The sequence below is a fragment of the Carcharhinus amblyrhynchos genome, chromosome 18 (assembly GCF_965287045.1).
Source record: "Carcharhinus amblyrhynchos chromosome 18, sCarAmb.v2.hapA, whole genome shotgun sequence".
In the NCBI taxonomy this organism is placed as follows: Eukaryota; Metazoa; Chordata; class Chondrichthyes; order Carcharhiniformes; family Carcharhinidae; genus Carcharhinus; species Carcharhinus amblyrhynchos.
This window is the reverse complement of record NC_137341.1, coordinates 14851357-15387173: the sequence shown is the minus strand read 5'-3', so window position 1 is coordinate 15387173 and position 535817 is coordinate 14851357. Positions and strand designations below refer to the sequence as shown.

Below are 535817 nucleotides of genomic sequence, written 5' to 3'. Positions count from 1 at the left end.
AACTTATCAGCCCTGGTAAATGTTTTTTTGAACTCTTTCCAGTTTAATAACATCCTTCCTATAACAGAGTGAGTAGAATTGTACTCAATACTCCAAATATGACCTTACCAACATCTTGTACAGTTGTAAAATAATGTCCCATCTCTGATACCCAGTGCTCTGACCAATGAAGACAAGTGTGCCAAATGCCTTCTTCACCACCCTGTCTACCTGAGATGCACCTGCATCTCTAGGTCTCTCTGTTCGACAACACTTCCCAGGGCCCTATCATTAACTGTGCAAGTCCTGTCCTGGTTTGTCTGACCAAAATGCAACACCTCACATTTATCTGAATTAAACTTCATCTATCATTCTCAGTCCACTGGCCCAGTTGATCAAGATCCCATTGTAGTCTTGAATAACCTTCTTCACTGTGCACTGCACTACCAATCTTGGTGTCATCTGCAAACTTACTAACCATACCTCCTATATTCTCAACCAAATTGTTTATGTGAATAACAACAGTGGACCCAAAACCAATCCCTGAGGCACATGCTGGTCACAGGCCTCCAATCTGAAAAACAATCCTCTACCACTACCCTGTCTCCTACCAGCAAGCCAATTTTGTATCCAATTGGCTAGTTCTCCCTGAATCCCATGTGTTCTAACCTTACTGACTAGTCTATCATGCAGTACCTTGTTGAAGGCCTTGCCAAAGTCCATGTAGACAACATCAACCGCATTGTTCTCATTATTTTCTTGATCACCCCTTCAAAAAACTCAATCAAATTTGTAAGACACAATTTCCCATGCACAAAGCCGTGCTGACTATCCCTAATCTGTCCGTGCCTTTCCAAATGGAGGCAGATCCTGTCTCTCAGGATCCCCTCCCACAACCTATCCACCAAATACAATGCTTTTAAAAAGGGAATTGGACATATGTATGAAAAGAAAACAAATAATTGCAGGACTGTGGGAAAAGAAGAAGGGAGAGTGAGACTAAGCGGATAAGACTTTCAAAGAGCTGGTACCAGCACCAAGAGCTGAATGGCCTCCTTCTGTGCTATAAGATTCTGCAAAATCTACCTCTACCCTGCACCAACAATAAAATATTAATGTTCAAACACAAGTGGACCCTGCTAAAGCTCAGTCCGATTTATTCCAATGCATTCATTGGGGTCCCCATGTCCTCGGTATATGAGATTGGCAATTGATGCCAACTTTGCCCATCTTGGTTCTTTCAGGTGTAACTATTTATAGTTAGATTGAATTTCAAGCCCATTTTGTTAAGGACTGATACAGCTAGTGGAGAAAGAGATTTCTCTTCTTATCATCAATGCTGGATTAAGAGGCTGGTCCAGACTGGAATGGGCAGGATGCCACATCATCTGATCATGGCAGTATCAGTAGGAGTGACCACTGCACAGTCCTTGTGGAGACAAAGTCCCACCTTCACATTGAGGATACCTTTCGCCATGTTGTGTGACACTACCACCATGCTAAATGAGATAGACTTCAAACAGGTCTAACAAGTCAAGTCTGGACATCCATGAGGCACTGTGGGCCATCCACAGCAGCAGAATTGTATTCAATTACAATCTGGAACCTCATGGTCCGGCATATCCCCACTCTACCATTACCATCAAGTCAGGGGATCAGCCCTAGTTTAATGAAAAGTGCAGAAGGGCATGCCAAGAGCAACACCAGGCATATCTAAAAATGAGGTATCAGCCTGGTGAAGCTACACAACACAGGACAACATGCGCACCAAGCAGCATAAACAACAAGCTAAGTAATTCCACAACCAACAGATCAGACCTAAGCACTACAGCCCTGCCACATGCAGCCAGCATGCAGGTTACTGAGTTCCCAGCTGACTGCAGAGCTGGCCAACAGCTCTGGAATTGGCGATGGTGAAGAGGCAGCACAAAGCTTGTCTCAACAGGACTGAATATGAGGTCATCACAAATCAGAATCACTGCGCCCAAAAGTCTAAAGTTTATTTATTAGTGTCATGAGTAGGCTTACATTAACACTGCAATCCCCTAGTCGCCACAGTCCAGTGCCTATTCGGGTACACTGAGAGAGAATTTAGCATGGTTGATCCACCTAACCTGCACATCTTTCAGACTGTGGGAGTACTGGAAGGAAACCCACACAGACATGGGGAGAACATGCAGACTCTGCACAGACAGTGACCAAAGCTGGGAATAGAACCTGGGTCCCTGGCGCTGTGAGGCAGCAATGCTAACCACCGCGCCATCCCAGGAAAACTGGGAGGAATCTGATTTGTAATCCTAGTTAAGAAACGCAGAGTTTGAAGGATACAAAATTCTAAATTAAAGTTTATTTGCTTTCTTCAGGAATTAAACAATCTTCTACATTCTTCCCTCTCTCTCTCCCATGTTGGTTCTGTCTCACGGGATGGTAATCATCTCAAAAATGGGATTGAAAGCCATTACACATCGCTTAACGGCAACCAAGAGCTGGATGGAATTTAGAAATTTAGACATATTTCTGTCTCAGGCAGTCAGTGTTTTTAAATATGCAAGTCGTATTCAGGCCTGAAACTGCCAGATGAGGAGTGTACACTGACAAGTTGCATGAGTGATGGTGCCAATGTGACAAGCTATGTTTAGAATCATTTTTGAGCAGCAACAATGCTATGTTTTTTATTTGTTCTTGGGATGTGAGCATCGAAGGCTGGGCCAGCATTTATTGCCCTTGAGAAGGTGATGCTGAGCAGGTCTCCAGATTCACGAGGCCACGTGGTGTAGGTATACCCCCAGTGCTGTTAGGGAAGGTGTGCCAAGGATTTGACCCAGTGAGGCTGAAGGAACGGCAATATATTTCCAAGTCAGGATGGCGAGTTGGCTTAGAAGACGGTGTTTCTAGGTATCTGCTTCCCTTGTCCCTCCAAGTGACAAAGGTCTGGGATATGGAAGGTGCTTGTGCATAGCATTCATGCGGCACAAATGTTGCTTGCCACTTATAAACCCATGACTGAATGTTGCCCAGGTCTTGTTGCATAAGCATGGACTGCCAAAGTGCCTGAGGAATGGTGAATGGCGTTGAAAGCCACGCAACTATCAGCGAGCATCCCAACTTCCACCTTCGTAACGGAGGAAAGATCATTGATGAAGCCTCATAGTCACCGTCCTGCCACAGGACCCACACCCTCTGTAACTGAAACCTCTTTGCCATCCACCACACCACTCTGCCCCACATTTATCTTAATCATAGAATCCCTACAGTGCAGAAAGGGGCCATTCAGTCCTTTGAACCACACCAATAACAATCCCACTCAGGCCCTATCCCCTCCTATTCACCCTGCTAATCCCCCTGACAGTAAGGGACAATTTTTTTGGCAACCCACCTTACCCGCATATCTTTGGAGTGTGGGAGGAAATCTGAGAATGTGTAAACTCCACACAGACCAAGGCCGGAATTGAACCCTGGTCCCTGGCGCTGTGAGGCAGTAGAGATAACCACTGTGCCACTGTGCTGCTCATGATTTGCCACCTTGTTGCCAGTCAATTAGGCCTGAAACCTAGGAGCCTCAGCTCCGTGAGCTGCTTAATGATGCTCGCTTCGCGGTCTACAATTCTCTTCACCGCAGGATTGGGATATCGGGCAGTCAACGGCCAAAAATCCAAAATCAACTTTTTTTCTCTCCCCATATGAGAGCAGCCTATAACTTTTTTTTTCTCCCTGCCAGAGGATCTTCATGCTGCTATGAGAAGCTTACATGGCAAGGCTGTAGTGATTTGAATTCAGAGAATCGTTACCCACACTGACTTCCAGAACATGTTTAGTAATGTTCATCACTAGAAGTTGTTGGCAAGAGAAGAAAGTCCATGAAATCGGAGGATGTTTTATGAGACGGGTTGGTAATTGGTTGGGAAGCAGGAGGCTTCATGGACTAGTGATAACAGAAACTTTCTCTGATGGGTAAAATCTGACAAGTGACGTTCCCCAGAGCTCTGTACTAAGGCCTCGACTTTTATCTACTAATGAGTTGCATGATAGAGTGGAAAGTTTTCTAACCAAACATTGGAGAAGTCCCTCCAACCTGGTTCACCATGTTATCGGCTTATGGCTGATCTGTCCCTCAGATTTATTTAACCACCTTCACTCCATAGCCCTTGAAATCCTCAACGAATGAAAATCTATCGATTTTAGCGTTAAAAAAACGTAATTGGCCCAGCCTCTAGGGCTTTTGGGAAGAGGTGAATTGCAGATTTGCATTGCTCTGTGTGTGAAAATATGTTAAAAGGATGGTTGCACATTCAATTCCCCGAGGTAACTCTCCAGCGCAACAGCCGGAAACCTGTCTTCAACACTAGCCCCGATTCAACAGATGACCAGCTGTTCTGACTGTCAGGGCTTGAGAGTTCTAAGTGAAATTCAATATAGTCCAATAGACACAGTCAACACCACAACACGATACAGTGATAGCTGGCCAGCCTGATGGAGGAAAGCCATGAAGATGCCTTGCACTGGAAATCATTCTGATACATTAGGTACACGCCAAGCCATATCAGGGGAATTTTACCTTTCATGTAGCGCATGCTAAATCTTCACTGTCTCACTGAAATCAAACAGAACAGTTCAGCATTCACCAATGAGAAATTACTGGTGATGTTCAGAAGACTAAGGAAATTTGGCATGTCAGCTATGACTCCCACCAACTTTTACAGATACAACATAGAAAGCATTCTTTCTGGTTGTATCACAGCTTGGTATGGCTCCTGCTCTGTCCAAGACTGCAAGAAACTACAAAAAGTAATGAATGTAGCCCAATCCATCACACAAACCAGCCTCCCATCCATTGATTCTGTCTATACTTCCCGCTGCCTCGACAAAGCAGCCAGCATAATTAAGGACCCCACGTACCCCGGACATTCTCTCTTCCACCTTCTTCCATTGGGAAAAAGATACAAAAGTCTGAGGACATGTACCAACCGAGTCAAGAGCAGCTTCTTCCCTGCTGCTGTCAGATTCTTGAATGGTCCTACCTTGCATTAAGTTGATCTTTCTCTACATCCTAGCTTTGACTGTAATACTACATTCTGCACTCTTTTACTTGCTTCCCTATGAATGGTATGCTTTGTCTGTATAGCATGCAAGAAACAATACTTTTCACTGTATGCTATTACATGTGACAATAATAAATCAAATCAAATCAAAGAGATTGCGCATGAAATAATTAGCCGTGAGTGAGTCTGACCAGTTCTTGAATTTGATGCCAGGGGTTCAATCATACGACTAGCATGCAAACAATTTCAGAATTTGCATTTTGTGAATGTGAAAGACATGAAAAAGACCAATGAAGGATAGCAACAGAGTGATATTGAAAGATTGAGGTAGTGGGGTTGATAATACAAGGAGAAGCAGAGAGAAATGAGAAAAGAAGCAAAACAGCTAAGAGATGGTATAAGAGACTGGCAGCCAACGTAAGAGGGAATCCAGAAGTCTTCTATAGTCATATAACAGTAAAACATATGGTAAAAAAAGGAGTGGGACCAATTAGAGAGTAAAAAGGAATGTATACATGGAGGCAGAGGGCACACTTTGCAATGGTCTTTATCAATTACGAAGTTTTATCAAAGTTATGGTGAAACTGAAGATAGTTTCAACACTGGTTGAGTTAAAACATGATAAAAATGGAGACATTAGAAAGGCTGGCTCTACTTAAACAAGTCACCAGGAGTGGATCAGATGCTTCTAAGGATGTTGAGGGAAGTAAGGATGGAAATTGCTTCTAATTGTCCTTAGATTAAGTGTGTACCTACTTGATATACATAATGAAATATGCTAGCCATCTTCACAGATTTCCTCCAGTAGCCCAAAGGACTAGAGGCTTTCAAATGTCACACGCTTGGTCAAACATGGTTTAAGGATAAGGCCAGTCTGTTTAACCTCAGTTGTGAGAAAGATATTAGACACAATAATCCAGGGGCAAAAATTAACAGTCTGTTGACAAATGTAGATTAATTAAAGACAGCCAGCATGGATTCGTAAAAGACAAATCATGTTCATCCAATTTGAGTTTTGGATGAGACATGAGAGAGGATTGCTGAGAATAAAGTGGTTCATCTAGTGGTTCATAGACTTGAAAAAGGTGTTTGATAAAGTGCCACATAACAGACTAGTCAGCAATGCTGTAGCCCATGGAATAATACAGACAGTACCGCATGGGTATGAATGACAGGAAAAAGAGGGCAGTGGTAAATAATTGTTTTTCAGACTGGAAGAAGGTATGCAGTGAGGCTCACGCTGGGGTCAGGCATTAAACCCATGGCTCTACTTGATCTGTATTGGGTGTGCAAGGGACAGTTTTTGGCACAGTGGTTCGCACTGCTGCCTCACAGCCCAAGGATATTGAGTTCAATTCTGATCTTGGGTGACTGTGTGGAGTTTGCACGTTCTCCCTGTGTGGGTTTCCTCCAGGTGCTGCGGTTTCCTTCCAAAGATGTGTAGGTTAAGCAGATTAACCATGGTAAATGCACGGGGTTACAGGGATAGGGTGGGGGGGAGGAGGGTCTCGGTGGGGTGGGAGGGGTAAGATGCTCTTCGGAGAGTGGGTGTAGACCTGATGGGCTGAATGGCCACCTTGTACACAGTAGGGATTCTATGAATTTCAAAATTTGTGGATGACACAAAGCTTGGAAATATTGTAAGCTATGAGGATGATAGCAATAGAATTCAAAAAGGCATCAACAAGCTGGTAGAACAGGTGGACATTAAGCAGACAAAGTTTAGTCGGAAGAACAAGGAGAAGCAATGTAAAATAAAGAATAAATTCTAAAGGGGCTGCAGTTACAGAGGGACGGGGTAATACCATAGAAACATTGAATCCCTACAGTGCAGATGAAGGCCATTCAGCCTATTGAGTCTGCACCGACTCTCCAACAGAGCATCTTTCCCTGGCCCACCCCCATCCTATCTGCGTAACCCTACACATTTACTCCGCTAATTTACACATCTTGGCTCACTAAGGGGCAATTCAGCACGGCCAATCCAATTAACCTGCACATTATTGGACTGTAGGAGGAAACTGGAACGCCCGGAGGAAAAGCACACAGACACAGGGAGAACATGTAAACTCCTCACAGATCGTCACCCAAGGCTGAAACTGAACCCGGGTTCCTGGTGCTGTGAGGCAACAGTGTTAACCACTGTGCCCAAATCATTAAAGATGGCAGAAAGGGATTAATAAAGCATACTGAATCATGGGCTATATAAATAAAGGTATGTATAAATGTAAGGAAATTATGGTGAGCATTTACAAAATGCTGGTTCAGCCTCAGCTGGAGTATTGTGTCCAAATCTGGGCGCACAACACTTCAGGAACGATTTTGTATGCATTTGAAAGGGTACGGAAAAGGTTTGTGAGAAAGGTTCCAGCAATGAGGTACTTTAGTTGGATCACAGAAGTCACAGAATCCCTACAGTGCAGAAGGAGGCCATTTGGGCCATCAAGTCTGCACCGACCACAATCCCACCCAGGCCCAACCCCTATATCCCTACATATTTACCTGCTAACCCCTCTAACCTACGCAAGTCACGACTCCAAGGGGCAATTTTTAGCACGGCCAATCAACCTAACACGCACATCTTCGGGAGGAAACCAGAGCACCCAGAGGAAACCCACGCTGGGTAAATTGGACCAGGGCATTAGGGATGAGCATAAAACGCTGGCCTTGCCAGTTACATTCTAACAAGAACTTGCAATACAGAGCCTTTAGAAACATGGAACCATAGAATCCCTACAGTGCTGAAGGAGGCCATTCAGTCCATCGAGTCTGCGGCAACTCTCCAGAAGAGCATCTTACCTAGACCCCACCCCCCACACTATCCCTGTAAACCCATGTGTTCACCAAAGCTAATTCCACCAAATTTACACATCTTGGGACACTAAAGGACAATTTAGCATGGCCAATCAACCTAACCCTTACATCTTTGGAGTGTGGTAGGAAACTGGAGCATCCAGAGGAAACCCACACAGACACAGGGGACGCAATGTGCAAACTCCACACAGACAGACAGTGACCCAAGCCGGAAATCGAACCCAGGTCCCTGGAGCTGTGAGGTAGCAGTGCTAACCACTGTTCCACCCAATTACCAGCCCAGTGACAACACCACTCTGCCACCGCCTCCCCTTCCCCCCTCATAACTCACCCACTCCAGGTTTTGGTTTAGGATTTAAAGGAGATCTGTGCCATTGGAATAAGGGACAGAGACTGGGAATTCGGCCTGAAGGTAGAAAGGGCATTCAGAGATAAAGCGATATGATCAGAAACCTGCTGCAGTTAATCTCCTCGTGCACTGAATTTCAGGTAGTGCCAAGGAAACCAGAAAACGCATTAAAAACTATTTCTGGAGACTGAGGGATGACTCATAGCTTAAAGGTGAACAGGGAAATAAAGCCTTCAGATAGCAATATTTAAAGTATTGACAAGGCAATAGAAATTAATTAAGTGCCTCCATATATATCATTCTTGAGACCGAAAATATAAAGGAATAAAATCAGAGAAAGCTATAGATTGAACTGTGATCCATTTGAATGAAGAAAAGGACGGAGGTTGCTAGGAGACTCCTGTCAGCATGTAGATTCAAAACCTTTTTGAGTTTCATACTTTTGAGGTGTTTTTCTTTAAAAGCTATGACTCATCCAATTTCTTTTGTACTTCATTGATCATGCTGTGTATTCTGTGTCACATCATTCCTACTTTGCTGATAAGTGTCATCATTCAGTTGTCTGAATGAATCCACTTGTGAACACGCTCACGTCTCCTGTTCAATGAATGGAAGTGTGTGTGTTCTGTGCGTGTGTGTGTGTGTCAGCATCTCACTGTTTGTGTGTGTGTGTGTGTGTGTGTGTGTGTGTGTGTCAGTATCTCATTTTGTGTGTGTGTGTGTCAGCATCTCACTGTGTGTGTGTATATATATGGGTGTGTGTGTGTGTGTGTGGTGTGTCAGGATCTCACTGTGTGTGCGTATGTGTGTGTGTGTGTGTGTGAGAGAGAGGGAGCATCTCACTGCATGTATGTGTGCGTCTGTCTGTCAGCATCTCATTGTGTATGTATATGTGTGTGTGTCAGCGTCTCACTGTGTATGTGTGAGCATTTCACTGTGTGTGTGTCAGTGTCTCACTGCGTGTATGTGTGCGTGTGTGTGTTTCCTTTTTAAAGTTTAATGTCACAAGTAGGCTTGCAATGAAGTTATTGCAATGAAGTTACTGTGAAAATCCCGTAGACATCATACTCCGGCGCCTGTTTGGGTGCACTGAGGGAGAATTTAGCATGGCTGAGGCACCATCTTTCAAACTGTGGGAGGAAACCGGAGTTGCCGGAGGAAGCCACGCAGACGCAGGGAGAATATGCAAACAGTGACTCAAGCCGGGAATTGAGCCCTGGTCCCTGACACTATGAGGCAGCAGTACAGACCACTGTGTCACACTGCCACATTACACAGGTGTTCCACTGAATCATCGCATTTGAGAACATGTCTCTGTCACTACTTGCTGTAATGTGGAATTCACCACTGTAATTTCACCTTTCACTGGATGGAATTCTCTGATCTTGTTCACCCCACCCTTGCTGCCAGCGAGATGGAGAATTTATCAATGGTACCGTCTCAGCCCAAAATGTCATTCACTGCAGCGGTACTGGAGAATCCCGGCCACAGACGAGGTTGTAGGTTTCCAGCATCTGTTCTTTGCACTAAGCAGCATAAGGACACCTCCCCCACCCCATTCCAGTTACAATATTAAGGCTGCAAACTCTTATCATTCTGTTTCATCCCACATCAAATTTATATTTCACCTTTCATGTCTTCAGAATGTCTCAAAATGCTTTACAACTGATGGAGCGCTATTAAAGTCTGATCATTGTTATAACACAGGAAACACAGCTGCCAGTTCACACCTCGTAAGGTCTCCCAAACAGTAATGACCAGCTAACAACACACTCAATAATATAGTCTACGCAGCACATTAACAGGCCATTCAACCCAACAGACCCATGCTGGTATTTATGCTCCACATGAGTCTCTGCAAACTTTTTTGGTCTCTTTATGTTTGTATCTGGACGGTCCATTTCAGCCAGCATTCCATGCTTCCTGTCCAATAGTAACATCAGTCAGGACCGTAACAGAGCTCAACTTCATAAATTATTCCCTTTTATTTGAGTTGATCATAAGACTGATTAAATAAACAGCAAGCAGGAAACCTCCCCCAAGCCAGGCTCAAATGTTTTAAGGTGGGCTACAGGGAGAGATGTGGAAAAAATGGCATGGTTTGGTCTATCAATCCAATGCCTTCTTGGATCTCTCACTGGCCTAGCTACACCAGGTCAAAGAAAACCTATCTACCTTTGTACACTCCTCATTGTACAAAGCAAAAACTTGCATTTATATGGTGCCTTTTAGGACCACAGCACATTCCACAGTTCTCTATAACCAATAACCAGTCACCTCTATAGTGAAGGGCAGCAGCCAAGCTGCCCACAGCAGTGTCATAATAACCAAATAATCTGTGTGGGGATGTTAATTGAAGAAAAATATATTGATACACTGGGAGAAACTCACTCCAAGTGGTGCAATAGGATATCTTACATCCACCTAAGAGGGCAGATAAGGCCTCAAATTAACATATCGTCTAAAAGACAGTACCAGTGACACTGCAGTATTCCTTCAACTCTCCACTGGAGTGTAAGCCTTGATTTTTGTGTTCAAGTCCTCAATGTCACTAACAATGTGTTAGCAATTTGCTTGTCTTTCATTGCACCAACAATAGATGAACAAATGTTTTGGTAACAATACTGCAGGTAGGATACACGGACCGTTCAGACCGTTACCAGGACAGAAATAGGTTTATTGCTAGAATCATAGAAACCCTACAATGCAGAAAGAGGCCATTGGGCCCATCAAGTCTGCACTGACCATCATCCCACCCAGCCCCCACCCCCACATATTTACCCACTAATCCCTCTAAGTTACACATCTCAGGACACTAAGGGGCAATTTTAGCATGGCCAATTGACCTAACCCACATATCTTTGGACAAAAGATCATTGGTGTTAAACTCATGGAGCTCAAAAGCAACCCACATTCAACAGAAAACTTTTGTTCTTACAGTGCTCACTCTGGCTGCCTCACCATTCCCCTCCCTAACTCGATAATCTCCTATTATCCTCCAAGATTTCAACACTTCTCCAATTCTGCTCTCTTGCATGTCCCTGATTATCAGCACTTTTCCATTGATGCTTTCAGCTCTTGAGTGTCTCAGAATCTCTGGGGTTCCCTCCCAAACTCTCTCCATCGCTCTCCCCTCTTTCAAGACACCCCTCAATACTTAGTTCTCAACTGTTCTGTTATCTCCTGAGGTGATTCGATATTAGATTTTGATTGTCTCCGTAAAGCACCTTGAGGCCATTTCACTACATCAAGTATGCTACACAAATGCAATTTGTTGTTGTTTCTGTGAACATACAGACCTCTCACAGAGGATTAAGACAGTGAGCCCTCAGCTGATGTGGGAGCGTTATGAGAGGGGGGAATTAACAGCACGAATGTAGAAGTGCTTTTCTGAAGGATTTACAGGTATACAAATTGCCGACCAAGCTTCCTGTGTTATAAGACTAATTATACTGCTGAACAGAAGTAATTAAATGACTGTAAAGGACTTAGGGATATTCTGAGGCTGAGAGAGATATGGAAGCATATTCACATTTCTTTGTTCATTTCACATGCTTGTTTTTCAGAAGAAAGATAAGAGAGGGGGACTTTTAAGATCTACAGCTGAGTTAGTGAGGCCGCAAGGCAATATTCAATCTTCAAAGCATATTCCAGCTTTTTGCGCTAATTGCTGCATTTAAACAGATTCCTGTCCTCATAATTCAGAGAGATTCATCTGTTCACATTTCCAAAAGGATATGCAGGCTGTCGCTCTCTTTACACAGCCAAGAATCAGCACTTTAGATACATTTATTGTAAAATATAATCAGTCAAAGAATTTAGGGAACTCAGCAATTCTAGAAATCAACCTGTCCAGAGTGTAATTAATGTCTAATTCTCTCTATTTATTCCGACTCCTTCTGCATATACCCATTTCCTATTGGTGCGTCAATAGGCAGTCGCTGCAAACTTACACTATATCAATCAGAGATGGGGAGGGAGAAATCAATGATGTGGCAATAGGAGGCCATTCGGCCCAGTGTGCCAGTGCTGGACACAGGGTTAAACAAAGCTCTTCAAATATCGATCTACTTGATCTACCATTTCAATATGATCATCAATCACAGCTCAGCCCCTGGCTAAACTAATGATCGTATCAGCGGATGGAACTTCTGCAGAATCCCAGTCTCACCAGAACTGCTAGTCTCAACATTAAGCAGCCCCCTGGCTTCATAATAGGAAATGCTCCACAAATCTTACCACTTAATGTTGAGAGTTTACAGGCTGCCAGGTAAAACCTCACTGGATAAAAGTAAAATACATAAGAACATAAGAACATAAGAAATAGGAGCAGGAGTAGGCCATCTAGCCCTTCGAGCCTGCCCCACCATTCAATAAGATCATGGCTGATCTGTCGCTGCTCAGTTCCACATTCCCGCCCTCTCCCCATAACCCTTAATCCCCTCTCTTATCAAAAACCCATCAACCCGCGTCTTAAAAATATTTAGCGAGGCAGCCTCCACCACTTCAACGGGCAGAGAATTCCAGAGATTCACCACCCTTTGAGTGAAGAAGTTCCTCCTCAACTCCGTTCTAAACCGCCCCCCTTTTATCTTGAGGCTGTGCCCCCTAGTCCTACTGTCTTTTTTGAGCGGGAAGAGTCTTTCCACCTCTATCCTATCCATCCCATTCATCATCTTATATGTCTCAATGAGATCTCCCCTCATTCTTCTAAACTCTAACGAGTACAAGCCCAGTTTATTCAGCCTCTCCTCATAGCTCAACCCCCTCAACTCCGCTATCAGCCTAGTAAACCTCCTCTGCACTCCCTCCAAGGCCAAAATATCTTTGCGCAGGTGCGGCGCCCAAAACTGCACACAGTACTCCAGCTGCGGCCTCACCAATGCTCTATACAGCCGCAGCAAGACCTCCCTACTTTTATATTCAATCCCCCTCGCTATGAAGGCCAGCATCCCATTCGCCTTCCTGACCACCTGCTGCACCTGCAAGCTGGGTTTTTGCGACTCATGCACAAGGACCCCGAGGTCTGTGGATGTTGGAACCTGAAACAAAAACAGAAGATGCTGGAAAATCTCAGCAGGTCTGACAGCATCAGTGAGGAGAGAATAGAATCAAAGTTTCGAGTGTGGAAGACCCTTTGTCAGAGATAAAGACAGAAAATAGGATGAAATCTAGATGGGAGGTGGTAGCGTGGGGGCTGTGTAATTGACCAAGATGTCATAGACAAAAGGAAAAAGGAATGTAATTTTTTAATTACATTATATTCCTATTATATATTTTATACTAAATTTCTGCCATTGCTTCATTTGTCCACTTCTAAATCTTGCTTTCCATTTTGTCCCACCACCCCTTGCCACCCCCACCCACCATCCCACTTCACCAGGGCCATCTGCCACATTCCTCAGGTTGTCTTTTGTCACTCTACACTTGTTTTATCATTTAAACATTTCAACCTCTCAATGGGCACAATTAGCACAATTCTCAGTCTTTATCACCACTGTTTACATTCCCTTGTCCTTTTGTCAATTAACCAAGCTCCCTCCCCCCCCGCCCCCTTACAATATAAAATCTCAGCCAATTTTCTTCGTCTTTAGCTCTAACGGAGGGTCATCCAGCTCAAAGCGTTGGCTCTACTCTCTCTCCACAGATACTGTCAGACGTGCTGAGATTTTCAGGCACTTTTTGTTTTTGAAACCTCGTCAGATGTCTTGCCACCCAACACTTCATTGACATCATCAGCCTACAGGAGACCCATCCTGGTTCTGAAGAAGTAGATCATTATTACATCAAAGAACCTGAAGCCAGGGCTGGGGTTCCTGTGTCTCTCAGTGTGATACAATGGCCTGCTTCGAACCTGGGTCAGGACAGCTATGGAAACACTTCTATTCAACACACTATTCAGACTTCACCTTGGGCAAGGGAGAAGACTGGCTAATCATTGTGGTGGCTTCCATCCAACTAACTACAGGAGACTCAGGGATAGGTTACAATAGTTTATTGGTGGTTCAGGCATGGAGGGCACTACCTCAGAGAAATATCTGAAGCAGCAATATTCTCTGATACAGCCCTGACAGAGAGAAGGGGAACTCAAATACAGCAATCTCCTAAGTCACAGATACACTGTGTATACAGTTAGCCAGTACACAGAATATTGTTTAAAATTCTGATTGCATCTACAGAGGTTTGCTATTAAAGCTTCACACAGAAGCAGGTGTACTATTTTCTCCTAGCTAAAGACTATCTACTCTGATGTAAATAAACAAGGCTCTTGCTAATCTCGGATCCTTGGGATGCATAAAGTATAATCAGATGACTAGCGTGTGATTTTACTCTGGTGCAGATCTCCCCTTTTACTAAATCTATTCATTTCCTCTAACACCATTGGTCAGAACATTTATTTCCTCTGACACTATTGGTCAGAACACTGAATACAGGATTGGAATGTCTTGTTGAATTCTAAAGGACATTGGTAAGGCCACACTTGGAATACTGTGTTCAGTTCTGGTCACCCTATTATAGAAAGGATATTATTAAACTAGAAAGAGTACAGAAAAGATTTACTATATACCGGAACTTGATGGTTTGAGTTATGAGGAGAGCTGGATGGACTAGGACTTCTTTCCCTGGAGCGAAGGAGGCTGATGAGTGATCTTATAAAAGTCTATCAAATAATGAGGGGCATAGATCAGCTAGATAGTCAATATCTTTTCCCAAAGGTAGGAAAGTCTAAAACTAGAGGGCATATTTTTATGATGAGAGGGGAGAGCTACAAAAGGGGAGAGATACAAAATTGTCCAGATGGCAATTTTTTCACGCAGAGGGTGGTGAGTGTCTGGAACAAGCTGTCAGAGGTAATAGTATAGGTGGGTACAATTCTGTCTTTTAAAAAGCATTTAGGCAGTTACATGGGTACGATGGGTATGGAGGGAAGTGGGCCAAACACGGGCAATTGGGACTGGCTTTGTGGTTAAAAAAAAGAGGCAGCAGGGACAAATTGGGCCAAAGGGCCTGTTCCCATGCTGTAAATCTCTATGACTCTATGACACCAATGGACTGCTACGAGGCTCAGTGCTAACCACAATCCTGTTAAACGTTTGTACAAATGACCTTCCAACAACCATATCTATGCTAATGACTTATGTTGTGCCACCCAAGCTCCATCCTTCTACATTCAAGACCAGATCCTTTACAAATAAGTGCCCTTGCAAACATCACTCCACCACATATACTGGAAACTATCAGTACTGCATCTCACTTACCCACTCCACAATGATCTGTTCAAGCCACGTACTACCTGCCTTGGCATGCCATAGGGAGCACCCTTCTTGAGCAACATCTACCAGCAAATATCCTCTGGATCAAGGAAAGAGAAACATAGGAAGTCATTAACAAGATCCTTGTGATAAACCCCATCTGTCAAATGATTTTCAACTACCATGGCAACAATGTTCCTTGCTAGACAAGTTCAGGACAGACTAGGGCTCACTTGTAGCCATCACCATCACTGGGGTCTCAGTACAAACCTCTTATGAACTTGTGGAATGACACAAACAAAGCTGCACATTACTGAGGAGTGTCCCCTCTAGAGACCAAGTGGCAGACTAATCACCTTAAACTCAGAGTGAGGAGGATGTCACTTGGCTTTGGGAGTTTGCATTGGCTAAATAAATAGCGTTTGGCCCTTGGGTCTGGGGCAAGAGGAGGAGTGGTAGCTCCCCCATCAAATCAAACCTTCCAGGATAAGCAACAAAGGCCAGTAAGGTAAAATTTGTAATCAATTTTACAGCTTTCCCAATAGAGCAGAACACAGGGAGTGGTTCCTCTGGGCCCCAGAAGGTACCCTTGGACTTTCCAAGTAAAATGCTTTCTGATATCCTTCTTAACTCAGCGGGGGACCATTAACCCCATCTCCTGCAACCCTGTCCCCAATCCCCCTCCTGCTGTCTCATTTTACTATCCGGGGCAGCTCTTTCTCGCTTTGGTCAGAAGAAGACTTACCTGAAAACTTCCCAAAGCCAGTGAGGTGCTTTTGAAATGTAGTCCCAGTTGTAACACAGGAAATGCAGCAGCCAATTTACACGAAGCAAACTCCCCAAACTGGAATAAGACAACGAGCAGATAATGTATTTTCATGATGCTGATAAGGAAAAATAGTGCTCAAAGCAACCCGGCAGAGCTTGCTAGTCTTTGAAATATAGCATCATGGGGTCCTTTACGATGTATCATGAAGGCAGATGGGTTGCCAGTGAAATAGTTCATCTGAAAGACAGCACCTCCAACAGTACAGCACACAGAGTGTTAACCATCAGTCTGTGTTCTGGAGCAGGACTTGATTCTATAACCTTCTGACTCAGAGGTGAGAGTGCGATCGCTGGAGATACAGCTGGAAGCCAACAAGCCAATGTAACCTGGCCACTCAATTTGCCACACATTCCTACTGGGGGGTATAATCAGGCCCTTGTGGAGTCTGCAGTGTTTCAAATTCTGCAGTCTGTCAAACACTCAGTTCTAACTGTCTATCAAACTGGGGAGAGGAGAATGTGTTAAACTCTGGTCTATTCCAGACCTGTTGCTTCATTCTGGCTACTCACTCACATCATTGTTAGAAAACCTTCAAGTGTCACATTTTAAATGGAGTTACTGTGTGATCCTTTAATTGAAACGTCTTTCAATTGTCTGGCAAGTTGCAGATGCTTTTGTGTTTCTTCTGTGGACTCTGGATGGTGAAACTAAAAGCTTAATAGACTATTTTTGGTGAATCAATTTATATTCAATGGACACAAACACCTGATGGATATATGCCATTCATCATATAATAAAATACATATTTATGAAAGACTTGCATTTGTATAGCATTTTTCATGTCCTCAAAATGCTTGACAATGATTTACTTCATGAAGCATAGTTGCTTTCTGAGAAAGCATGGCAACTTATTTAGACACACAAATAGCAGTGAGATAGATGAGCAAGGAATGAAAGATAAGAGAGAACAATTGTTTTTTATGCTGAACTATAATAGAGGAGCGAAGGTGCCCTGGCTAATATTTACCCATTAGGCAACATGATTAAATCCTATTAAAACAAACACATTATTATTAAAAATCCAAAAAAAACAAAGAATGTGGCCAATGATCAACATGTCTGGCAGCAACTAGCACAGGCGGCATGGTAGCACAATGGTTAGCACTGCTGCTTCACAGCTCCAGGGACCTGGGTTCGATTCCCAGCTCGGGTCACTGTCTGTGTGGAGTTTGCACATTCTCCTTGTGTCTGCGAGGATTCCCTCCGAACGCTCTGATTTCCTCCCACAGTCCAAAGATGTGCAGGCTAGGTTGATGCGCCGTGCTAAAATTGCCCCTTAGTGTCCTGCGATGAATAGGTTAGAGGGATTAGCGGGTAAATATGTAGGGATATAGGGGTAGGGCCTGGGTGGGATTGTGGTCGATGCAGACTCGTTGAGCCAAAGGGCCTCTTTCTGCACTGTATTCCTACAGTGCAGACCTATGATTCTAGCAAAGGTCAAAGGGAAGTAAGCTAATGCAATCTCAACTATAAGATGGAACTCTGGCTTCCAAAGACTAAGTCTGCTGATGGAAGTGGACCCTGGTGGGACTGGTCAGTATTTAAAAACTCCGTGCCCAATCTGAACGAGTACACCATTACAGTAACTGATTTCATTAATAAGTGTGTAGAAGACTGTGTGCCAAAGAAGCAAATCTGTGTGTTCCCCAAACAGAAATTATGGATAAACAGAGACATCCACTGCTTGCTGAAATCTGAAGCTTTCAAGTCAGGAGAGCTTGGCCTACACAAGAAATCCAGATATGATCTATGAAGATCCATCAAAGATGCCAAAAGACAGTACAGGACCAAGCTAGAGTCCCAGGCTAGCCAAACAGACCCCTGCTGACTATGGCAAGGTCTGCAAGACATAACCAGCTACAAGATGAAGGCATGTAAAATTGCCAGCTCCAACCCACCAGTCCCTGATGAGCTCAATGCATTCCACACCCGTTTTGAGCAAGAGGTCAGTGAGAGCATGCCCTCCACCCGGATGAACCTGTAACTGGGGTCACCACTGCAGATGTCAGAGCAGCTTTCTCGAAGGTCAACCACAGAAAGCGACCAGCCCAGATGGGGTACCCGGACATGCACTCAGATCCTGCGCGGATCAGCTGGTGGGGGTATTCACAGACATCTTCAACTGCTCTTTACAACAATGTGTGGTCCCTATCTGCTTTACAAAGATGCCCATCATCCCGGTACCTAAGAAAAACCAAGCAGCGTGCCTTAATGACTATCAGCCAGTGGCTCTGACATCCATCATTATGAAGTGCTTCGAAAGGCTAGTCATGACACAAGTCAATTCCAGCCTCCTGGACTACCTGGATCCACTACAGTTTGCCTACCGCTGCAACAGATCCACAGCAGACACCATTTCCCTGGCCCTGGAACATCTACATAACAAGGACAACTGTGTCAGACTCCTATTTACTGACTACAGTTCAGCCTTCAACACCATTATTCCCACAAAACGCTTCTCCAAATTCCCTGACCTGGTCTTCGGCACCACTTTGCGACTGGATCCTGAACTTCCTAAATCACAGACCACAATCAGTAAACATAGGCAACAACACCTCCTCCACGGTCATCCTCCACACCGGTGCTCCACAAGGCTGTGTTCCCAGCTCCCTACAATACTCTCATACACCTATGACTATGTGGCCAAATTCCCCTCCAATTCGATTTTCAAATTTGCTGACTACACCACCATACTGGGTCGGGTCACAAACAGTGATGAGACAGATTACAGGAATGAGATAGAGAATCTGGTGAACTGGTGCAGCAATAATAATCTCTCCCTCAACGTCAACAACATGAAGGAGATTGTCATTGACTTCAGGAAGCATAAAGGAGAACATGCCCCTGTCTACATCAGTGGGGACGAACTAGAAAGGGTTGAGAGCTGCAAGTTTTTAGGTGTCCAGCTCAGCAACAACCTGTCCTGGTCCCCCATGGCGACACTAAAGTCCACCAACGCCTCTACTTAGACATATAAGATGATGAATGGGATGGATAGGATAGAGGTGGAGAGACTCTTCTCGCTCAGAAAGGACAGTAGGACTAGGGGGCACAGCCTCAAGATAAAGGGGGGGTGGTTTAGAACGGAGTTGAGGAGGAACTTCTTCACTCAAAGGGTGGTGAATCTCTGGAATTCTCTGCCCGTTGAAGTGATGGAGGCTGCCTCGCTAAATATTTTTAAGATGCAGGTTGATGGGTTTTTTATAAGTGAGGGGATTAAGGGTTATGGGGAGAGGGCGGGAAAGTGGAACTGAGCCACAACAGATCAGCCATGATCTTATTGAATGGCGGGGCAGGCTTGAAGGACTAGATGGCCTACTCCTGCTCCTATTTCTTATGTTATGTTCTCAGAAGATTAAGGAAATTTGGCATGTCAGCTACGACTCTCACTAACCTTCACAGACACACCTTAGAAAGCATTCTTTCTGGTTGTATCATATCTTGGTATGGTTCCTGCTCTGTCCAAGACCACAAGGAACTACAAAATGTCATAAATGTAACCCAATCCACCACACAAACCAGCCTCCCATCCATTGACTCTGTCTATACTTCCCAATGCCTCAGCAAAGCAGCCAACATAATTAAGGACTCCACACACCCCAGACATTTTCTCTTCCACCTTCTTCTTTCAGGAAAAAGATACAAAAATCTGAGGTCAAGTACCAATCAACTCAAGAACTGCTTCTTCCCTACTGCTGTCAGACTTTTGAATGGACTTACCTTGCATTAAGTTGATCTTTCCCTATACCCTAGCTATAATGTAATACTACATTCTGCACTCTCTATGAACGGTATGCTTTGTCTGTATAGCACGCAAGAAACAATCCTTTTCTCTGTATCTCAATACATGTGACAATAATAAATTAAATCAAATCAAATCAAATTCAACTGGAGAACGGGATGGCTGAATATGCAGGATGTTGTGTGATCTCCTGCCTTGCCCCACCATGGCTTCATAAGCCCCCACCTCCATGAACAATAATAGAATGACATCTGGACAGTCGTTTACATTCTCCCATTCTGCTTGTTGACTGCCTCCAACCCCCTGCCTCCTCCAACTCCCCCAATAGTCCTGTCACCTCTCCCCTGTGTGTGATGGGCAGCTGATATCTTTCAGTAACTGTGTGAAAGGGAGAGGGAAAGCAGCGCCCACTAACCTCAAAGTCCAAGAAGAAGTCCACCTCTCCAGGTACAGTCATGAAACAGAATGTTCTAAAAATTCCCAGTAAACTTGGAGGGTGGGAAACAGGATTCCAATGTGTTGCACACGCGTACTCGTGGGAAGCTCCATAGGACATTGGCCAACCTTTAAACCGCCACGAAAGTCAGGGGAGCAAGATTCCAAACAAATTTCCCAACTTTGATTTGATTTGATTTATTATTGTCACATGTATTAGCATACAGTGAAAAGTATTGTTTCTTGCACGCTATGCAGACAAAGCATACCGTTCATAGAGAAGGAAATGAGAGAGTGCAGATGTAGTGTTACAGTAATAGCTAGGGTGTAGAGAAAGATCAACTTAATGCAAGGTAAGTCCATTCAAAAGTCCCACCGCAGCAAGGAAGAAGCTGTTCTTGAGTTGGTTGGCATGTGACCTCAAACTTTTAGTATCTTTTTCCTGACGGAAGAAGGTGGAAGAGAGAATGCCTGGGGTGCGTGGAATCCTTAATTATGCTAGCTGCTTTGCCAAGGCAGCCAGAAGTGTAGACAGAGTCAAAGGATAGGAGGCTGGTTTGAGTGATGGATTGGGCTATGTTCATGACCTTTTGTAGTTCCTTGCGGTCTTAGGCAAAGCAGGAGCCATACCAAGCTGCGATACCACCTGAAAGAATGCTTTCTATGTTGCATCTGTAAAAGTTGGTGACAGTCGTAGCTGACATGCCAAATTTCCTTAATCTTCTGAGAAAGTAGAGGCATTGGTGGACTTTCTTAACTATAGTGTCGGCATGGGGGGACCAGGACAGGCTGTTGGTGATCTGGACACCTAAGAACTTGCAGCTCTCGATCCTTTCTACTTTGTTCCATTGATGTAGACAGGGGCATATTCTCCTTTATGGTTCCTGAAATCAATGACAATTTCCTTCACTTTGTTGATGTTGAGGGAGAGATTATTGTTGCCGCACCAGTTCACCAGATTCTCTATCTCATTCCTGTACTCTGCCTCATCATTGTTTGAGATCCGACCCATTACAGTGGTGTAGTCAGCAAACTTGAAAATTGAATTGGAGGGGAATTTGGCCGCAAATCATAGGTGTATAAGGAGTATAGTAGAGAGCTGAGAACACAGCCTTTTGGAGCAGTGGTGTTGAGGATGATCGTGGAGGAGGTATTGTTGCCTATCCATACTGATTGTGGTCTGTGAGTTACAAAGTTCAGGATCCAGTTGCAGAGGAAGGTGCCGAGGCCCTGGCCACGGAGTTTGGGAATAATAGTGCTGAAGGCTGAACTGTAGTCAATAAATAGAAGTCCGACATATATGTCCTTATTATCTAGGTGTTCCAGAGTTGAGTGCAGGGCAAGGGAAATGGCGTCCGCTGTGGACCTGTTGCAGCGGTAGGCAAACTGTAGTGGATCCAAGTACTCCAGGAGGCTGGAAATGATTCGTGCCATGATCAACCTTTCAAAGCACTTCAGAATGATAGATGTCAGAGCCACCAGCCGATAGTCATACAGGTTCGCTGCTTGCTTTTCCTGAGGTACTGGGACAATGGTCATCTTCTTGAAGCAGATAGACACCTCAGATTGTTGTAAAGAGAGGTTGAAGATGTCTATGAATACCCCCACCAGCTGATCCATGCAGGATCTGACTGCACATCCAGGTACCACATCCAGGCCTTGATCTTCGAGAAAGCTGCTCTGACATCTGCAGTGATGATCCCAGATACAGGTTCATCCAGGGCTTCCAAGGTGGAGGGCAAGCTCTCGCTGACCTCTTGCTCAAAACGTGTGTAGAATGCACTGAGATCATCGGGGGGGGTGGGGGCGGGGGTGCGTTGGAGCTGGTGATATTACATGCCTTCTTCTTGCAGCCTGTTATGTCTTGCAGACCTTGCCATAGTCAGCAGGGATCGGTGTGGCTAGCCTGGGACCCTAGCTTGGTCCAGTATCGTCCTTTGGCATCTTTGATGGATCTCCTTAGATCATATCTGGCTTTCTTGTGTAGATGTGATGTGGAGATGCCAGAGTCGGACTGGGGTAAACACAGTAAGAAGTCGCACAACACCAGGTTAAAGTCCAACAGGTTTATTTGGTAGCAAAAGCCACTAGCTTTTGGGCCTCTGACCTTCTTGTGTAGGTCAGTGTCGCCTGACTCGAATGCCTCAGACCTGGACTTCAGCAAGCAGTAGATATCCCTGTTCATCCATGGTTTCTGGTTGGGGAACACACGGATTTGCTTCTTTAGCACAGTCTTCTACACACTCACTAATGAAGACAGTTACTGTAGTGGTGTCCCCCATAGGGGTTAGTTCGAGTCAGTGGACTGGTCAGTATTTAACATGGAGAGATGACGTTCGCCTGCCACGAACCCAGCCATTGGCTGGAAGGGAGGATTGAGCCAGTAGTTGGGAGGGGGGGGGTGAAGTTGGTAATACAGCAACATTTCCGCTCCGCTCCGTGAAACAAGTAAAAGTCTTTGAAACATTTTTTTCCCCCCGAGTTTACAATTTCTTTCCAAATGACTAAACAGAAACCACTGACTTGAAGCAACTTTCTTGAAGCTTGTTCTGTCAGTTGAGAGCACAAATGACCCTTTTGGAAGCCAGCCCACACTTAGAGTGATAATGCTGCCATGGGTTCTCCTGTCACTTCACACAATGTTAAGTGAGTTGAAGTACTTGAGTCATCAGCTTCTGTGAACATTATTGCCACATGATTGGGAGGTGATAAAAACAGGTTTGGGGAGATGTGGTTGATCCTTGATCTGTTAATAGATTGTTGTCAGCAGAAAACCAATGGAAATTAATTTAATCAAATGTTGAGAGCAAAAGAGAAAATGTTGGAAAATCTCAGCAGGTCTGGCAGCATCTGTAAGGAGAGAAAAGAGCTGACGTTTCAAGACCAAATGACACTTTGTCAAAGATAAAAGGCATATAAAATGGGAGATATTTATACTGCAGGGTGAGGGAATGAAAGATGAGTCATAGTCACAGAAACCAGGGGAAAAGCTAGTTTTCAGACGCAATCAAATGCTGACTGCTTCTGAATTTAACATGCTTGGTGAGCCTCTAAGCCAACTGTGCACCTCACTGAGAGGTCATCGCATCCTGCAGGTCTGAACAAGATCTTGCGGCCTAGTGGTGTAGGTCACTGAACTGGTAAACCTACAGGGCAATGCTCTGGGGTTCCAGGTTCAAATCCTGCCATAGTAGGTGGTAAACCACCCTGTGGCAGGTTGAAAATTTTCCAGCCAGACTCCATATACAGTTCATGTATACAATGACCTGAAGTTTCCTCTGTGCAAAGAGAGTGAGTGAACCAGGTATAAAATCATATAATAGAATCTACAGTGCAGAAAGAGACCACTTGGCCCACCCAAACCTGCAGCGACAACAATCCCATCCAGGTCTATCCCTATAGCCCCACATATTTACCCTCCTAGGCCCTCTGACACTAAGGGGCAATTTATCATGGCAAATCAATCTAACCCGCACATCTTTGGTGTGTGGGAGAAAACCAGGGCACCCGGAGGAAATCCACGCAGACACAGGGAGAGCGTGTAAATTCCACACAGACAGTGACCAAAGCCGGGAATCAAACCCTGGTTCCTGGCACTGTGAGGCAGCAGTGCTAACCAATGTGCCGCCGTGCCGGTATAAGAGGTACAAAAGCACACACGGGGCACAAAAGATCACGAAAGTTCGGGCGCAAATGAGTTGGGCACCCCACTACAATACACACAAATCTCTTCATTCTTTTATATTCGTTCATAAAACTCTCCATCCAAATTCACCACATCTGACAAACTGTCCACCCCAACCATCAACCCTCCAATTGTGATTTCAGGGGAACTCTCAATCCTGCCATGAGACTTTCAGGCACATGGGAAGCCCAGCCAGTCTTTAAACCTCGTAAGTTGCAATTTGAAGATTTTCTTTTCTGATACTTTCCAAATTTATCTTTACTCAGACCTGCTTTGTATTTTCTGTTTCTTTGAGTAGAATTTTATCGTATTTGCATCAATCTTCTTTAAAAAATTGAATGGTTTCCTCAGCTGAAGGTTCTTCTATTCATGTTTTCTATTCATTCATGGCTCTAGCTGGCTAGCCAGCATTTATTGCCCTTCCCTAACTGCCCCGAACATCTTCCAAAGTCATTTCAGAGGGCTTTTAAGAGCCAACCACACTGGCACTGGCATCTGGCCAAACCAGATAAGGACGGCAGATTGTCGTCGCTAAAGAATGTTCCTGAGCCAGATGGGGTTTCATAATCATTAGACTTTTAATTACAGATTTTTATTAAATTCAAATTTCACCATCTGCCATGGTTGGATTCGAATAAAAGTCCCCAGTGCCACTACCCTGGGGACCCATTACCCTGGGTTTCTCGATTACTAGTCCAACGATAATAACATTACACCACTGCCTCCCCTGTTGGCTGATGTCCATCGAATGAAGGTTGGGTGAGTTGAAACTTCAATTTCAAACCTCAAAAGAAGAATTATATTGAAATGGGTTGTTTCCATGATTACACTAACTTCTGTCCATAAGCCCTACAGTACAGAAAGAGGGAATTTAGCCCATCGAGTCTGCACCAACAACAGTCCCACCCAGGCCCCGTCCCTGTAACTCCACATATTTACCCTGCTAATCCCTCTGACATGAAGGGGCAATTTACCATGGCCAATCCACCTAACGCGTATATCTTTGGAGTGTGGGAGGAACCCGGAGGAAATCCATGCAGACACGGGGAGAACAAGCAAATTCCACACAGGCAGTTCTCAAGGACGGAATTGACCCTGGGTCCCTGGCGCTGTGAGGCAGTAGTGCTAACCACTGTGCCGCAATGCTGCCCAGTGAGATTAGAATGATATCTTCATATCTCTGGAGCCCAGAGGGCTGTGGGTGTTTAGTTATTGGGAATATTTAAGAATGAGATCACGAGCTACTTGGGAACTAATGGAATCAAAGGATATGACTGTCAGGCGAGAAAGTGGCATTCGTGTGAAAGAGCAGCAATAGCGGAACAAATCCAGGAGTTTGATGGCCTACTCCTGCTCCAATATTTTAATATATTCTGATGTATTGACATGTAAATCGACATTGGCAAAAGGGATGTAATTTCAGGTCTAAATCCTAGGGTTGTGTACAGTGATAAAAAGCCCTGGCATCTGTTGTTTTCTTATCTGTAACAAATATATACATACATCCAAAATAGGAGCAGAAGTAGGCTATTCAGCCCCTTGAGCCTGCTTGATCACTCAATAAGACAATAGCTGATCTGTTGTGTTTCAAATTCCATATCCCCATCTATCCCAATAACCTTTGATTCCCTTGCCTAACAAGAATCTATCTACCTCTGCCGTAAAAATATTCAATGACCCCATCTCCAAGTGTGGCAGAGAATTCCAAGGCCACACAACCTTCTGAGAGAACAAATTTCTCCCATCTCCATCCTAAAAAGATGATCCCTAATTTTAAAATGGTGCCCCCCTCCCCCCCTTCCCCCCTCCCTGCTGCCCATCCCTAACTGTCCTTGAAATGCACAGTTCACTGGTCAGTTAAGAGTCAACCACATTGCTGTGGATCTGGAGTCACATGTACGCCAGACCAGGTAAGGGTAGCAGATTTCTTTCCCTAAAGAACATTAGTGAACCAGATAGGTCTTTATGACAATGGACAATATTTTCATAGCTCACCACTGATGAGTCCAAATTTACATTCCAGATTCATGAATTGAATCAAAACTCCACCAGGACTTTGAACCCGTGTCCCCAGACCATTGGCCTGGGCTTCTGGATTACCAACCTGTGATATTACCACCATCTCATTCCACCCCCCCCATAAGATATTACTTATTGGCACCTCCAGGAAAACATCCAATCACAGCTGGCGATGATGCCAACTTTCCACATAGTGGCCACCTTCTGCTGTCTCTCTCTCTCCAGGTTAATCTCCCATTGGTTTAAACTAAGCAGCATTGTCTTGTGAGGGAACATTGTTTTCTAGGTCTCCTTTAGGTCAAAATAGCCAACTTCAAACACCTCAGCAAGACTCAGCCATGTAAGTTCAAATTGCAGCTCTGCTGCTCTGAGCTTCGTGTCCTATCACATCTTGGTTTTCAGATTTGGAAACTGGGACACTTCACAATGCAGTTTCTCTTCAGCCTAGAGACACTCTTACCTCAGGGTCGGAAAATTGGGATTCAATTCCCGTGCAGGGTTTGAGTGTCTGAACTAGACTGACACCTGTACATAACTCTGTTGGTGGTTAGAATTCACTCAGGCAGTCTGAGCTGCGCATGGTGATGGCCGATGCTACAATATCCTTTCCATCACTTGGCTGACCAGAAATCGGTCCCATTCTTACAGCCTGTCATTGGAGAGTGTTGGGAGGATTTGCAGGATGAGAAAAATTCACCCTTCTTGGCCATTAAGTCCTGGAGTGGGAGTGAATCCCAGCGCTTCCAGCTCAGAGGCAGATTTGTGAACCACCGTGCCCCAGGACTGCCCCATGCTGTAGAATGAGGTGTTTATAATGCTTTCTTTCACCTTGTACTGGGCATATAAGTCATAGATCAGCCATGATCTCCCTTGAAGAGCACTACAGGTTTGAGGGGCTAAATCAGTGATGGGCAACCTGCAGCCTGGGAACCACTTGCAGCCCATCTAGCTTCTAGGTGCAGCCCATGAGACATTTTGTTGACTGTTGCCTGCACTCAGGATTGCTACTGATTTCCATCCATGTAGTCTTTTCTAGTGCTATGACTGATACACATGTAAAACAAGGGCCAGTGAACTGAGATGTGTACATGACTGTTCACAACATTGACTGTGAGGGCCGTGCATTCCCTCTGTGTCCAAAGTGTAAATTTTTTTTGCCTCCAGAGCACCCGGAGAAAACCCACGCAGACACGGGGAGAATGTGCAAACCCCACATAGAGAGTCACCCGCTGCTGGTATCAAACATAGGTAGCTGGCACACTGTGCCACCGTGCCGCCCTATCTCAGAGGTTTGTGAGGCTGGATGAGACAGGGAGGGGGGCTACGGAGGGATTTGAAAACAAGAAGGAGACATAAAAATGAGATGCAGTTATATGTATGGGGGTTCTCGAAAGTTCCATTTGCCCTGAAAAATTGAGTCACACACGGTTATGGAGTCAGTGCTGGAAAATGGGATTGGAATAGATAGGTGTTTGATGGCTGGTGCAGGCATGATGGGCCAAAGGGCCTCTTGCTGTGTTGTAAAACTCTATGTCCCTGTGGCACACACTCCTTGCAATACGTTATGTCAGCACAATCTGACTTCTACAAGCCTTGTCCAGATAGCTTGTGCACATGGCTTCCCCTGAATTCATTCAACTTCAATTTAGAATCATAGAATCATTGAATCTACAGTGCAGAATTCAAACAGAACTCTCTCAAAGCTGTTGGCAAAGGTTGTTGTGGGAAGGCTGAACCCATTAATGTGCAATCACTTTGATTTGATTTGATTTATTATTGTCATGTATTAGTATACAATGAAAAATATTGTTTCTTGTGCGTTATACAGATAAAACATACCGTTGATACAGGAGGAAATGAGAGAGTGCAGAATGTAGTGTTACAGTCATAGGGTGTAGAGAAAGGTTAACTTAATGTGAGGTAGGTCCATTCAAAAGTCTGACAGCAGCAGGGAAGAAGCTGTTCTTGAGTCAGTTGGTACCTGACCTCAGGCTTTTGTATTTTTTCCCGAAGGAAGAAGGTGAAAGAGAGAATGTCCAGGGTGTGTGGGGTCCTTAATTATGCTGGCTGCTTTGCTGAGGCAGCGGGAAGTGTAGACAGTGTCAGTGAGTTGGGGGGGGCGCTGGTTTAAGTGATGGACTGGGCTACATTCACAACCCTTTCCAGTTTATTGTGGTCTTGGGCAGAGCAAGAGCCATACCAAGCTGTGATACAATCAGAAAGAATACTTTTACTCTGTAAAAGTTGGTGAGAGTCCTTAGTCTTCTGAGAAAATAAAGGCACTGGTGGGCTTTCTTAACGAAAGTGTCAGCATTGCGGGGACCAGGACAGGTTGTGGGTGATCTGGACACCTAAAAACTTGAAGCTTTTGACCATTTCTACTTTGTCTCCATTGATGTAGACAGGGGGGGTGTCTTCCACTGCGCTTCCTGAAGTCAATGACTTTCTCCTTCATTTTGTTGACATTGGGAGAGAGATTATTGTTGCTGCATCAGTTCACCAGATTCTCTATCTCTTTGCTGCACTCTGTCTCATCATTGTTTAAGATCTGACCCACTACAGTGTTGTTATCAGCAAACTTGAAAATCATGTTGGAGTGGAATTTGCTGTTTGTGTGGGGCTGTTAATGGATTCAAAGTAAAGCAGGCGCAATTGGCTTTGCTCAGTGAAAGCTCTCTCACTCAAGTCAGTAATTTGTGAATTCAAGCCTCCCGCTCCAGGACCAGGACTTTCCCTTCCTGTCCATGTCGGACGGACTCAGTGACAGGAGCAGAAAATATCGCGAGAAGTCCAGAGTCATGATTCACAAGGACGTAAAAGCATGTAGCGATTGTTCCCTCCCTCTGCCAATGTCACATTCCCCAATGTTCTGCATCAGAAACGTTCTATAAATTTACAAATTGTTATCAAGCCTGTAAGCAGAATCACCCCTCACCGCTGTGTGGTGTCAAAGCTCTCCAAACTGGTGAGCAGTACTTCCTAGGAAAGCTCAGGTGTGTGCAGTGCTCAGGGGAGACAGAGTAGCCTGGATAGTGCCCAGATAACAGCAGCTTGATGTCTGGGTAGTGCTGGGGTGTGCCAGAGTAGTGCCCGGGGCATGCACCTGGGTGAACTGGTTTGCTCACTGGGTGACCTTTAAAATTGGTGCCCGAATCATCAAGTGCCTAAGTTGCTGGTGAGGTGGGTGAACCAGTAGCTGCCCCACCAGCGATACATCATGGGCCAGTGACTTGAAGAAGTTTTTGTTCAATATTTTGCGTTGTATGGTGGAGAAAGCCCCCGTTGTCATCGACAACTTCAATCCCACTTTTCCCACTCAACTTTGGCCTTTGCCAATACCAGAGACAATCTAAGGCTCAAAACTAAGGCTGGCACTTCAGAAGAGCATTGAGAGAGTATTGCATTGTTGCCAAGTTTTGGACAAAGTTTAAAATTGAGGCCCATGTCTGACTTCCACCCCTCAAGCACTGTCAAAACTCATGCTCATTTGGTCATTTGCTGTTTTTGGGAGCTGGCTGTGCACTGATTGTCTGCGCATTCCAAAGACCATTTCTGGAGTCAAAAGGTTTCCCATGAGAAGGACATTTTCCACCGGCAATTATGAAACAAATGAGTGCATTTTCTTTTGCCAACTGTGGTTCAGTTGGAGGCCCTTTTATCTCTGAGCCAGAAGGTCCTGTGGTTGAGTCTGATGCCACGTACATAGACTCGGCTGCCACAGGGATGCAATAGCCTAGTGGTATCACCACTAAGTTATTAATCCAGAAACTCTGCAAATGTTCTGCGGACCTGGTTCAATTCCTACCACAGCAGATGGTGGAATTTGAATGAAAGTTTTTTTAAAAATCTGGAATTAAGAATCTAATGATGACCATGAAACCATGTCAATTGTCAGAAAATCCATCTGGCTCACTAATGTCCTTTAGGGAAGGAAATCTGCTGTCCTTATCTGGTCGGGCCTACATGTGACACAGAGGCACAGCAATGTGGTTGACTCTCAACTGGCCTCCGGCAACTAGGGTTGGGCAATAAATGGTGGCCAGCCAGCAACACCCATGACCCAAGAATGAATTTTTTAAAACTCCAGTGCCGTTCTGAGGGAGTACTACACTGTCAGTGTTTCCGATGAGCTGACAAAGCACCCTGAAAGATCCTACTGCATTATTCCAGTCAAAAGCTGGACAATCCATCCTGGTGTCCAAGTGAATATTCATCAGTCAACCAACAATGCCAAAGCAGCTTATCAAGCCTGTCACACATGTTTTTGTGGGGCCTCACTGTGCCAATTAGTTGCAGCATCTCCTGACGTTAGATTCATAGAATCCCTACTGTGCAGAAGGTCATTTGGCTCATTGAGTCTGCACAGATCACAATCACACCCAGGCCCTATTCCTATGAGCCCACATATTTACCCTGCTAATACCCCTAACACTGGGGTCAATTTTACCTTGGCCAATCAACCTAACCCGCACATCATTGACGTGTGGGAGGAAATTGGAGCACCCGGAGGAAACCCATGCAGACACAGGGGGAACGTGCAAACTCCACATAGACAGTGATCCCAGACCAGATTTGAACACGGGTCCCCGGCGCTTTGAGGCAGCAGTGCTAACCACCGTGCCACCATGCTTCCCCTGTTGAACAGTAACTACACTGCAAAAAATACCTCCTGGGCTGAAAAGTCAATAATAATGCAAGTATTGCTTTTTTTAATCTTCCTGCCAGCCTAAAAGGCAGGCACAAAGAAAAATAAAAATTGCAAAGGATAAAAGTCACACAGCACCTATTATTCAGATTACCAGAGCTTAATACATAGCTCAATCTCAACCAAAAGGGCGAAAGATATGAATCTATGCTGTCACATTGACGGAACTGAATACCACCTATTGAATTATTTATTTATTCTTGGCAGCATTGGAATGAGCTTTGTGTCTATATATACATCAAAGTGAACAAGTTGCTACAAAACTATCAAACAATTTTGCAAGTGATCCTCTGAATGTATTATTTTTTAATACTGGTAACTTTGCATCTTCTATCACCTTGTTAGATTCAGCACGGAATGAGTTCCGCTTCTTTCAATAGGGACCCATTCAGCGGGCGTTCAAATTGCACCCCTTTGAAGTTTATTTGTTAGTGTCACAAGTAGGCTTACATTAACACTGCAATGAAGTTACTGTGAAAATCCTCTAGTCGCCACACTCGGGTGCCCATTCGGGTTACACTGAGGGAGAATTTAGCATGGCCAATGTACCTAATCAGCACGTCTTTCAGACTGTGGGAGGAAACCGGAGCACCCGGAGGAAACCCACACAGACACAGGGAGAACGTGCAAACTTCACACAAACAGTTACCCAGAATCGAACTCAGGTCCCTGGCACTGCAAGGCAGCAGTGCTAACCACTGCGCTGTTGTGCCACCCGGTGCCAGTAGTCTGGAAGCCATGTCTTGCTCCAAAGCATCTCACTTTTCCTACTGCTCCTCAGAGTCTATGTCATTGGTTCTCACTATGGTTCATGTGTAAGCTCTGTGCACACAGTTAAAAGCATATTCTTAGCCAGACCCCAATAGTTCATAGAGAGACATGCATTTTGTAAAGGGACATTCATAACATCCCAAGGTTTATTACAGTAAATGCTGTACTTCACTAAGTTATAGAATCCCTCCAGTGCAAAAGGAAACCATTCAATCCATCGTGTCTGCACCAATAAAATCCCACCCAGGCCCTATCCCCATAACCCCAGGTATTTACCCTGTTGGTCCCCCTGACACTAGGATCAATTTAGAATGGCCAATCCACATAACCTGCACATCATTGGAGTGTGGGAGGAAACTGGAGAACCCAGAGGAAACCCATGCTGACATGGGGAGAACGTGCAAAATCCACAGTCACCTGATGCCAGAATCGTACCTGGATCCCTGCAGCAGCGCTAACCACTGTGTCACAAGAGTTAACCACTCTTAACTATGAAATGTGGCCTCTATTGTAGTGCAGGAGACCTGTCAGCTGATTTGCACTGCTGTTAGTTGAGTGATAGATTTTGGTTAGGACACTTCCAGAACACCCAATTCAAATGGTGCCATTGGAACAACTGGTGAGAGCAGATGGGGCCTCAGGTTAATATTGCAGCACCTTAACTGGGGGAGCACAATACTTGTGTTAGATATAGTGGGACTTGAACTGACGTTCTAATGACTCAAACGTCAGAGTGCTACCTCTGAGCCACAGCTGACACCTATGTTTAGTGCCATGTACATCAACACTGATGATGGAGGAGACTCTAAGGACTTCTCTATCATCTCAGGCAGGGGTAGCAGACTAATAAATGACATGCAGTTCCTGTACAGACACAGCAGGCCACTTGTACAAACAGGATCTATAGCTCCTGTACAATTTATGTACTGCTGTGAGATTGATGTCATGCATATATGAGACACACGGTCGATTACTCTCGATATAGTGCAGGGAAGAAAACGTTCCCAACTTGAGAATTTTCCAGAGATCAAACGGAAAGAAAAGAAGGAGGATAGTTTCTTAACTAAGGGCATTGAGAAATACATTTTCATGAAAGATAATGCACAGCCATAGCTTAGCTGGTTTGAGTCAAGAAATAATAATTATTAGAAATATGTTATCAGTCACAGACTTATAGACAACCTTGCAGAAATCACATGATAATCTCAGTAAGAAGTCTCACAACACCAGGTTAAAGTCCAACAGGTTTATTTGGAATCATGAGCTTTTGGAGCACTGCTCCTTCATCAGGTGAGGAAGGGGCAGTGCTCCAAAAGCTCGTGCTTCCAAATAAACCTGTTGGACTTTAACCTGGTCTTGTGAGACTTCTTACTGTGCTTACCCCAGTCCAATGCCGGCATCTCTACATCATAATAGACCAGGAGGTTAATGGTTAAAATTGAGCAACTTTTCAAAAACACATTGGGGATTGTTTCCTTAATCAGGACATTGTTTGCAAAACTGCAGCACTGAATCTAGTTCAGAGTTGCTAAACAGGGCAACTACTTCAGGACTTGGGGCGGCATGGTGGCATAGTGGTTAGGACTGCTGTCTCACAGTGCCAGAGACCCGGGTTCAATTTCCAGCTTGGGTCACTGTCTGTGTGGAGTCTGCACATTCTCCCCGTGTCTGCGTGGATTTCCTCCCACAGTCCAAAGATATGCAAGTTAGGTTGATTGGCCACGCTGAATTGACCCTAATTTTGGGGGGGATTAGCAGGGTATATATGTGGGGTTACGGGGCCCATTGTCAGTGCAGGCTGAATGGCCTCCTTCTGTACTGTAGAAATTCCATGATTCCATGACTTGAAGTTAAGAGAACACTTGGGAAACAGTGGCTGGAACCTGGCTGCTGTCAAAGCTAAAGGAGTTGGTAGAGATAGTCCGAAGGACGAAAGGGGGATGGAACTCTGAAATTGAAACAGGAAGTCCAAAGGGCTCATCCGCTTTTGAAAAGAGAATCAAACTGGTCAAATCTACGAAATGATCGCTCAGCCTCATCTCCTCATTTGACTGTCAAGGAGAGTCAAAAAAACTGCACAGAGATTGGCGTTTGCTCCTTCTGCTCAATTTTTACTGGCAGCAATTCATTATCACCCGTTTTGCACAAAAAGCAAGTGAGGTGGAAAACATTTTCCTGATTCACCGGAACCTGTTCCTTGACTGGCGATAAAAGCTAAAACGAGCCCTGACAAGTTCATCAAAGAACAAAGCGGGAGAGATGAAACGCGGGAAATAATTAAAATGTTCTATCTTCATGTGCCAGCAATAATATTGAAGGAATGATTAAAATTTCAGAGTTTGCTGGGATTCTGCAGGAGAAAATGTTACAGGCTGCACTGCGATAAATCTGGCTAGGCGTTCAAACTGAATGAGTGGAAATACAACATAAAGTGCACTGAATAGCTCAGGTGAGTAATATGCAGAAAGCGGATAAGGGTTATGGAATGAGGGGAATTAAATTTGTGTCAGTAATTTCATTCATTAATCAATAAACCACAAGAAAGCAATAAAGATAAAGATTGAATTGCTGTGTGCCAGGCTGCCCACAGACACTATCATGGCTGTTATATAAGCTACAGTCAGATCATTTTCATCTCCTCAAGCGAAAGAAATTACTACACTGACATTTCTTATAAAGACGCAAGCCAAATAAAAGGGAAAAGTATACTCACCCATTCCTTCTCTTTATCTCCATGCTTGCTCCCCAATGCCATTACTATAATCTTACCTCTTGGCCCTGGGAGCAGCTGCCATAATGTTGCACAAACGCAAGGGGACATTAAATCAAGTCTAATTGTGTTCAAACCCAAGTGTTTTCCAACAACTGTTATTCAGGGCTAAATAGAAGAGTGTTGTTTCCAGTGAAAAAAATTGGTGTGTTTCTCTCAACACGTCAAATTTCTCTCCAGATTTTATGACATTCTGCCAAAAAAAATCAAAGGGGGCGTGTTTCCCGCTGTCATACAGGACGACGGGATTTCAACATGCTGGCAAACCTGGCTGCACTGAGATCGGGACACCATCTTTAACTCGAGTAAACCTTTCACCCCCGTCCCCTCCAGCCAACCAAGCGGGTCTCAGGGGACTCCCCTTCCCCATCACAGATCATTACCCCCATCATTGGTCTCTCCCTCCACATCCCTGATCATTTCCCCTCCTCCATCATCAAACTCTCCTACCCTGTCCCCGATCATTTCCCCTACCCCCATCATCGGCCTCTCCTGCCACACCCCCAATCATTGCCCCTCCCCATCATTGCCACACCCCCGATCATTGCCCCTTCCCCATCATTAGCCCCTCCCTCCATACCCTAATCATTGCCTCTCCCCCCATAATCAGCCTCTGCTGCCCGGCCCCTGGTCATTGTTTCTCCCCCATCATCAACCTCTTCTGCCCCGCCCCCCGATCATTGCCCTTCCCCCATCATTAACCGCTTCTGCCCTCCCCTGATCATTGCCCCTTCCTCCATCATCTTCCTTTCCTGCCCGCCCCGTTCATTTTCCGTCCCCCCCATCATTAGCCTCTCCTGTCCCCTCCCTCTCCCAATCATCGGCCTCTCCCCATTCCTCCACAGTCTAAGCCATCACCCACTTTTCCTCCCCACTCCCAGCACACTCCCCAACAGCCGTCACCTATATCCATAGCTCCTCCATCCGTTCCCAACTGCCATCAACCCCCTCAATAAGGCTCCCACTGGGGCCCACCCATTGGCACTGGTTGGCACTGCCAAGTTGACATGGGCATGCCAATCTGGCAGTACCAACCTGTGCCAAGGTCAGTGTCAGGAGGCATGGCCAGGCCACTGCCTCTCCCCCAGGGGCTATAAGGTTCACATCAGGGTTAGCTTATTATAAGCTGTGCCAAACGTGACGTATAGTATGCGGGTGGGGGTAAGTTATATCTGACATGGGGTGGGTTAATATTAAAATTCATTCAAGTTCATGTAAAGCACGCTCTGGGCATAAACCTGGTAACATAACTGGAGTGGGGAAGGCAGATCACAAACTCACCAGCGAGAACTATAGTTTCCGGATCTCAAGCCCCAGCCAGCATTCGCCCAGACAACCACATGGACTCAGGTTCATCTCCTAGATTGCAATCACTCTCCCCAGTTAGGTTCATTGAAGTCAGCTAGTAACTAAGGTATCCTGCCTGCAAATTTGCACAAAGTATGGAATAATTCAGGCTCTAAAAGCTACAAGGCCCCTGGTTTGAAGACCTAGAACAGGCTACTAGACTGAGGGTGGGAAGGAACATTCTCTCCCATACAGTGGAGCAGCTTCCTGATTATCAGAAAATTTCTGCCAATAGATATCCACACTCCCAAAACACATAAAAAAAAAACCAGCAGACACCCACACACACTCCCAATGTACATCAGAAAAACACCTGCAGATATCCACACACACTTCTGATACACATCAAAAAAATACCAGTAGATACACACACACATTCCCTACACAAATCAGAAAAACACCAGCAGGTATCCACACACACTCACTATACATATCAGACAAACACCAGCAGATACCAGCAGATATCCCAGTACACATCAGAAAAACATGCACAGATATCCACACACACTCCCAATACACATCAGACAAACACCAGCAGATACGCACACACATTCCCTATACACATCAGAAAAACACCAGCAGATACCCACACACATTCCCTAGGCACATCAGAAAAACACCAGCAGATATCCACACACACTCCCAATACATATCAGAAAAACACCACAGATACCCACACACACCCAATACATATCAGAAAAACACCAGCAGTTACCCACATACAAATTCCTAGTACACATCAGAAAAACACAACAGAGACCTCCAAAAATTATCACAGCCTCTGTCACAACATTAAAGGAAATCAATTTCATAGCTCCTTCAGCATGCAAAGGGCCAGTTCATGCAGGTTTCCTCAATTTAAGTGAAAAAGTTATACTAAAAAACCTAGGTAGAGCACAGCCTGAAGTTGCCTACACAACCTAACTAAGGTTAACAGGAGGATGACAATGAGTGCCACAGCAATGCTTTAAAATGCTTTCTTACTGCGAGCCATACTGTCCTTAAACAAAATGCCACCAGTCTCAATGGATCCAAATTTGTTCAGGTTCTTTCCCTTTCCAAGGGTTATAAGCTTTGACCAATGGTTATGCCACTAGGCAGCATAATAATAGCAGAGGAAGAGGTTTGAAGAGTGAGGGGCTATGGCGAAAAACACAGCTCACTCATACAAGGGCGACACAGTGGCACTGTGGTTAGCACTGCTGCCTCACAGCGCCAAGGACCGGGGTTCAATTCCCAGCTTGGGTCACTGTTTATGTGGAGTTTGCATATTCTCCCTGTGTCTGTATTGCAGAAGGTCGAGGGACATGGAGTTGGGGGTAGGGTGTTAGCGTGGATAGAGGATTGGTTGTCAAATAGGAAGCAGAGAGTGGGGGTCAACGGGTGCTATTCGGATTGGTGGATGGTGACTAGTGGAGTGCCCCAGGGGTCGGTGCTGGGGCCTCAGCTTTTTACCATTTATATAGATGATCTGGAGGAGGGAACCAAGTGTAGGGTGTCGAAATTTGCTGATGACACCAAGATTGGGGGAACGGCAAATTGTGCGGAGGGTGTGGAGAGTCTGCAGAAGGATCTAGATAGGCTGGGCGAATGGGCCAGGAAATGGCAAATGGAATTTAATGTTGGCAAGTGTGAGGTGGTCCACTTTGGTAGGAAGAATGGTAGGAAGGACTATTACTTACGGGGCGAAAAACTGCAGCAGGCGACGGTGCAGAGGGACCTCGGGGTCCTTGCGCATGAGTCGCAAAAACCCAGCTTGCAGGTGCAGCAGGTGGTTAGGAAGGCGAATGGGATGCTGGCCTTCATAGCGAGGGGGATTGAATATAAAAGTAGGGACGTCTTGCTGCAGCTGTATAGGGCATTGGTGAGGCCGCAGCTGGAGTACTGTGTGCAGTTTTGGGCGCCGCACCTGCGCAAAGATATTTTGGCCTTGGAGGGAGTGCAGAGGAGGTTTACTAGGCTGATACCGGAGTTGAGGGGGTTGAGCTATGAGGAGAGGCTGAATAAACTGGGCTTGTACTCGTTAGAGTTTAGAAGAATGAGGGGAGATCTCATTGAGACGGATAAGATGATGAATGGGATGGATAGGATAGAGGTGGAGAGGCTCTTCCCACTCAAAAAAGACAGTAGGACTAGGGGGCACAGCCTCAAGATAAAAGGGGGGCAGTTTAGAACGGAGTTGAGGAGGAACTTCTTCACTCAAAGGGTGGTGAATCTCTGGAATTCTCTGCCCGTTGAAGTGGTGGAGGCTGCCTCGCTAAATATTTTTAAGACGCGGGTTGATGGGTTTTTGATAGGAGAGGAGATTAAAGGTTATGGGGAGAGGGCGGGAAAGTGGAACTGAGCAGCGACAGATCAGCCATGATCTTATTGAATGGCGGGGCAGGCTCGAAGGGCTAGATGGCCTACTCCTGCTCCTATTTCTTATGTTCTTATGTCTACATAGATTTCCCTCAGGTGATCCAATTTCCTCCCAGAGTCCCAAGATGTACAGGTTAGGTGGACTGGCCATACTAAGTTGTCCCTTAGTGTCAGGGGGATTAGCAGAGTAAATGTGTGGGGTTACGGGGATAGGGCCTGGGAGGGATTGTTGTCAGTGCAGACTCGATGTGCCAAATGACCCATAGGGTTTCTATGATCTATGACTATTACTCCTTATGGTAGTATTGCCTTTATGCTTTCCTTAAACTGGTATCTATGTTGGAATAGAGGCAAATGATGCTGCAGGAAAGATGGGTAAAATTTCTCTCGGAAAGATCACCGTAAATTTTGGTGTGAAAGGGAGTTGGGGAAATGTTGGGCATTAAAGGTGGGAGGGCAGATAGAAGAGACACAATGAAGAAAATGGACCTTCCATATAACAACAAAAGGTCATCAATCAGAATTTCTCCCAAGGTGCTTTTGTGGAGGATTATCAAATGGAAAATGGGTAATAAGGATTAGGAATTAGCTCACACTTGGTGGGCTGAAGGACTATCCCAGTGCTGTATTGCTCTTTGTTGTTCTTAGAATTTCTAACAGAGCCACAGAGGGTAGATGACTCAAAACGGGAGGTGGGATTTTTCGGCCATGCTCACCCCAAGGCCGGAAAATCCCCCCCGAGATCAATGGAAACTTTGCATGGTCCATGTCCCGCCTGCTACAATTCCCGTGGCAGGAGGGAAGGAAAACTTCCACCCTTGGGCACAGAGGTCTTAAGATCTGTCTTAAAAGAGGACACATAGATTGACGGAGAGGCTTAGACAGGGAATCCTACAGCTTAGAACCTAAGGCAGCTGATGACAATTGTACGTCACAGAAAATCGAGAATGTGCAAGGGGCTAGAATTGGAGTAGAGATTTCAGACATTTGTCAGCCTGATGTGAGTGAGGGATAGGTGAGGCAGTGGAGGGATTTGAAACGCAGGACAAGGATTTTGAAATTGAAGCTGGACTGGGAGGTGATGTACAAATAAGCAAGGCAAGCTAATTGAATCAAAGAATCCCCACAATGCAGAAGGAGGTCATTCAGTCCATCGAGTCTACACCCGACCACAATCCCACTCTGGCCCACTCCCATAACCCCATGCATTTACCCTAGCTAGTCCCCTAACTCTAAGGGGCAAATTACCGTGGCCAATCCATCTAACCCGCACATCTTTGGATTGTGGGAGGAAACTGGAGCAGCTGGAGTAAACCCACGCAGACATGGGGAGAATGTGCAAACTCCACACAGACAGCCACCCGAGCTGGGAATCGAACCCGGGTTGCTGGTGCTGTGAGGCAGCAGTGCTAAGTGCCGTGCCACCCCGCCGCTCCTTGTGTCACTGCGCCACCCCTAAGGGATGCTTGGTCACATACACACACATCAACAGGGAGCTTCCTCACTTTCTGTGCAAAGCCAACACCACATGGCACAACATATGGTGAATTGGTCTCCTCCTGTTGCTGAGGAATGCAAAGCCTCATGTGAAAGGAGCCAATTCCCGGCTGTTCACCACAGCACTCCAAAGCAATAACTTTTAACAGCGGAGTTAATGAGGGTTTTAAAATTGCAACAAATCTCCTCTTGACATCTGTTTTCCAGTTAGCAGCAGCTCTGCCAAAGATCTGGTTATAACATCACAGAGTTTGTGTGATTTGGGGAGGCTCTTGCCATCTGCAATGGCAAGTCTAGGCTCCCAGTATCAATATTAATTCCACTCTATTTATGGGCCCCTGTGATTTTTTTTTGTTGCTGATGTTTCACGGAAAATTATTTATTTTTATGTAGGCAAAATGTCCATGATTTGAAATGGTCGATTTCCACCATGAGCTTTTATATCAGAGAGAGGGAGCAATTATCCTCAATATTTCTTTCTTCAATAAGTTCCCTGTTAACTTCTTGGAACTATCGTATGTAACGTTACACCATCGGGACTTATGAAGCCTGCAGAATAAAGCAGGCAGCTCACCTCAGGAGAAGGACGAAAACAATTAAGTTGGGCGTTCATTGGAAACGGGCCTGGGGATCACAGTGCACGGTCACCTCGCGTCCACGGATGGTGACGCAAGCGGCACATCAACTCGAGTGATCTCCGCATCCAACCCATGCTACCAGCAAGCGGTTAATATCAGGATAAGCAAGCAGCACTTAAAGCCAGCCTGCGCTGGGCAAAATAAAACACAAGCCTCTAAAAGGGGGTGGGGCGTATCGTGGCCGGGGCAGACTAGACGTTGGGCATCTGAATAGCTGTGTCAGCATGTGAGAATCAGGAGGAGCTCGAGTGCAAATGAAGCAAAGATACGGGCCAGGATTTTCTGCTCTGTTGGAAGTGAAGGGGAATATCTCAGGGGAGGCCCAAATCGGGTTTATCATCACCAGGAAGTCTCGCTGCCATTGTCCCCTCCCCACCAGTGATGTAATGGGTTTCCCACCATGCAGTGACAGGAAGCTCGTTTCTGTTAATTAATACCTCATTATTCGGACTCCCAGCGGCAAACATCCCTCACCACCACCCCCCACCCTCCTCGGTCAGAAGTCCGCTCATGGCAATATGTGATGTTAGCGTCTGAGGGGCATTCAGAGGTGAGTGCGCAGCTTGCCACAGGGCACTGCTGACACAGAGGAAAAAGAAGGCAGCGACACCAGCAAGGGCAAAGGGGAGCAGCAGAGGCCTTTTGTGGGGGGAGGGGGTGGTGAGAGGGTGCAAGCAAAGGGCCTTGGGGTGGGCACCAGTGGGTTCGGGGGAGGTTCCAGCTGAGGATTCGGGGAGTTGCAGCAAGGGTGAGGGGATAGTGGCAGACATACGGGCACCGGAAAGGGCCAATGCACTCAACCAGAATGCAGGACACACAGAGCCTGAAGGGTGAAGGGGCAGGGGCTGAAGGCACAAGGGTTCAAGGGTAAATGGAACTGGGGCAAAGGGGCAAAGGCCTCAGAGTCAGAAAGGGATGGAAAAGAGGTGGCCCAGAAAGGGGGGGAAGGCTCAGCACCAGAAGAGGAGGAAAGCAAAGTCTTGAAGAGACCCCTCCTGAGATTGCATCCTTCTGCTACAGGTCTGCTGCCTTCTGGGTGGGCCCTGACCACTGCAAAGGGAAGCCTGCACCAGTACATCACACCTCCAGAGCCTTTTGGTGAGGGAGGCCTCTGAGAATCTGGGCTCTAACGTCTTTGCAACTGTTGTCTGTCTGGGACCCAGAAGAAGTGGCTGGGGAGCACTGGATTGGATTTTAAATGGACCTCATTAAACTGTTCAACTCAGTAGGAGATAGACACTGGAATAATCTATTTTCTGCCACTCACTGGTCTTAATGACAAACAAAACGCAAACCTCCCCACTTCACATATCTCACAAGCAGAAAATATTTTCCTTCATTGTGTAGAGGAGGATGTAGATACAGATACATTTCACTGCTTCACTGCACAAGAAACAATCTCAAACACACAGTTAAAATGTTGAGTAAGGAATGGTTCTTCAGTTAATGCCAATTGTAAATCTTTGTGATCTGCGAAGCAAAATCATCAAAAATCAGATTTGTTTTTCAGAAGTCGACTTTTCAAGGCTTGAATTGCCTGTAGAATGACATTTTCCATTAATACTGTACTTTCCACCTTATCTAGCCCATCCTCTGCAGTCCCAAGGGCCGAAGCTATCTACACTTCCATCCGTTTGATGATCTAATCATTATCGTCCCTGGTCATTAGGTTTTCCTTCACTCTTTATCAACATCAAACAGAACATTATACTTCAAGGCAGAGTGTATTCTTTTTCACTCTATAAATGAAATGGTGGAAGTCAGTGACTGAGGAGAGTGATTGAAGCTCAGATCCAGGCCTGTGGATTTTCTCAAGGGGCTGACAGTATCTTGTTTCAAACAATCTGGAAAAAAAAGAGACACTGGAGTGTTAAATGCGAATTGAAATAGATGGTGTGGATGGGGAGCGAGATTGCTTTTAGGAAGTGGTGGTGGGTTAACCGCTCAGCAGTTACATTACACAACATCTCATTTTCTTCTCCGTTGACTTCAAAGGGCAGAATATCAATGCATGACCAGACAGCCTCTGTAACTCAGGGTTACTGCCCCTTGATTCAAATGGATGAAGAAGGAGCTACACCTGGTGGTGCAAGAACAGGAGTGTCAAAGAGTCATAGAGGTTTACAGCACGGAAACAGGCCCTTCAGCCCAACTTGTCCATACCCCCTTTTTTTTTAACTACTAAGCTAGTCCCATTTGCTCGCATTTGGCCCATATCCCTGTATACACATCTTATCCATGTAACTGTCAAAATACTTTTTAAAAGAAAAAATTAGATTCACCTACTGGCAGCTCACTCCAGACACTCACCACTCTCTGTGTGAAAAAATTGCCATTCTGGACTCTTTTGTATCCCTCCCCTCTCACCTTAAACCTATGCTCTCTAGTTTTAGGCTCCTGTACCTTTGGGAAAAGATGTTGACTATCTAGCCAATCTATGCCTCTCATTATTTTATAGGCCGCTATAAGATCACCCCTAAGTCTCCTACACTCTGGGGAAAAAATACCGCAGTCTGCCCAGCCTCTCCTTATAACTTAAACCATCAAGTTCTGGGAGTGTCCAAGTAAATCTTTTCTGCACCCTTTCTAGTTTAATAATATCCTTTCTATAATAGGGTGACCGACCAGGACTGTATACAGAGGTGAGAGACAATCAATTTACCTGTGAGAAACAAGAATGGCAGTAACATGGGGGAGAAGTTCACAAGTCAATAGATGCTGAGATATTGTGCTGATTGGATGGATAGAGATTGATAACGCAAGGAACAATTTGGAATGGAGTGACAAGAAAGTATTTTCCACAGTCAGGCAAAATTTCTATAGCACCTTTCACATCTTAAGCATCCAAAGAACTTTGTTTCCTATGAAGTGCATTGTCATAATGTTGGGGAATGTGGCAGCAAATTTGCACCACAGCAAGATCCAACAAACAGCATAAAGTTAAATGGCCAAATCATCTGTTTTACTGAAATTAGTTAAAGGATAAATATTCACATAATCACAGGTTACTACAGTGCGGAAGAGGCCTTGCAGCCCATCAATCTGCACTGTCGCATGAAAGGCCCTGACCTGTCCATCTAATCCCACTTGCCAGCATTTGGCCCATAGCCATGAATGTTATGATGTGCCAAGTATTCATCCAGATATTTTTTAAAGGATGTGACGCATCCTGCCTCCACCACTCTCCCAGGCAATGCATTCCAGACCCTCACCACCCTCTGGGTAGAAAGGTTTTTCCTCAAATCCCCCCTAAACATCCCACCCCTCACATTTAACTTGTGTCCCCTCGTAACTGGCCCTTCAAATAAGAGGAACAGCTACTCCCTATCCATCCAGTCCATGCTTCAAATATTAAGTGGAACAATATGGGAACACCCCCGCTCTTCCCCACAGTGTCATGGCATCTTTTAATTCCAACTTCGAGGGCCTTGGTTTAACTGTTCCAATGAAGGGCAATGTTCTAACAGTGTGGCACTCCCTCAGCACTGCACTGGGAGGGTCAGCTTACATTAAGTCCTCAAGTCTCAAAATTGGGGCTTGAACTCAATCTGAGAGGCGAGCATATTATCCACTGAGTAGATATCAGCCCAAATGGTCAATGGCAGGATTCATGGATGACACCTAACCTGCTGTGAGTTGAGGACGTAAGGCAATGTAAGAATGGAGGGAGGTGAAGGAGATTGAAATTGGTGTCATGACCTTTTTGATGATTGAGGCTCAAGCACAAGTGAAATGATAGGGTTAACCATTTTTTTTAACATAATATTCATGTTAAGGGTGCCATTGAGTAAAGATATGAGGATGGAACAGTAAAAAGACAGGAGGTTCATGATGTTTAGTTGTGAATTGGAGTGACCAAGGACAAGGGATCTTCAGTGCAGAACCTAAGGGAGGCTATGTCATTGAAGGGCTTAAATGAGGGATTTGTATCCATCATGTCAGCTCTATCTCAGTAACACTCTCGCCAGTTATTCAGGAGGCCAAGGAATCAAATCCTCGTTCCAAAGATTTGAACACAAAAAAAATCGGCTGACATTCTTGATGCAGGATTGAGGGGCTGCTGCACTGTTGGAGACATCAGTGGAATTTTTCCAAAACATAATGACAAGAAACATGGGGTGAACCGTGTCAGTTCCGCATCACAATCTTTCAACACTCAGTCACTTTTTTGAAGAGTTGGGAGCTTGGCACCAGTGCGGGGGGGTGGAGCCCAAACACATTGGTGAAACTGGCTTCAGGGTGTTCGGCTGCCATTGTGCAAGGGCGTCCCAATCTCGTGATGCACTGAGCGACCCCATCTACTCCTTACAGATATTGTCCCCCCTTCTCCCTCGTCGACAGCACGTTCTCCCCCTATCCCAACACAAGACATCTTCATCGGGGCATCAGGACTCTTCCAGTGGGAACCTGACCCATTACTGACATGACCCCCCACCATCATGACCTCTCACATGCCCCTCCCCACCATTACGACCCCTGACATGCCCGCTGCCATCGCGACCCCTGACATGCCCCCCCATCATGACCCTCAACACTCCCCCCATCATCTTGAGCCCTGACATGTTTCCTTCCCTTTCATGCTCTACACGTGCACAAGTCCACTGCATGGCCCCATTGCATAGACCCACTGCATAGCCGCTCTGCATAGCATCCCCCCCCACCCCATCATTGGCCCTACCCAGGCCCCCCCGCTCCATAGCACTGCCTTTGGCACACCAGAGATGCCTGATGGCCACTGCCAGGTGTCTGATGGGCAGTGCCAGTGTGTCTGGTAGGCACTGCCCAATGGGCACTCAGGCCATGTTCCCAACCATCCAAAGGATTCAAGAGCCCATGCCGTGCCCCACACCCCCGCCAGGTCTGTGCCAGTGCAGGCCAGTAGTGATTCGCGTCAGCATGACATCTCGTCAGAGAGATAGGAAGCATCCAGGAGGGGAGAAGTGTGTGTGAGGAACTCCCTAATGATGCTGAAATTCAGTCAATCATGTCTTAAGAAACTTTGTGTCCCTTTTGGATGCGAAATGGTTCACGCCACTTGGAAGGTGTCAGGAAGATGGGAAACTCTTTCTCACTGGATGTGAATTGGAGTTTAACTTTGTGCAGTATTTTCCCAGCTCATCGTGCTGATTGCCGGCTGTGGCAAGGTGGTAAAATCATGTCCATCATCTTTAGAATGAGGTGTTAAACTGAGGCCCCCGACTGCCCTCTCAACCCTGATGGCACCATTTCAAAGAGGACTAGGAGAGCAATGGCCAGAATCCTGGCCAATATTTATTCCTCAAACAACATCAGAGAAACAGGTTATCTTGTCATTGTCACATTGTCAAACATTTATGGGGAAAGCCAGGTGACAGAAAAATGAATTTAAGGTACTGCTGATGGGATTAACTGCAGGAAATAGAGTGGGAGGCGGCTTGAATGCAACTTAATCACTCACAGATAACAGTTGCACTGAAGGGCCTGTGTCTGCGCTGCAAATTGTGTGTAATTGTATTTTGTACCTACCTTTCACAGCTTCCATCTCCAGTGCCCGCAAGTCAGTCACATTAATAAGCTGTTCCAGTCATCCCATCTTCAAACACACAGAGAAAAGCCTGCAGCAGACTCTTGGGGGAGGCAAAAAAAGAGATATTCTGACCAACAAAGGCCACTTGAGTGCACAAAGTTGCAAAGTTCCAGCTGTCAAACTTCTGCAGCTGGGGGCACGCTGACTGCATTCAGCAAAAGTACAAGAATATCCACCGGAGGTGATGATACGTTTCCCCCACGATCATTACTTTCTAATAAGCTGCCGGTTTCAGATATTTCACAAGACAAAGCTCTTAAATCTGAAATTATAAGCTCTTTCTATCTTTCAGACAGATTCCAAGCAGCGAGGAAAAACAAGGCATGGCTACCAAATGGAGCAGAGCGTGGCCGCAAGCAGTGTGTAAAATGTTGAGAAATGATTGTAGCTTCCCGAAGTCATAGCTCTCCAAAGACTCTCCCTGAGCTTCCAACATCTGTATCCTGCTTTTCCAGAGGGATGTGTTGTTTTGAGGGGTTTGGGCTGACTTGCTGAAGATTTGAGCGAATGTTATGACCCGCTATCCTTTTTTATTGCCAATTAATGATGTGTACAGTAATTCTGTACGGTGTGCCCAACTGTAGGAGCATTACAGAAACCACACCCCCACAACCTCATACACATACACGTACGAATGGTGTCCTCTCTCTCTCTCTCTGACTTGACTGATACTCTGGCAGGGGAGGTCCATCAGGGAACTCGCTGCCAATTCTTGTTTTTTTCCAATAATAGTGACAGCCGATGCCTGAGACAGCCACACTTCCCTGAGGAGGCTATCACTGAAACCTGCCAGCTGCTGCCCTCATAACTCCAACCTCAGGGCAGGCTGGTAGCTGTGAATGTTATCCCTACTATGAGCCACTCTGCAGCTGGCCTCTTCTCAGGAGATGGGAGCAATCCCTCACAGTTTTCAGTGCACTGCTGCAGAAAGGAGGGTCGCTGAGGCACTTTATGCAGAGACAGACAAATTGACCTCATTCCCTCCTGCGGAGTGGAGCAAGCCTGAGAGTTTACAAGGACTGTACATTTCCCCACGGTACAGGCTGCAGTCAACTGCAATCACATTGCCTTACATGCATTTCTTGTCAATTGCACCATGTAGCTGAACCACAAGGGATTTCACTCACAAAACACACAACTAGTGTATGACCGCACACAGCACATCTTACAAATCAATGTCCAATATTCTGGCCGCAGCTATGATCCCTTCATTTTGCTGCAGTCCATTGTGATAGCTACATTTCAGCCACAACAGCAACCCAAGGGGGACTACACGTACTGTCTGTCAGTGTTATGGTTCATGATTCTCATCCACAACCTGTGTGCAGCGGCAAGCAACAGGCACCACACTGTCACAGTGAACCTCTTAGAGCAGGCATCCTGAAACAAGGATTCTTACTCCTAGACTGCTCTGGAGGAACACTTGAGAAGACTGGCATTCTTCTGGCATTCAATGCCAATAACCTGGCATTGAGCGGACTTGAGAAGCTGAGTTACAGAGAGAGATTGAATAGGTTAGGATTTTATTCCCTGGCGTGTAGAAGAATGAGGGGAGATTTGATAGAGGTGTGTAAGATTTTGATGGGTATAGAGTGAATGCAAGCAGGCTTTTTCCACTGAGGCTGGGGAAGAAAAAAACCAGAGGACATGGGTTAAGGGTGAAAGGAGAAAAGTTTAAAAGGGAATATTAGCAGGGACTTCTTCACGCAGAAAGTAGTGGGAGTGTGGAATGAGCTGCTGGATAAAGTGGTAAATGTGGGGTGTCTTTTAACATTTAAGAAAAACTTGGACAGGTACATGGATGAGAGGGGTATGGAGGGATATGGTCCAAGTGCAGGTCAGTGGGACTAGGCAAAAAATGGTTTGACACAGACAAGAAGGGCCGAAAGGCCTGTTTCTGAGCTGTAAATTTTCTATGGTTTCTATAGTTTCTACTACAGTCCTCAGCTGAGTGGCTCCTGAGATTTGTCCTAATGTGCAGCATGCTGCACAAGCTGGCATTATGAGGGCATGCCCTTACCAATACCCTAGCATTGAGGGCACAACCCTTATCAATACCCTGGCATTATGAGGGCATGGCCCTTACTTATATCCTGGCACAGAGGGTACTGCCCTTATCAATAGCCTGGCATTGAGAGCACAATAGTTATCAATAATCTGGCACTGTGGGGGCACTGCCCTAATCAATACCCTAGCATTGAGGGCACTGCCCTTCTCAATAACTTGGTATTGAGGGCACAAACTTTATCAATACCTTAGCATTATGAGAACACAATCCTTATCAATACCCTGGCATTGACGGCACAGTCCTTATCAATACCTATCAAGTGAGGAACTGAGGAGCAGGGGCAGGAGGAGGAGATGGAAGAAGCGGAGGAGGCTCAAGTGGAAGGCAAACTTCAACTTAGACAGCACCTCACTGCTTGTGCTGTCTGTGAACAAGTAAGCCAGAGAGAAGCCAGTTCCCCAATTACCAACAGTCCCACAGTCTCTCTGTCACTAACTATCACATTGCTGTCTTGACCGTAACGTAAAAACTAAAAGATTTAAAAAAATCGCAATCCAAATTTACAAATTGAACATGCTAGATTGCAAAAAAAAATCACCCTGGTGGGTTCCATCAGTGCTTCCACCACATATCTCCACATATCCTAGAGCTCTGTGCAAGCCCTGTATCATGTTGGCATTGCACTTGTCTCTGCTCATTGATGCTGAACCTGCGCTCTTTTGGCAGGTTTCCCAATGCATGCATCCATCAGCTTCCTTTAGTAGCCAAATCCATTAAAATCCATCAAAGGTGGCACTGATGCCTCACTTCACCAGGGACCTGGGTTCAATTCCTGTCTTGGGTCACTGTCTGTGTGAAGTCTGCACATTCTCCCTGTGTCTGTGTGGGTTTCCTCCGGATGCTCCAGTTTCCCCCACAGTCCAAAAATGTGCGGATTAAGTGGCTTGATCAGGCTAAATTGCCCCTTAGTAGTGTTCCAAGATGTGAAAGTTAGGTGGATTAGCCATGGTAAATCCATGGGTTTATGGGGATATGGTGACAGGGTGGACCTGGGTAAAATGCTCTTTTGGAAGGTCAGTGCAGACATGATGGGCCAAATGGCCTCCTTCTGCACTACGGGGATTCTATGGTCCTCATCTGAGACTTCTGCGGCAGAACTAGCACGAAGCTAATGTGTCAATCTTGGCTCTGATGATGGCACTGAGGCAGGAGGTTTGCAAATTCAAGTTCCATTCCAGATGAGTGAACATCAAATCTAGGCCAACACTCCAGTTCATTACTGAGGGAGTACTGGATTGTTAGTGCTGCTGTCTTTAGAGGAGACATTAAATGTTATGTGATATGTGGTAGAAGGGCTAATGGAAGGACTCTTAGTAGTGTTGACGAGCAGAGAGATCTCGGGGTACATGTGCATAGCTCCCTGAAAGTTGGCACCCAGGTTGATAAGGTTGTTAAGAAGGCGTACGGTGTGTTAGCTTTTATTGGTAGAGGGATTGAATTTTGGAGCCGTGAGGTCATGTTACAACTGTACAAAACTCTGGTGCGGCCGCATTTGGAGTATTGCGTACAGTTCTGGTCGCCACATTATAAAAAAGATGTGGAGGCATTGGAAAGGGTGCAGAGGAGGTTTACCAGGATGTTGCCTGGTATGGTGGGAAGGTCTTATGAGGAAAGGCTGAGGGACTTGAGGTTATTTTCATTAGAGAGAAGGTTACGAGGTGACCTAATTGAGGTATACAAGATGATCAAAGGATTGGATAGGGTGGACAGTGAGAACCTTTTTCCTTGGATGGTGATGGCTAACACAAGGGGACATAGCTTTAAATTAAGGAGTGGTAATTATAGGATGGATGTCCGAGGTAGATTTTTTACTCAGAGGGTAGTAAGGGCATGGAATGCTCTGCCTGCAGCAGTTGTGGACTCGCCAACTTTAAGGGCGTTCAAATGGTCAGTGGATAAGCATATGGATAACATCGGAATAGATTAGGTTAAAGGGTCATTAGATTGGTTCCACTGGTCGGCGCAACATCGAGGGCCGAAGGGCCTGTACTGCACTGTTATGTTCTATGTTCTAAATCCTATCTGCCCTCTCGGCAGCACTATTTGAAAGAGAGAGATGGGAATTTTACCCAGTGTTCTGCTCAATATTTATTTATCCCTCGAGCAACATCATTAAACAAATAGAGATAATCTGGTCAGTGTCAAATATCTCTTTGAGGGAGTTTGCTGTGTATGAATTTGCTACCATACATCCCTCATTACAACAGACACTACACTTCCAAAAAGAGTTCCTTAGCAGAAAAGTGCTTTGGGGGTTGGCACTGCTGCCTCACCGCGCCAGGAACCCGGATTCGATTTCCAGCTTGAGTTACTGTATATGTGAAGTTTGCACATTCTCCCTGTGTCTGCGTGGGTTTCGGGTGCTCCAGTTTCCTGCCACAGTCCAAAGATATGCCAGTTAAGTTGATTATCCATGGCAAATTGCCCCTTAGTGTCAAGGGGATTAGCAGGGGAAACATGTGGGGTTACAGGGATAGGGCTTGGGTGGGACTGTGGTCAGTGTAGACTTGATGGGCTGAATGGCCTCCTTCTGCACTGTAGGGATTCTATGAATGTCCTGAGGTCACGAGTGCTATTATATAAATGCAAATCTTTTATTTCTTTTCAATTGGCTGGCACTGGGCAGAAACACAAAATGATTCTCATTCAGTTTGAAGGACGTTTGCAGAATCTCACCTTCCCTGGTAGTCTAGTGGTTAGGATTCGGCGCTTTTACTGCCGTGATCCCGGTTCGACTCCCGGTCAGGGAATGTTGATTTATTGCTCTAGTGCAGCACGAGAATTAAGAGGAGCTGGAATTACTTCCTCATCGAAAGTAGGAGCGAAACCTGTGCCAGTTTGAAAAGCAGGGATAAAAATCCAACGATCTGCCTTGGTGCTAACGGAAAGGAAATTCTGCATTCAGGTCCTCAGGATATAACTTTACAATTCAAGAATACTAGGCAAACTTTTCCCGACAACAAGGCATGTATTTAAACCATTCTGTTCACGAGCTATCTTGGTCAGCTCTCCGTATAATGCCGTGTGCTGAATGTATTTAAAGCAGTTCCGTGTATTTTAACAAGGAGCTGTGAATGAGTATTGACAGTGCTTGAAGCAAGCCTGCTGAAATAATCAGCAAAGGAAACGAGAGATCAATCTCAGTGGGTGATGTATGAGTCAGGGCTCAGGAGGGCAACCCCCCCAGGCACACGCAGAGTGGACTTAAAGCAACTTATTGCTCCAAAAATAGACGTGATCACCAGCTCCAACAGAGCACAGGTCCTAATAAATTATTTTGCTCTCTGTGTAAGACAGGAAGGGTGTGAGTCATACCTTGCAGCTCCCCTAACACTGCCGTATCTCTACATGTTCCTCATATCAAAGACCATAATGCCAGTTCTTTCTCACAAACCTTTCTACAGAACTGCTAACACGAGGACGTGTTTTCTTTTATTCATTTATGGGACATGGGTGTTGTTAGCTAGTCCAGCATTTATTGGCCATCCCTAGTTGTCCTTCAGAAGGTGGTGGCGAGTCCTCTTCATGAACCACTGCAGTACCTGAGGTATATAGTTACACACACAGTGCTGTTAGGGAGGCAGTTCCAGAGTTCTGGCTCAGCGATAATGAAGGAACGATGATATATTTCCATGTCAGGATGGTGAGTGACATGAAGGGGAACTTGCAGGTGGTGGTGTTTCCAGGTGCCTGCTGCTCTTGTCCTTCTTGATAGTAGCAGTCGAGGATTTAGAAGGTGCTGCCTAAGGAACGTGAGTTCCTGCAGGGCAACTTGTAGATAGTAAACACTGCTGCTACTGAGTGTCGGTGGTGGAGGGATTGAATGTTTGTAGATGTGGTGCCAATCAGCAGGCTGCTTTGTCCTTGATGGTGATAAGCTTCTTGAATGTTGTTGGAGCTGCACCCATCCAGACAAGTGGGAGTATTCCATCACACTCCTGATTTGTGCCTTTTAGATGGTACACAGTCTTTGGGGAGTCAGGAGGTGAGTTATGTGCCGCAGGATTTCTAGCCTTTGACCTGCTCTTGTAGCCACAATATACTTCATATATGTTAGGTAGATATATTCAACATACCTCAAAAGCAGAAAAATATAAGAATACTTATGGCCACAGAGATGCTTTCAGCACAGTGTCTGCTGATTAGAATGAAAGTACCAAATGTGCAAGAGCCAGTAAAAGCATAATGGCTAAATAACCTCCCTCTGTGCGATAAGATTCTAACTGTTTAAACAGAATTGAATGAATGCGAAACCTGGGATTCTAATCCATTGCAGACAGGAGAACAAAGTGTTTTCTCTCTCTGAAATCTATTGTGGCTTTCTGTGAACTGTCTTTTGTTCACTTCAGACCAAGAGGGCAGTTAACCTGGGAATACTGATGCAGTGTTCTGATGTCACATTGCTTTGTTGGGAGTAGTATACTGGAGATTTAAAGAAAGACAAGATAAGGCTTTGATATCTATATTCCAGAATGCTGAATTTCTCATCCGTGTTTTCAAATCCTTCCCTATCAATATCATCTCCTCCAGCCCAAAATCTATTCATATCTCTGAACTCTAATTGTGGTCTCATTTGTAAAGCTCCTCCCCCCTTCACCCTCTCCCCAATTTGCATTCCACTGGAGGCCATGCCTTCAGACCCAGGTTCAGGAATTCCCTCTTCTCCTCACTTTCTCTCTCTCTGCCTCTAAGACCCTTCTTAAAATCTACTTCTGTCACCATATTGGAGTGTTCTCCATGGTACTATGGGGCAGCATGGTGGCACAGCAGTTAGCACTGTTGCCTCATAGCACCAGGAACCCAGGGTCCGTCCCTGGCTTGGGTCACTGTGTGTGCAGAGTCTGCAAATTCTCCCCTGTCTGTGTGGGTTTCCTCCAGGTGCTCCAGTTTCCTCCCACAGTCCAAAAGATGTGCTGGTTAGATGCATTAGCCATGATAAATTCCCCCTCAGTGTACCCAAACAGGTGCTGAAGTGTGGCAACTAGGAGATTTTCATAGTAAATTCATTGCAGTGTTAATGTTAGCCTACTTGTGACACTAATAAATAAACTTTTCTTTATGCTAACGTGCCATATGAATGTGAGTTATCGTCAATGTGTCAAGCCCTCACATCTCCGAGGCAGTCTCACCCTGCTGAGTTCCCAATGTAAATGTGCCCTTTTTATGATTCACTCGCGGGATCTGAGCATCGCCGACTCGACTAGCACTTATTATCCATTCCTAACTGCCCTCTATTTCAGAGTATTTGAGAGTCAACCACATTGTTGAGACATTGGAGTCACACATAGGCCAGACCAGGTAAGAACAACAGATTCCCTTCCCTAAAAGACATGTGAACCAGATGAGATTCTTTTCCTGATGTGGAGTTGCCGGCGTTGAACTGAGGTAAATACAGTAAAAAGTCTCACAACACCAGGTTAAAGTCCAACAGATTTATTTGGTAGCAAAAGCCGCTAGCTTTCAGAGTCTGACCCTCCGTCAGCTAAGTGGGCGTTCTATTCACAAACAGGGCATATAAAGACACAAAATAATGTTTGGAATGCAATTCTTTACAGGTAATCAAGTCTTAAAGATACAGACAATGTGAGTGGAGAAAGCATTAAGCGTTAAAGAGATGTGTATTGTCTCTAGACAGGACAGTTAGTGAAATTTTGTAAGCCCAGGCAAGTTGTGGGGGTTACAGATAGTGTGACATGATTCCGGTTGAGGCCATCCTCCTGTGTGGAACTTGGATACCAGTCTCTGCTCAGTGACTGCACGTTGTCGCATGTCGTGAGGGCCGCCTTGGAGAACATTTACCCAAAGATCAGAGGCCAAATGCCCATGACCACTAACGTGTTCCCCAACAGGAAGAGAACAGTCTTGCCTGGTGATTGTCGAGCAGTGTTCACTCATCCATTGTTGTAGCATCTGCATGGTCTCCCCAATGTACCATACCTCGGGACATCCTTTCCTGCAGCGTATCAGGTAGACAATGTTGGCCAAGTTGCAAGAGTACGTACAGTGTACCTGGTGGATGGTGTTCTCACGTGAGATGATGACATCCATGTCGATGATCCAGTACATCTTGCAGAGGTTGCTGTGGCAGGGTTGTGTGGTGTCGTGGTCACTGTTCTCCTGAAGGCTGGGTAATTTGTTGCAGACAATGGTCTGTTTGAGGTTGTGCGGTTGTTTGAAGGCAAGAAGTGAGGGTGTGGGGATGGCCTTGGCGAGATGTTCGTCTTCATCAATGACATGTTGAAGGCTCCAGAAAAGATCTCGTAGCCTGTCCGCTCCAGGGAAGTACTGGACGATGAAGGGTATTCTATCCATCGTGTCCCATGTTTGTCTTCTGAGGAGGTCGATGCGGTTTTTTGCTGTAGCATATCAGAACATCGATCGATGATTCGAGTGCCATATCCTGTTCCTATGAGGGCATATTTCAGTGTCTGGAACTGTCTGGTGTTACCCTCCTCATCTGAACAGATCCTGTGCATATGGAGGGCTTGTCCGTAGGGGATGGCTTCTTTAACATATTTAGGGTGGAAGCTGGAGAAGTGGAACATCGTGAGGTTATCCGTGGGTTTGCGGTACAGTGAAGTGCTGAGATGACCATCTTTGATGGAGATGCATGTGTCCAAGAATGCAATCAATTCCAGAGAGTGGTCCATAGCGAGTCTGATGGTGGGATAGAATTTGTTGATGTCATCATATAGTTGTTTCAGTGATTGTTCACCATGAGTCCAAAGGAAGAAAATGTCATTGATGTATCTAGTGTATAGCATCAGTTGAAGGTCCTATGCGGTGAAGAGGTCCTGTTCGAACCGGTGCATGAAGATGTTGGCATGTAACCCCCACAACTTGCCTGGACTTGCAAAATCTCACTAACTGTCCTGGCTGGAAACAATACACATCTCTTCGACATGTGCTTAATGCTCTCTCCACTCACATTGTCTGTACTTTTAAGACTTGATTACCTGTAAAGGCTCGCATTCCAATCATTATTTTGTAAATTGAGTTTGTGTCTTTATATGCCCTGTTTGTGAACGGAAATCCCACTTACCTGACGAAGGAGCAGCGCTCCAAAAGCTAGTGGCTTTTGCTACCTGATAAATCTGTTGGACTTTAATCTGGTGTCGTGGGACTTCTTGCTGTGTTTTTTTCCTGCCAATTGACAATGGTTTCAATGACTTATTTAATTCCAGAGTTTTACTGAATTCAAATTTCACCATCAGCTGTGGCTGGATTCGAACCCAGGTCCCCAGATCATGCCCTGGGTCTCTGGATTACTGGTCTAGTGACAATATCACTATGGCACCACTTTCCCAATGTATGAATGTAGGGACCCTCGTAGACCCCAATCACAGCAGACAGTAATACCTTCTTCATCTGAGCGGGGTCAAAGTTCCACTTTTACATAGCAGTATCTAACGTTCGATGTTTCTCTGCTCGTGAGCCATCTTGTTTAACCCCACCCCTGCATAGTCCCAAACTATTCAACATTCCTCTTTTTCCAGTAATTCCCAATTGACTTGGAAGTGGATTTGTGGAATCTGCTTCAGTTGTGACTGTGGTGAGGAATTCTATATTCTAACCAGTTCTCATGTAAAGAAATCTTTACAGCTCTCCGGTGTGGCCTCTTTATCTGACTGCAGCCTCTCATTACCATCTCACCAACCAGCAGAAACACTTTAACACCATTTACTAAATCATAAACCTACCTCTTTTTAAGCAGCTCCACCTTTTCTCAGCCCCATCAAAAGGGCCTTAACTTCATGGGCATGCCTTCATAACTCTAATCCTTGATAACATTCCAAAGAGTTGAGAATGCAGCAGTTGGTAAGATGTGATGTTAAACTGAGACCTGACTGCTCTCACAGGTGGACATAAAGGATCCAATGGCACTATTCCAAGGTAGCAGCATGTAAGAGTCTGAGGTGTATTGACATGACTGATGTGGGGAGGATATTTCCTCTTGCTGTGGCTCCTGCTCTGCCCAAGACCACCAGAAACTACGAAGGGTTGTAAATGAAGCCCTGCCCATCACGCAAACCTGTCTCCCATTCATTGACTCCGTCTACACTTCCCGCTACCTCGGAGAAGCAGCCAGTATAATCAAGGACCCCATGCACCCCGGACGTACTCTCTTCCACCTTCTTCTGTCGGGAAAAAGATACGCAAGTCTGAGATTATGTACCAACCAACTCAAGAGCAGCTTCTCCCTTGCTGCCATCAGACTTTTGAATGGGCCTGTCTTATATTAGTGTGATCTTTCTCTACAAACCTGCTATGACTGTAACATATTCTGCACCCTCTCCTTTCTTTCTTTTCCATGTACTCTACAAAAGGTATGTTTTGTCTGTACAGCACACAAGAAACAATACTTCTCACTGTAACCCAATATATGTGACAATAATAAATCAAATCAAATCAAATTTTATGTGAGAATCTAGTCCCAAGATGTATAGGATAGATGATTAGCCACGGTAAATGTGTGTGGTTACAGGTTAGGGTGGGGAAAAGGGTCTGGGTAAGATACTCAGTCAGAGAATCTATGCAGACTTGATGGGCCAAATGGCCTCTTCTGCACTGTAGGGATTCTATGACTATTGGGTCACTGTTTAAAAATAAGGGGTCACCCTCATCAGAGATGAGGTGGATTTTTTTCTCTCTCAGAGAAGGCAGTGGAAGCAAAGTCTGTGAGTATTTTTAAGGCAGAGGTGGATAGATTCTTGGTAAGCAAGAGGGTGATGACTCACCAGGAGTAGATGGGACGGAGATTCGTGGTTACTATCAGAGCAGCCACGATCTTAATAAATATTGGAGCAGGTTCAACGGACTGAATGACCTATCGCCGCTCATTGTTTGAATGTTCATACGAAGCAGATATGGTCTCCTCAAAGACTAGACAAAATTTAACTTTAATCAAAATCACTGAAAGAGATTACTTGATCGCGATCCCATTGCTATCCATGGGTGTTAGTTATGTGAAAATTGGCTCCCTAAATTACACTTCAAAAAGCCACTTCATTGGCTGCAAAGTGCTCTGGGGGTATCCTGAGATTATCAAAAATACGATAGACATAAAAGAAATATTATTTCCCTTTTGTGAACACAAAGCCAAGGATTCTCCTGGCTTTTGCATGGTTGCAATTGCTCTGTTAACTCTCTTAATAATATGTGTGTGTATTATTCATCAAACAACACAGGTGGGGTTGCAGCCAAAAATAATTCAACATTAATATTAAATTACTCATGTGTATAGCATTAACCACAGCTGTATCAGTTTAATATACTAGATTAAGCCATGTTGGATTCTTCCTAATACATCCTTCCTAATTCTCCACTTGTGCCTGTCTAATAACTTTGTTTCACAAGAATAGATTGCTGAACAAAGAACAAAATATTACACTTGGAGTTCAAGAAGGTGAACTTAAGATCCCATCGCACTGCTGCCTCACAGTGCCAGTGACCCAGGTTCGATTCCCGGCTTGGGTGACTGTCTGTGCGGAGCTTGCAAATTCTCTCCGTGCTTGCGTGGGTTTCCTCCGGGTGCTCCAGTTTCCTCCCACAGTCCAAAGATGTGCAGGTTCGGTGAATTGGCCATGCTAAATTACCCCTTGGTGTACCCAAACAGGCATGGAATGTGGCAACCAGGGGATTTTCATAGTAACTTCATCGCAGGGTTAATGTAAGCCTACTTGTGACATTAATAAATAAACTTAAAAAAACTTAAAACTCAGAGGTAGCAATGTTGGTGGTGGTGCTTTGGGAAAGCAGTTCCACAATAAACTGATACAGATTTATTTATGTGGAATATGCAACATGCAAACAGACCATTCAGCAGAACAGGTCCATATCAATGTTTAAGTGCCACCACAGCCTCCTCCTTCACTACTTTACCTATCCATATCTACATATAATTTGATTCCTTTTTAACCTCATGTGTTCGTCTAACTTCTCTTTAAATGCATCCATGTGCTTTCTATTAACTACTTCTCATGGTAACACAACTTTGTCATCAATACAAAATTTATCAGATTGAGGTTTGGGAGCGTCCCTTTAATTTCATGTAAAATGGTGAAATGAAGGGGATCACATGACCTGCTCTGAATCCTGCCCGAGAACAAGCTGGGTGGCCAAGATGTTAAAGGTTAAAAGGAGCCACAGTTACTTTATAGGAATGAAGGTGAAAGATATCAATGCCTGTGGACAACAGCAGGGGTATCTATGGTTCCCATAGGTAAGTGTTGGTCTCCAAGTCTCACGGGGACGAATTAGGAACGTCAGATTTTCTAAATGGTTATACTTTCCGCTGTTTATTTCATTTCAAGCCAGAATTGTAATGACTTTAATGAAGCCCACAAGGTGGACCTCTTCGAATATGAGCTCATTGTTTCAAACACCAATGGGTTGTCCTATCAGGGAAGCCTGCCTGTGTATATAATGTCAAGTGTCAGGGTTACTGGTGCTCTGGGTTTATACTCTGTACGAGGAATTACCTGACTGAGCGTTGTTAGTTATGTAAATAAATCTGAGTTTGGTGAAGGAAGACCCGCCTCTGAGGAGTTATTTCAAGAATGAAGTTGTGGTCCAGTGGAAAGCAACTTAGCATTTCTACTTGGATACAATGCCCATACAATTCATGTTGCCATGTAGGATATCCCTAAAACTCAGAGGCAAGTTAGCCTGCAAGAATCTGAGAGCATGTAGGAGAGAGAGGAACAATAGAAACAGCCAGTCCTGCACCCCAAACAGAGAAAATGTTGATTCTACATTGTTCACCATGCAGAATGGGAGACAATGTTCAAATTGAAAAGGTAAAGTTTCATGAAGATTTAAATTAGACTAGCAGATCCACCTAGTTTTGGTTAGAGGGAGGAATCTTTACGGTAACCTTCACTGTGAAAGTAAGTTCAGGGATTAGAAGTTATCCAGCTGGAAAAAGAGACAACTGATCGAAGGCTGAGAATACCTTTGGACTGGTTCCTGCAGAATTAAAAGTCCATTTAACAAACAGTGTAAACTATAACCATGGATGGGGGCGGGGGGCAGGGGGGGGAGTTCATTTGTTTTAAAAGTTAAGAGAGGGAAACTTTTCTGCAGTCTAGAGTTTAAGTTTCCTGCAAAAATATTGACTAGTCAATGTTGCTTTTAATTTGCTTGTTATAGTAAAAGTCTTAAAATTGGAAATCTTTTTGTATCATCCTTCCAGTCAGTCACTGGATATTTAAATCTCTTTCAAAGAGTTATTGGTTTCTATGGGGATCTTAACAAGCTCCACACTCTAATTATGAGTAAAGATTCTAGGAAGTTGAGACATTAGTCAAGAGGTCATAAAATCATAGAATCCATACAGTGCAGTAGGAGGCCATTCAGCCCATTGAGTCTCTACCTACCACAATCACACTCAGGCCCTATTTCTGCAACCCCACACATTTACCCCGCTAACCCACCCTGATACTAGGGTCAATTTAGCACGGCCAGTCAACCTAACCCACACATCATTGGACAGTGGGAGGAAATTCACGCAGACATGGGTAGAATGTGCAGACTTGCACAGATAGTCACCCAAGGCTGGAATTGAACCCGGGTCCCTAGCCCATGAGGCAGCATTGCTAACCACTGTGCCACTGTGTGTACTACATCACCATATCCTGGAATAGCATTGACTAATAGAAATATTTCTAATCAGCTTATTTTTCTATGGTTCATTAAGATAGGGAGAGAGTCAACTTACATCTTGCCCAAGCAGAAAGACTGGAATTACACCAATCCATCACTGCCAACCGCTTTTATAAAGAATTATCCACTTTAGCAATCTCAGGCATTATACTAAAAGTGCAAAGTAATACTCTTTATCTCTGATATCTGAATTTATATTAGATTTTTAAAATGCCAGGGAGTAAGCAAAGTCACAAAAACAAAAGTAGTGTATTTGTCTCGGTTCTCCGTTCATTGGTTTCTTCACAAAACAATTGGGTGAAACTCTGAAGTGCCATTTCACTACCACACTCCCCATTGCCAAATCATTCATGAAAAGACATCATTCAAATCAGCTGCACTAAGCAATCCTTTTATAAAGCGAGGCTGTAATGAAGCGTGTGTTAAATACCTGCTCAAAAGAGCATTTACAGCACTTCCTAATGTCACAGTTGTGCAGTTAACGCTGGAATATTAGCTTGGTGCTTAGCTTCATCGCAATCTGTAATAGTCCCTCACAGATGCCAACAAAACAGTTCTAGTGACAGGTAATCTTCAAAAAGCTTTTGAGTTTATTTGTAATTCAAACTCTCCACTTTGGAGCGTTCTACATCCAGAATTGAATTCTTCAAATGATTAAGAGAGAAGGGAAAGTAGCTGAATGTCTGCGGCAACAGGCATGGAGTCCACGATGAGCAGTTGGATAAGGCCTGTTCAATCTGAACAGGTCAGCACATCAACTTTGCATTTCTTGGTCACTTGAATGACTTGAGCCTTGTAGGTAATGGACAGGCTTGGGGAGTAAGGAGCCCCAAAGCCTGTCCACCATCTACATACTTGCCTCATTATTCCCAGCCTCTGACCTGCTTTTGTAGCCACAGTGTTCATGTGGTGAGTCCAGCTGAGTTTTTAGTCAATGGTAATAGGGCAGCACGGTGGCACAGTTGTTAGCACTGCTGTCTCACAGTGCCAGGGATCCAGGTTCCATTCCAGCCTTGGGGCACTGTCTATGCAGAGTTTGCACATTTTCCCTGTGTCTGTGTGGGTTTCCTCTGGCTGCTCTAGTTTCCCTCCAATAGTAAGAAGTCTCACAACACCAGGTTAAAGTCCAACAGGTTTATTTGGCAGCATGAGCTTTTGGAGTCTCGTTCCTTCATCAGGTGAGTGAACACTTGTGTTCACAAACAGGGCATATACAGATACAAACTCAATTTACAAGATAAGCGTTAGAATGCAAGTCTTCACAGGTAATCAAGTCTTAAAGTTATAGACAATGTGAGTGGAGAGAGGGCTAAGCACAGATTAAAGAGATGTGTATTGTCTCCAGCTGGGATAGTTAATGAGATTTTCCAAGCCCAGGCAAGTCATGGGGATTACAGGTAGTGTGACATGAATCAAAGATCCATGTTGATAGAATCCAAGATGGGATCTTGGTTTCATGTCACACCATCTGTAATCACCATGACTTGCCTGGGCTTGCAGAATTTCACTAACTGTCCTGGCTGGAGACAATACATATCTCTTTAACCTGTGCTTGGCCCTCTCTCCCCTCACAGTCTGTACCTTTAAGACTTGATTACCTGTAAAGACTCGCATTCCAACCATTATCTTTTAAATTGAGTTTGTGTCTGTATATGTCCTGTTTGTGAACACAACGCCTCACTCACCTGATGAAGGAGCGAGACTCCGAAAGCTCATGCTGCCAAATAAACCTGTTGGACTTTAACCTGGTGTTGTGAGACTTCTTACTGTGGGAGGAAACCAGACCACCCGGAGGAAACCCACACAGACACGGGGAAAATGTGCAAACTCCGCATAAACAGTGCCATGAGGCCAGAATGGAACCTGGATCCCTGGCACTGTGAGACAGCAGTGCTAACCACTGTGCCACCGTGCTGCCCTATTACCATTGACTAGAGACTCAACTGGACTCACCACATAAACACTGTGGCTACAACAGCAGGTCAGAGGCTGGCAAATTGCAACTTCCACTAGTGTGTGCACTGCTTAAAACTCACCTTTACCTTTGTAAGGAGCAATGCATTGCGGCTGGAGAAGATGCTTGCAGTCATGCACCAACTGAAGTTGACCTGAGAAACAATGAGGAAGAGAGTATTTAACACTGGCCCTGGGGCCTTGGTGAAGAAGATGGAGAGTTATAGGCATGTCCTATACCCACAGGGGGCTAGGAGACCCTCCAGACAACAGCCGAAAAGGAAATGGGCGCAGACCATAGATACATCAATTCAGGGTTCAAGCCCCAAGGACCTTGATGCGATGCTGAGGAGAGCCCAACAACCTCACAAGAGTGGACAAAGTCAGTGAATGCATCATCAAATGTTATATCCCACTGACTGCACCATTCAGTCACTGTCCAATTCAATATAAGCAGCAATTCAGTCAGCAACAATCTCCCTCAGTCAGTCTTCAGTGTGTGAGGGAAAGGCGGAGCTCTGAAATCCATAATCAGGCAGCGGAGGACAAAAAACAAGAGACTGATGATAATGTTGCAGCATCATCTCTTGTGCAGCCATCAGCTCAGCTACTGTCACTGTGCTTACAGATAGGGGCATGATCTGCACATGCTCGTACACCAGGCAGGAGTGTCCTGCAACCAGGGAGGGGAGCACAGGTGCCAGCTCTGTGGAGGGCAATGTCGTACATGCATTCTGCTACGGAGGATTCAGACAAGGACTGTGAAGCAGCAGCTTACATAAGAACGTGCAATGAAATATTTGATGTTTGTCAGAAAGGCTCCACGGGTGGTATTTTGGCACAGTGGTTAGCACTGTTGCCTCACAGCACCAGGGACCCAGGCTTGATTCCCAACTTGGGTCATTGTCTGTGTGGAGTTTGCACATTCTCCCCGTACCTGCTTGGGTTTCCTCCGAGTGCTCCAGTTTCCTCCCACAGTCCGAAAGACATGCTGGTTAGGTGCATTGGCCATGCTAAATTCACCCTCAGTGTTACCCAAACAGCTGCCGGAGTGCTGGCGCCTAGGGGATTTTCACAGTAACTTCATTGCAGTGTTAATATAAGCCTACCTGTGACTAATAAATAAACTTTACTCTAAGTAAACTTTACTTTTTAACAAGTGGGTATGTAAACTGCAGGTGTCATTTTAAAGCTTGAAGGGCACTTGCAAAAAAAAATAAAGATATTAATGAGCTCAATTTATCACCTGAAAATTTTAGAAACATTCTACTGCTCAGGACCTCACTGCCCGAGCCCTGATTTCCTGCCAACGCTCTCTGCTGTCCTTTGGAAAGCTCCTTTCTTAAGTGCTGAATGCACAAGAGGTGCTTCACTGCCACCTTGCTGTGGCAGAGATAGAAACTCCATTCGTGGTGAGGAATAAGAATCCTTATTACGTGCACAGCAACAATGAGGAATTGCATTTATGTAGCACCTTCAACATGGTTAATGCGCATCAAGGCACTTTGCAGGAGTTAAGCAAATAAAATTAGACCCCAAGCCACATGAGGAAATATTGAGGCAGTTTGCCAAAAGCCTGATCAAAGAGGTAGATTTTGACAAGCACCTCGAAAAAGACAGAATTGTAAAGAGGGGCGTTTTTCAAATAGTGAACAGCAGTATTAAGATAGAAATAAAAATAAACAGTCTTTTTTTTTAATTTTTATCATTGTGGAAAAATGTGGCATCTCACAAATGTACGATTAGTATTAGAGGGTCCAGTGAAGCTGGATTTCCACATTCCTCTGCATATCCGAACTCTGGGATAATGATGCTGAACACCAGCAGTTTTACCTCTGTGACCACGACAAAGTCCCAGCTATTAAAGAGAATAGGGGGTGTGCAGCAGCGAGATTGAATTAACATAATCAAACGTGTTGCTGTAGGCCTGGTGAGTTCAATAGCCTGTTTCTGCACTGTGATACCTTCTGAAACTATGACGTACTTCAGCAGAAAAACAGCACAAAGTCCATTAAAGGGCAGCTGAAAACGTTTTGAGAGACATGAGAGGCAACAAAGTGAACAATACATTTCAATGTGTGTTCAAATAGAAAAGCAGTGAAAACGTGGCCCTCTTTACTGAGAAGTCCCAGCAGAATAAAGCACAAAGCATCACCAGCTGTCTGTGAACTCTGATTCAGCTTCGGGATTTCCAAGCACCAATTTCTGGGTTAATAGCTATTGGATAGAAGATTGACAACATTTTCAGTTTGAATCTCGTGGTTCAAAGGGAATTCACAATCAATAAACGTCCACCTTTTTTTCAATCAGTTCAGTGTAGCCCAGTCCAGAGGGCACAACCTCAGACTAAAGTGACAATCCTTTAAAACAGAGATGAGGAGGAATTTCTTCAGCCAGAGAGTGGGGAATCTGTGAAACTCTTTGCTACAGAAGGCTGTGGAGGCCAGATCATTAAGTGTCTTAAAGACAGGGATAGATAGGTTCTTGATTAATAAGGGGATCGGGGGTATGGGGAAAAGGCAGGAGAATGGGGATGAGAAAAATATCAACCATGATTGAATGGTGGAGCAGACTCAATGGGCTGATTCTGCTCCTATGTTTTATGGTCTTACGATCCATCACGCAAACCAGTCTCCCATCCATTGACTCTGCCTACACTTCCCGTTGCCTCAGAAAAGCAGTCAATGTAATCATGCACCCTGGACATACTCTCTTCCACCTTCTTCCATCGGGAAAAGGATACAAAAGTCTAAGATCACGTATCAACCGATTCAAGATCAACTTCTTCCCTGTGCCATCAGACTTTGAATGAACCTAACTCACATTAAGTTGATCTTTCTCTACACCCTAGCTAATGACTGTAACACTATACCTGCACCATTTTCCTTTCCTTCTCCCCTATGTATTCCATGAACAATATGTTTTATCTGTATAGCGCACAAGAAACAATATTCCACTGCATATCAATGCATGTGGCAATAATAAATCAAATCAAATCTAATCAGTGGGTAGTTGTCAGAAAGTTGTGGGTTCAGATCCCACTGCAGAGACTTATGCACAAAAGTCTAGGCTGATAGTTTCAGTGGCATACTGAGGGAGTGCTGAGAAACTCAGCATCACCACCAGCAGCAACCAAGCCTCCTCCGGTACCTCAGTAGAAAACAGTACCACTGCAGGGAAGACCAGTGTCAACTTGTTGGATTACATACTTCAACCAGATGAAGTCGAAGTTCTCAGCCGAGGGCTCAATTTCTGCCCCACCACAAAAATGGACCCTATCAGTCTCACAGCAGACACAGAGGAATTCATCAGGCGAATGAGGCTGCGAGAGTTCTTCCACAAACCCCAAGAGGCCAACAGCGAACACAATGAGACAGCCGATGAACCAGAACAGCCGACAGAGAGATCCGCAGTGCAGCAACCGAAGAGGAAGGAATCCAATTGGACTCCTCTGGAAGGCCGCTGCCCTCAACTGGACATGTATGCCCAAACCATCAGGAGGTGCGTCAACACCAGATTCATCAACCACACTCACGAGACAACCCCGAACATCACCCAAGTACAGCGCAACGCCATCCACGCTCTCAAGTCCAACCGCAACATTGTCAACAAACCAGCAAAGGAGGGGTCATCGTCATACTGAATAGAATGGATTACTGCAAAGAAGTGTATCAGCAACTGAACAACAAGGAACACTACAGACAGTTACCTGCAGATCTGACCAAAGAATACACCCGTCAACTCAACACTCTGATCAAGAATTTTGATCAACCTCCGTGCTCTCATCCTATGTACTCCCTGCATTGGAGATCTCTACTGCCTCCCAAAGATACATAAGGCAAACACACCCGGCTGTTCCATTGTAACGGGCAATGGGACCCTGTGCGAGAACCTCTCCGGCTATGTTGAGGGCATCCTGAAACCCATTGTACAAAGAACCCCTAGTTTTTGCCATGACACTACAGACTTCCTACAAAAACTCAACACACATGGAACAGTTGAACCAGGAGCACTCCTCGTCACAATGGATGTCTCAGCACTCTACACCAGCATCCCCCACGACGATGGCATTGCTGCAACTGTCTCAGTACTTAACGCCGACAACTGTCAGTTTCCAGATGCAATTTTACAACTCTTCCGCTTCATCCTGGACCACAATGTCTTCAATTTCAACAACCAGTTCTTCATCCAGACACAGAACAGCCATGGGGACAAAATTCGCACCTCAATATGCCAACATCTTCACACACAGGTTCGAACAAGACTTCTTCACTGCACAGACCTTCAACCAATTCTATATATCGATTACATTTTCTTCCTTTGGATTCATGGTGAACAATCACTGGAACAACTATACGATGACATCAACAAGTCCTATCCCACCTTCAGACTCACTATGGACTACTCTTCAGAATCAGTTACATTCTTGGACGGTCACCTCAGCACCTCACTGTACCGCAGACCCAAAGATAACCTCATGATGCTCCACTTCTACAGCTTCCACACTAAACATGTTAAAGAAGCCATCCCCTACGAACAAGCCCTTCATATACATAGGATCAGCTCAGATGAGGAGGATCGCACCTGACACCTTCAGAAGCTGAAAGACACCCACATAAGAACAGGATATGACACATGACTCATCGATCGACAGTTCCGACGCGCCACAGCCAAAAACCGCACCGACCTCCTCAGAAGACAAACACGGGACTTCCTGGATAGAGTACCCTTCGTCGTCCAGTACTTCCCTGGAGCACAGAGGCTATGACATCTTCTCCAGAGCCTTCAATGTGTCATTGATGAAGACGAACATCTCGTCAAGGCCATCCGCACACCCCAACTTCTTGCCTTCAAACAGCCACACAACCTCAAACAGATCATTGTCCGCAGCAAACTACCCAGCCTTCAGGAGAACAGTGACCACGACACCACACAACCCTGCCACAGCAACCTCTGTAAGACATGCTGGATCGTTGACACAGATGCCATCATCTCACATGAGAACACCATCCACCAGGTACACGGTACATACTCTTGCAACTTGGCCAACGTTGCTTACCTGATACGCTGCAGGAAAGGATGTCCTGAGATATGGTACACTGGGGAGACCATGGAGAAGCTATGACAACAGATGAATGAACACCACTCAACAATCACCAGGCAAGACTGTTCTCTTCCTGTTAGGGAACACTTCGGCTGTCATGGGCATTCGGCCTCTGATCTTCGGCTAAGTGTTCTCCAAGGCAGCCTTCACGACACACAACAGTGCAAAGTCGCTGAGCGGAGACTGACAGCCAAGTTCCGCACACATGAGGACGGCCTCAACCGGGATCTTGGGCTCATGTCACACTATCTGTAATCCCCACAACTTGCCTGGACTTGCAAAATCTCACTAACTGTCCTGGCTGGGGACAATACACATCCTTTTAACCTGTGCTTAATGCTCCCTCCACTTACATTGTCTGTACCTTTAAGGCTTGATTAGCTGTAAAGACTCACATTCCAATCATTATTCATGTGAATTGAGTTTGTGTCTTTGTGCCCTGTTTGTGATCAGAACTCCCACCCACCTGACGAAGGGACAGCCTGTTTTGAAAGCTTGTGGCGTTTGCTACAAATAAACCTGTTGAACTTTAAGCTGTTGTGAGATTTCTTTCTGTTTTTACCCCAGTCCAATGCTGGCATCTCCACGTCAGGAGTGCTACACTGGCAGAGGTGCAGCCTCTTGTAGGAGGCACTACACTGAGGCCCAATTGCCCTTGATGGTGGGTGCAAGAAATTCCACGGCACTATTTCAAACAATGACTTGGCCCAATATTTAGCCTTCAATCACTAAAGTAGATCGGGTGAGTAATTCAGATGTGTGACCAGCTTACAGAAACCAATTGTCCCCCTGTGACATGTGGGCTGCTACTAGCATGGCATAAGAGAAGTGCACTTACATGGGCACCCCTGAGAGCGCTATAAGCAAGTGGACTGGTGGTACCAAGTCATGCAGCCCTGCTGGCTGATGTGACGCCCATTTTCCAACTTGCGCCAGGCAGGTCCATGCTTTGCCCACCCAATGAGCCCGCTCCATCCTAAAACTCAAGGCCTATGTAATTTTATATAAATAAAGCAAATGTTGTTTGTGGAAATTTGAAGGTCAGGTTGTAGGTCAATAGTTTGATTTCCATCCTGCAAAAACCGGTGAGATGGCAAACAAAATGAGTATGTGAGAGCGGTCAGATCCACACTGAGTGACTATGGAGCTCAGCTGGCAGATGTTGTATTTGGTAGCAAGTGTTGTTGCATTCACATAAAGTGAAGGAGGAAGCGGTGATCTCGCCACACAAAGGCACGAACAGGGATGGGGGCATTTCCTCTCGGGCCTGCAGAATGACAGGGAGATGGGGAGAGGCGGGGGGGGGCGGTGGTGCGGTAAGCTCCTCTTGGTGTTAACACGGAGGAGGAATCCTCCATGCACCTGGACAGTGAGAGGAAGTTGTGTTGCAGGCCGGCACCTTGGTGTTCAGGCCCATTTGGCACCCCATTGAGACCCTCATCTCAGTCTCCTGGAGCAAAGCTCAGCTGCAACCTTGTCCTCTGGTGAGCTGCCACACAAACCACCCATCAGCCCTGGTCTGGTTGTAGCTCAGTCATGCCTGACTGTGATAGAGCTTCAGAGCTGCCAACCCTCTGATTGGATCAGCAGGATATGGAGCCTTGATTGGACAGCAAGCTCAGAGTCGGCCAGTTATGAATTCACTCTTGTCCTTACAGGAAGCAACCCTACTGACCTTACTGTGACTCCTGCCCGATGTCCCGTCTCAACTCCCAGCACACCCTTGGATGCCATCAGCTCTGTAAGAGCCACACCATAGTCAGTCAATGTGGATCTAACCACTCTCACATTCTCATTTTGTTCGCAATCTCACCAGTTTTTCCAGGATGGAAATCATCTGTATTGACCTACAACCTGACGTTCAAATTTCCACAAACAAAATTTGCTTTATTTATATAGAATTACGTAGACCTTGAGTTTTAGGATGGAGAGGTCTCATCGTCTGAAGAGTTGGTGGGGAATACATTCGCACCAACACCAACTGCCCCACTGCAAATTTACACTCAAATGAATGTTGATTAGCAATAGCCAGACCTTCACCCCTCACTTAGGAGAAAAACCCGCATTGGAGGCTGCGGCCAATCTGATTCTCTGGCAGTTCTTCACTGCCTACAACAGAAGCACTGCAGTGGCAGTAGAGGAATTGCTGGTGCTGCCTTAGACTAAGTCCAAATCCCCAGGATACATGAAACACTGGAGTCAAAATCAATGTACGTAAAACACTGGATTCTAAATCAATGAACATGAAACACTGGAGTCAAAATCAATGTACGTAAAACACTGGATTCTAAATCAATGAACATGAAACACAGGAGTCAAAATCAATACACATGAAACACTGGATTCTGAATCAATGTACATGAAACACTGGATTCTAAATCAATGTAAATGAAAAGTGGATTCTAAAGCAATGTACATGAAACACTGGATTCCAGACCAGTATACAAGTCATTAGAGTTTATATAGCTCAGTGACACTACAATTAATAAAAGCACAAATAATTTCAATGAATAAATTTAAATATAAGAACTGCTTTAAGGCTCTTCATGAATAGGATTTTAGATAAGAAATTTGCAACCAGGAAAGATAAGGTGAGCAAAAATCCGGTTTAAGAGTTGACTAAGGTCTATATGATGGCGAAGATGATGCTGGGGGATACAGCTGTATTAAATTGCTTTCTGGATGTGTTTTTTTGCTTTGTACTGCATTGTCTGGTAGCGCGTGCCACCAGAACACTGCTGTCTCATACATTCTGTTACTCCTTACTCAGGCCATGAAAAAATAGATCTCCTCAGCTCAACTGATCAAACACGTGTCTGATAACCCACCTGCGCTCCAGGTCGGTACATTCACTTAATAAGCACCAAATTTCCAACTGCCCTGTAAAACAGAACTCAAGAACACAACATGGTTATGGTAGCAACATGTTTCTGTTACTGAGCTGAGTTTGTAGAGGATTTTCTCAGAGACAGATTGATGAGTAGGAAGGGACGGAGAGCACAGCGGACAGGTCCATTAGGACAACTCCCTGACTCAATGTACATGTGCATAGCTCCCTGAAAGTTGGCACCCAGGTTGATAAGGTTGTTAAGAAGGCGTACGGTGTGTTAGCTTTTATTGGTAGAGGGATTGAATTTCGGAGCCATGAGGTCATGTTGCAACTGTACAAAACTCTGGTGCAGCCGCACTTGGAGTATTGCGTACAGTTCTGGTCGCCGCATTATAAGAAAGATGTGGTGGCGTTGGAAAGGGTGCAGAGGAGGTTTACCAGGATGTTGCCTGGTATGGTGGGAAGGTCTTATGAGGAAAGGCTGAGGGACTTGAGGTTATTTTCATTAGAGAGAAGAAGGTTACGAGTTGACCTAATTGAGGCATACAAGATGACTAGAGGATTGGATAGGGTGGACAGTGAGAGCCTTTTACCTCGGATGGTGATGGCTAACATGAGGTGACATAGCTTTAAATTAAGGGGTGGTAATTATAGGACGGATGTCAGAGGTAGGTTCTTTACTCAGAGGGTAGTAAGGGTGTGGAAAGCCCTGCCTGCAGCAGTTGTGGACTCGCCAACTTTAAGGGCGTTCAAATGGTCAGTGGATAGGCATATGGATAACGTTGGAATAGATTAGGTTAGAGGGTCATTAGATTGGTTCCACTAGTCGGCACAACATCGAGGGCTGAAGGGCCTGTACTGCGCTGTAATGTTCTATGTTCTACAATCTAACTACCATTAAATGTTAGATTAGGTGTATTGGTCATGTTAAATTCTCCCTCAGTGTACTCAAACAGGTGCCAAGTGTGGCGACTGGGGGATTTTCACAGGACCTTCACTGCAGTGTTAATGTAAGCCTACTTGTGACCAATAAATAAACTTTTTAATTTTATCTCCGTGGGCCATGCCAGCATTCAACTGCCTGCCTGCTGAACAGAGGCAAGCAATCAAAGTAACCCAGGTCCCGCAGACAGAGGGGATTATTTGCAGATGCCAGCATTTAGCCAGGGGTAAGGCAGGGAAGGCACCGGTGGGAGGGAAGGACATCACTTCAAACCTGCCTGTGGTGGTTCCAACCCCTAACGAGAAGACCACTGCCAGGAAAGACAACATCTCCTACTCCCTGACCCGTTACCCCCCCCCCACACCCACTCGTCTGCACACACCCCACTCCCTCACCCTGAGATGAAATTTCCCACTCCATTGGAGGGAGGAAGGTGTCTCCATGTTGAGACGGCCTTGTGCTGTCTTACCCAGCTCAGCAGCGCTCACACCTCTGGGTGGTGCAGCCAGGGTTCAAAACCACGACAATCTTGATTGGATCAGCAGGATATGGAGCCTTGATCGGACAGCAAACTCGGGGTCGGTCAATTAGGAGTTCACTCTTGTCCTTTCAGGAAGTAAGCCTATCGACCTTACCCAATCTGACCTGAATGTGACTGCAAAAGCCATGCCAAGGTGGTTAATCAAGGCTGAGGGCCAAGTGCTGGTAAATGGGATTAGGGGGGAGGGCAGGTGTTTCTCATGTGTTGGTGCAATGGGCCAAAGGGCTTCTTCTGCTCTGTATGGTTCTTATGATAATGGCCCTCTGAAACAGTCCAGGCATCCGCAGGAGAGTCCAGCATTCTCCCCAGCAAACTGATCTGTTGCATTAAAACAGCTGCCAAGAGTTAAAAGAAGGAAAGATTCAGTATCACCCCCTCGTGTGTTCCAGGCAATTCCAACTCACAGCATAGATCATCCTCCTCGACCTGGAATCGCCAGTGAGCTGACCTGACGATTTCCTCTTTTTATATTTCTGTTATAGTGCAGTGAAATTACTGCTTACTTGCTGTATCTGCGTGATCGGAATCTATTCAGTCTGTTCAGCTGCCTGTCCGGACTAACACACAAGACTTTGCTGCATTAACCTGCTGTGCTCCCTTGAAGGGTGACAAAATTTAGATACTTAAAATGCAAAAAAATTATCTGATAGACTGGATACAGTGAAACTCCAACAAAAGAGAATCTCCCCTTGGTAATCAATGGCATTACTGTTGCAAACCCCCCACTATCAACATCCTGGGGTTACCATTGACCAGAAACTGAACTGGACTAGATATACAAATACTAGAACAGGTCAGAGGCTGGGAATCCTGCAGTAAGTAACTCTTGACTGTCCACCATCAACAAGGCTCAAGGCAGCAGTGTGACAGAATACTTGCCTGGATGGATGCAGCTCCAACAACACTCAGGTAGCTGCACACCATCTAAGGCAGGGCAGCCACTTGACAGGCACCCCTCCCTAACAGCACTGGGGGTGTACCTATACTAAATGAACTGTCGCGGGTCAAGGAGGCAGCTCACCACCACCTTCTCAAAGGCAATCGGGCATGGGCAATAAACACTGGTCTTGCCCACGAGGCCCGTGTGTTGTGAATGAATTAAAATAAAAGTGATCTTGTCTGATGGAGGAATCCAGAGCAACAAGGCATAATAATAGTTACAGCCAGGCCATTAAAGAACAGATTCAATCACTCCTCAGTATCCACCCCCAAAACGGGAATCATTGCTCAGTGCCTCACTGCCTGGACACAGTGCGAAGATGGAGGCTGGGTCCATCCTCATGTTATAAAACCAGCAACCAGAAGGTAAAAGTCTGGTTGTTTTTAATCGTTCTAACCAAATGAATTGTGGCATTGCGCCAATACTCTATTTTCAGCTCATCAGCATACGCTGGCATCTCTCTCTGACAGAGTGAGCCTTTGATTTTGATTTGATTTATTATTGTCACATATATTAATACAGTGAAAAGTATTGCTTCTTGTACGCTATACAGACAAAGCATACCATACATAGAGAAGGAAAGGAGAGAGTGCAGAATTAGTGTTACAGTCATAGCTAGGGTGCAGATAAAGATCAACTTAATGCAAGGTAGGTCCATTCAAAAGTCTGACAGCAGCAAGGAAGAAGCTGTTTTTGAGTCGTTTGATACGTGACTTCAGACTTTTGTATCTTTTTCCTCACAGAAGAAAGTGGAAGAGAGAATGTCTGGGGTGCGCAGAGTCCTTAATTATGCTGGCTGCTTTTCTGAGGTAGCAGGAAGTGTAGACAAAGCTAATGGATGGGAGGCTGGTTTGCGTGATGGTTTGGGCTACATTCACAACCTTTTGTAGTTTCTTGCAGTCTTGGGTAGAGCAGGAGCCATACCAAGCTGTGATACAGCCAGAAAGAATGCTTTCTATCGTGCATCTGCAGAAGTTGATGAGAGTCGTAGCTGACATGCTAAATTTCTGTAGCTGATTGGCCATACTAAATTGACCCTAATGTCAGGGAGATTAGCGGGGTAAATGAATGTTACGGGGATAGAACCTGGGTGGGATTGTGGTTGGTAAATGGGCCAAATGGCCTCTTTCTGCATTGCAGTGATTCTATGTGGATTCTAAAAAATGCAGAACGTTGCGTGGGCTTCGTTTTGCTTTTGGGCAACTCGCTTTGGACCTCCCTCACCCTACACACATTGTGCACTTTGTCCCCCCGGTCAAAGTTCCTGCCAGCATCCCACCAAAACCCCCTCTCCAAAGCATCCCTTAATTTTCCCCCAGACAGTTGGCCGTTCTGGGTGAGAATGTGGGAGTTGAAGGGGAAGCTGGAAGGGCGTGTGCTGGAGTAAGGGACAGGTGGATGTGTTCTGTTGGAGGGTTATGGCTTGAAACATTCCCTAATTTATCCCTCCACAGATGACGTCATGCCAGCATTTTCCGTTTTTACTTCTGATTTCCAGCATTCACCAAGTTTTGCCTTTGAGCAAGGATTATATGGAGGGATGCGGGGAGGTGGGAGAGAGGCACGCCTCGGGGACAGAGATCAGTCTGGAACAGTTCTGTGCTGAACGTTCCAATATCACATTGTATCCGTGACATTGTAAAGTTTGCTAAAAGTTACTTGTGGGCGCCACTGCATGGTGAGTGCAGGAACTGTCAAATTGAACCATCCCAACTGCTGAGTTTATTGTGCAGAATTGTAAAGGTGCAAAATAAATGTATTCCTCTCTGTCAAAAGCTAAAGAAATCATCTAGAAGCCAACTTAATGTTTTGTAATGTTTTGTACAATTTTAACCTCCAGCTTATTAAAAAAGATACAGCGACACTGTGGCAGGTATGAGAAAAGATTCACAGAGGTGGTATCAGAACGAGGTTATAAAACGATCAGAATGGGGACATTCCCTTGTTTATTCTGGATTCATTTGGTTCAGTTTGTTTAATTGTCAATTCATTTTCTACTCAAAAGGGTGCAACGATCAGGAGAGGCCAAGAAGGCTGGAGGTCTTCTCGCTAGAAAAGAGAAGGCTGAGGGTGGCCTGTTCGGCTGGTCAGCCTGCAAGAGAAGGGAGTTGGTATCAGTGCGTTACAGAGGGAACATTGATTACTCACTGGAGACTTGCAGAATACAGTAAAAAGTCTGACAACACCAGGTTTCAGTCCAACCAATTTATTTGATAGTAAACTCACTAGCTTTCGGGTTAGCCCCTTCGTCAGGTGAATGGAGAGTTCTGGCCTCAGACAGAGCATATAAAGCACAGACAGTTTACAGATTACTGATTAGAATGCGAATCCTTACACCTAACCTGCTGTTCAAGTCCTAAAGTGGCCGACAATGTGAGTGGAAGGAGCACTGATCACAGGTTACAGAGATGTGTATTGTCTCCAGACAGTACAGTAAGTGAGGTTTTGCAAACCCAGGCAAGTTTTGCAAACCAGGGTTTGCAAAACCTCATTTACTGTACTGTCTGGAGACAATACACATCTTTTTATCCTGTGATCAGTGCTCCTTCCACTCACATTGTCGGCCACTTTAGGACTTGAACAGCAGGTTAGGTGTAAAGATTCGCATTCTAATCAGTAATCTGTAAACTGTCTGTGCTTTATATGCTCTGTCTGAGGCCAGAACTCTCCATTCACCTGACGAAGGGACAAACCCGAAAGCTAATGAGTTTACTATCAATCGGTTGGACTTAAATCTGGTGCTGTCAGACTTTTTACTGTGTTTACCCCAGTCCAACGCCAGCATATCCACATCATGACTTGCAGAATAACAGCTTTTATGTTGAGGATCCTCATGTTTCTCTGCCGCTCCCACTTCACCACCGGCGCAGACACGCTCCTCCCCAGCCAGCTCGAGGACTCACTCCTCAAAACCCCCATGAGGGTTTGGAGCTCAGACATGCCTCCAGCTGGCTGGCTGACGCTTGTTGTGGGTGAGTTTGTCCTGCAATGACACAGAGGAAGAGTGTAGGAAGGAGCATTGACATTTAGATGGTGATGAAGTGTACAGGTGTGGGGCTTATGTGGGAGCTGGAGTGTGAGGAGCATCGTGACTACTGGGGGAAACTGGTGATTGTGGCAGGGAGGGGGGAAACTGGCACCTGGTGTTGGCAAAGGCCAAGGTGACTGATTGAGAGAAAGGGCTGGGGGTGCAAGAGGTGCATGGGGGAGGGCCCAATGGGAGACTGGGGTTGGTTCACTTACCCTGGCTGAGTGAAGGAGATGATTCATCTTCTTCCCACACTGCTGCCCTGTCCTCTTCTGGGTTGCACTGGCACTGAGCAGGGATAACCCTGCTGCAATACTGTCCCCTGGAGCAGGGAGGTGGAGTGTATCGCACTTCTGCTCCACTCCATCCTGGTGAGGGTCCCCTCTGTAAGTCACAGTGCAGCCTTCGTGCCTGCCTTCCCCTGCAGTCGCTGTGGAACAAGTGCTGGGGAGCCGTTTATATGGAGCTTCCCAGTGACTGCAGCGGTTCAGTTGTTGTGCAGCAGGCAAATCAGAGGAAACATGTCTCAAAATTCATGGGCACAAAAAATTATGCCTAAAGATTGGGCCTGAAAATGCGCTGGCGCTATCAGCAGGTATCATTCCAGTTTTCACATCGGAACCAATAAATTTTTTTGGTGTGATTTCCCCCGAAGAGCGATTGGGAAACCTCAACCTCCCCCTCCCCAGTTATTACATCTGATGGTTCAGTACGAATCTGCAGGGACTTTAAGACAATGATAAATCCAGCATCGTGCATCGACCCCTATTTGCTGGATTGTCTGGTGGTCAGCAGTTCAGTAAGGTTGACTTGTCTCAAACATATCTCCAGACAAGGATGGCAACTGAGTCGCAACCACTGCTAACGCTTGTTACCCACAAGAGATTGTTTCAATACAAGTGACTACCATTCAGAATAACACCAGCACCAGCAATATTCCAGGAATCAATGGACCAAATCCTAAGTGGCCTCAATGGTGTCCCGTGTCACTTCCATGTCTAATCACAGGCAAGAGCATTTACCAAACTTAAAGGAAACACTGGAGTGTCGAGAGGAGTACAGCCTCTGCGTAAAGAAAGAAAAATGTGAACTTTTCAGATCATCCATCAGCTATCTCGGTCAGATAACGGACAAGGATGGTCTACACAAAGAACCTGAGTAAATGACAGCGATCCTAGATGTGCCAAGACCACAGAACATGGAACGGTTGAAATCATTTTTAGGAAGTTCACCCCAAACCTCACAACACCAGTAAAGCTGCTTCATATTTTATTTACTGCTAACCAACGATGGGATTAGACGAAAGAATGAGAAAGGGCGTACAGAGGAGTGAAAGATGGACTCAAGCAATATCTGAGCTATTGGTCCACTTTGAAAATTTAACTAGCATGCGACACATCGTCCTACGTACAGGGTGCTGCTGTGTCTCACATTATGGTATTGGTGGAAGAATGGCCAATACATCCCATTACGAGGGAGTGCAGCGAAGGTTTACCAGGCTGATTCCAAGGATGGCGGGACTGATGTATGAGGACAAGTTGACTAGATTAGGATTATTCGTGCTGAAGTTCAGACGAATGAAGGGGGAATCTCATTGAGACTTATAAAATTCTAACAGGGCTAGACAGGGTAGATGCAGGGAGGATATTCCTGATGATGGGGAAGCCCAGAACCAGGGGTCACAGTCTGAGGATTCAGGGTAGACCATTTAGGACAGAGGCGAGGAGACATTTCTTCACCCAAAGAGTGGTGAGTCTGTGGAATTCCTTACCACAGGAAGTGATTGATGCCAAAACACTGAATGTATTCAAGAGGCAGCTAGATAAAGCACTTGGGGCAAATGGAATCAAAGGTTATGGGAAGAAAGCAGGATTAGGCTAGTGAGTTGAACGATCAGCCATGATTATAATGAATGGCAGAGCAGGCTTGAAGGGCCAAATGGCCTCCTGCTGCTCCTACCTTCTATGTTTCTATGTTCACATCGCAAGTGTTATCAAGTGCAGAACAAAATTCTGCCCAACTTGCGGAAGAAGTTTGACATTAAACAAGTTCACCTGTACGTGTATGGAAAATGATTTAGTTTGTCGGCCAACCTCAGGCTGTTGATACCATTTTTGATCCATACCAGGGAATTCCATCATTAGCCGCAAGCCGTCTACAAAAGTGGGCATTAATATTATCAGCATATAATTATGGGAACAAGTATCAGAGATCAGGACAGATTGCTGATACAGATGCCTTATCAAGATTGCCACTTCAGGTCAAAACCCAGTCACAAGCCAGCTACATCACCATACTCTACTTCTCCCAGGAGGTAGAGAATATCCCAATGACATCATCTCAGGTGCAAAGGCACAAGATGAATGACCCAGTAATGGGTAGGGTCATGGACGCGGTTTTAAGAGGAACATCATTGGACAAACAAAAGAACAATCCTAAATTTAGACCTTATATAATGAGGGAACTTGGATTAACTATCTAAACTGATGTATTGCTATGGGGGAATCAGGGTGATCATCCCTCCATGCTTATGAGGCTGAATCCTGGATCAACTGCATGAAGGTCAGTCAGGGGTAGTGTGGATGAAAGAACTTGCACACAGCTACTTCTGGTGACTGGAACTTCACTCACAAAAAGAAGAAAAAGTGGAGCAATGCCAGTCATGCGCTAGAATGCTCCACCTCTACAGCCACCTGTGGGATTGGCCAACATTGGCAGAGGATACACATCAATTTCACAGGACCCATTGAAAGCTGCATGTTTCTGATCCAGTGCACACATTTCAAAATGACCCAAAGTCAGGTTGAAATCCACCACTATAGAAAGAACCATAGAGGATGAGTTGTTTACAAGATTTAGAACATCTAGTCAGTGATAATCAGAGCAATTCACATCCCAGAAGTTTGTGGATAACCTTAAGGAAAATGGTATACAGCACGTAAGGACTGCCCCATATCATCCATCCTCTAGTGGATTGGCGGAGAGACTAGTCCCGTCACTGAAACATGCCGTCAAAGTGTCCAAAGTCAAAGGTCCATTTCCAGGAGAGTACACAACTGCTTCATGTCCTAGCACAGCTGTGGGCAGCACGATGGCACAATGGTTAGCACTGCTGCTTCACAGCGCCAAGGACCTGGTTTCAATTCCACCCTCTGGTTGGTCTGTGTGGAGTTTGCATGTTCTCCCTGTATCTGCGTGGGTTTCCTCCTACAGTCAAAAGATGTGCAGGTTAGGTGGATTGGCCATGCTAAATTGCCCCTTAGTGTCAGGGGAATTAGGAGGATAAATATGTGTGGTTATGGGAATAGGGCCTGGGTGGGATTGTGGTCAGTGCAGACGCAATGGGCCAAATGGCCTTCTTCTGTACCATGGAGATTCTATGAGCACATTCCACACACAATTCACTGGCAATGTTGTTCCTGAGAAGGGAACTGAGAACTAAATTCTATCGACTCAGACCATCTGACATTAGTAGAGAGACAACAGTCATCAGAAGTTACTCGCTGTGGAGAAACATCGAAACCGAGGAGTTTTAAACAAGGAGAAAGGGTTTTAGTGAGAAATTATTCCACCAGTGAGAAGTGGAGTGTTCTAGCTAAGACAGGCTCAATTTCTTATACAGTGCAACTTGATGACGAGAGAATATGGCAGAGACTCACTGATCAAACCCTCACTTCAGCGAATTAGCAGAGACAGTATCAGAAAGGCATATGTCAGACACCCACAGCTGTGCAATCTCTGAACCAAGGATTATTACAGAACCATGCTCAGATTCTACTCCAGGAGAACAGCCAACATTTCTGGAAGCTGATAACAAAACAACTTCACACGATGGAGTACCTGGTACCCGTGAGGAACAGGCTCCCAAGGACGTCAAAGATCCGGAATATCATACCTGTTCTCCCTGCAGTTATACCCTTGGCCTTGACCCTCAAGGGAAAGGTGTGAATGTCAGTGAGTGTGTTGCAATGTGGTTTGGTGATGTGACTGTCACAGCTGAATAGCTGGAAGTGTGAGGAAGCTGTGAAGTGTGAGTGAAAGGCTTGCAGCATTGGTAGGTGTGCGAGATGGAACATCTAAACGTTAGGCTTGCATCCGGACTGGTGAGCGATGGAGGGTTTGATGCATTGAACATTGTATGATGGTGGCAGTGCAGTAGTTAGGATATGGTATTAGAAGATGCATCCACTAACCTCGATCCCCCTTATAGTCTGTCATTGCAGCCAGGTCTTTGGGGTCAGACTCCTCAAATTGGCTTCTCCCACTACCTGATCCCATTCTCTTTACAGCGTGTGCATGTAAGCATGTGACCTATTGCCACTGAGGGCAGCACGGTGGCACAGTGGTTAGCACTGCTGCCTCACAGTGCCAGGGATCCAGGTTCTATTCCTGCCTTAGGTCACTGTCTGTGGAGAGTTTGCACATTCTCTCCGTGTCTGCATGGGTTTCCTCCAAGTGTTTCGGTTTCCTCCTACAGTCTGAAAGACGTGCTGGTTGGCCGTGCTAAATTCTCCCTCAGTGTACCCAAACAGATGCTGGAGTGTGGCGATTAGGGAATTTTCACAGTAACTTCATTGCAGTGTTAGTGTAAGCCTATTTGTGACACTAATAAATAAACTTTAAACTGCAATCCCACATCCCACGATGGGACTGATGGAATTTTTCACCTCTTGATTGAAGTATCTCCAAATCTGTGTAATGTTGCTTCTGGCCACATGGTGGCATCTTTGAGTCATAAATTAACACAGTAAGAAGTCTCACAGCACCAAGTCCAACAGGTTTATTTGGTAGCAAACACCACTAGCTTTTGGAGCACTGCTCCTTCATCAGATAAGTGGGAGCTGTGTTCACAAACAGGGCATATAAAGACACAAACTCAATTTACAGAATAATGATTGGAATGCGAATCTTTACAGCTAATCAAGTCTTAAAGTCACATTGTCTGAACATTTAAGACTTAATTAGCTGTAAAGATTCGCATTCCAATCATTATTCTGTAAATTGAGTTTGTGTTTTTATATGCCCTGTTTGTGAACGGAACTCCCACTTACCTGACAAAGGAACAGCGCTCTGAAAGCTGGTGGCTTTTGCTACCAGATAAACCTGTTAGATTTTAACCTGGTGTTGTGAGACTTCTTACTGTGTTTACCCCAGTCCAACACCAGCAGCTCAACATTATTAAATATTCTTAACAGCGGGACAGTTAATCGTTCTTAAGTCATCATTAATTGGCCACATAATGGACTCAACTGGGGCAAGAATGGGTGGGCTGACCTAGGCCTCACCAGGCCAATGTAAAATTACGGAGAGTTTATTGGGAAGGCCATCTAGGGTTTTAAAGACCCCCCAACCTACTGCAAATGTGTGTGTGTGTGTGTGTGTAATCCTATTTCACACCTGTACCAGACCTGTGTTTGCTCAAATCAGCCCTAATTCATAATCCAATGACAAACTGTCAGTGATTAGGAACTTTGACATCGGTGTGAAAAGTGATATCTCAGCTGAAGACTAGATTCCTGGCTGCAGACATTCACAGGTCCATTCAGAATGATATTGTCCGACAGAAGCACGTCAGTTGATCATTAACACCTGCCCCCAAATTATCCCAAAGCAAATAGAGAGGTTCCAGATTGAAAGATACCGGTGGTGCAGTGGTTGGCACTGCTGCCTCACAGCACTAGAGACCTGGGTTCGATTCCTGGCTTGATCACTGTCTGTGTGGAGTTTGCACATTCTCCCGTGTCTGCATGGGTTTCCTCCAGGTGCTCCAGTTTCCTCCCACATTGCAAGGATGTGCAGGTTAGGTTGATGATCATGTTAAATTGACCCCTAGTGTCAGGGAGACTAGCCATGGTAAATGTATGGAATCTGTCACTTCCACTTATTTGTTCTAAAGTGTAATTTGAACCCTGATTGGCTGGCAGATGGCAAGCCGAATAGCAATCCTTGGTAAGCTGGACTCTGACCCGAAGGCAGAGTCAGAGTAGGTCTGAGTGGGATTGTGGGCTGAATGGCCTCCTTCTGCACTGTAGGGTTCTATGAAATAAGATTTTTTTAAAAATCAGCAAAAAAACAAGATGGTGGCAGAGGTTACAACCTAAAAATGTTAGACTCAGTGTTGAGTGCAGAAGGCTGTAAAGTGCCCAGTCAGAAGATGAGGTGATGTTCCTTGAGCTTGCATTTGGCTTCATAGGAACACGATTGCACATGGTTGGCCTTCGGGTCAGAGTCCAGCTTACCAAGGATTGCTATTCGGCTTGCCATCTGCCAGCCAATCAAGGTTCAAATTACACTTTAGAACAAATAAGTGGAAGTGACAGATTCTATAAGAACTGCTGGTCCAATCACAGGCTGGTTCTCACTTGGGTTTTTGTTTATTCGTTAATGGGATGCGGGCATCCTAGGTTCTTTTTGTCCATCCCTAGTTGCCATTGAACTATGTGGCTTGCCAGGCCATTTCAGAGGACAGTTAAGAGTCAACCAGATTGCTGAGGCTCTGGAATCACATGTAGGCCAGACTAGGAAGGGACGGCAGATTTCCTTCCCTAAAGTCAAGCAGATGGGTTTTTCTGAAATTGGTTTCAATGGCATCAGTAGATTTTTAATTCCTGATTTTTTTTTTTAATTCAAATTCCACTGCCTGCCATGGTGGGATTCGAACCCAGGTCCCCAGAACATTAGTTGAGTTTCTGGATTAATGGTCTAGCGATAAAAACACTACGCCATCACCTCCCCATGAACCTATCAGCAGCAAGGGCGGGAGAGAAACAAACCTTGATTGGATTAGCAGTGGGAAGGGAATGTGATCAGCCAGAGCTTCCTGAGGACCAGTGCAACAGTGGCGCGCGAGCCTGTGGGTTCTGGGAGAGGGGGTAGGGAGGGCTGGGCGAGGAGCGGATGTGAGGGAACAACTACAGCAGGGGGACTGGCTATTGGGAGAGAGGCTGCTACAGATCGGGAGAGGCAGGACACCTGTAGCACATGTCCTGATAAAACATTCATAACATAGCAAAGGGAAAAGCTGCAAGGGAGCAGTTCTCTCTGTCTGATAGGTGGGGTGATGAGAGTGGCTACTGAGTGGGAAATATAGTAAATAGAAAGGTAGCGACAGAGCAGCTGTACGACTGTGTTTGAGGGGTGGGGAGGAATACACTGGAAACTTTACTGCTATCCCTCATAGAAAGAGCTTAACTTACTCACTCACTTACAGATTATGGAGGGCATAATTGAGTTAAATTACATTTCTACAACGATATTTCCAGCAGCATTGGAGATAACGATCTGAAATAAAACAAAGATGGTGGACCCCCCTCGCCCCCGATTACAGGGAAGAAAAGGAAAATTGAAACAGTAGGTGGGTTTTCCAAACATTTCCGAAGGTGGGACAACAGAGGCATGGAACGGAATTTTACCATCCCGCCCACCACAGGAATCGGAGCGAGCGAGGAGCAGACCCTGGAAAGGTCCATTGACCTCAGTGGGATTTTACAGCTTCTATGGTTTCAGGATGAGCGAGGCCCATGGTGTCTGGTACATCGAGAGACGATAGCTGTTTTCAAGGGACACAATATCTAGCAGCATTTTATTTTAGAAAACACCATGGAAAATCTGACAGCCTCACAGCTCAGGGGAGAATCCATCAAGCTGAAAACCGACATTACCCGGCAACAATCTTTCTTCAACGTTTCGAGTCGAGTTCTGAGGTAGTAAGCAAGATCGGCTTCTTGATAACTGATACAATAACCGGAGCCTGGGCAATTTATGGAAGAGTGCATGTTTACATCTGTGGCAGGTCCTAATAAAACAGTAGAGAAATGAGCCTTTCACATCCAATCTTTACTCAAAGAGTAAGTGGCCTCACATCCAACATTCAAAATTCTCCAATCAGGGCGGGACCTGAAACTCCCATCTGGGATCAATGGAGATTTCCTTGTTGGACCTTCGCCCACACCGGTTCCGTGGCAGGCGTGCGGGTAGAGTTCCTGCCACAATGTTTTACAATTTGATGACAGCAGAGATGTGAGTTATACAGCTCAGCTGACAACCTTTGTACAGAGACTCACCTATAAGCCTTCAAAGTAGGGTGTGGTTGGATGGTTATGGAGGTGATCAGATCAGTTGGGTTGATCGTAGAAATATAGAAACTAGAAGCAGGAGTAGGCCATTTGGTCCTTCGAGCCTGCTCCAACATTCATCTTGATCATGGCTAATCAGCGAATTCAATATCCAGGTGCCCCCTCCCTCCCATATCCCTTGATCCCTTTAGTCCCAAGAGCTAGATTTAATTTTTTTTTGAAATCACACAACGTTTTGGCTCAACTACAGTCAGTGGTGGTGGTAGTGGTCAAGGCGGTAGATGGGTTGGGTTGGGTTGGATTGGATTGGGGCTGTAGTTGGGTGATCATGGGGGTGAGTTGAGGAGTGCAGGGGTCATTGTGGATTTACTTGGGCACGGTGGTAGAGTGGGTAGCACTGCTGCCTCACGGTGCCAGGGACCCAGGTTTGATTCGGCTCACAGTGCAGAGTTTGGATGTTCTCCCCATGTCTGCATGGGTTTCCTCCAGATGCTGTAAGCTCCTACACCCCAAAGACGTGTGGAATTGAACCTGGATCCCTGGCGCCGTGAGGCAGCAGTGCTAACCACTGTGCCACGGTGCTGCTGCTCTATGGCTACTTTTCCCTCCCAGGCTTAGTTGGCAGTGCAGAAAATGCCACCCTGGGTGAATGCTGATGTAAATCTACCAAGCGTAACAAAGCTCACTTGTAACTATAAAACTAACAGAGAGACTGCAGGCATTTTACCTTGGCAGCAGCAGCAGTAAATTAGCGGAGAATGTTTTACCACGAATAAGTACATCGATTAAAGGAAGATGTTTTGTCGGGGATTCACCTGTTAAATATTAATTCACATTACAAATCAAACATTTTGAGTTGAAGTTGGTCTCATCAGAAAGTCAACCTTCTGTGTGCAGGAGAATACTTTGCCTCACAAGCAGTCAATTCTGATCTGAAAAACACATGCTTCACCAACGAGCAATACATATTCTTTCTTTGTTGGTTGCTGCTAGGTTTGCTCATTCATTCTTGAAAGTAGATGAAAATGTTAGCCAAGTAGTTCCAGACTTGACAGAATGAGATCTGCCAAGAACAAATCCACTAACATTGTCGGTTCACGTGCTTGCCGTTAGATCCAAAAATGTTTAAAAAAAAACACAAGAGAAGACTTGGCTGGGCCTGTGCTGGCACCACTGATGAAACATCTGGCTTTCATTCAGTGAATGGCAATAAACAACGAAAATCAGGTTTCAAATATTAGCCCAAAGTATAGTTTAAAAATAAACTATTTCATTGTATTCTTCAGCAAAGCAGCCTTGAGGTAATTCTCATTTTCTTTCCAAGTTGGAACTTATGCAACGATTCTCTTCAGGCTAAATGTTGGGTGTGTTTTTGACCAGGGTTTCGGGGGGGGGGGGGGGGGATGCAGGTGGGTGTGGCATGTAAAAGGTGTCAGCTGACCTGCCCACTTCCATCTTACCCACCCCCAACCCATTCCCCTGAGGGTAAGGTGCCCACTAGGCAGTCCACCCTTAGGCCTATTTATTGAGACATTTAACTGTCTCAATTAAGTGGCAATTAAGGAGCCTCAATCTATCTCCACGGCCAAAATAAAATGTCAGTGAGAGGTGTGCCAGAATGCAGAGGTCATTTTTAAAATGACATCCTTGAAAAGGCAAGAAGGATCACAGGGGAGAGGTTACATTAATTGGGGTGCTCTGTGCGTACCAGAGATGCCCTCCCAAGTTATCACCCCAATTTTGTTTAGCCTCCAAGGTCCACCTCCCATTCCCCTTGCCATCCCCCCCACCCACTCCACTCCTTTAGGGTGGCCAATCCCTTCCTGTTCAAAATGCCAGGTACTTACTAGAGTCCAGGATTCATCTTCCACCTCCATGAGGCTCCCTGCAGTCCCACCGTTGCCCACTGCTCAACTCTGGCACTCTCAGAGCTGTCAGCCAATCAAATTGGCCAGCAACTCTGTGGGTGAACCTCTCCCAGTGATAGGCAGAAATCCAACCCTGGGCCAGTTTAGGCTGTCTCCCCTGTGTGTTATGTAGTGTGGGCATTTTAAAGATCAGTCTGTTTGAACCAACTGAACAGTACAATCAGAAAATTGAGGAGGCCACACACAGCTTGGATAACGAGTCTAATTGGGCCAGAGGTATACAAATCACTAAAAGTTGGGATTCAGGTTAACAGGATCATTAAAAAGCAAACCAAGTCCTGGGGTTCATTTAGAGTTAGAAAGCAGAAAAATTATGTTAAACTTCTGTCGAACCTAGGTTAGACAACATTTGGGGCACTGTGCAATGTTCTTCACCCCATATTATAGAAAGGACATGGTTACAGTTGTAAAAGTGCAGCAAAGATTTGCATAGAAGATATACTTAACAGGAAAGGCTGGACGGGTTAGGGCTCCTTGAAAAATAATTCTGTAGGGTGACTTGTAAGATTTTGACAGGTAGACAGAAAATATTTTAGTTGTGGGAGATACAGAAGAGCTTAGAAATATAAGACAATCGCCCAATAAGGAATTCAGCAGAAACTTCTTTAACTAGAAAGTAATTAGAATGTGGGACTCACTACTAGAAGGAGTGTCTGAGATTATTAATCTAGATTCATTTAAGGAGAAGTGAGATAAGGACATGAGGGAGAAAGGAATAGAAGGATATTCTTATAGTGATTAAAGAGTGGCGGCAGGAGGCTTGTATGGATTATTAACAGTGGCATATATAATTGGGTTGAAGAGCTTATTTTGGCACTGTAGACACTGTAATGTAATGAGTTAGCAATACAGCTTTAGTAGTAATGACAAAGCTTACCAGAGGAGACATAGACTTGGGGCAGTGTGAAATTGTTACCTCTGAAATGTAAATTGCTCTCCTCTATCACAGTGACATTAAATTGCTTGCAGATCATTTCTGGCTCTTTCAACAGCTCAATGTGAACAGTGCAGGAGTTGAAGGCAGTTTGGGTTTATCAGGGAGTGGTGCCCGTTTGTAGGAGCTTCCTTTGTACAAATTGGTTATCATGCTTCTTGCGTTAAAATGACTACATTTTCATGGTACTCAGTTGGGTGTAAAGAACTTTGGGAAATCCTAAGATCATATGAGATTCACATAAAGTCTTTGTTAAAGTGCAGCGGTCTGGATAGGAACACAGGGGCTGGGATTCTCCGGCTCCCCTGCTGTGAATGGATTCGGCTGAGTCCCAGATTCATCAGAGCCATTGGGCGGGATTTTATGACCTCGCTCGGGTGAGATCGTAAAATCCTGCCCGAGGTCACAGGAGATTTCTGTTCTGCGAGCCTCGCCAGCCCCGGAATCTTTAACCTCCACCTGAACCAGCTGATGATTATATTTGCATGTTGGATACTCATGTGCAATTGATGGAACCAGTAATGGTTAGATGGGGAAATAGCACCAAACTAAAAAGTAAACTGGTGCTTGGAAGATAAGAGATAGTCGGTCATTCTTTGAAATGGGGCACAACAATAAACTAGGAAACACAATTATCTGGGGCTCGAGTGCATATGAGACACTAACTTGGGAGGACTGAAAGTGGAAGGAAAAGCAGAGCTAATCAACAGATCTTCTTCCATCAGAATGGTAAATGCATTGTAACTAAGAATTTCTATTCTGCTTCTGCAACAGTTTGGAATTTAATGAGCAATGTGGATAAACATCACCCCATGTTAAAAGTACAATCATTATCCGTGTCCATAGTAGATCCATTGGCAGTTTACTCCTGTAATCCACTATTATTTCGCACAGACTTTACACGTATCAGCTCTAAGTACCCAAGGCTGTAGGCTGGCTTGACATTTAGTGACTCACTGCTAAAGCTGATTTGATAAGCCTGAGGGTGAAACACCATGACGTAATGCTTATTTACTCTAATCACCATCCCCTGCATCCACATGGTTGGTTACTTTCATTAACAGCAATCAGAAACAGACTCAAATCTTTAAATGTTTTTGTTCCAAGACTGAATACTTGAAACGTGGCAGAAACATTTGCTGGGATTTCTAAAATCCATATTCCTGAGTATTGCCAGTTTGAAGAGATGTGACAGCATTCAATGGGTTGAGACGGAATTTATCGCAATCATTTTCAGCTTTCATTTTGAAAGTAATGATAAGCAAACAGCTGGCGGGTTTACAGAGACACTCATTGGGACCACACCGACCATTTCACTAGCTTTGGCATACAAACAGAAAATATGAGAGTCCATTTTCCCAGTACAATAGTGTCTCGATTTGAAAATTCTCATCCTTGTTTTCAATCACTTTTAAAGTTTATTTATTACTGTCAAAAAGTAGGCTTACATTAACACTGCAATGAAGATACTGTGGAAATCCCCTCCCTTCCTTTCTCTGTACCCTCCAAGATCTCTGTGCTCTTTCAATTGTGACCTCTTGTGCTAACACAGTTTTAATCATTCATTGGAAGAATGTTTTTAGTTGCCTAGGCCATGAGATGCGCAGGTTAGGTGAACTGGCCATGGTAAAATTGCCCCTTAGTGTCCCAAGATGTGTGGGTTCGGGCGATTAGTCATGGTAAATGTGTGGAGTTACGCGGATAGTGTGACGAAGAGGACATGGGTAGGGTACTCTGTCAGGGAGTCTGTGAAGACTTGATGGGACGAACGACTGTAGGGATTTCATGAGCTCTAGAAATCCTGCTGTAAACCTTGCTCCTCTAAGGCATTTCTTAAAATCTACTTCCTTGACCATATTTGATCACTTGTGCTAAAATCTCCTGATGTGACTCAGTCTTAAATTACGTTTGATAACACTCCTAACAAGTGCCTTGGGATGTTTTACTTTAAAGCTGCTATGTAAATGAAAGTTGTTGCTGTTGACCAGTGTATACATTTCTGGAATACCTGAACAGGACTCTACCTGTGTTCCACAGAACCACAAACACTTCTGCGCAATTAGTACCTACCCCAGTTGCTTGACAGCGAGTTTGGTCTTGTTTAGCTTTGCGTTTGGAGACCCCTTGTTACAAAGAGAAAGGGCTGGGCCATGGAAGAACAATGACTAGGACTGAGAGAGAAACTCACAGTCTAATCCATACATCTCTCTATAGGACACAAGGGCATGATACACTCATCAGTTGTTTCTTCAGATTGTGAGTAAGACATCAAGCTGAAACCAAGATAAAAAACATAAATATCAGCGCCTCCCACTGGAACAAGCTGAACTACCGCTAAGAAAACATAATCCAAACATCTTCAAAATCTACCAAAATGTACCTGTTCCAGGTTTATTGCACTCATTGGTCAGAGAAATCCAACCTTTTGCACAAGGCAATATTTTTCCACAATGAGAAGCTAAGATAACAGGATCAATACTCACACACATAGATAAGCACACAGCCAAAATTCCCTTTGATGATAACTGTACCATTACTTCAAGGTGGGCAGCATGGTGGCACAGTAGTTAGCACTGCTGCCTCACAGCGCCAGGATTCCAGGTTCAATTCCAGCCTCAGATAACTGTCTATATGGAGTTTGCACATTCTCCCCATGTCTGTATGGGTTTCCTCTGGGTGCTCCGGTTTCCTCCCACATTCCAAAGATGTGCAGGTTAGGTGAATTGGCCATGCTGAACTGCCACTTAGTGTCAGGGGATTAGCAGGATAAATATGTGGGGATATGGGAACAGGGCCTGGGTGGGATTGTGGTCAGTGGAGACTCAATGGGCCAAATGGCCTTCTTCTGCAGTGTGGGGATTGTATGATCAGCTGTCAGTCCTCACTGATGCTACTAGAACATGAAGAGTGACCAAGTCAGAGACAGCAGAAACACAGTTTAAATTAAGTGAGCAGGAGCCTGAGTGATTTCTGTTTTCCAAAATAACAAAAACACACGCATCTGACCGTGAAACATCCTCTTTGACACCGGCTGATAGAGTCTGCACAGCATCTATAAAGGAACAGATTGCTCAATGAGTCACTATAGCTGTTGAATGAATCTCCCTGACATTGTGTAAATGGGATCAAGTGAGACAAAGAAATCTGAGGTGATTTCTATACATTCCCCCCAATGTAATTGAGAAGAAACAATCAGGGTCTTTCTTTTTGTCCCATAATAATGCACCAGCATGGGTTTAATCCTGTTCTGCTGACAAGGGGCAAGTCAAGCCCTCTGTACATGCAGCAGTTGCCTGGACACTGCTGATAGAAATGGAGAAAAATGGTAAAGTATTAAACTTATACTGTTTGGGTTTGTATCTTGCATGGCTTCCACCACAGCCACTTCTTCATTTGGACTTCAGAAACAGATATGAAGGTACGCTACCAAGGTAGTCATTATATTACCTGTATCTTCAACACCTGCCAAGGCCTCCTAATTTCTCAGCAGGAATAGAAGAAATGCTTTCTGATCATTTTTGAAAGTTCATTTTTATGGGAATGTGGGCATCGTTGGCTAGGCCATTATTTATTACCCATCCCAAGCTGCCCTCTATTTCAGAGGGCATTTGAAATTCAACCATATTGCTGTGGGTCTAGAGTCACATATAGCCCAGACAAGGTAAGGACAGCAGATTTCCTTCCCAAAAGGACATTAGTGAACCAGATGGGTTTTTAGGACAACTGACAATTGTTTCATGGTCATCATTAGACTTTTAATTCCAGATTTTTATTCAAATCTCACCATCTGCCATGGTGGGATTTGAACCCAGGTCCCCAGAGCATTACTGTGGATCTCTAGATTGCTATACAAAGATGTGCAGGTTAGGTTGATTGGCCATGGTAAATTAACCCTGGTGTCAGGGGCATTAGCAGGGTAAACGTGTGTGGTTACGGGAATAGGGCCTGTGTGGGATTGTGTTCGGTGCAGGCTCAATAGGCCAAATGGCCTCTTTCTGTACTGTAGCAATTCTATGACCAGACCAGTGATCTACTGTGCCTCTGCCTCCTCTAAATCATCCTCTAAATCAGCCCATAATGATAAGAATACAATGAAGTCCTGCTTCTTTCAGCATAGTTACATTGCCCCCATTTGACCTTCCTAGCTTCCAATACTACTTCAGGGAACATATCCACCGTCTGAGTAAAGCACTGTTGGAGCCTTTAGCTTTCATTTTTAAACACAGGGCGCTGGATATATAATACTAAAAGAAATTTTATTACAATCACTGAAATCAAGAGAGCAATGTTAAAAAATAGTCATCAGTGGAGTACTCAAACCAAGGTCAAAGGCAGAAGAAATGGAATGAATGTGATTAGTGCACAGCTTCTCTTTGACAATAAAGGGCAACAGCACTGTGAGCAGAGAGACTATCACATAAATCCTTTAAAAACCTTCAAGACAAAAGCTGAAGGACTTGTCGTATTCGCTCAATCTTTGCCGGGCCGTCCTCAGTGGAAGTATCTGTTCAAGTGAAAACACATGGGGAAATATTAAGTTTCTTTGTGCACATTAACATAAAGAACTGATATCTAATGAGCTCAATGGAGCATTATTTCACTCTTCAACACAGAGGCTCCCTTTCTCCTCCTTGCCTAAGCAGTTCTGTAATCAACAGAGCACTGCCATGTAAGGCATTGCTCAATCTGTACAGGTCTCCTGCCTGGTGTGCTACTTGGAAACCAGCCTATTAAAAGGATTAAATGTATTGGAAAAACAGAAATAAAGAAATAAGAAAGGAGGAAAGAAAGAAAGATGGACTCGCATTTATATAACTCCACAATGTCTGGATGCCACAAAGCATTTTACACTAATGAGGTACTGTCAGTGTAACTTATGAAACACAACATGACCAGCTCCCAGAAATAGCAATGCGATAATAACCAGATATTTTAGTGTTTGGAACTTTTTTTTGATATATTGGCACCATTGTAATTGTTCTGAAAGTATGTGTATTAGCGAGGTGTTAAATGCTTCTCTCATCCAACTGTGAGGTTGCTTATAGTCACAAGCTCTTTGTCAGCAAAGTTTCCAAACAGGCTCTCTACGAATAAAAGCTGTTGAGTTTAATGCAACCATATTCATGAGCCAGTGCATATTATTGTGGTCAAATCATACCAGGTCCATTCATTCCCTCTGGGCCTGTTCTGTACAGGACCACTAGGAGCTTTCAATCAACAGAGCTTGAAGTTTGACTCTCAATCTCATGCAAATTCTGTGCAACCTATCATGCATTCTGTTATGTTCAACAACACAAAATATGCTGATTGTTTTCAACCATAAAATGAATGCAGAATGCAATGCAGAAAAACTAAATTCAAAATGATCACTTTTTTAAAACAGACTCGCTTATGGATTCTTACATTTCTCAGAAGACTAAGGAAATTTGGCATGTCAGTTACGGCTCTCACCAACTTTTACAGATGCACCATGGAAAGCATTCTTTCAGGTTGTATCACAACTTGGTATGGCCCCCTGCTCTGCCCAAGGCCACAAGGAACTACAAAAGGTTGTGAGCAAAGCCCAGTCCATCACGCAAATCAGCCTCCCATCCAATGACTCTGTCTACAATTCCCGCTGCCTCGGCAAAGCAGCCAACATAATTAAGGATCCCATGCATCCCGGACATTCTCTCTTCCACCTTCTTCCGTCAGGAAAAAGATACAAACGTCTGAGGTCGCGTACTAACCAACTCAAAAACAGCTTCTTCCCTGCTGCCGTCAGACATTTGAATGGACTTACCTTGCATTAAGTTGATCTTTCTCTACACCCTAGTTATGACTATAACACTGCATTCTGCACTCTCTCGTTTCCTTCTCTATGAACAGTATGCTTTGTATAGCATGCAAGAAACAATACTTCTCGCTGTATGCTAATACGTGTGACAACAATAAATCAAATAAAATCAAACATTGCAGTGTACATACCAGCCGGTCATGTTTCATACTGAATGGGGGAGTTTCAGCCAAAAGCAATGGGTATGTTTGGGCTCAGGTGGTAAGTGTTTCAAGTCTTAAAAATATTCTTCCAGCTTTAAGTAGGCAGGAGACTCTCCAGGTGTTGACTTGGTGGATTGAGGAGGACAGTGCTACTTCCTCCTGCATCCAACCTAAGGAACCACCCGGATGGAGAGTTCCACAAGACCTCCCACACCCCTTCCCCCACCAAGGTTGGCCTCCCCCCTTCTCCCGCTATGCCCCCCAACCTTCCACACCCACATTTGCACCTCCTGCCCCCTCACCCCCAGAAATCAATGACCCCCCCCCCTCCAAAATCACTTCTATTTATATTCTGCACCCTCTCCTTTCCTTCTCCCTATGTACTCTATGAATGGTATGCTTTGTCTGTACAGCGCACAAGAAACAATACTTTTCACTGTATACCAATACGTGTGGCAATAACAAATCAAATCAAATATCTCCCATCTGCAGACTTAGTCATCACTCAGTGACTTTATTGTATTTGTTTATTCATGGGATGTGGGCGTCCCTGGCTGGACCAGCAATTATTGCCCATCCCTAGTTGCCCTTGAGAAGGTGGTGGTGAGCTGCCTTCTTGAATCACTGCAGTTCAAATGGTATAGGTACAGCCACCATACTGAAAGCAAGGTGGCGTTGGGGGAGGGGGTGGCTGTGAACTCCAGATAGGGAACTGATCGGCAACATCCCAAGCTTGCTAAACTCCATAAGTGTTTGTTTTTTTTTCGGGGCATGGGGAGATTCCTATTTCTGAGTTCCTTGGCAATTTCTGGCACCCATCCCTAGTGAGCTGGGTAGCCGGGTAAGTGGTGATCTAGACTAATGTCTCCAGTAGATAATACAAGGTATTTACCTGTAGTTTCCAATTCCTTCATCAATGCCTCCGCTTTCTGAATGGTTACCTCTCGGGCATTCCCCTTCAAGCCATCCAGATACTTCAGCAACACAGAGAAACTTTTGTCAGAGATCTACATTGAAGCAGAAAATGATAAATAGCTTAGGAAGGAAATCTGTCTCCAAATGATGCCTAATCCGATGGGTGATAAAAGAGCTCCTTAATAATACCGCATTCTTCATTTATATTTCTGAAATTATCAGGCATATTATTTGATGGACTATTAGATTGATGATCATGGTTTTAAAGTCCCAAGAGTAATGGCCCCCCTTCTAAAACCTCAGGAGTCAACAAGCATTATTGCTGCGCCACTTATTAGGTTGTAGAACTCATGATTTGTCTGCTGAATCCCTAACACAATTTCTGTCCGATTTGCTTTCTCCAACTAACATGGAGGCGAGGTTTGGGTGACAGCTGCCAGCGGACTTGCTCCTTATTAAATGCTGACAAAAACTCCAGCATCGTCCTACCAGCAACTGGAAACCAAGTAATAGCGGACAAGCAGGCAGAAAGAACTCACATTCATATCGCACCCTGCATGACCTTGCAATACCCCAAAGCATTTTAACAACAAGTGAAATAATTTTCAACTGCAGTCCAGATTGCAATTTAGGAAACAGATTAGCCAATTTGCATTAAGAAAGGTCCCACAACAGGAAATGTGGGGATGACCGGATTTTTTAACTATTTGTTCACGGGATGTGTTCATCACTGGCTGGCCAGCATTTGCTGCCCATCCCTGAGGGCATTTAAGAGTCAACCACATTGCTGTGTGAATCTGGAGTCACATGAAGACCAGACCAGGTAAGGACGGCAGATTTCCTTCCCTATACGACATTAGTGAGTGTGTGCCTTTTACTGATGGATGGAGAAAGTTAATTGAGAATGATAAAGATTGCCTGGGTCTCTGGGGACAACTCTGCGACCCTTCTTTGAACAGTGTTGAGGTGTCTGCTATATCCACTTGTGCAAGTATATTAAAGAATTAGTATTCTGCTATATCAGTGCCTGATGAGTTTTGTAATTGCGCCATCGCTGTTTTGACAGTTGTCCTGTCCTAGTTCCATGTGGTGCGCTGCGGTTGTTTTGTTATTTTCTTGCTGTCGGCAATGGGGATGAACAGTAAAAGGCTCTCATACAATTGCCACAGACTGCAGTCTGCACAGGGAGTCATTCTGACTGCTCAGTCAGCCTCAGCGTTACACACATCATGTTCACAACTCCATTAAAATCATAATAATCAACATAATGGTCAGCATATTATAAAACAATTAAAACAAAGGAAGGAAGAGATGGAAGAATTCTCTGTTAAATCAGTGGCAGCTATTTTACAAGGAACAGCTGTCATCAGATTGGACAGTACTCACATACATTGGTCACAATCTTTAGCAGTGACCTACCTGATGGCCACTCCAGAGTTATCTAGAATTATGGAAGATCATGCAACAATACGGTTCCTTCAATGCAGTAACAATTTCATAGAATCACTGAATCACTACAGTGCAGAAGGTGGCCATTTGGCCCATCCAATCTGCACTGAATCTTGCCCTTTCCTACACTGTAATCCCATGTATTTACTCCCCAATCTTCCTAACCTACACATCTTTGGACACTAAAGAGGCAATTTAGCATGGTCAATCCACTTAACCTGTACATCTTTGGAATATGGGAGGAAACCGGAGCACCCAGAGGAAACCCAGGTGGACATGGGGAGAAGGTGCAAACAGACAGTTATCCGAGTCTGAAATCAATACTGAGCTGCAGATGGAGATATTATAAGGGGTTTAAAGAGGAGCTGTTAGGGGAGAGAAATCAAGGGCATTGACAGAAAGAACAGCTGCTGTTGGTGGAGTGGTGCACAAGAGGTGAGACTCATAGGAAACAAAATTAAGGTGGGAATGGCTGATGGAGATGGGAGGCTGCGAAGGGATTTAAGAACAGCTTTGAACATTTTAAATCTGAGGCGTCTGGGGGAAGTGGAATCTACAACAGTCTGCATGGACTGATCTGTCAGCTGTGGTTCAGTTAGTAACAAGCTCACCTCTAGATCACAAAGCTGAGGATTCAAGTCCCACTCCAGGGGCTTGAGTATGAAAATAAAGGGAGACTGCCGGAGGTGCAGACTGCCAGATATCCAGTCAGTAAATGAAAAAGTACAACAGCAATTACATTTTTAAAAGTATTTCATGGACCATAAAATGCGTTGGAATGTCCTGAAGCTATGAAAGACACTATGGGCAGGATTTCCTGATCCTTCCCACCACTCCCACCATGCCAATGAGCCATGCAAAATGCCACAGACTTTCTGCCGATAACCAATGGGTGGCACATTGGTTAGCACTGTTGCCTCAGCTCCAGGGAACCGGGTTCAATTCCGGCTTGGTGTGGAGATTACACATTCTCCCCGTGGACGCATGGGTTTCCTCCAGGTGCTCCGGTTAATTCCCGCTCTCCAAAAATGTGCAGGTTAGGTGGATTGGCCATGCTAAATTGTCCCTTAGTGTCCCAAGATGTGTAGGTGAGATGGATTAGCCATGTAAATGTCTGGGCTTACAGGGAAAAGGTAGGGAAGAGGTACATTACTCTATCAGAGGGTAGGTGCAGACTAGAGTTAGTTTAGGCTGATCTCTCTCTGATTTTTGTCTGGAGAGTTTTATTAAAAGGATCAATGCCCATTAGCTACAGAGAACAGGCAAAGCTCCTCAATAGCTTCAGCATCAGAGACAGATGACTTTTTTATGAACACTGGGAGTACAGCTGTCATGAGACAGTCAAACAAAGAAGGACTTCTCTAAGATCCCACCCTGACCTAAATCCAATTTCAGCACATTAATTCCTTTTAATATTCTATGATACGTGGTTTGTTTACATAGTGTTGACTTTGAGTCCACAATTGGCACAGTTTCAAAGTAAGATTTTATTCACATTTTCTGAGTATTTGCATTTTACCTTATCACAATCATACATGTGCTGTAGGAGCCAGGTCTGTCTCGTCTTCTGAAATTTCCATTCCTTGTGTTTTTTGGACCACCTTCAAACAATAGTTACATTCTTTAAAAGGTGAACAACATTAAATAGCTCTTTTTTTTGAAAGTCTTGCATTTGTCTTTCATAAACTCGATATCACAAAAAATGCTTTATATCCAGTGAAGAACATTTTTTTAAAGTATAGTCACTGCTGTAATGCAGCAGCCAACTACCGCACAGCAAGATCCCACAATCAGCAATGGGATAATGACAAATATTCTGTTCTAAGAGGCTGATCAAAGGGTTATGCGTTCATTGCGGAGGGGTTTTCCAGTGAGATGTACAGGAACCTTCACAGATCAATCCTCAGTTTGCAGGCCAGAATTCTGAGAGTGTCGACAGAATCAATCATATCAGTCAATTCTGTTTATTTAAGGAAAGTGTCTACTTTGAAAGAAGAATTCAATTATCAACGGAGCACTTTAGACTTTGCTTCCATTTGTTGGTCTTGCAAAGATGCACTTACGCACAATTTGCCGCTCCTGCTTCCTCTTGTTCATTCTCTGCCACCCACAGCAGAATCTTTAAATATATTTTTGGACAATTCGACATCATGTTATTTATGTTGCCAAGACATCCTTGACGCTGATGTAAGTCTGAAGGTTGACTAAGAAGACTAAAAAAAGCAGGAATAGACCTGGAGTATGGGCGTGAATCAAACTGTATGTGTCAGTACCAAATCTAACATGTAATGAGAACGAATCCTCCAGTCATTAAAAAAAATCTTGTGGGTTCACTTTGGTAAAGAACTGAGCAGTTCAAATCTACCCACTAACTAAATAATCAAAACTATACCAATGAAAATAGGTATCTAATCTAACTCCCAAATAATATCAACATTTGGGATTTTAAACATTGGTCTATACAGAGGTCACACTGATGTGGTCGTGCACAATTTCTCCAGACTGATAACCCTCCTGGAACTCTTCTGGCCTTTTGGGAACTTCCAATTTAGCTCGCCCCACTATTCACAGCCATGCCTTTAACCAGCTAGGTGCTAAGCTCTAGAATTCTCCTCCTAAACCTCTGTCCTCTCTTTCCTCCTCATGTTGTTTCATAAAACTTAATTCTTTGAACAACCGATGGAGGCAAATTCTCCAGCCTCTGAGATATGTGTTTCTCAATGGTAGAAGATGGTCTGCTGTGTGCTGGTGGTGGGATTCTCTGGTCTCACTGCTGTCAATGGCATTTCCCACTGATGTCACCCCAAGCCAGCATGAAACCCGTGCGAGGGGGTGTGCTGCCAGCGGGACCAGAGAATCCCGTCAGCATGAGCAGCCGGAGAATTGCCCCCAAAATCTCCTCATGTGGCTCAGTGTCAGTGAGATATTTTGCACAATAAACTTGCTGTGCACAAATTGGCCATTGCATTTCCTACATTAAATCAGTAACTACACTTCAAAAGTACTTAATTGACAGCAACGCACGTTGAGGCATCAAGTGATCACAAAAAGACGTAAATAAAACTTCCATATGCAAGTTGTTGCTGTACATAGGGCGGCACGGTGGCACAGTGGTTAGCATTGCTGCCTCACAGCATCAGGGTTCCAGGTTCAATTGTGTTCTCGGATCACTGTCTGTGTTTGTACATTCTCCCTGTGTCTGTGTGAGTTTCCTCCGGGTGGACTGGTTTCCTTCCACACTCCAAAGGTGTGCGGGTTAGGTGGATTGACCGTGCTAAAATTAACCCTAGTGTCAGGGGAATTAGCAGGGTAAATATGAGAGGTTAAGGGAATAGGCCTGGGTGGGATAGTAATCGGCGCAGACTTGATGGGCCAAATGGCCTCCTTCTGCACTGTAGGGATTCCATAATTCTATGTATACCCTCCTGCAGGGCTGGAGATTTTCAATCAATTTCCAATATCATGGAAAGTCTATCAATGACTTTCTGCAAATGAACGGTGTTCTAATAAAGAAAAATACACAGAGCTTGTATTCCTTTCAGATTGATTTGTACTTGCAAGTAAAAACTGCTGGGTTTTTTTTACCCCAGAGATGGCCATTTAATAAACTCATTCTAATACTCTGCATCAATGATTCCCCAAAACACCTTGGGCTCATTCTTGAATGTGACACGGTTGTTGTACAACTAGTTCCTCTAGGGAGCCAACATTACGTTAAGCATATTTTGAAGTATATATGGCAAAAGTGGCAGAAGCATAAATCCATGTTCAGAAGTGTTAAGTCTACAGCCCCATTATGCCCCTTTGAACTTTCCTTAAGGCATGCATAAATTTCTTTGTTTGATATTGTGAGAAAAAGTAGCCAACTCAATTTGCATCTAGAAAATCTCTCTCAATCATAGTGCAAAGCTAGATCTGTCAGTTGCCATAGTTAACATCTTTATAAAAGCTTTCAAGAGTAGCCTCCCCTTTTTTTAGATCTCCTAAATCATAGATGCCCACAGCTGAGAGGATGGAGGAATGAAAGAATAAACTCACATTTATATAGCCTCTTTTCACACCTGCAGCAGGTCCCAAGATGCTGTTGTTGTTGCTGCTCCTCTTCCTGCATCTAGTGGTGCACAAAGCAGACTTTCATCTGCTTCCATAGTGAGGTTTTACCTGGAACAGGCTGTTACAAGAGACCAACAGTTCCGGGGACCCGCTCCACATCAAGCATAGCTGACAAGGAACCCCCATCCCCCGCCACTGCCGTTGGCTTGCTGAAAGGATTTTACTGGGCGATACAGAACCTGTTGGTTGCATTATGAACGCACTTTCCTTGGCCATTAAGTCCTGGGGTAGGACCAGAACCTAGAATCTCTGGCTCAGAGGCAGCAGGGACATTACCCACTGCACCACAAGACCTGCCCAAAATGCTGTACAGTCAACAGAATGGATTTTTGTAGTGTAGTTACTACTGCAACATGGCATCAAATGGCACGCTGCAAGATCCCACAAACTGCAATCAGATCACCAGTGCTGGTTTGGTGATTAATATTGGCCAGGACACTGGAGAGAACTCCACCTATCCTTCTTCAAAATGCTGCCATGGGATCTTTTACAAAGCAGACTGTGCAGCAATCCCTTACTGATGCACTGGATTGTGTGTTCAAGTCTCCAGGGTATGAATCGAACCCCTCGTTTTCTGACTTAGAGGTGTGACTGGCTCATTCATTTTGACCTCAGCCAATATGTCATTGATTGTTCTTTATTAAGTAGCCTGGTTCACATCAGAAATTCAACTTGCGGACAGTTTACAGATTCAAGCCATGCTCTGCGACACCAGATTTCTGAGTCTTCTCTGGAACTATAATCTGTTAAGCAACAAAACATCAAGACTCTATTCCTTGGTGCACTGACAGCTTCATGCAGTCCAGTTCCAATTTTATTGCAAGGGGAATGAAACATAAAAATAGGGAAGTTTTACTGCAGCTGTACAGGGTCATGTCTGGGGTATGGTGTGCAGTTTATGTTAAAAAATATATAATCTTCTCTGAACTGCATTAGAAGCAGTTCAGAGAAGATTCACCCAACTCATTCCTGGGGTGAAGAGGTTGTCTTATGAGGAAAGGTTGAACAGGTTGGGTCAGTGTCCACTGGAGGTTAGAAGGCTGAGAGGTGATCTTATTCAAAGATGTAACTTTTTGAGGGAACTGGACTGCGTGGAAAGATGTTTCACCTTGTGGGGACACAGTTTAAAAATAAGAGTCAGAGATGAGGAGAAATGCTTTCTCCCAAAAGGTTGCTGGCGTGGAATTCTCTTCCCCAGCCAGCAGTGGAGGCTGAGTTGCTTATTCAAAGCAGAATGACACAGATCTTTGATCGACAAGGGAGATAAGGATTGTGGGGGAATGGGAAGCAATGCAGTAAAGTGGAGCTGAGACCACAATTACAACAGCCATGATTTTATTGAATTTGGCTCGAAGGGCCAAATGGCTTACTCCTGCTCAAATGTTCCAATGTGTACCTGTCATTTTTTGCTTCCTTCATGTGTGACCTTAGTTTTTGAGGTTGACTGGCAACTCCTTCATTGGGTTCTGATTATAAGATCCCAGCAGTGCAGAAGGAGGCCATTTGACTCATCGAGCCTATACTGACTTTCCAATACAGCATCTTACCCAGGCCCACTTACCACCCTGTTCCCTTTACCCCACATATTTATCCCACTAATCTCCCGAACCTACACATCTTTGGATACTAACGAGCAATTTAGCATGGCCAAACCTAAGCTGCACATCTTTGGACTGTGGGAGGAAACTGGGTAAAAAGTCTGACAACACCAGGTTTTAGTCCAACCGATTTATTTGATAGTAAATTCACTAGCTTTCGAGGGGATTCCCTCTTCTTCAGCATATAAAGCACAGTTTGTCTGAGCTTTATATGCTCTGTCTGAGTCCAGAACTCTCCATTCACCTGAAGAAGAGGGAATCCCCTCGAAAGCTAGTGAATTTACTACCAAATAAATCGGTTGGACTAAAACCTGGTGTTGTCAGACTTTTTACTGTGTTTACCCCAGTCCAACGCCGGCATATCCACATCGAGGAAACTGGAGCAGCCAGAGGAAACCCAAGAAGAAACAGGGAGAACGTGCAAACTCCACACAGTTGCCCAAGGCAGGAATTGAATCTGCGTCCCTGGCGCAGTGAGACAGCAGTGCGAATCAATGTGCCACCATGAAAGTTGATTAACATGAATAGTTGACTCTGTTTCTCCCCACAGATGCTCCCTGACCTGTTGAGTATTTGCAGTATTTTTTGTTTTTATTTCACTCATAGGGGACATCACTGGTAACCCTATATCCTTCAGAAATCAGTGGCCTGTCTTGGTTCACATGTCTTCAGGTTAGATCCCAGGCAGATTGCAAAGCCAACATACTGGAAGGTCCCTCCTACTCACAGCCCATCCAGTGATTATCTGCCATAAGTGGGGGAGGGGGCAAGATATGTAAAGCTTGTGTGGGGTGAGATTTATACCAGAACTGATCTGAAACTGGTTTTCATTCATTTTGCCACAAATGGTCTATGTCCATCTCTCCTGTTTTGTGTGCAGTCTTTTGCATTCATCAAGTGAATATGGAAAACTGTTGGCAAGGCTAATTTGCATTTACACGGTACCTTATATCCTGTGTCAAAATCGTGGAACTCCCTCCCTAAAAGCACTGTGTCTACACTGCATAGACTGCAGTGATTCGAGAAGGCAGCTCACTACAAGCTTTTCAAGCATAATTAGGGATGGGCAATAAAAGTGCTGCCTTAGCCAACAACAACTAGGTGCCATGGAATCATTTTTTAAACGCCCTCAGCTTTCCCATGGATCTTCGAAGTCGATAATTTACTTTCTGAAGTGCTGTCACATAGACAATCTCAGCAGACAATTTCTATTTTGCAAGATCCCTTAAACAGCGAATGGCCAGATGATCTATTAGTGGCTGAGGGAGGGATGTTGGCCAGGGCACTTACAAGTCACCCTGGGTACACCTCCTAAAGTTTAAAGTTTACTTATTAGTGTCACAAGTAGGCTTACATTAACACTGCAGTGAAGTTACTATGAAAATCCTCTCGTTGCCACACTCCAATGCCTGTTGGGGTACATAGAATCATAGAATTCCTACAGTGCAGTAGGAGGCCATTTGGTCCATCTATCCACCCAGACCCTATCCTCTTGACCCCACGTATTCACCTGCTAATTCTCCTGACAATAAGGGGCAATTTAACATGGCCACTCAACCTTACCCGCACATCTTTGGAGTGTGGGAGGAAACTGAACAGTACACTGAGGGAGAATTTAACATGGCCAATGCACCTAACCAGCATGTCTTGCGGACCGTGGGAGGAAACCCATGCAGATACAGGGAGAATGTGCAGCCTCCACACAGACAGTGACCCAAACCGGGAATTGAACCCGGGTCCCTGGCACTGTGAGGCAGTAGTGCTAACCACTGTGCCACCATGCTTTCCCTTGCCACGACACTGAAATTCCAAAGTGAAAGCAAACATTTATCTCCCATACAAAACTGGTAAGTAGATGATGGTTGACTCATTTCAATTAAAAAGCAGTGAGTTTTAACGAGCTGGAGAAAATCAATAGCATGACTGTGATGAGTGCTAGGAAAACAGGCTGTTTGTGATCTGAGATTTATAATGAAATTAGTAATGCTTCTCTGGGAACGAACTGTATAAGAAACCGGTCACAAACCTCCCAAGCTCAGAGGCAGCAAATTTATTTCAAAAGCAAAATAAAACCTCCAGTGATTTATGAGCAGACTGTAATAAATTTAATCAACAACCCCGCTTAAACCTGCCACAGCTTTTGTTTGCGTCTGTAACTTGGAAACCGGATTTTGTTTCTCAGAAGAGTATTCTTTGTTTCCTTCTCCAGAATGCTCTCATCCTTGTCCCTGAGTGTGGGTGCTTGGCTCAGCACTCTTTCCTTTAATGTTCGGATAAGAAGAAAGCAAGCCTTGCATTTCTATAGAAATCTTTCCTGGCCTCAGGATCTCCTGAGGCACCTCACAGTCAAAGAAGTTCTTGTTGAAGGAGGGTCGCCGTGTTTTAAGAATGAGATGGGACACTCTCAATTTGGATCAGTGCACTGAGGAAAATGTTCATGGACACTGACCCAATTTCACAGGATACAAGCAGCTAGTTCTGTTTGATTTGCTCTCCCTAATAACAGGTGCCCACCTCACTGAATCATAGAATCGGAATTATAGGCCGGTTAGTTTAACGTCTGTTGTAGGTAAAATGTTAGAATCCGTCATCAAGGAGGAAATAGCGAGGCATCTTGAGGGGAATGGCTTGATAGAGCAGACGCAGCACGGTTTCGTTAAGGGGAAGTCGTGTCTGACAAATTTATTGGAGTTCTATGAGGATGTGTCTAGGGCGGTGGATAGAGGAGAGCCGGTGGATGTGGTCTTTCTTGATTTTCAGAAGGCGTTTGACAAGGTGCCTCACAAGAGGTTATTGCAGAAGGTAAGGGGGCATGGAGTTGGGGGTAGGGTGTTAGCGTGGATAGAGGATTGGTTGTCAAATAGGAGGCAGAGAGTGGGGGTTAATGGGTGCTATTCGGATTGGCGGTTGGTGACTAGTGGAGTGCCCCAGGGGTCAGTGCTGGGGCCTCAGCTATTTACCATTTATATAGATGATCTGGAGGAGGGAACCGAGTGTATGGTGTCGAAATTTGCTGATGACACCAAGATTGGTGGAACGGCAAATTGCGCGGAGGGTGTGGAGAGTCTGCAGAAGGATCTAGATAGGCTGGGCGAATGGGCCAGGAAATGGCAAGTGGAATTTAATGTTGGTAAGTGCGAGGTGGTCCACTTTGGTAGGAATAATGGTAGGAAGGATTATTACTTACGGGGCGAAAAACTGCAGCAGGTGACGGTGCAGAGGGACCTCGGGGTCCTTGTGCATGAGTCGCAAAAACCCAGCTTGCAGGTGCAGCAGGTGGTCAGGAAGGCGAATGGGATGCTGGCCTTCATAGCGAGGGGGATTGAATATAAAAGTAGGGAGGTCTTGCTGTGGCTCTATAGGGCATTGGTGAGGTCGCAGCTGGAGTACTGTGTGCAGTTTTGGTCGCAGTACCTACGCAAGGATATTTTGGCCTTGGAGGGAGTGCAGAGGAGGTTTACTAGGCTGATACCGGAGTTGAGGGGGTTGAGCAATGAGGAGAGGCTGAATAAACTAGGCTTGTACTCGTTAGAGTTTAGAAGAATGAGGGGAGATCTCATTCAGACATATAAGATGATGAATGGGATGGATAGGATAGAGGTGGAGAGACTCTTCCCGCTCAGAAAGGACAGTAGGACTAGAGGGCACAGCCTCAGGATAAAGGGGGGGCGGTTTAGAACGGAGTTGAGGAGGAACTTCTTCACTCAAAGGGTGGTGAATCTCTGGAATTCTCTGCCCGTTGAAGTGGTGGAGGCTGCCTCGCTAAATATTTTTAAGATGCGGGTTGATGGATTTTTGATAAGAGAGGGGATTAAGGGTTATGGGGAGAGGGCGGGAATATGGAACTGAGCCACGACAGATCAGCCATGATATTATTGAATGGCGGGGCAGGCTCGAAGGGCTAGATGGCCTACTCCTGCTCCTATTTCTTATGTTCTTATGTTCTCTACAATGCAGAAAGAGGCCATTCAGCCCTTTGAGCCTGCACCGACAACAATCCCAATCAGGCCTTATCCCTGTAACCCCATGTATTTACCTTGCTAATCTCCCTAACACTGAGCATGACCAATGGTGGCACAGTGGTTAGCATCGCTGCTTCACAGCGCCAGGGACTCGGGTTCGATTCCCGCTGTCTGAGCAGAGTCTGCACATTCTCCCTGTCATGTGTCTGCATTGGTTTCCTCTAGGTGCTCCGGTTTCCTCCCACAGTCCGAAAGACATGCTGGGGATTAGGTGCATTGACCATGCTAAAATCTCCCTCAGGGCTACCCAAACAAGTGCCGGAGTGTGGCGCCTAGGGGATTTTCAAAGTAACTTCATTGCAGTGTTAATGTAAGCCTATTTGTGACACTAGTAAATAAACTATAAACACAATCCACCTAACCCACATATTTTTGGTACAAACTCAAACTAATTAGAATACAACCACAGAGAGCAGTGCGTGCAAACATTACAAGTAACTGATCGGTGTCAGCCTTGGCTCAATGGCAGCACTCACAACTCTCCCTCAACTAATATCAGCAAAAAAATCATCGATGGCCTTGTTGCTGGCAGGAGTTTTCTACAGGCTAACTGTCGCATTTTCACTACACTACAACAATGACAATAGTTCAAAAGCACTTCGTCAGGTGTGAAGTGCTTTGAAATCCCTTGAGGCCATGAAAAGGTGCTATTATAGACACAAGCTCCTCCTTTCTTACAGGTACATGGAGAAAGAGAAAGGCCCACTGAGATTCACACATTAACAAATAGAAAAACCTGACAGAGAATGTGTGGATTAAGTGGATTGGCCATGCTAAATTGCCCTTTAGTGTCAGGGGAACTAGCAGAGTAAATACTTGGGGTTACGGGGATAAGGCCTGGGTGGGATTATTGTCGGTGCAGGCTCGATGGGCTAAATGGTCTCCTTCCGCACTGTAGCGATTCTACGATTCTAAAACTTCTGTTAGTGTGAAAATCTTAATACCCACGACAAATGACTGCCAGCCTACCTCACGATTGGTCCTATCACATTATGGAACACAGGACAATGGTGGTAAAGCATCGGCCACGTAACAAATCACTTTGTAGGCAGCACTGGGGTTAGCACTGCTGCCTCACAGTGCCAGGGACCCGGGTTCGATTCCCGGCTTGGCTCGCTGTCTGTGTGGAGTTTGCACACTCCCTCCGTGCCTGCGTAGGTCCCTCTGGGTGCTCCGGTTTCCTTGTTGGTTAGGTGCATTGACCCGAACAGGCAACGGAGTGTGGCAACTAGGGGATTTTCACAGTAACTTCATTTTAGTGTTAATGTAAGGCTACTTGCGACACTAATAAATAAACTTGCTCATTTTCCAATGGGCTTTTAATTGCTTGGAATGGGAGCCCTGTGATCAAATGGATTGTTAACATGAACATCAAACTATAATTGCTGCCCTGGCCATACAATTCACACAAAAAAAATGCGTTGTGTGTAATTTTTGGATTGCTTTTCTGCCCGAGACATTTTGTGAGAATTGCTTTGCAATGCCATTTTATCTGATGGCGCTTACATCGGGGGTCAGCTGCTCCTTCGTTACCAATGGCAACACCATTGGGACTAAGTAGAAGGTCGGCAGAAAGTTCATCTGATTAAATGCCTGCCAAAATAAAGGAGCTCGTTGTCTCTTACCTAATCAGGTATTCTAATGCAAGGTCCTTTGCGGAAGATTGCTGAGGTTTCGCCTTTTCCACTGATACGCTAGCTTCTCTCTGCAATTGCTTTTCTTTCTTTTTTCGCTCTTTCTTCAGTTTCCTTTCTATCTTTCCTTTCTCTTCAGCCGTGAGCTCCACTTCTGCCATGAGCTCCACCTCTTCCTGGTTCACTGGTACTTCCGCCCGTTCTTCCTCAATATCCTGATGATCACATAACAATAGAATTAACCAAGTCATTTGCCAAGAAATTATCTGAATTATTTTAGGGGCGACATGTAAGAATTGGATTCTAACGCAAATCAGGCTCATTACAACTTGCCAAAGTTCCTTCATCTGCAGTTCCCAAAGCCACAGCCACTAGGTGGTCAGGGGCAGCCAGTTGAGAACGACTGTTTTTTTCAATACTTTTATTTCAACCAAAAAAACCCAATTCAATCTGAACCCAATTCATGATCCCCACATAGGGGCCAACAAGATCTAAACTGACAAGATGAGACATTGCATTCCATCTTGGGCTCAATCAAATAAGATCGAAGCTGACAGAAGGAGGCATCGCATCCCCTCCCGGCCTTCATCTAACACTTCATCCTAGCTAAAACAATGGAAATGGCTTTGAAAAATTGCATCAGGTAAAGCCTCCGTTTAACTTCTTTGGCTACCCTGATCCTTCCCTCTACTCTTGCCAAGGCAAACCACAATCATGGCACAGTGGTTAGCGCTGCTGCCTCACAGCTCCAGGGACCCAGGTTCAATTCCTGGCTTGGGTCACTATCTGTGCAGAGTCTGCACATTCTCCCCATGTCTGTGTGGTTTTCCTCTGGGTGCTTCGGTTTCCTCCCACAGTTCAAAGATGTGCGGGTTAGGTGGATTGGCTTAGTGTCAGGGGGACTCGCAAGGGTAATGCATGGGGTTATGGGGATAGGGTCTGGGTGGGATTCTGGTCGGTGCAGACTTGGTGGACGGAATGGCCTCTTTCTGCATTGTAGGATTCTATCAGGTGTTAACAGAACCCAAGTGCAATGGGCCAGCCTCTTCCCCTGCCTGCTCATGGTTCACCCCTGCCAGGTAAGTATGGTCTTTGACTCAAAATCCTGAGAGCTCCCTAGTTAACAGCACTGCAGGAGCAGCTTCATTACAGCCATGACAGGGCCTCAAGAGAAACGCTCACCACCACCTTCTCAAGGGTAACTAGGGATGGGCAATAAATATTGCTCTTGTCTGTGATGCCCACATTCCACAAAGAAAAGACCATTAACACATCTCTGTTATCTACTCTGTTATTTTGACTATCAGCTGCCACTTTTAGTACAATTAGCCAAAAAAATTGAACAATGTCAATGAGAACTCATCGGTAGTGGGAAACAGCAAGAGAATCATGATAGTCATCATTTAAACAAGCTGCCTTTTACATTCTAATTGGAGACTGCAACAAACTAACCCATTTAATGAATACAGAAACCGTTGGAATGAAGTTCAAAAGGTAATCTTCAACTGATATCACAGCAATTCAAGGCACTTGGAGAAATGTAAGAAAAAAAGATCAACATCTAAAACTATGGTCAGAATATCTCCTTGTTCGGTTGGGTATGTGCCCCATACAGAATCATGGGAAATCATGCAAGAAGACTTCAGACAGGAGCCCCAGTGTCATCATGCACCTGCAGAATATTTTGGTCAGCAGACAAGGATGCGAGGTGGAAACATGCCGGCCAACCATCAAAGAGGCCATTCAGCCAATTAAGTGGCCAAACGCAAGCAATTTTACATGGCCCGTCAACTTCTATGGTTGGCAAATTGGGTCAGCCCGGTGGCACAATGGTTAGCACTGTTGCTTCACTGTGCCAGAGACCCGGGTTCAATTCTGCCCTTGGTCGACTGTGCAGAGTCTGCACATTCTCCCCATGTCTGCATAGGTTACCTCCAGGTGCCCCGGTTTCCTCTCACTATCCAAAGATGTGCAGGTTAGGTGGATTAGCCATGCCAAATTGATCCAAGATCTGTAGATTAGGTGGAGTAGCCATGGAAAATGTGCAAGGTTACGGAGATAGGGCATGGGAGAGGGCCTGGATAGGAAGCTCTGTCGGAAATCGGTGCAAACTCGACAGAGCAAATTACCTTTTCTGCACTGTAGGGATTCTATGATTCCATGATTGGCTATGCTGGAATATCGATTCAGGGTGGGATAAAATGTCAAAACTGAAATGAAATTTAAAAAGGTGTCTGGGCACTGAGTATTATGCTCGAATGTTCTGCCAGGACACTCTGCATAGCACTTTCTTCAGAAACATTATCAGATTATTGTAAATCATTAGAAAATGGGAGCGCCTGGCTGACAGGTTAAATAGGATTTAGGGGCCACCTGTGCAAATCTGTTCGGAACGGATTGCCCTGTGATTTGAGTGCAAGTAAATTGCTGGCTAATCCTTTGATGGTAGGACTGAGTATTTGGATTAATTTGCACTGGATTTAGACAGACAGCAACTGAGGTCTCAATGTTATAGTAGGTCGTAGCACCCTTAAGCCGGTAGTGCAACCAAAGAAGGGCAAATTTCAAAATAAAGCCTCTCAACTGAGATTTGTATCCAATTCTGCATGTTGCATTCGCTATAATTCCATTGAATGTCACTTTGTAAATTTAAAGACATGTTAGAACATCAGGAGCTGATGGAAGAGGAGCAAGGTCACTCCTGTACTGAATTTCAGAGTTTATAATTTTGGAGTTCTTCCTGGGAATGTCCATTTGGGAATGTTTCCAGGCTATGTGCAGCCATTCTTCACAAGAACCTCGTGCAAAAGGAGGGAAGGATACATGGGAATGGGGTTAGAAGAAAATGGGGCAGAGGAGAAGTCGGGACCTGTGCTTTGGCAAGGAAGGAGGGAGAAACTTAGTGACTTTAAGTAAAAAGAAAGTTCAATTCATTGCAAAGTATAAAAAGTATTTTAATAAAAGCAGAATGACTCTCTTTAATATAAAAATTCAAAACATTCTGTGGGAGCACGACACATGATTTCCACTCCACACTTTTAAACAATTAATTCAAGAGAAGAGGGCATTTCCAATAAAATCAGCATTATACTGCCCATCCTGAATTGCCCTCGAGTAGCTATCTTACACTACCACTCCCTAACTGCATTGCTGAAGGTACTCCCATAGTGCAGTTCGGGAGGATTTTGTAGGATATTGACCAAGCAATGGTGAAGTAACAACAAGACAGGGTCAAGTCAGGATGGCGTGTGACCTGGAGAACATGATGCTGCGATGCACCAGTGCCCTTGTCCTTCTGGATGGTAAAGATTGTTGGTTTTGGAGGTGCAGTTAAAGAAGACTTGGCAAGTTGTTATGGTATGTCTTGCAGATGGTACACACTCCTGCCCCCTATGTATTGATGGAGGGAGGGAGGGAGGGTGTGAAGGTTTAAGCTTCATGTGCATGGGTTGCTGATCGAGCGAGTTATTTGTTCTGGATGGTATGTGTTGTTTGAGCTGTACTCATCTAAGCAAGTGGGGAATATTTCATCACACTCCTGATTTCTGCCTTCCAGGAAAATCTCTGGGGTGTCAGGAGGTGAGTTGCTTACAACAAAGTTGCCAGCCTCTGACCTGTTCTTATAACCATAATATTTATATGGCTGGTCCAGTTTAGCTTCTGGTCATTGCTTTTTTTAATTCATTTGGAATTGATTTATTATTGTCACATATATTAGTATACAGTGAAAAGTATTGTTTCTTGTGCACTATATAGACAAAGCATACCATTCATAGAGAAAGAAAGGAGAAAGTGCAGAACATAGTGTTACAGTCATAGTTAGGGTGTAGAGAAAGATCAACTTAATGTGAGGTAGGTCCATTCAAAATTCTGACAGCAGCAGGGAAAAAACTATTTTTGAGTGGGTTGGTACATGACCTCAGACTTTTTCCCAATGGAAGAAGGTGGAAGAGAGAATGTCCAAGGTGCATGGGGTCCTTAATTATGCTGGGTGCTTTTCCGAGGCAGCAGTAAGTGTGGACAGAGTTAATAGGCGGGATGCTGGTTTGCGTGATGGATTGGGCTACATTCACAACCTTTTGTAGTTTCTTGCTACCTTGGGCAGAGCAGGAGGCATACCAAGCTGTGATATAAACCAGAAAGGATGCTTTCGATGGTGCATCTGTAAAAGTTGGTAAGACTCATAGCAGACATGCCAAATTTCCTTAGTCATTCAGGGGATGTGGACGTCGCTAGCTGGGCCAGCATTTGTTGCCCATATCTAATTGCCCTTGAACAGAGTGGATTTTTAGGCCATTTCAGGGCGCATTTAAGAGTCAGTCACATTGTTGAGAGTCTGGAGTTACATATAGACCAGCCCTGGGTAAAGGTGGTAGATTTCCTTCCCTAAAGGACCTTAGTGAACCAGATAGGTTTTTCCAACAATGAACAATGGTTTCCTGGTCATCAATAGACTTCAAATTCCAGACTTACATTGAATTCAAATTTTACTATCTGCCATGGTGGGATTTGAACCCAGGTCCCCAGAGCATGACGCAGGGTCTTTGGATTACTAGTTCAGCAACAATACTACTATGCCACTACCTAACCCCCAGAATGTTTATAGTGGGGGATTCATAGTAATGCCAATTGAATGTCATGGGGAGATGGTTAGGTTTCTTGTGACGTTTATTGCTTGGTACTCTTATAGCATGAATGCTACTTGTCCCTGCCTGTATTTTGGGCAAGTCTTGCTGAATGCAGGGTCATACTGCTTCAGTAACTACGGAGTTAAAAATGGAACTGAACACAATTAGCAGTGAACATCCCCACGTCTGATCTTATGATGGAAGAAAAGTCCATGAAGCAGCTGTAGATGGCTGGACCTAGGAAGCTAACCCAAAGAACTCCTGCAGCAATGTCCCAAAGCTGAGATGATTGGCCTCCAACAACTAAAACCTCTTTCTACGTGCAGGGTAGGACTCTAACCAGTGGAGAATTCCTTCACCATCCTGATTCTCAATTTTACAAAGGTTCTTTCTATGATTACCCAGTCAGTAAAACGTTACCTTGATGTCAGGGTAGGGAGGATTCCAAGTGGCCAGACTGGGGCAGTGTTTTAATTTTGGGGGGCAGCTGCCCCTCCCAATCCGTTAAGGATAGCCCCCCCCCCACCTTCATTCTGTGTGCAAGGGTAATTAGTCTCTGGAATTCTCTATCACAGAGAACAGTGGAGGCTGGGACATTGGATAGATTCAAGGCTGAATTAGACACTAGGGTGTCGAGTGTTAAAAAGGTGTGTAAGGAGGGGCACAGACACACAAGGAGGAAATTGGAGTTGGGGTTAGAATCAGAACGATAGACTAGGCCCAAAAGGCCGAATGGCCTACTCCTGTTTCTTATAATCTTACAGGTGACTGGACAGTTACAAGGAGTTTGCACATTATGTCTGTGTGGAGTTTGCACGTTCTCCCCATGTCTGTGTGGGTTTCCTCCGCGTGCACCGGTTTCCTTCCACAGTCCAAAGATGGGTTAGGTTGATTGGCTGTGCTAAAATTGGCCCTAGTGTCAGGGAACTAGCTGGGGAAAAAACAGAGTTATCGGAATAGGGCCTGAGTGGGATTCTGGTCGGCGCAGGCTTGATGGGTCAAATGGCTTCTTTCTGCACTGTAGGGATTCTGTGACTGTGAGGAAGGGTGTATAGATTAGGACTAACTGACAGCTCTTTCAAAGAGCCAGCAGAGTTTGGCTGAATGGCCTCCTTCTGTGCTGGATCATTCTATGGTATGATCAAGTCTGCGCAATGCCAGATTGTCCGCATGAGTCCCGTTGTTTCTAAGCATCCTCTATGTCGAGGTCTTAACAGTCAAGAGAATTATCACAGCCTGCACATCAGCCGTACAAACTCAAACCCTCCAGCAGAGCGCACAGGAGAGCCTGATTATTCTCAGGACACAACTCGGCATCAAGGCTCTGAATGAGATCAGCCAACTTGGCAAGAGTGAGGAGCTGGCTGGAGTTGGTGATTGTGGTCTGCTCGGCTCAGCGCAGCTCATGCATGGCAATTTGGCGCCAAACGATTCAGCTTTGGGGACTGTAAGCTGACCCCAGAATCTGCCATTGGTTAGTGGGTTGTAAATAGCCGCTGTCAGATTTAATCACCGTCACCGTAATAACATCATTATAATCAGTTCATTTTCTACCACATCCAGCCACTGACAGTAATAAAAACAAAGCTTGAAGAAGCAGCCACAACTGTCAGCTGATCTGCTGAGTCTTCTTGCCATCTGGAATTATTCTGGACAAAGAACATGACTGCTGAGTGCCAGATAACTGGCCGTCCTGAAGGAAAACACATACAGCAAATCGTCAGAAACATTTGCGATTGCCAGTTCGATCTTGTGTCTTGTGAAAGTGGCCCAGCAGGCTCAAGCTAACCATGTAGCCCCGTCCCAGTTTGTCTAAACAAGTCTCCCAACCAGCCTCCCCCAAATCACACTCTAAATGGTTGTCAACAAGCTGAGTTTTTAATCCTACCCTGACCTGCACGGTCACACAATGGTTAGCACTGCTACCTCACAACACCAGGGACCCAACTCCTGGCTTGGGTCGCTGTCTGTGTGGAGTTTGCACATTCTCCCCGTGTCTGCGTGGGTTTCCTCTGGGTGCTCTGCTTTCCTCCCACAGTCCAAAGACGTGTTGGTTAGCGTGCACTGGCCATGCTAAATTCTCCCTCAGTCTACCCAAACAGGCTACAGAGTGTGGCGACTGGGGGATTTTCGCAGTAACTTCACTGCAGTGATAATGTCAGCCTATTCATGACACTAGTAAACAAACTTAAAACCGCCCATAGATAATACCTGGCCCAGTCTCTACATTTATCAAGCCACAAGCTGCAACATTTGCAAACTGGTCAAATAACCGCACTGTAGCCAGAGAATTCGGCATGAATGAGAAAAGCAGGGGTGAGAACGGGAAGAGGAGGAGGAATGTGCCCAGAAAAAGATGCCCAAAACCAAATACACCATCAGAACAGGGAGCAGCTATTGTCCTGATCTTGAATAGTCTTGTATTGGAACGAGAACTCGAAGTTAGTGGTTACATCGTCACCAGAAATGCAACGTGTAGATCTACACTTATCGCAAGGCAAATCAAATCCTGAGTCCAGCAAAGATTTCAGACCAGCAGTTAGTTGGTGTTGCCGCTTTGTGGAATGAAATTGTCCTGTGTTTCAGCAAGATCGCTCAGAGACTACCAAGAGACTTTAATGACCCCCCCCCCCCCCCGCCACGTCGTTGCCAGTCATTCACCATCGACAGACATGCCAGTGCTTATAACATTGACAACATGAATGAAATGTCGATTAATTCTGATATTCCCAGTCGCCAAGCTGTGGAGTGGAAAGTTCCAGTGAGAAACACAAGGCATCGAGAAGACAGGATACGTGGTGGTATCCGCCTGTGTGGCCAATAAAACAAAAAGAAAAAGCCCTGAGGTAATTTTCAAACAAAACCGCGCCAAGCATCAAGTTTCCAGCAGGGGCTTTTGGCACATGACAACAGTTGGATGGATGAAGGTGGAGCAGTTATGGATTAAAAATGCGGATAACTGGTGTCTCAGTGGCCCACGTGAAGAACGCACTTTAACAGCGGACATGTTCAGATCCCATCTGACCGATGAGATTCAGAGACATCTGCGAATAAACAACCCCCATATTGCACTTATACCAAAGGTATACTAATGTCTGTAGTTCAGCCTTTGGACGTAGACCTCAACAAACCATTCAAGGATTGTGCTTGCGCCAAATGGAACAGGGGGGTTGGATGAAGAAGAGAAAACCCTTCACAGTCTGTGGAATGCACCCGCTAGCTCACTTGATGTTTTGTGCAATTTCATGATCAAACTGTGGGATGCTGTTAGTGCACTGAGTGTCTTCAGACCATTCAGAGAATTATCCGATTCAATGGGTGGAGAGGAAGATGATTTGTTGTGGGGAGATGATTCTGAAACCAAAAGCGCCAAATCTGATCCAAGGTGGGGATCTTCCCACGTTGCTGCAGCGCAGGTGACTCAGTGAACTCTGTTTCGGCTGCCAAAGACGATGAATGTGATGATTTTGAAATGCTTTGATTGTGGTTTGAAGTACCTTTGTGCAAATAATTCATTCAATAACCGCGCTACATGACTGCAATATGAATTACTGGAGTTATGCTTTTTTTTCCATGTTTCAAGGTGGAGACCACCCACATTGGAGGGTCGCACATAATCTTGAATGTACAAGTCAACCCACGTTTTTGGAAGGAGTTGTAACTGCATTGTAGGTCGATATATACGCTATGATTTATAGTACAATAAACTTTACTATATTAAATATATTGAACTGTAATAACTATACGCCAAATTAATATACAGAAAAGCAACTTTCTAAACTAAAACGTACTGAATACTCTATAGCTCAGAAAAGTAGTCTTATAAATCAACTTTTACAATCTCAGCATGCTGCAATGCTCACAGTCTTAGTACTTACAGTCAATTAAGTACTTTTTGAACTATAGTCACTATTATAGTGTAGGAAATACATCAACCAATTTGCATACAGCAGATTCCACTATCAGCAAAAATAGATCTTTTGTTTTCTAATGAAGTTGTTTGGCAGATAAATATTAGTCATGCCAACCAGGGGAGGTCCCCTGCAATTTTTTTAAGAATAGTACTGTAGGATCTTTTACTGAAACCTGTGAGGACGGGGACTGGGGAGGGGGGGTGGTGTTGGTTGATCTAAGATTTTCTCCTACAGTGCAGCGCTCTCTCCATACAATCCAGGCACATCAGCCTGGACTCCCATGCTCAAAATCTCTAGAATGACTAGGAGATTTTCACAGTAACTTCACTGAGGTATTAACATAAGCCAATTGGTGACACCCAAAAATAAACTTGAAACCTGACTCGGGGGCGAGTGTTCCAGCGTGGGCCACTGCACTCACTTCCCGTTTCAAACCCCCAGTGAGTACTTATATATCATGTCTTTAACAATCGGGACTTCCGCTTGTTGGGGCTGTGTCAGCATTATGTACCTAACTGCTAAATAAACATACCACAACATGCCATGGTCCCTTAGTCACTGTGCACACCTTGCCACCCAAAAATCGTCGAACTGTTGGGAGGGCAGCAAATGACTTGCAACCACTTCTCAATCCTTTGCACAAAGGTCCTTGGGTGGGGACTCAACAATTGGGCACTAATTAATAAGTTTTAACTAGTATTAGCATTAATGAACTCCCTTCACCAACCCCCCTCGCCAACCCGTCCACCCTCCAACCCCAGCTGTTGAAACCTGTCTGCTGCTCTTTCTAAGGCGGTTCTCTCAAAAGGAGGTGCTGCATCCTTTGCTCATGAGGGGAGTCATAAAAATGCCAATCACTTGGCGAAGAGCTCTTAATCAGCTCCCACTCCTCCTCCGAGGCACTGCAGAGACAGAAAGGCATATTTGTGTTTTTTTTCGTTTAACCACGCAGAGTTCTGTCCGTTCCTCCTCCACTCTTTCATTTCCTCCCGGGTTTCCTAGTTCTTGTTTCTTTTTTAAAAAAAGGAAATGGATAATTAATTATCTTTTCCCTCTCTGCCCACTGTCACAAACAGCTCTGACAGCAAGAAAATGCCAGCTCATTACCCCCCACCACCGCCACCACCCCCCCCCCCCCCCTCACCACACAACCACCCACTTGTCAAATAGTTTTATTCTTCAAATCCTAAAACATATCTCTTGTTGAGTGGAGCTCAGATGCAATGGGTGTCCATTGCCCTCCTCCTCCACCCCGCCCACCCCGCAAAAATAAAACCTACTGAAGGTTTGAAAAATAATATCTAAAAAGCTCAAGAACTGACCTGAATTAAAAAGCTGAGGCAGAAGGATTCAAGACAGACCGGGAGAGGGGGGGAGACACACCTTGTTCCCTGTGTCAGTGAGCAAGCCATGGTGTATCCTGCACAAGGTAAGTATTCTGACAGGACTTGTTTGCAAGTTTAGAAAGGGGGCTGGGGAGGGAAGAGAGTTGGGGGCAGAGGAGGGGGGGGTGGAGGGGTTAATAAAAGAAACTGAGATCTGAGATGCCTCTCTGGGAATCATGCCCACGGAATAGGCAGCTTGCCAGACAAGCCTTCTGTGGTGTGACCGCAATGCATTCAGGCTTTAATGAAATCCAGGCAGCACACATTACATGGTATCAGCCCAGAGCCTGCCTCCCTATAGTAATCACTGCTGATATATATATATATTTTTTTTAAAACACACACACACTGTGCACCAAGTCAGGCAGTGGGAGAGAGAAATAAAGAGAAGTGGGTTCTGTTGTGCACTGAGTTCTCTCTCTACCTTTATTTTAAGCTGATACAATCCGCTTCCTCTGAACAGTTTGTGAACTTTTTTTCTCTCTCTCTGATTTCCCTTTTGCTGTTGACAGCGTGGAGTGGGCCAAACTTGAGAAATGGGATTGTTGCTGTGCCCCTGTTTGGCTGCTGCTGAAGTGCTCTGACCTTCTCTGATCGTCTTTTCTGTTGAGAGAGAGAGAGCTTGAGAGGAAAAACAGGATGGCCTTTCCCCAGGAAAGGGACTGAGACAGCGGCTGACGAGTAGGGTGAGCCAGCCATGGGATCGACTGGAGTAGCAGCCTCAGAAGAATATGGTGAAAACAGCTAGAGCTAAAGTTGCTCAGAGCTGAGCAGGGTTCCAGCAGGCACACACAGAGAATACAGAGCAACATCTTGAAGGTAAGTCTTTCTGGACTTCCCCCCGTAACCCGCTTCCTCTCCTCGCCCCCCAACTTGTTAAGCCCAAAACTTGAAACTGACTGCATTTTACTTTGAGTGTTTCTATGGCAACCACTATAGCATAGTTCTTGTCCACCTGCTTCAGAGCAATTTTATAGCAGTTTTAAAACGCCACTTCAGTTTGCAGTCACGCATGTTTAATTGGGTCACTAATCATGGATTTAATTGTTTTCTGTAGTTTGCTTTTTAAAACCCAAGTCTGCGGCGATAAGATTCGAGTCAGTGGCTGCGACACTCAGCAGTGCCCTGCCCTGGGAACGTGCAGTTTATAACATTTCCGTCTTCCAGACCCAGTGACAGGGCAGCAGCCACTCGTTATTTATCACCTTCTGCCTCCCCCCCAAAACAAATGATCGATCACAGGTGCTGACAGCTCCCCTGCTGTCCTTAAGTGAAATAAAGACAGCATTATAAAAAGTGACAGTCATTCTCGGTCCATTAAACGCACTCGAACTGTTCGGGGGGCCACAATGGGTGGGGAATTCTGCTAACCAACAAACAAGGTGTTTAAGACGGAGCAAAATGGGGAGATGGGGAAAGAGAGGATTGGTTGGTTTGCGATTAGCTCTGACCTCCTGGAGGCTAGCAAAATGAAAAAGAATACTGAGTTCGAATGGATCATCAAGTGATCTATTTTGACACCCAAGGACCCTCACAAATTCTCAGCTGGTCCAGCAGACAGACAGACATGTGTGTGTCACTGTGATGACCCAGCTGGAATGGGGGCATCACGCAGCGCACCCGACTTTGCCTTTCCGCTCTGGGTATGAGCTGATAACCGTGAAGAGAGAGCAAAAGAGCCATCTGGGACTCGGTGACTGACAAGGCCAACTGTACATCTCCTTAGCTAATGAGGCAAAAAACAAAGGGTGAGGCAGGAAACAGGGTGAATTAGATCCAAATGAAGTCCAGAAAAAGAAAAAGAAAAAGAAAAAGGGGGGTGGGGGTGGGAAATGGACTGAAGTAAAGAAAAAGATGCAAAACAATTAACTTTTTTAAAAATCGCTAACATTGGTCAGTAACTGCAGGAATTTAAAGTGTTCCCTTCCTGGGAAGGGAAGTCTGAAAACATGACTCAGCTGTAATATATACAGGTACAATACCCAAGATCCGAAACCTGGATATTTTTAAAATGGCATGCTTGTTTCATTCCTGAGTCTGTTTTAGATTCAGGGTTTGTACTGTTTCAGGAGGCTGAATGGCAACATGTATCTCCTCATTCGTGAAGCCCTTACGCAGCTGATTGCCAGCCCTAACTCTCTACAGCATGTTCAGAGGGAAATCAATCCACAAATGCGGCAATTTCAGCAAATTGATGGGAGGTTGAGGGTGAGGCCCCGTTCTTGCAAGGCTAATAAATCATCCAGCAACTTGTGGCGATTTACAATTGGTGGACGTTCTCTCCTTTGCCACAAAATGCTGGATGATTGGGCAGCACAGTGGTTAGCACTGCTGCCTCACAGCACCAGGGACCCAGGTTCAATTCTAGTCAAGGGTCACTGTCTGTGTGGAGTTTGCACTTTCTCCCAGTGTCGGGTTTGTTCTGGGTGCTCTAGTTTCCTCCCACAGTCCAAAGATGTGCAGGTTAGGCTGATTGACCATGCTAAAAATGCCCCTTAGTTTAGGGGATTAGCAGGGTAAATACTTGGAGTTACGGGGAGAGGACCTGGGTGAGATTGTTGTCAGTGCAGGCTCAGTGGGCCAAATGGGTTTGCACGTTCTCCCAGTGTCTGCATGGGTGTCCTCCAGGTGTTCCGGTTTCCTCCCACTGCCTGAAAAATGTGCTGGTTCGAACCATTGGCCATGCTAACTTCTCCCTCAGATTACCCGAATGGGTGCCCGGAGTGTGGCGATGAGGGGATTTTCACAGTAGCTTTACTGCAGTGTTAATGTAAGCCTACTTGTAACACTAATAAAGTAAACTTTAAAGTGGCCTCCTTCTGCATTTTAGGGATTCTATAGTGGTGAGTGATGGAACAGACTTGAAGGGCCAAATGGCCTACTCCTGTTCCTATTTTCTATGTGTCTATGTGATATGAGAGGCCAGGAAAGACTCATTTGTTGACTGTCCCTTTTAGCCCGAGGTGGTGATTTGTCTTAGACCATCGAATAGCTTGCTTGGCTATTATTAGGGGACATTAAGAGTGAACAACATAGTCTTAGAGTTACCGACTCTGGTTTGACACATTCCGGGAGTTTTCCCTCACATGACTTCCATCCCCCCAATTGCCACACCTGGTCAAATAGCCCTTTTTATCCCCTATCTCCATTTCATTTTGATGATCTGGTTTGACACATTCCGGGAGTTTTCCCTCACATGACTTCCATCCCCCCAATTGCCACACCTGGTCAAATAGCCCTTTTTATCCCCTATCTCCATTTCATTTTGATGACCAGCTGTCAACAAAATGTTTGAAGGAAGTGGGGCGTGAGGCATAGGGTGGTTTCTTTGATGCCTCAATGATTTTTCTCTCCAGTTGCTGGCAGCAATCTAGGAAATTAATCCTTAATTCTCAGAAGTTCCAGGACAATCCTGGAGGGGTGGCAACCCCACACAGTGAGGGGGTAGAATCAGGAGGAGGTCAGATTGAGAGCCAGGTGGGGATTTTGCACGGTCGTTTATCTTTCGAGTGTTACTTTATTTCATGAAATCAATCTCGACATTTGCCATGTTAAGAACGAATCGATTGCCCCTGGATTGCTGGCGCTACCACGTAAACCACTGGCCCTTTCAGGAAACATGGTAAGAACATCTGGATGCCTATCCTTTTGGCTGTTTTGTAAAATATTAACACTCTACCAGCTTGGACTAGATATCTGAAAGGGGAGCTGGAGTCAGAATCAGAAATAACAATCACAGCCACAGTGTAGTGCATGAATTTGGTGCGGTCCAATTCATTTCAAAAGCTCTATGAATTCCTCTAAGCTGCTCCCCATTAGAGAGACAGAACACACTCTTAAGCCTGTGCACTGGTATCTGAGCAGTGAAAGTCAGAATATAACAGATGCTCTTGACTGCTGACCACCACTATAGCATACAGGAAATGTTTCCAGCATCCCTGCCGGTCACCGTATTTATGCTGAAGGCAAACTTTCACCAGCGTAGTTTTGAGCTTTACCTTCCCAGCGTTTCATTCTTCACATCGACCTTGCAATCACAGGGGGATTTCTCTTCAGCTGCCAGGAAGGAGAATTTGAAATTCTATAGCGCCACTGGCAACCTCAGGACATCCCCAGGTGTTTCCCAGCCGATAGGGACAGCTTTGAATTGTAACGTAAGGAAAACAGCTGCCAATCTGCGCACAGCAAGATCCCGCAAACAGCAAGAGCACTGAAAACACGTTAGCTGGACACCATCACGGGGATGTGCGTTGAGGGTTACACGCTGACCAGGACTCCAAGGAGAATTCATATGGGAAGCGGGGCATGTTTTCTGTTACTGTTCCAGAAGCAAATTGTTCAGGGCTGTGCGAGTCAGTGACTTTCATCGTACAACTTGCACACTTCTCCTACTACCCTGCTGGTTGTCCCGGTGGCACACGCTGCTGGGCTGTACCATGTCACTGAGCCGGAGACCATGCTGTTTCTTCCCACTCAAAGAAAGCAAAAACATTCTTTCACCAGAACGGCCTTCCCTGCATCCGGCACATTCCATCCAATAATTAGGTCTACAGCTTTGATGGAACAATTGGCTGGTTTTCCTTTTCCTTAAACACAAATTTAAAATTCCCATTCTTGTTTTTAATTCCCTCCATTGCCTCACCCTCTCTCTGGCTCTGTGACTTTCTCCATCTCAACACCCTCCAACACCTCTGTGCTCCTTCACCTCTAGCATCCCCATTGGCTTTGTTCCATTTCTTATAGAATTGCAGAATCCCTACAGTGCAGAAGGAGATCATTCGGCCCATCGAATCTGCACCGACTCTCTGACAGAGCATCTTACCCAGGCTCTTTTCCCCCACCTCATCCCTGTAACCCCAAGCATTTGCCATAGCCAATCCCCCTAACTTACAAACCTTGGGACAATAAGTGGTAATTTAGTGCGGCCAATCCACCTAACCTGCACATCTTTGGCCTACGGGAGGAAACCGGAGCACCCAGGGGAAACCCACACAGACACAGGGAAGAGCATGCAAACTCCATACAGTGACCTAGGCTGGTCCCTGGTGGCGTGAGGCAGCAGTGCTAACCACTGAGCCGTCCCTTTGGCAGCCCTTTCTTCAACCTAGGCTCCAAACACTGGAATTCCCTCTGTAAAATTCTCCCCCCTTAAGGCACCTTTTTAAAAAACCTATCTTTTTGAACAGGCTTCAGTTACCTGTCCCAATATCCCTATTTGTGGCTTAATGTCAAATTTTGGTTGACAATCTTAAAATCATCGAATCCCTACAATGCAGAAGGGGGCCATTCAGCCTGCACCAACAACAATCCTATCCACTCCCTATTCCCGGAACTCCACACATTTACCCCAATAATCCCTTTAACTTATTCATCCCGGGACACTAAGGCAATTTACCATGGCCAATGCACCTCACCCTCACATCTTTGGACTGTGGGAGGAAACCAGAGCACCCGGAGGAAACCCACGCAGATACGGGGAGGACGAGAAAACTCCACAAAGACAGTGACCCAAGATGGGAATCGAACCCAGGTCCCTGGAGCTGTGAGGCAGGGGAACTGACCATTGTGCCCTTATGATGCTCCTGTGAAGCGCATTGTGATGTTTTATTACACTGATGACAAGTTATTGTTGCAGGTTTGTGTGCGGAAGTGCCAGGCTTCCTCTCTGCAACTGCCCAGTACAGGATTTATGAAGCATAGAACTCAATATAGGAGTGAAGACCCGCATCCCAACACTCGGTGCACTCACTATGAGAGTTAATTCTGGACAACACATGTTTGGGGATTTTTTTTTAAATCATTCATTGTACGTTAGCGTCGCTGCCAAGGCTAGCATTTATTTTCTATCTGTAAATGCCCTCGAGAAGGTGGTGGTGAGCAGCCGCAGTCCAGATGGCGTCAGTACACCCACAGTGCTAGCCTTGGGAGAGTGGGAGGGAGTGAATTTTATTTTAAAATAAAAATCAATAGTTAGATAATAGATCAGCCAATGCTGGCTCATAGAAACAAAACATGTTATATACCCCCAGCCCCGCCCCCTGCTCATTCAGCTGGATGTAAAAGGTACCGTGACACTATTTTGGAGAGAAGGGGGTGTTAAACGTGCTGACCAATGTTCATCTCTCACCCAACATCACTTAAACAGATGATCTGGTCACAAGCGCATTGCTATTTGTGGGAGTTTGCTGTGGTCAGATTGTCTGCGATGTTTCCCACATTTTAACAGTGGCTATTTCAGCAGTACTTAACTGGCTGCCAAAGACCTTGGGCCATTGCCTGGTTTAAAGTTTAATTATTATTGTCACAAGTAGGCTTAAATTAACACTGCAATGAAGTTACTGTGAAAATCCCCTAGTCGCTACACTGTTCGGATACACTGAGGGAGAATTTAGCATGGCCAATGCAACCAACCAGCACGTCTTTTGGACTGTGGAAAGAAACCGGAGCACCCTGAGACACACTGGGGAGGTGCAGACTCTGCACAGACTGTGACCCAAGCCAGGAATCAAACACGAGTCCCTGACGTTGTGAGGCAGCAGTACTAACCACTGTGCCACCATGTGAAGAGTGCTGCAGAAATGCAAGTCTTTCTGCAGTTCTGTAACCTGTACACGCTGCTGGCATCAACAGAATGAGAGGTTATTCATAAAACATAATTAAGGAATCTACTGGAATACCCAGAGGGGAATTCTGTTCATTGTAAACTTCTGGCCTCCAGTGAAGATCTTGCTTTAACTGCCGTACTGTGTGACCTCTGTAACTACCACTTTATAATTCAAAACTTATCTGCTGTCAGAAACAAAACAAGACTGTGGAAAGTAAGGGAAGGCCCCCTGCACGAACATAAATAAGAAACTCATATCTGCTCAAAATATCTGGAGCTGCATTAACTCAGGGCATTTTTGTTTTGCAATCAACTTGGTTCAAACTATTAAAAAAGTCTCTTCTGATAATAATAAAAGCAAATTACTGTGGATGCTGGAATCTGAAACCGAAGGAGAAAACGCTGGAAAATCTCAGCAGGTCTGACAGCACCTGTAAGGAGAGAAAAGAGCTGCCGTTTCGAGTCCAGATGACCCTTTCTCAAAGCTCAGGCAGCTTTGACAAAGGATCATCTGGACTCAAAACGTCAGTTCTTTTCTCTCCTTACAGATGCTGCCAGACCTGCTGAGATTTTCCTGCCTTTTCTCTTTTGGTTTTTTCTGACAATGTATGTCATGCATGATGCCCACACCCATTCACAGAGAACGCCCACTCTGAAGTTCATGGTGAGCGAGGGGTGGAGACCAATCTAAGATAGAAACAACCTTCCATCTGCTCACTAACATTATCCACTGACCTCATCTGAAATGCTGGGGTCAATGTCACTGAGATGTGAAGGGCAGCTCTGTGTACATATTAATAGAAAGCTGAGACACAGTCATAGAGGTTTACAGCATGGAAACAGGTCCTTCAGCCCAACTTGTCCACGCTGCCCTTTTTTTGTAAACCCGAAGCTAATCCCAATTGCCTGTATTTGGTCCACATCCCTCTGTATCTATCTTACCCATGTAACTATCTAAATGCTTTTTAAAAAACAAAATTGTACCCGCCTCTAGTTCACCTCTGGCAGCTTGTTCCAGGCACTCACCACCCTCTATGTGAAAAAAGTACCCCTCTAGACACTTTTGTATCTCTCCCCTCTCACCTTAAATCTATGCCCTCTAGTTTTAAACTCCCCTACCACTGAAAAAGATATTGACTTTCAGGCTGATCTGTGCCCCTCATTATTTTATAGATCTCTATAAGATCACCCATCAGCCTTCTACGCTCCAGAGAAAAAGTCCCAGTCTACCCAGCCTCTCCTCGTAACTCAAACCATCAAGTTCCGGTAGCATCGTAGTAAATCTTTTCTGCACTCTTTCTAGTTTAATAACATCCTTTCTTTAAATAGGGTGACCTATAATGGGCATTGAACAGGTATTTTGTGTCGGTCTTCACAGTGGAAGACACAAATAACATGCCAAAATTTGATGACAGGAAGACTATGGCAGGTGAGAACCTAGAAACTATCATTATCAACAAAGAGGTAGTGTTGGGCAAGTTAATGGGGGCTAGAGGTAGACAAGTCTCCTGGTCCTGATGGAATGCATCCCAGGGTACTAAAAGAGATGGCAGGAGAAATAGCAAACACGCTAGTGGTAATTTACCAATATTTGCTGGACTCTGGAGTGGTTCCCGCAGATTGGAAAATAGCAAATGTGACGCCAAATGTTTAAAAAAAGAGGTAGACAAAAGGCAGGTAACTATAGGCTGGTTAGCTTAACTTCTGCAGTAGAGAAAATGCTTGAATCTATCATCAAGGAAGAAATAGCGAGACATCTGGATATAAACTGTCCCATTAGTAAGACGCAGCATGGGTTCATAAACGTTTGACTACCTTGGTGGAATCCTTTGAGAATATTACATGTGCAGTGGACCATGGGAACCCTGTGGATGTGGTGTAACTGGATTTCCAGAAGGCATTTGACAAGGTGCCACATCAAAGATTGCTACATAAGATATAGGTGCATAGTGTTACGGGTAATAAATTAGCATGGATAGAGGATCGGTTAACTAACAAAAAGCAAAGAGTGGGGGTAAATGAGTCTTTTTCTGGTTGGCAATCAGTGACTAGTGGTGTACATAAGAACATAAGAAATAGGAGCAGGAGTAGGCCAACTAGCCCTTCGAGCCTGCCCCGCCATTCAATAAGATCATGGCTGATCTGTCTTGGCTCAGTTCCACATTCCCGCCCTCTCCCCACAACCCTTAATCCCCTCTCTTATCAAAAACCTCAGGGATCAGTGTTTAGACCACAATTGTTTACGATTTTCATAGATGATTTGGAGTTGGGGACCAAATGTAGTGTGTCAAAAATCGCAAATGACACTAAGATGGGTGGAAAAACAAAGTGTGCAGAGGACGCTGAAAGTCTGCAAAGGGATATAGATAATTTAAGTGAGTGGGCCAGAGTCTGGCAGATGGAGTACAATGTTGGTAAATGTGAGGTCGTTCATTTTGGTAGGAATAACAGCAAAATGGACTATTATTTAAATGGTAAAAAATTGCAACATGCTGCCGTGCAGAGGGACCTGGGTGTCCTTGTGCAGGAATCTCAAGGAATTGGTTTGCAGGTAATTAAGGTGGCACATGGAATTCTGTCCTTCATTGCTAGAGGGATGGAGTTTAAAAACAGCAAGATTATGTTGCAGCTGTATAAGGTGTTGGTGAGGCCACACCTGGAGTATTGTGTGTTGTTTTGGTCTCCTTACTTGAGAAAGGATGTACTGGCACTGGACGGGGTGCAGAGGAGATTCACTGCACTGATTCTGGGGTTGAGAGGGTTGCGTATGAGGAGAGACTGAGTAGACTAGGGCTATACTCATTGGAATTCAGAAGAATGAGGGGCGATCTCAAAGAAACATATAAGATTATGAAGGGAATAGACAAGATAGAAGCAAAGAAGTTGTTTCCACTGGCAGGTGAACTAGAATTAGGGGGCATAGTCTCAAATAAGGGGAAGCAGATTTAGGACTGAGTTGAGAAGGAACTTCTTCACACAAAGGGTTGTGAATCTGTGGAATTTTGTGCCCAGTGAAGCAGTTGAAGCTACTTCATTAAACGTTTTTAAGGCAAGGATAGATAGTTTTTTGAACAGTAAAAGAATTAAGGGTTATGATGAGTGGACAGGTAAGTGGAGCTGAGTACACAAAAAGATCAGCCATGATTTTATTGAATGGCGGAGCAGCCTCAAGGGGCCAGATGGCCTACTCCTGCTTCTTGTTCTTACATTCTTATGATCTGAACTGTACACAATATTCCAAGTGTGGCCTTACCAATGTCTTGTACAACTTCAATAAGACTTTGTACAACTCCTGTATTCAATGTTCTGACCAGGGAAACCAAGGATGCTGAATGCTTTCCTCACCACTCTGTCTACCTGTAACTCCACCTTCAAGGAGCTATGAACCTGTACCCCGAGATCTCTTTGTTCTCTCCCCAGCGCCCTACCATTAACTGAGAAATCTGGTTCAATCTATCAAAGTGTATCACCTCGCATTTATCTAGATTAAACTCCATCTGCCATTCATCAGCCCACTGGCCCAATTGATCAAGATCCCTTTCAATCCAGGATAACCTACTTCATTCTTCACTGTGCCACCAATCTTGGTGTCATCTGCAAACTTACTAACCATGCCTCCTATATTTTCAGCCAAATCATTGATATAAATGACAAATAACAGTTGACCCAGTACCGATCCCTGAGACACACCACTGGTCACAGGCCTCCAGTTTGATAAATAACCCTCTATAACAATCCTCTGGCTTCTGTCATCAAGCCAATTTTGTGTCCATTTAGTTACCTCACCCTGGACCCTGTGAGATTTAACCTTATGCAACAACCTACCATGCGGTACATTGTCAAAGGCCTTGCTAAAGTCCATGAAGACAACATCAACTGCACTGCCCTCATCTACCTCTTTGTTACCCCTCCAATAAACTCAATCAAATTTATGAAACATGAGTTTCCACTCAGAAAGTCGTGCTGACTGTCCCTAATCAGTCCTTGCATCTCTTAAGTGCCTGTAGATCCTGTCTCTCAAAATACCTTCCAACAACTTACCCACCACAGATATGAGGCTTTTCTCTGCAGCCCTTTTTAAACAAAGGCACATTTGCCACCCTCCAATCTTCAGGCACCTCACCTGTGACTATCCGTGATTCAAATATTTCTGCTAGGGGACCCGCAATTTCCTCCCCTCTTCCTGGGCATCGAACAGGAAGGAGAAACAGAGGGGAACCTGGGGCATGAGTGGAGGAACCTGGGGTGTTATGAAAGGGGAGGTTCATCCCCTCTTTGAGAACTAATATTTAACCACTCAAAGAGGAATACCTCACCTCATAATCTGTTTGTGAGAAATAGTACAATGTACTCTTCAGCAAGTTTTAGTGGTTAAATCAAAATAACTACCTGAGACTCTCTCAGTAAAATCAACAAGTAAGAATTTATTTATCTAACAATGAACAGGTTAACTAAACTATTAGCAAACTAAATAAAACACTATTCTAACAGAATGCTGTCTAGATAAATACAACTCTCACTTGTTAACAAAAAAAATAGAAATTTTAATCACTCCCAAAATACAGTCAGGTTTGCCATCTTCTGGAATCGGTCTTCTTCCTTCTTTCCGGAATCTCTGGTTTCTTTTGCTACCTTTACTATCAAGATGAGGCTTTCTTTTAAGACATAAATGCAGCTATGGGAGCCAGCCAGTTTCTCTTTCTCTCTCAGAGCTGAACTAAACTAAACTGTCATTCAGCAAATGGCAGGTGCTCTTCTCCTCCAGTTTGCCTCTGCTGCCCCGTCTCTTAAACCCCCAGACAACATAGTAACAGCCCCACAATAGGATTGGTTTACAGTTAACCAAAACATCAAATTCAAATCTGACAGGCTGCTGTTATTCAAATGCCTGGTTTAAACTGATCGGGTAAACTTCAAAAACCACCTGTTGGCCTAGCCCCCCCATCACAATGTTTCAGTCTGTGTACCTGCATCTTCTCTTTTTTTAAACTCTAAACAGACTGGAATTTTACAACTGCTAGCATTTTACAATTTTTTCAATAATTTTACAAACACTAACAGGGGCGACAGTGAGGAAACTCGGGGCGGGGGTGGGGGGGGAGGTGGTGCGGCCTGGGGCCAGGGGTGTGAGGATGGGACCTGGGGACAGAATGGGGTGGGGAAAGGGGGGAACCCGGGGCCAGAGTGGGGCGGGGGGAACCTGGGGTGAGAGTGTAGAACCTGGAGCAATAGCGGCGGGGGGAAGAGGGGGGGCCGGTGCGAGAGCAAGGGGACTGGAGGAAGAGTGAACAGCAGGTTGGGTAAGTAGAAGGGACAGGAGAGGGTGGGGGAGGGGGAAGGAAATGGAGGGGATACTGAGGGACGGGGAATGGACAAAGAGGGAAAGGGAGCGGATGATTTCTCTGTGGGATATTTTGAAAGAGTTCTTGGAGGGAAGAAGTAAATTTGAAAGAAAAGTGACCAAATCCTTTATGCCAGCCTATTCTTCTGTGATTGATTGTATTTTCCATCATCCCAAGTTACCCCTCCGTCCGCAGCATCCACCTTTCTTCCTATACCTTTGGAGATGCTGTTTGCTGGTGGCCCAGAGCTATGACACTCCCACCACCTGCTCAAAGCTGTTTGCCATTTCTTCAGCGTTTATTGCAGAGACAGTATACAGTTAAGTATTTTGCTTTGGAGACAATATTTAGTTCAGATTCTCACTGGATAAATTACATATAAGGAGAGAAAGCAGCACAGATGTGAATGCGTGCCATGTTATTAAAGTCGCTGAGTCAACAAAGGGCATATAAAGAGGTGTTTCTCTTCACAAAGCTGAATCAACAATATTTCTTGTTCGACCCATTTCAAGCCCTACACATAATTAAGCTTGAGCACAGAGGTTGTAACTTGTGGAGAAAAATATTAATTTAAGCGTTGAATCGTACAGCCCAAGCAGTAGATCATTCTCTGTTCCAGGACAGAGTACAGCAATCTGCTTTCATTCCTTCACAGCGCGAAGCAACCCAAAGTTAGCCCTCCCAACCTGTTCACTGTGTCCCACTGGCTAGCAGCCTTCCCCCTCTGTCAGGCGGTCACGAGTTCAAGTCTTACTCTACAAATCTCGACTACATAACTCACGCAGATGCTCCCAGTGCGGTACTAAGGGAATGCTGCACTGCCACAGTTGCCAGGTTTTGCACTAGCTTTTAGGTGTCCAGATCACCTGTCCTGGTCCCGCCATGCCAACACTGTAGTTAAGAAAGCCTATCAACACCTCCACTTTCTCAGGAGACTAAGGAAATTTGGCATGTCAGCTACGGCTATCACCGACTTTTACAGATGAACCACAGAAAGCATTCTTTCTGGTTGTATCGCAGACTCTTACTCTGCCCAAGACCGCAAGAAACTACAAAGGCTCATGAATGTAGCCCAATCCATCACGCAAACCAGCCTCCCATCCATTGACACTGTCTACGCTTCCTGCGACCTCGGCAAAGCAGCCAGTTTAATAAGGACCCTACGTACCCCAGACATTCTCTCTTCCACCTTCTTCCTTAGGGAAAAAGATACAAAAGTCTGAGGTCACGTACCAGCGGCTCAAGAACAGCTTCTTCCCTGCTGCCGTCAGAATTTCGAATGGCCCTCACTCACATTAAGTTGATCTTTCTCTACATCCTAGCTAGGACTGTAACACTACATTTTGCACTCTCTCTTATCCTTCTCTATGAACAGTATGTTTTGTCTGTACAGCGAGCAAGAAACAATACTTTTCACTGTATGTTAATACGTGTGACAATTAAAAAAAAATCAAATCAAATCAAACCATTGAGCCGAGGTGCTGTTTGCCCTCTCAAGAGGGACACAAGATCCCACGGCCCTGTTCAAAGAGCATGAATTGGTTCCCCCTGGTGTCCTGATCAATATTTATCTATTTGGTAGATGGATGGATTATCCGGGCAATGTCACTCTGTGGGATCTTGCTGTGCACAGATTGGCTGCTGTTTGCTCCAATGGCTGTGAAGCACTCCAAAACACCCCGAGTTTGTGAAAGGTGTCTCTCCGTTAAACCCAGAGGAGATTTACCTCTCTGCCAGTTACTGGATCAAACTGAAAGTTGCCAACGTGCAAAGAATCACAGCAGATGTTATACAAGGCACTGCAGCCAATGGCACCTCAGGTTCCCAATCGCAGAGGAATGGAAGGTGGAGGGGGTGGGCTGTGTCAGACCTGATTGGGGTGGGGGTGGGGGCTGCAGGGGGAGAAGAGTGTCATGGATTGGGGGTTGGATGGGATTGGGTGGGGAGGGGGAATGATCATAGAATCATAGAGTCCTTACAGTGCAAAAAGTGGCCATTCAGCCCCTCACATCTGCACTGACCACAATCCCAAGTAGGCCCTATCCCCATAACCCCATGCATTTACCAAAGCTAGTCCCCCTGACACTAATTTAGCATGGCCAATCCACCTAACCAGCACATGTTTGGAGTGTAGGAGGAAACCCACATAGACACGGGGAGAATGTGTAAACTCCACACAGACAGTGACCCAAGCTGGGAATCGAACCCAGGTCCCTGGAGCTGTGAGGCAGTTGTGCTAACCACTGGGCCACCACGCTGCCCTGTGCAATGGGTGCTCCTGACCGTGTCGGACCCTGGTTAAGCAGAGGGAGGGAGGGACAGGGGTGCAGAATGGGTGGGGTAGGGTTGGGCAGGAAGGGAATCATGTGGTCTGATGCAGTGATCTGGTCTCCTGGGAGCGTGAGAGGGTAAAGGTAGCTCCCAATCACAGTAGACCCCAGGCAGGGGCTTGATCACCAGGGACCTAGAGGTGGGATGGCCCCCAACTGCAGCAGTGAGGGAGTGGAAGCGATGGGGAATTTGATCATGGCAGACCTAGGGCAGAATGGTGGACTGTTTTCAGAGGACCATTAAATGGGGTCCTGATCACAGGGGACCTGAGGGTAAGGCAGTGAGTGCCTCCACTCACAGGAGACTTGGGAGAATTGGCCATTGCTGAAACAGTTCTGTAGTAGGCGCTCTTGCCTCAGAGTCAGAAGTCACATGTTCCAGCTACACGCATGGATTAGGTTACCATGGAAACCTGTCCTCTTTTGCTACTTAGCTTTACTGGGTATGAAACTGAAAAGACACCCTGATGCAAAATTATGTCTATGTTTTCACTCTCCGTGGCCAGGCACAGACCAGTGACAAGCAACCTAGGCCAATGAATGAGCCACATGAGTGGCCCTCCAACTCAGTGGGCCGCAAGATTGAAATCAGGCTTGCTCAGTAACCATGACACTGTGGATAAGATTAAATACATGTAATTAGGGGAGGCGATGGTCTGGCAGTATTATTGCTAGACAATGAATTCAGAAACTCAGCTGTATCCATCCAGGTGACTTAATATGAATTTCCCGTTACTGCCACGTTTAACCTGACAGAGTAAACAATTTCATCAATAAATAGAAAGGCTGTGGTTATGAAGAGACTCTGGGGAAACTGGGATTCTTTTCATTACAGAAGGTTAAGAAGGAATTCAAGAGGCCACCCAAAATTATGAAGAGCTTTGCTTCAGTACAGGAGTGACTATATTTCTAAAGTAATAGATTTTTTGACTATAAAAGTGCTTTGAGACCTCCTCAAATCCCCAAAATTTCTGTGGAACTCACTAGAGAAATGCAAGTTCTTTCTTTTGAGGAAGAAAAAACTATTTCCATTGGTCAATGGGTCAATATCTAAGATTTCACCAATTACATGAAAGAAGAGGTTAGGAGACAGTGGTGGTGGGATGTTCGAGCAGGGAATGCCTTTCTTGGAACCACGATGATGGTGCTGAAACCCAAAAATGGTTTTCATGAGGGATGTGGAAAAAAAAATTTTTAAACCGTCTGGGGGAACTGGCAGGCAAACAGGAGTAAATGTTTCAGAGTCAAAATAAGATGGGCTGAATGGCCTGCGAAAATACTTTAACTGCACTTTCAGGGAGGAGTGGGGAGGAGAGGTTGGGAGGGAATGGCTCAAAAACTTGCTCCATGCAAACCTGCCTCACAGCCACAATACACAGCGGGCAAGCTAACTTGCCTGATAGTGGGGCATCCAGGTCCCTCTGGCTGCTCCTGTCCACCAGTCCCGGCAGGCACTATATCTCGGTAGTGGGGACTGTCAGGACTGCAACCAAGCCTCAGAAGAAGGCCCAGTGGATTCCCCGAGCGAGGGAACTCCATGGTACTGGGTCCTGAGGGTTTGGCCAGCTTAAGGAGAGGGGTGGAGAGAGGCGTGGGCTTTGGAGGCAGATAGGAAAGAGTTTGTCGCTGCCTAATGTGCCAAGGACACAAAAATGTCAGGAGATTACAGATAGCTCCAAGAAAAATAGAGTGGTAATAGACAGAGATTTTAACTTTCCCAATATTGACTGGGACAGCCATAGTATTAGAGGGTTGGATGGAGAGAAATTTGTCGAATGTATTCAGGAGGGATTCCTCATTCAGCATGTGCATGGCCCGATTAGAGAGGGAGCAAAGCCTGACCTCCTCTCAGGAAATAAGGAAGGACAGGCGACAAAAGTGTTAGTGAAGGATCACTTTGGGACCAGTGACTGTAATTCTAATAGTTTTAAGATAGCTATGGAGAATGATAGGTCTGGCCCAAAAGTTAAAATTCTTAAATTGGGGCAAGGCCAATTTTGATGGTATCAGGCAAGAATTTCCAAAAGTTAATTGGGGGAAGTTTGTGGGAAGATAAAGGGATGTCTGGTAAGTGGCAGGCTTTCAAAAGTGTGTTAAGCAGGGTTCACAGTAAGCACATTCCTCTTAGAGTGAAGGGCAGGCTGGCGGAAGTAGGGTATTCTGGAAGACTCGGGATACTGAGGCCCTGGTCAAGAAGAGGAAAGAGAAAGAGGCACATGACCATGCATAGGCAGCTGGGATCAAGTGAATCCCTTGAAGAGTATAGGGGGTGTAGGAGTACAGTTAAGAGAGAAATCAGGAGGGCAAAATGGGACATAAGGTTGTTTTGGCAGATAAGACAAAGGAGAATCCAAAGAACTTCTACAAATACATAAAGGGCAAAAGAATAACAAGGGAGAGAGTAGGGCCTTTTAAGGATCAACAAGGTAACCTATATACAGATCCACAAGAGATGGGCGAGATCCTAAATGAATATTTCTCATCAGTATTTACTGTTGAGAAAAGCATTGATGTTAGGGAACTTGGGGAAATAAACAGTGATGTCTTGGGGCTAGTTTAGGGATTTTGAAAAAAAAGGCAGCATGGACAAGTTGGGCCGAAGGGCCTGTTTCCATGCTGTAAACCTCTATGACTCTACGTGGGGTTACCGTGATGAGGTCTGGGTAGGAATGTTGTCGATACAAACCCAAAGGGCTGAATATCCTCCTTCTGCACTGTAGGGATTTTATGATTACATGATTCGATGAAACCTCAGTTGTTTTGTAACTGAAACGGAAGAATGCTCGTTCCCCTTTCAAAGTACACATATGCACAGTTTGCAGTCCTACTGCAGTACAATAACAACTTGTATTTGTCTAGCATCTTTAACAGAGGAAAATATTGTAAGGTGGTTCACAAAAGCATAATCAGGCAAATTTGACATCAGGCCACTAAAGGAACCACCAGGACAGCTGGCCAAAGGCTTGGTCAAAGGCTGGGTTTGAAGGATGAGGGAGAGGTTGAGAGACTCACAGAGGTAATTCCACAGCTTTGAAGGTAGAGTCGCCGTAGTCCAAGCTGATCACAGGCTGCTCAGTCTCTCTCTTCTTTGAGGAGGAGAGATGACTAGTGGTGATTTAACTTGAGGATCAACACACCTCAGGCAGGGGACATGGTTGAGAAGGCAGGATCTTCATGAATAACCTCAGCAGTACGAGAATTGAACCCGTGCTGTTGGCGTCATTCTGCATCACAAACCAGCCATCCAGCCAACTGAGCTAAACCGACCTCCCAACACAGCTGCCAATGGTAGAGTGATGAGAGCCAGAGAGGCCAGAGCTGGAGGAGCGCAGAGACCTCAGAGGGCTGGAGGAGGATACAGAGGTGTCAGTGAGGCCACAGAGGGACTTACAAACATGGATGAGAATTAGAAGATTGGGGCATTACAGAGCAATGCACCTGCTAACTGTGGTGTAGAAAAGCCAGCAGCTACAAAGGAATCCAGGCTCCGTCCGGATGGTTGGGCCTTATGTAGTACAATAGGTAATGAGGTGAGAATGGGAGCACCGCCTAATTGCAACAAAGCCTTTAACAGTAACGGATGGACTGTTTTGCTTTTTTGCTGGTGCATTTTTATCTAATGACAGGCGATAAAATGTCACCAAGCAAATCCAGGAAAACAGCACAACATGTAGCTGGCAGATTGAAATGCAGCGCATGGAATGTGTCTCCAAGGACAGTGCGGGATATTTTCCTTGGAAAAATTCCATCAACGATGTACTCTGGGCTACAAAAATAAATCAGAGGAAAGAGTTGGGTTATAGTGTGTAAAAACAACTGTTAATTGCACTGTGCCATAGAGTTCATGAAAACAGACAGGGTCTTGTGCAGAAAACACAGTCTGCTTTGCTACACTGTGTATCAGCCAAGACTACTTCCTTCCTTTAACTGACTTTGGAGTATGACTTACCCTCTCTGTCCTTGTGCAACTGCATATGGCAAGGTAAAACAAAATAACTTATTAAATTCCATTCCAAATCATTATATTAAAGCAGATTTCTTCAGTCACACATTCCAATTTTTCAAAGTCAAGTCACCCAGCCACTGAACTGCAACTAAACATACGCTGCTATTTGATACGTTCTCAACACATGGGTCTTTCCTTCATTCTAAAGTTAGGAACATTCATTCATGAACTTACACACTGTGAGGTGTTGATGTACACCCCAATTCATCAAAGTGAGAGTGTTTTGAGAGCACGAGTCCTTAGGGAAAGTAACATGGGGAGGGCAGACCCAGTTGGAAACAGGGGTCATTAAACCAGAAGGGATTTTAATTCCCCCACCGCCCACTCCCTCCACTTGCCCCCAGGTGATCATATCAAGAGCAGCAGATGATCGGTAACAGTTTGGATTGCCAACTGTGTAGGATTGTCCTGGAATCTCCAGGAACGAGAGAGTAATCTCCTGGACTCAGCTGCCGGCAAACCAGAAGAAAAGCCTTCAAAACGTACACTTTTTTGTTTCTAAGTTTCTTTTGAACCTTTTCACTTCTCAGTTCAAGCAGTATTAAGAATTTAAGAGACGGTTCTTTGACTGACATTGAGCGCTTCAGGGTGAGAGGCAAGATGGCAGAGCCAAAGGAATCATACCCAACCAGAGTTGGTAGCCTCATGGTATAACCGATTCCTCTTTACTTCACATTTCCCAATTAAAATTGCTTATTCAGCGGCACGGTGGCACAATGGTTAGCATTGCTGCCTCACAGCACTAGGGACCCAGGTTCAATTCCCGGCTTGGCTTACTGTCTGTGTAGAGTTTGCACGTTTTCTTTGCGTCTACGTAGGTTTCCTCCGGGTGCTCCAGTTTCCTCCCACAATCTGAAACACACGTTGGTTAGGTGCACTGGCCATGCTAAATTCTCCTTCAGTGTACCAAGAGAAGCCAGAGTGTGGCGACTAGGGGATTTTCACAGTAACTTCATTGCAGTGTTAATGTCAGCCTACTTGAGACACTAATAAATAAACTTCAGAGTTTAAAATTGCTTATTCAGTTTTTGCTATAATTAAAATTGCTTATGCAGTTTTTCTTTAGAGACAGGATTCCCAATTTGCTGTCAAATCATTGAATTATTGAATATTTCCATTTTTAAATGTCAAACTACCTTGCTGTGGGCTGTATTTCAAAAATTGTGAAATATTTGGAGATCCTTCACTGGATCAAGCACTTACCGAGATGCATTTCTGTATTATCTTGGGGAGAACACCCTGTGTGGGCTAAAAGAGAGGATTAGCTTCAAGCTGCCTGAGCTGAAATTTTTGTTCTCTTCTTAAAAGTTTTAATGTTCATTAAGGTGAGGGACATTAGTCTGGGGAATTGATTTTTTTTTCTCCTGCATGCACTATTAATTGCTCTCCAGCACAACCAGCTGCATTTGGTGATGCTTATTCTACTTTGCCCCAACAATGTGCCTGAACACAGCATCATCTGTCTGTTGTATCTCCATTTCTTACACTGGGCTTGTCTTCTCTCGACAAGAGTGTCATTGGTCTGTGAATAGGATCATTAGTGGTCCCATATGAATTGGATTGAGTCAGCCCACACTCATTTCATACAGGGCCTTTTATACTAAGGAAACAGGAGATTTTTACTTTGGACTGCAAGTTGAACCCAAGTCTCTATGTGATGAAACATCCATTAATACAAAGATATCTAATGACAGTGGGCATCTCTGGACTGATGCAGGTCTGAGGATTGATGTGCGCGGATGGGGGTTCAAGCCCACACTTGGGCCAACACAGCCTCGACACTGTGATTTAATGCTGTTTTGCCATTCAGGACACACTCAAAACAGTGACGCGGTCATGACCCTCCGCTGGCACTGCTTCCAGATTCTGAGTGGGGTAAAGTAAATGCGAAACTCAGGTTTGACCTCTCCGCACACTGCGGTCCATGGATAATAAAAAGGAAAAAAATTCTGGGTTGACAGTCGTATTCTTAGAACAGGATTAACAAAATGAGTAGAACTTGCACAAACACCTGTTGTAGAGGGCTCCTTCACGGGAAAAAAAGGCAATGCGGCATCATAAGTTGTTTCACAGTCACGAGGAATGGATTTATTCCAACCATTTCTCACTTTGGAGCATTTAAGAGGAATCCTCTCTTAGAATAAATTGACTCCGGGAGACAGACCCATTTTATTGATGAACTTGGGGGTCTTGCTCTGTCTGTCCGCCTCTGCTGGAAGGAATCTGCCAGCAATCCAATGTAGACCAGGCAGGCCTGGCAGAGAAGCAGCATTTGCTGATCAAAAATAGAGTCGCCCAACTCTGGTTGAAATTATTCCTGGAGGTTTTAACACATGACCCTCCTGCCAAATGCACGGTTTCCATCCAATCAATATTTTTAATAAACAATGAATGTAAGCATTTAAATCATTAAAAGAAACCTAATTGCTCAAAGGCCGCTGATTTTCCTCCTGGGGTTTTGTTCGCAGTTGTATCAAGAAGATAAATCTTCACTCCCTGGAGACTCCAGGGCAACCCTGTGGGCGTAGCTAGAACCACATATTCACACTAAACAGTCGTTACCGACTACTGCCTAAGTGATTGGAGTGAGCAGAGGAACTTGCGCCAAGGTACATGGATTGATTTGCTTTCAAAACAAAAGTACTGATTTGAAATGTCATGGTCTCATAAATTGTCGAGGGCTTCCTTTGTCAGGAATCCAGCTTCATTTCAGTTTCTCTTAACAGTTTCAAAATGAATGAGGGAGCTGACTGCAGAATGACGAGGCTGTGTAATTTTGTAACAAGTATCAACATGAACCGCTATATATGCGATTGGGATGAATCACACGAGGTGCTTGGATCACACTGTCAGCAGATAATACAACTGCCCGTAAAGACAGACATCACCTCACTCGTGTTACTGTAAATAACCTAACGGCTAGACCTGGAAGAGTTTATGATTTCATTGCTCAGATTCTCTCCAAGTTGTTATTTCCATGTTCATAGAATTCCTACAGCGCAGAAAGAGGCTATTCGGCCCATCGAGTCTGCACCGACCACAATCCCACCCAGGCCCAATCCCCGTAATCCCACACATTTACCCTGCTAGTCCCCCTGATTCTAAGGGGCAATTTAATTTAGTATGGCCAATCCACCTAACCCACATATCTTAGGAGTATGGGAAGCAAGCAGAGCCCCCGGAGGAAGCCCATGCAGACATTGGGAGCACCACTGTGCAGCCCTAAGATGTCCTTTTAACATGTTCCTTATTGAACAAGCCTTTGATCACCTGCCGCCACAACTCTTCATGTGACTTGGTGTCAAATTTTGGTTTGATTGCACTCCTCCAAAGCACCTTGGGACAGTATATGAATGCAAGTTGTTGAATGAACGCAACATGCTACAACACTGGCACAATGGCACTGTGGTTAGCACTGCAGCCTCACAGCGCCAGGAACCCAGGTTCAATTCTGGCCTCAAGTATGGAGTTTGCATGTCCTCTCCGTGCCTGCGTGGTTTTCCTTTGGGTGCTCCAGTTTCCTCCCACACTCCAAAGATGTGCAGGTTAGGTTGACTGGCCACGCTAAATTGCTTTTTAGTGGAATTATGGGGATAGGGCCTCGGTGGGATTGTTGTCAGTGCATGCTCAATGGGCCAAAAGGCCTCCTTCTGCACTGTAGGGATTCTATGATCCAATGATTTTTAAAAGGAGGAGGGATGGAATTCCACAGATTTAAGGCTTAGGCAGCTGAAGACACAGCCACCAATTCTGAAGCGATGAAAGTTGCAGATGTGCTGGAAGCCAGAGCTGGATGAGCACAAAGATCAAACGCAAACCACGACAGTGAAATCTTGCACAATCTTTCGTATAGATTTGTTGCTATGTACAGGCTGCCTAGAAGCATTTCAATCTTGGCACACTTATTGCAAAGTGTAGCTGCAGGTTTCCTTTGCAATTGAGCAAAGCTGCTTCTAATGTTAAGATGGTGTACTTGATAATTTCTATCTCCTCTGCATTGATTGCATGGAAATAATCAGCATGGGAACCTTGCCTGTTCGCTCACCATTTCAATAGTAATTCTCCCTCAGTGTGCCCGAATATGCAACAAAGTGTGGTAACTGGGGGATTTTCACAGTAACATCATTGTGGTCTTAATGTAAGCCTACTTGAGACACGAATAAATAAACTTAAACTAATTAAATCCAAGAAGTATTTGCAGTTACAGATGCAGGAAAAACTAGCACTGGCCACCCGGAGTAATAAGTAACAAGCCAATCACTATGTAAACATGAAAGACATGTTTGAAAGCAAGAACCTGCATTTACAAAGCACTTTTTTTTACATTCACAAGTTCTCTGAAAGTATTTTACACTCAATGAAGTATTCTTGTAGTGAAGTTGCTGTTGTAATGTGGCAGCCAATTTTCACAGAGCAAGCTCCCACACATAGAACTGTGACAATGCCCTGAATTTTTTTATCAGTGATGTTGGTTGAGGGTTAAGTATTGGCAGGACAATGAGGACATTTCCAATGCTCTTTTGTGAAATAATACCTGAGCAGGCACGTATTTTCATTTCATCTGAAAAGCAGCACCACAGACAATGCAGCATTCCCTCAATACTGTGCCAAACTAGATTTTTCTCTTCAAGTCTCTGGATGTGGGACTGGAACCCACGTGTTTCTGACTCAGGGGTGCGAGCACTACTTACAGAGCTGGAGCTGACAAAAAGTTTAGGTTTCTCTGTTGAGTTCTTTCACCAGATGGACTTCAGCCATAACACAGGAAAGGGAAATAGGGCAAGAAGATAGAGTTAAAGCAGAGGTTCAGTGACTGAATGGTGACACAGTAGACTTAACGGCTTTTTATATCTCATCTGATGATCAACTTACCACGCATTTCTAGCAACTTCTAATTTTTATTACTGAAATCCAACATTGCGTTTCCTGCCAGTGTTTCTTTGCAGCAATCAGCTTTGGGGCAGCACCAAGCAATGGGCAGCACCATATTGGTCACCTGCCCAATAGCTCTGCTCCACTGAAGTCTTTGCAATCACCCAAGGATGAGGACATGCAACAGGTGGCCAGTGCAGCAGCACCCGTTCTGTGTCCCCATTTCAAGGCAGAATTCTAACAACCTTATCTAAGGAATGATGTCCTTGCTATAGATGGAGTACAGTGAAGTTTTACCGGTTTGATTCCTGGGATGGCAGCTCTGTATTATGAGAAGAGCTTAAGTCAGTTAGGATTATATTTGTTGGAGTTTAGAAGAGTGAGAAGGGATTTCATAGAAACCTATAAAACTGTAACAGGGTTAGACAGGGTAGATTCAGAAAGAATGTTCCCAATGGTGGGGGAGTCCAGAAAGAGGGGTCATAGTTTGAGGATAAGAGGTAAATCTTTTACAGCTGAGGCAAGGAGAAATTTCTACATCCAAAGTGGTGAATGTGTGGAATTCACTACCACAGAAAGGAGCTGACGTCAAAACATTTTGTGATTTCAAGAAGAAATTAGACATAGCTCATGGGGCTAAAGAGATATGGAGGTGGGGGGATCAGGATATTGAATTTGACGATCAGCCATCGTCAAAATGAATGGCTCGAAGGGCCAAATGGCCTACTCCTGCTTCTAGTTTCTATGTTCTAACCCTCAGAAGGGTTAGTTCCATTTAACAGAGCAGCCGTGTTGGTACAGGGTCCGCATTCCACAACTGCAGTACCAGCATGCAAAGAACAGAAGTTTGAGAAGTTTGCAATGCTGTGCAGTAGCTTCCTCGAGGCTGGGGATATCAGCGTACAGTGAGAAAAAGGAAGAGATAATAGTGGAAAGAGAAAAGAAAACTCTGGCCCCTGCCTCACACCCCCCCTATCAAAAGAGTTACAGCATAATGACAAATTTGAGTCCGTTCCTTCCAGAGAATGGGTGACGCATTAGACTAGAGCAACAAGTCCAAATTAAGGAGGAAAGGACAAAGAATTCTAATAAGGCTTCAGGGATTTGGGATCCCTGTTTTTCTCTGTTATTAATGAGCTGTTAAGAGAATGTGGAACAGACTGCTTTAAAAAGATCCAATTTCAAAGGGCAATTTTGTTAACTGAATCAACTGCAAATAAAGGGAATTTCAGGCGGAATTTCTGTACATGACAGTCATGAATGTCATTGTGAAAGAAAGGAAATTGGTCACAGTAATAAAACTTTCTGAATAACATTACTCCTTTCACCATTTCTCCGAATTGTGACGTAACACATCCCCTCCTGCACACAACCAAAATTTGCACTGCAGTTGCCAACATCTTGTCTGACATAAAGTTTACTTATTAGTCACAAGTAAGGCTTACACCAACACTGCAAAGACATTACTGTGAAATTCCCCTAGTTGCCACACTCTGGTGCCTGTTCGGGTCAATGCACCTAATCAGCATGTCTTTCAGACTGTGGGAGGAAACTCATGCAGACACGGAGAGAACGTGGAAACTCCTCACAGACAGTGACCCAAGTCAGGAATTGAATCTGGGTCCCTGGTGCTGTGAGGCGGCAGTGCTTACCACTGTGTCACCGTGCCGCTCTCTGAACAGAGAGTGACATGGTACCGGCCTTGAGGGTGAAAATCCAGGCCACATCTCAATAGTTCAAGCCACTGCACCCTCTCCAGGGTGAGTGAATGTCCCTGCCTAAGTGTTCCCACTATGGATTAGTCAGGATTTAGCCCAGCTTTGCCCATTTATGGCTGAGCAAGAGATGAAACAATCTAACCTATATAAAGTTATATTATGTCTAGCTGGTCACATAATATTTCCTCATTGTGTCAATGAATGATAGATTTATGTATGTCTTTCATGAGACTAGCAAGTCCCAAAACTCTTTGCAACTAATGAAATAATTCTATAGTGTAGCTGCCATTGTGAAAAACAGCAACCAATTTGTGTAAAAGAAGCTCCCACAAATGGCAGTACATCTTCTAAGAGATGAATGCCAGCCAGGACACCAGGGGGAATACACATAATGACCACCATATTATAGCCAAGGGATCCTTTATAGGCACTGTTTAGTTATACCCCTAAATATATAACACACAGAAACCAGTGACTTCGAGTCACAATAGTGTTGAGGGATTTAAGGACTGCCACATTCTGAAATTTTGGCACTTCACACAGAATTTGAGACTGAATATAGTTTCTTAAGCTGACCATCAGTAGCTTATCGTTGACAATATGGCGGCACAGTGGTAGGTACTGCTGCCTCCAGCACCAGGGACCCAGGTTCGATTCCAGCCTCAGGTGACTGTTTGTATAGAGTTTGCACATTCTCCCTGTGTCTGCGTGGGTTTCCTCCAATTACTCCAGTTTCCTCCCACAGTCCAAAGATGTGTGGGTTAGGTGGATTGGCCACGCCAAATTGCCCCTTAGCGTCAGGGGGGCTAGCAGGGTAAATATGTGGAGTTATCGGGATTGGGCCTGGATGGGATGGTTGTAGGTACACATTCGATGGGTCCAATTGCCTCTTACTGCACTGTAGGGATTCTATGATACATCAGTTATTTCTGATTTAATTCACATTGCTCTCATGAAACAGTAGACATGTTGAATGCAGATGAAAGCGCTAATGAAGTGGGTCTAAGGCACAAAGTGCAACAATTCGATCTATACTACAAAGCAAATAAAATCAATTTATATGTTAAAATGTTCATACATTTTTGTATTCTCCCCCCCCTTTAAAATTATTTTTTTTCTCTTCAAGTCCCGTCCAGTCCCTTCTCCAATCTTAAGGGCCTGCTGACCACTCGAACCAGTTGCTAATCATGGAGTGGGTAACCGTCCAAATTTATCCTTTATTACTTTGTGGGAGTAATGCTTTTGACCATGTGGAACCTTATTTTAAAAGGATCTATTCTTTCATGGGATGTGGGCAACGCTGCCAAGGTCAGCATTTGTTGTCCATCCCGAATTGTCCTTTGCTTGCTTGGTCATTTCAAGGGCCATTAACAATCAACCACATTACTGTGGATCTGGAGTCACATGTAGGCCAGACTGGGTAGGCATGGCAGATTTCCTTCCCTAAAAGGCATCAAGTGAATCAGATGGGATTTTACAACAATCAATGATAGCTCCATGGTTACCTGTTACTAAGACCAGTTCTCATTTCCAGATTTTATCAACCAAATTTAAATTACACCAACTTGCTGCAGTGGGACTTGAACCCGTGCTCCAGGGTGGAATGGTGGCACAATGGTTAGCATTGCTGCCTCACAGTGCCAGGGACCTGGGTTCAATTCTGGCATTGGGTGACTGTCTGTGTGGAGTTTGCACATTCTCCCCATGTCTGTTTGGATTTCCTCTGGTTGCACCAGTTTCCTTCCAGAGTCCAAAGATGTGCAGTTACTTGGATTGGCTAAATTGACCCTAGTGTCAGGGAGCTTAGCACAATAAATAAGTGGGGCCACAGGAATAGGGCCTGGGTAGGATTGTGGTTGGTGTAGACTCAATGGGCCAAATGGCCTCCTTCTGCAATGTAGAGATACTATGGATTCTATGATTAGCCTGGACCCCTAAGTTATTAGTCTAGTGACATTACCGCTACCATTTCCCCGTGAAAGATGATGCCCTACCTTGCCACCTGGCAAACATTAGCCTGTGCCAAACTTTTTCTGTGCTTAAACACTTCCAAGGCATCAATCTCTTCTGGTCAAGTTGATAGTGGTCACTGCTAACTTCACACTGACAATTAGAGCTCCCAGCAAGTTCAACTCTCACCATCCCCGGCGCAAATCCTCTCCTGCTTCCCGTCAGTGATTTCTACACTGTCCCTGGCTTTTACAGAATACCCTGTTTTCACTGCAACTTTGCACACTAGATGCTTTGCAGTCACATAGTAGAAAAGTGAAAAACTCAAGGCTGGTTTCAGTTACGGTGCTTTTAACAACAGAGTCAGAAATCTCTTCTCGGGACAAAACAAAGGATGGATTCTATCCCCACACATTGCAAATTACAATCATGGAGATTTCATGATGAACTTAATTACAAATGATGATGGAAAGGAATCTTTCTGCATTTGTATAATAGCAGGGGTACAATTAATTTTTCACTCTAAAGGACTGTAACTATTTTCCCCCTTTGGGGGGAACTGTACCTTACTGAAACAGCAAATATTCATAAGGAAGCAAGAATGTTGATTGGATAATGCAGCGATGTAACAGTCGGGACAGCCAATGAGATGTTTTGTGGAGCTAATCAGGAGTTTGTATCTGTGATCTCAACCCGTGAGCTCAGTTTCTGATTGTAGCCCAGGCACCTCCCTGCAAGCAAGGAGAGGTAATAATAGACAGATGGCCTCCTGGGCTAGTTTGCCATCCTCTGATAGCTAGTCTCAGTAAGGGGCTTGGGAGCTGGTTAATGATTCATGAGGCATGACATCTGAGTGCAAAAGGGGAGAAACTTTTGCTGGCCAATTGGAAGGGAAGTTTAAAGCATTTTCTTCCCTGGACTCACATGTAGGCCCAATTGGGTAAGGACAGCAGATTTCCTCCCATGAAGGACAGTGGTCAACCAGATGGATTTTTGTAACAATCTGCAGTTTAATGATTACTATTATTGCTAACTGAAAATATGAATGCAGTCAAAGGGATTGGCACAGAGAGGAATCTGTACCAGAGACTGTGCAAGCTGAATTAACACAGAAATGCATACACACACACACACACATTCCCAATGGATATTACTAATTCAATTTAGTCACACTGAAGTCAGTTCTCACAGAAAAATTGAGCCAGGGTGAACAACTGGGACAGCATGGTGGCATAGTGGTTAGCATTGCTTCCAGGGACCCAGGTTCAATTCCAGCCTTGGGTCACTGTGTGTGGAGTTTGCACATTCTCCCTGTGTCTGCGTGGGCTTCCTCCCCCAGTCCGAAGATGTGCAGGTTAGGTTGATTGGCCATGTTAAATTGACCCTAGTGTCATTACCCCTAGTGTGGGGTTATGAGATTGGGCCTGGGTCATAAGAACATAAGAAATAGGAGCAGGAGTAGGCCATCTAGCCCCTCGAGCCTGCCCCGCCATTCAATAAGATCATGGCTGATCTGAAGTGGCTCAGTTTCATTTTCCCGCTTTCTCCCCATAACCCTTAATTCCCTTGCCTACCAAAAACCTATCTACCCGCATCTTAAATACATTTAGCGAGGTAGCCTCCACCACTTCAACGGGCAGAGAATTCCAGAGATTCACCACCCTTTGAGTGAAGAAGTTCCTCCTTAACTCCGTTCTAAACTGCCCCCCCCCTCCTATCTTGAGGCTGTGCCCTCTAGTCCTGCTGTCCTTTCTGAGCGGGAAGAACCTCTCAACCTCTACCCTATCCATCCCCTTCATCATCTTATACGTCTCAAAAAGATCCTCCCTCATCCTTCTAATCTCCAACGAGTACAAGCCCAGTCTATTCAGCCTCTCTTCATAGTTCAACCCCCTCAACTCCGGTATCAGCCTAGTGAACCTCCTCTGCACTCCCTCCAAGGCCAAAATATCCTTGCGCAGGTGCGGCGACCAAAACTGCACACAGTACTCCAGCTGCGGCCTCACCAGTGCCCTGATCAGTTGCAGCAAGACCTCCCTACTTATATATTCAATCCCCCTCGCTATGAAGGCCAGCATCCCATTTGCCTTCCTGATCACCTGCTGCACCTGTAGGCTGGGTTTTTGCGACTCATGCACAAGGACCCCCAGGTCCCTCTGCACTGTAGCATGCTGCAGCTTTTCGCCCTTTAAATAGTAGTCCCTCCTACCATTATTCCTGCCAAAGTGGATAACCTCACACTTGCCAACATTGTATTCCATCTGCCAGGTCCTCGCCCACTTGCTTCGCCTATCTAGGGTCAGATTGGAGTTAGTGCAGACTTGATGGGTCGAATGGCCTCCTTCTGCAAAGTTGGGATTCTATCATTCTATGAACTCTTGGGGAAAAAGTAAAGGGACCCATTGACCATAGGAGCAGGAATACTGATAGGACAAGAGGAAGGGGGGCTTGGGGTATGCTAGCAGGACAGCAAGTGCTGGGGTGTTGCAGATGAGACTGTGGGAGAGGGGAGGCTGCTGATGGGACATTAGCAGGCAGGTGGGGAGTGAAGTCCAGGTTTTGAGCCTGGGGTTGGGACTGCTCCCACCACCTGACCTTTGAAACCTCCCTCTCCACTGGATGAGATTCTATCTTCCTTGCTCAGCCACTAGACACCACCCCCACACCTCCAACGCAATCCACCTGCAAAAGCTGGACAATTCAGCACAGAATGCCTAATGGCTGTGTGGCTAAAGTCTGCACTTGTAGAACAGCACAGCGTTCTACAAGTGGAAGATGCAGACACAGGAGGAATCCAGGACCACTGACATATCGGGAAGCTCAAATCTGGGATACAGGGCACAAAGTTAAATCTGGGATGATGATTGATCACCCTGTGACCAGCATTCACTTTGGAACAAAAGTATCAATGGGGCCACATGAAAGAGAAATCGACGGAAACACATGGAGACAACACATTCAATGAAAGTATACAGGAATAACGTGGGACATTGCTGCAGGAGTACTTCAGGGTAGTGTCCTAGGTCTAACCATCTTCAGCTGCTTTCCCATCATCCACACCTCATCCATGATAAGGTCAGAATTGAGAATGTTCACTGATGATTACGCAATGCTCAGTACCAAATGCAACTCCTCAGATATCGAGGCAGTCTGTGAATGAATACACGCAGCAAAATTCAGGCTTGGGCTGATAAGTAGCTAGTTACATTTGTGGCACACTAGTGGCAGAGAATGATCATCTCCAGCAAGACAGGATCTAACCACCTATCCTTGACAGTCAACTGTATTACCATCATTGAACCACCACCATCAATATCCTGGGAGCCATCACTGGCCAGAAAATGAACCAGAACAACCATATGGATGTGGCAGTTACAAAAATTAAGTCGGAGATAATCAACATAAAATCCTTATAAAATATTTAGCAGGTCAGGCAGCATCAGTGGAAAGAAACCTAAATACTTCAGGACGATCACCCTTTGCTGTAACAATTTTGATAAGGCTCCTTCAACAGCACCTTCCAAACCTCTAACTCCATTATCTAGAACAACAAGGACAGCAGTTACCTGGGAATGCTAACACCTGCAAGCTCTTCTCCATCATTCTGACTTTGAACTATACCATCTTGTCAAGAGAACTTAGGGACAATGGCTCAATGAAGAATGTAGGAGGACATGCTGGGAGGGCACCGGACATACCTAAAAATGAGGTGTCAGCTGCAACACAGGATTATTTGTGTGTCAAACAGCAAAAGCAGCAAGTAATAGACAGAGCTAAGCAATTCCATTATCAAGGGATCAGATCCAAGTTCTGCCATCCTGCCACATCCAGTCGTGAATGGTGGTGGACAATTAAACAACTCATTTATGGAGGAGGCTCCATAAATAACCCCATCCTCAATGATCGAGGAGCTCAGTGCAAAGGGTAAGGCTGAAACATTTGCAGCAAAAGTGCTAAGTGGATGATCTACCTTAGTCTCCTCCGGAGGTCTCCAGCATCACAAATGTCAGTCTTTAAACAATTCAATTCACTCCACATGATATCAAGAAATGGCTGAAGGAACTGGATACTGCAAAGGCAATGGGCTCTGACAACATTCCGGCAATAGTCCTGAATATTTGTGCTTCAGCTCTTGCTGCACCCCTAGCCAAGCTATTCCAGTGCAGTTACAACACTGGCATACACCCAACAATGTGGAAAAATTGCCCTGATACGTCCTGTACCCAAGAAACAGGGCAAAATCAACCTGGCCAATTACTGCCCCATCACTCACTTTTGATCATCAGTAAAGTGATGGAAGGGTTCATCAATAGTGTTAGCAAGCAGTATTTACTCAGCAATAACGTGCTCATAGACAATTAGTTTGGGTTCTGCCAAGGTCACTCAGCCCCTGGCCTTGGTTCAAACATGGGCAAAAGATCTGAATGCCAGAGATTTAGTGAGAATGACTACTCTTGACGTCAAGGCCACAGTTGACCAAGTGTGGCATCAAAGAGCCCTAACAAAACAGGAGACAGTAGGAATCAGGGGGAAACCCTCTGCTGGTTAGAGTCATACTCTGGTACAAAGGAAGATGGTTGTGGTGGTTGGAGGTCAATCATCTCAACTCTAGGGCATCACTGCATAAGTTGCTCAGGTAGTGTCCTAGGCCCAAACATCTTCAGCTGCTTCATCAAGTCCTTCCATCATAAGGTCAGAAGTGGGCATATTTGCCGATGAATGCACAATGTTCAGCACCATTCACAACTCCTCAGATACTGAAGCAGTTCATGTTCAATTGCAGCAAGATCTGCACAATATCTAGGCTTGGGCTGACAAGTGGTAAATAGCATTGCGCCAAAAGTGCCAGGCTATGACCATCTCCAACAAGAAAGGATCTAACTATCGCCCCTTGACATTCAGTGGCACTACTATTACTGAATCCCTCACTATCAGCATTGCAGGGAGTTATCATTAACCAGAAACTGACTTGACCAGCCATATAAATACTATGGCTACCAGAGCAGGTCAAAGGCTAGGAATCCTGCAGCGAGTAACTCACCTCCTGACTTCCCAAAACCAAGTCAGGAGTATAATGGAATACATTCCACTTACGTGGATGAGTGCACTCCAACACTCAAGAAGCTCGACACTATTCAGAACAAAGCAGCCCACTTGATTGGCACCCCACAATCCCTCTATCATGGCACTGCAGGAACTCACCATGGTTCCTTAAGCAATGCCTTCCAAACCCAAGACCACTACCATTTAGAAGGAAAACAACAGCAGATACTGGGGACACCACCACCATCTGGAGGTTCCCCTCCAATTACTCACCATTCCTTCAGTCATTGGGTCAAAATCTTGGGACTACAGTGGTTCAAGAAGGTGGCTCACTGCCACCTTCTGAAGAGCAACTAGGGTTAGGCAATAAATGTTGGCCGTGCCAGCACTGCCCAAATCCTGCAAGATGAATTAAAAATAAATAAATGTTGGTCTTACTTGTGACATTCACATCCCAGAGAAGCCTGTGATCGGTGGTGTACTGCAGGATCAATGCTGGGTCCCTTGTTGTTTGTAGTGGATGTTAATGATTGAGACGCGAACATGGGGGTACGATCAGCAAGTTCATAGTTGATGCAAAAATTGGTGGTATGGTTAATAATGGGGAAGAAAGCCTTCGATGACAGGGCAATTTAGATGGGTTGTTCAGATGGACGGAACAGTGGAAAACTGAATTTAACTCTCCAAAGTGTGAGGTGATACATTTGGGAGGACTAACATGGCAAGGGCATACACAATGAATGGCAGGATGCTAAGAAGTACAGAGGACCAGAGGAATCTTGGGGTGCATGTCCAAAGATTCCTGAAGGCAGCAGGACAGATAGGTAAGATGGTTAAGAAGGCATATGGGTTATTAGCCAAGGCATAGAATACAAGAGCAGGGAGGTAATGATGAAACTTATAAAATGCTCGTTAGGCCACAACTAGAGTACTGTGTGTAGTTCTGTCACCACATTATAGGAAGAAAGTGATTGGGCTAGAAAGGGTGCAGAGGAGATTCACCAGGATGTTGCCTGGGCTGGAGTGACTCAGCTATGAAGAAAGACTGGATAGGCTGCGGTTGTTTTCCTTTGAACAGAGAAGGCCGAGGGCACTCTGGTGAGGTGTACAAAATTATGGGGGAACATGTATAGGGTAGCTAGGAAGAAACTTTTCCCCTTGGTAGATGGGTCAATAGCCAGGGAGGCATAGATTTAAGATAAGGAGCAGGAGGTTTGGACAGGATTTGAAGAAGCTTTTTTCACCCAGAGGGTGGTGGAAAACTTGAACTCATGCTTCAGCGGGTGGCAGAGGTGGGAACCCTCACAACATTTAAGAAGTATTTAGATGAACTGCCATAGCCAACGAGGCCCAAGTGCTGGAAAATGGAATTAGAAAAGCTCAGCACTTGATGGCTGGCACGGACACGATGGATCTCTCTCTGTGTTATAAAGCTCTATGACTCTATGGATGAAAACACGGCCAGCGGGAACACATGGGAAAAATGTGCCCAGTGAAAACATGAGAAAATACAAATGACGATAAAACAAAAAAGAAAGTGCTTCTTTTGCAAGACCTATTTTTCTGCATTCAGTGATGATACAAAAGAGTTTAGTAAGAGAATAAAGCTGCTTAAAGTAACTGGGTCAGTTGGAATATTAAGGGGAGAATGTGAAAGGATCTGAAAGGCCTATATTGTCCTCGATTTACTTTGCTGTTTTCTTCCACTTCATACTCACACTAGGCTTGGGGGGTGCGGGGAGGGGGGGGGGCAGTGTTGGGTTTAGTTCAGTTGGCTGCTTTGCGACACACAGTGATGCCAACAGTGTCAGATTCAATTCCTGTACTGGCTGAGGTTATCCATGAAGCTCCTGCTTTCTCAATCTTGCCCCTCACCTGAGATGCGGTGTCCCTCAGGTTAAATCACCACCAGTCAGCTCTGCCCCTCAAAAAGGAGAGAACAGCCTATGGTCATCTGGGTCTTTACCCTTTCTAATCAATCTAATTTTGTAACAGACTAGCATTCCAGTACAGAGAACAAATTATCTGCTGATGATTTCACCTTAAAGGAGATTCTAACAGTGAAACATTCACATTCTTTAATATCTGCAATGCCTCATTTCAATATAGTCATTTTTCATAACCACCCCCAATGCAGAAAATTCAATTTATTGCCCCATTGGTCTCACAGCTGCAAAGTTAAGTGCTTAGCATCTCCAGCCTAATCTGGCTCACTAAAGAATTGTCTCAAAATGTTCACAGCACTAAACTGGCTGCAGCCCCCACTGCTGATGGAGGGTGCACTGCACGAGTGCTAACTTTTTAAATGGAAAGGGGGGAGAAGTGACAGGACGATTTCAGGAGTGCAAGAGGCCTGTGGGGTCAGTATATAAACAAAGCTTCTGCATTCAATACCTAATGACCTAAGAGGGAACCTGATGAATAATTTCACTGTAAAACCACCAACGGATGCAGTTTGTCGGCCAGCCCAGTTTATCCTGTTTATTTTGTATTGAATGGTCTCAAAAGGTCTGTACACACCAACGTACTGTTATTATGATAAACACCAGAAGCAAGGAAATCTATGAGACACGGCCATTAAAAAATATATTGTATTCTTGCTGCTGGCAATAACATCAGGTCATTCTACTCCAAATGGGATTCTTGAAGCTTGACTCAGACATTCTCGGCACATGGATTACAAACTAAATCTCATCCATATGGTTACGATTTCCCAAAGATTTAAAATTATTTTTGGATTAATAGTCAAACCCAATCGAGTGAAAACGTAAAATGCTCCTTTTTGTGTAACCTCAAGGACGTGACGATATTTCTTGTAGCCGTCAGTCTTAAATTCTCCCATTTCCATAACATTAAAAATAACAGTTTGTTTTCTTTTGTAGTTCATTAAATTCCATCTTGTGTTCGATTTCAGGCCATGCAATGCCCTTCCACTGACCCTTTCCCTCCAACTCAAACCCTGTCTCTTCTGCTAGGAAGTCCAAAGATTGAAGGTTGAGATCATGTTTCTGGACCTCCTCTGCGCCACCTCCCTACCTCCAGCAATAAAAACATCTGGCCCCCATTCTCCCAACAACTCCCCCCCCCACCCCCCACTGCCTGCCTCCCCCACCCACCAAAGAAACATGGCAACTGAGAACAAAGACAAAATAAACCTGTGTGTTGCCAAATGATCACATGTCACCATGTTCCAAAGCATTGCTCCCCGATGCTCCTCTAACTCGTGTGTGTGTGTGTCTGTGTGTGTGTGATTCTTATGTTGTGTGTTGTTCATGTGTCGTTTGTATGTCATATGTGCCATTCATCAGTTTTGTGTGTGTGCATGTGTCAGCATGTTGCCATGGGTAGAGTTCTTGCCTCAGAGTAGGAATATTGTAGCTTCAAGTCCACACCATCGGTTTGATCCTAAAATCTGTCTGCCAACATCACAAGAATAGATTATGTGTTCATAGGGCAGGGCAGAATTACAACTCGATTGCATAAATTGCTACAGTGCAGAAAGCTAATTGGTGAAGGACAACACTGGAGCCAATCTTTACTCGGTCCTGTATTTATTTAGAATGAAACATTACAAGCATATATACCCCCAATCTCAAGCACACACACTTATCCTAAGTGTCCCTTTATACTCTTCTGTGTGCCAGTAAAACAAATCAAAGAAATTAACCAATTGAACAAAAAGCCAGCTAACCAACTGAAAACCCCTGAGAGGACATGGTAACAAGCAGAATTTTAAAGGAACCTTAGTGAATAAAGCCAAAATGACATTTTGGGGGCTAACAAGGCACTCAAGTCATTTATGGGGCACTGTAAAAGAATTAAGACTTTAAAAGGAGACTTATCTAATAAGAAAAAACCCAGTGCCCAACTGGTCGTGGAAGGCTTCATGCATACCAGTGGACATCGCATGCTCCTTCTCCAGGGCCAACCAGTTGAAAATATAACCTAGGGAGGAGGGAAGAGAGTCAAGTCAGACAACCCTCTTGACCAAACATTCTGCCTGGGCCTGTTAATGGTAAATATCCCTTTATACGTGCTCACATCAAAACCCAATTATTGCACTCCATCTGTATATCATCGAACACAACTAATACATGATTAATGAGTGCCGGAGTAGGCAATAGTATCTTCTGAGTCCACTCTGGAGCTGCTATTATGACCAACAGCACACAAGCGGGCTATTTTGACATGAAAGACGACACTTCACTGAAGGAATTCTTGAGAAATCCTTGGAGTAGATTTCTCAGTTAACAATTTTCATTTGCAGAACATGTGTTTTCGGGAGGGCTGCCCAGGCTGATGTTGACTAGAATAAGAATTTGAAGCAGCTAGGAGCAACAGCCAGCTTACACCATCTGTGAATTACTCAGTTCAAGGTTTTAATCCTTTATTCATTCACTCGATCGGTTCCAGCTTTGGGAAGCAAAACCCTGAGGTGAAATGGGGAAGGTGGCTCTGATGCTTCATTTGCTGGGTTATAATCGCTAAACTTTTACATCAGCGTCAGCCGTGGCTCAGCTGGCAATGCTCCCACCTCTGAGTCAGAGGCTTGTGGATTCGGCTCCCACTTCAGAGGCTAGAACACCGACTCTTAGGCTGGCACTCCCAACGCAGTGCTGAGTGAGTGCTACACTGTGGGAGGTGCTGTCTTTCAGAGGAAACATTACACTATAAAAGATCCCATGCCAGTGTTTACGAGAAAAGCAGGGAGGTTTCCCAAGCAAATTGCTGCAGATGCTGGAATCTGAAACAAAAACGGAAAATGGTGGAAAATCTCAGCAGTCCAGCACTATCTGTGGAGAGTTTAAAGTTCAAAGTTTATTTATTAGTCTCTCAAGGAGGCTTACATTAACATTCCAATGAAGTTACCGTGAAAATCCCCGAGTCGTTACACTCTGGCGCCTGTTTGGGTACACAGAGAGAGAATTTAGCACCTAACCAGCACATCTTTCAGACTATGGGAGGAAACCGGAGCACCCGGAGGAAACCCACGCAGACACAGGAAGAATGTGCAGAGTCCGCATGACAGCGACACAAGCTGGAAATTGACTCCGGGTCCCTGCACTGAGAGGCAGCAAGGCTAATCACTGTGCCACCCAGAGAGAGAACAGAGCTAACGTTTCGAATCAGGATGATCCTTCGAAAAGTTTTCCCAGTGTCCTGATTAATATTTATTTGTCAATTAACCACCATCACTAAAACACTGGTCTTTATCACACATTTCTGTCTGTGGGAGCTTGCTTTGAGCAAATTAGCTGCCCCATTTCCCACGTGGCAACGAGAAGTACACCACTACATGCCACAGAAGGATCCTTAGGATACACTGGCCAAACACCATGGGGGGAAACTAAACAAGACCCAATGGTCCTCCAAATCCAAAGGCGAAAGTAGAATTAGACAGGCCATACTTTGAGGAAGCCAAAGGACAACATTATAAGACAAGCTCTCACATGGAACTAGCAAAGAAAGACAGCAAGGCAAACCTAAAAACAGAGGCGGGATAAGAAAAGGAGATTAGAGCCGAGCACTCTACCTGGCAACAACTGGGGAGTTTGGCCCAAAACAGGACTGGATAGAGAGGATATGTCCATGCCCAATACTCCATCAAGAAGAAGAATGATGATGAGTACAGAAAGCATCAAAATTGGATTTCATTGTCACTTTAGAACATCCTGTGGTTACAAAAAGTACAGCTGCAAGCAAGAGTTCTTTTCTTCTAATCTAGAGCTACTGAGATCTCGCGACTTGCCAGGATCAGGTTTGGGTTGTGTGGCTTAATCACAGGCTTCAACCATTGGCCCAGTAGACCAACATATCCAAATAGCAGAAAGAACTGACACAGCGGAGCGCAAACAGTTCACTAAGGGGCACCGCAAAAGAGAAAATCAAACCAGGAAGTGCTGGAAATGCTTAGCAGGTCGGGCACCATCCATTGACGGAGAAACATTTCAGGTCAATGGCCTTTTATCTGAACAGGGAAGTGTCAGAAATGTGACAGTTTAAAATCAAATACAGGACCAGGGGCAATTGTTGATGGTGGTGGGGCAGGGCGGAGGGGATGAAGGCAGCATGAGATCTGGGGGTGGGATAAGAGAACAAATGGCTTGCTGTGGAAAGCAGCTGTGCTTTTCATGACCACAGGATGCTCCAAAGTGACAATGAAATCCAATTTTGATGCTTACTGTACTCGTCATCATTCTTCTTCTCCTTGATAGAGTATTGGACATGGACAAATTCCCTCGATCCAATCCTATTTTGGGTCTGCGACAGAATGGAGAGCAGGAATGATTAAAAAGATGCGAGGTAAAACAACTTAGGACAAGTAAGGGAAAAGGGTGGGGAGAGGTGCAGAGGAAAGGCCAATGGTTAAAGCAGAATAGCAGAGAGGGGAAGGAAATGTGCAAAATCTGGAAGTGGGGGGGGGGGAAGTGGAAATCATTATGCCTTGGCAGCAGGATGTATTGGAAAAGGATTTACTTGGATTCATAGAATCCTACAGTGCAGAAGGAGGCCATTCGGCCCATCAACAACAATCCCACCCATAACCCCATGCATTTACTCTAGTTAGTCCCCCGACACTAAGGGGCAATTTAGCACGGCCAATCTTCCTAACCCACACATCTTTGGACTGTGGAAGGAAACCGGAGCACCCAGAGGAAAACTATGCAGACATGGGGAGAATGTGCAAACTGCACATAGACAGTGGTTGGGCGGGAGGAGGGAGTAGTTACTGCCAAATTTGTTTTTTGGTTGGATGTATTTTTTGAAGTGATCTAATCAGAAACACCCTTCCATAAAATTCAGTCCTGATTTGTTGATTTAAACCATGCTGTGCAGCATGGTTTCAAACTATTTCTGGAAATACTTAGATTGAGTCATGTACTTCCTTTTACGCACAAACTTCAGCCAGCCCAGCACTTTTGAGGAGTAAGAAACCTGGATTCCTGCAGCCCTGTGATAGTGTACAATGGTAGACTAAACATTCTCACCGTAAACTCCTAATCTTGCCATCCCATTGTAGGGTGACAACTATGTCAAGACAATGTGGTTCCTCAAGTCAACTCTTGCCTGAGGATTAGCAAGAAAGAGAGTAGAATTAGGCTTCTAGGTAGTCTCCATTTTCTAAATAAGACTAGAAGGCAGAGACTAAAAGAAGAGTGGCAGAGTGGTAAGCACTGTTGCCTCAGTGCTAGGGACCCAGGTTCATTTCCTGGCTTGGGTCACTGCGTGTATGGAGTTTGCATGTTCTCCCTGCATCTGCATTGGTTTCCTCCAGGTGCTCTGGTTTCTTCCCATAGTCTGAAAGACGTGCAGTTCTCTCTCAGTGTACCAAACAGGCACTGGAATTTGGCAACTAAGGGATTTTCAGTTACTTCATTGCAGTGTGAATTTTAGGCCTACTTCTGACTAATAAATAAACCTTAACTTTAACTTTAAGGGGGAATAGCTCATCAGGACAAATAAAAATTATTGCTCCCAATACCCCCATTGGCACAGCAGGCAAATCTACCAGTCCTGCAAGTGTTCTCAGTTTCCTGTGCACTAAAAGAACAGTACATTCATTATCCATTAATAATTTCACAATTTAAAAATGCCTGTTTTTAAAAAAAAATTCCTTTCTAACATTCCATTTGTAAAGCCGTGTGGATACATTAACACTAATATTGAACTTTTGGGAATTCGATAACCAGCTAAGGTTCAGAAATGTAGGGCAGCCACTAATTAATCAAATAAATTCAGATGTAACAAGGCTACTCAGGACTGGTAGAATGTGGAATTGGCTACTGTCTGTGGGGCCTTGCTGTGCGCAAACTGACTTATGTAACTTCACTGATGGCACTTCCAATAAAGGGTACTTCATATTATTCATGATTCCTACTACACATCTAAGGAAGGATGTGCTGGCCTTGGAAAGGGTCCAGAGGACGTTCACAAAAATGATCTCTCGAATGAAGACAGTGTCATGTGAAGAATGGTTGAGGATTCTGGGTGTGTACTCTTTGGAGTTTAGAAGGATGAGGTGGGGGGGGGGGGGGGGGGGGGCGGAATCTTATTGAAACTTACGCGGTACAGGCGAGATCTGGATAGAATGGACGTGGAGAGGATGTTTCCACTATTCGGTAAAACTAGAACCAGAGGGCACAACCTCAGACCAAAAGGATGATCCTTTAAAACAGAGATGAGGAGGAATTTCTTCAGCCAGAGAGTGGTGAATCTGTGGAACTCTTTGCCGCAGAAGCCTGTGGAGGCCAGTGTCTTTAAGACAGAGATAGATAGGTGCTTGATTAATAAGGGGATCAGGAGTTAGGGGAAAAAGGCAGGAGAAAAATATCAGCCATGTTTGAATGGTGAAGCAGACTCGATGGGCTGAGTGGCCTAATTCCACTCTTATGATCTTCAGTGCTTTGAAGTTCTGTGAAAGACGTGATCAGGCTTCTTCTCAATGTGTTGTGACAAACTTAGGATCCGTAACCAATAATTACAATATTCTCACTACAGCTCTCCAAATCAATCGCTGTTTAAATTTATATTATTTCTAATATTTGTCTTAGAGTGAGCTGTAACTAATTGCACAATAACCATCACCTTTCATAAAAGCGAATTAACTTTTTTTTAAGCATCAATAGTTGATGATAAGGCCCATTGATTTAGTGCTGAATAGTTATGCCTTAGAATAATACGGTTTTATGGAAAACTCTATCTCCTGGCACAATTATGGGTGAACCCATTAAAGGTATTTCAACCTTCCTAATTACAAACCGTCTCATTTAACACAGTACACAGTGCAATAACTGCAGTGTGCTTTTCAACTACAGACTGAGGGGAAAGTGGAATACATTCAATTTCCAAATGGCTTACTGTAGCAATTTCCATCTACTTTCCAAGTAGTAATCTCTGGTACATGGCTCTCATATTACTTGGGTATAAATGCATAATGTGGAGATGCCAGCGTTGGACTGGAGTAAGCACAGTAAGAAGTCTCAAAACACCAGGTTAAAGTCCAAATGGTTTATTTGGCAGCACAAGCTTTCGGCTGCTCCTTCATCAGGTGAGTGAGGACTTGTGTTCACAATTATCAACCATTATCTTGTAAATTGAGTTCGTATCTGTATGTGCCTTGTTTGTGATCACAAGTGCTCACTCACCTGATGAAGGAGCAGCGCTCCGAAAGTTTGTGCTGCCAAATAAACCTGTTGGACTTTAACCTGGTGTTGTGAGACTTCTTATTATAAATGCATAAACAATCATTTGAAAAGGTGACATCTGAATCATATAGCATTGTACATGAAGCATAAACACTGGCATGGACCAGTTGGAGCGTGTTTCTGTGCTGTATATTCTATTCAGTTAGCCTACCGAATAATTCAGTTCTATCCTTCAAATCCCTTCCTGAACATTCCCAGGCTAAAAACTATCTAACATATTATATTTGTGTGAAATATTGTATTGCTTGAATTGCAACACTGGGTGGCTTGCAATGTCCCCTTAGCGGAGATGCTTTGCTTTGTGAAATGTGTGTGAGAAGTATTAGGTGTACTGTTAGTGAAATAAGTACAGGGTACCAGGTTCTGTTAGCTCAAATTCAGTGAGCTGTGCTACGTGTTTCTAATATCAATTATGTTGCCGCGATCTCATCTTGGGGATAAAGGAGCGGTGGATTTACTCAGTGCCTTTTAAAGCTGAAAGTTGTTTCTTACCAAGCTAACTACTTTACCACCAAAGTGCTGTTCAATGCAAACGGCCAACTACAAAGCTCAAGGGGGTCACTCACAGCTTATAGAATTTTACAGCACAGGAGGCAGCAATTCATCCCATTGTGTCTGTGCTGCCTCTCTGAATGGGCTCTCTGCCTAATCCCCCGCCTCCATTCTTGCCCCGTAGCCTTTAAAGTGCTTCTTTGTCAAATGTTTCTCTCTTACCTTTTTAGAAGCTAGTCTGCATTCTACTATCCCTCACTACGTCAGTCCTCGTGCTTGAGCTCATCGACAAACACACAATGCTGCTGGAACTTAGCACTGACCAAACTAATTCAGATTTTTTTTAAACAAAAGCTCCTATTCCAGGCAGTTCCAGTGAATGGTGACTGATGCAGAATTCTGGGTTACCCAACCATCAGGATTCCTGAATGCAGTGGTGACGGTGGGCGGGTTCTCTCCTCGTCATATGGGTTACAGGAACCCAGAGAGACAACTCCTCCACATTAGATTCTTCATCTTGTCAGCTGAATATGGGCGGCATGGTTAACACTGCTATCTCACAGCGCCAGGGACCCGTTCAATTCTGGCCTTAAGTGACTGTGTGGAGTTTGCATGTTCTCCCAATGTCTGCGTGGATTTCCTCTGGGTGCTCCAGCTCCCTCCCACACTCCAAAGATGTACAGTTAGGTTAACTGGCCATGTTAAATTGCCCCTTCGTGTCAGGCAGACTAGCTAGGGTAAAGGCATGGGGTTATGGGGATAGGGTCTGGGTTGGATTGTGGTCACTGCAGACTTGATGAGCCAAATGGCCTCCTTCTGCACTGTAGGATTCTATGGTTCTGTGGCTAGTTCGAAAAGAAGTTTGTGGTCATGTAAGGCACGTACAGGTCATGGTCTGTCAAAACTGTTAATCAACTTGTGACTACCTCACACAAAGTAGTGTGTAAGGACACAGACTGTTTAGGAACATATGAATTAGGAGCAGAAGTGGGCAATTCAACCCTTCGAGCCTGCTCCGCCATTCAATCAGGTCACAACTGACCTCTCCCTGGTCTCAAATCCATCTCCCCATCTGTTCCCCATATCCCTTTAAACGACTTTTTAAAATCAGAAATGTATTTAGCTCCTTGAATCAATTTAATGATTCAAATTCCACCTTATGGGGCAGCAAGTTCCACAAATAACAACAAGACTGGCTACACTGGGGAATCACGGTGCTCATACGAGAGAGGCTAATGAAACTAATGTGGCCCAGGGTAAGAACACTTACATTTTCGGTGCGAATGATCAAAGTTGAGAAATGAAAGCAGCGGAATCAGCTTTGGATCATTCTGCTGAAGTGCAAACACTAACACAATAGGATCAGCTGGCCAAGTCAAAACCTCTAATCAAAGCAAGTTACTGCAGATGTGGAATCTGAAACAAAATGCTGGAAACTCTCAGCAGGTGTGACAGCATCTGCGGAGAGAGAATAGAACTAATGCTTTGAATCTGGATGGCCCTTCTTCAGAGGTGAAGACAACTGGAAATGGGATTGGGATGAAGGGTGTGTGTGTGAGAGAGAGCGAGAGAGCAAGAGGAGTGTGTGAGTGTGAGAGTGAGAGTATGAGTGTGAGAGTGTGAGTGTGAGAATGTGTGTGAGAGTGTGAGTGTGAGTGTGAGAGTGAGTGTGTGAGTGAGTGTGAGAGTGTGAATGTGAGAGAGTGAATGTGAGAGAGTGCGTGAGAGAGTGCGTGAGAGAGTGCGAGAGCGTGAGTGTGTGAAAGAGATATAGGACCAGCAATAGGTGGGGTCAGGGGAGAGGATGACAAAGATGTCATGGACAAAAAGACAAAGGGAATGTAAATGGAGTGATCATGGCTAAGAAGCGTGCTCATAGCAGCACATGAAGACATCAGAATGTGTAAATGGCAGAACAAAGGTAAGCAGTGTGACAAAAGACAACCAGGAATCGGTAACAGAAGCCCCTAGTGGAGTGGGGGGAGGGGAGACAGTGGTAAGGGAAAAAAGATGGAAAGTGGGATAAGGAAAAAAGGGGAAATAGACTCTGGATTCAGATAAATCATACTTTTGAGTAGGGACAGATCGGGCACATTAGGGAAAAGGTTGGGGGGGGTTAGGCGGCAAGGGTTATGGGGGGTGTATTGTGCAGACATGGAGAAAGGAAAAGGGAGTACTATATGTCAGAAGGCAATCCCAATGCGCATCTGAAGATAATAACCCCAAGTATAAAATCCAGGCCCAGGCTGCCATCTTAGAAGGTGTGATTAACAGGCACCAGTGAGATGATACCTGGACATCACATGTTGATATGCACAGACATGAGGAGCTGAACAGCCCACCTTCAATGGTGTACTTTACTATCAATGAGGAAATTTGCACCAAGGTGCGTTTGACCTTCTTGGATTTCTTTGGCTAAAGGTTGAGGATCAACATTTGCACAGGATTGACAATTACTCGAGAACGTACAGTGATCGGTCTGTTGCTCATTCTATTTAGTAACATTAGCAACAAAATAGATCTGGAATATAAAAAGTCTTGTTGACACTATTCTGGCATCACACTGCCAATGTAAGACGGTACAGATTTTCAAAACCACCTCAAACAAGCAACTAAATTTTACTCTATAGTCTTGGCTTTTCAAAGACGGAAAATGAATATTGGAGTTAACAAGAAAGATTCCTCCCTCTCCTTTAAATTCTACATCAATCCGGGGGGTGGGCGTGGAACAGTAACTGAGCTAGGTCCTCACATCATTGTCCAGGTTTCTCAGGCTCTTCATCTCAACTGCCAATCAAGCACATTGCACACTGCTTTACAACCATTTCCCTGTTTCTTCAAATTACAGATCTTGTGTATTGTGAAAACAATGCAATAACCAAGCTATTCAATAAGACTTCACTATTTAATTACACCAGCTTATTGTGTAAGGCAGTGCTGTCATTACTGCTAAATCAAGCCACATCATTACCAGTCTCAAGGTTTTAACAGTCTCTATTGCCCAGTTCACAAGGCCATTGCCATTCAATGCCTCAGTGCTTCTGCATTTCCTTCCACTCCTTTTACAGTAATGCGGCTGGGAGAGGAGTGAAAAAAAATTGTGAAGGAAAGGAGAGACTTGCATTTATATACCATCTTTCACAGCCAATGAAGTGTTTTTGAGCTGTAATTATCACTGTTATAACATAGGAAACAGTAATGAGTCTCACAACACCAGATTAAAGTCCAACAGGTTTATTTGGTAGTTTACAAAACTGTGTGAGCCTTTATATGCTCTGTTTGTGATCAGAATTCCCACTCACCTGATGAAGGGGCAAACTCCAAAAGCTAGTGGCATTTACTACAAAATAAACCTGTTGGACTTTAACCTGGTGTTGAGAGATTTCTTACTGTGTTTACCCCAGTCCAACGCCAACATCTCCACATCATAATGTAGAAAACATAGCAGCCAATTTAAGCACAGCTACTTCCCACAGACAACAATGCATTAATGACTAGGCAGTTTTTTTTGGGTGTAATGCTGATTGAGGGATAACCTTTGGCCAGGACACTGAGGATAATAACTCTGCTGCACTTCTTTAAAATAATGCCTTGGAGTCTCTTACATCAACCTGAGACAGCAGATGGGGCCTTGGTTTAATGTCTCACCCAAAAGGCGGCTCCTTCGACAGTGCAACACTCTCTCACTATTGCATCTTACCCTATCCCTGCAACCTCACTAATTCCCCTAACCAGTACCTCTTGGGACACTAAGGGGTAATTTAGCCAACCCATCTAACCCATACATCTTTGGACTGAGAGGGGAAACGGGAGCACCCAGAAAAAACCCAAGCAGACACAGGGAGAATGTGCAAACTCCAGGCAGACAGTCACCCAAGGCTGGAATTAAACCCAGATCCCTGGTGCTGTGAGGTAGCAGTGCTAACCACTGTGCCACTGCGCCACCTCTAACATATGGTGTATCACAACCAGAGTCTGGATCTCTTCTCTTCTCCATGTATGCACTTTGCAAGATAGTTCATTCGATAGTGAACAAAAGTACTGGGTGTTTCGTTCCTTTTCCCACGCCAGAGATACCAACAGACAGGTGGGAACACCACCTCCTGGAAGATTCCCTTCAAGCCATCATCCTAACTTGAAAATATATTGCTGTTTCTCCAATATCACTGGGTCAACATCCTGGAATTGTCCCCGCTAACAGCACTGTGGGTGTACCTACACAATAGGGACTGCAGAAGTTCAAGAAGTCAGCTCACCTCCAGCTTCTCAAGAAGAATTAATTGATTGCAAGGGCAATAAATGCTGGCCTAGCCAGTGACGGCCATATCCTATGAATGAATTTTAAAAAGTGCTAGCGCCCTACTGACTGTCATTGTTGAGATTGACAGTCAAATCTGAGGATTTTTGCTCTGTTTATCTTTACATCATGCAACACTTTGCCTACCAGGGAACTGTGGGAATAGGAAATAAAGCTTAAGATATTAATTTGGAGCTGTACTTTGATATCATCAACTAACTCGGACCGTCAGTCTAACTCTCATGTTCAAGTCTCTGGAGTCGGACTTGAATCCACAACCTTCTGAACAAGAGGCAAGAGTGCTCCCACTGAACCACAGCTGACAGAAGAGCTTAGACCTCAGGTCTAATAGCTTCCCACCATATCAACAGCATCGACCACCAGAACCCAAATAGTACATAACACCACTGAAGTTGGGAGGTAACAGCAGAAGGAAAATAAGAAATGTGACATAATAATATACTTTTTATTCATTCATGGGACATGGGCATCGCTGGCTGGCCAGCATTTATTGTCCATCTCTTGTTCTTGGAGATCAGTTGAGAATCAACCACATTGCTGTGGCTCTGGAATCTCATGTAGGCCAAACCAGATAAGGACAGCAGATTTCCTTCCCTAAAGGAAAGGAACCCTAAAGAACCAGATGGGTTTTTCTGACAATGGTTTCACGGTCGTCAGTAGACTTTTATTTTTTTTTTACTGAATTCAAATTCCATCATGTTCCATGATGGGATTCAAACTCAGGTCCCCAGAACATTAGCCAAGTTTCTGGATTATTGGCCAAGCGATTATATGTCAGTTGTTGTCTGAATGGAAAGCCAGGCCCAGGGTATATTCACATATCTGTTGTTTCCAAATGAATTTACTCTATCTAGATGCAAGAGGTGGAGTGAAACGTACTCCACATCTGACAGTTAGAGCAGACTTTGATAGTCACAAAAGTATCTTGCTGGGAGAACATTTGTTTCAATTTGTGCCTCTAACTCAAAGGACTTGCTTTGATTGAGGGAAGAAGGCATTTTTCACTTGTAATGTAACAAGGGTTATATTTGAGTGGCAGTCCTAGTATATAGTTCACTCTTTCAAGTGTTTGCTCTGTATTATAGCAATGGGATGGAACTCAATGGAGATAGAAATATCCATTTTACAGATTGTAAAGATAGTCTTAAGGACTATTGAGATGTGACTTAAAGTACTGTGAAGCACTCTGCTCACAAAACAATTTTAGTGTCAGGGTAAGTCAGATATTGGCTTATCTTGATTCTATGTAAATTTACATCCTGCTAGGCTATCATTAATAATTTAACCTGAGGCATATGGTCTGTCAGCATGACATTTTCTAACTGAACTGTCAAGGTGAGGACCAGTTGCTAGGTACACTGTACTGTTTCTGATGTGCAACACAGGGAGAAGTGTTAACATACGAATTAGGAATAAGAGTGGGCCACTCAGGCCAGCTCTGCTATTCAATGAGATCATGACTGATCTGATTGGAACCTTTTCACCCCCCTTGTTCATCAAGAATCTGTCCAGCTCAGCCTTAACCTTATCTCACATGATTGTAATCACTAGTGTACAACCACAAAGTCAGGCAGTGGTCTCACAGGCTTATGTTTGCAAGTTGTAGTAACTGGCCCCATTAAGGGTTGTACATCAGGAGAGTCATGTGACCTGATTGCCCAATGGGACATCAACATGGGGATCTTGGTGCAGAACGTAGGTTTTTGCAGCCAGAGTGGATCCTAGAGATGGAAGTGTTAACATCATGAAAGGACTCTCTATATCTATCTGCTTGTAAATAAATCATTATACTTCATCAGACTAACTGGTGATGAATTGGTGCAATGACAATAATCTGTCCCTCAAATGTCAGTAAAACGAAGAAGAAAGTCATCAACTTCAGAAAGCGTAGTGGAGGATATGCCCGTCAACATCAATGGGGATGAAGTGGAAATGGTCGACAGCTTCATGTTTCTTGGTGTCCAAGTCACCAACAACCTGTCCTGCTTCCTCCATGTTGATGCTACAGTTAAGAAAGCCCACCAATGCCTCTACTTTCTCAGGAGGCTAAGAAAATTTGGATGTCCGCTACAACTCTCACCAACTTTTACAGATGTACCATAGAAAGCATCCTTTTTGGATGTATCACAGCTTGGTATGCCTCCTGCTCTGTCCAAGACCACAAGAAACTACAATGGGTTGTGAACGAAGCTCAGTCCATCACACAAATCAGTTACCCATCCAGTGACTCCGTTTACACTTCCCGCTGCCTCAGAAAAGCAGCCAGCATATTCAAGGACCCCAAGCACACTGCACATATTCTCTTCCACCTTCTTCCTTGGGGAAAAAGATACAAAAGTCTGAGGTCACATACTAACTGATGCAAGAACAATTTCTTCCCTGCTGCCATTGGACTTTTGAATGGACCTATCATATATTAAGTTGATTTTTCTCTACACCCTAGCTATGTCTGTAATACTATGTTCTGCACTCTCTCCTTCTCCCCTCTGTACTCTATGAATAGTATGCTTTGTCTGTGTAGCACGCAAGAAACAATACTTTTTACTTTATCCCAATACACGTGAATAATAGGTTAAATCAAAAATCAAAATCAATTCTTGCAATTGCTACAATTTAGATGTTGTATTTGATGTCAAGTCAAGAGCATTGGGAGCAGAGACCAAATTGCAACAAGATGAACAGATTGTTCAATATTATGAGATACAGCTTTGAGTGTCAGCCGCTCCCAGGGTTTGTTGCTATATTTGCAGCACTGTAACCTAGGACACAAGCCACTGAATTAAAGAAAGCACATGGACAGTGCTATCCCAGGAAAAGGTGTGCCTGCAACCTCTCAGTGTTGGGAAAGTTAAAGGAAAGTAGACCGGATGCATATTGAGGTCCGCGTGGAAACACCCCAGCCTCCATGAAAGGAGATGATAAATGGGCTCATTAGAAAGTACAGCCTGCACAACGTATAGTGCACTGTTCTACTAACACTGATTAGATTATGACTCACCACAGTTTGTAAATGCATCTTGGATCCTCAGAATAGGGAGCAAGTACATGCGTGGTAATGCCTTGGCTAACTGAAAACAATGCTTCACAAATTCAAGGCATGAAATAGAATCTCGTTTTAATTAGCAACCATGCAGGCAGCAGACACCTCATCATTCAGGAGAAAACAAACGGACCCAAGTATCGCCATTCATTCCATGCACTGACTAAAACAAGTCCAACAAACGCTGAATATTCAACGATGATATTCAACAATTATACTCTGCCTACTTTTGAGTCAAAAACGTTAAGTTTATTTGCTAGCGTCACAAGTAGGCTTACATTAACACTGCAATGAAGTTATTTTGAAAATCCTATTTAAATGAATTTGTGCCTAGCATTGACAACTGCTACTATCAGATAGCACAGGTCCCCAGGACATTAGCTGAATTTGTGGATTAATAGTCTAGTTATAATACCACTAGGCTTTCACCTTCTAATGGAGCAATCTTTCTGATGGCACCCTCTTTTCTCATTTAACCACTCACAAGCTAGTGTCAATTGCGGGAGGGACCATTATCAAGGCCAATATTATCCTCACACCAGTTGTAGCTGAATACTGAATGATTTTCCCCTGCCCAATACTAGGACACGGAGGACAATTATAATATCTGCTGTTTCTGCCTTGCCCTGGATCAGATAAATCAACAGGTTCTTCTTGGTTAAAACATCTCGAGAAGCCAAAAAAAACTTCTTGCCATGAAGATAACGGTCCATAATTTGCAATAGCTGGGCATTGTGCTGTTAGTTAGACTAGTGCTCGCATGTTTAGATTTTTTAAAATGCTTACGTGACAAGTTGCTGAAAGTGTGAGCTGATAATGGCATTGAGAGACTCAGGCCAGCTGGAACCTGAGTTAACAGAGCAACCAAGTGCCCATCTCCTTAAGCAGATCGAAGGATTGTGAAATAACCATTGCGAGGGCTGAGAAGAAGGGCATAGAGTTGGTGAATGTGGTCTCAAATCAGAAACAAGAATGCGAAATAAAGAGAGGGAAAAAATTGGATATAGAAAATGACATGAGAATGACAAGAAAGTCAAAACAATGTAAAAATGTTCAACATTTCTAACATAATTAAACCCTGATTAAAAGTTGTAACAGTTAATCTTTCATGCCAGAGACATTGACTGGCAGTAATCAACACTTATCAGATCAGTAAAGGCTGCTTGGAGTGACAAGACATAACTGTCTGTGGCAGGTTTCATCTGTATATACTGTGGAAATTGTAACATCAATGTAAATGAGTTAAATTAGGGGAGGCAGTGGCATAATGGTATTGTCATTGGACTAGTAATCCAGAGACCCAGCGTAATGCTCTGGGAACCTGGGTTCAAATCCCACCATAGTAGATGGTGAAGTGTGAATTCAGTAAAAATCTGGAATTAAAAATCTAACGATAATCATGAAACCATTGTCGATTCATTAATGTCCTTCAGGAGGGAAATCTGCTGCCCTTACCTGGTCTGGCCTATAAGTGACGTGGTTGACTCTTAAATGCCCTCTGAAACAGGTAAGCTAACCACGCAGTTCAAGGACAACAAAAACAGAAAATGCCGGAAAATCTCAGTAGGTTTGACAGCCTCTGGGAGAGAAAATAGAGCCAACGTTTCGAGTCTAGTCAATAACACTTTCAGTTAGTCTCATATCTGTGGTCATTAGTTCCTAATCCCTCAATTACTGAAATCTGTCTGCTTCTATCTCACTTTTATTGAATTACAAAATCCCTACAGTGCAGCAAGTAGCCATTCAGCCCATCAAGTCTGCACTGACTCTCCGACAGAGTATCTTATCCAGACCCCCCCATCTCCATAACTCTGCGCATTTACCCCACTAATTCCTCTAACCTATACATCTTTGGATATTAAGGGGCAATTTAGCCATACCAGTCTACCTAACCTGCATATCTTTGGACTGAGAGAGAAAACTGGAACAACAATTCCAAACACTTTTTTGAACTGGCCTATATTCTGCAATGTTGTAATGAGGATCAACTCTCTTCTGGAGCTTTTTCGTGACAGTACAGTAATAACATAAGGCATTCCCATGAAGGGCACCTCAACAGGACCCAACCCCCTTGAGATATCTGAACCAACCTACCCTCAAAGGGGAGTCTGATGAGCCTCAGCTCTTACAATCTGATCATCTTGGAGCTGCAATGAAACAGTAGGAGGCCACTCAGCCCCTCTGGCCTGTCTGGATTATAGCATCCAGGTGGGAGGAGGAAAAGAAATGTCATATAGACTTTTTCTATCCTACAATATATATTTTCCATCATTCAATATAAATTGCTATTAACAAGGATAAGAAATTAATGGTTCACATTCGCCATCCCCTCCTGGTTGATCGGAAGCACTGGCTGAGGGAAGAAGACTGTTTGTTAAAAAACCAACAGTGAAATGAACCACTCAAGTCGCGCCTGATGAATGAATTGGTCATATTTTATGCCCCATTTCTATACTCTGAAAGTTGTGCAATTGCTTTGTTTTGGATTTTTAAACTTTTGTATATCTCCCCACTCCCATCCCTCTCAAATTCCCTGAGCTTCTTCCGATTTGAACACAATTGGGACAAGAATTGTTTTTGCTCTGGCCAAAACCTGGAGGTTGAGGCCCTATAATTCAAACAGGGTGCTAAATCAGAGCTATAGTTAATATGAAATATGATCCATGCACAGTTTTGACAGCAGGCTTTATACAGTGCAGATGATGTGCTTACAGAGATTCCCTTATTCAAAATGTTTCGGGTCACATAGCTTGCAGGCTGAGCCTTTCTGGCTGTAGAAATCCGTGCTGTACTATGAATGGAATGCAGTGTGGGTAAAGCGATAGTACCATGGTAACGGTGAGGCATCTGCTTACAACACACATAGCGGGATAACTTCGCCCAAGCTAAAGTAAGACCCTCGCAGTTCTAGGACTACGAGGGCCGGTGTACACCGCTTGTGGAGTATCTCTTACCTGGGTTACTGAGTTGAGCACTTTGTAATTGAGGTTCTGATTGGGAATTTAAGGGAGTCGAAGTGGCATGCTTACTGAAATCCTCTACCTTCACTGCAGCTACTAAGTAAAAACAAAGAAAGACTTGCAATTATATGGAATCATAGAATCCCTACAGTGCAGAAGGAGGCCATTCAGTCTGCACCGACAACAATCCCACCCAGGCACTATCCGTGTAACCCCATGTATTTACCCTGCTAGTCTCCCTGACACTAAGGGGCAATTTAGCACACCAATCAACCTAACCCGCACATCTTTGGAGTGTGGGAGGAAACCGGAGCACCTGAAGGAAACCCACGCAGGCATGTGGAGAACGTGCAAGCTCCACACAGACAGTGACACAAGGCGGGAACTGAACCCGGGTCCCTGGCGCTGTGAGACAGCCGTGCTAACCACTGTGCCACCCATATAGTGCTTTTCACAACTTTATGCTGTCTCAAAGCACACTAACAGCCAATGGTGTACCTTTGGGGTGCTGGCACTGCCATATTGTATGGAACACAACATTCGAACTGTGTGCTCTCACAAACAGTAAAGTGATTATAGCCAAATAACCTGTTAGTGTTATATTGATCGTAGGGTTAATATTGGTCACGACGCCAGGGATAACTTACTTGCTCTTCTTCAAGATAGTGTCAGGTGACCCTTTTATGTCCATTTGAGAGGACAGCATGGCCTTAGTTTAACATCTCAATCAAAAAAAAGACATCTCCAACAGCGTAGCTCACCCTCAGTACAGTACTTGGCATGTCAATCTGGCTTCTGTACTCAAATCTCTGACATGGGATTTGGACTCACACATGTTTCCTGACTCAGACAAGCATGCTACCCACAGAGTGAGTAACCAGTGCTGATTACAATCAAACCTTCCTTTTCCCATAAATCAAACAGTTGACATTGAAGCAGTTACAACATATACCGAGAAAAACATTGTTCCAGGGAAAAGAAATTCCAGGGCATGGGTGTAATGATCTTAGTTAGTAACTTGCCCATCAGTGGTGAGTGCTTGCACATAATTCATTCACAAGCAAAGCAGATTGGCGCTAGAAATCTTCAATCTCAGCTGCACAGATTTGTCACTACAGCTGCTCATGTGGCAGTGTGTAGTTGTCCCTCTTCCTCTCTGTTACCTGGCTCTGAATTTAACCCAGGTTCATGCCCTGTGCTGAATGTAAGGGTCCTACATAGAGTTGCCAACTCTCTAGGATTATCCTGAATTCACAAAGGCAGAGGAGGCGACCATTTAGCCCACTGAGTCCATGCTAGCTCTCTGTAGGACAATCCGGTCAGTTCTATTGCCTGCCCTATTCCTGCAAGTTTCATTCCCTCATGTGCCCATATCATGATGGCATTATAACAACTTTTTGTTATTATGAAACAATCATTGGCAATGTGGGAAAGAAAAGGCTGTTTGACTGTCACTCAAAATAATGACAAGTCTTCCTACATACAAATTGGTATAGAAAAGTGATATGCAGTGAGATGGAAAGTGTTTGGTGACCAGTAAGGGTATTTGGGTCAGGGATACTTGGACGGAAAAGGTTGAAACCTCCAGGAATACACCCAAGCAGATTTGGGAACCCTAGTCCCTACACAGAATGGGATTTTCACAGTAGTTTCATTGCGGTGTTAATGTAAGCCTACTTGTGACTAATAAATAAACTTTAAATATCTAGGTATGGTGATGATGTGGATATGCCGGCGTTGGACTGGGGTAAACACAGTAAAAAGTCTGACAACACCAGGTTTAAGTCCAACCGATTTATTTGATAGTTAACTCTCTGGCCAGAACTCTCCATTCACCTGACGAAGGGACAAACCCCGAAAGCTTGTGAGTTTACTATCAAATAAATTGGTTGGACTTAAACCTGGTGTTGTCAGACTTTTTACTAGGTATGGTGATACAGCACAAGCTCACGGGATAGGGGGTAATGTATTGCAAGACAGACAAGAAACAGAGTGGGAATAAATGGGTTCTTTTCCAAGTGGCAGGCAATGACTAATAAGGTAACACAGGGATAAGTGCTGGGCCCCGCCTGTTCACAATACATATAAATGACCTGGATGAGTGAACAAAACGCAACATTTCCAAGTTTGCTGACAACAAAAAACCGGGTGGAATTGTGAGTTATGAGGAGGATGCCAGGAGGCTTCAAGTTGATTTAGACAAGTTGGAATGGGTGAGCAAACACATAGTAAATGCAGCACAAAGTGGCTAAATATGAAATTATAGACTTCAGTGTGAAAAACAGAAAGGAAGAGAATTATTGGGAAATGTGAATGTACAAAGGGATCTGGATGTCCTTGTACACCAGTCATTGAAAGTGCTGAGGCAGGTGCGGCAAGCAATTAGGAAGGCAAATGTCTGTTGGCCTTCAATGCATGAGGATTTACAATGTTAAAGATGCTATATAAATGCAATTTGTTGTCATTTTCCATACAGGGAACAGATGCATCATCATCATTAGCTCTCTCTGAAATAGGAATGTGTTACGACAATTATATAGGGCTTTGGTGAAACCACACTTGGAGTATTATGTGCAGTTTTGGTCTCCGTACCTCGGAAAGGATATTCTTGCCATCGAGGGAGTACAGCGGAGTTCATTAGATGGATAACGGAATTGGTGGGACTGTCCAATGAGGAGAGATTGGTCCGACTGGGCTTGTATTCACTAGAGTTTAGAAGGATGAGAGGAGATTTGATTGAAACATATAAAATTCTAACCGGGCTGGACAGATTAGATGCAGGGAGAATGTTTCACCTGGTTGGGGAATCTAGAACCAGGGGATGCAGTCCCAGGCTATGGGGTAGGCCATTTTCTACTGAGCTCAGGAAAAAAACCCTTCACTCAAAAGGATAGTGAATCTATGGAATTCTCTGCCACAAGAGGCAGCGGGGACCAAGTCAATTAATGTATTCAAGAAAGAGGTCAATTTTCTTTAGATTTTAATGGCATCAAGGGGTATGAAGAGAAAGCAGAAATATGTGAAACAGAGGATCAGCCATGATCATATAGAATGGCAGAGAAGGCTCGAAGGGCCAAATGCCTCCAGCTCCTAGTTTCTATATTTCTAAAACAGCCCAAACTTCAATACAAATTTGCTCTCTCAGCCAACGAGGTGAGAAGGAGGATGGTAACACTAATCCAATGGGTCCAACAGGCCAAAGGTATTTATCTTGTATGTGGATGAAGAGTTAGCTATTTTTGTGTGCTGGTTTGCTTCTCATTTACAGCCCAAACCACTGGTTTGAAAAGGTGAGCCAAACATGCAAGTCTCTCCCTGTCAGTATATAGCCTCTCCCATCGGCTGTGCCTCCTCCTGGTGACATATAGAAACTGGGCCTCTCATGGACACAGGCTGAAGGTTCTAAGGAACTCAGAGGAGGTTTAGCTCTCAGTCATGCCATGTACAGGCTCATGGACACACCCTACCGTTTGTCAACCAAGCCCCAGCAATGGGCAAAGGGCACTGCTGCCTTGAGAGTAGCCTCCCCCAAGGTAAAGGAGTAAACCTTGACAAAGAAAATCTGGAATGGAGTCCAAAGGCAGATTGATCTTTAAATAGTCATCTTTCCAGCAGCTCCTGCAACCATGACAGGGCCAAATGTAGAGTCCTGCATTCCTCTAGACCCAATCAGCAAAGTCGAGAGGAAACACCCTGATGCTTGGGAGCCCAAAGCCTCCATAAAATTTGCCCAGACTTCTACCCTGAAGAGGACACTCCAGCTTTCCTGCAAAGCCTTAATGTAACAGGGACAACTTCATTACTAAGCTAGCAATGTATATGCTGGCTTAGCCATATTCACCAGATGAATTAAGTTGTTTGCCCAAAAACTTCATATGGGATGAACTGGCCACTGAGCCACAATCTCCTGGACATCCATAACTCCACTGCAGGCAGGATATGAAGTGGTAGATGACAACAGAGGCACTAGGACATCGTTGCTAACAACCATGACTTCAGGAGGCTGACCATTTGAAAGGGGCTTTGGAAGAGTTGAGGAAAAACAGAAAACTCAGCTGGCCAGGAAGAGGTCCAAATCCTTAACCTTCTCAACTCATCTACCACATGCCAGAGTAAGGATCTGAGCTTCACCAGGCAATGCTAAAAACAGAATTGACCATCAAGGCGCGAATCAATATCGGATGAGATGGAAGGCAAGAATAATGCAATGGAGCAGAGGTTTCCCTTCAATGCTCTGTTGACTGACACACTGCAGCACGGTGAGCTTCACTCACAATTCCAAACATTATACTCGACTCTGGACAGCTCATCTGTTCCCTGGGTGGACAGTGACAAACATTTGCATTTAAACAGCGTCTTTAACAATGCAAAATGCCCCAAGGTGCTTCAGAGGTATGTTATCGAGCAAGAATTTCACACTGAGCCAGATGAGAGATATGGGGTCAGGTGACTCAACACTTGGTCAACTTGGCTTACAACAGCTGGCAAAGTTGCATTAGCCAACCGGAAGCCTAAAGGATCGAACTCTGCCAGGGGATGATTGGGATAAGTAAATGTAGTATTTACTCGGATTGGAAGCACTAAAGTTGCATTTTGTGCCCATGGTCCAGCATTTTGACAAGGCCGCAGTACCTTGTTATCCATTAACATGTACAATCAGGAATGAATTCTGCCCTATGTGCAACATTATTTGAACTCTTAACTGCAAACACTGCAGGAAACACACACACACACACACACACACACACACACACACACACACACACACACACACACACACACACACACACACTACCCACAGGAAAATACTTTTGGATCAGATAAAAAGTATGATTGGCTCCGAAGTGGCTGACTAAGTTAATGTTTGAATGATAGCTTTTACTGTGCTTGTTTGGCTGTAGTCAGAACCTCGCCTGCTTAATACAGTAGCTCATTTGTCAAGCTAGAACTTTACTTCCAAAGTACTGTAATTGCTGTTAACACTTGGTTTGTCTGAAAAGCTGACTTGGTAATCAGGATCTGAACTGAGCAAGCAGACGGGGTAGAGGTGGTGGTGGTGGTGGTGGTGGAGGAGGGAGGGAGAGGGTGTTCACTCTTGGTTTAGGGTTGTCAGCTCTGGCTGCATATATTCCTGCCTCCAACCAACCCGTCCCCCCCACACCCCCACCATCACTCGCCCATCATGAGCTTTACTCCTGGGTCACTCACAGCAAACATCCTGGAGAGTCCTGCAGAATTCCCAGAGAGCTGGCAACTCTAATCTGGATGAGGTTCTCTGTATCTGTTATCGCGTGTTCAAATCTGGTTTGTGAAGCAGCAGCAAATTTACTCTTTGGCAGTCAAAGGGTGGGGGCAAGTCATTGAACTATCAATTCATTATCAAGCAGACAGCTGCAGCTTTTGCAAAAGTGACCTTTCTTGGCACAGCAGAGTGGAAGTCCTTGACACCACAGGGTTGCAGGCCTGACACGAAGGCAAGAGGGCAATGGCAATGGGTTGTGCAATTCCCAAACAAGCCTCAACAGGCTTGGCTTCACTCTTACTTTCACTCGCATGTTAATATGTTCACTAATTAGAAGTAAAACTTTGCAAGTAAATTATGAATCACTGGCTTGTTCTGTGCCCGAGCGGTTACTGATTATGTATGCACCAAGAGAAAGGTTGCTTTGTGTAATACTAAGGGTTCGAAAAGCTGCATTAGTGCCAGTTAGATCCAAGGAACATCTTCCCAGAACTCAGAGATCTGAGTCCTCTAAACCCTATTATTGATCTCATTATTGTGCACAGTTAGAAGTCTCACAACACCAGGTTAAAGTCCAACAGGTTTATTTGGAATCACGAGCTTTCAGAGCACTGTTCCTTCTTTAACTTGGTGTTGTGAGACTTCTGCCTATGGCCACCCCAGTCCAATGCTGGCATCTCCACATCATGGTTACCTTTATTGTGCAGATGTCTAAGTTATCCAGCAGCATTAAGGAGGGATTCATGCAAAGAAAACCATCAAATTAGAGAACATCTATTTGAATTTCTCACAGAGTAGGTTGCCTTGCCATGCAGGGATCCAGGTTCAATTCTGGTCTTGGGTCACTGTCTTTGTGGAGTTTGGACGTTCTCCCCATGTCTGCGTGAGTTTCCTCCAGGTGCTCTGGCTTCCTTTGGGAATTAGGTCGATTGGCCGTGCTAAATTGCCCCCCGCCTCCACATTGGCTAAATATACAGGGTGACAGGGTTGGCCCTGGGTGGAACTGTGCAGGTTGCAGGCTTGATGGGCAGGCTCGATAGGCTGAATGGCCTCTCTTTGCACTACTGCACTATAGGGATCTATGATTCTAATTGTCAGACAGGGAACTCGGGTGTAGGTTCAGTCATTGTTACTGCTCTGCCACAGATGATATTAAAATAGGAGCTGTACTAAATTCACAGCCAGAAACTCTGGGTTCGTGCCCCCTCCAACACTTGATGGCCACTGGATGCGTGTTTGTAATGTGGCCAAACACAGGTTGGCACTATGTGAAGAACAGCCAAGGAGACCTCTGCTTTCTTTTACATCTTTCTGGATTAAGGTTAAAATGGCAGCTCTGAGAGCGCAACACATCATCAGCGAGGCAGAGGTAGTGTCAGGGTATGGATTACATCTTCAAATCTCGCCAGTGGGACTTCAACACAGAACCTCCTGCTTCACAGAACAAGAGTTCTCTCACCAAGTCGTGACTGACCCAACTAAAAATGTTTCCCAACATGCCAAACACAAACTGAAATAAGAATATTGCAGCAAGATCTATATGTGGGTGGCAGGGTCACCAAGTAAACAGAATATTTAAACCCCCTGGTGAAATCGGACGAGACTGGAGACTCAAAAAGAAACTGAGCATTACATTGGGGAAGTTAATGAGAAATAGGAAGTGGGTCTGTCAAGTTGCTTTGAGCTGGCTGAATGAGATTAGCAAAATGGTAATAGATGGTCAGACACTGCAGTGATGAGACCACACCGGTTGCTATCTGAACATGCCTAGTTACTGGAACTGGACTGGTGTAAGAAATGGGCATCGTCAGCAAATTTTAAATGCACCAGCTTCCCCCCTTTCCCACTTTATTTCCATCCTCTTCTAAAGGAAGTGATGCTGATTCTATCTACATCTACAAACACTGCACATCCTCTGGTATTTCACCATCTCACCTGACACAGACTTTGGCAGGAATCGCTTGAAATTACTAAAATTACAAAGGGGTTCAGTGGGGCAGAAGTAGAGGTGTGTTTCCATCTGTGGGGAGATCAAAACTAGAGACTGCAGCCATAAGATAGCTTTCAATAAATCAACTAAGGAATGCAGGAGATGTTTATTTAACCAGACAGAGGTGAGAATGTGGAACTTGTTACCAAGTGGAGTAGTTGAAGCAAATAGCCTGGATACATTCAAGGGGAAGCTAGTTATGAACATGAGAAAGGAATAGAAAGTTTGCTGATAAAACAAAGTGTGGTAGGGTGGGAGAAGCACAAGTAGAGCATGGATAGAGGATTAGTTGACTGGCAGAGGGCAGAGAGTGGGGATAAAGGGGTCTTCCACAGGATGGCAGCCTGTGATTAATGGTGTGCCTCAGGGGTCAGTGCTGGGACCACAACTTTTCACAATATACATTAACGATTTGGAGGAAGGAACTGAAGGCACTGTTGCTAAATTTGCAGATGTGTAAGGGTGAAAGGCCTAGTCAGCCACTCAGATGAAGGCAAACCAGGAAAGAGCAACAAATGCTGGCCTTGCCAGTGATAGCCACACCCCAAGTAACTTTTTAAAGAAACAACTATTATGGTGAAAGGTGGGGCATTTTCTCTCGGCGTATTGTAGAGTTTTATTCGGAGCTTGGTCACCATCTGGTCACCAGGATCTCCTGGTAGGGGATGGTGTTGTTTTGCTTGCGAATGGAGCAGGTGGGAAGCTTCACCTGTGATGCACTTGGAAATAATGTTCATCAAGAGTTCATGACGCTGGTGTCCTTGGATGAGATGCTGACATCAAGGTGAACCTATTTTGTTACTTTATAGATGTTGATGGAGTAGCTCTCATTCCTTGACATCCACCCTCTCCATGTCTTGGTGCCTCTGCTGATGTTTACTTAAAGTTTCCTTCAGGCATGCCCTCAAAGCCACACCCAACCCAAGTGTTATATTCATTCCCTCATCCACATATGCACCTTATTCAGCTATATTGAAGAATAATGACCCTAGCTCTGTCCAAGTCAGTGAGGTTCATTTCAATGACTCTATTGTCACCTAAGCAAAGATTAGCATCTTGCTAAACTAGATAGACCATGAGAGACCAAATTCAATTCACTGTCATGTGCTAGGTTAGCTAATCTAAATTAGGGCAGTAGCATTAAGAGGGAGGATGGGTTGGGACAGTGAAACCAGTCTTCATGTTCCTGGGCTACACAGGAATTGAAAATATAAACAGTGCCAAGGTTCTCACTTGGTGAGGCTGTGGCATAGTTGTATTGTCACTGGGCTAGTATTGTGGGGACCCAGGGTAATGCTCTGGGGACTCAGGTTCAAATCCCACCACTGCAGATGGTGAAACTTGAGTCCAATAAAAATCCAGATTTAAAAGTCTAATGACGACCATATCGTAAAAACCCATCTGGAAATCTGTCATCCTTATCTGGTCTGGCCTACATGTCACTCCAGATCCATTTAAATGTGGTTGACTCTCAAACACCCTCTGGAATGGCCTAGCAAACCACTCAGTTCAAGAGCAATTGGGAATGGATACATCCCTGAATGAAAAAAGTAAAAATCATTATCATCATCATCTACTGATCCACAATGTTTAGTGGTCTGCCTTCTCCGTGAAAATTCTTATATATACACTGACATTTTAAAAAGTTATACTCAACTTTTGTGATTTAGAAATGTATAGACAGTTCTCATAATACAGCAATCACAATGGCTTTCCTCCTTCTGAATTCTTTTATGCGAGATATTTTGCACATTGTACTGATCCACGCAATTTGTTTGATTTAACTTGGAGCGGCACACCTACAAATATTTAGAGTTCAAGGAAAGAAAGAAAATTGCAACTATATTGCTCAGAAAGGAAAAAGAACAAAGCATTTGGCCAGCCTGTTATGTAAAGTTAAAGCTTAAAATGTATTTATTGTCACAAGTAGGCTTACAGTAACACTGCAATTCACAAGTAGGCTTACATTAACACTACAATGAAGTTACTGTGAAAATCCTCTAGTCACCACACTCAGGAACCTATTCAGGCACACAGGGAGAATTTTGCATGGCCAATGCACCTAACCAGCAAATCTTTTGGATTGTGGGAGGAAACCGGGGCACCTGGAGGAAACCCATACAGACACGGGGAGAACGTGCAGACTCCGCACAGTGGCCCAAGCTGGGAATCGAACCCAGGTCCCTGGCGCTGTGAGGAAGCAGTGCTAACTACTGTGCCACCGTGCCACCCCGCCACCCCTGGTAACATCACCATGTTGTGGATTGGTTTGAAATCCAAAATCCCTTCTGGATATTTTGCAGTATTATTCAGCATTTTCACGTGCATTGTATTGCGGGGAGTACAATGCACACGTCAGTGTTAATTATGCTGGCGTGCTGAGGTGACGACTGCAATTTAATTCCATAATTGTTTGAACATCAACTGGCAATGCCGATGTAAACTGTAGGTGGTTCTCTCGTCAACTTCCACTAGATTGCCGAGAGGTAAGCTATGCAGTCAAAATTCTTTGCTCACTGAAAATTAACTCAAGATTTTATCACCCGCAAAGTTCTCAGCCTTTTACCAAATCAAGAATCAGCCTTTTTTTAAAATCAAGAATTGCCACTTGTCTCAATATTTCCTTATGTGGCTCTATGTCAAATTTTGTCTGATTGCATACCTATATGGCATTGTCACACCTCTTAATACAGTCTACAGACAGCAAAAAAAACCTTTTATTTTCTTCATGTTTCCTAACAACAGTTTCATGATAGGGCACATTTGGACTGAAACACAGTTATGCAGCAGATTAACATGTCTTGCTCATGGCTATTGAAGTGCAGGAGGTGAGAGGTCTAATAATTGGCCGAGTCAAAAGTCTGATTGAGTGAGGGATTACTGAACTTCAAGGTATCTGATTGCCAGTGGGAGCTTGGACTGCTAAGCCAAGAAACTGTCACAGCATAATCATATGGAATGGACTGAATCTAAATGTGCTGATGGCTTCAGTTAAATCATGCAAGATATAATAGTAATTATGGTCCTCAGCCAGCAATCCAGAGATCAGGAGTATAGAAAAAGATCATATCATTAAAAATCTAACCATCTCACCAAAGCCCTTCAAACAATTTCCCCAGTCTAGCCCCAGTTCCACAGAGTTAACTTTTTAAAATGTCAGTGTATATATAAGAATTTTCACGGAGAAGGCAGACCACTAAACATTGTGGATCAGTAGATGATGATGATAATGATTTTTACTTTTTTCATTCAGGGATGTATCCATTCCCAATTGCTCTTGAACTGAGTGGTTTGCTAGGCCATTCCAGAGGGTGTTTGAGAGTCAACCACATTTAAATGGATCTGGAGTGACATGTAGGCCAGACCAGATAAGGACGACAGATTTCCAGATGGGTTTTTACGATATGGTCGTCATAAGACTTTTAAATCTGGATTTTTATTGGACTCAAGTTTCACCATCTGCAGTGGGGGGATTTGAACCTGAGTCCCCAGAGCATTACCCTGGGTCCCCACAATACTAGCCCAGTGACAATACAACTATAAGTGGACTACAAGACACTACTCATTCACCATCAAACCGCTGGAAAAGAAAGCAACTCACTCCCATCTTCTCAGGGCAACTCAGGATGGATAATAAATGCCACAATGTCTGCATCCTGAGAACAATAGAATCATAGAACGAAAGAACTTCTAAAGGGCAGAAGGAGGCCATTTGGCCCATCGAGCCTGCATGAAAAACAATTCCACCCAGGCCCTATCCGTGTAACCCAACAAATCTTTCCTGCTAATCCTTTTGACACTAAGGGGCCACTTACGATGGCCAATCCACCTAATCAGCACATCTTTTGGACTGTGGCAGGAAACCGGAGCACTCAGAGGAAACCCGCAAGAATGTGCAAACTCCACACAGACAATGTCCCGAGGCCGGAATTGAACTCGGATCCCTGGCACTGTGAGGCAGCAGTGCTAACCACTGTGCCACTACTTCGCCCCAATAATGAATCATGACCCAGTGACTGAGCTGGGCTATTCATACACTGAGAGACAAGGAAGATCTTGCAGGGAATGTTGGGACTTGCAGTGGGGCTAAGGTTTCGAGACAGCTCAGGTGGCACATTTCAGTTGTGGGTATCAGAAGCTAGGAACATTGTACCAGCCTACGAGTCGCTCTAACCCAATTGTCACTTCTGGTGACACACAAAGTACTAAAGTTAGATATTCTAGCATTTGGCTCTTCAAGATGGTTGCAAACCATTGGACATTAAAGTAAAACAGGGATTTTTACTGTAAGCCTCCAAATAGGTTCCAACACTGAGGAAGAAACTGAATTGTTTCATTGTAAAGTGAAAGAAAATTGAAGATGTGAATTCCTATAGAATCCTACCACGATCTCAGGGCATCCCATGGCACTTCACAATCAATGACATACTTTGGAGGTGAAGTTGATGTCGTGATGTAGGAAATACAGCAACTAATTGGCACACACCATGATCCCATGAACAGCAATGTGATAAGGACAAGATAACCTTTCTTTAGGTATTGTATTGATCAGGCCACTGCTAAAAAACTCCCGTCCTCTTTTTCAAAATCATGCCACGGAATTTTCACGTTCATCTGACAAGGCAGACTGAGCCTTGGTTTAAAGTCTCATCTGAAAGGTGGCACCTCAGCCAACATAGCTCTCCACCTGTACTATGCTGTGTCAGCCTGCATTTTATGTTCAGATCTGCACAGTGGGACTCGAACGTGCAACCCTCTGACTGACAGAGCCTGAGTGCTACACAACGAGCCACTGCTGACACCGAAAATTTGTAAAGAAAAAACTTATTCCTTCCTCAGAGTTACAAAGCCAGAGTGGACAGGGCAAGCCCTTAATCCAACTCCTTGCTTGCTCCAAAAAACAAATTACAATCCAATTCATGGTCCCCACAAAAGAGACATACAAGATCCAAGCTGACAAGAAAAGGCATTACACCTGATCTCGGGCTTAGTCCTGGGCTTGATCTTAGCCTAAAGGCTGAGATGTTATTTACAAACATCTCCAAATCAATATGACATCTGTTACAGATGCAGAAGCTGACGCAGTCATATTACACCAGACATTGTGCCGCATCTCAGTAGAAGCACGTACGGAACATAATGGAACTGTGAATGATTACAGAGCTCAAGAAAACAGTTTAACCTCAGAGGTTAGAATTCTTTTGGCAATGCCTTAAATGGCTGATGCGAATTGAAGAGTCACACACACTACGCAGTAATTGTTAGCTCGATACAATTATCATTCATTCAGTCGGTCACATGGCATGCTGAACTTTAAAATGGGCATGTTACATATTGCTTGGGTAAATTTAAGATTAGGATTGGATCCTTTTATAGAGCTAGCTTGGCTACAGCTTGAAGATTTCAGCAGCCAAGTAAGCTAAACTGTAACCACTGGCGGTATTTACATCTGCACTTCTATCCCTTCAGCCAGGAACACAGAATTGAGCAATTATAAATATCATCCTTCCAGCCTCTGAGGCTATAAACAGATCATCTAAAATTACCTTTAGCAGCAACTAGTTTTTGCAACTAATTAGCTTGCAATTTTAATTATACATCACAAAGCATACCTTTCTTAGCTGGTTTTTACACCGTTAAATAGGCTTGGGAGTTGGCTGCAATCAGGATGGGTGCGCTTCTCGACAAACTGGCAGCATGCACCTTAGTGAGGGAAAGACTGAATGACTTCCCAGTGAATCATGAAGTGTTTTGAACGGGAAAATAAGGAGAATCTAAATAAAGACAGGATCAGTAACAAAACAACACAGATTCAAGGTCACTGGGAAAAGAACCAGGGGAAGGTAAGGCAAAATGTTTTTACACAGTGAGTCGTTGGAATTTGCAATCCACTGCCTGAGTGGGTGGTCAAAACAGATTCAGTGGTAACTTGCAAAAGGGAATCAAATACATAGTTGAAAGGCTTTATAAAGAGAGGCACATGGCAGGATTTTTTAGGATGCCTTCCCGTCTCTGTGGACTTTTTAAAATGGTGGGCCGGACCTGGATGTATAAGTTGAGCCCCCACTTCCGACAGATCAGATTTTAATTGACGAGGGATGGGGAAGGGATGTGATTTTACACAGGAGGGAAACTCGAACTCAGTAGGGCAATTTGAACTCAGTGCTAATGCTTCATTTGGGCTGTTGCAAATGGGATTCACAAATTGACGGAGTGAACACTTTTGAAGGGTAGATAAGGTCTGTATACCTGACATGATCTGAAGTTTTTTTTTAAATCCCCTGCTCTCTAAACTTAAAAAAAAGGCTGCATCTGTCATTCAGAGTCTTAAAAATCCCTCTGCTGGACTGCTTTTATTGACAGACCACCCGCTACAGGTTTGAAAAATACAGTACCAGTGATTGTGACATTTCAATAAGTTCTATGTTGATATTTTCTCAAATGCTTTTATTGTGCCATTATGAATGCTTGACTGAATTTGAAAAGCTAAGGCATTCTGAATTCACAGTTCTATTGATAATTTAAAGGGCCTATTAAAGGATTAGGATTAGGTGCTATTCGGTTTGGCGGATGGTGACTAGCGGAGTGCCCCAGGGGTCGGTGCTGGGGCCTCAGCTTTTTACCATTTATATAGATGATCTGGAGGAGGGAACCGAGTGTAGGGTGTCGAAATTTGCTGATGACACCAAGATTGGGGGAACGGCAAATAGTGCGGAGGGTGTGGAGAGCCTGCAGAAGGATCTAGATAGGCTGGGCGAATGGGCCAGGAAATGGCAAATGGAATTTAATGTTGGCAAGTGTGAGGTGGTCCACTTTGGTAGGAAGAATGGTAGGAAGGACTATTACTTACGGGGCGAAAAACTGCGGCAGGCGACGATGCAGAGGGACCTCAGGGTCCTTGTGCATGAGTCGCAAAAACCCAGCTTGCAGGTGGTCAGGAAGGCGAATGGGATGCTGGCCTTCATAGCGAGGGGGATTGAATATAAAAGTAGGGAGGTCTTGCTGCAGCTGTATAGGGCATTGGTGAGGCCGCAGCTGGAGTACTGAGTGCAGTTTTGGGTGCCGCACCTGCGCAAAGACATTTTGGCCTTGGAGGGAGTGCAGAGGAGGTTTACTAGGCTGATACCGGAGTTGAGGGGGTTGAGCTATGAGGAGAGGCTGAATAAACTGGGCTTGTACTCGTTAGAGTTTAGAAGAATGAGGGGAGATCTCATTGAGATGTATAAGATGATGAATGGGATGGATAGGATAGAGGTGGAGAGACTCTTCCCGCTCAAAAAAGACAGTAGGACTAGGGGGCACAGCCTCAAGATAAAAGGGGGTGGTTTAGAACGGAGTTGAGGAGGAACTTCTTCACTCAAAGGGTGGTGAATCTCTGGAATTCTCTGCCCGTTGAAGTGGTGGAGGCTGCCTCGCTAAATATTTTTAAGACGCGGGTTGACGTGTTTTTGATAAGAGAGGGGATTAAGGGTTATGGGGAGAGGGCGGGAAAGTGGAACTGAGCAGCAACAGATCAGCCATGATCTTATTGAATGGCGGGGCAGGCTCGAAGGGCTAGATGGCCTACTCCTGCTCCCATTTCTTATGTTCTTCAATATGACTTCTGAATAGAGGTTTATTTATTTTTCTAAGAGATTGATCACCTGAGGAGATTTTAAAACATTAAACGGATTTTTGAATGGGAATTTTTTTCATTATCCAGCTTATTTCTTTTCATCTCCACTTTGGAGATCTAACCATGGTGGATCCGGGGTGAATGGCTATGGAGGTACCATGAATTAAGTTAGGGACCATGGGGGGGGCAAGGGGGCATGAGTCAGCAATTGGGCAGGCAGCTCAGAAAAAGTCCCAGAGAACCAAGTGTGGTGGAAAAAGATTCAATCATGGCTTTCAAGGGAGAAGTGTATACGTATCTCAAAAGAAGGCGGCAGCACAGTAGTCAACAATGCTGCCTCACAGTGCCAGGGACCATGATTCGAATCTGGCCTTGGGCAACTGTATGGAGTTTGTACTGTCTTTGTCTGCCTGGGTTTCTTCCAGGTGCTCCGGTTCCTTCCCAAACTCCAAAGATGTACAAGTTAGACAGATTGGCCATGCTTAATTTCTTCTTATATCCAAAAATGTGCAGAATAGGTGGATTGGCTATGATCAATGCACAAGTTACAGGGATAGGGCAGGGAAGTGGGCCTGTGTAGAGTGCTATTTCAGAGTTCAGACTTGATGGGCCTCTTTCTGCACTGTAGGGATTCTGTGAAATTTCCAGGACTATGTGGAAATGGTGAGGAAGTAGGACAACAATAACTTATACAATGTCCTACAAGAGTAGGACCGAGTCACTTCAAGAAATATTAGGTCAGATGATCAAAGGCTTTGCCAAAGAGATAGTGTTTGAAGAATATCGTTAAGAGAGAAAGTGAGGTAGAGAAGCAGAGAAGATTATGGATGACCTTCAGAGTTTGTGGCTTAGGCAATGGACACCAAAGGTGGAGCAGTTAGCATCGGGGTTGCAAAAAAGGTTGTGAATAAAGAAACATAGATATCCCAGAGTGTTGTAGGACTGGAGGATATTACAGAGAAAGGGAAGGCTGTGATCATGGAAGCTATGGGGTTAATGTAGGGGTGGGAGGATAAGCCTGGGTAAGAGTCAGTGCAGACATGATGGGCCGAATGTCCTCTTTTATCACATTCTCTTCTACATTCTTCTGTTGAGAAAAAGATACAAATATCTGAGATCAATTACCAACCAACTCAAGACCAGCCTCTTCCCTGCTGCCATCAGACTTTTGAATGGACCTACCTCATGTTAAGTTGATCTTTCTCTTCACCCTTGCTATGACTAACACTACATTCTGCACTCTCTCCTTTCCTTCTCTATGTATGGTATGCTTTGTCTGTGTAGCACACAACGAACAATACTTTTCACTGTATACTAATACATGTGACAATAATAAATCAAATCAAAATTTCTATGATTCTATGACAGGGACAGCATGTCGATTGGAAATAGGTGGTGGGATGGATCCTTGAGGCACACAAGGAGTAATTATGCAGAGACAGGAAAATAGGCCATTCCAAGTGACTCACTGGCTATGATGAGATAGATAAGAAAGGAATCAGGAAAATGCAGTCCCAGTCAGCTGGACGATAGTGGAGAAATGCTGGGAGAGGATGGCGTGGAAAATTGTGTCAAAGACTGCAGCTAGGTTGGGAAGGAAAGCTTACCCTTGTAACAGTCACAACGGATGTAATTTGTGACTTTGAGAAGAGGCATTTTGATACAATGGTGGGGTGGAAACCTCATTGGAGGGATTCAAACATTGAATCTCAGGAAAGATGGAAATGGATTTAAGAGGTGATAACATGTTCAAAGTCTTTGCAGAAGTAAAGGAGGGGAGAGAGTGATTGGAAATGGGGCAGTAGTTTGCTAGGACATTGGGATGAATAGTGTTTTTTTTAATGAGGGGAGAGGTGGTGATGGCAGATTTAAAGGACTAGCTGGAGAGCCAGCATAGATATGAAGGGCCAAATGGCCTGTTTTTGTGCTGCAACAATGCCATGACTCCAATTCAATTGCTGGAAAGCCATTTCTATTTCAATGACAAAAGTGATTTTCCAACCAGTCACAGCCCAACCTGTTGTGGATCTGATGTAATTATGAGGGATCTCTTTTGTTTTCTGTGTATCAATTGCATTTCTATGGAAACCTGTTTTACCCAGGAGAGACACTCTTAGCTTCCAGCCAGCTATGGCAACATTCTCTGCCTTAAATCTGTGCCAATCAGCTGCGACGCTGGGCTATGTTAAAGTTGTAAGAACGTCTGTTCTTTGGACAGAAAACAGGTGTTGTTTTTATTACTGAATATATCATGGGGAAAACAAAGTAATTTTAACTACATACTTACACTTATCTGTTTTATCGAAATCAACCAACTGTTGATTTAGATTCTGAATGTCGCTATAATAGAGAACAGATTCAGAAGCAGAGGCACCATGATACACTCTAGTAGTTGATGAATGGAGCAAGGATTCTTGGTTACAATCCTTGGGTCTCGCTGTAGTTTACCTGGATATTGGATGTCTTAGCAAAAGATCTGGACAGCGATTTACTATTGTAAAAACGCAAACAAGTTTAAAGTTCATTTTATTAGTCTCACAAGTAGGCTTACATTAACAGTGCAATGAAGTTACTGTGAAAACCCCCTAGTCGCCACACTCCGCCTCCTGTTCGGATGCACTGAGGGGCAATTTAGTATAGCCAATGCACCTAATCTGCACATCTTCAGAGTCAGTAAGATGTCTTTCAACACCAAGTTAAAGTCCAACAGATTTATTTGGAGTCACAAGCTTTCGGAGCGCTGCTCTTTTATCAGGCAAATCTAGCAAAGGAGCAGCGCTCCGAAAGCTTGTGACTCCAAATAAACCTGTTGGACTTTAACCTGTTGTTGTGAGACTTCTTACTGTGCCCAACCCAGTCCAATGCTGGAGGAAACCCATGCAGATACGGGGAGAACATACAAACTCCATGGAAGGATTATAAAGATTAAGACCAACGGTAACATGGTTCAAGGATGTCTTGAGATAGAAAATGGGAATGGGGGGGTGCAATGCCTCATTGTTCCTCATGTGGAGACTATGGTTGGACTTGGCTTGAGTTGGCATTTTGATTGGAATTTGGGTACCGAAAGGTTAAAAAAAATTTGAAAGTTACAGCATTTCTGAATTGTAACGCTCTCACCTCAATGAAGCTACGAGCCCAAGCCTTTATTCTAGGACTGCGCACGTATGTTGACACTGCATGTATGTATGTGTGCATTTATATTGTGCCATTAACGTAGTAAAAATGTCCTGAAGCATTTCAAAGGAGAGTTAGCAAACAACAACAGCAAGCACCTCCTTGAAACCCCAAGCTCCCCCCCACCCCCCCAGCATATGAATGCCTGAGACATTGCCATTAGGTGCCAGCCTTCACTTAGTCGCATCTCAAATCAGACAGTTGTGTGTTCAGGCTAATGAACACGTAAATCATGTAACACTGCTGATCAAGTACTTATTGTCAAGAGATACCATCTTTGAGATTCGATGTTAAACCAAGGTCCCGTTCACCCTTGCAGTTGGATGTAAAGGATCCTACTTTGAAGAGAGGGAGGTTTACTGCGGCCAACACTTATCGCTCAACAAACATCACTAAAAATAGGTTATTTAGTCATTACCATATTGCTATCTGTACGGGTGTGGTGTGTGCAAATTGGCTGATGTCTTTTCTACAACATCCACTATAATTGAAAGTATTTCTTTGGCTGTAAAGCAATCTGGGGTGCCCGAGGCCACAAAAGGTGCTAATAAATACAAGCCATTCTTTACTTCAATAATACCATATCGTATTTCCAATTCAACAATTCCAAGGTGATGCTAGATACCAGAAATAGCAACCGCACACCAAAAATACAGAGGATGGTCAGTTGTGTAATCTCCGTGGCAAAGAACAAAACAATGGCATCATTCATTCCAGTGTCGTCGCTAATAACTCATTGTTCCACCATAATGAACATAGCAATCAGAATCCGTTCTTTCCCAATTCCCGCCCCCAGGAATTCGCTGGCTGCTGTACAGCAAGCTGTTTTGTGGTTAAACAATCTGGGGAACTTCTGGGTTCTCAAAATAACTGTTTTGCAACAGAGTGCAAGTTCAACGTGTTTCTTTTAAAAAAAACAAAAAAAATCTATTCCAATTCATTCCATAGTTAAGTACAGAATCTTTAAGACACTCCTGGAAATCCAGCTCTTTGACGAAACATTTTATCTCCTTACATGGCTTGCTGTTGTTGTTTGCTAACTCTCCTTTGAAATGCTTCAGGACATTTTTACTACGTTAATGGCACAATATAAACGCACACATACATACATGCAGTGTCAACATACGTGCGCAGTCCTAGAATAAAGGCTTGGGCTCATAGATTTATTGAGGTGAGAGCGTTACAATTCAGAAATGCTGTAACTTTCAAATTTTTTTTAACCTTTTGGTACCCAAATTCCAATCAAAATGCCAACTCAAGCCCAGACGAACCATGGTCTCCACATGAGGAACGATGAGGCATTGCACCCCCCCCCCCCATTCCCGGGCTTGATCTCATGCTTCATCCCAGCCAAAAGGCCGAGATGGCTCTGAAAAAAAGTATCAGGTTAAACCCATGGTCCGACCTCACTGGCCACCCTGACCCTCTACCCCACCCTAGCCTGGGCAAACCACAATCACAAGCCTCACCACACCCCCAGTGCAATGGGCTAGCCTCGTCCCCTGCCCAATCATGGTTTCACGCCTGCCAGGAAAAGGAATTCACTCTTCAACCGCTTATAATTGTTTTCAAAGAGGAAAGTAACATTTGGTTACAAACAAGTATCTACTGCCCAGTGCAACACATCTTGGCCACAGGATACATCAAATTAGCATATAGTTTAGAGGAAAGCATTTGAAAGCCTAATTAAATCGGTTTCTTTCCAGCGATCCAGTATGCTCGTAAGATTAACAACAAACTTTCTCCCCACTGTTTTGCATTAACCTACTGATTGGAGGCAACGTTAATCGTGTCTGGAGAGATCAACATTAGCAGTAAACTCCCCTCACTTCCCCCAGCCCAACATCATATAGAAATGCAGTATGAACTTGTACAGTATCTCTAAAAATGCCGAATTGAAAAAGCATTACAGTTACATAAACAAACCAAATAGTTTAATGAGTGTTGTGTTTGTGTTAGTTAGAGAGTTCATTCCTGAAAACAAAATGCAACATTCTACTCAAAGCCCTATTACAATGACCATAATATAGATATTTAGCTGCAGGTCTCAACCCAAAGGAAAGCCAAGTCAGCAGACAGGAGATGAATGGCCTGCTCAGCATCTGGCCACCATTTACTTGATGAACCTTGCTCACTCATTCTCATAAATAGAGTGACCTAAATGACTAAATTCTGACTCTTCCTCTTTTGTTTTCAAGGTCACGACAGTTGTAGCAATGATATCTTATCAGGAGGAAAATCGATCAAGTCAAATTACAAACAGATTTGATTGATGGGAGATATTTAGTGACAGAAATTGTGAAACCATTCTATGGAATAAGGCAAAGTCCATTACAGCAAAGGCTGAGTGCAGTAAACAGGGCTGATTTATTTGCTCGAACAAGACAGATTGCAGAATCACTAAAATAAATAATCTGGGTTAATACAGTAGGAAACAAAACATGCTACATTACAAATTGATTCAAAAATAATTTGATGGAAAGTGCCAGGTCACTGTGGCATACAGCTGGTAGTCTTTGAATCCTTATCAACTAGAGTCAACATAGGGCCATTTTAAGAGATGCTCACAGCTGCTAGAGACTTGGGAACAGAAAGGACATAATCCTCTCATCGGGGATACTATAGGGTGCCTCTGACAAGGCCAATTCTGAATAAATTTATTGTCAATTCATGCCGTTAGAATCTCAGGAGAGAATCAAAGCAATCCAAACACTGGCAAAGTACACAGCAATGAAGCAATTCTGTTTTCCATGAAATGTGTACTCTAGGTCTGAGTTACAAAAGTGCAATGCTTTGGGTCTCATTCAGGAAGGCTGCAAAGTAAAATCAGGCTCACGTTTCAGAGTATAGAAAGTGAGTCTGTTTTAAAGGTAAAGATACTGGTTCACATTGCAATGGTCTCTATCTCAACACCTCAAGCAATTCATCTCCTTTCATGACCATTTTCCCATACGGGTGTCAGCCACGGCTCTATGTTAACACTCTTACCTCTGAACCAGATTGTATGTGGGACCAGCAACTTGAATGTATAATCTCTACGGACACCCTAGTGCAGGACACCCGAGTGACTGTGGACTGTCAAGAATTGCCCTCTTTCAGATGAGGTGTTAAATCCAGGATCTGTGCGTGTTCGCTGATGTAGGTGAAAGATCCCACTACACTATTCAAAGAAAGTTTCTCTGGTGTCCTGGCCAGTATTGATCCCTCAATCAACTGGATGGCCTGGTCATTATCACATTGCTGTTTGTGGACTCTGGCTGTGCACAGATTTCTTATATTGGTGATTTGGAATTAGGGACCAAGTGTCAGTGTCAAACTTTGCAGATGACAGTAAGATGAGTGGCAGAGCAAAATGCACAGAAAATGCTGAAAGTCTGCAAAGGGATATAGATAATCTAAGTGAGTGGGCATAATGTTGGTAAATGTGAGGTCATCCACTTTGGTAGAAATAACAGCAAAATGGACTATTATTTAAATGGTAAAATATTGTAGCATGCTGCATCCTTGTGCATGAGTCACAGAAAGTTGGTTTGCAGGTGCAACAGGTAATTAAGAAGGCAAATGGAATTTTGTTCTTCATTGCTGGAGGGATGGAGTTTAAAAACAATGAGGTTATATAAGGTGCTGGTGAGGCCACACCTAGAGTTCTGTGTACAGTTCTGATCTCCTTACTTGAGAAAGGATATACTGACACTGTACGGGCTACAGAAGAGATTCACTAGATTGAAAAGATTGGCTTTGATGGAGAGGATTGAAAGGAGGAGAGACGAAGTAGGCTGGGGCTATACTCATTGAAATTCAGAAGAATAAGGGGATGTCTTATAGAAACATATAAGATTATGAAGGAATAGATAAGATAGAAGTAGGGAAGCTGTTTCCACTGGCAGGTGAAACCAGAACTAGGGGGCATGGCGTCAAAATAAGGAGAAGCAGGTTTAGGACTGAGTTGAGGAGGAACTTTTTCAAAGGGTTGTGAATCTATGCAATTCCCTGCCCAGTGAAGCAGTTAAGGCTACCTCATTGAATGTTTTTAAGGCAAGAATAGATAAATTTTTGAACAGTAAAGGAATTAAGGGTTATGTAAGTGGCGGGTAAGTGGAGCCAAGGCCACAAAAAGATCAGCCATGATCTTACTGAATGGCGGAGAGGGCTCAAGGGGCCAGATGGCCTACTTCTGCTCCTAGTTCTTATGTTATATTATCACAGTGATTACACTTTGACTGTAAGGTACCTTGGAAGTGTCTGATGCGGTGAAAGGTGTGTGAGAAACACAAGTCTTTTTTCCTTCTAAGCTATATATTAGTCTTGAGTAGGCATAAGAACATAAGAACATAAGAAATAGGAGCAGGAGTAGGCCATCTAGCCCTTCGAGCCTGCCCCGCCATTCAATAAGATCATGGCTGATCTGTCGTGGCTCAGTTCCACTTTCCCGCCCTCTCCCCATAACCCTTAATCCCCTCTCTTATCAAGAACCCATCAACCTGCTTCTTAAAAATATTTAGCGAGGCAGCCTCCACCACTTCAACGGGCAGAGAATTCCAGAGATTCACCACCCTTTGAGTGAAGAAGTTCCTCCTCAACTCCGTTCTAAACCGCCTCCCCTTTATCTTGAGGCTGTGCCCCCTAGTCCTACTGTCTTTTTTGAGCGGGAAGAGTCTCTCCACCTCTATCCTATCCATCCCATTCATCATCTTATACGTCTCAATGAGATCATCCCAAGAACATTCTATCCAGGTAAAGCATGTCAGAATATGAATTATACTCATGAAATCCTTCACAGTTTACCTGAAGGAGCCTGGGGTTAAAACTGGAATATTCTTTAACTGAAATAAATAGATTTGAAGTTGAATGGCTGATATTATTGCCCTCAGATGCTGTAATCACCAGCTACTAATGCTCAACTCACCTTATCAAGAAACTGGAATATCATTCATAAACAGTGCAAAAAAAGACAATTGAATAATGTGACTGCTACAAACTTCCTACTGCTCTACTGTACTGGCGGTCTCCTCTAAGTCATTGATTTGGATAATCCGAGATTAGGGGTGGGATTTTCTGGCTGTGCCCACCCCAAATTGGAAAACCCCACCCGAGATCAATGGATTTTTGCATGGTCCGTGTCCCGTCTGCGATGATTCCCATGGTGGGCAGGACAGGAAAATTTCATCCTACGGCCAAAATTCTCTGGCCATTCACATCCTGCCATCGTTGCCAGCGAGGACAGAGAATTTTGCACTCAGCCAAATCCACATTCACAGCAGCAGGCCAGAGAATCCTGCTGGTGTGAACAGCCAGAGAATCCTGTCCAATATACACTGTATTTCTAAAACTGGTTAAACGGATGTTTGCACCATTGGTACCACTGAAATGTAGCACATGAAACAAATGTCTGTGGGCTACACCTCCTCCTTAATCTACTGGGGTCAACACAGGAAAAGTGGTGGAAGGACATTAGGACGGTGCGGTCCAGCTGCTGTGATGTGGGCTAATATTCTGAAATCAGTAAGAGTAAAATGCAAAAAAGAGGGATTTTATTTGTGTGAACAATCTTGCTGACCTGATGACATGAATCAAATAATGAAAGAGAGTATCACAATATCAAGCTCAGGCACACTGTAAGTAACCTTAGACCATCCTTGTATACTTTCTAACAGTTGGCTGGATTGAATGTCATTGTCAGAAGCCTCTGAATTAGGTCATCTGCCTCAAAGGATCAACATCGGCACAAAGCCAGGAAGAAGAATTTTTTAAAACTATAATCGTCATTTCAATGTGAATATCACAATACCCTCAACAATGCAATGGGTGGAGAGTGGGACTCTGATTTAGTCTTGCAGAGAGCCAGCACTGACTCAATGAGCCTAATGGTCTCCTTCTGTGATGCAACCATTCTTTCAGCCTACTGGGTCTGATGATCAAAAGCTTGATCAAAGAGGTAGGCTTTATAGAAACAGAGAGATGTAGAGAGGGGCAGAGGTTTAAGGAGAGAATGTCAAAACTCAACAACTGAAGGCACAGCTTCTCACTGGTGCAGGGGTGTGAGAAGCCAGAATTGGAAAGTGACACAAGAGGAAGACTCTGACTCCACTAACCACTTGTCAGTGTAGACTCAAGAGCGTGAGAACAAAACTTCACAAGTACACTTGCACATGTATAATGCAGTTGATGTTTCATCAAAAAACATGATGGCATATTAATATTTCAGAATTTTCCAGTTGGCTCTTTATGTTAGGTGAGTCTTACAGTGTTTCACGTGTGAGCCATTATACATATGATCCTTGGCCTATTCCGCTCATCCTGCCATTAAGGTAAAACAAAGCATTACAAGAAACTACACAGGAGCAAACTTTTGACACTAGGCCACATAAGGTGATATTAGGGCAATTAGATCCAAAGGCTGAGTCAAAGAGTTAGATTTTAAGCAGCATCTTAACTGAGGGAAGAGCGTTAGGCTGACAGGTTTAAGAAGGAAATTTCACACTTTAGGGCCTAGGCAGCTGAAGGCATGGCTGCCAACTAAAATTGGGGATGCTCAGAAAGCCAGAATCGGAAGAGCACAATTATCTCAGAGGGTGAGAGGCCTGGGGCAGATTACAGAGAAAGGGAGAGGAGATGAGACCTTACAAGGATGAAAATGTTGAAATTGAGGCATTGCTTAACCAAAAGGTAATGTAGGTCATCGGGCTGAAGTGTGAACGGGATTTGTTGTGAGCACAAAGCACACGGATAGCAAGGTTTTAATTCACCTCAAGTTTAAGCAGGGTTGAATTTGAAGGGGTCAGCCAGGAAATAGTCAAGTTTTGAGGAAACAAAGGAAGGGATAAAGATCTCACCAGCAAATGACCTGAGGCTGGGTGGTGTCAAATTGCATTACAGAGTTGGAAACAGGCAGAGTAGATATACAAACAGGAGCTTTTTTCAAATTCATTCATGGGATTAGAGAAGGTGATGGCCTTAGTGGTATTATCACTAGACAATTAATCTAGAAACTCAGCTAAGGGTCTGGGGACCCAGTTTTGAATCCCACCATGGCAGCTGGTGGAATTTGAATTGAATAATAAAAAAATCTGAAATCAAGAATCTACTGATGACCGTGAAACCATTCTTGACTGTCAGAAAAACTCATCTGGTTCACCAATGTCACTTAGGGAAGGAAATCTGCCTTCCTTATGTGGTCTGGCCTACATGCGACTCCAGAGCCACAGTTGACTCTCAACTGCCCTCGAAACAAGAGGAACTAGGGATGGGCAATAAATGCTGGCCATCCAGCAACACCCATGTCCCACAAATGAACCAAAAAAAAGGGTGTGTTACTGGCTAGATCAGTGTTCATGGCCCAATCCTTATTGCCCTTGAGAAGGTGGTGGTGAGTCTCATGGTGAGAGAAAGACCCATGGGGCGAGAGAGAGAAAAAATGTATCCCGAATTCTGGCTTTGTAGATCTGTACTTGGCACCGGCACAAGCCTATTCATCAGAACGAGAGCTGAACTTTCCAGGGAAAAAAAACCCAAAGACATTCAGCACCAAAAGAGTTAACTTCTCCTGTTGAAAAGTCAGCTGCGTGAAAAAAAATATTTTTGAACCAATAGAGTCAAAGTACACTTCAATCCCGTAATCATTTCCTTCAACTGTTGTGCGCTTATTTGGCACACAAAAAAGGGAAGAGTTTGTGTGTAATCTGCCAAGCCAACCTTAAAATATTTATGACTCATTAACAGAGAAAAATAACACATATACACACAAACACAGCCCCCCAGTGCATCGCAACATGCTGTGCCAGCTGATAGTGAGAGTGAAGAATGGATTAGCAGCACTGACGGGAAAAAGCCTTCACTGCAACTTACTTCCGTCCAGTGTCAGGTTCACTGTCGTCTACGTTAACCGCTGAGCAGTGAAGGTTGGTGGCAACGCACTAAAGCTTAAGGCAGACGTGAGGACAGGCAGAGGAGGCACGTGTTGGAGCTTTCGGGAGGGATTAAAATGATGAAGCTGGATATACCGCCAGGACAGGTAGTAAACATTCACCGCGCTCTTGTTAACATTTTTTTTGCTGGTAGCTTGGACCTGAAGTGGCCACACTTGTTTAAACTGCAAGACTGGGAGCTTAATATTTCCTGCGGGGTTATTTCTCTGCTGTCCTACATTGTAGCAGGTTCAGTCTTACCCGCGCTTCATTACAAGTGACAACATTCCCCGGTAGCCCAGCGAACAGGGGGGACAAAATGAAACGATTTTCTCGTTCGCAAACAACAGACTGGCTGTTGTGATAATGTACGGATGTACTCACACTTACGGAATTTGAAATTATATCAGAGCGATAAGCAGGCAGGAAATTGCAGTGAAGTCTTTATTGTATGTGATGCCGGATCAGCAGTGAAACAATTGTCCACATTCCTTGTATTGTTTGCTATCAGGAAAGCAGCTTTTTGGCTTGGTTTAATATGTTTATAAGCCATCCAAAAATACCTACCTCCTCCAAGGACTAAACAGCGATCGACACTTCTGAGAGTTTTGCATGTAGAATGTAGAACTTTGTGTTCCCCATCTCAGTATTACTTACTAATCCTTCCGCATCTCTCCCCACCGATACTTTTTTGATCTTTTGTGCCCTTTTAAATATGTGTCATACTACAGTTTTCTATAAGCCGCAAAAAAAAATTCTGCTTAAATGTTTACCTGCACCAAGTGGTTAGCAGCAGTACGGAGGGGAGACTTTTTGTTTGGGGATTGAATTTTTTAAGACTTCAAATCTGGGTTGACTCTATAACTGTCCACCGTATTGCTGCATCAGTTGTTTTACAGGCTGATTAAAGGCAGTTGAAAAGGAGAGTCAGTGAACTGGAATCGCAAGAATAGAGACAGTCAGAATGGCACATCAGCACTCACATTCAAAGTTCCCCCGAGGGAAGTGCTTGTTTGGGTGAAAGGCTGCATAATTCAGCACTCCAGCAGGTCACCACCCTAACAAGTCAAGAGGAGAGACTGGGACCTCATCTGTAGGCAGCAGTAACACTCTCCCTACACCTTTTCGCCTCTACACCGCTCCGTCTTTGAGACACCGCTTAAAACCTACCTCTTTGACACGCACTTGTCTTAACATCCCTTGATGTGCTCTCTGTCAAATCTTGCCTGGTAACAATCCTGTTCGTTTTAATATTTACTTGTTAGTGTCACAAGTAGGCTTATGCAGTGATGTTCTGTGAAAATCCCCTCGGGAAACTGTTCGGGTACACTGAGGGAGAATTTAGCATAGCCAATGCACCTAATCAGCACGTCTTTCGGACCGTGGGAGGAAAGCGGAGCACCCAGAGGAAACCCACACAGACAGTGACCCAAGCCGGGAATCGACCCGGGGCTGTGAGGGAGCAGCGCCGTCCCTGCTTTATGGTAATTTACCACACTAAAGGTGCTATACAAATGCAAGTTGTTGTTGAGAACCTACTGTCCTTACATTCAACAAAATTGTTTCGAAAATAAAAGAATACTTGAGCAGCAACTGTCCTGATTGATATATCTGTCCGTGCTGTGGGAATAGTCAAGGTTTTGTTAAAAGTCCATTAACATCTTTTCGAAGCAACTGTTATTTTATTTAGTGACTCAGATTTACATCAGTGGATTTGTGGTTGGAGCCTGGTGTTAATTGAAGTGGGGGTTTTTGTACAAAAGAACAAAAAGTTACAGCACAGGAACAGGCCCTTCAGCCCTCCAAGCCTGCACCAACCATGCTGCCGGACTTAACTAAAACGCCCTACCCTTCTGGGGACCATATCCCTCTATTCCCATCCTATTCATGTATTTGCCAAGACGCCCCTTAAAAGTCACTACCAATTCCACCTCCACTACCTCCTGGCAGCGAGTTCCAGGCACTCACCACCCTGTGTAAAAAAATCTGCTTCGTAAATCTCCTTTAAAGGCGAAAATAATTCTGATTTGATGAATTTCACAGCAAAAGGCGTCAAGGTGGCACAGTGGTTAGCACAGCTGCCTCATGGCACCAGGGATTTGGGTTCGATTCCAGCCTTGGGTGACTGTGGCATTTGCGCGTTCTCCCCATATCTGTTTAGGTTACCTCCAGTTTCCTGCCACAGTCCAAAGATGTGCAGGTTGATGGATTGACCATGCTAAATTGTCCCTTAGAGGGATTAGCTGTGGTAAATGTGCAGGGTTACAGAGATAGGGGAATGGGCATTCGTAAAATGCTTTCAGAGAGTCAGTGCTTAATTGATGGGCTGAATGGCCTCCTTCTGTACTGTAGTGATTCGATAGTTCAGTGGTTCTAAATTATGGAAGTAGAAATGGTTACCTCTAGCCATTAAAATATTCTTGAGCATCAATAGTACAACTGAAAGCTCTCAATTCAGCCTTCCAAGTGACCAGAGTCCTTTAACAATTCATGTAATGCTGCTTTATGATCTCAAACATGCAACTCCCAGGAATGAAAGCCCCTCACCAATTAATCACATGCTTCTATTTTAATTATTTCAAATACCTAAACTCCCTGTTCCCAATGCAGTCTACTCTACATCGGAGAGACCAAACATAGACTGGGCGACCACTCTGCTGAACACCTTCGGTCTGTCCGCAAGTAGGACCCAGACCTTCCTGTTGCTTATCACTTCAACACCACCCTGCTTTCTTGTCCACATGCCCACCTTGGCCTTTCGCAATGTTCTAGCGAATCCCAACGCAAATTGGAGGAGGCTGTATTCTCTCCCCACTGATGCTGTCAGACCTGTTGAGATTTTCCAGCATTTTCTGTTTTTGTTTCAGATTCCAGTATCTGGATAAAAGTCATATCTGGACAATTTTCCTTTTTAATTTCTACAGACTTTACATTTTTTTTGTTAGTTATAAAGCTATATTTACCTCTTGCCAATTCTCCATGTGCTTTCCAGTATTCTTATGGTAGCTAGAAGGTCTAGTGTTGCACCTAGTCCATTGCCTCTACGAAACTGGACAACAACTCAGGACAAACCTTTTTCTTCCCAAACTACCTTCACATTACACTCCATTGCAGCTGGGCATCTCACAATGTCGGCAACCAACAAAGACAACCTCATACCAAGCGGTAAAAATCTCAGGGTTCTGCTGTGGACCTCCAACATTATCTTTATCACTTCCCTTCCAAGCACAACTGTCTCCAGCATATCAACTGGAATGCCAGGTTCCCTTTCCTAATGGTGACCCAGCTGGATCATTGTTACAGTTCAGCAGCTTTCTTGCACACGTTCTCTTCTTGCGCTTTCATATAACTTACTCCAATTGATAGCTTGCTGTGGTGGGATTCAAACTCTCTTCCTCTGACTTGTTAGTACAGTCCCACAACCACTACACTCTCTTACTCCTTCAGTGGGATTGTTGCAATGAATGGATAGAATGGAATGGTCAGCAGGCAGCCATCTAAGCAATGTGCACTTTTATAACATCTTAGAATCACAGAATCCCTACAGTGCAGAAGGAGGCCATTCAGCTCATCAAATCAGCACCAACAACGACCCCACCCAGGCCCTATCCTTGTAATGTATTTACCCTGCACAGCCCCCAATTTAACATGGCCAATCAATCAAACCTGCACATCTTTGGACTGTGGGAGGAAATTGGAGTACCCGGATGGAGGAAACCCATGCAGACACAAGGAGAACATGCAAACTCTACATAGTCAGTGACCCAAGACCGGAATTGAACCCCGAGTCCCTGGCACTGTGAGGTAGTAGTGCTAACCACTGTGCCACCTTATTGCACCAAAACATCTCAAAGCATTTCACACAGCAGATTTCTTCTAAATGGCAAGTGGACATTGGTGTCCTCCAGCTCACAATGAGATAAATGCTTTTCAGAGTAGTGACTGGGAGAGCAATAGTGACCACAATGGTCAGAGAATATCTTAGTCTTATATAAATAGTCCCATGGGATTTTTAATATCTAACTAAACCTCTAGAACAAGCAGACAATACCATGATTTGCAATAACAATTCAAAACTTCTTTCTTTGAATCATAGAATTCTGTGCAGGAGGTGGTCATTAGGTCCATTGAACCTGCATCAACGACAATCCCATCAGGCTCTATCCCACGCAGGCCTGACTCTGAGGGGCAATTTAGCATGGCCAATCAACCTAAGCTGCATATCTTTGGAGTGAGAGGAAACTGGAGGAAACCCACGCAGACGCAGAGAGAACGTGCTAACTCCACACCGACAATCACCTAAGGCCAGAATTGAATCGTGGCTCTGAGGTAGCAGTGCTAACCACTGTGCCACAGTGCTGCCCTGAGTTCATGCGCACCACAAAAGGCTGTTCACACAGTCAAGCCCCTCACGTTGTAGGGACTGAAATGTGACCCTATGCAAATAATGCCTATGCGGCAGTCTGCCTAGAGTTAAGAATAAAGCTTATTGTAAAGAAGCTGGAAATGGCGTGTGCTGCCCAAACTCTCTAAAGATTAATACACTGACAAACGGTACAAGTCAAGCTGAAAGATAGCAATTCATTTTTTAAATCAAGACATGGACACAAAGTAAAGGGCAGCACAGTGGTTAGCATTGCTACCTCACAGCGCCAGGGACCCAGGGTTCAATTCTGACATTGGGTCAGTCTATGTGGAGTTTGCACGTTCTCCTCGTGTCTGCGTGTGTTTCCTCCCACAGTCCAAAAATGTGCAGGTTAGTTGATTGGCCATGCTAAATTGACCCTAGTGTCAGGGAGATTGGCAGGGTAAATATGTGGGATTACAGGAATAGGGCCTAGTTGGGATTGTGGTCGGTGCAGACTTGATGGGCTGAATGGCCTCCTTCTGCACTGTAGGGATTCTATGATTCTAAAGTTTTGTTACAGATTCTGTGACGAACTCTGGACCATTCATTCCTGATGAAAATCTTTATGCCAGCAATAAACTCCAAAAAGAGTGACTTCCAGCCTCCAGGCCACAAAGTGGTACGATGAAAAAGGAATTAAAATAAACTTTAGGCATATAGCTAGTTTATGAGCTTATTGTTCCCTTTTCAAAGTCAAACCAATACAAAATGACAGAATGTATCATTGCAATTAGTAAAACTTGACGTGTCCAGACAATGCACTTTCACAAGTTAGCGGATAGAGTCGTCTTTGACTAACACAATTATAATGTGGACAGTATGGTAGTATAATGTATAAAGTGACTAGTTATGTTCTAAACAACATCTGTTAAAGCCATCAAACTCTTTGGATTTTGATGCAGCGCAAGGAAGCCTGCAAGCAGTCATCAGAGGGAATGAATTATTTCCCTTAAGAGGATCAGTCCAAGGAATACCATCCCAGCAGGCAGTCACCACAGCTCATTTGACATTGCTAGGAATTCCATAAAACATTGAATTTAGGGATTATGAACCGGTGGTCTAACCAAAACAATACCTCCATGGATGCAGCACTCCCTCTCTTCAGTGCCAAAGCCTGGCACAGGGTTTGAACGACTTCAAATTCACCATCAAGCAATTTTTAATGATCAAGCATATGTAGTGATCTAAAATAACACAGCACAAGAGGCCACTCGGCCCATCGTGCCTGCGGTGTCTCTTTGAAAAAGCTGTGAATTAATCCCATTATTCCTGCCTTAACACCATAACTGTACAAAATGTTTTTCTTTTCTCCCCGTATCTCCTTGTATGATTTGGTGTCATTTGCTTTTCCTGACAAGGCACATGTGGAGCACTTTGGTATGCCATGCTACAGTAAAGGCGCTATATAAATAAAAATTGTTGTTGTTTATGGGTTCATTTGTGTGACTGAAGAGGTTGGTAAATTCATTCAGATTGTTACACAAGGAACATGTGATGGAATGTGACCCACTGCACAAATTTAACTTCCGACGGCACAAATGAAACGTTCCCGTTTTATGATTTAATTCTGACCTGTTCATATGGGATCTATGTGGATTATTTTGTTGCAAGCAGGAGATAGCGAAATCTGCTGGTAGGAGCGCCTGAAAATTATTTTGTGGCAAAAGATTAAAAGTCACGTGGTCCTCTTCCAGGCTACCAGCTTCTGCATTTCAGGTTGGCTTTATGAAACGTTAAGGTCATCAGATTGTTGGTGAGCTAGTTTGGCAGAATCTGTGGGAGTGGGATAAGAGTCTGTGTGTTGTAGCATTGAGAATGGACTGAGGTAAACCTGTTCACCTTACTGTAAAAGGGGAGGTGATGCCCTAGTGGTATTATTGCTAGACGATTAATCCAGAAACTCAACTAATGTTCTGGGGATCTGGATTCGAATCCCACCATGGCAGGTGGTGGAATTCAAATAAATAAAAAAAATCCAGAATTAAGAATGACCACGAAACCATTGTCGATTGTCAGAAAAACCCATCTGGTTCACTAATGTTCTTTAGGGAAGGAAAACGGCTGTGCTAACTGGGTCTGGCCTACATATGACTCCAAAGCCACAGCAATGTGGTTGACTCTCAATTGCCATGGAGCTGGAAATCTGTGAGCTGCCCTCTCTGAGTTGTGAAGTATTGATGGGGGAAAGGAGAGGCAGCTTTGTTTCTGGTATAGTAATAGCTAAGCACAAACTGTTGACCTGTCCAACAATCAGAGGACCCAGCATTGGAGGAAGACCGAGTCAGGGATTCCATTTCAAACTAATGGCAAAAGTACTGGACTGTGGTAACATATAAAGCATTTTCAATGCTATATGTCAGTCAATACATCTTGGCATCAGTTTATGCCTCATTTAATTAGGAGTCAAATTATGGAGAGGATTGCTTCAGGGCAGCATGGTGGCACAGTGATCAGCGATGTTGCCTCACAGCACCGGGGACCCAGGTTCGATTCCTGTCTTAGGTGACTTCGGTGGAATTTGCATGTTCTCACCATGTCTGTGTGGGTTTCCTCCAAGTGCTTTTGTTTCCACCCGCAGTTCAAAGATGTGCGGGTCAGGTTGATTGGCCATGCTGAATTGCCCCTTAGTGTGCCAAGATGTATAGTTTAGGGGGAATGAGTGGTGGTGGGGGGGGGGGGGGGGGGGGGGAACACGTAGGGTTACAGGATATGGCCTGGGTAGGATGTTCTGTCAGAGCTGAATGGCCTCCTTCTGCAATGTAGAAATTCTATGGCTATGCCATAATGAGATGCCCTGTAAGAGTTGGCACATGAGTAATATGTTTTGTTGGTTTTATTATCAAAATATGATGGGTCAGAAATTGTTGCAATGACAGTTTTGATGGCAAGTGAGACTGCCACGTTCGTAGTTAATATCTCTGAACATTTCCATTGCAACTCCTGGAATGTCAATTCAGTAACGGAGCAGCAATGTGCATGCTATAGCTGGCAACATCCCAATAGCCCATCTACCTGGACAATGATAGGAAAGACTAGTGAAAGAAGCTGAGAGAATGACAGAGAAAGAAAGACAGCAGGAGTCAGAATAAAGGCAGAAAAGAAAGTAACTAAGAGAGAAAAATGAGACAGAAAGAAAAAGTGAGACAAAATTTAAAAATAAGCAGAAGAGGAGGACATTGTAACTCATTTGTATTCAAAAATTGTTGTACAAGTCCTTGGGGAATTGGCAAGTGAATGATAGACTATGCGTGCAAAACATACAAACATTCTTGGATCACCCAGTGGCTATTCCAATTATTGGAATTGTTAAATGAAGAAATACATTTGTGTAAGAAAACTCAAATAGGATCACGCAAGATGACAGGAAAGCAATTTACACGTTATCCAGTGAGCACACAATTTACAGCCATACCATATTTTCACAGTCGAGAAATGTATTTCTATTTCTCATCGAGGAACTGCAAGACACAAAAAGACAATTTCCATCTTGCCCACCGTCCTCGTCGGTGCATAATGCAATGCAACAATGGAGCTGTTTATTAATCGTAGCAATCAATATCGATCAATTCATCATATCCGGGTATGAGGTGAGAAAAATCCCAGTGAAGAGTTTGGGGAACCATTGATCCAAATACAACTATTTCCAGAAAGGGTAGAAATATGATGGGGTGGAAGTGGGAATCTGAATGCCAAAACACATATTCAAGTAGAGAATGTGAACAAACAAAGAACATGATAAGAAGAAGTGACTCATTTCCTTCTTCTGTTCATTGTCAATACTAGATACAGGAAATGAACTGTATGTTTCTGAATTTTTTTTTAAGGTGAAAAGTAGCCACGTTTACAATATATTTGATAATGTCAAATGGCTACTTGCTTTACAAGACTTCTGCAAAAGCACAAATGTTTAGTGGGGAGGGGACTATGGTTACATTCTTCATGATATACGTTCAACGATCCTTAGTGCTTTAGTTGACTTTTGACATACTCAGTGTTTCTTCATCTAGCACCTGTTCATGTGACTTAGCACAGTGGTTAGTACGGCTTCCTCGCAGCACCAGGAACCCAGGTTCACCTCCGGCCTAGGCTGACTGTCTGTGTGGAGTTTGCATATTCTCCCTGTTTGTGTGGCATTCCACCGGGTGCTCTGGTTTCCTCCCATAGTTCAAAGATGTGCGGATTAAGTTGATTGGCCATGCTAAATTGCCCCTTAGGATCAGGAGAATTAGCAGGGTAAACACTTAGAAAGGGGCTGGGTGAGGCTGTCAGTGCAGGCTCAATGGGCTGAATGGCCTCTTTTTACACATTAGGAATTTTATGACTTTTTTTTTTTATTAGTACCACAAGTAGGCTTACATTAACATTCCAATGAAGTTACTGTGAAATTCCCACTTGTAACTCACTGACGGAAATCATAAGACTTATACAACTTTTTTTTCGCTCCGAGACCCGTATAATTGAACCAATCTACTACCGACTTTATCCACTTAGAATTGATGCTTCTAAATAAAACTTGGGATTCTTATTATTTTACAAAGCTCCCCTCACCCCAAAAGACAGATTGCATTTCTAACTGTAATTATGTTTTGTTTCCACAGCCAAGCTAGCAATCTGAAGAAGGCCGAGTGAAGTCAGTATGTGGAGTTGTGGAGGTTCTAATGGAACAGTGAACGGTGTGGACCAGCAGTTCTGCTACAACCTGGGACTGGTCTTTTCCATCCTCTCCATCATTTACCTCATCATCTGCTTCCCTTTCAGTATCTGCTACAACTCCCTGCTCATCCTGGTCAACCTATACAACAAGCCAGCAATGACCATGCCCGATGTTTACTTTGTCAACATCGCAATTGCGGGCCTCATCCTCAGCCTTGTGGCCCTGGTACAGCTACTGGGCCCCGACAATCCGCAGTGGGCCGTGTGGAACTTCAACAGAGAGGTCTACATCACCTTGCTCATTCTGTTTAACATCTCTGCTCTGGTGATCATGTACTCAACTACTTTGCTCAGCTTGGACTACTACATCGAGCAAGCTTTGCCAAGAACTTACATGTCCAGTGTCTACAACACCAAACATGTCTGTGGGTTCATCTGGGGAGGGGCTGTGCTTACCAGCTTCTCATCTCTTCTACTCTACGTGTGCAGCCATGTCCCCAAGATAATCGAGTGCTCAAAGATACAGAATAAAGAGGTGGCAGATACCATCATGGTTTTTATTGGTTTCTTTGTGCCCGCTATTGCCGTGCTGTATGCCTTAATCCTGATCCTCCGAATACGGAACCAGTCCACCCCTCTTGATCAAGATTCTGCCAGGCTGGATCCTTCTACGCACAAGCTGCTGGTGGCTACAGTCTGTACACAATTTATAATGTGGACCCCTTATTACATGACACTGTTAGTTCACATCACATTTAACCCTAAGGGATCAAACTTGATAGCGCATGATCACATTTACAAATTTTTTAAGGGCTTATCGAAGCTGCTGGCTTATTCCTGCAGTTTTGTCATACCACTGCTCTACACTTACATGCACAAGAACTTCACCAACAAACTGAGACAGCTCGTCAGAAAACTGGATTGTCGGACTGAAGGATGTGCTCACCAGCACTCAGTGGTTCAGCAGCAAGTCTTTTTGAGTTAAGGCTCCTTCAAAAGGTGTACTTCTTCATAAATCAAGGTGGAACAATAAAAATATTGCAGTACTGGTATACTAGGCTCTACATTCCCTGCCAATCGACGTTAGCTATTGCAGAAGGGGGTACAATTCCATTCTAACGGGAGCCCTGTAGGCAGTAGAGATCCGACACCATTTCATGGTACAACATTGCACTGGCCTTTATTAACCAATTCCCTAATCTCACTACTCAGTCCAGCAATGGAATATATATTTCTAAATGTTCTTAACATTTCATAGCATCCGAAGCCATGTCAGCAGCCAGTGGAATGTGCAAGCTCTAGAAACAGTGGAACCAAATTGTCAGGCTTGCCTGTATCAGACCCAGCCGAAACATTCTGCTTGGCTAGAAACAAAAAAAAGCGACACTCAGTGGGTCAGGTCTTCAATCCAAATGTCCACCCTTTGCATGTCCCAAAGTCACGGCTGATGGTGGTCACAAGAGCAAAGAATGTTTCCATTTGTGATAAGCTGCTCCGATCGAGGTGGTCTGTGAACTCCAACTGAAGCTGACCAACTGGATGATTTCTTTTTGCGCCTGGAAGGAAATCTTTGCTGAGTGTCCCATGCACATGTCACTCAGCACAAGACTTGTTCCAAGGCCTGCGGATTACTCTCAGTAAACTGTTGGGAAACCTTCAGCCACCGTGATGTAAATGGGCTCGGTCAATTTTTGGGAGGCAAGTTACAGCGCACGTCTCCACAATTGAGCCTCTTCAGACACCTCAAAGCTGACAATGTCCCAAAAGGCTTCACACATGGACAAATGTACCATTTCTCATTGCTGCCATTCCATCTGATCACAGTATGGTGTCATCTTTAACTAATGTGTGAATGGTAATCTTGGTTTTGTAGATACATAGCTTTCTCCACAGTTCCTAGATCAGACACAACAGTACAAAATAGTTCAATGCTATTTATTGTCATTGCTTTGTAAATAAAAGAGAGTTATATCCGAAAGCTTACAGAAAACTGGTTTGTCCGAAGATTGTTTTGCTTGACACTACAATCCGACATAATTCAGATACAACATTTTTTTTAAATTGCAGAGTGCAGTTAGAATTTTCATTAAAAATGCAAGTGATTGACTGGAGCAATGAGTTGTAGCATCGTCCAGACCTGGGATTGATACCACTAGCAAAAGAAAAGAAGTGCAGTCCCAGGAAGATAAGTTTGAAACCACCTCAATCAATAGTGCTCAATCAATATGAATAAAGCATTGTCCATTATTTAGATTCACTAGCTGTCTCACACACAGGGACGGCTGGTAGGGAGGGGGATTAGAAACTTCACACTGGTCTAATAAGGCCACCATGAACCTACTTGCTGCTACACCCAACCAGAGCAGAATGCCGATTGGTGCTGGACGGTGAAATGGAAAATGCTTCATTCTTTAACCCATTGAAGTCACATGAATGTCACCATCTTTTATCAACATTAGTATTAGCCTCATGGGCTGAATTCTAATTAGCCCTTTGCAGACATAAAATGGCATGGGGATGGGACAGGAGGGGACTCACTTAACTGTCACCACGCCATCTTGCGAGCAGTGGGGAAGGTGACAGATAGCCCATCTGACCAGAAGCTAGTTTTTTTTAATTCTTTCATGGGATGTGAGCATTTTGTTATCACTTTGTCCAATTTGGGGCTTCCTTCCATTGCTGCTGGTGGGGGCCCTCCACCAAGTGGGCAGGCCACCGGGTTTACCTGGTAGTCACCTGGTGGTCTCTAGGCAGGGCCATCCTATTCAGATACTCTCTGGCCCATGGAGGACACCCCCTGTTGTAAAATCAGTCTGTTTTAACCCTTATACGGTGGACAAATAACTTTGAGTAGATGTCTTATTAGTACAAACAATATTTATTTAAACCCACACAATCAGTAATCACCCACCCGACCAACAATAAGTTATCTTACAGAAAATACTAGAATTCAAGTACAGTACAAGACCTTGACTTAACTTTGTGTGACTGACAAGTAGCCAAACAGATATTGGCCTTTATCTGTGTGCTGGTCTTGGTAGTTGTCTGTGTAGTCCTTTGGTTTGGTCTGGCATTCTGGCTGTATTCTTTCTTTCTTTCTTCCTTCTTGCATGTGATGGCTCTCCTCTTGCTGGCGATGTTCACCATTGTTGTAGCTCGTTCGTGGGGTCAGAGAGAGAGAGAGAGATTCCTGGTTGTGCAGCACCCTTTATACCCCGTTTGGTTTCATGCCCCTTTTTTGGCCATTGCCAATCAATCGATCAGGACTCGATCACCCTGATCGATAAGAGTCCAATCAGGTGCTACTACACCGATCTCTGGGTGTGTCCCCGGCAGCCATGCCTGTAGGTGTTGTAGGCACATAGGTCACATACCTTCCTCCTAAATAAGGATTCACGGTGCCCTTACATCTGGCACACAACCCAGTGTGACCAGGAAGTCTGTTTCATCCTGGAGATGGCCCACATCCTGTGTATTTACTCATCAGGATTGCAGCCTGTCGGTTTAGTTTCTTGCCCAATTGTCCCAGAGTACTTTACAAAACGCCATTTTAGATGGCCTGTTTGACTACACCCCTCTCCCGGTTTTCCCCATGGCCTGCCTTCATCAACTTGCCCCACCCTTCCTCGCTGGCAGCTGCCCTGGTGCCCATTCCCCAAAGTCCAGGCTTCCCTGGTTGGAAGAGCAGTATCTTTCCGACATGTTATAGACTTCTTATAAGATTTTCTCATGAGTTCAATTGCCCAAGCTGGCCAACAAAGACAGACCCAGTGCCACTACTTACTCCCCGCCCCCCCACATCAAACAGCTCAAAATTATAGAATCTATACAATGCAGAAGGCGGCCACTCGACCCATCAAGCCTGCACCAACAACATTCCCACCCAGGCCCTATCCTGGCAGCACAATAGTTATCCCTTCTGCCACACAGCATCAGGGACTCGGGTTCAATTCCCGGTTTGGGTCACTGTCTCTGTGGAGTCTGCACGTTCTCTCCGTATCTACATAGGTTTCTTCCAGGTGCTCCAGTTTCCTCCCCCAGTCCAAAAGGTGTGCTAGTTAGGTGCATTGGCCATGCTAAATTCTCCCTCAGTATACCCTAACAATGCTGAAATGTGGCAACTAGGGGATTTTCACAGTAACTTCATTGCAGTATGAATGTAAGCCGACTTGCGACACTAATAAACTTTAAAACTTAACCCCACGTGTTTTCCCTGCTGGTCCCCCTGACACTAAGGGGCAATTTAGCATGGCCAATCCAATCCACGTTGACCCCGCGCATCTTTGGACAGTGAGAAAAACCAGAGCCGACATGGGGAGGATGTGTAAACTCCACATAGACAGTGACCCAAACCGGGAATCGAACCCAGGTCCTTAGCATTGTGTGAGGCAGCAATGCTAACCACTGTGCCACCGTGCTACCCCAAAATGCTCTCTCCAATACAGTCCTTGTTGGAAAGGCACAATATGTATGGTCTTCACTGTTCAAGTGAGCACAAGGTATAAACATTTCAAATGTGCTGTGAAACTTCACTGAAATCCCAGCGACAGCACTGTCAACCAGAATTGCTAAATTATCCATCTTGACAGTACATGAACTATTGATTAAATTTCAAGCTCAGACAAGTGTAAATGAAGACAACATTACTCATAGTTGTTACAATCCTGTAACCTTGGCCTATGATGTTTGAGCTAAATGCCGCTGGCACATTGTGAGTTAGATTTCAGGCTGTCAACACAAGAGCAGCCAGCTTTGTACTGCGCTAGGACTATTAATCAAAGATTTCAATTTTCAATCATCAAACCGCATAGGTATGGTTTCATGGTGATGAAACATTGATTTTAAAAAGTTATAAATGCTTGCTGCTCTGAAATTACCCAAAAGTTTTGTATTTGAGAGATTGCTCTGAGAATTTTCACTCGAATTAAATTCACAGTAGCGGCATGGTGGCACAGTAGTCAGCACTGCTGCCTCACAGCGTCAGGTACCCAGGTTCAATTCCCGGCTTGGGTCACTGTCTGTGTGGATTCTGCATGTTCTCCCCATGTCTGTGTGGGTTTCCTCTGAGTGTTCCGATTTCCTCCCACAGTACCAAAGATGTGCGTCTTAGGTTGATTTCCCATGCAAAACTGACCCTAGTGTCAGAGGGTAAATATGTGGGGTTACAGGCATAGGGTGGGATTGATGTTGGTGCAGGCTTGATGAGTACTGTAGGGATTCTGTGATTCTAATGGAGTTCCGCAACCTAGTGGATCAAGGGATCACAGCAGCGAAGGTGGAACTGTTAATCGATTGTAATTTCCACAAATACAAAAAGCAAATTACTGCTGATGCTGGAATCTGAAACAAAAACAGAAAATGCTGGATAATCTCATCAGGTCTGGCAGCATCCGTGGAGAGAGAGAGAAACAAGAGTTCCTGTTTCAGGCTGATGTCCTGGCTTCAGAAATGGGAAAAGTTAAATCGGAAGCAGGGCACAAAGTTGTTTCCAGGCAGCCAGACTGTGGGGTCACATTTTCTACCCAGTTCACAAAGGCCTGAGCTCACACACAACCTCCCAATTCATCCTCCAAGCATCCATTCTTCAAGACAGCAGTCCATTCATAGCCCAGGTTGATTGCATCCCTGCCTTCCGTTTACATGTTTGCATTTCAGTCACAATTCCTGCCGTTGAAAGTCTGTGCTGATTTTCCTTTTTTCTCCCTCCAGTCCAAGAATTTTAAGAGTGGAGAAGTGTTGGGTGCCCGAACACCCACAACGGTGACTTGTAACAAACAAAAGTTTATTCACTAGCTGAGCAGCTACTTCATGCTTGTACTCTGCCCACTTTCCTGGGGGAGAACGCTTGCGCTCTGACATGCAACCCATTTTATGTCTTCAACTGAACACTTGATCTACAAGGAGCAGTGATACAGTGCGACCCCGCTATAATGGGGTCCACATTTTCTTTTATTCATTCATAAGATGTGGGTGTCACTGACTAGGCCAACGTTTATTGTCAATCGCATTGTTCTCGAGAAGGCGGTGGTGAGCTGGCTTCTTAAACCGCTGCCGTCCCTGAGATTTAAGTACACCCACAATACTGCGTGGGAGGGAATTCCAGGATTTTGACTCAGTGACAATGAGGGAACGGTGATACATTTCCAAGTCAGGATGGTGAGTGGCTTGGAAGGGAACTTCCAAGTAGTGGTGTTCCATATTTCTGCTGTCCTGCCCCTTTAATCTAGATGATAGTGGTTGGGGGTTCGGAAGGTGCTGCCTAAGGACCCCTGATGAGTTCCTGCAGTGCAGCTTGTAGATGGTGCACACTCTTGCACTTTGTATTGGTGGTGGCAAGAGTGAATGTCGAAGTGGTGCCAATCAAGTGGACTGCTTTGTCCTGGATGATGTTGAGCTTCGAGTGTTGTTGAAGCAGCACTCACCCAGGAAGTGGGGAGTATTCCATTACACTTCTGACTTGTGCCTTGTAAATTGTGGGTAGGCTTTGGAGGGGGCAGGAATTGATCTACTCGCCGCAGAATTCTTAGACTCTGACATGCTGTTGTAGCCACAGTATTTAAATGGCTCGTCCAGTTCAGTTTCTGTTCAATGGCATGCCCCAGGGTGACTTCAGTTTTGCTAGAGCTCTTTGATGCCACACTTGGTCAAATAGTGCCTTGTTGCCAAGCGCTGTCACTCTCACCTTACCTCTGGCATTCAGCTCTTTTGTCCATGTTTAAACCAAGGGCTGTAATAAGGTCAGGGGCTGAGTGACCCTGGCAGAACTCAAACTTAGAGTTAGTGACCAGGTTGCGAAGGGAGTGTCACTTGCTAGCACTGTTGAGGACCCCAAGGATAGATAGACTGATGATTCATATTCGCTTTGTCCTGCTTTTTGTGTACAGGACATACCTAATTTTCCACACTGCTGGGTAGACGCCAGTGTTGTAGCTGTATTGGAACAGCTTGGCTATTGATGCAGCAGATTCCAGAACACAACCCTTCAGTACTATTAACAGAACATTGTCAGAGCACATAACCTCTGCAGTGTTTAGTGCCTTCAGCCATTTCTTGATATCACATGGAGTGACATCGGTGATGTTGGGATCCTCCAGAGGAGGCCAAGCTGGATCATCCACTCGGCACTTCTGGCTAAGGATTATTGCAAATGATTCAGCTTCATCTTTTGTATTGATGTGCTAGACACCCCCATCATTGAGGATGGGGCCATTTCTGGAGCCGTGTTCCTCAATGAGTTGTTTAATTGTCCACCACCATTCATGACTGGGTGTGGCAGGACTGCAGAGACTAGCTCAGTCTATCATTTGCTGCGAATGCTGTTTGGCAGACAAGTAGTTCTGTGTTGTGTAGCTTCATCAAGTTGAAACCTCATTTATAGGTATGTCTGATGTTGCTCCTGGCATGCCCTCCTGCACTCTTCATTGAGACAGGGCTAATCCCCTGGTTTGGTGGTAATGGTAAAACAAAGAACAAAGAACAACACAGCACGGGAAGCAGGCCCTTCGGCCCAAGGAACCCGCGCCACCATCTTAACAATGTATTTTTCCTACACCACCCTTGACCCATGTCTATGCTTATGGGGATATGCCAGGCCATGAGGTTACAGATTGTGGTCGAGTACAATTCTGTTGCTGCTGATGAGGACCTCATGTGGACCTCAGCACTTCATGGATGCCCAGTTTTGCTGGATCTGTTCAAAATCTATCCCATTTAGCACGGTGGTAGCGCCACACAATACAGTGGAGGATATGTTCAATGTGAAGACAGGAGTTTGTCTCCACAACGACTGTGCAGTGGTCACTCTTACGGATACTATTGATATTCTTACGGACAGACGCATTTGCAGCAGGCAGGTTGGTGAGAATGAGGTCAAGTATGTTTGTCCCTCTTCTTGGTTCCCTCACCACCTGCAACAGAGCCAGCCTAACAACCATGTCCTTTAGGTCTCAGCTAACTGAGTTTTGTGGTGGTTCTTCCGAGCCACTCTTGATGACGGACATTGATACGAGAACTGACAATGGTTTCATCATTGACTTTTAATTCCAGATAGTAATTGAATTCAAGTTCCACCCTTCACCATGGTGGAATTTGAACCACAGTCCCCAGAGCATTTCCCTGGGGCAATTTTTACCTTTGGATTACAAGTGCAGTGACAGAACCATTAAGACTCTCCCGAGACCCTGTAATGATTCTGTTTTATTGAACAGTCTCAACATTGCCAATCTGGCCTCAAAACTGAAATTTCTCATGCCTGGAAGCACTGTTCTAAACTTCTTCCGCACTGTCTCCAATGTGTTCACATTCATCCTATAGTGTGACACCCAGAACTGTACACAATATACAGCTGAGTGGCTGAGATCTAATTATTGCTATAACTGCAATCTCCAAAACTACCAAAGACCATCACAACAGAATCAATGTAGGCCCTGTCCTGTGGATCTCTTTTTGTAAAGTCATGTAATGCAATTCTGGAGTTAACAATTGTTCTGTCAATGACATGGCATCAGTGGAATCCCTTTCCCAACACCAGTGTGTACTGATTTTTATTCTGTAAACTTGCTTGAGCAGGTTATTTCTTATGTTAACATGTGGGGGCGGAGGTGGATTTGATAAGACACGGGTCAGGTAGGAGGATCTGGTTCAGAGGCAGACTGCATTAATCTAGCACCTACAACATTAGTAAGTGTACCAAGGCGCTTCACTGATATAACACTGACAACAAGCTCACAGGAGGAGACAGAAAGGGCTAGAGTTTGGGCTCCAGCTAGGGCCAAAATGGAAGGTAGCTGGAAGCTAAGAACAGCTGTGTCAGCTAGAGTGGTTTGACAACTCCATCCTGCCTCCAGACCATGTTCGTGGAAGGGAGTTTGGCAGCCAGCAGGGCTACCTGACTGCAACAATTGGACACATTAAAGACCACTGGACCAATTAAAGGAGGCTTTCCAGTCTGGTTTCTGCATATGGTAGGGGCTGGTTTAGGTCCCCGAAGATGGCGTCCCAGCAGAATTAGGCCAGAGGGCCAGTGTTTCAATCAGCCCTAGAGGCACTCGCTGAGGTGCAGGAGCAGCCAGAGGTCACTCTCCTCCCTCCCACCCCGCAGAGTGGGGGTCTGGAGTAGAGATTGGAAAGGGCAGATGGAGGTATTCAGCACATTGAATCTTCACCTGCTCTCCAACAGAGCATCTTACCCTGGCAATCCCCCACTCCCATGTCTGTAACCCGCTTATATACATGGCCAATCCCCCCCTAACCTGGACATCCTTGCACACTAAGGGGTAACTTACCATGGCCAAACTACATAACCCGCACATCTTTGGACTGTGGGAGGAAATGCACACAGACAGGGGGAGAATGTGCAAACTCCACACTGACAGTCACCCAAGGCCAGAATTGAACCCAGTTCCCTGGCGCTGTGAGACTGCAGTGCTTCCACTGTACCATCATGCCACCCCAACTTCTGATTGGCTCTCAAAGCTGGAAGACCACTCTGTCTCCAGGCTAATCAAGGGGACACAATGAAAATCACAATGACACTGTTCCTGAAACTCCTCTCTCCTCAGCCCCCGCAGAGAATGGGGGCACCTTCAAAACCCAGAAGCAGTCGTAGCTTTTGTTCCTGCTCCATTCCCCTACCACCCTCCCTCCTCCTGGCCCCCCCGCAACCGTGAGGCAATGCTAGCCCACAAGAGGTATTGAGAAGTGTAGCTAAAGAGGAGGAATGTTTGAAGTAGGAGGGGAGAGAAGGAAATAAGGAGGGAATACTAGCTTAAGGTGCAGAAAGCACAACAATCATTTTAAAAAATTATTTATGATTATCAGTAGGCTTACATTAACACTGCAACGAAATCATTGTGAAAATCCCCTAGTCGCCATACTCCAGCGCCTGTTCGGGTACACTGAGGGAGAATTTAGTATGGCCAGTGCACCTAAACAGCATGTCTTTCAGACTGGGAAGAAAGTAGAGCACCCGGAGGAAACCCACGGAGACACACAGAGAATCTGCGGACTCCACGCAGTCACCCGAGGCCGGTACTGAACCTGTGTCCCTGGCACTGTGAGGCAGCAGTGGTAACCACTGCGCCACCATGCCGCTGTGGTGAAGTGAATGACAGTGCGAGTCGCACGGTGCAACCTCATCAAGGCATCTGGACTCCTCAAGTCCAGGTTTACAGAAAAGCAGGCTGTTCCCAACCACCCCCCTCCCCCAACCCCCAGCTAAATCCAACAAGTTGGCCTCTCTGTAATTAAGTCCGGAATTCCTTTTTAAAACTGTTATTCAAATAAATTAAGGAGTTGATCCCTTAATTCAGTTGGTGCCGTCTCCCCATCTATGGCCTCAATTGTCTGACTGATGCAATACTGAGCCCTTGTAACAGTTGCCAGGGAAACAATTGCACTGCAATCTGTTCACCAGGTTCATATATAAAGGATGGATTTGTCCACGGACAGAATGACAGACCTATACTTAGCAAGCTGTAAAATGTCAGTATTAATAACCATTCCCATTACTATCACCACGGTTAATTTTCTATTGAAGTGGACATCATAATCTCCGAGTCAGCTGAAAAATCCTGTGCCAGCCAGCCGCCTCTCCTAACACACGCTTCACATTTGAGTTATGACACATCAAATCTGATTTTGCAGCTCAAACCTCCCTTTCCTCAGGAGGAAACAAATTGAATGCTCAAAACCACAACAAGAGTCTGAAACCATTATAGGAAGGAATTTGCTAACAGGATAAGCTAAAGGCAGACCCCTCGTGTGGAGCACAAACTTGATGTGGGGGTAGGCAGTCCAACACACGTCTGCGGTTGAAGTCCAACAACCCGTTGGATTTTAACCTGGTGTTGTGAGACTTATTACTGTGCCCATCCTAGTCCAACGCCGGCAACTTCACCTCATGGCTACCACCGAGATAACCTGTTGGGCTTCAACGTTTTGTTGTGATACTTCTTACTGGAGCACAAATGTTAGTACAAGAGACTGTTGGACCAAATGGCCTGGTGCGGTATATTGTATTTACATATTGGACACAAATCAAAGTCAAAATCTGAATACACCTCGGTAGAAATTTTGTTTCAATAAATCTGGCAAGGCTAGTCTTTCCTTCACATGCTAAATTGGCAAAAGAATCAAAAGAAAGAAGTTTTACTGCTCATTCCATAGACAAGAACAAGGAAGAGAACGGCACATTCCTAAACCCCGACTCTTGGGGGCTTTAGAAATTATTCTACTTTTCAAATCAAGTGTTCTGCTAAGTGAATGGATCACGAGGATCTGAGCTTCATTCCTGGGCTTTAAAACATCAGAGCTCCCAGTGACTCAGAATACAAGAGCAGGAGAGAACAGATTCTCACACTGTGACAGAGAGGGAGTCATCTCCCTACAATCCGAACCAATTAATAAACTCCACAGGATCACCCTGTCAAACAATCATTTCAACTTCATGACTACTGTGTTATCGAGTGTGCAAATCCGTGGCAGCAGCACGGCGAGTGTGCAAACACGCGGCGCACGGCGAGTGTGCAAACACGCGGCGCACGGCGAGTGTGCAAACACGCGGCGCACGGCGAGTGTGCAAACACGCGGCGCACGGCGAGTGTGCAAACACGCGGCGCACGGCGAGTGTGCAAACACGCGGCGCACGGCGAGTGTGCAAACACGCGGCGCACGGCGAGTGTGCAAACACGCGGCGCACGGCGAGTGTGCAAACACGCGGCGCACGGCGAGTGTGCAAACACGCGGCGCACGGCGAGTGTGCAAACACGCGGCGCACGGCGAGTGTGCAAACACGCGGCGCACGGCGAGTGTGCAAACACGCGGCGCACGGCGAGTGTGCAAACACGCGGCGCACGGCGAGTGTGCAAACACGCGGCGCACGGCGAGTGTGCAAACACGCGGCGCACGGCGAGTGTGCAAACACGCGGCGCACGGCGAGTGTGCAAACACGCGGCGCACGGCGAGTGTGCAAACACGCGGCGCACGGCGAGTGTGCAAACACGCGGCGCACGGCGAGTGTGCAAACACGCGGCGCACGGCGAGTGTGCAAACACGCGGCGCACGGCGAGTGTGCAAACACGCGGCGCACGGCGAGTGTGCAAACACGCGGCGCACGGCGAGTGTGCAAACACGCGGCGCACGGCGAGTGTGCAAACACGCGGCGCACGGCGAGTGTGCAAACACGCGGCGCACGGCGAGTGTGCAAACACGCAGTTAGAGCACAGCAGGTGTGCAAACCAACAATTCGGGACAATTGTGCAAACACAATCAGAGAATTATGGTGAAATACCAAGGTGAAGCTGTTCTGCCAGTCTTGCACTGCTCTGATCTGTCAATCCCTCCCAACTGGGCAGATTCCCAATGCAGCATTGTGTCATTCCTACTCAATACCATAAATAACCTGGGAGCCATTAGGAATTTGCATGTGGCTTCAGGGTAGATGAACATCAAGCTTAAATCAGAAAAACAACTCAAGTTCACAAAATCCTGCTTGGCTTTGTTACAAAATCACTGCGTGCACAGATGGTATTTTAGTAAACACTGTGTTGCGTGGTTAATTCTAAGCTTTGAAGTCAGTGAGATAACACAGGCCAGTGGATGTCTGCCGCATAGGCACACAGCAGCCTTGACCGCTCCAGCCTGCATTAAATCATCTGTTTTGCAAATACAATTTGTCTGCCTTGACCCTTTGCTGGTTTTAATGCTCAATAGAATAGATTTAATAAACGTGTTAACCCACCCCAGAGCTTCGTACGCTGACAGGAATGGGAATGGGGGAGGCATGGCACACATTGGGAATCCGGGGGTCTAGATCAAGGTCCTAGGTCCTAGGTCCTCCCACAAGATTCCCTAATCATTCTTTATAATCTTTCGGATGAGCCATTAACAAAAACAAAGTGCAGGGCTCGGGGCCGACGCAGCAACTTCTGATGGCGTTGGGATATGGTGGATTTGGAGGGTTGTTTGGGGGTGTGGGTTGCCTGCTCCAGCCTGCAGAGTGAATGGATCTAGCAGCAGACAGGGTAACTTGTGGCCTGTTCCTTAGTAGATTCACAACACTGATGGTGGAGTGATAAGTTAGAGGCCTTGCGTTGTTCTTCAGAAAATTAAAGATAAAAGCAATCGGCTTTGTCCTTGTGAATGGCCTTGGTTATGCCTCAGCTACAACACTGGACTTAGTTTTATTCTACTAGCCTGCCAGAACCTGTTTTAGTCTGTTGGGTGAGGTTCTGCAAAGGGTTCAGAAAATTGCCTTGTTTAAAACACTTTTGTAATCCAGATAGGCTCAAAGTAGAACATAGAACATAGAAAAATTACAGCACAAATAGGCCCTTCGGCCCACAAGTTGCACCGAACATCTCTCTACTAGGCTTACCTATAACTCCCAATCCTACTAAGTCCCATGTACTCATCAAGAAGTCTCTTAAAAGACCCTATCGAATCCGCCTCCACCACCACTGCTGGCAGCCGATTCCACGTACCCACCACCTTCTGAGTGAAAATCTTATCCCTGACATCTCCTCTGTACCTACTCCCCAGCACCCTAAACCTATGTCCTCTTGTGGCAGTCATTTCAGCCCTGGGAGAAAACCTCTTGAGAATCCACCCAATCAATACCTCTCAACATCTTATACACCTCTATCAGGTCACCTGTCATCCTTCGTCTCTCCAAGGAGAAAAGACTGAGCTCTCGCAACCTATTCTCATAAGGCATGCTACCCAATCCAGGCAACCTCCTTGCAAATCTCCTCTGCACCCCTTCAGTGGCCTCCACATCCTTCCTGTAATGAAGTGACCAGAACTGAGCACAGTACTCGAAGTGGGGTCTGACCCCAGTCTGCAGGTGCAGCAGGTGATCAAGAAGGCAAATGGAATGTTGGCCTTTATAGCGAGGGGGATTGAATATAAAAGTAGGGAGGTCTTGCTGCAACTGTACAGGGTACTGGTGAGGCCACAGCTGGAGTACTGTGTGCAGTTTTGGTCACCGCACTTGCCGAAGGATATATTGGCCTTGGAGGGAGTACAGAGGAGGTTCACCAGGCTGATACCGGAGATGAGGGGGTTGGACTATGAAGAGAGACTAAATAGACTAGGCCTGTACTCGGAGTTTAGAAGGATGAGGGGGGATCTTATAGAGACATATAAGATAATGAAAGGGATGGGATAGGGTAGAGGTAGAGAGATTCTTCTTGCTTAGAAAGGATAGCAGGACTAGAGGGCACAGCCTCAAGATAAGGGGGGTGGGGGGCAGTTTAGATCGGAGTTGAGGAGGAACTTCTTCATTCAAAGGGTGGTGAATCTCTGGAATTCTCTGCCCGTTGAAGTGGTGGAGGCTATCTCGCTAAATATATTTAAGTCACGGGTAGATACGTTTCTGATAGACAGGGGAATTAAGGGTTATGGGGAGAAAGCGGGAAAGTAGAACTGATCCACTTCAGGTCAGCCATGATCTTATTGAATGGCGGGGCAGGCTTGAAGGGCTAGATGGTCTACTCCTGCTCCTATTTCTTATGTTCTTATGACCAGGGTCTTATACAGCTGCTGCATTATCTCCCGACTCTGAAACTCAATTCCTCAATTGGTGAAGGCCAGTACACCATACGCCTTCTTAGCCACATCCTCTACCTGCAAAGCCGATTTAAGAGCCCTGTGAACCAGGACCCCAAGATCCTTCTGACCTTCCACACTGCTAAGAGTCTTACCCTTAATATTATATTCCTTCATCTCATTTGACCTGCCAAAATGAACGACCACACACTTATCCAGGTTGAAGTCCATCTGCCACTTCTCCACCCCAAAGTAGTGTGTCCATGTCTGCATACTTCAGAATGGTGGAGATCAGGCATGGTGATTTGAGGTTTAGGAAATAATGACAGGATTAGATTGCACGTATATAGAGCAATTATTACAAATGCAGAAGTTAGGGAGCACCTGGGATCATGATTACAAACCATGTCTGGTCAGTTAGTAGCTCTCGAGGCTCAGAGGCTGGAGGGTATGGGTTCAAATCTCATTCCAGAGACTTGAGCACAAAAACGTAGCCTGAGACTCCAGTGCAGTACTGAGGGAGTGCTGCACTGCCAGAAGTTATGCACGTCAACGTGTAAAGACGATAAACATTTTTAAAGGCTTTAAATTACTTAACTTGATGGGGGAACGGGGCTTTCAGGTGACTTATTTTGTGGTTTCTGGACAGACAGACAAATTAATATTCGGACACAGGTTTGGAAAGTAATTGGAATGTAAATGATCTCTTGGAGGACCCTCCATTGAAGAAACATTGAAATGCAACAAATCACTTGTGAATTAGCAGCTTTTATTGCCTGGATATCCACAGAGAATGAGAGACAATAGTCCCATCAAACCTCACTTTTGCAAATGTGAAATTGTGTCTGCGAATGTGAAAGAGGGATGTGACAGAAACTACTTTAACACAAGAAGGTGCTGTCATGCTTTTCTATTATATGACAAATTGCTGAACCTTCAACCCATTGTATGGACAATGGAAAACAATGATACTGTTATCTCATGCCAGAAACTGGCTCATGATAGGAAATACCTTTTTAATCCACAGGAATGCCCCAGGAAGGTCTGAGTGGGATAAGAAAATGAGAGGGAAGTCATTTCATGCAGCAGAAGGGGGAACTCTGCCAGAAAATCCATCATAAGCACAGAAGTGGGACCAATTGTTTTTTTCTGGCAAGCTATAATGTTGCTACAGGAGCCCATCCACAGCTTCTACTGGGAAAAAGCTAGGAGCCTACTGCTGTGAGTAATAAGGAGCAAAAATCTCCAATCTCCATCATCTTCAGTAAACTGATAGACAATTCTCAGGCCACAACACTTCTAATTACAATCCAAAGAATCAATGCAATTGTGGTTTTTGAATGCCCTTTAAAGATCTCAGTGCAAGCCCCATCTTTGGGGATCATCCTTTGCTGGGATTACATCTCAGGTAATGTAAAAATAAACGTCGATCCATTCTTTCGATTTAAACTTGCAAGACAGCCTGCTTTGTGTCTCATCTTGAAAGTCACAAGGAGTTAAAACATTCTTCACAAAAAATACATCTTGTTGCAGTTCGTCAAGAGATAGGGGAAAAGGAGACATGATTCCCACATCGCTTCTCTGTTCGTGACACAGATGAGACATTAGATCAAGGGCAGGTTTGCTATGGGAGCTGGGTGTCAATGATTTCATGGCACCAAATTGAGGAAAAGCAGGGGAGTTCTCCCTGGTGCCCTGGCCAATATTTATCTCTCAGTCAACATCACAAAAACGGATTATCAAGTCATTATTTCATATTATTTTGCAAAGGCAAGCTGCATTCAATTAAATTAGTGAAAACAGTTCTGGTAAAGGATATATTGGCCTTGGAGGGATTGCAGTGCTGATGTACCAGAACAAACATGGGCTAAAAGGGTGAAATTAGAAGGACAGCTTTTGAAGATTGAAAGAATTCTGTTAGCAAAGAGTATTAAGCTGTACAGAACAAAGGTGGGTAAACGCATTAAAGCACAGCTCAACCATGATCCAATTGAATGGCAAACAAGCATAAGAAAATCAATTACCCTGTCTTTACATTTCCTGTGGTTTTAACCCCTTGTAACTTTAAAGGTGAGACACAAAACAGACTCTCTTGCAAGTTTAAATCAAAAGAAGGGACTAACGTTTAATTTCACGACACCTGAAATGTAATCCCAACAAACACCTGCTCCTCATTCACACAAGACACGTGAGAAAGGATGATTTCTCAAGATGTGGCTTGCACTGATACCTTTAAAAAGAGTTCAAAGCCACAATTCAGCTGATTTGAAATAAGGTAGCTCAATCTTTTATATTGCGTTTCATCTGCCCACGGCCTTACTTTGGATAGATTGAAATAACACAGAGAATTACATGCAAGTTAAAGCAACAGGCCATTTGGCCCAACTGACCTATGCTAACGTTTTCATATGTGCGTGGATATCCAATCCAGATCAGGAAGGAGTACTTGTGTTACATCTGAATTACTCTGTCATGTAAATAGATCTAGAACAGTTGAGTTCCTTCCGAGAAAGACACTAGAATCTACTTAGAATGCAACGTATGCCACTATACCAGAGAAAGTACCTTCAAGCAAACCCCAATTAGTGTGTTTAAAATAGCCTTTTCAATTTGCACAGCAACCGATCCCAAAGATGTGCAGTCTGCGTTTTCTGTGATAATCTCAATCCATCACTGCCAAATAAGTCCAAATAGACCCACTCAGACAGACACCTGTGGGTAGCAAGATGGCTCGCTCCAAATTACTTTGCATGAGCCTCAAAGGATTTCTCTTTTTCTCAGCAGCCTAGCAATTCAAGGAAAAGTGAGCTGCTATTAATCAATAAACCTGCATTTATCACGAGTCAGGGAAAAAAACCATGATCCTGTGATATAAGTGAACCAGGATATTTCAAACTGGAGGTGGATCGATGGCAAGGTTGAAAAGAAATGGACTTTTGGGCAATTTGTACTCCATTACCCAATGGAAAACAGTCCAGCCCATCAACAAATTAATCTCATTCAATCCTTTCTTTTAAGAACAGAAGAAATAGGAGTTGGGAGTACACTATCAGCAGCCACCAGCCCCCACATTCCTCCCACCACCCCAGCCTACTCCATCATTCAATAAGATCATGACTGAGCTCCCTCAGTTACACTTGCCCACATGAACCACATGTTCCATTATTTCCTCGGCATCCAAAAATCTGTTGACATACAAGTTTAACAAATTTATTTATTAGTGTCACAAGTAGGCTTACATTAACACTGCAATGAAGTTACAGTGAAAGTCCCCTAGTCGCCACCCTCTGGCACCTGTTCAAGTACACTGAAGGAGAATTTAGCATGGCCAATGCAGCTAACCAGCATGTCTTTCGGGCTGTGGGAGGAAACTGGAGTGTCCAGAGGAATCTCATACAGACACGGGGAGAACATGCAGACTTTGCACATACAGTGAACCAAGCTGGGAATCGAACCCAGGTCCCTGGCACTGTGAGGCAGCAGTGCTAACCACTGTATCGCCGTACTGCCCAACGTATGAACGTACTGAACAACTGAGAACGGACAGCAGATCCCCTTCCTGAAAGGATGGCTGGATTTTTACAACAATCGATGATCGTTGTCATGGTCACCATTATTGAGTCGAGCTTTATATTCTAATTTATTGATTGAATATAAATTCCAGCAGGTGACAGGTAGAATTTGAATCCACATTCCCAGGGCATAGTTTCAGCTTCTGGATTTCTGGTATTAGCAGGGAACCACTCCTGGGTAAAATGCTGTGGTTCTGACAAAGGGCCACCCAGACTCGAAACGTTGGTTGTATTCTCTCTGAAGTCTCACAGCACCAGGTTAAAGTTCTTTGGACTTTAACATGGTGTTGAGAGACTTCTTATTGTTCTTATCCCAGTCCAACGCCAGCATCTCCACATCACGTACTTTTTCTCCACAGGTGTTGTCAGACGTGCTGAGATTTTACATAGAAGTCACATAGAGCCAGTACAGTGCAGAAGGAGGCCATTCAGTCCATCGAGCCTGGACCCTCATGGACTACTTCTTATTCTGAGACTGTGACCACCCATGTTCCAGATTCTCCAGTCAGGGGTAACCACTACCAATATTTTTGAGTCAAGCCCCTCAAGAATTTCATATGTTTCAATCAGATCACCTCTAATTCTTCTAAACTGCAGGGAATAAAAGCAGATGTCTCTGGTACAATTCAGGACAAAGAGACTGCAATTTCCTGCAATTCTCAGCACCCCATGCTGGATAGCTGATCTCCATTGGTGGTTCACATCTCACATTGGGCATGGGTGGAAAGATTGAGAGAAGACAGGCAAGGGAGGCAATGGTTTAGTGGTTATTATCACTAGACTATTAATCCAGAGACTTAGTTTTGGAGGCCTGGGTTCAAATCCCACCATGGCAGATGGTGGAATTTGAATTTAATAAAAAAATCTGGAATTAAGAATCTATCGATGACCATGAAACCATTGTCAATTGTTGGAAAAATACATCTGGTTCATTAATGTCCTTTAGGGAAGGAAATCTGCTGTCCTTACCTGGTCTGACCTACATGTAACTCCAGACCCTCAGCAATGTGGCTGATTCTCAACTGCCCTCGGGCAACTAGGGATGGGCAACAAATGCTGGCCAGCCAGCAACATCCATGTCCCATGAATAAAAAAAAATCAGAGCAGGGGTTCTTGAGGCAAGGGCCAGGGGATCAGATGATGAATCCTCCAGGAGAAAATCCAACTAGAGTTGGCAGCCCAAATTAAAAATGGGGTCTGCTATTCGCTTCCCCAAGAAACCAGCAACAATCAGAGCCGAGTTCAACTTCTTCACCTGTGGAAGTTTCTGGATGAGCAGATCCCAAGTTCCCCTATGAAGTGAGCCTCACTGACAATAAAAAGCATCAAATGCCATAACTTTTTGAAATTTCATGTTGCTGTGCATTAAAATTTTACTGCCATTAAGGCAGATCAGATCAAAGACAACATCAATTCTTCATGCATAAGTTTTACCGCAGCTGCAGAGGCCCTTAATGAGACCACATCTGGAATAATGCATACAGTTTTGATCTCCTTATTTGAAAAAAAATCACTGCTTTAGAAGCAGTTCAGAGAAGGTTCACTCGACTCATTCCTGGGATGAGGAGCTTACCTTGTGAAGAAAGGTTGAACAGGTTGAGCCTATAGCCACCAGAGTTTAGAAGATGTGATCTTATGGAAATGATAAGAACCTGAGGGGATCTGATGGGGTGGATTCTGAGAGGATGTTTCTTCTTGTGGGAGAGACCAGAGGACATAGTTTAACAACCAGAAGTCCAATGTTTAAGAACAAAGAAAATTACAGCACAGGGACAGGCCCTTCGACCTTCCATGGCTGCACCGACCATGCTGCCCAACTGAACTAAAACCCCCTACCTTCCAGGGACCATATCCATTTATTCCCATCCTATTCATATATTTGTCAAGACGCCCCTTAAAACTCACTATCGTATTTGCTTCCACTACTTCCAGAGAATTCCAGACATCCACCACCCTCTGTGTAAAAAACTTGCCTCGTATATCCCCTTTAAATCTTGCCCCTCGCACCTTAAATCTATGCCCCCCCAGTAATTGACTCTTCCACCCTGGGAAAAAGCTTCTGACTATCCACTCTGTCTATGCCCCTCATAATCTTGTAGACTTCTATTAGGTCCCCTCTCAACCCAAGTTGTTCCAATGAGAACAAGCCAAGTTTCTCCAACCTCTCCTCATAGCTAACATAGAGATGAGGAGAATTTTTTTCTTTCAAAGAGTCGATGCGACGTGGAATTCTCTTCCCCAGAAAGCAACGGAGTCACTGAATTTATCCCATGGAGAGTTAGACAGGTTTTTGATGGATAAGGGAGTGGAGGGTTATGGGGGATGGGGGCAAATGGCAAAGTGGACCACAACCAGGTCACAATAAGAGCAGATTCGATGGGCTGAATGGCCTCCTGCCATCAAGTCCTATGTCTCTAACAGATCAGAAACTGGCCAAGGTTCCCAAACGAAGAAAGTCTCAGTACAACACAGTAACATTTACTCCCATATTTCTACATAGAACTTTCATGAGTGTAACAGCAATAAGCTTAGTAATCCATAAGCAGTTTGGTTTATGAAATAAACTTAAAATTTAAATTTAAAATTACACCCATAACCAAGCTCCCAGGCTTTTGTATTGATTCCAATGCTCTCCTGGCCAGTCTCCCTCCTAAACTTGAGCTCATCCAAAACACTGAGGCCTACATCTTAACATCTGATGGTACACTGACGACACAGAAAAGGCCCTACAAAATATTTTAAAATCAAGAAAAATCTAGAAGCTCAAAATTTGGATTGAGGATGAACACTGAAAGGACAAAAACAGTCAGAAGGAGGACGGCACAGTGGCACAGTGGTTAGCACTATTGCCTCACAGCACCAGGGACCCGGGTTCGATTCCCAGCTTGGGTCACTGCCTGTGTGGAGTCTGCACATTCTCTGTGTGTCTATGTGGGTTTCCTCCAGGTGCTCCGGTTTCCTCCCCACAGCCAAAAGATCTGCAGGTAAGCTGTGTTGGCCATGGTTAAGTGACTCTTATTAAGGGATTAGCAGGGTAAATGCATAGGACTACGAGGATAGGTTGGGGGGGGTGGGTGCATCTGGATAAGATATTGTCAGAGTCAGTGCAGACTCGATGGGCTGAATGGCCTCCTTCTGCATTGTAACGATTCGATGATTTTATTCTATGATTCTAAGGAACGCATCAGAAGAAAGCAGAGTGAAGATTGAAGTGGATGGTGTCACACTGGAACAAGTCGATAAGTTTATCTATTTGGGACAAATTATAACAGAGGATGGATGCTGTGATGTCAAAGTCAAAAGAAGATAGCCAGAAGTAATTTTGTGAAGATGAAGGATGTGTGATCAACCAGAAAACTCAAGTTTGAAACATGGTAAAAAAGATAATATGCTACATGCTATCCACTTTCCTGTTTGCTTCTGAAACCTAGGCAGTAAAGAAAGGCAGGAAGAAACTAGAGGCATTGGAAACGTGGGTGTGAGAAGGCCTATGTTTAACATTCCACATACAGAACATGTGACAAATGAAGAGGTGTTTGAACTGGCAAGATCAAAAATAGCTCCAAAAATGTCACATCCAGGAAAGAAAATGTCAGCATTTCAGATAATTGATCGGAGCTGGAAAGCTCTAGCAGGTAAAGCAGAAAGAGGGATCGGCCTAGGCAGAGGACAATGGCTGTAACAGAACATTTGCAAATGAGCTACAGTAGATATGTGAAGATAGCACAAGATAGATAAACATGATTATAGCACAGAGGGTGGCATGGTAACAGAGTGGTTAGCGCTGCTGCCTCGCAGCACCAGGCACCTGGGTTCGATTCCCGGCTTGGGTCACTGTCTGTGCGGAATCTGCACATTCTCCCCATGTCTGTGTGGGTTTCCTCCAGGTGCTTCAGTTTCCTCCCAAAGTCCAAAAGACGTGTTAGTTAGGTGGATTGGCCATTCTAAATTCTCTGTCAGTGTACCCGAACAGGCGACTAGGGGATTTTCACAGTAACTTCATTGCAGTGTCAACGTAAGCCTACTGGTGACACTAATAAACTTAGAACTCAAACAGATCTCCTGGGAGAAGTTGCTACAAGCAGCAGCAGCACCTAGTTCTGTTCACCCATCACGCCTGTACTCACTAACCCTCACTGGCTGATAGTCCGGCAACATCTCTGCTTCAAAAATGGTCACTCTTGTTTTCAAATCCCTCCAGAGCCTCGCTTCTTCCTATCTTGTTAATCTCCTCCAGCCTCAAAACCCTCTGAGATCTGCATACTAATTCTGGTCTCTTTGGCATTCCTTACTCCCTTCACCTCAGTAGATGTGCCTTTAGCTGCCGAGGATCTAACCTCTGGAATTTCCTCTCTCAACATCTCTTCTCCTTTCAGATCATCCTTAACATCTATCTCAAGGATCAAAACTTTGGTCACTGTCCTAATATTGCATGAAGTGGTTTGGTATCAATTTCACCATGGGACATTTTGCGACATTGAAGATGTTACATAAGTGCAAATTGTTACTTGTTATTCACAGTACAATAAAGATTCATAATTTCCACACTGCTGGCACTGCACTGCTTTATGTATTAACTGATGTACGTCTGAAGTCATAAGAATTTGAGTTCAAGTTCCATTCCAGATTGTAAGGAAATGACTGATGGTGACATTTCAATGCAGTACTGCTGTCTTTTAGAAGAGAAATTAAGCCCTGATTCTGTCAACTTGTCCATGGAGGTGTTTTGACGAGGAGTCGGGGAGTCCTCCAGGTATTTCAGCCATTATTTCTCCCTAAACCTCCACCACCAAAAAGGAGCCATTCATCCCCATGTCACTTTTGCAGTCTTGCTGTCTGGATATCATCAGCAGCCCAAAGCTAGTGACTAAACTTCAAAAGTAATCAATTTCCTATGAAGCACTTTGGGATGTCTTGAGACATCATAGAAAAGGACTTTAACAAAATGAAACAATTGACAATACTCATTATTTCTGACTGTCATGTCTGCAGGTTTCTTAATAGCTGCTGGGATAAATTGGAAATATCTGCAAATGCTTCAGTCTCATCCTTTGCGCTCACGTACATGGGGCTCCACCATTGATCACCAACAACCCTTCCTGGTCTCCCCATGTCAATACTATAGTTAAGAAAGCCACCAACGCCTCTGCTTTCTCAGGAGACTCAGGAAATTTGGCATGTCAGCTGTGGCTCTCACCAACTTCTACAGGCGCACCATAGAAAGCATTCTTTCTGGTTGTAACACAGCTTGGTATGGCTCCTACTCTGTCCAAGACTGCAAGAAATTAGGAAGGGTCATGAACAAAGCCCAGTCCGTCACTCAAAACAGCCTCCCATTCACTGTCTACACTTGCCGCTGTCTCAGAAAAGCAGCCAGCATAATCAAGGACCCCAGACACACCGGACATACACTCTTCCACTGTTTTCCATCGGGAGAAAGAATCAAATGTCTGAGGTCACGTACCAACTGATTCAAGAATAGCTTCTTCCCTGCTGCCATCTTTTGAATAGACTTGCCTCGCATTCAGTTGATCTTTCTCTACACCCTAGTTATGACTATAACACAACATTCCATACTCTCTCCTTTCCTTCTCTATGAACAGTATGCCTTGTCTGTATAGTGTGCAAAAAAAACACTTTTCACGGTACGCTAATATATGTGACAACAATAAATCAAATCGAATTTGTTGAGGACGGGGGTGTTCATGAAGCTTCTTCCTTCTACTGCTTGTTTAATTGTCTACAGTTATTCACGACCGGATACTGCAGAGGTTTGTTCTGCAACGTTAGTTATGGGATTGCTTCACTCTGTCTCTACCATGCTGTCTTTCACTGTTTACCTTCCACGTTATCCAACGTTGTAGCTTCCACCAGGTATGCACCTCACTTGCAGATACATCCAATGCTGTTTCTGACATACTTCCCTACACTTCTTAAGAATAGCCCCATAGCTTGATGACGACAGTAATAGTGATGAAATAAAAGTCACCAAGGTCCCAGATAGACTGCTCTCCCCCTTTTTGAGAGAGAGAGATGACTGGTGGTGATTTAACCTGATGGTCACCACACCTCAGACGAGGGGCATGGTTGAGAAGGAGGGGCCTTCATGAATAACCTCAGCCAGTACAAGAATTGAACCTGTGCTGTTGGCATTACTCTGCATCACAAAACCAGCCGACTGAGCTACCTAACCCCTCAACAATGATAATGAGAGATATGCTAGGCTACTTGCTGCTACTGATTGTTTTAAAGTTTATTAATTAGTGTCACAAGTTGGCTTACATTCACATTGCAATGAAATTACTGTGAAAATCCCCTAATCGCTGCACTCCGGCGCCTGTTCGGGTACACTGAGGGAGAATTTAGCATGGCCAATGCACCTAACCAGCATGTCTTTTGGACTGTGCGAGGAAACCCATGCAGACACTGGGAGAACATGCAGACTCTGCACAGATAGCGGCTCAAGCTAGGAAGTGAGCCCATTTCCCTGGCATTGTGAAGCAGCAGCGCTAACCACTGTTATGCGCAGCACCTCATGAACACCCAGTATGGAGTTGCTGGGTCTGTTCTGAATCTATCCCATTTAGCATGGTTGTAATGCCACACAACAATCAAAGGATTTGAAAAAAGATGACGTTCTAACTTGACGAGTTTGCAGCCTGGCATCAGTTAGAAACCACAGTCTAATCTCTTACTTAAAGGAAAGAACTAGCTGTGTTAACCAAACAACATTGCACCAATTTGCCTGAAGGCCTTTTCTTGGGCATTCCTTACTAAAACTAAACTGATCTGAAATGTTTACTTTGGCCAGTCAGTCGACCATGGAACTGTCAGTTCGACATTCAGAGTCAAGTCACTGAGTCACAATACATCAGTATTGAGTCCACACCAATATCTGCTTGGCCTCAACAAAATAAACGGAAAGCTTTGCACAATACTGACAGCAAATTTGCATGCATTATATCACTGTTTTATTCTGCAATGTTCCACTTTAGTGTCGCAGATATAAAGGGGCTGGTATGTTCATTTATCATCAAGGTGCCAGATTTAGTGCTGTTATGTGCCAGGGCAGTGTAGCACTGTGTTGGCACAGCTGACCTTATTTTTGGAGTGGCCTCTCATGGTCTGTCTCTCTCTCCCTCGCCCTCCCCTACGCTGCCTCCCTCCCTGACCGTTTTGCTCCTTCAGTCGCTTTCTCCATTTCTCTGCCCCCTCTCCCAAAGCCTTGGTCACAGCGAGGGTTTGGAAAGAGAAAAACAATGAATTGGAAGAGTCAGTCAGCAGGGGAGGCGGAGAGTGGGAGGGGGAGGGAGAGGCGGAGAGTGGGAGGGGGAGGGAGAGGCGGAGAGTGGGAGGGGGAGGGAGAGGCGGAGAGTGGGAGGGGGAGGGAGAGGCGGAGAGTGGGAGGGGGAGGGAGAGGCGGAGAGTGGGAGGGGGAGGGAGAGGCGGAGAGTGGGAGGGGGAGGGAGAGGCGGAGAGTGGGAGGGGGAGGGAGAGGCGGAGAGTGGGAGGGGGAGGGAGAGGCGGAGAGTGGGAGGGGGAGGGAGAGGCGGAGAGTGGGAGGGGGAGGGAGAGGCGGAGAGTGGGAGGGGGATGGAGAGGCGGAGAGTGGGAGGGGGAGGGAGAGGCGGAGAGTGGGAGGGGGAGGGAGAGGCGGAGAGTGGGAGGGGGAGGGAGAGGCGGAGAGTGGGAGGGGGAGGGAGAGGCGGAGAGTGGGAGGGGGAGGGAGAGGCGGAGAGTGGGAGGGGGAGGGAGAGGCGGAGAGTGGGAGGGGGAGGGAGAGGCGGAGAGTGGGAGGGGGAGGGAGAGGCGGAGAGTGGGAGGGGGAGGGAGAGGCGGAGAGTGGGAGGGGGAGAGGGAGAGGCGGAGAGTGGGAGGGGGAGAGGGAGGAGGTGGTGAATCGGTGGAGGGGGGGGGGAGGTGGGAGGCGGGAGGGGGGGATGGGGGGAGGAAGATTGGGGGGAGAGGGGGATGGGGAGGGGGGGGGCAGGAGGATTGGGGGGGAGAGGGGATGGGGGATGGGAGCAGGAGGATTGGGGGGAGAGGGGTTGGGAAGGGGGAGAGTGTTGTCAAGCAGATGGCAATAGGTTAGCCCATTTCTTCTATATTTCTAAAATTGTTTTATTAAAGTTATTTCATGCACGAGCATAGGACTCTCAGAATTTCAACTATTTCAACTTATAAGCAGAGGCAGATTTATGGTTCGTGGGGTCTCGACTTCAGCTTCATTTCTGCCCCCCACGACCTCGTGTCCCTCCTGACCCTGCCCACCCTCATCCCCTTCCCCCCTCCTGACCCTGCCCACCCTCATCCCCTTCCCCCCTCCTGACCCTGCCCACCCTCATCCCCTTCCCCCCTCCTGACCTTGCCCACCCTCATCCCCTTCCCCCCTCCTGACCTTGCCCACCCTCACCTCCACCTCCCCGTCTTGAACCCCCTCCTGATCCTGCCCACCTTCACCCCACAGAATTCAAAGGGAAAAGATGAGGAAAACCAAAGGAGCAGGCGTTTACACCGTCACTCCACAATTTTATCAGCTTCAGTTCAAACTCTGCAAAAAATTGTATTTATCTTTTAACTATAAAGCTGGATTTCAAAAGAACACACTCACTCTTCTGCTACCCATTCCCCCCCTCACATACTCTTCCTCCCTGTGGACTCTGAACTCCATCATAAACTCTTCTCCCCTTTCCAAAATATAATCTGCACCTTATACAGTCTTCCTCCCAGAAAGTCTGCAACCCAGGCTTATCCCCTCGCATATTTGCCACCCCCCACACCCTCCTTCCCACCCATACCCTGACAAAACTCCCCTCACCTTTTCCCATTCTCAGTCACCTCTCTTTCTTGGGGTTTTCAAGGCAGACTCCCGCTTCATGGCTAAGGTTTGATTCAGGATGCCATGCTTCACGGTTGCTGGCCTGTGCCGGGTAGAGTCGCAGACCTGTTCTCCTTGCCTGCTCCACTCAGCCGCTGACCTCGCCTCATGATGGCTATTGCCGCCTTGCTGATGCTGGCCTGCCCTCAGCCCTGGGTTGAGTCGTCAGTTCACCTTACCTGCTCCCCTCCCTCATGGTGCTCTCAGAGGGTTGCACCTCACTGTTGTTGGCCTACCCTGGGTTGAGTTACAAATCTGCTCATCTTTTGCAAACACAGTAAGAAGTCTCACAACAGCAGGTTAAAGTCCAACAGGTTTATTTGGTAACAATGCCACTAGCTTCCGGAGCACTGCTCCTTCATCAGGTGAGTGGGGAATTAAACCTCAGCAGCCTCTCCGTCCTTGCCTAGTCGCCTCTCTTTGATCCTTGCACATGCGCACCTAACTATACGTAGAGTTTGGACCAGTGTTTTCCCTCTCTTCCAGACCCCGACCCCACCTCCTCCTCCTTGGATCCCAGCCGATGTTACCCCAGGACAAAAGCAGATCCTGGAGTGAAAGCTGGCTTGTTAGGTCCAACCTTTTATTTTTCATTAGGAAACATGCAGGGCAGTTACTGAACACGTTCACAGGTGACTGCTAATAAACATTTAACAAAATTATAAAATATTAAACAAGGAAAATGAACTACATTACATTAGACAAAAAGGTTGGGGAGATTTCAGTCCAAACATCAGTAAATGAGTCAAATCACATTATTCCTTCATCCCAACTCTATTGTTAAAGATACATACAAATTTGTAAAGATAACACAATTTACAATAGCTATCTTATACTCTAACATTCACTGCAAGCATGTGATCTATTTAAACTAATAGACAAACTGCAATCAGACACACCACACTCTAAAAGCAAATGGCAGATGTTACCAAATCAGAGACTGTGGACTCCCTCCCCCAGAATTTGTTACATCATAAACTGACTGCTCTCGCTAAAACTCTTACCTTTCACCTGAGTGTTTCTAATCTCCACGCTTAAAGAACTCTTTTTGGCATCCTCTCCCAAATTATGCTTTTACTCAGACATCTTTAGCAAGGTTTCTCCTCCAGGGTTGCAAACTTTTCTTTCGATGCTTCTTTCCCCCCCAGATCTTTGTGTACGCTCAAGCTGGACCTACCAAACACACCTTCAGATATTCGGCCATGGCAAGCAGAACACCACAGCTCCAAAGACCCATTAGTAAGGAGTCACCAGCCACCATCTGTCTTCTTGGGTCTTCTCCTTTCTTTCAAGCCCACTGCCTTCCAAGTCTGCCCCTTCAGCTCTCTCTCTCTTTAAATCAGAGCCTTTTGCACTTACTTTGGTCCTTACTTTTAACTGTATCCAATTGAACCTGGATTGAAGCTTTCATATTTGTTGCAATGGGAATGGGAAATTCTGATTCTCTTAAAGTTGTTTCACTTAAAGTCACAACTTTCAGAAATCCAACTGCAACTTTAAATGAGGAATTAGTGTACTTACATTCAAATACGCAAAGGAATAAAACAATAATGTTAAGCATTTCTGTCCAGACAGTTTTAAAAATGGTGTATAAGAGATAAGAATTATTCATGTCTTATCTCTTGCATGAGTTGTGATAATTGCTAGGTAAGGTAGTCACAGATTAAGGTGATCATTTGACCAGCCCTCATTTGTCTGTCCAGAAAAACCCTACAATTTCCCCACTGCACCTTTTGTTTGTTCAATGATTCCAGGTATTTTTGTCCATTATTCTATTTGGATTGGAAGTGGTGACAATTCCTTCTGCGGAGGATTACTTCCAGACATCAGTCTTCTATTTTCCTATTTTGAACCTGTGCCTCTTTGTCCTGGTTCTTGCAGATTAATTCAGAGCAGAGCTTCAGACTTTTAATTTCCGTACAGAAAGAGAGTGAATGGTATTACCATACCATTAAATCTATATGCCTCAAAAATCGCAGCAAAGCCAGTTCAGGGTGTCTAGCCATCGAATGAATCCTTCCTCATACTGGGGCAGTAGTTGACACTGCTCCCTCTTTTCGATTAGTTAATACATCCCAGAAAACAATGTTTCCATTGGGAAAGTAGGGAAGCCTTGTGTTTTGGGGGTTTGCCATGATGTTTCAGCAGTAAAGACTTGGAAAGGAGTTAAATTACATCAAGGTCACCAAAATGGAAGTATTCCACCAAAAATCTAAAATCTCACAATAGTCACATGCTGAGGTGAAGGGAGTTAATTAGTTAGGTATCAAAGATACTTTCCCAACGATTTGGAGAACAATAATTAAATTGCTTTAGGAGCTCTGAGTGGTGATAACATCTGCACCTAGTGCCCGGGTGACTGGTTCACTTGGGCCTAGCACAGGGAGAATCCAGTCCGCACAAAGTTTTATTGACATGCTGACTGCCAATGCACTCAAGAGGAAAGAAGATGGAGAGACAGCTCTCGTGTATCCTGTGATTAGCAGTACAAAAGCGTCATGAGAAAGAGCTTAGCCCAGCAAGGGGAAATTCAATGTTCTTTTAAAATCAGAGCCAGTCAGAATCAGGAAGCGGATTAGAAAGTGTGAAGTCAGCCCACTGGCATAGCCTGGTAGGGTCTATCATTGTTCCTAGTCACGAGCGATCTGAAGTGAGTTTTGATCTTAATTGTCACTCTGCACATTGATCTGCCATTCGGAAAATAATTCCGCTTAAGGGCTGGTATTTGACCGTGACTCCATGTGGTTTCAACCCATCTATTGGAACACTGGAGCAGTGCATTTCAGGGCATGGTTGAAAATCATGATATCCATTGCAGATCACTTTACTGTTATGCACCTGACTTATGCCATCTCAGAAATAGTTATTGTCCCGCAAAGGCTTGCTCCTGAACATAAAGACGTAAGCATCACTTACAAAGTGATCAACACTGCTGAATCAAAGAGAATAGCTAAGACAGACCCAGAATTGGAGTGAAGTTCATCCAAGTTCCAAGCTACCCCAGTTGCAGAGAGGCACACTGTTCTTACACTAATTACAGTCAGATATCATTTCGTAGCTCGGATACTATGCAACGTGAGGATAGAATGAGCAGTCACTAACCCAATTGTTGAGTGAACTTGCATCATTCATTGACAAATATTCAAAACAGGACAAACCAAGAGCAGGATAACCAAACTATTAGGGCAGGTAATCAGCAAGGCAGGGCTTGGTATTCTGCAAGCATGGAATAAACTGCAGGTCCTCCTTCATGAGTGCCAATCCTGTGAGTGCTCACTCACAAAGGCAAGCAGCAGGAATTTCCTGAGCTCATTCCCACAGGATGTGGCAGGAATACAGAGCTTAGATCTGATCCGTTGGTTGTGGAATTGCTTAGCTCTGTCGAAACTTGCTGCTTATGCTGTTTGGCATGCAAGCAATCTTATGTTGTAGCTTCACAAGGTTGACACCTCATTTTTAGGTATGTTGCTCATGTTTCCTTGTCCATGTTTGACCTGATGCCATGAGTCTTCATGGGATCCAGCGTCAGTGTTGAGAAGTCCCAGGATAATTCCCTCCTGACTGCCACAGTCTTACCCACTCGCTTAGCCTGTCTAAACCCCCTTGCACTCCCCTCTAAACTCACATTCATAAGAAATAGGAGCAGGAGTAGGCCATCTAGCCCTTCGAGCCTGCCCCGCCATTCAATAAGATCATGGCTGATTCCCACCAGGTTTTGTGTTATCAGCAAACATGGATATTGCTGAAAAAGAGAGACACCTTTTGTCAAAAATGCCTCTTTATTTTCAGCAATACTCAAGTTCTGTAGCACCAAATGGAAACTTTGAAATATTACATTTCGCCCCCACATCCAAATCATTGCCATAAATTCTGAATAGAAGGGACCCAAATACGGACCCTTGTGGTACCCACTAGTCAGAGTCTTCCAATCTGAGAATGACCCATTTAATCTGATTTCCTACTTTGTTAAGTAACCAATTCTCAATCCATGCCAGTGTATTACCCCTAATCCCATAGACTCTGAACATCTTGTGTGGGACCTCATCAAAAGCATTATGAAAATCCAGATACACCACATCTCTACCCGTTCCCCTTTATCTATTCTGCTAGTTACATCCTCACAAATCTCCAATGGGTTTGTCAAAAGTGATTTCCCTCTCATAAACAAAAACAGAAAATGCTGGAAAATCTCAGCAGGTATGGCAGCGTCTGTGGAAATGGAATAGAGCCAACGTTGAGTCTGGATGATCCTTCATCAGATCTTTGATGCTGCCTAGATTTTCCAGCACTTTTTTGTCTTTGTTTCAGATTCCAGTATCTATAGTATTTTGCCTTTGCCTTTCAAAAATCCATGTTGACTTGACCCAATCCTGTCAGTATTTTGTAAATGTTCAGTTATCACATCCTTCATAAAAGAACAGATCTAGAACTAGGCATCGCTGTTTAAAGTTAAGGAGTTGTCCATTTAAACACAGAGATGAGGAGAAAGTTGGCCTCTCAGAAAATTAAGGGTTTTTGAAACTCTCTTCCTCAAAAAGGCAAAAGGAGATAGATTCTTGATAAGCAAGGGGGTAAAATGTTATCACAGGTAGGTAGGAACATGGAGTTGAGGTTATAATCAGGTCAGCCAAGATCTTATTGAAGGGCGGAGTTGGCTTGAAGGGCCGAGTGGCCTACTCCTGCTCCTAATTCATTTGATCATATGTAGATTCTAGCATCTTCCGTACCACTGATGTCGGACTAATAGGTCTGTAGCTCTTTGTTTTCTGTATGCTTCCTTTCTTAAACAGTGCTTTGTTACACTTCCAATTTGCAGGAACCATTCCAAAACCATGACTGTAAATTATCACTATAACTGTTGGAATTCTGGAATGGGCATCATCTCAGTCAGATACATTATTCAGTTTGGTTTGACCACATTCCAACAATGTGCCTTTCTCTTGTCTCCAGCAACCACAAGATTATCAATTTTGTCTCACGGCCTGAACCAACCAACAATAACCACTAAAACTTTTGTAATTCCTCAACTTCAAGGCAAATAAGTGGCAGAGTCAGGCAGAAGAATGTGCCGCAAGGCAGACAATCAAAAGCTTGGGGAAGTTTTAAACAGCACCTTCAAGAAGAAAAGCAGAGGTTTAGGAGGGGAATTCCAGAGCTGCAGCTGTGGCAGCAGAAGGCATGGCTGCCATGGTAGAGTCTCCCAAATCACAGCTGTGCAAAAGGCCAGAACAGGAGCAGTGTGAATCTCAGTGGATTTTAGGGCTGGAGGAGGTTCCAGAGATAGGGAAAGGCGAGGCCCTTTTGTAAAATAAAAGCAGCTTCAATTTACCAAAGTTCCTCGAGGGTAGACTCAAAAAAGAATTCAGACATTCAATGGGATCTGGTTTCAATAGGTAAGTTCTCTAGAGCAGTCACATTCGAGAGCCAGGCATCTGAAACAAAGCCCTCCATTATGATATCTCAACGCACAAACAGATATGTCAAAGCACTCAGCCTCTAACATGGAGACACGCTATCTCAACTTACCACTGCATTTCAAAGGAAAAATAACTCCTATTCATGTAGTGCCTTACACACCCTTAGAACATTCCAAAGCATTTCAAAGCCCAAACCATTACTTTTGATGTATTGCCATTGCTGTTTTGTAAGCAAGTGTGGTGGCCAATTCCTGCACCAACAGCAGTGAGATAAATGACCAACTCATCTGTCTTCATTAGCACTGTTTGAGAAATGGACTGCGGCCAAAACACTGGGAGAATTCCTCATACTCCTCCAAAAAAAAGTACTATGGAACTTTCACATCCATCTGAACAGACATTTGATTTGATATCTCAAACAAAAGATGCACTACAGACAATGTAGCACACACTCAGTCTAATGCATTAGTGTAGATTACAGATGGCCACATCTGGAATATTGCGCCACCACGCTAGCAGAAGGACATGAATGCTTTGGGAAGGGTGCAGAGAAGGTTTACCAGGATGCTGCCTAGTCTGGAGGATTTTAGGTTTGAGGATTAACTCGGATTGTTTTCATTGGAAAAAAAAAGAGGCTGAGGGGCAATCTGATAGAAGTCTATAAAATTATGAGGGGCATAGATGTGGTGAATAGTCAGAGGCTTTTTCCCGGAGTGGGAGAGTTGACTACAAGAGAGCACAAGTTTAAGGTAAGAGGGGGTAAGTTTAGGGAGATATGCGAGGAAAGTTTTTCACACGAGAGCGGTGGCCATTTAGAATACACTGCTAGTGGAGATGATGGAAGCTTGTTCGCAACTTTCAAGGTATACCTTGATAAACACAAGAATGGGAGGTGGACAGAGGGATAGAAACCACGTACCGGTGCAGGCTTGGTGGGCCGAAAGGCCTGTTCCTGTGCTGTATTGTTTTTTGTTCTTTATATGCTTAATCTCTTCGGAGTGGAGCTTGAATTCACAACATTCTGATATGAAGGCCAAAGTTAAGGCAACCGAGCCAAGAAGTTTAATTGATGAATCTTTCTTCGCTTCCCAAAAATCAACTAAGGAGCAGCAAAGATGAGGTCACGCAGATGTTTACGGCCTGCATTATTTCAACTTTTAATAATGACACACCTATTACGTAGCACAACTGTGTGGAAAAATGTTTCCATGTCTCAGGCAAGTATAATAAGCATTCTAAAGAAAAGGCAGGGAGGTTAGGAGGGGAATGACCAAACATTGGCCAAAGAGGTCGATGTTAAAGAAGGCCTTAAAACAAAGAGTAAGAAATGAAGCCAAAGCTTGGAAAGGCCAGAGACTGGGCTGAGGAGCCTGAAAGCATGGCGTCAATACTGGGGTGAAGTGAGGGATGCACAAGAGGTCAGAGATACAGAAAGGCAGAAACTGGGATGAGTAGGTTATTGGGATAGAGAAGGTTATGTAAGAAACGTAGGTCAAGGCCATGGAAGTATTAAAACACAAACATTTAATGAGAGCCTGGGAGCCAATATTGTCAGCAAATATTGGTGTTAAAACAAAGAAGTGTGCAAAAATATTTTTCTCTTTATTCTTTCATGGGATGTGGGCATCGCTGGCTGGGCCAGCATTTGTTCCCCATCACTAATTTCTCTTGAGCTGAGTAGCTTTATGGACCATTTGAGAGCACAGTTAAGGTTCTGGAGTCATATGTAGGCCAGGCCAGGCCAGGTAAGGACGGCAGATTTCCTTCCCTAGAGGACATTAGTGAACCAGGTGGGTTTTTACAACAATCAATGATTGATTTATAATTTCAGGTTTATTAATCGATAGATTAATTGCTAAGTGGGTGAGGTGGGTAGGAGGGTAAGTAGGTAGTCAGGTCAGACCTGAAGAAGGTCAGGCAGTCAGGCTGGCTGGGGTAGAAGTTAAGGGGTTGGTGATGGTGGTGGTGGGGGTTGTGGTTGGGTTGGATGGCGATTGGATGGTCAAAAAGTGGGGATGCTGAGGTGGTTGGTGGGGGAGTGAAAGGGGAGATGGTTGGGTGTGGTCAGCTAGATAGTCAGGTGGTCTGGAGGTTTGCCAGGGCTAAGTGTTTGGAGGAGGTCAGTGTAGAGCTGCCTGGGTGTTTGATCAGGTTTTAATCTGTCCAATATTTCCTCGGGAGCCAACCAGGTAAATTGCACTTGGATCCAAGTCACCAACTCCAGCTCAAAACCTCCTGGATCCCAATGCACACTTTCACTCGTACATCATGTCTCACTGGCCAGATATCTGTCAGCCCACGTGGGCCAGGATTTTCCTGTCCAACAGCAGGTATCATAAGAACATAAGAAATAGGAGCAGAAGTAGGCCATCTGGCCCTTCGAGCCTGCCCCGCCATTCAATAAGATCATGGCTGATCTGTCGTGGCTCAGTTCCACTTTCCCGCCCTCTCCCCATAACCCTTAATCCCCTCTCTTATCAAAAACCCATCAACCCGCTTCTTAAAAATATTTAGCGAGGCAGCCTCCACCACTTCAACGGGCAGAGAATTCCAGAGATTCACCACCCTTTGAGTGAAGAAGTTCCTCCTCAACTCCGTTCTAAACCGCCCTCCCTTTATCTTGAGGCTGTGCCCCCTAGTCCTACTGTCTTTTTTGAGCGGGAAGAGTCTTTCCACCTCTATCCTATCCATCCCATTCATCATCTTATTCATCATCATGGGCGGGACAGAAAAATGTGGCTTTTTGGCCACTCTCCAAATGTTCCCGTCCTGCCCACGATGACGTGCACTTCTGGAGAGACAGGAAACCCGGTGCAGGATCCCTCCCTTGGGTTTAAGTTTCAAATTCTTAAACAAAGTGAAAATGAAAGGAACCCAGGAAGAGATTGTCTCGGTTACAGACACTATGATGAGGATGGGACAACAGCCATTACTCCGAGATAGTGTCGTTTATTTGTTCAATATAGTCTTACTGTAACAGGTTTAACTTGTGGTTTGACCCTTGGAACTGCTGGATTCTCATGCCAAATTTCATAAATTCTTCAAGTCTTTCCCCTCTGCATTTAAAGGTCATTGTTTCAATGAAATGGTTTTTGTTATTGTTTAGCCGACATACAGGACAATGGCCCATTTTTCAAATCTTTGGCATAACAAATTCATACCAAACTTCAGAACAGAGTGGTGACTGTTCCCCTTTCTGGGATCAAATGCCAAGATGTCTTCAGACAACTGCCCTTCAGTTTAATATCAGGACATACATAATATTAGAGTTTTATTGCATGGAGCATGCAAGTTGTTTAGGCTGGGGACAGCAGGAAATCATGTGCACTAGTCACATAAAAATTGTAAAAATGGCTATTTTCAGCCATACCTCTACACACACAAGATTTGAAATTCATACAGATTGCATAAGTGCTTCATTGAATTAGATTTTACAGTGACACTTTCACTCAGCTGAAAAGAACTCGTGCACTTTCCTTGCTTACTCATCTCATAACAGATAGGAAATAAATAATCAAACTTAAAAAGGGAAAATAAGAGGAGAGGAGAAAGAGAAAGGAATAGAAGAGGGAAAGAGGGATAGGGAGATGGGGAGGGGAAGAAGGAAGAGTGGGAAGAAGGGAAGAGGAGAGGAGGAGAGAAGTGGAGGAGGGAAGAGGAGATTGGAAAGGGAGATGGGAGGGAAGGCGGGGGGGGAGAGAGAGAAAGAGAGAGAGAGAGGGGGAAGGGAGAAGCGTTGGGGGAAGAAGCGAGAGATTAGAAGAGGGAGAGGGGTGGGAGATGGAATGGGGCGGGGGAGGGGCAGCAGAGGGCCATAATGCTGATTTAAATTTATTGCTCAAGTCCAAATCAGTGAATTAATATAGTACCTATGAACTTTGCGTGGTTCAGCATAAAGACATTAATAAGTGTTAGAATGGTAGGAAGGACTATTACTTACGTGGCGAAAAACTGCAGCAGGCGACGGTGCAGAGGGACCTCGGGGTCCTTGTGCATGAGTCGCAAAAACCCAGCTTGCAGGTGCAGCAGGTGGTCAGGAAGGCGAATGGGATGCTGGCCTTCATAGCGAGGGGGATTGAATATAAAAGTAGGGAGGTCTTGCTGCAGCTGTATAGGGCATTGGTGAGGCCGCAGCTGGAGTACTGTGTGCAGTTTTGGGCGCCGCACCTGCGCAAGGATATTTTGGCCCTGGAGGGAGTGCAGAGGAGGTTTACTAGGCTGATACCGGAGTTGAGGGGATTGAGCTATGAGGAGAGGCTGAATAAACTGGGCTTGTACTCGTTAAGAGTTTAGAAGAATGAGGGGAGATCTCATTGAGACGTATAAGATGATGAATGGGATGGATAGGATAGAGGTGGAGAGACTCTTCCCGCTCAAAAAAGACAGTAGGACTAGGGGGCACAGCCTCAAGATAAAGGGGAGGCGGTTTAGAACGGAGTTGAGGAGGAACTTCTTCACTCAAAGGGTGGTGAATCTCTGGAATTCTCTGCCCGTTGAAGTGGTGGAGGCTGCCTCGCTAAATATTTTTAAGAAGCGGGTTGATGGGTTCTTGATAAGAGAGGGGATTAAGGGTTATGGGGAGAGGGCGGGAAAGTGGAACTGAGCCACAACAGATCAGCCATGATCTTATTGAATGGCGGGGCAGGCTCGAAGGGCTAGATGGCCTACTCCTGCTCCTATTTCTTATGTTCTTATGTTTTCCAATTGGTCTTTGGCCATTGAGCAGAAGGATCTGCTCTCTCACTGTTTAAATCTCTTTCAGTGGGCTATTGCTGTGGCACAAAGTGACTTGAAACTGTCGAAGGGCAGACATGTGCCTCTCCAGTTAGTGATCAGGCTAGCAACAAAAGTAATCACCACACGACTGTCAGTTACCTGTCTTCCAGACCACACAGGTGCTGTGATGTATGGCCATTCATTCCAACAAATGGGAGGAAATTGACAAGTCCAAATTTTCCTACAGGACAAATGAAGACTTGTCAGTTTCACCCTGGCTGGAATATAAAATTATCAACCTCAATTTTACATTTTGTTTCTAAAGTTACTGAGGCTTCTTCACCCACTGGAATAACAGACAGGTGTGTCGATGATGGTGGTATCATTAATCTAACACTAATACACAGTGCTTCATTTGAGAACAAGATGAAGCAAGTTTGAACCAGCTTGAGATTCTGTTCACTACCACCCAAATTTGTGAATTATAATTAGAACTCACAGTAAAGGTGGTGCAATACATTGTCAAAATAAAAACCTTCCTTACATAATAAAAATAACAAAGATTCCAAACCATAACTCAGAAACTAGAGCACAGGTCATAGCAAAATCCAGGCCACTATTTATATCTCAACCGATCTGATCTTTCAGCTGAGTATTTCTTAAAGCTTTTATTGTCCCACTTCCCTTTCCAGTAAACCTTTTCTTCCTTCTCTGCACCCCCCCCACCCCCAGCCAAACATAAATCACTACATGGTACCATAAACAACACTTTGTTCATGTGCTTGCCTTAGCAGTGCGTGTCAGCAGCTTGTTTAACATGGAAAACAGACAACCCATCAAGACTTGTTCAACAGCACTCCCAGACCTGTGACGTCCATCAGATAGAAAGTGAGAACTAAGTGGGGCGGCACGGTAGCACAGTGGTTAGCAATGCTGCTTCACAGCTCCAGGGACCTGGATTCGATTCTTGGCTTGGGTCGCTGCCTGTGTGGAGTTTGCACATTCTCCTCGTGTCTGCGTGGGTTTCCTCCCACAGTCCAAAGATGTGCGGGTTAAGTTGATTGGCCATGCTAAAATTGTCCCTTAGTGTCCTGAGATGCATAGGTTAGAGGGATTAGCGGGTAAGTACGTAGGGATGTGGAACTAGGGACTGGGTGGGATTGTGGTTGGTGCAGACTGGATGGGCCAAATGGCCTCTTTCTGCACTGTAGGGTTTCTGTAATTTCTATGAACTAGGAGCAGGCCAACTGGCTCCTCAAGTCTGAGAGAAAATCATGGCTGACTTTTTCGTGGACTCAGCTCCACTCACCCACCCTCTCACCATCTAATTCTTAATTCTTTTACTGTTCACGAGAGAACATCATCACCTCCAAGTTAAATTCCATCTCAAAATAGAAATGTCACAATTTCTTCAACATTGAGTCAAAATTCAGAACTAGCTACCTGACAGCAATGTACCTTCACCACACATAATGCAGCGGTTCATGGTGATAGGACTAGGGGGCACAGCCTCAAGATAAAGGCGGGGGGGGTGCGGTTTAGAATGGAGTTGAGGAGGAACTTCTTCACTCAAAGGGTGGTGAATCTCTGGAATTCTCTGCCCGTTGAAGTGGTGGAGGCTGCCTCACTAAATATTTTTAAGACGCAGGTTGATGGGTTTTTGATAGGAGAGGGGATTAAGGGTTATGGGGAGAGGGCGGGGATGTGGAACTGAGCCACAACAGATCAGCCATGATCTTATTGAATGGCGGGGCAGGCTCGAAGGGCTAGATGGCCTACTCCTGCTCCTATTTCTTATGTTCTTATGTATGTGATGGCCCACCACCAACCTTTTCAAGAGCAATTAGAATGGGCAAAAAGAACATGCAAAAAATTCTTTTAAAAATTCATGGTTAGCCTTATCCTCACATGATGTCCACTCTAATAGAGTCCAACTGATCAACACAAGGATCAAACCTGTGGCTCTTCCAGCTGAATCTAAAGAGCATAAGAAACAATAGTAAGGGTATAGCATTCGGTCCTTTGAGTCTGCTCTGCCGTTCAAACTATGGTTGATTCTTCTGCAATTCCTCAACACACTATCCCCATTTCTGAGTACCCAAAGTTCCATCACCCTCTATCTAACCACACACTCAGCAATGGAGCAACCCTCTGGGTTGCAAAATTCCAAAGATCTCCAAGTGAAGTACAGTTCAACTACTCACTTACCCAAGAAAGGTTGAAGCAATCATAAACTCATAACTTGGTGGTCAGACATTAGCTGTTTGTTCAAATACCACTGAGGCAGAAGGTATTTTTGCAGGAGAAGCTGATACTGCAATGAGAACACTACTAAATGGACTTAAGTAACACACAGCGTAATGTTAATGATCTAATTATATCCTACATTGGAAGTAAAGAATATTTGTGTCAGGAGAGATTGTGATATTTTCCTTTGAGATGACCCACAGTTGGGTAATATCTTAGGATCCCTACAGTGCAGAAAAGGCCACTTAGCCCATTGAGTCTGCACCAACTCTCCGAGTATCTTCCTCTCCCCTGCCTGATCCCTTTACCCCACACATTTCCCATAGCCAATCCATCTAACTTACACATCTTTGGACAAGAAGGGGAACTATTATTTTGTTACAGTGTAAGAAGGAGAGAATGAGTAGGAGATTGCAAAGGAGCTGTGTGTGGAAATCAGTATTAACCTCCAGGGTTCATGTGGGGCATTGTCAAACTCAATTTGAAACCAGTACCAATTTGGAATGGAGCAAACAGGCCTCTGCCCAAGGAAGCTGCAATCCTTTTGTTTTTGTTCAAACAAAACATATGAAATATCATTTTAAATATTTCTTAGGGAACAAGTGTCAACCCAAATACCCATTTATGAGATAATTGGGCTAGCACGTTGGCACAGTGGTTAGCACTGCTGCCTCACAGCACCAGGGACCTGGGTTCGATTCTTGACTTGGTCACTGTCTGTGTGGAGTTTGCATGTTCTCCCTGTGTCTGCATGGGTTTCCTCTGGGTGTTCCAGCTTCCTCCTACAGTCCGAGAGCCGATCTGGTTAGCTGCATTGGCCATGCTAAATTCTCTCTCAGTGAACAGGCGCCAGAGTGTGGCGACTAGGGGACTTTCACAGTAACTTCATTGCAGTGTTAATGTAAACCTACTTGTGACGCAAATAAATGAAATTTGAACTGAAGAAATCTTTGTACAGGTGCCATCTGTCCTTGCCTGTTTGAACATCCCTGTAGTGATTCTTCTAAGTTAGCTGGTGGATCTCATTTGCTAACAAATATCAGGGCCAAACGAATTTCTGAGTGGTTTAATGGCTCTGCAGTAGAGGTATAGGGATCCGCAGAAGCAGCCCTGACTCAGTGGGAAGCACTCTTCCCTCTGCATCATAGGCTTAAGCACAACGTTTAGACTGACAGTCCAATGCATTACTGAGGGAGTGTTGCACATTCGGAGGTGTCAACTCTTAGACAGAGGGTTAAACCAAGGGTTAAATCTGCCCTCTCAGATGGATGCAAAGGTTCCCATGGCACTATATACCAAAGGAGGACAGTGCAGTGATCCCCGGTGGTCCTGTCAAAATCGTATCCCTCAGCCAACATGATTATGAGCAGATTGGCTGGTATTTATCACATTGTTGTTTATAGGGGCTTGCTGTATACAATCTGGCTACCATGTTTCCTTAAAACAGTGATGTTAGCAGAATGTGTGAGGCGACCGGGTATCACCAAAACTTCAGACAATACAAGATTCATGAAGCCAGTGTCTCAGTTTAAAGACATATCTTTTATTTGACCATCAGCTGCTAGAAGTCACCAAAGGGACAGGGCTCCTCCAAATATAGACCTCGCCAATGAATTCTTACATATACAATTCAAAACAAATCAATTTTACATTTTAACCATCAATTACTCCTGCCTTTCACTAGCTTTAAATTTGTCAGCTTCAATTCATAAGAGTCATTGATGACATCTGTCATATACTTTAGCCAATGGCATCTCACCTTCTGGCATAATGGAATTTTATTAGTCCATAGAATCCAGAAGCTAACTCCTGTCTTGGCTAATCCCATCTCCTTTATCATTGAGCAACCTCAGACACCTGACCAGCCAGTTCCACATCATCGGCCAAACCAGACGAACACGGTTTTCCCATATCTGGGGAGCATCTGTCTGATCTGGACAATGAATAAGCCCTATCCATAAAGTTACATCGAGTGTTCTTCCATAAGATAATTTACTGATGATAATTTGTACATTCTGAGGTTTTCATTGTTCACTCAGAATGTGGTTCTGCCCTTTTCGCCCTTTACTATCCAGCCTACAGCAATTTGCCTTTGAATAAATTGATGCATCACTTTTAAAAATGCATTAATACATTCAAAATATCAGCATGTGTTTTAAATCATAATCACTGGTTCAAATCTCTTACTACATTTCATATGTGTGTAAACTAATTTCTTGCTAGCTGATAAGTCTGTTTTAAAATCATTTAACTCAATGCTGGAAGTTCTGTCAGTGTTTTAATGTCTAATGGTTTAAAATCTTTTCTAACCTATTAGGATTTTCCCTCCTGCAAGTGACTATCTTTCACTGGCTGTACAGCATATTGGGATGTCCTTATATTGTGAAAGGCGCTATATAAATGCAAGTCTTTCATTTATCTTTGGCTGCTGTGGAGGGGCTGCAGGTAGAAGTATGGGTAATCTGTGGTGCCAAGAGATTATGAAGCTCCATCTAGTGGTGAACATGTGCTCATCCTTATTGCGTTTTAGAAATAATTGTGAAATTTGTAAACTGTATCAAGATTTTTTAACCCTGAATTCATTGAGGTATTTTCATTTATTTTTGAGGAATGAACGATAGAAACACCAGATATTACTCGCTGCTCTTTCAATGGGTGCATTTCAATGGTGTGAGTCAAGTGGGTCGCTCTAATCTGCACTGATCAAATGTGCCTCAGTCTACAGGTAATGCGGTTAATCATCTTAGGAACAAAAGACAGCCATTTAGCCCCTCAGGCCTGTTCTAACCCACTGAGATTCCATATCCTTTGATATTCTGACCCAACAAAAATAAAGCAGTTTTAAATTTCTCAATCAATCCTCAATCTCAGTGAGAAGTGTTCCAGGTTTCCACTCCCTGGTGTATGAAGTATTACGTCCTGACATATCATTCCCCCCTCCCATTCTGCCCCTTTGTTCTGAGCTTTCCCACTAGAGGGGACAGTTTCTCTCCCTAATTATCCTTTTGCATCCTTTAATCATCTCCCCGGAGGCAGCATGGTGGCATAGTGGTTAACACTGTTACCTCACAGCGCCAGGGGCCCAGGTTCGATTACCAGCTTGAGTCACTGTCTGCACGGAATCAGCACATTCTCCTTGTGTCTGCATGGGTTCCCTCTGGTGCTCCGGTTTCCTCCCACAGTCTGAAAGACATGCTGGTTAGGTGCATTGGCCATGCTCAATTCTCCCTCAATGTGACCAAACAGGCGCCTGAATGTGGCAACTAGGGGATTTTACTTAATGTAAGCCTACTTATGACACTGATACATAAACTTTAAACTATCATATCCTTTAAATCACCTGAACAGCCCCATTAATCACCCTATTCTAAAGGAACATGGGCCTCATAATTCAACACTTTTGATCCAATGGGATGAGTAGCAGCAATTACTCAGGGTCAGACACGGGAAAATGGAAATAAAAAATTTTCACTATAGGCACCAGATGCTGATCACTGAAAGTTCTACCAAAAATATCAAATGGATACTCACCTTTACAATTTAATGGAATTCAGTCTGAAGGAGAGATTACTAAAACATCTAGTCTAATCTTCACTCATATATAAATGACCAACAATGCAGTAAACTACTTTAGACAAACATTTATTTTCTCTGTCTCTTCCTGTTTAACAAACAGATGTAACTGGGACGGAAACCAAAGCATACAACGAACAGCTGCAACGCAACACCTCCGAAAAGTTGAAATTCTTGGAAAAGTCCATTGCAGAGTTTGTGTACGAAATCTCAGATATTGTCGGTGGCTCTCCATGCATGAGCACAATTAACCTTTTATCAGGCTTACCGCAGGTAACACACTGAGGTAGCTGTGCCAGAGTGTTATCCTTGGCTGGTTCACCTCACTTACAAAACCTGGAGCATGCCAAACCAAGTTCCACAGAGCGTCAAAGCTAATCCCACAATCAGCATACCACCCAAAGCAGGCAATAGCACTGACTTTTATCGGTACAGAGGAGTCGTCTCCTTCACAAGTAACACTGACCTGCCCCAAGATTCTAGTCCCTTGCCTCAGCGTGGACTCCGTGTAAGCAGACAGTTCCACAGGTGACTGTTGCCCTGCAGCACAATGTCCAAATGACCAATATTGATGACTGGGAGTCTCGGAGGCTAAGTGGACTGCGGCTGGCACCATATCCAAGTTTGATCTTGTCTATGTCCAGGAGGTGGCACTATGTTGAAACGAAGAGTAGAAGCCGTGATTCCTGTCGCTTCTCCAAGCGAGTCCAGCTCACTGTGCAACAAACTAGAACCCATCCTGATTTGCAGGTCTCTGTCGATCACAGAGTTAAACAGCTGGGCTCCCCTCCATTAGGGGAGGCTGTAGACATTGTCTGATGTCCCACAGTGGATAGAAAGGAGTTAAATTCTGATCCTGGTTTACCAAATCTTTTGTGAATTTCTACATTTGAGGTGGCACAGTGATTAGCACTGCTGACTCATAGCATCAGGGACCAGGTTCAATTCCAGCCTTGGATCACTGTATGGAGCTTGCATGTTCTCCGTATCTGTGTGGGTTTCCTCCGGGTGCTCTGGTTTCCTCCCACATGTCCAAAGATGTGCAGGTTAGATGGATTGGGCATGCTAAATTATCCCTTAGAGTCCTAAGGTGTATAGATTAGGGGGATTAGCATGGTCTACATGTGGGGTTATGAGGATAGGGCCTGGCTGGGATGTTCTATAGGAGAGTCAGTGTAGGCTCGATGGGCTGAATGGCCTGCTTCTGCACTGTAGGGATTCTACGATTCCCTGATCATGCAGAAAATGTTAACAATACCTGGGCACTGTGGAAATCTTGACAACATCAGCTGAAGACAGGCCAGCCACTTGGTGAAAAACAACTCTATCTCTTCTATCTTTGTGCTGTGGGACTGCTTATCTGACAGCACATTCTGATGGAGTTAAAAAGTCCTCCACTCACACACAAGTCCACTACCTTTAGCGCCAGCCACCATTTCCATCCAACGTCCCAGATATTGGTTCAGGCTCATCACAACCTCCCAGCCCTACTTCAGCCCAGCATAAGTTTCCAGCTCCAAATCCTGTAAGGACTACCTGCTTGCAATTCTGCAATGTCACTTCTAGAACCCTTACCCATGCCTCGAGACTCCATTGGTACAATGTTCTCCTGACTGCATGCCATTTAAATTCAAAATTCTCAATCCAGTATCTCAATCTTGTCACGGCATCATGTTGTGTATGGCATCACCTTCCCCAGCACTACAACTCTGCGTTCCTCCAAACAAAGCCTCTTGTGCCTCCACATCATTGGTGGCCATGCCTTCAGCCCTAAGTTTTAGAATTCTCTCCCCAAACCCCGCCACTCCATTATTTTCTTTCAAGGCTATCCTTAACACCCCTTTGATCCAGCTTTTACTTTCCGAATATCTCTTTCTTTAGCCCAACTCCTATTTTATGTTTCACTACATGTCTGCCAAGCACCTTTCAACACTTTCCTACCTTAAAGCTATTATATAAATGCAAGTTGCTTGCAGGATTCTACCAACAAGCCAATGGCAGCTAACTTCTGTTTGTAATCTCCCAACCTACCCACTATTATAATCAACTGCATGGCATCTAACCAAACAGAAGGAATCCAATTATCCTACCAAACCACCATCTCAACAGTGGGAAACCAGTGCGTGAAAACTAGTTCCTGGTAAGTGGTTTTAGTACTGTATCTAAAGACTTCTAAAAAGAAATATTTGAGATCAATCCCACTATTCCCTTGCACCCTGCTCTCTTCATCAAGCTTCAACTGTGAGGAGTGGGCATCTTAAATTACAACTAACTGCCCCCCAAGAGTGGCACGGTGGCACAGTGGTTAGCACTACTGCCTCAAAGCACCAGGGACCCAGGTCCAATTCCCGGCTTGGATCACTGTCTGTGTGGAGTTTGCACATTCTGCGTGGGTTTCCTCTGGGTGCTCCAGTTTCCTCCCACAGTCCAAAGATGTGTGGATTGGCCATGTTAAATTGTCCCTTCATGTCAGGGGGACCAGCTAGAGTAAATGCATGGAGTTATGGGGATCGGTTTTAGGTGGGATTGCAGTTGTGCAGACTCAATGGGCCAAATGGCATCCTTCTACAGTATAGGATTCCATGATTCCAATAGCAAGTCAGTATTTTTTAAAAATATAATCTTTCATGGGATGTGGGCGTCACTGGCAAAGCCAGCATTTGTTGCCCATTCCTATTTCCCGTTGAAATGAGTGGCTTGCTAGGCCATTTTAGAGGGCAGTTAAGGGTCAACCACATTGACGTGGGCCTGGAGCCACAGGTAGGCCAGACCAGGTAAGAATGGCAGATTTATTTCCCTAAAAGTGGGTGGTTTTTATGACAATCAGCATTCCATCTCTATTATGAGACTAGCTTTTAATTCCAGATTTTATTAACTGAATTGAAATTTCACCAGCAGCCACGGTGGGATTTGAACTCGCAAGCGTTACATTGGGCCTCTGGATTTCTATTGCAGTAACATCACCACTAACCCAACCTTCTCTCCACAATCCTTGCATCCTTACCCCAATAGCTCACCATGTTACAAAGAACGAAGAACAGTACAGCACAGAAACAGGCCCTTTGGCCTTCCAAGCCTGCATCGATCCTGATGCCTACCTAAACTAAAACTTATGGAGTCCGTACCCTTCCATTTCCATCCTATTTACGTATTTGCCTACTTGCCCCTTAAATACCGCTATCGTATCTACTCCCACCACTTCCCCAAGCAGTGCATTCCAGATATTCACCACCATCTATGTAAAAAAAACTTGCCTTGCACATCTCCTCTAAACATTTCCCCTTGCACCTTAAACCTATGTATCCTAGTACTTGGCTCTTCTACCCTAGGAAAGAGATGTTGGGTCAGCTATGGCTCAGTTGTTGGCACAATTACCCCTGAGTAAGATTGATGGTTTAAGTCCTAAGCCAGAGACTTGAGCACAAAGTCTTGGCCGACACTCCTGTGCAGTTTTGCAGGAGTGCTACACTGTTGGAGGTTGAGGATGAGATGTTAACCTAGCTGCCAATTCAGATGGATATAAGAGGCGCATTGCAACTGTTATGATCCCAGCTGATGTTAATAGTGGATAGACCAGATCCCAGAGTAAAACCTGCTGCATACATCCTAACTTGTATTTTTGTATGGAAACTGGAAGTAAAGTTACTGAACAAAGTCATCGGAGGCTGCTGATGAACATTTAACACCAAGAATAAAACATCTCTTGAGCAAGAAAAGTGAACTATGTTACACCAGGCAAAAAGGCTGGAAAGATTTTATCACAAACTCAAGGAAATTATTGACATTTTCACTATTTCTTCACCCTGGCTATATTTTTATATATACATACAAATTAGGAAAGATAAAATAACTTACCATATCTATCTTACACTCTAATATTCAGGATAAGGATGCCGTACATGTGAATTAACAGACAAACTGTGATCAGAGACACCATATGCCAAGGTAAATGACAGATGCGACTAAAGCAGATTCTAAATAACAATCCTGTTGACTGAGGGACAAGAATTGGGCTCTACCTCTCTTCTAAAGATCCCATGAGCCTATTTTGATGTCTACCTGATGGGGCCTTGATTCAATATCTCACCCAAAGACAGCACCTGTAAGAGCACAGCACTTTTTCGGTACTACCCTCCTCTTGCCGTATCTTCACAGCCTTACTGTTTATTTTACCCTTTGGGGAATAGTGGTGGAAGGATTTCCAAGCTGATTATCAGCCCGATGAACTGCACTGAATGTCCCTTCCATGGCCAACGAGTCCTGTGTTCGACTCGCTCAGCAGGAGGAGTATTACTATTGCACCTCAAGGCCTAGTAATGCACCTGTCTGTCTGTCTGGACTATGTGCTCAAGTCCTGGAGTGGGTCTTGAATCCACAACCTTCTGAGCCGGAATTCACAGTGCTACGGACTGAGCTACAGATGCCGAGCATCAGCCACTCTGGTTGGTTATAATTTACCACTTCAGCTCTCACCACCAACCACACGTGCCTGGTCTATTGGCTTTCCTCTCCACTGGAAGTGTTTTTTAATAAACAATAAAACAAGGTGTTTGAAGAGAAGAAAACAAAAATCTTGCATTTATAAAGCATAGGCAAATTGACCTTGATTCCTGGAGTTCACCGATTCCATCCTGGTAACTGAGCCAGAACGTTTGCTACTTTGGTATCGTGTTTGACCTGAAATGATCTCTATCTGTGCCATCATGATGACCATTTATTTCTATCTCTGTAACATTTCCTAACTCCTCTCCAGCTTTGGCTCAGCCATCGCTGAAATCCTTATCCCCGTCATTGTCACCTCTGGGCTTAACTACTCCAATGCTGCCCTGGTGATCTCCCTCGATAAATTTGAGGTCATCCAATACTCTTCTACGGATATCCTTACCTGCCCCATGCCCCTCCCATCTATCACAGCCCCACAACTTTCCAGAAAATCTGCACCCCTCTAATTCTGGTCTCCCAAACTTACTCGATTTTAATTGTTCTACCACTCGCTCAGTTGCTAATGGCCTAAGCTTTGGAGTTCCCTCCCCTAAACCTCTCATTTCTCCTCTAACATGTTTCTTAGAAACCATCTCTTAGGCCAGCTTTTGGACCTCCTCGCGTGGCTTGGTGTTGAATTCTGTTACACTTAGGCTTTAAAAATTTTTATCCCCTTATTTCCAAATGCCTCCATGGCTTTACATTTCCCCATCTCTGTAATATCCTCCAGCCCCACAATCCTCTGAGATAACTGAGCTCCTCTAATTATGGCCTCTTGAACATTCAATAATTATATTGCTCCACGATTGCGGACCATGCCTTTGGCTGTCTGGGTGCTAAGCTCTGGAATTCTCTCCCTAAGCCACTCTACCCCCACTTTTCTCCTTTAAAGTTTATTTATTATTGTCACAAGTAGGCTTACATTGACACTGTAATGAAGATACTGTGAAAATCCCCTAGTCGCCAAACTCTAGCACCTGTTCGAGTACACTGAGGAAGAATTTAGCAAGGCCAATACACCTAATCTGCACATCTTTCGGGCTGTGGGAGAAAACCGGAGCACCTGGATGAAACCCATGCTGACACGGAGAGAACGTGCAGACTCTGCACAGAAGTGACCCGAGCTGGAAGTCAAACCTGTGTCCCTGGCACTGCGAAGCAGCAGTGCTAACCACTGTGCCACTTTAAGACACTCTTTAAAATCTACCTCTTTGACCAAGGTTTGGTCATCTGACCCAACATCTCCTTAGGTGGTTCTGTGTCATACTTTGTTTTATAATGCTCCTGAGAATCACCTGAGACATTTTGTTATGTTACATAAAATACAGGCTGTTGTTGTTGGAAACTCTTGAACAATTCTGACTGCACTTTCCAGATTCCTGCAGTGCTGTCAAACCAAGAGTAAGTTCTTCTGAAAGGGCTACAGTTATTTTTTGCAGATGAACTTAAAATGATTGTTTCAGGGGCTTCTACGTCTATTTACTAGCTCTGGTGCCTTTCATTTGGAATCAAGCCCCAGATGCATCACATGAGGCATGAACCAAACCTTCACGTTACAGGCATTTTCGTTACTTTTAACTGACAGAACTTTCTATACTCAAGACTAAACTGGCTCACTTTCATATCTGTATCTGCCCCACACCCCAAGGAAGCCCAGAGGGAGGTGGATAATTAACTGGATCAAAGAAGGGTTTGCTGATTTAACGATAACCAGATTTGAAAATTTAACTTTTCAGTGATTTCTGGATAATAAAGACAATATCACCCTCAGAAGTGTCTTTTGCTTGATGACTAATTGCTGAATTCCAAATGCTTTCTGTTTGCAAATCATGGTTGACAAAGGTGGTGTCAAACTCCCAGGACAAATTCAAAGATCTGCTCCTAATTCTAATGACTGCTACGTTCATGTTCTGTTTATTCACTAATCTAAGGATGAACTTGAATTGATAATAGCACGGGCACCATGGCGGCACTGTGATTAGAACTGCTGCCTCGCACTGCTGTCTGCATGGAGTCTGCACATTCTCCCCATGTCTGCGTGGGTTTCCTCCAGGTGCTCCGTTTTCCTACCACAGTCCAAAGAGGTGTAGGTTGAGTTAATTGGTCATGACAAATTGTCCTTAGTATCAGGGGAATTAACAGGATTAACTTTGAAAGTTGTGGGTTATGGGGATAGGATGGAATTGTCAGTGCAGGCTCGATGGGCTGAATGGCCTCATTGTGCACTGTAGGGATTCTATGATTCACAACCTCGGATTGTCTGATAGTTAATTATAAAACCCTACGTTTGAGGTATAATCACTGTTGTGAGGTAGCTAATTTGCAGAAGTTATCCTTACTGAGCTACCTTATACCATGTACTATCTCCTAACTGAAGAGGCAGCAAGGTGACCTGTTTCCCTATGAAAGGTACAACAGGTGGCCTGCTTTGTTTCTCTCTCTTACTCTACCTGCTCGACTATGAATTCCACCCAACCCATTTATTCTCTTAACTTCACAGGACCATAAAGTTTCTCTTTGCTTTCATCTATTAGGTAAAGAGAGAAAATCTCCCATCCAGCCTCACGTACTCTAGAGATTACCCTTTGCTATCTGTACTCCTTATTATGTCATTTCCATGGTCATAGCAGTGCATGAGGTCTGCGATGAAAGCTTTCTTTACTGATAAATGTTTGCTCTCCCTACTGTTGGGTTTCTGCAACATGAAAAGAAACAACACCATGTGTTCAAAACTTTATCCTTATTGCCATTTTAAGTTAACTTCTCTGCTGAGCGATTAGGATGGCTGCTACGAGTCACCTGATCAGTGTTGACCCTTTATCTGGGAACTACTCCCAGCAGTTTCATGAGCAAAATAATTATTCGCTCAGTTCCTGGAATGTCACAATGCCTAGAGAGTTACAATGAGATTCACATCTAGGACTTTTCAGACCAATTTTAAAGGGAGCTCCAGGAATTCATTATATCCGATGAGCCAAACATGTTAGCAGAGTCAGTAGGTCTGCCTACACAATGGCTTCCCAAACAACAAACTTTCAACATAGATGGTACCTCTTTTAACAATTAATGATGGAGACAGTATCAGTCCTGAAGTCAAAGCCAGTTCCAGACAGTGAACATAAGAACATAAGAAATAGGAGCAGGAGTAGGCCATCTAGCCCTTCGAGCCTGCCCCACCATTCAATAAGATCATGGCTGATCTGTCGTGGCTCAGTTCCGCATTCCCGCCCTCTCCGCATAACCCTTAATCCCCTCGCCTATCAAAAACCCATCAACCCGCGTCTTAAAAATATTTAGCGAGGCAGCCTCTACCACTTCAACGGGCAGAGAATTCCAGAGATTCACTACCCTTTGAGTGAAGAAGTTCCTCCTCAACTCCGTTCTAAACCACCCCCCCTTTATCTTGAGGCTGTGTCCCCTAGTCCTACTGTCCTTTCTGAGCGGGAAGAGTCTCTCCACCTCTATCCTATCCATCCCATTCATCACCTTATATGTCTCAATGAGATCTCCCCTCATTCTTCTAAACTCTAACGAGTACAAGCCTAGTTTATTCAGCCTCTCCTCATAGCTCAACCCCCTCAACTCCGGTATCAGCCTAGTAAACCTCCTCTGCACTCCCTCCAAGGCCAAAATATCCTTGCGTAAGTGCGGCGACCAAAACTGCACACAGTACTCCAGCTGCGGCCTCACCAATGCCCTATACAGCCGCAGCAAGACCTCCTTACTTTTATATTCAATCCCCGTCGCTACGAAGGCCAGCATCCCATTCACCTTCCTGACCACCTGCTGCACCTGCAGGCTGGGTTTTTGCAACTCATGCACAAGGACCCCAAGGTCCCTCTGCACCGTCGCCTGCTGCAGTTTTTTGCCACGTAAGTAATAGTCCTTCCTACCATTATTCCTACCAAAGTGGACCACCTCGCACTTGCCAACATTAAATTCCATTTGCCAGTTCCTGGCCCATTCGCCCAGCCTATCTAGATCCTTCTGCAGACTCTCCACACCCTCCGCACAATTTGCCCTTCCATCAATCTTGGTGTCATCAGCAAATTTCGACACCATACACTCGGTTCCCTCCTCCAGATCATCTATATAAATGGTAAATAGCTGAGGCCCCAGCACCGACCCCTGGGGCACTCCACTAGTCACCAACCGCCAATCCGAATAGCACTCATTAACCCCCACTCTCTGCCTCCTATTTGACAACCAATCCTCTATCCATGCTAACACCCTACCCCCAACTCCATGCCCCCTTACCTTCTGCAATAACCTCTTGTGAGGTAGCTTGTCAAACGCCTTCTGAAAATCAAGAAACACCACATCCACCGGCTCTCCTCTATCCACTGCCCTAGACACATCCTCATGGAACTCCAATAAATTTGTCAGACACGATTTCCCCTTAACGAAACCGTGCTGTGTCTGCTCTATCAAGCAATTCCCCTCAAGATGCCTCGCTATTTCCTCCTTGATGACGGATTCTAACATTTTACCTACAACAGACGTTAAACTAACCGGCCTGTAATTCCCTGCCTTTTGCCTGCCACCCTTCTTAAGCAACGGCGTAACATTAGCCACTTTCCAATCTTCCAGCACTTCCCCTGAATCCAGCGATGTTTGGAAAATAACCACCAAGGCAACCACTATCACCTCCGCCATTTCTTTCAGAACCCTCGGATGCATTCCATCCGGTCCTGGGGACTTGTCCACAATCAGTCCCTCCAGTCTGTCGAGCACCACCTCTCTAGTAACAATAATGTCATTGAGACCCTCCAGTCCTACCACCTTTCCATCACTAACACCCGGCAAATTATTCACGTCTTCCTCCGTGAAGACCGAAACAAAAAAGTTATTCAAGACCTCAGCCATTTCCCCATCCCCTACCACTAAGTCCCCCTTCTCATCCTCTAAGGGTCCAACATTCACCCTAGCCAGCCTCTTCCTTTTTATATATTTATAAAAACTCTTATCCTTTTGCGGAAGGAAGGTCATGTGACCCAGGCCTTCTGCATTTTGAACAGTTTAATAGTTTATCTTTAGGCTTCACAGTTAATCTGTTTTTTTTAAGATCAAACTAGTATGCTTCTCTAGATGGGCAGGTTGCTCAACAGCAACCTACCCATCTAGCCTGGCTCCGCTGAAAGATTTTGTATCATCACCTACAGAACCAACTCAATCTCTGCGCACATACATCAGTTCGTAGAATCATAGAAGCCCTGCAATGCAGGAAGAGGCCATTTTGCCCATTGAGTCTGCACCAACCACAATCCCATCCAGGCCCTACCCTCATATCCCTACATATTTACCCACTAATCCCTCTAACTCACGCTTCTCAGGACTCTAAGGGGCAACTTTTAGCATGGCCAATCAACCTAACCTGCACATCTTTGGACTGTGGGAGGAAACCGGAGCACCCGGAGGAAACCCACACAGACATGAGGAGAATGTGCAAACTCCACACAGACAGTGACCCAAGCCAGGAATCAAACCCAGGTTCCTGGAGCTGTGAAGCAGCAGTGCTAACCGCTGTGCTGCCATGCTGCCTTGCAAATCACAGCGATGTGGTTAATTCTAAAATGCCCTCTGAAGTGGCCGAGCATGGCAATAAGGATGAGCAACAGAAACTGGCCTCGCCAGCAATACCCACATCCCATGGAAGAACAGAAGCGGTTTAACACAAGGCAGGCATATTAATTTAATGCACGGTGCACTTGCAAGGAATTACATCCTACATCAGCCTTTGACATATTTATGGACAACCCAGATTATACTGCACATCAAGGGTGATCATTCTCAAATGCCTCCAGCAAAGAACAAAACAGTCAGTCAATAATATTCCAGGAATTAAGACTGTGCTTTTGGAAGATTCATAACCACTGAGTGACTCAAAGCACGTTACAGCCAATGAAGTATTTTTGGAAGTGTAGTTGCTGTGACCAGAAAGGAAACACAGCAACCAATGTGACCACAGAAATGTGATAAAGACCAGATAATTTGCTGATGTTTATCGAGGGATTAAATACTGGTCAGGACACCAGGGATAATTTCCTCTGCTCTTCTGACAAATAGCGTCACAAGGTCTTTTACACCAAACCGAGCAGGCAGATATGGGTTTGGGTATCAATGTCTTGTCTGAAAGATGATACCCCCTGTGGCCAAACGGGCCACCTAAAATGGTGATTTGTAAAGCGCTCTGGGACAATTGGGCAAGAACTAAAACGACAGGCTGCAGTTTAAAGGCAGAGACAAATAAGCTGCAACCCTGACGAGTGAATAAACAGGATATGGGTCATCTCCAAGATGAAAGAAACTTTCTGGTCACGCTGGGTTGTGTACCAGACATAAGGGCACCGTGATCCCTTATTTAGGAGGGAGGTATGTGACCTATGTGCCTCCAGCACCTACAGACATGGCTGTTGGGGACACATCCAGAGATCGGTGTGGCAGCACCTGATTGGACTCTTATTGATCAGGGGGATCAAGTCCTGATCGTTTGATTGGCAATGGCCAAAAGGGGCATGAAACCCAATGGGCTATAAAGGATTCTGCACAACCAGGAATCTCTCTCTCTCTCTCTCTCTGACGCAACAAATAAGCTACAACAAGGGTGACCATCGCCAGGGACCAGCATGAGGAGAGCACCACACCCAAGAAGGAAGGAAGGAAGACCAGAGCTAGACTGCCAGACCAGACCAAAGGACCAGACTACGCAGACGACAACCGAGACCAGTGCACAGATAAAGGCCAATATCTGCTTGGGTACATGCCAGTCACGCAAAGTTCAATCAAGGTCTTGTATTGGACTTGAACTTTAGTATTTTGCTGGAAGATAACGTATTGTTGGTTGGGTGGGTGATTACTAATTTTGTGGATTTAAATAAATATTGGTTGTGCTAATAAGAAGTCTATTTGTACTTATTTGTCCACCGTATAAGAGTTAAAACAGACTCTGAGGCAGGCAACAACCCGACAGTGCAGCACTCCCTCTGTCTTGCACCAGAATGAGAGTTTTGATTTTTGCGCCCAAGCCCTAAAGGGAACTTGAACCAGGGGTCTTGTGACTCAGAAAGTGGAATGGTACCAACTTGAGCCATAGCTGACAGTCTAAAAGGATGACAGCTATGCACAGCCCATCTTCATTCACCTTGCTGATTAATAGCTTTGGAAGAAGCATGGGAATATCTTCTTACCACCTGACCTGAAGCACAGCACGCAAGAGATAAAAGAACAAGCTATGGGAAAACCTTTCTTTAAAAGCAACAAAAATCAAGTCAAAACTGGTGATCCAGACGTAAGAACTGTCTACAGTCATGCTTTTTTTCTCAGTTTGTTTACCAGCTTAATAAAACTTGTGCATCATGCATCCACATATAGATTATATTCCAGTGTTTCGATCAAAACTTCCATCTTTCATCGCAAATATGTCTTTGGCTGCACCTGGCCTGTGCCAGGTTTGTCTATGCTGATAATACAACAACTTACGTTTAAATAGTGCCACTCAACACAGAACAACGCTGTCTATTAGCAAAATTGGAAAACAAACTCACACCAAGCCAAAGGAGAAGATATTAAGAGCTACAGCGAAAAGTTCAGTTCGAGTTTGCAAGGTGAGCCTTAAAGGGCAAGAGAAAGTTAAAGAGTTGGAGAAGTTTAGGGAGAGAATTCCAGAGCACAGGGCCACAATGACTGAAGCCACAGCTGTCAAAAATGGGTAAAGGGAGGGGGGATTTGTGAAAGGTGAAAGAAGTTAGAACAGTTTGGATTTATACGGTGTCTTTAATGTAATAAAGCTTCCTGAGACATTTCACAGAAACAATATAAAGCAAGATGTGACACTCATCACTGTAATAAGTCTTCGGAGGTAGAAGTCCCTTCATCAAGATCCTTTTATTCACAATTCCAACAGCAGTACATACAGCACTATCAGTATACCTTTGGGAGTGCCAGAGGAACTGACACTCCCAGTCAAGTACAAGGAAAAGGCTCCCTCATTGGTCCATCAATTGGCTCCTTAAATCAGGGAGTTCATATTTCAATAGGCCAACCTCAATGGCCTGATTGAAGTCATTACAATCACAGAGGTAGGTTTTAAGGAGTCTTTCATAGGATGAATGTCATAGAGTTACAGTACAGAAAAGGCCCTTTGGCCCATCCTTCCCATGAAAGAGAGTTAAAGAGATGGAGAGATTGAGGGAGGAAATTCCAGTGACTTGGTAGCCAAAAGCATGGGATCAAACGCTGAAGCAGCCAGAATTGGGGCTGCTCAAGATACCAGAGTTATCCGGGTACAGATAGCTCAGAGTTGGAGGAGACTGGAAAAATCGGGGTGGAGGGGGGTAAGGAGTGGTGAACTCAGGCAGGGATTTGAAAACAAGGGGAAGAACTTTAAAATCGATGCATTGCTTGGTCTGGAACCAAGTAGGTCAGCGGTCACAGAGGCAATAAGGGTACAGGACTTGTCTCAGCAAGGATCACAGCCACAAACATTTGGATGATGTCAAGATTATGGAGAGTAGAATGTGACAGGCCAGACAGGAAGGCCTTGGAATAGTCATATCTAGAGGGAACGTAGGCATGGATGAGGATTTCAGCAGTAGATGAGCTGAGGCAGAAGGGTTGGCAAACAAGGTTACAGCAGTGGATTTCGGTGGTCTTTGCAATGGGGATAACCTGGGACTGGGTGCTCAGCTCAGAATTAAATAGGACACTGAGGTGGTAAGCAGTCGGATTTGCCTGAAACAGTAGGTTGTGTGGGAGCATAGACAACAACTAGGGTCAACAGCACTATAGGTGTACCTACACCACTGGACTGCAGCAGTTTGGGAGAGTAGCTCACCTTTCTCAAGGGCAACTAGGGATGGAGTAATAATTGCTGGCCTAGCCAGTGATGCCCACAGTCTATAAATGAATAAAACAAAAATCTTAATCTTTTGGAATCTAATCTGGTTGCTGTCAATCACATTTCAGCAGATTAGGTGAAATAAATTGAGAAATGCTTTCAAATGGTAAGCAAATGTCGCTACAAAATGTGGGAGGCTTCCAATTTTTCAGTTATTTCGATTGGTCAGCGCAAGTCGCTAAAAAGCAGCACCACAGCAACTGAGTGAATGAGTGTGAGCCAGAAACCATTCAAAGCATATTCACAAAATACTCACCAGCATTGCACTACAATTAAAATAAAGCAATTCTTTCTCTGATCTCCTCTGATGTTTCATCATTCTGGGGCACTGACCACTTCTGTTGTTAATTGGTGATAATCACCCTTAGGTCAGACAATCTTCAGCCCCAGAAAGCAATAGTGAAGCATTACAATGAATCACAAGACATTTTGTTGCCAAATCAGATTGGATTCAAGAACTCTCATTGCAATTTTTAACAATATCTTGCAACAATAATTTGAATTTCTCAACGTTATCATACTTCATGGTTAGGTGCATTGGCCGTGCTAAATTCTCCCTCGGTGTACCCGAACAGACACCAGAGTGTGGCAACTAGGGAGTTTTCACGATGACCTCAATGTAGTGCTAATGTAAGCCTACTCGTGACAATAACAATAAATAAAATAAATAAATAGTTCCCATTGTGTCAACATAAAGTATGGCACGTATTTGGATCAGAGAGAAGTGTCCGTGTTGTACAGTGTGTTTATGGCACACAGTATATATTCACATCAGCAGCAAAGTATATGAGTGAATAGACTGAGAACACAATACCCTTAAACCACATAACTCAGACATACATCCGGTCTGCACAAAAGCTGCAATAACAATCGCAGAAGTTAACCAACACCTTTAAAACACTGAGTCAATACTAGAATATGGCAACCTTATCCTTCAGCAATAAAGGTAACATTATTCAATGAGTTAATAGGGATGAACAAATTGTGATTGGCAAACTTTTGTCAGGGAAGGATATGGGAAGATATGGCACCAAGGTGGGCAAATAGAGTTAAGATACAGATCAGCCACAATCCAACTGAACAGAAAGGGTTTGTGCTGCTGAAAAGCCTGCTTATGTTTCTAAACACCAACCCAGGTCTCATGTGATTTGGACAGAGTAAGCAATTGGTTTCCTCTGGGTGCTCCGGTTTCCTCCCACAGTCCAAAGATGTGCAGGTTAGGCTGAGTGGCCATGCTAAATTGACCCTTAGTATCAGGCGGATTAGCAGGGTAAATACGTGTGATAATGAGGAATAGGGCCATTGTGGGATTGTTGTCATTGTAGTCTCAATGGGCCGAATGGCTTTCTTCTGCACTATAGGGATTCTATGATTCTAAACCACCCCAAATCTCACCAAGGCTTTTTAAAATCTGTAAAGGGCGTTCCATATTGTGCATGCAAGGATAACTTAGGGTTATAATCTTCTTTTTCCAAAGAACACAAATGTCAAATTCAATTTTGTTTCAAAACGTCACCTAATGAAGTGTGCAAACTGAGTGGAGAAGCCAGAACATGATCTAATCAAAGTAACAAGCAGTGAGACAGAGGCATCATGTAATTATTATCCAAAATAAAACTCAAAGATGCTGACCTATGACACTCAGAATTACAGATTATGACACTTTCAAAAACTGCTTTCATGACGAATTATAATTACTGCTTTTCTCTGGGTAGCAGGATAAGAACAAACAAAGAACAAAAACAGCCCGGGAAACAGGCCCTTCAGCCCAACGAGCCCGCGCCGCCATCTTAACACCACCAGTTCCCCCCCCCGCCCCCTCCACCCATGACCCTTGTCTAATGTTTTATGGCCATCCACAGGATGAACTGTGTAGAATTTTAAGTTGAATTTATGCATATATTTGTGCGTTAAGAAAGGTATAAACGGTGACAGTTTCACTTAGGTTTTCTTTATGAACCTTGGCGCCTGGGGCCCAAGGTAAATTTGTGACTGAAAGGCTGCAAGTCTTTCGAGTTTGCGTACATACATATTTTTAATAAGGTCTTACATCTCCTTAAGTTAAGCCAAGAGCCCAGACACATAAAAGACAGGATTTGAGAGAGAGAGTGTGTCCGAGAGAAGACAGGGATTTTAAGCTCTGAGAAGAAAAAAAATGTAAGGTTAGTGGGACAATAGTTAACTGAATAATCAGTAATACAACTCAGTAAAGTGATCAGTTTCATGGAGCTGCTATTGGAAGACTGATTTTTGTTTACTCTGCAATTGAAGAAACAGTGAGTTTTGAGTGCTGTTTTTGGGTGTCTTGGAGAGATATACAGTTGGGTGCAAAGCATCAAGTGAATGCTCAAGAATTCACCAGAAGAAAACCTTTTGCAATGGTGCTAGTCCCAAGCAAGAAGCCTGTGTTTCAGGCTAGTGATAACTCCTCACTGGTATATGTGTCTGTAAAGATATTGCAGGGGTAAAGGGATAGCATGAATTTGAATTGTTTTCTTATATTTGTATCAAGACTTACGAATCTTTTTGTCTGGTATGACATAGTTCACTTCTTCTGTTTTAATAAACATTTTGATTCTTTGTATTAAATGTCCATTAGCAGACTTCTGTGAATTTTTTCAGCAACTTTTCTCCATGGTTTCCAAAAAAAAGTTAGCGTCTAACATGCCAGACTACAACCTGGGATCTGACTGTTCAGCATTAACAGCAGCTAGGATCGTAACAATAATCTTGATATTCTGCTCTCCAACTTGCATAAGAACAATGTTACAAGCCAATCAAGATTACTGAACAGGTTCCTCCACTCTAGCCAACAAACTATTAAATGAGACTGTTAGCAACCCAAAATCCTGCTATTGGTTTACTTTGGAAACAAGAAAGATTAAAAGAACTGATTTAATTACTTTGTATTTAAATACAGTTCATTTTCCACCTAAATTCACAAAATGGCACAAACCAAATATATTGTGCAGAGTTACAACAGAGGGTCATTCATAGAATCATAGAAATCCTACAGTGCAGAAGGAGGCCATTCAGCCCATTGAGTATGCATTGACAACAATCCCACCCTAAGCTTTATCCTCACAACCCTACATATTTATCATACTAGTCCCTCTAAAGTACATATCCCGGGACACTAAGGGATAATTTAACATGGCTAATCAACCTAACCCACACATCTTTGGACTGTGGGAGGAACCTGGAGCACCCAGAGGAAACCCACACAGACATGGGAAGAATGTGCAAACTCCACACAGACAGTGGCCCAAGTTGGCAATCAAACCCAGGGCCCTGGAATTGTGACTGCTAACCACACTGCCACCTAAAAAGCTCAGTTAATATGAAGACCAACTCCTGTCACATGCCAAATACACAGGCCTCCTGTATTAACACTTGAGCTGAATCTAGTCAGGCCCCACACTCTGCACCACCACCCTCGACAACCCCCCTCCCCTTTACACAGAGCTGAAACAGACAGATAGAACTTTGCTTTTCTGAATATGCAGTATCTGAATGATGCATGCATAGAAACTTTTTGCCAATTTATTTCTATTAATAGCAAAACTAAACAGTTCATGTTTGGGAGTGCTGAGCCCAGGAGTTACAACTGTTGCGTCATGCCTGCATTTTTAAAAGAATGAAATGCTTAGGAAGGTCATAATTTCAACATTGTTGACAAGGTTTATGTTTGGTTCAGTCTCCATTCAGCCATTCCAAGCAGTTCCTGGCTAAAGATTGAAGGCTACAGCAACGCCATTGCTTTGTGCTGCCAAAACGCCACTGCTTATTTTGATGTATTTTTAGACAAAAATGCTTTAGCCCCTGCTTTGTGTTATTCTCAGGATATCCACAATGCATTCAAAATGGCAACTCTCACTGAATCTCCAAGGGCAAGTCTACCAAAAACAAACTAGTAAATTCATTTAAATCTTCTTTAAAGACAGAACTTGTGCTTCTGTGGTACATCTCAAAATTTCAGAATATGTTAAAAAAAGTGTTTTGCAGCGTACTGCAGCGAGGTACTTAAAAAAAAATTCACCATTCCTTCACCGTCACTGGGACAAAACTCCAGAGTCTGATGATTCCCAACAGCATTGTGGGTGTACCTACACCACACGGGCTGGAGCAATTCAAGAAGGTGGCTCACCACCACTTACTCATGGGCAATTTAGGATGGGCAATAAGTGGCCGAGCCAGTGACACCCACATCCTGTAAAAATAAAAAGAAATTGCAAAGAAACTATGACATCTAATTTATGTCACTACTGCTTCATAGTGCCAGGGACCCAGGTTCGGTTCCCGGTTTGGGTCACTGTGTGTGGAGTCTGCACATTCTCCCCATGTCTGTGTGGGTTTCTTCCAGGTGTTCGGTTTCCTCCCACAGTCTGAAAGACATGCTAGTTAGGTGCATTGGCCACGCCAAATTCTCCCTCAGTGTAGCCGAACAGGCACCACAGCGTGGCAACTAGGGGATTTTCACAATAACTTCATTGTAGTGTTAATGTAAGCCTACTTGTGACAAATAAATCAACTTTTAAAAAACTTTAAAAGCCATCTCCTACAAGTAACACAGTGGTAAATGACCAGAAAGTCTGTTTTCAGTGAATTTGGTTGAGCAATAAATATTCACCAGTGCACAAAGGAGATTCTCGTTCTTCCTGTTCTTCTTTGAAGAGTGTTGTCAGAGAGGCTGGACAGTGAAATAACTCTTCCGACGACAGTATCCCTTGATACGCTCAGTCAGGTACTTCCTCGTACAGAGTATAAGCCCAGAGTGCCAGGAACCTTGACACTCCATATTATGTACACATGCAGGCTCAAAGATTGGACAAGGCAATATTCCCTTAATCTGGGAGCTCATATTCTAACAGGTCCACAACAAGGGCCTTGTTAAAGTCATTACAGACTGGAAATCGATGGCACATTCAACACCGGATGCACAGGAGCTGTGGTTCAGATTTTCTGCTCAAATCTCTGGAATGGGATTCAACTAGCCCAACTGGGAAGTCAATTAGTGATTCCCCATATAGATCATGGGGGGGTTATCACAAGGAGAAGCTCATAGGTTAGGGCTAGGGCAATTGAAAGCGCAGCCGTCAATGGTGGAACAAACAAAGTGATGGATACAGTAGAGGCTGCAGGCGGAGGAGCACAGAGATCTGGAGGTTGTCAGGCTGGAGGAATTTACAAAGATTGGGAGGGGCAAGGCCACGCAGGGATTTGAAGATGAGGATGAGAGCTCGTCTCTTACAGTTCTGAATCTTCCTGCTGAGCGAGCGCTACCAGTACAAGCTTCCCTCTCGGCTGCATTGGTGGGTTGCTTGATCAGAGCTTCCACAGCTTAATCCAACCACACATTCAAACTGTCAGTACACACTTTAGAAGGGGTCAGTCACAGAGCTAGTAATCGCGCACAGGAACCCTGGGTTAATTTGCCCCTCCTGAATCCAGAGGAGCTTTCAGAATCAAAGCTGAAGTCCTCATGAATTGTACAGTTCTGCTCCCAAAGTGGACGGTAGACATTGACTGAGTCAATGGAAGAACCCAGGCCTCCATTTTAAATCAGATCAAAATAACTTGAAGAAGTTCCTGTTTATTATGAAATCTTACATTTGTAACGAAGCCTCATACAGAGGAGCTTCCTTCTGCACTCTGTGACCATTTGTTGTAGCTTTGTAACTTGAAGGCAAACTCAGAATAATCACAAACGCAAGAACCTCCGACCAACCTTGTAAAGCTTTAACAAGTCTTGCACCATATGTGCAGTGATGTTAATGGTTAATGATTCGTTGTTGTGCTTTTGTTGAGTAACACTTTCTCAGATGCCATTGCAACAATTTCCTCAACACGTTGTAAAAAAAATTCAACATGTTCGGTGTCTGAATTCCAACACGCTGTAATTGAAGCAAGTCCATTTGCAGTAAATATGATGCCTTACATTCAGCTGGCTAATAGTTGATATTTGAGATTGCATCCTTGGTTTGGCAGAGCGCTACTGATTAATTAAAAACATGAGGGGCTCTGACGTACTCCTCGGTTCCTGATGGCAAAAATGAGTTCAAATCTCTGACTGATGTTCTCACCCTTGGCCAGATGAAGTTGGGCGGTGGGAGAGGGTTGGGTCCTGTGGGTGGTCTCCTCATTTATTGGGTAAACTGCCAAAAGAAATAAAGTATTAATCATGTCTTTAGAGAGACCCAAGGCCTAATAAGCTCACCCCAGACCAAGCAAGAAGTAGATGTATCAAGGGGTTGAGGACAAAGGTTTGAAATGAGGGCTCCATGAGAGCTCTTTCATAATGTGCTCAAAATAGGCACAGAATGAAGTCTGTCAGAACTGTGTAGCGGACTTATTTCATTATTGGTATTGGAGTAGCTCTGCTCTGAAACATATAGGGCTGGATTCGTTGACCTTGTCCACAGCTGGGAGTTTGGGAAGGGCGGGGTGGAGAAGAGGAGTGCACATTAACTGGGTGATCAGTTGTATTCAGATGGGATTCATCTCAGCTCACATCCTGGCTGACAATGCTTGTTTAAGACATATGATGTATGTTACATATCCCTGTATTTAAAAGCTTGTAAGTTTACAAAGGCTAGGCTGCAGTTCTCTTCTCCAACCCCTATCAGAGTTCCAATGAGAGTAGCAGCAAGGAGAGAGAAAGAGAAAGAGACCAAGAGAGAGACTGACAGACAGACAGAGCAGAGATCCTAACACATTTTACACTGAAACACAGAGAGAGAAGATAGCAATCTCGTGATGGAATGTCGGTATGTCTGTTGCTCAAAGGATGTAATCTGAGATAATCAAGAATGTCGCTGTGAGGAAAATGGCAATTGCATGACTTTATCTCTAGCCCAAGAAGTGATAGTCCTTACAGAATGCATGTATGCTGGTTGCTGAGGTTTTGAAGGGTTAATGTTGGATACTGGGCAAAACCCTGAATGTAATTGGTACTTGGAGCAGAAATTAAAACTGTTTCAAGACATTTCCACACCCACAAAACACTGTTTCCGAGGTTATCCTTTTGCAGGTTAAATCTAAAGAATTACTCCTTCCAAAGCTTTCACTTAAAAATCCTGTGCCCGACAGCCATTTACAAACCAATTTAGATTTATTGTTAATTTGAAAGCAGAGATCCCAGGAGAGCTGGAGGGGGCAGTGTGTGTGTGTGTGTGTGTGTGTGTGTGTGTGTGTGTGTGTGTGTGTGTGTGTGTGTGTGTGTGTGTGTGTGTGTGTCGGGGGGGGCGGCGGCGGGTGGTGGTGGTGGTGGCAGAAGGGTTGACAAAACGAAAGAAAAAGCAAAAATACATGATGTGTTCTCTAATCATCTAGATTTTTGAAATTGAGCTGCCCACCTCAGTAGTTGGGGTCATATGAACAACGATAAAGTGAACAATTGCATGTGGGACCATCATAATGAGATAATAGTTCTGATCGCTATTATAGTTTTGGGTGCCCAGAATTAGCTGGAAATATTTCCTGGCTAGTTATATTTGAAAATTCCTGTAGAGAAAATCTGTCCAAATCTGTCCCTCGCTAAATATATTTAAGACGCGGGTTGATAGGTTTTTGATAGGCAAGGGGATTAAAGGTTATGGGGAGAGGGCGGGAATGTGGAACTGAGACACGACAGATCAGCCATGATCTCATTGAATGGCGGGGCAGGCTCGAGGGGCTAGATGGCCGACTCCTGCTCCTATTTCTTATGTTCTTATGTTCTCAGAAATCCCCTTTTCATTGTTGAGTTATTGTGTTCTGGGCTCATGTACAATAGAATCTGGATCAAGAGTTGACAAACACATTTCCTGTTGGAACCTTAAAGTCCTCAAATTCATCACATTGGACTGAGCCACAACTGTGCCTAAGGTAAGAAGTGAAAATCCCAAATCTAATTCAATCTATTTCACTCCAACAAAAAGGAACAAATAGGTCCATGTTACAAAAACATTAAAAGTTGGTTGGACTCAATCAATCGTTGGCTATGATTTAATGGATATTCAGTAATAAAATACATACTGTTTTTAGCTGGCGTAGCTGGATTCAAAACAGCCCACATTTTTATCTGCTTTGTGTTATGTTAAACTAGGCTAAGATTCCAGCTTTATATCTTCATGAGCAGCTACAAAGCAAGTGTGGCACCTCTAGTTTATGTCTATCTTTCAATCCATTAGTTTCCATCACAAGTTACAGATAACAATAGATCATGCAATTCTAATACAGGGTTTATCCATCAATGAAGTGCCTTTTAAGACTAACATAAGAACATAAGAGCGCAAGAAATAGGAGCAGGAGTAGGCCATCTAGCCCTTCGAGCCTGCCCCACCATTCAATAAGATCATGGCTGATCTGTCATGGCTCAGTTCCACATTCCCGCCCTCTCCCCATAACCCTTAATCCCCTCGCTTATCAAAAACCCATCAACCCGCGTCTTAAAAATATTGAGCGAGGCAGCCTCCACCACCTCAACGGGCAGAGAATTCCAGAGATTCAACACCCTTTGAGAGAAGAAGTTCCTCCTCAACTCCGTTCTAAACCGCCCCCCCTTTATCTTGAGGCTGTGCCCCCTAGTCCTACTGTCCTTTCTGAGCGGGAAGAGCCTCTCCACCTCTATCCTATCCATCCCATTCATCATCTTATATGTCTCAATGAGATCTCCCCTCATTCTTCTAAACTCTAACGAGCACAAGCCTAGTTTATTCAGCCTCTCCTCATAGCTCAACCCCCTCAGCTCCAGTATCAGCCTAGTAAACCTCCTCCGCACTCCCTCCAAGGCCAAAATATCCTTGCGTAAGTACGGTGACCAAAACTGCACACAGTACTCCAGCTGCGGCCTCACCAATGCCCTATACAGCCGCAGCAAGACCTCCCTACTTTTATATTCAATCCCCCTCGCTATGAAGGCCAGCATCCCATTAGCCTTCCTGACCACCTGCTGCACCTGCAGGCTGGGTTTTTGCAACTCATGCACAAGGACCCTGAGGTCCCTCTGCACCGTCGCCACGTAAGTAATAGTCCTTCCTACCATTATTCCTACCAAAGTGGACCACCTCGCACTTACCAACATTAAATTCCATTTGCCATTTCCTGGCCCATTTGCCCAGCCTATCTAGATCCTTCTGCAGACTCTCCACACCCTCCGCGCAATTTGCCCTTCCACCAATCTTGGTGTCATCAGCAAATTTCGACACCATACACTCGGTTCCCTCCTCCAGATCATCTATATAAATGGTAAATAGCTGAGGCCCCAGCACCGACCCCTGGGGCACTCCACTAGTCACCAACCGCCAATCCGAATAGCACCCATTAACCCCCACTCTCTGCCTCCTATTTGACGACCAATCCTCTATCCACGCTAACACCCTACCCCCAACTCCATGCCCCCTTACCTTCTGCAATAACCTCTTGTGAGGTACCTTGTCAAACGCCTTCTGAAAATCAAGAAACACCACATCCACCGACTCTCCTCTATCCACCGCCCTAGACACATCCTCATAAAACTCCAATAAATTTGTCAGACACGATTTCCCCTTAACGAAATCGTGCTGCATCTGCTCTATCAAGCAATTCCCCTCAAGATGCCTCGCTATTTCCTCCTTGATGACGGATTCTAACATTTTACCTACAACAGACGTTAAACTAACCAGCCTATAATTCCCCGCCTTTTGCCTGCCACCCTTCTTAAACAACGGCGTAACATTAGCCGCTTTCCAATCTTCCGGCACTTCCCCGGAATCCAGCGACGTTTGGAAAATAACCACCAAGGCATCCACTATCACCTCCGCCATTTCTTTCAGAACCCTCGGATGCATCCCATCCGGTCCTGGGGACTTGTCCACAATCAGTCCCTCCAGTCTGTTGAGCACCGCCTCTCTAGTAACAATAATGTCATTGAGACCCTCCAGTCCTACCACCTTTCCATCACTAACACCTGGCAAATTATTCACGTCTTCCTCCGTGAAGACCGAAACAAAAAAGTTATTCAAGACCTCAGCCATTTCCCCATCCCCTACCACTAAGTACCCCCTCTCATCCTCTAAGGGTCCAACGTTCACCCTAGCCAGCCTCTTCCTTTTTATATATTTATAAAAACTCTTGCTATCCTTTTTTATATTAAGCGCTAGCCCAGCTTCATAGTTTCTCCTACCCTTCTTTATCAACTTCTTTGTCAATCTTTGTTGACATTTAAACCTCTCCCAATCCTCTTCTCACCCACTACTCTTTGCTACTCTAAACGTCTCCGCTTTTAATTTAACACTTTCCTTCACCTCCTTCGTTATCCACGGCTTATTACCTCTCCTCCTACGGTCCTTTTTGACCATCGGAATAAATTTCTGCTGAGCACCAAGAAAGATCTCCTTAAAGATCCTCCACTGCTCCTCAGCAGACCTACCTTCCAACGCGCTCCCCCAGTCCACATTCGCCAATTCTTCTCTCATCCTACCGTACTCCCCTCTGTTCAAACAAAGGACACGTGTCTGGGAACCCACTTTCTCCTCCTCCATCTGCACCAGAAACTCCACCATACAATGATCACTCTCCCCAAGAGGATCCTTCACTACAAGGTCCCTAATTCTACCCCTCTCATTACATAGCACCAGATCCAAGATAGCTCGCTCCCTCATCGGCTCCAACACACACTGTTCAAGGAAACTGTCCCGGCAGCATTCCAAGAACTCCTCCTCGAGCCCACCGCGTCCAACATGGGTCGACCAATCAATATGTAGATTGAAATCTCCCATAATTACGGCCGTTCTATTCCTGCACGCCGCACTTATTTGCGCGTTAACAGCCCGCCCCACCTCCAGATCATTATTTGGGGGCCTATAGACGACACCCACCAGCGTCTTCCTCCCTTTGCTGTTCCTGATCTCCACCCACAACGATTCCACGTTCTGCTCTTTGGTTCCTATATCATCCCTTGCTACCACCCTGACGCTATCCTTAATCAGCAGAGCTACGCTCCCCCCCTTTTTCCTCCCGCCTATCCTTCCTAAACACTTGATACCCCTGGACATTCAGCTCCCAGTCCCTGTCACCTTGCAGCCACATCTCTGTAATGGCCACCAGATCATATCCATTTGTGCTGATCTGTGCCACCAGCTCACCCACTTTATTCCGAATGCTTCATGCATTCAGATAAAGTGCCTTCATCCCAGCCTTCACCGGTTCTACTTTTTAATTCCATTCCCAGCTTTTCATACTCCCTCCCCAGATCCTCAGTTCGCATTTTGCCTACGTCGTTGGCACCCACATGTACCACAACGACCGGATTCTCACCCTCCCACTCCAGGTTCCTCTGCAGCCCAGATGCGACATCCCAGACCCGAGCACCTGGCAGACAACACACCCTTCTGTGCACTTTGTCATTGTGACAAGTACAGTGTCAATACCCTTAACCCCACTATCCCCAATTACTACTACGTTCCTTTTCACCTTCTCTTTGCCTATGTCCTGCTGCATCACTGTACCGTGTGCAGTTTGCTCACCGACCTCACCTCCCTCGTTCTCGTCCAGACTGGAAGCAAGAACCTCAAACCTGTTATGCAGATTGAGAGGCTGAGGCATCCACTCCCCACCCCCCTTCCTCCGCTCCCCACCCCTCTTCCTCCGCTCAGCAGCCCCCTCTTGTTCCTGACCCTTAGAGTTAGCCAGTCTAGGGGGGGTGGATATCACTTGCACCCCATTGACAATGGCACCCTCTCTCCCCCTGATGAGCCTAACAGACCAATGAAAAACACAAGAGCAGGGAGTGGAGCTAGCTGGGTTTAATGGGCTGCTTTGGCAGATGTTGCCTTCAGTTAGCTATAGTCTACATTCCTGCACCATCCTAAAATCCCTCCCTCAGATTCTTGTTTTTCAGAAAAAGGCAAAACTCACTTTTTCTGTCCCTCCTCCTGCCGCACCATCTCCTTCACATGACAGATGAATCACTTCTCTTATCAGTTTCAAGGAAACATACTTCTACACAACACACCCATCTTGCCATTATTTCTTCTAACCGCCTACCCCTTCCCAGCAATCATGCAGTAACTATCAGGAATTTCCTCACTAATGGTACCTGCATCCTGTATAGGGGAATGAGCTAAATTTGGAACAATCCAGCACACGTCTTACTGTGTTGACTCAATTTCTGGGGAAAAGATATCCATTTCCACAATTCATAGCCTCCAAGCATCCCAAAAGTGTTTCTCAGCCAAGTACTTTTGAAGTGTAGTCACTGTCATGATGCAGGGGGCATGACAGTCAACTTACGCACAGCAAGCTCAAACAAACAGCATTGCAACAATTTATCTTTGCTGAAGTTTCTCAAGGGATAAAAATATTGACACTGGACATAACTCCCTGGGCTCAATTTCAAACTAGGGATTGCTTATGCCCACCCAACAGAGTACACAGGACATTAGTTTAACTATTCATCCCCAAAGAGCAACAGTGCAGTAGTTCCTCAGGACTGCCTCGAGAGTTCCTTAGTATTCCATGGCTCTGGAGTGGGATTTGAATGCACAACCTTCTGACTCAGGTGAAAGCACTACCCACTGAGCCTCAGCTGGACAGTAACTCACCTCCCTCGGAGCTATCCTCCCAGCTGGAGCCAGAAGCAGGTTGCTATATTGGTTATCAGATGTGCAGGCACTCTGAAGAGCACAGGGTCACCTCTCACCTCTGTGATATTTCCCCCTCTTGATCCAGAAAAATGCCTAGCAGCCCTTTTGGAATATTACTTTATTGCAGTTTCATCATTAGAGTTCAGGTTCCTTATTAGGCGATGTGCCCGGAACATTTTCAAATTTTCCAACAGAAAATGGCTGGCAACACTGTCCCTCTTCCCCTCTGCTCAATTGTAGTTGTTAGAACGTAACTAATGGCAAAATGATGTGGTGGTCAGCTAATCAGCTGACCTGTATAAATAGAAAGCAGAAGGGGATTGTGGGGAGCATTTGTGGCCTAGGTCGTGGTCCAAGTGGTGATGTAATGAAGTTTCTTTATTCAACCTTTTCTTTGGTTTACTTTGTGAAGTTAGCTCTTTCATTGCTTGCAACTGGAGTATCCTTACTGTCTGATGAACAGTAGTTCCCATGGTGAACACTTTCTTTCCTCCAAAACCACCCACCAAAGACATCCTCTTTAGGGTTACCAACTCCAGTTCGCCATATTCCTGGCGGTTTCATCACATGACCTAAACCTTCCAACTATGTCGCTCTGTCAAAGAGCCATTTCCCTCCATCTTTCTACCAAAGAAATTGGGGGAAAAAATCTTTTTTTAAAATGTCCCACTACCTTTCTCCTGCAATATCAAAAGACCAATATTCTATTCTCGAAGGCTGACAACCAAGAATGTGTTTGTGATAGTTTTAGAGGCTTGAGCAATCCCAATCTTAGACAGTCCCAACTCATGCTCAAGTCTGTTTTGCCACTGTGTTTCCAAGGGTTTGGATTCTTCATGTTATGATTTGCTCCAGAGCTCTCAATTAGCTTGGTTTCAAGTAGTCTATTAGTAAAGTCTTAATTGCTCTTTGGTGATCCATTTGTACGCTTCAGAGTATCCATTCTTTCCTCCTCCTTTCAGCCTGTTTTGATATTGTCTCATAACATCATTTCTCAACCCCTTTGATTTAAAGAAACGGTTTCTCAACTTTTGATGTATCCGCAGGTGCAAACCAGAGGCTCATGGTTGTTTACTGTTGTTCTGTACAATAGTTGATTGGGTAGAAAGCTATCCTTCACTGAGACCCTATTTCTTAAACCCATGAGCATCTAAGGAAATTTGATTTGATTTATTATTGTCACATGTACGGGGATTGCTTCTTGCATGCTATACAGGCAAAATACACCATTCATAGAGTACATAGGGGAGATGGAAATGAGAGGGTGCAGCTAGTGTTGCAGCTACAGGTAAGATGAAGAGTTTAATATAGGATAGGTCCATTCAAAAGTCTGATAGCAGCAGGGGAGAAGCTGCTCTTCAGTCAGTTGCTACATGTTCTCAGACTTTTGTATCTTTTTCCCAATGAAAGAAGGTGGAAGAGAGACTATCCAGGTACATGGTGTTTTTGATTATGTTGGCTGTTTTTTTGAGACAACAGGAAGTGTAAACAGAGTCAGTGATGGAAGGTTGGTTTACTGATGGATTGAACTACATTCACAACCGTTTGTAGTTTTTTTGCCATCTTGGTCAGAGCAGGAGCCATACCAAGCTGTGATACATCTAGAAAGGATTCTATGGTACATCTATAAAAATTTTCTTAGCCTTCTGAGAAAGTAGAGGCATTGGTGAGCTTTTTGAACTATAGCGCATTCATGGAGGGGCCATCATGGTGATCTGAACACCTTGAAACTTGAAGCTCTTGACCATTTCCACTTCATCCCCGTTGATGTAGACAGACCACATTTTTTCTTTTTCATTAGTCCATTATTACACACTACTTTTACAGAGCTTTCTGGATGAAGCTAAGGTTTAGGTCACAGTGCTTCCCATTTCCAATGGTTATTTCTGAGATAAATTGAGATCTTCAGTTACTTTTACTTTGGGAATATCCAACTATTTTATGCCTCTTTCATTCTTCGACGGTCCCTGTTCCGATGTCAAGTTTCATGCTCCTTTGACGACCACTATCATCGGACTGATCCTGGGATACACAATGGTGATCCACAGAAGCTTTCAAAAGTATCTCTCAAAAGTTCTTTTAGTCTTTACAGAGCATGACTAAAAATGCTCGAGCACAATGAAACTTGCATTTATATCCCATCTTTAACATAACAAACGTAGCAAAGTGCTTCACAGGAACATTGTCAGACAAAGCTTGATACAGAGCCACCTAATGAATTATTAGTTCAGGTAAGCAAAGCTTCATTAATAAAGCAGGTTTAATAGGATGCTCCAACAGAAGTGAGAGGCAAAGAAATTTAGGGAAGGAATTTGGGAGCTTAGAGCCTAGGCAACTGAAGACATGGTTACCAATGTTGGAGTGAGAAAACTTGGCAATGCGCAGGAGGACAGAATCGGAGGAATACAGTTTTCTCAATGGGTTACCATGCTGGAGGAGATTACAGAGATAGCCCAAGATTCACTGAAAACTTGGTTCAAACTTCAATAAACACTTTGTTTGGTAGATTAACCGATAAAAGTAAACCAATACTAATGTCAAGAAACCTAACCCTCTAACCCCATCCTGTGTGTAATAAACAGTCACCCAAGCAAGGAATTGAAAGTGAATACGCATACCTCACAGACAGCCTCTAACCAAATAACAGACAATGTCTACAACAATGCAACACAACTTACGCTATGTTATCTGAAGCCAGAAGCAGAATGCCATATTAGTTATCAGATGTACAGACACTCTGAGGGCCATCTCTCATCTCTGTGGCATTTCCCCCTCTCTAACCAGGAGGATGCCTGGTGGCTCTTTTGGCATATTTTCTTCTTGAAGTTTCATTATTAGAGTTCAGGTTCATTCAGGTTGTGGCTCGAAGATTTTCAAATTTCTCAGCAGAAAATAGTAGGCAACACTGCATTTAACAACATGATATGAAAAACTAAAGATGATTGAGTGCACACTTTTGGATATCTATGGTCGGTGTTCTTTCCACCCACAACTGAATGTTGTACCAGCGCATGGTATCGTTCTTGTCTGTATAGTGTTTTGTTGCTTAAGTAGTTTGTGTGCAGTTAACCTGGCACTTTTGACTTCTCACAACAAGGCATAAACATGTGTGGTTTTCCTTCTAGTTAATAAAATTCATCTTGGGGATTGGATGCTGCAGCATGTTGTTCTAATATCATTTGCCATCCAGAGTACAAGGACTAAAATACAAAGAGATAGGAGTCCTAGTTCAACTTTACAAAGCCCTGGTCACACCACACCAAGCACACAGTGAGCAGTTCTGGGCACTACACTTTTAAAATGCATACGCTGGTCTCGGAGGGACTGCAGATTAGATTTACTAGAATAAAACATGGCCTGCAAGGGATAAGCGATGAGAACAGATTACACAAAGATATTGGAATTTAGAAGGTTAATGGGAGATTTAATCAAAGTTTGCCAGACGAGATTGAGAACCAGAGTGAGGACACGAATTTAAGGTGTCTGAAGAAAAAATCCAAGACAATGTGAGGACATTTTTTGTTTACAGAGTTAAGATCCAGAATGCACTGCTATGAGTGTAGCAGAGGGAAGTTCAACTATGACTTTCAAAAGAGAATCAGACAATTATCTGAAGAGAAAAGAAAAGGAAAAGAGTGGGACATAAGATATCCGAGTAGAATTAGGCCACTCAGCCCAGCGAGTCTGCTCTACCATTCAATGATTGATATTTTTTTCAGCCCCATTCTCTTGCCTTTTCCCCAAACCCCTGATCCCCTTATTAATCAAGAACCTATCAATCTCTATCTTAAAGACGTTCGATAACCTGGCCTGCACAGCTTTCTGCGGCAAAGAGTTCCACAAATTCGCCACTCCCTGGCTGAAGAAATTCCTCCTCATCTCTGTTTTAAAGGATCGTCCCTTTAGCCCGAAGTTGTGCTCTCTGTTTCTAGTTTTTCCAACTAATGGAAACACCCTCTCCAGGTCCACTCTCTCCAGGCCTCGCAGTATCCTGTAAGTTTCAATAAGATATCCCTTCATCTTTCTAAACTTCAACGAGTACAATCACAGAGTCCTCAACCGTTCCTCATACAACAAGCTCCTCGTTCCAGGAAACATTCTTGTGAACCTCCTCCGGACTCTTTCCAAGGCCAGCACATCCTTCCTTAGATACAGGGCCCAAAACTGTTCACAATACTCCAAGTGGGGTCTGACCAGAGCCTTATACAGCCTCAGAAGTACATCCCTGCTCTTGTATTCTAGCCCTCTCAACATGAATGCTAACACTGCATTTGCCTTCCTTTTTGAAAAGAACAGTGCTAAACATTAAGAACAAACATTGTCTTCACTTTCACAGTGCAAATAAAAGTTGCTGTGTAGAGTACACATTATTTATGGCAAAATACAAATATCGCTTTGGTCACCACAAATCCCCACCCTTCCTCTGTGGTTATTCAAAATGTACTCAGGAATGGCGATAGCACAGCTCATGCAGGTTTTTTTTTGAAAAGTGTTCTTTGCACTCCATTAGACCCAGCTGATCACACTAAAATAGGAAAGGGGCAAATTGCTAACTTAATCCAAGGCTATGTAATAGCCATGGGTTAATTTATTAATCTAATTATTTTAGCAATAGAATTTCAAGCTGACTTTATCAGGAGAATTTTAGGGCGATGGAACAGCTGAATGCAAAGCACCAAGTGTAGATTATGGCTTGACATGAAGAAGCAGTTGTCCAGAGAGCGCTTTCCAGTTCTTTCAATGGCTCAAGTTCAATACCTAAATCTCAAAAGAGGTGGTTGAATTCTATTCCTGAAGGGGAATCCCGCTGATACTGACTACTAGAATATGATTCATGTCTGCCCAACATTGTGGCCTTATTGATCTTTCCTTCATTCCCTCATAAAAGGTAACCCAGAACACTTGGCATCGCCTTCAAATGGCAAAACTAAGCTCAGGGATGCACCTTCTATGAGATAATTCGGCACTTCTGTCATTGGATAGCAGATTGTTATCAACAAAACTCCATTGCTTTTAATATTTCCAAAGGAAGAGACTTGCTTGAGGTTAACAAAACGACTGCAAAAAACATGGGAAACTCCTGTCAAAAATATCCTGTGCTCAAGATTTCTTCACTCTTGGTACAGTCTGTGGGCAGACACAACACAGGGGAGCAAGCAAACTGGGCCACACATATTTGCTCTTCAGAAAAGTGATACAATCAAGTTCTTTCAAAAGCAGCTTGTGCTTTGGAAGCAAAAGCGGTGAAACACATTTCTGAATAAACACATCTCCCAGCACTGAAATTGCTCTGAGAACAGTTAGCCTGGCTGTTCTACTGAGAGCATGAAACGCCCTCAAAAGAGGAAGTCTCAGTCATTTCCTCACTATTTTAGCTAACAAGCTATCAAAAGCAGAGTCAAAGGGTGAGTAAAAGCCTGCTGCTATGTAAATTTGGTAAACTACTTTGTTAAACTTAAAAACTGCAGCAAACCGGTTACAATCTATGCTGTTGTGTTCTATTTTAAGCTGGCACAATGTTAAAGATACAGCCCTAAAGGGGGTGGAATTGGTGCTTTCACAAAATAGAGTAGATCTGCTGAGTACAGTGCAGAATATCAGGCCCACATCATGACAGGGCGGCTCAAAGTGTTGCGCTTTGCTTTTGGAAACTGAATCAAGTTTTAACCAAAGTGCTCTTTCTGATTGCGGAAACAAGGCTCAATAGTAGCCTCTGAAGTTAATTTTAAATTTGCTCCAAATGGTCAGTCAGTCCTCCTGCTAAGCATCAATGTTGTGAATGCTAACTGCTTTGTGTTTCACATAGATACTCAATGGCTCAGAGGTAATTACTGTGCATTAGCATTTATTGATCCGATAGTGCAGGGATGGGGGCGGTAACGGTTAGCAACTTACAGCAACATCACATGCAGTGATACTACTTCTGCTGCTGTGATCTGCAAATAGTCGTGCTTCTGGAACTTCGAGGGCCAGGCAGATTACATTTCCCAAGTACTGCTTACTGTATGTGCAAACCAAATTTGAGAATTATGCTTGACTGGTTTTTATGGCAACGCTTCTGAAATCACTGGTGGAATCGATTTGTCTTGCTTGCTTTTTTTTTTAAAGTGTAATTTTAAAGTTAGACCTTTGCAGTTAAAGTGATACCCAATCCAGGTTATCTTCAGGCAGAAGGTGTTTTATCAAAATGGCTACTTGAAAAATACAGCAGCCCTTCACGTCGTTTGAGCTCTTTGAGAGGATAACCCCACTCATCCTGCCCACCTGCTCATAGCCATGCAAACATTTTTTCAAGTTTTTTAATCCAAATCCTTTCCAACACTCATTATTGAATCTGTTTCCATCAGCCTTACAGGTAGTGCTTTCTGGATACAGCAACTCATCGAGTCAAAACACAATTCCTCCCCTCTCCCGAGCATTTCTGCTAATTATCTGCGATCTCTGGTTACTGACACTCCAGCTAATGCCAGTTGCTCATCATCTATTCTATCAAAACCCTTCATGATTTTCAGCATCTCAATTAAATCTCCCCTTAGCCAAACTTACTCCAAGGAGAACAATCCCAGTTCCACATCACTGAGGTCATAAATCCCTGGCCTTCTCGTGTAAATCTCTACAGGCTCTCCAAGGCCTTCACATGCCCGGAATTGGACACCATACTCTGGCCAAGGTCTTTATAAAGACTGAGCAAAACTTCCTTACTTTTGTACTCAATGTCTCTATCCGTGTTGCACTGATAAATTTATATTATAAATTGAATTATATTTATGGATTTAGAAAAAAATCACATTACGTTATTTGAGTTGTTACTTGAATCAATATAGTCTTAAGGTATCAAGTCACCGAGAATTCCATATGCTGTTTTAGCACACTAGCAATCTTGTTCCTATTTTAAATCAATCTTTTGAGTTAAATTGATAGTGTATAGCCCACACAGCACTGATATTAGAAATATTGATCATGCTGCTGTTGAGTCATGTTAATAGCCTCATGTTCAAGTTTCTATTATTTGGTTTATCTCGGAATACAACCAAACCATTTTACTGTTTTGAGGGTTGATGGAATCATCACAAGGACGACTATCCTGCTTTGTACCACAATGTGTTCTGTAAATGCAACACAGGCGAGCCCCACTTCATAACGTGGATTTGTAATCTTACAACGAGAACTTGTTCATTAGGGCATGAAATTAGAGGGCACTTATTCCATGTAAAAGCGCAATGGAAATCTGTGTTCCAGGAGGTTGTAAAGCCAGGGGAGTTAATTGAAACCTTCAAGAGTAAGATTTTCAGTTAGGTACCCAGGTAGATTCCTCAAGTTTTTCCCCCACGTAAAAGCAGACAGCAGTCAAAAAGCCAGAGCAAATGTTTTGTTTGGAGAATCCATATATCAAAGCCAATTGGTAAACCTGAACCTCAAAACAAAATCTGTGAATATTATGAGATAGTAAATTATCATATTGCAGCCTAAAGCAATAGAACGCTATTTTATCTCAAAATATCCAGTATTCAGGCTTAATAAGCACAAGAAAACCAAGCACTTTCATTTCAAGTTCTGATAGGAAATGATTCATATGCACGGTGGAATACTTACAGGTCCTTCTTCAAAGAATGGAAATACAAATACTACCTGTACATACCTGTAACAAAACAGAGAAACAATCAATGGAGACCACCAGCTTGGTGTTATAATCATACCTGTATCATTGTTAATGCCCAAGTCCCAGCAGAAAGTGTAATTGGAGAGTCAATCAAAAAAAACTTCAACACTTCAGCAACAATCAATTTTAGAAAATGTGTTATTTATCTTGCGTCTTTTTCATCACCCCTTTCATCCCTGCAGACGTAAGTGATTCAGTCAGAGGGGACATTAGAGGAAAAGTAGTTGTCTTGACACTTTGGGGTGCAGGAAGACTGAGAAATTGCTGCATCTTTTCAATCCATTCATTTCAAATAGTTCCTCATTAGTTGTCTTTTTCTGTTTCTACAATTTTTTGATAGATTGCAGATCTTTATGGTGTCATTCTTTGACACCCTTAAAGAAAATGGTTGTTTTGAAGTTCTACTACTTAAGTTCTGGAATTCCCTCCTCAAACTCCTTAAGATCGGTGGCACAGTGGACAGTGAAGAAAGTTATCTCCAATTGCAATGGGATCTTGATCAATTGGGCCAGTGGGCTGACGAATGGCAGGTGGAGTTTAATTTAGACAAACACTTAGAGGGTGGTGAGTGTCTGGAACAAGCTGCCAGAGATAGTAGCAGAGGTGAGTATAATTTTGTCTTTTAAAAAGCATTTAGACAGTTATATGGGTAAGATGGGTATTGAGGGATATGGGCCAGACATGAGCAATTGGGACTAGCTTAGTAGTTAAAAGAAGGGGATGGTATGGACAAGTTGGGCCAAAGGGCCTGGTTCCATGCTGTAAACATCTATGGCTCTATGACAACATAATAAAGAGCTATGTTCCCTCACACCTGACTGCGGAGTACTTGAGGGGAAGCCTCAGTACAATGAATTTAGCAGTCTGACCTTCAACTGCCCAGGACTCAAGCTTTGGAATTCCCTCGCTGCCCTTCCATCTTGTTCTCCTCACTTAAGACATCCTTAAAACCAACGTTTTTGACCATTCTTTTGGTCATCTGCCCTTGTGTGGCTCAGTGTGGTAAGTTGCTTCATAATGCTCCTGTGACGTGCCTTTTGAGGCTTGTTACAGTAAGAAATCTCACAACATCAGGTCACTTCTTACTGTGCCCACCCCAGTCCAAGGCTGGCATCTCCACATCAAAGCTTCATTACGTTAACAGTGCTGTACAAATACAAGTTGTTGTTTCCAGCCTGGAGGGTGTCAGTTGTGAATCTACAACTGACACACGTAGCCTAGACAAGCAAGACAAAAGATGTGTTTGTTGCACTGTACAATTCATTGTTGGCCATACAAAATTCCTCTGTTTCCGCCTTTTGAACCACATGCTCGTTCATTCCGTGTCTGGGGTTGAGATTTCTTCAGGAATCGAACGTTAACCTTCTGTATACTCCTGGAGAAATATCACTGTGCAATATCAAAAAAGTCTCTTTTTCCATCTACTTTGAACACTCTAATTTCTGAGCTTGAAAAGCACCAGGGATCGGGAATAAAGGCTGCTTAACTGGCCAAGCAATTGGAGGCTGGAAATCACATGATAAATCTTCCAGGGATCCATCCATCCAATTCAGAGCTGGTAATCCCAGTGTACTCTGAAAACACCATCCGCATCTATCTGTGTAAAATAGGAGCTGGTGCAACATGATAGCCTGGTCTCCTCTTTAACATAGAACATAGAACACTACAGCACAAACAGGCCCTTCGGCCCACGAGTTGCGCCGATCACATCAACACTCTTTCCTGATAAAATCACAAAATAGCACAGGTGCCAGAAATCTGAACTAAAGAACAACGGTCCTGAAAATTACACGGAAGGGGAGGCGGCATCTACAGAAAGAGAAACAGATTTCATGCTTCACATCACTAACCACGTGTGGATGTGCCTACACCATGTGGATTGCAGCGGCTCAAGAAGGCAGCTCACCACCATTTTCTCAAGGACAACAAGATAGGCAATAAATAGCCAGCAATGCCCACAACATAGAATCTCTATAGTGCAGGAGGGAGCCATTCGGCCTATCAAGTCTGCACTGAGCACAATCCCATCCAAGCACTATTCCCGCAGCCCCACATATTTACTCTGCTAATCCCCCTGACACTAGGATCAATTTAGCATGGCCAATCCACCTAACCCGTACACCTTTGGACTGTGGGAGGAAACCGGACTACCCAGAGGAAACACACACAGGCCATGGGGAGAACTTGCAAACTCCATACAGACAGTGACCCAAGCTAGAATTTGAACTCGGGTCCCTGGCGCTTTGAGGCAGCAGTGCTAACCATTGTGCCGCCCAATGAATGAATTTTAAAAAACGACATTCACAAAACCAAATTCAATCTGTCAACACTGCTTATCCCCCCATAGATGTTGCCTGATCTGCTGAATATTCCAGCATTTTCTATTGTCATTTTTGTGAAAGATCTTAACTGGGTGAGACAGGGGTGGGCCAAATCTTGCAGCATGCGAGGGAAAAGGTTAAAAATACCTTGGGTGAAGAGAAAAAAAGAATAAATTGCAGAGGATATTGAACTGACCTATTGCAGTCGAGTATAAAGTAGAGGGGTATGGAAAGAATCGGATTGAATAGAAGAGCAAAATGTCTCTAGTAGCATGGGTGGGTCAGGTCTGCAGTGTTCACACAAAAATATGCAAAATGTTATAAATAATGCTTGGCAATGGGAGGCTCTAATTAGATTGGAAAAACATGTCAGTCTAAAGATGAGCTTGGCTTCAGCCAGGGGAATGCAAAGAATTAAAAATTCATGGTTTTAACATCCCTGGGCAAAAGGAAAATAAATAATAATTAAGGGCAGGATTCCAGTCATTGAAAATATCAATTTTGTAAATTTTTCTTGGTGGCAATTACAGCCCATTTGGTTTACATTGCGATATCATAGGGGATTTGTGAAGAAAATGAGAAGTTATTCATTTTGGCAGGAAGAACAGGAAGGCAGAGCATTACTGAAAGGAAGAACGGCTACAGAATTCCAAGGTACGGAAAGATCTAGGTGTGCCAGTGCATTCTTCTAAAAATGCATTCAAGGGATGTTGTCTCAGCTGGATAGGCCAACATTCTTTCCCTGTGGCTAATTCTCTTCAAGAAGGTGCTGGTGAGCTGATTTTTCATACCATTGCAGTTCATTGGTTGTCCTTGTCATTCTAGATGGTAGTGGTCATGGGTTTGGACAATGCTGTGTATGGAGCTTTGGTGGGTTCCTGCAGTGCATCTTGTAGATGGTGAAAATGGCTCCTACTGTGCATCAGTGGTAGAGGGATTGAATGTTTTGTGGATGTGGTGCCAATCAAACAGGCTGCTTTGTCCTGGATGGTGTCAAGTTTCTCATGTGTCATTGGAACTGCACTCATCCAGGCAAGTGGGAAGTGTGCCATCAAACTATTGGCTTGCACCTTGTAGATTGTGGAGAAGCTTTGCAGAGTCAGGAGGTAAGTTTCTTACCACAGGATCTGTATGGTTAGTCAGGTTCAGTTTCTGGTTAATGGTAACCCCCCAGAAATTGATTGTGGGGGATTCAATAAAGATAATGCCATTGAATCTGAGGGGGCGATGGTCAGATTTTCTCTTGCCAGAGGTGGTCATTGCCTGACACTTATGTGGCACGAATGTTATTTGCCACTTATCAACCCAAGCCTGGATATTGCACTGGTCTTGTTGCATTTAGTCATGGATTGCTTCAGTATCTGAGGAGTATCTGGAAGATCAAAGTGTGCAGAGGACGCTGAAAGTCTGCAAAGGGATATAGATAGTCTAGGTGAGTGGGCAAGGGTCTGGCAGATGGAGTACAATGATGGTAAATGTGAGGTCATCCATTTTGGTAGCAATAACAGCAAAGTGGACCATTGTTTAAATGGTAAAGAATTGCAGCATGTTGCTGTGCAGAGGGACCTGGGTATCCTTGCGCAGGAATCTCAAGGAGTTGGTTTGCAGGTGCAGCAGGTAATTAAGAAGGTAAATGGAATTTTGTCCTTCATTGCTAGAGGGATGAGTTTAAAAACAGCAAGATTATGTTGCAGCTATATAAAGGTGTTGGTGAGGTTGCATCTGGAGTACTGCGTACAGTTTTTGGTCTCCTTACTTGAGAAAGGATATACTGGCACTGGAGGGAGTGCAGAGGAGATTCACTAAGTTGATTCCAGAGTTGAGAGGGTTGGCTTATGAAGAGAGACCGATGAAGAGAGACTGAGTAGACTGGGGCTATACTCATTGGAATTCAGAAGAATGAAGGGAGATCTTATAGAAACATATAAGATTATGAAGGGAATAGATAAGATAGAAGCAGGGAAGTTGTTTCCACTGGCGGGTGAAACTAGAATTAGAGGACATAGCCTCAAAATAAGGAGAAGCAGATTTAGGACTGAGTTGAGGAGGAACTTCTTCACACAAAGGGTTGTGAATCTGTGGAATTCCCTGCCCAGTGAAGCAGTTGAGGCTATCTCATTGAATGCCTTGAAGGCAAGGATAGATTAAGGAATTAAGGGTTATGGTGAGCAGGTGGGTAAGTGAAGCTGACTCCACAAAAAGATCAACCATGACAGAGCAGGCTCAAGGGGCCAAATGGCCTACTCCTGCTCCTAGTTCTTATGTTCTTATGAGTCATGAATGACGCTGAACATTGTGCAATCATCAGCGAACATCCCAACTTCTGACCTTTTGATGGAAGGAAGGTCATTGATGAAATAGCTGAAGATAGTCAGGCCTAGGACACTTCCCTGAGGAACTCCTGCAGTGATATCTTGGAACTGGAATGATTGCCCTCCAACAACAACAATCTTCCTTTGTGCCTGGTATGAGTCAAACCAGTGGAGAGATTTTCCCAATTCTCACTGACTACAGTTTTGCTTGGGCTCCATGATTGCCACTCTCGGACAAATGCAACCTTGATGTCAAGGGCAGCCACTCTCACCTCACCTTTGGAGTTCAGCTCTTTTGTTCTTGTTTGAGCCAAGGCTGTAATGAGATCAGGGGCTGAGTGGCTCGAGGGGCCAAATAGAAATACATTACAGGACATAACATAGGAGCAAAAATGGGCCATTCGGCTCATCGACTCTGCTCCACCATTCAATGAGATCATGACAGATCTGATATGATAATCCTCAACTCCACTTTCCCCACCTTATCTCCATAACCCTTGATTCCCTTACTGATTAAAAATCTGTCTATCCCATGTTAGGACGCCAGATCAGAAACTCCAAGGTATATTATGAAGCCAGACTAGCCCCCAACAATTTTCTATTTCTATTCTATACAGTATGAGGATAAGAGTTTCACTCCTGGCCCAATTCCACAAACAAACTAGGACCCTTTTATCAAAACAAACTTTATTTAAAAACACAGTTTAATTATAATAAATAAATTAGCTTAACCTTTAACAATTGAACATATTTAAACATGACAAGATATAAGCCTTAATTGCTAACCTATCATTATGAGTTCCAATCAAGAAATATTTCTCTTAGAGACTTAAACCTCTCTTTAAAATTAGTTAGCAAATCACACCCATACTTGCTTTGACTTAGGTTACCAGGCTTAGAGCTTTCAGAAAGCTTTTGGAGAAAGAGGGAGAAGAGAGACACAGAGACACTGTTTTATTCAAGCAGCAGCTGCTTGTATTTTAAAATGAAACAAAATTCTTTCTTGCAACTTTAGCTCCTCGTTAACCACATGACTGTCTCTGTCAATCAATTTAGTTTAAAATCCCAGGAGAATGTAAATAAACAAAAGATCCATTAACTCTACAAAATAACTCGTTCCTAGCTAAAATCAATCATTAGCCTGCATTCTTAGCATCTCTGCATCAACCAGACAAATCAACTCTTGTAACAAAATACTGCCTCTTAAAGCAAATCCACCTTAAAAACAAAGGACAGCAAAATAGCACAATATCATCACACTCGGCCTTGAACATACTTAACAACACAACCGCTACAGCTCTCTGTGGTAAAGAATTTCACCAATTCATTACCCTCAGAAGAAATGTTTCCTCGTCTCGATCTTAAATGGGTGATGCCTTACTCTTGAGATTATGAATAGTGGCAAAGAGTGGTTTGCTGTCCTAACAGAATTCAAATAATGAGGGACTTCTAACCATGCTAAAAGAGACTGACTTATGATAAAGGCTAATATTGAGAGCGCTTTCCAAATGAATGTAGGTTGTTCAGTATGTTATTAAAAAGAAGCAAAGTTCCAACTTGCCCGTTTTGCAAATGAATGCATGAGAAATTGCAGTGAACTTCCCTCCATATTGAGAAATAAGCGAATGGAATTTCAAGACAATAAATTTCAGCTTGCTCCATGCAGATTTGTAAACACTAAATTGAGATTTATAAACTCCATTTGAATTACAGTAACTCTCTTAAAAACATCTGACTGTGGCCAATGCTGGGACTTCAGGGATTAGGCAACACATCCAGTTAGTGGGGTGGGGATAGGGGCAGCAGTGGCAGTAGCATGCTGAGGCAAAGATTCCATTTTCCATTTGAGAGGAAATTCTCTGAAACAGGACAACTCAGTTCTGAATAAGATCCATCTGCACTGTGCTTTATGAATTAAACTAAAGCATATAGTTTACATTAAGCTAGAGAGTGATCACAGTTCAAAATTCGTAAGCATCCTCTGACACAAACTCGTCACATCAACTACAACCCAGAACACAAACTAATAAGATACTAGATATGTGGGAGTACAGCTAAACTGCTGCAGAAAGAGGTTAGGATGGGTCAAAGCTTAGACCGAAAATGCTGGCTCTTTCAAATTCTTCTTTCTGACCATATCCTGTGAGAGATGGGTTCCTTCTATTTTTAATTTTAGAAAATCTCAAATGAGAAATTGGGTCTGGCAATTTTTAGTCATCTCCCTGTAACCCGATTACTTGCTTGTTTTTTTTCTCTCCTTACCGTGTGTTACTTGAGTTGGAGAGCCAGGAGGGAAAAATATTAGACCGAGTTTTCAAACTCAAGTTCACAGGGAAATAAAGAAAAGGGCTGGGCGTGCAATACATTTCCTCTCTCCCTTCATAAACAAACCAAAAAATAAACAGTCACAATTAACCAAGTTAATCCCAAGTTTCCTCTCTCTGATAAAAGTCCTGGGTAGAAGGATCAGTTTTCGCCAAATACTTCACCTGTGAAACCACAAGATTATAACTAAAAGGTGTGTTTGTGGATTTGTCAATGGAACATTAGAATCATAGAATCCCTACAGTGCAGGAGGCCGCCATTTGGCCCATTCAGACTACACCGTCAACAATCTCACCCAGGCCCTAACCCCATCACCCCACATAAACCCCTGCTAACTTAGTATAGCCAATCAACTTAACCCACACTTCTTTGGATTGAGGAGGAAAACTGGACCATCTGGAGGAAACCCACACAGACACGGAGGGAACGTGCAAACTCCACACAGAGAGTGATCCAAGGCTGAAATCAAGCCTGGGTCCCTGGCACACGATGATGATGCTTGGGGCGGGACTGTTGTCATGGAGTCTTGTACTGCTCCTCTGGCAGAACAGGGTGTTCGTTATGACAGGATCATGTTCTAGGCAATTCTTCAGGAGGAGCAATTCCATTGGGGTTTGTTTTCCCTACACCCTCCCTGCCTTACACACCATCCTGAAGACTTGCGTCTCTCCCAACTTTTACACTGAAGTCGCTGAGATGAATAAGCTCATCTCTTTGGGATGTGGGACAGCGATTGGTCTAAGCTGGAGTAAAATATCTCCTTTGTCTCATCCATTGCGTCCAGGACAGGGCACGGGCACTGATAGCTGTGATGTGCTGCTTCTGGGTCAGGGTGAGCCGTGGGTGAGGGGGAGGTCATCATGACCAATTTGTTTTTCAGGGTGAAGCCAATCCTGGACAGATGATGTTCTTCTCTTTCCAGAAGAAGATGTATCCACCATCTTGTTCTTTATGCTGGCCTTTGCCTGCCAGTCATGTCTTGCCCAGGGCAGTGACATCTGTGGTATAGCATCAGAGTTCCCAGGATATGATGGCAGTGTGACCCTCATGGCTGTTGCTGCTGTGTCCTGGTGTTACAGATCCCCAAATTCATTTGGGTGGGTGTTGGGTGGAAGGTGTTTGTGTGTGGATTCTTTTGACCTGGGGTGGCCATTGCACACCAACCATCATACAGTCCCAGAGGAGCGAGGTTTCATCCAATGACAGAAAGATCCATGATGACTGGAAACCATACGCTGCTGTAGGATGGGAACTAGCAAATGCTCATCATGATGTGCATCTGGCTCCACTTTGAGTAGATCTCAGGCAACTGAACAGTGAATGCAGTTTGGATTATACCTTGTAGTACTCAATGGACCACATCCATGACTGGGTTTTATAGGGCATCAAGGTCCCACAGCTAAAAGTCAGGGGGTCCCCCCCCACCATCTGGATGGCTGCCCTACTGCAATCTGATGCTGGGAGCGGCATTAATTGCTTTAAGGTGATACCTCCAGCTCTTTCTTTGGATGAAGCCCCATCTTACAGAACTGCCTGCCACTCAGAGGCGGTGGCCATTGTTGGATTGCAATCCAACCACAACGGGGAATCCAGATAAGGCCAGAGTTGGAGGTCTCAGCAAGATGGCAGGGGAAAAGGTGGGGTGGGCAATGATGTAGTAATGCCTCTGATTGGGTCAGTGGGGCTAAAAAGAAGGGCTCCACCTCTGCCTGACAGCAGAGCAGGCTGCTAAAAAGTGGCTGGGCTTCCTGCATGGTGTGGTTCTCTCCCCTGTCATGGGTTAAATACTGGAGGAGGTAGGATGAGGCCCTTATGGTCACTGAAAGATCTCAATAGGTCTCCAATACCTGAACCCCCATCCCCTGTAAAATTTTAGACTGGCAGGGATATGGCAGGAAGTTCATCTACCGGTTTGTGCATGCACTCATTCGCTACCTTCCAAACTGTTGCAGGGGAGGGAAAAGTCCATCCCCTCGTGTCCATATCTGGTCACTGAGAAACAGAGGCATTCAATTGCTGAACCCAAGACAGGCCAATAAGCTAAGCCTGCAGTGTTGGGATCATTCTCGTCATGAAGAAAAGCTGGAGAAATCTGGAATGGAGGCAACTGGGTTGCTGATCTTTTGGAGATAGGTAAAGAGAGAAAGTTATATGAAAAAAAATCAATCCAGAGTAGAAAGCATAGTTGAAGGACAAGGGTACATACAAAGCTGGAATCTGTTAAAAAGTAAATTTACTAATGACGCTGGACAGTACTTCTTCACATGGAGTGTGAGTGGCACTTGGAATAAACTTCCAGATACAATAGTGAAGTTGACAACCCAGAGCCATTTAAGAAACAACTGGATCCACCGCAATAATGGGAGTATAAAATTGTTCTAGATGGCCATCTGTAGATGGGCTGAATAGTTGCCTTCACTGTTGAAGATATTGTGATCACTATTTTAACAGGCTGTATACTGAAACATTTCATGTTAGTTAAAACACAATGGCAGATTTGGTCCAATGAAACAATAAACACCATCATTAAAAGCTAGTGGTTAGTGGCAAATATTTCTAAATACATCAGCACTGCATTTCATCACGAAGCTAATATCCGCCAGTTCATTCTCATTTCCTGCCTCTGCTTCCTTCACCTCTTGTACTGCCCCTGCACCCCACCCCCCCGCCCCCAGATGTAATTCTCTACAATTAGCATGTGCACACCTTCAACGAAGCCGCTTTCCACTGACCCCAAAATGTCAAAAGATTAGGGGGGAAAGAATTTGTTGGTATAGCCACCATTGCCTTAAAAACTTGCATTGTTTCCCCAGGCATAGGCAGTATCACTGATTCATTATTGATATTATTGAAGAAGGCCACATGAACCACACAGTTAGAGGTTTAGCCCAAAAGATATAGGAGCAGAATTAGGCCATTCAACCCATCGAGTCTGCTTCATCGTGCGATCATGGCTGATAGGTTTCTCAACCCCATTTTCCCATCTTTTCCCTGTAACCTTTGATCCCCTTAGCAATTAAGAACCTCTCCATCTGTGCCTTAAATACACTGAATGACCTGGGCCTCACAGCCTTCTGTGGCAATGAATTCCACAGATTCACCACCCTCTGGCTGAAGAAATTCCTCGTCGTCTTGGTTTAGAGGGTCATCTCTTTACTCTGAGGCTGTGCCCTCGGATCCCAGACTCTCCTACTAATGGAAACATCTTCTCCACATCCACTCTATCCAGGCCTTTCAGTATTCTGTAAGCTTCAATGAGATTCTCCCCCTCATCCTTCTAAACTTATTGATACAGACCCAGGTTTACAACATTGCCTGCCACAGGGAATTGATATAGTGTACATTCATATAATTGCCATCATGGTGAATCATGAAATGCTACAGGTAAAAAGATTTACTCTTTACCCTCATCTTTGCTTGGCAATTATATTCATTGTGCTCTTTGCTTGTTGACCCTGCTGCTAGCAGAAACACTTTTCTCCTTATTTACTTGTCATTTAGCCATTGTAGCTTTGTAACCACTATGACCTCTCATCATTCAGTCCCTTGGTCTGCTAAAGCAACATTGCAGATCTACAAAGATTGAACCCTCCAAACTGATACAGGGCAATTTCTGCAATGATAAGATTATAAAACCTGGTCTCTTTATACACATTCCAAAAACAATATGGATGTTTTCCTAAATCAGTCAGAAGTCGCAAGGAGTTATGGCCTCGAGTTCAAGGAGATGGAACTTGATGCTTAACACATGAACTGAACATGCATTGGACTGGAGGAAGCTGACAATCCATTTTCCAAACCCACCACCAAGCAGACAACTGATCACTTGAGACAAGCGCCTTTGCTTTTCTGAATAATGTGTGCGCGGTTGGCTTGTAGGAGGCAGGCAGGATCAGATCTGTTCAAATTAAAACCCACAGTGCTGCCAGTAGAGCTAAACTTGTGGTTTTCAATGCTCAGTTATGTTTATTTCCTTGTGTGACAATGTGCATAAGTGACTAAAGCCTTGAAGTTCGTTTGTACCACAATGCTGAGCAACATGGTGCCACAGTGGTTAGCACTGCTGCCTCAGAGCATCATGGACCCAGGTTTGATTCCAGCCTCGGATGACTGTCTGTGTGCAATTTGCACTTTCTCCCCATGTCTATATGGGTTTCTTCCTGATGCCCCGCTTTCCTCCAAAGATGTGCAGGTTAGGCCATGGACTGGCCATGTAAATTGCCCCTTAGTGTCCAAGATGTAGATTAGCAAGGTAAACACATGGGTTACAGGATGGGATGGTGGGTAGGAGGGTCTGCCAAGAGTTGCCAAGGGCAAAATGGCCTCCTTCTGCATTGTGGGGACTCTATAATTCTATAAATGCTGCTTGAAACAAATTTAGCCAAGGCCTAAGAGAATGTAATTAGGTGACAGAATTGGAGGAATACTTGGAACCCTTCCTTATTGTCCCATACTTCTACCAATGGTCAGAACATTGAATACAGGAGCTGGGACGTCTTGTTGAAGTTGTACAAGACATTGATAAGGCCACACTTGGAATAATGTGTACAGTTCTGGTCACCCTATTATAGAAAGGATATTACTAAACTAGAAAGAGTGCAGAAAAGAATTACTAGGATGCTACTAGGATGCTACCAGGACTTGATGGTTTGAGTTATGAGGAGAGGCTGGATAGAATGGGACTTTTTCCTCTGGAGTGTAGAAGGCTGAGGGGTGATCTTATAGAGGTCTACAAAATAATGAGGGGCACAGATCAGCAAGAAAATCAATATCTTTTCCCAAAGGTAGGGGAGTCTAAAACTACAGGGCATAGGTTTAAGGTGAGAGGGGAGAGATACAAAAGTGTCCAGAAGGGCAACTTTTTCCACCCAGAGGGTGTTGATATCTGGAATAACCTGCCAAAGGTAGTAGTGGAGATGGGTAAAATTTTGTCTTTTAAAACGCGTTTAGACAATTACATGGGTAAGATGGGTACATAGGGATATGGGCCAAATGCGGGCAACTGTGACTAACTTAGGGGTTTAAAAAAAAAGGGTGGCATGGACAAGTTGGGCCGAAGGGCCTGTTTTCATGCTGTAAACCTCTGTGATTCTATTACTCAATGCTACACACCAGTTTGTTACACACACACACACCCTCCCCCCGCCCCCCCCACCACCACCACCATTCGCTTGTACCACACAATCTGATTCCATCCACTCCCTCAGGCTACTCTGATGCTTTACATTCATTGGAACAACAAAGACACAGCTCGTAATTTTTTTCAATCCACCCTCAAAGGTGTCCAATTTTCCTAACCTGGGCCATGTCCTGCATTCCATGGCATTCTATCACTAAACCTTGAACATCCACCACCCTCCCCAACATTTCCCTGTTGCGTATTTCAATAAAATCACACAATATTGGAATTATTCAGCAAGTCAGTCAACATCTGTGCAGAAAAAAAACAGAAGAAAGTTAGCGATCAATCAGGTTTTAAGCAAGTACAGAAAGTAGGATAGAGGGAGTGGGATGGAGAAGGTCTCTGAAAGCTGGACCGACTGTGACAAAAGGGGGTAAAGGTGAAAGACAAAAAAAAGGTAACGGAACAAATAAAGAAACAATAAGGATGGGTCTAGAGGGGGTGTAAATGACAAAAGTAGAAAAAATGGGAGGGAGGGGTTAAATCAGGCTTTAAAGTGCCTAATCAAAAGATTAGGCACTGTTGCTTGACCTTATGTTGAGGTTCACCGCAGTGAGTCAAGGACAGAGGGGTCAATATGAGTGCAACGTGGAGGGTTAAAATATCAGGAAACCAGAAGGTGAGGGTAATGCTTGTGTGCTGAACGGAGGTGTTTACCACAGCATTCATCCAACTCGCATTTGGTCTCTCTATTGTAGAGGTGACCACACTGTGAGCAGAAAATGCACTGTACTAGATTGAAAGAAATGCAGTAATCTTTTGATTTTATAGCTTTTCAGTCTTACTAAGTGAACAATATCAGCAATATCAGGTCATAGACTATAATAACTGATTATGAGAGGGGGTTCAGAATAACCTGTGACTAAAAGATTAACAAATTAGAGTAGAACAAAGACACAAAGTGCCTGGAATATATCTTTCAAAAATACTGTTTGCATAGTTACACATATAACCAGTGTTAGAGAATTAAGTATGTATTTCTGAATATTCTGTATTAAAAACATATACCTTGACCAATGGCACAATGCTCTATGGCATGATAGGACTTAGTCAAGTAAAAAGAACCACATTCTTTGAAACAATACAGCAACAGATGCAGCCCTTATTTGTGTGGTCTTCAGATAATTCGAGCAATCCAAGACAAGTTAATGAATAGGCCGATAAGGAGTTGTTAGGAGACTATGAGAAAGGTTTTCAAATGAACCCACATAATCCCATGCTGTCAGAGAGTAAATATTATTGGCCATGGCAAACAATCCATCCTAATAATGTTTGGCTCACACCCGCTGGGGTGAGCAGAGTGGGCAGTCAAGTTACTTTTGAAAATTGTTTAATTATAATACTTTTCACTTTGAGTGTGATTTTGGATCACCACCAAAATCACCCTCCCTCACTGTGTTGAGCCAGGCCTGAGAAATAAAGGAACATCATTAAGCAGAATACTCACTGCATGAGCCTTTGTATTAGCTGAGAAAGACAGCTTAAGGCTTAGTCTCTGAAGAAAAGCTCCAATACCGATATTCCCAGTTTTTTGTTGGTGATAATTATGCTTCCCTTTTCCTTTAGGAGCATATTTTGTTTCTTTACTTGTTTCATTATCATTCCTTTTTATCATTCCATCTCTACTGCTTTCCACCCCATCACGGGCCTTCCATTTTGCTCTTCCCTCCTTCTCCACCCCCACAATACTTACTCAAACCAACTACATCAATGACTTTTCCCAATACTGATGAAAGGTGATTGACCAGAAATAATAACTCTCGTTTCTTTCTCCACGGATGCTGCCAAACCTGCTGATTAATTCCAGCATTCTTGGTGTTATCCTTTGGATTTCCATCATCCACTGTGTTATGTTTCTGAGTGAAGGCGCTCATTGCCAGCTTTTTTAACGATAGCCCTGATCAGAAGGCTGGTTAACTCATGCTGAGCTTCATTTCACTTCAAACTTTGTTTTGTAGCTTAACCTGCAATTTGAAAACCAGTTTCTTGCCAGAACGTCCAATTACAGTAATGTAATTTCTGGCAACGTATCGCAGCATTCCAAAAATGTCAGCGCGTGTGAGCTCAGTGTAACAAACCTGATGTACTGTCTTTGGCATTTCGGCTAAATACAATGCTGCATTTTTCAGTTGAGTGCTCCAGGGTGATGCCCCACGGTGATTTCTGTACAGCCTCAAAAGATCCTCACAGTGAAAGTTGGCTGCAGCCAAGAGGGAAAGAAATTACCATTTTCCTTAAATTCAATGTAAATACGAAAGCTCTCTCGTCATCACTGCTCTCAAGCGGTATGTTTACTGGGTTAGGGCTCAGTTGGAGTTGCGTATGCAACTCTATGAACGGTATGCTTTGTCTGGATAGCGTGCAAGAAACAATACTTTTCACTGTTAATACATATTACAATAAAAAATCAAATCAAAATCAAAATCCTGGGCACCATATTTTGGGAAGGATAGCCAGGCCTTTGGAGGGTAGAGGAGTTTTACCAAAACATTCCCTGGAACCAAAGAATTTCAGTTTTGTGGAGAGTCTACAGGAGCTGGAATCATTCGCCTTGGAGCAGAGATTGAGAGAGATATTCAAAACGAAGGAAGATTTTAATAGAGTAGACAGGGAGAAACTGTTATAACTGTCATAGAATCCCTACAGTGCAGAAGGCGGCCATTCAGGCCATCAAGCCTGCACCGACAACAATCCTACCCTATCCTCGTAACCCCACCTATTCACCCTGCCAGTCCCCTTGACACTTAAGAGCAATTTTGTCTGGCCAATGAAGTGTTGGTCAACAATGTACTTTTGTTCTTTTGCTTGTTACCATTAACCTGAGAAGAGATTAAACTTTTTTGTTCCAATTTGGAATGTACTGCCTGAAAAAGATGGTGGAAACAGATTCAGTGTGAACTTTCTAAAGCGAATTAGACACATACTTGAGAAGGGAACATTCACAGGGCCACGGGGAAACAGCAGGGCAATGGGACTAATTGGATTGTTCTTTTGAAGAGCCATCACAGGCATGATGAGCCAAATGGTCTTCTCTGCTCTATGACTTTATGATACAGCTTGTCTTCTGTTCCATTTTGTAAAGACCAGTCTCTTACTCCCAAGGTACAGAAAATCACTCACAGGGCAACCTCAACTAAATAGGTTCAAACAGCATGGAGTTAAATTATGAAAAGGACCAGGGATTTTCAAATTCCCGAAGAGGCATGTCTTTGAATAGGGTCATTTAGCCATTATTAAGTATTCTTCCTACTTTATAAGAATAATTACACTTCAGAAAATATATAGTTGGCTATAAAGCATTTAGCAATGTTCTGAGATCATGAAAAGTTCTAGTAAATGAGTGTCTTTCTTTTCTTGAACTTACTTCCACCCAAAACAGCAAATAATCATGCGTTACAAAGGTTCAAATCCAGGTGAGAAACATCAAACAGTTAAAGACACCAGGACCTTAAAAAATACATTCTGTTCAACCACAGGAGTTGTTTAAAAAGGGATATTTCAAAATGATCCAATTTAGTGAATAAAGATGAAAAGAGAATGGACATCTGAAAAATGACTAAATCCAATAGCGTAATCAAAGACGCCACACACCCCGAATATTCTCTCTTTCACCTTGTTTTAGAAAAAATTATTAGGGATAGGATTTATAGTTATTTGGAGTGTAATGAATTGATTAGAAATAGTCAGCATGGTTTTGTAGCGGGTAGGTCGTGCCTTACTAACCTTATTGAGTTTTTTGAGAAGGTGACCAAAGAGGTGGATGGGGGTAAGGCAGTTGACGTGGTATACATGGATTTTAGTAAGGCGTTCGATAAGGTTCACCATGGTAGGCTTCTGCAGAAAATGCAGATGTATGGGATTGTGGGTAATCTAGGAAGTTGGATCAGGAATTGGCTATCAGATAGGAGACAGAGGGTGGTGGTGGATGGTAAATATTCATCATGGAGTGCAGTTACGAGTGGTGTGCCTCAGGGATCTGTTTTGGGGCCACTGTTGTTTGTAATTTTTATTAATGATCTGGATGAGGGTATAGTTGGGTGGATTAGTAAATTTGCTGATGACACCAAAATTGGAGGTGTGGTAGATTGTGAGGAAGGGTGTCATAGTCTGCAGGGAGACTTAGATAGGTTGCAGAGCTGGGCCGAGAGGTGGCGGATGGAATTTAATGCGGAGAAGTGTGAGGTAATTCACTTTGGTAGGAGCAACAGATGTGTCGAGTATAGGGCTAACGGGAGGACTTTGAATAGTGTGGATGAACAGAGGGATCTAGGTGTGTGTGTACATAGATCCCTGAAAGTTGGGAATCAAGTAGATAAGGTTGTCAAGAAGGCGTACGGTGTCTTGGCGTTTATTGGTAGGGGGATTGAATTTAGGAGTCGCAGTGTAATGTTGCAACTGTACACTACTCTAGTGCGGCCGCACTTGGAGTACTGTGTGCAGTTCTGGTCCCCGCATTACAAGAAGGATGTGGAGGCGTTGGAGAGGGTGCAGAGGAGGTTTACTAGGATGTTGCCTGGTATGGAGGGGAGGTCCTATGAGGAGAGACTGAGGGATCTAGGGTTGTTTTCGTTGGAAAGAAGGCGGCTAAGAGGGGATCTTATTGAAACATATAAGATGATTAGAGGTTTAGATAGGGTGGATAGTGATAGCCTTTTTCCTCGGATGGAGAAAGCTAGCACGAGGGGGCATGGCTTTAAATTAAGGGGGGGTAGCTACAGGACGGATGTCAGGGGTAGGTTCTTTACCCAGCGGGTGGTGAGGGATTGGAATGCCCTGCCTGCTGCAGTTGTAAATGCGTCTAGTTTGGGGGCGTTTAAGAGATCTCTGGATAGGTTTATGGACGAAATGGGATTGGTATAGGCTAGTGGGTCATTGTTTTTGTAACTGGTCGGCGCAACATCGTGGGCCGAAGGGCCTGTTCTGCGCTGTAATGTTCTATGTTCTATGTTCTATGTTCTTCCATCGGGAAAAAAAGATGCAAAAGTCTGAGGTCACGTACCAACCGACTCAAGAACAGTTTCTTACCTGCTGCCATCAGACTTTTGAATAGACCTATCATATGTCAAGCTGGTCTTTCTCTACACCCTAGCTACGGCTGTAACATTACATTCTGCCCTCTCTCCTTTTCTTCTCATCCTTATACTGTATGTACAGTATGCTTTGTCTGTATTGCACGCAAGAAACAATACTTTTCACTGTATACTAATACATATGGCAATAATAAGTCAAAAAAATCAAAGTTAACCAAAAACAGAAGATATAATTTCTTGCCATGTTAAATATTTGCTAAATCCACCTGCCATTTAACACGATAAGGAAAAGACACAAAGTGAATTCAATGGATCAGATTTTGCTGCAAGTTCAGCTTGAAGGAGAGTTTCCCTTTAAGTTGAAAGTGCAAGTTGATAAAGGGATGGCAAAGCAACGTTTTAAATCCTGAGCCTATCGAAGTAAGAATAAAAAGATTACTGTCAGAATACCCACCGGTACTGTATTATAAATGTGCTCAGCAAAGAAAATGCATTGCTGGCACCTTATCGCTGAATCATTCAAGTTACACAAGTGAGGCCCTTTCAGTACATCCTAGCTTATTCAGTTAGCAGTACTTGCTTCCCATTATTGCACCCATCTGTCTCGTAGGAGCGGGGAACGGTGTCTCGTAGGAGCGGGGAACGGTGTCTCGTAGGAGCGGGGAACGGTGTCTCGTAGGAGCGGGGAACGGTGTCTCGTAGGAGCGGGGAACGGTGTCTCGTAGGAGCGGGGAACGGTGTCTCGTAGGAGCGGGGAACGGTGTCTCGTAGGAGCGGGGAACGGTGTCTCGTAGGAGCGGGGAACGGTGTCTCGTAGGAGCGGGGAACGGTGTCTCGTAGGAGCGGGGAACGGTGTCTCGTAGGAGCGGGGAACGGTGTCTCGTAGGAGCGGGGAACGGTGTCTCGTAGGAGCGGGGAACGGTGTCTCGTAGGAGCGGGGAACGGTGTCTCGTAGGAGCGGGGAACGGTGTCTCGTAGGAGCGGGGAACGGTGTCTCGTAGGAGCGGGGAACGGTGTCTCGTAGGAGCGGGGAACGGTGTCTCGTAGGAGCGGGGAACGGTGTCTCGTAGGAGCGGGGAACGGTGTCTCGTAGGAGCGGGGAACGGTGTCTCGTAGGAGCGGGGAACGGTGTCTCGTAGGAGCGGGGAACGGTGTCTCGTAGGAGCGGGGAACGGTGTCTCGTAGGAGCGGGGAACGGTGTCTCGTAGGAGCGGGGAACGGTGTCTCGTAGGAGCGGGGAACGGTGTCTCGTAGGAGCGGGGAACGGTGTCTCGTAGGAGCGGGGAACGGTGTCTCGTAGGAGCGGGGAACGGTGTCTCGTAGGAGCGGGGAACGGTGTCTCGTAGGAGCGGGGAACGGTGTCTCGTAGGAGCGGGGAACGGTGTCTCGTAGGAGCGGGGAACGGTGTCTCGTAGGAGCGGGAAGCAGGTGCAGAAAATCGTGGGGATACTGGTAGGAGCTGAATGTGGGTGGTGACAGATACACAGAAGTAATTAGCACAGTTGAGGCAGTGGTCCTGAATATATGACATTAGAGAGCTTGTATCAAGGGAGCATTTTAGAAAGGGCAGGGAATTTAGAGAAGGGATTAAGGCAATTGAGGTGGAGGTTGAATCCTTGAAGGGTCACAGAGATAGTGTATGGATATATCAGGTGGAAATTTTGAATGGAGCATGTGGAGGTGCAGACAATAGGACTTTAAAAGTAAGGGATGGAATGAAGTACACAAAAGGAGGAAAAGAAGGCAGAGGAATTGTGATAGCAATAGAAGTGTGATTTGGTGACTACCACATCAACAATCCAGCTGTTATGAGCAGAGCAGATGGTGAAATTATTGCCAGGTGACAAGGCTTCAGTAAGGCACAAGGTGTCCTAAAGTTGGGCCTTGCTAGTTTGCTGTAAAGTATCTTGCCACCCACAATCTCTGTGAAACTGTCTGCAATACTTTAGTTTAATTTTGGGACATTCAAGCACTTGGGCCTGAATATTTCAGATGCTGGGGACTGGCCTCTCTCTATCTAAAATTCAGCAAGCAACATATCCCGCCAACTCTAACTGCCCCACAGCCAAGTTATCCACCAACAAGCTGCAGATGGGACTTACGCCCCTCGTTCGGGAGGAAGTTGCACCTTAGGGAGCTGCCAATCTGATTGGCTGACAGCTCTCCAAACACTGCAACAGTAGCACTGCAGTGAAAAGAGGAACTACACCAACCTGCCAGAGCCCAAGTGCAGAACTGGAGGATAAGGCAAGCGTAAAAGTGGTCTCAGGTCAGGGTGGGTAATTAAAGGTTAGGGAATCATGGGGGTGGAGGGCAAACGATAAAGGGCCTTGGGGGTGAGTCTGGTGTGGGAGGAAGATCCTGAGGTTACCGAGCCTTTAAGGGGAGGGTGCCCTGTGTCTGATGGGACTTCTATGTGATTAGTGCAAATCATCAGAACTAAAATACCAACTGTTCAAATTGACGTTGAATCTTAGTATAGAAATCCACACTACCAAATATAGGAATTCATGTCACTGACTTAATATGGGAATTCAAGTCACCAATTTAATATGGAAATCCACAATGCCAAATTAATATAGAAATTCATGTTCATTGTCAAATTAATGTGGGAATTCGTACTTCCAAATTAAAATAGGAATCAACATTGCCAAACTAATGTAGAAATTCATACTGCCAAATTAATTTTGAAGTTTAGAGTTTTTAAGGTTTATTTATTGGTGTCACAAGTAGGCTTACATTAACAGTGCAATGAAGTTACTGTGAAAATCCCCTAAAATCCCCTTTGAAATTCACATTGCCAAGTTTGCATTGCCAAATCAAAATAGTAATTCATGTTGTCAAATTAATACTAGAGTTTACATTGCCAAATTAATGTAGGAATTGCCAAATTAATGCGTCACAGGGCATAAGATGTGGGTGGCACAGTGACCCAGTGGTTAGCATTGCTGCTTCACAGTGCCAGGGACCCAAGTTTAATTCTGGCCTCAGGTCACTGTCTGTGCAGAGTTTGGGTCTGCATGGGTTTCCTCCGGGTGCTCCCACATTCCAAAAATGTGCAGGTTAGGTGGATTGGCCATGCTAAATTGTCCCTTAGTGTCAGAGGGACTAGCAGTGCAAATGTGTGGAGTTAGGGGGTGGGACCTGGGTGGGATTGTTGTTGGTGTTGGCTTGATGGGCTGAATGGCCTTCTTCTACATTGATGGGATTCTATGATTCAGGAGCTTCTGCTATTGTCTATGATAAACACCTCAGTGGCTGGGACTTAGTAATTAAAAGCAATCCTTTCAGAAGACTTTTTAGGGCTTGAAATCAATGAATAATTTCCATTGGAATGGATATATGCTCTGACAAAAGAACAGTTTTGCATTTGTATTGTGCTTTGTGTGATCTAGGGATGTCTCAAACACTTTGACAGCCACTGAAGTAGATACTGTTGCAACGTAGGAAACTGAAATTTGAATACTGATTTCCCACAAGCTGCAGAAATAAATGATTAAGTAACTTGTTACTTTATGTTGATAGAAGGACAAATATCAGCCAAGATACTGGAACCTTCCTGCAGTTCAGATAATGCTGCGAGATCATTTACATTTACCCAAGGGTGCAGACAGGGCATCATCTTAACATCTCATTGGAAAGACAGTTCACCCAACAGCATAGCACTCCCTCAGTATCAGAGTGTCATCTAAGATCATGTGTCAAGTAATCAGAAAGGAGTTTGAACCTGTGGCCTGAGACGAGAATGCTATAACTGAATCTGCACTGACATCTAAATGTGTCTTCAGTCCTGTTACAATTCCACCAATGAAGTGTGTTGGTAGATAGAAATTAATTTGTCATCTTTGTCTTTCACAGGTTGAAAACTGGACTCCTGTAATTTTCCTCCGCCCAATTTCCCTAACTGGACACCAGCGATTACAGGATACCAATCGGCTGTATTACCTTGTATGCTGACCTGCGAATGAGGACAGAAGCTACAATGCCTTTGCAAGAAACACGCACTAATGGGATCAATCACTCAGATTCCTTTACCTCTATCCACACTCCCTCAGACCATGGCAATTCCACAAACCTAACATCAGGTTTTAACCACAACATATTCACCGAGATTATGGAAGCAGATAATTTAATCTCAAGGTCCGTTTATATCTATAGCTTGTTTGGACTTGTAGGACTGCTAACGGGCATCTTCATCTTCATCGTTTATGCTCGAAACTACAGAAAGAGAAGGAATTTTGAAGAACTGGATTTCATTCTATTCACTCTGACTGTGGCCAATTTCTCACTTATCCTTTTCTCAATCACTGATCTTGTCAGGCCAGAGCCCGTAAATACCACTGCTCTCGGTTGTGCCATTCTGTCATTTTTCTTCAATGTCTCCTACTTTTACACGGCATACACTCACATCATGATTTCCGTCTTGGCGTACCAGCACCTAATGAGGAGAAAACTGAATAAATGGCTCTTCTCGATCTTGGCTGCAATGGGTCCGAGCATCCTGTTCTCCATTCTGGTCACAACGCTCACTAGGGCTGAGCAAGCCACGCACCCGTCAGTGAACTGCCATGTGGACCCACTTGACGCCCCAGCCGAATACAGCATCGTCAAGTTTTTCTTCGGATTCCTAGTTCCGACAATCATCATTCTTGGCTTCATCCTGCAGGACTGCAGGAAGCGTGTCTGTCCTCGCCCAGTTTTTCTGGCGCTGGTCACGGTGACTTTTATTTGCCACCTGGTTTATAACGTTCTGCTCCTCCTCCGGCAACCACAACAGCTTGCCCGTCCCAAATTCTTGGCGCTGGTGATTATCGGAGAGTTGGTCATGTTTGCTGGGAGCTGCCTGTGCCTGGTATGCATCGCAATTTTTCACAAGATGATAAAAGATGCTGCCGTGGAAGCCATGAAGTGTATCACTGAGCCCTGCCGCAGGTTCAGTGCCAACAGACACCACAATGCCATGACTCCTAACATTGAAATTAAGGTGGGCCATGAAGAAGCTGAATCCCTCGACTAAATTGCTTTGCGCCGCGGGAGGTGAAAGTTCTGCAGTAACCAACTCAAACCACCCAACGGCAAAATCTCACTGCTTCATTTAGTCCCAAATAAAACTATCAAGTTCTCTTTTTTCGTGGGTTTCATCCATTTGACCTGCTTGACTACCCAACAGTCCCAATGAGGGACAGAGTTGGATGACCTGTTACCAGCGTCTAGCCTTTGTCAACACCATTCTGCCAGAAACCATAGTGAGGTGATAAGGGCAACTTTGCCTTTACCTCACTGAGGGGGGATCGAGAGGTGAGGGCCAGGAAACTTGAATGTGGATAATCAGTAAACTCCTGAACACAGTGCTAATAATGGGATGGATGAGGGGTTTAAGTAAGGATTAGGCAAGAGAAAAACACAAGGGTATTGATCTATTCATAAAAATCACATTGGAAAAAGCAAGCATTGTTTTTTTTTCTTCGGACTTAAAACAATAAACTCGTATCTGTGATTTGCAATTCTTTTAACACCAAAATGGTTGCCAAAGAATGTTTGAAGAGCTTGACCAGATCAAACTGCAGTACATCGGTTACAAGTTACAAAGCCATAGCCTAACAATTCCTAAAACAACAGCATTCAGTGCTTCTTTTCACATCCTATTTAGCAAGGAAGGTTGTAGGTTATAGGTTATAAAATGTGCAAAACATAGTAGCTCCAAGGACGCAGAAGAAAATATCCATACTTGATCCCAACAATAAATCTGCAGAACAAGCCTGGCAAATGCCATGGACAATCATTTTAACTGATGGCATTACATTAATCACCAACATTAATGCATTGCTTAATAACACTTGCTGTGTGCAGAAAGTGACAATATTGCACCCTTTATCTTTGTGCTCAAGAAATGGAGTGCGACCGTGTTGGATTGGAAGGATGGCCCTGGGCGAGAGCTATTAGTCAAACCTGGCCTCGCTCCCGAGTCTGCCTGTTGAGAAGGAGCACTTTGAGGAGTTAAGAGGCTGCAGTACCGCCCCTCCAATAGCCAAAATAGCCTTTTAGCTTGAGCAACGATAAAGTACTGCTTCTACAGCTGGGGCCCTGCTCAACCTTTTGGAGCCACAGCTGTCCAACCAAGTAAAGTGTGGTGTGGAAACCCCATTGATCTCGCACTGAGCGGAGAGGTGAACAGGTGATACTGTGCAGAAAGAAGTCAATAGCGATTGCACAGCAGTTGAGCGAGTGTCAGATTGTGAAATGATTGCAAAGCCCATGAAATTCCAAAGACAAAAGCAAATCCTGCGAGATCGCCTGAACACATCAAAATGATGAGGCCTGCTCCTGTGAAAATTGAAACTTCTTTCCTCAAACGCCTTGGTTCCAATCTTAAAAGCCAAAAGCCAAGCCAAATCTTCTCCGCCAGTATCTATGTTGTGAGCGATACTCAAGTTCAGTCAAAAAGAGAGCAACGTTGCTTAATTGTAGGTGAATATAGTAAACATATCAGCTCAACTTAAAGTGCCTGAAGTATCAAATGCAATTGTTTTAGACGTTTGTGAGCAATGCAAATGTTGGGGAACTGGCTTATGATTATCACTAAGTCTTGTGCAGACTGTTCAAATATCCGTGAAGTAGGTAGACTTACAGGGACTGCTAGGGAAAAAAATAGGCCAACATTCATCCACTTTGTCTTCCACCACCCTGGTAATTATATGTTCTGAATATTTACCCATTCATCTACAACAGATGTAGGTATGACATGAGACAAACATTGAATGTTGGACCTTTGGGAACCATCATTCCAAAACTGCCTATTCCTCCTCAAGTAAGCTGCATTTGTTTTTTTCCATTATTCTTTCAAGGAATGTGGGCACCATTGTCAAGGCCAGTCCATCCCATATCACTCTTGAACTGAACATTTCAGTGGGCAGTTAAGAGTCAACCACATTGCTGTAGCTCTGGAGTCACGTGTAGGCCAGACTGGATAAGGGCGGCTGATCTCCTTTCCTAAAGGATATTAGGGAACCAGATGGGTCTTTATGACAATCGATGATTGTTTCATGGTCACCAATACCGAGACCCACTGTACATTTATTTATTGAATTCAAATTCCACTAGCTGTTGTGGTGGGATTTGAACCAGTGTCACCTAAGCATTAACTAGGACCTCTGGATTACTAGTCCAGGGACGTTACCACTTACCACGCATTCTGGGCAGGATTTTACAGCCTTGCTCGGCCCAAGGTCAATGGACCTTTCTATGGTCCATTCCTTGTCTGCTCCGATTCCCATGGCGGGCAGGGCAGTAAAATTCCACCCCATTTCTCAAGATACTCATGTGCTACATCTCATATTATCAATATTGTGACAATATTGTACAATTTTTTGTTTGTTTGCCATATGTTAAATCAGGGCAGGAAATAAAACAAGGGTATCTTAATTACTCCCTATGGGTCACATGCAGCACAAAGGCCTGGCAAATGGTCCAGGAAGCTTATTTTATTTGCATTAGTTATTACAGAATTACCATGTTAAGAATGTGCACTGTTATAAGGTCTTTTTAATTTGTGTACGTTAGTGATTCCTTAGTGCGTTAAAGGTGAGAGGGGCTCTTACCTTCAGCCTCCTTTCCTGCTTTAATTAAAAACTGATCCATCGATCAGCAAAGATTAGGAATGTTTATTCCCTCAGATTATGTTCCTCTTAAATGTACTTTTCCATTAGCCAATGACTTGTGCTAACATTTTATTTTTCCTCTAACAAAGTAATTTAATCAGAATAAAGCAAAGTCATGACTCTGCAGAGTTCATGGGGTTGGTAAAATAAACATTTTTTTAAAAAAAAGAAAGCAAAGATTTTCTCAGCACTGCATTGTAATGAGGTGATAACAGCAGGTATGTCTGCATCAAAGCATTTGTCACCACAAAGTATTGTTACATTATGAAAGCAAAGTATTGCAGATGCTGGAAATCTGAAATAAAAAATAGTGCTGGGAAAACCCAGCAAGTCTGCGAGTATCTTTGGAGAGAGAAACCACTGAATCCCCACAGTGCCAGAAAGGGGCCATCCAGCCCATCGAGTCTGTACCTACTTCTCGAAAGAGCATCCCAACTTCTGCCCTATTCCTGTAATCCGTAACGTTTAGCGTGGCTAATCCACTTAACCTGCAAATATTTGGATTGTGGGAGGAAACCAGAGCACCCGGAAGAAACCCACACAGATTCGTGGAGAGTGTGCAACTCCACATAGTCACCCAAGGCCAGAATCAAACTCGGGTCCCTGGCACTGTGAGGCAGCAGTGCTAACCACTGTGCCAACATGCCATTTTTCAAGTCCAGGTGACTATTCTTCAGAGCTTTTCAGTTTTTTTGCTACATTATCTTTTCTGCACTAAATCTGGTTGCAGGTAGGCAACTGGATGATCTACTGCTGATTTGAAAGTCCGTCACAACTATTCTAATCTTGTTCTGGTTAATTGATGTTACCATATGCTGGTCTAGCCGCTCCCCTCTTTATCATCTTAAACTGAAAACACAACTTCCTGTTAAGAGATGGAGCACCTAGTGTCCATTGACACACCTGAGACATTCCATGTCTACTGGGCACCTTGGGTGCTCCAGTGCATGGAGCAGCATGGTGGCACAGTGGTTAGCACTGCTGCCTCACAGCACCAGGGACCCAGGTACCATTCCCGGCTTGGGTCACTGTCTGTGTGGAGTCTGCACTTTCTCCCCATGTCTGTGTGGGTTTCTTCCGACTATTCCGGTCTTCTCCCACAGCCCAAGATGTGCATCCAAGATGTGTGGATTGACGGTACTAAATTGCCCCTTAATGTTAGGGGGACCAGCTAGGGTAAATGTATGGGTTATGGAGATAGAACCTGGGTGGGATTGAGGTTGGTGCAGATTCGATGGGTCAAATGGCCTCCTCTTGCACTGTTGGATTCTCTCTCTCTCACATACACAGTCTTTCCTTTTCTCAGACAATGTCCCAATTTTTTCTATCCGTGCCACCTGCATCAAGCTGGAAAAAAAAACATCATATTGCCTCAGAATCAGAAATGTCAACCTTTGAATCCTCTCAAATTATGTAAATTAATGCAAAAAGTCAATAAAAGGTATAAATTCTCATCACCAGAGAGAGGGTTGCCATTATATTTTGCTTGCGACTTGTCTGGTGTCACTGCTTTCTCTCACTGTCTTTCTCCCACCATCAAATCCTCATTCTGTCCATTTCCCTAGGTGTATCACGGACCTCAGCTTTTCACCTTTTGGTTCTCAGCAAGAAGACAACATTGTGCAACAAATATTGTCTTGAATTCAAACCACCTGATGGCTTTGTGCAGAAACAAAGTTGTGAACACAAGTGGCACACAGCACAATCCAGTGGCTCAAAAGGAAAACTACAATAAACAGAACTGTTTAGTGTGTAAGATATCATTACACTTCCACCCAGTGGCAAGGATTGCATTGTACAGTAATACAACACTTCACCACATGCAACTTTGAAATAGTTTCCCGCTGGTACATATCAAATAACTAGATGGCAAACGCATCTGCTCAAACTTGGAAACAAGCCTCCTTATCTTTATTATAAAGACTATTCCACTTCCACAATATTCATAGAATCCCTACAGTGCAGAAGGAGTTCATTCAGCTCACCGAGCCTACACCAACAACAATCCCACCTGGGTCCTAGCCCCATCATCCTATGTATTTACCCTGCTAATCCCCCTGACACTAAGGGGCAATTTACCATGGCCAATCAACCTAACCTGCACATCTTTGAAATGTGGGAAAAAACGGAATACCCGGAGGATATTGTTCATTTTCATTCTTCCCTCAGTTCAACCTCTGCTGAAACCCTTATCGCCATCTGCCTCATTTTCCAGTCTCTATATCTCCAAAGAATCACTCGACCTGAACTCCATTTTGTGCTGAGCCTTGACAATTTGCACTTGTCCTGTGCTAAATATTCAGTCAGACCTGTTCCTATGAACCTCCACTGGCTGCTCATGACTCAATGCACTGAACCCAAGATTCTTGTTCAGAAATCTTTTCAGACCATTGCCCTACAATACGCCTGCAGCTTCATCCAACCTGAAACGCAGGGGTGAGCCCTTCACTCCTCCCACTTGTCCTTCCCTCCATCATTCAGCAGATCAGCCAAACTACCTGGAACTCCCTCCCTGAACATTTGCTGTTTCACCAACCTCTTCCTAAAGTCTATGTTCTTCTGCTGTTCCATGTCCGTTTCTGTGCTGTGCGTAAGACGCGAGAACTTGCTTGAAGCAGTCACTGCGTCAGGCTGAACCAAACAAGGCACAATCTGCTTGAATTCTCCATCTCAAAACCAGCCTGCTACGCATCTCTGCATCATGGCCTGCCCCTGCCCCAAATCAGGCTGTCTGCTCCTATCAAAGTATTCCAGATCTTTAAAAGACATTGACATATCGGGTGGGATTTTCCAGCCACGATTGCCCCAAAACCAGAAAATCCCACCCAAGGTCAGCGGACCTTTCCATGGCCCACCACTTGCCCACTCCAATTCCTGTGGCAGGTGGCACAGTAAAATTCACCCTATTGCGTCCCAAGGAACTGTTTGTCACGGCATCAAAAACGCCAACAACTTGCAATTACTTAGCACGTTTGGCATGGTAAAACATGATGTGGAGATGCTGGCGTTGGACTGGGGTAAACACAGTAAGAAGTCTCACAACACCAGGTTAAAGTCCAACAGGTTTATTTGGTTGCAAATGCCACTAGCTTTCGGAGCTTTGCCCCTTTGTCAGGTGGCTCATGCCCCGAAAGCTAGTGGCATTTGCTACCAAATAAACCTATTGGACTTTAACCTGGTGTTGTGAGAATTCTTACATGATAAAACATTATAGGGCATTTTACAATCGTGTTATCAAAGAAAAACAACATTGAGCCAGGTATGGGGATGTCAAGAAAACTTGGTCAAAAAGACAGATTTTAAGGAGCATCTTCAAGGAGGAGGGAGATGTTGAGAAATTTAGGGAGGGAATAACAGAGCTTAAGGCCTAGGCTGGTGAACCTGGTCACCAATGGTGGAGCAAATAAAAATCAGAAATGTAAAGAGGCCAGAACTGGAGATATCTCAGAGGATTATAGGACTGGAGAAGCTCCCAAAAACAACTGGTGGGAATTAAATGTATCGCAAAATAGGCCTTATGGCCCAACAGATCTGATATACACAGAGTGTCGGGGGGATGCTAAATGTTTGCAATGTACAGCCCAGAACGATAATAGAATTACTGCTGTTATCAGTCTTGTACAGGCATTTGCTAAGTAATCAATTAAAGGATGTAGTTACTGAACTGTGTGTGCTGTCTTTTTAATCTGGTCTGATTGATTAACATGGCCTTTTCTGGTCCTGTATGTTCTTACATTCCTACATCATTAGCCTAACTTTAATGCCACACAACCACAAATGCACAAGATAAGGCAAAATACTGCGGATGCTGGAATCTGAAGCATGAACAGAAAATGCTGGAGAATCTCAATACGTCTGACAGCTGCAGTGGAGAGAGAATAGAGCCAATGTTTCGAGTGTGGATGACCCTTCATCAGAGCTGAAGTCCAATTTTCTTTGCCTTCAGCTCTGATAAAGGGTCATTCTGACTTGAACTGTCTGTTCTATTCTCTCTCCACAGATGCTGTCAGACCTGTCGAGCTTCTCCAGCATTTTCTGTTTTTGTTACGAATGAACCAGTTTAGTTCAGTTGGTAGTTATTCTTGCCTCTCAGTTAGACGGTTCAAACTGTTAAACAGGTGAATATCCATTGACTAAGTTCAGCAGCAGAAGTCCTTCTGATGGTTCACAATTGTTTCATTGTGAAAGTAGAGTTCAGTACACAAACTAGTCTTTCTACTAGATCCTGATCCTGTCTGGAAGCACCTACTCCGACTGGGGGAAAAACCCAACCCTTAAAGCTTCAATGACCCTCAGAGAATCATAGAATCCCTACAATGCAGAAGGAGGACATTTGGCCCATCGAGTCAGCACTGACCACAATCCCACCCAGGTCCTATCCTCATAATTCCATTTACCCAAGCGAGTCCCCCTGACACTAGGGGGAAATTTAACATGACCAATCAACCCAACCTGCACACCTTTGGAATTGAGAGCATCACCTGCCCTCTGAAGCTAGTCCTGATTTTCTCTGAAAGTGACCTGCAATTCCCACCTCGTCACAAATGCCACTGCAGACCTCAAATACAATATACAGGCTATGTCAACACTCCAGTCCAGCACTGATGGTGTCCTATGTTATCAGAGGTATCATCCTTCGAGTTGAGTTCCTCTCTGCTTCTGTTTCTGTGAACCGGGGGACATGAAGGATTCCACTGCACTATCACTTAAAGAGGAGGCAGAAATCGGTTGACTGGCCATGCTAAATTGCTTCTTCGTGTCAGGGGGATGTCAGGGAGACTAGCAGGGTAAATATGTGGGGCTACTGGGATAGGGCCTGAGTGCGATTGTTGCCAGTGCAGGCTCGATGGGCCAAATGGCCTCCTTCTGCACTGTAATTCTAGGAGCAGCGAGTTCTCTTCAGCAACATTCCTCTCTCAACCACCCTCATCCCAAAACCAGTTTAGTTGGTAAATCATTATGCTGCAGGGTGTGGCATCTGGCTGTGCATGTAAAAGCCACCATTCTTGCCTATACAACAGCAGTTACTGCACTTCATAGTAATTGTATGTGTGAGTTGCTTTCGAGAGATGTGCGTTCAATCCTTCAAATTGTTTTGTCATTAAAATTAAATGCTTTATCATTACAATCTTGCCGTTTTGCACAGGATATTGTAAGAAAATATTATACCCATTTTGTTGCATAGTCCGGAACGGAAAACAAGGCAGTGCAAATATAACCTGTAACCAAGGAAAGGTTGGGCGGGGAGGCATTGACAGCACAAAATAAAAATCACACCTACTGAATTACTTATAGTACAGTACAAGGCTGATTTCTTCAATTTAACTTCAAGACAGAGCCATGAACTACATAGTTGTGGGTTAAGATCAAGATTAATCAGACAGATACCATGTGGCTCTGATCCCATCCTCATGATTGATCAACAGCTTTGGAAACAAAATAGAATCAATGTTCTAAGAGTTATCTGAGAGGCCAGGAATCTCTGCGGACCCACTGAGAATTGATCTCATCCATTGATAGTGATAGTGGATTGAGAAATAACAGATCTCCACTGAGGGAAAGAAAAATCTTATTTAAAGCACTAAATAGTTTGGGGGCATGAGACTGAAATTTGGAGGTCTTATGGCACAGGGTAATGCATCGCTACCTCTTAGCCAGAAGCTCCAAGGTGGAGTCCTGCTCCAGCACCTGAAAAGTGTGTTCCTAGTGTGGCCAAACCAGCAGATTATCAGTCAGTAAATCTGTCCAATATGCCTTTGGCAGATAGTAAGAATGGCACAATCTCCTGGCCAGCCATGCTTGATGCAGAGCGGTGGCCTTCACCTATAGCGTCAGGGTGACAAGTGTCAACCTGTTCCAGGAATGGAAACAAACACGAACATGTGCTTCATCTTCCTCATATGCCACTCAGCACAGGAAAGGAACAAGTCAAAGCCTTTACTTATTAATTCTTGTTCTAATGATAACAGCGATGCTGTTCCATGCTGGAGAGAGGCTATTAAATTCCAGCTAATTCCCAAGCACAGGTAAACCAGTGAGCAGAATTACAATCCAACTCGTACCTGCTATCGATCAAGCAATTATTATGTTCTTTGATGATTTTGAAGAAAAATTAAGCCCAAGAGAAACAAATCATAGCAGCACAATGAGGCTGCTGAGCCTTTCCATCATTTGATTAGATCATGGCTGATCTACAGCTTAACTTCATTAACCCATCTTGATTTCATGACTTTTTCCACATACAACATAAGTTGTTGGCTAGTTCAGATTTGTCCTCCAATGCCAGATGTAAGAGGGATGCCACTGAACATCTCAGAGAAGCATTCATAATGCAGTGGAGAGGTTTAGTCAGGGAAGACCATGTGGTTTAGTTCAGGTGAATGATGAAGATGCAGTTGTGAAGAGTCTTCCATCAGGAAAAAGACACAAAAGTCTGAGATCACTTGCCACCTGACTCAAGAACAGCTCCTACCCTGCAGCTATCAGACTTTTGAATGAACCTCCCTTATATTAAGTTGATCTTTCTCTACACCATGACTGTAACACGACATTCTGCAACCTTCTCTTTCTCTATGCTTTGTCTGTGTAGCATGCAAGAAACAGTACATTTCATTGTACACAATACCCGTGACAATAATAATCAAATCAAGGAAGATGAATGGAACAGAAGGATATATTGATGGGTTTGGGTGAAGAGTATTGAAGAAGGCCCATGTGGAGCATTAATAAGATGCACTGAATGGCCTGTTTCAGCATTAAACAAACGAGAAAACAATGAGCTCGAAACATTGCCAAAGGGCAATATCTCAAATGACTTCGTGTGATGTGCAGAGTCCTTGTAATAGTCCACATTTGTTCCTCCACTCTGAAATACAATCTGACAATACAGTAAAGCACGTAAGGCAGAAAGAAATGAGGAAGGCCGTTCAGTTTGTCTTGGTTCATCCATCCAGCAAAATACAGTCCCATCCCACCGTACAGCCTCTTAAAATGATATTCAGGATTTATCTTCCATTACCATACTGCATATTCAACTCAAATGGTGCTCACTCTTTGCACAAGAAAGATTTCCTGACATCAATCCCTAAATTTGCTTTTCAGCTTAATTAATGGACTCCAACATGTGGCAATGAGAGATGCAGAGCAAAAGATATATGAAAGTTCATCAGCCTTGATCAATAAAATGCGTCAGAGCACTGCTATCATCTCTAATCTTCTATATCACGCACCATCTGCCAACATGCATCACTGGCTAACATTTTTTAAACGTACAGCATGAGCTGTTGACTAGTTTAGATTTGTCCAAACCAGCAATCCAAGGTTGTCATTAATAAGCTATATTTTGTGAGTTAATGGCTGACATTCAAAAATCGCAAAGATTCTGACCATCCCAAATTATATCACGAGCCACACCAAAGAAAAGTCATGAGCGATAGGTTCATGGAATATGACCAGCCCACAAATCATAGGAGCACAGGGAAGCCACTCAGCCCCTCAAGCCTTTCCCGGCATTTGATTAGATCATGGCTGATCTGCTTATTTATTCATCACAAGTAGGCTTATATTAACACTGCAATGAAGTTACTGTGAAAATCCCCTAGTTGCCACACTCTGGTGCCTGTTTGGGTACACGGAAGGAGAATCTAACATGGTCAATGCACCTAACCAGCACGTTTTTTGGACTGTGGGAGGAAACGGGAGCGCCCGGAGGAAACCCACGCAGACATGGGGAGTACATATAGGCTCCACACGATATTTTGGATGTCTTTCAGACTGTATCTTAATTGCACCAACCCATCTTGGTTTCATGCCTTTTTACACGTTCTCCCCAGTGAAAATCTATCAACCTCCGTTTCAAATGTCCTGTTAACATCCTAACAGCTTTCTAACACAGTTAGTTGAACCCAATTCTTTTGCCAGGTGGTCCATTAACGAGACTAAAAGCTAAAGATTTTGATGGGAAAGAGAAAAATTGAATAGGGAACAGAAAAAAACTCCTGAGATCTCAGCGAAAGGAACTTGTAACCCAGAGTGTTTGCTCATCCAGGCTGGTGGTTTGGGGCCAAAAAAGGATGTAATTGGAAGCAGAATAAATGGAGTTACAAATACGTAACCACAAATATGATAAAATAATTGCCTTCTAGTTTCCATTCTATGTGCGAATCAGTAGATCTAAATAAGCAATCCCCACGGCTGCATGGTGACTGAACACAAATCGACATTACTTGAACTATAATGGTGACCAGATGTTGTCTGATTAAAGCTCAGGGTGGGGGTAGCGTGCATCGTGTTAAAATGGGAACGAACTACACATGGACCATAAGAGACCACGGAGTACAAATTGAACTTGCTGTGGGAGTCAGCAAAAATGCCTCCTGACTGTCGCAGTTGTTTCTGCAGAACAACTGCTGGCCATCTCAAGATGCAGGGCGTTGTGTCAAATTCTCTAAGTAGACAGTTCAGGCCTTGACTATTTATTGATCGGTGTCAAGGCTGGGAACCTGGACCATGTCTGTTATAATATACCCAAATCAAGCAGGATCGAAGACTGGAGAGTTAACTCACAATGCCTGCAGTTTATTATTTTAAAAAAGAAACTTACTGTGCTAAGTCTGGGAGTTAAAAGTTAATTGTATTTTTGTACAAACTGAAATGTGTGTGAGAAATGATGCTGGTTCCAAGTTCAACATCTTTGCTGTGTGCGTATGTTCACCTAACAACTGGCTCTCATACCTGAGAAAGTGAGAAATCCAGAGGCAACACACGTCAGACAAATTGCTTCAAATCATGACAAATCTTATTGTCATCTGGAAAATAAAAGGGCAAACCAAATAGTAACAACACAACATCACATTGTTAAATTTGTCGTGCAGACATTGAACAGAAAAACAAGAGATCGATAATTGTGGGGGGAGCAGGATACGATATTGAGCCCAAGAAAAGGGAAGAAACGCTTCCCCCAAAATTCTCCGTGCAGTCCCTCAAAATAAACAAATATACAATAAACATTTTTAAACTGATATAACTTTGGTAGCCCAATTGGAGAAGACGAGAAGTCCCCATCTAGCTCTCCTATACCTTAAGGAGTCAACCTGCCAAGTGCAAAGGGCTTTGGGATGTTTTATTAGGGTGGCACGGTGGTTAGCACTGCTGCCTCACAACACCAGGGACCTGGGTTCAATTCCAGCTTTGGGTCACTTTCTGTGTGGAGTTTGCACATTCTCCCTGTGTCTGCTTGGGTTTCCTCCAGGTGCTCCTGTTTCCTCCCATAGACCAAAGATGTGGCCATGCTAAATTGCCTCTTAGTGTCAGAGGAACTAGCAGGGTAAATAAGTGGGGTTATGGGAATAGGCCCTGGTTAGGATTGTTGTCTGTGCAGGCTCGATGAGCCAAATGGCCTCCTTCTGCACTGTAGGGATTCTGTGGCTATACTTAAGGCGCTAAGGAGCAGATAAAGATTTTGCAATACACAAGCGCTCAACATTTCAGGATGTCTTCAGGCTTTCGATAGTGAGTCTTGCCCTCCAGCATCATGGGGCACAGGGTGGGAGTGGTCCAGTTCACTGACTGGAAGGTCAAGGTAATGGACACCCCGGACCCCACACCTCGTTGGTCATGGAAACCCCAACTGAATTTCTGCTCCTCAGGCAATTAGTTGCCTGCAATCAGAAGTTCTGTCTCTAAGAGATGATGTCCTGCCCAAAGAGCTACCAGTCTATGAGTACCAGCAGCTTTTCAGGCCCTCACTGCCACCTGGAGTGGCGGCCATTGTTGATAACGTTGTTGGCCAGGGGTACCAACAATGGAGGGGGCCAATTAGGCTCTTGCTGCCTGGCAGATCCTACATATCTGACAGTCTCTCCCCTAAGTGGCAAAATGCCTACCCATTGCTGATAAAATACAAACGAGGATGAGAAGAGGCCAATAAATGGTTACTTAAGAGCCTCACTTAGCCTAGGTGGATGTAGGCTTCCTGCCAGGGCAAGTGGGGGGATGGGGAGTGTGAGAGAGTGTGCATGCGTGCACAAGTGTTGTAGATGTTGAGTTCGTAGGCTGAAGTTCGAGTCCAAAAGGCTGTAAAGTGCCCAGTGGGAAAATGAGATGCTGTTCCTCCAACTTGTACTGGGCTTCACTGGATCATTGATGCAGGCCGAGGATGGCTTAGGGGGCAAGACGGTAAGTTAAAAAGATTATTCAGATTTCCAGCATCCTCGTATTTTGCATTCATTCTCATTCAATTTACATAATTCTTCCTGATAGTTAAAAGAAACATTAATCGAAGAATGACTTTCCAGAGGTAAGATACGAGGTGAGACCTTCTGGTTCTTCACGCCGGCAGGATCTTTCTATCTCACCGACAGTGCATCCTGACCATGGTGACATGGAGTGGATTCAGTGGAAAATCCCACTGACAACAGCAAGACCAGAAGATCGTGCTGCCGGCCACCTCCCAGTATTGAGAAACACACCGTGGGGGACTGGGGGGAGGGATCAGAGAATCCCGTTCATTGTCTTCCAGGTGCTAAAGGCAAATGGCTGGTTATTTCCACTATTGCCCCCAATCACATCAAAAGTTTAATTTTTCTCTCTGTAAAGTTTATAAAATGTGAAGGATAATCAGAACATTTTTACTTCCTTGTTTGTTGTCATAAAGAATCCCTACATTATTGAAGGAGGCTATTCAGCCCATCGAGTCTGTATTGACCACAATCCCAACCAGGCCCTATTCCCGTAACCCTCATTTACCCTGTTATTCCTCCTGATATTAGATCAATTTAGCCTGGTTAATCAGCCTAACCTGCACATCTTTGGACTGTAGGAAGAAACTGGAACACCCAGAGGAAACCCATGCAGACACAGGGAAAACGTGCAGACTCTGCACAGACAGTGACCCAAGCAGGAAATTGAACCTGGGTCCCTGGTGCTGTGAGGCAGTAGTGTTGACCATTAACCCATCATGTCACCCCATGGTCATCGTGGATGGCTTTCTTTAAGGTCAGTGGTGAGTTCCATCGTTTTGCTGCTGACTAAGGGTGGCACAATGGTTAGCAATGCTGCTTCACAGTGCCAGACACCCAGGTTCAATTCCAGCCTTGGGTGACTACCTGTATGTGTCTCCTCTGGGGGTTCCAGTTTCCTCCCACAGTCTAAAGATGTGCAGGTTAGGTGGATTGACCATGATCAATGCATGGCATTATGGGGATAGGGCATGCTCCCACTGCAGCGAAGTCGGAGAATTTGCTGGCCAGCCAAATCCGTTCACTGCAGCGGTGTGGGAAAATCCAGCTGGCGTGAAGAGTGATAAGATTCCAGCTTCATCTCTAGTGGTGGCAACAGTACTCAATTCCTCCCTCGTATTCTTTAATATTAATAGGATGTTCAAAGTACAAATTGTAAAGGCTGCTGCAAATTATCTGTTCAACTCCTCTGACACTTTCTTGTCCTCAGATTCATTTTCAAAGGGGCCTGTGTTCACTTTGACCGCTTACTTCCTTTTGATATATATTTTTTTAAATTTAATTTTGTTAATTTTTATGTTCCTCGCTAGTTTGCCCCCTTGTAGTTTATCTTATTATCTTTTTAGTTCTCCTTTACTGGATTCTGTACTTACCCCAGCCTTCAGGGCTATCACTAACTTTTGCCTCCTTATATGTTTTTTCTTTCAACTTAATACTTGGTTAGCCACAGTTAGCTTATCCTGCTCTTCGAATCTTTCCTCATGATTGGGTTGAATTTTTGCTGAGGGTTATGAATTAACTCCTTAAATGCCTGTACTGCTTGCTTACTGCCTTTCCTGCTAATCTATCCGCCCTGTCCACCTTAACTAACTTTATTGTCATGTCATTGCAATTCCCTTTATTTAAGATAAACACCGTTGTTTCTGACCCCAGTTTCTCACTGAAACTGAATATTAGATTCTATCATGTTATGGTCACTATTTCCAAGGGGATCTTTTACTCTGAGGTCACTTATTAAACCTGCCTCATTACCCATTACCAGTCCCAAGATAACCTGCTCCCTGGTTGGCTCCATGACAAATTGGTCCAGAAAACTATCCTCAATGCACTCTGTGATTTTGTTGTTGTTAACCCAATCAACATGAAGGTTAAACACCCATAATTATTGCTTTATTCTTTTTACACGCACTTATTTATCAATTTATACCCTTTCCTACACTGTGGCTACTATTTGAGGGTCTCACTACTCCTATCAATGTCTTCTTTCCCTTGCTGTTCTTTACTTCTGCCCAAATCTACATCATCCAAACCTAGATCATCTCTCATCTGATCCTCATTGCATCCCTTACAAACAGTGCACTCCCATCACCTTTTCCTTCCTTCCTGTCTTTCTAAAAGGTCAGATATCCTTGGATATTAAGTTCCCAGTTTTGATCTTCCTTTTAACCATGACTTGATGGACCGCACGGCCTCCTTCTGCACTGTAAGGCTCTATGTCTCTGTAATGGCTATGAGATCATATCCAATTACCTCAAATTTGTGCTGTCAGTTCATTTACCTTATTCCGAATGCTTCATGCATTAAAATACAAAGCTTTTAGGATTACTTTTTTGCCATTTTTATCATCCTAACTTTTCTTTGTACTCTGCCCTATCTGTCACTCGCCCTTGATGAACCAGTCTAACGTTTTTGCATTTTGCTGTTTTTCCTTTTATTACTATCCTTGTTTCTCTTTTCCTGGTCACCCTGCTTAGGTTCCCATCCATCCACCATTCAAATTCAAACCCTCCCCAACCACTCTAGCAAATATTCCCCCAGGATATCAGTCCCAGTTCTGCCCAGGTGTAAGCTGTCCAGTTTGTACAGGTCCCACTTCCCCCAGATGTCCCAGGAACCTGAAACCATCCCCTTTTGCACCATCTTTCCAGTCACGTATTCATTTGATATATCCTGATATTTCTACTCTGACTCGTACGTCACACTGGTAGAAATCCTGAAATCACTACCTTTGAGGTCCTACTTTTCAACTTACTTTCTAACTCCGTACACTTTGGACCCTCATCTTTTTTTTCCTTCATGTCATTGGTACTCTGATGTACCATGGCCACTGGCTTTTCACCCTCTCCCCCCCAAAATATCCTGTAGCCACTCTGAGGCATCCCTGACCCTAGCACCAAGGAGATAACATCCCGTCCTGGAGTCTTATTTGCAGCTACAGAAACACCTACCTATTCCCCTGACAATTGAATGTCCTGCAACTATTGCATTCCCACATTGTCTACTCTTCTCCTGTGCAACAGAGCCAACCGTGGTGTAACGGATTTGCTACTTTCCCCTGAGAGGCCATTTGCGAACACCCCAGCAGTATCCAAAGTGATATATCTGTTCTGCAGGGGAATGGCTACAGGAAGTTCCTGCATTGCCTGCCTAGTCCCCTTATTCTGCCTGGTGATCACCCACTCCTTTCTGCTTGTGGTAGTCTGCGGTGCGACTGCCTGTCTGTATGTGCTCACACAAGTTAAGTTTCAATAGTAATCAACATCTAAAGCACCCTAATCAGTGATTAACAGGGGCTGCATGGTGGCACAGCGATTAGCACTGCTGCCTCGCAGTGCCAGGGGCCCAGGTTCAATTCCTGGCTTGGGTCTCAGCCTGTGTGGACTTTGCACGTTCTCCCCAGGTCTGCATGGGTTTCCTCCAGGTGCTCCCATTTCCTTCCACATTCCAAAGATGTGAAGGTGAGGTTGATTGGCCATGCTAAATTGCCGCTTAGTGTCAGGCAGTTAGTAGGGTAAATGGGGATAAGACCTGGGTGGAATTGTGGTCAGTGCAGACTCGATGAGCCAAATGGCCTCCTTCCGCACTGTAGGGATTCTATGGATTCTATTAACTGCCACTCAGTCGGCTGAGTCAGTTACCTTATCAACTTTTTAACTAGACTACTGAACAAAAATTTAAAAGACTTACCAGTTCAATTCCCACTGTGTTCAAAATGCCAAGGCCCACACTCATTATGTCTCGCTGTGTATGTGATCTCTCCCACTGCTCATGTGCAAGCACACTAAGTAAGGTGAGGTGACTAACTTTGATGCAGTTAAGAGACAGCATGTAAACACACAAAGGGAGAAAGGAAAGAGGAAATGCTGATAGGGTGAACTGAAGAGCACAGGGAGGTCGATTATATGAAGAAAGAATACTGACATACACCAGATGGGCCAAATAGCCCTTTTTTGTGCTGGATATTGTATATAATTATTGGATAATATGCTATATGCTTGCTAGTTTACACAGCACCTTCTGAAAACTTGCCAAATACTGCTTCAGCTTTTCACTTTCTCCAGAAATTGTCTTCGGGTCAAGCACTCTGCTTCATACATTCTTGGAGATTTCAAACAAGACTATTTCAATTAACATTTAGAACAAATGCAAACAGTAGCCTCTAATGCCAAGTTAAAATCGATGTACGGAAAGAAATCCCTCCAAGGTTAAAGCAAGTATTAACACACAATATCCTCAGCACTTTCACCCAAAGCAGAAAGCTAAGGAAAGATTAGAAGAAAATGAGAGTTCAAATTGGAATTTTAGAACAGAATAAACAAAATTCTATCTCTTCCAATGGTTTGTATTTATACACTAACCAAGCTGCAATTACATGGTACTTCTCACAACTGCAGGATAGGAACAGACATATACCATTCAGTCCCTTGTTCCTCCTGCATTACTCAGTTAGAACATGGTTCTTCTACATCTGAACTGTATCGACCTACCTTGCATGGCTCTGTATTTCTTGCTACTCTGATCTAATGAAAAAATGATCTACCTCTTTAAAGCTTCAATTGTACCAGCAACCTGGGGAGAAGATTCCAGATTTCTGTAACCCTTCTGGTAAGAAAGTGCTTTCTACTTTCCCTCCTAAATGTTAAAGTTTGAGATTATGTTCTCTCATTCTCGATTCCTTCATCAGAGGGGGTGGCTTCTCTGCATTGAACCCATCAAATCTATCACCCCTCGAACTTCCATTTTCAAAGGAATCGTAGAATTATAGAATTCATACAGTACAGAAGGAGGCCATTCGGCCCATCAATTTGCATCAACAACAAACTCACCAAAGCGCTATTCCCGTAACCCAACATATTTACCCTGCTAGTCTCCCTGATTCTTAAGGGGCAACTTAGTATGGTCAAACAACCTAACCTGCACATCTTTGGACAATATAAATCAAGTCTATCAAATCTGTCCTCCCAACTTAACCCCTTCAGCTCCGGTATCCTCCTGGTGAATCTGCACCCCCTCCAAAGCCATTATTCATGGGCAGTGATATCCTGGATAGTTACTCCAAGGGAGCCTGATCAAGGCTGTGTACAACTGAAGGAAATAACCGTTCCCTTTAAAATCCATGTGACAAAGATCCAACATTGCATTGGCTTTTCTGAACTCACCTATGAGCAAACAACGCCTTTCCCCTCAGTTACACACACACACGTTTTCCTCTTCAGTTGCCGAGTGCTGCCTTTAATACATTGCTGAATGCAGGGCTCCAGGCAAAAGCTTGATTAATGAGACTCTGGAAGTGTTTACAAGGCCCATATGGGTAATAAATGGGTGATGATTGTGAGTACATTGGCTGCCAGACTCTGTCCTTGGGAACACACCTACCAGGATGTGGGTTTACATACTTTAGCGCTTGTATGCAAACATCTTGGATCAGTTATCTGTGGCTGAAACTGCTTCATAACTTCTGCTTCAAGCCTGCTCAACGGCTCAAAATGTTAGAAATAAAAAAATACAAGCACCGAGACGAATGACAAAGATGCATTTAAGGGGAAGCTTGAGAAAGACATGAGGAAGAGAAGAATATGTGAATAGTGTAGGACGAAGTAGGGTGGGAGAGGAGAACATAAGCACTGGACCAAAAGGGCATTTCTTCAATGCAAATTAATTTCTCAAGGTCAATCTCCTTGGTCAACAACATTCCTTAAATTGAACGGAGGCTTTTTGGTCATTGATTCTGGGTATGTGTCACAGTTAATTGAAACAAATGCAACAACAATGTTCAGCTTGAGTGAGACTGCACTGAATCTGGAAACGCACTGCCCTTATTCACTGACATGCAGGTGATTTCTGGATCAGGTCTTTGTTTCTTCATGCAACAATTTTCACGCTCATCCATATTCTATCAAGCCCTGCACTTCCTGAACCAGAGGAGAAAAAGCTTTGTATGAGGAGACCCATTTTACTGGCTCGCAAGAGGGGACAGGACAGAGTGCACACTTTCTCAAAGGAAAAGAGAAAATAATTCAGCATTTCAGTATCACAGGCCACAATCAAAACCCTGATTATACTGCAGTCTCAACACAGGGCCTGGGTAGGACTCTTTCCCTGAGGCTGTGGGCACAAGTCACACTGCAGAGACTTGAGTACATAACCCAGGCTGAAGCACCAGGGGAAGACTCCGGGTGTCCTGCAGTGCTCACGAGACATTAAACAATCAGGTGGTTCCAAAAGATTTTGAGGCACTGTTCAAAGAGCGAGAGAGTTCCTACCATTGTCCTCACCAATATTAATCTCACAACAAACATCAACGTCACAGATTATCACAATGCTATCTATTGGATCTGCCCGCACATTTGCTACTATGGCTTCTCTGAAAGGGTGAAGAATTCTTCAAGGTATTTACAGGGGAAAGGAAGGTTAAAAACACAATGTTATGGATCCAATCATGTACAGTGCATTGGTTAAGCTGCAGCTGGATACTGTGTGCAGTTCTGGTCATCGCACTACAGAAATAACGTGATAGCACTACATAAGAACTAGGAGCAAGAGTTGGCCTTCTGGCCCCTCAAGCCCTGCCATTCAATAAGTTCATGGCTGATCTTTTCGTGGACTCAGCTCCACTTACCCACCAATCACCATGACCCTTAATTCCTTTACAGTTTAAAAAACTGATCTACCCTTGTCTTAAATATATTCAATGAGGTAACCTCATCTGTTTCGTTGGGCAGGGAATTCCACAGATTCACAACCCTTTGGGTGAAGTAGCTCGTCCTCAACTCAGAACTAAATCTGCTTCCCCTTACTTTGAGGCCATGCCCCCTTGTTCTAATTTCACCTGCCACTGGAAACTACTCCCCTGCTTCTTTTTTATCTATTCCCTTCATAATCTTGTATGTTTCTATAAGATCTCTCCTCATCCTTCCGAATTCCAATGAGTATAGCCCCAGTCTACTCAGTCTCTCCTCATAAGCCAATTGAGTGAATCTCCTCTGCACCCTCTCCAGTGCCAGTATATCCTTTATCAAGTAAGGAGGCCAAAACTGTACATTGTACAGATGCAGCCTCACCAGCACCTTACACAGCTGCAACATAAACTTACTGTTTTTAAACTCCATCCCTCTAGCAATGAAAGATAAAATTCCATTTGCCTTCTTAATCACTTCCACACCTGCAAACCAACTTTGTGACTCGTGCACAAGGACACCCAGCTCCCTCTGCACAGCAGCATGCTGCAATTTTTTTACCTTTAAATAATAGTCTATTTTGCTGTTATTTCTACCAAAATGGCGGACCTCACATTTACCATCATTGTACCCCATCTGCCAGATCTTTGCCCACTCACCTGGACTATCTATATCCCTTTGCAGACTTTCAGCGTCCTCTGCACACTTTGCTCTGCCACTCATCTTAGTGTCATCTGCAAATTTTAAACACACTATACTTGGTCCTCAACTCCAAATCATCTTTGTAAATTGTAAACAGTTGCGGTCCCAGTACTGATCCCTGAGCCACACCACTGGTCACTGATCGCCAACAAGAAAAACACTCATTTACCCCCACTCTTTGCTTTGTGTTAGTTAATTGATCCTCTATCCATGCTAATAGCATAATACTGTGCATCTTATGCAGCAGCCTTTGATGCTGCACCTTGTCAAATGGCTTCTAGAAGAGGTTCACAGGGATGTTGCCTGGGATGGAGCATTTGAGCTGGCAGGCAGCATAGTGGCACCATGTTACCACTTCTGCTTCACAGTGCCAAGGATCCAGGTTCAATTCCTAGCTTCGGTCACTGTCTGTGTGGAGTTTGCACATTCTCCCCATGTCTGCATGGGTTTCCTCCAGGTGCTCCAGTTCCCTCCCAAAATCCAAAGATGTGTAGGTTAGGTGAACTGTCCATGCTAAATTCTCCCTCAGTGTACTCGAACAGGTGCTGGAGTGTGGCGACTCAGGGATTTTCACAGTAGCTTCATTTCAGTGTGAATGTAAGCCTACTTGTGACACTAATAAATAAACTTTAAAGTTAAATTTTATGAGAATGTATAGGCTTGGATTGTTTTCTTTAGAGTAGAGGAGAACATGATTGAGGTGTTTAAGATTATGAGGGGTATGGGCAGGATGAGGGGTTAATCACAAGGGGGCATAGTTTAAGGGTAAGGGGCAGGTGATTCAGAGGTGATTTGAGAAAAAGCATTTTCATTCAAGAAGGTGGTGGGAATATGGAATGCACTGCCTAGGACGGTAGAGGATAGTTTGCCCTGGATTGTTGAGAAAAAATAAAAGCTGGTGCTAGTTACTCCAGACCTGTTAGAGCTCAACTTGGCAGATGGATAAAGTAATTTGCTTGGGGAAATTTATTTATAGGCAATCTGCTTATAAGTTTTGCCACGTCTGGCTATTTCTAACAGCATCAGACATACAACTGCATCTCTTCAGTACTCAGGACCAACAGTTTACACAGGGGAGTTAATGTCACTATTTTTTCTACACACAGTTTTAGTAACAAATTAGTCCCATTCACACAAACTAGGCAAACATTTGGATAAGACATGGAGAGATGATATAGTCTGCTCAAAGACGCATCTTTTTTTTTCTCTCTCTTTCAGTTGCTAAGGATACAGTACAACAGGGTAAACTAAGCCCTGTCATACAGGAGGAGTGCTTAACTTAACATCAGACTTATTTGATTTGCTGCTTTCCAATACCATGGATGCTGGCTGGATCTCAGCTGCTGCACAGCAGGTGGCGTTTGGTTTGGTCTTGAAATCTTCAGTTACACCCGATCGCTGCACAGAGCTCAGGGGCTCAGATTAATACACAGGCTGGTGTTTCGGAAAGGAGATAAAGGAAACAGCTTCCATCAGTTTCACTGCCAATCTTTCCTTGGGGAGAATAACGACAATCCGGAAGCTGAACTAACAGGTACTATGATAAAAGCTGGACTGCTCAGCAAATCGGGATTTACAGGAATACCCCATCTCTGCAGTGATTTCGCTTACTGTATAGAATGTGTGCTAAGATACAATAGACAATACCGTATCAGTAATATTTTGTAGTGTGTTTATCATTCATCCTTTTGGTGTTGTACTTTGGGTAAATGTGCACCAGCTAATGTTGATCAAGATCAAAACATTAAAAGCTCAGGAATTTGTAGATCTTATCTTTGCCCCGTTACCCCATTCCTCAAACCCCCACCCCCAACCCCCCCTTTGTGGTGTTAGATATTTGTCTCAGTTGTTTCAGCGACTGAAAGTGCAATGCTCACACTTCGTAATCCTTCCACATCCTTGGGTGGATTATGTGGACATTAAGTTAAAAGTGATGCAGATGTCCCCTGTAAAGGTTCCTTTCCTTTTTGATAATCAAGGGCGTAGATAGCATTACCAAGTGCTGCAAACGAAAGTAAATTACAAGATAAAAGAATGCTTCTGCAAGCTGGCAGCATAGGAGGCCAGACCCAGCCCAAGCCCCTCGCTCGATACCAAACAAAAACATGTCATAACTCCATGTCTCTCAGTTATTCAAAGCTCAAATGCAATATTATGACTGCAAAAAGATATTTTGGAACCACTGAACACGAAAGGTTAATCGAGGACATTAAGCAATTATTTTCACTCAGGCAACATTAACTGTCATGAGTGCTGATGGAAATTTCAACACCAAAGCACAAAGGTGACATGACATTGGCATTGTAGAGCATTCCCATTGCTGCTCAGTTGCACGCAATGGGGTTAAGCACAGCCTCGAGTCCTACTGCTTCCCCATTTTGACCGTGTCTATTGGGCAAGTGCCAAGTCAACACTAGAGCATAGCAAGAAAGAACTTGTGCTTCTGGAATGCCTTTCACAACCTTAAGACACATCAAAATGCTTTGAAGTCTAGTCACTGTAATGTGTTGACAATGGCCAAGAATGGACCACATATCCCATCTTCACACCTGAGCAAGTGCCAGGCCAGGAAGAGTTAAGGGAATTAAATGACCCATTTAATGGTGTGTGTTTAGGATATGTCTGAGGGCTTCAGTATTATTAGATATACTGCCTCATTCAAGGGTTGATAACCCTCCAGGATTATCCAGGGAGTTTCCACAAATTAATGAATCTCCAGGAAACTACTGCAGACAGTCATAGCGACGGGTTAATAAAAAAGTGTTTGCTTCATGCTCTTCTGATCACTGTTGTTTATTGGTTATGGCAAGACAGGAGATGGGAAATAGCAGACTTTGGCAAACAGTCAAACAGCAAGTGAGTCTTCTAACTAAAAATCTGTTTGCTTTTCATTTGGTGTGGACAGGTGTTGCATTACCAGGTTGAGATGTCGGGTTGCCAGGCCAGTGTTTACAGCCAGTGAAGTACCTAGTGTAGTGACTGTCAAAGGAAATGTTCCCACAAACAGCATGATAATGGCCAGCCAATCTGCTTTTGTTGAGGAATAAATATTAGGCAAGACACCCAGGATAACTTCATCGCTTATCTCAAAATAACCCCATGGAACATTTAACACCCACTCGTGCGCGCACACAGGAGACTTCAGTGAATGTCATCCCAAAAAAAAGGCACCTCCAACAGTGCACGGGAAAGTCAGCCCTGATTTTTGTATCCAGGTCTCCAAGTCGGACTCAAACCCATAACATTCGATAATATGAACACTCACTTGAAAATTATTAGGTTATTTTTGTGTTGCCAGGCTGTAACTCACAAGGTACCACAACGATCAGTGCTCCAGCCTCAGCTATTTACAATCTCCATCAATCAACTATTTATTTTATTTATTAGTGCCACAAGTAGGCTTAAATGAACACTGCAATCAAGTTACTGTGAAAATCCCCTAGTCTGGCGCCTGACTGAGGGAGAATTTAGCATGGCCAATGTACCTAACCAGCACGTTTTTCAGACTGTAGGAGGAAACCGGAGCACCGGGAGGAAACCCATGCAGATACAGGGAGAATGTACAGACTTCACACAGACAGTGACCCAAGCCAGGAATCGAACCCAGGTGCTGGTGCTGTGAAGTGGCAGTGCTAGCCACTGTGCTACTGTGCCAACCCAATTAGTTGAAGGAACTGAATATACCCAAGTATCCAAGTTTGCTGATGTTACAAAGTTAAGTAGAAAAGAGTGAGGCGTACACAAGGAACGTAGGAAATAGGAATAGGTCATTTAGCCCCTTGAACCTGCTCCATCATTCGGTGAGATCAGATCTTCAACCTTCACACTATTTTCGCACATCATCCCCACATCCCTTGACAAGAATCTACCGATCTCTGTCTTGAATATAATCATTAGCTGAGCCCCACTGCCCTCTAACGTGATTTAATTTATTGTTACATGTATTAATGTACAGTGAAAAAGTATTCTTTCTTGCCTGTTATACAAACAAAGAATACAGTTCATGGAGATGGAAAGGAGAATGTGCAGAATGTAGTGTTACAGTCATAGCTGAGGTGTAGAGAAAGATCAACCTTGTGCGAAGTAGGTCCATTCAAGAGTCTGACAGCAACAGGGAAGAAGGTGCTCTTGAGTCGGTTGGTACGTGACCTCAGAATTTTGTATCTTTTTCCCGAAGGAAGGTAGTGGAGAATTCCAAAGATTTGCCACCCTCTGAATGAAGAAATTCCTCCTCAACTCAGTCTTAAATGGCCTACCTCCTATTCTGAGAATATGTCCCCTGGTTTTGGCCCCTCCCCACCACTCTCCCCCCCAACCTGACCCCCCCACCCCATCACCCCTCTCCCCAATCACTCCTCTGTCACACGTCCCCACCCCCGCATCACCATCACCACCCCCCCCCGCCACCCCCCACCCCCCACCCCCAACCCCTCCTCACACCCCAACTCCCCAGCCGGGTAAACATCCTTCCTGCATCTACCCTATCAAGTCTTGGGTAAGAACTTTGCATGTTTCAACAAAATCATCTTGCTCTCTTCTAAACTCTACAGGCCCAGTCTCCTCAATCTCTCTTCATTGGTGAATCCCACCATCCCAGGAATCATTCTGGTGAATCTTCACTGCATTCCCTTGACGGCAAGCATATCCTTCCTTGGATACAGGGACCAAAACTGCATGCAATAAGAGGCTGCATACGAACGTAGATAGGTTAAGTGAGTGGGCAAGAACACAGCAGATGGTGTTCAGATTTAAAAAAAAAATGTTGATCTTCAGCAGGACCTGAATGTGAATCATAAGAGTTAGCACGCAGGCGGAAGCAAGCAATTAAGAAATCAGAAGTGTTGCTAGCCTCCATTGCAAAGGCACGAGTATAACAGTGAAGAAGGCTGTAATAAGTCCTCGGAGGCAGAAAACCCTTCACCAAAATCCCTTTATTTACAAGTCTGACAGCAGTACACAGAGCGCTTTCACTTAGCGATCTACACCAGGAATCCCGGAGGAACGGACATTCCTGGTTAAACACAGTCAGAAGTCTCACAACACCAGATTAAAGTCCAACAGGTTTATTTGGTAGTAAATGCCACTAGCTTTCGGAACGTTGTTCCTTTGTCAGGTGAATGGAGTGTTCTGATCACAAACAGGGCATATAAAGGCACAAACAGTTTACAGAATGGTCGCATTCTAATCAGTATTCTGTAAACTGTGTGCGCCTTCATATACCCCGTTTACAATCAGAACTCTCCATTCACCTGACGAAGGAACAACGTTCCGGAAGCTAGTGGTGTTTACTGCCAAATAAACCTGTTGGACTTTAACCTGGCGTTGTGAGACTTTTTACTGTGTTTACCCCAGTCCAACACCGGCATCTCCATATCATGACTCCTGGTTAAATACAGGGCAAGAGGCTCCCTGGTTGGCCCATCAATTCGGCTCTTAAATCAGCCAAATTAATTCAGAGAACTAACAGGCCCACCTCATCACAAAGGCTTAACGCAACTGTATGGCCACACCTGGAGTACGGTTTTCATGAAATCACCAAAGAAAGGATATAATTGTCTTACAGGGAATGCAACAAAGTTTTGTGAGACTGGTTCCCCCGATGAGGAGCGACTGAGGAGACTGAGCCTACCTTCCCCAGAATTTCAAAGAATAAGAAGTGATCTCACTGAAACATATAAAATGTTTAAGAGGCTTTATGAGGAAATGCTGGGAGAATATTGCCCAGGCTGGGTGCCAAGAATTAGGGGAGCAATTTAAGTCTGAGATGAAGAGAAAATGTCTTCATCCATAGTGGGTTGTAAATAATTGGAATTCTTTATTTCAGAGAGCTCCAAATACTCAGTTACTGAGCAGATTCCAGAAGAAAATTGATAGATTTTCAGATGCTACAGGATTCAGGAATTGGAAAGTAGAGAGTTGAGCCAGAACATTAGCCATGGTCATACTGAATGGTAAGAAGTCTCATAACACCAGGTTAAAAGTCCAACAGGTTTATTTGGTAGCACAAGCTTTCGGAGTCTCGCTCCTTCTTCAGCTGTCTACTGAATGGCACAGTGGCTGATTGGTGCACTCCTACACCTATTTCACTTTGGTCTGAAAATGTGACCAATGGATCAAATTTGTGTTCATAACGATGCCAAAACTGACAGTGCTCATCATGATTATTACACCACAACTGACAGCAATCTCTGGAGTCCACCGTGCAGTTAAATGTGGAAATCCACAAGTTGCTGCCAATGATTCTATGTTTCTCTTAAGGTGCACTGTTGAAGTCCGGTTGAAATCTGCAGTCAAGCAGACCTCATTGAACTAAGCCATTAAAGTTTATTTATTAGTGTCACAAGTAGGCTTATACTAACAATGCAATGCAGTTATTGTGAAAAATCCCCTAGTCGCCACACTCCGGTGCCTGTACAGATACATCGAGGGAGAATTTTAGCATTGCCAATGCATCTAACCAGCACATCTTTCAGACAGTGGAAGGAAACTGGAGCACCCAGAGGAAGCCCACACAGACATAGGGAGAATGTGCGGACTCCGCACAGACAGAAATCCAAGCCAGGAATCAAATCTGGGTCCTTTGCACTGTGAGGCAGCAGTGCTAACTATTTTGCCACCGTTGCGTGCAACATTTCATGGATGTCCGCATCAAAAAATCATATCAGAAACTCACAGGAAACTACTGTCGAGATGAGATGAAAAGGGATAATGTGACAAACACAGGATCAAAACAGGGACAGCAAAAAAAACTTCAAGAATTGTCCTTGTGCTCCAGAAATTAAAAATAATATCCAGGATACTGCCACTAGGAAAAACTAAACAAAAACATTATTTTGCACACCTTTCTGGTTATAAAATATTGGAGATTGAAAGAAGAATTTGTTTGACTAGACAAGGCATTACGAGAATCAAAGTCTCCACGTTGGCACGACGGCACAGTGATTAGCGCTGCTGCTTCACAGCACCGGGGACCCAGGTTCAATTCCGGTCATGGGTGACTGTGTGTGTGTGTGTGTGTGTGTGTGTGTGTGTGTGTGTGTGTGTGTGTGTGTGTGTGTGTGTGTGTGGAGTTTGCACGTTCTCCCCGTGACTGTGTGGGTTTCCTCCAGTTCTTCCCACAGTCCAAAGTTGTGTAGGTTAGGTGAATTGGCCATGCTAAATTGCCCCTTAGTGTAAGGGTAAATACCTGGAGTTACAGGGAAAGAGCCAGGGCAGGAATGTTGTTGGTGCAGGCTCGATGGGCTGAATGGCCTCCTTCTGCACTATAGGGATTCTATGATAAGTCAAGTGATTAAACCTCCAGGAATAATTCCAGCCAGTATTGGCAACCAGGAATTAACTATGACAAAGATGTTCCAATGGATTCTGATCATTTCTGGTGAATAAGAGTTGCTTTTATCTTACTGCACCACAAAGCACAGTTAATAACAAAATGGAACACAAACATTCATTATTCCAGAAGTCTATTCAATATTGCATAACACTAATTTAGATTGTAATTTTCAGGTTACAAGACAGGTTTGTGACTGAACTACTGACTATATTTAAGTATATTACAAATACATCTATTGTATCAGATTGCCTCCAAACTTCCTGCGTATAAAATTAGACCCAGAACAAAATTAAAACTCAGAGAGACAGATGAGGATGGCTGAGTCAAAATGTCCCAGAAGAGTTTGTTCAAGACATTAAATTGGTTCCTAGTGAAAACTCGATTGTGATCCTGCAAACCATGGCAACATCTTTCAAGAAAATAAAAAATTAACATACACCCACATTTATGGGTTCTTTTCCCTCTGGCCCCCCAGGTAGTTGAGAAAGCATTATTTCTGACTTGCATTTCTAGATCCAGCCATCTGAATCAGAAATTCAATATTGATTTCTGCAGACGCCGCATTGCCAACACCCTTGTGTTTATGGGTAGATTACTGGTTAAACAGACTTAATAGATGAAATCTATACAAGTGCTCACTAAATTGGAGGATTTATTAAAACGAGCCTTCCTATTTGTGCACAAACATATTGGCAAGGAGGCCATACAAAAGGCAATTTATTTTAGATCAATCTAATTTGCCTCTTGATTTCTCAGGAAAATAAATTGTGATGATTCAGTGCAGAGGTTTGGTGTTGATGACATTGCATCAGCATTTTTTTAAAAAAAGTATGGGGGTACGATGATTTCTCAAAACAGCAACAAAAGCTGCAATAATTTAATTTCTACCCAAGACCCTTTGCCCTCACAATGGGAGGCCATTCACGCATTTGTGATGCTCAACAATTGCTTATGTTCACTGTCATTGAGGAAGGAGCTCTGCAGTCGGTTGCTAGGAAATTCCTAGGAAACAGCAGCAATTAAAATGTACAAAACTGGTGGGTAGGTAAAACTAGTTGGTCCCCCAAGCCTGTCCCACACCATGATGGTTGCAGCATCATGACACTTTCTCCTCTTCCTCTCACGTCTCCACACTTCCCATGGAATTAGTCAAAAAAGAGAAAAAAATCCTCTGGTATTGTGACACCCCAGCCCACTCCCTCCCTAGGCAACTGGAAGCAATCCAGGAGATCAAATACACCAAGCAACACTTATAAAGTAACCGGGAAGCTGAACAGAAGCAAAAAACTGCACATGCTGGAAATCTGAGACAAGGGCAGAAAATGCTGTGACCGGGAACTTCTCGGCAGGTTCAGCCACATTAGTGGACAGGGAGAGGGCGTTAACGTTCCAGCCTGATGACTTTTCATCAGGGCCTTGGGATCATCAACTTGAGACCACCCCTCTGTTTCTCTCTCCACAGACACCGGTTAACCTGGTGAGTGATCATACGAATTAGGAGCTGAAGTCAGCCGTTCGGTCCCTTGGGCCTGCTCCACCATTCAATAACAACAGAATCTTCCAGCCATTCACGCTGGCAGGACTTTCTGGTCCAGCTGCAGTGAATGAAGATTTGGCTGAGTGCCAAATTCCCCATCCTCGCTGCAGCAGCGGGACGTGAACAGCCGGAAAATTCCAGCCATTGTGTGTGATCCGATTGAGACTTCAACTCCACATTGCTGTTTCCCTGCTGCTTTCTGTCTGGGTACCAGTAAAAGTGGATCAACATTCTAGTATCTCTCAGTTAATCATGAATCAGAAACATCATGAAGGGAGCAAAGAAGAACCACAAGGACCTAGCAGTTGCTTTTGTCAATTTGGCAAAGGCGCTTGACTCTGTGGGACACAAACTATTACTGAAAGCACTACAGCATGTCCGGCTTCCAAAAGCCTTTGTGGATCGATTCAAGACCTCTACATTGGCAACACAATGGTGGTCGAGGACAATAAGACCGAGACTGCCCCTATAAAGATTGGGAGGGGTGTGAAATAAGAAGACCCACTCTCACCAATTCAGTTTAACATTGCACTAGATCCACTGATTTGCCGTCTAGAAGAGGCCAACTCACGGGTCTCCATGAAACTGGATAGACCACGAGTCAGCTGCTCAACCTTGGCCTTCGCAGGTGATGGTGCTCTCCTGAGTGATTCACACATTGGGATCACTCTGCTCACTGCCCTCTAAGTTCCTGTTAAAACACAGGAGAGCAGAGGGGCAAAAGGAGCTGGGATTAATCAGCATCTCATGGCGTGCTACTGCCCCATACAAACAGGCTGCACACCTCAGGAAAGATATTTTGGCCTTGAAAAGGGTGCAACGCTGATTCAGAGGAACTCAAGAACAGTTGTAGACCATTCAGCCCCTTCAGCTTGTTCCACCATTCAATGAGATCAAGGTTGATCTGTGACCTAACTCCGCACATCTACCTTTGCCTACATCCTTTAATAGTTACAGTTAACCAAAATCAATCTCAGATTTTAAATTCATTGTTCTAGCATCAGTTGCTTTTTACAGAACTTCTACCACCCTTTGAGTCCAATTTAACTCCTGCAAGTTTGGCTCTAACTTTTAAACTATGTCTCTCAGTCCTAGGCTGCCCAATCAGCAGAAATAGTTACCCTCTTTCCAGCCTCTCAGTTCCACTTAACATCTTGAAAACGCCAATCAAATTACCGCTTAACCTTCTAAATTTGAGGGAATATAACTTTATTTCTTGTAGTATCCCTCATAATTAACGCTTGGAGACCAGTTATCATTCTGATCTCCCTGCAAGGCCATATCTACTTCCTAAAATGTGGTGCCCAAAATGGCTCACAGTACTTCAGGTGTGGTCTAATTAGGGATTTGTACAGCTGAAGTATATGTTTTATGTTCTACCCCCTTTGTATTCTAGACACAAAGGCCAGCATTCCATTATTGTAGATTATTTGCTGTACCTAATTCATGACAGTTCAATGATCTATGTACCTGGACCCGCAAGTCTCTTTGGGCATCTGCTGTTTAGCTTTTCACTACTTAGGAAGTGCCCTGTTCAGTCCTTTTTAGGTCCAAAGTAAACTGATTCATGTTTGTCTATATTGAAATCCATATGCCACAGTTTTGCCCATTCTTCAGAATGATTCTGGGGTTAAAGGTTAAAGTATGTAGGCAAAGTGCATAGATGGACTTGTATTCCTTGGGAGGGTGGGAGGAAGGGAGAAGGAAAGTGGTGTGAGAGAAAGGGATGGGGAGAGGGGAAAGAGAGAAAATAAACTATTTCCTCTGATTGGGAAGTCTGGAACAAGAGGTATAAGCTTAAAATTAAAGTAATTCAGGAGATGATGTCAGGAAGCATTTATTCACACAAAGGATGGTGGAAATCCGGGTCACGTTCCTTGGAAAAGCTGTTGAGACTAGTGTTCAATTGAAAAAGTCAAATCTGAGATTGATCACAAAGGATAGAGGAATAAGGTGAGCAAAGAAAGTTAAGATACAATACAGCCACGATCTAATTGGAAGAGGCTTAAGTAGCTGCTCCTAGGTTCTAGTAAAGTCCTCATTGCAATTCTAAAAAATAAGTCAACCTCAGCTGTAGAGAGTGGGCATGATTCACTTCAGAGACCCTGGACTTCTGCAGGTGGTGGGTGAAAGTTGGTGGGGCTCACCATTTTGATTTTTACGTGACCAGTGATTCATTGGGTGGGGTCCCAAAATTGAACTGGCTCCTGCAGGACTGCTTCCTAGAACAACATAACACCTCCAGGAGCGAAGGACAGGAACAAGACTGGTCTGCTAAGCCAAGATGGCTGAGGACCACACTGAGTAACTTTCATTGAGACGACAGAAAATTCTTCAAAGGGCCATTACATTCAGACAGAACGTAACACCAGGAGCTGTCCAACAGCTAGGCTTCCTTCTGAAAAGGAGGAGGGAGAGGCAAGAAGATTCCTGAAGAAACTGCAGAGTTCCTACCAACTCCAAACATTGCAAGACGCTTTACAGAAGCCATCAGCTAACATATTTTCAGTCACAGGAGCAGATGTTAGGACAGGTGGTAAAAGTTTGAGCAAAGAGATAGGTTCTAAGAAGCATCTTGAAAGGAAGGGAGAGAGGGAGAGAGAAGAAGAGAGAATTCCAGAAGCTTGGGCCATGTCGACTGAAGGCACAGCCACTGACAGCAGAGAAATTAAAATCAATGCTTCTCCAGAGGCCAGAATTGGAGTAGCATGGATATCTTGGAGGGTTACATCTGAAGGGGATTACTGAGATAGGGAGGGATGAGGCCATGGAAGGATTTGAACACAAGGATGATCATTTTAAAATTGAGACGTCGAGTAACCTGCAGCCGACTTAAGCCGGTGAGCACAGTTACGATGGGTGAAATTAAACTTGGTGCAACTTAATATTTGGGCTACAGAGTTTTGTATTTTCTAATCCTTTTCATCTACATGGAAAATTGTAATAAATTGTTTGAGTGAGGCCAGCCAAATGACACTATGGTACTGGAATTCGACACATTTACAGAATCGGAATCCTTCATGATTGGTATAAACATCCGTCTAAATTGCTGCGGAAACCTTATAACCAAATCATCAACAAGAAACGAGGACAAAATATTTTGTGAAAAACCCATCCTGTCACACAAACAGAATATAGCTTAGTAGTATGATACGCTTAGCTTTAGATTCCTGTTTTTGACTGTGTGCCCAAATGCATATTCAGCCAGTAATGTTCCTCACCTAGTATACAATTGGAACCAACGAGCCATTGTCAAATGTTTTAAACTTCTTGAATACCACATCAGTAACAGCCATTCACTTCTTCATACTGAGCTTACCAAGCAGAGATATTCCTGAGGGTCCATAGTGAATGTATTTAGCAGCTTATCAATTCCTAGAACACCTCTGACACAGTAAAATATCCCAAGGTCCTTCCCAGGAGCATTATCAGTCAAAATCTGACAGCAAGACACACAAGGAAATGAGGAAAGGTCACCAAATGCTGTTTTGGGTGTGTTCTAAGGAACATTTTGAAAAGGAGAGAGAGAGACTCAGAGGTTTAGTGAGGGAATTGCAGAACTTGGAGGCAGCCGAAAGCATGGCCACCAATGGCGGAGAGTTTAAACTTGGTGTTGCACAGGAAGGTCAGAATTTGAGGAGCACAGAGATCTCAAAGAGTTGTAGAACCGGAGGAGGACACAGAGATACCTTGGGGTGAGGCTATGGAAGTATATGAACACAGGAGTGAGTATTTTAAGTTTGAGGTTTTGCCAGCCCGGAAGCCAATGTGGGTCGGTGAGCTCTGCGTGATGTCATCTGTACTCATGAACTTTCACCCTCCTTTCACAAAAGTGATAAGGTACCTTGGTCAAAAGCAGGATATTTTCCAGAACAGCCATCTTTATGGTTTATGGAGGTAGCTCAAGGGTGAAGTGGCTGAAATAACATAGGCAGTGTTAATATTGGGTTTGTGTTGTAAAGAAAGGCAAGTTTTACATTAATAATTGAGAAAAGCTGTCCCCAGTTGGGGAAGAGTTAGGGAATTATTTTAAGAGTAGATAAGCCATTTGATTCGGAGTGTCTGGGAGGAACTGGGACAGTCCATGACTGTGCTCTGGGAATAAACCTGGTTTAAGGTATAGGCTAGCTTCAGACTCATCTTCCTCGATTTCTTATTCTTGGAGTTAACAGGCAAGTTCTTCCCAATAATATTGTGGTTTCTCTGAAAGGGAAGCAAAACAAACTGGCAGATTTCCACCGGAATATGGCATTCAATATGCTCCCAACTTGTTTTCCCCTACACCACACTGCCCCAGCCCCACAAAAACACAATGTTGGAAGAATGACTTACATTAACATAGCAATTTTCAACATGCCTTAAAGCACTTTAGGGGCTTTTGAGGAGTAGTCAGTATTATAATAAGGGCAAGCATGATGGAACAGTAGTTAGCACTGCTGCCTCAAAGCGGCAGGGACAAGGGTTCGATTCCCAGATTGGGCCACTGTCTGTGTGGAGTCTGTATGTCCTCTCCATGTCTGCATGGATTTCCTCCGGGTGCTCCGGTTTCCTCCTACAGTCTGAAAGACGTGCTGTTTCGATGTACTGGCCATGCTAAATTCTCCCTCAGTATACCCGAACAGGTGCCGGACTGTGGTGACTTGGGGATTTTCACAGTAACTTCATTGCAGTGTTATTGTACGAACACTTGTGACACAAATAAACTTTACTTTATCATAAGGTAGGAAACATAGCAAGTAAATTGTGGACAGCAAGGTCCCACAATCAGCAAGTGACAACGTCCATATCATCTGTTTAAGTTGAAGTAAAACTTTTAAGTGAATACTTAAAAAGTGAATGATGAGGCACATAAACAACTTTAAATGTAGTTAATGTACTGTGAGACACTAATTTTAGAGAACCCATTAACAACTATGCTTATGTCCTTGGTCTCCTCCCAGGGTGTGCACCAATGCAGTAACCTCTCCACAGCACATGCTTGAGTGGGATACAATATATGGGGGTTTCAGGGTTGCCTAAGCATCAGAACCTTCCTCCTGGCCTTGATGGTTGGGTCCAAAGTAATGCAAAGCATGATCCCTGGCACCAGTGTGGCTGCAGATGCACGCACAAACCGAGGGTCAATTTTAACATGGTCAATCCACCATGCACATTTTTGGACTCCAGAAACCAGAGAACCAGCGAGAACCTATGCAAACATGGGAAGAATGTGCAAACTACACACAGATAGTCACCCAGGGCAGGAATCGAATCCAGGTCCCTGGAGTTGTGAGGCAGCAGTGCTGATCACTACGCCACTGTACTGTCCTACTTTATGCTTATATTATGCCTTAACATAAAATAAACCTCTTAAAAGTACATCACAAAAGGGTCATCTGCATCTCACTTCCAAATTAGACTTATTCTCTAAGAACTATTAGGCTGGGATCACTGGAGACCCCATTCACAACAGAAGCCACTAAAGTTTCAAAGAGAAATAACAAAATAATAAAATAAACGATGTTGCATTTTAAAAAGCCCCTTCACATACAAATGAATGAATACTGAGAAGCAGTCACTGTCACTTTGTAAATGCAACATAACTCTCTTAACATTTCCTAATTTCAGAAGTTTATACACTAGTTCCAGAAAGGTAAACAGCTAGTGTGTGAGAAAAGGTCTCATTAAACTCTTAGACTTATATATTTGGCATTTATCCTGGTATATTGCACACACAAACACAGAAGTACAATCGAAGAGTCATATCGGACTTGGGACTTTAGCTCTGTTTCTCTTTCCACAGATTCTGCCAGACCTGATCTTTTTCCAGCACCTTGCTTTATTTCAGATCACCAGCATCCACAATATTTGGCTCTTACTACAAAATTATATTGATCTGTAAATAGGTAACATAAATCTTTCAAATCACACTACCAGTTCCAGGATTCTGTTTAGGTACACTTAATGTGAGCATCAATTACCTGGTCTTGTCAAATAAACAAGCTTTCCTCTAAAAATTGTAAACATTTAATTTAAACGTCTTCCTGCGTTAAGCATTCAGACTATCTTACCTGTAATCTTACACGAAATTTGTTTCCAATCCAATTTCCAGCAATTAAAGTGTGTGTGTGCATGTGCGTGTGTGCATGTGTGTGTGTGTGTGTGTGTGTGTGTGTGTGTGTGAGTGAAAGAGTGAGCGTATGCGTGAATGTGCACAGTAACAGATGTGATGCTGGGGACAATGGCACTATGCTAGTATGCATTGACTCAGTAACTCTCAGTCCAAATGACAGAAGGGCTACTGCAACTGACTTCAGGGGTCCTGGGGTGGTAACAAAATTTGGGAGGGGGAGGCTGAGGATATCAAATTAAACAGACGCCTCGTCCTGAAATTGCCGTCACTTCGTAGAATCAAAATTTGGGAAATGTATGGCATACGTGAGTAAAGCACACTACCTGTTCCTTTTGCTCGTGACCCAGGATAAATTTGATTTAAATTGACGAGTTAAATGTGTTGTTATACTTGCTGCGAAATGAAATAAGTTGCCAAATGGCTCAAACCAGTCTCTAGTGGACAGGAACCCACTAATGTACAAATGTCCTTTGACAGCAAGGTAGTGTCTCAGACAATTAGACTGAGATACAATATTGGCGCAGCATCAAAGAAGATTTACAATTATTTAATTAGACCTGGTCGAGGACTCCATGCTGATTGGGTACTCAGAATATAAAGTTAGAGGTGATCTGTTCCTCCAGCACTGACAAGCTTCAATTTGATAGAATCACCAGAGATTATGAAGTGTTTAAAAAAAAAATCAGTACAATTTGTGTTGGACTGAGATTATAAACAAGGAAGGAAGGTGCCATAACAATTTGTTAAAAATAGCAATTTGATGTTTGTCAGAGCAAGCATATATTGATTTGATGTACCGTATGATAGTTTACACAACAGTAAATGTTTGATGAAAATCAGTTATACATAGACCCAGAATAGCATTGCACTGTCTATATGCACTGTGAAAGTTCCAGGTCTGATCCTGATCCTTGAACTCAGCCAAAATAATGGTGCTCCAATTGACCAGAGTGTTCCAGAAAGAAAGAACTTACACTTACACATGGTGTCAGAACGCTCCATTGTTACAGCCAATTAATTCAGTAATTCAGAAAGCATGCCAGTCAATTTACACACAGCAAACTCCTACAAACAGCAACCCAGTAATGATCAGATTATCTGTTTCCCGTGATGTTGGCCAAGGGATAAACATTCTCCAGGATATTGGGGAGAATTCCCCTGCCCTTCTTCAAGAACTACCATGAAATCTTTTATATTCACCCAAGAGGGCAGGAACATCCCATCTGAAAGAGGCACCTCTGACAGCGCAGCTTTCCCTCAGTGCTGCAATGGTGTATGACAGCCCAAAGTACATGCTCAGGTCTCTGAAGACAGATTTGAACCCACAACTTCCATCTCAGGGCTGTCCACTGAGTCGTGGCTGTGACTGAGGAGGAGAGGACATCAAGAGGAAAGCGCCAAGATTCTTGCTTCTGATTGACCGTTACCTCCTGCTGTGAATCAGGACACAATCTCAGTTTCTCGACCATCCAAAGTGATGGGGGTCTGCCAGCCCTGTTTATCGAGCATATCAAAGTTATGCTTACGATTTCTTTTTTTAAATCATCAGAGCATCCTGATTCAAATGTACAAGCTGAAGAGAAGTTTGTAAACAGGGGATATTGATTGAAGGTTGTTCTCCCCCCACCGCCCCCCAACCCCAATGCCTGTCCTGTTTTAAAAGCACTCCTATTTTCCTGGCCAAAATTCATCTCTCAACCAATACCACAAAAATAGATTACGCGGGCACTGAGGTTTGTGGGACCTGTGTGCAAACCAACTGCTGGATTTCCTACATTACGATGTGGAGATGCCGGCGTTGGACTGGGGTAAACACTGTAAAAAGTCTCACAACACCAGGTCAAAGCCCAACAGGTTTATTTGGTAGCAAACGCCACTAGCTCTCAAGGCTCTGCCCCTTCATCAGGTGAGTGTAATAGTGTGACTTTTTTTTTATATATGTCCACACTATCTGTAACCCCCATGACTTGTTTGGGCTTGCAAAATCTCACTAATTGTCCTGGCTAGAGACAATACACATCTCTTTAACCTGTGCTTAACCTTCTCTCCATTCACACTGTCTGTACCTTTAAGATTTAATTGCCTGTAAAGACTCGCATTCCAACCATTATTTTGTAAATTGAGTTTATGTCTTTATGTGCCCCGTTTTTGAACCGAAATCCCACTCACCTGACGAAGGAGCAGCGAGTGCTCCGAAAGCTAGTGGCTTTTGCTACCAAATAAACCTGTTGGACTTTAACCTGGTATTGTGAGACTTCTTACTGTGTTTATCTCCACGGCCAGGGTACAAGTCAGAAGGTGTGAGTCACTCCTTCAAAAGAACAAAGGAGTTAAGATCTGACAGGGGTCTGCAAAATTAGGAAGAGCTCTGATAGAGTAAATCAAACAATTTTCACCAGTGATTAAACAACTGGAGTTCATGGAGTTAAGATCACACAAAAGAACAAAGTGAGATAACAGAAGAATTTTTCCATGCTTGGGATTAAAATAGAAACTATCCTGGTACCAGAATCCTTAACAGACTTTTTAAAAAGCGAATAAATATTTCAATGTGTAGAAATGTGAACGTGCGGTGGAATGAAGTTAAGGGAACAGCCCTTAAAATTTAGTAAAATAGAAATTGAATTGGGTGGCACAGTGGCACAATGATTAGCACTGCTGCCTCACAGCACTAGGGACCCTGGTTTGATTCCCAGCTTGGGTCACTGTCTGCACATTCCTCCCCCATGTCTGCGTGGGTTTCCTCTGGGTGCTCCGGTTTCTTCCCACCGTCCAAAGAAGTGCAGGTTAAGTTGACTGGCCAAGCTAAACTGCCACTTAGTGTCACGGGGACTAGCAGGGGGATAGGGGTTGGGTGGTATTGTGGTCAGTGCAGACTCGATGAGCCAAATGGCCTCCTTCAGCACGGTAGGAATTCTATGAATAACATCTTGATCATGGAGTGATACAACACAATTGGAAGTCATTCAGCCCATCATAGCTGTGCTGGCTCTTGGAAACAATGGTCTGTTCCTGGAGCCTTGCTTTTTTTTTAAGTATATGTCTAAATTCCTTTTGAAAGGAAACTGAATCTGCTCCTCACACTCTTTCAGGCAGTGAATTTGAGAATTAAAAATTAAACTTAAGTAAAATGATTAATTCAAATGTTAATGAACATAAACTGAGAACAATTTTTCTGTATTCAGGCAGCAATCTTAAACAGAATATGGATTTCACAAATATTGGATTCTTGCAAGAAACAAAATTGTATCGGTGATGACTCGGTCACTTAGTGAGTGTAGGATGATAGATACTTGATATGAAGACACCGTGCAAATGAATAATCAATTCACAGTTAACAAATATTGATGGTTTAAATGCTGCAAATGGTTTAAAATTTTATGAAGTTACCAGCATCCCCTGCTTTAAGGTGGAAGGTTGTGGGTTCATAGCCAGTCCTAAACTGGAGAACAGAATTTAGGCTGATGTGTTAAGCCAAGGATTGTCTGATGATCCCATTTCACCATTCAATAGCACAGAGGGGGTTTTCTCAAGAGTCCAGTCAACGCTTATCCCTTGAACCAACAGCCCAACACCCACACCCACACCCACACACACACACACAGAAGCCCCTTTGATTGATATTTGGAGGTGTTCCAGTAGAATCACAGTGGCTGCACTTCAAAAATAATTTATTGTTTGGAAAGCGCTTTTGAGTACTGAAAAGTGACAATGAAAATTCCTCTTAAATTGATACGTTGATTTATTTACCATCCTTCATATATTCAATGGCATAGGTCATGTGATCGAAGCAATGCTTTAGAGGACAAGTGTATGGTGAACGGGTACAGATGGAGTTCCAGGTCTTGAAGCTTAATCAACTGAAAGCATGACCCACCAATGGTAGTGCAGGAAGATGGGAATGCATAAAAGGCCAGATTTGGAGAAAAGCAGAGACCTTCAGGTTTACAGGGCTGGAGGAGATTATGGGGATAAGGAGGCGCGCAGTGCAAAGTTATAAAATCATGACTACATTACTTTCACAAAATACAAGAGGGTATTGTGAGAAGAATTAAATACAAAAGTAGAGAGCTTATGCTTCAGTTATACAGGACACTAGTGAGAGAGACATTTGGAGCACTGTCTTACAGTATTGGTCACCTTATTTAAGAGAGAATGTAAATTTATTGGAAGCAGTTCAGACAAGGTATGTCAGACTAATACCTGGAATGGTGAGTTATCTTATGAAGAAGGCTTGGATAGGCTGGGCTTGTGGGCTTGTGTCCATTGGAATTTAGAAGAGTAAAAGGTAACTTGATTGAAACATGAACGATCCCGATGGGTCTGGAGAGGATGGATTTGGAAAGGATGCTTCCCCTTGTGGGAGAATCTAGAACTAGGGATCACTGTTTAAAAATAATGGGTCATTCATTTAAAACAGAGATGAGACAAAAATCTTTCATTCAGAGGGTTATGTATCTTTGGAACTTTCTTCCTGAAAAGGTGGTAGAAGTAGAGTCTTTGAGTGTTTTTAAGGCACAAGTGTATAGATTCTTGGTAAGCAAGGGGTGATAGGTTGTCAGGGATGGGGGTGTGCAGATTGGAGCTTACTATCAGATCAGCCATGACCTTATTAAATGGTGCAGCAGGTTTGAGGGGCTGAATGGCCAACTCCTTGTTCATCTGTGTTTCACATAAAGAAACTGGATGTCTTAACTGCCACTTGGTGACTCATCATAATGTTGATAAATTAAAGCTTTTGCACCAAAAATAACCAAAGATTAAAAATGTGCTATAAAGCAATAACTCAGACAGGAAAGCTGAGAAAAAAAAAACATCATTTAATGATGGTCAGAAGAAAAATCTTATAAACGAAGGCTGGCACAGTGGTTAGCAAAGCTGCCTCACAGCACCAGGGACCCAGGTTCAATTCCGTCCTCAAGTCACTGTCAGTGTGGAGTTTGCACAATCTTCCCATGTCTACGTGGGTTTCCTCCGGTTTCCTCTCACAGTCCAATGATGTGCGGGTTAGGTGGATTGGCCATGCTAAATTGACCTTCAGTATCAGGGGGATTAGCAGGGTAAATGTGTGGTGTTACGGGAGTAAGGCCTGGGTGGAATTGTGGTCGGTACAGACTTGATGGGCTGAATGGCCTCCTCCTGTACTGTAGGAATTCTATGATTCCGTGATTAACAAACCTCTTACGCTCACCTGTGTGAGTTGAGCTTTTCTGCTAATTAGAACCTGAGTACATTTTAAAAATGAGATTGCTCCAAAATAATTTCTCACAAGAAACAATTCTTGCAAGCCCAGGCAAGTTGTGGGGGTTACAGACAGTGTGACATGAACCCAAGATCCTGGTTGAGAACGTCCTCATGCATGCGGAACTTGGACAACTTTGACAAACATGGGACAGGAGGGACGGAGTACCCTTCGTCATCCAGTACTTCCCCGGAGCAGAGAAGCTACGACATAGTCTCTGGAGGCTTCAATATGTCATTGATGAAGACGAACGTCTCGCCAGGGCCAGCCCCACACTCTCACTTCTTGCCTTCAAACAACTGCACAACCTTAAACAAACAACGGTCTGCAGCAAACTACCCAGCCTTCAGGAGAACAGTGACCACGACACCACACAACCCAGCCACAGCAATCTCTGCAAGACATGCCGGATCATCGACATGGATGCCATCATCTCACGTGAGAATGCCATCCACCAGGTACACTGTACATACTCTTGCAACTCAGCCAACGTTGTCTACCTGATACGCAGCAGGAAAGGATGTCCCAAGGCCTACACTGGGGAGACCATGCAGACGCTTTGACAATGGATGAATGAACACCACTTGACAATCAACAAGCAAAAGTGTTCTCTTCCTATTGTGGGACACTTCAGCAGTCAGGGGCATTCGGCCTCTGATCTTCGGGTAAGTGTTCTCCAAAGCGGCCTTCACGACACACGACAACGCAGAGTCACTGAGCAGAGACTAATAGCCAAGTTCCGCACACAGGAGGACGGCCTCAACCAGGATCTTGGGTTCACGTCACACAATCTGTAATCCCTACGACTTGCCTGGGCTTGCAAAATCTCACTAGCTGTCCTGTCTGGAGACAATACACATCTCTTTAACTTGTGCTTAATGCTATCTCCACTCACATTGTACCTTTAAGACTTGATTACCTCTAAAAACTCGTATTCATCCATTATTCTGCAAATTGAGTTTGTGTCCTGTTTGTGAATAAAACTCCCGCTCACCTGACAAAGGAGCAGCGCTCCGAAAGCTAGTGGCTTTAGCTACCAAATTAACCTGTTGGACTTTAACCTGATGTTGAGAGACCTCTTACTATGACAGGAAGCTCAGACGTGTTAAGGTATGGTTGTCTTTCTTAGGCTATACACTGGTGCATATCATCAAGTTGCACTGTCATAACTTTGTTCTATTTTGATAGCCCTACACCAATAATAAATGCCAAGTTACTGTGGAAATTTATCATAAATTACATTGCAATGGTGAACTCTCACTTCTATGGAGCAATGTCCGAGAGAAAAAAAAACTGCTCCTTCCAAAGGGATAGAACTGATGGAAAAATTGCGGAAATAACTTTTCTCCATCTAAAGCACCACACAAATAATGCAATTCAACATGACAGAAGGTTAATGATAATCTCTGCCTCCACATTAATAGCACACAGCACACGTGGAACAATGTCACAGGAGTATTCAGGGTAGCGTTTAGCTTAAAGGAAAACTCCCAGTTTCAAAAAGCACTTCTCAGCTCTGTACTGAAGTTCAGCACTAAGAGGAGTCTTTGACACAGATGACAGATACAAACATAATAGTGTTGCAATGGTGCTTACAGCAACATTAGTGTGTGTGCAAAGAGATTACAACATAGCTTAAGTGCCAAACAGAAAAACATTACCCTTTATCAAATTGACATTTACAGTAAACATTGATTAACTTTCTTTACACAAGAGTTCCAAGCTATACCCATCTAACACAAATTACACAGATGCAGTTTTTTGTTTCTTGTTGGCAACCCATCGGCGTGTTTGAGTACTGGATTTAGACAAAATTCCTTTGCAACACACATCACAGCATCCCAATTCCCTTTCTCGTGAAAGTATAGGACATTAAAAAGGTACACAATCATTCGTAAAGTTTGCCAATACAATTGGAAAGAATGTTTTTAATAAGTGTCTAGATGAATATGCCATCTTCAATTCACTGGAAAAAGATTTTCAACTCCACACTGCATTATTTAATTTAGATGGGGAATTGTCAAATTGTGCATACAAGATATGTTGATCTTTATTTACTTTTCTCCCCCCATCTTTCTATTAACTGCAGGATGCCCATTTGGTTTCTACGCTCACATTGGATTTTATAGCCAGTTATCAACTGACGGCCGAGAGAGGAAAAGGTTTCAGTTCTTCCCAGGAACTCGCCAACTGGAGAGATACAGTCGTCACCGCAATGCTTGACCAAAATACCACTGCCTGCTATTGGAACCTGACCATTACAGGCAAATGCTCATAGCTGTCCTGACTTTCTGACTTGGCAGCCCAAGTGTTTGGTCTTGACTATTGTGACCAGTGATTGAACGCCAAAGAGCAGCAGCCACTATACAAACAGGCATACCGAGCTTTCCAGTGTCAACGTCTCAATTTTCCCACAATACGCGTCGACAAACCGGTGAACACATCTGAATGAAGGTCAGGGAGAGGCATTTTGAACCGGAGATGAGTAAAACCACATGTATTGATCAGAACCACAACGCAACTGGAGGGACCAAGTGTGAGTCCCGCTGGATTCTCCAAGCAGCAGATAAAGCACATTACTATAAAGTATGGCAGATGCACTTTTGATACCTTGGGACAAATTGATTGAACGCATCAGTTACAGACAAATGTAAATATTTAAAACACCAAAGCACTATTTATAGATCATTCTTTGAAAATTTATCACAGCCTTTGATGATGGAAGTTCACCTGGTATCACAAATATTACTATTTTCCAATGAAAGTGAACTGAATGAATCCAGCTACTGTAATGAAACCTTACACTGCAGCTATATCACTGAAAAACAAAGGGATAGCCATTTTTATAATATCAGCCTCTTTCTATCATGCTTGTATACAGTTTTTCTATTTCCCATAGGCTTCATTGGGAACGGGTTAATCCTGGTTGTAAACTTGAACGATCATAAAAAAATGACGATCCCAGATCTTTATTTTGTAAACCTCGCGGTGGCTGATCTGATACTTGTAGCAGATTCCCTCATTGAGGTCTTCAACCTTAACGACAAGTACTATGACATAGCCATTCTGTGCACCTTCATGTCTCTCTTCCTGCAGATCAACATGTACAGCAGCATCTTCTTTCTCACGTGGATGAGCTTTGACCGGTATCTTGCTCTGGCACAATCGATGAAGTCCGGCACGCTCCGAACTCTGCGGCATGCCAAATGGAGCTGTAGCCTGATCTGGTTGACATCTATCCTGGCTGCAATGATGCCCTTTGCCGTGGTCCAAGCCCACCACACAGGGGAAGTTCACTTTTGCTTTGCAGATGTCACAGAGATCCAATGGTTGGAAGTCACCCTTGGGTTTGTCATCCCGTTCTTCATCATTGGCCTCTGCTACTCGCGGATTGTACGGATCCTCACAAAAGCCCAGAAGCACAACCGTCTTTGGCCAAGGCGTCAGAAGGCTCTTCGCATGATTGTCGTGGTTGTTCTGGTTTTTTTCATCTGTTGGTTACCTGAAAACGTCTTCATCAGTCTCCAGCTACTGCAAGGCACAAAGCATTCATCAATTTCCCTCAAGGAATCAATGGGGCACTATTACCCACTTACACGTCATATTGTTAACCTGGCAGCTTTTTCTAACAGTTGCCTGAATCCCATTATTTACAGCTTTCTTGGAGAAACATTCCGAGACAAGCTCCGCCTGTACATGAAAAGGAAAGCAAGCGTATCCACAGTTTACCGGCTTTGCAACAACACTTTGAACTGGAACATTCCTGTAACAGCAGAGGAATCTTTTGCGTAGATGAAATCACTATAAGCAAAGTAATTAAGAAGGGGCCCAAATCACATTTGACTTTCTTTGGTTATGATTTATAATTTGGCCAGTGGGCTGAAAGCAGTGTTTCCAGAGCCATCAACTTCAAAGTTAGTTGTCTAAACGCGACTCCAGAATGATTACTAAAGGACAAAGTTGGCCAAACAAGTTTGGGATGTAGATGGCAGCAACCTTTTGCTACATTCGTCACAGTCACCATTAGTTCTATGGGAATTATCAACAAGCACTTGTTTGTGTGACTATTTGAGGCTTGTAGTTTAAAGCATAATTATATTTAATAAAGATATTAAAGGTCCAGAAAATAAATTCTTTTTTAAACAGGAGGAAAATTGAAAGGGTGTAGGACTTCTAAAATTTTATTCCATTCTAAATGTTTTGTAAAATAATTCTACCTTAATTTAAATGTGTACGTTCCAGTTTAATTACCAAGAAACAAAGTAAGTTTGGCTGTGTGTGTTAAGCTTTCTGAAAGCTTAAAATGAGCTGACGAGGAACAGAAAATCCGAGAAGCAGTAAAAATGTCAGTGTATGAACGGTAAATTTATCGCAGTATTAGTCATATAAGTGTAATCAAAGTGAGGCGCTTGAGCTGAACAGCAACCAAGAGTCTTACCAACACCAAAATAACACCACTTCAAATGAATACAGAAAATGTGGATATAAATATCTATATCGATATAGAGTTTAGGAAGAAAATTATTGAAGGTAACATTTATAACAAGTAGCAGGGAGAACCAGAATATTCAGTTTTGGAGTAATCTCCCAGGCAGGATAGAGATAAATTTAATCGGCTTGTCCAAAAGGCATTTGGCTGTTACGATTCAAGAAGCCATGATGTGGAGATGCTGGCATTGGACTGGATTGGGCACACTAAGAAGTCTCACAACACCAGGTTAAAGTTCAACAACTCATGATACTAAATAAACCAGCTGGACTTTAACCAGGCGGTGTGAGACTTCGTACTGTGCCCACCACAGGTCAGTGACACTTCAATGCCTGTTCTTACTTCTCCAGAAGAGGGGATTTGGTGATTTTACACACTGCTGTTTGTGGGAGCTTCTGTGGCACAAATAGACTGTCAGGTTTCCTTCATCAGGCCAGTGACAACTTCAAAATGCTTGCTGTGAAGTGCGTCTGGGAGATTGTGAAAGGTGCTTTATAAGCACTAGTCCTTCCTTTCTTTCTCTCCTTTTTCTCTCTTGTTGTAGCAAATTTTCTACCTCTGCCCTCCCCTGCCAATTAAGGCACAAGAGAGTTTGGGTAGATTGGATGGTATTTATTTTAATGCAAGGAATCTGACAAACAAGGCAGATGAGTTGAAGGAACAGATTAAAACATGGGGGTATGATGTCAATGCTGTCACTGAGACAAGGGGGTCTGGATTGGCAGCTCAATATTCCAGGATATAGGATTCTCAGGCAAGACAGAAAGGATGTAAAGGAGGAGGAGGTGATGCAGTTTTGATCAGGGAATCAATCAATAGCAATAAGGAGGGACAACTTCTTAGAAAGCTCTTCTAATGAAGCTTAAAAACCAAAATGGAACAATCACATTGCGGGGGGGTGTTCGAGAGGATCCCTAACAGTCTGAGGGAAATAGAAGAGCAGATATGTAGGCAAATTTCAGAGAAGAGTAAAAGTAATAGGGCAGAGATACTGGACAATTTCAACTTCCTCAATATTAACTGGGGTAGTCATAGTGTGAAAAGCTTAAACAAAGCGAAATCCTCAAAACGTGTCCAGGAGAATTTAAGCCAGCACGTAGAGGATCCTACAAGAGGGGAGATGATCTTGGACTTAACTTTAGGTAACGAAGCAGGGCAAGTGGCTGAAGGTATCAATGGCGAAACATTCTGCAGACAGCAATCATAACTTGGTTAGATCCAAAACTGTTACGGAACAGTACAAGCATGGGCCAGAAAACAAAGTTCTAAACTGGGGGAAAAGTGAATTTTAATAAGATATGATTTGGCCAGTGTAGACTGGGAGTAGACACTTGTAGGTAAATCTGTGACGGAACAGTATTCAATAAATAGGGAGAGTACAGGGCCAATCTGTTCCAATAAAGAAAAAGGGTGGGACCAACAAATCCAGTGAACCCTGGATATCAAGGAATATACAGCACTGGATAAAGAGAAAAAAGGGAGACTTATGGCAGATATCAAACGGTCAGAACAACAGAAGCCCTGCAGGAGTAAAGAATCTGCAAGAGGGAACTTAAAAAGGAAATTAGGAGAGCAAAATGGGAACATGAAAGGACACTGATAGGTAGAACAAAGTCAAATCCCAAATTGTTTTAGAAGTACATTAAGGGAAAAAATGGGGCCCATCAAGGACCACAATGGTAATTTGTATATGGAGCCAGAGGACATAGGTGGGGTTCTAAATGAATACTTTGTGTTGGTGTTCACCAGTGAGAGAGATGATGTGGGTATAGAAATCAAGGAGAAGGACTGTGATACAATTAAAGAAATTAACAGAGACAAAGAGGTGGTTCTGAGTGGTATGTCAGACTTAAAAATAGATAAATCTACTTTTAAATCTAAAGGGTCAAATAAAATGTATCCCAGGGTGTTGAGTGAGGCAGGGGAGGAAATAACAGGGGCAGTGCCACTGACAATAATTTTCAATTTCTCTTTGGCACAGGAGACGTGCTGGAGAACTAGAGAATAGCCAATGTGCATATCATTATTCAAGAAGGGAGGAAGGGATAAACCAGGAAACTACAGGCCAGTCAGTCTAACCTCAGGTGGTATGAAAATTATTGGAAGCAATTCCGAGAGACAGAATTAATCTGTAGTTGGAGATGCAGGGATTAATCAGGCTCCACGTGATTTTGCTAAGGGGAGATCATGTCCGACCAACTTGATTGAATTTTTCGAAGAGGTGGCCAGGTGTGTAGATGAAGGCATTACATTTGATCTAGTCTTCTTGGACTTCAGCAAGGCTTACGACAAGGTCCTAGATGCGAGACTGACAGAGAAGAGCCCATGGGGTCCAAGGAAATTTGGCAAATTGGATCCAGGATCGTCTGATTGGCAGAGGGTGACAGTCGAGGGATGTTTTTAGACTGGAAGACTGTGTCAAGTGGGGTCCCACAGAGATCAGTTTTGGGGCCCTTGCTGTTTGTGATTTATATAAATGATTTAGACTTGAGTGTAGGAGGGTTGATCAATAAATTTGCAAAAGATATGAAAATTGGTAGAGTGGTGAATAGTTTGAGGATAGCTTTAAATTACGGGAGATTAAGAATTAGTACCCCACTTTGCTGGTTCCTTCTGTCTCCATTTTAGAGCCTCCTTTACCACAGCTATTTTGCTTGCTTTTTTTTTGTTTCTTGCACACTTCTTCACATCTTGTAAAGCATTAATTATATCCGCTAATGCCTCTTTTCTCATGTCTTTTTCCTACATTCTTTTCTTCTAGGTCTGTTCAAATTGTTGATCTGTTCTCATTATTTTCCAGTCCTAAAGGGTTACACCCTAAAACGTTTGTTGTCTCTTCTTTCCTTTCCACTGGTGTTAATTTTTTCTCTGCGCTTCCCCGGCACACTTTATTTTTGTCTGAGAAGCAAGGGGCTTTTTAAGTCTCTGCACAGAAGGAGAGCAGATGACCTAGTAAGAGGTCAAGGTTATGAACAATGACTGATTAAGTCAATTGTGTCCAGATTGTTTGCACTAACCAATGAGCCATTAAAGAGCGGGGTCAAAGTTCGCAATTGTTACAGTGCAGAAGGAGGCCATTTGGCCCATCTTGTCTGCATCAGCTTTCCAAACGCGCATTACGACTTAGTGCCATTCCCTATATCTCTGCAAATTGTTTCTATTCAAATAATCATCTAATGCCCTCTCGAATGACCCAGTTGAACCTGCCTCCAGGCAGTGCATTCCAGAGCCAAACCACTTGCTGTGTGAAAAAGAATCATAACAGAAATCAAAGAGAAAGCAAAAAAACAATCATTTGCACAGAGGATGATGATACTGCAGAATTTTCTTCCAAAAAAGTAAATGAAGCCATTTCTAATAACGAATTATTAAACAAGAATTAGATATTTTCACTAAAAAAGAAATATTATTGTGTACAGGGAGCATGTAGGAAAATGAGAGTAAATTTAAGACTTGGCGGGGGGGGGGAGGGGGTGGAAAATAAATCACACGTTGAGCCATACGATCTGCTTCTGTGCCACAATGATTAGTTGCTAATCACAGCCGAATTGATAGGGAGATGTCAACATCTCATTTCACAGCAACACAGAATTGTTATAGTGCAGAAAGAGGTGATTCGGCCCATCATGTCTCTGAATGAGTAATTTCACCTCACACCATTTCTCTATCTTCTCCCCCTAACCCTGCACATTATTCCTTTTCAGATAACAGTCCAATTCCCCTTTGAATGTCTCGGATAAATCTGCATTCAAAACCGTCACCACTTGATGCATAAGAATGTTTCCCGCGTGCCATTTTTACATCTTGTATCAATTACTTCAGGACAGAAATTTCCCATTCCCGCGGGAATTGTAGCAGGGATGGGACAGAAAATTTGGCGGATCATTTACAGGTCCATTGAGCTCTGATAAGATTCTGAGGGGGCCTGTGACAGGGCGAATGCTGAGAGAATATCCCCCTCATGAGGGAATCCAGAACTGGGGGTAGAGATTAAAGAAGAGGATCGAACATTTATGACAACAACGAAGGGCAATTTCTTCTCTCAGCAGGTTGTTTTTCTTTGGAATTCTCTTCCCCAGAGAGCCAGAGAAGCCTAAGTTTGACAGATTTTTGATCTACAAGGGAGTTAATACTTATGGAGTGCAGGTGGGAAAGTGGAATTGAGGCTACAGTTGGATATTATTGAATGGTGGAGCAGTCTCAATGGGCCAAATGACCAATCCTACTCCTATTTCTTATGAAATACTCACCAACTTGGACAGCACCTATGGAGAAACAGGGTTAATAAATTAGGTCAATTGACCCCCATCAAATATCTGAACAAATTAAATTCTGAAGAGTATTTCTTTTCATTGAATAGGGACTGTAGATAAAGCAAGAGGAGGTAAAGTGGCAGCCAGCATACACTGCACCACACTGAGCCAGTGGGGTTGGTGGGAGGCTGGCACATACCATGCCCAAAATCTGCAGGCGGCATATAGAGGCATAGCTGCCTGCAGAATGACCTACACTGGTCGACAGAGCATGCGGGTGGGGGGCAGGGTGGAAGAGAGAGAGAAAGAGACACAGCATCCAGCATGAGAACAGAAATGTCAAAAAGCTCCACGCCACACAGAGCCCAACACAGAAAACACTGTGGTGGAAGTGGTAGTGTGATACTTTGTCATTGGACTAGTTACCTAGAGACCCAGGATAATGTTCTGGGGACCCAGGTTCAAATCCCACAACGGCAGATGGTGAAATTTGAATTCAACAAAAATTGGAATTAAAAGTCAAATGATGACTATGAAGCCACTATCAATTGTTGCAAAATCCATCTGTTTCACTAATGACCTTTAGGGAAGGAAATCTGCCATCGTTACCTGGCCTACATGTGACTCCAGAGCCACAGCAATGTGGTTGACTCTCAAATGCCCTCTGAAACAGAGGGCAGCTCAGGTTAGGCAATAAATGTTGGGTCCAGCAAGCGACGCCCACATGCCATAAAATGAATAAATAAAACAACTCTCTCAAGGTCCCAAAACACCACTTCAACCCACTCCCTGAAACTCCCAGCTCCTCATCCAATACTTGTTCCACTCCCCTTTGAATCCAAAGAGTTAAACATCGATTGGTTCTCCTGCCCATGTTTGAAATCGTACGGGAGAACTTTGAGTAATTGGGGATTTAATCCCCTGGAGGGTGGCACAGTGGTTAGCTGCTTCACAGTTCTGGTGATCTAGATTTGATTCCCAGCTTGCGCCAGTGTCTGGAGTTTGCACGTTCTCCTTGTGTCTGCGTGTGTTTCATCCAGGTGCTCCAATTTCCTCCCAACATCCAAAGATATGCAGGTTAGGTTGATTGGCCAAGCTAAATTGCCACTTAGTGTCCTGGATGTGTAGGTTTGAGGGATTAGCAGGTAAATGTATGAGATTGTGGGGATTGGGCCTGGATGGGATTGCTGTCGGTACAGACTTTATGGACCGAATGGCCTCCTTCTGCACTGTAGGGATTCTATGATTTCTATGAACAAGCAGCATAATTAGCATTGGGTGCAGTGCCGATCCATGCCTGCGCCCGCCGACTGAAGTATCACACATATGCGCAATGATGTCAGGATACACGCCAAAGATTATTATGGGTGACTTAGCACATTTCCCATTCGGGTGCACACCTGCCTGGCAGACATAAAATTCTACCCATAGATTCGCCAACACAACAAGGATGATGAGGAGGTGCATTGATGATCAAATGTGAACATCAATATCTATAACTGAGTTGATGCAACCGTTCAAAAGGGGGTCAGATGAACTATATTTAAAAGATTATTGCCACTGGATTAGTAACAAGGGAAAACACAAGTTTAGGGTTAGTAACCGGAAGCTTAAAGGAAAGCCAGAGGAAACCTTTCCATGCAAAAAGGTTAACAGAATCATTTAATGAATTCCTACAGATGACTACTGAAGGCATTGTGGCGTTTAAGAGGCACTTTGTTAAAAGCTTCAAGAGGAAGATCAAAGGATAAGGAAATGGAATTAGAGTCAATAGCTCTGATAAACAGAGTGCTGGCAGAATGATTCAAACAACCTTCTTCTGTGCTGAGATTTAAATGAAAGACTATGAAGTCAAGAGGCCACTTGAGGGCTCTCAACATGATCTTAGTACACCGATCTCCAGGGATTGGGAGAACCAGGGATTAGAGAAAAGAAAACAATTTGTCTCCTTCCTGAAAACGCAATCCATCAAAGATCTTCTGATTTTGTAATTCTTATCATTTTAACACAAAGACATGACACTGTTGTTTTCAATGGCAGACAAGTCTACCAATGGGGTGCTCCACCTCTAGACAAAGAAGCTTGCCAGTTCCTCAGGAAGTAACTATTTGTTTAACACAAGATTGAGAAGGTCCAAGTGAATTCATTATTTTCGGAAAATATAATACGATAGGAGAAAATTGCATACAAGAATCATAGAACCTCTGCAGTGCGGAAAAAGGCCATTCGGCTCTTCCAGTCTGCAACAACACGCAGGCCCTATCCCCATATATTTACCCTTGCTAATCTCCCTGACACCAAGGGGCAATTTAGCAAGGCCAATCAACCTAACCCATACACCTTTGAAATGTGGGAGGAAACCGGAGGAAACCCATGCAGTCAGTGACCCAAAATGGGAATCGAACCCAGGTCCCTGGTGCTGTGAGGTAGCAGAGCTAACCACTGTGCTGCCCTTCTGTGGTCTGGTATGAAAAACACCATTGATAATCCGTGGACAGAGATATAGTTAGAGCTCTGAAGAGGTCAGGTGGACTTGAAACAGGAACACTATATATCTCTCCACAGATCCTGCCAGGCCTGCTGAGCTTTTCCAGCATTTTCTGATTTTATTTCAGATCTCCAGCATTTGCAGTACTTTGTTTGCATTATACTAAGTGAAAATCTAATAGACAGATGTTGATCCCTGTCATAAATACGTATATATTTAAATTGCTGCTTTAAGTTAATTTTCAACTCAACTGTTTGTGCAACTTAATTGACGACAGTTTATTGATGAACTGAATTTGCATCAACATTATCATATACGCTCACATTAATTACAATCCGGTCACATTGTTATCGATTGACAATTTTTAAAAAATTTTCAAAAAGCACAAAACGCACAGCCTTTCCCCAGTCTGAACCCGCTCGGAAAAGAAAAGGAAGAGTCAAAGATGGTGAAAGGAAAGTTTAGGACAGATGTTAGGAAGGACAAATTATTCTTACTCCTTTCAAATGGCACAATACATGAAGGAATTTCCTTCTGTTCCAAAACAACTGACGCGATAAATCTTGACTGCTTTATCCTGAAGCTGGGATGAACCTACTTTTTAGGTACAAACAGTACTTTTTATTTATATGTCGTTACATTGGTCCTTCTCATGCTGTCAACAAGCCAAATAGGTTAAAGATTCATACTTATTTTTAAGACTCTTGTGGCCCTGTTAGCTGTGGGTGCAAATCCCATAATAGGCACTAAGTCTCAGAGCAAAAACAGGATTTATCCCCACCCCTGTGGGTGATATGATCAGGTTCAAGCCCAGCAAAGATTTGAACCTTACCTCCATACATTACAATAAATTAAGATATTATTAAAGGGCTTGAGGCTGTAGTGTCCGACCATGATGCATCCTTCCTCACACCCCAGCAGCATGACATCACAAGGTTGCGACTCACTACCGGTTTTCAAAAGCGAACACCATGCCAAGGTGCAGAGGTGCCTGTGGGCCCCAGGGTTGAGGGACAAGTCCCTGACACTTAGCAGTGCCAAGGAGGCCATGTCAAGTCAACACTGGCAGGCAGGGTTACCCTCCTCCAATGGAAACATTCCCCTTCGATTTGTGAGGGTGAGGGGAGTCCCCTCATCCGCTGGGGCAGGGGTCATGAAATCCATGGTGAAGCTAGATGTCAATTGAGCGTGGGGCAGCCTTAAATTTTATTTTGAGATCAGTGCACCCTTATCTCAGAATCCCAACGCCGCCAGCGCATTTAAGCCCCGTCCCTCCAGCTGGTTGAGAATCCTCGGCAGCACTCTGAAATTTCACAAAGCATCATTAAACTGAGCGAGAAAAGATGTCTGTGAAGCTGGCATGATTCACAAAGCTCTTCTCACCCAATCCAAGGCTCTGTGCAATTTTGGAAAAATTGCATCTTAGAATTCAGCTAAAGTTTCAAAATAAACACCAAGAAATGATGAAAGATGTTGAAAAGCAAATGATTCTTCGTCTGTTTCATCCCAATAATGAAATATCACCAAGTAGGTTTTAAAGTTGAAACAATAAGAATACAATGTGTTATTTGAAAGCCCGTGCGTGGGAAAGACAAATATAGGATTGAAGCTTTTCATGTCCTTTTCTCCTTACAGTATTTAACTAATTAGTAAAGTATTTGTTCCATTATTTACAGCTCACTTAGAAATATTAATATATTCATTTACAAGGTGACAATGGAATTGGGAGAATGATTTGAGAAATTTATGCTGAAGAACCACCTGATGGCAGAATCTATAATTACACTGTGACAGTTGACATAGCAAACTTGATGGGAGAAGTATATTAAAGTTTATTTATTTGTGTCACAAGTAGGCTCACATTAACTCTGCAATGAAAATCCCCCTAGTCACCACACTCCAGTGTCTGTTCAAGTGCACTGAGGGAGAATTTAGCATGGCCAATCTACCTAAATAGCACATCTTTCAAACTGTGGGAGGAAACTGGAGCACCAGGAGGAAATCCACACAGACACGGGATGTACGTGCAGACTCTGCACAGTCACCCAAGCCGGGAATCCAACCCAGGTCCCAATGTTTTACAATAATGAATATTTACATAAAGGTCTGACCAGAAAACCGGACACAGAACATAACAGCGCAATACAGGTCCCTCGGTCCTTGATGTTGTGCCAAACTATGAAACCAATCTAAAGCTCATCTAACCTACACTATTCCAATATCATCCATATGTTTATCCAATGACCATTTAAATGCCCTTAATGTTGGCAAGTCCACTACTGTTGCAGGCAGGGCATTCCACGCCCTTATTACTCTCTGAGTAAAGAACCTACCTCTGACATCTGTCCTATATCTATCACCCCTCAATTTAAAGCTATGTTCCCTTGTGCTGGCCATCTCCATCTGAGGAAAAAAGCTCTCATTTTCCACCCTGTCTAATCATCTTATATGGCCCCTATTAAGTCACTGTTCTTCTCTCTAACAAAAACAGCCTCAAGTCCCTCATCCTTTCCTCATAAGATCTCCCCACAATACCAGACAACATCCTGGTAAATTTCCTCTGCACCCTTTCCAATGCTTCCACATCCTTCCTATAATGCGGTGACCAGAACTGTACACAATATTCCAAGTACAGCCTCAACTGTACTTCATGGCTCCGAAACTCAATCCCTCTACCAACAAATGCCTCCTTAACAACCCTATCAACCTGGCTGCCAACTTTCAGGGATCTATGCACATGGACACCAAGATCTCTCTGCTCAACCACACTACCAAGTAACTTACCATTAGCCCAGTACTCTGTATTCCTGTTACTCCTTCCAAAATGAATCACCTCACATTTTTCTGCACTAAACTCCATTTGCCACCTCTCAGCGCAGCTCTGCAGCTTATCCATGTCCCTCTGTAACCTGCAACATCTTTCCGCACTGTCCACAACTCCACTGACTTTAGTGTCATCCGCAAGTTTACTAACCCATCCTTCTACGCCCTCATCCAGGTCATGTATAAGAATGACAAACAACAGTGGCCCCAAAACAGATCCTTGCGGTACACCACTAGTGACTGAACTCCAGGATGAACATTTCCCATCAACCACCACCCTCTGTCTTCTTGCAGCTAGCCAATTACTGATCCAAACCACTAAATCACCTTCAATCCCATGCCTCTGTATCTTCTGCAATAGCTTACCATGGGGAACCTTATCATGAAAAGGTTCAAAGTACAGGAATGAAATAAATTTCAACAGGTTCATATGAGGATAAAGTAGAAAAATAACTAAACGAAGATAAATTAGATAAATCATGTATTAGCCTATTTTTTACTTCAAATGATGCACATTTTCAACATTCTTAGAATCCCTATAAAAGGAGGCCATTCGGCACATTGAGTCTGTACCGACCACAATCCCACCCAGGTCCTATACACATTTATTCTGCTAATCCCCTGATACTTGTGTCAATTTAACATGGCCAATCAACCTAATCCAAATCCTTGGATTGTAGGAGGAAACCGGAGCATCCAGAGGAAACCCGTATAGACACGGTGAGAATATGCAAACTGCACACAGATTGAACCTGGGTCCCTGGTGCTATGAGGTAACAGCACTAACCACTGTGACACCGTGCTGCCATGTCTTCTGTTGACCTTTTCCAAGAAACAAATGCAGTTACAACCCTTAAAAAAAACTTACATGTCCAAATAATTATCGACAGCCCTGTGTCTTTTCTAATGTTAAAATCGTACTGATAACTTTAAAGAAAAGCTATATAAAACGAGAATTTTTTTAAAAATCAGTTTTGACATCATGCACAAGATAAATCAGTTGTCATAAGTGAGGGAAGAAATAAATTCAAGCTTACAGAAGCAGAGAAACCTTTTGGCCCATTGCATCTCAATTCTACTTTTCTTCCCCATACTCCAAGGACGTGATCTTATCAGCTCACTGCACCCGTCAGTCAGTGTGATGAACCAGGAAGACAGCGAGAGGCCAAAAATCCAAATTGCACTCGACATGAATCAGATTGCTACCTCCCTGGCCCTGTTTTATCTGCGAGAATGGCTATGCGCCCAGAAAGGCCACACAGTGCATTACCATTAGACTGCCTACATCTGCATACAAATAGCAGGTTCGACGTGGCCGCTCCCACTCTCCCCAGTGCTTCCAACCTCGCCAGAGAGAATTACCACTGGTCTCCAGCAGCAGAGACCAGCTGCCAAGACCATGCCAGAGGGATCAGGGGCCATTGAAGTCCATGGTTGGTGGGGGGCATGGCCAGGCATTGCCCACCTGGGGCAGTTCCAAGGGTGTGGGGCATGCAAAGGGGGGGCTGGGGGGGTGCGGTCATGCAAAGGTGCAAAGTGGGGGGGGGGCATATCAGAGGTCTGCCAGGGGACTCATTAGGAGGGTTCTGATGCCCCGATGCTGGTGACCAATGTCAGTGTGGGGTGGGAAGGGGGTAACAAAACTACCGATGATGGGGGTTGGGAGGGGATCTCCCAGCTCAGTGGTAGATCAGGACACCCTGCACAATGGCACACGAGCACTCTGAAGCTGGCTCCACCCACCCCCCCACCCAAAATCGCACAAACTTCCCAGCTGTCAGAAAAATTGACAGAGTGCCAGAAGAATAAAATGCCAAACTGGCCCAAAAAATTGACGTGGAGAACTTCCATTTTCCCCCCTTGTGACACTCATTCAGCCCTAAGTATTTATTGAATTTCCTTTTCAAAGTTACAATTGAAAATGCTTCCACCACCCTTGCTAAGGCATAATAACACAATGCGTAAAATGATCTGTTCCTGCGTGACTGCTTCTTTTGCTATTACCTTAAACGTCTTGATAGAGAGAGAAGAACGGAGGCCCATGTGAAGGAAAAGCAGCTGTCTAGACCAGTTGGACTGAATGCCCTGAATCTGTGCTCTAAATTCCAAGTAAATAAAATGTTAGATAGGCTGCAGTATTGGTTCAAACTGTGTGGCATGTCAAACCGCTGGGTGATTCTTCCTCTGTACTTTCTCAAGAAGTGTTGTGTTAAAACAGATATTTTTCTGCAATATTAGCGTATTGTACAGTAAAACATGGAAATGTGGCAAAGTAAGAGATCCGAGTGCCTTCTCTCCTCTGGCTTGCAACAAAACAAAGCAAAGCAAGCCTGAAAATGTAGTCACGAAATCTAGTTATTAATATGTTTTTAATATTATTAATATTGTTTATTAATATTATTTATTAATACGTTTTGCTGGGTAATATACTTACTTTCACTCTACAACTGATAACTTATCATCTGATGGGGGCTTTATGATATATATATTAGCTGGAAAGCAGACAGAGACAAAGACCACAACTTCAGCCTCTGCACCATCTACAAGTTTAAAAAAAAATTCCTGGGATGATGGGAGAGAATGAGTTATCACTGTTATTGCTCTAACTAAAGAGCTGTTTTGCCATCATGACACATTTTTGTAAAAGGCAGTAATGTACAGTTGGCATGACTAAAAATTATGTTATGTTTGTTAGAATTTATTTCTATTATTGTAGTACTTCATTACTCTGGGTGATACATACTCTAAACACTGAACTTGCCCTATGACACCAGTGCGAAGCAAGATTTGGGCAGCCAAAAGGTATTTTGTTTCTCCTTCACACTGACTTACACAAAGCTGGCTTCAGAAAGGGAATGAAACTGCTCTGGTCAGTCTGTGTGGAGTCTGCGTGTCAGTGGATAAGAGGGAGAGTATGAACAAAAAAGGAGAAAGGGTCATACGGTTCCTTATCCTATCCTCAGGACCTGGACAAGCACTTAAGAGCATTGTGAGGACCAAGTAGTTACTGCTGCAGAGGTAAATATGCTGCTTGGAGTATCTTGCTGCATGCAAACAAATGAGCAGTAACTCTGTCTTCAGTGTCGTCGGCTAAGTGAACAGTATTGGTCCGAATACCACAGGGAGAATGAAACTCCCTGCTCTTGTCCCATCCTCAAAATGTGCCCTGTGATCGGAGTAAATCTCATCAGAAAGTTGGGCAGCACAAAACCATCTGAAACTGTCCAATCCTACTCATCGTAACCGTACAAATAGAGGACTTGACATTTCCATCTCTCCTGTCATCAGGGAAATGTTACGCCCATAGAGTCATTTCTATTTTGTGGTTGCAAGGATATATCTCAGTTGTTGCCCAGTGGGCAGCACTCGAGTCCAAATCCAAAGATTAAGGATTCAAATCTCACTCAGACACTCAAGTACAACATCCAGGCCAACAACTGCTTCCCCCACCACCGCCACTCCGCACCCCACCCTGTGCAGTACACTGAGGGAGTGTTGCATTGTCAGAAGTGGCGGCACGGTGGCATAGTGGTTAGCACTGCTGTCTGACAGCTCCAGAGACCTAAGTTTGAGTCCCAGCTTGGGTCACTGTCTGTGTGGAGTTTGCACATTCTCCCCGTCTGGGTGGGTTTCCTCTGGGTGCTCCGGTTTCCCCTCTCAGTCTAAAGATGTGCAGGTTAGGTTGATTGGCAGTGCTAAATTGACCTTTAGTGTCCCAGGATGTTTACATTAGAGGGATTAGCAGAGTAAATACGTGGGGTTTCAAGAATGGGCCTGGATGGAATTATTGTCAGTGCAGACTCAATGGGCCGAATGGGCCGCAATGATTGTATGAGGTGTCATGTTTCAAATGAGACATGAAGCCAAGGTGCCATCTGCTGTCTCAGGTGGACGATTTTGAAGAGGACCACACAAATTCTCCCTGGTGACCTGATCAATATCCATCCCTTAATCAACATCACTAAAAAGAGTATCTCGTCGTTACCCATTGCTTTTTTTGTGGGATCCTGTAATGTGAAAAATGGGTTGTCCAATTTCCCTGCATTACAATGATTATACTCCAAAGCACATAAACGGCCTAATGCACTTTGGGAAGTGTAACTAAAGGTGCTATACAAATACAAGTCTTTTTTTCTTTGAACCCTGTAAATTATGCCAGAGTAGGTACATTCTGCAATCCTGACTTGCTGTGTTCACCTATCCTCTCTGCTGTGCTTAGTCACTAATTCCTGTCCTTATATATTTAACACTGAGTTCTTCACTACACCATCATCCATTGCACATCCCCAAATTACTGCAAAAACCGACATCTGGGACAAAGCATTATTACGAAAGACGGAGACACAGGCAGAGAAAAGAAGCCATTCTGCTCTTTATGCTAACTTCACTGCACATTATTAAAAAAAATTGCTGCCTTTTTTTGCCCCTGGCTGTTCATCAATCAGAACCAGGTGTTCAATAAACCAGACGATTACTCAATAATTCAATCAGGAGTCCAGAAGATGTTTCAGAGAATCATTTACTTTTTATTAAATGACCTTTTGATAAATATGAAGGCACCAGAGCTCTGAATGAGGAAGTGAATTATCATCACTAACGTAAATGGAGTGCCCTATCTAAATACACTGCACAGATCTCATTAACTGCTTGGAAATAAAAGCTACTGCCAAGTCTGCGATTTGACTGCCTTCATTTCCATTTCAGTCACACATGAATTTTCTCTCAGCGTTAGCAGTAAAGTGAGAAAGAGCAGCTCGATAAATCTAGGCATGTGATGGCGGGGGGTGGGGGGGGCTTCCATACCATTGCAATTGTGCTATATGAAGTGACTCGGGAAGTCTTACTATGTTAAAAGGTACCAGATAAATGCAAGTTGCTGCTCTTGGTCAACTATTGCGCTGTATCATGGTTTTAATTACAAGAAGTCTCTCAACACCAGGTTAAAGTCCAACAGGTTTATGTGGAATCACGAGCTTTCAGAGCGCTGCTCCTTCATCAGGTCAGTGGACTCAGCAGTGATTCCAAATAAACCTGTTGGTCTTTAACCTGGCGTTGAGAGACTTCTTACTGTGCCCACCCCAGTCTAACACCAGCCTCTCCACATCATGGTTTTTATAAGAATACGGGGGCATGTTACTATTTACTCAAACATCCAGCCCTTGAAGCATGGATTCACACTCCTCTTTCCTCTGCTATGAAAGGGGCAAAGCAGCTCTGAAGAAGCAAACAGCTTCCTTACAAGGGCGAGAGGGGAAAGAAAGGGAGAAGAGGGAAATTTTAAAAAGAACCTGCCTATTCTTGAACACAGCTTAGCAACCAGTTCTAAATATATCCAGGCAAATTAGTGCAACTGCAATATAATAAATGATTGAGAGAGCAAAGTAAGCAAAGAGTGATGCTGACTAATAAAATAGCCCCATGTTAATACTACCTCCTCATTGATAACACATGCATTATTTACAGTTCTCCCATAAAGTGCAGTGGAACGATCTCAGTTGGTGCATTCACTACGCACTTCAGAAATGAGTCATTACATTCATTAAATGATGGGTGGCAGAAATTTCTTGCAAAGCAGCTGGAAAGTCGGGCTGGGTCCAGGATTTCCTCAGAGGCTGCACTGAGAATGACAGGGTGTCAGCCCATGTTGAGGCACCCGGGCAGCGGAGTCTCTGCTGGGGCCTGACGCTGCCACCAGAGGCCCTCTTCTCGTGCCACAGAGAATCCAGGGCCGATGGTGCCACCTTCCCCCGTCCCATGCAGGGAGGCTACTTCCAAGGCAGTCACAGGAGGGGCTTGGCAGTCCACTCTGCTGCTGGCAACAGCGGCCTGGAAAAATGACTCTCAATTGGGCCTTTAATCAACTAACTGGGTCACCACTGCCACTCCCACTGCTGGAAAAAAACGTCCCAGCAGTCAGCCTGCACCCGGGGACTTTCCCCACACGGTTTCCATTTTACTGGCCGTCTGCCATTCCCTGGGGGCTAGTAAAATCTCACCCTTGAGCTCACAAATATTTCAGTGTTACACTGTGCACTTCTTTCTTTGCAGCACAGTACAATACACACCTAAATGGATGGCAGGGTAGCACAGTGGTTAGTACTGCTGCATCACAGCTTCAGGGATTTGGGTTCAATTCCAGCCTCGGTGACTATGGTGCTTGCACATTCTCCTTGTCTGTATGGGTTTCCTCCAGGTGCTCCCATTTCCTCCCAAATTCCAAAAATGTGCAGGTTAGATGGATTGGACATGTTAAATTGCCTCTTAGTGTCCAAAGATGTATTAGGTTAGGTGGATTAGCCAAGGTAAATGAGCAGGATTACAGGGATAGAGTGCGGGTGGGCCTTGGTAAATTGTTCGAATCAAACACGATGGGCCAAATGGCCTCCTTCTCTATGATTCCATTCAGTGATTTAAACGAAGCCTAATGCATTTAGATATAGATCTGGCTGAGGCTCAACATTTAGATAGAATGTACAGTCCAGGGCCAGTGGGCTGGCGGATGTCAGATGGAGTTTAATTTAGATAAATACGAAATGATGCATTTTGGTAGGTCGCACCAGGACAGGACTTATTTAGTTAATGGTAGGGCACTGGGGGGAGTTACAGAGCAAAGAAATCTAGGGATATAGGTTCATAGCTCCTTGAAAGTGGAGTCACAGATGGACAGGGTGGTATTCAGCAAGCTTGGTTTCAATGGTCAGAACATTGAATACAGGAGTTGGGATGTCTTGTTGAAGTTGTATAAGACAGTGGTAAGGCCACACTTAGAATACTGTGGGCAGTTCTGGTCACCATATTATAGAAAGGATACTATTAAACTAGAAAGAGTGCAGAAAAGAAAGGAGGGTGCTACTGGGACTTGATGTTGAGTTATAAGAAGAGGCTGGATAGACCGGGATTTTTTTTTCCTGGGGTGTAGGAGGCTTAGCAGTGATCTTACAGATGTCTATAAAATAACAAGGGGCATAGATAAGGTAGAAAGTCATCATATTTTCCCAAAGATAGGGGAATCTAAAATTAGAGGGCATAGATTTAAGGTGAGAGGGAAGAGCTACAAAAGGGTCCAGAGGGGCAATTATTTCACACACAGAGTGGTGAACGTCTGGAACAAGTTGCCAGAGGTAGTACTAGAGGTGGGTACAATTTTGTCTTTTAAAAAGCATTTAGACAGTTACATGGGTAAGATTGGTATAGAGGGATATGGGTCAAACGCAGGTAATTGGGACTAGCTTAGTGGTAAAAATTGGGCAACACGGACAAGTTGAGCCAAAGGGCCTGTTTCCATGCTCTATGGCCTGAATTTTACTGCCCTGCCCGTCACAGGAATTGGAGCGGGCGAGGGGCGGAACATGGAAAGATCTGTTGCAGAACGAACAAGACTATAAAATCCCACCCTATGACTCTAGGTCACGTAACCTAGCATAAACAAGCAGTTTATGCTGGCTTTTGTGCTTCCACCCTTCATCATCTAACTTTAAGAGTATGAACCTTCTAATTCACTTGTCCCTCATATGCTTTGAGTTCCACATCCTCACCTTTCTCTGGGTAAGGAAACGTCTTCTGATTTCTATGCTTGATTTCTCAGTGACTATAGGATTACTGATAGCCCATGGTTTTGCTCTTCCTCACAACGGGCAAACAATTTCTCCTGCAGATTCTGTGAAAACCTTTCATAATTTTAAAGCCTTTGTAAGATCATCCCTATTTCCAGCCTTCTCATTCTTCTCCAATAGCTATAACCTCACCATTCTGGTATTAGAACATAAGAACATAAGAAATAGGAGCAGGAGTAGGCCATCTAGCCCTTCGAGCCTGCCCCGCCATTCAATAAGATCATGGCTGATCTGTTGTGGCTCAGTTCCACATTCCCACCCTCTCCCCATAACCCTTAATCCCCTCTCTTATCAAAAACCCATCAACCCGCGTCTTAAAAATATTTAGCGAGGCAGCCTCCACCACTTCAACGGGCAGAGAATTCCAGAGATTCACCACCCTTTGAGTGAAGAAGTTCCTCCTCAATTCCATTCTAAACCGCCTCCCCTTTATCTTGAGGCTGTGCCCCCTAGTCCTACTGTCCTTTCTGAGCGGGAAGAGCCTCTCCACCTCTATCCTATCCATCCCATTCATCAACTTATATGTCTCAATGAGATCTCCCCTCATTCTTCTAAACTCTAACGAGTACAAGCCGAGTTTATTCAGCCTCTCCTCATAGCTCAACCCCCTCAACTCCCGTATCAGCCTAGTAAACCTCCTCTGCACTCCCTCCAAGGCCAGAATATCGTTGCGTAAGTGCAGTGACCAAAACTGCACATAGTACTTCAGCTGCGGCCTCACCAATGCCCTATACAGCTGCAGCAAGACCTCCCTACTTTTATTTTCAATCCCCCTCGCTATGAAGGCCAGCATCCCATGCGCCTTCCTGACCACCTGCTGCACCTGCAAGCTGGGTTTTTGCGACTCATGCACAAGGACCCCGAGGTCCCTCTGCACCGTCGCCTGCTGCAGTTTTTCACCACGTAAGTAATAGTCCTTCCTACCATTATTCTTACCAAAGTGGACCACCTTGCACTTGCCAACATTAAATTCCATTTGCCAGTTCCTGGCCCATTCACCCAGCCTATCTAGATCCTTCTGCAGACTCTCCACACCCTCCGCGCAATTTGCCATTCCACCAATCTTGGTGTCATCAGCAAATTTCGACACCATACACTCAGTTCCCTCCTCCAGATCATCTATATAAATGGTAAATAGCTGAGGCCCCAGCACCGACCCCTGGGACACTCCACTAGTCACCAACCGCCAATCCGAATAGCACCCATTAATCCCCACTCTCTGCCTCCTATTTGACAACCAATCCTCTATCCACGCTAACACCCTACCCCCAACTCCATGCCCCCTTACCTTCTGCAATAACCTCTTGTGAGGTACCTTGTCAAACGCCTTCTGAAAATCAAGAGAGACCACATCCACCGGCTCTCCTCTATCCACCGCCCTAGACACATCCTCATAGAACTCCAATAAATTTGTCAGACACGGCTTCCCCTTAACAAAACCGTGCTGCGTCTGCCCTATCAAGCAATCCCCCTCAAGATGCCTCGCTATTTCCTCCTTGATGACGGATTCTAACATTTTACCTACAACAGACGTTAAACTAACCGGCCTATAATTCCCTGCCTTTTGCCTGCCACCCTTCTTAAACAACGGCGTAACATTAGCCGCTTTCCAATCTTCCGGCACTTCCCCAGAATCCAGCGACGTTTGGAAAATAACCACCAAGGCATCCACTATCACCTCCGCCATTTCTTTCAGAACCCTCGGATGCATTCCATCCGGTCCTGGGGACTTGTCCACAATCAGCCCCCTCCAGTCTGTCGAGCGCCGCCTCTCTAGTAACAATAATGTCATTGAGACCCTCCAGTCCTACCACCTTTCCATCGCTAACACCCGCCAAATTATTCACGTCCTCCTCCGTGAAGACCGAAACAAAAAAGTTATTCAAGACCTCAGCCATTTCCCCATCCCCTACCACTAAGTCCGCCCTCTCATCCTCTAAGGGTCCAACGTTCACCCTAGCCAGCCTCTTCCTTTTTATATATTTATAAAAACTCTTGCTATCCTTTTTTATATTAAGCACTAGCCCAGCTTCATAGTTTCTCCTAACCTTCTTTATCAAATTCTTTGTCAATCTTTGTTGACATTTAAACCTCTCCCAAGGCCAGAATATCGATGCGTAAGTGCAGTGACCAAAACTGCACATAGTACTTCAGCTGCGGCCTCACCAATGCCCTATACAGCTGCAGCAAGACCTCCCTACTTTTATTTTCAATCCCCCTCGCTATGAAGGCCAGCATCCCATTCGCCTTCCTGACCACCTGCTGCACCTGCAAGCTGGGTTTTTGCGACTCATGCACAAGGACCCCGAGGTCCCTCTGCACCATCGCATGCTGCAGTTTTTCATCACGTAAGTAATAGTCCTTCCTACCATTATTCTTACCAAAGTGGACCACCTTGCACTTGCCAACATTAAATTCCATTTGCCAGTTCCTGGCCCATTCACCCAGCCTATCTAGATCCTTCTGCAGACTCTCCACACCCTCCGCGCAATTTGCCATTCCACCAATCTTGGTGTCATCAGCAAATTTCGACACCATACACTCGGTTCCCTCACCCACTACTCTTAGCTACTCTAAACGCCTCCGCTTTTAATTTAACACTTTCCTTCACCTCCTTCGTTATCCAAGGCTTATTACCTCTCCTCCTACGGTCCTTTTTAACCATCGGAATAAATTTCTGCTGAGCACCAAGAAAGATCTCCTTAAAGATCCTCCACTGCTCCTCAGCAGACCTACCTTCCAACGCGCTCCCCCAGTCAACATTCGCCATTAGCCTTTGTAAATCTTTTCTTTTCACCTCCTGCATTGCCTTTAAATCCATTTTTTTAATCCATTCGTGTGACATGGACGTCGTTGGCTGGTCAGCGTTTATTGCCCATCCCTAGTTGCCCTTGGAGGGCAGTTGAGAGTCAACCACTTTGCTGGGGCTCTGGAGTCACATGTAGGCTAGACCAGGTAAGATTTCCTTCCTGAAAGGAATTAGTGAACCAGGTGGGGTTTTCCTGATAATCGACAACAGTTTCAAGGTCATCAGTAAATTTTTAAATTCCTAGTTTTTTTTTGTTGAATTCAAATTCCGCCATCTGCCATGGCAGGATTTGACTTTGGGCCCCCCAGAACAGTTTCTGGATTAATAGCCTAGCAATAATACCACTACGCCATCACCTCCCCAGCATCCAGAACAGTACACAATATTCAACATGTGATCTAAAATTCGATACAAGTTTGGCATAAATTCTCTAATTTTCTATTCTAACCCCCTTCATGTGCCTGATATATGCATTGCTACCTGCCATATCCTTGTTTTTCCAATAAGGATCTAATACGTCACACTTCATAGAATCTCTATAGCACAGAAGGAGGCTATTTGGCCCATTGGGTCTGCACCGACAACAATCCCACCCAGGCCCTATCCTCGTAACCTCACATATTTACACATCCCAGGACACTAAGGGACAATTTAGCATGGCCAATGCACCTAACCCGCACATTGTTGGACTGGGAGGGAATCGGAGCACTTGGAGGAAATCCATGTAGCCATAAAGGAGAATGTGCAATGACCCAAATCAGTAATTGAACCTGGGTCCCTGGAGTTGTGAGGCAGCAGTACTAACCAATGTGCCATCGTGGCGCCCTTGCCTCTCACTGGGTTAGTTACAAGCTCCAACGTGAACACATCTCAATTACTACAACTTCGACTAATTTGTGTTTGATGAGGAAATGGCTTGAAAGAGATGTGCAGACTGGGCTGAAGCTAATGGCATCTACAGCATCTGGTTAAGCAAAAGGTGGTGAATATTTGAAATTCCCTGCCCCAAAGGGCTGTGGAGGCTCAATCACAGAGATTGCACAAGATGGAGTTTGTTAGAATTCTACATAGTCAAAACAGCAACATGGTGGCACAATGGTTAGCACTGCTGCCTCAAAGCACCAGAGTCCCAGGTTCAATTCCGGCCTTGGGTGATCGTGCGGAGCTTGTACATTCTCCCCCGTGTCTGCACGGAGATGCTTTGGTTTCCTTCCACACTCCAAAAGTGTGCAGGTTAGGTTGATTGGCCATGCTAAGTTGCCCCTTAGTATGGGGGCAGGGGGAAGAGAAAGGAAATAAATACATGGGATCAAGGAGATGGGGCCCAAGTGGGACTGTTGTCCGACAGGGGTTGATGGGCCAAATGGTCTCCTTCTGTCTCTTCACCATAGGGATTCTATTCTATTATATAAGGAATATTGCAGGAAAATGGTGTGAAAGTAGATCAGCCATGATACCGTTGACTGGTGGAGTGGGCATGAAAGGTTGAATGGCTTCTCCTGCTCCTATTTCTTACGTTCTTATGAGTCAAATTTTCACCGCCAACATCCCAATCAGCCTCCAAATTCATGACACCCACTGCACTCTGCATTGGCTTTTCTTTTCAATGAACACACCGGAATCTCAGGGGAGGTGGGAAACGGAAAAGGGATGAATTGAAAAGCAAATAAGGATTAAAGCAAACAAACTGATGAGTGGATAGGAGAGAATTTATAGGTTTGGCTACTGCGGAAATCTGAGGGTAAGAACAAAGAAAAATAAATACATCAGCTTTCATCAGAACCATGTCCAGCTAAGATGAAACCGAAAGAGAGACCTTGGAATCTCAACCAATGTCAACGTAAATAACAAAATCAAGCAATGTTTGAGCCACTTCGTTGAAGAAGTGTGGACTTTACAGAGCCAGACACAGTGTAAAACCGTTACTGAATATTCTGGGCTACCAATTTTAAGTCTAAGCACTGGCAACAACAACAACAACAACAACAACTTGCATATAACACCATTAAACTGAGCAAGGTGTCCAAAGGAATTTCACAGCAGCATTAATATCAGACAAAATCAGACACTATCACACAAGGAGGAATGAGAATAAATGACCAAAAGCTTGGGCAAAGGAGTAGATTGAATGTCTTAAAAGAGGGGATAGATTTAGCAGCAAATGGGCCGAGGGAGTAAATTCCAGAGGTTGGCCTCGGAAGCTGAAGACATGCCCGCTAATAGAAGAACACCATTTCACTTGGAGAGCCAGTGCAGACACGATGGGCCGAATGGCCTCCTTCTGCTTCGTAATGATTCTGTGATTAAATGGGCATCTTCCCACAACAATGCTACAGTTCAAAAGTACTTCATTGGCTGCAAAATGCTCTGAGGCATCCCAAGGTCATAAAAGACTAGACTTTCTTTCTAATCCAATCTTCTCATATTACCACAAAGCTTCAAAAAATTTTTTTTATTACAATGCTGACCAATTTTAGTTTGAGTCAGACTTTGTGCACATGTCCACACCCTTATAAAGTGAATAGAAATACTGCACGTGCCAGAAATCCAGAACAAAAATTGGAAAAGCTCAGCAGTGCAGGTCGCAACTGTGCAGAGGACAGACAAGATGTTTTAGGGGGTCAACTCATCCTCAAGACCCCGTGTACAATTCAAATTTGACATGCACTGCAGCAGGACAAGTCACCAGTCATGTCATCCAAGTGCCAATGCCCAGTCAGGAGGTACCTCAAAACCACGCCTGTTTATAGGCTGCACCCAGAACTTTGTCAGCATTTTGTTCAACAGCAAATAAAGAGCAGCTTATATGTGCATCATTACAGTACGTACCCGACTGTGGGACATGAGAGATTGCTGCCTGGGAAAAGAAGAGCAGGCAAGGATAAATGTTTTTCCAGCTGCAAAACCTCACCCTGGGAAGTTTGCAATCTTTATTACACAAATAATCCATTTTCAAAGAGTTTTCAATACACTTGAGTGCCATTGACGTTCCTTTTCAGAATAAGTAGGTCTCTCGCCACTCCGCAGTAAACAAGGCTGGTTGCAAAACCCACAAGGTTACAGAAAGGTTTCCTTCAGAATCTTTTCAACCACTTTACCTGCCACACAGAAAGCCCAGCTTCAAGTTAAAGCATAAATCCAGACAGCAACTTCGGAAGCTGAGAGTTTATAGTTTTATCTCGGAATTAAATAGCTGTATACCCCTGACTGAAATCTCCCTGTATGAACCTGTAACTTCAGTAGTGAGAAGTTCTAAATATAGGAGTGAGGGTTGAAACAGCAACTAAGAATGTTTTCACCCAGTTATTAGGATGTGGAATTTATGATGAGTGGCAAATCGCAATATTTAAACAGGAATCGACTACACATCTGAAAAAAAATGAAGGGAATGAAGATTAAATTGTTCCATTGTAGAGCTTAGTACTGGGGCAATAATCCTTTTGCACCATAATTTCTTTAACTGTATGCATTAAACATCTGTGAGACCTCAGGAATTTAAGTTTCTATCAACCCAGCAGGTCACTGAATTCTTTCCATTTAGAATAGGTGAGATGTCAGCTGTTTCACAGCAAGTCAGATAGTGAGCGCTCACCAAAAATACATTGCAAAAAAAATGTATGTGAAAAGTGCCGATTTCAATTTTGGAATTTATCTTCCTCATCTGGCCTTAGAGGAATTTTTGTTTTGAAGGCTAAGCTAGATTTTGAGGGATGGAATATATTTGCATTCAATGTTAGCATTAAGAAGCACCAGCAGCAATGTGGGTCTAGTTCAATACTACCTCCCACAAACACACTCACACAACAATGAGCCAGCACTCTCAACAATTCTGATATTTCTTTTCACACCAGGATTCCCACTTTGATCTCAGTGATTCTCAGCTTGCGGGCTATGAATTCACGCTTACTCAAGACTAGGCTAAAGATGCCAGGCCACCCACAGCTTTATTTTTAATGTATTCAAATCCCCCACTCCAGTAAAGCACAGTCAATAAATGTTATGGAACCCCAATTTTAACTTAACACACCCAGTGTGAACAGGACACATTTGTGTCAGTTACCCAATTCACACCCCACTATATTATTTCACTATTGAGGTGTTGGTACTGTTGCTGGACTAGTAATCCAGAGACCCAGGATAATGCTCTGGGCACCTGGGTTCAAATCCCACCACAGCAATTGGTGAAATTTGAAAAATCAAAATCTAGAATTTAAATTCTAAATGATGACCATGAAATCATTGTCAATTATAATTTACTAAAAACTGCTGATTTAACATGGGGACAAAAATCAAGACTGCTGCATAAAACTACAGAGACCTCACAGTTACTGAAATAAACAAACTGGACCCCTATTTGCCCAACAGCGACAAATACAAGAAAACATTAGTGATTGAATGCACATTTCCTAAAAATTTAAAATGAACCAATATAAAGTCATTCTACAAAAAAATGCTTTTCACTCTAATATACTCAAGGATTAAATTGGCTGAACTTTCTTTTTGCTTTGGGGGCTGCATTGGTGCAGGTCTTGCAGCCCATCAAGCTGCAAATAAATGGATTTTTATATTCATTAGAAAGCATTGCAAGCTCCGAGTACCAACAGATCTTCAGCTTCTGAGTCCAACTTGATCCAACACAAGAGACAAAGGGGACACTCAATTCATAAAAGAACAAGCCATCGTATGTTATATAGGGCTGTTTAGAAATTTATTTATTAGTGTCACAAGTAGGCCTTCATTCACACTGCAATGACGTTACTGTGAAAATCCTTTAGTTGCCACATTCTAGTGCCTGTTCGGGTGCATGAAGGGAGAACTTATCGTGGCCAATGTACATAACTAGCATGTCTTTTGGACTGTGGAAGGAAACCAGAGCACCCTGAGAGCATGCAAACTCCGCACAGTGACTCAAGTCGAGAATTGAGGTTGGGTCCCCTGGTGCAGTGCTAACCACTGTGCCACCGTGCCACCCATTGTGGATTAAAGGTAAATCCAAAGACCCAAAAACCCTTGGACAGCGCTTCATTCCTCCAATTTTGCCTCCTCCCTAATTTATTTATTTATTGTTGCAAAAATACACATTATCCACGAAATATTTGAAAGAACACCACAAACATTTCAAAATGATTATCACACAAAATGCAGTAAAGTTCAGGTACTCTACATACATCATTTTGCTCTCTCTGAAAGTACTTCAGTCAAGTACAAAGAAATGCTACAGACATTTCGAAACAATCGTCACAAATAGTCCAAAAGGTGTTTAATTTGTCTACCTAGATAAAGTTGCACTGGGGTGGGGCATTGGTGGGGTGGTGTTGCTTGATTTGATTTGATTTATTATTGTCACATGTATTAATGTACAGTGAAAAGTATTGTTTCTGCGCGCCACATAGACAAAGCATACTTTTCAAAGGGAAGGAAATGAGAGAGTGCAGAATGTAGTGTTACAGTCATAGCTAGGGCGAAGAGGAAAATCAACTTTAATGCAAGGAAAGTCCTGATATTCAAAGGCCTGATAGCAGCAGGGAAGAAGCCGTTCTCGAGTTGGTAGGTACGTGACCTCAGGCTTCTGTATCTTTTTCCTAAAAGGTGGGAGAGAGAATGTCCAGAGTGGTGGGGTCCTTGATCATGCTGGCTGCTTACCGAGGCAGTGGGAAGTATAGACAGAGTTAATGGATGGGGGGCTGGTTTGCATGATAGATTGGGCTACATTTCACAACTTTTTGTAGTTTCTTCCGGTCTTGGGCAGAGCAGGAGCCATACCAAGCTGTGATACAACCAGAAAAAATGCTTTTGATGGTGCATCTGTAAAAATTGGTGAGAGTCGTAGCTGACATGCCAAATTTCTTTAGTCTTCTGAGAAAGTAGAGGCATGGGTGGGTTTTCTTAACTATAGTGTTGGCATGGGGGAACCAGGACAGGTTGTTGGTGATCTGGACACCTAAAAACTTGAAGCTCTCGACCCTTTCTACTTCGTCCCCATTGATGTAGACAGGAGCACGTTCTCATTAATGCCTTCTAAAGTCAATGACAGTTTCCTTCGTTTTATTGACATTGGGGGAGAGATTATTGTTTCTGTTCCAGTTCATCAGATTCTCTATCTCATTCCTGTACTCTGTCTCATCATTGTTTGACATCTGACCCACTATGGTGGTGTCATCAGCAAACTTGAAAATCGAGTTGGAGGGGAATTTGACCACGCTGTCATACTATAAGGAGTATAGTAGGGGGCTGAGAATAGAGCCTTGTGGGGCACCGGTGTTGAAGGTGATCACGGAGGAGGTGTTTTGTCTATCCATACTGATTGTGGCTTGCGAGTTAGGAAGTTCAGGATTCAGTTGCAGAAGGAGGTGCCGAGGCCCAGGCCACAAAGTTCGGAGATGAGTTTTGTGGGAATAATGGTGTTGAAGACTGAGGTGCAGTCAATAGGGGTCTGACATAGTTGTCCTTGTTACCTAGGTATTCCAGGGTTGAATGCAGGGCCAGGGAGATGGCATCTGCTGTGGACATGTTGCTGCGAATGGCAAACTGAAGTGGATCCAGGTAGACCGGGAGGCTGGAATTGATTGTTGTATACAATTGTTGCTTCAATACAATTGCAAACCTTGTGATATTCACTGTAAACATTTGCATCCCTAATTTCTTTCACTCTGCTGTTGTGCTACCAGTTGTCTAGGTCTTATGCTATGGTATTCCCTCCCTAAACATTTCCGCCTCACTCTCTCCTTTAAGGTGCAGCTTATAACCTACTTAAACTGTCCTAATATTTGCTTATGTGCTCTAACAATATTCCTGTGAAACATCTAGGGATGCTTTACTACATTAAAAAAATGCTACATCAATGCAATCTTCAGCTGCAGTCTGGAAGTACTCAGATTATTAGTCTGGAAAACTCATTAAAAATATTTTGATGCTTTTACATCAGGCTTGTAGCTGGCCAATAAAACCCTGTGCCATTTTGGCAATGTAATTCAACATTTGCTTAGTTTTGTTATTCGCATTAGTTGGACATAAAAGGAAAGATATGCATTTCAATAGCACCTTTCACAACATTACAGCTTCCCAAAGCGCTTTACAGTGAATGAAGGGCCATAAGATATCGGAGCAGAATTAGGCCATTCAGCCCACTGAGTTTGCTCTGTCATTCAATCATGGCTGATACCCCATTTCCCCACCTTTTCCTTGTAACGTTTGGTCCCCTTATCAATCAAGAACCTATCTATTCACTGTTACAATTGTAGGAAAAGCATCAGTAAATTTGTTCCCATCACCAAACAGTGATTTGACAAATGACCAGGTCATCTGTTTTTTCCCAATGGGTTGACGTATGAATATTGGCCTGGACACCAATGAGAAACCTTCTTTCAAATATTCCATGAATTCTTTTATAATCAACAAAAAAAAGGCAGTCATAGCCTTCCTTGATGTCACACCCTAAGGACACATCTGCTGTCCTGAGGGTATGACATCAAGGGTATGATCTAGATAGGCTGGGCAAATGGGCCAGGAACTGGCAAATGGAATTTAATGTTGGCAAATGTGAAGTTGTCCACTTTGATAGGAATAATGGTAGGAAGGACTATTACTTACGTGGCGAAAAACTGCAGCAGGCGACGGTGCAGAGGGACCTCGGGGGCCTTGTGCATGAGTCGCAAAAACCCAGCCTGCAGGTGCAGCAGGTGGTCAGGAAGGCAAATGGGATGCTGGCCTTCATAGCAAGGGGGATTGAATATAAAAGTAGGGAGGTCTTGCTGCAGCTGTATAGGGCACTGATGAGGCCGCAGCTGGAGTACTGTGTGCAGTTTTGGTCGCCGCACTTACACAAGGATATTTTGGCCTTGGAGGGGGTGCAGAGGAGGTTTACTAGGCTGATACGGGAGTTGAGGGGGTTGAGCTATGAGGAGAAGCTGAATAAACTAGGCTTGTACTTGTTAGAGTTTAGAAGAATGAGGGGAGATCTCATTGAGACATATAAGATGATGAATGGGATGGATAGGATAGAGGTGGAGAGGCTCTTCCCGCTCAGAAAGGACAGTAGGACTAGAGGGCACAGCCTCAAGATAAAGGGGGGGCAGTTTAGAACGGAGTTGAGGAGGAACTTCTTCACTCAAAGTGTGGTGAATCTCTGGAATTCTCTGCCCGTTGAAGTGGTGGAGGCTGCCTCGCTAAATATATTTAAGACGCGGGTTGATGGGTTTTTGATAGGCAAGGGGATTAAGGGTTATGGGGAGAGGGCGGGGATGTGGAACTGAGCCACGACAGATCAGCCATGATCTTATTGAATGGCGGGGCAGGCTCGAGGGGCTAGATGGCCTACTCCTATTTCTTATGTTCTTATGCAACTGTGCAATATCTCCCTCCAAACTGTGCTGATGTATTCAAGTCGAGTGGGAACCCACACCTTCTAATTCAGTTGTTGGAAGTGCCAAGAATTGAGCCACAGCTGACCATAGAATCATACGAACTTGCAGCACAGAAAGAGGGCATTCAGCCATCATGCCTATGCTGGCTCTTTAAAAGAGCAATTGTGCTTGGTTCCACATTCTTGCATTTTATCCACCAGCCTGAAAATTCCTAATCCTCATGTGTCCATTCAAATGTCTCATACAATCAGATTCCACAACATAGAGTCCACATATAGTTTTCCAAATCCCAAAAACAAACATTTCTTCTCATCTCTCCTCTGGATATTTTTCCCAACAATTCTAAATCAATGGCCTCTGGTTATTGACTCACGATTGTAAGCCCCCCACGACTTGTCTGGACTTGCAAAATCTCACTAACTGTCCTATCGGAAGACAATACACATCTCTTTAACCCGTGCTTAACGCTCTGTCCACTCCCAGTGTCTGCACCTTTAAGACTTGATTACCTGTAAAGACTCTCATTCCAACCATTATTTTGTAAATCGAGTTTGTGTCTTTATATGCTCTGTTTGTAAACAGAACTCCCACTTACCTCACCAAGGAGCAGCGCTCCGAAAGCTAGTGGTTTGCTATCAAATAAACTTGTTGGACTTTAACCTGGTGTAGTGAGACTTCTTACTGTATTGACTCACACCCCAGAGAGAATAACTTTTCCCTTAATTACTCAACCATAACCTCTCATCTTGAAAAGTTTTATTGGGTTACTTCTTAACCTTCTCAGCCTCAAGAAGAATGGTCCTAAAATTTCCAACCTCTCCTCAAACCTGAAGTCCCTCATCCCTCAGATGTGATAGATTAAAATAAACATATGAACAAGGAGCAGGAGTAGGTCATTCAGCCCCTTGAGCCTGTTCCACCGTTCAATAAGATCATGGCTGATCTGACAGTAACCTCAAATCTGAGTCCCACCGGCTCCCCCACTTCCTTACCAAGAATCTATCCACCTCTGCCTTAAGAATATTCCTTTTCAGGAAGAAAGTTCTGAAGGTATATGACCCCAAATTGAAAAAAAAAATTAGCTCATCTCTATCTTTAAGGACAACCCCTTATTCTTGAACATTAACTCTTAGTTGTAGATTTGCCCACAAGAGGAAACACACACCCACCCTCTCAGAATCCCTCAGGATCTTATATGTTTCAATCAAGTCACTTTCTACTCTCCTAAACTCCAGAGAATACAAGCCTAACTTGTCCAACTGTTGCTCACAAGAAAACCCACCCATTCCTGGTATTATTCTGGTAAACATCTTCTGAATTGCTTCCAATGCATTTATACCCTTTTTTAAATAAGGTGACTAATACTGCACATATTATTCCAAATATGGTCACACTACTGCCCTGTACAAATGAATCGTAACTGCCCTACTTTTATATTCAATTCCCCTTGCAATAAATTAGAACATTCTATTAGCTTTCCTGATTACTTGTTGTACCTCCATACTAGTCTTTGCAATTCATGAACTAGGGCACCCATATTCTTCTGTAACTCTTAGCTCTGCAATCTCTCACTATTTAGATGATAATATGCTTCTCTTGCATTTTTCCAAAACGGACAATTTCACACTTTCATAGATTATACTCCATTTGCCAGATCTTTGACCACTCACTTCACCTATTATCTTTTTTTGTAGCCTCCCTTATGTCCTCTCCACAACTTACTTCCCTACCTATCTTTGTTTCAGCATATTTTACAATTATCCCTTCAAGCAAGCCATTTACATCAATTATAAACAATGATCAGCACTGATCCCTGCAGCACACCACTCATTACATCCCGCTAACTTAAAAAGACTATTGGCAACTGCTCAGACAAGTAGGAATTAGCTCATCTCTGGGGGTCTTAAGCAGAGGACTTCCTACGACTACAACAGCAAACACATCAGCCTGTTTCACGTAATTCCATGGTGTGTATGAATATAAAGCATCTCGAATCACCCCCAGTTGTGTTCGATCAAGAAATAAGTTGAAAAAGATTTGCAGACTGGGTTAGCGTTGGCATGAAGCAGATTTAATTGTAAAATCATAGTAACCCTATACTGGGGGAGGCCATTCGGCCCATCGAGTCTGCACTGACATCAATCCCACCGCAGGCCCTATCCCCGCAGCCTGACACATTTACCCCACTAATCTCTCTAACCTGTACATCCCAGGATATTAAGGAGCAATTTAGCATGGCCAATCAACTAACCCGCATATCTTTGGACTGTGGGAGGAAACCCATGCAGACACAGGGAGAATGTGCAAACTCCACACAATTGCAGCAAGACAACTTTACCCCTGTACTCATGTACTGATGAAGCCCAACATCCCATGTGTCCTTCTAACTGTATGCTGGACCCACATGTTAGCTTTCAGTGACTCATGAACAAGGACATCCAGATCCCTTAAGATACCAACACTTCCCAACCTCTCACCATTTAAGAATTAACCTACATTAATGATTTCCTTACCAAAGCGGATAAATGGATGATAAAATCCTGGCAAACCTCCTCTATAACTTCAGGCCTTTACATTCCCAAAATGAAACACGTAGTGGAAAGAAAAAGTAGGATTAAATCATTTGACATCCTAACTTACTCTGCCATTCAATACGATCATAGCTGAGCATCTGCCTCAAGTCCCTTTTCCCAACTTAATCCCCATATCCCTTGATTCAAACACCAAAGATCTGTCTATTTCAGCCTTAATGTACTCAACCCTGGGGTATCCACAACCCTCGGGATACAAAATTCCCATTTCCCCAAGTGGATAAATTTTTCCTCATCTCAATCCTGAATGATTGACCCCCTTAACCTGTGGCTGTGTCCCATTTTCTAATTAATTCCCCAGCCAGGGGCAAATATTCTCTCAATCAGAATCCTGTGTGCTTTTAAGAAAATCATCTCTCATTCTCCTAAACTCCAGACAGCACAGACCCAACTTACTCAGACTCTCATTACAGAGCAACCCTCTCAGCCCAGGATGAACCTTTGCAGTATCACTTCCTATTCAAGTTTATTTTTCCTTAGATACGGAAACCAAAACTACTCTCAGTCCTCCAGGTGTAACCTTACCAAAGTTGTATATAATTGTAGCACAATTCTTTATTTCAGTACTCCAAACCTCTTGCAACAAAGAACAGAAAGCCATTTGTCTTGCAATTGCTTGCTGCAACTGTATGCTAACTCACTGCATTCATAAGAACATAAGAAGTAGGAGCAGGAGTAGGCCATCTAGCCCTTCGAGCCTGCCCCGCCATTCAATAAGATCATGGCTGATCTGTCGTGGCTCAGTTCCACTTTCCCGCCCTCTCCCCATAACCCTTAATCCCCTCTCTTATCAAAAACCCATCAACCCGCGTCTTAAAAATATTTAGCGAGGCAGCCTCCACCACTTCAACGGGCAGAGAATTCCAGAGATTCACCACCCTTTGAGTGAAGAAGTTCCTCCTCAACTCCGTTCTAAACCGCCCCCACTTTATCTTGAGGCTGTGCCCCCTAGTCCTACTGTCTTTTTTGAGCGGGAAGAGTCTCTCCACCTCTATCCTATCCATCCCATTCATCATCTTATATGTCTCAATGAGATCTCCCCTCATTCTTCTAAACTCTAACGAGTACAAGCCCAGTTTATTCAGCCTCTTCTCATAGCTCAACCCCCTCAACTCCGGTATCAGCCTAGTAAACCTCCTCTGCACTCCCTCCAAGGCCAAAATATCTTTGCGCAGGTGCGGCGCCCAAAACTGCACACAGTACTCCAGCTGCGGCCTCACCAATGCCCTATACAGCTGCAGCAAGACCTCCCTACTTTTATATTCAATCCCCCTCGCTATGAAGGCCAGCATCCCATTCGCCTTCCTGACCACATGCCGCACCTGCAAGCTGGGTTTTTGCGACTCATGCACTCATTCCTCGTACAAGTACACCCAAGTCTCTCTGAATATCAACATTTATGAGATTTACATCTTTTAAAAAATGTCTGCTTTTCTATTCCTCGTCCCAAAGTGAACAACCTCACACTTCCTCATATTATATTCCTTTGCTGCCTTGTTGCTCGTTACAGAATCATAGAATCCTACAGTGCAGAAGGGGGTCGTTCAGCACATCGAGTCTGCACCAACCAGTCTCATCCAAGCCCTATCCCCACAACCCCATGTATTTACCCTAGCTAGTCTGCCTGACACTAAGAGGCAATTTAGCATGGCCAATCCACCTAACCCCCACATCTTTGGACGTTAACTTAAATATCTTTGTAGCCTCTTTAATATCCTCCTCAATCTACATTCTCACCAAGCTTTATATCACCAGCAAATTTGGTATATATTACTTTTAGGCCATCCACGTCATTAATATAGATTGTCAGTAGATGAGGCCACAGCACTGGTCCCTGCATCACTCTACATGCAACAGGTTGCCAACTTGACAATGCCCCGTTTATCCCTACTCTCTGTTCCTGTCCACCAACTGCCCTTAAGGTCCTCACTCTTATTAGCCACTCAACTACCCTCTATTGATGGCATGGGAAGACAGACACAAAATATTCATTCAAAGTCTCTGCCATTCCAGATGATAATTTCTCCTGTCTCTGCTTCTGAGAGGCCAAATTTTCCTTTCGCTATTCTACTCCTTTTACACTTGGAAAAGTTTTTACAATCTGTTTCTCTTTTCCTGGCCACTTTACTCTCATATTCTATTTTGCCCTTTTACAAACTTTTTAGTCAGCCTTTTCTGGTTTCTAAAACTCTCCCAATCCTCAGACTTAATGGGCAGGATTTTCCCATCTCACAGGAATTGTAGCCAGCATGGGGACAGAGGGTGGGGCAGACCATGCAAAGATCTGTTGACCTCGGGTAGGATTTTCCAGGTTAGCGGTGAGCACGGCCATAAAATCCCACCCAATGTTCTTGACCACATATTAAGCTGCCTATTTTTAATATAAAACTATCCTTAGCTTTCCTGGTAACCCAAAGATTGCTCTTTCTCAGTGATCTTTTGCTTTCCAATATAATTTTGTTGACTATTCTGAGTCGTTTCTTTAAATGTTTCCCACTGTTTGTTTATTCCCATACGTTTTAGTCTATTTACACAATCAACTTTGGCCAGCTCTCCCCTCAGACCTACGGAACTAGTTTTATTGAAGTTTAGAGTTCTTGTTTTGGACTGGAGCATATTGCTTTCAAGCTTACTATGAATTCAATTGTATTATAATCACTGTTTCCCACAAAAACTTATGATTATTAAATAACCCTGCCTCATTGCACAATGCTAGATCTAAAATGGCTTTAATCTGAGTTGATTCTACAATGTTTTGTTCTGGGAAACTGTCATGAAAGCGTTCTAAAAACCCATTTTTCAGACTACCTCTGTCAATTTGCTTTGTCCAATCAGTAGGAAAATTAAAGTCCCCCACAGCCTTTGTTATGAGCTTCCATTATTTCTTGCTTAGTGCTCTGTTGATTGGTATGACTGCTGTTGTCTATAAACAATTCCCTCCAGCATTTTCTGACCCTTGTTATTCCTAATCTCCACCCATAATAATTCTACTTACTAATCTTCTGAGCCAAGACCTTGTTGCACTAACGTTCTCTGTTATCCTTAACGATCAGGGATCTCCTCCTCCTTTTCCATTCTGTCTGTTGTGTACCCTGAAATTGGTCACGTTGCAACTGTCTCCATAATGTTGATTAGATCTAAACTAATTACCTATATTTACGCTGCTCATTCATCTGCCTTGTTACAAACTACTTCGCAGATTCTGATCAATAATCCTTAATTTTTTCCCTATTATTCTTTGCACGGATTTTATTTGTTGATGCACTATTATCATTAAACTCGTCCTTCCATATCATTGTGCTCAGCTTTTTCCAATAAACTGCATGATAGCCTCAAATTTTCTTTTTAGACTTCTACTACATCGGTACTTCTACAGGGGCAGCATGTTGGCACAGTGGTTAGCACTGCTGCCTCACAGCACCAGAGACCCAGGTTCAATTCCAGCTTTGGGTAACTGTCTGTGTTGAATTTGCACTTTCTCCCTGTGTCTGCATGGGTTTCCTCTGGGTGCTCCGGTTTCCTCCCACACGCCAAAGATATGCAGGTGAGGGAGATTGTTCAAATTACCTCTAGTGTCCAAAGATGTGTAGATTAGGGAGATTAGCAGGGTAAATGCATGAGTTTATGGGGATAGGGAAAGGCGGGGGTGCTGATTCAATGGACTGAATGGCCTCCATCTGTAGGGGTTCTATGATCACCCTCCCATCCACTGTCCTTCATTAAAAACTATCTACAGCGTGACTAATACAATTCACCATCACACTTAACCCAACCTGGTTAAAGTAGAGCTCATCCAATTGACTAGCTTACTCTTTGTCCATTGCTGATACCACAGAGCTGAGCTTCTCACCAATGATTTCTAAAGCTTTAGCATTACCTCCTTACTTTTATATTCTACAGCTCTATTGATAAAACCTAAATGTTTATCATGCATCACGAATATCTTTCTTTCAGCTTTATCCTTCATTGGAATGAATTCTAATGAAGTTTTTTTTGATTTAATAAAAGCTCGTGGTTGTTTTTGCTCTTGATTCTCTTCTGGGAACCAAGCCAAACATTCTCTCATCTCAAGCTCCCCTTGAGCTTTACTCTGTGCATCCTTCCCACCTCCGCTGAGGTGTTAACAGGAATCACTATGGAACGTAGCAGATGGTGCTGGGCTTGGAAGCTAAGGATAAAGCATATTTTTCCCTGTGAAGATTTGACCAATGAGATGGGAAACTTCCACCTTTAGGTTCAACAGCGGACATTTTACAACCCAGTAGGCCAATTTCCATTCATGAAATGTCGGCGTCACTAGCCAAGGTAGCATTTATTGCCCATTCTTAACTGTCCCTTGAGAAGGTGATGGTGAATTGTCTTCTTGAACTTCTGAAGTCCCTGTGGTGCAGGTATATCCGCTCCCTCTTGTTAGGGAGGGAGTTTCAACATTTTGACTTGAATGTCAATGAAGGAAAGGCAATATAGTTCCCAGTCAGGATGATGTGTGGCTTGGAGGGAAAGTTACAAGTGATGATCTGCTGCCCTTGCCCCTCTAGATGGTGGAGGTCACTGGTTTGGAAGGTGCAGTCGAAGGAGCTACTAAAGGAGCTTTGGTGAGTTGCTGCAATGCATCTTGTAGCTGGTACACACTGCTGCCACTATGCAGCGCTGATGGAGAGAGAGAATGTTTAAGATGGTGATTGTGGTGCCAATCAAGCAGGCTGCTTTGTCCTGGATGGTGAGTGTTCTTGGATTTTCTTGAATGTTATTGGATCTGCATCCATCCAGGTAAGTGGAGAGCATTGCGTCCCACTCCTGATTTGTATCTTGAAGGTGGTGGTCAGGATTTGTGGAGACAGCATGCAAGTTACTTGCTGCAGATTTCTAGCCTTACATCTGTTCTTGTAGCCACAGTATTTATATGGCGAGTTCAGTTCAGTTTCTGGTCAATGGTAACCCCCAGGAGGTTGATAGTGGGGGAAATCAGCTATGGTAATACAAATGAAAGTCATGGGGAGATGGTTAGATTCTCTCTTGTTGGAGATAGCCATTGCCTGGCACTTGTGTGTTGGAAATGGACACAGACTATTTCAGTTTCGGAAGAGCCAACAAAAGTTATTTACCAGCAAACATCCCTACTTCTGACCTGATGATAGAGGGAAGGTCATTGATGAAGCAGCTGAAGATGATTGGGCTAGGACATTACCCTGAGGAACCTTTTCAGTGATGGTCTGGGCTGACTTCCAACAACCACAATCAACTTCCTTCAGGTTCAGTATCATTCAACCAGTGGTGAATTCTCCTTGATTCCCACTGATTTCAGATTTGCAAGAGCTCCTTATGCCACAATAAGTCAAATGCTGTCTCATTGTCAAGGACAGTCACTCTCACCTCATCTCGAGTTTGGCTCTTTTGTCCATATTTGGATCAAGACTGTAATGAGTGGCCCTGGCAAAATGCAAATGGTCCATCAGTGAACAAGTTATTGCCAAGTGCCATTTAATAGCACTGTTGAGGACATCTTCCATCCCTTTGCTGATGATTAACAACAGACTGATGTAATTGGCTCAGTTTGCATTTATTCTTTTCATGGACAGGACATACCTGGGCAATATCCACCGTGGAGTCAGTGTAGGAGTTGTATTGGAAGAGCTTAACATAAGAACATAAGAAATAGGAGCAGGAGTAGGCCATCCAGCCCCTCGAGCCTGCCCCGCCATTCAATAAGATCATGGCTGATCTGAAGTGGCTCAGTTCCACTTTTCCACTTTCTCCCCATAACCCTTAATCCCCTTGCCTACCAAAAACCTATCTACCCGCATCTTAAAAATATTTAGCGAGGCAGCCTCCACCACTTCAACGGGCAGAGAATTCCAGAGATCCACCACCCTTTGAGTGAAGAAGTTCCTCCTCAACTCTGTTCCAAACTGCCCCCCTCCCCTTACCTTGAGGCTGTGCCCTCTAGTCCTGCTGTTCTTTCTGAGCGGGAAGAACCTCTCCACCTCCACCCTATCCATCCCTTTCATCATCTTATACGTCTCAATAAGATCCCCCCTCATCCTTCTAAACTCTAATGAGTACAAGCCCAGTCTATTCAGCCTCTCTTCATAGCTCAACCCCCTCAACTCCAGTATCAGCCTAGTGAACCTCCTCTGCACTCCCTCCAAGGCCAAAATATCCTTGCGCAAGTGCGGCGACCAAAACTGCCCACAGTACTCCAGCTGCGGCCTCACCAGTGCCCTGTACAGTTGCAGCAAGACCTCCCTACTTTTATATTCAATCCCCCTCACTATGAAGGCCAGCATCCCATTGGCTAGGGATGCAGCTAGTTCTGAAGCAAAAGCTTCAGTACTATTACCTGAATGGTCTAAGGGCCCATATCCTTTGCCGTCTCATGCCAATTCCAACTCAGTCTGCACATCTTTCTTCATCAAATACAGATTAGAAAAATTCAAGATGCTTTGTGTTCGCATACCACAGAATCATGTGACACTGACTGCAGTGTTTGCTGGTGTACTCATAAGAAGAGACGTGTTTAAGATCCCAGAGATTAGTTAATTCCTCCTTGTCTAAACAGTCACTGTTAGTTTGACCCTAACTCATGTAAAAAGACAAACAGCACAAATTGCAAGTTCCTCTGAAACCTGGATGAATTTTTTGAAAACCATGGCTGCCGATCAGTCACTTCATCTGAATGAAAATATTAATCCTGCACACCAGAAAATGGGCATCAGAGCTTACACAATCATGTTCCTAAACATGCCATTGTCTGAACAGTTTTCTGAATGTTCCGCAATCCTCAATTTGCCCAATTTGACCACAACAGATTGATTGTTCCCGCTGATCCGGAGAAAACAATCAAAAGGTCAATGCAACCACAACAGCAGTTGTTTGGGGCGGGGGGGGGGGAATGTTGTGTGTGCGTGTGAGTGTAGATGGTTAGAATACAGAATTCTCCATCACAGCTTCCAAGTTCTTCCAGAAGACGATGAGGAAATTGCTTGAGAAAAAAAAGTGAGTGAGCACGACACTGGAATTAGCCAAGGGGTCAGGAGGAAAACATCAGCACAAACTCAGCTGGCTGCACAGTCTGCTCTAGTTTTTAAAGTTTATTTATTTATTAGTTCCAAGTAGGCTTACATTAACTTTGCAATCAAGTCACTATCAAAATCCCCTAGTCACCACACTCCACCACCTGTTTGGGTACACTGAGGGAGAATCTACCATGGCCAATGCACCCGACTAGCACATCTTTTGGACTGTTGGAGGAAACAGGAGCAGCCAGAGGAAACCCACTCAGACACGGGGAGAATGTGCAAACTCCACACAGACAGTGACTCAAGCCAGGAATTGAGCCCGGGTCCCTGGCACTGTGAGGCAGCAGTGCTAACCGCCGTATTGCAGTGTCACCCATAGTACTGGAATGCGCAATGATTTGATGAAATCTGGAGTAGTCTCCCCACCAATCACCCTTTCGGATGGAAGCAATTTTTTTAAGGCGACTGGTGAAGGAACCAGAGGTGACACGAGGAGAATCTTTTTTTTAGGCAATGAGTGGTTAGGTATTGTAATGCACTGCCTGATAGGGTGGTGGAAGCAGACTGAATAGTAATTTTCAAAACAGAATAAGACAAATACTTGAAAGAGAAAAAGTTACAGGAATATGGATTGTGGAACAAAAATCAAAACAAAAAAAATCACAGAATCATAGAATTCCTGCAGTACGGAGGAGGCCATTCGGCCCAACAAGTCTGCACCAACTCTCTGACAGAGTATTTTACCCAGGCCCTCTCCCCACTCTATCCCCGTAATCCCATGGCTAATCCATCTAACCTGTGGAGAGAGGAAGAGTTAACTTTGAGTCCATACTGTTGTGGGGCTGACTGGATCGTCCTTTGAAAGGGTCAGCAAAAGTTCAGAGAGTCGAATGGCTTCCTTCTATGCTGTACTGTGAAAGTGAAATGATTTTCAGCCAGGACACATCTCCTGAAATTAGCACAGACGTTTACTATGAGGTACACTACCTGACAACTAACCCATGATTGGACACACAATGCTTCTAGAAATTGTCAAAGATTTGAGTTTTGAGGAGTATAGGAACAAGAGTGGGCCATTTAGCCCCTTGAACCTTCCACCAATTAGATCATGGTGGATATGTTATTTTAACTCTATTCTAACCACTTCGGCCAGATAATTCCCCAATATCATTGTCCAACACAGATCCATCAAACTCAGGTTTTGAAGTTTCACAACCTCAACAGCTTCATGTAGGAGACGGTTCAAAATTTCCACATCAACTTTGTATAGGGTGGGTCTCATTTAAAAGTCTGCCCCGTTGTCAGAGAGTCTCCACAGGTGGAATAGTTCTCTATCAATCCTATCAACTCTTTTAATCACCTCAAACACTTCAAAATGCAGATGTTTTTGGGCCCTACCAGGAGCAGCAAGAGGCCATTTGGACGTGGGAACACCAGTGGCATACTGGTTTCAGGTGCTGGCAATTATGCCGAGGCAGGTTCAGGGCCAGTACACATGCCACAGGGCAGATAGCCAATTAGGCTTGTAAAGAACCTTGTTAAATCCAGTTAAAGTAAATCAGGTTTGACTCCTGGAGATAGGCACCTGGTTGCAGGTTGAGATGCCAGCTACACGCAGGCCAATAGACTCTCCCCGCCTGCCAATGTTCAAGCAGGGTCACTCCCCGTCCGGTAGAGGGATCGTCTCCCCACACCCTCACCTCCAATGCCATGGCCTGGCCACAATAGCCATTTTTTAAAGTGGTGAGCGGGCTTCTCCATGTCGAAGTGCTCTCTCTGCTCCTTATTTGTCATTACAGCTGCTGTTCGTCACAAACTGGAAAGCCTCAGATTGGCCCTTCAGCTGGGTAATCTCTCCCATTGTCTTTAATTGGACAGGGGACCGGTCTCCATATCAATGAAGGGGTGAGTCCATGAAAATCCCAAAGAGTGACTCCATCCCGCCATCCCACCCCACCCACCACCACCATACACATAAGGAGGAGGATTAGGGCCTAAGAACTATTTTACCATCTGTTTCCTGTTTCTAAAGAGAAAATCCAGCCCTTAAAAATCATTTACAGCACTGAATGAGGCCATTCAGTCCACTGAATCCATGAAGCCTAATTGCAGCAATTGGTGATCAACTTGCTGACCTCAGTCACTGTGGCAACACAGAAGGTGTATTTGGCCTCAGCAACCTTAGATAGAGAAAAGAAAATCAGCCCAAATACCCACTTCCCCTCCTGGGGGCTCTGCAGCAAACTGTTCCTGCATGGACAGGATGGGAAGCTTGGGCTTGATCCGACAGCAACAACCCACCTTGACTTATTCATTTGTGATTTCTGGGGGTAGAGGTGGAGAAAAAAAAATAGGGGTGACTTGTATCCTAACATGATTCCAAAATGTAGCACAGGGGTTGTGGTGGTATGGGGAGGATGAAGAGTTGGGAAAGAGCAAATATGAATAAACTGACCAATGTACAAGAAGGTGCACTGAGCTCTTGCCTGAAAACCTGATTTTGAATAACGAGATGAATGAACATTAGAATGATACTGCTGAAAAAAATTGGCATTTTGGTGAAATTTTTCATCATGCACTCATCAGGACTACTGCAATACCAATATAAAGGGAACAATGACATCACACTGTATGAGAAGAAAGTATGGTGTATAGTTGTTGTTTCCCTTGACATTGATATTCCTGATGAGTGCTGGATGAGAAGTTTCAACAAAATGTTTCTTTTTTCAGCAATACTCAAGTTTTGTATGACCAAACAACTATTAGAGTCGCAGTTCTCATAGTCATTTAAATAGCAACAAATCTTCAAATAGATGAATGGCAATAGGACAAGGTCAGCAGTTGGAAAGGGCACCGATTGATGGGCAAAGGATTTGATTTATTATTGTCACATGTATTAGGATACAGTGGAAGATTACTTTTTTTTTAAGTGCTCTACAAAGCATACCATTCCTACAGAAGGAAAAGGAAAGGGTGCAGAATGTTGCGTTAGACCTAACTGGCCCATTCTTGTCTACATCCTGAAAACTTTAGGCTGCTACAATAATTCTTTGCAATCTGCAGTGACTTACTGCCTCTGCAACAATTATTTCCACTTGCTGGGGATAAACTGGGACTGCAGGAGAGTGGGGCCCACAGTGAGGTTGTGCCCCCAGGGTTAGGCATGATACTGCGCCATCCATTTCAACGACTTTCACCCAACCCTGCCCTAACGTATCACAGATTGGTTAACTTTCAAGTGGCAAGGGATTTCATATTTTTAAACACTGCCTCACATCATTTCTGCAGTTGCATCATTTTGTTATCTGGTCATCTGTGAGAGAAAGCTGTGTCAGACTGTTTATAGTGGGTTTCTCAGCAGAATATGGGCTTATTACTCACTCTCAGACACGCTTGCTGCCAGATTAGATTGTGCTTTGATGCAACCAAAAGCGGGCTTGACCTTAATGGCGGACATTCTGTTCCAAGAAGGAGTACCTAGAAGAGGCCAAAACTGCAAAACCTCCTCCTTTCAATCTTCAGAAAGTCATCTAACTTTCTACAATTGTGTTTACAGCAAACCTGCAACAAAGGGTGCTGCAGAATGGATTCCTGTCCCAATATTTCCCAGATCTTTCTGTCTCAATTACTGGGGCTGAATTTGGACAATGGTCAGCTGCCAGACAACTAAGACAATTACACTCGACTTTGTAGTAATTATACGATTATACGGTCTGGTTTCAATTGCTTTTAAGAACGTGTCTACCCTTTAAACACCCACTTCGGTTACTTTTCATAATTTTCATTTGAAGAGGGCGGCTGCAAAATGTGTCAGCTTTATTTTGAGATGGAATTCAATTATGCTGATCGCCGTTCGCATGGAACACCACCAGCAGATCAACAAATCAGAGCAATCAATTGCTTTGCTAAAGAAAACAGCCACAAATGTATTGTTTTGAGGAGGACTGAATTTGAACTGTATTGGACTCTGAATTTCAGAACTTTCAGAGAGATTCTGTTCCTGAGCCATTTAACCCTTCATGAGACCCTGGTTGGCTGTACATTTGTATTGTTTTGTTCTATGTTTTACGTTGAATAAATTTTGGTACGTCTTTGCATAGAGATATTTTCCTTGTGAGTTTTGAATTGTCTTGAGACACAAATTGGCCACTTTCAAAATTCCCCATAGCAGCCTCACTTCTAAATGTCATTGTTCCAGACCCACCCCGCCAGCCAAACGAAATAATATCCTGGCATCCAGTCAGAATTTTATATGCTTCAGTGAGATCCCTCTCACCCTTCTAGTTTCCAATGAATACAGGCCTAGCTGACACAATCTCTTCTCGTTCAACAATCTTGCCATCCCAGAAACCAGTCTGGAGAACCTTCTCAGCACTCCTTCCATGGCAAGTAGATCCTTTCTTTAGGGAAGCCAAAACTGCACAGAATACTCCAGGTGTGGCCTCACCAAGGTCCAAGTAAGACATCCTTGCTCCTGCAATCAAGTTCTCTTGCCATGAAGGCCAACATAACATCTGCCTTCCTAACTGCTTGCTGTACTTGCATGCTTGCTTTCAATGGCTGCTGCTGTACAAGGACACCCAGGTCTCTTTGTCCTTTAACGTTTTTCAATCTATCACCACTAGTGCCATTCTGTTTCTCCATCTGAAGTTGATAACTTCACATTTGACCATGTTATACTGCATCTGTCATGTATTTGCCCACTCACAATTTGTCTAAATCCTCTTGTGAAGTCTCTTAACCTTCTCCTCGCCATTCACATTCCCACCAAGTTTTGTCATCAACAAACTTGGAAATGGTACATTTGGATCCCTCATCCAAATCAGTAATGTACATTATAAATAGCTGGGGCCCAAGCACTGATCGCTGAGGGGCCCTCACCACCCACCACTTCGAAAAAGACCCATTTATTCTGACTTGGTTTCCTATCTGCTAGCCAATTCTCAATCCATGTCAACATATTACCCTCGGTCCCACGTGCTTTAATTTTGCACAATAACCTCTTATGTGGGACTTTAGCAAAATAAGAACATAAGAAATAGGAGTAGGCCATCTAGCCCTTTGAGCCTGCCCCGCCATTCAACAAGATCATGGCTGATCTGAAGTGGATCAGTTCCACTTTCCCGCTTTCTCCCCATTACCCTTAATTCCCTTGTCTATCAAAAACCTATCCACCCGTGTCTTAGATATATTTAGCAAGGTAGCCTCCACCACTTCAACGGGCAGAGAATTCCAGAGATTCACCACCCTTTGAGTGAAGAAGTTCCTCCTCAACTCTGATCTAGCTTTCTGAACGTTCAAATACACCACATCCACTGGTTCTCCCTCATCTATTCTACAAGGTATGTTGTCAAAAAACTCCAGTGGTTTCGGCAAACATTATTTCCCTTTCGTAAATCCATGTTGACTTTGTTTAATCCCATTGATATTTTCTAAGTTTCCTATTAACATATCCTTTGTAATACACCCTAGCATTTCCCCAATCATTGATGTTGAGCAAATTAATCTGTAATTCCCTATTTTCACCTTCCTACACATAAAAGTTTGAGTTCACCCTGCTGTGCTTGCAAGATAGCTACAATAATTCCCGTTTACTCAGGTCAATGTCACCCAATGTCTCAATCTTCAAAGTCTGCTCCTGACCCCATCCTGTGCTTCAGCCAATGCCTCTGCTCACACCAACTGCTCTTAGCAATCTAGGCCACAGATCTGCGTGTTCCTCTAATTCAGGGCGGCACGGTGCTTAGTATTACTGCCTCATGGTACCAGGGACCCTGGTTCGATTCCAACCTTGGGTAACAGTCTGTGTGTGGAGTTTGCACATTCTCCCCGTGTCTATGTGGGTTTCCTCCAAGTGCTCTGGTTTCCTCCCACAGTTCAAAAATGTGCAGGTTAGGAGGATTGGCCATGCTAAATTGCTCCTTTGTGACCCAGGATGTGTAGGTTTGGGGATTTAGGGATTAGTAGGGTAAATGCAGTTACGGCAATAGGGAGAGGGGGTGGGCCTGGGTAACATGCCTTGTCAGTCAGAGAGTTGGCCTTCTTCTGCACTACAAGGATTCTATGGTCTCTTGCAAGCATCCCAAGCACCTACCCAAACTTCCCCATCTCTCAACTTCTCTCTCCCCCTTTAAGACACAGGTATTACCTATGAGGAGAGATCAGAAAAACTTGGTTTATTCTCACTGGAATGACAGGGGTTGAGGAGCAACCTCAAAGAGACCGAATAGAAGTCTACAAGATTATGATGGGCATGGACTGAGTGGATAGTCAGAAACTTTTTCCCAGGGTGGAAGAGTCAAGGGGCATAGGTTTAAGGTGTGAGGGACAAAGTGTAAAGGAGATATACGAGGCAAGTTTTTTATTACACAGAGGGTGGTGGGTGCCTGGAACTCGCTGCAGGGGGAGGTAGTGGAAGCAGATACAGTAGTGACTCTTAAGGGGCGTCTGGACAAATACATGAATAGGATGGGAATAGAGGAATATGATCCCCAAAAGGGTAGGGGGTTTTAGTTCAGACTGGCAGTATGGTCAGTGTAGGCTTGGAGGGCGAAGAGTCTGTTCCTGCGCTGTACTTTTCTTTGTACTCCTTAAAATCTAAATCTAAATCATTGACCAAGCTTCTTGATCAGCCAGCCTAACATCACATTCCGTGGCTTGGTGTTAAATCAGGTCCCATAATATTCCTGTCAAGTACACTGACACTTTACTGCACTAAGTATGTTATATTAATGCGCATTGCGCTTGCAATGCAGCTCATTTTCAACTCAGGTATTTTCCTGTTGCGTTCCCTTGTGTCCAGAGAGAAAAGGTTGCCTTGTATCCAAGACTCATTTATGCACAAAGTAATTAATAAGGTAGAACGCCCAGGGTGAACGATAATCTAATTACAATGTTGTTTAGCTCACATGCCCTGCACTCTCCCAGTGAGACATCCTATATAGTTCAGGATGGAAACAAATGAAGCCAAATAGGAGAGTGAACACATCAGAATTATGAGATTACAGGAAAAGAGCACATGGTTTCTCAAAACAACTTCTCATTTCAAAAGAACAATCGCCTTGAAAATATAATTATTCACATCATATGGAACACATGTCTGTGAGGGAAAAGTTAGCACTGGAATTTAAATAGTCTTTATATATTTTTCCTAGTCCTCTCTCATTCAGCTGAGTTTGTGACAGCAGATCTTCAATGATACAGAATCAACCCAAACAGCAAACAATGCAGAGCAAACTGCTTCACTGTTCCACATCTTCCAGAACTCCTCTTGGCACCATTAAAAGTGGCTGCTGAAAACCAACCCCTTTTAACTCCATCGCTGGTCACCTGGGTGACTCTCTGCTTTATCCCTACTTCATATCTGAATTCAATATTCCCACTCTCACCCTGCCCAGTGGATGAGGGGATCTGTTAACTTCATTTAGTGGTTCAGGTGAGCCTACCAAGGTCCCACCACACTGATCAAAAGGCAGGGAATTCTAATCCCATAACTGTTCCTGGGACATCGCAAACTCAGCACAGCTGTCACATCTGTATACACAACAACCACGGTGCTTCAAAGGCTGCATACGTGGCACTGGGGCATCTTAACAAAAATAAAGTCCTGTGTAGCATTATAACTAATCATTTGGCTACTATGCCACTATTATCCTTTCGGACATCCCAGACTGCATTTAACAATTGAGCATTCAAAGGAATCTTATTTCACATTTTCCATCACTTCCTTCTTTCAGGATTAAGATTGGAATTACTATATTTATATCATCAGATTATTGAAGAAAAGCATTTTTATTAAAATATAAGAAATCAAATAACTCAGCAACTTGCACTGATACAGCAAAATCTCAATGAGTTATATCCCAGAGGATCCGCATCCAAATTTGTGTTGAAAGGAGCTTCATAACAGCCTGGAAGGGCCTTTTCTCCCCCCAGGCAAATGCACTGCTATGTAACCTGACATCCATTGAATCCCTCTAGTGCAGAAGAAGGCCATTCGGCCCACCAAGTTTACACCAACTCTCCAAAAGAGCATCTCACCCGGGCCCAACCCCCTCGCCACCTCATTTCCGTAAACCCTTGCATTTACCCCACCATTCTCCCCAAGCAATACCTCTTGGGACACTATACAAGGGTAAATTTAGCATGACCAATCCACCTAACAACACATCTTCAGATTGAGAGGGGAAACCGAAGCACCCGGAGGAAACCCATGCAGACATGGAGAGAACATGCAAACTCCACACAGAAAGACAGACAGACAGTCACCTGAGGCTGGAATCAAACCCGGATCCCTGGCGCTGAGGCAGGAGTGCTAACCACTGTGCTACCGTGCCACCCATAAATGCCTCCAAGCACAGTCTTTGTCAAAACTAATAGATTCAAATGCCTTCACCTTCTCTCCCATTAACAGGTGTAACTTTCTCACAGGCTTAGGCATATTCGTAGACTTTGCATGTCCTTTCACATGAAGATCTTGACGTCAAATGATGGTTTACCCAGCACTCCATGATTCTGAGCTCATGTGATAACCTCAGTCTGATTGCTCAGCACAGTCATTTGACAAGTTTAGACAGGTTTGGCAAATCTGGAGCTACCAGAGCTGAATTTTCACTTATCACAGTGTTATATATATATAGATGAGATTAATTTGTCCTCTCACCACCCATCAATAAACATAACTGTGTTTCTGATATGCTTTCCCCTTTTTAAGCAGTGATGTATTTCCCAATCCCTCAGTTCTCATGTGGTTAATGTTCTATTAGTAACCCCACAGCAAACTAGAGATGGGATGAACTCAAACAGTTAGTTTATTCACCCACACTCAAACCGTGGGAGGAAGGTCACAAAGTTGCCCGCCTTGCATTCATGCAGTAAGAGATAGAAAAAAGAAAGTTATACAGTGCAGACACCACAGAGAAAATAAATATTGTTTAATCTGAGTTCCAGAGTCCAGAATCAAAGTCCAATGAGGAATTCCTTCACAAAGGCCAGTGGACAAGTCCAATGAGGAATTCCTTCACAAAGGCCAGCGGACCAGAAACCGATGCTGTACAATTCATTTTCTGGTGGTGCTGACTTCATACAATGAGATAGTTGTATGTAGATTAATTATCATCCTGTAGGTGATGGTACAGAACTACCAGTAGCTGTACAGATGGGGCTAGGGAATCCAATCTGAGCCAGAGCTCCTTGTCTGTGAGGCTGCTAGTCAGAGATAGTAAAATGGCAAATGGAGACTCTGCAGTACAGCAAAGCAATATACTGGTCCCACAAGCCAGAGTTCCAAGTCACACGACTCCCACCTGTTCACACTATCTTTGACAAAGGTTGTGTATCTCTCGGTCTGACTCCCCGAGATTGTTAAATATCTCAACCCTTCTGAACAGAAAGGAATGTTGTGAGGTCTTTTGCTTAGCATTCAAGCAGACTCCTGTTGGCCAGCCTAGGTTATGAAATTAGGTCTGTTAGTGTCTCTTCAGAGATAATGAGATGTGAATTTCCTTGGTACTGCCAGGTAGCCAATTTAGTTCAGGGGATCACAGAGAAACACAGATTCAACTGTTTTAAGATCTTTGTCCAGTCTTAATTTTTTTGAGATAGAAATGAACATCTCTCTAAAGGTATTTCAAGGTTGGAGAGCATTCAGTACTTGCCATCCTGAGAAGTGGTGCATAATGCACTACCACCAACTCTCAGATGCCTACTTCCATTTGATGCTCGCTTGAGCATTGATTGGTAGTGGGCAAAACTTCTATCTACCCTTGGAAGGAATTCCGCCAGTGAGAGCTTTCAGCCAGGTCAACTGACTGCTCCCCAACTCAGCTGGACACAGCACTACAGTGGCCAGAAAAGACACTGCAGTGCTCTGCCTGGAACTAAGGCCCAGGACCATTATAAAATTTAAGTCCCAAGAGCAGGAGGCCACAAGATGCCCTAGGGGATGCTGAGGGACCAGAGGGATCGGGGGTTAGCCAGGAAGGAGGGAGGGCGGGCCTGAGATTCAAAGTCCTAGAGGGGAAAGCAATCCAAATCTGAAGGGATCTTCAAATTGAAACAGCCCCTCACACCCAAAATGGAGAAAGGTCTTTTCCTCTGCTTTCAACCGTTCCAGCCAGCTGAAAAATTGAGGCTGGGCAGGAAAAGGCCATTAAATGGCTACTTAAGGGCCTTAATAGGTGAGAGGGCAGGTTTCCCGCCTGACGCCCTGCCCATCCAAACGTGAAATTGTGTTTGGGTTTGGGTGGATGCTGGAAATAGTTGACAACTTTGACATACCTGGAATTTCACGTCAACTGAGTTTGGCTTATTGCAATTTCACTGTAGTGTCTTGAACATAGGAAAATATTCCAAGACACTTCAGGGGAGTGTTAGCAGATACCAGACACCAAGTCTGGCAGGTGGCATGGTAGCACAGTGGTTAGCACTGCTGCCTCACAGTGCCAGGAACCCGGGTTCATTTCTGGCCTCGGGTCACTGTCTGTGCGGAGTTTACACATTCTCCACGTCTGCGTGGGTTTCCTCTGGATGCTGATTTCCTCCCACAGTTTAAAGATGTGTGGATTAGGTTGATTGGCCACGCTAAATTGACCCTCGAGTCAGGGGGAATTAGCAGGATAAATATGTGGGGCTACGGTGGGATTGTGGTCGGTGCAGACCCGATGGGCCGAATGGCCTCCTTCTGCATTGTGGGGATTCTATGAAGTCACATCAATAGATATCAGCACAGGTGACCAAACGTTGGGTTGAAAGAGCATCTGAACAAGAGGAGAAAGAGACAGAGAGGTGGAGAGGTTCTGGGAGAATAATCAGACCAGCTGAAGTCACGGTCACCAATGATGGGGCAAGGATAATTCAGATTGCTCAAAAGGCCAGCACTAATCAAATCTTTCTCACTGTAAAGCCAGAGGTATAAATGTACTTTGTATTTCCCAAAGATAGACAACTAATGTTGTGTGCTGTTAATAAGATAACTGTAAAATTGAAGAGACTTCAACAACCAATCGTGCAGTCAGAGCTTCGACTTCCCATGCTTTATTTTTGCTAAGTTATGCACATTACCATAAAAATGCATTCCCTTATGCTATTTATTCTTGCACTGAGTCTCAGAAACATTTGCTAATCAGAAGGTCAAACCTACCCGCTGGAACGTGAACGATCATGGCATATCTTTCCAAACACCAAAGCAAAAAGTAGATCCTTGGCTCCTCAGAGACTTACATTTTCCAAGCGACTTCACGTGCAGCCTTTTTCCACTTATTTATTAAGAACAGTCATGTTAAAGGATCATGGAAGTACCCTCGGGATTACTTGAAGGAGGTTGAGACAATACAGCGACATCAACATGAATGCCACACACATTCTAGTTCGCTTCCTCCAGGAACCGATGAAGACTTTCGTAGGAATTGCAAAATAACAACGCAAACTAACAAAAAAAATCAACATGCAGCATTTCCACCCCAGCTCCCCCTTGCAATTCCTGATCCAAATTATTTATCTTGAACTTTGCCACTTTGCACCATAAGCATTGGGAACTTCTTGTCAACAGCTTTTCTGTGTAAGTTTCAGGTGAGGCTGCCTGCCTGTTTGTTTCATTAGAAGTGCCACAACTTTAGTTCTGGGCGGGAGGTGGATGTAGCACGACATTCCCTTTGCATTCGAGATCGGACTTGACTCAAACGTGCTTCTTTAACCATAGAATAGAATCCTTACAGTGCAAAGGAGGCCATTCAGCCCACCACGCCTGCACCAACAACAATCCCACACAGGCCTCATCTCAGTAACTCCACGTATTTACCCTGCTAATCCTTCGACATCTCTCCAACAGCGAAGCAGGTTAACGATCATCATGGCAATATTCCGTATGATTTATTCCAAAGTATGGTGAAAGGCAGTAAGGGAAAAGGAAATCAGGATAATTTTTATTCACAAACCAAACCATTCAGGGGCGAAAAGGGCAGCTGAAATTTGAAATGCCCCCATCCAAATGTCAATGACCGATAGGACAATGGGAGCTTTCAAGACAGAGTTTTACGTTAGACAAAGTGTATCAAACGTGGAAAGTGAAGTTTATGTGCAGATCTGCCCTAATTGAATGGCAGATCAGGAGGAACTCCTGTTCCTATTTTCCATTATGAACATAAACACATGCATATTGCCCCATTCTGATGGGCCCTTTTCTTTATGCAAGACCTCTCCCCAAACAGAGCAGAGCCTCCCCATACCCCTCCTCTCCCCCCACCATCCATCTATCCCAAACTCACCGTATTCTGTAGCTCGTTGCTGATTGAAGTAATATTTGGGTGTTTGCATTCTGATTATTTTTGTCAAAGCCTTTCTTCAAATTTAGATTTGACGTAAAGGTCAAATGGTAGCAAGTAGCATGACAATGCTAAATGCTTTTGTGAAAGGCCTGATGTTGCTAACAAGTTGGCCATTTGATAGGATTTGTGCAAAACAATTGCTCCCTTGCATCCTCATCATCCTATGGGCCTGCCACTAAACATGGGACTGATCTGAAGTATTTAAAAACTTTTAGGCAGTTCTTGTTAGAATAGACATTAGAAGCCACATATGCCCAAATCCCTTCTCTGAAAAAAACTAAAGAGACACAAATTGTGGAGCAGGCTGAATGGGCTACTCCAGCTCCTGTGTTCCTATGTAGAAGTTACACATGGGCTAGAAATTAATCCCCGTTACTGACAAACAAGGGTAGTAAACACACGGGAATACCACAACCTGCAGGCCCCTCTCCATATCCGACACCACTCTGACTTGGAACTATCACTGTTCCTTCACTGTGCTTGGGTCCAAACCAAGCCTCCCTGTCAGCACTGTGGGTGTTCCTCCACATCAAAGCTCGCACATGACCAACAGGTAAAAAGTGAAGCATCACAGGACAATCTGCACCAGTTAGACAATGCCCCATTAAGAAGTCAAGATCCTAATAGATAGATGATTTGTACTTCTGTTGCGCCTTACCCCACCCTCAGGATGTCCCAAAGCACTTTAAACCAATGGATCACGTAGTAATGCATGAAGCACAGTTGTCAATTTGTGAACAGCAAGGCCAAACAGCAAGCAAGGGAATGATGACCAGTTCATCTGTTTACAATTAAGGGATGAATGTTGGCTGGGACACCAGGTAGGACTGACTTGTTTTCCTGTAAATAGTGCTATAGGGTCTTTTATGTCCACCTGAGATGGGTTTTAGTTGAACTTCTCGTCTGAAAGACAGCAGCCCTAACAGTGCAGCACTCTCTCAATACTGCACTGGCTGAATGACGTGATCAAATCTTTGAAGACACACACAGAGGCAAGTATGCTATTCCTCAATGAAGGTTGACACCCAACAGCTTAGGAAGGGAAAAGGAAAAATGATCGATCTCAAGAGTTTTCCATCCATTGATCCTATTTTTTGCATGATGACCATGATAGCTTATCCACCATTGGCAATGATAGCCTCATAACTTATCTCCTATTGAGACAGATTGTGGGTTCTCACACCACTGTAATGTACTATTTAAGTGTGGGATCTTTTCCGACACATGGGTCAACAAAATGCAAGGGTAGATCTTTGATTTCTATTGGACTATTGTTCCTATATCCAATTAGCTATGACTTGCTTTATGCCATCTCCTAATATTTTGCGTCATTTTATGTCCAGACAAATTCTGGTTTCACCCAATCTAACTCCAAAAAGAAGGGTCTTGCACATTTCTCCACATCTTTTTTGAAAGGTAATTGAACAAGATTCCAGAATGTGTGTGCATTCTTATGACCAACATAATTAGTCCTGTATGATGGTTTTCCATTGTTCCAGCAGGTTAGACATCATTTTCCACTGCATATTTATACTGATTAATCATGTAACCTTTCACCTTGTTCATTATCAGATTTGAATCCCATACTTTTATTTCAAAAATCATTCCATCTGCAGAGTGGCAACTACTTTTGCTGGAAGACCATTGTAAACTGCAGCAGGCGACGGTGCAGAGGGACCTCGGGGTCCTTGTGCATGAGTCGCAAAAACCCAGCCTGCAGGTGCAGCAGGTGGTCAGGAAGGCGAATGGGATGCTGGCCTTCATAGCGAGGGGGATTGAATATAAAAGTAGGGAGGTCTTGCTGCAGCTGTATAGGGCATTGGTGAGGCTGCAGCTGGAGTACTGTGTGCAGTTTTGGGCGCCGTACTTACGCAAGGATATTTTGGCCTTGGAGGGAGTGCAGAGGAGGTTTACTAGGCTGATACCGGAGTTGAGGGGGTTGAGCTATGAGGAGAGGCTGAATAAACTAGGCTTGTACTCGTTAGAGTTTAGAAGAATGAGGGGAGATCTCATTGAGACGTATAAGATGATGAATGGGATGGATAGGATAGAGGTGGAGAGACTCTTCCCGCTCAAAAAAGACAGTAGGACTAGGGGGCACAGCCTCAAGATAAAGGGGGGGCGGTTTATAATGGAGTTGAGGAGGAACTTCTTCACTCAAAGGGTGGTGAATCTCTGGAATTCTCTGCCCGTTGAAGTGGTGGAGGCTGCCTCGCTAAATATTTTTAAGAAGCAGGCTGATGGGTTGTTGATAAGAGAGGGGATTAAGGGTTATGGGGAGAGGGCGGGAAAGTGGAACTGAGCCACGACAGATCAGCCATGATCTTATTGAATGGCGGGGCAGGCTCGAAGGGCCAGATGGCCTACTCCTGCTCCTATTTCTTATGTTCTTATGTTCTTATTGTACTTTACTACTAAACATAGAAAAACACTCGCCTCAATTAAAACCTAGTAGTCTTGCCTTCCACATGTGCTGTCAGATTGCTTCTCTTTCTTGCTTCTCCACAACTCTCAAAACTTCGCAAACAGAAGTTCCCTCTCCTGTGCTTCCTTCTGATCAAAAACTTCAACTTGACACCTCTCTTCAGGAGTTGCAACCTCAGGTGCCAGAATTTAGTCATTTTTCCCTGACAAGGCTCCCTCCCACAAATGTACCCTTGAAGGCAAAGTACCCAAAATGGTGCATGATTTTAAGCAACATTAAAAGTAATTCATTGTTGTAAATTGTTTCAGGAGGTGGTGAATGTCTGTATAGCTATTAGGGCAGTGGGTGTTTCCCGTCCCGCCCATCATGTCAATTGAAACGAGCGTCAGGGGGAAGAGAGAGAGAGAGAGAGACACCATGCAAAGGTCCATCTCTCTCAGGTGGGATTTTCTGATTTTGGGGGCGAGAGCAGTCTGAAAACCCCACCCTTAAAGTTTTTTCTTTTAGAATTTTAGTAAAAGCTGACAGTGGATGTGTGAAATTTTCATCCTATGCCCACTGATGCCACAACAACCACAGATGTTATCCTTTCAAGTGAGAGCTGTGCCTGGAGAGAGTGTTTTGAGCTGCAGAAAGAGATTGTTAAATCACAGAGGTTACAGATCAGCAGTCACTGTGATGTTGACATTATCATAGTACAGGCATCAATGCCAGTGCTGATGAATCTACTGATAAAACAGCTTTAAATCAGGCCTCAAGAGTGACTTTGTTATTTATAATGATATGTTTGTATTTTGTGTCAAATGATGGTCAGAGTACCCAATGCTGGATAAGCATGCTCCACAACAACTTTATATGCATCAGATATGCTTTCAGCAAATAATAATATTCATGTTAACTCCTCGGGCTCTTCTCAGAAACACACATCTGGCCTCCATTTCATAGCTCTCCATCTAATACACTTTAACTTCCACTGAAATCCATCCCTGGGACAGAAACAAAGAGATTGAGAAGGGAAAATAAGGACCGGAATGCTTTGGTTCACAACAAATATGGATTAAAAGCTAGAAGGTCTTTCCCTGCGTGTGTTTCCTCTGGGTGCTCCAGTTTCCCTTTCACAATCCAAAGATGTGCAGGTTAGGTGGATAAACTATGGTAATGCACGGGGTCACGGGGATAGAGAGGGGCAGGGGAGGGTGGGGGAAGGAAGAGCCTCTGTGGTAGAGAGTTAGCACAGACTCGATGGGCTGGAAGGACTCTTTCTGCACTGTAGGGATTCTATAATAAGGTCTACTATGGCTAACAGGTTGCCAGAGAAGACTCAACCGACTGGATGGTTCGCAGACATCCATATAAATGCTATCAGTCTCCACAAAGTTCATCATACAATCTCGATGCTTTATAAGTCCATACACACCTAAAATACATACTTATTTCCACATTCGAGCCAAGCTTGCCAGAACAGATCAGCTGTTTATGACAAGATGCATTTTTCCACTACTACAACATTTACCTGATATCACATTGCAGGTTATTTCATAAAAATCACTGGAAGACTGTGAATTGCTTACTCCAACTGATTGATGACATTTACAAGTACTGTACATTTAAATTAACCATTATTAGCAAATCACAGAAACCTGTCCTATTATAAAATAAAAGGGATGTAGATGTTTCCAAATAATTCTTAAAACAAAATACTAAATTCAGAGTCCAATGACGAACATTTGCTTCTGCGGGTTAAACACTGCGCAAAGTCATTATTTTGCACCTTCACACAGGTTCCTAGCAACAAGTAAAATGTAATGACAGGAGATGGCCAAAATAAACATTTTAAGGTACAGAGTTCTGATAAGAGCTGGACTTCCGAATTAATTCTTCATCATGGATAGGTTCCAAGAATGATGCAATCGTACAAGTACAGGAGGCGAGTTGGCCCACGGCAGCACTTTGCACGAGCTATCCAATTACTTCCACTCCCCTGTTCTTTCCTCTGCCCTTCAACTATTTAGCCAATTACCTATAGAAAGTTAATACGCAATCAGGTGGCACCACCTTTTCAGACAGTGGCTGGCAGGTTACAATAACACACTGTATCATTTCCTTTTCCCTCATATTGCCTCTGACTCCTTTACCAATTACTTTAAAATCTAAGTCCTCTGGTTCCCTCTTCTGCCTCTGGAGACACTTTTACTTACCATATTTACTCCACCAAGATCTTTTGTGGTTTAATTTTATTAATGGATTTAATTTGAGACCTTGCACAGAATGCAAACTCATAGCAAGTCTATCCAGAGGGCAAAAAGTCCTAATTGCTTAAATTGATATCCATTTATCTGTTAAATTGCTGAACTTCAATTACAAGCACAAAGGAGAGCTTCCTTCTCTTTCGTCATGTTGACAAAACGGCAGCATGGTGCCCGTGAATATTCTTGCCTGTGCCCTGACAAGCATCAACAATGTACAGAAACATGGAAAACATCAGGCTCTCATCCAACAATGCTCTAAAGTAATTGTGAGATTCTAGACTGTAATGATGAAACATGGCTACACCGTTACACAGAGGGCGGCCCGGCACCTCACAATGGACCCAGGTTCAATTCCCGGCTTGGAATGTGCAGAGCCTACACGCTCTTCCCGTGTCTGCATGGGTTTCCTCCGGACGCTCCGGTTTCCTCCCACGGTCAGAAAGATATGCTGGTTAGATGCAATGGCCATGCTAAATTCTCTCTGTGCACCCGAACAGGCGCCGGAGTGTGGCGACTGGGGGATTTTCACAGTTACTTCATTGCTGTGTTAACGTAAGCCTACTTGCGATACTAATAAATAAACTTTACATTGGAGAGTTTGAGATTATTGATGACCACAGGAGTGCAAAATAGTTGTGAATCTCACAGGCAGACCAAACAAGTGCAGTGTCATTAGCCTCAGATTAGATGTTCAAATAAAGGAGCTAGAAAGGTGACAAAATGATCTACTGCCTTTCCATCAGTTTGGGTACCTCGTTCTAATGAGCTCATCATGGACCATGAAGAGGCCAAGCGAAAACGTAGCAGAAGAAAAATCCGATGATTCTTTTTCTAAAATGTGAAACCAGTCCATAAGAAGACATTGAAACCAAAACAAATTTAACCACATGCACCAGCTTAACCTGTGGAAAAATCGAGCAACTCATACTACTGCTGTTTCCCTCTGCAGCTCCATTCACAAAGCTAAGCACTATAAAACAAATCAATCTTTTCTTCAATGTGTGCAAGTGTGTGTGTGTGTGTGTGTGTGTGTCTGTATTGTATCATACACATGGTAGTTTTTATCTTGCACGTTTGTGAAACAATTCCACCCAACAACAGACCACTTCAGTTCACATCACAGAGCATGGGGTAGGGAAGCTGCAGGGAGAAGAGGGAGACAGAGAGAGAATAGTATGGCATTTATGGTTCCTCAAACTTCACGACTCGAGATTGTGCCAACCACTGTGCAGAAAATTTGCACATATCAAATGGGGGGAGAAAAACCTATCAAAACATCAGATCTTATGCATCTTAAACTATTACATTGAAATCCTGCAATGTTACAGATTTTTTTAAAGAATGTATTCGTTCAGAGAATACGAGCATCACTGGAAGGGTCAGTATTTATTGCCCATTCTTTTGTGCCCTCAGTAGTGAGTCACGTTCTTGAACTGCTGCAGCCCAGGTGGTGTAAGTCCATCCACAGAGCTGTTAGAGAGCGAGTTCCAGGACTTTGACTCAGTGACAAGGAAGAGACAACAATCTATTGTCAAGTCAGGCTGGTGTATGGCTTGGAGGGGAACCTGCAGATAGTGATGTTCCTATCCATTTGCTGCCCTTATCCTTCTAGGTGGTAGAGGTCACAGGTTTGGGAGGTGCTTTTGGAGCAGCTTTGGTAAGTTGCTGCAGTGTATCATGTAGAAAGCTGTACATTTGTAGCAGAGAGACTGACTATTTAAGGTGATGGATGGGGTGCTGATCAAACAGCCTGCATTGCTCTTGAGCATCTTGAATGTTGTTGAAACTAGGCTCATCCATCACACTTCTGACTTGTGCCTTATAGATAATGGACTGGCTTCGGGGAGTCAGGAAGTGAGTACTCATTGCAGAATTCTCAATTTCTGGCCTGTTTTTGCAGTCACAATATGTATATGGCTGGTCCATTTCAGTTTTTAAGAACAAACAAAGAACAACCCAGCACGGGAAACAGGCCCTTCGGCCCAACGAGCCCACGCTGCCGCATCCTCCTACACCTACCCTGCCCGGCGTGTATGCGAGTGGAACCCCTAACTTAGCCAGATTCAGGGGAGAATAGTGTCAATTTGGTATACCAATCAGCCTAAGAGCACATCTTTGGGGTGTGGGAGGAAACCGGAGCGCTCAGAGGAAGCCCACACAACCACAGGGAGAATGAGCAAACTCCCACAGACACACGCCCAAATCCATGTACCTGCACAGCCAGCAGTGCTAGTCACTGAGCTGTTGCGGCGCCCGTCTATCGGTCCAGGATCAAGCACACACACCGACACGAAGTACTAGGCCACTCCCGGAACCTCCAAGAGCAGCCCACGCACGACCCACCGTGTGCATGCCCCTTGTTTGACAACAATGTGGACCGCCACCTGCGGAATAGTAACCCCCAGGATGTTGATCATGAGGGATTCAGCAATGGTAATGCCATTGAATGTTAAGGGACGATGGTTAGATCCTCTCTTGTTGGAGATGGTCATTGTCTGCCACTTAGTGAGATGCAAATGATATTTGTCATTTTTCATTCAGTGTGAGCCTGAATCTTGTCCAGCTGTTGCAGCATGCTGGCAGGGATTGCTTCAGTATCTAAGGAGTTCATAGGGTCATAGAGTTATTGAGGATTACAGCATGGAAACAGGCACTTTGGCAAACTTGTCTGTGCCACCCTTTTTTTTAAAAAAACACTTAAGCTAATCCCAATTTCCAGCTTTTGGCTCATATCCCTCCATACCCATCATACCCATGTAACTATCTAAATGCTTTTTAAAACACAAAATTGTACCCGCCTTTACAAGTACCTCTGGCAGTTTGTTCCAGACACCCACCACCTTGTGTGAAAAAATTGCTCCTCTGGATACTTTTGCATCTCTCCCCTCTCATCTTAAACATATGCCCTCTAGTTTCAGACTCCCCTGCCTTTGGGAAAAGATATTGACTATCTATCTTGTCTATGCCACTCATTATTGTATAGACCTCTATAAGATCACCCCTCAGCCTTCTACGCTCCAGAGAAAAAGGTCCCAGTCTATTCAACGAGTTCTAAATGATATTGAACAATATTGTGGAACCACCACTTCTGATCTGATGCTGAAAGGGTCATTGAGGAAGTAGCTGAAGATGGTGCCAAGGACACTACACTGAGATGCTCCTGCAGCGATACGCTAAGCTGAGATGATTGGCCTCCAACCTCTTTCTTTTTTCCCCTGATTCCTACTGGAATTTGTTAGGGCTTCATGATGCTACACTCGGTCAGATTCTTCCTCGATGTCAAGGGCCATCACCTTCACCTCCCCGGCAGTCGGAAAGGGCTATAAAGTAGGAAAAGAAACGTCTGATTTCATCCCCCGTCCCACACCCACCACCCCGCCACACCACACCCCCCCCCCGCCCAAAAAGTTGTAAAGGTTATTCCTAATGCACACAAAGGATATATGTACAACTCAGTCTGCACACTATTGGAAGTTGTTCTTTCAGCACCATCTACTGTCAATCTGAAGAACCACAACAAGCATCTTTGTAACACAGCATGAACTTTCCAAAAGACCATGTGCAACATGAACTGCTGTGCACGCTACATAACTTAATCTCAAGAGAGACCAATATTTTAAGTCAGTCGTTCCTCGCACATTTACACTGTTCACCTTAATATGTTTTGCGTTCTACAGACATTAATGGCACACAAATAACTTTGCAGAAGTGAAACCATGATTAGGCAAGGGACGAGGCTAGCCTATTGCACTTTGGTGTGCTGACACCTGCAACCCGGTTTGCCCAGGCTAGGGTGAAGTAGAGGATCAGGGTAGCCAATGACGTTAAACCAAGGTTTTACCTCAGGCAACTCTTCAAGCCACCTTGGCCTTTTGGCTAAGATGAAGTGTTAGATCAAGCCCTGAAGGGGGGTGGAATGGCTCATCCTGTCAGCTTGGATCTTGTTTGATTGAGCCCAGGGCGGGATACAATGGGCAGTATTTTACCATTTTTTGTCTAAGTGCCAGGCAGGCGTGTAACTGGGAGAGTTTCAGATCTGGTCTTTGGGCACATTGTCAGCCCCCTCCCCCGGCCACAAATTTTGAGCGAATCTTGCTCGCTACAGGAGATTTACCAGGACACTGCCTGGTGTGGAGTGTAGGTCTTATGAGGAAAGGTTGAGGGAGCTAGGGCTTTTCTCTTTAAAGCGGAGGGGGATGAGAGGCAACTTAATAGAGGTTTATAAGATGATGAGGGGGATAGATAGAGTGGACGTTCAGAGATTATTTCCTCAGGTGGATGTAACTGTTACTAGGGGGCATAACTATAAAGGTCCATGGTGGGAGATATAGGAGGGATGTCCACAAAGTAGGTTCTTTACTCAGAGTGGTTGGGGTGTGGAATGGATTGCCTGCTGTGATAGTGGAATCGAACACTTTAGGAACTTTCAAGCGGTTATTGGATAGGCACATGAAGCATACCAGAATGATAGGGAGCAGGATAGCTTGATCTCGGTTTTGGATAAAGCTCGGCACAACCTCGAGGGCCAAAGAGCCTGTACTGTGCTATACTGTTCTATCTATGTTCTACAGAAGTCTGTGGGTGGGGCTTAAGGCACCCAAAAGCATATAGAGGGAGATAGTGCACATGTGCAGACCTTTGATGCCGCGCACGTGCATTAACAGTAGCATTGGTCTGACAGACAAAGAGAGATCTGTCAGGCCTCTGCTCCTGCAGATAGCCTGAAGCAGTTCCCTACTCCCCCACAATAGGGGGGGGGGGGGGGGGGGGGGGGGGCCGCGCCCGAGATGCAGCCCCCGCTGACCACCCTGCCGCCCTGACCGATGTAGACCCCCCTCTCCCCCACATCGGTTGCTGCAGATCATGGGCCCCTCTCCCATTAGCCTCTCCCCCATTGGCCCTACCACTGTCTGGTGGGTTTTGCCCAGGTGCCCCACTGGCAGTGCCAAGGTGCCAGGCTGGCATTGTCCAAGGGGTATTCCTGCTTTGCCCTCAGCCTCAATGGCCTCTAGTTCCACCGGCAAGGCCAAAACGACTGCTCCCCATTCCTTGCCTGCGAGAACCTCTCATGGCGAGGCCATATAGGCAAGCGTACCCGGATGATTGAGCGCTGGGCTCGCTAATCACATTTAGAATCAAATGTAAACAAATTAACCTGCCTCTTGTCTATTTCAGGCGAGAGGCTGACCGTGCCGGAAATCTTATTGTTGTAAAATGGCGCTGGTTGCGAAAACCAGCGCAAGTCATTTTACGCCCCACTTTACAACTGCGCCACACCTGTCAGTTTGGATCTGATTTGTCCCTCACATGGGGACCATGATTGAACTTAATTTGAATTGGCTTTATTTAATTAGAAATAAAGTACCGAAAGGTACTAATGAGAAAAACCTGAAGCTGCAAAAACATTAAGTAATCTATTTCACCCCCACTCACCAGTTTACAATGAGATTTCACTCATGTCAGAAATAACCAGCGTTGAACAAACACCTCTGCAGTTTAATTTTTTAAAAATTATTTTTAAAAATTACACACAGACGTATTAATTAAAAGTGATATACAACTCATTAGCCTGCCGCACAGCTAAAAGTGACCAATGGACCCTGCAGCAGTACCTAAATAATCTTAATGTAATGTAAATGCTAATAACTTTTTATGCAACTCTCCAAGGGGAATAGGCCAAGTGTTTTAGAAGACTAATTTCACCCATCACATTATGATGTTTCCCAAATAAAGCACGCCGTTCATGGCCTCCAATTTAATTTTCACACCATTCAAAAAGAAATTAAATAATATATAATCCTATTGATAGTCTCCAGAGAGCATTAGCACTCAGAACTAACAGCTTGTACACAAGTTACATAATGACATACAAGTAATGTGAAATCCCACAATACCCTAATTGGTATCTTATTTATCTAAGCGTAAATTTACTGCTGTTTAGTAACTGAAAGGCTTCATTACCTTCACCAGGGGTTGATGTCAGAATTAAAGGATAAATGTGTAAGGAAACATAAGAAAAGGAGAAAAATAGGTTTTTGTTTTAAAGTGCTGTGTATTATATTTCCTGTACCATTGAAGTCCCACGTTCAGAGGTTGTGCCGTTAAATGAATGAGTTTATATGCCTCCCATGGTGGTGACTGTGGTAAATGTGCCATTGCAGTTCATAGAATCACAGAATCTCTACAGTGCAGAAGGAGGCCATTCAGCCCATTGACTTTGCACCAACTCTCTGACAGAGCATCCCATCCAGCCCACCCACCACCTTAAGCTCATAGCCCCATGCATTTACCCTACTAATGCCCCTAACAGTCACATCTTGGGACAGTTACAGGGAATTTAGTATGGTCAATCCACCTATCCTGCACATTTTTGAACTGTGGGAGGAAACCTACGCAGACAGGTGGAGAACATGCAAACACCACACAGAGTCACCCAGGCTGGAATCGAACACAGGTCCCTGTCACTGTGAAGCAACAGTGCAAACCACTGCACCACCATGCCTTAATAGTTGCCCCAACAACCAATCCACACTGGTGAACAGTATAGTTTTCACATTTACTACTTTGTGTGGGCCTCCCATTCATCAGATACTGCAGAACAGATTGCAACATACGGCAGTCAGAGGTTGAAATGTACTCCGGAGGTCTGCCAATTGTGGTGTTGTCTTTTGTGAATATGACAACTGTTACACATTAATAGAGTATTACTGCAAAAGAAAAAAATCCACAGGGCATTAAGCACATGAAAGTAGTTGCCCTTGTGTTATCCTCTATACAAGCCATCTAGTCTGTTCTCAATCTCCTACTCCCAATTCCCCTTAATATTCCTCTATTTCCCCTCACCACAACCTTCTCATGGGAAATCGGGGATACCAACAACACTAACACTCTTAAATACAAAATCAGAGAGATTTTTGAGGAAAGTCTTCCGGAATCTCTTCTCAAAAAGACTTGAGATTCTAATTTTTATATTTTTTTCATTCACAGGATGCAGTTTTGTTGTCAAAGTCAGGATTTATTACCCATCACTGACTGCCCTTGAGAAGGTGATGATGAGGCACTTCAATGACTGACTGTAATAAAACAGAAAATGTTGGAAAAGTTTAACAGCTCTCACGGCATTTGTGGAGAGGGAGACAGAGTTAATGTTTTAAATAGGTATGACTCTTCTTCAGAGGCAGAGAGAGTGAGAAACTTAATGGATTTTATGTTGATTAAGAGGGGATGTAACAGATGGAGCAGAGTGAAAGGTCTGAGATAGGTGGGAACTAGGAGAAGTTAAACAAAGATGTTACAGGCACAAGACAAATGGAGTGTTGACGACAGTGCTAAAGACTAAAGCAGAAGCTGATAGTGGCATAAAGGCAAGACAGCAGAATGTGTAAAAGGCGGAACAAAGGTCAACACTCTGAAAACAAACTTAAGAAGTGTCAAGTGACCCTGTGGGGGAGGCACGTTAACTCAGACAAAAAAAAAATAAAAATAAAATTAAAACAATTTCCGGCTTTCTGGCCCCAATATCCTCCACTATGGACATCCCATCTGTCTACACCTGCATCCTCCATCAGGACGGTCTGAGGGCTCTCTGCTCCTTCCTTGAACAATACCTGTCCACCATTACTCTCCTCTGCCTAGCTGAACTTGTCTCACTCAACAATTCATCCTCTAATTTGTCACATTTGCTGCAAATAAAAGGTGTGACTGGGGGTACCCACATGAGCCCTGGTTACGTAGGTCTTCTTGTGGGGTACGTGGAACATTCCTTCAATTGGTTTGCTTCCAATTTCCATCCCTCTCTCAGCTTGATATGGTCCATCCTGGACACTTCCTTTCCTTGACCTCTCAGACTCCATTTCCAGATGGACCACTAACATTTATTACAAGCCTACTGATTCCCACATTTTTCTGTAAAGCAATTAAACTAAACTAAATAAACTGAAGAACAAAGCTAGAAAGGCAGCCCCTTAAAGGGTAACCACCTGAAACAAAAACAAATCACAAATGAAACTTAAAGCATCAAACAAAGAGCTACTTTGACTACAACCTTTTGCACCCCGCTTGCTGTAAGGACTGCATCCCATTCTCCCAGTTTCACCATCTCTGTTGCATTGTTCCAATGATGCTACCTTCCAAAATGGCACTTCTTTTCCCGGTACCAAGGACTCCACAACACTGTGTCCAACCCATCCCCCGCACCTCAACCCACACCCCTTCCCCTCCCTCCCACAACCATGATAGAGTCCCCCTTTTCCTCACTTTTCACCCCACCAGGCTCCACATTCAAAAGATCATCCTCCGCCATTTCCACCACTTCCAGTGCAGTAGCACCAAACACCACTGGGCTCACTCCAGAAGAGAAAATGCTGGAAAATCTCAGCAGGTCTGGCAATCTGTAAGGGAAGAAAAGAGCTGACATTTCGAGTCCAGATGACTCTTTGTCAAAACAGGGATCACTCCCTCCATCACACTCTGGTTCACTCCTCCATCACCCCCTCCCATGGCATCTTCCTTTGCAATCACAGAAAATAGAACACCTGCCCCAACTCACTGTTTAAGGCCCCAAACAACTCCTTTCAAGTGAAGCGGCATTTCACTTGCACTTCATTCAATTTGGTTTATTGTAGTTGTGGCCTCCTCCACACTGGGTAAACCAAACAGTTTGGGTGACTACTTTGAGGAATACCTTCGCTTAGTCTGCAGCAAGACCCCAACCTCCTGTCGCTTGCAATTTCACCTCAGCATCCAACTCTCATGCCCACATGTCCATCCTTAGCCTGCTGTCATTTACACATTCTGCTGTCTTACCTTCATTTCTATCAGTACCTTCTTTAGTCTTTAGCACCATCATTAACACTATCTTTGTCTTACACCCAGAACATCATTGCCCAATCCTTCCTAATTCTCATCTATCTCTGGCCTTCCACTCTGCTCCATCCCTTCTTAAACAGTATAAAATCCATCACTTTTCTCCCTCTCTTCAGCTCTGAAGTCGTATAGATTTGAAATGCGAACTCTGTTTCTCTCTTCACAGCTCCTGTGACAAATGCTGAGTTTTTCCAGCATTTTCTGTTTCATTTCAGATTTCCAGTGTCTGCCGTATTTTGCTTTTATTAATGACTGAGCATCTTATTTGGTCATTTCAGAGCCAATTACACTGCTGCGGGTCTCAAGTCACATGTAGGTCACTGCAGATTTGCTACCCTGGGGCAACACGGTGGCACAGAGGTTAGCACTGCTGCCTCACAGCGCTTGGGACCCGGGTTCAATTCCCAGCTTGGGTGACTGTCTGAGTTTGCATGTTCACCCTGTGTCTTCTGGGTACTCTGGTTTCCTCCCACAGTCCAAAAGATGTGCAAGTTAGACAATGCTAAATTCTCCCTCAGTGTACCTGAACAGGCGATGGAGTGTGGCAATTAGGGCACTTTCACCGTAACTTCATTTCAGTGCTGATGTAAGCCTACTTGTAATACTAATAAAATTAATTTTAAACTTAAGTGAACCGGAGGATTTTTTTTACAACAGTCTAGTAGTTACCCAGGCACCATTACTGATACTAGCTTTCTATGCCAATTTTTTGTTTAATTAACTGAATTTAAACTCCCCAGCTGCCACAGTGGCATTTGAGTTCATGTGTCTAGGTTATTAGTCTGGATTACTAGCTCAGTAACACAACTAGATGCTACTGTTTCCCTCACATCCAGTCACTTCTGTGCAAAGATTCTTTCACGAGTACAGGCCATTAGAAATTACAGTAACCTGAGTAAAAGCATCAGCGTGAACTATATTCACTCGAGTTTCCTTGATCCAATCACTTGGTTCAGATTATGTAAAATGAGGTTATAGGAAAAGGGTCTCCAATTTACTATCAAAATGTGATAGTAAAATGGAGAAGGGGTGACACAGTGGCACAGTGGTTAGCACTGCTGCCTCACAGAGCCAAGGGCTTGGGTTCAATTCCCAGCTTGGGTCATTGAGTGGAGTCTGCACATTCTCCCCATATCTGCATGGGTTTCTTCCCGCTGTCTGAAAAGATGTGCTGGCCACATGCATTGGCCACACTAAATTCTCCCTCAGTGTACCTGAACAGGTGCCAGAGTGTGGCGACTAGGGGATTTTCATGCAACTTCTTTGCAGCATTAATGTAAGCCTACTCTGACTAATAAATAAACTTTTTAACTTGATGTACCAGATGTTAGCTATGCCAAAATTGGCAAATTGAAACTGATTTATGTCAACTTTTGTCTGCCTTGAGTGTCTTTGTCCTTTTGTAAAGCCAATCCAGAATTTAACCTGGGAGCGTCACACATTATATTGTACCAGAAGATCTCTCTGTCCTGTTAGAAGTTAGAAGGTCCCAATGGTTCTTCAACTACAGCAAATTATAGATTCTTTGAGGGCAACAATTATGTTATTTGTGCTTCCATCTAAATTCATTAACTTAGATGGAAATTTCTGGCATATGAAGTAACATACAGAGCTGCCAGCGTGATCAACATGATCATAACATTGGGCTAAATTCCTTCAGACACTGAAGGACGCGCAATTTAAGCATTTAACCTGAAAGATAAAACTTGTTCAGAATGGGTGTTCAAAGAAAACTAAAAGCAGAAGAAGTGTCTCGTTCTGCCCAGCTGAATAAATCTGTATTGCAGTCTTCAAGCTTCCAGATCACTTGGAAACCAAACATCCAGGTTACTGCAGTGCAATGTTGAAGAAATGCATAGTAGGTTACATAAATTTCAAATAATCAGGGATTTAAAAGACTAATAAAACTACCAGCGCTCAGCGAAATTACTTCAGATCAGAGCCTCAGTCTTATGAGGTACTGTTTACATGAAAACAGTATGAACACAGTGAGAGATTAAAATAAGCATGAGATTTGAACACGTATTTGATTTACACATGTATTTTGGATTTTAAAATGTATTTTTTAAAGTACATTTTAGTCAAAGGTAGGCTGCTGCGAGGTATCATAGGGTGAAGACTGAGCAGAAAAACCACATTCTTTAGAAATATGAAACCACAGAATGTGCATAGTTTTATCAGCAAAAGTTACACACAGTATGGTTCCAAAACCACTTTATGAATAGAGACATTCGAGCCGTCCTGATAAAACAGTTTTTTTGAGATGTGAGAAGTCAACTGTCCAGTTCAGCCGTTGACACAAATAAGTATTGGTGGAGACAGTAACTTTGACCTTTCTAGCTAAGCCTCAACAAGGGGAAGAAGCATCCAGATTCTATGGACCCGTGAAATCCCATGATGTCAGAATGCAATTTGATAAGGTGTATGAGAATTGTTAACAAATGATGATTGATCTGGACTAATAACGATCGGTTCCTGACTATCGGAAAGGCGGGGAAGGTAAAGCTGGAGAAATGTATAATTGATCTATTTGATGGATTGTAACTTCAGAGTGATATTGGAATGCTCAAAACCTTTTCTGTTAATAAGGCATTGGACTGTCCAATGCTCATTCTGCCATCGATCATTCATCAAATAAAATTACGTCTTTAACTGGGACACGGGCTTCATGAGTCTTTGTATTAGCTGAAGTTTCAGCATTATTTAGTTTCTGAAAAGGCCCCACAACAGGAAATTATGACAAGCTTCATGTAAAATAAGGACTCAGGTATAATTAAATATTTACATTTATTACTGGGAAGCTTCCAGAGGAAGTTGTCAATTACAGTACTTAGAGCTCAGGTAACATGTTATTAAACAGACTACAACTTCAATGAATAAAATGTGTCTGTTATTTTCATTTGCTAGCTCAACATGCTTCTGTGTACATTTTTCTCACACAACTTAATTTGATTGGGTGTTATGTCCTGAGCTGCACAATCTGTCCATGTCTACAAGAGCAGGTCAGAGGCTAGAAATCCTGTGGTGAGTAACTCGCCTCTTAATTCCCTGAAGCACAAATCAGGAGTATGATGGAATACTTTCCACATTCCTAGCTAAGTGCAGCTTTAACTGCACTCAAGCAGCTCAACACTAATCAGGACAAAGCAGTCAACTTGTTTGGCTTCCCATCCATAAACATCTACCGCTAATGCACAGTGGCAGTACCATTCAGAAGGTGCATTGTAGGAATTCTCTAAGGCTCCCCAGACAGCACCTTCCAAACTCATGTCCATTACCCATTCTGACTTGGAAATATATTGCCACTTGTTCACTGTGACTGGGTCAAATCCCTAGGACTGCCTTCCCAACAGCACATGTGTACCTATACCACAAGGACTGTAGCGGCTCAAGGGAGACAGCTCATCACCACCCTTCTCAAGGACAATTAAAGATGGGCAATAAATGCTGGCCTAGCAGGAGATTCCAACATCTCATGAATTAAACTTTAAGTGTCTGTCAGATGGAAGAGGACATATTCTGGCTTTGTAATTGTAGATTGACTTCATGGCTTATCCGCCAAATTAAAATCAAACTTCTAATTTATAGGAAACATAAGCTTGGTACAGAAGTTGAATTTTGCAGTGAGCACAAAGATTATTAAGAGGTAGCGTAATTGATATTCAGTTCTTGCTTAAAACATGGATATCACACATGGAGAAACCCAATATGCTGAAAAATCTTAAAAACAGATGTTCCAGAAAATTAAGTTTCCATTTATCCAATATGAAGTATAAAATTTCTCCCCAGAAGAGGCTAGCCTATTTATTTGCACAAGCACAGAAAGCTTTGGCTCCAGTTGACAAATGTTAGAGGTTAGATGGCCTCATGTGCGCACACTGGTAGAATTTCAGTCACCATAACAAGGCAGTTTACCATCTTAAAATGTTTCAGCAAATGGTTACTGATTCTCAAACAAGAATCGCCATAATTGTTGCAAGTTGAACAGTACCATAAACATCTCCGGATATCAATCACAACTAACCATCTGGGGTTTGGCACACTTGTCTGATCCATGCATTGTATTAGTAAACTTACGACAGCACCAAACTGACTCCAATATCCCAACTCACTGTGGAGTCACAATGTCATAGATCATAGAACCCTACAGTGCAGAAAGAGGCCCTTCGGCCCAACGAGTCTGCACTGAACACAATCCCACCCAGGCCCTACTCCCATATCCCTGCATATTATACCCACTAATCCCTTTAATTTACCCATCCTTGGACACTAAGGGGCAGTTTCTTAGCATAGCCAATCAACCTAACCCACACATCTTTGGACTGTGGGAGGAAACCCACACAGGCACGAGGAGAATGTGCAAACTCCACACAGACAGCGACCCAAGCCGGGAATCGAACCCAGGACCCTGGAACTGTGAAGCAGCAGTGCTGATCACTGTGCTACCATGCCGCCCATTAAAGTTAAACTTCACTCCAGGACTTAAGGACATAACTTAGATTGGTACTTCAGTGAGGGAGACCAGCACTGTCAGACATGATGTCTTTCAGATGAGATATGAAAATAACCTATGTCAATAGCGATGCAGCAATGCAAAAAAAATCCATGGCACTCTCCAACCTGAGTGGACAGCAGTAAGTCAACATGTGAGTTGTCAGCAAACATAGGAACTTAAGACTTCAGAGCAAGACTAGGCCATTCAGCCCTTTGAGCCTGCTCCACCATTCAATAAGGTCATGATTGCTCTGGTTGTGGTCTTAACTCAACTTCCCTATCTGTTCCCCCCTGCCAACCCCTGTTACTCTCAACTCCCTGATCAATCAAAAATCTGTCCAATTCTGCCTTGAATAAACCTAGATATATTACTCTTAGTTGCTTCATCCAAGTCATCAACATGGACTGCAAATAGGTGTTGCTCCGTTCTTGCAAGAGCCCAGTAGTTATAGCCTGACAATTTGAAAATGCCCTGTTCATCTCCTCTCGATCCTGTCTGTTAACCAATTCTCCATCCTTCCAATATATTACCCCATGGGCAATATCTTGTGTTATTTACCTTCCATGTGGCAGTCGACGCCTTTTTGGAAATCTACGATTTCATCTACTGATTTGTCTTTAGTTACATCCTCAAAAAAACTAATACATTTGTCAAACAAGATTTCCCTTTTGTCAAACCATTCCATCATTTTCCCAATGATTGGTGTCAGGCTAATTGGCTGTAGTTCTCAGTTTGCTCTCTCCCTCCTTTCTTGAAGGGGTGTTACATTTGCTACCTTTCAAACTGCTGAGACCGTTCTTGAATCTCAGGAATTATGGAAAGTCATAACCAGTGTGTTACCACCATATTTCAGCCAACAGGTTTGCAACAATATCCCACAGATGCAGTTACTGCATTCTAGGCTCTTGAATAACATGTTTCTCAAGCTCAAAGCATAAGCTGCTTTGATAGAAAACCTGTACTTCTTACAAACCGACATTTTGACCATATCCACAATGGGACAGAATGCCATCAGGATACTGAATCTCTTTTTTGAGAAAGGCACTAGAAATGGTGGACTGTGAATCATATACCTCTAATTAAGTGATAAACACCTTGCTGAGAAATTCAGCAGGCTACAAAGTACAAATCAAATTTATTAAAGAATAAAGTTATTAAGAGTGTGCAGGAGGAGGAGGAGAAAAACCAGATACACCAGCTGTTCCAAAATAATAAAAGTTCCAAAGTTTTTCCCAGTAATTTTGATAATGGGCAAGTTAAGAAAGGCTTTTAAGATTGTTTACTAGTTCAGGTACTCTCTCCAAATAGAAAGATTTGGAATTTTACTTCAGCCTATTATAATTATATGGATAAAAACAATTATATTTCTTATGCTCATATACACGTATATTTGATAGTGGTAGCTTCTCTTGTCCAAAATATTTACACCATTATGTTTAAAATTTGCCATTTATTTTTGATTCAGCAAATTTGTGATTCTGCAAATACATTAACAAGTGTAATTGAAACCATTTTGATATGCTCACTGCCGTGGAAATAAAAAATAATGCTGAGTATGCATGAACATAAAAATGCTAAAAATATCTCTGTTGTGTGACTTGTACCCGCCCCCCTTAAAAACCAATTCACAATCATTTTAAGATGCCAAAATATGCAGCATACACATTGACTTTAATGCTTGAGCATCAGAGTTTCGTGAGAAGAGGAACCACGTTTACTGTGACTTGAAACGAGAGTGCAGTCATTTGGGGTTAGGGTTAAGAGTCTGCTACCACTCACCTGGGTTGTGTTTCTTCTCTTCCTTTTCTGTTTGGGGGCATCCGTCTTCCCAGAAGCTGGCAGTTCATTGCTTGAGGAGAGTTTCTTCTTGTGGGTCTCAGACCCAATTTTTTTCCCTTTAGCCATGGTGTCAAATAAATATAATAGTTTTAAAAAAATGTACTTTCCCACACAATGATATAGGAGCAATTGTTTCACTGCCTGGGTTGCAACTCTCCAGCTGACAGCTCCAAATTGTTACAGTAACAAGCTCTCCACACACGTGTGGCGCTGGGGGCGGGGGGGGAAGGAAAACCCAGACCAACCGAACCTGACTGCCACGTTCGTCCCGCCTTCCCTTCACGATTGGCTAGTTCTCCCCTCATCGCCGTTCCATTGGATACTGGCGCTGACTGTCACAGAGAAACCCGCCGCCTGCTCTCGCGCTTTTGGTTGGTTGCGCGGTGTGGACGAAGCACGCGTGCGCGGCGTGCTTCAGCTGTGGCGGGGGGGAGGAAGGCGCTGAGTGAATTAGCGCAGGAACTCCCAATCCAGCTGGTTCCTGTGCTCAAAAGCAGCCAGGGTGAACAGGCATCTCTGTCCTAGCTTCACATTCCAGCATCCGCAGGTTTTTTGCTTATTATCAGGGTGAACTAAAGTCGCTTTAAATGTTCACCATCCGAATCCAGGTGATCCAAAGGATGGCTGGGGTGACAGTACTTTCTACATTGAATTATTCTGAGAGCAGAATAAAGTCGCCAGAAAATTTAACAGTTTCAGTAGGCTATATGTTAACAGTTGCACGTATAATACTGCAAATGCAAAACACGTGCATAATAGATGGGTACAGTGCAGATAGGTTGAGTGAGTGGGTAAAAATCTGGCGTATAATGTGGGAGAGTGTCAAGTTGTTCACTTTGAAAGGAAGAATATTACTTAAATTGAGATTGGCTGCAGAATTCCAAGGCGTAGCGGGACCTAGATGCTCTCATGCAAGTTAGTATGCAGATACAGCAAGTGACTGGCTAATGGAATGTTAGCCTTTATCATGAGAGGAATTGAACATAAAAAAGATGTCATAGAAACATAGAAGAGCGGAGGGAGGCCATTTGGCCCTTGGAGCCTGCTCCACCATTCATTACGATCATGGCTGATCATCCCATTCAAAAGCCTAGTCCTGCTTTTTCCCATTTGCCCCAAGTGCTATATCCAGCCACCTCTTGAATAAATTTAATGTTTTGGCATCAACTAATTCCTGTGGTAATGAATCCCACAGACTCACCACTCTTTGGGTGAAGAAATGTCTGCTCACCTCTGTCCTAAAATGGTCAACCCTGAGCACTCAGTTATACAGGGTATTTGTGAAACTACTGTGCCTAGTTTTGGTCTCTTTGTTCAGGGAAGAATATAAATGCATTGGAACTGATTCAGTGGAGATTTATTAGAATGATACCTGGAATGAAATGGTTGTGTTATGAGGATAGGTTGGACAAACCAGTCTTGTTTGCACTGGAGTTTAGAAGAGTGAGGGGTGACTTGATTGAAATATATAAGATCCTAAATGGTATTGACAAGGTGGACATGAAAAGGATGTTTCCTCTTGTGGGTGAGTCCAGAACTAGGAATCAATATTTTAGGCCAGACATGAGGAGATTTGTCCTCACAGAGTTGTATGACTTTGGAACTCTCTACCTCAGAAGGCTGTGGAGGTGGGGTCACTGAATATTTTTAAGGCAGAGGTAGATAGATTCTTTTTGGGCAAGGGAATCAAAGGTTATTGGGACAGATGGGTATATAGTATTTGAAATGCAAACAGACTAGCCATGATCTTACTGAATGACAGAGCAGACTCAAGGGGCCAAATGGCTTTCTTCTACTCCTATTTCATATATTCATATATACTTATTGTCGATGCACTGTCACATTATTGAAGCATATTAAAATGCCATTTACAATTAATGTTGTCAGTTTTTTGTATCTCTCGTAAGCGCAGCCTATAAAATCAGTACAATATCTTACTTTTTTTAGCTTATTTATTAGTATATGTAGGCTTATATTGACACTGCAATGAAGTTACTGTGAAAATTCCCTAGTTGTCACAGTTCACCTCTGTTTGGGTACACTGTGGGAGAATTTAGCATGGCCAATGCACATAACCAGCACGTTTTTCAGACTGTGGAAGGAAACTGGAGCATTCCAAGGAAACCCACACAGACACAGGGAGAATGTGCAACTTCACACAGAAAGTGGCCCAAGCCGAGAATTGAACAAAAGTCCCTTTTGCTGTGAGATAGCAGTGATAACCACTATGCCACTGTGCCAACCCTTTTATTATCCTTGAGCGGTAGTGATGAGTTGCCTTCTTGAACCACTGCAGTCCGTGTGGTGTGGGTAGTGTTGTTGGGGATTTCCAGAATTTTGACCCAACCACAATGCAGGAACAGTAATTACTGTTTCAAGCCAGGATGGTGTGTGTGGTTTTGAAGGGAACTTCCAGATTTTGGTGTTCCATGCATGCTTCAGCCCTTGTCCTTCTAGGTGGTAGAGACTGTGGGTTTGGAAGAAGCTACTAAGGGAGCCTTAGTGAGTTGCTCAGTGCATTTTGCAGATGGTACACACTGCTACTACTGTGCATCTGCGGTGGAGGGAGTGAATGTTTCAGGTGGTGGATGGGATCCTAATCAAGCTGTACCTCCAGTATAAATATCATCTGATTTTCTTTGCTGTTAGCGTTAACAGAGGCTCATCCAGACTCAAAACATTGGCTCTATTCTTTCTCTACGGATGTGTCAGACCTGCTGAGATTTTCCAGCATTTTCTGTTTTTGTGACTGAGTAACTTGTTCCTGGTCCTTTGTTTGTCATGTATGAATTTTGTGAGCTCAGAGACTTTTAAAGGACTGATTACGAGATCATTTTCACCCTCCTCACAAATGTCATACTTTCCCCACTGATCCATCCTTCAACTAATCATCTCAGGTTGAATCAGATTGTTAGCATTCACAAGAGCATATCAATCCTATATATCTACCATCATAAAGTTTAATTATTTCAGAAGTCCACTGGTTTGTCCGCATCACAGCCCATCTGCCATTTTTGCTTTTGTCACCTCTATGTTCAACTATTCCAATGCTCTTTGGTGAGCCTCCCATCTTCTGTAAAACTACAGCTCATCCAAAACAACTATTTGTATCATATTCTACACGTAGTCTTACAGATCAATCACCCCTGCCCTTTATTGACCAACATTGCCACCCAGACCCCTAAAGCCTTGAGTTAAACTTTCTTATCCTGCAGTATAAATCTATTCATAGCCTCTTCCTACCTTTCTTCTCCAACCTCCTCCAGCGCTACATTACACCACAACTCTCCTCTCCCTGAGTTCTGTCTGTTTGTATATACTGTACTTACCCTTCCTTCATCTCACTACTCTTTGGCAACGCCTTCAGCTGTCTAGGGTCCAATTTGGGAATTTCCTCCTGTCCTCTGCACTTTAATTTAGAAAAGCGAAAACATTTATATTGTAGAAACAGGAAATGTTTGCCAGCATCAACAGTATATTGCTTTTGCGTTCACGTCGTAATGCCTTTCCTCGTTTTGAAAAACATTTTAACCAAATCTCAGGCCATTCCACTCAATATTTTGTATTTGCATTACTGTCTGACTTTTCATTACTGTCTGACTTTTTATTGTCCTTATTTTGCTAAGTTTTCCATGTTGGAGGTGCTAAATAAATGCACCTGTTGTTGGATGAATCATAAATCAGAGCACTTAGCTGATATCTCCAGATGGAAATAGATGCAAATCAGTGGGGAATTTTACTCAACATTTTAGAGCTGCTGAGATTCACCTTTCATTTTGCAGATTTGAAAGGGATAACTTATCCCATTCATAGAAACATAGAAAATAGGTGCATTAATGGCCATTTGGCCCTTCAAGCCTGCATCACCGTTCAACATGATCATGGCTGATCATGCACTTTCAGTAAACTACTCCCAATTTCTCTCCATACCCTTTGATCCCTTTAGCCACAAGGACCACATCCAGCTTCCCCTTGAACATATCTAACAAACTGACCTCAACAGCTTTCTGTGGTAGAGAATTCCACAGGTTCACAACTCTTGAGTGAAGAATTTCTTCCTCATCTCAGTCCTGAATGGTTTACCCCTTATTCTTAGACTATGACCCCAGGTTCTACTCATCCCAAATCATAGAATCTCTACAGTACAGAAAGAGGCCATTCAGCCCATCCAGTCTGCACTGACCACAATCCCACCCAGGCCCTACCCCATATCCCTATATGTTTTACACACTAATCCCTCTAACCTAGCATCTCAGGACACTAAGGGACAATTTTAGCATGGCCAATCAACCTAACCCACACATCTTTGGACTGTGGGAGAAAACTGGAGCACCTGGAGAAAACCCACATAGACACGGGGAGAATGTGCAAACTCCACACAAACAGTGATCCAAGCCAAGAATCGAACCCAGGTCCCTGGAGCTGTGAAGCAGCAGTACTAACCACTGTGCTACCATGCCACCCACTGTAGCTCAATGTCGATGCATTTTTAAAAAATCAGGCTGGTGTCTTCACTAAAAGCAAAGCAACTGCTTTTAGTAGAGATATGTAGAGGGACAGGAAGTATTGAGGAAGCAGGGGGTGCTGCAGAAGGACTTGGACAGGTTAGGAGAATGGGCAAAGAAGTGGCAGATGAAATACAATGTGGAAAAATGTGAGGTTATGCACTTTGGGAGAACTATTTTCGAATTGGGAAAATGCTTAGGAAATTAGACACAAAGGTCATTGTTCAAGATCCTCTTAAGTTTAACGCGCAGGTTCAGTTGGCAGCTGGGAAGGCAAATGCAATGTTAGTATTCATGTCGAGAGGGCTAGAATACAAGAGCAGGGAGGTACTTCTCAGGCTGCATAAGGCTCTGGTCAGACCCCATGCGGAGTATTATGAACAGTTTTGGGCCTCATATCTAAGGAAGGATGTGCCGGTCTTGGAAAGGATCCAGAGGAGAGTCACAAGAATGATCTCTGGAATGAAGAGCTTGTTGTTTCAGGAATAGTTGAGGACTCGGAAACTGTACTCGTTGGAGTTTAGAAGGATGAAGGGGGATCTTATCGAAACTTACAGGATATTGCGAGGCCTGGATAGGGTGTATGTGGAGAGGATGTTTCCACTAGTAGAAAAATCTAGAACTAGAGGGCACAACTTCAGGCTGAAGGGACGATCCTTTAAAACAGAGATGAGGAGGAATTTCTTCAGCCAGAGAGTGGGGAATCTGTGGAACTCTTTGCTGCAGAAGGCTGTGGAGGCCAGGTCACTGAGTGTCTTTAAGATAGATTCTTGATTAAGAAGGGAATCAGGGGTTATGGGGAAAAGGCAGGAGAATGGGGATGAGAAAAATATCAGCCATGATTCAATGGCGGAGCAGACTCGATGGGCCGAGTGGCCTAAATGCTACTCCAACGTCTTATGGTCTAAGTTAGTGCACTGACGCATCCCAGTGATGACAATCCAAGTCCTAACAGAGGCACAGCAAGGTGTGGGGGCGGAGTACGCATGCGCACATGGGGGGGTTAGTTCGATTGGTCGGTCCCTGGGCCCCGGTGCACTGCTGGGAGTTGTAGTTCACGCCGCCTTTGGCCCCGAAGTTAAAGGGGAAGCGGGGAACTACAACACCCAGCCTGCTACTCGTCAGGCTCTTTTTAAAAACAAATATTAAACGATTAATGCTCACCGGGGTTTTTATGCGACTGGATTTTCGACACGAAAGGGACGGCGTATTTGTTTTTTTTTAAGAAAGGGATTCTCTGGTGAAAAGCGGTGCCCGGGGCTGGTGAAGCGCCTCAGGTCAGATGGAGACAAAATGGTGGCTGGTGAGGAGGCGCTGGCGTTGCTAAGGGGGCTGCTCTTTCTCTTTGCTCTCCATGCTCGCTCCGGCAAAGTGGAAATATGATCACCGCCCCTGATGTGGTGGCCCTCACCCACGAAGATGATTACGGGCCGCAGTACAGCGATGACTCGGTGCCCCTTTTCCAATTCCAACCCGAAAACCCCTGGTCCAAGGCGGCCACGGCCAAATTCGAGAAGGATTTCATTCTGATATCCGAGTTTTCCGAGCAGGTAGGCCCTCAGCCTTTGTTAACCATCCCCGACCATGCCCGCGGTAACTTTGACCTCAACTATTTCTCTCTCAGGATCATGTCCGTGGACTATCAGGCCTCCTTTGTGGGACACCCCCCCGGCACCAGTTATCCCAAGCTCAACTTTGTGGAGGACTCCAAGGTGGTGCTGGGGGACTCCAAGGAAGGGGCTTTCGCCTACGTTCACCACTTGACTCTCTACGACCTGGAGGCCAGGGGCTTCGTTAGGCCGTTCTGCGTGGCTTACATCTCCGCCGATGAAAACAAAATCATGCTGCAGTTCCAGCAGCTTTCGGACAACTTCTCTAAAGCCTCCGAGTGCTTGAAAACTGGAAACAGAAAAGCCTTTGCCACTGAACTGGAAAAGAAACTGCAGGATCTCGAGTACACGCGGAATGTCTTACATAACGAAACGGAAATCCAAAAGAAATCTAACGATAAAGGATACTACTCGTCGGTGGCGATCGAAAAGGCCAACGAGTTAGCCAATGTGGAGAAGTGTATCATTGAACATCAAGATCTTTTAATGCAGATAAGAACTTATTCGCACAAAAAAACGAAAGATGCTGACTATTTTTCATACGAACCAGAATATGCCACAGAACAATCCGACACCGGGTTGGAACAACTGTCAAACACAGACGAATTGTGTGAAAAAAATAGCTTTTCCGATAGAAGTTCTTACACTCCCAAGTTCACAAGGGCTAAGTCGGCAAAATGCTTTGAAAAAAAATTGAAAACCCTAGAAGAACTTTGTGATAGTTACTTTTTTAATCAGACCCTTGAACAGCTTAGGCAGTTAGAGAAATTCTTCAGAGGCGATGTATGCTATCTGATTACGAGCCAAATTGAAAAAGAGCTGCTTCAGCAACAGCAATTCACTTCCTTTCTGTTTGAAGACCCATTACTCTTTGACAAAGAGCAAACTGAAAAGCAACAGCGCTGTGACAAACAGCTTCCAGTTTTAAATATTCTTAGTTCTACTAAGGATTTGGAACAGACCTGTTTATCAAATGAGGCTACAAGCTTTGAATCATACAAATCTTGCGTGGAGTCTGTGCCTATTAAATTGGATCAGCAAGTTGACATAGAGAGTTACCATGGGACTGTGGCAGATTCTATCCCGTGCAAAAATCCGCTAGGAGCCTCGGACTATCTTGAACTAGAAGGGAAAGAAAAGGGAAGTGTCAGTAGTGGTGAAAGCATTGAAGTGCTGGGTACAGAAAAATCCTGCCCAGGACCAATATTTTCCAAATCTGACAGCCAAACAAACGTGCAGTGCCAGCATCCAGAAATTGTGAGGAGGAAATTTGTAGTCACCAAACGGACAAACAGTGAGGACAGCATTGAAGTCCTCTGTACCACTGAATCTCTAATACCTGAAGATTTTAAGGCCACCTGTCCAAGTGCAATACATGAAGAAGAACCAGCTTTAGACAATGAAGAAGAAAAACAGCTGAACATTGATCTTGTGCAGCCCATTGCAAATCTAAACCATAGTAATGGGCTTAGCAAGGAAGACTTTGAAAATCATACTATAACGCTGCCTGTTTTACCTGAGCCTGTAGATGCCACTTGTTGCATTGGGAAAGAGAGCCCAAATTTTACTAAATCAATACCTACATTTGTAACTGAAGAATACAATGATGGAGTAGTCAATGTTCCACCACAACGCAGTAAAACCTTAGATCAAATATTCCTTGGTGACTTCCCACAGCAAGAAGAAGGAAATGGATTATTTGGTGCTGATGATCAAGTATTATCTACCCATGAGAAAAAGTACAATAATGTACCTGGTAATGGAGAAACAGTTCAAATTCCTGTTGATGAGCATTTGGACAACTTGAGTTACATTAGTGCTTCATTATGTTCAGACAGGACTCCATCTCCAGGTTTACCAAACTGTCCTACAAAAAGGCTCTCTGGAAAGCATAAGAAGCAGTCTGGGAAGAATTCGCTGTGGTTTATAAGGCAATATTCTTTTGCACAACAAGCAATTTTTTCATTGTTAACTGGCCGGACACTTGTAATAGTAGGTGAACAAGAAGGAAAAGTTAAAAAGCTTGTCAATGCTTTGTCGACATTTGTCCCTAATTATGGTAGAGATTCGGACTGTATAAAGCAATGGGTAACATTCCCTCTGCACATCAACCATTTACAGACCTGGAAACTCATTGGACTTCAGAGGTGTGTATTAAATATAGATACAATGTCGCCATGATTACCACTTTACTTAGTAATCGATTCAGATCTGACAACGTCAGAGCAATAGTTAAGCTTAATACAGTAGATGCGTTCATTGATGAATTCATAATAGATTAAATAGAAAGTTCAGGAGAATTGTGGAACTAGTCATCTTGTAAATGCAGCCTTTTAGCAGTAATATGGGTCCCAGGCAGACATTTCTCAAAGCTCTTCTTGATAACATTTTTATATTCTTATTTTACTAGATTTTAACAAAGTTTACGTGCTTAAAGCAGATGTGGGTTTGAGCTCGATCAGGAAATTAACTCTGGATGCATTATAAAAAATGCAAAGTATTTGCTGCTAACCATGACTGATATTAAATTCATTGCAGATTCTAACCTCAAGCAACACCTACATTCCTCTGGCTTAGAACCAATATCAATCACTGAACAGTGTGAAAAACTGCTATACAAATTGCATGTAAAAAAGAGGTCAATAGATGAGGCTACAAAATTAGATAAGATTTTATAATGAAGAAATATTAAAATTATTTGAAAAGATTGCTAGTATTAAAGCACATTTTGGATTTGTGTTTTGGGTGGGTATTTACAGTCCTGCTTGAAGCAGACTAGTACAAGTAGGTTTAAAAAAAATCTACAATAAATCTGCTTAAACTTTATCTTCTTAATGTCACAAATTTCTCTTTGCAAATAAATAAATTATGTTGCAATTTTTTTTAGAATATTATACCTAATAGATATTTTTAGGTTACCAAGATGGCCAAGATCATGCTCACAGTCATTTAAGGCAGTTGAGCAAAAAGTTATTTTTTGCAAATAGGCCAACAACTTGAGCAGAAACCACCCATGAAGCTTGATGATAAATCCAAGTATTATGAATAGTCCCAATACTGAAAGTAACCCACTATTTGATAAAGAGAGAACATATGTAAACTATGATGCATTCAGATTTTTGTATCATTTCCTTATTGAAACTGTTCCATCAGACAGTCTGAAACTATTCTTTTCCAATACAGTTTTTGCTCCTGATTATCTCGAAGCTACGCCGGTGACCTCTTAATAAACTGAACATTCTTTACATAAATGCCATTGCTTTACACTAATTTCCATGTACAAATTGACAACTAATCAAGGTTGGTGAGATTCATGAACTTGATGCTATCCTACTGGTATTTCCCCATTGCAAAGAGGGCTGGAAAGAGTGTTGACACAAGATTAGTAGTTGAACTTGGCAGTTTATACACAGCCTCTGATCATACAAAAATCAAGAGGAGTAGGACCAATTCCAGATGGCAGACTTGCATCACTTGGGACTTTGTACAGAGCAGATTTTAGTATAATTCCAACATGCAAAAATGCATGTGAATTTAATGGGACTTACTACTCTCACCTGCTGGCTTATCATGGTGGGTGGAAGCCATTCAGAGAGTGCAGCTCTTGAGTATGCTTCTTTGTCACTCAGCTGTTTTTGAGGTGGAAGACAATCTTCCATTACTCTGACCTGTTATCTGACATTACATTATACAATATATGCTCAAGCCATGCCATACAAAGGTGCCCTTGAAAGTCTGTATTCATTCTACTTTAATGCAGTGCCACAGCAGCTTGTCTATTTCAAAAGTTCCTTTAAAATGCTAGGCTGGGTTCAAAGAGGGAAATATGATTGAGATTAGTGATGCTCCCTCATGTCTGAAACTGTGTAAAGTGAACAGAAAATGTTTGTGGTTACAACTTCCACTTTTCCTAATCAAAACAGTTGATATCTGGGAAAAGTCTAATTGCTACCTACCCTTCTTGTATACAGCTACACACAAAATCCTCTTTTGTTGAGTTGGTGCAGACTTGATGGGCTGAATGGCCTCTTCCTCCTGCTCTGTAGGAATTCAAATGAATTAGAAACCAGAAGCAGGAGTGGGCTATTTGGCCCTTGGAACCTGCTCCGCCGTTCATTTATGTACATGGCTGATTATGAAATTCAATATCCTGATTCCCCTCCCCTCCCCTCCCTCCCCCTATTCCTTGAATTAAGTTTCCATAAAGTGTTAAAACATTACATCATGGTGTGGCTGTTGTCAGCTAACTTGCTCAAATTTTTTCTGAAACCCTGCTGTACTACTTGAACACTTTGCTGAAATCTTTTAAGTGTTCCATCCACACTCATGTCCATTGCTGCAATTAGTGCACACAATACTTCTAATGCCAGCTGAAGCTGTATTGTGTGGTTATTTCTGTCAAACACATGGGACAGGTAAATCATACTCGGGTGACCCAGAGCTAATTGTGATTTTACAATGCATGATTATTTTAATTTTAAAGCAATTAGTTGTTGATGTGAAACCCACACCATGCATGTAATATTCACTTATCCAAAGATATCTTGGAGCTGTAAGTGTTGTGTTATTCAGATAGAATTTGAAAAGTCCAGACTGGAAGTTCAGAAATTGGCATTTTTAATACTGAGCACATATTCTTGCACACAAACATCCTATTGTGAATGAATTGGTAAATGTTTTGTTTCTTTGACTTTTCCAGAATAGCTTCTCCCTTGGGTACCAGTATATTGCACTCGCTGAATCGGTACAGTCGATACATCAGCATTCTAGACTGTGACAACAAAACTCTCCGTTGCCCGCAATATAAAGGACGGCTGATCACCAGACTGGCAGATCACAGGACTCAGATAAAGAGGGGCAGCACATATTACATGCATGTCCACAATATGCTGACCCAACTATGCTCCCAGGCCTTTCTCTACACTTTCTGTCATCACTTGCACCTTCCTGTTGATGAAAGAGAAACTGAAGAATCGGTGACCTGTCGAAGGGTTAACTTTTTAAAGCACCATCTGGCCCTGATGAATGATGATAGCAAGATTGTGCAATACTTTGCGGAGCTGATAAAGATGCATTACCTACACGAACCTGCAAAGGGCTTAAGACCAGTTCTGCGATTTAACTACACCTCCAGTAGTGTGTTTAAGATCTAGTTCTGCAACATTCTCCATTCAGTGCTGACAATTTATTTTGTATTTTGCTCACAGAAAAGCATGACCGTTTTCTGTTGGTTTTTCCTACATTGCTGTACTGTCTCCTGCACTGTGAAAATGCATCAGTCTGGCTCTGGCAGGTAAAGGAAAGTTGAGCATTTCTAATTTGAATCATTGGATAATGTTTTAGTGATGCGACTGAATCAAGAATTTGCAGGTCTGGTGTCTTCAGTCAGTTGTGTTTCTAAAAAGTACTAGCCTTGGGGAGAGAATCTCCATAGTGTGAAACACCTGAGGGAATGGGGTGCTGTAGTTTCCTGAGCCATAGGTGAAACAAGACTTTCAGTTTCGGTGGCCTTAAAGATTTGTTTAGAGGGGTGTGGTCGATGAGCAAATTGACTCGCAGGTTCTAAACTGTAATGAAGAGAAAGCACAACACTGAAAGGAGCTCAGAAATTGAACACCACGGGGTCAGAGGCCCCTTAAGTGTTTCGACTTCACATATCATCCCAAGGCTAAAGTTTCAGAACAATTATCCAACGTATCTATCAGTTTGTATTTAGGGGGGAGGGGGGTAGTAATTCCCTAATTGTTATTTGGCTGTAACGCTGAACATCAGTGGCTCTAAAACTGGCAAGTGGAGTGTCTAGGTTATAGCTAAGAACTGGGTAGTAGCTTGTGTTGTAGCTGTACCATTATAACCAGATTGTCTGCTGTCCTCATGGTATGTGAAAGTAAATCATGGTTATAATCCAGAAATTAAATTTATCTTTTTTTACTAGGATATGGTAGATTCCATGTCTGACATAGGAGTACAGTGATACGGTTACTTACATACCTCATAGTATTATGGCAGTAGAAGCTTTTTCATCATGCATGATTTTATAATTGTTCGTTAACTGTTAACAAATGTGATCAAATCTACTAATCTTGTCTCCAATAGCTTACACTATGCCTGGAACTGTATGTAACCTGCATGCTGCCAGTATAGGTGCAAATCTCATATTGGATATGCGATGCCAACACCTGGCCAAGTTTTGTTCACCATTGCTACATGGTTATTTTCTCGTGACCCACTTCTTGGGGTGGCGGGGCAGATTGCAAAGCCTGGGAAGAAACATACGTCCAAGTTAATCCTAAGTTTGCCCAATCACCTGATTTATATGAGTGTTGCAATACCCGTTGTGTCTCCATCAGCACTTTGGTTTCAGAGGGAAGTGAAACGCTACTTTAGATGTGAAGAAAATTTGGACTTAGAATGGAAGAGAGCCTTTTGTGCAGACATATCAGTAGTTTTAGTTAACATTTTAACTGCAGGAGAATAGTGCGCGATTTCAAGATGTAGTCTATTTCAATTTTGATGGAGCATTTCATTTTATCCGTTCATTGGAAGACCGTGTTAAGCGCCAGACAGGTTCTTCCACATAGGGACATAAATAGGGTAAATTAGGGTGAATCATTCTGGTCAGCCGTTCTGCATCTTCAAGCAGTTGCAGTTCAGTGCCAAGCACTGAATGTTTGCCTTCTTCATCAGGAATGATATGCAGAAAGGCTGGTCCTGAGAGGAAGGGAAGAAAAATAATGCTGCTTCATTTTGCACCCTGGAAAAGAAAATAGGAAATAAACCCTAATACTGCTGGTGGTGTGACTAGCTAATCTGAATCCCAAGTGTAATGCATCAGTAGGGTGAACTAGTGTTGGCACCACAGCCAGCAGTAAAGCTCCTGTTCATATAGGCCTATCAGTCCAGAAAAAATAAGTTGCTCCATGAATTTCAAGAACATTTTTGGATCATGTCAAAAGTATGATGATATGGCAGTCATGCATTTTTAGATCCTGTTTGCTTGTTATTCAGATAATGTAGCACTTTATGAAAACTTGCACAAAAACATCCCTGAAGAGTCTCAGCTGTTGTGAAATATATTACCATGAAGCACACCAACTTAACTTTGTTGTCATCATTGTTAGCAGCTATCAGTGAAGTCTTTCAGCTGAGTGTTTAAATGCAACATAATACCCTATACGTCAGTATAACTTCATTACTGCACCAACTTTTATTCTGTTCACGACACTTAGATTATAGTTAATAATATCATAAACAGATAATCTCCTTTTACTTTCATGGTACAAGTCTTGCAGTAAAGTGATTGTTGCATACAACTTGAATATTCAATAATTAACAATCCCAATCAGAATTTATGGGTAACTATGTAGAAAACCATTCTTTGGTTTTGCTTTTATTTTTCCCCCTCAACCTTTTTTTTTCTTTCTCTCCTAAAGCAGTCGAGTTATTCTGGTCTATGATTACTCGACAACATTTTCCTCTCCTTGTGGACGTAGGTAATATTGTAGACAGCCAAATGTTGGGAACATAACAGCCAAGCTTGCACCTATCCACATACAATGTGTATTTTCTGGTAGAAATATCTAGCTAGTAATTGAGCAGGAATCTTGATTGGCCACCACCTTCCCAATCCTAGTCCATTTATGTCACTGCTACTCTGATTAAGATTGATTAACTTTGAATCCCTGGCACAATATAATCAAATACTTTGCAAGCCATCAAGGACCATCTCAATTGCTGGTGTTTTAATAATTGTGGTATTCCACAATTTGTGTTTACTCCAAGTACAAAACAGGCTTTTTTTTCTCGAACTGGATGATATTGAGAGAATCCACTGCAGCAAATGAAGGATTACATTTGGGATTCACTTGCAGATGGCCCCCACACCCTATCTCTCAATGATGCATACAAATAGACAAGAGAGTGGTTTCTGTAGCTTCTATATATCCTTTAGTATTGATTCAGTGGTAGCACTCATTCAAACCACACTCAGGACTTATGAGCGTTTTATCTAAGCCACCCTTAATTTCAGTACGAAAGGACTGCTTTGCTGGCATTGGTGCTGTCTTTTGGATGACATGATTATGAGATATCTGCCATCCCAGCTGGATGTAAAAGTTCCTAACAAAGAGGTAGGATTATTCTGATAACCTAGTCAACATTTATCTTTCAGTCAGCACTATTAAAAGACATTATTTGGTCTTGGTGTTTACAGCACCTTGTGCAGAAACTTAATTGTTTCTCTGCTAATGTTCACACTTTCAAAAAGTATTGAATTGGCTATGGAACACCACTGGTAAAGGGCTTACTATAAATATAATTTCCTTTTTGTCATTGAGCATGATGATAATGTCACTTGATATCTGCAGTAGTTAAATGTTGAACATTCTTTTAGGGAGACCTACATCCTCATTGTGTTTGAGTCTGGGAAAAACCAAAGGTGATCTGAGACTACACTCAATTCCAGAATAACGAATGGCCAAACTGCTATCTTGACATATGGGAATGTTGACATTATCTAGATTTCCTAAATTTTCCTATAGAAAATTGGAGACTGGTTTGCCATATTTTGTTCCTTTTATTCCAGCTTCCCCCGCCCATAGACTGGCTTGATTGGATATCAGGCACTGGTTGTCCCTTACCAAAGAAAACCTTGTGTTTATCCTGAGGCAATGTATGGCAGTAGATTGTTCAGCATAGACGAGAGGTCTGTACTGCAACCGAACCTGACCCACTTCTCTAATGTTTTACACACGGTTTCCAGCAAGCAACTGTCTTGGCTGATTTCTCTCTCCAGTTTCAGCTGGTCTAATGTTTGAAATTCTGCTTTTACCCTCCCTTTCTCTTCACCCACCCCAAAAATGCTCAAGTCTTTGACCAATGTATTTTACCTACAATGTTTCCTTATGTGAAAATGTTCCATAAACTTGAACTTACTTTCTCACCTCTGCACTGATACCTTTTTCTAAAATGAACTCAGTGTATCGATCACAATGATCCATATTTCAACTCGCTCTCATTACGTTTCAGGGGATGCAATCCTTTTGGTTGTAGTCCTGGTTGAGAGACGTTATAGCTTTGACTTTGTTTCTAAACATGAGAAGAAGCTCATTGGCGAGAAATGTTCCTGGCGACAGATGTGCAATTATTCAAAAAAATTGTGTAAGATAGTCAGTCACAAATGCCACAATTTTCCTAACTACAACACTGTTCATAGATTAGATCATAACAGTGCCTCAATTTTCATTTGTGTAATTTGGAGTGTGCCAGGATTGTTTGTTCAACATGATACAGTGCAACATTATCTTGCACACCAGAAAAATAGTTTAAAGAAGGAAATGAAACTCAAATGAGATCTCTGTCCCTCGCCTTGTGCTGAATGTGCCCACTTATGCTGGGTTAGTTCCACCAATGCTTTTCGGAATTTTGCCTTTGTAGTCATTCTGCTTGCACATGAGCGTAGTCTGTGAGAATTGATGGGTTTCTCAGTAATGGAGACATGACAACCATGGTTGGTCCAGCACAACCCCAGCAAGAGTCATTAGATAAAAGTCTGGAACAGGATCTCTCACTAACCCAGGAATGCTGCATCACGTTAGCAATTCTCCTAATTGGGTGTGGAAAATCTGAAATGAAAATGGGGGAAAAAAAACAACTCCACAACTTGCCAACAAAAGGCCCCTTGTTTTTTATTGTGTTCTGGAGCTATGGTATTTTTTATCGTTTTCTAAAATCTTCCAACCTGCCATTTTTGGTGCTGAATCCCTTGAGTGCAATTTCTGCATTTTTTTTTCTGGTTTGCCAGTTAACCTTAAAGATTGGTGGGAATTAATAAGTTGCATCTGAGCTAGCAGACCATGCAGCTTGTGCTGTACCATGTAACCTAGCCTCCATCTGAGAGCCACAAGATTTAATTGGACTCCTGCCTTTTCGGTGCTGATTAATTCATCTGAAACACATCTAATTTTAAAAGCCCAGCTAGTCTATTGAATGGTTCTATGTCCGATTTGCATTGCATATGTTACTGATTATATTCCAAATAGCCAGTAAGAACAATAATGCACAATGTCTAATTGCTCTGAATGGCTGGCATAATGGGTGAATGTGAAGCGTCCGCTTGCTGAGTTAACATCTTGCTAAACAAGACACTGAACACATGTTTAACCAACAAGATGTAATGCAGCTGACAGCTGAACCTGGTTCAAAGTTAGTAAAGTTATGGATTGGCACAGCCTGAATACTGAAAATACACAACTATTAATTCACTTTGAATAGCACATTTAAAGATGCAATTGTTTCCTGCCAGAAAATGTGACTATTTATTTAAAAAAGGAAAACTATTTTTTCAAATATACTGTGAATATAATTGTTTGCACTGACTGCCTTGATTTACACTCTCCCCCAATTCAGAGCAACTGAATGTAGCTACTGTGCAAAATGCTTACGTAAAGCTCCATTAATCACAAGTAGTTAGATAAAGCCAAATGCTGATCATTACAATGTACTTTTTTATATAAAGGATTGTTTATTTACTAAGTTGTGTATTGGGGCTCATCTTCCTAATATTTGCCCCCAGAAATAGCCATTTCCTTTGGCACTAACAGCAGGAAGAAGGAACAGAGACTGTTTGGGTGAATGCAGGCCCATCACACTGCTAAGAGAGGCTTGCTGCTGCATTTTTCCTGGGACAATGCCTGCGGAGGCAACCAGGGAAACATGGCAGCACTTCCCAGATCAGGAAATACTCGCATCGGGGTCTGAAAGAAGCTACTCTGAATGAATTAATCTGGCCTAGGCAGTGGAGTTCAGCAAAAACCCACACTTTGATTTTATTTTAAAATACGCTTATGAAGATCTTCTGTCTAGACAAGTATTTGATCCACTGAGTCAGCTAACAGTCAGAAAAGCACTATTGGACAAGTGAAATTGGTAATATCCAACGCCTAAGTCTGTACAATGTAATGCCCACAGTGTGCCCAAATTGAGGCAGTACTGGATTCTCTTAATTCTTTTGAATTCACTTGTTTTGCTGTATGGTGAAGTGGTCCAACATCAATCTGCCGTGAAATTACTTTTGGCTTAAATATGCAGAAGTTTCCACCTTCTCAACTAACTCGGGAATATGTCTGCATGCCATCATACAGTATTTGCTGCATGCAGGAGCATGATATTTTCATTGGCAAAGTGTGAAAGTACCTTGAATTTTACCTTATGTCCAGTAAACATAGCTGGTCAAAGGTGATTGAAACCCCTTTACATGTAGGCGTAAACACCTCTGTAACTATGAAGTGGATAATCAGTATGCATGAAGAATCACCTGCTAATATGGTTTTTTTCCAGGGATAGAATTTAACAGTCTCTTTATTATGGTTTTTTCCTGAATTGTTTCTAAGTGCCAGTTGGAGGAAATTCAGTCATGTATCATATTTTAAATTGTAATTATGTTGCGTCGAACTGAGTCAGAAAACTCTCTTTTACTCTCAACCCCTGAATTCCTTCTATTTATATTAAAGTGCTGTATATATTAATAAAAGCTGAAAATGCTGGAAATACCCAGCAGGTCAGGCTACATCTGTGGAGAGAGAAACAGTTAAAGTTTCAATTCAATATCCTTCCATCAGAACCTGCTGATGGGCATAAAATATAAAGATGGATTGTTGATTTTGTGATTAATTGTTATGTGGTTATCACTGCAATGGATATTTGAATTTTAATACACGTTGACCTTTTATCCAGTTCTTTGCTTGCTTGCTTCCATCCTTATCTGTTACATGACTAACTCTCTGGCTTCGTTTCAAGTTCTGCACTACTTTTCTCCATTACTTGGTAATGATGCTCACTCCACTTGAACTGCATTTACCCCACACCCAAAAACTCAAACCTTCGGGTCAGCTGTTCAAAAAAGCTGCTAGCCATAGATTACAACCCTCCCTCATTCATTTCTGGATTTCAACTCTCATGACTTTGCCTTGCCAATGTGTCTGATGGGATTTTTATGACAAATCAAAACTCATCTGCTTAAGGGGAGAAAGAAGTCCCTCTGTTTGCATAAAACACATTAATAATCTAATTAAGCCAAAAGGAAGCTGTCCAATTGAATTGAATATATTTATACAGCTCCTAAATGAAACCACCTGGAACTTCCACACTTAAGACCAGTTTTCCCTCGAATACGCACATTGCCTTGCCTTCACTCTCACTGCCATCCTGTATCATCCAATTCACAAAGATACTTCAAAGCCAGTAGGGTTAATCCTTCTATTTTTAGTTCAGGGAGCATACCTGCAATTGTATTGATAGCTGGAATCCCCTATAAGTGTGAAATACAATTCAAATGTTACAAACATTTGTTTTGTAGGACAATGAACGTGTTAGACCCTGAAACATTAATACAATGTTTTAATACTCTGTTGGCAAGATTTCAGTTTTTGCAAGGCTGGTATGTTATTGCAATAACGTTCATCCAACAGAACATATGACTATAATGTTTAAATTCTTATCAAGTTTCTGGAAATGTATTTTTTTGTTTAATGTTACAAATTGCACTTTCTTGCTTTTATTAATTTTGCACAAAACCGGTGTTTTGAAATGCCAGGTGTTGTTGTCTCTTATGTAATTATTTGTGTAACTGTTCTGTTTGGAAATATGTCCATTTAATTATTGTTGTCTTAAAATGTTGTGCCTTCCACTTGTAATCATTCAAACATTGTGTACCTTAATAAAACATTTTTGCAATTCATTTGTGTTGCAGTTCAGTTTGTGTGTAATTGCCCTCTGACTGTCCAGCCAGCCAGTTCACTACCCAATTGAGACCTGGAGAGCGACTTGTAATCCTTTGCTTATCCTTGCCCACTCTTCTGCAATCTGCATGTAGTTGGCATTTCCTGAAGGTTGAATGGCTTACTCCAGTTTCTAAGTAAGAAGTGGAGGGAGGGACTACACCAGCCCACAGGCTGGCTCACTGCACACTTGAGTGACTCATCATGTATTGGTCTTTGCCTTCCCCTAACTCTAATTTTGTGCCTTTTATGAAATTGTGAATATGCATCAGCAGCTACATGCTGGCAAACCCTTTTGACTGGTGGGTCAAACTAAGTGAGGGTAACCATCGAGTCTCCTACCTTCAGCAGCCTAGGGATTTGTCTATCCTGAACGAAAACTGATTTCAGTTGACTAGATGGATGAGACCAAACTAAAGTCCAACTATTTGAAGGAAGGTCACCACCATGTTGTGGAATGTTTTGGAGCTTGGCAAGACATGGTAGATGCCCTGGTCACCCATTGCATCGAGGTCTACCTCAACTCATCTAGATTAGTTTTGGCACTGATCCAAAATAAGTCAGGGCAAGAGAATGAGGCTGGTAATGTGTCAGTTTCCCTCTATAATCCAATTCATGATCATCTGTGTATCAGAAGCCCTGTGATGATGGATGAGGGCCGTAGCAGCAAATGTGACTTTACTGGGAACTATGTCGGCGAACCTGTAGCCAATTAGCTCAGGCCACAGGGTCATTATTCATTGGAAAGAAGCAGAATTGGAACTCGGCAACTTGAGCAGCCCTTTTCAAGAGCACATTTCACTTTCCTAGTATGAATTCGGGGCCAGAAAAGGTGCACTAAACATAAAGGTGCTTCACCTCGCTGGCCAGCAGCTGGCAGGATCCCACTAAGGCATCGTAAGTCAACCTTATAAAAAGGTAATGTCAATCATCATTGGCACATGGAACAAGCACATGAAAATGTCACAGTTGACAGATCTGAGAACTGAACTGCTCGTCAGTAGGGAGCTGGTTGTTGGTCATGTTGGAAACTGAATATACCAGCCTGCTCTGGGAAAGACCTATTTTCAGCCCAACATTTTGGTACGTGACCAAACCTGTCAGCAGTGAATAAATTAAGTTATCTTGGCAGCAAACTTTTTCAAGCTGTCTATATAGACAATAAGACCAGTAAGAATTGCCAAATTAAAAGTAGCCTTTTGCACACTTTGAACATCAGTCTGGGAATGAAAAGGAGTAAGTCTGCCTATTACACTGAAGATCTATAGAGTAATAGTTCTGCTCATCTGCATGTGAAACTCAGGACTGTGTATCATGATACTTGAGCTGTCTTCAGAAACTTCTGAAAATCAGATGGCAGGATGCAATACCAAACACAGCTGCTTACCTGAGCTGACATGCCAAGCATCTACACCATACTGAGACAGTCAGTTGGGATGGTCATATGGCCAAAATGTCCGACACTCACTTATTAATACAAATCTTCAATGCTGAGTTTGAATCAGTCCTATGTGTACAAGAACCATCCTGGTGCAGATTGCCCTTAGCAGCCACTCCTCCCAAACACTCAATGCTGAACATGTTTCAAAGAACAAATAAGTTACCTCTTTTTGTGCTTTATACTGATATTTTGAGGAAACAGCAGCAGCAACTTGTGTTTGTATGTTCAGCATATCCTTTAGAGCTGCCAAACCATGAACCCTGTCACCAGTCTGTTTATGTTAATGTTTTCAAAAGCTATTTCTGCTTTGAAATCTTAATCTTTCTTTTGGCTTGAAAGACACTGACTTCCATCCAACCAACCCTACTTCTGAGAAATAGAGTAAAATACTTGGCACTTAGCTAGTACTTTATCAAAAAAAACTCTGAAGCATTTCACGCAATTAATTGTTGAACAAATAAGTAATCCTTCAACATCAACAACCTATGATCCCACAATGAAATAAAAGACCAAATAATTTGTTGTTTGGAAAAAAACGGGCAGCATGAACAAGTTGGGTTGAAGGGCCTGTTTCCATGCTGTAAACCTCTGACTCTATGAATGGCTAAACGTTGGAATATTACTTTGAGATGCTTATTATCCACCTGACTCATCAAACAGGCTGACAGCACCTTTAAAAGCTGAAGATTGGGAATGTAACACCCTCTTTGTGAATTTAGCGACTACCACACAACCTTCTGATTCAGAAGTGATATTGCAACCAACTAAATTAACAATCCACTCCCAGAGAATTGTTCGCATCATTGTGAAGTAGATAAGGAGAAATTTGCCACTCCTGAAAGGATCGCAAATGAGAGGACGTAGATTTAAAGTAATTTGGAAAAGAAGCAAAAGTGAAATGAGGAAAACCTTTTTCAGTGGTTAAGGTCAAGAATGCACAAGAATGAGAGATGGAGGAAGATTCAATGGCAGCACTCAAGAGAATTAGACTCTTATTTGAAGAAGAAGAATGTGGAGGGTTATGGGAGAAGGGAGGAGAGTGATTGCACCAGCTATTCACTTAAGGGGACGTAGATAGGGAGAAACTAGGGGAATTTCACAGTAACTTAATTGCAGTGTCAATATCTTACTTGTGACTAATAAATTAACTTTAGCTTAAGTGCCACAGTGGTTGAATGATCTTCTGCACTGTAACAACTATGTGGTGCCGTAAAGTTAAATAAAGCTTCACAAAAATATTAAACATTTGTGTCCATCCTTCACTGTGTGCAATCTTTGACGGGAGTTCACATTGCTATGCCACAACGTTGAAATGGTGGAAGTTACCTTGCTGAATATATTTAAGTCACGGGTAGATAGGTTTCTGATAGACAGGGGAATTAAGGGTTATGGGGAGAAAGCAGGAAAGTGGAACTGATCCACTTCAGATCAGCCATGAGCTTATTGAATGGCAGGGCAGGCTTGAAGGGTTAGATGGCCTACTCCTGCTCCTATTTCTTATGTTCTTAACATAATGAGGAACCAATACCCAAATAACAGGTGGCACAGTGGTAAGCACTGCTGCCTCACAGCACCAAGTTTGATTCCTGCCTTGGGTCATGGTGTGGAGTCTGTACTTTCTCCTAGTGTCTGTGTGGGTTTCTTCTGGGTCTCTGGTTTCCTTCCACAGTCTAAAAGATGTGCTGGTTAGGTGGATCGGTTATTCAGTTTACCCGAACAGACGCTGGAGTGCGGCGCTAGTCACCTTCATTGCAGAAATTTAATTGCAGTGTTACTGTAAACCTATTTGTGATACTAATAAATAAACATGCTTTTAATCATTTTCTGCATCTATCATTGTGGTTCTAAACAGATTCTCATCCAGTCTTCGGTCAACAATATCCGCACTATTTTGCTTTAGCTTTTGTTTCTTTTAATGGTGTGGGTTCGCACAATTGCATGAACAAATCAGAAGCAATAATGCAACTCAGTGTCTGCAACCGAACTCACCAAGCCAGAGCAAACATTACAGTGGATCTCAGTTCAACCGCGAAACCATGGCTGAGGACGAGTACAAAAGGCGATCCGTAGCGGTGTCCTTGCCCCTGATTGGCTGTTGGCTATCTGGCGGGCCGGCGCTCGCGGTGCATGGTGGGGATTGTAGTCCTGTTGCCCGCACTGGGCCAGCGGCTCCGGCCAGGAGAGAACTACAACTCCCAGCAGGCCCCGCGCCTGACCGCCGGCGGCTGGGGGGAGGGGAGAGGAGAGAGTTCCAGCCAGCGAGAAAAAATTCCTTCCCTGGATGCTGGTAAAGATGGCGGCTTGGGGAAGGAGGCGCGGTGTCACCGGGAATCGGGAAAGGTCAGTGTCCCGCGCTCTTGCCTTCGCTTTTTTTTAAAAAAAATCCTCTTCTCTCATCGAAGGCCTCGGCTTCTCGAGTAGCGCGTTGCCGTCGGCTGATGTGGGGGCCATACCGAGCGGGAAGGCAGTTCCACATTGGCCGGCTGGCCTAACCCAGCCCGGCCTCTCAAACTCCGAGCTCTCCGGGTGAAACATGACCGGCCTCCTGATGAAACGTGGCGGGTTTTTATCGGTAACTGCACCTTGCAGGGGTAGGAAGAGGGAGGGAGCGCCTTTTTGATCCGCAGTACTTCTAGAAGCTTCCAAACTTGAGATGTACCTTTTTTTTCCTTTTCGGAGCCTGGAAAGGGGGTTTGTTTTAGGAGCCAGCTTGGAGTAGACTTCAAATTGTCTTCTCCTTGGCGGCCAGTGTCTACATTGGTCGTGATGAGATGCTGCACCGTTTGGACGTGAGGTTTTTTTTAGGCGGTAACATTCTGCCCTTGTGACAAGTGAATCAAGTAAATAATTGTTATACCTCAACTAATAACATATTGTGTTGCTAACCTGTCTTCATTGCCGGATAAGTAGTTGGTAAAATGGACAAACCTGTGGTATCCACTTGAAGAGGCCGACGTATGGATAAATATCCTATTGCTGAGATATAAATAGGTACAGAATCGCATACTTGGTATAACTTCTATTTATACCATAAGAGTGCAAATTAATTTGGTTCCATTTAAAAGTGAATATTTCCCATTAGTGCCCACCGTAATGTCAATTGTTGCAAAGAATTACAAAACACCCTCTTGTGTATTTCAATTTGGTCTGCAAGATTTGTAGTGATTGTTGGAGTTCAGTCGTTACTTCAAACAATGTGAGGGCTCCAAATTAGTCCAACCAGTTGGTGTTGAAGTAGTGTCTGGTTAATTTCATTCCACTATAGGATTAGGCTCAGTCATTCTGTCAAATGTTCCTCAACTATCATCAATATTTAATTATTTTGAAACCGTACAGAAAACAAATTGAACAAAACAAAGGGTGAATTCCAGCCTACCTCTGATTTTTCTCACCGTTATCTGTTGGTGAGATGATCTCTTTGAAGATGTACTTTTTTTGAAAGTAGTTCTGAGGTGTTGCATGGAAAGTACTAGCCACTGTTTAACAAAGTTAAGATATTGCACATTTTAAAAATGCAATATTTAATCATCTTGGATTTTGGTTCTCTGTCATCCTTTCTTCACTATCTATAATATGTTTTATATAACGAATTGGAAACAGCCCAATCAAGGAGATTAACTGAATAAATCTTGCTGAGTATTTTAGTAACAAGCATTTCCTCCAATTTCCACTGACAATGTTAAAATCAATTTCTTGCTTTAGCCTATTTTAAGAATAAAAACCAATAATATTTTGGGGACTTTCTTAAAAAGTAACTTTAAACAACTAAAGCTTGAGTCCCATAGAGAATTTGGAGAAAAGCAAAATGTCTTATTGTCCAACCACTTTCTTAAAACACAAGATAAATTGCATTTATATGGTGCCATTCATAACCACAGTCCTAAAGAGCCTTATAGCTGATGAAATACCTGTTTAGATGTTTTCACTGTTGCAATGTAGGAAATGTGGCAGCCATTTTGGGCACAACTCCTCCCCACAGATAGTAGTTATAAATGATCATTTTTTTTTAGTGCTGTTGGTTGAAGGATAAATGTTGGCCACAATACTAGTAATCATTGTTGAGATGGTGTCATGCAATCCGTTATGTCTGGAGGGCAGGCATTTCTTTAAAAAAATTGACATTCACACTACTGTCTTAAAATTATTTTGGTGAATGTATCACAATACTAACAAGTTTCCATAATAAGGAGAATATGTCCTCAAAAAACAGGCCATTAATTACAACTTTTCTATTTCCATCAATGTTTCATACTCACTGGTTTTCTCCATTTAAATTTGAAGGTGAAGATTGGAAAGGACTATTTTTAGTGCTGTTATCACATCAGGGGATAATTCTTAAGCCAAGTTTTAATATAAATAGCTTGAGATATAAACAAATGAGTGGGAATGTTGGTGCTAAACTTTAGATGTCCAAAAACCTCTTTTATATGTTCCAAAATGGCGTACGAAGGGAGAAATCTTGGACATTCCATATTCTGGGAGCTTTATGTCCTTTGATAAGACATCAAGAGTGATACTAAATGGTACTAAGTAGACTAGTGTCTCCTCCTGTGTTTTGCATATTATGGGTATGGAGTGAACAGTGAATATTCACTTGGTGAGCCAACACAGGCATAGTGGCTGAATGACCTCATTTTGCAGCCCACAGTGATGTACCGTGAGCAGCTGAGCTCAGGCTAGTCATCTGTGGTTCCTCCTTTGTGGATCTTCTGACCCCTTACCAATTAACTTTTGAATAACTGGTGGATTGTAGATCTGTTCACCCACCTGCCCAATCATTCTATTGCAGTTGCCAATTTTTTTGAGATCTTTTTAGTCACTTTAACTTAAATGAAAGAACTTAATATCTTAAACTAACATTCTTTGTTTTGAAGCTGCTGTTTTGATCAATACTGTTGTTTTTTTTCCAAAAGGGAGCACTTGAGGTCATGCACCTATAACTTGGCATTCGTGTGTGTCAGCTTAAATTTGGCAAGCATCATGTTTGCCAAGTCACTCAGTGTTGACGTTCAATGGATATGATAGTGTTCTGCTTATCAAGATATTGCTGCTATATAGCATTTCAGTAAAGTGACTGCTTACTCTATATGTCCACGCATCAGTTGTGCTGCAAGTCATCGTCTCCAAATGTCATGCCTCACAGAACCAGGGACCTGGCTTCAAATTCTGGTCTTGGGTGACTTTGTGGAGTTTGTATATTCTCCCCATGTCTGTGTAGGTTTCCTCTGGGTGCTTTGGTTTCATAGGAATCATAGAAACCCTGCAGTTCAAAAGGAGGACATTTGGCCCATTGATTTTGCACTGACAACAATCCCAGCAAGGCCTTTCCTCCCACACTCAAAAGATGTGTATGTTATGTGGATTAGCCATGGTAAATACACAGGGTTACGGAGCTACGGCAAGGATTCTATTAGCTGAGGCGTAGAATACAAGAGCAGGGAGGTTATGATGGAGCTCTATAAAATGCTTGTTAGGCCACAGCTAGAATTATGTGCACATTTCTGGTTGCTGCACTGTAGGCAAGGATGTGATTATATCGGAAAGGGTCCAGAGGAGATCCACCAGGATGTTGCCTGGCCTGGAGCATTTCAGCTTTGAAGAAAGGCTGGGATTGTTTTCCATAGAGCAAAGAGGGCTGGGGAGAGGTGGAGAAGGGGGATGTTGGGGGCATTTAAGAAGCAGTTAGATGAGTTTAGAAGAGGTTACCTTATTGAAACTTGGTGGGGGTGGGGGGGGAACAAGGACAATAGCCTTGAGCCTGGTGCATTTGAAAAGATTGTGGTTGATCTGATAACTCTATGCTCTATACTTCTGTCACCCTTTCACTGTCTTATAATTAAGAATCTATCTAAAAATACCATTAAAAATTTTCACTGACACAGCAATCCTCTGATTGGGAAAGTTATCCTAATATCTGACACATTTTTAAACAGTTTCCTAGTTCTAGTCTCTCCCATTGGGGAAAACATTATTTCAGCATCCACCTTGTCCTCCCCCTTCAGGATCTTGTTAAGTGAGGAAACTAAAACTGTACATAGTTCTCCAGATCTGGTGTTCTCACACCACTGGTCACTGGCCTCCAGCCGGACAAAGTCCCCTCCACAACTACCCTCTGTCTCCTATTACCCAGCCAGTTCTCAATCCACCTAGCTACCTGACCTCGTATCCCATGCGCCTTAACCTTTTCTACCAGCCTACCATGAGGGACTTTGTCAAACGCCTTACTGAAATCCATATAGATGACATCAACGGCTCTCCCATCGTCAACCATTTTTGTCACCTCCTCAAAGAATTCCACCAGATTCGTAAGGCAAGACCTCCCTCTAACAAAGCCATGTTGCGTATCCCCAATCAGACCGCAACGCTCCAAATGCTCATACATCCTACCCCTAAGTACTTTTTCCATTAATTTCCCTACCACTGATGTCAAACTCACCGGCCTGTAATTTCCAGGGTTATCCCTGCTACCTTTTTTGAACAGCGGTACCACATTTGCTACACTCCAGTCTTCTGGGACCTCACCTGTGTCCAAAGAAGAGACAAAGATTTGTGCCAGAGGCCCAGCAATTTCATCTTTCACCTCCCTAAGCAGCCTGGGATAAATACCATCAGGCCCCGGAGCTTTATCCGTCCTTACGCTACCTAAAAGCCCTAGCACTTCCTCCCTCGTAATAGATATTTCCTGCAGCTGATCCTCAGCTCCCTCTAACAGACCGCACGATTCCGAACCCCTCTCCTTCGTGAATACCGATGCAAAGTATTCATTCAGAAGCTCCCCCATTCCCTCCAACTCAATACATATCTCCCCACTTTTGTCCCTAAGAGGACCAATTTTCCCTCTAACTACTCTCTTGCTCCTAATATAGGAATAAAATGCCTTCGGATTTTCCTTAATCCTACCAGCCAAAGCCATTTCATGCCCTCTCTTCGTCCTTCTAATTCCCCTTTTTAGCTCCCTCCTACTCTCTCTATATTCCTCCAGCGCACTCTCCGTACCCAGTCGTTTCGACCTAACATACGCCTCCCTCTTCTTCCTGACCAAGTCTTCAATACCCCCTGTAATCCACGGCTCTCTAATCCTACCTTTCCCATCCTTCCGCTTAACCGGAACATACCTCCCCTGCAACCATTTCATTTTGCCCTTAAAAGCCTCCCACTTGCCAACCGTGGACTTGCCAGCTAACAGTCCCTCCCAATCAGTGTCCTGCAGCTCCCTCCTAATCCTGCCATAGTTCGCCTTTCCCCAGTTCAGCACACTCCCGTTCGGCCAGCACTCGTCCCTTTCCATTTTTATCCTAAAGTAGACGGACTTGTGGTCACTATTAGCCGCATGTTCGCCTACCTCTACCTCTCCCACCTGCCCCGGCTCATTACCCAACACTAAATCCAGTATAGCCCCTCCCCTAGTTGGACTAGTTACATACTGCTCTAGAGACCCTTCCAAAACACATTTCACAAACTCCTCTCCCTCCGTACCCCCAGCTCTAGGCCCCCTCCAATTCACTCCAGGAAGATTAAAGTCACCCACTACAACCACCCTATTCTTCCTGCACCTATCCAAAATGCCCCTGCAAATGCCTTCCTCCACTGACCTCGGGCTGTTGGGTGGCCTATAATACAACCCTAGCAACGTAATCTCTCCCTTTTTATTCCTCAACTCCACCCACAGTGACTCAATCCCTATCTCTTCTATATTGTCCTCCCTCTGCACTACTGTGATGCTTTCCTTGACTAACAGTGCCACCCCTCCACCTCTCTTCAACCCTCCTCTGTCACACCTAAAACACTTGTACCCAGGAACATTCAGCTGCCAGTCCTGCCCTTCCCTTAACCATGTCTCTGTTACAGCCACCACATCTAACTGCGTCACAAACATCAAGGCCCTAAGCTCATCCGTTTTCCCTGCCACACTCCTAGCATTGAAACAGACACAGTTCAACCCACAAGTGTCCCTCGGAACCTCCTTCTCCCTGATACTTTTCCTTTTACCCGACTCTCTCCCAGCCACCTCCCCACCCCCCCCCTCCATTTTAGTTTAAACCCTTCATAAACACCCCAGCTAACCTCCCCGCTAAGACATTAGTTCCCCTCCCGTTCAAATTCTCCCCACCCCTCCTGTACAATTGCCCTTCTCTCCTAAACACCTCCCAGTGATCCACAAAAGTAAAGCCCTCTACCCTACACCAATCCCTCAACCATGCATTCAGCTGCATGATCTCGTCATTCTTTGCCCTGCTGGTACTGGGCAACAACCCAGAGAGTGCCACCCTGGAGGTCCTACTCTTTAGTTTGGCCCCCAACTCCCTAAATTGCCTACGAAGGTTACTTTTTAACCTTTAGTTCCAACAGTTTTCTCTGTAACCTTCCCTGATGATTGTGATTGTTTTAAGTTCATCCCTTTCTTTCGCCTCTTGATTTACAGGTATTTATGGGATGTTATTTGTGTCTCCTATAGTGAAGACAAACGTTGTTCAAAGCTCCCACTATTGTGTTAATTCCCAATGTTCTCACTCTAGAGGACCAATGCTCATTTTACGCATTTCCTTTTTAATACCTGTAGGAACCCCACTTTCATATTTCTGGCTAGCTTTCTTTTATACTCTAATTTCTTCCTTTTTTTTTAGTCATTCTTTGGATTTAAAATTTGGTCCAATCTTCTGACTTAACACTAATCTTTACAGAATTGTATTTTTCTTTCAGTTTAATACGATCATTCATTTTTAGCCACAGATGATTCATCCTCCCCAAGTCTTTCTCACTGAAATGTAACCTTGCCGAGTGTTGTAAAATGTCTCTGTAATTTTTTGCCTCTGTGTCTTTACTGACCTACTCCTTAACTTAATTTCCCAGTCTACTTTAGCCAGCTCCCTATAAATCCCTTGTAATTGCCTTTCTTCGAGTTTAAAACACTTGTCTTAGACCCAGTCTTCCCTCTCTCCAACTGAATACAAAATGCAATCATATTATGAACACTGCTACATGGGGATTGAGGCCTTAATGATTTCACATCTCATTGCATATTACCAGGTTTTAAAAAGGCTACTCTCAAGTTGGCTCTCGTGTGCTGCTCAAAGAAATTGTCTCAAAAGCACTCTTGAGTTCAACTTAGACGTCATCTATAATTAGTGACATACCTTTCTTACAAATGGCCATTTTTTTTTCCCTGTATACCTCATGTTGTAGTGTAGTTAAGTATTTCACCTAAGCGGTTTGAACGGATCCAGATATTAGATTTATTTTCTTAGTTTGTTAAAACCCCTTCCTTCAACAGACCTGTACAGCAAAAACACCTTGTCTTTTAAAGTTTACTTATCCTATATATCTAAATCTGTATTAACCTTTATTGCAGATTGGAAGGCATCTATACACTAGATGTTATCAAAAAACATTTTTGACCTTTTTATCTACATTATTTAAGTATGTTTGGGGTGCAGCGTTAAGTAACTGGAAGAAAACGTAAGCTTGTTTATGCAGAAAATGTCCTGGTTGTGCTCAATGTTCTATTCAAATTTGGGAAGTAGTGTTTGGATATGAGGTAAAATTGTCATATGAGCAAGTATTCAGAAATATTATCATATCCCAGCATACATGGTATAGTACTGATTTCTGTACTTTTCAGCAAGTTTTTTTCTAATTTGAAGACATCTGTACAAAATGTAATGAGATAAGCTATGACTGAGGTATTGAATTTCTCACTTCTCTGAATGTGCTTGTGCTGCACACCATTTCCATCTCTTAGTTATCCAGTTTGGCCAGTGGTGGTGTGTCTTAAGCTTGCTCTACTCTGTTGCTGCACTGATCTTATTTTTCCTTTCATGGAGCTGATTTTATGGCTAAACAGTTGATTTATTAGTGTGAGGTGTCAACTCATCAACTGTTTTCTACATGAGAGCTGGGGGAGAAAAGTATTTTTTTCTCCTTGAGATCATAACATTGGTAAACAGCAGAGGTCAACTGTGCAAATAGTGATTAGATGAAGCTGTACATTTCATGAGAAAAAGTTTCTTTTTGAGATCATAAAATTGAATACGTGACAAAGATTGGATGAAATGCCATAGGAAAAAAGGGAAGATTTATTTCTTGGAAACAAGTGCAACACGTGTGTGGGAGGGGAAGTTTAAGGAAATCACTTTGGAAACACCTGAAGACTTGAACACCTTTTGAAGAGCTTGGCAATGTTTGTGCTTTGGCAGTTTTAATATTCCAGGTAATCTGTGATCTAGGTCTGGAGCTTGCCACATGGAAAGTGATGGATTCTATTGATTCTGTTATAGTGTGATGCAACAGCTGTGTCGTAAGTAAATTTTAAAATTGGTATCAACATTGTATCTGCAAGTTTAAATATAATTTCAGATAAGTGCAGTTGTTCGTTTTTGATCAGCCAGTTGGTTATCTAATGTACAAAAACCCTTTGCCATCGTTGAGTCTCAAAAGTTGCTGAAAAATCCATTGGAGTTGTCTATTCTGGAATATTCTGTTCTCTTCCTTTAGCGATTTGCATCACTGATCTATATCTAGAGCAAGGTTTCCAGCATCTAAGCTTTATGGGAGAGGTCAGTGAAGCTGTCTTGACTGGAATTTAACTAAAAATGCTTAATAGCTAACTCAAACTACTTTGCTTGACAGCACAGTATGCTCTGGTAGATTTCCTGCTTCAGTGCTGCCAGATTCACTATTCCGATTAGGAAATTGGCCTACAGCATTATTTGGAACAGACTGGGAAGAATCCCAGTTCCAAATGATATTCTTCATCTTCCTGGTTCCACGTGTGGCCAAGTTGATTCGCTCGTCAACAGTACACTGGAGTATTATACATCCAGCTGTTCAGAAATGAACATGATAGCACTGTATAGAAGATTGACTTGGTCTGGGTCTCTTCCAGATAAATGCTAAATAGTAGGGGTTTTCCGAGTTCCATGGTGAGCAGCACAACTTAAAATGCAGTTACATTGCCGTCTTTGTTCCTTACCACACCACTGAACACCAGTTAAAGGTGTAGAACTTTAGCAACAGTTCCACAATGTCAATACAACTGCCGATTTCCACCTGTGTCACAGTACCTGATTCTGCATCTGCTGAAACCCTCAACCACACTTTTGTTACCAATTGACTATTCTAGCACACTCATTGCTGGCTGTCCATCTTCCACTCTCCATAATTTTAAGACCAACCGGAGCTCTGCTGCCATATCCTAATTCTCACCAACTGCCATTCTCCCATTGAGCCTTGTGCCTCAATTTTAAAGTTATCTTCCATGTTTTCAAATCTCTTCGTGACTTCACTCCTCTCTCTTACTATGACCAGCTCCAGCCTCATAACCTTCTACGATATCTGTGCTCCTCCAATTCTAGCTTTTTGCACATGCACATATTTAGATATTCACTTGTGCTGCCATAAATTCCAGGTCAATTGCTGGGAAATGTGATTAGTGTAGTCACGAAAGCCTGAATAGCCACCTGTGCTATAAACGTCTATGAACGTATGAATACGCAGCTGAGCTTTTAACTGCTGCAGATTGAATTTCCTCTCCCTAAACCTCATGGTTTCTCTGCTTCTCTGTCCCAAAGATGTTCTGGAAAGTGGGATCTGTCTGCTACAAATGCAGTGGCTGATTAGCTATTTTCTGTGCCGTATGTTTTCAATGTGTTTCTAGTCTGTCCATGTCAGATTTTGTTTGATAACACCTTGGGACATTTTACTGCATTAAATGCGATTTTAAAAATGTGTGATTTGCACAGAGGCATCCTGTCATTGCAGAGTGAACTTGTTTAATATATAAATATGGATTCTCAATTCAGACTGGATTTTAAGGCATCTTCCAGAATTTGTCATCCCAAGTTTGAACTGTCAGTTATGTGATAAACATTGCCTTTTGTGTGATACAAAAATCTATATAGGGCAGATTGTGAAGCGCGAGCTGCCGTGATTGCCTAGCTGGTGAAATGCAGTGTATGGTGCTGACTCTTCATCAATTTATTTAATTCAAGTACTTATGTGAGTGAGCTGCTTTGGTAAAAAAGCTGTGTTTGTGAATGAGGCTGACTACCCCTCCAATATATTTGGCAACTGGTCATTATAGGCCAGAGTTCTCCCTCAGATTCTTCTGGTGCGTTTTACTGTGTGAAATGTTGTTCACAAACTTGGCTTACTGTGGGACTTCTTATCCCCCTTTTTATGAGAACAAAGTCTTTTTGTTCCCTCTCAGCAAGTAGAATTTGGCATTCCTCAGTAGTCCAGGTACTAATATGGGTCAAAAGTTGGGACACTATGAACCTCTTCCTCTCAGTTTCTCACATCCAAGCACTAATCTAAGATTTGACCACATACTTTTAAAGTTTATTTATTAGGCACAAGTAGGCTTACATTAACACTGCAATGAAGTTACTGTGAAAATCTCCCTGGTTGCCACACTGACACCTGTTCAGGCACACTGAGTGAATTTAGCAAGGCCAATGCACCCAACCAGCATGTATTTCGGACTGTGGGAGGAAACTGGAACATCCAGATGAAACCCATGCAGACACGGAGAGAATAAGAACATAAGAAATAGGAGTAGGCCTTCTGGCCCTTTGAGCCTGCCCCGCCATTCAGTAAGATCATGGCTGATCTGTCGTGGCTCAGTTCCACATTCCCGCCCTCTCCCCATAACCCTTAATCCCCTCTCTTATCAAAAACCCATCAACCCGCGTCTTAAAAATATTTAGCGAGGTAGCCTCCATCACTTCAACGGGCAGAGAATTCCAGAGATTCACCACCCTTTGAGTGAAGAAATTCTTCCTCAACTCCGTTCTAAACCGCCCCCACTTTATCTTGAGGCTGTGCCCCCCAGTCCTACTGTCCTTTGAGTGGGAAGAGTCTCTCCACCTCTATCCTATCCATCCCATTCATCATCTTATACGTCTCAATGAGATCTCCCCTCATTCTTCTAAACTCTAACGAGTACAAGCCTAGTTTATTCAGCCTCTCCTCATAGCTCAACCCCCTTAACTCTGGTATCAGCCTAGTAAACCTCCTCTGCACTCCCTCCAAGGCCAAAATATCCTTGCGTAAGTACGGCGCCCAAAACTGCACACAGTACTCCAGCTGCGGCCTCACCAATGCCCTATAGAGCCGCAGCAAGACCTCCCTACTTTTATATTCAATCCCCCTCGCTATGAAGGCCAGCATCCCATTCGCCTTCCTGACCACCTGCTGCACCTGCAAGCTGGGTTTTTGCGACTCATGCACAAGGACCCCGAGGTCCCTCTGCACCGTCGCCTGCTGCAATTTTTCTCCACGTAAGTAATAATCCTTCCTACCATTATTCCTACCAAAGTGGACCACCTCGCACTTGCCAACATTAAATTCCATTTGCCATTTCCTGGCCCATTCGCCCAGCCTATCTAGATCCTTCTGTAGACTCTCCACACCCTCCGTGCAATTTGCCGTTCCACCAATCTTGGTGTCATCAGCAAATTTCGAATGTGCAGACTGCAACCCAAGCCTGATATTGAACCCGGATCCCTGTGAGGCAACAGTGCTAACCGCTGTGCCACCATACCACTAACTTAAAACTTCTTTGTGAAAGCTGAGAGTCACTAGGTTGATAGCCTTTTCGATGAAAGTAGTGTGTGGCTTGTCCTTGATCATTATCAGGTTTATAAAAGCTGCCCTGCACACATTCTGAGAGTAAAATCTAATTTGTTCCTTCATCACCTCGCAGAATCTTGAAGCAGTTTGTGTATGCCCTTATCGCCTGCTATCTGAAGAGTTATTGATTTTAGCAAGAACTCGGGTGTTTTTGAGTTAACTCTGCTTGGAAACTATACCTGTAGTACCCAGAATATATACATCAAACAGGATCTTAATACTTCAGAAGGCCAGCACCAAAACCAGGTGTTGGTTTCTGGTTTGGATCCCAAAGGCCTCTACCAGTCTGTCCCGAGCAGATGTTGGGAATTTAGCATGAATGCATTCAATACCTTTTGCTTTCAGGGGAATCAGTGTGGAGCCTATCTTCCAAACTATTAAGATAATCTGTAGGGGATTTTCACTAACTTCATTGCAGTATTAATGTAAGCCTACTTGTGACATTAATTCATAAAATATATAGTCAAATGGATCCTTAGCTCAGCCAACTGGGTGAGAAGCCAGCTTGATAAAGCATTCTCTTCAGAGTTAGACAATACCGTTGTAGGTTTGCTATGATGAAGAATTTGTTGGCCGTTTGTGCTAGCCTTAGGATTCCTTTTCACGCATTGTTAGCTCACAGAATAACAATATAACATTGAGTTTCTGTAATTATGTAATCATACAAATGAATACACCCCATCAATTGTACTTGTTTATCAATTGCTACCACTTAATCTGTTTTTGCTGAAACCCTTGAATGCTGTAGAGAAGGTTTCAGCAGGCCTCTGGTTTCAGCTCTTAGTTGGTTGCCTATTGATGGAATTGAATAACACTAAAGTATATTATAAGCTCTTACATTGTTAATAAAATGTGCATTGTGTTGGGTATTGTCAACCTCGTGGATTTATTTTTTTTGAGCCCTTGGACTGATTTGTAGTAAAATCTTACCTTTGGATTGAAAGGCCATCCATTTGAGCCTCATACTCAAAGATCAACGTTTAATTTACAAAGTTCTGTTCCATTGTCAGGAATACTTTCGGCAAGGTCTGACTGCAATGAAGTCTTGGCTGAGCAGAGATGTGAAGTTCTTTTCAAGTAATATGATTGAGTTTAATTGGTAAAATGTTAAATTGAGAATGATAGGCATTGCATTGTGTCCCACAAAGTACTTAACCTTTTGACTGGATGTCACAGTTTAAAAGGGAAACCCTGAAACAAGTTGCTGTTCTGCCTCATTTCTTGAAAACTTTTGTCCTCCTCCCCAGTATTGGTCTAGGGCAGCTTTAAGGAATTTAGGACAAACTTGCTGCTCACTGTTAGTAAAGTGGTGCTGTATGTTTCTGCTCAGAGTCGTATCTGGGTGGGTCATGGCTCTCGGTGGTTGCGCTAAGTGTGGTTGTGCTTTAGTTTCCAAGACAGAAGGATAATGGGTGTTATGGAAGTCCATAAAGCTTGATTATGAAAAAAGGTGATTTCCTAGAGCCTTTTTGCCCTTGTGAACTTGGGGATAAGAACATAAAAACATAAGAAGTAGGAGTAGGCCATCTAGCCCTTCGAGCCTGCCCCACCATTCAGTAAGATCGTGGCTGATCTGAAGTGGATCAGTTCCACCTTTCCTGCTTTCTCCCCATAACCCTTAATTCCCTTGTCTATCAGAAACCTACCTACCCGTGACTTAAATATATTCAGCGAGGTAGCCTCCACCACTTCAACGGGCAGAGAATTCCAGAAATTCGCCACCCTTTGAGTGAAGAAGTTCCTCCTCAACTCTGATCTAAACTCTCTCCCTCTCCTCCCCTCTCTTATTTTGAGGCTGTGCCCTCTAGTCCTGCTATCCTTTCTAAGCGGGAAGAATCTCTCTACCTCTACCCTATCTATCCCCTTCATTATCTTATGTGTATCTATAAGTTCCCCCCCACCCTTCTAAACTCCAGCAAGTACAGACCCAGTCTATTCAATCTCTCTTCATAGGCTAACCCCACTCATCTCCGGTATCAGCCTAGTGAACCTCCTCTGCACTCCCGTCAAGGCCAATATATCCTTCCGCAAGTGCAGCAACCAAAACTGCACACAGTACTCCAGCTGCGACCTCACCAGTACCCTGTACAGTTGCAGCAAGACCTCCCTGTTTTTATATTCTATCCCTCTCACTATAAATGCCAGGGATAATTCAATCGCCACGGTTGTTGTCTTCATTTTCCAACTTGCATGATTCTGATGTTTTTCTTTGTATCTTCTGTAGGGGGCCACTGAATTCAACAGACTGCTATATTGTACGTGAAATCTACAATGGGGAAAATGCACAGGAGCAATTTGAATATGAGCTGGAGCAAGCCTTGGAGACCCAGTACAAGTATATTATTATTGAGCCAACCCGAATTGGGGATGAGACAGCACGCTGGATCACAGTCGGGAATTGCTTACATAAAACATCTGTCATCGCGGGATCAGTCTGTCTGTTAGCCCCATTAGCAATGGCTCCAGAATACGCTCGTTATGTAACCCTGCCTATCGGGGCCATCAGTGTGGCCTGTGCAGCGCTCTACGGCATTTCATGGCAATTCGACCCTTGCTGCAAATACCAAGTGGAGTACGACACCTGCAAACTCTCCCGGTTACCCCTGAACACACTCACTTCATCCACACCTGTAGTTCTGATTAGAAAAGATGATATTCACAGGAAAAGACTCCACAACACAATAGCATTGGCAGCCTTAATGTACTGTGTGAAGAAAATTTGCGAGATCTGTGCAGTATGATTGGGACAAATGGAGCTGTTGTATTCATCTAATAGAGTACTGTTAAGAATACAAGTTGTGGTCAGTGGAGACTGCAGGAACATGGTCTCAAATAGATTTTTAGAAACATCTCCCCTTGTGCACTGAAGTTTTCAATCCATGTTCTAGTTCTTGCCCATCCCTATGATCTTGATCCTCTGTAAAAGATCACAGACCTGACATTTATATAAGAAATTCAATATATGCAGAACTACTGAGATATTTCAGGTGATAAACAGGCAAATGATCCTCTCAATTACTTTCATCTGCTCCACCAATAAGGCATTACCTGGCTTTTGAGTTGTAATCATATTCTACAGCACAGAACTCCCACCAGGACCCTCAGTAAATGCTCAGAGTTTAATGTGTATCTCTTGAAATTTTAAGTGATGACTTTTGGTGGGTTTTGCCAAACAATATCGCTGCAATGCAGAAATATTATTGCATATGTATTAGATCTTCACATTTATTTCCTGTGCTAGGTTGCAGCACTTGAATTGATTTAATCTGATGTCCAGTCTAAGTTTCCAATTGCAGTTGTCACGTTGAAGGCATAAAATGAAACTAATTTACAAGATGTAGAGTTAGCGTGTCTGAATTTTAATGTGCGATAACTCAGTTTGTTTTTTTAACGTGTAGGTCATCGTGATGTAGTCAGGAATGCTGAAGTTATAAAGGCTAGTGAGAAAGGTGCAGCACCCAAATGCTCATCAGTGGGATTTTAATTTGTTAGTAACATAAGTTCATTCCCCCAGTGCTGCTGCTTTTTCCAGGGTGAAAAGTTGAAGCTCTGTGCTGTCACTTTTTCTCACTTCTGTTGTAGTAAATGTACATCAAATTGAGTTGGAGTTAGAACCTGTGAAAGCCGCGCTCTGATACGGTATAATCGTTCCGAACCAAATCCAAGAAAGCTTTAAAATTAGAATTTGGCATACAGTAAACATCATCTGGTTCTAGTTTCCTTGCAACCAAGCTGTTGCTGCAATGTGAAGGCCTTTTTCTTAATTTGGCAGTAAAAGGGAACATTTTGAACGCAGTCGTAATGTCACCAAGATTCCTAATAATTTTGGTGGTGTTTCCATCCTGACTCATTGGTCAGTATTTACTGCATGTTTTTTGAGTATTTTGTTTTCATTCCTCATGGTAATATTTCATGGGAAGCAACATGAAGTTCTGAAGGGGTGATATAGAGGATTGGAGGGGCCCAGATTGTGGGTCCAGGTTGTACTAATACTTTAGGGTTGCAATGCAATTTTTTTAAAAATGCATTTACTTTCCTTGGCTTGTGTTGTGGAAATGGTATTTATACAATGCGGTGATGAACTTTGTGTGTGCAATGGGGCAAAGACTTGTGTCTGATGAAACATGGTGCACTTCAGACAAAGATTGTTGGGCACGTTATGCAAATTATATTTTAAAAAAAGTAATTTTTTTGAAAACTTTATAGATCCGTGTATCTTGGACATTCTTAGACAATCCAATAAAGAATGTGAAGAAATGGTGCTGGAATTGCTAAATGATGTCACAGTGACTTGGTTAACATTCACGCCCAGATGGTGAGGTTTGTGCTCTTTAACATGGAGTTTATATGAAACACTATACCGTGAGCTATTGTCATATTTGATAGTGGCAGGCACTAACTTTCTACATAAATACTTGAATAAGGAATTTTACATTTTTTGAACTGGAAAGCAGCAGTGTATGCTGAGCCGTCACTTTTCTTCTTGTTTGGTGTACGTTTTTCCAGCAAACTATTTAAAAGATTTTTTGAAACATTTGCCAAATGCAATCTGTGATGTTTAATGCAACTGAAATACTTCAGTTGATACAACCAAGTTTAAGCCATATTAAGTGACAAAAGGCAAAATATATTCTGTGGAATTGTCACTTGATTCTAATTGTCCTGTGCAGCTATGCTGCTAACTGACAACACCAATGTTTGGGCATTTGTTCTCATCTTGTTTCCCTCTCAGTTTCATCTTTGCTCCTCCCCGTCTTTCTGTACCCATATCAATCTCTCTATCCCCTTTGTCCATGAAAGCTCACTCCATGGCATAATTTTGTATTGAAAAGAACACTTTCCATTCTTTATAATTCACTTTGCTTGGATTTCTGTGTAAGATGCTTGTCCAAGACTGATTTTCGTCACTTGTATTAAATGTTAAACAAGGTAAGGGTTGACAGATTAATTACCATTACATCATTCTGTCAAAACTACACTTCCTGAGTCATTTTCCCCATTTGCCAGATAAATTTTGTTTCTTTTTCCGAATGCCCGTCCCAATTCCAGAAAGTAATGGGAACTTGTTCAGCCAGAGCCAATATTACTTTAATGCTGCCTTAAAAAGTATTTAAAACATTGAACGTTTTCTATATGTTGCACCATCATCTGCTTATAGACTTCAATATATGAAGTGCACATTCAGTATTTGTGGGGCAGTGGAAACAGTATTGTGAAGCCCATGGGCTCCCAAATGAATTACTCCCAAATGTTACTGTTGTAACACTTCACTGGCTAAAGTAAAGGGCAATGTGTGTTGAGGTTGTCTGTATCCTGTTTGCCAGTATTTCCCCATCAATATCCCACAAGTATTTTCATATACCGGTGTTTTGTTTTTTGAAAAGTAGGTCATGTAGCGAACAAAACATAGTATAATACTTTGAAACTAGTTGCTCATTCATGGGGCCAGTGTCTTTATGAAAAAGCTTTTGACCAATGTTGGTATATTTACAACAAAGGGGCACAATGATGTGCGTTGTGTTGAAGTACATTATTGCGTAGTTTATATATACCATCATGGTGAAAATGCATCGCTCCTTTCACAACCCCCTCTGCCCCAAGATAGAAGAGTTGACTATGCTCCTTTGATAGTTTCAGTATTCTTTCTGATGTTCTGAAATTTTTCTACTTTGCCATTCTGTTAAAGTGTGCATCTGCCAAAATAGTAGATTAAGTAGGTTTGTTAAAGTGTTGCATTTCATAGTGTTAAATGGTTTGAACTGCATACCATAAATAAACATATTAGTGAGCAAACAAAATGTGTTGCTGCTAAAATAAGGCAAATTTGTTTATTTTGTTTGTCCTATTGCAATACAAACACTGTTTTTGAGACTTGGTACACAAGTTGTGAGTGGGAAATATCAAGAGCCTTATAGAAAGGAAATTAGATGGTATAGGTGATGTTACAAGGATTCCACATAGGATTTATAGGGCAGCAATGCACCAGGGTTCACTTGACTTTGAGTCATGAGCAGATTATTGATATCTTATTCCCAAGCCATCTTTCAAGTAACTAATGCAATGTTAAATTATCAGTCAGCAAGCTTATCTATACCAGCAGGTGACCAGGAATTAGTCTTTGCAGCCACGTCGGTGTGTAGCTTCATGAATGGAAAGGGAGAAGTAATATTTCTACGTTAATTTATCCACAAATGTTTTAAAACATGTGGCCCTGCCCAAGCACCAGGCCCACAAAAAATCTGTGCACATGTCAAATTACATTGGATGAACTTCAAGGTTATGTGGGGGAAGCTGGAGGGAGCAAAGAATTTGCAGTGATATAGATTGAATTTGCAATACACGTATTTAGAATCCCTAGGCTGGCCATTCAGCCTATCAAGCCAGCACTGACAACAATCCCACCCAAACCCTAACCCCATTTACCCTGTCAGTCCCCCTGACACCTGAAGGGCAATTTAGCATGGCCAGTCAACTCAACCCACACACCTTTGGACTGTGGGAGGAAACCAGAGCACCTGGAGGAAACCCATGTAGCCACAAGGAGATGCTCAAGCTCCAACGCAGAGTGTGGAATCAAACTTGGATCCCTGGCAGTGAGGCAGCAGTGCTAACTACTGTGCCACTATGTTGCCCCATATAATCGAACGGTTAATCAGACAACTAATATCAGAAGTTTGTGAACCAACCGTTCAATGTAATTAAAGATTGTATTTGTCTATGGGGACATTAATGTACCACCGGGCTACAAGTCCTTTGAGGATTATGGAAGAATTGCCAAGGTGTAAAGTTCCCAGTTGATAATTGTACTTAAATGGCATAGAGGTGTTTGCATCCATTGAGGTAAACGTGACTGTTGGTCTATTTTTTTTCAACGGGGGGGGGTGGGTTTTGGTTTATAAATAATTTTTCCTCCCTCATTGATGTATGTTTGGGGAATAATCTGTTTTCCAGAATTGTCAATCACTGCCCAGTAACGTGAGTGCAAGTTGGTTAACCCTGCACAGCTTTTACCTATATGCTTTATGCTAATAATGTGAATTGCTATACTGGCTGAAGTTATGGCAAGGGTAAGTAATATTGCCAACTTGTACTGACTTTTGTGCTGTGGATTTACACCCAGGGAACCTGTGTGAATGGATAGTGAAAATGTAAAATGCACCCTCCCTGCAGCCATGGTGACCTGTAAGAGGCTTACTTAAAAAGCAGCAGCAGCACACTCAATGATGTCTTCGGAGATAAAAACAAGAAACTGTCGAAATACGGATTCAGCAGTGCTGATGTGTCTGTTAATCTAAACATTCTGATTAAGAGGGCAGTCTAAATCAGAATGCCAGAATAACTTGAGTCTTGCTGAAAAAATACATGCTATCAAAGCTTTTATCTTGTACTCATCAGGATAGCTCACGACTGTAACAGGGGACAATTTTTGCTGCCTAAGAAGAGAGTACTGATTGGCAAGTGAAGGCACTACCATGGTGAATACAGTATGGAACAGTTAACTGCCCAACTTTGTTCAAATTCAAACGGGACAGGTTGACTCTGATCATGGCATTACCCTGGAGAATGGCTGTTCTAGAGTTTGCGTTTTACTGAGAAAAACGCAATGTGTGAACATGTGTTTTTTCACCTGCAAAGCACAGGGCCCTGTGTAAGTGAGCCACATTGCCAGCCCACTTGATGATAAATTGGTTTTCAGTGTAATTCGTAGCACAATCGGGTATTGTCTAAGCATGGACTGGTTGGGTACAGTCAGTACTTATGTCAATATCTGAAGGAACTATTTAAATGTTGGGATGTACGGCTTATACCTGACATCTCTCAAACACACATTCATCTTCCACGTTCCTCATTTGAACACCTTTTTGGCGAGATGGAAGCATCCTGTTAGTGGGGAATACCACTCATGATGCTGCTGCATAATAAGTGTGCAAAGCCACCTTCACTTGTTGCTCAAATAAGCAATCCTGATAGTGCTAAGAATTACATTTGAAACCAGTTCAAGATTGTCAGTTGGGCACTCACTATGCTCAGTCACATAGGCAAGAAGTTACATGTACTCCCACATCCTGTCCATTGCAGTCAAAAAGAAAATGTTCATGTGTTGTATCTTCCAATTAAACACAAGATTAGAGATTCATTCCCTGATTCAGGGCTTTTTAAATTGGAGGGCTGTTGGAAATAGGTTGCCAGGTATCTTTTTTTTTAAAAAATGGAATGTTCTGTGATCCTTTCAAAACATTGTAGGATGTGTTCCAAACATCAAGATGTTTTGTGATTCTGCTCAAAAGAGAAGAAGGAAGCTCTGTTTATAGTGCACGTTTTGTAGAAGACGGTATGACAATGAGGATCTCTCGACTTAAATCATATAGCCAGAGCATGAAGAGAAAAAGCAGAGTAATGCCTGATACAAGTCATGTGCATTTAAAGAAAGGAAGAGGTAAGGTGTATTTTTAAATGTACAGTAAATCACATTTAGATTGTGACTGCGGCTTCCCTGGTCAATGAGTCACGAGGGGCAGTATTTTATAAAATGGGTTGCTGGAAAATAAGTTTGAAAACCACAACCCTAGTTCCTTCCTAAAGGCAATGCTTTGACCAGAGTGGATTACCTTGGGTTGAATTTGAACAAACCTGGGCAGTTAACTATTCCATACTGTGTTCACTGTGGCAATGCTTCCACCAATCAGAGCCCATGTACCAACCAATTGGCATACTCCGTTCATGCAATATAAATTGTTTCCCCATTATGGTGAAGGTACTTGACTTATCCTGATGAGTATAAGATGAAAAGTTTTGATAACCTGCCTTTTTTTCCAACAATTCTAAAGTTCTGTGCTACCAAAGGACTATCAGAACATCTCTTCTGTTGACGTGAACTAATGTACAGTTTGTATTTTCTGTTCCTCTCTCTTTCTAGCATTTGTTTTATGTTTTAAATGGGCACCATTCACATTTATTCTTCTCCCTCCTTTCATTCTGTCCACAAGTTGGTGGGATGTCTTCTTTTCTCAGCTGCTGACTGTAGACAGAAATGCAACTAGGGGAAGGGAATGAATGCACCACACTAGCTCCTTATCACTACATCTGCCATCCACACAGGCATGCTGAATCGCTTTCTTTTGATCAGTAAGGATTGTGATGTTCTCCATGTTCTTCTCCCCTTCTTTTCACCTCTCCCATGTCCCTGTCTCTCCCCCACCCGGCCTCAAAAAAAAATCCAGCAATAGAGTCTTGTACTGCTGTCCTGGCTCATATTGGCTAATGTAGCAAAAGATCAAATCTGTACAGGTCAGCTAACCGCTGGGTAAGTGCATTGTGCCATCTTTTTGGGGCAGGCAATGTTTTTTTTTTGCTTTCATGCCCAGCAAACAATGATGAGACCTGTTGTGTTTAAACAAATTCCTTCCTGTTGTGGAATAAATGAGTAAAATGCTCCTGACAAGACATCAGCCTTTTAACAGTAACTTTTGAATATGTGGAAAAGGCCTGTATGGGCTCAGAACATTTTGACACCTCAATTAGGCTGCTGTTGAATATCAGGTCTAAAGCACAGAAAAAACTCTTTGGCCCATCAAGTCTGTGCCAGTCAAAGACAAACCATCCAACTATTCTAATCCCATTTTCTAGAATTTGATCCATAATCTTATGTCTTGGCATCGTAAATGCACATCTAAACACTTGAATGGTGGAGGCAAGAGTTAAAGACATTGCAGACTACCCTCTTTTTAAAAAAGTTTTTCCCCACACCCCCTCTCAACCTCCTGCCCCTTACCTTGAGTCTATGCCCCTAGTCATTGATCTCATCATCATCAAGAGGAAAGGTTTCTTCCTGTCTACTCTATGTGCTTCATAATTTTAGGTATGAATCATCCCCCTCAGTGTCCTCTGCTCCAAGGAAAACAATTCCAATGTATCCAATCTCCCACTGTGCATCTGATGTTGAAATAGTATTAAAGTTTCACTTTCCAGATGTAGTTAACAACTTGTAAGACAGGAGGAGTTCCCCACACATTCTGTTGACACTTGGACACCCGCACCCACTGGTCCTCCATGTACCTTAATCATTAGGATATCATGAACAAGTTTTTAAATCAAAATGGCTCTCAGAATTTTTTAAAGTTAATTAGTGTCACAAGTAGGCTTGCATTAGCACTGCAATGAAGTTACTGTGAAAATCCCTTAGCCACCACACTCGGATACATTGAGGGAGAATTTAGCATAGCCAATGCACCCAACTACATGTCCGTCAGACTGTGGGAGGAAACCAGAACACCGAATGCTAGTGTTTGTTTAGAGGATTACAGTACAAGAGGTGGAAGTCATTCTTCAATCATGGAGAGCCCTGGATAAATCACATCTGTTCATACTGTGGACAGCTTTTGGCACGTGGCAGATGTATTGACTTCTAAGGAAGTGCAGCATAATTTACCAGGATGCTACCCAGACACTTGAAGACTAAAAGGAGAGGTTGAACAAGCTATTCCTTGTTCAACATTTAGAAATTGTTTGATTTTAAAATATCATAGGGAACTGGAAGTTAATAAAAACCATTTCAATTGGTTTGGGAGTCTTGGAAAAGAACAAAGAAAAGTACAGCACAGGAACAGCCTTCAGTCCTCCAAGTCTATTGCTGATCATGATGCCCCAACTAAACTTAAAAAAAACCTTCTGTCCTTTTTCCATCTTTTCCCTCCCTATTCGTATGCCCATCCAGCCTCTTAAATGTTGCCAATGTGCCTGCTTCCACCACCACCTCTGGCAGCACATTCCAGGCACCCACCATTCTCAGCAAGAAAAATTTCCTTGCACATCTCCTTTAAACTAACCCCCCACTCTACCCTGAACCTGTGTCCCCTTGTAATTGACACTCCCACCCTAGGGAAAAAAGCCTCTGGCTATTCACTCTTATCTATGCCTGTCATAATTTTGTAGATGTCTATCAACTCTCCCCTCCCCTCTTTCCAGTGAAAACAATCCTAGTTTATTCAACCAATAAAGAGAGGCCGTTGTCTAAAAATTAGACCTTCCAGGCTTGAAATTTGGAAGCACTTCCACATGCAAACAGCAATGGAAATTTGAAACTCCTCTTCTGCAACTGCCAGAATTGATGATAGCACCAAGATTGATAGCTTTTTGTTAACCAGAAAGCATTTGGGACAAAGATGGGTTAGGTCACAAATCAGCAATAATAGTGAATGGCAGAACATGTATGAGAGGCTAAACAGTTTACTCCTGTTGAAATGGAAGCAATGTACCATGTTGGATAAGTATTTTTGTGGTAAAGTTAATTGTATCCCAACTTAATTCACTAGGGTTTGATCAGTCATATGTCTGTCACTCCGAGCTCCATCCAGGCTCTTGCTAAATAAGCATACAGTATAATAAGTCAGAATATACTGGAGTGAGGCGAGTGCCCTGTTTGGCTTTTATCTTGGATGCCTTCAGGTTGAAAACGTTTTTGTGAGTTGCTGGAAGCTGGTAAAGGCATGGTGAGATCTGGGATTTTAGTAAACATGGGACCAATGATTTATCCATAAGATTTATGATTGAGAAAGAAACAGTGGAATGACTGAAAAGGAAATAGGATGAATAAGTCATCATGTATAGAATGAGGAAAAGACAAAAGAAAAGTAACAAAAAAAGTTAAATATTTCAAGCAATGTTCACTATAGGAATCAGATTCTACTGTTCAAATTGTTCCCTTTCTGAGCCAGAATTTGGGAGAAATTGGAAGAACATCTCATTAAAATGATGCCTATGCTAACATTTTTACGATGAGTTTGCTAATTAACATGGAAATGTAACAACTTAATGAAACTTGCAGGGAAATTGAGGGAGTGAGACATCCAGCCCATTGGACCTGCTCCATTGTTCAATACAATCAGAAGTGATCATCCATTTCAATCCATTTTTCTACACTATCGCCATATTGCTTTGCATCATTGACATTTAGCAATCTGTCAGTCTCTGCTTCAAACGTTTCCAATACTGAGCTTCCGCAGCCCTCCAGAGTGGAGAATTCCAAAGATTCACAACCCTATATGCAATGAACTGCTGCTTTGAGAAGACTAACAGCAGACTGACACAAATTGTAACTTGTGGCAATTTGCCATTTACAGGGATTATCTCTGCTTTGCCACAAGTTGTTAGATGATTCACACTTTAATAGCGTGCACCATTAAACTTGCTCTTATTTCAGAAACAAATGCTGTGTACAGAGCTCAACAAGCCAGAACATTTCCAGCTCCTGCAGCAGTGTATGAGGCACTGCAGCTGGTGTCAGTGTCATTGTAGTATGAAATGCCCTTGACAGGAAAGCTTTTAAATATGCACTACCATATATCTGCAAAACATTTGCAGTCAATCTTGATTGCAAAAGTACTTCATTACATCCAGAATTTCCAGTTATATCATCAAATACTTTAATCAAATATCTTACTTTGGGGGGAAAAAAAAACTACATAAAGTTGTATGTGTATTTAAAAAAAGGCCAATGAACATAAATACAAATGTCTGGCTCTGTGATATGTTTATTATCCAAGGATATGCAAGTCTAATTGGAAGCTGTTTTTTCCTGAGTTAGAGGATAGGTTTATTACTGACAATATTATTTGAGGGATAAATACGAATTTCCTTCAAATTTGCATGTTATAATTTCAGCATCTATAATTGAAGAAAACTACTTCCTCACAGCAAATCTTGTTCCATAGCAATGCCCTTGTTAAGGGTTCAAGTTTTGCAATAACATTATAACTGCTCTTCCTTGAGTCTAGGATTGCGCAGTTGAAGTCAGACTATGTTGGAATAACGAAGGGTGCAGCTCTGACCATCATCTTTGTCTGTAGAAGCAAACTTCGCACACGCACACACCCATACACACACACACAGCAGGAGTTTGACCCCATGTTTGAGTTGACTTATTGTTGTCACATTTATTGGGACACAGTGAAAACTATTGTTTCTTGTGCGCTATACAGGCCAAACATACTGTTCATCGAGTACATGGGGAGAAGGAAAGGAGAGGGTGCACAATGTAGTGATGCAGTTACAGAAAGGGTATAGAGAAAGATCAACTTAATATAAGGTAGGTCCATTCAAAAGTCTGATGGCAGCAGGGAAGAAGCTATTCTTGAGTCGGTTGGTATGTGACCTCAAACCTTTATCTTTTTCCCAATAAAAGAAGGTGGAAGAGAATATGTCCAGGGTGTGTGGAGTCCTTGATTATGCTGTCTGCTTTTCAGAGACAGCAGGAAGTATAGATAGTGTTAATGGATGGGAGTCTGGTTTGTATGATGGTCTGGGCTACGTTCACAACCTTTGTAGTTTCTTATGGTCTTGGTCAGAGCAGGAGCATACTAAGCTGTGTTACATCCAGAAAGGATGCTTCCTATGGTGCATTTGTAAAAATTGGTGAGTCATAGTGGACATGCTGAATTTCCTTAGCCTGCTGAGTAGTTGGTGGGCTTTCTTAACTATAGTGTCAGCATGGAGGGATCAGGAGAGATTGGTGATCTGGACACCTAGAAACCTGAAGCTGTCATCTATTTCCACTTAATTACCATTGATGTAGACAGGGGCATGTCCTCCATTATGCTTCCTGAGGTCGATGACTATCTCCTTCATTTTGCTGACGTTGAGGGAGAGGTTATTGCCATTGCATCAGATTCCCTATCTCTTTCCTGTACTGCATCTCGTTATTATGGTGGTGTCATCAGCAAACTTGAAAATGGAATTGGAGTATAAGTTTATAAAGAGTATAGTGAGGGGCTGAGGACACAGCCTTATGGGGCACCAGTGTTGAGGATAGTCGTGGAGGAGGTGCTGTTGCCTATCCTTATGTTTGGAAGTCCAGGACTCAGTTGCAGAGGGAGGAATCAAGCCTTAGGTCACAGAGTTTGGAGATGATTTTTGTTGGGAACATGTTGTTACTGCTCAGCCTTTCAATAAGATCATGGCTGATTTGATTGTGGCCTCAACTCCACATTCCACCTATCTGATGACTTTTGACTCCCTTGTTAATCAGACTCACTTGTTAATCAATAACCCTATCTATTCTGCCTTAAAAAAATTCACTGACCTTGCCTCTGTTGCTCTCCTGGGGAAAAGAATTCCAAATATTCACAACCTGGTGAGAGAGAGAAGAAATTTCTTCTCATCTGGCTTTAATAGGGAGACCCCTTTTTTTCAAACTGTGTCGTCTTGTTCTAGTCTCTCTTACAAGGTGAAGCAATATTTCAGCATACACCCTATCAAGTCCCCTGAGTATCTTGTATGTTTCAGTAAGATCATAATCTTTTAAACTTACATGGATAGCCTCTCCAACCTCTCCTCATAAGATAACCCGCTCCCTGCCTTCCACCCCAGGTATTAGTCAAGCGAACCTTCTCTGAACTGCTAACTCATTTGTTCTTCAGTAAGGAGACTCAAATAATACACAGCATTCTAGATGTGGTCTCACAAATGCCCCGCAGTAAAACACAGCTACTTTTATATCCCATTCACCTGGTGATAAACGTTTCATTTGTCTGCCAGATCACTTGCTGTACCCGTGTGTTAACTTTTCCTGGATCGTGTAATAAGACACCCAACTCCATCTGTACCTCAGATTCTGCAATCTCTCCCTCTTTAAATAATGTGCCGTTCTATTATTCCACCTGCTGAAGTGAACCAGTTTGCATTTTCCCACATTATACTAAATCTGCCCATTCACTTAGCCTATCTCTGTCCCTTTGCAGATTCCTTGGCTGGGAGACATCAGATTTTAGCAGAACTTGAGACTGGCGCCTGGCCAATCACCAGTCTCTTAGGCCCTTTTTTTTGCCTTATTAGCTCTGCACCAGAAATTGGTGCAGGGCTGATTAATCATATTGAAATTTCGATATGATTAGCGAGTCAGGGACCGTAGTTTCCAGGCCAGTAATGTCTCTTTCCCTGTGCCCGCCCTCCTGAGATACTCCACCAGCAGCGTTTTACAACAACTGGTCCCCACCAATGGGGACAGGCGTCCTCACCTTGCTTATGGGGATAGAGGCGATTGAGGCCCTTCCCCCGGTAGTTTAGGGGAAAAGGGGAGGTGCCCCTTGGGCAGTGCCAAGGAAGTGGTGGCTGAGGGGGTGGGTCGTACTTGGAGGGCCTACTTGGGGGATGATCTGTGGCAGCTGGGGGAACCTACTGCCACCTGTAATGGGATCAGTTGGGGAGGGAGTAAGGGTGATTGGGATTGGATGTGGGGGTGGGGGGGGAAGAAATTGGGACTTGCCTGGGGTAGCCACGTCGACCAATGAGGCTGGGGGGGGGGTGTGGCAGGGAAGTTGGCAGGCGAGCGATCGGGGTTGGTGAGTGGGTCCTGGGAAAATGTCAGGAGGGCCAGCAATAAGGAGGCCGGTGATGGTAGGGGGACCAGTGTGCATTTGCCGATCTCCCCGTGATAAATCGGCAGACGTGCAGTGGCCCGTTCAGTATTAGACTGTAGGTTTCTCTAGTGGGATGAGGGCCTCCCCTCCCCTCTCCTTTCTAGCATGAATCTCTCTGAGGCATTCTGTGATGCACAGTGTTGGAGATTCGTTCAGTTTAGTACGTCCAAAAAAACAGGTGGGAAAATGTCCCGTTGCCCTGTCTGTTGGGCACAGTTGTTTTTTTCGGAGAAATCCTGACCTTTATGTCCTTCCGATCACACTTTCCTACCTATCTTTGTGCCATCCACAAATTTAGCAGCCGTACATATAAGTTTTAAGTTTATTTATTAGTGTCACAAATAAGCTGCAATGAAGTTACTGTGAAAACCCCCAGTCACCACACGCCGGCACCTGTTTGGCTGAATAGAGCATGGCCCATGTACCGAACAGCACATCTTTCGGACTGTGGGAGGAACGTGCAGACTCCACAAAAACAGTGACCCAAGCCAGCAGTTGAACCTGGCTCCCTGGTGCTGTAAGGCAGCAGTGCTAATCACTGTGCCATCTGCATTTGACCCTATAGCCAAGTGATTGATATAAATTGTTAATGCCCCAGCCCTGATCACTGCAGCAATTCACTCATCACATCTTGCCAACACAAAGATGATCCATTTATACCTACTGTCATTTAACCAATCTTCTATCTGTGCTAATATGTTACCATACTACGAATTCTGATTTTGTGTAGTAACCTTTCATGAATCACATTATATGCCTTCCAGAAATCTAACTATAGCATATCCACAGGTTCCCCTTTATCAATGTTGCTTGTTACTCCCTCAAAGAATTCCAATGAATTAGTCAAACATAATTTCCTTTGCACAAAACTATGTTGACTCAGCTTGATTGCATTGAGATTTTCTAAGTTCCCTATGTAACCTCCTGAATAGAATCCCACAATTTGCATATGGTAGATATTCTGCTGGTCTGTAGTTTTATCCTTTCTGACTCCCTCCTTTCTTGAATAAAGGGGTCATATTCACTACTTTGCAATCTGATAGGACTGTTCCAAAACCTAGGGAACTTTGGAAAATTTAAACCAATACATTGACTATCTCAGTAACCACTACTTTTAGGATCATAGGATGAAGGCCATCAGGATCTGGGGACTTGTCAGCTTTCAATTCCAAAAATTTTTTCAGCGCCTTTTCCATGATGATTGTAACTGTTATTAGTTCCTTCCTTCCTCCCTTTAACCATATAATTCACAATTATCTCTGGGATGTTATTTGTTTGCTGTCAGTGAAGACAGGTATAAAATATATGTTCAATTCAATTCTTTCACCATTTCCTTATTTTCTATTATTAATTCCCCATTATGGGCAGCACAGTGGTTAGCACTGTTGCCTCACTGTGCCAGGGACCCGGGTTCAATTCTGGTCTCGGGTCACTGTCTGTGTGGTGTTTGCACATTCTCCCTGTGTCTGCATGGGTTTCCTCCGAGTGCTCCGGTTTCCTCCCACAGTCTAAAAAATTTTTGTGTAGTAACCTTTCATGAATCACATTATATGCCTTCCAGAAATCTAACTATAGCATATCCACAGGTTCCACTTTATCAATGTTGCTTGTTACTCCCTCAAAGAATTCCAATGAATTAGTCAAACATAAATTTATATACATACCGTTGTTTAAGAAGGGTGCCAGGCAAAAGGCGGGGAATTATAGGCCGGTTAGTTTAACGTCTGTGGTAGGTAAAATGTTAGAATCTGTCATTAAGGAGGAAATTGCGAGTCATCTTGAAGGGAATTGCTTGATAGAGCAGACGCAGCACGGTTTCATTAAAGGGAAGTCGTGTCTGACAAATTTACTGGAGTTCTATGAGGATGTGTCTAGGGCAGTCGATAGAGGAGAGCCGGTGGATGTGGTCTTTCTAGATTTTCAGAAGGCGTTTGACAAAGTGCCTCACAAGAGGTTATTGCAGAAGGTCGAGTGTCATGGAGTTGGGGGTAGGGTGTTAGCGTGGATAGAGGATTGGTTGTCAAATAGGAGGCAGAGAGTCAGGGTCAACGGGTGCTATTCGGATTGGCGGATGGTGACTAGTGGAGTGCCCCAGGGGTCGGTGCTGGGGCCTCAGCTTTTTACCATTTATATAGATGATCTGGAGGAGGGAACCGAGTGTAGAGTGTCGAAATTTGCTGATGACACCAAGACTGGGGGAACGGCAAATTGTGCGGAGGGTGTGGAGAGTCTGCAGAAGGATCTAGATAGGCTGGGCGAATGGGCCAGGAAATGGCAAATGGAATTTAATGTTGGCAAGTGTGAGGTGGTCCACTTTGGTAGGAAGAATGGTAGGAAGGACTATTACTTACGGGGCGAAAAACTGCAGCAGGCGACGGTGCAGAGGGACCTCGGGGTCCTTGTGCATGAGTCGCAAAAACCCAGCTTGCAGGTGCAGCAGGTGGTCAGGAAGGCGAATGGGATGCTGGCCTTCATAGCGAGGGGGATTGAATATAAAAGTAGGGAGGTCTTGCTGCGGCTATATAGGGCATTGGTGAGGCCGCAGCTGGAGTACTGTGTGCAGTTTTGGGCGCCGCACCTGCGCAAAGATATTTTGGCCTTGGAGGGAGTGCAGAGGAGGTTTATTAGGCTGATACCGGAGTTGAGGGAGTTGAGCTATGAGGAGAGGCTGAATAAACTGGGCTTGTACTCATTAGAGTTTAGAAGAATGAGGGGAGATCTCATTTGAGACGTATAAGATGATGAATGGGATGGATAGGATAGAGGTGGAAAGACTCTTCCCGCTCAAAAAAGACAGTAGGACTAGGGGGCACAGCCTCAAGATAAAAGGGGGGCGGTTTAGAACGGAGTTGAGGAGGAACTTCTTCACTCAAAGGGTGGTGAATCTCTGGAATTCTCTGCCCGTTGAAGTGGTGGAGGCTGCCTCGCTAAATATTTTTAAGACGCGGGTTGATGGGTTTTTGATAGGAGAGGGGATTAAGGGTTATGGGGAGAGGGCTGGAAAGTGGAACTGAGCCACGACAGATCAGCCATGATCTTATTGAATGGCGGGGCAGGCTCGAAGGGCTGGATGGCCTACTCCTGCTCCTATTTCTTATGTTCTTATTCTTATGTTCTAGAGATGTGCAGGTTAGTTTAATTGGTCATGCTAAATTGTCCCTTAGTGTCAGGGTAAATACGTGAGGTTACGGGAATAGGGCCTGAGAGAAATTGTTGTTGGTGTAGACACGATGGGCCGAATGGCCTCCTTCACTGTAGGGATTCTATGATTCATTCTCTCTTTGGAGCACAGATGCTCCCTTTTTAAATACCTGGAGAAACTATCTTTTTATATTTCCAGCTAGCTTTCTACAATTTCTTCCTCTTAATCTTTCAGACATTCTTGCTGGTTTTTAAATTCCATCCAATCTTCTGACTTGTCACTCATCTCTCTGGAATATCATGCTCTTTCACCTAGATACCATCTTTAACTTCTTTAGTCAGCCGTGTATGATGTGTGCTTGGAGTCTTTCTTTCCCACTGTGATGTATTTTTTCTGAGCATTCCTTCAGTGTCTGCCACTGCATCTCAACTGACCGGTCCCTTAACTTAATTTCCTAGTTCGCTTTAGCTAGCTTGCTTCATGTCCTCATAAGTGCCCTTATTTAAGTTTAAAACATTAGATTAAGTTTCACTCTTCTCTCTCAAACTGTGAGATTGAATCATATTATGATCACCACTACCTAGGGGTGCCTTCACTATAAGATAATGAATCCTGACTCAATGTACATTACCAGATCTCGTAGAGCCTACACTCTGCTAAAATGTGCTGCTCTAAGAAACTCCTAAAAACACTCACTAAAGGAACTCATCATCCAGTATACCTTTGCAATTTACCAAAGATCCTTAGACAGCACCTTCCAAACACACAAGCACTTCCATCTAAAAGGACAAGGGTAGTAGATATATGGGAACACCACCACCCGGAAGTTCCCCTCCAAGCCACTCACCATCCTGACTTGAAAATATATCACCATTCCTTCACCGTCACTGGGTCAAAATCCCTCCCTAATGGCATTATGGGACAACCCATAGCACATGGACTGCAGCAATTCAAGAAGACAGCTCACCACCACCTTCTCAAGGGCAACTAGAGATGGGCAATAAATGCTGGGCAGCCAGAGATGCACGTCCTACAAATTAATTTTTTTTAAAATCTGATTTGTCTAATCTATATGTAGATTAAAATCACCCATGATTACCAATTTACCTTTCTCACAAGTCCTATGATTTCTGTGTGCATACCCTATCCTGCAGTGGGGTTATTGTTAGGGGGCTGAGAAACCACTTCCATAGGTGACTTTTTATTTCTCATCTCTAGCCAAACTGATTCTACATCTTGATTTCCAGAACATATTTCTCTATTGCATCAATGTCACCCTTAAATCTCAGAGTTACCCCTTCACTTTTTCCTAGCTTCCTATCCTCCCTATGTGCCATGTACCCTTGAATATTAAGATCCCACTCTTTGTCATCCTGCAGCTATGTCTCTGTAATGACCATCAGGTTACACATATTTATTTGTGTTGTCGATTCATCTGGTGTGAATGTGATGCATATTCAGGTAGGGACTTTTGTTCTGTCTTTTTATTATTTTGTAACCTTTTGCCTTATCTGTTGGTGCATTTTTGGGTTTGTCCACTTCCTGTCACGCTCTGATCATCGTTCCCCTTGCCTTGTTTGTCTCTCTTCATCACATCTTCCCAAACTTGATCTCTTGTCCCCCCACTATTTAGTTTACACCCTTCTTTTACTCGCTGTAGCCTTTTCATTCACCTTGCTTTATTAATACTCAAGACATTAATTTTGATATAACTATTTTGAATAGCTATATCTATTCCTTTGCTGACAGTGACGAGTATAGACATCAAGAGCTACTAAGCACTATGCTTGTCATTTACATATGATGATGGCCCAAATGTGAACCAGTGACATTGTTACTATAGGCTTACTGAAAAGTGACCTGCAGCAGATAATTTTATGGGTAGTTTGTGTTGCTGCTCATGACATTTATGGCTTTACAAATACACTGTGATAATAGTAATCGGGCATTCGCATCTAATGAATCTTAATTTTTTATTTCTTTTGGGGATGAATCTTAATTTTTAGTGCACAGAATATCAAATAATTGTCCTTACCATTTGACCAATTCCATCCTCTGATTCAGCCCTCCCATTCCATCCTTCCCATGTCATCCCACTTGCAGACACTCCCTACCTCTTGTGAATCACATCCCAACCTTCTCCAGCCAGCTTTGTTGAAGGGCCCCCTTTACTGTCAACATTAGCAACCACAAGTATGCTAGACACTGCCCACCAAATAAACATACCAAGAGATATGCCTTTTAAACTGACCAAAACAGTATTACTGAAAATTCTTTGCAACATTTTTTTGCACCATCTATCATTAACTAGTGGAAGCAAATCATTATTTGCAACAGCTGTGACTGTAAAGTTCTGGCCAGAGTTGTTATTTAATTTTGACCATGATATCAAATAGCTCTTGCTGCAATTTCTGTGGATTGAATATTCAATATTTCTGATGGGATTTTGTACAATGGCCTGATTACTATTATCACAGTGTAATTGTAAAACCATAAATGTCATAAGCAGCAACACAAACTACCCATAAGATTATCTGCTGCAGGTTGTATTTTAATAAGCCTATAGTAATAATGTCACTGATTCACACCAGGGCTATCATTACACATAAAAGACAAGCATAGTGGCTCTTGATGTCTCCAGGAGTCAATGCCAGTAAATGAATGGATGTAGATATTCTTCTATATAGGTCACATCAAAATTAAAGTCTTGAGATTATTAATAGTTGTTCTGATGTAATTTTTTTTGATTACTCACTGCCATGGAATCATAGAACCCTTACAGTGCAGAGGGTACCATTCAGCTCTTTGAGTCTACACACTGACCACAATCCAAGCTCTATCCTTGTAACCTCACCTGCTAATCTCCCTGATGCTAGGGGGCAATTTAATCTGGCCAATCACAACCTAACCTGCACATTTTTGGACTGTGGGTGGAAACTGGAGAACCCAGAGGAAACCCACACAAACACGGGAAGAATGTGCAAACTCCACACAAGACAGTCACCTGAGGTCAGAGTTGAACCTGGGTCCTGGTGCTGTGAGGCAGCAGTGCTAATGATTAGGCCACATTATTCATTTTTTTTCTTTGTTGTTTCCCATTGGGTTTCTCAACTGTTGATATTTAAGGGGCTGCAAATATCACTGGTTAATAATTGGTAGTAAGTGGTTGGGTTATGGTTTTTATGCTGAACCTTAAGGAATTGAATTGTTGGTCTCAGCAGGGTCTGCTGAGCTCGGCTAATCCTTGGACTCTACAATTGGCTTTTGGAGACCTGGTTCTAGGAAATAAAAACATGCAACAGAGTTGTTTGTTTTATCTCCTGTTTGATTTTTTTTATATAATCATTCATGGAATGTGAATGTCACTGACTGGGCCAGCATTTATTCCCATTCTTGAGGACATTTAAGAGTCAACTGCATTGCTGTGGATTTGGAGTCACATGTAGGCCTGACCAGGTAAGGGCGACAGGGACATTAATGGGTTTTTACAACAATCGACAGTGGTTTCATGGTCATTGTTAGACTTTTAATTCTTTGTCCTGGATGAGGTCAGGCTCAGCAGTGATGTTCCTAATGGTAATGTAACCTTCACAGAGAGTGTTGATAGGCTTACAGGCAGGGAACAGCCTCTTGGTTGCAAATGATTGTAGTCACCCCCGTATCAAATAGCACCCTCGCAAAAGATGGAAGTTGGTGAGAAGTGGGGGGAAATGCATGATGATGGTGAAGAGAAACATGGATTCTGTAATGATAACCAAAATGGATAGAATGATGTTAAAAGATGAGACATTCTCAGAGAATTACTATACTAGCCAAACATTTTAAAACATAACTTTATCACCTGTTCATATAAATAGCTGTGGTTTCATAAATGTGTTGGTTAAGAACTTAAAAGGGGAGGGAGATGTGATAGTGCAGCACAGTGTGATATATGGTGGTACAGCACGAGTTCAGGAACACAGAATGGCAATACAGCATGGGGCCAAGAGCAGTTGAACACAAGTCCAAGCTTACGTTCTGTGGAGGTACAGCATGAGGTCAAGCTTGTGTTACGGCGGTTGAAGGGTGACAATGGGAGATCAGCGGTTGAACTCGGCAGTTGATCCTTGGGAATTGAAGACTATGGAGGTTTTTGTTGTCCTCCTTTGTAAATAGCTCTTTCTGAATAAATAAATGAATCATTTTCACCTGCCAATTGCAGAACCTTGTAATTATTGCACCATTGCATGTGTGGGCAAGGAAGAGGAAAGAGGACAGGAGTCCATTTGTGTAACGTAACAATTAGTGGAAGGATGTTTCCTTTGTCAAAGCTATATTTAGCCTGTGCTGCATTGAGAAAATAATTCTATATAATAACACCTACATCAATATTTCTGGGAGTATTTTGTGCAAAGTTAGTCTTTTGGAGCGGAGTCACATGTTGTGTAGATTGGTATAGTAGTCATTCAGCATTATCATAAAACAAAGAGTAATTCAGTAAATAGCAAGCTGATTGAGGATTTTTATTTTCTGGAATTAACTCCCAGATAATATTTGCCAGTACTGGGTACTTTAAATAATACCACAAAATATGTGACATCCATTCAAATAAGTGGACTGGAACCTTTTTGTAACACTATCTGAATGACTGATGAGAACAAATGCTGTCTCCCCTTCTTCCCACTCTCTGTTTGAATTCCTCATTTTACATATAGTAGACAGACAACATTAGCAAGAGATTATCTGGCCCTCTACTACCAGGTCTGGAATTGTATTGATTCCAATAGAAGGTTCCCTAGCTGTAGTGAACAGTGCAATCAGATGCTTTAGTTCAGAATCGGGGGTTGGGAGGAGGAATTAAAAACTTCCACTCTGAACCCCTCCAGCAACTGAAACAAGGCTAGGGGATCACGGGACAGGCGTACAAGGTAAAATGTGGAACTGTTTAACATTCAGTGCGGTCACGTTATCTGCACTTCCCCAATACAAACCCCACCCAACTGTTGAAATCAGCTCCCAGCAGGGGCTTGCCTGGTCTATATGGTTCCGTGTGCCATTTCAATACATTTAATAACGAGATATGACCAGTTCGCTCACACAAAACAGGCGTTGAAGCTGAAAACAATATTCGAAGTGGTGGGTCCTTGCTATCTGACAAACATCAAAGATTTATCCACTATTTTTATTTGCTTACCCAGAAACATAATGCATTGAAAATGTGTACGTAGATTACTGACATATTTAAATACTTCGAATGTATTTGCACCATTACTAGGGATTTCTTCATGTACTGATGATGCAGTTAGAGTGCAAGCTCAGTCTGAAACCACTTTCTGGGGCAGACATGATAACAGCATAGAGTAGAGTGAGAGTCCCCAAAGTGGGGTAGTTTCAGTTCACTCCACTTTGGAATTGGTTCAGATGTTCACAGGTGACGTGTAGTTCAAGTTTAGCATCGGTGCAGGGTGCGTTCAGCTTTACACTGACGTTAAACTTAGGGAGTGTTCCATATAATGTTGTATATTTGTTCTGCTCTTACAAACCCTCCTAAAGCAGGATTCAATTTCTTTTAAAAGCTCACATTCAAATGTACTGAATCTACCCTGGTTTCAGTGCAAGCAGCAGACAGCGTTCCAAAAAGAGTTCAGGAGACATATTTAGATACATACGGTCACAGTTGTGGTGGCCAATCACAGAATTGCACCAAGAGGCATTAACAGTGTTCAGAGTGAGTTGGGGGACCTAGGACAAGGTTAATCATCCTTCATCTTCCGTTCCTTTTTAGCTCTGGCTGCCATAATGGGAAAGAAGAGACTCGGAATCAAGGTTCGCATATAAATGGCGATTGTTGGCAGTAACCCTGCTACCAGGACATCCTTCTTCCTTCTGCAAACAGCACTGAGAACAGCTTCAGCAACAACATGAGGCTCGTAGCCTTCTGCTGTACTCTTGTCCATCACTGGTTTAAAGAGAAGGGGGAACAAAAAGTCAATATAATGTGCCAGGTCACTAATCCGCAACATTTCTCAGACTGCCTTTCACTTACTGTCAAAACTTAGAACTCTAGCTATTGATCTGAAGTTCAAGATGAAGCACGGAGGTTTGAGCGCAGGGAAGACATAGCAGCAGATCAAGAACAGGAAAAGGACAGATATGTTGACAAATAGTAGATGCCTTAATATGTCTCCCAGTAACCAGTGCTCTTCTACTCTCCCATCAACTTAAGCTCATCCAAATCTCTTCCACCAAGATTCCTAAATTATTTCCATGTTCCATGCACTCATAAGTCCTGTGCTCACCAACCTACATTGCATCGCAGATCCACAACACTTCCATTTTAAAATTCTCATCCTTGTATTCAAGTATCTTTATAAGACCCTTGTCAGGCCTCATTTAGAGTATTGTGCGCAGTTCTGGTCGCCTCACTATAGGAAAGATGTAGAAGCTATTGAGAGGGTACAGAGGAGATTTACAAGGATGTTGCCTGGACTGGGAGGCATGCCTTATGAAGTTAGGTTGAGGGAGCTGGGACTCTTTTCCCTGGAGAGACGAAGGTTGAGAGGCGACCTGATAGAAGTTTACAAAATGTTGAGAGGAATAGATAGGGTGGACTCTCAGAGGCTATTTCCCCGGGTTGAAATGGTTGCTACGAGAGGACACAGATTTAAAGGTGCAAGGAGGGAAGTTCAGAAGTGATGTTAGGGGTAAGTTTTTCACTCAGAGGGTGGTGAGTGAATGGAATCGGCTGCCGACAGTGGTGGTGGAGGCGAACTCGCTGGGGTCTTTTAAAAGACTTCTGGATGAGTATATGGGGTTTAATGAGATTGAGGGTTATAGATAGGTCTGTAGGTTGGTAGGTGTTGATGTGATCGGCGCAACTCGTGGGCCGAAGGGCCTGTTTGTGCTGTAGTGTTCTATGTTCTATCCCCCTTCCCTATTGACTACTGTAACCTCTTTCACATCTATAGCCCTCAGAGATCTCTCTATTCCACCAACTTTGGCCTCTTCTCTATCCACACCTTTCATCGATTCATCAGTGGCAATTGTGTCTTTGGCTCCTTAAACCTTAAAGCTTTATCCCTAAGTACTTCTGCCTCTCGCCTCCTAAAACACACCTATATGACCACTTTCATTGGCTCAGTATCAATTTTTGGTCTGGTAACTTCCCTGTGAAATGCTGAGATTTTTTTTACTCCACCGAAGGCGCTTCTTATTGCAAGTTGTGGATGCTTAGAACATAGAACACTACAGCACAAACAGGCCCTTCAGCCCACTAGTTGCGCCGATCACTTGTATACCTACTAAGCCATAGACCTATCTATAACCCCCAATCCCATTAGATCCCATATACTCATCCAGAAGTCTTTTAAAAGACCCCAGCGAGTTCGCCTCCACCACCACTGACGGCAGCCGATTCCATTCACTCACCACCCTCTGAGTGAAAAACTTACCCCTAACATCTCCTCTGTACTTGCTTCCCTGCACCTCTCATAGCGATCATTTCAGCCCTGGGAAATAGCCTCCGAGAATCCACCCTATCTATTCCTCTCAACATCTTATAAACCTCTATCAGGTCGCCTCTCAACCTTCGTCTCTCCAGGGAGAAGAGTCCCAGCTCCCTCAACCTATCTTCATAAGGCATGCCTCCCAATCCAGGCAACATCCTTGTAAATCTCCTCTGCACCCTTTCAATAGCTTCCACGTCCTTCCTATAGTGAGGCGACCAGAACTGCACACAGTACTCCAACTGGGGTCTGACAAGGGTCCTATAAAGTTGCAGCATTACCTCCCATCTCCTAAACTCAATCCCTCGATTAATGAAGGCCAGTACACCATACGCCTTCTTGACCACATCCTCCACCTGAGAGGCCAATTTAAGAGTCCTATGGACCTGGATCCCACGATCCCTCTGCTCTTCAACACAGCTAAGACTCCTACCCTTGATATTGTATTCCTTCATCCCATTGGTCCTGCCAAAATGGACCACTACACATTTATCTGCGTTGAAGTCCATCTGCCACTTCTCCGCCCAGTCTTGCATCCTATCTATGTCCTGCTGCAACTTCTGACATCCCTCCAGACCATCCACAACACCACCAACCTTTGTATTGTCTGCAAACTTGCTAACCCATCCCTCCACTTCCTCATCCAGGTCATTTATGAAAATGACAAACAGCAAGGGTCCTAGAACAGATCCCTGGGGCACTCCACTGGTGACCGACCTCCATGCAGAAAAAGACCCATCCACAACCACTCTCTGCCTTCTGCAGGCAAGCCAGTTCTGGATCCACAAGGCCAAAGCCCCCTGGATCCCATACCCTCTCATCTTCTCAAGAAGTCTTGTATGGGGGACCTTATCAAATGCCTTGCTGAAGTCCATGTAAACCACGTCTACCGCTCTCCCTTCGTCAATGTGCTCAGTCACATTCTCAAAGAACTCAACTAGGCTCGTAAGGCACGATCTGCCCTTGACAAAACCATGTTGACTATTTCTGATCATTCTAAACTTCTCCAAATGCTCATAAATCTTGTCCCTCAGAAGCCTCTCCATCAACTTACCAACCACTGAGGTCAGACTCACCCGTCGGTAATTTCCCGGGCTATCCCTGTTCCCTTGAAAATAGGAACCACATCTGCAATCCTCCAGAACCTCTCCCGCCTCCATCGACGACGCAAAGATCATTTGCCAGGGGCTCTGCAATCACTTCCCTCACCTCCCACAGTAACTTGGGGTACATCCCATCCGGTCCCGGCGACTTGTCTATCTTGATAGAGTTTAAAAGTTCTAACACATCCTCTTCCTTAACATCCACATACTCAGTCTTTTCAGACTGCCGCAAACCTGTAGTACAACCTCCCAGATCACTTTCCACCGTGAATATCAAGGCAAAGTACTCATTAAGCACCTCTGCCATTTCTTCCGGTTCCACACAGACCTTTCCCCCTTCACCTTTTATAGGTCCTATCCCTTCTCATCCTTTTACTTTTTACATATTTGTAGAAGGCCTTGGGATTCTCCTTAATCTTACCTGCCAAGGCCTTCTCATGACCCCTTCTGTCTCTCCTAATTTCCTTTTTAAGCTCCTTTCTACAAGCCTTATACTCCTCTAGATCCTTACCATCTCCTAGCTCTCTGAACCTTTTATACACCTTTCCTTTCTTCCTGACTAGGTTCACCACAACCTTCGTACACCACGGTTCCCGTGCCCTACCAAAACCTCCTTGTCTCATCGGAACGTTATCGTGCAGAGCTCCAGTCAAACATTCCTTGAATATCCGCCACCTTCCTTCTGTACTTTTCCCCAAGAACGCCTCCTTCCAGTTTATTCGTCCAATTATCTGCCTGATGTCTTCATATTTCCTCTTACTCCAGACAAACACCTTCCTAGCGTGCCTGATCCTCTCTCTTTCCAATGCTATCGTGAAGGAGATAGAATTATGATCTCCATCCCCAAGATGCTCTCCTACCGAGAGATCCGACACCTGTCCTGGTTCATTAGCCAGCACCAGGTCAAGTACAGCCTCTCCTCTCATAGGCTTATCCACGTACTGTGTCAGGAACCCCTCCTGAACACACCTAACAAACTCCTCCCCATCCAAACCCCTTACCCTTGGGATATTCCAGTCGATGTTTGGGAAATTAAAGTCTCCCATCCGACAACTCTGTTATTACTACATCTCTCTAGGATCTGTCCTTCATGTGGGATTGGCTTGGAAAAGCTGTAACAGTTGTGTACAGAAGTTAGGCTGCCATCCTGCGCCATTCAATTGACCCTTCCTCCCATTTATACTGTCATACTCATACCTGCAATGATGTAATAGATATTGGCACTGATTCATTAGTAAAGAGATCCTGGCACTATACAGTACAGTTCAGAATGATTAAAAACATACCACCATACTTGGATCCATTCCCAGTGACCGCATTCAGAGAAAGGTTGGTGCGGATGTATCCTGGACTAACAATGGTCACCTTAACTTCATACTGCTCCACCTCTGCGCGCAGGCAGTCAAAGAAGGCTTGGGTAGCATGTTTCGATGCTGCATCTGGAATGAGAACCCAATTAGGAACATTTTGATTCCGTGTAATCCACAAAGTTGACAAAAAAGGGAAAAATGTGAAGGTTACCTTAAAATTGCCCCCCTAAACTAAGGGTGACTACTTTTTAAATTCTTATTTTATGGGATGTGGGCATTGCTGACCAGACCAGCATTTCCCATCTCTAAGTTGCCCTTGAGAAGGTGGTGATGAGCTGCTGCCTTCAACAGTCCCTGCAGTGTAGGTATACCCACAGTGCTGTTACGGAGAGAGCTCCAGGATTTTGTCCCAGTGTCAATTTTTGGTCTGGTAACTTCCCTGTGAAGTGCTCTGAGATTTTTTTTACTCCACTGAAGGTGCTTCTTATTGCAAGTTGTGGCTGCTTCATGAGGGATTGGCCTGGAAAAGCAGTAACAGTTGTGTACAGAAGTTAGGCTGCCATCCTGCGCCATTCAATTGACTCTTCCATCCATTTATACTGTCATACTCATACCGTATAATGATATTTTAGACATTGGCACCAAATCAGGATGGTGCATGATTTGGAGGGGAACCTCCAGAAGGTGGTGTTCCCAGGTATCAGCTGCCCGCATCCTTGATGCTAATGGCTGTGGTTTGAAAGGTGCTGTCTGAGAAACATTGGTGAGTTCCAATAATAATACTGGACCTTGGTGAGACCACATTTGGAATACTGTGCAGTTCTGGTCACCTCACTATAAGGAGGATATGAAAGCATTGGAGAAAGTGCAGAGGAGATTTATCAGGATGCTGACCTGGTTTAGAGGGTAGGTCTTATGAGGAAAGGTTGAGGGAGCTAGGGCTTTTCTCTTTAGAGCGGAGGAGGATGAGAGATGACTTAACAGAAGTTTATAAGATGATGAAGGGTAATAGATAGTGGACGTGCAGAGACTATTTCCTCGGGTGGATGTAGCTGTTACTAGGGGGCATAACTATAAGGTTCACGGTGGGAGATATAGGAGGGATGTCTGAGGTGGATTCTTCACTCAGAGAGTGGTTGGGGTGTGGAATGCACTGCCTGCTGGATAGTGGAGTCGGACACGTTAGGAACTTTCAAGCAGTTATAAGAACATAAGAAATAGGAGCAGGAGTAGGCCATCTAGCCCTTCGAGCCTGCCCCGCCATTCAATAAGATCATGGCTGATCTGTCGTGGCTCAGTTCCACATTCCCGCCCTCTCCCCATAACCCTTAATCTCCTCTCTTATCAAAAACCCATCAACCCGCTTCTTGAAAATATTTAGCAAGGCAGCCTCCACCACTTCAACGGGTAGAGAATTCCAGAGATTCACCACCCTTTGAGTGAAGAAGTTCCTCCTCAACTCCGTTCTAAAACGCCCCCCCTTTATCTTGAGGCTGTGCCCCCTAGTCCTACTGTCTTTTTTGAGCGGGAAGAGTCTCTCCACCTCTATCCTATCCATCCCATTCATCATCTTATACGTCTCAATGAGATCTCCCCTCATTCTTCTAAACAGTTATTGGATAGGCACATGGAGCACACCAGAATGATAGGGAGTGGGATAGCTTGATCTTGGGTTTGGACATGGCTAGGCACAATATCGAGGCCGAGAGGCCTATACTGTGCTGTATTGTTCTATGTTCTAGTACACCTTGGACACACTACTGCCTCTGTTCGTCAATAATGTGCGATTGAATGTTTATTAGATTACATCATTATATTAAATCAGGATAGTATATTGTATGGCAAACATTTTCATACAATCCAAATATTAATAGAGGTTTACCAATTCAAGTAATGGTCCATCTTAATTGAAAAATTAACAGCATCTTAATGATATATTGTTATCAATGCGTAAATTGACCAACAGGTTGTGGTGAAAGAGAGCTACAAGCTGATTTGTGAATCACCACTAGTTGCTGGCTGATTTGTGTTTCCCCACTGTCAGTTTTGCAAAAATTGCACCTTACCCTCAACCTGCCAGAGTTTCATGCAGTTACTTCACTTGCTCATTAATTGCCCATTAAATGTGCCACAAAAAAGTAAGTCTGGTTACTAATAGTATTTAATCCTTCAACAGGATAATGATTGTTAGTGACTGGCAATCAACCACTGTGCCCAGAAAGTGAACAAAATAAACAGAGTAAAAGCTGGAAATCCAAAATAAAAATAGAGAATGCTGGATAAACTCAGCAGGTCTGGCAGCATCTGTAGAGAGAGAAACATAGTTAATGTTCTGAGTCCATTTGACTCTTCTACAAAATAAATAAACATGGAGTTTCATTCATTAAGGTTGTGAAATCTAAACATACATTGTGAAGAGAGGTCCCACTCCATTGAAATGTGGCCCAATATATACATCAGAGCCAGAAATACTACCCAATTATATCAATGAATGAAATGTCCACGAGACAATAAGTGATGATTGTGTCGCCGTACTTACAAGCAGATCGGAATGGAATTGCTATTTTCCCTTGTACGCTACTAATCACTACGACATGTCCACTTCTTCGTTGCACCATGGATGGCAGAATGGCTGCAATGTGAAGTGATTGACAACGTTAAAGCTTTGCATTGCGATGCCTAACACACTGGGTGAGCTTCCCTGAGTCAGCAGCTCTCGGCAGTGAATGGGACACAACCTGGCTGCGGCCATCCTCATTCATGAATTATACATGATGTAGAGATGCTGGTGTTGGACTGGGGTGGGCACAGTTAAAAGTCTCACAGCACCAGGTTAAAGTCCAACAGGTTTATCTGGAATCACGAACACTGCCCCTTGTCAGATGTTGTGAGACTCCTTAATGAATTATGCAGACTGGCCTCACCAGCAACAGTTGTACGAGCCTCTGTGAAACAATAATAGAACCAGCCCAGACTCGGTGCAGTAACCTTGCTTCAGGGTAACAGAAAATTCCTGAGCAGCTCTCCCAGTAATACAGTGAGTTTGAGCTGTGGGTGGATGAGACCAACAAACCTGTTCTCCAAGTCACCCACCATCCTGACTTGCAGCTACACTGCTGTTCCATCACTGTCAATGGGGCAAAATCCTGTGATTCCCTCCCTAACAGCACTTTGCCTGTACATAGGAACAGGTGTAGGCCATTCAGCCCGTCAAGTCTGCTTTGCCATTCAATACAATGATGGCTGATCGGACACTTCAATGTCTTTTACACCCACTATCCCCATAACCCTTTATGTTACAGTTAATCAGAAATCTATGTAGGGGAGGCGATGGCCTAGTGGTATTATCACTTTTAATCCAGAAACTCAGCTGATGTTTTGAGGATCCAGGTTTGAATCTCACCACGACAGATGGTGGAATTTGAATCTGATAAAAATAAACCTGGAATTAAGAATCTACTGATAACCATGAAACTACTGTCAATTGTCAGAAAAACCCATCTGGTTCACGAATGTCCTTTAGGGAAGGAAATCTGCATCCCTTACCTGGTCTGCCCACATATGATTCCACAGCCACGCAATGTGGTTGACTCTCAACTGCCTTCGGGCAACTAGGGATGGACAATAAATACTGGCCAGCCATCAACACCCATGTCCCACAAATGAATAAAAAAAATCAATCTCGACCTTAAACGCAGTCACTGACAGATTTCACAGCCCTCGAGGGTAGAGAATTCCAAAGATTCACAATCCTCTGTGTACAGAAATTTATCCTCATTTTGGTCCTAAGTGGTTTCCCCCTTATTTTCAAATTGTGACCCTGGCTCTAGACTCCCCAACCAAGGGAAACATTTTAACAGCATCTACCCTGTTTATTCCTTTAAACATTTTGTAGGTTTCAAGAGATCACATTCAATGAGATCAGTGATCTCATTCATAGAATCATAGAGGTTTACAGCATGGAAACAGGCCCTTCAGTTAAACTTGTCCAATGCACCCTTTTTTTTAACCACTAAACTAGTCCCAATTGCCCATGTTTGGCCCATATCCCTCTATACCCCTCTTACCCATGTAACTGTCTTAACAAATTGTACCCGCCTCTACTACTACCTCTGGCAACTTGTTCCAGACACTCACCACCCTCTGTGTGAAAAAAAATTGCTCCTCTGGACCCATTTGTATCTCTCTCCTCTCACCTTAAAGCTATCCCCTCTAGTTTTATACTCCCCTACATTTGGGAAAAGATATTTACTATCTTGCTAATCTATGCCCCTCATTACTTTATAGACCTCTGTAAGATCACCCCTTACCCTCCTACGCTCCAGAGAAAATACTCCCTGTCTATCCAACCTCTCCTTGTAACTCAAACCATCAAGCCCCAGTAGCATCCTAGTAAATCTTTTCAGAACTCTTTCTAGTTTAATAATATCCTTTCTATAATAGGATGACCAGAATTGTACACAGTATTCCACGTGGCCTTACCAAGTCTTGTAAAACTTCATCAAGACGTCTCAACTCCTGCATTCAGTGTTCTGACCAATGAAACCAAGCATGCCGAATACCTTCTTCACCACTCTGTCCAACTGTGATTCCACTTTCAAGGAGCTATGAATATGTACCACTAGGTCTCTTTGTTCTGCAACTCTCCCCAACGCCATGAACTGAGTAAGTTCTGCCCTGGTTCAATTTACCAAAATGCATCGCCTTGCATTTATGTAAATTAAACTCTATTTGCATTTATCGACCCACTGGCCCAATTGTTCAAGATCCCGTTGCAATCTTTGACAACCACCTTCACTATCCACTATGCCACCAATCTTGGTGTCACCTGCAAACTTACTAACAATGCCTCCTAAATTCTCATCCAAATCATTAATGTAAATGACAAATAATAGTGGACCCAGCACTGATCCCTGAGGCACACCACTGGTCACAGGCCTCTAGTTTGAAAAACAACCCTCTACAACCACCCTCTGTCTTCTATCATTCGGCCAATTTTGTATCCATTTGGCTACCTCAGTCTGGATCCCGTGAGATTTAACCTTATGCGACCATCTACCATGCAGCACCTTGTCAAAGTCCATGTAGACAACATCAACAGCACTACTGCCCTTATCTACCTTCTTGGTTACCCCTTCAAAAAACTCAATCATGATTTTCCACTCAAAGCCATGCTGACTGTCCCTAATCAGTCTTTGCCTCTCAAAATGCCTGCAGATCCTGTCTCTCAGAAATACCTTCTACCAACTTACCCACCACAGATGTGAGGTTCACTGGCCTGTAGTTCCCAGGCTTTTCCCTGCAGCCCTTTTTAAACAAAGGCACAACATTTGTCACCCTCCAATCTTCAGGCACCTCACTTGTTTCTGTTGATGATTCAAATATCTCTGCTAGGGGATCCGCAATTTCCTCCCTAGCCTCCCACAATGTTCTGGTATACACTTCAACAGCTCCCGGGGATTTATCTACCTTGATGCACTTTATGACTTCCAGTGAATTGGACCTGTATTCTCTTAGGGTTTCTTCTAAGAGAACGCAGGCACAAGTTGCTCAGTCTCTCTTCATAAAACAGTCCCATCATCCCTGGAACAAGTCTGGCGAACCTTTATTGCACTCCCTTTATGGCAAAAATATTCTTTCTGAGTTATGTTGTCCAAAACTGCACACAATACTCCAGGTGGAGTCTAACCAAGCTCTACACAATTGAAGCAAGACCTCACTACTACTGCACTCAAATCTTTTTGTGATAAAGGCTAACATTCCATTAACCTTTCTTATAGCTCGCTGCACCTACACACTAGCCTTCAGTGACTTACGGACAAGGATATCCAGCTCCTTTTGTATATTTATACTTTCTAATTTCTTACCATTTAGGAAATGCTCTGCACATGTTCTTTCTACCAAAATGGATTAGCTCACACTTTTCCACATTACATTCTTGCCCACTCACTAAGTCTGTCCAAATCCTTCTAGAGCCGCTTTACATCCTCCTCACAACACACATTCTATCTAGCTTTGTGTCATCTGCAATCTTGGAAATATCACTCTTAGTTCTTACTGTTTAATGAGCAAAACAAAAGGAGCCGTTCAAAAACATTAATATTCAACTTTTCAGAGTTTTTCAGAACTTTTGCAGATGTAGCATAAGAAATTTCTCATGTTTCTGGTGCTGGAGCACCATCTAGTGGTCACCCATAATAACTCCACTGGGATTATTCATTTTTTTCTCCCTGATGAGAATGATCCGTGTGGAACTGCAGCTCCAAGGTATTAGGAAGATACAGTTCCTTGCCCGATTGCCCATTTAAGCATGAACATGCACAGTGAGTATTGGTAATTACCTAACTGTGGAGGCAATCCCAGCTGACTGCAATCCCATCTTCACCCCACAGGCACATACAGCAATGTGCAGCAAGGATCAGTGGATAGTAATTGGGAATAGGGAATGTGGCTGATTTCACCCCACTCCCCCTATACGTCAGGACTATCACAGTACCCTCAGGAAAGACTTATTTATGTAACATTCGTCACACCCTCGGGATATCCCAAAGCATTTTACAGTAAATGATGTACAGTTATGGTCATAGAATCCCTACAGTGCAGAGGCAGCCATTCAGCCCATCAAGTCTCCAACTCTCTGAACAGAGTATCTTACCCAGGCCCCCTTCCCCTCTATCTATAACCCCATACTTTTATCATGGCTAACGCACCTAACCTGCGTATCTGTGGGGCGAAACCCACGCAGAAACAGGGAGAACGTGCAAACTCCACACAGTTACCCAAGGCCAGAATTGAACCCAGGTCCCTGGTGCTGTGAGGCGGCAGTGCTATCCACTGTGCAGCTGTTCTAATGTAGGAAATGTGGCAGCTAACTTGCACACAGACGGTTCCTGCAAGCTACTACCTTATTGACTAAATAGCATTTTAGCAATGTCGATTGAGGGTAATTATTGGCCAGGAGAATTAGGATAACTCCCCTGTTTTTTGAACAAACGCCAGGGGATCTTTGATGTCCACCTGAGAGGGAAGATGGCCGTGGTTTAACAGCTCACCTGAAAGGCGGCACCCTCTGACAGAGAAGTGCTGCCTCACTCCCACTCTGGGAATGTTAACCTAGGTCATGTGCTGAGGTCTGCAGAATGAGACTAGAACCTACAATCCTCTGACTCTCAGTGCCAGTGTACTACCACTGGGCCATGTTGCATCAGCTGAGATCAGTCTTCTCAACATCCACTGACGGTTTCTTCATCCAATAAGACAGAAGGTGATGTATTTGTCACTCAGAACTGCGAGAGCTGTTCCTTAAACAGTCTGACAGTGATTGAATCCAGGCTGTGATTCAGAACAATTAAAGTTTAATCACTGTTCCTTCAGTAATAGTAACACATCTTATTTACAGAATAGCACAACATTAAGGGGTGCATGTCACATGCTAACACAGTGGCCTAAAAAACTCAGTAAGACAGCTAGCAGAATAGGAGATTAATCTGTCATAGGAGAGTGAGTGGTCTCCTGTCTGCAAACCTGTGCATTCTACATTCACCCCTGAGACTGCAGCATGAAATCTAGGCTGGCACTTCACTGCAGTACTGAGGGAGTGCTGCATTATCACAGGAGCTGTCTTTTGGGTAAGACACTAAAGCTAGGCCCCTATCCTCCCAGTTGGATCTAAAATATTCCGAAGAGGAAGGATGAGATCTCCTCAGTGTCCTGACCAATAATTATCCCTCATCCAACATCATTAAAACAGATTATCTGGTCATTATCACATCACTGTTTTCTGGGATCTTGCTGTGTGCAAATTAGCTGCAATGTTTCTTACATGACACCAGGAACTCCACTTCCAAAGGACTTAACTCTCTGTAAAGTGCCTGGCGACATCCTGAGGATATGGAAAGTGCACTATAAATGCAAGACGTCCTTTCCACTGTCTCTTCCCACTGCTGACCTCTGACTTTAGCCCAGCCTTTAATGAGGGGATGGGATGTTACACAAAACATTGAGGCAGTCAACCTCATCCCAGCTCATTCTCTCCTCCTGACCAGTTATGGAACAATACCACTGATGGAGAATGATGGGTGTTAGGCTCCATCATTAAGCCAACATTAAGGGCATTTAAATAGCATTGGATAAACGTATGGATGATATTGGAATAGTGTAGGTTAGATGGGCTTTAGATTGGTTTCACAGGTCAGCGCAACATTGAGTGCCGAAGGGTCTGTACTGTGCTGTAACGTTCTATGTTCTATTCTCTTGGGGTTAGGGAGAAGACCTGGAGACCAGGGTCAACAATAAAGGAAAACCCACATGACTAAAAGCTGATACCTTTTGTTAAAGCAACTGGTCCAAAATAGTTGGTATTCATCACGTCTTTATCAACGCTAATGGCAGTGTCCAGGATATTGCCTCGGTAACTGATCCCTGCATTATTTATTAGCACATCCACATGGCCAAAGCATTCAAGGATCTCTTCTGCACTGCTTTTCACTGTGTCCAAGTTCGCCAGGTCAAAGGTTACCACATGAGGTGTGTGCGTCTGTGAATAGAACTCAAACTTGCAGTGAAAAAAATTAAACAACACATCGATTTTGGATCCATTGTAAGTAACTGAGAACCCGGAAAAGAATATGTTCTGAGCACTGCAACGGAGATGGGACAGGGCTTCCTCACCACAGACCTAGTGCTGAGTAATAAACAAGAGAAGCAATAGCAGACTGGAAATCATACTGGACACAATGACTAACCAAATTTTAACTTTTCCCTGAACCCTGGCTAAAACCATGAAATCACTTCCTGTACTTCTAAACAGTCTCATTTTGGGTTGGGTTAGGTTCCGGTTCATTTCACTGTTGGCAGCCACTATCAGTGCTTGTCTGACATTTTATCAAAGAACCAATAAAATTATGAAAGGGTTCATTAGGGTAGAATTAGAGAAATGCATTTTCATTTGTGGGAGGGAGCCATAAACATAAGATTGTTACTAATAAATCCAATAAAGAACTCAGGAGAAACAACTTTCCCAAAGGCTGGTTAAAACGTGAAACTTACTAGCAGCGAGTAGCTGACCCATAAAGTAAGCGAGTTAAGTACATGGGAGAGAAAGCAATTGAAGCATATGCTGGTAGGGTTACATGAAGTAGTGGAGGGATGAGGTTTGTGTCTGCATGCAGAAGGTTGGCCAGACTAGCTGTTTCTGCATGTGAATTCTATGTAATTTTAAGATTATATACATGCTTTTATTTGTTTTATTTATAAGAACATAAGAATTAGGAGCAGGAGGAGGCCATCCAGCCCTTCGAGCCTGCCCCGCCATTCAACAAGATCGTGGCTGATCTGAAGTGGCTCAGTTCCACTTTCCTGCTTTCTCCCCTTAACCCTTAATTCCCTTGCCTACCAAAAACCTATCTACACGTGTCTTAAATATATTTAGCGAGGTAGCCTGCACCACAACAACGGGCAGAGAATTCCAGAGATTCACCACCATTTGAGTGAAGAAGTTCCTCCTCAACTCTGTTCTAAACTGCCCCCCCCATCTTGAGGCTGTGCCCTCTAGTCCTGCTATCCTTTCTGAGCAGGAAGAATCTCTCTACCTCTACCCTGTCCATCCCCTTCATTATTTTATACATCTCTATAAGATCCCCCCTCATCCTTCTAAACTCCAATGAGTACAAACCCAGTCTATTCAGCCTCTCTTCATAGTTCAACCCCCTCATCTCTGGTATCAGCCTAGTGAACCTCCTCTGCACTCCTTCCAAGGCCAAAATATCCTTGCACAAGTGCGGCGACCAAAACTGCACACAGTACTCCAGTTGCGGCCTCACCAGTGCCCTGTACAGTTGCAGCAAGACCTCCCTGCTTTTATATTCTATCCCCCTCGCTATAAAGGCCAGCATCCCATTTGCCTTCCTGATCACCTGCTGCACCTGCAGACGGGGTTTTTGCGACTCATGCACAAGGACCCCCAGGTCCCTCTGCAACGTAGCATGCTGCAGCTTTTCACCCTTTAAATAGTAATCCCTCCTACTATTATTCCTGCCAAAGTGGATAACCTCACACTTGCTAACATTTAGCAAGTGTGAGGTTTATTATTAGTCACAAGTAGACTTACATTAACGCTGCAATGAAGTTACTGTGAAAATTCCCTGGTCGCCACACTCTGGCGCCTGTTCGGGTACACAGAGAGAATTTAGCATAGCCAGCGCACCTAACCATGTGATGCACTTTAGGATGTTTTATTACATTAAAGGTGCAATATTAAGTTGTTGTTGCTGACACTATCTAGCAGTCTTTGTCTGCTATAAGGATATGGAGAAGCCAGAACAAGACCCAGCTCAACAGTGGGAAGGCTGGAACCATTGTGTGTGTTCCCCGTTGGCCTCTCTGCTTCCTTCCCAAAGCTCCCATCTCCCTCCCTGGCATCTCCTTCAAAGCAAACAAGACCTCGGATGAGATTTAAACCTCACCAAAAACTATTTGTCACCAACGCTGGTTGCTTTATCACTGTGATGCTGCCCACCTTCCCGTCCTTCCCCTTACACACATACATACACAGGTGGTTTCCAATCCTCTTCAAACCCCAACTTGCCCAGAGCTTTTTCACACTAGGGGCTGAAATTTCCAAGCTCCAGGAGAAGTTTTCCATGGGCTCCCTGGGAAACATGTTAGCTGCCCACTGCACAGAGGTGACAATTTAAGGCAATTTAAATAGTTGTGGCACCAATTTGGGGTGATTTTGAGAGCCATTTGATGGCAACAAATCAGCTACTCATGTGTGCGTGTGCGCCCGTGTGTGGGGTGGTGTTGGGCGCACCAGCTTCATGGAGGCTGCCTCTCTACAGCTGTCCAGGGACTACTGGAGATGGAGGTTCCATCCCACTGTGGAGAGGACCACCAGCAGATAGACAGCCCCACAATCCAAATGGAGTGCGTTCCCTCTCCAATCTGAGGGATCTGCCACTTTCCCCCTTCGGACATATTTCATCTTCTTTACGACCACCTGTCTCAGCAGCTCCCACCTATCCTGCTGGGGCTGTCGAGGATCTGGAGTTACTGACCCAGCAACATTGGGAATCTGCCTGACGATGGCAAACAAGGTGTCAATTAAGAGCCCACCTCCGGGAAAATTACCTTTGCTAGTCTGGCTCCTGGCTAGTATAGGCTTGGGACCCCCATTTGGTCCTGCCCGAAACATTACACAGGCAATAGCCCTACCTACACTGGATCCACTTTCCCCCATCTTTATCCCATTAACATTAAAACCCCTCCATGGCATTAGCACAGAATATTCAGACATTCACTTACTCGAGCATCAGGGGTCATATATTGCACCAGCTAGCCTCCAAATATATTTAATATACTTACAAATGTTCTTCATTATTGCTACCAAATTATCCCAAATTTTTAATCACCATTTGAGTGAAATCATTCTTTCTTTGTACATTTATTTGAATTTACTTTATCTCCTTCTAGCCTGGTTCACTCACAGTGTTATTCTGATATCCCCAGATTGGGATCAGTTACATCTGCACCAATCTAGAAAATGAGCTAAAGTTCCTTCACAAAAAAGCTTCAAAAACGTTAGAGTAATCCAAAACCCAACAAAAAGGCCTGATATTATAGACACTTTGGTACTCTTTTTCTATCTAGGCCTGGCTCATTTCAAAGCAAGGGACGTAGAGCATAAAGCCCAAAAACAGAATGATGCTAGTTTATGCTCCATAAGAATCTTCTCCCAGCCAAACCCATCAAATGTCATACTATTCTCTTCTCCTTTGTCTGTTTAGTTAGCCTCTCCTTAGATACATCTTTGATTCGATTTATTATTGTCACATGTATTTACAGTGAAAAGTACTGTTTCTTGCACACTATACAGACAAAGCATACCATTTGTAGAGTACGTAGAGATGGAAAGGAGAGAATGCAGAATACGGTGTTACAGTCATAGCTAGGGTGTAGTGAAAGATCAGCTTAAAATAAGGTAGGTCCATTCAAAAGTCTGATGGTAGCAGGGAAGAAGCTGTTCTTGAGTTGGTGGAAGAGAGTATGTTCGGGGTGCGTGGGGTCCTTGATTATGCTGGCTGCTTTTCTAAGTCAGCAGGAAGTGTAGACAGAGTCAATGGATGGGAGGCTGGTTTGCGTGATCCACTGGGTTACATTCACAACCCCTTGTAGTTTCCACACATCCTTACACAGCAATGCTTCAATGGAGCAGGGCTGTAGCTTTGGGGGTCACCACTGCATTTTTGATCCCAGGCTTCTTACAGAAACCCTTGGCCTCTTCTGCCCCCATTAGTCTTAATCATTGCACCATTGATGGCCAGACCCCCAGCCACCTAGGTTGTAAACTCTGGAATTCACTCTCTGAATTTCTCCACCTCTTTCTCCTCTAAGATGTTCTTTAGGATTGACTGAGCCAATGGTCACCTGTCCTAATATCACCTTATGTGGCTCAGTGTTGAATCTGGTTTGCCAATGCCCTATAAAGCACCTTAGTACGTGTTCTATGGTTACTTACACTACACAAATGAGAGTGTTGAAGCTAAAACCAATGATTTTTGCTTTCCCTGTCTCTGCCAGAGTTTTCCATGCAGCTGGTCTTGTTAGAGCCATATGAAGTTATGATACATCCAGAAAGGATGCTTTCTATGGCACACCTCTGGTATCTGCTTCAACCACTCCAATATGGCAGCACAAACCACTCACTGGATAAAGGGGATTCTCCTCGATTTCTAACTGAAATTATTAGTGGCCATCTAATTTTCATGACTCTGGTTTCTGGACATCCTAATTAAAATGTATTATCACCTGTATATCACAGAACTCCTTACCTTTTTCTTGTCCTTCACCATTCCTGTTAGCTCCTTCACAAGTTCTTCCAGCTTTTGCTTGTTCCGTCCGCACAATACCAGCTTGGCACCAGCTGCATGGAAAACTTTGGCGCATTCTGACAGGGAAAGCAAAGATCATTGGTTTTAGCTTCAACACTCACATTTATGTAGTGTATGTAACCTTAGTAATACATACTAAGGTCTTAAAAGGGCATTGGCAAACCAAATTCAACACTGAGCCACATAAGGTGAACAAAGAACAAAAACAGCCCGGGAAACAGGCCCTTCGGCCCAACGAGCCCGTGCCGCCATTTCAACACTACCAGTACCCCCCCTCCACCCATGACCCTTATCTATTGTTTTATGGCCATCCACATTGAGGGAAACTAATTTAGGGACAATTTATTCCTGCCAATCAGCCTAATAGCTTTGGGGTGTGGGAGGAAACCGGAGCACCCGGAGAAAACCCACGCGAGCATGGGGAGGATGCGCAAACTCCCACAGACACTGGCCCAAATCCATGTGTCTGCACAGCAAACAGTGATAGTCACTGAGCTGTCATCTTGCCCAGCATCTGGTCCAGTTTAAGCACACACTAACGACATGAAGCACTAGGCTATTCTCGAACATCCAAGAGCAGCCCTAGTGCGACCCATCGCGTGTATGCCCCTCGTTGGGCAACAAGGCGGATCGACTTAAAACCTGTGAATGAAAAGAGAAAAAACATTATTATCATCCCATATCCATTTACCTTACCACGGACGCCCCAATGCTAATGAACCCTATTTAAAACAATCTCCTATATCCACCCATCTCCAACCCACTCATGTGCCTGTCTAAGTTACTCTTAAACAACTCGAGCATGCTTGCCTCCACCACCTTACATGGCAGAGCATTCCATACCCCCACTACCCTCTGTGTGAAAAACCTCCCTCTAATATCTGTGTTATACCTCTCCCCCCTCACCTTAAGCCCATAGCCCCTCGTACTGTGTGTCTCTAACACAGGAAATAGCTTACCTCTGTTTACTCTATCTATACCCTTCAAAATCTTATATACCTCTATTAGATCCCCCCTCAGTCACCGTCTTTCAAGGGAAAACAGCCTCAATTTGTTCAATCTTTCCTCATAACCCAGTCTTTCCGTACCAGGCAACATCCTGGTAAACCTCCTCTGCACTCTCTCCAGAGTCTCCACGTCCTTCCGGTAGTAAGGCGACCAGAACTGGACGCAGTACTCTAAATGCGGCCTAACCAACGTTCTATACAACTGCAACATTAGACTCCAGCTCTTATATTCTATACCCCTTCCTATAAAGGCTAACATACTATAGGCTTTCTTCACAACCTTCTCCACTTGTACTGCCACCTTCAAAGACTTGTGCACTTGCACCCCCAGGTCTCGCTGCGATTCTATACTCCTTATGGGCTTACCCTTTATCATATAACTCCCCCCTACATTATTCCGGCCAAAATGCATCACCTCATATTTATCCGGATTAAACTCCATTTGCCATATATCTGCCCAATATACCAGACTATCAATATCCTGTTGTATTGCCAGACACTGCTCCTCACTGCCTGCCAATCCAGCCATCTTGGTGTCATCAGCAAATTTGCTGATCACACCACTTACTGCCTCTTCCAAGTCATTTATATACCCTACAAAAAGAGGTCCCAGTCCTGAGCCCTGCGGCACACCACTAGTGACAGACCTCCAACTAGAAAAGGACCCCTCCACTACTACTCTCTGTCTCCTCTTTGCAAGCCAGTTCTCAACCCATCTAGATACCTGGCCACGTATCCCATGAGCCTTAATCTTTTCTACCAACCTACCGTGAGGGACTTTGTCAAACGCCTTACTGAAATCCATATAGATGACATCAACGGCTCGTCCTTCGTCAACCGTTTTTGTCACCTCCTCAAAAAATTCTATCAGATTCGTAAGGCAAGACTTCCCCTTTACAAAGCCATGCTGCGTATCCTTAATCAGATCGCAATGCTCTAAGTGCTCATACATCCTATCCCTAAGAATCCTCTCCATCAACTTGCCTACCACTGGCGTCAAACTCACCGGCCTACAGTTACCCGGGTTATCCCTCCTACCCTTTTTAAACAACGGTACCACGTTCGCTATCCTCCAGTCCTCTGGGACCTCACCTGTGTCCAAAGAAGAGACAAAGATTTGCGTCAGAGGCCCAGCAATCTCATCTCTCACCTCCCTAAGCAGCCTAGGATAAATGCCATTGGGCCCCAGAGATTTATCAGTTTTAATGCTACCTAAAAGTCCTAACACTTCTTCCCTTGTAATTGTTAGATCCTTCAATTGGTCTACAGCTCCCTCGATGACCGTACCAGACATCAAGCCCCTCTCCTTTGTGAATACCGACGCAAAGTATTCATTCAGGATCTCCCCCATTCCCTCAGACTCTAAGGACAATTCCCCTCCTCTGTTCCTGAGAGGACCGATTTTACCCCTAGCCACCCTTTTGCTCCTAACATAGGAGTAAAACGCCTTTGGATTTTCCTTAATCCTACCTGCCAAAGCCATTTCATGCCCCCTTTTTGCCCTCCTAACTCCCCTTTTGAGATCCCTCCTACTCTCCTACTTATTATGTTATTAGGACAATGAATTAGGTGATATTAGGACAGGTGACCATTGGCTCAGTCAATTCTAAAGAACATCTTAGAGGGGAAAGAGGTGGAGAAATTCAGAGAGTGAATTCCAGAGTTTACAACCTTGGTGGCTGGAGGTCTAGCCATCAATGGTCAATGATTAAGACTAATGGGGGCAGAAGAGGCCAAGGGTTTCTGTAAGAAGCCTGGGATCAAAAATGCAGTGGCGACCCCCAAACCTTCAGCCCTGCTCCGTTGAAGCATTGCTGTGTAAAGATGTGAGGATTAGGTTGATTGCCCATGCTAAATTGACCCTAATGTCACGGGATCAGCAGGGTAAATATGTAGGAATAGGACCTGGGTGGGATTGTGGTTGGTACAGACCCGATGGGCCAAACGGCCTCCTTCTGCACTGTAGTGGATTCTATGATTGCAACACATTCAAGCATGTAATGTCACTGCTTCACCAAAGGGTAGGATTGAAAAGAAATAGAACATAGAACATAGAACATTACAGCGCGGAACAGGCCCTTCGGCCCACAATGTTGCGCCGACCAGTCTTATTTTTAAAAAAAAACATTGACCCACTAATCTAAACCAATCCCTTTTCGTCCATAAACCTATCCACCAATCTCTTAAACGCCCCCAAACTAGGCGCATTTACAACTGCAGCAGGCAGGGCATTCCAGTCCCTCACCACCCTCTGGGTAAAGAACCTGCCCCTGACATCCGTCCTATAACTACCCCCCCTTAATTTAAAGCCATGCCCCCTCGTGCTAGATTTCTCCATCCGAGGAAACAGGCTATCACCATCCACCCTATCTAAACCTCTAATCATCTTATATGTTTCTATAAGATCCCCTCTTAGCCGCCTTCTTTCCAGTGAAAACAACCCCAAATCCCTCAGTCTCTCCTCATAGGACCTCCCCTGCATACCAGGCAACATCCTGGTAAACCTCCTCTGCACCCTCTCCAAAGCCTCCACATCCTTCCTGTAATGTGGGGACCAGAACTGCACACAGTACTCCAAGTGCGGCCGCACCAGAGTTGTGTACAGTTGCAACATGACGCTGCGACTCCTAAATTCAATCCCCCTACCAATAAACGCCAAGACACCGTACGCCTTCTTAACAACCTTATCTACTTGATTCCCAACTTTCAGGGATCTACCTACACATACACCTAGATCCCTCTGCTCCTCCACTCTATTCAAAGTCCTCCCGTTAGCCCTATACTCAACACATCTGTTATTCCTACCGAAATGGATTACCTCACACTTCTCCACATTAAACTCCATCCGCCACCTCGCAGCCCAGCTCTGCAACCTGTCCAAGTCACCCTGCAAACTTCGACACCCTTCCTCACAATCTACCACACCTCCGACTTTGGTGTCATCAGCAAACGTACTAATCCACCCAACTATACCCTCATCCAGATCATTAATAAAGATTACAAACAGCAGTGGCCCCAAAACAGATCCCTGAGGCACACCACTCATAACCGAACTCCATGATGAATAATTACCATCAACCACCACCCTCTGTCTCCTATCTGCTAACCAATCCTGATCCAAGTACCTAAATTACCACCAATCCCATACATCTGCATTTTCTGCAGAAGCATACCATGGTGAACCTTATCAAACGCCTTACTAAAATCCATATATACCACATCTACTGCCTTACCCCTATCCACCTCTTTGGTCACCTTCTCAAAGAACTCAATAAGGTTAGTAAGGCACGACCTTCCCGCTACAAAACCATGCTGACTATCTCTAATCAATTCATTGAAATGACACTTCTTTCTGACTAATTCTGGCTAGTTATGGCCCAGATTGCCTGGATCCACTTCAGTTTGCCGACTGTCACAACAGGTCCACAGCAGACACTATCTCCTTGGCCCTGCACTCAACCCTAGAACACCTAGATAACAAAGACACCTATGTCAGACTCCTATTTATTGACAACAGCTCAGCCTTCAACACTATTATTTTGACAAAACTATCTCCAAACTCTGTGGCCTGGGGCTCAGCTTCTCCCTCTGCGACTGGATCCTGAACTTCCTAAATCACAGACCACAATGAATAAGGATAGGCAACAACACCTCCTCTGCGATCATCCTCAACACGAGTGCACCGTAAGTCTGTGTTCTCAGCCCCCTACTATACTCCTTATACACCGATGACTGTATGGCCAAATTCCCCTCCAATTCAATTTTCAAGTTTGCTGATGACATCACCGTAGTGGGACAGATCTCAAATAATGATGAGACAGATGACAGGAATGAGAAAGAGAATCTGGGGAACTGGTGCAAAGACAATAATCTCTCCTTCAACGTCAACAAAACGAAGGAGATTGTCATCGACTTCAGGAAGCGTAGTGTAGAATATACCCCTGTCTACATCAATGGGGATGAAGTAGAAAGGGTCAAGAGCTTCACGTATTTAGGTGTCCAGATCACCAACAACTTGTCCTGGGCCCCCAAGGCGAAACTATAGTTAAGAAAGCCCACCAATGCCTCTACTTTCTCAGGAGATTAAGGAAATTTGGCATGTCAGTTACAACTGTCACCAACTTTTACAGATGCACCACAGAAAGCATTCTTTCTGGTTGTACCACAGCTTGGTATGGCTCCTGCTCTGCCCAAGACCGCAAGAAACTACAAAAGGTCATAAATATAGCCCAATCCATCACACAAACCAGCCTCCCATCCAATGACTTTGTTTACAATTCCCGCTGCCTCGGAGAAACAGCCAGCATAATTAAGGACCTCACGCACCCCAGGTATTCTCTCTTCCACCTTTTTCCATCAGAAAAAGATATAAAACTCCAAGTCACGTACCAACCGATTCAAGATCAGCTTCTTCCCTGCTGCTGTCAGAGGTTTGAATGGACTACCTTGCATTAAGTTGATCTTTCTCTACACCCTAGCTATGACTGTAACACCACATTCTGCACCCTCTCATTTCCTTCCTTGAATGGTATGCTTTGTATAGCGCAAGAAATAATACTTTTCACTTTATGCTAATACATATGACAATGATAAATCATTTCAAATCTATCATTCCTGTATGACTTATGCAATCAAGGTTTTCACTTCTTAAAGATCAATTATTAAAAACTATCAGAGATAGGGTTGGGGGGTACCATACTGCGCTCTGGTTGTTGGGGGTGGGGGGGGTACCAAGTTGCGCTCTGACAGTGACATCACACCTCCTGTAAAGATCCATTGTGAAATGACACAGTATGGCACAGACACAACAGAATGAATGGCCACCTTCTGTGCTGCTGCCATTCTATGATCTACGACTTTGGCTAGTCTCTAACCCATTCGTAGGGGGTCACAAACCATAATGGTGTTGAATTGACAAACTCACTCAGATGATTCACAGGGATAGTTGGTGTGTGCAGTGGAAAAAGCTCACTATAAAGTAGGAAGGATTGCTCCGCTGAGCATGGGGTTGAACTCCATAGTTGGGAGCACAGTAAGAGTGAATTTCAACTGTGGTACATCCAACGCACAATTCCAATTGCATGTGTAGCAAAAGCAACAAAAAAAAGGTTCCTCAACACTGACATCTTTCATCATAGTAAAAAGTCTCACAACACTAAGTTAAAGTCCAACAGGTTTATTTGGAATCACGAGCTTTTGGAGTGCTGCTCCTTCATCACCTATGACTGAAGGACTCACTTTGACAAATGAAGTAGATATGTGATCTTAGGAATTTATTTTTTATTTTGAGTTGTTGTGATCTGAAATGCTCTGGCTGAAAGAGTGGTGGGAGCAGATTCAAGAGCAACACTGAAATTCCACCTGCTTGTCAGACTCCATGATGAAATGACAAAGTTGGGACCTGGATAAATACTCAATTAAAGTTTAAGTTTAAAATTTATTTATTGGTGTCACAAGGAGGCTTACATTAACACTGCAATGAAGTCACTGTGAAAATCCCCTAGTTACCACACTCCGGCGCCTGTTCAGGTGCACTGAGGGAGAATTTAGCACGGCCGGTGCACCTAACCAGCACATCCTTCAGACTGTGGGAGGAAACTGGAGCACCCGGAGGAACCCATGCAGACACAGGGAGTACATGCAAACTCCACACAGACAGTGACCCAAGCCGGGAATTGAACCCAGGTCCCTGGCGCTGTGAGGCAGCAGTGCTAACCACTGTGCCGCCAGATACAACTATGGAAGAACGGAGAGAGTAAGTGAATGCTAAGTTGGTACAGAGGCAGAAATACAAAATGAATGGACAGTTACATGTGGGTTATTACCTTACCTTTACCAAGGCCAGAGCTTGCTCCCGTTATCACCACCACAGCATCCTGAACTATTGCTCTCTCCTTCATGCTCTGCAGCAGCCTGAATAAGACAATAAGGCCCACACTACCCAGCAGCAGTGGCAGGAGGTTTGAAGAGGATATTTCCATCAGAGTTCCTTTGTACAGCATTTTCCTGGGATGGGGGAGAGGGGGGGAAAAGAACACGTAAAAATAAAACAATTCACAAGCAGTGCCGACTAATCTCTGGTGCCAGAGAATTTACCCCCCGAGGAGAACTCTGTCAGGCATGAATCCCCAGGCTCACAGAGTAGTAAGAATTCCCCAGCTTTTTGATTAGTGAGATCCACTTGAAGGAGGAAACGGGTCTCGGTTTCACGTCTCAGCTGAAAGGCAGCCCCTATAACATGGCAGCAGTAGGCTTTTACAAAGTAATCTCTTTGGCAAATGTAGAATTAGCTTGTCCGCCTCTTGATTCTCCACCAGCGAACAGTCCAAGCCAGAGAGGACATGCTCAGGGCACCATGACATCAGCCTGACAACAGCTGTGAATTCTATTTTCAGCGCCTGAACTCAGTCTTATTCCCAATTTGGTTTTAATTTCAGTCACTGGGAGTTCGTTTGTTCAACCAGGGGAGAAAAAAAAAACTTGTTACACTTGCTTCATATTTATAGAAATAAAACAAAAAATAACTTAAAGCGCACCTTTCTAATTGGTGTCCCCACTAGTGTATCTTCAACAGAGCTAAGCCCCTTGTGGGTGCGATCCACAGATCATGTCAGAGCAGATAAGCCCTCCTTTAATGACACACAGCATGGATATGTCAGCTTGGGCTGCCCTGAAGAGGAATGGCTAGCGTTGGTAACTCAAATACTTGGAGAAGAACTTTGAAGGACGTTGGAAACACCAGGGTCTTTTGTGGCTCAATTTAAGTGTCAGTGTGGATGGCATTACGGTGCTGCGATCCTCAACCCAGGCAACAGTTTAAACGGCTATTGTCAAGTTGCAGTCAGGAGAAAGCAAAGGGGAGAGAGAGGAGCAGCAAGGGGGAATGTGTGAGAGAGGGGAGTGTGGGGGAAGAGGACAGAATGGGGGGAGGGGCAGAGGTGCAGTGGGGCAGTGAGGCGGAGAAGTGGAGGGGCAGACGGGTGGAGGGCAGTGAGGCGGAGGGGCAGGGGGTGGAGGGGCGGGCAGAGGGGCTGGAAGGCGCAAGATGGAGAGGCAGGGCCAAGGGGTGCGGCAGAGGAGCAGGGCAGAGGGGCATTAGGGTGGGTGGGGAAGGGCGGAGGGGAAGGGGGGAAGGGGCGGCGGCGGAGAGGGGGGAAGGGGCGGCGGCGGAGAGGGGGAAGGGGCGGCGGCGGAGAGGGGGGAAGGGGCGGCGGCGGAGAGGGGGGAAGGGGCGGCGGCGGAGAGGGGGGAAGGGGCGGCGGCGGAGAGGGGGGAAGGGGCGGCGGCGGAGAGGGGGGAAGGGGCGGCGGCGGAGAGGGGGGAAGGGGCGGCGGCGGAGAGGGGGGAAGGGGCGGCGGCGGAGAGGGGGGAAGGGGCGGCGGCGGAGAGGGGGGAAGGGGCGGCGGCGGAGAGGGGGGAAGGGGCGGCGGCGGAGAGGGGGGAAGGGGCGGCGGCGGAGAGGGGGGAAGGGGCGGCGGCGGAGAGGGGGGGGGGCGAAGGTGAGGGTTGAAGGGACAAAGGGGCAAAGGGGGGTTGAAGGCGTGAAAGGGAGGGAAAAAAGGGCAAAGAGTGAGGAAGGAAGGGGCAAAGGGGAGGGGTGAAGGGGCGAAGGAGAGCAGCAAAGGTGAGGACAGAAAGATGAAGGAGAGGGGGTAAAGGCAAAGGGGATAGGGAAGGAGCAAAGGGGAAGGAGCAAAGGGGAAGGAGCAAAGGGGAAGGGGGAGGGGGAAGATGGAAGGGGAGGGGGAAGGGACAAAGAGGAGGGGGAAACAAAGCAGAGACGTGGAGGGGGAGCGAAGCAAATCAGCTGAGGCTTGTTTTCATGATTCTATCCTCTGCTGGGTGCTTGTGGGCATGGGGTGGGTGAGTGTTACCCCAGCATAATCTCCTCCCCAAACAATGGAATAAGTCTCTGATGCCTTTGGTGTCGCGTCAAAATGGAAGAGCTGTGAGAGGTGAGACTTTACTGACATATCTGAGTGCAAGTCAACACTTTTAGCAGGGGGAAAATATTTAACATCTGTGAAATAAAATATTCTATTGCCCCATCACCACATTCACCCCTCATCCCATTTCCTTTTGTGCGAAATGAGGCAAATTACAATAAATGAGAAGTTCAGTTGGTCCACGCAAAAATACCAACACCACACAGGAATCTTTCGCAGTAATGGGATTTGTTTACCCTCTGCTTCAAGATTTCCTGTTCTGACCAGGAAGCGACTGCAGCCAGCCAGGGAAGGAAGTTAAACAAATCAGAATGCACAGTGGGTCAGGACTGTGCAACAAAAGGATCAATGTTGACAAAGTGGGAAGCTGGTTTGAAAAAGAGAAGAACCAGAGAGAGGAAATAGACTGCATCCTTGAGTATGAGGAAGTATTTGTCTGACTGTGGGATAAAGCCTGAAGATCGTTCGTGTGTTAGGCAGCCACCACACAAGGGGAAATCTTGCTTTCTCAGCTCTATTAACAAGTTACAAAGAATGAACAGCACCAACACAGGTAACTTGGTCAAACAGTTCCATGCTGGTATTATTTGCAGAACACAAACCTCCTCCTTCACCTCACTTTTTGGCATATCCTTCTTTCGTCAAATTCTTATCAAGCTTTCCTTTAAATGTGCCAGTGCTATTCATCCCCAACTACTTGTAATTCCTCCAGCTCCACATTCTAACCACTCTCTGGGTAAAGGGCGGCACGGTGGCATAGTGATTAGCACTGCTGCCTCACTGCGCCCAGAGACCCTGGTTCAGTTTCAGCCTCGGGTGACGGTGCGGAGTCAGCACATTCTCCCCGTGTCTGCATGGGTTTCCTCCCACACTCCAAAGATGCGCCGGCTAGGTGGATTGGTCATGGTTAATTGCCCCTTTGTGTCCCAAGATAGGTAGATTAGATGGATTAGCCATGTGTTAGGTTACAGAAATAGGGAAGGGGGGAGAGCCTGAGTGGGAGGCTGTTTTGGAGAGTCAGTGCAGAATTGATGGGCCGAATAACTTCTTCTGCACTGTACGGATTCTATTCTATTATTCTGATGAAGTTCTCCTTAATTCTTTATTGGATTTATTAGTGAATATATTACATTTAAGGCCTTTAGAACACTTCTCAACCTTCTGCTTTCCAGTGAGAATGCATCCAAATTATATAATTACTCCTCATAATTCAATCACTCAGTCTCATCAATCATTCTAGTTGTTTACTACAGTAACCTTCTTCCTCAGAAGTACTTTCAGAATTCTCTAATGCCCAATTATGGGTCAAATGACTTGTCCTTCATTGTCATAAAGTTATAGAATCTCTACAGAGCAGAAAGAGGCCATTTGGCCTATCATGCCTGCACCAACTCTCCAAAACAGCACCTTTCCCAGACGCTCCCCTCCACCTACCCTATCCCCATAACCCTGCACATTTACCACGGCTAATCCATCTAATCTACCCAACTTGTGACACTAAAGGACAATTTAACACGGCTAATCTACCTAACCTGCACATCTTTGGACTGTGGATGAAACCAGAGTACCAGGAGGAAACCCACAAAGACACATACAAACCCACACGGAAAGCATGCAAACTCTGCAGAGGCAGTCGCCCAAGGTTGGAATTGTACCCGGGTCCCTGGCACTGTGAGGCAGCAGTGATAACCAGTATGCCACCCTCTTCACCTTAGTGTTGGCTCTTTCCTGTGTAAACATCCGCCATCCTGCCATTCATCACATCCAACACTTCACAGTGTCAAAATAAGCAATATGTTATCACGAGCAATCTGACATTTTCAGTCCCTCAGGAACTTTTCCACACAAATCTGTGAAAATCGGATAGCAAGTTATACGCATTCAGTAAGTGGGATTCATTGAGCCGTCACGCTGTGCCCAATCACTTGCCCTGAAAGCTAGGCTGTTTGACTACATGGGGCATCACAGCCAAGACAGAGGTCATTCTTACACTTGTCCACAGGACAGAGCTTTAGGTTTAGTGGTAACATTCACACTATTGAGTACAAAGGTGCAGGATTCGAATCCCATTCTGGATTCTTGGTAAGTGAAATCTGAACCTCCAGCTCAGTATTCGAGCTTGATATCCAGCAGGATACTCACTTCCAATGGATGTACATAACTCTCTCCTCATCATACGGGTCATGGGACACCATAAACCCTGTTGCCACACAGGACCAGTATAATATGTGACTGGCAGTAAAGAAAGCAAACGGTATGTTGGCCTTCATAGCAAGAGGATTTGAGTATAGACATATAAATGTTTTACTGCAGCTGTATAGGGCATTGGTGAGGCCACACCTGGAGTTTTGTATGCAGTTTTGGTGTCCTTATCTGAGGAAGGATGTCCTTGCTGTAGAGGGAGTGCAGAGAAGGTTTACCAGGCTGATTCCTGGGATGGCAGGTCTGTTACATGAGGAAAGACGAAGTAGGATTATAGTCACTGGAGTCTAGAAGAGTGAGAGGGGATCTCATAGAAACTTATAAAATTCTAACAGGGTTAGACAGGATAGATTCAGAAAGAATATTCCAGTGGTGGGGGGAGCTCAGAACTAGAGGGTCAAGGTTTGAGGATAAGGGGTAAACCTTTTCAAACTGAGGTGAGGAGAAATTTCTTCACCCAGAGATTGGTGAATGTGTGGAATTCGCGAGCACAGAAAGTAGTTAAGGCCAAAACATTGTCTGATCTCAAGAAGAAATTACATTTAGCTCTTGGGGCTAAAGGGATCAAGGGATATGGGAGGAGGGGGGGATCAGAATATTGAATTCGATGATCAGCCATGATCAAAATGAATGGTGGAGCAGGCATGAGGGGCTGAATGGCCTACTCCTGCATCTAGTTTCTATGTAAATGTTCTCAATACCATGAAAATAGGGTGAAGATACAAAAGGCAAATCCATGTCTGCACATGTGTCTGGGATAGTGATTGGAAGGATTAATCCTGTTCCTGTTCCATTTCCCTCTACAATAGCACCACAATCTTTGGACCTTCTGATCTGTGTGGCTCTGTCAGTCTGCCTTTATCAAGTGGGAAGTCTCACAACACCAGGTTAAATCCAACAGGTTTATTTGGTAGCAAACACTGCGTTAGCTACCAAATAAACCTGTTGGACTATAACCTGGTGTTGTGAGACTTCTTACTGTGTTTACCCTAGTCCAATGCCGGCATCTTCATATCATGTTTATCAAGTGGACCAGCAGGGGGAGCCCCAATCCTTCATTTCCCTTGTATTACCTCAGGAACATGACGATATTGAACAGATCCATTTACCCAGTAAAAGATCCAATTATCAGATCAAAGATTCAATTATCACTTCCATCTATTATAAAGACCTTAGCTATTGAGTATCACAGACCTTTAAAAACCCCACAGCTCGAAAGCGCGCTAAAGCATGGCACGTTATCACCTACACTAAGGAGCATGGATGGTGCACTTAGCAGTGGCTGAAAAATCAGTCAAATGATATCTTTAATATTTGTTCTTGGAGAGTGGCAACATAGGGTGACATTTATTGTCAATTCTTCGTTGTCCTAAGGAGATTAGAAGTCGATCAAGCACACAGTGTGGGAAGGAGTTTTCCCTTTAGGCCAGACTGCCTCCCTCAAGCACATTAGTGAATCATTGTTGATTTTAGTGGAAGGCAGCAGCTTTCAGGGTCATTGCTCCAAGTGCTTGTGCACAAATCACCAGATGGTGGGATCTGAATTGGTGATCCCTGGATTGTTAGTCCAAAACTGCGACAACTGAACCACCGTTCCTGCAGACTGTGGGGTCACTGCAACTAAACTACAGAGAATAAAACAGCCATGACCAGTTCAGCTGGGATGTAACAGGATAGCACTGTGTCAGATTTCCTCATCAATTAAACCCCCATTTGCTGTCTGATGACTGAAATAAGCAGTGCACGAAACAGCCAGAGTCTATATGGTTACAATGCAGGTAGAGATCACCAACTAATGTCAACAGGGAAACTGCTACCTGGCCTCACAATTTTAAAGGTGTCTGACAGAAATAAACAAATGGTGTAGTCACCATGAGAATAAAAAGATGGAAAGTTAAGCAATCCTACATGTCAAGCAGTTTCCGCTTTCCTGCTTAGAAAGGATAGCAGGACTAGAGGACACAGCCTCAAGATAAGGGGAGGGCAGTTCAGATCAGAGCTGAGGAGGAACTTCTTCACTCAAAGGGTGGTGAATCTCTGGAACTCTCTGCCCATTGAAGTGGTGGAGGCTACCTCACTAAGTATATTTAAGTCATGGGTAGATAGGTTTTTAATAGACAGCGGAATTAAGGGTTATGGGGAGAAAGCGGCAAAGTGGAACTGATCCACTTCAGATCAGCCATGATCTTATTGAATGGCGGGGCAGGCTCGAAGGGCTAGATGGCCTACTCCTGCTCCTATTTCTTATGTTCTTATGTTATGTTCTTAATTCTGACGAAGGATCACCCAAGCTTGAAACATTGTGACTCTATTGTCTCGCCACAGATTAGGGTGGCACAGTGGTTAGCACTGCTGCCTCACAATGCCACGGATCTGGGTTTGATTCCCACCTTGGCTCATTGTCTGTGCAAGTCTGCATGTTTTCCCCATGTCTGCATGGGTTTCCTCCGCGTGCTCTGGCTTCCAGGGTCTGAAAGATGTGCTGGTTAGGTGCACTGGCCGTGCTAAATTCTCCCTCAGTGTACCCGAACAGGCACAGGAGTGTGGCGACTCGGGGATTTTCACACTAATCTCATTGCAGTGTTAGAGTGAGCCTACTTGTGACACTAATCAATAAAACTTAAACAGATGCTGTCAGGCCTGCTGAGATTTTCCAGCATTTTCTGTTTTTCCTATGCCCCCATTAACCTGGCCATTATTTACACAGCAGGTTTTGTGATCTACTCTCAGGAGGGGAGCCCTCTGAATTGTAACAGTTTAGGTATTGTTTTGCATTTCACACAGCCTAATCTTCAACTTTTATTCCCAAAGCACTTGTCTGATAAACATCACGTGCAACAGAAGAATTGTTCCCGACTGCATATGACCAACAGAATTCATAAGAGAATGACCAAATGTGGGACCCTCTAGTTCAGGTACAGGAAAATAGACAGTATCTGCTATCACACAGAATTGTTTAGAAGACTGCAGCATTAACAGATTTCTAAACTAAAAATGTGGTGCAATTAGGAATTTGGTGCAGGGGGAGGAGGAGGCTGCTGCTTTTTCCAAAAATCACCAACACTTACAGTGTTGGTTAAGGAAAGCAAAACCTATCAACTCTAAGCCAGGTATAAGTAATCGATACTAAGATATTACAGAGCACTTTGTGTGTCTATTATAACATGTCAGTCTGTGGACAGCAAAGCTGTCCTGAATGAACACATTTACAGCAGATGTCTCCATCTTATAGAGTTATTAAGCTGAGAGATGGCGACACTCTAACACGTAAGAGACAGAGAGCAGTATGTGAGCAGTTTGCTCCAGACTTCAGGCACACCTTGTAGAGAGATACAGACCTAGAGTAAGATTGACATGACTGATAGCAGGCAAAGGAGAACCCAAGTGAGATAATGACTGAGGATTCACAGAAACTGAACCTATCCAACAAGTACAATGTTGCAACCTTTGAGAATAAAGACGAATGGAAGGATAGGCAGAATGTGGACCACCTTGGAGCAGAAGGCTGTCCATACGTGTGGGATGGGGGTAAAGGAGGATGTAGAGGATTCAATTACGAGGGGGCAGATAGCACCCTTCATAAGCAGAATTGAGACTCCTTCATAGGTTGTGGCCTGCCTGGCACCAGGGTGACGGACATCTGGAACGATCTTGAAAGAAGTTTGGGCATTGCTTATGTCTGCCCGTACTTACACCATTAAGTATCGCCAGTCAACTCTACATGAGGATGGACTTTCAAGATTGCCACTGCCAGGTGGTTCATCAGCTACTCAAGCGGGAATATCTGCTACTTTGAACAAGTAGACACTACACCAGTCACTTCTGGACAAGCGAGGAAGCGTTCTCAGAGTAATCCAATACTCTCAGATATGGTATTATGAGGGAAGACTTCAGAACTAACCTGAATCCTCGGCATCCTCCTTTGTAGCCCCTCTCTCCCAACCAGCTTTGGACAGCCTTCTGCTCCAAGGCACTACAGTCCAACCAGAGGTCCAACTGGAAGCTGCCGAGAATCCAGATTTAACCGTACAACCTGAACCTTTCGACAACCCCAACATTAGCAAACTCTAGTTCCAATGTCAGCGCCAGAGATCATCACCAGTGTAAAACTGCCAGAGCTTCGCTGTCAACTATTGAGAGCGATGACCTCCAGACCGTCCGACTTATTAATAGTGACTGATTTATTGATTATTGGTTTGATCTTATTGGGAGCATTCAAATTAAGGGAGGGGGAATGAAATGTATTTATATTCATTCTTATTGGCTAATTGAACCCTGTTGCATTGACGTATTCACTGCAAGTGACATCACAAGTCCCTACTGCGGGAAACAAGCAGAAGATAAGCCGCCAGATAAATAAGGCTTCTTTGTTTTAAACCCTCCACGCTCCCCTGCATCATTTTCATACATACATCAGACAGTACCAGGCAGTAGGAGATAAATAATAAGGACATGACCACAAGGGTTATAATTCTCTATTATCTGAGCCATGTGCAAATTGGCATAGCGATAAGCAGATTGGGAAGGTGAATAAGTGGCAGAGGGAGTGGCATGGGCTAGGGACGTTCTTCCTGTACCTGTCTGTGTTTCCTTCGAGTACTCCGTGCCCTCCCAAAGTCTGAAAGATGTGCTGGTTAGGTGCATTGGCTGTGTTAAATTCTCCCTCCGTATACCCAAACAGGTGCCGGAGTGGCATCTAGGGGATTTTCACAGTAACTTCATTGTAGTGTTAATGTGAGCCTGCTTGTGGCAAATAAATAAAATTTAACCTTTTGGACGCTCCATTTCATAGAATATCTATTTTATGACTGCCCCATTGAGATGGACTCCACTTGATATGAGCTAAAACCAGGGTCTTAGCAGAAAGGATAACTAGGGCAATAACAAAAATTAATGACTAAGTGCGGGGCTCAGGCGAGGAAAATGTACATGCAAGTAGTAGTTCAAAAACAAGGCACAGGTTACCTGCCCCAATGTCATTGAATCCTACAGTGCAGAAGGAGACCATTTGGCCCACTGAGTCTGCACCAACTACAATCCGACCCAGGCCCAATCCCTGTCACCCCATGTATTTACCCTGTTACACCCCCTGACATTAAGTGGCAATTTAGCATGGCCAATCAACCTAACCTTTGGACTGTGGGAGTAAACTGGAGCACCTGGAGGAAACCCACGCAGAGACGAAGAGAATGTGCAAACGCCGCACAGCCAGTGGCTCGAGGCCATAAGTGAACCCGGGTCCCTGGTGCAGTAAGGCAGCAATGCTAACTGCTTTGCCACCCCTTCTCTGTCTCCATGCTTAATGTTGCTTGCTCCCTGTGAAGTATCTTGGCATGTTTTATTCATGTTAAAGGTGCTATACAAATGTAGCATGCTGTTGTGGTTGGGACCCCAATCAGTGAACAATGACCATTCATACTGAGGTTTCCAATGGCCGGGGGGGAGGGGCAAACCCTGATTAGTAAACTCCAGTCCAACGCCGGCATATCCACATCAGTAAACTCCAGCCACTGGACAGAGTGACCCACGGGGGTACAACACCCCACCAGCACCCATCCTCCCTCCCTCACTCACCCCCTCACCCACCGGCACTCACCTACTCAGCTGAGACAACATCCTCCGCGTCGCCTGTCAATCACAGTGACGGACAGCTCCACCCGCCAATCAGGAGGCACGCCGCCGGCGGCGTAAACCCGCGACAGCCAGTCAGCGGGGCCGTGGTGGGCGGGACCTCCGACCCGGACATTGAGCACCGACACACCAGGGACAGAGGGTAGGAGTTAAATAGCGTCCGGAGTGATCCAGCGAACAGACGAGATTGGTTCCGCTTCACATGGCCACGGGTTACCTGCCCCACTATCATAGAATTCTACAGTGCAAAAGGCGGCCATTTGGCCCATCGAGGGAGGGAGGCAGCAATTAATTCAATTAATTAATGCTTCAATTAATCTCTTTAAAAAAATTACTCAACATTAACTATGTGATTTAAATTAGACAGGGAGTTGGTTCAGATATAAATATTGGTGGCAGTTGGCCAGGAGTGGGGGTTATTACTCTGTGCTGGTAGTTTCTGTTTTGGTCCCAGCTCTTCAGTCAGTTCCAGACACTTTGCCACAGAAATGGCCTTGCGTCTGGCAGCAAAGATCAGGTGGGTGTCAGTTCACAGAAAAGAGGAATCATTTCCATGTATACAGTCAATTCATTAAACCTCATGAACTGCATGGTTGTGTTGATGGTATTGGAGATCCTGATCGTGTGGAGCTGCTGTGAAGACTGGTGCTGCGTTGCTGATTCTTGTGTGGACTTCAATCTCGATATCAGGCTCCCCTGGAGATGTGTCTCCCTTCGGAGAGGCAATAATCAACAATCTCAGTGTTCTGCTGCCTGATGTTGATGGGTGGGGCCTTGTCACCCAACCATTTCACTGCTTTGGTCTTCTCGCAGCTGATGCATAGACCAACCTTGTTGCCATAACCCTGTCAAAACTAACAACCCTGCTGATGCCAGTCTCAACCCTGGCTGGAAAAAAAGAGGAAGGTTGGGCTAGGGCTAGCAGCCTCAGCCTGTATAAACTCATCACTGCTGCAGCAAGAAGTAGTCATTGCAGGCAAATCCTTGCAAAGAAATGATGGCAGATCAAAGGACGTATGTGTGATGGGACTAGATGGAAGCCGAAAGGAAGTCCAACCCTTGACAAAGACCAATCTTTTATCAGGAATGACATTTAGAACATAAGAACATAAGAAATAGGAGCAGGAGTAGGCCATCTAGCCCTTCGAGCCTGCCCCGCCATTCAATAAGATCATGGCTGATCTGTCGTGGCTCAGTTCCACTTTCCCGCTTTCTCCCCATAACCCTTAATCCCCTCTCTTATCAAAAACCCATCAACCCGCGTCTTAAAAATATTTAGCGAGGCAGCCTCCACCACTTCAACAGGCAGAGAATTCCAGAGATTCACCACCCTTTGAGTGAAGAAGTTCCTCCTCAACTCCGTTCTAAACCGCCCCCCTTTTATCTTGAGGCTGTGCCCCCTAGTCCTACTGTCTTTTTTGAGCGGGAAGAGTCTCTCCACCTCTATCCTATCCATCCCATTCATCATCTTATACGTCTCAATGAGATCTCCCCTCATTCTTCTAAACTCTAACGAGTACAAGCCCAGTTTATTCAGCCTCTCCTCATAGCTCAACCCCCTCAACTCCGGTATCAGCCTAGTAAACCTCCTCTGCACTCCCTCCAAGGCCAAAATATCTTTGCGCAGGTGCGGCGCCCAAAACTGCACACAGTACTCCAGCTGCGGCCTCACAAATCCCCTATACAGCTGCAGCAAGACCTCCCTACTTTTATATTCAATCCCCCTCGCTATGAAGGCCAGCATCCCATTCGCCTTCCTGACCACCTGCTGCACCTGCAAGCTGGGTTTTTGCGACTCATGCACAAGGACCCCGAGGTCCCTCTGCACCGTCGCCTGCTGCAGTTTTTCGCCCCGTAAGTAATAGTCCTTCCTACCAAAGTGGACCACCTCACACTTGTGAACACTATTCCATTGCAGGAAAATATCCCATTTACTGCAAGAGATAGGCTTTCTTAGACATCAGTGAGATACAGCAAACAAGCCAAGGATAAATCAGTTTGAGGGTATGACAATCTAGTACTTCTGGCAAATTACAAGAAAGAAAGAAATAGCAGAGAGTTGTGAATGTTGCCCAGGCCATCACGCAAACCAGCCTTCCATCCATTGGCTTTGTCTATACTTCCTGCTTCATCGGGAAAGCAGCCAGCATAATTAAAGACCCCTTCCAATGTGGTTCCACTCTCTTCCATCTTCTTCTGTCAAGCAGAGGATATAAAAGTTTGTAAACACGTACCAACAGACTCAAGAACAGCATTTCTCCTGCTGTTTTCAGACTTTTGAATGGATCTCTCACATACTGAACTGACCTTCTCTGCATCTTCTCTGTAGCTGTAACTCTACATCCTGCACTCTATTCCACTATCCTGATGTACTTATATATGGTATGATTTGTATGGATAGCACTGAAATAACGCTTTTCACTATATCTCGGTACATGTGACAATGAATCCAAATACACTTAGAAACACACTGGCACTCAAATTCACACACTACGAATTGCACAGTGGGCACAATGCCTTTTTGGACTGATGGCAGCATCAAATTAGTGGGAAATGCCACCTCACGTCACCACTGCACAGGAATGTCTCCCTTGTTGTAAAATATTTTCCTTGCATTGGGTGCTAAAATAAAATATTGTAGATGCTGGAAATCTGTAACAAAAACAGAAAATGTTGGAAATATGCAGCAGGACAGGCAGCATCTAGGGATTGTTTGAACTGAAACCTTAACTCTATTTCTGTCTCCACAAATGCCAACAGAGCTAGCTGCTAGGCATTTCCAGCATTCTCTATCCCTATATTTATACAGTAAGAAGTCTCACAACACCAGGTTAAAGTCCAACAAGTTTGTTTGATAGTAAACCCACCAGCTTTCGGGGTTTGCCCCTTCATCAGGTGATCGGAGAGTTCTGGAAACCAGACCAGAATTCCTTCTTCCCCGTACAGAACATTGGTTAGACCGCATTTGGAGTACTGCATCCAGTTCTGGTCACCTTACTACCGGAAGGACGTGGAGACCCTGGAGAGAGTGCAGAGGAGGTTTACCAGGATGCTGCCTGGTATGGGAGGAATGGGTTATGAGGAAAGATTGGGTAAACCGGGGCTCGTTTCCTTAGAAAGACAGATTAAGGTGGGATCTGATAGAGGTGTATAAAATAATGAAGGGTATAGATAGAGTGAACAGTCTTTCCTAGATTGGAGACAAGTATCACGAGGGGTCATGAGCTAAGGGTGAGGGGGGAGAAGTATAATTTGGATACTAGAGGGAGGTTTTTCACACAGAGAGTCGTGGGGGTATGGAATGCACTACCAAGTAATGTGGTGGAGGCAGGCACGCTGGACTTGTTTAAGGTTTACTTAGGCACATGAGTGAAACAGGGATGGAGGGTTATAGGAGACGGTTTTAAATAAGGGTCAGAGCCTCGGGATGTTACTGGAAATCTAATGCTACACGTGTTGATGTTTTGTCTCTTTTACTCCGCAGGTGTGTCGGTCCGCCTTGTTCTCTAACGAAGGGCATGCACACGGTGGGTTGTGCGTGGGCTGCTCTTGGGTATTTCGAGAGTGACCTAGTACTTCGCGTTGTGTGTGCTTAAAACTGGACCAGCAGATGGGCACCACAACAGCTCAGTGACTATCACTGCTAGATGTGCAGATACATGGATTTGGGCCAGTGTCTGTGGGAGTTTGCGCATTCTCCCTGTGGTTGCGTGGGTTTGCTCCAGTTTCCTCCCACACCCCAAAGATGCGCTCTTAGGCTGATTGATGTAACATATTGTCCCTAAATTATTCTCCCCTGAATCTGGTTTCCAATGGGGATACCATAAGCATAGACACGGGTCAAGGGAGGTGTAGGAAAACTGCTTTGTTAAGATGGCGGCGCGGGCTCGTTGGGCCGAAGGGCCTGTTTTCCGTGCTGTGTTGTTCTTTGTTCACATGCGTTCAAGCTTCCTTTCCACACAATCTCTCAGATACCCAGCCATGCCAACAGAACATTACTGCTTCACAGACCCATGGTAAAGTGTCACCAACCTTTGGGTCACCTTGGATCTCTTTGTTCTCACAAGCTGATGTCCCCAGGTCTGTACCTTGCAGCCCAGCCTTTAATCTGCTCCTCACTCCTAACTTTCTCCTCCCAGATTCCTTTTCTTTGTTCCTTGATTTTTTGGAACTGTCTTCTGTCCAATTCTCTGGTTTCTGGGACTCTTTGGATCTGCTCTCTGCAGTCTCTCTTCATGTCCCTGTTCCGGCAGATTCTGTGAAAAGTTCCTTGGGTTACATTCTTTCAACTGAGTCAAATTGCTTTCCGTTCCCCTGTGGCCCCTCTGTTCCTAGGCATCAGCCCAGTTTTTATATCGTGTTTGTTTCAGGGTTCTTAAACCTCATTACAACGCAGACATCTAAACAAACCCACAAACTTGCAGGCAACTTTTCAAAATGAAACTAAAACCTAAGGCTCTGGCTTATGTCCAACACACATAAATACAAATACGGCTTAAACTACATCCATTTCCTGACACACTCTATTTAAATAAAAATCTGGTTTTCTTTGAGTATAAAGTACAGTGACAAGACAGTACAATTTTCTAAAGCTAAAGTCAGTTTTTCAATCTGACATGGTGGACTTTGTATTACCATTCCCTGGGGTGCTAGTCCAGTTAACATATACATTTCACTACTGTAGACACTTCAGGTCCACAGTTGACAACAAATTAACCAACGCAGACATCAGAGGAGCTGTATTCACTTTAGCGTAGATACACTACAACTATCCATCCTTATAGGGTCAACCATATTGCATCTTTTTCATTTGATTTATTATTGTCACATGTATTGGGATACAGCGAAAAGTATTCTTTCTCACACATTTTATGAATGTAGAGGGTGCAGAATGTAGTGTTGCAGTCATAGCTAGGGTGTAGAGAAAGATCAGCCTAAGATAAAGTTAAGTCCAATCAAAAGTCTGATGGCAGCAGGGAAGAAGTCGGTTTAAATTTTAAGTTTATTTATTGGGGTCACAAGTGTGGAGTTACCACATCCTCCCTGTGTTTGCATGCGTTTCCTCATGATGCTTCGGTTTCCTCCCACAGTCCAAAGATGTGCAGGTTAGGTTGATTGGCCGTGCTAAATTGCCCCTTAGTGTTCCAGGATGCAAAGGTTAGAGGGATTAGAGAGGTAAATATGTGGGATTATGGGGTGGGATTGTTGTTGGTGCAGACTCAATGGACCAAATGGCCTCCTTCTGTACTGTAGTGATTCTATGATTCTGATTTGGCTTACATTAGCACTGCAAAGAAATTGCTGTGAAAATCCCCGAGTCGACACACTCCTGTGCCTGTTCGGGTACACTGAGGGAGCAATTTAGCATGGTCAATACACCTAACCAGCACATCTTTCTGACTGTGGGAGGAAACCGGAGCACCTGGAGGAAACCCAAGCAGAAACAGGGAGAATGCGCAGACTCTGCACAGACATTGACCCAGCCGGGAATTGAACCCAGGTTCCTGGTACCGTGAAACAGCAGTGCTAACCACTGTGCCACCGTACCACTCCAGTTGGTTGTATGTACCCAGTCAGCACGTGACCTCAGACTTTTGTATCTTTTTCCCGATGAAGGAGATGAAAGAGAATATATCCACAGTGTGTGCGTGCGTGTGTGTGTGTGTGTGTGTGTGCGTGTGTGGGGTGGGGGGGGGGGGGGGGCGGTGGGGGGGAGTCCTCGGTTATTCTAGCTGCTTTTCCGAGGCAGCAGGAAGTGTAGATGGAGTCAATGGATGGGAGGCTGGTTTGTGTAATGAACTGGGCCACATTCACAACCCCTCGCAGTTTTTCTTTCAGTGAATCGAAATTGATATGCAATGCAAGGATGAAAGAGCTTGGATGAAATATTCCAGCACCCACTGGAACCCTGCCTATAGTTCCCAAGAAGCTTCCCAAACATTCTTAGCCCCAGAGCAATTAAACACATGCTTAGCCTCAGAGTAATTAAACAGTAAGGGCAAGAACTTTTATGCAATGCAAAGTGAAAGAAGTAGAAAGTTGAGGCCAGTTCCTCTGGGGAATATGCCTGGTCTGCAGCCAGCCAATGAGCTGAAGAGATTTATTTTTGGTTTTCTATAAAAGCTGATAGAAAACAGAAATGATCAAGTGTGTCATTAGGGAGCACTGTGCCATTTACTTTGTTTCTGTGGGAGTCTGGGGCAAGTTTGCTGGTTCCCAAGCTCAGCTGGGTCCTAACAATTAGTTTTTTTTTGCTAGCAACTGTTGTTCTTGGATCAGTGTCCGAGTTAGGTTTCAGTATTTTTGAAGATCCCAAAAAAAGCCACCAATCTGCAGCATTTGTATTTTAGCCAGATCAGTCCTCCACAGGCTAACAACAATCACACAAAGGCTTCATTTCTTTAGGAAGACTCTCGCAAAATGAAGATTTCAACTTCATGAGGGAGAGGACTGGCAGCCCCCAGAACATTAAAGTTTATTTATTAGTGTCACGAGTAGGCGTACATTAACGCTGCAGTGAAATTACTGTGAAAATCCCCTAGTCGCCACACTCTGGCGCCTGTTTGGGTACACTGAGGGAGATTTTAGCATGGTCAATGCACCCTAACCAGCACATCTTTCGGACTGTGGGAGGAAACCGGAGCACCTGGAGGAAACCCACACAGACATGGGGAGAATATGCAGACTCTGCACAGACAGTGAGCCAAGCAGGGAATTGAACTCGGGTCCCAGGCGCTGTGAGACACTAATGCTAACCACTGTGCCGCCCTAAACATCAGAAGCAATGAGAGAAAGGCCATTGTCTGCTCATTACTATAAGATTTGATTTGTATGTTGTTGCTTTGTGCCTGCATTTTGAATCTGGTGGTTTCAGTGGTCACTAGGTGAAGTATTATAGCTGACTAGGGCTAATGTGATCTTCATCATGAGGTCTGTGGCTCTATGAGCAAGTCATGATGTGGAGATGCCGGCATTGGACTGGGGTAAACACATTAAACCTGATGTTGTCAGACTTCTTACTCTATGAGCAAGTAGGGGGGAGGGGGGAGGCAGATGATGAATTCCTTTTAAACTTCAAAGCAGAAAATTAGGTGTAGTTTGAGATCCCAAAAAGGGGTGTATTTGGGTGAGCTGGGAAGTTGTATGGTTAAAAAAGTCAAATCCAAACTTAATGTGTTCCGAACTTACCCAAGTCCAGTTTCTAATGGAGGTGGGATTAGGGACCAATCTATTCTCAGGAGTTGGATCAGAGGCTGCTTGCCTCCATTTTAAAATGTTTGGGTTTTTTATTCCTGCAATCAGGGTTTCCTGGGTCTTGCTTGAGCAGTGCGGCGGGCTGGGAGAGATCAGCAGAGGCTGTTTTGCGGGCTTCCTGCTGGGTGCCACAGAAATCCGCCGCGTGGAGTCTAATACAATATGAAAATCAGCATCTCCCATCTCTGCTGGGAGCGGTTCACTCCAGCGGTGTTACAACTGCTCCCCACTAAGAAGGAACAGGTGGCTCAACCCCACTCGATGAAAGAGAGACCATTGAGGCTCCTCTGGGAGGTTGGGGGCTAAGGGTGGGGGTGCCCCTTGGACAGTTCCAGCCTGGCACCACCAAGGGGCAAACTGGCAATGCCTAAGAGGGACTGTGGCACTGCCCACCGGTCATCAGGCAGTGCCAAGGGACAGGGCCAGAGTGGGATGAGGCCTATTGGGAGGGCAGTCAGGTGGTGCCACTGCTGCTCTGAATTGGGAGAGGGAGGGATCGGGAGTCTGTCCAGGTTTGCTGTGTGTGTGTGTGTGTGTGTGTGTGTGGAGGTGTTGGTGTTGGTGGAAGTGGACCATCTGGGCTTGTCCGAAAAATCTGGGAGGCTAGCAATCTCGGGGGGTTAGTGTCAGAACGCCAGCGATTGGGGTTGGGGTGGGCGGGGTTGTGGGCCTGGATAGCAGTCGGGTAGGCCAGCAATAGGGAGGCCGGCAATGCAGGGCCACTGCACATGCCAATCTCTCTGACAGATTGGCACATGCACAGTGTCCCACTCAGCACTGTGTTGCCACTCTCTTGGGAGGGAACAGGCTCCACCCACACATTTCCAGAGTGAATCCCACTAGGGCACTCTGTGATACAGAGAGTGTGGGAGATTCATTCTAGAAATCATACTAAAAAAATTAGCAGGATTTACTCCCATTTTCCCGCAAACTGGGGACTTAGAATTCTTTTGGGAGAATCCCAGCCACAATGTTTTGGCCTCAACTACTTTTTGTGGTAGCAAATTCCACAGGCTTACCACTCTCCCCATTTCAGTCCTAAAAGGTTTACCCTGTATCCTTAAACAATCTAAAGTTTTCTAAAGTTTATTTATTAGTCATAAGTAGGCTTACATTAACACTGCAATGAAGTCACTGTGAAAAATTCCCTAGTTGCCATGCTCCGGTGCCTGTTTGAGTACACTGAGGGAGAATTTAGCATGGCCAATGCACCAGATTTTGACCCCTGCTTTTGGACAATCCAACCATCAGGAACATCATTCCTGCATCTACCCTGTAAGAATGTTATCAGTTTCCATAAGATTCCCCCCTTTCATTCTCTCAAACTCAAGCGAATATAACCCTACACAACTCAATCACTCTTCATATGTCGGTCCCACTATCCCAGGAATCAGTTTGATAAACCTTCTCAGCACTCCCTCAAGACAGCATGAGATGGTATCAAGGAGCCCTAGCTAAACTAGAATCAAAGGGAATCGGGGATGGGGGTGCGGGAGTGCAGGGGAAACCCTTGTCATATCTTGCAGTCATACCTAACAGAAAGGAATATTTTTGCAGTGGTTGAACAATGTCAGGGTGGTCTCCTAGGCTCATCTTCAACCGCTTCACCAATGACATTCCTTCTATCATAAAGTCATCATAAGTGGGGATGTTCGTTGATGACTGCATAACATTCAGCATCCCCCCCACCCCCACCCCCACCACGCCAAGCTTTCAGAGACAGGAGGACTACAACTGAGCCCAGAGCTATATTGCTCGACCTGTATTTAGCACACTAACACCATTTCCATAAGTTAAAGGTAAATTTAAAGAATGAACAGGTGGATTCTAGGCTCCACACACCCCGACATTCTTTCTTCCACCTTCTTCTGTTGGGAAAAAGATACAAAAGTCCGAGGGCATGTACCAACCAACTCAAGGACAGCTTCTTCCCTGCTGTTGTCAGACTTTTGAATGGATCTACTAAGCTGATCTTTCTCTACACTCTAGCTATGACTGCAAAACTACATTCTGCACCCTCTCCTTTCCTTCTCTCTGTACTCTATGTACGATATGCTTTGTCCACACAGCGCGCAAGAAACAATACTTTTCACCGTGTACCAATACACATGGCAATAATAAATCAAATCAAACCAATCGGATAACGCCGCAGTGTAAACCCCAGAAAAAATGTGTCCCATCCCAAAATTCACTGCTGACAATCCCTTTGCATTGAAATCATGCCCCAAAACTGATTAATTTTGGGGCTACCCATCTTGAACTAAGAACACTAGGCGAGTTAAGCACAGGAACTGCAGACATCAAACTGGAAGGGGAAAAATGACGTGTGCTGTGATTTCTGCACCAGATTTTACATTCTCTCTTTTGGGATGGGTGAAAGGCAGTAATTTATCTAATTATACAATCAAGTCAGCTATGACTGGATCAGGCACATGTGCAGAGCTAACATGTTATAATTTTCAGATGAGAAGCTGCATCCAATCGTCATTTTCTGTGTTTGTCCTTGAAGTAAAAGTAAAAATTCCCGATTTGTCACGCAATGCTACAAACCCTCAGCACACACTATTTTAAATAGGGCATTTATCTATTGTTTGACACAAAGGAAAGCCTGTCTCCAAGTACATGACCTGACCACAAAGAAACATTGTGAAGTCTTTCCATAATTCACTAAAACCCTACAGTTTCAGCAGTCCTGCCCTTGAACCCCCTATTAGAAGAGTCCATTCAACTCTGTGAACTCCATTCAGCTGCTTGGTGACCTCTTTTAAATGCTTTACTAGATGGAACCACAGAGACCAAGTTGTGCCCCAGTGTAGGTACTGCTTTTCCATTAGCTCTGAATATTGCTCCATGCATTTAATTGAGGGGGGAAGCAGAGAATGCTGAAAAACACGCAGCAGGACAAGTGGCATCTGTGGACAGAGAAATACATTGAATGTTTTGTCAGAATTGGTGGGAGTTTACAATTTAACAGTTGTTAAGCAAGTGCAGAAGCAGGGAGCTGGAGGTGAGTGAGAAGGAGAGGACAGAAGATCAGGTATATGTGATAGGGTGTAAGGTTGTGCTGTAGTGGTGATCTCCTATTCTGTTCATTTTCCAATGCCTCCTGCTCTCCACTGCTCATAAGAGCCTCCGGTTTTCAACTTCAGTGAGCAATGTGATGAGGGAAGTGAGTACAATCGGAATGGTCTATTCTCGCACATCCTGCTACCACTGCCAACGAGGTTGGAGAATTCCGGCCTACATTAGGTTGTTTCCTGTTGCCTCACTTGCACACTTAAAAGGATACAAAAGTTCTTTTCCCAAAAGACCCTCCACCTCATCCAACCGAACCACAAGAAATTACAGAAGGTTGTGAATGTAGCCCAGTCCATCACGCAAACCAGCCTCCCATCCTTTGATTCTGTCTACACTTGCTGCTGCCTTAGAAAAGAAGCCAGCATAATCAAGGACCCCCACGCACCTCGGATATTCTCTCTTCCACCAGGAAGAAGATACTAAAGTCTAAAGTCACGTACCAACTGATTCAAGAACAGCTTCTTCCCTGTTGCTGTCAGACTTTTGAATGGACCTGTCTTATACCATGTTGATCTTTCTCTACGCCCTAGCTATGACTGTAACACTACATTCTGCACCCTCTTCTTTCCTTCTCCTCTTTGTACCCCATGAATGGTATGCTTTGTCTGTATAGCACAAAAGAAACAATACTTTTCGCTGTATACTAATACATGTGACAATAATAAATCAAATCAAATTAAAACCTAGAAGCAGCCATTATCCCTTTAAATTCTTGCTTTGCCGACATCACCACTAAAAATTCACTGGCCCCACCATTGTCTGTGACTTGTAACCCTGAGCATGGGGTTCTTACCTGGGCCTGGGGGATCTTGTGAAAGGACATGGACGACTCTCAAATGACCCTGCAATCCATTGCTGTAAGACAGGAGAGATTAAATGACAAAAAGGATGGTGGTTATGGAGAATGACAAAAGTTGGTGGTAATAGGAACAAGGGAATGAACCTCCTAGAGGAGGTGCAAATTCTTAATAGCAAAATCATCTCCAGGTCTCACTGTCTGAACAAAATCACAGAATTGTTACGGTATAGGAGACCATTTGGCCCAACATGTCGACACTAGCTCTCCAAACAAGCATCATAGTTTAATGCCATTCCCCAGCCTTATCCCCATGCCCCTGAACATTGTTTCTATTCAATTAATCATCTACTTGCCTCTTGGATGCCTCGATTGAACCTGCCTCCACCACGCTTCCAGGCAGTACATTCCAGACTCCAATCAGTCGCTATGTGAAAATGTTTTTTCTCAATCACATTTGCTTCTTTTGCAAATCACTTTAAATCTGTGCCATCTCATTCTTCACCCTTTTATGAGCAGGAACAAATTCTCCCTATCTGCTCCGTTCCACCCCCTAAGGAGAATTGGTTTGATCTGAAATTGTTGAACTTAGTGCTGGGGCCAAAAGACTACACGGTTAATGGAAAGATGAGGTGTTTAAAATGATTAAAATAGTTGATGGTCTCCCTCTATCTGTCCTGTTTCCTCTTGTCAGGGAGCCCAGAACAAGGGGCACAATCTTAAAATTAGAACAAGGCCAAGTGATTCTCTCCTGGTGGGGGAGGGGACGATGGACGGAACCAATTCTCACCAGTGAAGCCAGCTGCTGAGCTCCTGGGACGCTACTGCGTTGATGCCCCGATTTCCCAGTATACAGTGTACACACAGGAAGATCTCCTGTTACTCCTCCTATCCTCCCTCATGGACATTGGGACCCACTGACCGATTGCCATCCCAAACAATCAATTACCCCCACCCTACACCCCCATCCCCACCTCCCAGTTGGCTGATCAACCTTCCCTCTCCTAATCACTGCCCCAACCAATCCTTCCCCTCCAATCACAGAGATTCCCTCTTCCCTCTTCTCCTATGGATCTTCTCTGACTCCATCGTGGCCCTGCAAATTCAGACTCCCGCCCTTCAGACCTCACCCCCTTGGCACTGCCCAGTGACAGAGCGCCAAGCTGGCACTAGTAGGGTGCCAGACTGGCACTGCCCAAGGGGCACTTACTACCCCTATCCCCAACCACCCAGGGGGCTTCATTCCCACAGGTGAGGCCACCCCCATTGGTGGAGGCCCATGTGTGATCCTCACTGGTGAAGTGAATTTTAGTGACAAACATTCAATAGGATGGTGACCTATCTACACCATAGCCTATATTCATCTATGCCCATTACGTGCCTATGGTTTCTTCATCTTCTTCACCCTCAAGCTTTGTCTAGGTGTATTCCCAGGATCCACAGCTGAGGTTGGGAAGGCCTTCTGACTTCAAAGCCCTGCTGCCTGAAATGGTCTGGGTGGGTATCCCCGTGGGGGCTGGGACTTGAAGGTCCAGGCCTGCTTTCAGGCAGCATGAATGTTTGACTGCCACCCTCCTCATTGTCAGGGGCTGGAGGCGTGTCACTCACAGGGAGGGGGTGCGGTTTGTCAGATGAATTGGAGGCACCTAGGATGCCGGGGCTGGATGGCCCCAGGCTGTATTCCTGCTGATCCTTTGTCCTTTGGACTCCCAGGGGTCCCTGTGCTCCTCCAATGGGATGGCGGGACAGCAGGAGTGAGATCAGAAGCCCCACCATCCTCTGGCACTGACACTCAGGGATTCCCACCAGTGCCTGCACCATGCAGTTGAAGCCTGGCACCATTGGAGGTCATGAGCTGAGCCGTGGTGCGGGTATCTGCTGCCGTGGATGCATTTCCTGCACCAAAGTCTCCACTGCAATCACCACCCTCACACTGTTGGCCTCAGTGCACTGCAGTGATGGTATCATCACTTTGGATAAAAAGTGATGGGACTTCTCCAATGGGCCTCGCACTCTGAGAAGGGCTGCTGTCACCCCCTCCTGATGCTCACAACTCTGCCTTTGCAGCTCCAGCAGCAGTGGGACGACTGGGCCCAGGGCACATCATTGGCAAGGGACTTATCAGAGTCCTGGGCTCTGTCATCCCTTCGAGCGCTACTTAAAGTTTATTGAAATATTGGTTTCTAAAAAATGTATATTAAAAATCTTACATTTTTGCATATTTCATGCTTCAACCTTTTCTGTTATAAACTCCGATATCCACATTAATGCTGTAAACCTCGAAGTAAACTTGTCACCATTTCGGGAACTGTTGCATCTCAGTCTTGCATGTCCCCATCCTGTACTGTTTGAAACCCAACTGTTGCACCGACTCTACATCTCTGCTTCCCAAACAGCAACAGGTTACCCTCCCCAAGCCCTAACCCATCCTCACTTCTTTCATGTATTTCAGGCAATCAACACGAACCATTTTCCATCACAATAGGAGTTAATTACAGAGGCATCATTCACAATGTATTAAGCTCTCCAGCTATTTTGGGCAGATTTAGTTGTTCAGTAAGCTCGAAGTACCTTGTTAAAGTGCGATTATCTTAATTATTTAATCCGCTGTACTTGCTGATTTAAAAACCCTGTTGATTTCAGGAAAAGTCTTCCAGCAGCTCTGTGCAGTTCATTAAGGTGCCATTACCTTGGCCACTTACAGTCTGCTAATCAACCGTCAGTGTGAAGCAACCTGTTAAAAAAGACTTGCTTTCATAAAGTGTTTTTCGGATGCTCGGGCCATCTGTAATTTTGGCGGCCTGGAGAAGTCTGGGTTTCATGCTTATGTAGAACTCAAGGTTGGAGCCCCTCCACTACCTGATGGGGCTGTTTCTCATCTTCTGGTTGCACTTCCCTGCCACGCTCCTAATCTTTGGCCACCCAGTGCAGTGGGGATGGGGTAGTTCAGCAAACCTTCTCATTGAACTGCTCCTGGCCCCAGTCATTAACAGGTCCTGGCAATGGGCAGTCCAGGGGATTGCTTAGTCTGACTACCTGCCTCTCTTCCACGGTTACACCATGCCTGGATGCCTCTGCCGAGAGAGCACGCAGCATCCACCAGTACGCTTCAGGCTTTCCACGATTTATGCCCATTATCAACTTCAGGAATGATATTTTAATTTAAATTATTTCCTTCAAAGTTTAGACTTGCTCTTGTTTCATTTGTTTTCATTACAATGGGTCAGTAGGGGCCCTTTCAGTGAGAAACTTGATTGGTAATGGATTTACAGAAGAGGCATAAATTATCTTTCGCAAACACAAGGGGGGAGATACTCCGGCCTCCCAGCCATGTGTTTCCTGCTGGTGGGAGGTGGCGAATTGTTTGCTTGCAGCAGGATTCTCTGGTTCTGTTGATATCAATGGAAATCCCATCGACGTCACCCCACGCTGGTGGGAATCCACTGGCGGGAAGCACTGTCAGCAGGACCAGAGAATCCCGCCGGCATGAACAGCTGGAGAATTCCGGCCAACATGTCACAAATTGCTTTACGGGAGATTATGCAGAGTCATAGAGGTTTACAGCACGGAAACAGGCCCTTCAGCCCAACTTGTCCATGCTGTCCTTTTTTAAAAACCCCCCAGCTGGTCCCAATTGCCCACGTTTGGCCAATATCCCTCTATGCCCATCTTACCCACGTGACTGTCTAAATGCTTTTTAAAAGACAAAATTGTAGCTGCCTCTATTATTACCTCTGGCAGCTTATTCCAAACACTGACCACATTCTGTATGAAAAAATTGCCCCTCTGGACCCTTTTGTATTTCTCCCCTCTCACCTTGAACCTATGCCCTCTAGTTTTAGACTCCCCTACCTTTAGGAAAATATATTGGACATCTAGCTGATCTATGCCCCTCATTATTTTATAGACCTCTATAAGATCACCCCTCAGCCTCCTACGCTCTAGAGAAAAAAGTCACACTCTATCCAGCCTCGCCTTATAACTCAAAACCATCCAGTAGCATCCTAGTAAATCTTTTCTGCACTCTTTCTAGTTTAATAATATCCTTTCTATAATAGGGTGATCAGAACAGTACACAGTATTCCAAGTGTGGCCTTACAAATGTCTTGTACAACTTCAACAAGACATTCTGCCTCCTGTATTCAGTGCTCTGACCAATGAAACCAAGTATGCTGAATGCCTTCTTCACCACTCTGTCCACCTGTGACTTGACTTTCAAGGAGCTATGAACGTGTACCCCTAATCTCTTTGTTCTACAACTCTCCCCAACGCCTTACCATTAACTGTGTTAAGTCCTGCCCTGGTTCAATCTACCAAGATGCCTCGCATTTATCTAAATTAACTCCATTAAACGTGTGTGTATTATTTTTACTCCATGTATACTTCAGAAGATTGTCACTGACTGCAGTGTGGGAAACATGATAGCCAATTTACACAATGTGATAATGGCCAGATTACTTTTTTTAAATTAATTTTGATTAAGGGGTGAATATTGGCCAGGGCTAAGTTTCATGCTCTTCCTAAAAATGGAATCTTCTTCATCTGACTAAGAGGGTAAAAGGTAAGTGAAAGATGGCACTTCTGACAGTGGAGTGTCAGCTTCTTGTTTCGATTTCTGCATTCATGCCTTGGACTGGGTGTAGAATCCACAACAATTCTGGCTCAAAGGTGAGAGTGCCAGTAGCCAAACAGTGTCTGATATGTATAGCCTACGAGAATACACTTCACCATAGCTGGCAAATGGCTTAAGCATCAACTATGGAGATGGAAATTGCATATGAATAAAAATGCATGACTTTAAAATGGGGACTGAATCACAGTGTGCCTTGCTCTAAGTAACCCCCATCCTGACACCATTACACCCCCACTGCTTTCAATTTAGGGCTGCTCTTTTCCTCCATGTGCAGTACAAGGGAAGGCTGATCGGGGTATATATAGTAAAAGCTGTGTTGAAAACATTTGGCTAGTTTACTGTGCCACACTATAATTTGAACTGGGACCACGCCCAATGGGAAAGTAATAACGTGTAGTTATTTTTCATCTGGGCAAATTATCACTTGCCTTGGCACTAAAAATATCCCTGTGATCATGGATTCAAGTCCCCTGGGAGAAAAAGAAAAATTGAGAAAACAGAAACAGCAACTGACAGCAGATGGTGCGCAGTGGCAAGGCATTTGTACGTTACTGCAGAGAGCACAAGGTCAGACCCTCAGTTTGGTTATGGGGAATTCAAAGTCAGGGAAATTTTTGCCATTTATTTTAGATGTTTTCCTCACCCCCATCCTTTCACACATATAGCAGCTTTTCTATTCCTTCATTACTTTTGTTGGTGTCCTGTGACATTGAAGTGTGATTAACCCAGATAATGACTGCTGGTAACCTAAGAGTGGCACAGTGGCTAACACTGCTAGCTCACAGCACCTGGGACCCATGTTCAATTCTGGCCTCTAGTGACTCTATGGAGTTTGCATGTTCTCCCCACGTCTGCGTGGGTTTCCTCCAGGTGCTCCTGTTTCCTCCTACAGTCCGAATGATGTGCTAGTTAGATGGATTGGCCATGCTGAATTCTCCCTCAGTGTTCCCGAACAGGTGCTGGAGTGTGAAAACTAGGGGATTTTCACAGCAACTTCATCGCAGTGTTAATGTAAGTCTCCTTGTGACTGATAATTAAACTTTTCTGAGCATGATGGCGTGATCAGTCATCACCATTATTATTTTAACTCCACACATGTCCACTTTCGAGCAAGGATCATTTGGATAACTGGCACTGTTGATTGGACATTTGTGGGTTACGGGATAGGAGCTGGGTGGGACTGTGGTTGGTGCAGACGCAAAGGGCCAAATGGCCACCTTCTGCACTGTAGGGATTCTATGATTCAATGAAAATATTCTTTAATCAGTGGGTGGTTAGAAATCAAAATTCTCTGCAAAAAAAAACACATTGTTAAAAAAGATATTTTAAAATAAAATTCAATAATTGCATTGAAGGGGACATATCAGAGGTCACAGTGGGCAGGAGAGAGAGACAAGACAACACAAAGAAAAACATTAGCACGAGCTGATTGAGGGAATAGTCGGTATGTGTTTAATAATTAATAAGGGAAGAATTCCCACTCATGTGCCATAATTTTGGAAGACCACTCATTTTCACTCATACTACACTCCACCAGAATTACAAGGGCAAAACCAAAGAGGGGGGAGCAACAGTTTTTTAAAAAAAATCAGATTCAAAGTGTCTTTTAGAACCAATTGTCTCATACGTTGATCATTAACCATTTGTCTATCAACATCATTGCTGCAGGTTCACTCACAGCACAGCTGTGTTTGGCTTTTGACCCAGTGATAATGAAGAAAAGGCAACATCCTTCCAAGTCAAGATGACGCATAAGGTAGAGTTATTCCCACATAGCTGCTGTCCTTGTCCCTCTAGGCAGTGGAGGTCACAGGTTTTCCGGGACTGAGTACAAGGTATCCCTGAATTATCCAAGCAGGCTAACGTTTTTTTATAGTGAAGGGTTAAAGGAAGTAAGGTCAGAGACTGCTTAATGGAGTATAAACACAAGTTTAGACTTTAGAGCTGGATGACCTATTTCTTTATTGCAAATTCCATGCTAGTCTCTGGACAATGCAAATTCATTTGTGCCCACTCACCCATATTGGGTCTTGATCATTAATGCCTTGATTTTAAAATGCTTCGCCCAACTTTATTCCTGATGTTTAGCACATTAAACAACATTGTTTGAAGGAGGGGTTGAGATAGAGAATGAGCTTTCAGTTTGTCTGACAACTTAATTTAAATTGTAGGTTGAGGATTGCCTCAAGATAATATGGGCTTATAATTATATGTTGCCTCAATACATCTCTCAAATATCACAAGGCACTTTTCATAAAACACATCACTTTGAACTTCAGTCACCGTTGTTATGGAGGTAAATAAGTCATAACATTATCTTTAAAGCTTTAATTTTACAATCATGTTGCCAGGAAGTCACAATTAACTGAACGGTTTTGGGTTTTCTTTGTTGGAGTTTTAATCTGTTGACTTGTTCTCCATGTTTTTTATAACGTTTTGCCACAAGTACATCAGGAGAGATTTAATTTTAATTCTCTTTCCTGAACTCCCTCTGTCTCCTGCCTTATCCCAATGAAGAAGTTTCATCTTTCACTTGAGTATTTAACAATGCTGGCCTCAATACTGAGTTTAATAAGTTCAGACCTTAACAATAGCTCTCATTTTCATTCTGTAAATATTTATTCCTCCTCATGCCCATTTTTCATTTCTGTGCTTGTCCCACTGTCAACACCTTTTGCCTTACACCATCATCCCTGTTGTCCTTTAATCACTCCTCCTTTCTACATCACCACCACAGGCCTTTTTATTCACCACTTCAGCCCCCTGACCCATTTAGCCCCCCCCCCCCCCCCAACAAAACAACATTCTTATCTCTGGTTGACCTGGGTTCAATTTTGGCCTCAGGTCATTGTGTGAAGTTTGCACATTCTCATGATAACGTGGGTTTCCTCCCCATGCTCCAGTTTCCTCCCATAGTCCAAAGACGTGCAGGTTAGGTGGATTGGCTGTGCTAAATTGCCCCCGAGTATCTCTGTTGGAGAATCGATGCAGACTCAATGGGCTGAATGGCCTCCTTATGCACTGTAGGGATTCTAAGATGTTAAATCAGTTTCTCTCTCCACACTTGCCGCCTGGTTTGCCAAGTGTTTCCAACATTTTCCTGTTTTTCTAGCAGATTTCTAACATCTTGCTTTTGAGGTTTAACGTTTACTATTTGCCATTTTGGAGCTTGTTGACTGCTGAAAATAAGCTTAATTGGATTCACTGATGGATTTTAGCTAATTAAAAGTCAGTTTCAATAGATGCCAACCACACCTTAAAGTACAAACACTCACTGCTCCAATCAATAACTGAGGAATTTGCTGTTAAAATTACTTAATGCAGTTAATATTTCAGTGTGCTGGTTATACTGCAAAGAATATAGAAGAGGAACTAGTGAGATATCCAAACCACACAGCCAAGTATATTCCATTAATGTATACACTACATGTATACAAATATGTTAACATGTAGTATGCATTGCATCTATAAGGTACGCATTACATTTTCATTAGGGCACACAGTACACACATTACGTATGCCTCAATTTGGTTTGCACACTGTTGGTTTCTGTCATCTTTAAAACTAAAGAAGGTGTTTCTAAACCCAGATAGAAGCAAAATACTGTGGATGCTGGAATCTGAAACAAGAACAGAAAATGGTGGAAAATCCCGGCAGGTCCGACAGCATCTGTGGGGAAAGGATAGAGTCAATGTTTCGAGTCTGGATGACCCTTTGTCATTGTAGTGTTAATGTAAGCCTACTTGTGACTAATAAATAAACTTTAAGATGAAAAATGGGCTCAACACAACAGTCACTCCATAGCACATCTCAGTTGCAGTAACCAGAATCCACCCACACATCTAGAACGTTTCCAGCTTTGTAAAGACTGGATAGTACAGGAGAGTGACAAATGGACTTGAAAAATAATCCCGGACCTGGGTGTGCAAGGTCTGAGCTTCCACTGGGATTGTCATGGGACCTGGCCAGGACCAAGTCTCTGCCCAGATGTAGAAGGCTGGAGTGAAGATATCCTCATTTGATGTGCCTGTGGCTTTAGTTGATGAGGATATGGTACATCTTTGAAGGCCATTGCACCCAGCTTCCTCACCTGTCTCACTTTGGGATTAAAGAAACAGCATGGTCATGAGAAGATTTAGGATAATTGAATTTTATTTGTTTTCTGAAAGTTTCATTAAGGAGGAAGGGTGGAGGACACAAAGCACCAGAGGCTGCAGTTCCATATATCTGGGGATGGGGTGATGGCAAACACACTTCACTCTAGCTTGGGCATCAAGGCTGAAATTCACAGCACCCAGGGACAGGCAAGAGTTTGTATAGTGAGGTGTGTGCCTATGTGCCGTAATTAAAGATGACCTACATTGGCCTTACGCATTCCAACAGGGTCAGTGGCAAAGGTAACCAACCAACTGATACAGCCCCTCCCAAAGGAACTCATAAACCTGTGAATGAAGTCAAGTATTCTAATCTAAATCGACTGAGTTTTCTTTTCACTCCTGCATCAGTTTAATATTTATTTTTTAATACATTTGATTCATAGTTCGCTGCTTGAGTCATATGGTTTGTCGAAAGGTGTTTACCATCAATCAAAAGGCTGAAGAAACGGTGCATAAACCATTGAGGTCTATAATGGAAAAAGGGGTTTACTGTTTGCCTGGAAGCTGTTTTCTTAGATTATTAGTGTTTAAAGCCAAGTTTTGGTTCGTAGAAAGTGCATGCTTGCTTTAGGAAGCTGACGTTTGCTGTAAACTTGAATTTAACTTTATCTGGTGAGAGTCAGAAATGTGATTCCTCCACCGGCTGCCCTTCTCTAACCCCATAACCTCTTCAGCCCTACAACATGCCAAAATCTCAGCACTCCTCCAAAGCAAGTCCCTCACACATCCAAGTTTCATTCGCTCTACTTGTGGGAGCCATGTCTTCAGCTGTCACAGCCCCAAGCTCTGGAATTCCCTCCCTCAGTCTCCGTCCATTTGACCTCCGTTAAGTTCCTGGATCCCTGCACTAAACTCTTTTCTCCTTTAAGTTGCTCCTTAAAACCCACCTCCTTGGCTAAGCATTTGGTCATCTTCCCTAATATGTGTGTATAAAGCTCAGTTAAAATTTGTGAAGCGCTTTGGGGCAAATTATGACATGAAAGACAACTGCAAATTTTTGTTTTTGGATACTGGCCAATCAACCCTCTCAATGATCAGAGAGCTGCTTTTTTTGCAGACTATTAGACCGTGTATAGGATTTCATGTAACATTTATTTTAGTTGCTAGCGTAATTAAATAGTTCTCCCCAACACCACAAGTGTCATGACTTATAAATCTTAAAATAATGTATCTATTGATGATATATGCTGGTGGGAATTAAATGCTGCAATTCAATTATATTCATAAATCATTCAAGCTGCATCGTGATCAGAATCCAGAACGGAATTAAAGTTTTAATTTCCTACAAGCACCAATTATTTTTTCTCAAAAATATCAGTATTAATACTGCAGCCCTATTAAGACAAATATCCTGGCACTACGTGCGATACAGTGAACTGTTAATATATCATTGCTCCATTTCTAATTACATTAAGCCTATATTCATTTGGTTTTAATTTTCAGATATTGGGCAAATGGAGAGTCTCTATCATTTCCTATTAATTTACATTTTTAACCAAATGCATGTCAGTCAGGAGAACCTGACTTTAATTAAATGAATCAATCATGCTTATTTTCTCTGTAGTGCCAGTTGCTTTGTGGCATCTTGCACAGGTGGCTTTTTTTTAAAGCAAATGTCGGTCAGCAAGTTGAAAAGGAAGGAATTTGAATTTATACACGGCCTCCATAGAGCCATGATCTGAGTCAGGACATCCCAAGACGCTTTTCAGCCTTTGAGGTACTTTACAACAGAGTGGCCAGAATTTTCTGGCCATTCGTGCCATTGGGATCCTTCTGTCCTGTTGACGTGAGCTTCCTCTACACTAGAGGGAGGATCCCTGTTGACTAGTAGATCCTGCCACTGGCCAGTGCCAGGTTGCCTGCTGTTCTTAGAATCCCTACAGGGCAGCAGGAAGTCATTCGGCCCATGGGGTCTGCACCAACTTTCCAAAAGAGACTCTAACCACGGAAGATCCCTGTAATCCATGCATTTACCATGGTTAATCCATTTCACCTACACATCTTTGGACACAAAGGGGCAATTTATCGTTGCCAATTCAACTAACCTGCAAATCCTTGGACTGTGGAAGGAAACTGGAACACCCAGAGGACAAGGAGAATGTGCAACCACCACCCAGACAGTCACCCAAGGCTGGAATTGAATGTGGGTCCCTGACACTGAGGGAACAGTGCTAACCCCACTTACTTCAAAAGAATCCTGCATGCCCAATGAGTATAGAAAAATCCTCAGCTTAACATCAGGGGCAGACAGTGGCACAGTGATGTCACTGGACTAGTAACCCAGAGGCCCAGGCTGATACTCATAACACCTGAAATAACCTAGCAAACCATTTTGCTACAAAAAGTACAAAAATAAAACCACTGTACAGACCTCCTGGCACCAAATTAGCATTGGATTCAGTCCAAAGATATGTCAGTTAGGTGGTACCATTTAGATGGTAAATGCATGGGGTCATGGGGATTGGGTGGGAGGTGGCAGGAAGGGGGAGAGAGACGGGTACGGAGAATTGGTGCAGACTTGATGGGCCATATGGCCCTCCTTCTGCACTGGAGGGATTCTATGGTTCTATCACAAACACCTACTCCACCCTACAAAGGCCTCCTTACTAATATGTGGGTGCTTGTGCCAGTGTTTGGAGAGCTGTCCCATAGATCAGCCAAGCAATTGCACAGTATAGTCACATTCACAGAATCGTGCTTTCAGTCAATGTTCCAGATTTCTCCACCACCGTCCCTGCTTATGTCTTACCGCTGGCAGGTCAAAACCACAAAGTGGAGATACTGGAGTTGGACTGGGTTAAACACAGTAAGTCATCTCACAACACCAGGTTAAAGTCCAACAGCTTTATTTGGTAGCAAACGCCACTAACTTTCAGGGCTTTGCCCCTTCGTCAGGTGACAAAGAGGCAAAGCCTCAAAAGCTAGTGGCGTTTGCTACCAAATAAACCTGTATGTCAAAACCACCACAGATGGCGGCAAAATGTTTACAGTTGAGAAGAAGTGGTCTGGAAATCCTTAATACATACACTGGATCCCATAGTCTCAAGACAACAAGTCAAACCCTTGTTTCAATTACCATAGATGCCCCTCCCTCAGTTGATGAATCTGTGTTGCTCAATTTTGAATATCACTTGGAAGAAAAGCTAAGGGTAGCAGGGGTGTGATGTGTACTCTACATGGGGGAACTTTCATATCCATCATCCAGCATGCTCAAGCAGCACCACTACTGAGTGAGTTACCCCTTCATAGGTCAATACAAGGACAAAGAGGTTAGGTAAGCTATCAAAGGCAATTTTTGCATCCCATTTTATTAAGCGAACTAAAGTCATGGACAATATACAATATCAAAGCACCAAGATGATAATGGGTTAGAAAGTTAAACTCCACCAATTTTTTGTTCAATTTATTATTACATCCCAAACGAAATCAGAAGCTCCACCCTACATTTTTGAGTTGCTGGAGGGAGCCATAAACCCAAAACATCTAGTCTTGGAAATAAGAGTGACACTTTACTGGACAAATTTACTGGAGTTCTATGAGGATGTGTCTAGGGCGGTGGATAGAGGAGAGCCGGTGGATGTGGTCTTTCTGGATTTTCAGAAGGTGTTTGACAAAGTACCTCACAAGAGGTTATTGCAGAAGGTCGAGGGACATGGAGTTGGGGGTAGGGTGTTAGCGTGAATAGAGGATTGGTTGTCAAATAGGAGGCAGAGAGTGGGGGTCAACGGGTGCTATTCGGATTGGCGGATGGTGACTAGTGGAGTGCCCCAGGGGTCGGTGCTGGGGCCCTCAGCTATTTACCATTTATATAGATGATCTGGAGGAGGGAACCGAGTGTAGGGTGTCGAAATTTGCTGATGACACCAAGATTGGGGGAACGGCAAATTGTGCAGAGGGTGTGGAGAGTCTGCAGAAGGATCTAGATAGGCTGGGTGAATGGGCCAGGAAATGGCAAATGGAATTTAATATTGGCAAGTGTGAGGTGGTCCACTTTGGTAGGAATAATGGTAGGAAGGACTATTACTTACGTGGCGAAAAACTGCAGCAGGCGACGGTGCAGAGGGACCTCGGGGTCCTTGTGCATGAGTCGCAAAAACCCAGCTTGCAGGTGCAGCAGGTGGTCAGGAAGGCGAATGGGATGCTGGCCTTCATAGCGAGGGGTTGAATATAAAAGTAGGGAGGTCTTGCTGCAGCTGTATAGGGCATTGGTGAGGCCGCAGCTGGAGTACTGTGTGCAGTTTTGGGCGCCGCACCTGCGCAAAGATATTTTGGCCTTGGAGGGAGTGCAGAGGAGGTTTACTAGGCTGATACCGGAGTCGAGGGGGTTGAGCTATGAGGAGAGGCTGAATAAACTAGGCTTGTACTTGTAAGAGTTTAGAAGAATGAGGGGAGATCTCATTGAGATGTATAAGATGATGAATGGGATGGATAGAGGTGGAGAGACTCTTCCCGCTCAAAAAAGACAGTAGGACTAGGGGGCACAGCCTCAAGATAAAGGGGGGGGCGGTTTGGAACGGAGTTGAGGAGGAACTTCTTCACTCAAAGGGTGGTGAATCTCTGGAATTCTCTGCCCATTGAAGTGGTGGAGGCTGCCTCGCTAAATATTTTTAAGACGCGGGTTGATGGGTTTTTGATAAGAGAGGGGGATTAAGGGTTATGGGGAGAGGGCGGGAAAGTGGAACTGAGCCACGACAGATCAGCCATGATCTTATTGAATGGCGGGGCAGGCTCGAAGGGCTAGATGGCCTACTCCTGCTCCTATTTCTTATGTTCTTTATGGATCTCATGCATTTTTAGTTGCACAATGCTAAATTTTGATGCTTCTGTCGTGGTGTATTTACACAGCACTATATGGAATTCACTATCATTTACATCTTCATGCTGAACCATTCAAACACAGTGGGTTAGGAGAAGTGAAAGCCCAAAAGTAGCGAAAAGAGCAAAATCAAACAGGTGAATGTAAACACCAAATAATTGCTGTTGAAATGTAATAGTCACTTTTGAATCCTTCAACTTGACAATTCCTCCATCATTTAAGGCTGGGATAGACAAGGGATATGGGCAGGGAAGTAGCTGAAAGCCAAGACCAGCCATAATTGTAATGAATGGCAGAGCAGGTTCAGTGGGCCATAGGAATAGGCTACTCCTGTTATGTTCCTGACTCCAACCTGCAGTCTAAAAGTGTGTCCCCAAAAGGGTCTCAACATTGTTATTGAAGTCTAGTTAAAACTTAGGAAAGCATTTCCTTCACATTGCCCTCCTTTCCTGAAAGCACTGCACCTTGCACATACAAACTAGAAGTGGTAGAACATTCGGTCTCTCGAGCCTGCCCTACCATTTAATAAGAACATAAGAACATAAGAAATAGGAGCAGGAGTAGGCCATCTAGCCCTTCGAGCCTGCCCCGCCATTCAATAAGATCATGGCTGATCTGTCGTGGCTCAGTTCCACATTCCTGCCCTCTCCCCATAACCCTTAATCCCCTCGCTTATCAAAAACCCATCAACCTGCGTCTTAAAAATATTTAGCGAGGCAGCCTCCACCACTTCAACGGGCAGAGAATTCCAGAGATTCACCACCCTTTGAGTGAAGAAGTTCCTCCTCAACTCCGTTCTAAACCGCCCCCCCTTTATCTTGAGGCTGTGCCCCCTAGTCCTACTGTCCTTTGAGAGGGAAGAGTCTCTCCACCTCTATCCTATCTGTCCCATTCATCATCTTATACGTCTCAATGAGATCTCCCCTCATTCTTCTAAACTCTTACGAGTACAAGCCTAGTTTATTCAGCCTCTCCTCATAGCTCAACCCCCTCAACTCCGGTATCAGCCTAGTAAACCTCCTCTGCACTCCCTCCAAGGCCAAAATATCCTTGCGTAAGTACGGCGCCCAAAACTGCACACAGTACTCCAGCTGCGGCCTCACCAATGCCCTATACAGCCACAGCAAGACCTCCCTACTTTTATATTCAATCCCCCTCGCTACGAAGGCCAGCATCCCATTGGCCTTCCTGACCACCTGCTGCACCCGCAAGCTGGGTTTTTGCGACTCATGCACAAGGACCCCGAGGTCCCTCTGCACCGTCGCCTGCTGCAGTTTTTCGCCATGTAAGTAATAGTCCTTCCTACCATTCTTCCTACCAAAGTGGACCACCTTGCACTTGCCAACATTAAATTCCATTTGCCAGTTCCTGGCCCATTCGCCCAGCCTATCTAGATCCTTCTGCAGACTCTCCACACCCTCCGCGCAATTTGCCGTTCCACCAATCTTGGTGTCATCAGCAAATTTCGACACCATACACTCGGTTCCCTCCTCCAGATCATCTATATAAATGGTAAATAGCTGAGGCCCCAGCACCGACCCCTGGGGCACTCCACTAGTCACCAACCGCCAATCCGAATAGCACCCATTAACCCCCACTCTCTGCCTCCTATTTGACAACCAATCCTCTATTCACGCTAACACCCTACCCCCAACTCCATGCCCCCTTACCTTCTGCAATAACCGCTTGTGAGGTACCTTGTCAAACGCCTTCTGAAAATCAAGAAAGACCATGCTGATTTAATTGTAACCTCAAATTCACATTTCCACCTACCCCCCAATATTGCCTGCCATGTCAGACAGGAATGTTGTAAAACAGAAGAGTCATCATACAACGGATCCTCAACCTTTTCTTGGAGGATTCTGCCAGTCTGTAGCTGGAGTAATGTGTTTTCCAAATGACATAGCAGGCAATTCATACTCCTTAAGTTTCCCTTAACTGGCCAAAATTTGTGAGCCTCAACAAATGGCATTAGTGCTCAACCATACATAGAACATAGAAAAACTACAGCACAAACAGGCCCTTCGGCCCACAAGTTGCACCAATCATATCTCTACCTACTAGGCTTACCTATAACCCTCAATCCTACTAAGTCCCATGTACTCACCCAGAAGTCTCTTAAAAGACCCTATCGAATCTGCCTCCACCACCACCGCTGGCAGCCGATTCCACGCACCCACCACCCTCCGAGTGAAAAACTTAGCCCTGACATCTCCTCTGTACAGGTCAGAGACATCTATTTTTTCTAACCTAAGATCCCCCAATGTGGATTTTTAGCAGTGAATTATCATGCAATCAGTAGCAGAAACTCTTGCTGATTTCTCAATTTTTCACCACTGCTGTTCTGGCCAAGATGAGGTAACCGCATAAATGGGGCACAGAGAAGGGTAAAACAAGAGTAATGGGCTGGGGGGGGGGGGGGGGGGGGGGGGGGGGGGGCGCGGGAAAGCACTCTTAATATTTTAATCTAGAATATCAGTGCTTTATTGCACAAAATAAAGCAAAACCACAAGCCTGTGGTGAACATGAACAGGCCCCCATTGGGACAAAACAATGAACTTCTTTTGTGGGGCCTTCATGAACAACCTCAACCAGTACAGGAATTGAACCCGCTCTGTTGGCAGTGTTCTGCATCACTAACTAGCCATCCAGCCAACTGAGCTAAACCTCCCTCAGGAAACTGCTTAATAAAAGGCTCGGTATATGAGCTCCACCTTCTAAGGTAATTATCAATCACCAGGGAGTATGTATCCTACAAGTCCTACAGGGAGATCAGT

The 535817-nt window shown here is 44.0% G+C and overlaps 6 protein-coding genes and 1 pseudogene across 16 annotated transcripts; 5 read left to right on the top strand and 2 right to left on the bottom strand.

Annotated features, from left to right (window-relative positions):
* Positions 1-90046: 90046 nt before the first annotated feature.
* On the bottom strand, positions 90047-416418 carry LOC145354869 (protein cholesin-like). Of its 2 annotated transcripts, none has more exons than XM_080206422.1 (5): positions 416161-416418; positions 105509-105732; positions 95670-95751; positions 92679-92793; positions 90047-90311 (listed from the first exon to the last, which is right to left on the bottom strand). In XM_080206422.1, exons 1-5 carry the CDS (start codon positions 416284-416286, stop codon positions 90244-90246), a joined length of 615 nt encoding a protein of 204 aa, XP_080062548.1. In that variant the 5' UTR covers positions 416287-416418; the 3' UTR covers positions 90047-90243. The 2 variants fall into 2 exon arrangements, with proteins under 2 accessions (XP_080062548.1, XP_080062549.1); XM_080206423.1 differs by lacking the exon at positions 416161-416418 and adding an exon at positions 194237-195038.
* gpr146 (G protein-coupled receptor 146) lies at positions 115806-204304 on the top strand. 3 transcript variants are annotated; one of them, XM_080206419.1, is made up of 3 exons: positions 115806-116263; positions 136195-136335; positions 202260-204304. In XM_080206419.1, exon 3 carries the CDS (start codon positions 202298-202300, stop codon positions 203297-203299), a length of 1002 nt encoding a protein of 333 aa, XP_080062545.1. In that variant the 5' UTR covers positions 115806-116263; positions 136195-136335; positions 202260-202297; the 3' UTR covers positions 203300-204304. The 3 variants fall into 3 exon arrangements, with proteins under 3 accessions (XP_080062545.1, XP_080062546.1, XP_080062544.1); XM_080206420.1 differs by lacking the exon at positions 136195-136335; XM_080206418.1 differs by lacking the exons at positions 115806-116263; positions 136195-136335 and adding an exon at positions 193058-193360.
* On the top strand, positions 276627-306777 carry LOC145354867 (uncharacterized). The gene is made up of 2 exons (XM_080206417.1): positions 276627-276652; positions 299936-306777. The coding sequence occupies exon 2, from the start codon at positions 300042-300044 to the stop codon at positions 301092-301094; it is 1053 nt and encodes a 350-aa protein (XP_080062543.1). The 5' UTR covers positions 276627-276652; positions 299936-300041; the 3' UTR covers positions 301095-306777.
* On the top strand, positions 322764-345678 carry gper1 (G protein-coupled estrogen receptor 1). Its single transcript, XM_080206416.1, has 2 exons — positions 322764-322886; positions 343666-345678. Exon 2 carries the CDS (start codon positions 344292-344294, stop codon positions 345366-345368), a length of 1077 nt encoding a protein of 358 aa, XP_080062542.1. The 5' UTR covers positions 322764-322886; positions 343666-344291; the 3' UTR covers positions 345369-345678.
* Positions 401186-401844, top strand: LOC145355150 (small ribosomal subunit protein uS8 pseudogene; annotated as a pseudogene).
* Positions 416419-421975: 5557 nt separating the features above from the next.
* Positions 421976-456523, top strand: tmem11 (transmembrane protein 11). 5 transcript variants are annotated; one of them, XR_013888911.1, is made up of 3 exons: positions 421976-424482; positions 427035-427628; positions 432909-435071. XR_013888911.1 is itself a non-coding variant. In XM_080206413.1 (3 exons), exons 2-3 carry the CDS (start codon positions 422354-422356, stop codon positions 427486-427488), a joined length of 2583 nt encoding a protein of 860 aa, XP_080062539.1. In that variant the 5' UTR covers positions 422167-422275; positions 422350-422353; the 3' UTR covers positions 427489-435071. The 5 variants fall into 5 exon arrangements, 4 of the variants coding, with proteins under 4 accessions (XP_080062537.1, XP_080062541.1, XP_080062539.1 ...); XM_080206413.1 differs by having other exon boundaries at positions 422167-422275; positions 422350-424482; positions 427035-435071; XM_080206411.1 differs by having other exon boundaries at positions 427035-435071.
* A 16702-nt stretch (positions 456524-473225) lies between these two features.
* Positions 473226-512691, bottom strand: dhrs7b (dehydrogenase/reductase (SDR family) member 7B). Of its 4 annotated transcripts, none has more exons than XM_080206409.1 (7): positions 512339-512691; positions 498358-498533; positions 491461-491576; positions 486959-487169; positions 481173-481265; positions 478610-478762; positions 473226-474674 (listed from the first exon to the last, which is right to left on the bottom strand). In XM_080206409.1, exons 2-7 carry the CDS (start codon positions 498527-498529, stop codon positions 474469-474471), a joined length of 951 nt encoding a protein of 316 aa, XP_080062535.1. In that variant the 5' UTR covers positions 498530-498533; positions 512339-512691; the 3' UTR covers positions 473226-474468. The 4 variants fall into 4 exon arrangements, with proteins under 4 accessions (XP_080062535.1, XP_080062532.1, XP_080062536.1 ...); XM_080206406.1 differs by lacking the exon at positions 512339-512691 and adding an exon at positions 508272-508327; XM_080206410.1 differs by lacking the exon at positions 512339-512691 and adding an exon at positions 499064-499129.
* Between the last annotated feature and the right edge of the window lie 23126 nt (positions 512692-535817).

Bases quoted from the DNA above. Each gene is read 5' to 3' on its own strand.
- gper1 (XM_080206416.1), top strand. From the start codon at position 344,292: ATGATGGAAGTTCACCTGGTATCACAAATATTACTATTTTCCAATGAA.
- LOC145354869 (XM_080206422.1), bottom strand. From the start codon at position 416,286: ATGGCTAAAGGGAAAAAAATTGGGTCTGAGACCCACAAGAAGAAACTC. The intron at 105,733-416,160 runs GTGAGTGGTAGC...TGTGATCATCAG, and splicing joins AGAGAAGAAACACAACCCAG to GATATTGAGGAAGAACGGGC. The intron at 90,312-92,678 runs GTAAATACCTTG...TCACTTGAACAG, and splicing joins GAAGGAATTGGAAACTACAG to ATACTTCCACTGAGGACGGC.
- tmem11 (XM_080206415.1), top strand. From the start codon at position 422,105: ATGATCACCGCCCCTGATGTGGTGGCCCTCACCCACGAAGATGATTAC. The intron at 424,483-452,405 runs GTGTGTATTAAA...TATCTTCTGTAG, and splicing joins AAACTCATTGGACTTCAGAG to GGGGCCACTGAATTCAACAG.
- LOC145354867 (XM_080206417.1), top strand. From the start codon at position 300,042: ATGAGGACAGAAGCTACAATGCCTTTGCAAGAAACACGCACTAATGGG.
- gpr146 (XM_080206420.1), top strand. From the start codon at position 202,298: ATGTGGAGTTGTGGAGGTTCTAATGGAACAGTGAACGGTGTGGACCAG.
- dhrs7b (XM_080206406.1), bottom strand. From the start codon at position 508,291: ATGTTGTCTCAGCTGAGTAG. The intron at 491,577-498,357 runs GTAAGGTAATAA...TTTCCCTGTCAG, and splicing joins AAGCTCTGGCCTTGGTAAAG to AATGCGCCAAAGTTTTCCAT. The intron at 481,266-486,958 runs GTATCAGCTTTT...TTCACATTGCAG, and splicing joins ACCAGTTGCTTTAACAAAAG to CCATTCTGCCATCCATGGTG.